At 40.9% G+C, this 438,330-nt stretch overlaps 4 protein-coding genes across 10 annotated transcripts; 2 read left to right on the forward strand and 2 right to left on the reverse strand.

The window, feature by feature from the left end:
• Positions 1 to 3,091: 3,091 nt before the first annotated feature.
• Positions 3,092 to 86,631, reverse strand: LOC140728965 (EF-hand calcium-binding domain-containing protein 6). Of its 4 annotated transcripts, none has more exons than XM_073048137.1 (19): positions 85,916 to 86,631; positions 69,712 to 70,037; positions 64,999 to 65,105; positions 62,821 to 62,921; positions 62,657 to 62,734; positions 54,959 to 55,132; positions 53,701 to 53,838; positions 44,504 to 44,646; positions 41,740 to 41,894; positions 40,138 to 40,334; positions 37,301 to 37,408; positions 33,712 to 33,777; positions 22,656 to 22,766; positions 12,611 to 12,734; positions 11,375 to 11,499; positions 10,919 to 11,162; positions 9,976 to 10,148; positions 5,237 to 5,393; positions 3,092 to 3,913 (listed from the first exon to the last, which is right to left on the reverse strand). In XM_073048137.1, the coding sequence occupies exons 2-19, from the start codon at positions 70,034 to 70,036 to the stop codon at positions 3,665 to 3,667; spliced, it is 2,775 nt and encodes a 924-aa protein (XP_072904238.1). In that variant the 5' UTR covers position 70,037; positions 85,916 to 86,631; the 3' UTR covers positions 3,092 to 3,664. The 4 variants fall into 4 exon arrangements, with proteins under 4 accessions (XP_072904238.1, XP_072904235.1, XP_072904237.1 ...); XM_073048134.1 differs by having other exon boundaries at positions 86,389 to 86,430; XM_073048136.1 differs by lacking the exon at positions 85,916 to 86,631 and adding an exon at positions 70,452 to 70,543.
• Positions 84,299 to 97,270, forward strand: LOC140728966 (ADP/ATP translocase 1). Its single transcript, XM_073048139.1, has 4 exons — positions 84,299 to 84,524; positions 88,519 to 89,005; positions 90,271 to 90,411; positions 96,631 to 97,270. Exons 1-4 carry the CDS (start codon positions 84,414 to 84,416, stop codon positions 96,786 to 96,788), a joined length of 897 nt encoding a protein of 298 aa, XP_072904240.1. The 5' UTR covers positions 84,299 to 84,413; the 3' UTR covers positions 96,789 to 97,270.
• A 2,583-nt stretch (positions 97,271 to 99,853) lies between these two features.
• On the reverse strand, positions 99,854 to 142,057 carry cfap97 (cilia and flagella associated protein 97). The gene is made up of 4 exons (XM_073048144.1): positions 140,916 to 142,057; positions 138,002 to 138,210; positions 102,101 to 102,242; positions 99,854 to 101,911 (listed from the first exon to the last, which is right to left on the reverse strand). Exons 1-4 carry the CDS (start codon positions 141,802 to 141,804, stop codon positions 101,868 to 101,870), a joined length of 1,284 nt encoding a protein of 427 aa, XP_072904245.1. The 5' UTR covers positions 141,805 to 142,057; the 3' UTR covers positions 99,854 to 101,867.
• A 142-nt stretch (positions 142,058 to 142,199) lies between these two features.
• On the forward strand, positions 142,200 to 419,390 carry snx25 (sorting nexin 25). 4 transcript variants are annotated; one of them, XM_073048142.1, is made up of 20 exons: positions 142,200 to 142,630; positions 165,698 to 166,090; positions 196,516 to 196,600; positions 249,180 to 249,396; positions 263,906 to 264,081; positions 273,915 to 274,101; positions 293,661 to 293,731; positions 313,653 to 313,837; positions 325,719 to 325,850; positions 329,159 to 329,434; positions 347,066 to 347,230; positions 353,017 to 353,148; positions 367,254 to 367,391; positions 373,231 to 373,344; positions 376,094 to 376,258; positions 378,861 to 378,978; positions 386,695 to 386,761; positions 395,693 to 395,874; positions 404,549 to 404,649; positions 417,586 to 419,388. In XM_073048142.1, exons 2-20 carry the CDS (start codon positions 165,818 to 165,820, stop codon positions 417,679 to 417,681), a joined length of 2,880 nt encoding a protein of 959 aa, XP_072904243.1. In that variant the 5' UTR covers positions 142,200 to 142,630; positions 165,698 to 165,817; the 3' UTR covers positions 417,682 to 419,388. The 4 variants fall into 4 exon arrangements, with proteins under 4 accessions (XP_072904243.1, XP_072904242.1, XP_072904244.1 ...); XM_073048141.1 differs by lacking the exon at positions 142,200 to 142,630 and adding an exon at positions 165,228 to 165,373; XM_073048140.1 differs by lacking the exon at positions 142,200 to 142,630 and adding an exon at positions 165,230 to 165,409.
• Positions 419,391 to 438,330: the final 18,940 nt, after the last annotated feature.

Here is a 438,330-nt window from a genome sequence, read left to right on the forward strand (position 1 = left end):
ATGATGATGATGATAAGAATAACAATAGTAAGAAGAAGAAGAGGGGTTCCTTGTGGCAATACAGGACCAGGTGGTTAACACAAAATATCATAAATACATAATAAAAGACCAACAAATTCAAAATGAAAAATGTAGAAAAACCCGAGGAAAAAAACAGAAACAATCCAACACATTACAGGATCCTGTAGCAGTTTAACACAATCTGATTACTTACACAAACACAATAATCAAAACCTTGCTTTAAAATACCAACTCCTAAATGAAATTACACCTTACTATAAATACAAGCCAGCTTTAGAATCAGAATATTAAAAATTATATTATGAGCGATCAGTCATAGTCATACCTGTACAGATAGGACAATCCACAATAACTGTCCGGATATAATAATAAGGTATAAACAAGCAAGAACAACTTATGGAATAGATATAGCCATTCCAAAGACACATAACATACAGAAATTAATAAATGAAAAACACCACAAATATGTTGAATTAAAAGAGGATATTGAAACTGAAATACATTGTCGCAATAGTGAAATCTACAACCGGGGTCATCCCAAAGGCACTACACAATAGTATTAAACAATTACTGCTACATAGTAATATCTATGCAAATATTCAGAAAACCAAAATACTAAACACCAATGGAATAGTCCGAAAGTTCCTAGCAATTTACAGGCCCTTTGAAATAATAACACCGAGGAATTTAACGTTGCTGACCCTCTCCAGCTCTGATCTCCCGATGAGAGCGTGGACCTGCGGTTTCCTCCATCTGAAGTCAATGATCAGCTCTTTGGTCTTGCTGACATTGAGCAAGTACCACTCAGACAGATTTTCAATCTCCCTCCTATCTGCTGATCATCACCACCTTTGATTCAGCTACAACAGTGCTGTCATCAATAAATATGGCATTGGAGCTGTGCTTAGCCACATAGTTGCAAGCATAAAGTGAGTGGAGTGGAGGATAAGCACAGAGCTTGTGGTGCACCTGTGCTGATGGAGTTTGAATCCATTGCACTCTGTCCTGTGCTGCATTGACCCTGGGGTGATTGGTACTTATCATTTTATGCTGGATTAGATATTATTTCAGTTATCTGGTTGTGTAGATTGGATTCAGGGTCTTTGACAGAGGGATGCAAGAGCATAATAAGTAGAAGCAGAAGTGAGCCTCTCAGCTCAACATACCTACACTGCCTTTACAAGGATCATAGCCGACCTCTTACCTCAGCACCATTTCCCCAAATCCCTTAATATTCAAAGATCTGTTTTGGGTAGAGTCAACAGTTGAGCATCTTAAAGATGAGAATTACACGAGGTTTTGAGTGAAGGAGTTCCACTCTGTGTGAAATGAGGAACTGCTGTGTGGTTGTTCTTGCAAGATCGTGGCTCCAGACCAGCCCATGCACCATCAATCTTCAGGTCATGCTTGTGCTAATATTATTTTGTGACCCTCTGTTCTACCACATGCTGTGTGTGACTGTGACTTGCACCTTGACCTGGAGGAACAATATTTTGTTTAGCTGTATACGATGCATATGGTTGATTGACAATTTCACTTCAACTGGAAGATTTCCTCTGTCCTGAATGGACAGCTCCTTATTTTGAGACTGTGCCCCTTGGTTCCAGGCTCCTCAGTCAAATTAGACTTCATCTCTTATCAACCCTGTATCAAGTACCACATAAAAAATTGTATGTTTTACGTGGATCTCTCTCGATTCTTATAAACTCAGGATATAGGTTTAGAGTGATTAATTTCTCCTTATTCAACTAACTCAATAACTAATTTTGTGAGCTTTTGATTGCAAGAATATCCTTCTTTAAGTAAGGAAATCTTATCTAAAAGCAATATTTCAGCTGTAATCTCACCGGGCTCCACTATAATGGCAGTTGTGATCTGTTACTCTTATTCTCAAGTCCTCATGCAATAAAAGTGAACACACTGATTGCCTTCATTACAGCTTCCCACCCCTTCACATTAACATTTAGTGATTCACATACAAGGATATCCAGCCTCTCACTAAAAAACAGTATCCTACAGGACTTTATTTTTTACACACCAATGTAGATGATTTTACAAATTTCCTCATATTATTCCATCCTGCCTATTCAATTCACCTGTCTACACTCAGTGGCCATTTCATTATGCACACCTGGACACCAGCTCGTTAATGCAAATATCTGATCAGCCAATCTTGTGGCAGCAATCCAATGCACAAAAGCATGCAGACATAGCCAAGGGATTTAGTTAACTACAGACCAAACATCAGAACGTGGAAGAAATATGACCTGAGTGACTTTGATCAGAATAATTTTTGGTGCCAAATGGGGTGGTTTGAGTATCCTAGAAACTGCTGATCTCCTGGGATTTACTCACATGAGAGTCTCTCGAACTTACAGAGAATGGTGCAAAAAACAAAAAAAATCCAGTGAGCGGCAGTTCTGTGGGTGAACTTGCCTTATTAATGAGAGACAGCAGAGGAGAATAGCCAGACGCGCTGCAGCAACTTAAATAATCATGCATTACTACAGTGGCATGTAGCACATCTCTGAACACACAGCATGTTGAATCTTGAAGTGGATGGGCCACAGCAGCAGAAGACCACAAACTTGCACTCACTGGCCACTTTATTATTAGGACCTTCAGGTACCTGAAGTTTTTCTAGATCATCATCATAACTTACATTGTTATCCAGCCTTGTTTCCTCAGCAATCTCATATCTGTAATACAATGCCATCATCCAAATCATTGGTAAAGCTTGTGAAGACTCAACACCCATTTTACTATAATCCCTCAGCCTGAAATAATCTTAGTGAGCATTGTGTGCCAGAGTGGACTCAGAATCATTGACTCAGTGTTGGATTTGGGGCAGGTCTCAAGATTATTGTTACTCAGCCTTTTGTGTCTGTCATGTCCCAGAGTTACTATCCCTTACATTCCATACTGGCAGGTCCTAGCTCACTATTTATTCAGGAGGAAGATGCAAAAGTTCTATAAATATTTGTTTATTTGATATTGGAAGTATAGCAGATCTATCTTGCAAAAAAAATTAGGAACTATTTTATGTATCAATAACACACAGTAACAGATCTTGACTCGCATAACTGCATAATTTTATTATCAGTTTAGATTTGGATTTATACTGGTCAATCCTTCTGCCCTCCATGCCACTACATAAACTAAATTTCAAATCATCTTCTTACTCCACAAGTTTTGAAAATCCACTTGTTTGCTATGAAACACTTGAAACCAAGTTTTTTGACCTTGTTGGCCTAAAACAGTAATTCAATGGATTTGTGGTGTACAGCAGATTGTTAAATTCATTCCTTCAGGAGAGACAGAAGTAATGTTTGTAAAGAAATTGTAATATTTGAGGCAATTTGACTGAATTGCCTGATCAGGTACCCGTACAAAATGGTGTCATTTCTAAAACAGCTATGAAGGAATTCAGGAGATTCCAAAGTGTGAGAAAAATCCAAGTTTATACCTTTCTCTATATCATCTTTCACTCTCAAAAGCACTGTTATTCCTGGGTCAATTTCTCTCCTCACCACCATCCTCCAACCCATTGCAATTCTGCCCAAAGCAAACTGATCAAAATTGAGTTAAGGTTATGATTTGAAAAACAGGGAAATTGCATAGTCAAAAAAGAGTGAATTATTTATCATTTTAGGGTTTTGTTTTCTGCACTGTTCTTCTCTTTATTGTAGGTCTCTTCCAGAAACTTTTTGTAGTTGACTTTGCCTTCCATGTTTTCATCAAATTTTGTCATGATGTGATAGACTTCATCCTCATTTAGGAGCAGATCACAGAGCTTGAGTACAGCACGAAACTCTGGCAAGGAGAGATAACCACTGCTGGTACTATCTAACTTCTTAAAGGCTCTGCGTAAGGACTTCCATTCACCTTGAAGCTGCAGGGATAAAGGTAAAAAGGAAGACTGAAAACAAGGGTTAATTCTTTTTTACTTGCATGCCATTGGACTACACTGATAGATCCTGCAAAACATGAAAACTGTCTTATAGAAGTAGTTGATTTGGTGCCAAGACCTCTTTGCTTCTGTATTTGATAACAGGATCTACAGACATAAAATGATCCTTATAAATCAATAAGCTGTAAAACTTGAGACCAGTGCCGATGATCCAAATTTTATAGATTTAACTATGTTTCAGCATCCTGCCTTTCCCCAGTGTATCCAAAGTTCAGAGTAAATGTTATTATCAAAGTACATATATGTTACCATATACAACCTTAAGATTCATTTTCTTTGGATATACTCAACCAATCAACAAAGAATAAGAACTTAAACAGAATCAATGAAAAACCATCCAACTAGGGCATTCAACCAGAGTGCAGAAGACAACAAACTATGCAAATTCAAAAAAAGTAAACAACAATATAAATAATTATCAAAAAAATGAGATGAAAGGTCCTTGAAAGTGAGTCCATTGGTTATGGGACCATTTTCTTCTCAATGGCCGCACAATAATCTGCAATTTGAAATGATACCTCATTGGATGGATTCAAATTGCATGCTTTGAGAACCCAACTGTTGTTTTTGGAACTTTATAGGCCAGCACGTAGTTTTGTTAGTCATCTTTTAGCACCTTTACATGAAGGTATCCCAAGGAAACATATGCAAATGTTAAATGGTCACATTGGATTGTTCATTATCATCCTGTATAATTTGCACTGTCCCATCACAGCTTTGATGGTAGAGCTGTAGATGATGATCCTGTACCAATAACACTTGCATCCTGCTCAGAAACCATGCCCTGACAACAGTTTATTGGCCCTATTCTCTGTCTGGTTCATACACCTGTTTTTTCTGTATCAAGGTATCTAGAGTCAGAGTGATAGACCAAACACTACAGAACAAGCCCTTTGGCCCATCTACTCTGTGTCAAGCTGTTATTCTGCCTAGTCCTATCAATCCACACTGGACCACAACCTTCCATATCCCTCCAATCCACATACTTATACAAACCTCTTATATGTTGCAATCAAGCCCACATCTACCACTTTCACTGGCAGCTCATTCCACACTCTTACCACCATCTGAGTGAAGCCCCCCCTCCAGACTCCCCTTAAATGTTTCACCTTGCGCCCTTAACCCATGACCTCTAGTGCTAGTCTCACCCAACCTCAGTGGTAAAAACCTGCTTGGCCTTACCCTATCTACGTGGTCTTACATGTTATTATCAGCACTGATCTCTCTGCCGCTGGTGGGCATTACCTTTTTCCGCAGCCTTGCTGTGATGGTGTTCAGCCCTGTGCCGTGCTGATCTGTGAAATGACTGTTCGGATGCTGCATTACAGCCAACATGTTACTCCCCTCTCGCCACTGCTGCCTGCGCATTGCAAATGGTTTCAGGAAGTCTATGTAGGAAACCCTGGTGGGCAAGATCAGTAAAACATCAATGGTCATTAAACATTTTGCGGATACATGAGAATTATTCTTCCTCATCTGAAAATCCAAATAATTTGACTCACTTTAGCATATTTCAAAGTGCTTAATGTCACAGCTACTGGCATGATTTATAGAACCATTCCTTCAGCACCGTTCACTGCTACCTTTGACTCCACGATTCCTTATTAGTAGGGTGTTTTTTTTAGCAGAGATTTAAAGATTCAACATTCATGATTGTTTAATATCATTTCCTGTACACAGGATTAAGGAGAACAAACTAATTCTTACTCCAGAAGCGATGCAGCACAAAGAAAAACACAAAAGATCAAGAATTCAATAGTGAGACCATAAGACATAGGAGCAGAATTAGGCCATTTGGCCCATTGAGTCTGCTCCTCCATTTCATCATGGCTGATCCAATTTTCCTCTCAGTCCCAATCTCCTGCCTTCTCCCCATATGCCTTCCTGCCCTGACCAATTAAGAATCTATCAACCTTTGCCTTAAATATACATAAAGACTTGGCCTCCACAGCTGCCTGTGGCAAAGAATTCCACAGACTCACCCAAAGGACACCCTCTATTCTGTGGCTGTATCGTCTGGTCTTAGACTCTCCCACCACAGGAAACATCCTCTCCATATGCATTCTATCAAGGCCTTTCACCATTCAATAGGTTTCAATGAGGTCACCCCTCATTCTTCAGAATTCTAGTGAATACAGGCCTAGGGACATCAAATGCTCTTCACGTACAACAAGCTGGAGGAACTCAGCAGGTTGGGCAGCATCTGTGGAAACGAGCAGACGTTTAGGGCCAAGACCCTTCATTAGGACTGAAGAGGGAGGGGGCAGGGGCCCTATAAAGAAGGAGGGGGAGAGTGGGAAGGAGAAGGCTGGTAGTTGTCAGGTGAAAAACCAATCAGAGGAAAGATCAAGGGGTGGGGGATGGGAAGCAGAGAGGGGATAGGCAGGAAAGGTGAAGAAAGAATGTAAGGGGAAAGCACTATGTGTAGTAGAAGGCAGAATCATGAGAGAGGTGATGGGCAGCTGAAGGAGGAGACAGAGTAAAAATGGGATGGGGGAAGGGAGGAGGGGGGAATTACCGGAAGTTGGAGAATTCGATGTTCATACCAAGGGGCTAGAGACTACCCAGACGGTATATGAGGTGTTGCTCCTCCAACCTGAGTTTGGCCTCATCATGGCAGCAGAGGAGGCCGTGTATGGACATATCCGAATGGGAATGTGAAGCAGAGTTGAAGTGGGTGGCAACTGGGAGATCCTGTCTGTTGTGGCGGACGGAGCGTAGTGCTTGATGAAGTGGTCCCCCAATCTGCGTTGGGTCTTGCCTATGTAGAGGAGGCTGCACCGGGAGCACTGGATGCAATAGATGACCCCAACAGACTCATAAGTGAAGTGTTGGCTCACCTGGAAGGAGTGTTTGGGGCCCTGAATGTTGGTAAGAGAGGAGGTGTAGGGACAGGTGTAGCAATTACACTTGCAGGGGTAAGTACCAGGTGGGAGATCTGTGGGGAGGGACGTGTGGACCAGGCAGTCATGGAGGGAGTGATCCCTGTGGAAAGCAGAGAGGGGTAGAGAGGGAAAGATGTGCTTAGCGGTGGGGTCTTGTTGAAGGTGGTGGAAGTTGCAGAGGATAATATACTGGATCCTGAGGCTGGTGGGGTGATAGGTGAGGACAAGGGGGACACAGTCCCTGTTGTGGTGACGGGAGGATGGGGTGAGGGCCGAAGTGCGGGAAATGAAGGAGATGCGGGTGAGGGCATCATTGATGACAGCAGAAGGGAAACCATGATTTTTAAACAAAGAGGACACTTGAGATATCCTGGAATGGAAAGCCTCATCCTGGGAGCAGATGTGGCGGGGACAGAGGAACTGGGAATAGGGAATAGCATTTTTGCACTTGGCAGGGTGGGGAGGGATATTGTTGAGGTAGTTATGAGAGTCAGTGGGTTTATAGAAGATGTCAGTAGACAGTCTGTCTCCAGAGTTGGAGACCGAGAGATCGAGAAAAGGGAGAGAAGTGTCCGAGATGGTCCCAGTGAATTTGAGGGCTGGGTGGAAGTTAGAGGTAAAGTCGATGAAATTGATGAGCTCAGCATGGGTGCAGAAAGCAGCACCAATGTAGTCCTCAATGTAGCGAAGGAAAGTTGGGGAGCAGTACCAGTATAGATTTGGAGCATAGACTGTTCCACATAACCCATGAAGAGGCAGGCATAGCTGGGACCCATAGCTAATACTCTTCATATGATAAGCTGTTCAATTCTGCAATCATTTTTGTGAAATTAATTTGAACCCTCTCCAGTTTCATCACATTCTTTCTAAGGGAACTAAGACTGCTTACAATACTCCAAGTAGGGCCTCACCAGTGCCTTTTAAAATCTCAACATTATATCCTTGCTTTTACATTCTAGTCCTCTTGAAAGGAATGCAAACATCACATATGCCTTCCTCACCACAGACTCAACCTGCAAATTAACCTTCTGGGAATCCTGCACAAGGACTCCCAAGTCCCTTTGAACTTCGAGTTTTTGTATTTTCTCTCCACTTAAAAAAATCAACCCTTTCATCTCATCTATCAAAATACGTAAGTAATAATAATCAAGAATCCACAATAAATATAAATACATAAGATAGCTCATATACATAGATTGATTATATGTACAGAAAGTGTTGCTAGGCTGCACATAAGGTGACTGACAGGAAATAATATAGTGGTGGAGTTAGTAGATGGGGATGTTGATCAGCCTTACTGCTTGGGGAAAGTAATTGTTTTTGAGCCTGGCAGTCCTGCCATGGATGCTACATAACCTCCTCCCTGATAAGAGTGGAACAAGCGGTCTATGAGGTAGGTGGGATCCTGCATCTTTCTGTACATATTTTATGTCCTTCATGGGGGGTGGGCTAGTGCCAGAGATGTGTTGGGAAGTTTTAACTAACCATAGTCTTCCTATCCACTGTAGTGCAGTTCCCATATCAAGGAAAAACTGACAGGATGCTCTCTTCTGTGTGTCTGTAGAATGACATGAGAATGGACATGCACAGTCCAGCTCTCTTCAGCCTCCTCAGAAGGTAGAGCCATTGGTGATATTTCTTGACTGTGTACAATGTCTTCTGTGACCATGAGAGGTTTGTGAGATGTGCACTCCAAGGAGTTTGAAAATGCTTGCAGTTTCCATTGTTGTGCTACTAATGTAAATGGGGGGGGGGGGGTGGGGAGGAGTGAGTGGTGTGAGCCGTCCTGAAGTTGATACCCATCTCTTTGTCTTGCTGACACTGAGGAAGAGGTTATTTGCCTGGCACCAGGCTTCGAGCTCGTCCTTCTCCTCTCTGAAGGCCACCTCATTGTTGTTGGTGATGAGCCCGCAATTGTAGAAGGAAAGGAAATTACTCTTCAAATTTCAAACAAAAGAAGATCTGCAGATGCTGGAAATCAGAGCAATACACTTAAAAATGCTGGACTAACTCAGCAGGCAGGCCAGGCAGCATCTATGGAAAAGAGTAAGTAGTTGACGTTTCAGGCTGAGACCCTTCATCAGGACACTTCTCAAATTGTTGTTCCTTCACCTTTTTAAAAAAAGTGTCCAGGTGCTTTATAAAGTTTGGATAAGTTTATTTTGAAAAAGAAATAAGGCCACTATTTAAAATTATTTATTACATTTAAAATACGTTTCAAATGTCAGATGTTTTTTTTAAAAAAGCCAGTAACAGAGAGAACACTCTTCCTCTGCATGCAGGGGGACTGGATCAGTACAATCCAGCTCATTGGTATGTATAGATGCCAGATATCTAAAATGCAACAGAAAATGCTGGAAACATTCAAATCCTTCTCAAGGCGACGTTTCTAAATTCTTAAACCCACTGTACTCGTGAATATCGAGGATAATTGCGCATGAACAATGTAAACGGAGAGCTATCCAATGATTCCTTCAACTTACTGTAGCCTCAACAACTTGTTGCTAACAGATGACTCTCTCATTCCGACATCGTTCAAAGTATTGGTTCCATAAATTTGATGCACCCGATGAATTTAATTACACTTAAATTTTACAAACTAGACTTTATAACCACGACCCTACATTTTTAATGCTGTGTAACTTTCTTAAAGAAAGTATTCAAGAGTTGAATTTCAACTGCGTGGCATTCAGTACCTCGCTGATGAAATTAATTTAAGGACAGGTGCGGGAGGGGAAAAGGATTAGAAAGCGGTGTCACTCCGGACAGATGGATAGAATGGAAAGAAATTGGTGTTGAACACTAGCATAGACAGAATTACTTGTTTGCATGTTGTAAATCCTATGTCGATCTATGAGTATTTTAATTTCCTCGCCCCAGTTTCTCAGTCTTGGAGACACACTGCACTTCCAGTAAGTTAGCCCCCTTCTAATGCACGCCTTGTCATTTCTTACAATGCAGTGTTTAATTTCCTGGGCAACTAAAACTCCACTCTTAAACCCTTGCATTTTTAATCCAAAATACGCCGGCGAAAATGTAATTGCCTTTGTCTGCGAGGTCTAACCCAGTGGCTCGGCGTGCGAACTCATTTGACCTTACCGGCCATCTCCATTGACTTCGAATTTCTTCGCCAGCATTTCACACTCGTATTCATTCAAATTTATACACAACTCGGTCAAGATATCCTTAAACTCCTCTTTGCTGACAAACCCGGTGCGGTAGGGGTCAAGCTCCTGAAATTCTTTCCTGAGATCGTCCCACAGGTAATCAACCTGGAAGTTGTAATTAAATCAACAGTGTAAAGTGAGTTTGACGAGACTACATTTTATGAAACAAATTATACCATTAAACCGTTAGCAACTTAGAGGCTCAGAGCGTTGATCTGGAACCGCAATTTTAACTCTCGTCCCGGCGGCTGAGGGTTTGAAAAATATAAGTTTGTAAGGGAAGTCGATGTCAGCATTGGGAACATCAAACTATGGGATGATAGTTTTAAAATTTAAAAAAACCCATCAAGTTCACCACGGCTTACGAGGTTGGGAAATCGACGGTCAAGTTTGAACGTGAATCCAATCTTCGTCAGTCCTCCCTTGGCTGACTCCACCTATTACCTCCCAGCCTCCGTCGCTATTTCATTCCTTCCCTCCTCCATCTGCCAGTCATCCCTCCTCACCTGGATCAATCCAGAGCTCGCCAACGCTTCCTCACTCCTTTCCCTTTTCTTTTTGTACTGGCTATCTCCCCTCTGATCTGCCAGTCTGGATGAAGGCCCTCGACCCGAAACTGGCTACTTCCCTCCAACAGGCCGTTTGGCCCGCGGAGTTCGTGACTCCAGACATGAACTACAAGTGACTCGTGACTCCAGTAAACAAGTAATCCAGATTGGAGTAATCTAGTTGACCCCGATCTAGTTAGCTATCCAGTTGAGGTGTATTTAGCAATAGGCAATAAAACCGAGCAGAGTCACCAACACATACGTTGTGTGAACACATTAAATTTAAATCAATAACTCAGTTATTAGATTGCGAGCCAAGAACCTCACTTTTGCGCGAACGTTGTCCACCAGAATGTCGGTCGCGCAGTTCAGGTTCTTGGAGCGCATTCTTAGGTCGCTGTCTCCCTTTCTTGGGGGGCTGATTTTGGCGTTGGGGAAGCAGGCGGATTTAGGGGAGTGGCCGAAGTGTCTCACAAACTCTAAGAAATCCAGGGTTTTGTCTTGGTTCGTGATGAGTGTTTTCCAGAGCCGGCGAATCTCGCCCCGGGTTACTTCTGGCCAAATATCAAAGCTGGGAGGGAAAGGGAGAAAAAGAATAAAAACACGCCAGGCAGAAACAACTGAAAACACAGCCGGGTCGTCACGTTAAACGGAGAAACAAGGCAAGATGGAAGTGATATACATTGACCGCTAAAATATTTCTCCTAATTGTTGTTCCGTCATCACCGGGAGAATCATCTCGGCAATTCTATTTCTTCTTCACGTACATATACGTAGATTTACCGTTTTAGAAGCCGGTACATGGTTTCGTGGTTGAGCCGCTTTGAATTAATTTCATCCAAGTGTTCAAATTCTCTCTCAACTTCTTGATACTGTTTATACAGCAGCGTTTTAATAATCTTGAAGAGCTGTGCCAGGAAGAAAGAGAAAAAAATCCGAAAACTTTATTCGTAGATTAAATTGTATATACAGTACACCCAGTGCCCGCTTTATTAAGTACACCTGTACTCTTGCTCCTTAGTGCAAATATCTAATCAGCCAATCGTGTGGCAGCAACTCAATGAGTAAAAGCATGCAGATATGGTCAAGAGTTGTTGTTCAGACCAAACATCAGAATGGGGAAGAGATTAGATCTAAGTGACTTTAATCATGAAACGATTGTTGCTGCCAGATGGGGTGGTTTGAGTAGCTCAGAAAATGCTGGTCTCCTGGGATCTTCACGCATAACAGTCTCCAGAGTTTAGAGAGGATGGTGCAAAAAACCAAGAACACGTCCAGTGAGCTGCAGTTCTGTGGGCAATAAGCCTTTGTGAATGGGAGAGGTCAGAGGAGAATGGTCGGGCTGCTTTAATGTGACAGGAAGGAGACAATGATGAGAAAATCAGCAGATGCTGGAGATCCAAGCAACACACACAAAATGCCGGAGGAACTCAGCAGGAGAGACAGCATTTATGGAAAAGGGTAAACAGTCAATGTTTCGGGACATTCTGACCCTTCATCAGGAAGGAAACAGTAACTCAAAAAGCCACACATTACAACAGTGTTGGGCCAAAGAGCATTTCTGAATGCACAACACATCAGACCTTGAAGTGAATGGGCTACAGCAGCAGAAGACCATGAACATACACTCAGTGGCCATTTTATTAGGTACCTACTAAAGTGGCCACTGAGTGTATCTCCAAACTACTCACTGGGGAATATTTCTGAATAACTGCAAGCAACGTGATATAACAGTAAAGGGATCATAGAGAGCTGATGATTGAATGTATTTTGCAATTGTCAGTCAACCCCCAAGATCATGAGAATTGGCTGTGCGTTAAAAGTTAAACAGAATCACAATCAAGTTTATTATCACTGAGATACGTCATACAATTAGTTGTTTTGTGATATTTATTATGAACCATGGATAACTCGGAAGCCAATAAGTATTTTAAATAAAACTTGACATATAATTTAGTACTCAGTTACATTAATTGCTTCTGAAATCTAGTGAGGTGAGATTGTGTTCTCAAACAGCACCTGCTCAGGAGTTCTACCATATCTCTTGTCTTCATCCAGTTGACCTGAGTTCTGTTTCTCTTGTAGTCCCTTTTGTCCGGATATGATTACTGACTTCTCATCAAAAAGACTGGAAACTCCTTTCCTGTTGAAAATGAATGAACGAATGAGTATATTTCATCTGAAAGGGCTCCGCTTCTGAAGTAGAATGCTCCACTGTTTCAACACAGGAACACCCATTCGACTGAATTTCCTGTGTCAAGGGAACTCAACTCTAACACGGAGTCTATGACTAACCTCAGAGGTAGAGGATTAAAGGAGTTCTGTTGACAGGTCATTGACCAAATACTCTGTTTCTATCTCTACGGATGCTTCCTGACCTTTTGAGTACTTCCCATATTTTTTGTACATAATGATTTGAATCATGTTGATTGCAAATGTTATTCTGCTGTTTAAGGAGGGTGGGAGGCAGCAGAAAGGAAACTATAGACCTGTTAGCCTGACATCAGTGGTTGGGAAGTTGTTGGAATCGACTGTTAGGGATGAGATTATGGAGTACTGGAGCAACATGACAAGATAGACCAAAGCCAGCATGATTTCCTGAAAGGAAGTTCCTGCCTGGCATACCTACTGCAATTCATTGAGAAAATTACAAGCAGGGTAGACAAAGGAGATGCAGTTGATGTATACTTAGATTTTCAGAAGGTGCCGCACAGGAGGCTGCTTAGCAAGATAAGAGCCCATGGAATTACAGGGAAGTTACTAGCGTGGGTGGAGCATTGGCTGGTCAACAGAAAACAGAGAGTGGGAATAAAGGGATCCTATTCTGGCTGGCTGCCGGTTACCAGTGGAGTTCCACAGGGATCGGTGTTGAGACCGCTGCTTTTTATGATACATGTAAATGATTTGGACTACGGTATTAATGGATTTGTGGCTAAATTTGCCGATAATACAAAGACAGGTGGAGGAGTGGGTAGTGTTGAGGAAACAGAGAGCCTGCAGAGAGACTTAGTAAGTTTAGGGAAATGGGCAAAGAAATGGCAAATGAAATACAATGTTGGAATGTGTGTGGTCATGCACTTTGGTGGAAGATATAAACAGGCAGACTATTATTTAGATAGGGAGAGAACTCAAAATGTAGAGATGCAAAGGGACTTGGGAGGCCTTGTGCAAGATACCCTAAAGGTTAACCTCTAGGTTGAGTCGGTGGTGCAGATTACAAATGCAATTTTGGCATTCATTTCTAGAGGTATAGAATATAAGAGCAGGGATGTGTTGTTGAGGCTCTATAAGGCACTCGTGAGACCACACTTGGAGTATTGTGCGTAGTTTTGGGCTCCTTATTTTAGAAGAGATATACTGACTTTGGAGAGGGTTCAGAGAAGATTCACGAGAATGATTCCAGGAATGAAAGGGTTACCGTATGAGGAACGTTTGGCAGCTCTTGGGCTGTATGCCCTGGAGTTCAGGAGAATAAGGGGGGGATCTCATAGAAACATTTTGAATATTAAAAGGCCTGAACGGATTAGATATGACAAAGTTATTTCCCATGGTAGGGGATTCTAGGACAAGAGGGCACGACTTCAGGATTGAAGGACGTCCTTTTAGAACAGAGTTGCAGAGAAATTACTTTAGTCAGAGGGTGGTAAAACTGTGGAATTTGTTGCCATGAGCAGCTGTGGAGGCCAAATCACTGGGTGTATTTAAGGCAGAGATAGATAGGTTCTTGATTAGCCAGGGCATCAAAGGGTATGGGGTGAAAGCAGAGGAGTGAGGATGACTGGTAGAATTGGATCTGCCCATGATTGAATGGCGGAGCAGACTTGATGGGCCATATGGCCTACTTCTACTCCTATATCTTATGGTCTTATGACTGATGGTCGACAGCCTGCAGGAGAGTTGCAGTTATATTTTTCTGGACTCATTGCTTTGTGCAACTGAGCGGCAGTGAACTCTCTCTAGAGAGAGAGAGCATCCAGGCACAGTTATCTGGGGTATGTAGGTGGAAGGAATATCAGAGGGGGAACATACTTATAATAGTGTTCATAATTCAGTTGAATTTAGCACACTTATGGAAAAGATCAAAAGTAAATACAGTAAGTTGTAAAGTTGTGAAGTAAGAAGTGTCTGAGCAAATGTCCACTGCGAGCAACTACTTCACAGTATTTCTTTTCTGGAACAATAGAAGGCATCACAGAGTGAATTCAAAAGTATCAGGCAAACATGTACCCTCAAATAAGTAAGGCAAAACTATGAAATTTAGAGGTTCCTGGATGAAAACGTCAACAATGAGGCACAGACAGTTTCAAATGACAGAATATCTGGAAGAATATAGAAGATGTGGCGATGAAGTTAAAAGATAAATTAGAAAAACAAAAGGACAGCATGAAAAAACACTGGGATGAAAGTCCAGAGATATTTTAAACTTATTTAAAGAGCACAATAATAACTAAGGGCAGTTTAGAAATTATTAGGAACTATTACGACAGTTTATATGTAGAGGATCTGGGTGGAGTTAAATTAAATGCAGCTATCTTTACAAGGAAAGAGATGAGACTGATGTTTAGTTAAGGTGGAACTACATGAAATATTGTATGGAATAAGCTTTCTAAAAGAGGAAATATTAAGGATTTCGCACCCCTGAGACCCCTGAATGCAGAACCAATGCCAGACGAAGGTGGGGGGTAGTGGACTGTTAATATTGTACAATTGTTTAAAAATAACAAGTTGATTTAATTTCATTGGTGGCCAAATTATTGGAATTTATTTTCAGAGAATATAGCATTGATTTGGAAAGACACAGATTAATCAGCAATAGAACTAATTTATTAAAGGAATATTATGTCTGATTTCTGTGCTGTAATGTTCTATGGTTCTAACTTAACTTAGGAGGAAACAAGGAGGGCTGATGACAGTAAAGTCCAAAGTTGAAAGTAAATTTATTATCAAAGTACATATAGGTCACCCTGAGATTCATTTTCTTGCAGGCATTCACAGTAGAACAAAGAAATACAATAGAATCAATGAAAAGCTACAAAGACTGAGAAACAAACAACGTGCCTTTGAAGACGTCTTCATATATTACAGCAAATCTTTTAGCAAGGTCTAACGTTGCAGGTTCGTCAGAAAAAGTAAAAGTGCATGGGATCCAAGGGTGGTGACAAACCATATCCAAAAGTGATTCTGCGGAAGGATATCTTTGTGACTGATAGGTTGTTGCTCATGCAGCTCTGCATGCTCAGTACATACTTGATCCCTTGTTTTGTGTAAAACATATCAATAGTTTAGACCTAAAAATAGGGGCATGATGAGGAAGCTTGGAGTTAATATGACCATTGGTTCTGTGGGTAGTGGGGAGGAGGAAGGTTTACATCTTCAGAATTTATGAAGTTGTTTGGCCAGAAAGTTGGAAGTTAATCTAGAGAAGTATGTAGCATGGGTTCCTCTGGGGCCAGGGTGCAAAACACAGTACCAACGGTTATATGCAGGGATAAGGCAAATATAACCCAGATAAGATAGCAGCAGAGATACAATCACACACACAAAAAATATACAGCCCAAGTTCATAAGCGATACATCCTGTAAATTGATGGTGTTTGGGTATTGTGGCAAGAACGAGTGTGGAAGAAATCCAGCAGACATGCAGATAAGGTTTTGGGATACTTTTCTTCATTAGCCCAGTCACAGTGTGTGTTATGCCAAAATCACACACAATGATTGTTAGGCCACTGGTTGAGTATTTTATATACTTTAGATCAGTGCACTTACAAGACAAATGTGACTGTACTGGGAGAACGCAGAGGAGATTTATGTGGATATTTCCATTGCACTGCAATACTGCTGTTTCATGCACCCATGTGGAACTCGTCAATTTTATCAAGTTTGCCTCCAACTTCCACTCTACCCTGAACTTTACTTGGTCCATCTCTGATACTTCTTTCCTCTTTCTCTATCTCTCAACCTCCATTTGGTTATACCTCTTCCCACCCTGTCACTTATAAATATGCCTTTTCCTTCGTTCAGTCCCTCTGCCTCCGCCACATCTGTTCTTTTCATTCTAGAACATCTCAGATGTTCTCTTTTTTCAAAAAATGGAGTTTCCTGTCCAGCATCATCAGTGCTGCACTCATCTGCATCTGCTCCATTTTCCACACATCTGTCTTCACTCCATCCTCCTGCCGTCATAATAGGGAGAGGGTTCCCTTTGTTCTATCTCCCCATGATCCTCTGTATCCAGCACGTTATTCTCTGTAATCTCTACCATCTCCAATGGGATCTTATCACTTGGCAAATCTTCCCTCCAACGCCCCCCCCCCATGTTTTCCATAATGATCACTCTCTATGTAACTCCCTTGTCCATTCATTCTTCCCCAATGAAATCCCTCCTTGTACTTATCCCTACGAGCATTACAAGTGCTACACCTGCCCCTACACCTTGTCCCTCACCATCATTCAGGGCCCCCAAACAATCTACCATGTGAGGTGACACTTCACCAATTGGACTCCTGTTGATGTCATCGATTGTATCTGGTGCTCCCAGTGCAGCCTCCTCTCATCGGTGCAGATTGTGGAACAGCTTTATAGGACACCTTTGCTCTGTCTGCCATAAAAGGCAAGGCCTACAGGTGGCTACCCATTTCAATTCAACTTCCCATTCCCATTCTGACATGTCTGTCCGTGGTTTCCGCTACTGCCATGATGAAGTCAAACACAGATTAGCGGACCAACACATCATATTTTTAATGTGTAGCCACCAACTGATGGCATGAACAATGATTTCTCCACTGTCTGGCTTGCTGGGTTCCTCCAGTATTATCTGTATGTCGCTCAAGATTTTCACCATTTGCGGAATCTTTTGCGTTGAGGATATTTCCACAACTGCGAAAGGTTAACTCTGGCTGGAAGAGGAAGAGAAGAGACTCAACAGAGACTTAATTGAGAAGTAGACAACATTGAAGAACCAAGATAGAGCAAGAAAGAAGAACCACTTTCCTTTAGCAGAGGAGTTAAAAAGAGAAAGGTAGGGCACAAATTTATTGTAAGTGCCATACGAGTTAGAAGGGAGATGAAGAAAATCTTTTACATCCAAAGGAGAGGTCCTCTGGAACTCACTGTTTAAAGTGGTAGTAGAGGCAAAAATAGCCATTGCATTTAAAAAGTGCCAGAAGAGTTGTGACCAGCAGGACCATGGAATACAGCTGGAAAGAGAGATTAGGTTACATACATTCTTTTTTTTTTATTGGCATTGACAGGTTGAGACAAATAGTCTTCCATCTTTTGAATCATTACAATCCAATCCAAAAGGGAGAGAGGAGGTGCAAAGTTGGGAGAAAGTGAGTAAAAAGAGGGAAGATAGGAACAATGCCAGAGATCAATATTAAATGAAACATATTTTAGGCTCTAAATTTAATTTCAAAGTCAATGTTTTATTTTTACAAATTGGGAAGTAAACACCTGTAGGAATAATTTGTGGTTGAAGTTGAGGATTAACTAAAAGGTGGTACCAAGTTAAATTTTATTAGCAAAGCATCAGCAAAAGAAATTCATTGAAAGGGGTTTGGAAGTAAACTTGTTGAGATGGAAGTGCCTTCATGGACATCAAAAAATGGCTCAAGAGCTCAAAACCAATGATTTCCTGTGCGTGAGTGTCATGTATCCAGAAGCACTCACTGAGACCAACTTGTACATTCAAGCTTTTCTATAGTCTTGTTGAATGGAAGGCCACCATCAATATTGCATTTTCTGAATATGCCTAACTGGCAAAAAAAAAATCTGTGATGGGGCCTCATCTTGGAACACTCTTGTTTTTGTACTAATAATCCTGTTGACAATGACAGATCTTGAGCTGACAATGAAAACGAATGGTGATTATATATATATACACATACATACACAGAATATATGGAAAATTTAAGGTGCTGAAGTTTCCTTAATAATTCTTTGCTACAAAAAAATAAGTTCATCCAAAGCTCTTCACCTTCAGTTATCAGTCTTCTGCTTGGCATGTTAATATCTTTTAAAATGAAGTTCAATCTTAAAATTAATTTCCCAGTTCTAGAGTTATTCAAACCCTGAACAGGGGCATTCACATTTCAAACATGCAAGCTTATAACATAAAGAAATCCAAGTATGACCTTGACTCAGGAAGTTTCTTCCCTACTGCCATCAGACTTTCTGCACCACAAACACAAGAAAATCTGTAGATGCTGGAATTCCAAAGCAATACACACAAAATGCTGGAGGAACTCAGCATCTATGGAAAGGAATAAAGAGTCAACATTTCAGGCTGAGACCCTTCATTAGATGCTGCCTGACCTGCTGAATTTCTCCAACATTTTGTGTGAGTTACTCTGGATTTCCAGCATCTGCAGAACCTCTTGTGTTGAAGACTAAAACATGCAGTATCACAATAGTAGTAGCACATCGATGTCATTAATACCTGTATTTCCCTTCCTGTAATTGGCATTAACAATCAACTAAACTATTCATCTTTGCTCTCAGATCCAATGACCAGTATCATTATGGTTATGTTAGAATTAACCTATGGGGCATTTAGTGTAATCTCACAACATTTGCACTTTAGGATAAATTAAGCAAGTTGGCACAGAGTTTAGCACAACACTTTACAGTACTGGCTTTATGGTTCAAAGCTGTCTGTAAGGAGTCTGTACTTTCTCCCCGTGACCCCATGGGTTTCCTCAGGGTGCTCCAGTTTCCTCCCGTGGTCCAAAGACCTACAGGTTGGTAGGTTAATTGATCACTGTAAATTGTTCCATGATTAGGTTAGGGTTAAATTGGGGGTTGCTGGGCAGCGCGGCTAGAAGGGTTGAAAGGAACCTGAGCTGTATCTCAATAAATAAGATATAAAAAACGTTAATAAAAGGCAAGACAACATTGCACAAAGCAAGTTGATTTATATATAATTCATAACCCAGACTCCAATCTTGAATCAGACTTTTGACTATCCCTTATTTTTTTTTTGAATTGCACGATTTTTTAAAAAAGATAATTTATCTTAATTATCATTAGATTCAGTCAACTTCTCGGAAGCCTTCCTCAGCAACACTGCACTGTCATTGTCTGCTGCTGAGGCAGCGGCAGCGGCAGCAATGCCATCATTCCCGACCCACTTACCTCACAGGTTCAATTCATGCCAATGCTGATGCGACGAGTGAAATGACCTCAGTAGCCATGTGTAGTCTGGCCTACAGTAACAAAGGAATTTACTCACTAACACGGCGTGGAAAAGACTGCACATAAAGGTTATCGGGGAGGCGGCCGATTGCTGATAGAGTCGCCATATTATCATGCGTGAGAAGAGCGGCAGTTAAACACACCCAACACCTGACAAACTTGACACCAGTCAACCCTACAAGCTCACATGAATGGCAAAAACAAAAGGCACCACTAAATGAGTTTCTCTTGCGCTTGGGTGAACGGTGTGTCTGCTTTTGGGAGTTTAGTTAGCGGCAAACGTGGAGGCTTTTGTCCATGAGTAATGATAGACACTTCCCATCTATTTGAACAGGCCGGCCACTTGGAGTCTCCACGAGAGACACGGTTACGGAGGGCGACCCGGGGTCAGACGGAATTAGCCAAGCGAAAACAATACAGAAATTAGCCTGACACTTAGCAAGGTACTGAAGGACTTTAGTGGAATAATTACCAGTGGCAAAACTGCTTCAGAACACCAAAACCACAAATGCAAGGGCACACGGGCGGCTAGGATTTAAATGATTTGCTCTTTTGTTAATTTATTAATATATGTATTTACTTCGTGCACCTCGGTCTCCATACAAAGGCGATGCAAAGATGCAGGTGTCGAAGCTGTCGGAATAAAAGCGCGCATTTTCGGTGAATGAAGCTGGAATTTTAGTCTATTTGCTCCATCTCGCGAATAGACGATCAAACGTGGACCCGGTTCACGCAATTCCTCACTAAGGAAGCCTGCGTTATACGACAAACCATGGTAGGAACTAGGCAAGGTTTGGCGTGGCTTAGTATTAAGCAAGGAAGTTAAAGAGAGTCATTTGTTACGTGACAAGAGAAAGCTAATAGTAATCCGCGATTAGGTGAAGTAGAGGAAAAACCCTAGGCAAAGGCCACGAAGAGCAAACTTTTCTTTTAACTGCGAACGGGAATTTTCATTTGCTCTCCCCTTTTTGTTATAATTACCCCCGCAACGTGGACAATTTGTTTCCGATGATTTCTTGTTTATGCGGCTTCTGGTTACGCGACGCAATATTTTTAGAAGTAGTATTCTAAGTAAACACATTGCCGGAGTCCCCCTTTTATCATTGATCTGAAGGCAGATGTATCTTCGGTATAGAAGGGTCCTTCAAGAGCAGAGAGTGCAGGGACGTGTGGAAAGGCAGCGGTGGACAACCGCAATGTGGAGTTTGTGACATTGTAGTGAAGAAATAATAAGGGGTGGAAAATCTCGGCCCGTGTCTCTGTTTTAAGGACTGCTGACCCAAAGCCGCGGCCGCAGTGGGGACTCCGTGTCGAACACGACCTCGGGAGAGAAAATGGGAAAAGAACAGCTCAGCGTGATTCAGGGAGGCGAGTTGAAAACCTCAATGTCACACGCAAGCACATGCACACACCAGAGATAGAAGGGATGTAATAGATATGTAGATATATATTTACAGAGAGAAAGGGTGTGAGGGGGTGGTGGTGGAAGAGTCTTTGGACAGAGACACGGCGACTACCACCCGAGTAGCGATGGGGATGTTGAAGAAGGGTTGAATGGGAAACGTTGGCAGGGATCGGGGTTTGTGGATGAATGTGGAAGTGTAGAATGGTTGTTTCTTTTTTCTTCTGTTTGAGTTGATTGTTGTTTCTGTCTGTATTTTTTTCTCTCTTGAATCGATTTAGGGGGACAGGGAAGTCAGTGTGGGCGGCTCTGAAGAAGCCCCTCTCTACAGCTGCGGCTCAGAGGATTAAGCAGCTTCATCCACAAGGCAACATTACACAAGTAGCCTTTGAACAAAAGTCATGGATACTATTAATGATATGGTAATCCTTAATCGAGCTACCTCCCAGTAGTGGTTATACTGACATGGGAAGAATATCTAAGTCCTGGAAGCAGCCCGCGACAACACTGTGCTATTGTTTACCCCAAGCTCGACCACGACTAACTTTTTTTTCCAGCATTTCTAAGTCACTTTTCCCCCTTTTTAATAAAAAAAAATGGAAAACCAGTGCACTGCATCTAAATCGGTTTGGATTTTCTTCCCGTAGTTCCCACACACGTTTAGTATCTTCTTAGTGTTCATTGCACCAGCTGTTTATGGATGTTTTTACATATTAAAAATAAGACCACACAAAGGCAAAGACTAATACCTCTGGGAATGGTGGAAGAAGATTTTAAACATTTATGTATTTCCCATCTTTTACAATAGTCAAATTGAAATAAATTTAATTCTAAATAATCAGAATAGTTCTTAAGAGATATGGCCAACTGATATTTTTAATCAGGAATATTGTGCACAAAAGACTCCATATGTTTAATAAAGAGCTATCAAAAGTAAGTTCGATGCAGTTTGATTTACAGGGAAACATGCACTAAAATGTCAAATTGGGTTACTTCCTTACTACAATATCAAGTGATATTTTAATGAGATGTCCTTCTAATTTATTCAGAACAACGGCTCCTTTACTGATTTGCTGATACTTCTGTGATATGCTAATAATTACTGAGAAACTCTATTGTTGGATGTGTAATAACAGCATAAGTGCGACTGTAACAGGTTTTCAGTTTCATTCATCTGTCATATAAAATAATTAGACAGGACTATGATATAAGTATTGTTTCAAATATATTAGAATTAGCTTTTGCATTAAAATAAAAAATATCATTTCAACTGCTTTTAAATTTATGTCATAATGTAGAAAAATAGATTGTATGTAAAGTGTTGAAACAATTACAAGAGATGTTTCCTTGAGTTAACAGACTATAGATACATAAAGCTGTTAAAAATAGCGTGTATGTTTGCAGGATGCCTGTTAGTTTAAATATGGTTTCCAATGATAGTCCAATAAAGATCCAAAAATTAAGCCATACCTAGAGTCAAACATGGCCATGAATTGCGGGTAGCGGACATTTCCGTCTTCATCAAGGGGAATTCTGTCAATGAGCAGCTCAAACTCTTCATCAGTAATCTCCACACCAAACCTGCAAAAAAAAGAGAAGAAACCAGCAGTCAAAGAGCAAGTTCACTTTCAGGTCAGCACGACCCACAAAACACTCGGCATATGGCAGCCGTTAACTTTTTGTTACAGAATCTGTCTTCAAGATCAAGAGCACCACATGAATATCAGAGGTTAATCAGGGTTTTGATGGCTCCAGATCTCAAAAAGAAAGAAATTCTACTAGGCAATCCATCCGTAAGTTTAGCACATCTGATGGATAGAGATCCATACTACGCAGCCAAACAAATCAGATGGGTTTGTAGCTTATGAAGTTATTCATTGCAGTTAACCACTCATACTAACTTAAACAAGTGAACTCTGAAAAGGCTTCCAAAAGGGTTTTAAGCATGTAACAAAAAGTAAGAAAGTTGCTAGAGCTTTTTGAAGACCTATCTAAGCCATTTACACCATTTACATCTGGGGATAACTTCACAAACCTTCTATCATAAATAAAATATTTCTACTTCAGTAGAATATCCAAACAAAATGTAAAGTTCTGTTACTCCATAATTATTATGCAAGATCAATACATCATAACAAGGAATACAGTATAGGAAAAAGAAAACAATTTAACAAATCTACATTAAAACTATTCAGTCAGACCTGACTATTTGACTGCCCCCTTCCTCTGGATCCCTGGGTATAAAATGAGTTTCAGCATACTGTATATATACAATATGTATATACTGTATTATTGTAACCATTTAAGAACACCAAATACTTCAACATGAATCAATCTAAATTATGAATAACTCACTCAGTGAAGGAACAATTACAATGCAGTTCACATGATCCTCAAATGGTTAAAGTTTCTTTGGAACTTTATTTCAAAAGGCACTGTAACTGAGTTGATAATTTCCTATTACACAGAAGTGTTAAGTGAAAATGATCTGCTGTACATAAATGTAACTGTATTTTCAATTTCTCTTGCAAATATAGATGTCCAGAGACCCCGCAATTTTTCCAATTTCTTGTTTTGCTTTCAGAGAACTGGTTGCTTCACCTGCACTATAGCAAAACTGGTGAGATAATGAGATTTGCCTGAAATGTATGTTTTAGTTTAAAATGTATTCAACTTCTCCTCTGAAACGTTACCAATATTTAAACCATTATGAAGTGGCAATTCCCAAACAAATCTTAAAGGGAACCAACAAAAAACAGAACAAAAATACTGTAGCAACATTTCAATCACAGGAAGGTAAGGCTGTCCAACCTGCATCTGGTACTATTAGCACTACATTGGACCCATCCACCTCTGTCACATTTGCCTTTTGAGTATTTTTGTTTTAAATGTATGTAACTTGTTGTGTTTTTTTCTCAGACCTCCATGATCCTTTCAACAGTAATGCTAAGTTTTTAACTTGCTTCTACTTGACTGGTGGAAATTGTTTGTTTTAAATTATTTACTCTCTCAAAATCTTCATAACTAGAAATAGTCTATTATGTCTATACCTAATTTACACTGTTCCCATAAATATAGATATAATAGAATGGGAAATTTAATTTCTGATCAAAACTCCTAGTCCAGATGTAATTTTGTATTTATCTTCCCCATGACTTAGGATATCGCTAGTGAGGACAGGCAAAAGTGTGCACAGTTCTCCAACTACAACTAGCTCAATATCAGCTATTCATCATCATCTAATTCAATGAGATATAAAGCCTAAATTTCACTTAGCCTTCTTTTTTAGCTTGTCTCAGTGAGATCCTGCTCGAAGGTCAGTGAATCTGCGGTCCCGTATTCTCTGTTGTGTTCTGGGGCAGATCTGATCATGGCTAAAACCAAGGGAGTGCAATGGGACACATGCACATCAGCTGATGGGATGCACAATCTCTTTATATTCCCAAGGGTCAAGATGCTAAAAGATGCTTCATATAATGTAAGGAATAACACAAAACTCAAAGGAAAGCTTACAGAAGAACAAGACCAAAACTGGATCTGGGTAAATGAGAGAAATTCAAAGAAGGGCAAAAAGTCATTAAAATTTAACAAGATTTATAAAGGTCAGGGATGAGAATAAGGACATTACAGATTCTATAAAGAATTTCCCAATGGGTTTTGATTTGGGAGGCAGGTCTTCAGATTGAAAAATTGTCCCTGCTTTTCTGCTATTCAAGAAATGTCTCAGGAAATTGAAGGAATTATATACCAATTATCCTGATAACAAACTTCTGAAAAAGTAAATAGAAGAGATTCTGCAGCATTTTGTGTGTGTGTTATTCTGAAAGAGTAGTTGATTGATTTCATGACAATAACTACAGTATGAAATGCAAACCTTTTGATCTAGAATCTCAAGAATTTAAGTTATGCTTGAGCTATACCAACCCCTGTTTAAACTATACTGTGCACATATCTGGACATCAGATTTTTGAAGGACACATGATATGTTGCATGAATGGTCCCTGATTTACAGGACAAATTACAAGAGGCTGCAACTTTAAAAATTAAGTGATGCTTTTCTTTTACGCTGATAGTCTAGACAGAGAAAGTTATTATTGTGACTGGGAAGGCTAGGACGAGGGGGTCCTAACTAATGGGATGGGAAAACTAGGATATGTAGGTTTGAAACACAGGACGATCATAATTTAACTGTATGGAAGCTTAGTTCAACCAGTCACAGAAATACTTCCGCTACAAGAGCAGTTTACAGGTTGTTGGCGTTGCAAAATTTGCACTTGATCTTCAGTCTGAAACATTGACTCTGCTTCTCTTTCCATAGATGCTGCCTAACTTGCTGAGTTTTTCTAGCATTTTCTGTGGTTATTTCAGATTTGCAGTATCTACAGTCTTTTTGCTTTCATTCCTCATAAGTTATCTTAGCATTTCAATTCCTAATAATTTCTTCTCTTCTCTCTGTTCCCAATGGGAAGAAGATACAGAAATCTTAGATCCCACACTACCAGGTTCAGGAACAGTTATTACCCTTCAACCATCAGGCTCTTGAACCAACGTGGATATCTTCACTCATCTCAACAGCAAACTGATCACTGAACACAATCCATAGACTCACTTTCAAGGTCTCTATAATCCACGTTCTCAGTATTTTTTATGTACGCATTGATTCATTGCTTTTTGTGCTTGCACAGTTTGTCCTCTTTCGCACATTTGTTGCTTGTCAGTCCTTGCCTGTGTGGAGTATTTTTTATTGATTCTATTATAATTCTTTGTTCAATTGTAAATGCTTGAAAGAAAATGAATCTCAAGGTAGTATATGGTGACACACACGTACTTTGATAATAAATTTACTTTTAACTCTGACCTTTGAATTATCCCAGCCGTCACAACAAAGGAAACTATTACAAGTGAGGAATTTTATTCCTTTAGATATGAACTGTTGGAATTTTTAAAATTAGCCAAGGTCAAAGTCCAGAGCTCAGTGAGTCTGAAGGTAGAAAGCCCAAAAGGGTGAAGACCGAAGTGGTTGAGTCTAGAGGTAGAGGCCAAAAGGTCGAGTCTGCAAGTCCGGGACAGGGTCTGGAAATTGGAGACCTGATGTCTGTGAATCTGAGAATCTGCAGGCAGCCTGTCCTGGGACTGGAGGCTTGTCTGTGTGTGTGACGAGGTTTGGGTTCCCTTGAATGGAAAATCCTACAAAAAGTAGTGGATAAAGCCCAGTCCAACCCTCCCCACCATTGATCACATCTACACGGAGCGTTATCGCAGGAAAGCAGCACCCATCATCAGGAACTCCCACAACCCAGGTAATCCTTTCCTCTCGCTGCTCCCATCAGGAAGAAGGTACAGAAGCCCCAAGACTCACACCACAAGCTTCAAGAACAGTTATTACCCCACAGCCATCCGGCTCCTGAACCAGAGGGGATAACTTCACTCAGCTTCACTTGGCCCATCACTGAAATGTTCCCACAATGTGTGGACTCATTTTCAAGGACTATTCACCTACCATTCTTGATATTTGTTGCTTGCTTGTTTGTTTGTTTATTATTTATCTATCTACCAATCTATTATTATTTCTTTCTTTTTGTATTTGTACAGTTTGTTGTCTTTTGCACACCGGTTGTTCATCCTGTCGATGCGGTCTTCCATTGATTCTATTTTGGTTATTGGATTTATAGTATGTGTCCACAAGATAATAAAACTCAGGGTTACAGTGCCTATAAAAAGTTTTCACCCCACCCCCTTGAAAGTTTTCATGTTTTATTGTTTTACAGCATTGGATCACAGTGAATTTAATCTGGCTTTTTTGACAGTGATCAACAGAAAAAGAGACTTCCATGTCAAATTGAAAACAGATCTAAAATTGATCTAAGTGATCTAAAATTAATCACAAATTTAAAACATAAAATAACTGATTGCATAAATACTCAACCCCTTCAACTCAGTATTTAGTAGATGAACCTTTAGCAGCAATTACAGGCTTGAGTCTGTGTGGACAGGTCTCTGCCAGCTTTGCACATCTGGACACTGCAATTTTTCATCATTCTTCTTTACAAAACTGCTTGAGCTCTGTCAGATATCATGGGGATCATGAGTGAACAGCCCTTGTCAAGTCCAGCCACAAATTCTCAATTCGATTGAGGTCTGGACTCTGACTTGGCCACTCAGGACATTAACTTTGTTGTTTTTAAGCCATTCCTGCATAGCATAGGCTTCACGCTTGGGATCATTGTCTTGCTGGAAAACAGATCTCCAAAATCGCAGTTCTCTTGCAGACTGCATCAGGTTTTCCTCCAGGATTTCCCTGTATTTTGCTGCATTCATTTTACCCTCTACCTTCACAAGCCTTCCAGGGCCTGCTGCAGTGAAGCAACCCCACAGCATGATGCAGTCACCACCATACTTCACAATAGGGATGGTATGTTTTTGATGATGTGCAGTGTTTAGCTTACGCCGAACATTACATTTAGTCTGATAGCCAAAAAGCTCAATTTTTGGTTTCATCAGACCATAGAACCATCTTCCAGCTGACTTCAGAATCTCCCACATGTCCTCTGAGCTTTTCCAACATGGCTTTCTCTTTGCCACTCTCCCATAAAGCTGTGACTGGTGAAGCACTGGCCAACAGTTGTATACACAGTCTCTCCCATCTCAGCCACTGAAGCTTGTAGCTCCTCCAGAGTGGTCATAGGTCTCTTGGTGGCCTCCCTCACTGGTCTCTTTCTTACGTGGTTACTCAGTTTTTGAGGATGGACTGCCTTAGGCAGATTTACAGCTGTGCCATATTCTTTCCATTTCTTAATGATTGTCTTAACTGTACTCCAAGGGATATTTAGTGACTTGGAAATTTTCTTGTAGTCATCTCCTGTCTTGTGCTTTTCAATAACCTTTTCACTAAGTTGCTTGGACTGTTCTTTTGTTTTCATGGCGTAGTTTTTGCCAGTCCTGCCGAAGGGTTACAGCCCAAAATGTTGACTGTACTCTTTTCCTAGATGCTGCCTGGCTTGCTGAATTCCTCCAGCATTTTGTGTGTTTTTGCCAGGATACTGACTCAAATACAGGATGTATTTTTACTACAATCAATTGAAACACCTTGACTGCACAGGTGATCTCCATTTAACTAATTACATGACTTCTAAAATCAATTGGCTGCATCATTGATGATTTGGTGTGTCATATTAAATGGGGCGAATACTTATGCAATCAATTATTTTATGTTTTATATTTGTAATTAATTTAGTAGAGATCTGTTTTCACTTTGAAAAGAAAGTCACTTTTTCTGTTGATCAGTGTCAAAAAAGCCAAATTAAATCCACTGTGATTCAATGTTGTAAAACAAGAGGGTGGGGGAGTGGTGAATACTTCTTGTGGTCACTGTATACTTGGTGACTATATGTACTTTGACTATAAATTTACTTTGAGTTTTGACCTTCCTTTGGAATAGCCACAAGCTCTGGAAGAGAAACACAAGAAAACAAGAGGCAAGTGTATGCCACCAGGTTCCTCAAGTCTGTCCCACCATTCAGGCCTTGATTCATCTTTTGTGCAGGTAACCCATAGCACTGAACTCCTGATCTTGAATACTTATCTAACTTCCTCCCCCCTCCGCAGTCCAATGATCTTGCTTCCATAACCATCTGGGGTTGAGAATTCCGGAGATGCATCACCCAAACAGATCTCGCATAGTAAGTGCGTGGAAATTAATTTACTTCCATCATTATATGTGAATGGAATAGATTTTAACAAAAGACCCAAACTATTGGTTTGTGGCAACCAAATGATGTACATTTCCCGACATCCACAATGAATTCTTGCTGAGCCTGATTCCACAATGGGACTGCGGAATGTTGGAATCCTGCACTCACTCCTCTTGTTGTCTTCCCTTCGTTCCCTGTTCACTATTAACCATTGGATGATGGATATCTCCCTACCTCCTAACCTCATCCCCCCAGCCCCCAATCCCAGTCAGAGGGGTCACAGAGCTGAACAGCATGAAAACAGACCTTTCACACCAACTTGCCTAACAATTTTCTTAAGTGATCTTGTTCCATTTTTCTACTTTTGACCTTCCCGTTTTCCCATTATTGCTCGCTCTCACGTCACAGACATTTGTGTGATACCACTAAACCTTTGCTCTCCATGTAGCTACACAAGTGCCATTTAAATCCTGTGTCCCACCTCTTATCACTTCCTCTGACAACCCATTCCACAGGGGCAAAAGAAGTCACTGTGACTATCTGAACCAGGCATCTCTCTCCTTGCATTTGGTGCTTCAGTGGCAACAAGAAGAGCAGCATCACGTTTCATTCTCCTTCCATCTAGAATCATTGAATAACCTAAAACATCGTCAATGGAGATGTGAATGGAAAGAAATTACAGGTCCCCCCCAGGTAGGAAGACCTGACTTATAGTCAGCCTGTAAATATGAACAAGCATCTAGGAGATCCATAAGGTGGATGGGATGAACTTGGTGGTTTCTGTGTTGTTGGGGGCATCGTCTGCTGTGTGGGAATAGGGCATTTACATGTGCCAACTCTCCCCAAGCACACAACCCCTTCCTTCCCACTGAGCAACCACAATCGGCACTGCAAACACTCACTCACTAAGTCATGTGAACGTAAGAAATAGGAACAGGAGTCGGCCATCTTGCCTGTCGAGCCTGCTCTGCCATTCAATAAGATCATGGCTGATCTGGCCATGGACTCATCTCCACCTACCTGCCTTTTCCCCATAACCCTTAAATCCCCTACTATGCAAAAATCTATTCAACCTTGTCTTAAATATATTTACTGAGGCCAGCTGGTGACTGCTCTTCCCATGTTTGCTCGCTCTGCTGTCACAGCTGTTACTGTGACTCTCCTCTTTCCATCCGTTCTTCATTTTTACTTCTAATGTGTCTGTCAAGACTTTGTGCCTTCCTCTAAGAAGACAGATATAAAGTTAATTTCTGACTTATAAACAGTTCTGGTTCAGGCAACTACCCACACGTTACAAAATAAATAAAGCCAATCATTAAATTTCCCTTTTTTAAAGTATATCAATCAAAAGATTAAGGTGAAACTTTACAATATGCATCCCTTTAAAGAAGTGTGTCCTTTATTTATTGTGTTCTTGACCTCTATATATGAAAATGAGTCTTCCACTGATGGGCTGAGTAGCCCTAAGCAAGCACACACTTTGGGACAAAGGAAGGCGCTCATCTGATGAGAGCCATTGGTGTCTCCAGCTGCTTTAGATCTCCGAAAGAAATTTCACTAGTTCTCAGAACCACCGCCCTCTGTATTGCCCGTTGTCACTGCAAAAGTGCTACGCTGCCACCTAGTGGGAAGTGTAATTATTACTTAGACACAAGAAATTCTGCAGATGCTGGAAATCTTGAGCAACTCAATTAAAATGCTGGTGGAATTCAGCAGGATGGGCAGCATCTATGGATGGGAATAAACAGTCAACGTTTTGGGCTAAGACATTTCACCTGGACTGGAAAGTAAGAGGGCTGAAGCCAAAATCAGAGGGTTGTGGGGGGTGAGGGGGTAGACAGAGAAGGAATGCAAGCTGGCCTAAATTATTATTTAGGTTTATCAGATATAAGAACATAACCACACCATATATGCCGAATTTCTGACGGCTTCAGGGATAGGTCATGAAAACTGATTCGCAAATAATTTGAATATATTTAGTGCTTTTAACATTGACACTTCACAAAAGTGTAATTAAAGAAAACGGATGCTGAATTAGACACAGGAGAGTAAAGTGTGATGAATTAGGTGGACTTTAAAGAGGATCATAAAAGAGGAGATTGAGTTACAGAGACAAGTAGATTTATGCAGTTATTTCAAAAGACTTTTCCTAAGATTTGAGGACAAACTTGAAGAGGGACTTTACTCTGATGTTGCCCTGGTCGTGACATTATAGGGAGGGACTGGATAGGTTAGATTTGTTTCCCCTGCAACAGAAGGTTGCTGAGGGGGTGACCTGACAGAAGGACGTATATGAAATTCTGAGTGGGTTAGATGGGGTAGATGGTAGGAATAATTTCCACTTGGTGGCATTATATATGACAAGAAGGCTTTACTCAGAAGGGCAAACACGAGGAAATCTGCAGATGCTGGAAATTCAAGCAACACGCACAAAATGTTCCACCAGCATTTTGTGTGTGTTGCTTTTATTCAGAAGGGATTGGAAGGGGATTTTATTTTGAAACACAGATGGTGTTTGGAACCTGTAATGTGCTGTGTGGGAAGACAGGTAATCTCACAAGGTTGAAGGCTCTTGAAATGCCAAGGCATGGAAAGCTATGGATGTAATGTGGTTAAATGGTATATATTGAGAGGTAACAATAGTCAACACTATTGCTTCTGTGCTGTACAACTCTAAGCTACTACTGTAGTAAGTGCTGATAGAGGTGTGGTAACCATGGTAACAAACCGGTGGGGAAGAGGGCTTGAAGGCAGGTCAGACATTGTAAATTTTCTCTGTGATGTCCAAGATATTGCTGAACTTGAGGGCCTGAGTTATAGGGAAAGGTGGAATAGGTTAGGACTTTATTCACTAGAATGCAGAAGACTGAGGAGCTTTGATAGAGGTATATAAAATTATGAGGGGTCTAGATAGGGTGAAAACTAGAGGTCATAGTGTAAGTGTGAAAGGTGAACTACTTAAGAGGAACCTAAGGGGGAACTTCTTCACTCAGAGTGGTGAGAGTGTGGAACGAGTTACCAGAGGAAATGTTGATGAGGATTTGACAGCAACATTTAAGAGAGGTTTCAATAAGTACATGGGTGGGAGGGGTGTGGTCCAGGTGTGGGTGAATGAAACGAGGCAGATTACCAGTTCAGCATGGACTAGATGGGATGAAGGCCTTGTTTCTGCGCTGCAGTACCATATGACTCTATGACCATATCCTGTACCTGGGCATCGTGCCACATTCTGGTGCAGCTGGACGGTTTAAATATCGCTGTTAGTTTCAGCAGGAAAACGATCAAACTCCAGCATTAGAGAAACTCTCTGAAATAAATCCGTCACTCCAGAAATAATTTACCAGGTGGCCTGAATTGAAAATAATGGTTGACACCCATCCTGTGACAATTCTACATCATAGGTGCATGTTTCAGATGAAGCATTGCACGAGGCTACAGCGCCCTCTGGACAACATCTGTCCATCAACAAAACAGATAATCTGGTCATTATCCCTCCTGTTTGTTGGATCTTATTCTCCAGAAAATGCATTCCACATTTAAATAGTAATTCAGCTCCAAAAGTTCTTACGGTAAATGGGCGTGAGTCACACTGGAATATTCTGAGAAGCAGAATAACATTGTCTATTCACCCATCTGTATAACCCAGCCCTCTGCTCCGCACCACCACCAATACCCACTACCACCAGCAGGCAGGAGAAAAGGAGTTTATGGATGAAAACTAAGGCTAATTTTCCCTGTGCACCTTCACCTCTTCAATACTTATTGCCAGGTAGTAAAGGTAATTTTCAAAGTTGCTCACCAAAATTATTTAACTCTTTCTAACTCTTAAAATTGTTCTTGTTGCTTGTGTTGTTCTGCTAAGTATTGTGGGCATGATATGTTGGCGCCAGAATTTGCAGCAAACCCTGAGGGTTGACCCCAGAACATCCTTGGGTATAGAAACATAGAAAACCTACAGCACAATACAGTCCCTTCAGCCCACAAAGCTGTGCCGAACATGTCCCTACCTTAGAACTATCTAGCTTACCCATATAGCCCTCTATTTTTCAAAATTCCATGTGGCCATCCAGGAGTCTCTTAAAAGACCCTATCATTTCCGCCCCCACCGGCAGCCCATTCCACACACTCACCGCTCTCTGCATAAAAAACTTACCCCTGACATCTCCTCTGTATCTATCTCCAAGCACCTTAAAACTATGCCCTCTTGCGCTAGCCATTTCAGACCTGGGGAAAAGCCTTCGACTATCCACACGATAAATGCCTTTCATCATCTTGTACACCTCTATCAGGTCACCTCTTATCCTCCATCGCTCCAAGGAAAAAAGGTTGAGCTTACTCAACCTATTCTCATAAGGCATGCTTGCCAATCCAGGCAACATCCTTGTAAATCTCCTCTGCACCCTTTCTATGGTTTCTATGTCCTTCCTGTAGTGAGGCAACCAGAACTGAGCACAGTACTCCAAGTGGGGTCTGACCAGGGTCCTATATAGCTGCAACATTACCTCTCGGCTCTTAAACGCAATCCCATGATTGATGAAGGCCAATGCATCGTATGCCTTCTTAACCACAGAGTCAACCTGCATAGCAGCTTTGAGTGTCCTATGGACTCAGACTCCAAGATCCCTCTGATTCTCCATATTGCCAAGAGTCTTACCATTAATGCTATATTCTGCCATCATATTTGACCTACCAAAATGAACCACCTCACACTTATCTGGGTTGAACTCCATCTGCCACTTTGTGTTGCTCTTTAACACAAATGATGCATTTCACTGTATGTTCTGATGTACGTAAGAATATTAATCATCTTAGATGAGTGAATTGACAAAGTGTACCTGCTCTCTATGGCTGCTCGGAACTCCTGTTGGCTGATAACATTCATTTCCAGTTTGTCGATTTTACTGCAATTTGGAAAGAACAAACCCAGTGAGAACAAAATACATTTTTGTTGAGTATTTCTCTTTCAAAGCCAGTATCCCACAAGTTCTGGTTACTTTGAAAAGCTGAGGCTTAATATTTCTACTTTGAATTAATTTTCTCTGTGCAATTCACCAAAAATTGGATGAAGCAATTTAAAAGAATTTAGAACTCCACATGCAATTCCGGATGTACTTGCGATAACTAAATTGAATGAATCTGAATCTGGTGTCGAGGGCATAAATTGTGATACCAAGTTTTCTTTAAATGTTAAGACCTGACCCTGCTTACAAACAAGGCTCTGCTCTCATCTCCCCAATGAAATGGATGATTGTGCAAAATTTGCACCAACCTGCTGCTACTCAGATTCTTTAAATTTAAGGGATAAATTTAACCAGTCTGGGCCCAATACACAAATATGTACCAATCCACTGCTCTTCAATCGGACTCTTTAAATTTAAAGGATGAATTTTACTACTCCGGACCCAAAAACCTCCTCATGCTGGTTCTTAACATATCCAAAGCAGAAGGCTTGACTTTGCTGGCCCAAAGTATCCTGGACTCCAGAAGTTTGGCATGAGTGGTGTCAGGCCTTCAAACATGCTCTAAGAAATATCTACTCCCCCAAAACACTGCTGAAAACTTTGACAGACAGCCAAGCTTCACATCCAGCTCCAATGGCTACACAGGCTACAAGGATCAATTAAAGTAACATACAAACAATGCTGGAGGAACTCAGCAGGCCGAGCAACATCAATGAAAAAGAGTAAACATTCGACGCTTCTGGTCCAATCTTGATGGAGGGTCTCAGCACGAAACGTTGACTGTACTCTTCTTTGTAGATGCTGCCTGGCCTGCTGAGTTCCTCCAGCATTTTGTGTGTGTTTCTTGGATTTCCAGCGTCTGCAGATTTTCTCTTGTTAAGGATCAGTTATAAGTTATGAAATGAATGTCAGAGGCATTTTTTTCTCTGTTTTATTTCCTCGGATGGAGCTTTATTGTCATTGCTGAGGACAATGAGTTTTCAGTGCTGCTCCATTCAGTTCAAAACATCATGCTGGCAACTCAATTACTATTTCAATCACTAATTTAAAACTATCACATTGAAATAAGTAATATTAAAAGGTAAAATATTTTAACAATTCAAAAAAACTAAAAGATCAGTTAAAAACTGCCAAAAGCAGTTAAATAACTAAATAATGACACAAACTAGAATAGATGTATGAAAGTCCGCCCACATCCCACTTTGCTTTGTATGCCAAGCTGTACAACCCCCATCGAAATCAATGAGACAATACCAAAGACACACTTCCCAGGTCTGATGAAGGATTTTCAACCTGAGATTTCAACTCTGTTTCCCTCCTCATAGATGCTGTCTGACCTGTTACAGTATTTTCAGATGTTATTTTCCGACACCTGCATTTTTTTATGATTTTCACTTACCAGACGAATCTATGGCATATACTGTACTTCCCATTTTAATGACTAAACTTCAGCCAAATGTCCAAGATAATGAAGAATGAGGGGTGACCTCAATGAAATCTATTGAACGTTGAAAGGCCTCGATAGGGTGGATGGGGAGAAGATGGTTCCTGTGGTGGGGGTGTCTTAAGACCAGAGGATTTAGCCTCAGAATAGACAGGCATCCTTTTAGAAAGGAGATGAGGAGGAATTTCTTCAGCTAGAAAGTGGTGAATGTGTGGAATTTGTTGCCACAGGCAGCTGTAGATGACAAGTCATTGGGTATGTTTAAGGCAGAGGTTGATAGATTCTTGATTGGTCAGGGCATGGAAGGTTATGGGCAGAAGGCAGAAGATTGGGGCCGAGAGGAAAACAGATCAGTCACGATGAAATGACGAAGCAGATTCGATGAGCCAAATGGCCTAATTCTGCTCCTATATCTTATGGTCTTATAAACAGGTTAGAAGTAACTTCTGTAGTTTTACATAAGTCCTTAATCATCACGGCTAATGATAACCCATAAAAGTATTTAAAAATAAAAGTGTAAATGATGTGAAAGCCGTTCACTTCCATTTAAGTCATTGCTTAACTGCCTCTCAAGGAAGATAGAAAATGGAAGATACCGTTCTAAAAATAAAACCCAGCTATAGAAGTTAGAACTTATTGTGTTTTATTCCAGGAGAAAGCTGATAATTAAAACTACAGTTCTCTAAGAATGTGGCACAAGCTCCACTGTGTTCATGTGTTCTACCTGCAGGGCACAGACATGATGTGACTGCTGTAGACCTCCTGTGTGAACCAATACAAACTTTGAGAATGCTCACACGCTGCAAACACTTTGCAAGAATGACAAGTCAAACTTGCCAGGCACAAAAATTATACTACAAATGTTGAAGTGAAATCTATAGGTGTGGAATAGTTTATCAGCTGCATGTTGTAGCAAAAGAAGATTGTGGAGTTAATAAAAATAACTGTCCAGCAATCATAAAAATTATATTAAAATACATAAAGTGATGGAGGAACTCAGCAAGTCAGGCAACATCTATGGAGGCCTATGATGTAAACAGTCTATGTTTTGGCCTGACACCCTTCCTCAGTACTGGAAAGGAAGGTGGCCGTGTGGTGGGAAGAAGGGAAGGAATACAGGCTGGCAGGTAATAGGTGAAACTACCTATTTTATTGTACCTATGTATAATGACAATAAAGATCATTCAATTCAATTCAATGAAGGTGAGGGTGGCTGGGGAAGGGATGAAGTAAGAAGCTGGGAGCTGATAGGTGAAAGAGGTAAAGGGCTGAAGAAGAAGGAATCTAATAGGAGAAGATAATGGACCATGGAATAAAGGAACAGAGGAGAGGAATGAGAGGGAAGTGAGGAGAAGAAAAAGGATTACCAGAGTGAGGAATGGAAAAAAGATGGGAGGGAAGAGGGGAATTACTGTAAAATTAGAGAAATCAATGTTCATGCCATCAGGTTGGAGGCTATCCAGATAGAATATAAGATATTGCTCCTCCAACCTGAGTTTGGCCTTATCTTGGCAGTAGCAGAAACTATGGAGGTACATGTCAGAAGGGGAATGGGAAATTCAGTTGAAATGGATGGCCACCGAGAGACAGACAGAGCGAAGATGCTCAACAAAGTGGATCCCAATCTGCATCGTGCCTCGTCAATGCTAAGAAGGTCACACCGAGAGCACCAGATACAGTAGACAGCCCTGAGTCACTCCCAGGTTAAGTGTCACCTCACCAGGAAGGAGTGTTTGGGGCCTTGAATGGTAGTGAGGGAGAAGCTGTAGGGGCAGGTGTAGGATTGTCCCACTTGTGGAGATAATTCTCACTTTATAAAACATCAGAAGAATTGGTTTATTCTATTGTGATATTGGTTGGCAGCCACTACAAAGCATCCAGGTACCAAATCTTTCATCTTCCGCACTTACTGCTTTTATGCCTGTGCTACATGGCAGAAAATATGATCAGGTGGAAAATGCAGTGGAGAAAAAGGGTTAAATTACTTTTCAAAAGAATGTACAGAAATTAATTACTTACTGAAAGGTAGCTAAAAGTGCAAGGAAGTCTGACTGGAATAATCTTGTCAGTTTTGCTTCAATCGCAGTCATTGTGGAACACAGACTGACACTCCCCTCATTGTTAAATCTAGAAACAAAACGATGTTAAAAATGAAGTAATTTGCTTAATAAACTTATAATATAGTCATCACTATCATTAAAATGTTGATGTGCTTGTGGTGGGACACCCTGAAGTATCTGTTATAGCCCAGTTGTTAACAGAGTGTGTTCTGTCCGTCCAGAGTCACAATGAATACAATCTTCACCACACTGGGGGAATTCAACGAGCAGTACTTTTCAGACCTCACTAAATGCTCTGGCCCCATTAATGAGGAATCCATTCATCAAAGGGGCCTACATTAACTATATGGTGGTACGAGCACTGTGATCTTAACCAACAATTCACAAGAGACCCAAAGTAATTACAAGGATGGCACATCAGCAACTATATTTCATTAGGAATTTGAGGAGATTTGGTATGTATCTAAAGACTCCAGCAAATTTCTACTGATGTACCGTGCAGACCATTCTTACTGGTTGTATCACTGTCTGGTATGGAAGGGCCACTATACGAGATCAGAAAATGCTGCAGAGCGATGCAAACTCAGCCAGCTCCATCATGGGCAATATTCTCCCCAGCATCAAGGACATCTTCAAAAGGCAATGCTTCAAAAAGGCAGCATCCATGAAGAAGGACCCCCATCACCCAGGACATGCTCTCCTCTTACTACTACCATCAGAATGGAGGTACAGGAGCCTAAAGACGCATACTCAATGTTTTAGGAATAGCTTCTTCCCCTCCACCGTCAGATTCCTGAATGGACGATAAACCAGCCCATGAACACTACTTCACTATTTTTGCTTTCCTTTCACACAACTTATTTAATTTATCTACATATAAGCCCGGCGGAGCTGTTTCTACTGACAGAAGGGGCAGAGGCAAGTCACTGGCCTTGTGGCTATGCCCACTCATGAGGCAGGCTTTGGGAGTAAACCCCGAGGGAAAAATCCAGAGCTGGAGTCCCTAAGGCAGTCCTATATTGAGCTCAATGCTGACTGACAACTCCTGCGACACTGCTGGTACCAAACTGTATCAGCCTCTGCCGTTCCTTTGGGTTCATCAGATGCGTGGAGAGGGGGAGCTTGCTACATGGGCAATAGCTTGCTCTCCATATCGTACTGCACAGGCGTACGTATCCAGAGAGCAAGGACGCAATATCCATAGTCAACCTTGACCGACGGAGGCCTCGTCGTCATATATTATTGTAATAAGACATTTTTTATGTATCGCATTGTACTGCTGCCACAAAATAGCAAATTTCACGACCTATGTCAGTGATATCAAACCTGATTCTGATTCAGATCCAGCCTCAGTACGGACTGTTGTCAAGCAAGGTATGTCATTACCCAAAGACTTAACTCATTTTATCTTGCTCTAATGCCTCACTTCACTTTCAACATATTTTCTGCTAGAGTGCAGCTAATTTGTAGCACTAATGGGAATCTGTTCAACCAGGGTATTGGCCCAAAATGGCGACCGTTTATTCCCCCCCCCCCATTAATGATTTGCTGTTGAATCCATGTCACTTTCTCTCCAGAGCCAAGGAGAGGAAGTGACATGCCACTACCAACCTGTCTCCACTGTACATCACTGTCCTCTGACACCAAAATACTCCACGGAGACCCTTGAAAATTTAGACCAACTTCCATAACTCAGGAGTGACCCTTTAGCAGAGCCAAGTTATGAAATCCACTACTGCCTCCAAAGTGCTACCCCAGCCTTTGGATGTCTGAGGACAAGAATGGTTGAAGGTCACGACTTCAATCACAGCATGGAGTTCATGGTCAGCAATGAAGAAGGGAGCCTTAACTTCATGAGCCTGAGCTTACAAGCGTTTTCTACATTTCAGAGGATGCAAATTTGGAATATTTTACACATACGTAAAAAATAATTTGCCATTGAGCCAGGTTTTCAAAATCTTTTGTGTTATAGTGTAAATAATGGGATGCTGTAATCCTATTTAGAAGCCAGAAGAATAAAACCTACTTTGCACCCAATTTTGGCAAATTTCAATGCCAGTCAGACTCTCAATAGTTGTTGAGTGTTATCTTGGTCATTGTTCACAAAATCCGAGAGAGCCTGACATTCTTTGTTATAGCAAACATAGAATTAAAACTGAGCTTGTAGGTAAACCACTCCAGAGCTTCACAAAGCACTTCACAATCAATGACGTATATTGTGAAAGGTAACTGCTCTCTGCAGCAAACACCCAACTCCAACTCCACCGTAAAAATGATTACCTGCTAATTCATTTTCAGACTGTACAACCTTGAAAAGTAACAACAATAATTCAGAAGGAAACATTTGTGTGCAAAAGAATCCAAGAAATTCTTATGGCTAGAATAAATCTCTACATCAATGTAAATGTAAACTGATGGTAGAGTAAATAGTAAAGTAAGCTGGCCTTCAGCAATATGGAGACCTGATCAGTCTGCCAATTTTCATTGAAAAAATGTAAAATAAACTGAATTCACCTCCCTGATTTTTGTCTACATGCCAAGTAACTACATTTAAGCACACGTTCCCTGCTCTCCATCTCTAAAACAAGCACATCAACATTTTGTGCAGCCTCAGCTTAAACTTTGAAATTGTATAACAGCATGATGCCACACATCAGGACTATTTTGAATTGCCAGACGTCTGGGAGAGGAATCACCTTCCTTTGGTTACTTTTCTATGTTGACATTAGCGGCGATAGTATCAAGATGTGATACAGAAAGTTTTGCTTCCCGTGGCAGAAATGACAATCTACTAACTTGTGTTTTGGGTTGCTGAGAATTTTATGTGGCATCCCCTTCTCACTTCGGTCTTGAAAATTTCTGAGGAAGTCAATGTACTTTATCCCGGCTTTGCTGTTTTCAAGATTACATCGCGCCAGGAAAAGGCTTAAATGTTCAATTTTCAAATGCAGTCCAAAGGTTCCCAGGACAGACAGGAAGTCTCTGTGTAGTACCTAGCAATTCATATATCAAAGAAAAAGACTTTGTGAATTTATAGCAGTCATTCCTGAAAGAAATAGTAAATCAAGTTGCTAATACTGTAAACTACCGAATACAAGGTAAATGGTACAAAGTGATAGTGATGCGTATATTTTCACAAGGCATAATGCCTCCGCAGGTTTGACAATGGTAACCAGTTTCAGAGTAGCATTACCCTAGCCTTTAATGAGTGCATGGTGCCTGGATGAAAAAGAAATCCTATAATCCCACAACCTAGAAGAAAATCTGTACAAGCATTTTGTTGTGAAAGTTCTCCTACAAGTCATCACTTTAATTTTCCTATAGAGCAGAAGACTTGAGCTGTATAGTGGCTGGTAATAAATGTTATTTACTTATCACAGTAAAGAGAGAGGACATTTAGCCCACCAGCTTCATTCTGGCTCTGATCCGACCATTCCTGTTTGTCCCATTTCCTCTTTCTGATTTCCTAGTCGCCCTGCAATTTTTTGCCTCTCTTAAAAGACATGAGCAGAATTAGGCCATCTGGCCCATCTAGTCTGCTCTGCCATTTCATCATAGCTGATCCATTTCCCTCTCAGCCCCAAGCTGCTGCCTTCTCCCCATATCCCTTCATGCCCTGACTAATCAAGAATCTATCAACCTCTGCCTTAAATATGCATAAAGACTTAGCCTCCACAGCTGCCTGTGGCAAAGAATTCCACAGATTCACCACTCTCTGGCTAAAGAAATTCCTCCTCATCTTATAGCTGTTAACACCCCTCTGTTAGGAGATTCAAAAGGGAATTTTTATTGACCCGAAGTGTTTATATTGCGTATCTTTCCACAGGTGTTGCCTAACTTGCTGAGTGTTTTCACATTTCCTGTTTTTGTATTAGATAAAGGGAATTTTCATGGCATAACTGACACAACCCAATATCAAACTCATTCTGAATCAAGGACCTAAATTTTACTGTAGGGTAAGAATGCCAAAAAACAAAAGCAGAATTAGGCCAGACAACATCATGAGCATGTTCCCTCACTGACTAAGTTTTTGGAACTTCTGTGATATACTGTGTTAAACTGCACTTCATGAAAATGTTCTGCGAAGGATAGAGAAAAGTGAATTTCAGTGTAGTCACTTCATCTCTTTGTAGAATTATCACCAGGCAATAAGGGAAAGGTAGTCAATGCAATTCTGTCACCCTTGTTAATGTATGAAGACAAGTTAAAAAATACTTCAGCACAAATTGTTTCACTTTATTTTGTGACCATAAACTAAGTGCATATAGCACAGCTTGACATGAATGTGGAGGATTACTTCACCATTAACAATACTTTCTGATTGCCTACAATTTGATTTAAATTTTACAATATTACATTAGTCACAGGAAAGAAAAAGAACTCTTAAATATTTCCTACCTTGCCTGTCCTTTCAGTGTCATACTTTTCAAATTCTTCTTTCATCAGGTTATAACCTTCCCTGAATTTGTCCTTCAGCCATTTTTCAATATCAAGAGATGCTTTTCTCTCCTGCTCTGCTTTGCTCAGGGTCCTTGTTGGTCCTGCGGAGAATACTGAAGAACCCATGAGAACCAATAAATGCCATTCTCAGATGCACCTACGTTTCAGAGAATCACAAATTATTTGTATCCTTTTAGGGAATGCAACAAAAGCCAAAGGGCCATTTCCACCCTTGTGTTTCTACAACTATGTTAAAGCTGTGAGCTTCCTGATTTCAGCTGGGAATTAGTAGTTGAGTATTGTGGTTAAGTGATCAAATTTGTATTCAGGTGCCTGATAAATTAGTAAACTGATTTATTGCATGCAGATTCTTGGATCATCGAGATCTCTTCTAGGCAGAGGCAACCCGTAAAAGAGTGACGAGTTGCCCTTTAACTGTATGGGGACTACCATCCCAGTGGGAAATTTGCTTTTGGCTCCAGGGAAAGTTTAAATTAGATTGGCAGGCGGTTGGACTCAAGAGAGCAAAGCCAATGAGAAGACAGGAGTATGTGTAGCAACCAAAGAGTCTAATCCTAGCAATCAGGATAGTTAGTCATGTTTACAGTAAAAAGGCAGATAAAGGCACTGCTTGAAATTACATCTATTTCAATGCACGTAGTTAAGACGGACATGACTTCTAGGGACAGGAATATTTTGGCCATAGCAAAACAAAGCAGAGAGAAAGCCTGGCAACTCAGTGTTCTGAGATGCTGATGCCAGAAGAACGAGTAAGTTTGGAGGTATGTTGCCTTTTTAATAAAGGAGGACATGATAGCAGTGCTTAAGAGAGAACATTCTTGAGGGATCATCTAATGAAGCGATTCAGCTAGAACTTAGAAATAAGGAAGGGTTTGTCACCTTGGGTCTAGTATAGACCCCAATACTCAGTAGAAATTTGAGGAGCAGATGTGTCAAGAGAATAGCAGGGTACTACTGATGGGAGATTTCAGTTTTCCTGGTATCAGCTGGGCCATCCAGAATGCAAAGAGCCTGCCTGGATGTGCGGAACTTATACGGTGCATCCAAGACAGTTTCCTCATGCGGTACAGTATATTGAGATACTGTATTGCATGAGGAAAGGGAGGGAGCAATACCGCATCTCTTCTTAGGGAACAAGGCAACCCAAGTAATTAAAGTGGCAGATGGGGAGCACTTTGGCTCCAGTGACCACAACTCCATTTGTTTTAAAATAATTACGGGGAAACGGGTTAAAGTCTGCACTGGAGCAGTGCCACCATGAAGGCATTAGGCAGGATCTAGATGCATTGACTATGGGTTGATAATGAAACAGGTTACATGAATTGCAAAGAGATTCCTGCCGCTGTCTGTAAGGAGTTTGCACATGTAATGTCCTGGTTCATATTTTTACTGTTATGCTGTATGAATTTAATTTAGCAGTTCTGTTAGAGCAGTCTGTTCTGCAGCCAGTCTGTTTGGGTTATTGTTGAAGATAAGGAATGTGTGCCATCCAATTAGGATGGTAGAATTAGGGGGAGGTTTTCTTGGTGAGGGACACTAAGGTTGGTCTTGGAGGTTTTCTTTGGTTTGGCAGGAGATGAAGACAGAAGATGCTGGGGAGAATCGGTCGTAGCATACAATCCAGTGGGAGAACCGTTTGTTCAAGATGGACTGCAAGCAATGTTCGGAGGGTGATGTGGGCTTTCCTGCTGACCGAGGGCCCAGTGTGTGAGTGACAGAGAAGTTCAAGATGAGCCTCCAACCTGTGCATGTTTGATTGTTCAATTAAAATGGGCCCTTTTCTTTTTCTTTACTAATCCTTTAGTTAAGATTCATAAATATAATTCCTTTAACTGTATGAAGTGTACTGTCTGTTATTTCATGGCACTAATTTATATTGGGTAGCAAATTGCTCAGCATACCCACAAACCAGGGTTTGAGGAGGGAGAGCTGGCTCAGTCTCACGAGTTTAGCGGGACCGGAGAATGTTTTCCCTAGACTTATGTCGCCAAGGAAACCAGGGGGTTTCACACGTTCTACCTGTGACAGTGTGGGTTTCCTCTCCATGCTCTAGTTTCCTCCCACAGTCCAAAAATGTACTGGTTGGTAGGTTAACTGGGTATTGTAAATTGTCCTGCGATTAGGCTAGGGTTAAATCAGAGGTTTCTGGGCAGTGTGGCTTGAAGGGCTCTAAGGGCCTATTCTGCGCAGTATCTAAATAAATAAATAAACAAAGTGCAGAAGAGATTTACCAAAATAATTCCAGAGGTCAAGGTCTTTAGTTGTGTGGATAACCTGGAGTTATGCTTGAAACCAAGGGAGTTGCTTGGGCTCCCACAAAAACCGAGATGACTGGAAACACTAAACTGATAAAAGTAGTTTTATCTCTTTTTCCCCAGTTCTGATGATGGGTCCACAACCTGAAATGTTGGGAGATGGGATTAATATGGAAGATCATGGACAAGTTGGTTCAATGGCTTGTTTCCATGTTGTACTACTCTATGATTCTCTTTGGAGTCATGTTGGACCCCCTAAATCCTCCAATCTTCTCCCACATCCAAATTCATACAAGCTGGAAAGTTAATTGGTCATTTAAAATTGCCCCAAATACAAATTTAGGATAGTGTGGGGTGTGGATAAGAGTTGGAGATGAGGCATGCACCCTTCCTATTTCTGTGTTTTATCTATATATTTATACTTCGTGAATTAACCAAACACTTACCTTGTGAGTCTTCAAAACTCATTTGATCATATGACTTTCGAGCAGAGCCTTCATTATTGTGCATCATCCCATTCCTGTAGTCATTTCCAAGTTTCCTCATTAGAACATCTCCTTTAATGATACCAAGACCATCAATGTCATATCTGTTAGAAAAGACAGATTACAGAGATGAGCCATCTTTGCTCATATTATTAATCTGGCCTGGGTTTCATGAGTCAGATGAGCAATTATGGGAATAACTGTATTCACAGAGAAAATCCTTCTGAAAATTATAATGTGAACTGTCACAGAGTCTATAGGAAATGTTGATTTTGGTGCTAAAATAGAGAAATGAAACTACAAGTAACCCTGTAGTCCAATTTATTAAAGTTGCACTGGGCCATCTCCTCTCTATGAAAGCAAAGATACAATGCTGATACTTTATAAGGCATTGGTCAGACCACATTTGGAACATTGTGAGCAGTTTTGGGCCCTTTTTCTAAGAAAGGATGTGCAAGCTTTGGAAAGTGTCCAGAGGAGGTTTAAGAGAATGATCCCTGGAATGAAAGGGTTTACATATGAGGAACATTTGATGGTCCTGGGCTTGTATTCGCTGGAGTTTAGAAGAATGAGGGGGGAGGGGCCTTGTTGAAATCTACCAAACATTGAAAGGCCTGAATAGAGTGGATGTGCAGAGGATGTTTCGAAAATTGGGAGAGTCTAGAACCAGAAGGTGGAGCCTCAAAATAGATAGGTGTCCCTTTAGAACAGAGATGAGGGGTAATTTCTTCAGCTAGAGGACTTCTCAGAAGGCTATTATTCAATGCTGTATCTGTGTGCTAATCGCTAGCTGTATCTGTGTGCTAACTGTTTGAGATTCTTAGCTGAGAACAATTAGTTCCCTCTGTAAGGCAACATTAACAGGTTCATAACAGTACAGATGAAAAGGATTAAATGGTCTGTTTTCTGTGCTGTTTTTCTGTTCTTTAAGCAAAGCAGACAAAACCACTATTTCTATGTTCTTATTCCAGGAAAATTACTTCACCCTTTGGGTGGGGAAGCTTTGGAATTCTTTAACCAAAAGGTCTGTGAATGTTTAGTCACTGAGAATACTCAATAAAATAACAAAATCATGGAATCTGGGATTAGCACTAAGAATCATGCTGATGAAAAAGATCTGATATAATCTTACTCAATAATGCAACATGTATGAGAGGCTGAACGTGCATGGGTGGGAGGGAGGAGAAGTGCTTGCTTGACTGCTGTTGTTTCTTTGCTTGTTGTGTTCTGTGTTGTTCTGCCAAACGTTGTGAGCACGTTACGTTGGTGCTGAGGTATGTGCCGCTGCTTGCGGGCTGCCAGCAGCACACCCTCAAGTGCGTTGGTTGTTAATGAAAACAACACACTTCACTGAATGTTTCGAGGTCCATGTGACGATGTACATTCAAGCTGACGTTTAAAGCTGATCTATCTTTGCTAGCTGACGTAAGGTGAGGAGTTGAAAACTGTTACTTGTGAGCATCAGCCAGCATAAGGACTTTGTTGGATAGAATCTTCATCATATGGTCTGATGTCAAATTGTCAACTCCTTTTTTAAAAAAATCAGTTTTATAATGTTTTATATCTTTCATCACAGGTCTCTTGGGGGTCAGTAGTGATATTTACCAATATAATACACCAGGGGGCAGCCCTCACATGGGATGACAGATCTAATGCTTTACAAATTGCTATTAAAGGCAGTTCTATTCACTTGTGTTGTACTGTAAGGAGAAGGGTTTGGAATCACACAAGAGACTGGAGGTGCTGGGTCTGGCATTGCGTTGTTTTTGGGATACACTGGCGAGGACAGATCTTCCACCTAAAATTGCATGAGACTTTCCTGTGCAGGCCATCCCCCAGCACATCTTTGGTTGGGTGTGTCGGTTGTTCATGCAAATAATATATTTCACAGTATGTTTCAATGTAGCTGCCTTAAGAAATCTGAATCCGAATCTGATAGTACAAAACAAGACTTAGATTGATAAGGAAATCTCTCAGGATGAAGGAGGGCCCCTGTATTTTATCAAGCTCCATGTTCCCTTCAGCTCTTATTGGGTCAATGACAGAAATCACTGATAGCTAATCTCTGCATGTAAGGATGCAGTTCTCTTTATGCATCTTAGCAACATATTCAGGTGATGAGAGTCCTTGATGAGGATGGTTTGGACCAAATGCTGGAGTATGCGAAGCAAGGATCGAGACACAGCATCAAACTGGATCGAGAACCGAGCACAAAACAAACACTGGATGACATCACTGGTAGGGCTTACAATTGAGCACTTTAAATACTCAGTTCTTGGCACCCAAAACATGATTGCCAATTAGCAGGACGGTCCTGATTCTTTGAAGGGGCCACACCAGCTAGCCATATTCTGGGACATTAGAGTATCTAAACCCCAGAAGCTAATGCAGTTGAGTGTGTGTCGGGATAGGACTGCCTCCCATATGGCCGACTCCTGACAGCCCAGGCTGCTCAGAAAGATGATGGTTGTAGTCATGGATGAAAGCTGGATCCAAGATGTCCCTTTCAGGAACCCAGCACCATTTCTCAGGTCCAAATCCTTCCCAGTCCATGAAGAACTGCTGAATACCCCAAACAGTTCGTGAATCCAAAATTCTTCTCACAGTGAAGACCTGTTCCCTATCGACAAACCTGGGTGGTGGTGGCACTGATAGTGGTGGGGCTAAAGGGCAGGTGTTCACAGGTTTTAGTTTGGAAATGTAGAAGGTGGTATTGATCTTGAGGGTCGTGGGGTGCTGCAAGTTGTAAGCCTCTGGGTTTACTTTCCTGAGAATCTTGAAGGGTCCAATGAACTTTGGCACCAATTTCCTGGACTCCACTCGGAGAGGCAAATCCTGAGTTAACAGCCAGACCTGTTGCCCAGGCTGAAAAGCTGGTCCCTGTCTTCTCTTGCAGTTAGCCTTTATGTCAGCCTTCTGGCTAGAAGCTAACAAAATCTCCCTTGCCCTAGTCCATATCTCCTTGCAGCATCGGACTAGATCTTTAGCCACAGGAACCCTAACTTCGGCCTCCTGCTCAGAGAAGAGCGGGAAAGAATACCCAAACTGGCATTCGAAAGGGGACATCCTGTGCATCAAATGCCATAAGGTGTTGTGGGTGACCTCTGTCCACATCAAAAGTCACATGACTTGTCCGGTCTTTTAGGGGCCAGGCACCTTAGGGTTCATTCCAAATCTTAGTTCACCTGCTCCATTTGGCCATTGGACTGCAGGTGAAAACCAGGGGAAAGACTTGCTGTTGCCCCAATCAGCTTACAGAATGTCCTCCAAAAACTTGATGAAAATTGCGAACCTTGATCCAACACAACGTCTACTGGAAAACTGTGGATCCTGAAGACCTTGTGCAGGAAAATTTTGGCCAACCCTGCCACAGTCGGTGTTCTACCCAAGGCAATGAACTTGCAGGCCTTTGAAAAATGATCCACAATCACCATGGTAACTGTCTTCCCCTTTGAAGGAGGATGACGCATGACAAAGTCCATGCAGATATGCGCCCATGGTCTGTCTGGAACAGGCAGAGGGTGAAAGAGCACTTGAAGTTGGGTTTGGGACTCCTTATGTGAGGTGTACACCTCGCATGCCTGTACGCATAGACGGACCTCCCTCGTCATTCCAGGCCACCAATGTCTTCTCTAATGAACTCAAGATCCTGACAATCCCTGGTCAAGTGGTCATTCTCGACGCATGCCCCTGCTGAAGAACCTGAGACTGGACAGAACTAGGAATGAACGAACCTGGAGAGCAGTTCTGGGGAACCTCCCCTTGTGCCTGGGCCTTGCGAACAAGTGTGTCGATTTCCCCAACGAATCAGCACTATCACCTTGGCTTAGGGCAAAATGGTGGTAGGCTGCTCCTCCCATTCAGGTTCGATGAACTGACGGGTTGAAGCATCTGGCTTCTGGTTCTTTGACCTCGGGATGAAATTAAATTAATTAAAAGTTAAAGTACAGAGACCACCTGACCTGTCTGGAATTCAGTTTCTTGGCTTTCTGAATGTAAGTCAGCTTCTTGTGGTCTGTCCATGTGATGAAAGGGTTCTTGGCCCCCACAAGCCAATGACACCATTCCTCCAGAACCAACTTGACCGCGAGCAGCTCGCTATGCCCAATGCCGTAGTTCACCTCTGCCAGGGATAGCTGCCTGGAAAAGAATGCGCACAGGTGCAGTTTGCTGTCCAAAGGTGTCCATTGAGACAACACTGCACCCACTCCGACATCCAAGGCGGCCACCTCTACAATGAAGGGAAGGTCCAGGTTAGATGTAGGCAAAATGGGAACTGTCATGAGCCACTGGTTGAGCTCTGCAAAAACAACCTCCACTTCAGTAGCCCAAACAAAAGGGCCCATGGATCTCTTGGACGATACTGTCAGCAGAGTTGCCACTGTCAAAAGTGGGCGCTGGGAGCAGACCCAAATGCAAGACACAGACACTGAAGTACTAGGAACTGGACTGGACTAGAGTTAGGGATGGGACAGGACACAGACTAGGAGCTGGGACATGAACACAAACTTGGGCTGGGACTTCAGCTAGGAAAGCGGGACCAGGACAAGGAACTGGGAACTAGGAGCCTGGGCTTGGACTCCAAGCCAGAGACTGGACAAGGACCCAGAACCTGGATCTTGACTCGGGGTCGGACTTCGGAACTAGGCAAGGACATGACGTGGCTACAGGACTGGACATGGCTTGGGATCTTCAAGGCTTGGCTGCAGGACTAGACGGGGCTTGGGTTCTTCGAGGTGTGGCTGCAGGACTAGATGGAGCTTGGGTTCTTCAAGGCTTGACTGCCAGACTAGACGGGGCTTGGGTTCTTCGAGGCGTGGCTGCAGGACTAGACGGGGCTTGGGTTCTTCGAGGCGTGGCTGCAGGACTAGACATGGAACTCCTGCACAGGACGAGGCACATGGACAGGACAAGAACCCAAAGCCTTGACTCGATCTTGGAACACCTGAACACGGAGCCTTGGTCTTGAGAAAACAGGAACACGGGGACATGGAACACAGAGCCGGGACCCCTCCTTAGGAACAGGACTTGGGGCTGGGGCTCTACACAGAGTCAGGACCCCTCCTAGGGAGCAGGAAGTAGGGCCAGGACTCATACACAGAACACAGAGAGACGGTTCCCAACACAAGGTAATGGAAAACGGCCGGCCCTACCTAGTGAAGGCGTGGACACAGAGATGGTTCCAAACAACAATAGACATTTCTTTATCTAGACACAGCAAGGCTCCAGTCTTGCTCCAGCGGTAGAACTTGACAGCAATGCAGGTGAGGACGCAGGCAAAGCTTCAGGCAGGAAGGTGAAGGGAAGCGAAGGGAACAGTCCAGCCCAAAATGAGAATCAGCTGCCTCAATTAGAGCACCCAACAGAACAAGGGATAACCGGAAAACCTAGAATAAGGAACGATGGATTGGACTGTGAACCGGAATGCGGACTTCACGGACTGGGCCATGACAGCCACAGAGTTGAAGTTTCTGATGACCTTTAGGTAAAAGTTGGCAAATCCCAGGAATCGTTGGATTTGTTTCACACTGGAGGGTTGTGGCCAATCTCTGACTGCCTGTGACTTACTAGGGTCCATCTTGACAATGCCAATAGAGATGTTGAAACCCAAAAATGGAATGGTGGTTACACGAAATTCAGATTTCTACAGCTTGCCGTTAGGTCCATGATCAGGCAGCCTCTTTAGGATATCTCTGACGATGAAGGTGTACTTCTGGAGAGCATCCTGGAGCATGCCGTTTATAAAGGCCTGGAAAACTGCCAGCATATTCACAAGGCTGAAGGTCATGACGAGGTACTCATTGTGCCCTGTTGGTGTGTTGAATGCCGCCTTCCACTTGTCACCCTCCTTCATGCGGATGAGATTGTACACACTCCGCAAGACCAGCTTGAGAATGCTCTTGCCCCTTGGAGAACCTCGAAGGCTGTGTTCATGAGTGGAAGAGATTAACGATTCTTGACTGTTATGTGATTCAGCCCTCTGTAATCAATGCATGGCTGCAGGTTGCCGTCCACTTTCTGTACAAAGAAGAAGCCAGCAATGGCTGGAGAGGTGGAGGGATGAATGAATTCCAGAGCAAGAGCCTCCTTTATATACTCTTCTATAGTGCTTCTCTCCAAGCCTGAGAGCGTATATAGTCAGCCCTGTGGAGGACAAGTATCAGGCAGTACATCTTTAGCACAGTCGTAGGGTCGGTGCGGTGGAAGAGTCAAGTCCTTGTAGATGGGAGGGATTTCTAACAGATGGGGTGCTGCAATTAGCCCTGAACCTTCCTCTGAGGTTACTCCTGAGGCTCCTTAAGGGTAGTTCAGCAGAATCTCCTCCAAAGGTTCATAAGAGTCTTTAGTGAAAACAGAGACCAAATCACAGTACAAATCTTCCTTCATATCCTCAAACATCAGCAGCGAGGTGCAGCAAATTGTCCTCGTGCTCCCGGGACTAGGCTCTAAAGGTCTCCATTTTAGAGGCTTCCCCTTAGATGAGACCTGGCAACCGGAGCCCTTTAGCCTAACTGCTGGAGTTCCAGAGTGCTTGGACTTCTCCTTGGTTTGCTACTGAACTGGAGATCTAGTTCTAGCACACCTCTGACTGGACAGGGTCGTGACTCACATGGACTTGCTGGCTGGAGCTGGCTTGTCTGCCCTTGAAGGCAGGACTGTGTTTCCTGAAGGCTGCAGGTTACCCGAACAGAAGTCTGCCCCCTCGTCGGCCGCTGGTCTTGAGAGAGACTGGGGGGTCTGTTACAAATGTGGAGCAAATCTGAGGGGCCGAAGGGTGCAAAGTCGCCCCCTCCTTTTTGAGAATCGCAGGATCGCTATTATTTCGGGTCTGAGACCCAGGAAATAGGAGAGATACACATCATGTCAATAATGAGAGAGGGAGACGCAGGATCACAGCAAAGGCAGTTGTTATAGACAACGCAGAATACACAAGGTTTGGAATGTCTCCTAACAAAAAGCGGAATGGAACCACTGATTACTGCTATTGTCTCTTGGAGAAGGAATTGTGTATTGAGTACTGTACTTTTCATTGAAACCCCTCAGGGGACAACCAGAGTGGTCTGGTTGAGGGATTGCATCATCCCAACCTGACTGACATCTGAGACCCCGTGAGTGAGGATAAAAGATGGGTCTGGGGAACACCCCTTAGACACACCAGGAGAAACGCTAGAAATCCAGTGACAGCGTTTTATAGCGAAGCCGGTGAGAGCTCGTGTGTGTCCTCCCTGGCCAGGGTGGCGGGCTCATCACGGAAGAACGGTTTAGCTAAAGGAGAGGTCACACTTGAACGGCCACAACAACGAGACACCGACGGATCGAAATCATAAAGGAAGGTTGGCAAAACACTTAGCGGTAACCGTTCCCATTCTTATATCTCTCTCTCTCCAATAATTGCAACACAGCGACAAACAAACGACAGCAGCCGGTGTGAACTGAAGCGAACTTTATATTTCCATCGGACAATTCATTATCCCCTAGACAACGATAGAGCTTGTTTCTTATTGATTATTATTATACCTGCACTTTTAGGTTTAGTATTGACGACGTATATTATCTGTATATTTGCATTGATATTATTTTTGTGTATTTTTGCTAATAAATACTGTTAAAAATAGTATCACCAGACTCCAATGGACATCTCTATCTTTGCCGGTAAGTAACCCAGTTACAGGGTTCGTAACAGGTCAAAAAGCCAAGCCGAAAACATACCTTCTTGCAACGTCTGGACCATAAAATGATCCTCCCTTCCATTTCATGGAAGGTTTATTCTGGGATAGCCAAGAGTGTCAGAGGATCAGAGGTTTTTGAGGAGACTCAATGATACAGAAACTAATGGTATTCCTAATGCGCGATGACCCAGGCTAGTGCTCTTCCAGTTAGAAGAGAGATAATGAAGGGCACCTTTCTGTACCCCGAAGGGAACCAGGACGACTGGAGTTCAAACACTAATGAGCATTGAATGAGGAAGCTGTAGCAAGATCCCGGGTCAACATCAACTGGCTTTACCAAGCGACTCTAGATGCCCCCTTGTGGAAGTTGACAAAATGCTACCTGGAGTCATTTATTTCCAGGCTCTGTCTGGAAATCTTGCTGTGGCTGGCCACAGCAGGCAAAAGACTCTGATACCCCATTGGGTCCATACTGGCTCAATTGTACTGTGACAAGAGTCCTTGATGAGGATGGTTTGCACCCAAATGCTGGAGTACCGGAAGCAAAGATCGAGACACAGTATCAAACTGGATCAAGAACTGAGCACAAAATAAATGTTGGGCAATATCACGAGCAGGGCTTAGGACTGTGCACTGAGGCTCTGTTTGTGTACTCTTTAAATATTCAATTCCTGGTGCCCAAAACACGTTTGCCAATTAGCGGGACAGTCCTGAATCTTCAAAGGGGACACATCAGCTATCCATATTCCGGAGCATTAGCGGGTCTAAACTCCGGAAACTGGCGAGGTTAGATGCATGTCGTAAGAATTCATTGACCCTGGTACGCATTGTTCAAATGGATCCTGTACTGATCATCAATGGGAGTGAAAGTTAGGAATATTAGTGTTAGCTCTTTGTGATTTTTTTTCATTCTACTTATGGGAAGTGGAGGTCCTGAGAAAATCTTACAATCTGTGAGCGTAAAATTAGCCAAGTAGCTCCTCTGATTCTCCCCGGTAGACACAAAAAGATCAGAGAAACAGTAGAATTGAATGAAAAACAGAATGCTTCTTTGAGTTTTGATTATTGTAGGCATGCTTGTTGGCAAATATATGTCTTCAGAACAATGATCTAAGGGTCTTGCATTTAGCTAATCCCCAAAGATATATGAATAATCAGTGCAATTGGAAACCTGTTTCTGTCTTTTAATTAAATTAAACTATTTGATTGCAGTAGCAAAGGAAAGCTGAATAATAGAATTAAGAGCAAACACTAGGAAATCTGCAGATGCTGGAAATTCAAACAACGCACACAAAATGACGAAGGGTCTCGGCCCGAAACGTCGACAGTGCTTCTCCTTATAGATGCTGCCTGGACTGCTGTGTTCCACCAGCATTTTGTGTGTGTTGTGTCAATAGAATTAAGCCCTTGTTTGCTATTTCCACAATGGTAATATGTATTCTAAACTTCAAAGAGACGGGATGGACCATATGACTTTGCCATTCCTACCTCCTCCACAACTTTTCAAATTCTTCATCTTCCATGTGAAATCCTAGCTGCTTCAACATGTTCCGGAACTCATGAACAATGATCCTAATAGGTCCTTCGGTGTTCTTCTGAGGCAGAATTTCAGTCAGATCCAAAATCCTAGAAGACAGGGGATTATAAACAGAAACTCTCAGAACCAACAGAAATCATATGACTCCACATCCCCATCAATACCAGTCAGAGAGCACAGAAACAGGCCATTAGGCCCATCTAGTTTGTGCTTCCCTGGTCTTCTGCCTGGTTCCATATACTTGCACCCAGACCATAACCGCTATCCCTCTCTTATCCATGTACCTATCCAAACATTTCTTAAATGTATCTACTAATTCCACTGGGAGCTCGTTCCACACATGCATAGCCCTCTGAGTGAGGAAGTTCACCCTCAGATTCCCCTTCAGTATTTCACCTTTCATCCTAAACCTACAGTATGACCTCTAGTTCAGGTCTCACCGAAACTGAGGGGAAAAGGGCTGCTTACATTCACCCTGTCTATACCCCTCATAATTATGTATGCCTCTATAAGATCTCCCAGCATTCTCCACTCACTCGGTGTTAGTACGGGGCAGGGTGTGAGCAATGGATAATATTCATTGCTTGTCACTGTGGCCTTAAACAAGCAGCAAGACCTATTTACATGAAACTGTTACAAAGTACAAATCAGCTCCAACTAGCACAAAGGGGGTCCATACAGGGGAGCTGTATCAAGTAGGAAATGTAGTCAGTATAGACCATCTTCACCCAGAAAACCAGCAGTCAGCCTGTGCAGTCTGGGGACTCCAGCTTTTACTCAGTGAATTTACAGATGGAGATTATTTAAACTGGAACACTTCAACTGGCTAAATTTGTGTGTTGAGATAGCAAGAGATGTACTTGTGAGTTGACTACTGATTGATGACATGCAGTAATCATTTATTGAAACATCAAAAGGTGCAGTGCACTGTGTATCTTTAATGTATCCGATACAAGGTCTCCAGGGTAAGGGGAAGGTTATCTATTTTTGACCAGCATACGTCTCTCCTCATCTCTGTCATCCACTTTTAGCCTGAATTCTCCGAACCAGTCATGTGTGGACTTTGGCTTTGAACCACTTCGGGACATATTAAGGTCATAAAAATCACTAAATAAGTGCATCATTTTGTTAATGTAATGAAAGTAAAATCACAGATGAGATACTTTTCAAGTTCCTTTGAGCAGATGAATGACCTGTCATGAGGCCTACCTCTGTCTTATTTTCTCCTTCAGCTGAGAGTGCACCTGTGATGCAGTCATCAGAACCTTATCGCTAGGTCGACTTATTGGATCGAGCCATGAGGTGGCTCCTGTGGGGATCGGGTCCTTGGCAGCTGCATAAAATTCATCACATTTAATAATCGCCTTTTCATTCAGTTTGAACCTGGATATAACAAAAGTTAGAAGGAAAAATGAACTGCTGTGTTGCTGTCCATCTCTGTTTTTCATCTTTATGGTCTATTGTAAATGCATCGTTTACATTTAGAGTCAGAGATTCATTGAGCACTACAGCATAGAAACTGGCCATTCAGCCCATCTAGTCAGTGCCCAGTCCCATTGATTTGCACCCACACCATTGCCCTGCATACTCCTCCCATCCTTGCACCTATCCAAAGTTTTCTTAAATATTGAAATTGAATTTGCATCCACCATTTCTACTGGCAGCTCGTTCCACACTCTCACCATCCTCTGAGTGAAGAAGTTCCCCCTCTCATGTTCCCCTTAAATAATTCACCTTTCATCCTTAACCCATGACCTCTAGTGCTAGTCTCACCCAACCTCAGTGGAAAAAGCCTACTTACATTTACCCTGTTGATACCCCTCAGAATTTTGTTTACTCCATCAAATCTCCCCTCACTCTTCTACGCTCCAGGGAATGAAGTCCTAGCCTGTGAAACTTTTCCCCGTAACTCGGGCCTTCAAGGCCCGGCAACACCTAAGTAAATTTCAATCTTACTAATATCTTTTCTGTAAGGCTTATTGTTCAAAAGTTCAAAGAAAATTTATCACCACATACAACCCTGAGATTCATTTTCTTGCAGGCATTCTCAATAAATCTATGGAATTATAAAGATTACAGAATCAATGAAAGATTGTACCAACTTGGATTACACCTGATCTTTCAAATCCATGTTTTTTCCTACTGACCTACTTCATTTTCCCAGTCTTACTCTTTGCTTATTTCTCTCCTCTTCGTTAAGGCAGTGACTCCCTTCTGTTTCACAAACAGGAGGAAATCTGCAGATGCTGGTAATCCAAGCAGCACGCACAAAATGCTGGAGCAACTCAGCAGGCCAGACAGCATCTATGGAAAAGAGTACAGTCGCGTTTTGGGTCGAGACCCTTCATCAGGACTGGGGAGAAAAAAGATGAGGAGTCAAGAGTGGGAGAGTAGGGGAGGGGAGGGAGAAACACAAGGTGGTAGGTGAAACCGGGGGGGGGGGGGGGGGGAGGGGGTGGTACGGTAAAGTAAAGAGCTGGGAAGTTGATTGGTGAAAGAGATACAGGATTGGAGAAGGGGGAATCTAACAGGAGAGGACAGAAGGCCATGAAAGAAAGAAAAGGGGTCAGGAGCACCAGAGGGAGGCAATGGGCAGGCAAGGAGATAAGGTGAGAGAGGGAAAAGGGGACGGGGAATGGTGAAAGAAGGGGGCATTATTGGAAGTTCAAGAAATCAATGTTCATACCATCAGGTTGGGTGCTACCGAGACAGAACTTAAGGTGTTACTCCTCCAACCTGAGTGTGGCCTCATCGCGTTTGATATGGTTTCACAAACATTGGCATCCTTCTAGCAAGTTTACAAGAACTAATTCCTCATGTGTCCTATCTCTAAAAGCTGTCTGAAGGTGTATTTCTCCACTAATCCTTCCACTGCTCCTATACGTCCTTAACTGGGGATTTGACTGTGGAAGTTGAATCATTTCTACTCAGAGCTGACATGGCAATGGACAAGAATTTCTGATCAACTTTCAGAGGGGGGATCTTTACTTTTATGTAACTTGTTGTTATCAAAAAATTCTGCCAGAAAAGATAATAGAAGTAAATTCACTAGTAAATCTCAGAAAGGAATTAGAAAGGTGCTGTACTTGAACAGGAACTCTGGTGAAGCTGTGGTGAAAGTGAGATTAAAAGATTAGCTTTATTTGTCACATGTACATCGAAAGATACAGTGAAATGCATCTTTTGTGTCAACAGCCGACGCATTCCAAGGATATGCTGGGGGCAGCCAGAAAGTGTTGCTGCACTTCTGGTGCCAGCAGAGCGTACTCACAACTTACTAACCCTGACAAGTACATCATTGAGTACCTGGAATACTGTGTCCAGTTCTGGTCGCCTCACTATGGGGAGGATGTGGAAGCACTGGAAAGGGTACAGAGGAGATTTACCAGGAAGCTGCCTGGTTTAGAGAGTATGCATTATGATCAGAGATTATGGGAGCTAAGGCTTTACTCTTTGGAGAGAAGGAGGATGAGAAGAGACATGATAGAGGTATAGAAGATATTAAGAGGAATAGATAGAGTGGACAGCCAGCGCCTCTTCCCCAGGGCACCACTGCTCAATACAAGAGGACATGGATTTAAGGTAAGGGGTGGGAAGTTCAAGGGGGATATTAGAGGAAGGTTTTTTCACTCAGAGAGTGGTTGGTGTGTGGAATGCACTGCCTGAGCCAGTGGTGGAGGCAGATACACTAGTGAAATTTAAGAGACTACTGGACAGGTATATGGAGGAATTTAAGGTGGGGGGATATATAGGAGGCAGGGTTTAAAGGTCGGAACAACATTGTGGGCCAAGGGACCCGTACTGTGCTGTATTGTTCTATGTTCTATATTGAAACGTGGGGGCGAAACCGCAGCATCTGGAGAGGACAGAGGACAACTGCAGTCATGGAGAAAACATACAAACTCCTTACAGACAGTGGCAGCAATTAAACACTGATCTTCCAGCTGTTGGCGCTGTAAAGGTCACGGTTGAAAGGTCAGCCCATTGAATGTGGAAATGGCACAGAAGGCATGGAATAGAGCAGGCATGAACGGCCAGATAGGCTCGAGGGGTCAGGTAGCCTCTCCTTCCTTCTTACTCTTCTGTGCTCTTCAAAAGAGAGCGCGATACTGGGAAGTTTAAGGCTCAAACAGAAAGGAGAAAGGGTGGGTGCAAACAAAAAGCAAAGAGAATTTCTTAGAAAAGCGAGGGTAACCAAGATGAGGTTAGAAGTAAAATGGCCCTCTGCTTATAAACCATAACTTTTATGATGGCAATAATACTGAACAAATACATATCAATATTTTGTAAAAACTTTGTATTTTTTCTTATTGGCATGCATAAACAGCACTGGATGTATTATCCATTCTACACCATTATGTAAATTCTTTACTCTATCTGTGCTTCACTAGCCATATGATAAACAAACTGGTATCCAAATTGCACTCTGTACTGGAATGACACTTTGTGCTTTACTGATTGACATTGCTTAAGTTGAAATGACTTGGTGATGTATAGGACCTATGCTGGACCTCTCAGAATGCTGAGGCTCTATAAGGCATTGGTCAGAGAGCACGGAGTATTATAAGCGGGTTTGGGCCCCTTATCTAAGAAAGGATGAACTGGCATTGGAGTGGGCCCAGGGGAAGGACAGCTCAGAAACAGGCCCTTTGGCTCACCTAGTTCATGCTGAAACATTGAAACTGCCTCCTGCCACTGACCTGCATGGGACCACAGCCCTCCATATCCCTGCCACCCACGTACCGATCCAACTCTCTCTTAAACATTGAAGTTGAGCTCATATGCACCATTTGTGTTGCCAGCTCATTCCATACTCTCATGACCCTCTGAGTGAAGAAGCTTCCCCCCATGTTCCTCTTAAACTTTTCACCCTTAACCCATGACTTCTGGTTGTAGTCCCACCCAAACTCAGTGGAAAAAGGCTGCTTGCTATATCCTATCTATACCCCTCATATTTTTGTATACCTCTATCAAATCTTCTCTCATTTGTCTACACTCCAAGGAATAGAGACCTGGCTATTCAATCTTCCCTTATACCTCAGGTCCTCCAGACCCGGCAACATCCCTATAAATGTTCTCTGTACTCTTTCAACCTTATTACATCATTCCTGTAGATAGGTGGTCAAAATTGCACACAATACTCCAAATTAGACCTCACCAATATCTTATACAACTTCAACATAACACCCCATCTCCTGTACTCAGTCCTTTGATTTATGAAAGCCAATGTGCCAAAAGCTTTCTTTATGACGCTATCGACAGTGAAACCACTTTCAACGAATTATGGACCTGTACTCCCAGATCCCTTTTTTCAACCACACTCTCCAGTGCCCTAGCGTACACTGTGTTACACCTACCCCACTTGGTCCTACCAAAGTGCAAAACCTCACACTCCCTTGCAATCCTTTTGCTCTTAACATATCTGTGGAATCCAATAGGATTCTCCTTCACCTTGTCTGCTAGGGCAACCTCATGCTTTCTTTCAGCCTTCAGGATTACTTTCTTAAGTGTTCTCTTGCAATTCTTATGCTCCTTAAGTACCTCATTTTTTCTTATCTGCCTATACTTGTTACGCACCTCCTTTTTTTTCTTAACCAGGGTCTCAATATCTCTTGAAAACTAAGGTTCCTACACCTGTTATCCTTACCTTTATTCTGACAGGCTCATACAGGCTTTGTACTCTCAAAGTTTCACTATCAAAGGCCTCCCACTTACCAAGTACACTTTCGTCCGAAAACAGCCTGTCCCAATCCACACTTGCCAGATCCTTTCTAATACCATCAAAATTGTCCTTTCTCCAATTTAGAATTTCAACCCACCTACCTTTTTGCATATTTGCTTTGAAATTAATGGCATTATGATCACTGGGTGCAAAATGCTCACCTACCTATACTTCGGTGTTGTGCCCTGTCTCATTCCCTAATTGGAGATCAACTCTTTCATCGGGACTTCTACATACTGATTAAGGAAACTTTCCTGAACACGTTTGATAAACTCTATCCCATCTAGTCCTTTTACAGTCCCAGTCAGTATGTGGAAAGTTAAAAGCACCTACTATAACAACCTGCAACAGTCTCCAATCTCTCTGCAAATTTGTCCCTTTAAATCCCTTGGACTGTTATCTGGTCTATAATATAACTCCATTAACATGGTCATACTTTTCTTCTTTCTCAGATCCACCCATAACATTTCCCTAGACAAGTTCTCCAGTCTGTCCTGACTGAGCATCACCATGACATTTTCCTTGACTAGTAACACCACCCTTCCTCCAATCCCTCCCACTCAGTCACGTCTAAAACAACAGAACCCCAGAATACTGAGCTGCCAGTCCTGCCCCTCCTGCAACCAAGTCTCACTAATGGCTACAATATCATAATTCCAGGTGTTGATCCATGCCCTGAGCTCATCTTCCTTTCCTACGATACTTGAAATATATCTGCTCAGGACACTAGTCACACATGCTCAACCTTTTGGTTCCTGACTTTGTCTAAGGTCGTAACAACATCTGTCTCCACAACCTCTCTACTAGTTTTTCTGGCACTCTGGTTCCCATCTCCCTACAACTCTAGTTTAAACCCCACCGTGTAGCATTAACAAACCTTCCCACTAGGATGTCATTCCCCCTCCAGTTCAGGTGCAAACTGTCTCTTCTATACAGGTCCCACCTTCCGTGGAAGAGAACCCATCTAAAAATCTTACATCCTTCCTCCTGTATCATCTCCTTAGCCATATGTTAAACTGTATAACCTTCCTACCTCTGGCCTCACTAGCATGTGGCATGGGTAGCAATCTTGAGATCATAACACTGGAGATCGTGCCCTTTAACTTAGCACCTAACTCACTGATCTCACTTTGCAGAACCTCAGCACACTTCCTATCCATGTCATTAGTACCTACATGGACCACAATCTCTGGCTGGTCACCCTCCCATTTAAAAATGCTGAGATGACTCAATCTGAGATGTCCCGGACCCCAGCACCCAGGAGGCAACATACCATCTGGAAATCTTGTTCTCATCCACAGAACCTCCTTTCTGTTCCCCTAACTAACGAAGCCCCTATCACCACACTCGCCTCTTCTCCTCCACCCCCACCCCCCCACTTCCATCCTGAGTTGCAGAGCCAGACTCAGTGCCAGAGTGATTGAGTCAGACCACTGTGACTTTCCTCTGCTAGGTCATCCCTGCCCCTCTCCCAACAGTATCCAAAGTTTTGTTGAGGGGGATGGCCACATGGGTACGTTGCACTGACTGTTTAACCCCTTTCCCCTTCCTGACTGTCACCCAGTTCCTTGTGCCCTGCACCATAGGTGTGACTACTTCTCTATATGACCTATCTATCACCCCCTCAGCCTCCTGAATGATCCAGAATTCAGCCACTTCCAGCTCCATCTCCTTGATGCAGTGTGTTGGAAGCTGCCGCTGGATACACTTCTCGTGGTTGTAGCTGTCAGGGATACTGGACGTCTCCCTGCCTTCCCACATCCCGCAAGAGGAGCATTCCACTATCCTGTCTGACATCGCTACTGTTCCTAACTGAGCAGATATAAAGAAGGATAAACTATAAACTGTGAGGGAGAAAAAAAATGCTACCTACAGCTTTTTTTTTGCCTTCTCCTCACAGAAGCCTCAAAATCTCCACTCTAACTCTGTCCACTCCAATGATGGCCGCTCTGTTTGCCCCACCTTACTTTAATTTGTTCTTGCCAAACAACCATGAATGCTAGTTGGCTGCTGCTCAAAGCTCCAAACTGCCGCAAGCTGCTGCCTTTTCTACTCAATCGATGAACCCGCGTGAACTACATCTTCTCAGGCTTCTGATCTCTCCAAGTGGCCGCTGCTCAAAGGTTCACGAAAATGATACCGGGAATGAAAGGGTTAATGCATGAGGAGCATTTGATGGCTTTGGGCCGGTACTCACTGGAGTTTAGAAGAATGAGGGGAATTTCAATAAAACCTATCAAATATTAAAAGGCTTTGACAGAGTGGACTTGGAGAGGATGTTTCCTATAGTCGGGTGAGGGGGTGAGTGTAGGACCAGAGGATACAGCCTCAGAAGGATGGCCCTTCATACAGAGATAAGGAGGAATTTCTTTAGCCAGAGGGCAGTGAATCTGTGGAATTCATTGCCACAGACAGCTGTGGAGGCCAAGTTATTGGGTATATTTAAAGTGGAGGTTGACAGGTTCTTGATTAATAAGGGTGTCAAAGGTTACAGGGAGAAGACAGGAGAATGGGGTTCAGAGAGAAAATAAATCAGTGACAATGGAATAGCATAGCAGACTTGATGAGCCAAATGGCCTAATATCCCCTGTGTCTTATGTTCTAAATAGTTGTATAATTTTATACTCCTTCTAGTTGTGTATTGTATTTTAAATTAACTTTCCACATCCATATCCGATTAACACTACTCAATTCTTTGTTTCTAATGTTTGGATTTGCCTTGCTGTCAAGCAGCAATGTTATTCTAAACTTAACTGCAATCCTTACCAGGCCTTTTATCTACACAGTACAGAACAATCAGCAAAGGGTACATTTCAAAGAGGGGTTGCCAAAGCACTGCAGGTCTTGAGTTTTTCTGAGTTTCTCCCACAGGGTTATTTTTCTAGGATTTTTGTCATTCTTTATTTTTAAAATTGTTGGCTAACCCCTACGACCCTTTTAGAAATTCTCACTGGATTCCTCTCTCCCTCTGTAACAGTTACAGTGGGCTGAGAACCAATGGGCAAGCCCACTCAAGAAATAAACCCCTTCTTTCTCAGTACACTTTTGCATTTGAAAACCACTACACACACCGACACTACTGCAGGTAAAAGTAATTCAAATAAAAACTCATCAGCACTCTAGTTTTGTTGAAAACATAAAACAGAGGCTTTCAATCAAGAGGAATCACTTTTCATATTACTCACCGCAAAAGAAGTTGGTGGAACTGTCTTGGAGAGATAAATCGTCCCAGAAATTTTGACAATACCATAAGTAGAACTTCCCTTGGAAAATGAATGTGATATATTAATTAATGCAATTATATCTTGTTAGCACTGTCTCCTCGTAGGATGATCAATAATATGTTTACCTGTTAAGCTGCCCTCTTCCCTCAGGATCATTAGATTTGAAAAGCTGTTTGACAGCGAAGTAGCCACTAGATATTATTTTTTCACGCAACTGATGCTCCAGCTGAAAAAAAGAGGGCAATGTCTGAGAAAAGCCCCATGTACAGGCTCTGTAGAGTAGGATTAAACTGTGTTATATTTCAGCTACATAAGGGTCAGCAAGAGATGAGGAGCTAAGGTACATGGATGTACTGTGCACCTATGACCTATTTGAAAGGTGGTGAATGTTCAAAGGCTGAATGGTCTAATGCTTCCCTTATATTCCAATGTTCATAATGTGCAGGTCACATAAACAACTTTCAGTTTCCCTTGGGGGTTTCTATTTCCTCCATATTCTTTTGGTTACATGTTTGCTGATCTTAATGGTCTCTGCACAACGCAGAAACAGAATTCTTTTAAAGCAAAGTTGGCTGATGGTAAACATCTCACAACCACATTGAAAGCGCACAGGCCTGCCCTTTCTGAGCCAGTTATTGTGATTCAGGAATTGTATGTTTGTGAAGGAGGTTACAACTGCCATAAAACCTCTATAATGTCCCAGCCTACATATAACCAGGGTGTTGTTATAGTAACTCTTTCAGATTTTACTAGACTCCAACACAACATAATCATTTGTAGTTTAAACTAAATAAAGTAACGTCCTCATTTACAATTATTTAGTTTCAACGGTGACAGGAACTTTAGTGCAAGTTTTGCTCTTTTGTTTAGACCAGGAGAATAAGTCAGTGAAGAACCAAATGAGAAAAAGAACTATCAAGTCTCCGTGTCACTACATTCCTGAAGATTTCTACTCCTCATGAATTTTTAGGATTGTATTCTTGCAGCTCTTGATGGTCTCCACACCACAGGTACTGCTCCAAAGAACATGACGTATGTTGCTGGAGCACAGACATTACATTAACTTTACTCACAAATAGGAGCAAGCTATAAATTTGGCTTTCCTGACCTCGCACCCAAATTCAAACTCAAACTCAAAATTGCTTTGAGTGCACTGTTAAGACCCTAAAATGCTGATGAAAAACTGGCACCTGAACAAAGGGACATTTTGCCCTATCTTCTTAAGATCTTATTCAAATAGGCAGAAGTTGGTACACAAGTGCAGTTAGGCAGTAAGTGATCCAATCTCATTTTCAAGACAACAAAATTAACTTCCGTATGCCCTCCCATATCACTAATTCATTAAATTTGACGTAAAAACCGATCCCCTTCTTTGATATCTTGGATATTCTGATTGTGATCAATCTAATATTTCGTATAAATTTATCACTATTGCATTTGGTAATGAAAAGGTGGGAAATGTTATTCAATCCAAAAATAGTGTGAGGTAATATACTGAAAAAGAAAAAGTGATTGGTTATGCTGAATTTGCTTTCTTTAGAGCAGAGACAACGTGAGAGAGTCACAGAAGTGAGAGGTGTTGAGACAGAATACACAGAAGGGGAGATGTCCATAACAATCTGGAAGAGGCTTAACATCATAGATGGAAAAGGTAGAAGAGAAGAGAGGAATTTTGGTTTTCATTTAAAGAGTGGTGGAGATCTGGAAATCACTGCGTGAAAGGACTTTGAAAACAGAAACACACCATCACATCTAAAAATTACCTGGATAAACTGTAGTCTATAGAACTATGTATCAAATTGCAAAGTGGCATATCTATGTACCACTGATAACTGTGAACACAGAAACTTCTTCTCTGGGAGGCTTCACCCAATCGGCCACACTTCTAATTCAGGAGACCCAAGAACGGGCAAAGTCTATGTTTTTAATACTGTCCATGAATGTTAGCAGACATTTTCGAGGTGAGAGCATCCAAGAGCTGGACAAATTTCCTTCTTGCCATTGCATTTTAGTCATATTCACAACAAGAATATATTGGAAATATCCCAGATATTCAGTTTCCAAAACTTAAGAATTATGACCAATGCCTCCAAGTACTGGGGAAAGATTGGATTTGATTTTGAATATCTATCCAACTATTGATGTGAAGATTCTGGCAAATCTTTATATCATTAAAATGACACTTTGGGTGTTAGTGTGGACAGAGTAATTTCAAAGAACCTTAAATCAAGGTATTATCAGACTGATACAGTCCAAATATACGACTGTGATGTTGTAAAAGTTAGCTACATTCTTGTACATACCTCATCAATCTCAATCCTGAGCTGAGTTCCAGGGCGGGATGTATTACTAATCCTGCTACACTTGCTCATTCTGCTCTCCGTACGGCTTTCAAGGTCTGTACGTTGACCTGTTCCAATAAGTTATAGATTAATGTGTGTGTTCATTTATATGAACTACCATAATAATACAACAATGTTTCCAGATAGAAATCAAATTCTATAGATTTTAGGGTTTCTTGATGCATTCATTATTATTTACCTACCCGACATGACCTCATTGTATTGATATTAATGGTGTAAAAGGAGTCCTCCATATCTGACACTTTGCTCTTGATACAGAACAATACTAAAACCAACACTGCTGTCATAGGCCACATCAAAAGTGGTGACAAATCAGCATATAGGATAAAGATTGAAAATCTGGCCTAGTGGTGCCATAATAACAACCTCTCACTCAATGTCAGCATAACCAAGGAGCTTCAGGGGGAGGAAATCAGAGGTGCATGAACCAGTTCTCAGCAGGGGATCAGAGATGGAGAGGGTCAGTAACTTTAAATTCCTCAATATTATTATTTCAAAGGACTTGTCTTTGGCACAGCATGTAAGATGAAAGCACATTAGCTCAACTTCCTTGGGAGTATGTAAGGATTCAGCATGACATCCAAAACTTCGACAAGCTTCTATAGACGTATGGTGGAAAGTATATTGACTGGCTGCATGAGAGCCTGGTATGAAAATACCAATGCTCTTGAATGGAAAATCCTACAAAAGGTAGTGGATACAGCCCTCCCCACCACTCAGTACACCTACACGGAGTGTTATTGCAGGAAAACAGCATCCATCATCAGGGACCCAATCACCCAGGACATGCTCTCTTCTCTCTGCTGCCAGCAGTAAGAAGATACGGGAACCTTAGGACTCACACCACCAGGTTCAGGAGTAGTTGTTACCCCTCAACCATCAGGCTCTTGAACCAAAGGGGTTATCACTGAACTGTTCCCACAACCTATGGACTCACATTCAAGGACTCTTCATCTCATGTTCTCGATATTTATTATTTATTTATTTATTGATTTATTTTCTTTTTGTATTTTCTGTTTGTTGTCTTTTGCACACTGGTTATGTGTCCATTTGGTGCGGTCTTTCATTGATTCTGTTATGGTTATTGGATTAATTGAGTGTGCCTGCAGGAAAACAAATCACAGGGTTGTATATGGTCACATACATGTAGTTGGATAATAAATTTACTTTGAACTTTGAACTGCTGTCTGAAAATGACAAGAACATTTCAATCCTATGGGTTCCCAAACAAGCAAGTGAGTGAATTGAGCAGGACAATGACATTCCTTTGAGAGTCTATAGTTTTACTGTTCCTTTGTCCCTCAGGGGTTCCCAACCTGGGCTCCATGGACCCATCAATTAATGCTAGGGCTCCATGGCATAATAAAAAGGTTGGATCCCCTCCTCTACACCATTTAATATCTTCCTATTTATTACATATTCTTTGCTGTACACCCCAAACTTAATACATTACACATATGCCCTGCTAGTCAGCCTGTCCACGTCCTCCTGCACGCAAAAGCCGTACTTTAAATTTTTGTTTAAGGATTAAAAAATGTATCAATGCAGGAAAGTATAAGATTGATGAGTAAGTTAAATATGGAGCTTGATCTGGGAATGTGTACAGGTCAGCAAGTGGAGAGATTTGAAGTAAACTGGTCTGGTTGGGAGTTGAGACCCCAGCAGCTATGTTTGCTCAGCTTTACAGTAGGTAAAATAAGGGAGGATACCAGCTGTGTACAGTATACGCACAGTCAAGTGGGGTGAGTGCAACAGTCCTGGTGCAGGGTTTCAATGGGAAGTATCAGAGTTCCTTTCCTCCCACAGATGTTACTCAATCTGCTGACTTCCTCCAGCAGATTGTTTGCCACAGGGAGAATGAAGTTTTATCCCACGGGTGGAGAATCAAGAACTAGAGGGCATATGTTTAATGTGAGAGGGGGGATATTTAATAGGAACTCCAGAGAGGCATTTCATTCACCCAGAGCGTGGCCTGTACATGAAATGAGCAGCCAGTGGAAATGCTGGAGGAAGGTCAATTGGATGGTTGCATGGATAGGACAGTTTTGGAGGGACGCGGGCCAAAGATAGGTAAAAGGGGCTAACTAAGAATCTTGGTTGGTATGGACCAGATGGGCTGAAGGGCCCATTTTCAAGCTGTATAACTCTATGACTCCAGGTCTAGGGAAAATAATGACAGATAAGAGTGTCAGCAGTTCATCAGCTGAGGAAGAGGTGGGATTGGGCAAAGCAATGAAAGTGGAAAAGGTGATTGTGTGCAGGGTCTATCAGAAAGTGGTCAGATTGACAATTCACTGTTACTTCCTCAGAACAGAGTTTGCTTTATAATTCTCATCATCCCAAATCTCCCTACACCTCTGTCTCAGTAACCTCCTTTAGTGATACAACAATACATCTCTGTTATCATCCAAATTTGTCCTTTTACACTGATTTTAATCATTTCACCATTGGGATTGTCAGGGTCTTGGGTCTAAGTTTTGACATTCTTATCTTTAATTCTGCTTCCTCAGTCTATCTCAACTGTATCAGTCGACTGTACTTCCTTAGAAGGTTGGCGTCATTCAATGTCTGTAGTGAGATGCTGAAGATGTTCTATAGGTCAGTTGTGGAGAGCGCCCTCTTCTTTGTGGTGGCGTGTTGGGGAGGAAGCATTAAGAAGAGGGACGCCTCACGTCTTAATAAGCTGGTAAGGAAGGCGGGCTCTGTCGTGGGCAAAGTACTGGAGAGTTTAACATCGGTAGCTGAGCGAAGGCGCTGAGTAGGCTACGGTCAATTATGGAAAACTCTGAACATCCTCTACATAGCACCATCCAGAGACAGAGAAGCAGTTTCAGCGACAGGTTACTATCGATGCAATGCTCCTCTGACAGGATGAAGAGGTCAATACTCCCCAATGCCATTAGGCTTTACAATTCAACCGCCAGGACTTAAGAACTTTTTAAAAAGCTATTATTAATGCTGTTTGAGATAGTGATTTAGATGCATATCATATTTTTTTTTACTGAGTTAAGTATTGTATGTTATTAGTTTTGCTACAACAAGTGTATGGGACATTGGAAAAAAAAAGTTGAATTTCCCCATGGGGATGAATAAAGTATCTATCTATCTATCTATCTATCTATCTATCTATCTCTCCTCTGGTCAAATGCTTCATAAAACATACCTCTCTGGCAAGCTTTTGTTCACCCCAAATATCTCATTTCTGGGGCTCAGTTTTACGTTTTTTCTTTAATGGTAATGATCCTGTGAAGTGTAAAGGGTGTTTTTTTTGTCTAATGAATAAAAGTCACTGAAATGATGGCAGAGATCTGACAGAATCCCCCAGCTGAGTAGTTCCAGTAGAACACTGTGTGACTGTAATAACTGAGACTGAACAGCAAGTTCGGTAACTATGAGAGAATCACTGAATCACATTTAGAGAGCTTTTGTTTAATTAAACAGACTGGTTAGGTTTTATGTTTGTAGAGACAGCACAACAACATAAATAAGTCAATTTTACAATGTGAAAATACACCAAGAGGTGAATGCAAATAAATATATTTTTATTCCGTTGTTTATTTTATTCTGAGTAACCTGTTGGATTAAGGCAGAATTTGAAAAAGAAGTGACACCACCAGTTATAATAGATCAGGGATTTTCCGTCTGCCGTTTCCCATTGCCCTCCCCCACCCAGTTAAAAGGCCATATTTAGCCACAGGTTTGATTTTTCGTTCGAGTTTTCTGGTTTCTAATGATCCAAGATTCCCCATTTAATTAACCCTGTTGACCCTCAGAGTGTGATCAGTCACTAATGTAAGTCTCCCACAAAGACATCCTCCATCCTATGAGGCAAGCAGTTAATTATCACCTGTTTAAGCACCTTCCTCTGTGTCAGTACACCTCACCTCTCAATGTCAGTTTTGAACCTTTTAAGAGTCAGTATAGCTTCTCTCTGTATGACTGTATATGACTTCGGTTGGTATAGCTCCCTTGGTATTATCCCCTGTGTCAGGGTACCATCTCATTGGTGTTTGTGTATCAACTACCCTCGTCTCCTGTTCTTTCTTCCTCCTCGTGCCGCCGAGTCTTCCTCACGCCGGTATAATCACCAGCTCAACCAGTGAGTCACTATCTTCATCGTGCCAGCGTACCATCCACGTCAACGCACATCTCCCCAGCTTTCATTCAAATATTAAAATAATAAAGGTTTCAACGTCTTTCCCCGTCGATCAGTCTATTCCTCCGCTTCCGAATATCTAGCAACGAACACAAAACGCGGGAAGCGCTCGACAGATTGGGCCGCATCTCTGGAGGTTAATGAACAGTCGACGTCCCCGTCCCCTGGGCGCTGCCTGACCCGCGGAGTTATCCAGCGTTTTGTGTGCGTTTCTCCAGATTTCCAGCATCTGCGGTCTGTCTTGTGTTCTCAGTCCTGTGCCCATGCCTCCCCTCGCCAACAGCTGTATTCCCCGGTGTCTCCCTCCCTGCAAACGCCTCCCCTTCCTTCTCTCAATCTGTCCGCTGGAGAAGAATTTCGCCAGGATTCAGCACCTCTCATCGTATCGGAATTTTTCTCCCTCCTGCCCCCTCCCCCAATCCCGCCGCCCAGTCTCTCCCTGTCTCCCAGTCTCTCCCCACATGTCCCGCTCCGGTTACGCCGTGGGACCGACTCACCGAAGATGGGCAGCCGCGGTCTGTCAGGGTCCGTGCCGAATGACACCTCCACCCCCTCGGGGATGTGCTGCAGAGTTGCCGGCCCGCGGCAAGTTTGCTTCGCCTCGGTCTCCCTCTCCCTCGGCTCCCTGCCGCAGCTCCGTGCGCTGGCTGCCGGCCGCTCCCACATGAGAGGCAGCTCGGCCGGTGGCCGGTCGCCGGCCCGCGAGAAGCCCCGCACAGTGATCGTGTCCGGATCCCCGAGGCGGGACAGCGGGTGCGGGATGTGCTGCAGCCGGAGTGAAGTGTGGCTGGGAGGTCGGGACAATCCTCCCATTATTGACATCCTCAATAAGAGCAGGAAAAAAAAGGCAATTAAGGACCAAAAATATAAAAGTTAAAGCATAGAGAGAAGTTCAACAAGACAGCATCAACTTTCCATAGCGTTGGCAACTGAAGAGCTGTGGAGCCGGACTAACAAGAAACCGTTGCCACAGGCAACCCAGTAAGCCCAAATCCTTTTCACTAAATTGGATATGCTTTCAGAAAGCAGCAGGGAGCGCAACCCAGACGGTGCCAGCACAGAGAAACGGCAATAATGAACTATAAACAAAATAAGAGGCAACATTGCAGCACGACATGCAACCAGCGCCTCTGTTTGCGCGCCTTATTTTGACTTGTAATGCCTACCAAACATGATCGGGGTTCGCGAATACATAAAACTAGCTGTAACTTGACAAGCAGGTGAAGCAAATACTAACCTGGATGGGACAGGCATGTTAACCATGTTGGAAAACAGACAATAATCGGGAAGGAAGTACAGGAGCCTCAAGTCCCACACCACCAGGTTCAGGAACAGAACCCCTCAACCACAACGCTCTTGAACCAGAGGGAATAACTATACTCACCTCAACACTGAACTGATTCCACAACCTATAGACTCATTTTTAAGGACTCTGCAACGTATGTTCTTGATATTTATTTATTATTTTTTTCTTATTTTTTTAATATTTGCACAGCTTGTCTTTTGCACTTGGTTGTTAGACCATATTTGTTGTGTGCATTTTCATTGTTTCTATAGTGTTTCTTTGTATTTACTGTGAATGTCCTCAAGAAAATGAATTTCAGGGTAGTATATGGTGACATATATGCACTTTGACAGTAAATTTACTTTGAATTTTGATAAAGTGGATATTTCACAGCTGAAACTAAAGGGAATGGTGGACTTATGCAATTCTGGCACCAAGTACACCTGCTGGAAAGAAACAAGGTTAATAATCAGGAGTGGTAGTTGCAAAGGTCCAAGAAGTCAATAGGTTACCACAACAGTTAAGAAGTAAAGAAAGGAAATAACATCAACAGGTTCAAACATGAAGAGGCCAGGGCCCAGACAGATTATACTCATAGCTATTTATAGGAGCTAGAAATAAAAATAGATTCACACAATTGCTTGTGACACACAAGGGGTCCTCTGAACCAATATATGACAGTTCAAAAGAATTAATGCTGGAAAACTTGCAAACAGTAATGCAATTCTAATATTCAAATTGAAAGATAGACATGGTCAAGGGAATTGAGCATTAGGGCAACGTTTTGGTTAAAAATAGATGTAGAGGTGCAGTACAGGTAACTTGGACATCCAAAATGGTAATGTATAGTGCATATGGCTATTGTGATATACAGTGACTACCAGAATATTTACAATAAAGTATCACGTAAGAGACTCATATCAAAAGTCAAAATGTTCAAGCAGAAATCATGTAGCAGAATGGATTAAAAGGTAGAAGCAAAACAAACAGGTGTTACACAATGGTGCAGTTCACAGACTTCCTGCCTCACAGTGGCAGAGTCCTGTTTCAGTTAGTAGCTATCTGTGTGGAATCTGCATGTTCTCTCTGTGACTACGTGAGAGCCCTCTTGGTGAACCAGTTCCTCTCACAACCCAAAGACCTGCAAGTGGGTGGTTAGTTGGCTGCTGTAAATTGTACCCGTCTATGAGTGTCGAAACTGGGGAGAGTTGGTGAGGCTGTGGGGAGAACAAGAATGGGATTAATATAGGATTAATGTTAATGGATGATTGACTCTAGGCATCAAACATATGAACTAAGAAGTTTGTTTCTATGCTATATCCCTCTATGGCTGTATGAGAAAGCTAAAACTGAAGGCTGAGGGAGTTTTCATGGAAAGGCACAAAATGTCACACAGGGTCTACTCTTTGCCACATATATCAACAATGTGTACTAATAAGGTATTGTGTTAACTTGAGTAACTGATATTAATTAGAGGAATATCCATTAGCACAAGAAACACTTAAACCAGCTGCAGTATGGATGGTTAAATAATGAATTAAATCCAATATGGAGATAGGTCCATTCTGGAAGGAAGAACAACACTGATACTTATTGCTCGGACACAGAGAACAGACATATAAAGCAGGAGCAAGGTGATGTAAGACTGGTCTACAAATTTCTAAAAGTATTAGTATGGACTTAAAAGATTTTGGGGTTCATTTTCAAGATGTCATGGGCCCTGCAGGCCCTGTGCAGCAAGCCATAGAACATTGGGCTCCGAGGTTTCTAGAGAACCTGTATTTGTTCATTGTTATCTTAACTAGAGTCATTAAGCCCTTGAGCTTTCAGTTTCATCTTGTCAAGTTTACTTTGACAGGCACAGGTTTTCCACATATCGCGATTGTTTAAAGCGGACTCCTGGCTAGCACTTATCACGGGGTCTTTGTTCTGAGAATGATTTGTCTGACAGTGTTGCTCAGTTGAACCACTGATGTTATGTGTGTACGAGCTTTTATTTCTGTCTCTATATTGGAGTCTGTCATTCCTCTGCACCTGGCTTCAGTTGTTGTCAGCACACGCCATGACTCTCACAAGAAGAGTATAATATACATTGGGAGTGCTGTTAAATGAAATCTTTATTCTTGTACACTCAGTGGCCACTTTATTAGGTGTCTCCTGAAACTAATAAAAATGCTACTGGTGCATGTTTGTGGTTTTCTGCTGGCTGTAGCTCATCCACTTCAGTGTTTGACATGTTGTGCATTCACGACTGCTCATCAGCACACCGCTGTTGTAACGTGTGTCTTCTCTTGAGTTGCTGCTTCCTTCCTGATGAAGGGTCTTGGCCCACAACATCGCCTGTTTACTCTTTTTCGTAAATGCTGCCCGGCCTGCTGAGTTCTGCCAGCATTTTATGTGTGTGTTATTTGAGTTACTGTCACCTTCCTGTCGGCTTGAACTAGGCTGGCCACTCTTGTCTGACCTTCCAATAACAAGGCACCTTGCCCACAGAACTGCCACTCACTGGATGGCTTTTGTTCTTCCAGGAATTCAGCAGGTTCAGAGATACACCAACCACCCCATTTGCCACTAACAACCAAGTCTGACATCCAGTATTAAAATGTTGGACAGAATGATTTAATCTTTTTCCCAATTCTGATGGTCATGTGATGCTCATCATGCAAGTTTTCTAGAGGAGAGATGCAGAAATCAAAGCCTGAAGACCAGGAGCCAAGGAGAGAAATGCAGAGGTTCTCCTAAGAATGTAACATGTTTTAATTAAAATTATTTGAAATGGATCCATCCGATAAGAGATATTCATGAAGGGCAGATAAAAAAACATAGTTTATACCAATATACATTGCAAAAACCAGAGGTCTTCAGGTAAATTGTCACAGTCATCTCTGCATTGTAACAAATATTTTGGAAGTTCAGTCTTATGAAAGCACAATACCTATAGTTGTGTTTGTTGTTTGGTGGTTGGTTCCATGACTCCAGATTTAGCTTGAATTCAGCAGTAAACACTCCTGATGCCTGGCCACTAATTGCACATAATCATTGTGTCACTTTACACCAGTGCATTATAATGCATTGTATTCAACAGCAGAGCTTGCAGTGACCTGCTCAATATGATTACAAGTTAAAACTCTGAACAAAGACAGTTAGCAAACTGAAATGGGAACTACCAGCATCCATTTGCTCTATAGCACTTTTTTTCCCCTGTATTTTCCTTTCACTTCTAGTATCCTGTGCACATGGAATTATGAACTGAGCAAGGCCAAGGATAGAAACAGTGAATCTGCTTCATTGACCATAAGACATAGGAGCAGAATTAGGCCATTCAGCCCATGGATTCTGCTCCACCATTTCATCATGGCTAATCCCAGATCCCTTTCCAGCCCAGTGGATGGAACTAAGGAGCCAATGGTGCCTAACAGTGACTCTGTTGCTTGCATCTTCAGAAACAGCTCTATTTCTACCTTTAATATCCATATTTTTCCCTTTCAGGGTTCTTTTGAAGAATCTGACCTGGAGTTACACGCTGACCAGTTCTTTGAGGGAATGGGACCTGCTCTCAGGGTCTCACGAATGGCCGTTATTCAAGATACCAAGGACACAGCCTAGAAGATTAGCTCGCCTTTGGCGTTCCGGGATTTCATGGCTCTGGAGGTGGGTGGACTCGTGGTCAGTGCCTCTGCAGGGAATCAGAGTGTTGTGGAGAGAGGGACTATCGAAAGCAGCGAGCTAGCTGCTAACTGGGTGCCCATGGTCCCATGTTCGTTGGGCACAGAGCTCAGAAAAAGCGACACAATGGACTTTTAACATTGTAAATCAGCAAGTTGTTTGTTATGTCTCCCCTCTCGCTGTGAAACAGAGACACCTCTTTTTCCCTTATTAGGGAGAGAGTGAGCCTGTGATATGTCGAATTACTGGGTGAATGAGGAGTCTTTGGGGTACTGCAAGTCTGTGTCTTTATTGATGCTCTGCTGTACACTTGAGTGCTTGGGGGGGGGGCGCCAATACTTTTTTGCTGGTGGGGGAGGGGAGGATCATTGCTTGCTGCTGCTTACATGTGGGAGGGGGGAGCTGGGGGGACCTTGGGGTTCTAACATTTAACTATCATTCATTCTTTGGGGCACCCCTCTGTTTTTTGTGGATGATTGCAAAGAAAAAGCATTTCATGATGTATATTGTATATATTTCTCTGACATTAAATGTACCTTTGAAACCATTCGACCCCATATACCTGCACCCATATCCCTTGATACCTCAACTAATCAGGAAACTATCGCCTTCTGCTTCAAATTTACCCATGTAGTTGGCCTCTGCCGTAGTCTGTGGCAGAGCATTCCACAGATTTACCACTCTCTAGCTAAAATCAAAAACTGCCAATGCTGGAAGTATGAAAGTGCTAACAAATACTCAGCAAGGCATTCAGCACCTGTGGAAGAGAAACAGAGTTACTGTTCTAGGCTGAAAACCCTTTGTCAGAAATGGGTAAGAGAGAAAGTTGTTCGCCCAGAAAAGAACTCATGTTTCTCTCTTCCCCAGTTTTGTGAACATCCTATCCATCCCTTCCTATTCTTGATGTAATTTGAAATTAACTTATTTTCTTACTTTCCTAATTGCAATAAAAGGCTTATAGCCTGAAAATTTATCCACCTCTGCTACTAGGTGTACCAGCATTTGCTGTTTATATTTCTCATTACTTGCACTTTCTCCCAAAAGACTACTCACCCACCCCACCAAGAACCTCCTGCGCCACCTATGTCTCTGAACGTGCATAGCTCTCTTCAGCCATCTCACCACCTACAGAACTGGGATGGAAGCAAGTCACGTCAACCCACTGGGACTGTCAAAGCAACTACTAGGGATACCTGCACTCAGTGGCCACTTTATTAGGCACCTCCTGTATGCTCGTGGTTTTGTGTTGCTGTAGCCCGTTCACTTCAAGGTTCAATGTTCTGTGCAGTCAGCGATGCTCTTCTGCAAACCACAGATGTAACGTGTGGTTATTTGAGTTACTGTAGCCTTCCTGTAAGCTGGGGACTTCCGGTAAGATGGCGATTGCTTAGCTGCTCCGAACTTTTGTTCCGTTACTGTCGCTACCTTTGCACGAAATGTCTCCATTTTATAAATCCTTCCTGTAAGCTTGAATCAGTCTGGCCATTCTCTTTTGACCTCTTATTGACAGGGGGTTTTCGCCCACAGAACTGCTGCTCACTGGATGTTTTTTGTTTCTCGTGCCATTTTCTGTAAACTCTAGAGACTGCTGTGCATGAAAATCCGAGGAGATCAGCAGTTTCTGAGATACTCAAGCCAACCAGTCTGGCACCAACAATTATTCCATTTTCAATATTGCTTAGATGACATTTCTTCTCCATTCTGATGTTTAGTATGAACAAATGAACCACTTGACCATGTCTGCAGGTTATTATGCATTGAATTGCCGCCAATCAAGTAGATGGGCAAAACTGGATTTCAACTTATTTTAACCAGAAAAGAAACAAAACATTTATTATTTAAATGCTGTAAAGCCAGGAGGAGTGAAGTCCATACACAATTCACTAATATGAAGCAATCAGATATAAAAGAAAATCAAAAAATAATTAATGGAAGAACATTAGACCTCATAATGAGATGGCAAGAATGTCATGGGAAAGGAATTTTATTCCAGTGTTACGAACCCCGTAACTGGGTCACTTACCAGCAAAGGTAGAGAGGTCCGTTGAAGTCTGATGGTACTATTTTTAACAGTATTTATTGGTAAAAATACTCAAAAATAATATCAATGCAAACATACAGATAATATACGTTGTCAAAACTAAATCTAAAAGTGCGGGTATAATAATAATCAATAAGAAATAGCTCTATCGTTGTCTAGGGGATAATGTATTGTCCGATGGAAATATAAAAGTCACTCAGTTCATGCAGGCTTCAGCCTTTGGTTGGAGTCAAGAGAGAGTTTTTAGAAACTTGCCAGCTTTTCCTTTTTATGATGTCGATCCTTCGAAATTTCGTTGGTGGCCTCTTCTTTAGCTAAGCCGTTCTTCCATGGTAAGGCCCCAATCCCAGGCAACGGGAAAGGACGCACGTGAGCCCTCCACCGGCTGTCGCTATTAAACGCTGTCACGGGATTTCTAGCGTTTCTCCTGGTGCGTCTAAAGGGGTTGTTCCCCAGACCCTCTTTTATCCTTACTCACGGGGTCTCAGATGTCATTCAGGTTGGGATGATGCTATCCCTCAACCAGCCCACTCAGGTCACCCCCTGAGGGCTTCAATGAATAGTCCAGTACTCAATACACAATTCCGTCTCCAAGAGACAATGGCCGTTTTCCGTGGCTTTGTCTTGCTGAGGGGCCAGGACATTCCAAAACCTTGCGGATTCTCTCTCATTTCCTGGGTCCCAGACCCGAATTAATAGCGATCTTGCGATTCTCAAGAAGGAAGGGGCTACTTTGTACCCTTTGGCCCCTCAGAGTTGTGGCACATTCGTAACACCAGCTGCACAAAGCTCTGTTATACCATAATTGGAGTATTATACAGAGTTCTCTGCACTATACCTTAGAAAGGATTTAGTGGCTATAAAGAGATTATGGTGCCTATTTATCAGAAATTTTATAGGATTGCATTATAACAAAATACTTACGTGGAACAGTATATCTTTAGCTGAAATTTCTCAGACTTGGAGAATTTTTAGAATAAGATCATCGTTAAAGTTCAAAGTACATTATTATCAAACTATATATACATTATTCAGCCTTGAGGTTTGTTTCTGTACAGGAGGCACAAAACAAAGAAACTCAAATGAGCCCATAAAGAGAGACAGTCAAACACCCAATGTGTAGAGAGAGAGAGAAACAATACAAGTAAGCAAATAGCATTCAGAACAAAAGTGAGTCCATAGACACGAAGCCCAAAGCAGCTGGAGAAGGCCACAGCCTCTGCTTCAGTTCCGTGCAGAGCTGAGTAAATGTCAAGGAGCAGCAAGCAGAGTGAACCCAACCCTTGCATCTTGTCCCAGTACCCTGCCTTTTCAATCTATTTGGCCCGGCATGTAAATCAGTCAAACATCGGGTTGTTTCTCACACTAGGACCCGGGCCCTGTCCCATTGATACCTGTACGCTCTGCGTTTGAACCCACCACCACATTTCAGCCTGTACCCAACCTTTCCAAATCAGCCTGGTGCTTAGATCAATCAAATCTCACTATTTGTTTAGGTGGACAGGCCTTGAATCTGCCTCTCCTCTGTTTCGCTCATCCTGAATTTGCCTCAAATATACCTTGAACTTGCCCTGACTTTGCCTCGAACAAGCTTCAACCTCACCTCAACTTAGCCTTGCACCCGCACACTTTGACCTTCCACTCAGCCTGGCCTCCACTCGCCTCTCCATTGTTTGCAGTGATCTTGGAGTAAAATCATCGTTCTCAGCCAATGAAACACAAGAATAGTTATTACTGGCTTTGAAGTGCCATCTAATTTTCCAGATGAGCAAGTATTGTCTCTTCTAAACCTATATGTCAAGTCAAGTCAAGTCACTTTTATTGTCATTTCGACCATAACTGCTGGTACAGTACACAGTAAAAATGAGACGTTTTTCAGGACCATAGTGTTACATGACACAGTACAAAAACTAGACTGAACTACGTAAAAAAACAACACAGAGAAAGCTACACCAGACTACAGGCCTACACAGGACTGCGTAAAGTGCATAAAAACAGTGCAGGCATTACAATAAATAATAAACAGGACAATAGGGCAAGGTGTCAGTCCAGGCTCTGGGTATTGAGGAGTCTGATAGCTTGGGGGAAGAAACTGTTCCATAGTCTGGTCGTGAGAGCCCGAATGCTTCGGAGCCTTTTCCCAGACAGCAGGAGGGAGAAGAGATTGTATGAGGGGTGCATGGGGTCCTTCATAATGCTGTTTCCTTTGCGGATGCAGCGTGTAATGTAAATGTCCGTGATGGAGGGAAGACAGACCCCGATGATCTCAGCTGACCTCACTGTCCGCTGCAGGGTCTTGCGATCTGAGATTGTGCAATTTCCGAACCAGGTAGTGATGCAGCTGCTCAGGATGCTCTCAATACAACCCCTGTAGAATGTGATGAGAATGGGGGGTGGGAGATGGACTTTCCTCAGCCTTCACAGAAAGTAGAGACGCTGCTGGGCTTTCTTTGCTATGGAACTGGTGTTGAGGGACCAGGTGAGATTCTACGCCAGGTGAACACCAAGAAATTTGATGCTCTTAACGATCTCTACCAAGGAGCCGTCGATGTTCAGCGGGGAGTGGTCGCTCCGTGCCCTCCTGAAGTCAACAACCATCTCTTTTGTTTTGTTCACATTAAGAGACAAGTTGTTGGCTCTGCACCAGTCCGTTAGCCACTGCACCTCCTCTCTGTAACCTGATTCGTCGTTCTTGCTGATGAGACCCACCACGGTAGTGTCATCGGCGAACTTGATGATATGGTTTGAGCTGTGTGTTGCAGCACAGTCATGGGTCAGCAGAGTGAACAGCAGTGGACTGAGCACACAACCCTAGGGAGCCCCCGTGCTCAGTGTGATGGTGTTGGAGATGCTGCTCCCGATCCGGACTGACTGAGGTCTCCCAGCCAGGAAGTCTAGGATCCAGTTGCAGAGGGAGGTATTCAGGCCCAGTAGGCTCAGCTTTCCAATCAGTTTCTGAGGGATGATTGTGTTGAATGCTGAACTGAAGTCTATTAGCAGCATCCGAACGTATCTGTCTTTTTTGTCCTGGTGGGTTAGGGCCAGGTGGAGGGTGATGGCAATGGCGTCATCTGTTGAGCAGTTGGGATGGTACGCAAACTGCAGGGGGTCCAGTGAGGGGGGCAGCAGGGTCTTGATATGCCTCATGATGAGCCTCTCGAAACACTTCATGATGATGGATGTGAGTACAACAGGATGGTAGTCATTTAGGCAGGACACTGAAGACTTCTTCAGCACAGGGACAATGGTGGCAGCCTTGAAGCACGTTGGAATGGTGGCGCTGCTCAGGGAGATGTTGAAGATGTCAGTAAGAACATCTGCTAGCTGGTCTGCACATCCTCTGAGCACTCTACCAGGGATGTTGTCTGGTCCAGCAGCCTTCCGTGGGTTGACCCTGCACAGGGTTCTTCACACATCGGCCATGATGAGACACAGCAACTGGTCATTTGTAGGAGGGATGGACTTCCTCGCCGCCATGTCATTTTCTGCCTGAAACCTAGCGTAGAAGTTATTCAATGCATCTGGGAGAGAGGCATCACCTACACAGTCAGGTGATGTTGTCTTGTAATTGGTGATGTCCTGGATGCCCTTCCACATGTGCTGTGTGTCGCCGCTGTCCTGGAAGTGGCTGTGGATTAGTTGGGCGTGTGCACGCTTTGCCCCTCTGATAGCTCAGGACAGTTTGGCCCTTACTGTTGTTAGGGCTGCCTTGTCGCCTGCTCTGAAGGCAGAGTCGTGGGTCCTCAGCAGCGCACGCACCTCCACGGTCATCCATGGCTTCTGGTTAGTGCATGTAGTGATGGTCTTGGACAGAGTAACATCATCAATGCACTTGCTGATGTAGCTGGTCACTGATGCTGTGTACTCCTCTAAATTGGTAGAGTTGCCATTGGTTGCAGCCTCCCTGAACATGTGCCAGTCTATCTATTCAATATTTGCAAAGTTTAAAAAGCAAAAAAAAAGCACCAGACCAGATCTTTTCATTTTCATTTATTGATTACAGATTTATGTAGAAACAGTGATTCAGTTTTATGGCTTCTGAGTCTCTCGCCATTTTTTCAATATTGATTAATTGAGATTTTCCTAACATTTAATACCAAGTGCTCCTGCAGTAGCTAATTTGCACACAGTATAGTCTTATTATGATAACTGCCGTGGGAGGGCTGTAAACTTGGGTTGAGAGCTGTTTTGCACAAACAGCTTTTTAGCTTGTAATTCTGCTCACAATGCAAACATATAATTTTAATTAGTCTCTGCAAATGTATATAACCCTTTGACTCAATAAAGACTTGAACAGGTTCATTCGGTAAATTTTTATACTTAACCTGGACAATTGGAATGTGCAGCATTATAGTAAATGTAAAACAGGGCGAATAGAGTTACTTAATAAGATGCATTTCAGAAACATTCTGCATTTTCCTTCTGGTCTCCTTAGTTTGATGTGTGAATTTCAAATTGAAGTAAGATTCAAATTGTGAGTGGCAAATCAAACCTAGTGTACAAACGTTTGTACTATATAACATATGTAAGCAAGACCAAGGAGCTGATTATTGACTTCAGGAGGTGGAATCCAGATGTCCATAAGCCAGTCTTCATCGGCAGATCAGAGGTGGAGAGGGTCAGCAAATTTAAATTTCTCAGTGCTATCATTTCAGAGGACCTGCCTTGAGCCCAGCACATAAGTATAATCATGAAGGAAGCAAGGCAATGCCTCTATTTCCATAGAAGTTTGCAAAGTTTTGGCAGGACATCTAAAACTTTGGCAAAGCTCTATAGATGTGTGGTGGAGAGTATATTGACTGGTTGCATCATGGTCTGGTATGGAAATAACAATGCTCTTGAATGGAAAAGCCTACAAAAAGTATTGGACACAGCCCAGTCCGTTATGGGTAAAGCCCTCCCCACCACTGAGCTCATATACATGGAGCACTGTTGCAGGAAAGCAGCATCCATCATCAGGGACCCTCATCTTCTGGGCCATGTTCTCCTTTTGCTGCTGCCATCAGGAAGAGGGCACAGGGGCCTCAGGAATGGTTATTACCCCTCAACCATCAGGCCTTTGAACTAGTGGGGATAACTTTAATCAACTTTACTTGCTCCATCACTGAACTGTTTCCACAACCTATGGACTCACTTTCAAGGACTCTTCATCTCATGTCCTTGATATTTATTGTTTATCTGTCTATCTACATATTTACTTATCTATCTATTTATAACTTATTTGTTATTGGTAGCTCTATTTTCTCTTTTGTATTTGCACTGTTTGTTGTCTTTTGCACATTGGTTGCTTGTCTGCCTTGTTGGATGTGGTCTTTCATTGATTCTGTTATGGTTCTTGGATGCACTGAGTGCTTCTGCAAGAAAATGAATCTCAGGGTTGTATATGGTGACATATGATAATCCAAATTTTAGAAGAAACACATAATTGAGTTTTTTGTATCATAGTGTTATGGTTTCCAAAAATGACTGTTTCAATTTTGTCTCATATATGTATAAAAATTGAAAATCTGGGTTATTGTTCTTTCAGTAAGCTTACTTTGTAATCCCTTTGCAGAATCTGATCATTTTTGGACATGTTTCATATGAGTTTCAACTGGAGCAATTCTAATTTTGTTATTCTCATCTGAGAAATAGATATTGAATCTGATGGGCACAATTGCTTGCAGTCATTTCATTGAAAAGTACCTATTTAGTCTGCAGTTGATGTCGAGAATTGGTGTATGGAAGACAATGTCACCGTCAAATGTACAGCCCATTTCTTTCCTCCAGGCTTTCCAACTCTTGACCGTACTCTTCGTGGTGTCTATTTTCCAACCACTTTCAATATGTGGCTAATTACCCAGAATGTTTTACCTAGATGTTTTAATAAGCATCTAAGATTTTAAATAAGTACTGCATGGCCATTCACTTGTCATGACATTACTTGCTTTGATCTGGTTCTGATCCCATGTACAGATCCCAAAAGTTATCCCCGTTTAACTTGGTGCATTCTCGAAACACCAACAAACACATCATGCCTGTAAGTACTAGGTCTTTACCAATTCTGATACACTACATTAAAATACTAAGGTAGACCTTCCATGCAAGTAAGATCCGTAAATAGCGAACTTCTTCTAACAGGAGCTAAAGACCCTGAACTGTTACATTACCTGTTTATAGACCGCCTCTCATGTGCCTATATTGGGTTCCATTCATTTCCATCTATTCTCTGAACCTTGGCAAAGTTTGCCAACACATTAAACGTCTCCTGATTCACCCCTAAAGTTCTTAGCCTTTTCTTCCGCGTCTGCCTCTACGTTTTATTTGAATTGTAACTGTTCAAATCTGCCCTATTAGCCATGTTACTGTATGTGTCAAAAGCTGTACCTCAACACATTTAACGTCATGTTCTCTCCTGAGAACATCCCTGGATTTGTGTAAGTAAAGTAGAAAAGATGAGCTGAGAGCGAAGGATGTGAAAAGGATTCCGGCCACTATCTCCATCTTTGTCGCCGTTGTGCGATATTGTGGATCGCTACCCTGTCAAGAAGGAAGTTGGTCACCTGGGCTTGTGTCGGCACTGTTTCACCAATCAATCGGAGAAGATAAACATCTCAGATTTTAACACTGCAGCTGACCTTTGTCATAGTAGACCCAAGATATTTTATTAAATTCCCCGGATAATTAGGGCTAACGCAAATGCACTGTCATTTAAGACTTTTTTTTTGGGGGGGGGGGGGGACTATCACGTGATTTGTTTAATTAGTCGCACGGAAAAGCTTTTCACTCCGCTAATGCATTGCCGTTGGAGTACACTCTGCAACCCCAGACCAATATCATCAAAAAAGCCTTTCTTCAGTCCGCCTTATTCTCAAACACACAAACTCTGATGCTGAGTGACGCTGAACGCCAGTATTTTATTCACGTGCCAACGTATATACCGCAGAACAGGCTGTCAGCCCTTAAATAAACTCACTAGTTTCAAGTGATGATATTCTATATTAACTCCAGCCTAGTTTCGCCTGCAAAATCCGTTACCAAATTCCAATGAAAATCCATATTCCTTCTGCAGTGTGATTACCTCTCCTCTCTGCGAGTATCGCAGACCCATTTATAGGACTACGCGCAGATACCTCGGAGTTGGGAGACCAATCTGAACACCAAATACGGGCTGACCCTTCTCCAAATGCTGCTCAGTGTCCGCAGAATGCAATGTTAAATGCGAGAATCAAAAACGGCAACGAAATGAACTTCCAAAATATAGAAGCATAGAACCCCCCCCCCCCCCCCCAGCACAATACAGGCCCTTCGGCCCATAATGCTGTGCCGAACACGTACTTAGAAATTACCTAAGGTTACCCGTACTGCGCAGTTAATTCGAATTCGTACATAAATGTTTCTAATACGGTGGTGATTGGTGAGCTCAGAATATCTTACAAGCTTTTTTTTTGAAGTTCCAAGATGCTTATCGGATAAAACAACTGAAGGCTTGCTATCGTATGGGGCAAATGAAGGCTTGCTATCATAGCTCCATGTATTGCGTGTGAAATGGCAATAAGTTTACACAGTGTATAACTCCCGGGCAAGAAAGTGAATAAAACAGCAACACTCCTGGTTTGACCACTCTGGATGAGAACGAATCCCGAGAAGGGTCACTTCTTTTCTTAATCTCAGCGATCCAAAAGTCCTGTGTATTATTTTATCACAAGCAGAAGAGCTTAAACATGGTACACCAACTATTGCATCAAAGTAGACCCCCTCACCCATTCACTCTTAGGTATTTTACTAATTGTTTAAGTTCAAAGCAGTAATTGTAAAATATTATTGGTCGTGAAATATCCAGTTGAATTCAAACTAGACCCTGCAACAAGTTAAGTTTGAAGTACAGGGTCACGACTTTGCAATGATTAGGCGTGATCTTTTTCCAAAGGTGTCCTTTAAATGTCCCCAATGTACTCTGATGTCTTCTTTAGACAACCATGTCCTCTTTTCTGAACTGTGACCCAGGAAATTTATTGAGTAGCACCAATGCGAGCTCTTGCCGCCCCCCACGCAGTTGTTCTTTCTCCTATTTCCCTCTCGCGATATATGGAGGCGCTTAAATTAGGTGTGAAAGAGTAGATGCGCCCATTTGGTCCGCCGCAAATATCCTGGGAGACTGGTGATATCAGCGGGCGCGCACATCCCCTTGTGTTTCTCCGCCAGATTGGTCTTCGCCACGCGTAAAGATGAGTGACTACGCGATCAGCTTCATCAAAGACTTTCTGGCCGGTGGGATTGCCGCTGCCATTTCCAAAACTGCAGTAGCGCCCATCGAACGGGTGAAGTTACTGTTACAGGTAAGTGACGAGTGGGGACGGGGTCAAGCCTAAACAACGACGGAGCTGCCGCGTCGAGGCTTATTCAAAGCCGGTTGAAATGAGTTGCCCTGCGAGTACTGCCGTGAAACGAGGATAATTGAAACTCAAAGGAGCTTGCAAAAGTACCGGCTGGCGCAAAGTAAAGAACCCTCACAGGCTAAATGCGCTATAAAAAGAAACCAGCGTGTGTCTCATTGACACACTGCATGACCTTCCAGTGTCTCCTTATAGAATCAAGCGCTCGCTGAAGCCCAGTTAGGTTATTGAAAGCAACGTTTAGAGTAGCTTGTTCGTTGAAGACAATTAATTGTAGAACTTCTGGGCAGTAGTTGAACTTGTTGGATTCTGCTTGGAGTTTTAACTTAGTTTGGCAGTAATTATTCGATTGGTCACAAGTAATACTAGCACCGGAGATTCTCCGGGATTCAATTAAATTCGGAAAGCAAATCTCACCTTGATATTGTTTTAAAAGTATATGGTGCATTGTCCTGACCAAGGGTCTGGGCCCGAAACGTCGACTGTACTTCTCCCTATAGATGCTGCCTGGCCTGCTGCGTTCCACCAGCATTTTGTGTGTGTTGCTTGAATGTCCAGCATCTGCAGATTTCCTGGTGTTTGCGGTGCATTGCAAAGTTTCGCACTATTATAAAGTCACACCATTTGTATTGGATCGGAACTAAACACATTTGCTTTAATATCGTTTAAATCTGGGTGAGTAAACGGGGAATGAGAAATGGTGCAATATTTGATCATTCAAAAGAAATCACTTCCTCGGCTACACTGCGGGTGGAGCAGAACCATGAATGATTGGTGGCTGAAACCCGCCCCCTACTCAGATTCCTGCGAATGCCGTCACCCCAATGAACGTCAAAAGTTGTGAACAGAACTCAGTTCATCACGAAAGCAGCCACCCTTCGTGGACCGTGTCTACACTTCTCGCTGCCCCAGTAAAGCAGTCAACAAAATCAAAGATTTTGATTTTGATAGTATAAAAAATATATAGTCAAAGACTCCCTCCCACACCGGACATTCTCTCTTCTCCACCACGCACCAGGGAGATGATACAAAAACCCGAAAAGACCTACCACCAGGCTCAAGGACAGCTTCGATCCCGCTGTCATTAGACTATTGAATGTTTCTCCACTACAATAAAATGGACTCTTATCGTCACAATCTACCTCACTGTGACCTTCCACGCAACTGTTTACCTCACTACACTTTCTCGGTACAGTACTGTAAAGTTATTCTGCATTCTATTATTGTAGTAGCTCAATGCACCGTCATAATGAACTGATCTGTACGGACGGCATGCAAAGCAAGTTTTTCACAGTCTCTCGGCATATGTAACAGTAACAAACCAATCTACCTACCTAAAGTAGCATTGGTGATCATAAAGATATCACAACTCTTGATTGTTGATGAGTGTAGAAGCTGAGGTAAATTCGGTACACCAAAGACAATTGAAACCCCACCGCTTCAGTCAGATTGGGCCTCTGTTTTCGAAGACCATATCTCCGTTTTAGTGTATGGTTTCAATTGATACCCCTGCAGAAGGACTCGGGTTGAATTAAAGGATGTTGCTTCATGAATGGAATTAACCATTATAATTTGTAAATTAGTTTTGCCCGAATCAACATTTCAGTTCCTTAGTTGCATTTTATGAAAGGTGGTCCAGCGCAAGTATCGTTGGCCGATTTAGACTGTATCAAAGATCTTTTGTATAACAAATCTAGGAAAGCATCTCAACGCAATTCAAATAGACGATTGGCAGAGGAAATTTGATAGCGAGCTTGAGCGAAATATTATTGCATCCATTGTTTCCCATACTTTGCATCAATTGTACCTGGAGCTGATCTCCAGTCCTCCTTTCTTCTTGATCAGCATCCTCCGGAGTCTAGACCCATCCCAGTTGAAGGGAGCCCTACTTGTCCCTTCGTCTCAGCTTAGGCTGCGGGGGCTGAACATTTCTTCAGACACTTGAGCTCAAAGGTGCTGGCAGATTCTGAGGCAGCGCTACACGTCAGAGAAGTTGAGAGGTTCTAAGATGCCATCCGGGATTGGGGGAAGTGTTCCCCGGGTTTCAGTGACTTTTCGTAAAGATCATACCTGTCCATTATAACATTATTGTGTGCTGTGGGTAAACTAACCATTGCATTTTGTATATTACACTTTAACCCATCGCCCGGAGCCAGTAATCCCTCACCCAATACTTTCAGTTATGTGGAATCAGCTATCCGTAATTATCCCTTTAGAGGTAATATAGGCAGTGCAGACTTTTCTCGCATGTTTCATACCCAAGCAGACAGACTGGAAAACTCTTCCTGTCGACACCTGGGTGCCGTGTTCTTTGAATTAGCATGCGAGAGAACTTGCTGAAAAACATTCCAAGCAGAGTTTGGCAGCATGTCTCTACAACTTCAGTGCAGTTTATCGGTACTGTGGAAGCAAACATTTAATGGGAAAAGTTAGGATACTTCCAATTTTATTCAATCCATGAGATAATCCCTGATGTCAACTTCGTTTCCTAAATCCCACACGGGGGAGCCTAAATCTGGACTGCTCGGTAGCAGAAAAAGAGGTTGAATGAATATCCGTCTTGGAAAGCAATGACACCTTTAAATGGCGATTAGCTTCCATTTGACCTCAGGGTCGAAATTTAATTAGTGGAGGTTATCAATTGAAAAGAAGGTGTTGCGAATATGATACTCCTACCAAACAGCTGGAAGTGGGCTGGTGGAGAATCGTGCGCAAATTGCAGGCTCGATATTGTGGGGTAAGGCTAAACCTGCCCTTAAGAAAGTTTTTAATATCATGCAACGAGTATAATTTAGATTCCTTTGGAGTTGTTTCATCCCACTTTAAGCAGTCTCACTGAAATACTGGAAATTAAATGATTTGTTTTGGATAGATTGACTAAAGTTACTGGCGGATATAGATCAGATTGGAAGTTGTGTGGAGTGTTAGATGAAATCCAATGTCGTCAAGGGCAAGTTGATACATTTTGGGGAGTCAAATAGGGATATGATATCTGTAATATATGATGTATTATACACTGATGAACAGATCTGCGAACTGTCGGTACTGCAAGTAGCTACACAGTAGGCGAGAGAACTCGCTAAAAAGACCTATGTTATGTTTGCTTCAGGGGCCCGGGCATAGAATATACGAGTTGGGGTGTTACGTTGCATCTCTGCATAATACCGTTTACGTCACATTTGGACTATTGTGTGCAGTTATAGAGTTATGGAGTCATAGAACGCTACGGCACAGAAACACTCCTCGGCGCGAAAATATTATTCTGGCGAGTCCCATCGACCCGCACCTGGACCATAGCCCTCTATGCCCCATCCAATTCATGAATTTCTGGGGAAGTTTGACAGAAGTATAAACGATTATGAAAACCATGAATATAAAACTACCCCCCCCCCCCCCCATGGTAGAGGTATCAAAAGCAAGAAGGCATTGGTTTAAGGTGAGAGGGTGGAGTTATTGGGGGGGGGGGGGGGTAGTGGTGCAATCAGATACAGTTACGACTTTTAAGAGATATTTTGATAGACGTGCAAAAAGGTCGGCACCCACTGTGGGCTGAAAGGACTATTACCGAGCTGTGCCGTTCTCTGTCACCATTACCACTGCTCACGATAGCTTGGAATGCCAAAATTGATTCCGCTTTCCCCACATTTTATTGCACTTGAGAATGATTTCATTGGGTATTAAGTGCGCGAGAAGACCCCCGGTAGGTGAAGTCTTGTATAAATACAGGGATGCTTTCGTTCCATTCTCCCGGCATCCAGTCTGGTGGATCGGTCTCATATTTTGACATGGGTTCCTGGTTCCTAGAATTATTTTCCATTATAAATTAATGTACGGATGAATTTGTAATTATATTTAATATATTAAAAACATCACAGACAGCAAATTTCAATTGGGGGTTATGTAACAATGATTTATTGTTCTTTCTAAACACTTCCAGGTCCAACATGCCAGTAAGCAGATCACATCAGAAACACAATACAAGGGGATCATGGACTGCGTTGTGCGCATTCCCAAAGAGCAGGGATTTTTATCTTTCTGGCGTGGAAACCTGGCCAATGTGATCAGGTATTTCCCAACTCAGGCCCTTAACTTCGCCTTCAAGGACAAGTATAAGCAAATCTTCCTTGGGGGCGTCGATAAGAAGACGCAGTTCTGGCGTTACTTCGCCGGGAATTTGGCATCGGGTGGAGCGGCTGGAGCAACCTCCCTGTGTTTCGTTTACCCGCTAGACTTCGCCCGAACGCGGCTGGCAGCTGATGTGGGCAAAGCCCTGAACGAGAGAGAGTTCACCGGCCTGGCCAGCTGCATCACGAAAATCTTTAAATCAGACGGCATTAGAGGCCTGTACCAGGGATTTAACGTCTCTGTCCAAGGCATCATCATATACCGAGCTGCCTACTTTGGAGTCTATGATACCGCAAAAGGTAAGAGCGTTTGGGATTGGAGTCAATGAGTTCGGAAGATAGAAAAATACACCCTGTTAATGCCAACTGATTCTTGTTTACAACATGTATCTGATAAATTACCTTTACTAAAGCCGAATAAAATCCTTCAAAACCACGCCAAATTAAGTTGCATAACTTCTAGATAGCTTTTAGTTTTTAAGTGGTCATACGTTTTAAAAATCGTAAGACGTAGGAGCATAATTAGGCCATTTGGCCCATCGACTCTGTTCCTCCATTCCATCATGGCTGACCGATTATCACTTTCAACCCCATTTGTCTGCCTTCTCCCCGTAAACTTTGACGCTCTTACTACCTTCGCTTAAATATACCCGATGACTTTGCCCCCACTGCCGTTCGTTGCAAGTGAATTCCCTCTGACTATTCCCTCATCCTTGTTCTAAAGGAACGCCCTTGTATTCTGAGACTGTACCCTCTAGTTCAAGACATTTCCACTATAGGAAACATCTTTAATGTCGAAATGATTCAGACAGACATAAGTCTTCTTATTAATAAAATCTTGTCAGGTTTCACGAGTTTTATCTCCAGAAATAATATACCAAGTTTACTAATGATCAAGTGTACCAAAGGATGACATACGCCCACGTCAAAAGAGGGAATTCCTGGTGCATTCACTTGAAAATAAATTTGTTGAGGGTTGTCGAGGAAGATGTTTGTCTTACGTGTGGACTAATAGATTCCTGGAAGATGATCTATGCCTTTTTAAAATATGACACTGATTTATTGCCGTCTGCTTTCCATGACCAGGCACGTTAACTGCAAAGAACTTTTTTTTGGAAGCGTATTGTAACCTATTCATGTATTTAATTCTATTGTCATGAAGCGTGCATTTTCAGAGCTTTGTGATGGAGAGTAAGAGGTCACGGGTTAGATTGCACTTTGGATGAAAAATAAATGATCAGATCTGGAGGAATTAAATGGTTAAACAAAATGGAATCTTGCCAACTAAGGAGCTGCGACCAGCTGCCCTCATGATGTGAGTTTCCCAGAGGTTACCATCATTGTACAACTGAATAGCAACTTCGTGCTGGAGGGGAGAGCAATAAAGAAGCTAAAGCTTTGCCCTTCTTCCCGCCACTTGTCTGTGTCCGTCAAACACGATTTCCCCCCTCCCCCTGCACCGTAACAGCTGAAAGGCCTTTATATAAACGTGTGTGTAGTAGGCAGTCTATGAACCTTAAATAATCTGGCCAATTAACAATGATACATTTGTTTGTAATCATCAGGTATGTTGCCAGATCCCAAGAACGTGCATATTCTGATTAGCTGGATGATTGCACAAAGTGTCACAGCAGTGGCGGGACTGGTGTCCTATCCATTTGACACGGTCCGTCGGCGGATGATGATGCAGTCAGGTCGGAAAAAAGGTACGTGTGAATCAGAATTACCTCAATGATAATCATTTGAAAAACAGTTACTGTAAATTGAGCTAAGCATTTTTTCTTACACCAAAAACAATTGAATGTCTCTGATGTGGCAGCAGTCAGAATGCTGTAGAAATACTGCTGCTCTGGCAGGTCCAATCTTTATTTTGAGACCAGGAAGCGAATTCACCTGCAAAGAACCCGGAGCCAAAGGGCTTTCTCTTCCATGTTGTCATTACAGCAGAAACTTCAGTAACACACAAAATGCTGAAGAACTCAGCAGGTCACATAGCTTCTATAGAGCAAAATGAACAGTCGATGTTTCAGGCCAAGACCCTTCATCCAAGTTCAAAGTAAATTTATTATCAAAGTAGATATATGTCACCATATACTGTATTGCCCTGAGATTCATTTTATTAAGGGCATTCACAGTTTAATACAAAGAAACACAATAGAATCAATGAAAAACTGCACACAAAGATGGACAAACAACCAATGTGCAAAAAGCAACAAATTGTGCAAATGCAAAAAAGAAAAGAAAACAAAACAATAATTAAAAATAGGTAAATAATGTTGAGAATATGAGTTGTAGAGTCTTTGAAATAGAGTCCACAATGGAATCAGTTCAGTTTTGGGGTGAGAATTTATCCTGTGGTTTAGGAGCCTGATGGTTGAGGGATAATAACAGTTCCATTTCTCACCAGGAACTTCAGTCATGAACCTCATACAAGTGACAATAAACCCTTGCACAACTTTGATACCTACCATCACATTCATGAATTAGAAACAGCCTTTGATGCAAATGTACAGTACCAGGTCTATTTTCAATTGTTGCATTGTTTTAAAATGTACTTGACTCTTCTGTCCTTTCTTTTGCCCTTATCATGCAAGCCCTTTTTTTATTTGACTGCAGTCTAATGTTTATCCTCATGGTCAGGAGTAGAGCTACCACTTAAAAGAATGTGGTTGCAAGCATCTAATCAAGTCACAAGAAATCAAAATTAAAGATGTTTTTTCTTTCTCATGGACAATAATTATTCTTCAGTTACCCTGACGAAGTATCTTGGTTACCATCAAAGTCATGGCATTCTGCTGTATAGAATTGGTTATTGCTGTTGCTACTCTTCATTTAGAGTGACTTCACTTCAAAGTCGATAATGGGAACACATTCGGAAAGATGATTAACTACAGTTCTAAAGATTTTCTTGATATACCTGGTCCCAACACAGCAAGAACAAGTGCAGGCTAAATGATTTTTCTTTATTCTTTTACCCCTAATGTTTTGTGGTTTCTCTCAGCAAAGTTGCTGCTCTTAGCTGAAGACCTAAAACCTCAAGAGTTATGTCTCATTTAGCACATCTTTCAAGCAATACAAAAAGCATATTGCTTTAAAAAAAATATTGCTTCACTTTGAAATGAATTTGAAGCATTCCAGAGGTAAAAATCTACTAACTTTCATCTTAGCTTCCTGTACGTTAACATAATTAAGTGAATTTACACAAAACACTATTTTCTTCTCACATGCAATATAACCATGTATATTTACAATCACACATAACAAAATAAAGATTTAGCAAAGGGTGTAAGTCACCTTTGATAAATTTATAAAATAAGTTTTATAAAAATAGTGGAATCAATTAACATCTCTATATAAACTGAAACACCATACACAACTAGATTATTTCTTGAAAAATGACCATTGGATTTAGCCTTCATCTTGCATTTAAGGTGTATTGGACAGATGAATATGCAGGGAATGGAGGTATTGTGGCGACCCACTTTCTGCGCAGGCGAATCGGCTCACAAATAGCCAGCGCGCGGGGAGAGACTTTGGTAATGCACCTCTGATGTCATTTCAGCCCGGAGAGGGCGGGCGCTAGGGATTAAATGCCAGCACTGCGGAGTTTGAATAAACTAGTCTCGAAACGGCTTACCGACTGCGTGTCGTCTCTAGCTCTGTATGTAGTACATCGCTACATTGGTGACCCCGACGGTCCAAACGGGATTTGGACCAAAGAAGACTGACTCTTGATCTGTTCACGCAGTTTCGCTAAAACTGCCGACTTTCTGGACGCTGCGACCACGCGTGTGGTTTAGCCAAGCAGAAGCCCAGTTCCAGATTCGGCAGATACCTTCTGATTCCACGCATTACTATCACGTGGTGAGTGCCCTTGACCAGGAGACAGCCGCCCAGGTTGAGGATTTCATACAGTCGCCGCCGGAAGAAGGCAAATATGAAGCATTCAAGGCGCTGCTCATTGGGACCTTTGGCCTCTCACGGCGTGAGGAGTGCCCGCCTGCTTCACCTGGACGGTTTGGGAGACAGGCTGCCATCAGCATTGATGAACGAGATGCTGGCCCTGGCTGACGGACAGAAGCCCTGCCTCATGTTTGAGCAAGCGTTCCTAGAGCAACTGCCTGAGGACATACATCTGCTGCTGGCTGACCCAGATTTCAGCGATCCCCGGAAGGTGGCGGCCAGGGCAGACGTGCTGTGGAAAGCCAAGAGTGAGAGCGTGGCGTCCGTCGGTCAGATTACCAGGCCACGCGCCCAACAGTGGACCAGACCAGGCCTGGCAGGGGGGTGCACACAACACAGAGGCAGGAGTGAGGAGGACAGTGAACAGTGGTGATTCTACCACCAGCGGTGGGGCACAGAAGCCCGCCATTGTTGCCTGCCCTGCAAGGGCCAGGGCCAGCTGCCGCTAATGACTATGGCGGCTGGCCACTAGGACAGCCTCTTGCCCCCAACGCGGTATGACACCCGCAACAGGAAGCCAGGACCCACCCTGAGGGCCACAAACGGCAGCACAGTGCAGCTGCAGTTCGGCGCCAGCCGGTTCACGTGGGACTTCACACTGGCCGCGGTGGCCCAACCACTCCTGGGGGCGGACTTCTTGAGAGCTCACAGCCTGCTGGTCGACTTGCAAGGGAAATAATGGTACATGCTGAGACTTTCCAGACGTTCTCCCTGGGTGAAGCCAAGTTGCCGGCCCCACACCTGGACTCCATCACGCTGTTGGACAGTGAATTCACCAGAATCCTGGTGGACTTTCCATCGATTCTGGCACCACAGTTCACGGCAGCCATGCCCAGACACGAGGTACAGCACCACATCTTGACCCAGGGACCACCCCTCCATGCCTGCGCACAAAGGCTCCCCCCGGAAAAGCTCCACCTGGCGAAGGAGGAATTCAAGAGGATGGAGGAATTGGGGATCATACGGAGGTCCGACAGCCCATGGGCCTCCCCCCTGCACATGGTGCCCAAAGCAGCCGGGGGTTGGAGACCATGCGGCGACTACCGCAGACTGAACAAGGCTATAACTCCAGACCGCTACCCTGTGCTGCACATACAGGACTTTGCAGCAAACCTGCACGGGGCAAGAATCTTTTCCAAAGTAGACCTCGTCCGGGGATACCATCAAATCCTGGTGCACCCTGAAGACATCCCCAAAACGGCACTCATCACCCCGTTTGGCCTGTTCGAGTTCCTCCGAATGCTGTTTGGCCTGCAGAATGCCGCACAGACGTTCCAGCGGCTAATGGATGCGGTGGGACGTGACCTGGACTTTGCGTTCATCTATTTGGACGACATCCTTATAACCAGCAGTAGTCGCCAGGAGCATCTGTCCCACCTCCGCCAGCTCTACTCCTGCCTGAGTGATTTCGGCCTCCCGATCAACCCGGCCAAATGCCAGTTCGGTCTCGATACCATCGACTTCCTGGGCTACAGGATTACCAAAGACAGGGCAACACCTCTGCCCGCCAAGGTAGACACGATCCGCCACTTTGCCCGGCCCAACACGGTCAAAGGCCTGCAGGAGTTCGTTGGTATGGTGAATTTCTACCACCGTTTCCTCCCCTCAGCAGCCCATATCATGCGCCCTTTGTACACCTTGATGTCGGGTAAAGGTGAGGACATTACTTGGGATGAGGAGGCTGCGGCCGCTTTAGTTAAAGCCAAGGAAGCCTTGGCAGATGCCACGATGCTGGTGCACCCCAGAACGGATGTTCCAACTGCCCTCACGGTGGACGCATCCGACACAGCAGTCGGTGGGGTGCTGGAGCAACTCATCGAGGGGTGCTGGCAAACCCTGGCGTTCTTCAGCAAGCACCTACAACCACCCAAACTCAAGTACAGTGCTTTAGACCGGGAGCTGTTGGCACTGTATCTGGCAATCCAGCATTTCAGGTACTTCTTAGAAGGCAGGCCATTCACCGCGTTCACGGACCACAAATCGTTGACCATTCGCATTTACGAAGGTGTCTGATCCCTGGTCGGCTCGCCAGCAGCGACATCTGTCTTACATTTCCGAGTACACGACAGACATCCAGCATGTCTCGGGAAAGGACGACGTCGTGGCAGACGCACTCTCAGACCAGCTGTCCAGGCCCTGTCCCTGGGGGTGGACTATGCAGCACTGGCGGAGGCGCAGCAGGCAGACGACGAGATGCCCAGCTACAGGACCGCAGTCTCGGGTTTGCAGCTGCAGGACTTTCTCGTAGGCCCAGGTGAGAGGACCCTCCTGTGCGATGTGGCTACCGGCCAACCTCGCCCCCATCGTCCTGGCAGCCTGGACGCGGCAAGTTTTCGACTCCATACACGGTTTGGCGCACCCATCTATCAGGACAACCGTCTGGCTGGTCTCCAGCAAGTTTGCGTGGCACGGACTTCGCAAGCAGGTCAGTGAATGGGCCAGAACGTGCGCGCAGTGCCAAACAGCCAAGGTGCAGCGGCACACTAAAGCCCCGTTGCAGCAGTTCAAACCCACCCACTGGAGGTTCGACCATATTCATGTGGATATCGTGGGCCCCCTACCAGCGTCCCGAGGACAGCGGTACCTCCTAACTATGGTAGACCGGTTCACGAGGTGGCCAGAGGCGGTCCCGCTCACCGACACATCTGCCGATTCCCATGCCCGAGCACTGATTACAACCTGGGTAGCACGTTTCGGGGTACCGGCCCACAGAGACCCCCAGTTCACCTCCAGCCTGTGGTTGGCTGTGGCCGGCCTGTTGGGAACGCAGCTACACTACAGTACTGCCTACCACCCACAGTCGAACGGACTAGTGGAGTGTTTCCACCGTCACTTGAAGTCGGCTCTCATGGCCCGCCTGAGAGGACCTAACTGGGTGGACGAGCTTCCCTGGGTCCTGCTTGGAATTCGCACAGCGCCCAAAGAGGATCTGCACACCTTGTCGGCCGACTTGGTGTACGGCGCACCCCTGGCCATCCCAGGTGAGTTCATACCAGCCCCAAGGGGGCGAGGAAGAACCCACAGCAGTCCTGGACAGACTACGCGAAAGGCTCGGCAACCTGGCCCCTGTACCGACTTCACAGCACGGACGGACCCCGACTCATGTACCCAAAGACCTGCAGAACTGTAAGTTTGTGTTTGTACGAAGGGGTGGACACCGGGCACCACTACAGCGGCCATATGAGGGGCCGTTCGAGGTGATCAACAACAATGGGTCCACGTACGTTCTGGACATTGGGGGGAAAGAGGTGGTTTTCACGGTGGACCGACTTAAACCAGCCCACGTGGACTTGGCGAAGCCGGTCGAGGTTCAGGCACCGCAGCGCAGAGGCAGACCTCCCAAACAGAGGCTGATCCAGACTGTGGACATTGGGGGGTGTATCGCCGGTTCTGGGGGGGGGGGGTTATGTGGCGACCCACTTTCTGCCCAGGCGAACCAGCTCACAAAAGGCCAGCGCGCGCGGGGAGAGACTTTGGTAATGCACCTCTGACATCATTTCCGCCCGGAGAGGGCGGGCGCTAGGGATTAAATGCCAGCGCCACGAAGTTTGAATAAGCTAGTCTCAAAACGGCTTACCGACTGCGTGTCACCTCTAGCTCTCAGGATATGGATAAGAGGAGGACAATTTGGCTTCAAATCAAAAATTACAAAATCTTAAGGAGGCCATTCAACAGTGCTAATTATAAGCATTCCAATTACATAATTATTACATTTTAGAATTAGTTATAAATCATACTAAATATTCTTATACTTGGATCTTTAAGTTAAAAGTTTATACTTATTCCCTCAATTATTGTGAATTCTTATAAAGTATTATGACCATATAGGTATAAATTTTACTTGGGTATCATCGATAAAGCTCTGTATGCACTCAGTTTAGCAGATTGGTTTCTTCAGAGAAAACAAATAGAATATTATGTATAATACGTATTCTAACATTGCTATTGTGATGTCTTAACAGCTGACATTATGTATTCGGGCACAATCGATTGCTGGAGAAAGATTTCAAAAGATGAAGGACCGAGAGCTTTCTTCAAAGGTGCCTGGTCAAATGTATTGAGAGGAATGGGTGGTGCGTTTGTTCTGGTACTGTATGATGAAATCAAAAAGTATGTCTAAGATCCAGTGGCTTCTACCAACCCATTTCTTCATCATTTTAAATTATTCAACATTAAACAAAAACTGTACTATATTGTAGTAGATAATGGTTTAACAATAATGAGCGTACCTTTAAGAAATCAGATGTCAGAATAAAAAGTTGCAGGTTGGGGACTCATTGAATGTGAAAGGGCTTAGAACATTATTAAAATTTATAGTCAAACCTTTCAGTTTGTCATCTATGTATTGAAATCCATGGCCTAATCCCCATGCCAACTCTATGTTTTATTTAGGAACTTACCATTTATTTTTCCCTGGCTGGTGACTTATTTCTGTATTTGTAGTAGAGGGATAGTTATATTCTAATTTCAATTGTTATGCCCATTGTTTAGCATTGATCCTAACTGAAACAAATGTTATTTATGGTCCTAATTAAATCAAAAGTATTTATTAAGATTGCTTCATGTATACAATTTTCAATAAAACTTTTGGTCTTGAATTGAGCTAATGCTTATATTAACTTCTTGATCATGCACTGCGGCAGAGACAAAGCAACTTGAAATGAAATTCAAGTTGTAGCAATAGAGTCTCTGTGGACCACAGCATAATTGTCAGTAAGGACATTACATTTTCATAGCAGTGATTTGCTTTTTTTTACATTTAAGTCAAACTTTTATATTCCATTTTTAACAATAGCTAGGGATTAACATAAAGTGCTTATGCTTAGAATAGGAACAAGAATGCAAGAGGACCTTTATCACAAATACATTAGAAATCAAGTTAGGAAGCATTATTTTATTTTACTGAGCCTTGATTAGAACCTTAGTTAGACTACATATGGTATATGGTGTTCAGCAGAAGTAAGTTTTAGGCAGTATAGAGTTATCAAATTGATAATCAGACCTAAAAGTAGATACAAATTGATGCATTTTTATATTTGGAATGAGAGGTACCATTCATTCCTTAGACCTCTATCACACCATGGCTCCAGTCTGTATCATCTGCACGTACACGGTAATTAATCATCTAGGCTACTCCAATAGGATTTCTGAAGCTCATGTCAAGGTCACAGGACCAGTGAGAAACACCAAGTTACAAACCATTGACTCAGAAACATATAATTGCTCCTTCAATGACACTGGATGTAAATCCTGAAACTCCATACCCAAGACCATTGTGGAAGTAGTTTTATCAAAAAGATGGCAAAATTTCAAGATGGTTCAACATGGTCTCAGTTGCAATTTAGTGATGAGCCATAATTGCTCATGCGTTTACAATCCAAAACAAAATTAAGTAGATGTAGATCTAATTTAGTGGGTTTTAGGTGAATTCAGAACAGGGCATATCTCAGGTTTGTGACTTGCAAGCTAGCAGTGACAACGGGAAGACATTTTTAATAGGTGCCACCAAAAACGTGGAGAGTGTTCTCCTATAAGCTGTGCATGCTGTACAAAATTAAAGCTTCAAGACAAAGTCAAGTTTGGTTAGGTATATTATTGAGGGAAGATTATGGAACAAAAAAGCCTAGTGCTGAGCAGAATAGGGAGTTAAATTACATACTCCTATGCAATGAAGTCCAGAGGAAATACTCTAACAAAATGAGCTAGGTAGACCATGACGCAGTTAAGTCCCTACAGTGACTGGCTCATTTTTATCTAAAGGATCACAATGTTATCTTACAAATGTTCACTTCTACATAGCAAAGAAAATGGTTTTGAATCACAAATACCAATGTGTACAAATTAATGTTTTTGTCCTAAAACAAATTCTGACACTGAAATTCTTGGATATGCTACAGGTAAATTTAAAATCATATTAATAACTTAAGAGTTGGCAGATAGATTAAATTTCAATGAAATGTTTGTTTTTTTGTCCCAACAACTAAAAGGTAATGAGGGAGAATAGATCATATTACTGATGAATAAACACAAACTCAGCTTCACAAAGGAGAGCTAGTTAAAATGTGATGGCTGAGAAAAAAAGATCAGAACACTTGTTCAGGTTCACTTTCAAAGGAATATTTGTTTATTTTGAATTTTCTCTCAACTAAAAATTGGAAGGAAATGTTAAAATACCAGGAAAAATCTCCCATTTTGTGAAACCAGATAAATTACCGCATTTTGCAAATGCTCTTTTATTTAACTTTTTAATAATACCTACATACTTTATTTTTTTCATTCTGCCTTTACTGAACCATAATCATATTTATTATTATGGACTTAAATGATGTGTAATTATATATTTAATGGCACATCCAAGTGAAAATTATACACTAGTTAAAAAAAACCTTTAACAATACAGACCCTCTTCCCTCAATACATTCATGCTTTGAGTAGCAAACATAGGCCAAAGTCTTATAAGCTACTGCTATCTATTCACATCTTCCAAAATGTAGTAGCGTAATCACTTGTCAAGTATGATGTCTATTGGTGAATCCTCAGATGGCTGGAGAGGCTGATCCAGGATCCACAAATCCTGGATACAAGTGGGCAAGAGTAAATAGTAATATATATTGTAGTATGGAAGCATGACAAAGTTTGTTGCTAGATAGGAATTTCGCTTTCGTATGCTAAAGGTTAAAGCTATATACAATTAATTGTGTGGTACCAACAGACAGCTGCTTTGACAGAGATGCCGACATTTTTATGGTTAAGGTATCTGCAGGCTTAAAACATGACATAGCAGAAGGAAACAGCTAACTTAAAATTCTCCTTTGTGGATGCTGAGGGAAGACTGTGGAGATTTGTTACTCTTACAACACTTTCTTGGCATGCTTCCAATAGCTTACAAATTACTAACTTTTAATTAATGCATGATCTTATCAAGTGGATTTGGATAGAAGTATTTACATAATTTAATTGGAAGGAATGACTGATGAATCATATTGCCTTAAATAGAGCATTATTTTGATAAACATTCGACATATTTATATTAGATGTAGAAGCTTTATTTTTATTGCACAAGTTTCTTGGAATGCAGCAGGAAGGTTTTGTACTTAATATGATTGCTTATTGAAAACTTTTCCCAAATGTATTGTTGTGCATTTATCAACACTCAATATTAGAATGCAAACAAATACACTGAAAAGTAGTGCTAATGTTTTATAAATTACACAGTGCAATCTAACAATTAACACATTACTGTTGCCGTACAGATACACTCAATTTTTTGGCCGGGTTCATCCACATTTCAATACAGGTTGAGTATCCCTTATCTGAAATGCTGGGGGTCGGTCCAGATTTAAAAAAAAAAATTGTATCTATATAATGAGATACATTGGGGATGGGACCCAAGTCTAAACATGAAGTCCAGCTGCATTACACATACTGCTTATGTACAGCTGGTGAGAAGTTCTAAGAGTGAAGAGTCCACATTCAGAGCCCATACATACAAACAAGTTGGATGAACTCAGCAGGTCGGGCAGCATCTGTTGAAATGAGTGTACTTTGTGTTCACCTTCAGAGTCCGGTCTGACATAATAGGGTTTGGTCCACCACAGACCGTCAAGAGTTAAATGAATGCCCTGACAGCATCAGTTATCGGGTTCCAGGGCTGCAACTGGCTTCATAATTGCCATCAATTTCAAATAGCCACAACAACTACAATGTGAGGGGAGGTACTTATATATATTTTTTAACAATTTTGTGCATGAAACAATAACCTTCAAGTTTCAGTTCACTGTGATAGATCTTTGCTTGCTTCATGATCAGCCTCCCTTTAAGCACCATATATTCACTCCAACACTGATGAATCCACTTAATACACGATCAAGATCTTAATTTTTCACAGTGCATTCCTATTTTTCAACAACAACTGTTCATTACATACAGTATGTGTTCACTTCTCAGAATTGTCTGTGATGCGAATTTTCCATGTCAGAGCTCAAAAACAAAAACGGATTTTGGATGTTTTTAGATTTTGGAATTTCGGTAAGGGTACTCAATCTTTATTGCTAAACAGTAACATCTATGAGACACTTTGGAATGTCATGTGCCCATGTTAGAACTTTACAAATAAATCAAAAAACTACTTTGTCTGTTAAAACATAGCATGATGTTATCAACCTCAGAGCTATACATTTTTTAATTTACAATTGCTACATGCTACTTCATTAAACATAGATATTTAATGCCTCTCTGAACTGAAATATGGCACCCTCATACATTTAGTATTGGATCTGTAGTTGTAGTTGAATTTGTTATTGGTATAGTTGTCCATGGAATGGCTTAGTTATTACTGCATTTTGTGCACTGTTTGTTTAGTTATTGATTGATTGACATACATAATGGAGTAGGCCCTTCTGGCCCTTCATGCTGTGCTTACCAGCATTCTCCCAATTTAATCATAGCCTATTCACAGGACAATTTACAATGACCAATTAACCTACCAAATGGTACATCTTTGGAATTAGGGAGGAAATCTATATGGTTATAAAATTAAGATCTCGACTGGACAGAAACAACCTCACCAGTGCAAACATTTAAGATATTGGCAGTTTTATCCACATCTTAGGGGGAAAAAATTGAAACTTTATTTTACTTCAACTGCATATTTACCTCATGAACTGCACTTCCATTCCATACACTGATGTTAATCTCATTGCTGGCATTAGAATGTAGTACATGAGTTCGTCAAAGATATACTCTTTAAGGCCAAAATGTTCCAACTAGAGAAGCACAATTTAAAACAATTTCTTCATGTGATTTATAGAATAGGTATATTGGTTCAAGCCAAAATAAATAATGCAATTATACTTAATTGCATTTTTAGTCTAGTCACAATATCAATTAAATACATTTCAAGAACCAGTGCTTTACAACAAAAAAATACAAATTTCACACTTTATTAGAAAAGGACTAAACTATGTAATGCTCAATTAGAAAAAAGTTTAAGATAACTGTACAAAATGTATTAGCAGATATATAATACAATTTCCAATACAATCAGTTCAACAGAAACATTGAGTCCAGGATTTTGTTTAAAAATACAATTTATGAATGGTCTCAAACATACAGCGGCCCACTTCAATAGAAACAAGAAGCTTAGTGTTTCTCCATGCTGTTCAAAACAGATGAGTAGTTTAAATGAATCTCAGTAACTTCAATTAGTGAATGTCTTGTGGACTGATGATCTTGAACTGAGTCCTAAATGATTAGGAAAGATGTTAAGATAATTTAAAATTATTACTCAAATATAATGAAACTTGTATTACTTTACTAGTCATTAGAAAATAGGGTGCTCAAGCAAAAGGTTTTCTCAAAACATTGATGACACTAATTAATATAACTGATGTGTGTATTTATATACATATGCAATGGTGTAAATATACTAACTTGAGATGCTCCCTCTTGTTGATGGCCTGCTTTGTTGAGAACAGGACTCCATGAATGACATCTGCCGCTGGTAGTCATACAGCTGAGTAGAGCGTTTTAGTCCAACAGTTGGTTTCACTGCCTCCAGTCTCTTCAGAAAGGCCTGAAACATTCAGAAAGGAAACTTAACATTAATTGAAATATTTTCATTTCACAGAACAGGGAACAGTTGGGATAATTAACAAGGCACAAAAGTATAGAAAAATATTCATAACAAAGGTCAAGTTTTGTCACTTCACTCAAGTTAGATCACACTAGGAAATGGAAAGTAACTTTTTTGCTGGAAATAGCATTCCTATACCTTGATTGTAATGATGACAAGAATGCCCAAAAGTTGAAGTAACAAAAGAAGAACTTGAGAACAGTATTGTGTTCTTTACAATCAATTATGCTTGAGCATAAAGTAAACAAATGAGCCCATTCTGGAAATACTCAGTCAGGTTGGTAGTATCTATGCAGGCAGAAACAAAGTCAATGAAAGGTCACTGTCCTGAAACAGCTGCTTTTCTTGGCCTATATTTTTAGCATTTTCTGCTATTTTCGCAGAAAAGATTTATGAGGATGTTGCCAGGACTTGATGGACTGGTTGAACAGGATAGGACTCTTTTCCTTGGAGTGTAGTAGAGTGGCAGGTGATCTTATAGAAATATTCTCTTGTCATCTTAATCATGAGGGGCATACTGTAGATAGGGTGAATGTCACCCGTCTTTTTTCTACGGCTGGAGAATTAAGAACTGGGGTGTAGGTTTATGATGACAGGAGAACATTTAGTAGGAACCTGAGGGACAACTTCGTTTTAAAACAGTATGATATGTTATGTGGTACAAGTTGTCAGAGGAAGTGGTTGAGGCATGCACAATTACAACTTTTGCCTTTTTAAACTTCTGGGAAGGCACATGGTTAGGATACGTTTTGATGGTTATGGGACTAATATGGATGGGCATCATGGTTGGCATGGACCAGCTGGGCTAAGGGACCTATTTCCATGCTCTATGACTCTTTTCACATTTCAGCACTAGCAATATTTCCCTGGAAGGCCATAGGCTGAATATTATTAATTACCAAAGGCATGGGTTTCAAACTGGGGCACAACCATACAAAAAAGATATGGGAATTGGAGAAGGCAGCTTGCGGAAGTAACTTAACAATACGTATTATAGCATGAGTGGGGCTCCAAAACAACAAATCTTTGCAAAAAGGGGGTTAGAAAAAAAGAAATTTAGGAACAACTGATTTCGAAAACCAGTGAAGAAGTAAGCAGTAGGTATGAAAGACTTAAAATCATATTGATGTGGTAGGGATTGCTCTACACAAAACCAAACATCCTTTGGAAAAAATAGAAGCATAGAGTAATAGAACACAGAGAAAGGCTCTTTGGTCAAACTCATCCAGGCTGACCAAGATGGCCATCTAAGCTAGTCCCATTTGCCTGCATTTGAGCCAGTATCCCTCTAAATCTTTCCTATCTACGTAATCATCTAGAACACACACAAAATGCTGGAGGAACTCAGCAAGTCAGGCAGCATTTATCGAACTAAATAAAATTAATATTTGACTACACAAGTGTCCTTTAAGTGCTTCTATTACACCCACAATAACTTCCTTTGGCAGCTTGTTCCATATATCACCATCCTCATATGAAGTTGCCTCTCAGGTCTTTTTTATAATTTCCTCTCTCACCTCTTGCCTATTTGGCCTATGGCCTTACAGGGAAATATTGCCAGTGGTGAAATGTGAAAAGAGTCATAGAGCATGGAAATAGGGCCCTTAAGCCAAAGTGGGATTTAATTATAAGCTTTATTGCTTGTTTTGAGATTCCAATGTTCGTCTAAAATAATCAGCACTTTTACATGTCATATGGCATGTTTTGTCGTTAAGTGTCTTTTCATTTTTGGTAGAGCCATTGCTGCGTTTGTAAGTTGCTCTGTCACAAATTAAGCACAATGGAATGGGGTTAATAAAATATGAAAAAGAACGGCATAATAAATAGCTAAACAAGAAAACCACAAAAAAACCATGAAAACTTCACATACAATTTACTTGTAACTCACACAATCCACCTTTGGCAACGATTGCAACATCAGCAAAGCAGAAAGCCAGCAGCTGAGTCGCGGTACATAAAAATTCCTCCTTTGGAATGAAAATTTCCCTCCAATTTTCTACTGCACCAGTAGAGTGTGTTTGCTCCCATAAGTCAGTCGGTGGCATGTTGGAGGAGGTAATTTGGGAGGGAGAAGGTGACAGTTTGGCGAGTCCATTCAATGCATGCAAAATGCACTTCATGTTCCTCACCAGACTTCTGTCCTCCCTTCCGTGCAATAGTGTTTACCATCACCCTATCGTCCTCCCCTCCGTGCAATAGTGTTTACCATCACCCTACCGTCCTCCCCTCCGTGCAATACAGCACTCATCAATTATCAATGGCCTCTCCCATCTTCTGTTGAAAACTGAGAATAAACACGGTCCTACTGTGCACTGCCTTACTGGGCTGAGAGACCTCTAACAAAATTGTGAATGGGGCTGCTCAGTCACTGGCCACATGAATGCCAGCATTACACTTAGCACTAAGTTCAAAAAACAATGTTTTTTTAAAATCACAATCTCTCACAGAACCCCGGTTGGGAAACCATGCATTACAGTATCCAGCTACAGACAATCTCACTAATGCGTCTAGCATCACTTAAGTACATAATGCAGGGCAATAATCTTTTTGACCAAGAATGGATTAGCCATGACCTAATTGAAAGGTAAAGCAAGCCTGAGTAGCCATTTGGCTTACTCATACTTATTTCCTTTAAGTTCTTATAGGCCAGAGCATTTCCTTTCACCCCCGAATAGTTGAACCAGCTGGTTTTTAATGATGATGTTACACACATTTTAAATTCCCAAGCTCCAATTGTATGAATCAAACTTTTTCAGTGCTAGGCTCCCGACATGGTGTCAATAACTTAACTGCTATGCTACAACACCTGTCAATGTCGAATAAGGAACCTGATAAAATGGAGACACTGGAGTCAAAAGATAATATTCAGATACAGCTGCATGATGCTACAAATGTAAAAACTTACACTCTTCTTGAATGTTTGGCCTGCTCACCCCAGTCTCCAAAGACAGTAGCATTGGAGAGGTGACCCCATTGCAGATAATTCTATCTTTATAGCTAAGTGTACAAGAAATAAGCCAAGCAAAATGTACTAACAGCTTTGAAAACAATTCTACACGTTGTCTGTATTGAAACCTGGAAACCAAAAATAGTACATTTTGTAAGTGTCCTGAAAATTTGAACTGCAATAACCTTTTAAGCAAGGTTTCCTTCCTCAACAATTTATGAGATTTACTAGAACGCTTTTGTTCAGAAACTTGCATCACAAGTCCAAAACTTATGACGATAGGCACACCGCAGGAGTGGATGTCATTGAGAGAGTCCAGATCACAGCTGCAGACCATTCACAGCATAAAGGTTAATGGTGATATACTTACATTGTGGTTTGCTGGGCCTGGAGTAAAAGAGACTCCTTTGGCCCAAATGTAGTGCTTTAATGCACTTTATTATAATATTTAAATAAATAATCTCCCATGTGTGAGAATATTGCTGCACATCCTTTAACCGATTCCCATAACAGCACCTCTTTAGTTAAGAAAACACAGCAGTATCTTCATTTCCTGAAGAGACTGGGGTGAGCAAGGCTCCCCTCCTCTCTCCCACCCCCATTCCAGGGCAATTTTTACAGAAGCACCACTGCGAGTGCTCTAACCAGCTGCATTCGCTGCATACTGTATCTAGTATGAGAATTGGTAAGGGACTATCTGGTATGCTACGGGACCACAAAATCCTACAAGGAATTGCGAGGACTGCTGAAAGAATCATGGGATCTCTTCTATCCATCCAAGGTATTTAATTATCATCAATCAGGTTTAATATCACTTCCACATGATATTTATTGTTCTGCTGCAGTAGTATATATCATTACATAGTAATAGATACCTATAAATTACAGTATGAAATATATATCAAAATAAATGAGAAGTGCAAAAAGAGAGCCAAAAAAAGGTAGTGTACTAGTGTGCACCGGTTCATTCTCCATTCGGAAATCTGTGGTAGAGGGGAGGAAGTTGTTCCTAAAACATTGAGTGTGTGTCCTCAGGTCCCTGTACCACCACCTTGATGTAACATTTAGAAAATGCATGCCCTAGGTGATGGGAGTCCTTAATGTTGAATGCCACCTTTTTGAGGAATCACCTTTTGAAGATTTTCTTGATTCTGGGAAGGCTAGTCCCCATGATGGAGGTGACTGAGTTTTTTCTGATGGTAATGCAACTATCTGGAATGATCTCCACAGTACGTCTGTAGAATTTTTAAAATCTTTGGTGACTTACCAAGTCTCTTTAAACTCCTAACAAAATATAATTGCTGTCATGCCTTCTCTGTAATTGCATCAATATGATGGACCCAGGATAGATCTTTAAGACGTTGCCACCCGGGAACGTTAAACTGCTCACCCTTTCTGTTGCTGATCCCTCAACTTCCAATTCCTGTCCACAATCAATTGTTTGGTCTTAATGATGTTGAGTGCAAGTTTGTTTTTGTGACACCACTCAACCAACTGATCTATTTCACTCCTGTATGTCTCTTTGTCACCAACTGAAATTATGCCAACAATAATTGTGTCATCTGCAAGTTTACAGATGGCATTTGAGCCGTGCTCAGCCACACAGTCATAAATGTAGAGAAGTGGGCTAAGCACGTATCCATGAGGTGCACCAGTGTTGTCAGTGAGGAGGAGACATTATTTCCAATCTGCCCTGACAACTATGGTCTTCCAATGAGGGCCGATAGCATTGTTAATGATCCTTCCCATCCATCCAAAAATCTCCTTAACACTTTTCCATCAGTCAAGAGGTACCGTTACATTAGGACAAGGACTGTGAAGATGGGAACCAGCTTTTTCCCCAGGCCATGAGACCACTGAACTCTCTGTAACCATCCAGGTCTCATCACGTATGAACTGCCTGTAGTGTTATATTGTTTACTTTTTAAACTTGTATCATAAATACACCTTATTGTTAATTTATTTGTGGTAATATAACTTCATGTGTTGTGTGTGAGCTACATGTACTGTGTTGTAAATCTTGGTCTAGAGGAATGCTATTTTGTTTGGTGGTATACATGTATACAGTTGAATAACAATAAACTTGACGTGACTTAATATCAGAAAAGGAAGCGTTGATGTCTTGTGATGTCTTATCTTAGGTGGTATACATTTAAGACTACTGTAATTGACTACCACTTATTTCCCGCAGTTAATATTCTATCCTATACTATGAATGTTACTCAAATGGTGTGTGTACACATACATGTACACGTACATATATGTACATATACACATACATATGTACATGTACACACACATATTTATACATATATTCAGCTCAAATCAACACAAGCAACTGCTCCTGCATGATTAGCCCACATGTAGAAAATCACACAACACTATTAAATGTCACTGGTGCAAGCCATGACCCAGGGGCAAGGAGGCAGCAGTATAGCTTTAACATTTTTTGAGAGTGGTTGATTAAACTATATTTAAGTTACAGATGACCATTTACATGTCTGTTTCTCCGTTCCTGAGTTAGCTTGATTGGAACTTTTCCATTAAAAAAATGTATTGCTAAAATTGTTCATGAACCGCTCCAATTAATTATATTAATATTTCTCATAAAAGACCATTTTCTAACATAAATTTTAAATTGGCTATATTCTTTTAAGAATAAGCGAAATAGAAGCTTCATAAAAAGATTTAAAGGAGTCCGAAAAAACTGCACATAAATGAGATATAGGCAGTGAAGAAAAAGCCTTATAAAATTCTGCAGAAAATCCATCAATGCCCAGAGCTTTCCCCAAGTGCAAGGAACATACTGCCTCGGCAATTTCCTCATATGAAATAGGTTGATCCAATTGTTTTCGGTTATCAACAGAAAGTGTAGGAATGTTTAATTGATCTAAAAAGTTATTCATTATAGTGTTACCTTTGGGAGGGTCAGAACTATAAAGTTTAGAATAAAATTCTTTAAAAATATCGTTTATTTCTAAATGGTCAGTTGTCCTATCACCATTGGCTTTACAAATTTCTTTAATTTGCCATTTAGCTATAAAGGTTTTTAATTGGTTAGCCAATAATTTACCTGTTTTGTCTCCATGGATATAAAATTGACTTATCTTTTAAAAGTAGAGTTTCAATTGGATATGTTAAAAGAAGATCATATTTAGTTTGGATTTCAACGTGCCATTTATATAAAGCAGGATCTGGAGCCAAGGCATATTTTTGGTCTAATTGTTTAAACTGATTAGCTAACTCAATTCTCTCTTTATTAGCTTTTTTCTTGACACTTGCAGTTATAGGAAATAATTTGACCTCTAAAAAAAAAGCCTTAAAAGGCATCCCATCTAATGTTAGAAGTCTCTTCCAAAGTATTCTCTCCAAAATAAGAATAATAATTAGTCTCTCTAGAAATTTTAAGATATCTTTATCAGATAACAAAATTAAATTAAAACACCAAGATCTGTTTATTTGGGGAAGACCAGGGAGATTTAAAGATAAAATCACCGAAGCATGATCTGAAACAGCAATTTCCTTGCATTCACAGGATAGAACTAAGTTGGCCATATTAAGTACGATTGTTACCACCTGAAAATAAATCCTAGGAACTGCACGACATGTTTTGACACAATCAATCACATCAATAAATACACATATGCATGTTATTTCCCAAATAGATCACTGGAAGTGTAATGAAGTTGATTTTTATTTTAAAAAACAAAGTATCAGTCATCCCACAGCAATGTTTTATGTAGAAACTGTTTTGTAATAGAGTACATTTTTTGGCCCAAGTCCAGGCCAAGAGAACTATTTTTGTTTAAAAGTTGTTTTGGAATATAACTTGGTTCAGAGTTGGCAGTGACAAATGCTCACAACCTCATAAATTGAGCCTTACATTTACCTGCATATTGTTTCTGGTTGGAATGTAGATAGCTCTACACCTGATTAACACCTTGGTCATAATAGCTAACGGTCATACAATTTTGACATATTTGCCTTTACTCAGTGAACCATATCATTATAAAAAAAACCATAAACGTTATTTCCACAAGAACTGTATGTGTTTTATCCGGCTTCCAACAACAATTCATTGACACTCAGTGGCCACTTTATGAGGTACCTCCTGTACCCAATAAAGTGGCCACTGCATTTATGTTAGTGACCTTCTGTTGATGTAGTCTATCCACCTCGAGGTTTGACATGTTGTGTGTTTAGAGATGCTCTTCTGAATATTACTGCTGTAATGTTTGGTTATTTGAGTTACCGTTGCCTTTTTGTCAGTTTGAACCAATCCGGCCATTCTCTTTTTACCTCTCTCATTAACAAAGCATTCTTGCCCCCAGAACAGCCGCTCACTGGATGTTTATTTTTCACTCCACACCATTCTCTATAAACTCTAGAGACTGTTTGTGTGTGAAAATCCAAGGAGATCAGCAGTTTGTGAGATACTCAAACCATTCTTTCTGGCACCCACAATCATTCCACAGTCAATGGTCAATGTCACCTAGATCACAATTTTCCCCATTCTGATATTTGTTCTGAACAATAACTGAACCTCTTGACTATGCCTGCATGCTTTTATGTATTGAGGGGCTGATTAGATATTTGCATTAAGCAGGAGGTGTGCAGGTGTAACCAATAAAGTGGCCACTAAGCATATGTTAAAAACACATGTAGGAGCCATGCATCTATTTTCTGTCTGCTTTGTATTTTTTATGGTAACCTGTCACATGGGTTGGGACATGGTATAAACCAGGCATGGGCAAACTACGGCCCGGGGGCCATATGCGGCTCGTTAAGCTTTTTAATCCGGCCCGCAGAACTTGATGAAATTATATTAATAAACCTTGTTAACGCTTTTTCCCCGCAATTCTGGCGTTTTCCCAATAGATGACGCACTCTATATACATTGACCTTTGTTGAGGTGCAGCGTATTATTCCACATTTGCGCTTTACTCTTTGACCTCTCACCCCTTCTGTAAAGATGAGTGGAGCTAAGAAAAGTGGATAGAGAATGTCGGGTGTTTAATAAGGAGTGGACAACTAAATATCTTTTTACCGAACACCGATCAACTGCTGTATGCCTGATATGCCAAGAGACTGTGGCGGTTTTTAAAGAATATAATATCAGCCGTCACTTTGCCACAAAACATGCCAACTATGCTAGCAACCAGTCAATGAAAGAACGGGAAGCTAATGCTCAGAGGTTGGCAGCTAATTTACAGGCTCAACAACATTTTTTTCACCGTCAAACTGCCATTCATGAGTCAAGTACCAAGGCGAGTTTTATGCTGTCATTCAAATTAGCAAAGGCCAGCAAGCCTCTGTCTGAAGGCGAGTTTTTAAAAGAATGTATGGTGGAGACAGCAGGTGTATTGTGTCCGGAGAGCAAAGACAAATTTGAAAAAATCAGTTTATCACGCAGGACAGCGACTCGCCGTGTGGAACTGATAGATGAAGATATAACCAGCGACTTAAATAAAAAGGCAGAGTCGTTCACGTTATATTCATTAGCACTGGATGAAAGCAACGATGTAAAGGACACTGCTCAGCTCCTCATTTTTATCCAAGGAATTAACAATACTTTTGAAATAACAGAGGAGTTTTTGACAATGGAGTCTCTGAAAGGAAAAACATGGAGAGAGGACTTGTATGACCGGGTGTCTGCTGTCATCGAAAATATGAAGCTCCCGTGGAGTAAACTTATCAACGTCACCACAGATGGATCTCCTAATTTGACAGGGAAAAATGTCGGCCTGCTGAGGAGAATACAGAATAAAGTGAAAGATGAAAATCCTGACCAGGATGTTATTTTCCTTCACTGCATCATCCACCAGGAATCTCTATGTAAATCGGTATTACAGCTGAATCATGTTGTGAATCCTGTCGTAAAACTTGTCAACTTTATATGTGCAAGGGGACTTCAGCACCGTCAGTTCATCATGTTCCTGGAGGAAACTGATGCGGATCACCAGGACCTACTTTATCACTCCCATGTCCGCTGGTTAAGTTTGGGCAAAGTGTTTCAACAAGTATGGGAGCTCCAAGAGGAGATCGGTGCATTTTTGGAGTTACTGAGGAAGGCCGGCGAATTTCCTGAGCTGAGCAACAAGAGCTGGCTTTGTGACTTTGCGTTTGCTGTGGATATATTTTCACACATGAATGAACTGAACGTGAAGCTACAGGGGAAGGATCAGTTTGTGCATGACATGTACACAAACGTGAAAGCCTTTAAATCCAAGCTGGCTTTTTTCTCCAGGCAAATTTTGAATAAGTTATTCACTCATTTTCCCACACTAGCCACGCTGGAAGAGGCCGGCGCAAATGTGAAAAAATACAGCGAGTCACTGGATGCGCTGCACAGAGAATTCTGCCGTCGCTTTTCTGATTTTGAAAAAATTGACAAGTCACTTCAGTTGGTGGCCTGTCCCCTGTCACAAGATCCTGAAACAGCACCAGAGGAGCTACAGCTAGAACTGATCGACCTTCAGTCTGACCCCGTCTTAAAAGAGAAGTTCAACTCTCTTAAACTGAATGACTTTTATGCTTCACTTGGTAAAGAGGTGTTTCCAAACCTCCAGAGGACGGCACAGAAGATGCTGGCGTTGTTCGGCTCGACCTATTTGTGTGAACAGGCGTTCAGCGTCATGAACATCAACAAAGCCAGCCACAGATCCAAGTTAACTGACCTACACCTCAGATCCATCCTGAGAATCGCCACAACAAAACTAAATCCAGACTTTGATGCGCTGGCTAAAAAGGGAGATCAACAACACTGTTCCCACTGAAATTAAAAATAAGTTTCTTCGTTGTGTTATGTAAAAAATGCATTTGAAAATATTTTTTTCAATAAGCCTTACATGTTACATGTCATTTCTGTTAAGTGATGGACATGAGTAGTGCGCAGGTGCACGTACGTTCTCAAAATAAAAAATGCGCTCCAGATCAAATAACACGCTCCGCATACTGGCGCGCTGTCACTGTTCTGTCCTTGTGCTGGTCGTTGTTGAGTTTTGGCACAGGGGACAATTGAATAAGAAGGAGCAGGACAAGTAGACCTGCATCTCCTACCATTTTTGAAATAAGGACAGTCAGGAGGAGAGTGATGATGATAATATCTTGAAGGATAACAGAATTTTCAGTGCTTTAAAATAATAACTGTTACTATTAAAAAAAAGCTGTATTTCATTCATTTAATTTTCAGTGTTTTAAAAGTCATTTCAATAAATAGCTAAATACCATGGGACTTCAAAGACAGATATTATGTTGTAATGCATTTGTTCATTTTCAATTGAAATTAAAGCACATGTTTTCTACATATCCCATGATATTTTATTTTCTCTTATGAGGTGTATTACCAAAACACTCCGTCCATCTGCTCCTGGTCCGGCCCCCCTGTCAAATTTTAGAACCCTTTGTGGCCCACAAGTCAAAAAGTTTGCCCACCCCTGGTATAAACAAATGAATATAGCTACGTAATCACACTTCAGGTTAGTTATTTATTAGCCAAAGGAAGTGAGCCACAGGGAATGATATTTTTTGATGACTGCTTAAATACACTAATTTTGCTAATTGGAACATTAATTTAGTTTCGTTAGTTTAAAAAAAAACCTCTACTAGATCGTTTGTCTTTGCTGGTTTTGTAATAATTAAAAACTAAAAAAAAAAACAAAGGTACCTTTATCAATTTGGAAATTTGTTATTTGGAAGCGTGTCATACAGTGTCAAGTACCCTGGCTTAGTGAGCCAGACTTGTCAGCTCTTTTGGTTTGTTTTCAATATATTAACACGCTTGCAGCAGTTTTCTGATATGCATATAAAGGCAACTTAGACACAAACTGCATCTACAATATTTATTTAAAGTAACATTATGGATCATGTTTCCATCCAGTTATACAGTATAGAACATAATTGCTTATTTTTCTTAGCATTTAAATATTTGTGTGGTATTTAATATACTTGAAAAAGGGTTTATTAACAAAAATATTGCACTGGTGGGTAATCTGCTGATGTAAAAGTTCACTAAATTAAATTATTAATTTTACTTGGTGTACCATTGTTCTTAGTCCAAAAATTATTTAATCTGAAGGCTGATCTGCCCACAATACTGTCCACATCTTTACAAAAGAGATGTCTTTTTATATTTATGGCATCATCAGGCACATTTTATTCAATTCAACATAAAAATTACAGAAATTATTTTGGCATGTAGTGACATCTTTCTAAAATTGTTCAATTATATGCAGCAGGTTGACCAATTTCACTTGCATTGTGTTGAGCACAATTTCTATGTCTTTATATTCTCAAAACTTTTTATCTATAATTTAAAACAATGAACATCAAGAAATGAGTTCTAAAGAAACAAAATGTATGATGTATTTTAATTCTAAAGTATACATGTTATAAATCACAGGAGCTGAAAGGTATTTATCATAAGCATTCATGCCTGCTGCCAGATTTTTTGGCGTCATATGGAAATAACTAGCTAAGCACAAGCCAAAGGAAGAGCTGCTGCCCAAAATAGCTTATGCAGGGAGTTATTGCATTCCAGAATATGAAACCTTAGGACACTAAAAGTCTGGCTTGTACTTCCCTAGCAAACTTCAAAGACAATTCCACAGAACATAACATTAATTAACTTTGAATGAATGACAAACTGAGTGATTGTAGTATGGTGAACATTGCTACTAGTCAGAAATATATCATGATTTAAAACCTCAGAAGAATTTACTTGCACAGAAGATTTGCAGCACAATCTGTAAATCATTCCTAATTGACAAGAGAGCATTTTAAATATGCCCCCTAAGCTCGACATCTGCTGTGAATAAACTACTAAAGGACAGAATGAACCAGCCACAGAAAAGTGGAATAAACATCATTTTACCAAACCACTGTTACAATAGACAAAGTGAACATACTCCTAATAAATACCTAAACAGGGATTGTAGTAAAGCAACTAATGCAGTGGCGCTCTGGAAATCATTTGGTAGACTGGAAATCACAAATTAGTTATCACGGTGGATCAGAAGCAACATGAAGCACTGGAGAAAATAAGCAGTTCATGATTCATGATTTCCAGTACACAAGTGGACAGGAAAAGGAAATAACTGTTATTCAGGATCAGATGCAGCACAGAGAAAAAAAAAATAAGATAAAGAACACAATAGTAAAAACACAATAAATATAAATGCATAGATAGCCTATGTACACAAGTTGATTGTATGCCCATAGGCAGAGGAGAGCCTGCACATAAAATGACTCATAGGAAATGACGAAATATTGGTGTTTGGGGCTGTGGAGAAGTGGATTAGTGGGTGTTCATGTCGATCAGTCTTACTGCTTGGGGAAAGTAACTGTTTTTGTGCCTAATGATCCAGGTGTGTATGCTACGTAGCCTCCTCCCTCATGGGATTGGGGCAAACAGTCCATGAGCAGGGTGGGTGGGATTCTCTACAACGTTATTGGCACATTTCCGGCACATGTCCTTGATGGTGGGTAGGCTGGTGCTGGTGACGCACTGGGCAGTTTCAACTACCCATTGTAGAGCCTTCCTATCCACCTCAGCATAGTCGTGCATCATTATAAGAATAGATAACCAGCAGGGGCTTACCTCATGTCGATGCTGCCATTATTTACAATACGGTAAAATCTTTTGAAGATTAGTTTACTGATACCTAAAGAAAGGTTAGTCTGAAAGGAGAGAAAGGAGAGTAAAAGGAACCCGTTTCAAACAGAACCAACAGATAATGTAAAGCAGCACTGGAAATGAGATTGTGTGTGGTAAGTAATACTTAATGTGAACATAAACAGGTTAAGCAATGGAAATAAGATGTCAGTAATGCACAATATATAACACAGTAAGAATAAATCCCTGAAATCAGTAAGAAAGCAGTATACCCCCAGAAAATTAAGACTATATGCTTTCTAAAACAAATGTAAAAACAATTAAATTATTACAGAAACTTACTTTAAACTTCTTGAGACTAGCAAATAGAAGCGCTGACAAGAGAGGTGGGTTAATTGTTGGCTAGTTGTGACAATCTGTCCATGGATTCCCAACTTGAAATCTCATCCCTACCACTTCTAATGCTCTCGTGGTAAACCACCTTCAGTTAATCTAAAATTCTGTTGCTTCTACTCTGCTTAGTTCCTATCCTCTGATAAGTGCTACTTATTCAATGTTTTGCACACTTCCCCCCTACTTCTTTAGCAGGGAATGTCTTTCAGTTGTCTTCTAGTGGTGGAAAAAATAAACATTCCCAATTTGTGTGGAAACTGATGCCTCTATTCCCATCAGATGTTCTCTGATTGAACATCATATTCAGTTTATTTTAAGCAACAGCCTGGATTACATTATCATGACATTATCCATTTCACGTGGTTTGGCATGGAATGGCCAACTTGTATTCTGTTTCACTAATCTTAGAACAGTGTCATAAACAGCAACACGATGAAAACTTTTGTGCACTTAAACTGGATCAAAATGATGTAAGTTCAAATGAAAACATGATTATGAATTGTAATACAAACTTTCTGTAGTGTTGCTAACCTAAGGTCTTTTCTATCTTTGGTTTACTGCATTCTCTAAACTATACTGTTAACAAGTCCAGATTTTAATTATTTTTCTATGCTAATACTCCTTTTCTACATAATACAAAATTTCACTGCTAAAATCATAGGTGGAATCTATAAGAAAACTGATAAGAAAACTCATGCTTCACTTTTTAAACTTGGCTCTGAAAACCTCCTTTTGCTTTAAAAATTCCAGTTGCAGAACAATGATTAAGAGAACTAGTAAACCCATATTTCAGATAAATGGAAAGAAACATGGCTTAGGTAGTTAACTGAAATACAACATGCATGCAGGTTATATAAAATCATCTTTAGAAAAGATGCAAAGAAAACTCAAGGATCCAAAATTCTACAGAATTTTAAGCTTTCTATATATAAAATTGTCTTCAATGACCTTTCACGTTAAATTACTCACATGATTCAGTATTTTAATTTACATTGCTGCAGCCAGGAAACATTTAGTTCTTAATGTTTGTGTGTCAGAGTCTGGATACTTAAACTATGATACCATATTTTAAAAAAAATTATAAACATAATTCATAAAAAAGTGTAATATTCACTTCAAATCTCCACATTTCTTAGTCACACATTTAACATTCTTTCATAATCAACATGGCAATGCAACAGTGGAAAAGCTTCAAAAATCCACTTCGATTATTTGATTGAAAATCTAATGGTTTGCATCTTGTTCACAACATACCAGAGCCCACTCTCCAATTAAACACAATGGGAGCTTATTTCTGTGCTTCTTTTCCTCAAATCACAGCTCTCCTTTTAAACTTACATGGTCCAATGGAAAATTTATTATACTATTGTGCAGCATCTAAATAAAAGTGAATTAAAATGTGTTGGAGTAACATTCATAGAATTTGCTGGGGTCTCAAGATGGCGCTTATGGAGTGAAGCGGTTTTAGGCTTTGCTCCAAAACTCTTACTTTTTTTTAACCTACAAACACCCCCTAATTGATCTTTTTATACCTATTCTAAAGGGGTTTAAACATATGAAATTTTTTTCAACTGTTTGAATCACTTTCAACTCGCTGAAATGTCTAAAGCAAAGGAATCGAAACAGACGAAAGAACCGGTAACTTTAGAAGCAATTGTGAATCTTATGGACGATAGACTTGGAAAACTGGAGAGTAAATTAACTGCAAAGCTTTCTACGTTTGATGAAATTTTAAAGACATTTGACGTAAAACTTCAAGCACTTAAACAAGCAAGTATTTTAGCTCTTGAAGAAGCTGCTCGCCAGAGAGATCGTATAATTGAAACTTTGCAACAACAACAAACTTCGCCTTCTCAACAGATGGATCGTTATAAATCTAAAATCACTGATCTTGAAAACCACTCTCGAAGACAAAATCTTCAGTTAATTGGGATTCCGGAAAAATTTGAGAATGGCGATCTCACTGTTTTTTTCTCCAAATTTTTAATGGATGTCTTTGGCTCAGAAGTACTGGATTCCCCTCTAATAATCGACCGTGCACATCGCATTTCTCGTTTTCATTCAGATTCAAGTTTGAAACCACGACAAGTAATTCTCCGGATCCATTACCCTCATACCAAAGAGCGTTTGATTCGGGCTGCACAGAAAAAGGTTATCATCAGCTTTCAAGATTTTAAATTCCGTATTCTGGAAGACTACAGTCCCGAAGTTTTAAGGGCAAGAATGGCTTTTAAATCGGTTATGTTGGAAATTCATCAGAAAGGCTACAAGCAAGCGCTGTTATTTCCAGCACATTTGAGAGTTACTCTCGAAGACGGAACTTATCAGCTGTTCAAATCTCCAGCGGATGCTCAAAGATTTCTGGAAGAATAACATTTTATCGGGTTGACTAATGTAATAATTAGTCTATAGATTTGGATCTTTTATAAAATGATGCTTTTTTTTAATGTATGGCTTACATGTATTTTTTTATACATAGTAAAAGTTTATTTTTGGTTTATTCTGAGTTTGTTATTTTTTCATATTATTAATCTGTTAGTTTTGAAAGTAATTTATTAGGGTTTTCTTTTAAGTTTGTATACACTTATTTATATTTTTAACGTTTAAATATTAAGGTTTTTAAATAAAATGTCGTTTCTTCTTCCCGAAAGGCTTTAGTGCTTGGAACGTCACATCCGTTTTGATGTGTTTGAATAAGTTTTAAACTTTCTTTTAAAACACTGATACAGTATTGTTCATTTTTGGGTTTTATCATTTTAATTTTTTAAAAAAATCCTTTTGTTTTATATATATATATATATATATAATACTAACTTTATATTTTAATTTTTGTCATACCAACCCTTTCTCATAATATGGGTGGTTTGTATCTTTTATTCAACTTTTTTTTTGTTTGAGTTGCCGTCTTGAGACATGGGGGTAATTTTAGTGTTAGATTGCTTGCTTGCCTCTTTTTGGCTTTTTTCCTGGGGTTTTGAGGGTGGAGGGAGGGGGATTTTTCTTCTTTCTTTTCTTTTTGCTTGCTTTATGCTTAGTTTTACTTCATGGGCTCATATGAAACTACAAAAATGGTTGCAGTGTCGTGACTTCCGGTTCCTCCTTGAACTTACTTCCCTCTTCCGGATTCATGAGTTCATCTTTCTTTTAACCTTATGTGTTAATTGTAATAAATATTGTCAATATGGATAGGGTTATTAATTTTGTTTCTTGGAATGCTAATGGTTTAAATCATCCGATCAAACGGAAAAAAATATTCAAAGTATTCCATAGAATGAATGCTAATGTTATCTTTGTACAAGAGACTCATGTAAGGAAGGTGGATAGTCAACACTTTTTTAGGTTTTGGAAAGGTCAACAATATCACTCGAATTCTCAAGCCAAAGTAAGAGGCGTTTCCATTTTTATAGATTCTTCAACCTCCTTTATACATCATGAAACAATTTCAGACCCACAAGATAGATTTTTGCTTATTACTGGTCTACTTTTTAATCAAAAAGTTGTTTTAGTTAATGTTTATGCTCCAAATACTGATTGTCCTGAATTTTTTAAGTGTCTATTTACATCCTTTCCCAATTTGAATCAGTACAGACTGATAATGGGTGGGGATTTTAACTGTTGTTTAAACCCTTCGATGGATAGATCCAAGCCCACACAAGTTCTTCCAAATAAATCGGCTTCTCTTATCAACTCCTTTATGATTGATTCAGCAATTTGCGAAATTTGGCGTTTTTTACACCCCAATGACAAAGAGTTTTCATACTTTTCTCATGTTTATCATAATTATTCAAGAATTGATTACTTTTTCATTGAGCACCGTTTACTTACAGATGTTATAGATTGTAAATATGACTCTATTACCATTTCTGATCATGCACCTTTGAAGTTATCTATTAAGATAATGGATTCATCTATTAATGCTAAATTTTGGAGGTTCAACTCTATTTTATTGCAGGACTTAGACCTTGTTAATTTTATTAAACAACAAATTGATATATTTTTCTCAACAAATTTTACAGCAGAGATCGCTAGTGGAATTTTATGGGACACTTTTAAAGCATTTATTCGTGGACAGATTATTTCATACTCTGCTGGAGTTAGGAAACAAACTAATTCTAAAATATTAACATTGGTTGATAAAATCAAAGCAATTGATAAGATTTATTCAGTGACCCCCAGCAAAGAACTTTATAAAGAAAGAGTGGAACTTCAAATGGAGCATAGTTTGTTATTATCCTCTTTGATTGAAAATCAGTTAATTAAATCTACAACCCAGTTTTATGCATATGGAGATAAGTCTGGTAAATTATTGGCTAATCAATTGAAAACTGCTTCGGTTAAACGACAGATTACTAGGATTCGTAAACAAGATGGCACTCTGACGATCGACCATAAAGAGATAAATAAAGCCTTTCAAGATTTTTATAATTCCTTATATCAATCAGAATTTGCAGAGGATTCTTCTATAATAGATGAATTTTTAAGGAAATTGAATATTCCAAAATTAACACTAGAGGATAGTGTATTCTTAGATACACCTATCACGGAAACTGAAATAAAAAAGGCTATTTCTTCAATGAATTCCGGTAAAGCTTCTGGTCCAGATGGTTATTCTGCAGAATTTTTAAAATCTTTTTCCTCTATACTTTCTCCTTGGCTTTGTAAAATTTTTAAAGATGCGTTAATTATAGGCAAATTGCCACAATCTTTTTACGAAGCTTCTATTTCTTTAATCCTTAAAAAAGATAAAGACCCTATTGAATGTGCATCCTATCGGCCTATATCCTTGCTGAATACGGATTTTAAGATTTTTAGAAAAATTTTGGCTACTAGATTAGAAAATATATTACCTTGAATCATTTCTGAAGATCAGACTGGATTTATTAAAAATCGCTATTCATCTTTTAACATTAGAAAATTAATTAATATTATTTATACTCCTTCACCCAAAATACCAGAATGTGTCATTTCTTTAGATGCTAAAAGTTGAAATAGAGTTGAATGGCCATATTTATTTAATACGATGCAGCACTTTAATTTTAGTTCAAAATTTATATCATGGATTAAATTAATATACTATAAACCCTTGGCTTCGGTTTTTACCAATAATCAAAGATCTCCTTTTTTTCAGTTATTCTGTGGTACAAGACAAGGTTGTCCTTTAAGTCCTTTACTATTTGACATCGCTTTGGAACCTTTGGCTATAGCCATTCGTGAATCACCTAATATTTTGGGTATTACTCGTGGGGAGGGGATGTATAAGTTATCATTATATGTTGATGATTTGTTACTATACATATCCGACCCTGAAAGATCTATTCCTGCTATTTCGTCCTTGCTTGCTCAGTTTAGTAACTTTTCTGGTTATAAATTGAATTTTAATAAGAGTGAATTATTTCCATTAAATATGCAAGTAAAAATTTATAAACATTTACCATTTAAAGTTGTTACAGATTATTTTACTTATTTAGGTATTAAAATTACTAAAAAACATAAAGATTTATTTAAAATTAACTTTTTATCCTTAATTGACCAAATTAAGCAACTTACTATCAGGTGGTCTCCACTATCTTTGTCATTGGTTGGTAGAATTAATGCTATTAAGATGATGGTATTACCCAAATTCTTATATTTATTTCAAGCATTACCAATTTTTATTCCTAAATCTTTTTTTGATAATATTGACTCCAAAATATCTTCTTATCTGTGACAGAATAAAAATCCTAGACTAGGCAAAAAATATTTACAGAAGCCTAAGAAGGAGGGCGGTTTGGCTTTGACAAAATTGAGATTTTACTATTGGGCAGTTAATATACGATATTTAATATTTTGGACACAAGAATTGACTACAGCTGCTTGCCCACAATGGGTAAATTTGGAATGTAAATCTGTACAAGACTTTTCATTGTTTTCAATCTTAGGATCTTCACTTCCTTTTTCTTTATCTAAATTGAATAAACAAATAACTAATCCTATAGTCAAATATACATTGCGAATTTGGTTTCAATTTCGTTAAATTTTTTGGTTTGAATAAGTTTATTTTATCATGCCCTATAATATCTAACTATTCTTTTCGGCCCTCTCTTATGGATCAAGCTTTTCTTTTATGGAAAACAAAAGGTATAACATGTTTTCGTGATTTGTTTTTGGATGATAGCGTTATGTCCTTTGAACAGCTATCTAATAAATATAATTTACCTAAAACCCATTTTTTTTTTAGATATTTGCAAGTTAGAAATTTTTTGTATAATGAGTTACAGTCTTTTCCGAAACTATGTCCATTGGACATTACGGAAAGAATTTTAGTTCTGAATCCTTGTCAAAAGGGTTTAGTAGCTGTTATTTATAATATCATGAAAATACAGCCAGAAGTATCAGAAAAAATTAAGAAGGAATGGGAAGAAGAACTTCATTGTCTTATATCCACTGGGCAGTGGGAGAAAATTTTACTATTAGTCAATTCGTCCTCTATTTGTGCTAAACATGCCCTAATACAATTTAAGGTTGTACATAGAGCTCATATGTCTAAGGATAAACTTGCTCGGTTTTACTCTCATGTTAATCCAACCTATGACAGATGTCATTCTGATGTTGCTTCATTGACCCATATGTTTTGGTCTTGCCCTTGTTTACAAAATTACTGGAAAGATATTTTCGGTATTATTTCAAGAGTTCTGAATATCAATTTCCAACCGCATCCTTTTACTGCAATTTTTGGTGGATAATAGTCGTTTATCCTCTTCATCTCGACGAATGATTGCATTTGTTACATTAATGGCTAGAAGATCTATTTTATTGAATTGGAAAGAAATTAATCCTCCAACTATATTTCAGTGGTTTTCTCAAACTATCTCTTGTTTGAGCTTAAAAAAAATTAGAAGTGTTGCTTTTGATCCTTCAGTTAAATTTGAAGAAACTTGGAGACCATTTATTCAACATTTTCATATGAGTTAAATTGTCTTTTCCCAAACCTCACTTTGATTATCCTTAATTATTTGGATGGAGGTTCGGAGTTATTGGCACTACTGTATGTATTTAACATTATGCAATGGCCCATGTTGGTTAGTGTTTTTCCCCCTCTTTTTTTGGGTTTTTTTTTCTTTTTGTTTCTTTTGTTCATAAATACTATGAGTTTGGGAGGCTATATATATTGATTATTATATATTTGAATGTCTACTTAAACTATTATGTACTCTCAAACACTTTGTATTCATGTTTCATTTTATGTTTGTTTAAAAAATTAATAAAAAGATTTAAAAAGAAAGAAAGAATTTGCTAGTCCAACAACAAGCTGTTTCACAAACATGAGAAAATTTGCAGATGCTGGAAATACAAGGCAAAACAGAAAATGCTGGAGGAACTCAGCAGGTCAGGCAGCATCTAAAGGAAATGAATGAACAGTTTATATTTTGGGCCGAGACCCTTCATCAGGACTGGTAAAAAAGATGAGGAGTCAGAGCGAGAAGGTGGGGGAGAGGGGAGGAAGAAGCACAAGGTGGCAAGTGATAGATGTAACCAGGAGAGAGGAAGGGGTATTGGTGAAAGAGATAAAGGGCTGGAAGAGGGGAAATCTGACAGCTGTTTATCAGTTTTACATTACAAATTTACTTTACATTACCTTCTCTGACAGTTTTATATTGTTCTATACTTGCATTTGTCAGGAATACCAAAATATGTGCATGGTGGTGGTGGGCAATCTAGGAAGAGGCACCTGCAGCAAAAGGAGGTTCCTGCAGATTATAAGCATGGACATAGAATTATCAAATTGCATGCCTCTGTATTGATTGTTGGAAGATGTGAAGAAATTAATAAAATTGAATAAAAAGGCAAAAAATGTTAAACTATTATTTTGTATGCCTTTACAGAATAACATAAATACCATGCAATCAAAGACTGAAAGGCAGTGAGCAATTTAAAACAATATTGCTAGAGAAAAGAATAAGGCAAACAGACTGGTTAAGGGATGACAAGTTCCCTGCCATGATGACCAACGTTCTAAGATTCCTGAAGTGGATATAAAAATGATGGCTGCATTGACTGTCAACATTTCGGGCCTCTAATGTCATGATGAGGGCACACTCAGGTTGGAGGAGCGACACCTTGTATTCCGCCTGGGTAGCCTACAACCTGATGGCATGAACACCAATTTCTCGAATTTCTGTGAATGCCCCCACCCCCCACTTTACCATTCCCCATTCCCTGTCTCACCTCATCTCCTTACCCACCATCACTTCCCTCTGGTGCTCCTCCCCCTTTCCTTTCTTCCATGGCCTTCTGTACTCTCCTGCCAGATTCCCCCTTCTCCAGCCCTTCATCTCTTTCAGCAATCAACTCTCCAGCTCTTTATTTCACCCCTCTCTTGGTTTAATCTATCACCTACCATCATGTATTTCTTCCTCCCCTCTCCCCACCTTCTTACTCTGACTTCTCATCTCTTTTTTCCAGTCCTGATGAAGGGTCTCAGCCCAAAACATTCCTTTCCATATATGCTGCCTCGCCTGTTGAGTTCCTCCAGCATTTTGTGCATGTTGCTTGGATTTCCAGCATCTGCAGATGTTCTTGTTTGTGGCTGCATTGATTCTTTTCCCAAAATTGCTACATTCTGTAAACATTCCAGTAAATTTGCAAGGAACAATGTAACATTGCAATTCAAGAAACAGAAGAAAGAGTATCAGAAAATTTGGAACTATAGGCTGGCTAGCCTATGGTTGACTTTGAAGGATGCAAGTGGTAGTGAAGTTGTCCAATTGTTAAATTACTGGCACACTGCTAAGTGCAAGATCCTTCTAGGTAATGGATGTAGGTGATTCTACCTGATATGGAGGCTGCAAAGCACAGAATTGAAGCAAGCTGCAAAGGGCACTAGCCTACCCACCATCAAGGACATCTTGAAAAAGCGGTGCTCCAAAACAGGCAGCATCCATCTTTGTAGATCATCTTCATCCACGACCTGTCCTTTTCTCATTATTGCCATCAAAGAGGAAGTACAGGAGTGTGAAGATGCACACTCAATGTTTTAGGAACAGCTTCATCCCCCTCTGCCATCATATTTCTGAACAAACCATGCCCATGAACATGATCTCACTAATATGTGTATGTGTGTGTGTGTATAAAAACAGATTTCAGAATTTATTGCAGCATTTTTTGTGATAAATTTCTCATATTTTGTGTTTAGTTGTTCCTGTACCATTGCACTATAATTATCTCAGAGTTTGTGCACACTCCATTTATCGAGAAGAAGCTGAAATACAGCTCATACAACACACACCAAATGCTGCAGGAACTCAGCAGGCCAAGCACCATCTATGGAAATGAATAGATACTCGTTTTGGGCTGAGATCCTTCTTCAGAATTGAGAAGGAAGAGGGCTGATGCCAGAATAAAGTGGAGGAGTGGAATGAGACTAGCTGGAAGGTGACAGGTTAAGTCAGGTGGATGGGAAAGGTCAGGGCTGGAGAAGAAGGAATCTGATAGGAGAGGAGAGTGGACTGTAGGAGAAAGGGAAGGGGGTGCCCGGGGAAATAGTAGGCAGGTGAAAAGAAGGTCAGATTTCTGAATAACGGGTGAGAGGCATAAATTAGTTTACTGGAAGGAGAAATCAATATTCATGCCATCAGGTTGGAGGGTACCCAGAAGGAATACAAGGTGTTGCTCCTGCACCTTGACATTAGCCTCACCTTGGCACAAGAGGAGGCCATGGGAATGGGAATTGGAATTAAAACATTTAGGCCACTGGGAAGTTGTGCTTGCAGCAGATGGTACAGAGGTGCTGGACGATGCAGTCCTTCAATTTATAACAGGTCTCACCAATGCAGACCAGGCTGCATCGGGACCACCAGACACAATAGACAATTCCAGCAGATTCACAAGTGAAGTGTTACCTCACCTTGAAAGACTGTTTGAGGACTTGAATGTAGGTGAGAGAGGTGGTGTATGGGTAGGGGTAGCACTTAGGTCATTTGTAGGGATAAGTGCCAGAAGGGAGATTGGTGGGGAGGGACGAATATACAAGGAAATCACAGAAGGAACGCAGCAGATGGGGGGGGGGGGGGGGGGGGGGGGGGAGGGGAGGAATGGTAAAGATGTGCAGGTCAGTGGGACTAGGCAGAAGAATGGCTCAGCACAGCCAAGAAGGGCCAAAAGGCCTGTTCCCATGCTGTAAAGTTCTATGTATGTTTTGTGGTGGGATCCCTTTGGAGATGGCAGAAGTTGCAGAGGATAACATGTTGGATGTGGAGGCTGATGGGATGGTAGGCAAGGACAAGAGGAACTCTATCAATTTTAAGACAGGAGAAAGATGGGGTGGATGTAGATGCACGGGGAATGAAGGAGATGCAGGCATCAATAGTGAAGGAAGGGAAACCTTGTTCTTTAAAGGAGGACATCTCTGATGTCCTGGCTTGGAAAATCATGTCCTGGGCACAGCTGTGGTGGAGGTGGAAAAAAAAAAGAGAAAAGGGAATAGCATTTTTTACAGGAGATAGGATGGGAAGAGGTATAGTTGAGATAACCATGGATACATCTCATATGGATGCTTTTGCATTAGTTAAATTTTTAAAAGAATGAGGACTTCCGGTCAAGATGGTGATGGACTAGTCATTAAAAACTTTTGCTCAGCTCTGTTTCTTATCTCCGCATTCCTTTTTTCCCATTTTTAAATCCAAACTGTTAAACTTTTTATTCTCCCTCCCACCTGCAAATACACTTGCTCTACAATGGCCTCAAAGAGTTCCAAACCCAGGAAAAAAGACGTTCCAGTGGCTGGCACGTTGGGCGGAAAACATTATCTTGATTCTGAATCAGCAACGTCAAAGATAATTGCTGAATTTAAGTCCTCTTTTCAGTTCGTTGGAATCGAAATTGGATCAAATCAATTCCAAAGTGGAGGATCATGCCCAACGCTTATCAAGTCTCAAGCTTGTTACGCATAATTTGGAACAACGCATTAACGAGCTGGAAAACGTTTGTTCCAGCTTGAGTGATAACAACAACAAGCTAACAGCAAAAGTTACCAACCTAGAAAGCCGAAGCAGACGTCAGAACCTACATGTTTTGGGCCTCCCAGAGTCTATCGAACGTGGATGTCCCACTGAATTTTTCTCCACTCTGCTATGTGAGATTTTCGGGAAGGATATACTTTTGACTCTGCCCGAAATAGATAGAGCTCACCGTTCCCCAGCACCTAAACCAGCTTCGGGGCACAACCACACCCAGTAATTTTACGATTTCATTGCCACCAGATTAAAGATTTCCTGGTCAAGGAAGCTTGGCGGAGAAAGAACTTAGAGTACAAGGATCAATCGATTCATGTTGTTGAGGATTATGTGCCTCAAGTTTTGACTCTATGAGCCGAGTATAAAGAAGTAATGAAGGAGCTATATAATCATGGATTCAGGCCTTCTCTTCAGTTTCCGGCACGACTTCATATCACTCTTCCCAGCGGAGACAAGAAGTGATTAAATCCGGTTGCAGAAGCTCAGAAATTTATTGATAGCCTCCCTATTACTTCCATTTCTTCAGATTCAGTCTGATTAGCTAGATTGGTGGAGAAGCATTAATTTTTTCCCCCGTTTTATTCCGTGACCTTCCCCCCTCAATTCAGTGATTTTTTTTTTAAAAACACACTCTTCTGTGGGTGGTTCATTGGGTAAAGTCTGTTCACTTGTTTTTATCTTTCTTTTTCTAAATACTTGTTTATATCCTTTTTTGGATTATTACTTTGAGTCATGCTTAGATAGATAGATACTTTATTCATCCCCATGGGGAAATTCAACATTTTTTTCCAATGTCCCATACACTTATTGTAGCAAAACTAATTACATACAATACTTAACTCAGTAAAAATATGATATGCATCTAAAATCACCCTCTCAAAAAGCATTAATAATAGCTTTTAAAAAGTTCTTAAGTAGTTTACTTAAATACATTGAGTCCTAACCCCGGCACTTTAACATATCTTACTCCTGGCGGTTGAATTGTAAAGCCGAATGGCATTGGGGAGTATTGATCTCTTCATCCTGTCTGAGGAGCATTGCATCGATAGCAACCTGTTGCTGAAACTGCTTCTCGATGTCTCTGGATGGTGCTATGTAGAGAATATGCTTAATAAATTTTGGAGGAATTGCTCTTTTTTCACAATGTATAATTTCAGTCTGGAGTGCTAAAAGTTTTCCGTTTTTTATTAATTGATAAATGGAGTTGATGATGATGTCACGAGACAGGAATTTGAATTATTGGGTGACTTTTTTTTGAAGAGCTTGCTGCTGTTTTTCAGTAGCTGTCTTGCTATGGGTTGGGAGGTGTTGGGAGGGAGCTCTATTGTCAATATCATTTATAGAACCTTTAAATATTTTTGTTATTCAGGACGTATTTTTGTTCTGTTTTTCTTTGTTTTATACTTTTGTCCCAGAGCTGCTATTTGAATTTCTGACATTGCTTATGCCTATTATCCAGTATCTTTTTTTAAAGGACAATGGTTAGTCCATTGAATTTTGTGAGCTGCAATGTTAAGGTATTGAACCATCCTGTTAAAAGGTGTTTTCGCATCTTAAACAGCTTAATGCAGCAATTGCTTTTTTGCAAGAAACACACATTCGTAGTTCTGATAACTCTCATCTCATGTCAAGATGGGCGGGACAGCATTTCCATTCTATTGGTCAGGCTAAAGCCTGGGGGGGGGGGGGGGGGGTCTCAATTCTCATAAATCCAAATGTTCCCTTTCAGCTCCATAACAAAGTATCAGATACAAATGGTCGTTTTATCATTGTCTTGGGGAAACTATATAATACATTGGTAGTGTTGGCTAACTTATATGCTCCTAACTTGGATGATGTGGAGTTTTTTGAGCGTTTCTTCTCTCTATTGCCTGAGTTGAGCTCATACTCTCTCATATTGGGTGGTGACTTTAACTGTTGATTATATCCAGTTTTGGATCGATCGTCTTCTATTCTCAGACTACCAAGAAAATCTGCTTCACTAATTCAGTCCTTCCTTTCCAATTATGATATCTCTGATGTATGGCATTTTCTCCACCCAAAAGAGAGAGATTATTCTTTTTTTCCACATGTTCATCACACTCAAATTGATTACTCTTTAATTGATAATAAGTTGATCCCATCTGTCCATTCTTGTGACTATTACAGTATAATGATTTCAGATCATGCCCCAGTCACCCTGTCTATAATTCTTCCTGGTTCCCCACAAATAAATAAGCATTGGTGTTTTAATTCGACCTTACTGTCAGATAATGATTTTGTAAAATTTATGGAGGACCAGATAATTTTTTTCCTAAGTACTAACATATCATCTGAAACTTCAAGTCTGGTTGTTTGGGATGCTATGAAAACATACCTAACGGGTCAAATAATTTCATACTCTGCGAATTTGAAAAGAAGGACCTATAAAGAGCAATTAGATCTGGTCAATCAGAATCAAAGAAACAGACCAACTATATGCCCAAACCAAAAATTCAGAGCCGAATAAGAAACGAGTGGAACTTCAAACTAAGTTTGACCTTATTTCCACTCACCCAATTGAACACTAACTTTTGGAAAGTAAGAGCTGGTTTTATATTCATGGTGATAAATCCGGTAAATTTTTAGTCAACTAAGAAGCTTCAAAGCTAAACAACACAAGAATTCGAATGGGAAATGGGAACATTACGTTGAATCACTCTGAAATCAATGACACATTCAGTAATTTTTGTTCCCGACTTTATACTTCTGAATCTTTAACATTTCCGCTGAGAATTTCTTAAATAGTCTAAATATTCCTACGCTTTCTCCTGATCTCAAAGCAAAACTGAATGAGCTAATATCACTAAAGGAAATATCCTCAGCCATTTTTATTCAACAGACCGGTAAATCTTCTGGACCTGATGGGTTCTCTGTAGAATTCTATAAATCATTTTCCGCATTGCTTTCACCTCAACTAACCTTGGTTTTATCTGACTCATTTCAACAAGGTAAGTTGCCAGCATCATTTAATGAGGCATGTATCATTCTTTTAGCGAAAAAAGGCAAAGATCCAACAGAGTGTTCTTTGTATAGGCCAATCTCTTTGCTAAATGTTCATGTTAAAATTTTGGCTAAAGTTTTGGCCTGTAGATTGGAGAATAATTCTACCTTTAATTGTTTCTGAAGACCAAACTGGTTTTATTAAAAATCGTCTCCCTTTTTTTAAATATACAACATTTATTTAATATGTTATACTCACATTCAGCTGGGGTTCCTGAATGTGTCATTACTTTAGATGCAGAGAAAACGTTTGATCGGATGGAGTGGAAATATCTCTTTGCGGTTTTAGAAAAATTTGATCTTGGACAAAGCTTTATTACGTGGATTAAATTGTTATACTCCCATCATACTGCCTCTGTTTTGACTAACTCTCAGCAATCTCAACCTTTCAATCTTAAATGTGGCACCCAGCAAGGGTGCCCTTTAAGTCCCTTACTTTTTGATCTGGCCATAGAGCCATTGGCGATTGCGTTTTGTGGTTGCGCTGATCTGATAGGGATTTGGAAGGGGGGGTGTTGAGCACGAAGTCTCTCTTCATGCTGATGATCTTTTACTTTTTATATCAAATTCGACTAGCTCCCTACCTTCAATGTTTTCACTCCTTAACAAACTTAGCCAATTTTCCGGATACAAACTTAATTTACATAAGAGTGAACTCTTTCCAATAAACAGAGAAGCACAAATGTTAGAGTTTCACAACCTCCCTTTTAAAGTAGTGAATAATCAATTTACTTACCTTGGCATTATAGTAACAAGGAACTATAAGCGTCTTTTTGGAGAAAATTTTGCTAATCTCTTAAATCATATATTAAACAGTCTAGTACAGTGGTCACCCCTGTCCATGTCCTTGATGGGTCATATTAATGTCGTTAAAATGTACATCCTTCCTAAATTTTTATATTTATTTCAATCTTTACCAATTTTTATTTCTAAAGCTTTTTTCAACTTGTTAGACTCAATTATTTTATCCTATATATGGAAGGGCAAACATTCCCGATTAAATAAAACTCACCTTGAAAAATCTAAAAGTGTAGGGGGTACGGCCTTGTCCGATTTCAGTTTATATTACTGGGCAGCTAACATATGCTCTTATCTTTTGGTCTTAATTTCATAATCAGTCTGACTGCCTAATATAGGTGGCAATGGAGTTGAACTCTAATAAGAATTTCTCTATCTCTGCACTTCCCCGCCATCTGCCCAAACCAATTGTTAACCCTGTTATCAGGCACACTTTGAGAATATGGGCTCAGTTTAGAAAGTATAATGGTCTTCACGGTTTCTCTCTCTCCAGTCCTATCTTGCACATCTCTTTCAGCCTTCTATGCATGATTTAACATTTCAAGTCTGGCACAGAAAGGGCATTAGGTGCTTTGAAGATCTTTTTATAGTCAATCGTTTTGCATCTTTTGAACAATTGTCTGTAAAGTTCAACCTACCCAACACTCACTTATTTAGATATCTCCAAATTAGACATTTCATAAACCCTTTAATCTCAAACTTCCCTGAGGTACCTGATAAAAATGTTGTTGACTTGTTTCTTCACATGAATTGATTTTGTAAAGGCTTAATTTCTACTATTCGAGATAAGTTAGTGACTTTGAGGCAAGCTCCCCTTGACAAAATTAGAATTGCCTGAGAGCAAGATTTAAATTGTTCTTTGTCCGATGATGTACAGGATTCAATTCTCAAGTCAGTTAATTCAACTTCTTTATGTGCTCGCCATTGCCTGTTACAGTTTAAGCTTGTACACAGTGGTCATATGTCTAAAACTAAATTATCACGTATCTATCCAGCCAAGTTGCGACAAGTGTAAAGGGGGCGAGGCCTCCCTTATTCATATGTATTGGACATGCCCTGGCTTGAAGAAATACTGGAGAGATGTCATTCTAACTTTATCCCACATACTTAATTACTATTTGGAACCTAATCCTCTGATTGCTCTTTTCGGCACCTAGGGAGAGGATGACACGTATCTGAGTCCGACTAAACGTGGTGTCCTGTCTTTTGCCTCTCTTTTGGCCAGGTGCGCAGTCCTTCTTAGGTGAAGAGATACTTCCCCACCCACTCATGCTCAATGGCTCAAAGATATTATGTCCTGTTTAGACCTTGAAAAGATTCATTATTCACTCCTTAATTCGGACATAAAGTTCCAAAGGGTGTGGGGACCTTTTCTTGAATAGTCATAATTCCCACTTAGATTAAAGGTCCATCCTTTTTTTCCCTTCTGCATATAAATCCCTTACTTCCAAGCTTCTTTGTGTTAAGACTTATGGTTTTTGATGTGTAAACATACTATAGTACAGGTAGTAGGCAATATACCTTCTGTTTATAAATAGAGCTTTGTGGAGATAAAAGTTCTGTTTAACTTTTCTATATCTTGTAGGGCTGGCTTGGAGTTGGGCAATGGGTGGGTGGGGTGGTAACTAACTATATATGATTCTACCATGGGTGCTTTTTTTAAAAACTGTTATGAATTGTACATTTGATACCTTTGATTTGCATTGTACGAACTTCTTGTTTTTTTTCATTGTAAAAACTAGTAAAATATTTTTAAAAAATGTAGTGTCCCATTAACCACTGAGCAGGCATACTCCTGATTATGTTCTGAACAGATCACCAGACCAATGAAAAGGATTTACAAGTACGCCTGGAATAAATAATCATATGATCCTGCTGTCAGTCATGCCTTTAAAAGGTCTGGCATCACATGGTCCAATCAAATTAACTCTCACTGTACAACAAATCTGACCAAGGTCATATCAACCTTCAGGTTAACAGTTGTAAATTCTGTACTGCCCTCCAAAATACAACACAAGTTTTTCAGAAAATATCTAACAATGTTGGTAAGTATCACTGAATTTTAAATATATTGGGTTTAAGATTTCTATTAAGTTCTCACATTAGTATGCAATGGTAATATTTATTCAAAGTTGAACATTGTTCATGAATACCTTAAAATATACTACCATGTTTTTAGAAGTAAATCTCCTTCTCCAGAGCCATTTCTGTACTTGGTAAGCAAGTGCAATTAATTTAAAATTAATGCAGCATAATCATTAAGTTGTTTGATAACCTCCTACTAGTCACTATTCAACAAACCCACTTCAAAAGATCAATCTAAAACAGATCAATTGCCATGTTTTAGACCCATCAGTCCCCTGTAGATAGGATAAGAAAATATCAGGATATAGTGGCGTAAAGGAGACTTGTTTCAAAGATTCTTCAGTAAAGAGGACCAAATTGTAAACAAGATATTTTAGCATTATTCTGTAATACCAGAACCTAAGCACCAAAGAGCAATTGGTTTGCATGCCTGAGTCACAGGCAGAAAACCTTAGTGTTAATGGATATGCCAATTAACTGCATTAATTTCAAATCTAAACAACAGCATAAAACCTATAAAAAGTTCAGAACAAGCAACAATTGATCAAGTTCTGGAAAGTGAAATTAAATCCTGAAATGCTTTTTCTCCGCAAAACATCCACAAAAACAGAGAAGTGCCCCAAAGAATGAACGATAGGTAAATGTGAGAACCCCATAATTTGCTCCCAGCTCCCCCCCCCGTGTGTAAGCAGCAGTGAGCAATGATCCCCCTCCCCCACCAAAGACACAGACCAAAGTGACCCCAAAGGCTTTGCACTTCATCTAAATTCGACAACCTATAGGTTCACTCTCTCCCTGGCAAGGGAGAGGGAGATGTCCCCATTTTCACAGCGAGCAGGAGACATAACAACCCACTGGTTTACGATCTTAAAAGTCCGTTTCGTCACTTTTTTTGAGCTGCGGAAACTAACTCAGCCTGACACCCCAAAGTCTTTCCACCATCTATAAAGCCTGTTTGATAGGCACTCTATTTATCATGTTAAGCACTCACTTTCTCCAATTAATACAACACATAGCTGCGACTTTGCCAATTATAAAATGCTGCAATTAAGGTGACCATGACAGCACCTCCCAACTTATGACATTTACCGTCAAGATAGTCAAGTGATTAAGGCACAGGTCCCCTTCCAAGTCACATGCCATCCTGCTTTATTGATCTTTCATAATTAGCGAGCCTAAATCCTCAAACATAGCACTTTGGGGATACTTTCAGCAGAAACTACAATGCTTCAAGGCAGCTTCACCACCATTTTCTCAGGGCCAAAGAAGATGGGGCTATAAAAACTGGACTGTAGGTGACATTCAGATTATTAAAAAGGTTAAAAAACTCAAAATATGAGACAATTCAATAAAAGTAGACACAGGGGAAATAAATACATCCAGCAGTAACAGTAGTGTAAAATCATTCTTAGGTTTTATCTACAAGTAAACAGGATACAGACACACATGCAAGACTGTCGCTTGGCGTGATGTGACCAGTTCAACCAAGAACAAACGAAGCAATAACTCACAAAACATTAGCACCCCCTACCAATACACAATACCATCTGCTACAATACCTCTCTTACGCTATCCTGCAGAGCACTTGTTTTCATGATGTCCTTAAGTTCTCTGTACTTTAAAAAACACATCTGCTCAGAAACCTAGTGCTAACTCTGCTATGACAGGAATCACTGTGCAGGAAACCTAGTGTGAATGAATCACTGCCCTCTGCTGGTGTTCCCTCAGGAATGAATCACCACCTGCAAGAGCTGCTTTGATCACAAGACATGGAAGGCAGAATTAGGCTATTCGGCCCACCAAGTCTGCTCCGCCATTCAAACACAGCTGATTATTTTCCTTCTCAACCCTATTCTCCTCCTTTCTCCCTGTAACCTTTGATGTCCTTACTATTCAACCTTTGCTTTAAATATACCCCATGACTTGGTCTCAACAGCCATCTTTGGCAATGAACTTCACAGATTCACCGTCGCCTGGCTAAAGAAATTCCTTTTGATCTCTGTTCTAAAGGGACATTCAGAGAATTTGCCCTTTGGTCCTGAACTCTCCCACTATTGAAAACATCCTCTTCATATTTAGTCTATACAGACCTTTCAATATTCAATAGGTTTCAATGAAATCCTTCCCCCCCCCCCCCCCCCCCAGTGAGTACAGGTGCAGAGCTCCTCATATGTTAGCCATTTCAAATCCTGGGATCATTCTCGGAAATCTCCTCTGGACCTTTTCTAATGCTTTTCTACATCCTTCCTTATATATAGGGCCCAAAATTGTTCAGAAAACACCTAACGTGGTCTGACCTTTATACCTCAGGATTACATCCTTGTTTTTATATACTTGCCCTCTTGGAATAAATGCTAACATTGCATTTGCTTTCCTTACTACCAACTCAACCTACCAAGTTACCTTTTTGGGAACCCTGCACTAGGACTCAAGTCCCTTTGCACCTCCAAATCTTAAATTAATTTCCCATTTAGAAAACAATCTACAACTTTATTCCTCTATCAAACGCATGACTCTACACTTTCCTACATTTCCTTCTGTCGGGATCCAGCACCAATCTTGAGTCCTGACATAAGACTCAATGTCAATGAGACTGCTTTGTCAAGTACCTTCGCTCTGAATGCCACAATAGGCTTGATTTCCAGGCGGCCACCTATTTTAATTCTGCTTCCTATTTCGATACATTGGTCCGTGGCCTCCTCTATTGTCACAATGAGGCCAATCTTAGGTTGGAGAAGCAACACCTTATATTCCTTCTGGGTAGCTTCAAATCCTTGCGACACATACATTAATTTCTGTAACTTCCGACAATTTCCGCCCCTTCTCCCTTCTCTCTATTTCCATTCCCCATTCTAGCTTGCCTCTTACCCCTTCCCTTCTCAATTCCCTTTAGTCCCCCTCTTCCTTTCATTTATCCTATTGATAAATGAAATTTATACACCTTATGTATAAATTTAAAAAAATATAAAATTTATAAATCTTGTGTATAAATTTATACAATTTATACACAATGATAAATACAGCTCCCAACGTATTACTCCATCCCCTTTCCCTCACCCATATTCCCCCTTATCTGGGTTAACCTATCGCCTACCAGCGTGTATGCCTTCCTCTCCCCCTGCCTTCTTATTCTGGGTTCAGCAAGGGAGATGAGGCTGAGTACAGGGCTACTGTGAGAAACTTTGTCACATGGTGTGAGCAGAATCATCTGTAGCTTAATGTGAAAAAGACTAAGGAGCTGGTGGTGGACCTGAGGAGGGCTAAGGCACCAGTGACCCGTTTCCATCCAAGGGGTCAGTGTGGACATAGTGAAGGATTACAAATACCTGGGGATACAAATGGACAATAAACTGGACTGGTCAAAGAACACTGAGGCTGTCTACAAGAAAGGTCAGAGCCATCTCTATTTCCTGAGGTCCTTTAACATCTGCCGGATGATGCTGAGGATGTTCTACAAGGCTGTGGTGGCCAGTGCTATCATGTTTGCTGTTGTGTGCTGGGGCAGCAGGCTGACGGTAGCAGACACCAACAGAATCAACAAACTCATTCGTAAGGCCAGTGATGTTGTGGGGGTGGGACTGGACTCCCTGACGGTGGTGTCTGAAAAGAGGATGCTGTCCAAGTTGCATGCCATCTTGGACAATGACTCCCATCCACTCCATAATGTACTGGTTAGGCACAGGAGTACATTCAGCCAGAGACTCATTCCACCAAGATTTTGCACTGAGCGTCATAGGAAGTCATTCCTACCTGCGGCCATCAAACTTTACAACTCCTCCCTCGGAGTGTCAGACACCCTGAGCCAATAGGCTGGTCCTGGACTTATTTCTACTTGGCATGATTAACTCATTATTATTTAATTATTTATGGTTTTATATTGCTATATGTCTTCACTATTCTTGGTTGGTGCGGCTGTAACGAAACCCAATTTCCCTCGTGATCAATAAAGTATGTCTGTCTGTCTGTTTTCCCTTCCTTTCCGGTCCTGATGAAGGGGCTTGGCCTGAAACATTGACTATTTACTCCCCTCCCTAGCTCCTCCACATTTTATGCATTGCTCTGAATTTCCTGTATCTGCAGAATCTCCTGTATTTATATCTCAAAAACAAAATGATAAATGATAACTGTGATGAAGTGTGTTTAAGAGGTTGGTCATGAAGAATATCAACTCCTGCCTGATGAGTGACTTGGATCTGCTCCAGTTTGCCTACCATAACAGGTTAACTTCATTGGCTCTTCACTCCACTCTGGAACATCTGGACAATGAAGATGCTTCATTGACTACAGCTGAGTATTCAACACTATCATCCTCTTGAAACTAATCAATAAGCTCCAAGACCTAGGCCTCAATACCTCCCTGTGCAACAGAATCCTCAATTTCCTTACTTGCCTATCCCAGTCAGTACCGATTAGCAACAACATCCCCTCCACAATCACCATCAGCACAGGTTCACTCCAAGGCTGTGTGCTTAGCCCCATGCTCTACTTGTTTTCTACCTGCGATTGTGTGGCTAAGTACAACTCCAATGTCATATTTAAGTTTGCTGAGGACACCACTGTTGCTGGCCAAATCAAAGGGGATGACAAGTTGACATATAGGAGGGAGATTGAAAATCTGGTTGAATGATGCCGTAACAACAACTACTCCTTTAATGTCAGAAAACTAAAGAGCTGATTATTGACTACAGGAGGAAGAAGCTGGAGGTCCATGAGCCAGTCCTCATTAGCTGATCGGAGGTAGAGAGGGTCAGTAACTTTAAATTCCTTGGCGTTACCATATCAGAGGATCTGTCTTGGCACCAGCACCCAATGCCATTACAAAGAAGGCAAGACAACGCCTCTACTTTCTAGAAGTTTGTGTAGATTTGACATATCTAAAACTTTAATAAATTTCTATAGATGCACAGTGAAGAATATCCTGCCTGGTTGCATGGCCTGGTACAGTAACACCAATGCCAAGGAACAAAAAAGTCTACAGAAAATGGTGGCTGGAGCCCAGTCTATCACAGGCAAAGCCCTCCCCCATCATTGAACACATTGACAAAGAGCAGTGTCACAAGAAAGCAACATCTATTATCAAGGACTCCATCACACAGGCCATGCCCTCTTCTCACTACAACCATTGAGAAGCTGGTACAAAGGCCACCAGGTTCAGGAACAGTTTGTACCCTATATCCATCAGGCTTCTGAACCAGCGTGGATATCATTACTTCACTCAGCTCAATGTTGAACTGACTCCACAACCTACAGGCTCACTTTCAAGGACTCTACAACTCACGTTCTCAGTATTATTTATTTACTTTTTTATTATTTGTACTATGTGTCTTCTTTTGCACATTGCTTGTTCAGTCTTTGTTATAGTTTTCCACAAATTATATTGTATTTCTTTGTTTTCCTGTAAATGCCCACAAGAAAATGAATTTCAAGGTAGCATATGGTGATATATATGTACTTGGATAATAAATTTACTTTTAACTTTTTCCCTGAAATTTTTTCCTCACAGACGTCGTCTGACTTGCTAAGTGTTTGCAATACTTTCTTCTTTACGCTGTAATCTGCAGCTCAGTGGATCAAGCAGCATCTGAGCAGGCATAAGATGCAAATTTAATTATGCCAAGATCATGCAGAGGGAAGAAAGATTGCCAGTATACAGCCATGTGGGAAAGGAGTAGGAGGAAGGTGGGTGGTGATGATGTGGATGGACAGAGGACAGAAGTGGATATCTAGAACCAGATGGAAAGGGGATGATAGGCAGATGGAGCTCTTATTTAATACCAGGAAGTGTTGTGCACCTGCTGAAAATTTTCAAACATTCCAACTTCACTATCACTAAATTAAGCAGTAAACTCACCAAGTTCTCTCTTTCAATTCTCTCCTGCTCCCTCTGTCTGTTCAGAGTACTGTGGTAGACTCGGACTGTAGTAGCTGCTATTTTCTTTGGTTTGTTGACTGTTGGTCTTGTGGCTTTTCGAGTTAGTTCTTCTAGCAATCTCTGATTTTCACGATCAATCCGCTTTGCTTCCTCATTACTGAAAGTGTAGTTTTTTCTTCGCCTTTGTTCTGGAAAATCAGAAACTATTTTTCACAGTTCTTTCTTTTCTAAATGCATCATAGCTGAAAATATATCGTGTTTTTAATTAGCTTAATTTAACCAATTAAAGCTTTAACGCAAGTAGTCTTGCATAAACATAAAAGCAATCAAATGCAAAATTGGATGTTTAAAGTGTATTTTAGGTAGAATTTTACTAAAATGTAATGATGCAGATAAATACCTTTGTAGTTAGGGTGTTTTAAATACAGATGGACTGAAGAAATTTCACATGTAAACCCACACAACTAAATAGAATAAAGACTATGGATTCTGACCGTAAAAATCTACAAAGAAATTGGAAAAAATATTTTAACTAGGATAAATCCCGGATTAGCATATTTGAGTGTGCTCTATAATTCACATTAAGATCACAGTTTATTCTCTATTTGGTCAATTTACATGGCTGGCCTCCATATCCCCTAGTTTCTTAGTAGCTACATATCCATCAATCTCAGTCAGGAATATACTCAAGTTTTCAAAATTCAAGAGCGATCCAAAGAATCACAACACTCTTAAGAAAAATTCTCGTATCAGTCTCAATTGTGTCTTAATCCTCAGACTATATCCTAGTTCTAGATTCTCCAGTTTAATAAAGCAGACTCTTAGCATTAATTCCTCTCAGAACTTTGCATATTTCTATGTGATCACCTCTTTTTCTTGCAATTTTAGGATGTGCTGGATAATCTACTTATATTCTTTTATTTTCACATTAGTTGAGTTGATAACAGTGAGAACAGAAGTTACATTACGAACCTCGCATGAAATAAGGCACATAAATTAAGCGATTTTTTTCCCTCTACTTTAAGGATGCTGATACTATTATATATTCAGTGATTGCACAATTAATTTATACTTGTGTAGCCTATTGATTTGGTAATGCCCCCTTCTCATTGTTACTGTCAGAAAGTAGGTACAGAAGCCTGAAGGCACACACTCTCAGTGATTCAGGAACAGCTTCTTCCCCTCTGCTATCCACTTTCTAACTGGACATTGGACCCATGAATGCTATCTCCCTGTTTTTAAAATTTATTTGGTTTTGCACTATTAATTTTAACTTAACTCTTTAATTAACATTACTGTAATTCAGTTTTAATTTCTATAATTATCATGTATTGCACTGTACTGCTGCTGCAAAGTTAACAAATATCACAAAATATGCTGATGATATTAAACCTTGATTCTGATGGAAACTCAGTACAGGACAAATTTTATTGGGATTCAGCCTGGTTCTGAGCTGTGAAAGCATAACTGTCTCAGAAGTGAACAATGATGGATGCTTCCAGTAACACATACTGAATTTCAATGTTTTACTTTGCCAGAAGCTTATTTTCATTTATTTAGTGCTGAACCATTGCATAGCCCATGCAATCTAATTTCTAGGCTTACATATCCAGCTACGTCTTAGACATAGCAGAATCAGGCCATTCAGCCCATCGAGTCTGCTCCACCATTCCATTATGGCTGATCTTGGATCTCATTCAACCCCATACACCTGCCTTCTTGCCATATCCTTTGATGCCCTGGCCAATCATGAAATCATCAACTTCCCCTTTAAATATACCCACGGACTTGACCTCCACCGCAATCTGTGACAGAGCATTCCACAGACTTACTACTCTCTGACGAAAAAATGTCCTCATTACCTCTGTTCTAAAAGGTCGCCCCTCAATTTTGAGGATGTGCCCCTAGTTCTGGATACCCCCACAAGAAACCTCTCCACATCCACCTTATCTAGTCCATTCAGTATCTGGTAGGTTTAAATGAGATTCCCCTGCATTTTTCTAAATTCCAGTGAGTACACACCCAAAGCGCCAAATGCTCCTCACATGTTAACTCCTTCATTAACCTCCTCTGGACTCTCTCCAATGACAACACATCCTTTCTGAGATATGGGGCTCAAAACTGTTGACAATATTCCAAGTGCAGCCCAACTAGCATCTGAAAAAGCCTCAGCATTATCTCATTGCTTTTATATTCTTCCATGCCTTTACATAAAAAGGGATCATTAGTAGCTAGGCTCTTCAAATGAGGGAGATTGGGGACAAAGATAACTGGACAAAATACAAATCAACTTCAGCTAACTATTCAAAGTCAATGTTATACTGAATCACTATCTTGCTTAACAGCCGAATTGACTATTATACAGTAGTATGTTCTTCTGCTTCACGGGCAGAGAGGAAGAGTTTGGTGCATAGACTAAGGTGCTTCAATAGTCAAGTATTTCTACTTCTACAGTAAAACAATAGAATTTAGTGCAATTTAGGAAGCTGAGTATAGTTAGTTACAATTTTTGACTTCCTTCCCCTCCTTCCATCTTATTCTGGCTTCTTCCCCCTTCCTTTCTGTCTGAAATGTTGACTGTTTATTACTTTCCATAGATGCTGTGTTGCTCCAGATTTTAAACACCTGCAAAATTTCTTGTGTTTGAGTTTTTTTCTGCAGTGTCTGTTGATCAGCAGAGATGTAACTCTGATGAGTTAAAATATAAATTAAGTCATTTAGTTCCAACACAAATCTGTTGTTACTGCAGGAGAAAAGTTTAAGTGCAGTATATATGCACATTCTACATATCCTACTATCCACTCAAACAATTATTATTTCTGCAGCTGGAATGATCTAATAACTGCAACAGAATGACTGCAATTTGCACCTCACAAAATGGGGGGAAAATCACCTTTCAACAACTGGTTCAAGTCAGTGGCATCATTGGGTATTTTTTGGCCACGTCTTTGATTGGATCTCTTGGATTCCAGAGAGCTTGCCGTTGAGCTGGGTTTGCAAGGCTTAGCTTCCCTCGGGTGCTTTTGCCTCCGTGCATTTTGCATCCCTTCATCAAAATTCAACGGGTCCAGACTGATGTAGATTGCCTGGCCGACGTTTTCTTGCTTTTTGTTGGTCTTGTGCTTCGGTTCTACACGTTGGTCATTCGAGTGAATGGGGCTGCACCCTGGGCTGGAGAGCGGAGTCACGTCGGTCACGGTACCCTCTGTGTCTTCAGGCTGTTTCCTGGTCCGGCACAATTCCTGGCTGCGGCCTTTCCTTGTCTTCGTTGAAGGCCTATTTCTCCATTGAGAAGTGGGAAACGACGAAGGGCGCTTCTCAGGCAAAGAGGGCGATGCGCGGCCCGAAACGGAGATGCCGATGTCCGAATCGCAGTTCGATGCTGGATCTGACAGAGCATCCTCACTGCCCCTACGTAGCCAGCGGCTGGCCGGCACAGTCCTGGGGCTTGTGCTACGGTCACGATCGGAGCTGCTGCTCCTACTGTCGCTGGGATAGTTGGGGCTCTTCGTGCGGAAGCGGGTGAACTCCCCGCGAGAAGATGCCGACGACGAGGAACGGGAGACCGAGGTGGCAGAGGACGAGGCGGAGGGAGATGCCGCACTCGCCGAGGAATCCACGTTGAATGGCCTTGTTACCGTCCCCTCTCCCGCACCGCTGGGAGACCGCTGCCCCTCGTCGCCGTCGCGGCTCTGCCGCCCACCCCGTTCTCCTTCCCCCTCGCAGTCACTGTCGAAGAAGGAGTGATCAACCTCACCGTCCAAAGCTGCATCGCTATCCATCGGCACGCGGTAATGCTACCCCACGGTCCTCACAATCTGAGCCCACCACGTCACGGGAACCCCGTCACTCACACCTGCACACCGCTCCGGTATAGCCCCTCTGATCTCTGCTGCTCCCTCTTCGGTCACTCCCTGACCCTCCCTTCCTTCCTTCACTTCATACGACCCTCACAGTCATTCACCACAGTCCCACTGACCCTCGGAAACTAATTCCACTCCTTCGTTAGTCACCTTTCCTTCCCAACCCCCTAATATTTACCCTCACCCACTCCCTCGACCCCGAGTGTGAGGCCAAGCCCCCGTTATCTTTCGTTTTCCATTTTTTCCCCGCAGTTGTTTGCTTTTGCCTCGGTTTCTCAGGAGCGTTACTAACGATGTCACTTCCGTTTCCGCCGTGCTTCGCTGCTGTTGTCCCTCCGGCTCACCCGCTCCATGGAGAATGGTTCCAGTGGTTTGATGCTGACCGAAGGGAAATGGACCGCAGGAATTTTAAAGAACACTAACCGGACTCGGCTTTCTCAGCCATGTGGCCCCTCCAATCTATTTCCACGCACAAATTCTCCTCGGAAATGTTTCTAGCTCTCGGGAATGGGTTGTATGCCCATTCTGTTGGGAAAGTTTGTAAATATTGTTACGTTTACTCTGTACTGAAGGAGTGAAGAATTCTTTGAAGGAAACTGCACACCGAAGACTGAGCTGAGTGTGACTGAACCCTAAGGATGGCAGCGTTTATTCCGTTGTGTTTTTTCTCAGAAATTCGTTATCTCTGAAGTCGACTTCAGAACCGAAGACAATTTCCTGCTCGTACTTTACGCCTTCAAAGCAAGTAAGCACGCCAGTCACTGGAAATACTCGGCAGGGCAGGCAGCATCTGTGATTCGAGAAAATATATTAACACTTTAGATCAGAATTGGGAAGAAATTAGCTTGTTTTAAATGGCGGTGGGGGGGGGGGAAGGGATGGAAGAGTGTATCTGACAGGATGAACAAGAGACCAAATAAAGCTGCACTCCGTTCTGGAAAGTCACGTCCAACTACATCTACAAGCCACTTCTTGGCTCGGCACAAGTCCCATACAAGGAATGGTGTTCCATCTGAAATGTTAACTGTTTCGTTTCCGATAGATGTGGCCTGACCTGCTTAGTGTTTCCAGCAATTTTTGTATTTTTTTAAAAATTGGAGACTAGGACAGTTAGAAGTGACGATAATAGTTGATAAAAGGCAGCGCAGTTGTCTGAAGGACGTGAAAGGGGATGAATTATAATTGAGAGGGAATAATCAATTATAGAACTGTGATAAAGACATTGCAGTTGCTGGAATCTGAAATTGAAATACTTAGCAGCATCTGCAGTGAAAAAACTTGGAGTTAAAGATTACATTAGAAGTAGGAACAGTAGGCCATTCAGTACATTTGAGTTTTCTGTGTCACTGATATTCATGGTTGATTTTCTACTTCAGCAGCTTGATAACTGACCCTCCCTGGCTCATAGAAAATTTTAAAAAAATTACCAGTCTTTGAGTGAAGAAATATCTCCCCAATTTACTCCTAAATTGCCTAACCATCATTTTGATCCTGCAAACCCTAGTTCCACACTTCTTAGTAAGAGAAACATCCTCCTCTTCTTTATCCTTCACCTTGCTGTTGTCCACACACTCAGCTTGCTTAGGTCCCCTCTTTGTGTTGTCCCCACTATTCTCCATCCAAATTAGTTTCAATCCATTAGCACATTTAAAAATATTATTTTTGATTACCTCAGCTCAAGTCAAGTCAAATCACTTTTATTGTCATTTCAACCATAACTGCTGTTACAGTGCACAGGAAAAACAAAACAATATTCCTCCAGGACCATGGTGCTACATGAAACAACACAAAACTACATTAGACTTCAGACCTACACAGGACTACATAAAGTGCATAAAACAGTGCAAGACAGTAGAATAGTTAATAAATAAGACAATAAACACAGTAAAGGGCAAATTACAATATAATAATAATGTAAATGTAAACAATGTTTTAGCAGGAATTGAGAAAGAAATGAGCAAAAATTGCAAAGGGAGTGAAGTGGTGTTCAGTTGAATATATATGTGTGTGTGTGTAAGTTGGTGTCAGACTTGACTCTGAGAATTGGGGAGTCTAATGGCTTGGGGGAAGAAACTGTTGATGATGTTATTTGTGAATTGCTGGGGCACAAGCATCAATCTCAGCAGTACCCAATTAACAACAGCTTGCCAATTTAAGAAATACTCTTGATGAGGACTCTTGAAACATTGGCTGGTTATTCCTCTCTGTAGATGCTGCCTGACTTGTTCCAGCATTTTCTGTGTGTTGCTCTTAATTTCCAGCATCTGCAGAATCTCTTGTGTCTGAGAAAGGTTTGTTTATTTTTACTGTGTGTTAACATAAGAGCATAAGAAATTGGAGCAGGAGTTGGCCATCTGGCCCGTCGAGCCTGCTCTGCAATTCAATAAGATCATGGCTGATCTGGTCATGGACTCATCTCCACTTCTTGCCTTTTCCCCATAACCTTTAATTCCCCTACTATGCAGAAATCTATCCAACCTTGTCTTAAATATATTTACTGAGGTAGCCTCCAGTGCTTCATTGGTCAGAGAATTCTACAGATTCACCACTCTCTGGGAAAAGCAGTTCCTCCTAATCTCTGTCCTAAATCTACTCCGCCGAATCTTGAGGCTATGTCCCCTAGTTCTAGTCTCACCCTACCAGTGGAAACAACTTTCCTGCCTCTATCTTATCTTGCCCTTTTATAATTTTATGTTTATATAAGATTTCACATCCTTCTGAATTCTAGCGAGTACAGTCCCAGGCAAATCAATCTCTCCTCATAGTCTAACCCCCTCGTCTCTGGAATCAACCTGGTGAACCTCCAAGACCAGTACATCCTTTTTCAAGTAAGATCAGAACTGCACACAGTACTCCAGGTGCAGCCTCACCGGTACCCTGTACAGTTGCAGTATAACCTCCCTGCTGTTAAATTCAATCCCTCTAGCAATGAAGGCCAACACTCTGTTTGCCTGCTGCACCTGCAAACCAATCTTTTGTGATTCATGCACAAGCACTCCCAAGTCCCTCTGCACAGCAGCAAGCTGCATTTCTTTTTACCATTTAAATAATAATCTTTCATTTTTCCTTTCAAAGTGGATGACTTTGCATTTACCAACATTGTACTCCATCTGCCAGACCCTTGCCCACTCACCTAACCTATCTATTTCTCTCTAGACTCACCATATCTTCTGCACAATTTGCTTTTTCATTCAATTTAGTATCATCAGCAAACTTAGGTACATGACACTTGGTCCCCTCTTCCAGATCGTTCATGTATATTGTAACCAACTCTCAATCCGTATTACTATTTTATCCCAAGTTTCAAACTTGTTCACCAAACCTCTGAAAGCCTTTTGAAAATCCACAGATTCATCCTCATCTACTCAACTAGAAATGACTTTGACAAGTCATATTATATTTAGATTAGATTAGATTATGAGGACACTCAGTCCTCATTTATTGTCATTTAGAAATGCATGCATGCATTAAGAAATGATACAATGTTCCTCCAGAGTGATATCACAAAAAAACAGGACAAACCAAAGACTAACACTGACAAAACCACATAATTATAACATAAAGTTACAGCAGTGCAAAGCAATACCATAATTTGATAAAGAACAGTTCATGGGCACGGTTTTAAAAAAAGTCTCAAGTCCTGATCGATTCTGATAGTCTCCGATATCAGGCAGCAAAAAGGGAGAAACTCTCCCTGTCATAAACTTCCAGTCACCGACAACTGTTGCATTGGAAGCACCCGACCACAGCAGACTCTGAGTACGTCCGAAAACTTCGAGCCTCCGACCAGCTGCTCCGATACAGCCTCCCGAGCACCATCCTCTGCCGAGCGCCTTCGACCTCGTCCCGGCCGCCGAAATAAGCAAAGCCGAGGTCTCGGAGGCCTTCTCCTCCGGAGATTCTGGACCGCACAGTAGCAGCGGCAGCGAAGCGGGCATTTCAGAAGTTTCTCCAGATGTTCCTCCACGCTCTCACGTCTGTCTCCATCAAATCAGAATTGTGCACGGATCCCTACTTAACACATAACAGATATCATTTCACCGGAGAGGCTGCGCGCACTGTGTCACGCTGCCATCTTCCCCTCCCTCCTATTTCAACTATCTAGATATCACAACCTTTGCAGCCACCAGTATTAAGTTAACCAGTCAGTGGTAACAGGAACTAGGAAGAGTTCAGAATCTACAGGGAGTTAAGGAGTAGAACAGAGACCTGAGCCATGAAGGTAAGAAGAAATCAGAGTAGAACATTATGTGCATTTATGGCTTTTTGTATATATACTAAATAAGTGTGCAATTGAAACTACAGTGGTAAATACATGCATTTAATATAATATGTGTTAATCTTACCTATATTAAGGTTAGCTTCCAATATTGATCTTGCCATTAAGGAAATTAGGGAATGAGTAAATTTATAACTGTTTGTGGTAAATATTTAACATATCAAATTGTGCAATTAACTGACTGCTAATATAATTTAACATGTGGCAATTAGTTTACTTGAATTTGTCTTTATCATGGAAAACAACACAGTTTTTATGAGTTGAAGAGTACTTTTAAGATCATATGCGACAGCTTTTGATGCCCTATTGTACCAACTGCTGCTGCCATTGCATATTGATTGAAATAAAGGATGTTTTGTGGGTAAATCTATCCTTGTTACTTAACTGAGCAACCAACAATACAAACCAGCCCACAGGAAGTACACACGTGGAATATTTTCAGAGCTACACCCTCATGTTCCACTTACAATAACTTCATTTAAATTGCCTTCTCTGACAAATTGACTGCAATGGGAGTGAGGCCATCAGCCAGCCAGCAAGGATTGTTTGATAGGACATGATTCAGAGTGTATGGGAACCTCTTCACACCTCGATCCTTGGAACATGCTGCAGTCTTCAGTTATTACTATTCTGTTATATGCATAATGCACACAGCACGGGTCCTGATGAAGGGTCTCAGCACGAAACATCAACTGTACTCTTTTCTATAGATGCTGCCTGGCCTGCTGAGTTCCTCCAGCATTTTGTGTGTGTTGCACACAACAATTGTAAACTATACCTGAAAGGTATGCTTATCCAAGCTGGAATGCAAGTTCAAATAATCCAGGAATCACCTGAAATTCCATACAGTTCAGGCTGGACATCTACAGTCCCTGGTTGTTAGTCAGATGACGGATAGTGTCTTTAGTTTGCAAAGAAATAGGATGGTTTGGGAAGTAGATAGATAGATAGATACTTTATTCATCCCCATGGGGAAATTCAACATTTTTTCCAATGTCCCATACACTTATTGTAGCAAAACTAATTACATACAATACTTAACTCAGTCAAAATATGATATGCATCTAAAATCACCCTCTCAAAAAGCATTAATAATAGCTTTTAAAAAGTTCTTAAGTAGTTTACTTAAATACATTGAGTCCTAACCCCGGCACTTTAACATATCTTACTCCTGGCGGTTGAATTGTAAAGCCGAATGGCATTGGGGAGTATTGATCTCTTCATCCTGTCTGAGGAGCATTGCATCGATAGCAACCTGTCGCTGAAACTGCTTCTCTGTCTCTGGATGGGTGCTATGTAGAGGATGTTCAGGGTTTTCCATAATTGACCGTAGCCTACTCAGCGCCCTTCGCTCTGCTACCGATGTTATACTCTCCAGTACTTTGCCCACGACAGAGCCCGCCTTCCTTACCAGCTTATTAAGACGTGAGGCGTCCCTCTTCTTAATGCTGCCTCCCCAACACGCCACCACAAAGAAGAGGGCGCTCTCCACAACTGACCTATAGAACATCTCACTACAAACATTGAATGACGCCGACCTTCTAAGGAAGTACAGTCGACTCTGTGCCTTCCTGCACAAGGCATCTGTGTTGGCAGTCCAGTCTAGCTTCTCGTCTAACTGTACTCCCAGTTACTTGTAGGTCTTAACCTGCTCCACACATTCTCCATTAATGATCACTGGCTCCATAAGAGGCCTAGATCTCCTAAAGTCCACCACGATCTCCTTGGTCTTGGTGATATTGAGACGCAGGTAGTTTGAGTTGCACCATATCACAAAGTCCTGTATCAGTTTCCTATACTCTTCCTCCTGTCCATTCCTGACACACCCCACTATGGCCGTGTCATCAGCGAACTTCTGCACATGGCAGGACTCCGAGTTATATTGGAAGTCTGATGTGTACAGGGTGAACAGGACCGGAGAGAGCATGGTCCCCTGCGGCGCTCCTGTGCTGCTGACCACCGTGTCAGACCTACAGTCTCCCAACCGCACATACTGAGGTCTATCTGTCAAGTAGTCCACTATCCAATCCACCATGTGAGAGTCTACTCCCATCTCTGTTAGTTTGTGCCTTAAGATCTTGGATCAAGGCAAGAATTGACAGATTGGACGATAGGTGTCCTTTGTGAACATCATTCCTCCCTTGTTCAGCTCTCCAAGTTATATGCTTAGTCCTTTACCCTTAATTTTCATATTTATTTTTGAAATATTATTCTGTAAACAACTTTTGATCTTGTGCTTCATCAGAAATATGACCTGACGAAGGGTCTCGGCCCAAAACATCGACAGCGCTTCTCCCTATAGATGCTGCCTGGCCTGCTGTGTTCTACCAGCATCTTGTGTGTGTTGTTGTTTGAATTTCCAGCATCTGCAGATTTCCTCGTGTTTGCAATATAAACCTCCTGTACTTTTATCATAGAGAACATTACAGTTGTTACGAACCCCGTAACTGGGTTACTTACCAGCAAAGATAGAGACGTCCATTGGAGTCTGATGATACTATTTTTAACAGTATTTATTAGTAAAAATACACAAAAATAATATCAGTGCAAATATACAGATAATATACGTCGTCAATACTAAACCTAAAAGTGCAGGTATAATAATAATCAATAAGAAACAAGCTCTATCGTTGTCTAGGGGATAATGAATTGTCTGATGAAATCTAAAGTTCCTTTCAGTTCATACAGGCTGCAGCCGTTGTTTGTTTGTCGCTGTGTTGCAATTGTTGGAGAGAGAGAGAGAGAGAAAGAGAAAAACTTGCTGACTTTCCTTGGTACGGTCTTGATCTGTATCCGTCCTTTAGCTAGACCGTTCCGTGGAGGACTCGCCACCCAGGCAAGGATGGACACACACACAAGCCCCCCACCGGTCTCATACGTTTCTCCTGGTGTGTCTTGAGGGGTGTTCCCCAGACCCGTCTTTTATCCTCACTCACGGGGTCTCAGATGTCAATCAGGTTGGGATGATGCAATCCCTCAACCAGACCACTCTGGTTGTCCCCTGAGGGGTTTCAATGAACAGTACAGTACTCAATACACAATTCCTTCTCCAAGAGACAATAGCAGTAATCAGTGGTTTTGTTCTGCTTTGTTAGGAGAAGTTGTATATTTTGCGTCTCTCTATAACAACTGCCTTTGCTGGGATCCTGCGACTCTCTCATTATTGACATGATGTGTATCTCTCTCATTTCCTGGGTCTCAGACCCGAAACAATAGCGATCTTGCGATTCTCAAAAAGGAGGGGGTGACTTTGCACCCTTCGGCCCCTCAGAGTTGCTCCACATTCATAACACAGTGCAGTACTGACCTATCAGGCCATGATATTGTGCAATATAAACCTACTCTATCATCAATCTAACCCTTCCCTCCTACCGAGCCCATAACCTTTCATTTGTGTGGAATGGTAGCATAGCAGCTAGCATTACAGTGCCAGTAACCCAAATTTAATTTCACTGCTATCTGTAAGGAGTTCTTCCCATGACCGTGTGGCTTTCCTCCGGGTGCTCTGCTTTCAATTAGCTTTTGGCGACGAGCAAGTTTTAAACAAACCGGAGACGAGTACCTATCTGTTGAAGCATAGTGAGGCATTCGAGTTTAAAAAAAGTCAGATGCTGGAGTTATAAAAAAAGGTAGAAAACAAAAAAATCACAGGTTCATAAACAGTAAGTATCAGATGATAATCATAAATAAAAAAGAGCATAAGTAGCTGGCCATATTGAAAAGATAGACATGTTCGACTGCACAAAGGATAATTGCTCTATGTGGAATGAATTGAGCAGTATTTTGAAGCAAATGAAATAGCCAAAGAGAAATTAATGCCAGTTTTGCTGAGTGCATTGGGATTAAAGGCATACAGTTTGCTTCTAATTTGGTCTACTCCAACCAAACCAGCCAAAATGAGTTTTGCTGATATCATCATAATAATGCAGGAACATTTAGAACCAAAACCATTGTTGATTTCAGAATGTTTTACATTTCATAAGAGGAATCAAAAGGAAGAGGAATCCATTTCTGCATACATGGCTAAATTGAAGAGATTGTCTGAGCATTGTCAATTTGGTAATAGACCTAATGATGCACTGAGAGTCTTAGTTTGTGGAATCTTACAAGAAAGCATACAAAAACAGATTGAAGCACAAACAGATAACAAAAGCACAACTTACATTTAAAACAGCAGTTGAAATAACTATCAGTGGAAAAAGCAGACAGAGACACATTTGAGTTGCAGTCAGGAAGAAAGTGAGTGTGAACAAAATTGCAACATTTAAACAGAACCCAGCCTGGCTGAACAAATTGTGTTACTATTGACCAATGCAGATTGAAAATTACAGTAAGTGCCACAATGAAGGACATGTACAAGGAGCATGTTGGGCAGACAAAAATAAATGGACTGCACAGAGAAGAGATAAAGATAACAAGTCAAATTGCAGTTTCAAAAAGATCACTAATCAAAGTTCAAAGAGTATTTATTATTAAAGTATGTACATTATATACTATATGAAACCTTAGGAGTTATCGCCTTACAAGCAGCCATGAAATAAAGAAGCCCAATTGAACCCATTAAAAAAGACCAACAAATGCTTAATGTGCAAAAAAAGAAGAAATTGTGCAAACAATAAAAAATAAATAACACTCAGAACTAAAATTCACAGAAGTAAGTTCACAGCTGTGAAGCCTCTCACAGACAATCCAGGAGCCCATTAGTGCAGGCCACAGCCTCAGATCAAGGCAGAGATGAGTAAACCTTGCAGAACGGTGAGCTGAATTCCAGCCCATCCCTCACCTCCAGCCCCATCACCCTGACCTTTTCAATCTCTCCTCATTCTTCGCTCTTGGGCCCAGGCCCCCCTGCCTCAACTCTGCCTCACCTTGGACCTGTGCTTCAAATTGTCTCCAAGTCTACTCCAGCAATGGCCATACATTGGCTGTTATTGATGAAAAGTCTGATAATGATGAGAGGTGACACAAGAGTTGGGAGCTTTGAGATTTACAATATGAAAGCTAACAATAGACAATCAAACACGAGGAAATCTGCAGATGCTGGAAATTCAAACAACAACACACACAAAATGCTGGTGGAACACAGCAGGACAGGCAGCATCTAAAAGGAGAAGCACTGTCGATGTTTCGGGCCGAGACCCTTTGTCAGGACTAACTGAAAGGAAAGATAGTAAGAGATTTGAAAGTAGTGGGAGGAGGGGAAAATGCAAAATGATAGGAGAAGACCGGAGGAGGTGGGATGCAGCTAAGAGCTGGAAAGGTGATTGGTGAAAGTGATACAGAGCTGGAGAAGGGAAAGGATCATGGGACGGGAGGCCTCAGGAGAAAGAAAGGAGGGGGTGGAAGCAATCAATCAATAGACAATCAATATGGTTTACAGCAGAAATGAACAGCAAATTAATTAAAATGGAATTAGACACTGGCTTGGCTGTTTCAGACTTTACAAAAAATGACTTTGGCATTTCAAAGATACTGAATTGAAGTCTATAGATGTCCAACTAAGAACTTATACTGGAGAAAAGATAACTCCTGTGAGGTTAACATTCATAACAGTCAAATACAATAACCAACAAACCACATGTGCTTACCGTCCGCTCTGTCAATGACTCTCATAATCTTACACAGTAGAGTTGCCCCCTCATACTTCTTTGGTCCAAGGAGACATGCCCCAGCTAGCTCAACCATTCCTCAAAAACATGTTCTCTACTCCAGGCAGTATCCTGGTAAATCTCTGTGCACTCTCTAAACTACATCCATGTTACAATGAGGTGACCAGAACTGAACACGAAACTCCAAGGTAGACTGACCAGAGTTTTATAGAGTTGCAAAATAAAGTTGAGGCTCTTGAACTCATTCTCTTGATTAATGAAGATGAACACACCATAGAACTTCTTTACTACCTCATCAACGTGTGCAGCAACTTTGAGGGATCTATCAACGTAGACATCAAGATCGCTCTGTTCCTCCACATTGCTATGAAACCTGTTATTAGTCCACCTCCGAATTCAATCTTACAAAGTACATAACTTTGCACTTTTCAGGAGTGAACACCATACATCATTTTTCTGCCCAGCCCTGTGTCTACATCCCTTTGTAACCCATGGCAACCTCCTACACTCTCCACAACACCATCAACCGGTGTGTCGTCTGCAAGCTTACCAACCTACTCTTCAACTTTCTCATCCAAGCCACTTATAAAAATCACAAAGAGTAGGGGACTCAGAACAGATCCATGCAGAACACCACTAGTCATTGAGCTCCAGGCAGAATACGTTCAATCTACTACCACCCTCTCTCTTCTGTGGGCAAGCTAATTTTGATTCATGTTGTCTGATTTCCATGGATCGCATGCCTCATGTCTTTCTAGATGAGTGTACCATGGGGAATCTCATCAACCGCCTTCCTAAAATCCATATACACCATGTCCACTCCTCCACCTTTAGCAAAAAATGCAATCTTGCTTGCTTGTTTATTTATTTAATTCTTTAATTCCTATTTGAAGGATCACACCTGAGAGGTATTGTTCATTCATTAAGTGGCAACACCACTCAATATATTGAATATTCAATTGAAATCTTAACATAAAGCTCAAACACACAAACAGAGCCTAAGATTAATATAGATTGGCATCATGGTTGGTATAAGTATGGTGGATTGAAGGGCCTGTTTCTGTACTGTACTGTTCTGTGTTCTGGAGGAAAAAGCTGCACCAAATAAATCAGGGTGTGGCTGTAATCTTTACTTCTATTAATTACCAGATGTGTTCTGGCTCAAGTGACACATTTGCCTTCAGACAGTAGTGGCTGGTCCCTTGAACCATTGGCAGAGGTCTGGGTGTGCTATTCTTTTTTCAAAAACAAACTGCTGGCAGGAACTTAGCAGGTCAAGCAGTATTTGTTGAGGCAAAGGGATGGATTCCCTTTGAGGTACTCCATCAGGGCGACCATTCATTTGTCCCCACATTGCTGCTGAACCTACTGAGTTCTGCCGGCCGTACTTTTGCTCTGGATTCCAGCATCTGCAATCCCTTTGTGCCTCTTATATTCTTTATTGGTGTCTAAAGAAATCTAGTGACCACTGACTTATGTCTAAGGGTATTACATATCACCCACATTATTGTGGACAGATTCTCTTTACTTCTGTTGGGGTAAACGTAACAGAAAATAATTCCAATACAATTTAAATTAAATTAAGATTCAGCACTCTCTGGGAAAAACAGTTTCTCCTCATCTCTGTCCTAAATCTTCTCCCCTGAATCTTGAGGTAATGTCCCCTAGTTCTAGTCTCACCAACCAAAGGAAACAACCTTCTTCTATCTTATCTATCCCTTTCAAAATTTTGTATGTTTCTATAAGATCCCCTCTCATTCTTCTGAACTCCAGAGAGTATAGTCCCAGGCGACTCAATCTCTCCTCATAGGTTTACCCCTTCATCCCTGGAATCAACCTGGTGAACCTCCTCTGCATTGCCTCCAAAGCCAGTATATCCTTCCTCAAGTATGGAGACCAGAACTGCACATAGTACTCCAGGTGCAGCGTCACCAGTACCCTGTATAGTTGCAGCATGACCTCCCTGCTCTTGAATTCAATCCCTCTGGCAATGAAGGCCAACATTCTGTTTGCCTTCTTAATAACCTGTTGTACCTGCAAGCCAACTTTTTGCGATTCATGAACAAGCACTCATAAGTTCCTCTGCACAACAGCATGCTGCAATCTTTCACCATTTAAATAATAATCTGCTCTTCTATTTAAGGACAACAGCAATGCTATAACAATATCTAAATATATTTTGGTTTAGTAATAATTTTTATGTAATGAAACCCACTATGCATACTACTCTGTCTATACATGACTCAAGACTGACAGCTTTGTCGTTGTTTTGTAACTGTGGACTCTGAAATGGCCGAGAAAGTCTGTCAGTTTAATAACCAACAGATATACCAAACAATGCCAGCCTTGGCAATGAAGCCCATATATTGTAGATGAATAAAAATGAATACCATAAAATATCACATCCCACTATACTGTGCAGGGTCCTTGGTATAGGCAGCTGCAATTCTTAGAGCTTACAGTATCTTTGGCAATTGTAGGACTTGCACTATAAGAAATTTGATTGTGCAAATTGGATGATATTAAATAATGCAAGTTGCATCTAGTGCTTTGTTATATAACTGAAGAGAGGGTATTGCATTCTGGGGATGGATAAACTTATTTTCCCCTCTATCTTTGATTTGATTACCTATAATTAGGGATATTAGAGACAATACTGTATACATAATTGATGTCCTGGTTACATTGAATATGACTAAATTACCCTACGGCTGTTTGTTTTTGGGGTGGAGGGATGGGTGGGAGGAGATTGTTGAGTGTTACAATTCTATCAGGGCTAAGTTCCACGTCTATGTAACCAAGATTAAGTCATCCTTGTGTTTCTTCCTTGTGGCTGTTTTTAAATGTCAACTAACATCACTAAAGTAGATTGAAATAAAAACTGACTGCTGGAAGTGCCCATCAAGTCAAGGAGCTTTTGTGTGGAGAGAAATAAATTTAATTTTTCAGATCATTGATATGAGACATTAATACTATTTGTCTCTCCATGAAATGTTAACACTATTTGTTTCCCCTTAGATCCTTACAGACATGCAGAATAATTTTGGCATTTTGTGTTCTGTTTTGGAGTTTTAGCATCTGCACATGTTTGTATGGGAGCCTGCTGTTTATATTTTGGCTGTAAAGATCAAGATCGAGTACAAATGTATTGTCATTTGACTGTATACATGTATACTACCAAACAAAATAACATTTCTCTGGACCAGGTGCACAACACAGTACATTTAACTCACACACATCAGCTAATACTACCACAAATAATTAACGAATAGTAAAATATATTCCAGAAGATACTGTGTGTTGCTTCAGCTGAAATGGCCTGCACTAGCCGTGAAGTGCTCCAGAATATTCTGAGGTTGTAAGAGGCACAGTATAATGATTCCTCATTATCTTGTGTCTATTTTTAACTGTTGTATCGATGCATGAATTGGTCTTGTACCGTGATCTTTTAACGAGATTCGGCATTATATCTGCTGATTATTTCCAGCATTATAGTTTTATTGTTTGATTTATTAGTAGAAATGAGATTTTACTCCAGAAAAAAGATCTCATTAACTGTAGCAGAGGTTTCTTCTTTTTGCTAGAGACTAATTGGTTTATAATGAGTTTTGAGATAGATTTTTTGAACCACACTGAACAGGAAAGTCCGTCCCTCATCTTTTAAAAGGAAATGTGTTTTCTTAAACAATACCACTAGGTGGGGACCTCACAACAAGGTTCTCTTATTTAAGAAAATTACCAACTCAAGCCCAATCTGTCTTGAGGAAATTTATATAACAAGTCAAAATAAAATACATTTTAAAGACTTTTTATAGAATTTTTTTTGCTGAATTCACATTCTTTAGAAGTTCATATTTTAATGTGCTTGTTGATGGCAATAAGTGGTATCAAGTTTTAAATTTGATGGCAGAGCCACTAAAGAATTAAGTCATAGGTAAGGAATTAATGTTCTTCTTTATGTGGTTTCTGGTTTTACAGGAGGTATTTGCAATGAGCCTGCAACTGCAGATCCCTCACATCTTTGCCATGATTATTCAAAACATGGGTGCTCCAGAGTTTGCATTCTAATCTCTGTACACATATGACTATGATCAGATTCTGCCCTGACTCCCTGAAAATTTGCAGCCACCATAGTGGGCCGTATCTCAGATAATGATGAGCCGGAGTAAAGGAAGGAAATAAGGAGCATAGTAACATAGTGTGGTGATAACAAACTTTCTCTCAGTGTCAGCAAAACAAAAAAGCTGGTCATTGACTCAGGAAGAGTAATCGAATCATAGAAAAGTACAGCACAGAAACAGGCCCTTCAGGTCACCATTTAAACCGCCTACTCCCATCGCCCTGCCCCAGGACCATAGCCCTCCATACCCTGACCATCCATGTACCTATTCAAATTTTGCTCAAATGCTGAAATCAAGCTCGCATACACCAGTTGTGCTGGCACCTTGTTCCACACTGGGTGAAGAAATTTTCCCTTATGTTCCCCTTAAACTTTTCACCTTCCACCCTTAACCCATGACCTCTGGTTGTAGTCAAATGCCTGCTTGCATTTAGATGATGTGCAGTGCACATGATCCTGCCAACGCCAGTGGTGTTGAGGGTGAGAGGGTTGAGAGCTTCAAGTTCCTACATGTAAACATCACCAATACTGTGCCCTGGTCCAACCTATGGTATGGCAGCTACTCTGCCTATGACACAAGAAACTGGACAGCTCAGCACATCATGGAAACCACCATTTCCTCCACTGACTCTGTAAATAGTAAAGACCCCACCCAAACAGCACTTTCTCTCTTTTCCCCTCGTCCATTGGGCAGAAGATGAAGAAGCCTGATAGCTCAATGATAGCTTCTACGCCACTGTTATAAGACTATTGAAGGTTCCCTAGTATTGATGAGGTGGACTCTTGACCTCACAATTTACCTTACTTTGATCTTGTACCTTAATCTACTTGCACTGCACATTGTAGCTGTTACGTTTTATTTTGTATTCTGTTATTGTTTCACCTTGCACTACTAATGCATTGTGTAATAATTGTATCTGTATAAACAGTATGCAAGAGAAGCTTTTCACTGCATCTTGATACATGTGACAATAATAACCAATTCCTGTTCCAATTCTAGTTCCAATGATATCTAAGTTCCTGTTCACCTACACCTTCTGCTGATAGAATGTATATATTTATGATGGTCTCTTAGGCACTATAGGTAGCAGAGACCTGAAGGTTGTGGATATCTTGGGAGCATATCTCAGTAATCATAAGTGGGTGATGGTGAAGGGGAGGCAACAGAGGGTGGAATGGACAGGCAAAGGTTATATTTTGACCATGACATTTAAAATTGTAAGTGTAGAGAATATTTGATTGTTGTATTTGTGCCAGCTTCAAATTGTGCACTTAATTTCATTTCTTTGGCCTTCTTAATATTTTTCCCTTTTAAGGCCATATAAGAGCATAATTAGGCCATTTGTCCTTTTGAATCTTTTCCAACATTCAAAATCATAGCTGATTTTCTTCCCAACCCTATTCTCCAGCCTTCTCCCTGTAATCATTAAACCCTTTACCAATCATTCTCTGCCTTAAAAATACCAAATGTCTTGGCTTCCACAGATTTATCACCCTCTGGCTGAAGAAAAATTGTCTCATCTCAGTTTTAAAGTGATATGGCTTTATTATAAACACCCTTTCCATGTCTACTCTATTCAGGCCTTTCAGTATTTGGTAGTTTTTATCCTTCTGAACTCTATTGAATACAGGACAAATGATCCTCCTTCATTTCTGGGATATTCTTGTTGACTTCCTCTGGACCCTGTCCAAAGCCAGCGCATTTTTCCTTAGGTACAGGGCTGAAACTGTTTCACAATACTTCTAAACATAACAGCAAAAGAAATAGCAGAAGATTGCCACTATCTGCTTACATAGCGAATTCCAAAGATTCAGACTTGTCTTGGTGAAGAAATTTTTTCTGATTGCTGAACTGAATACATAGCGCTTTTTTGACATTATTGATTATCACATGTACTGATATACAGTGAAAATCTTTTTGTTTGTGTACCATCCAGACAGATCAATCTATATAAAGTACAAGTTAAAAAGAATATAATGTTACAGTCACAGAGAAAATACAGTGCAGTAGACAAATAAAGTCCAAGGTGCTGACAAGGTAGACTGGGAGATCCAGAGTTTTAGCTTATTCTAGACACCACAGCTGGGACAAGAATCAACTCCGCATCTGTTATGTAGGGGGTTATGTCGATCAAAAGCTATTTCCATCATGCTGGTCATCAACTGGCCAGTTTGAAGATGCAGCAGCTGTTTCCCATTGGTTGCCTTGTGTGCCACAGCACTGGTGTCCCTGTCAACACCCGGGTCTCATCACATATGAAGCGCCAGTGGCATTATACAGGTTACTTTTTAAACTTGTGATGAAACTGTACTTATTATTTGGTAATTTATTTATAGTTATATTATTTTATGTGTTGTGTGTGAGTTACACACACTGTGTTGTGCACCATGGTCAGTAGGAATGTTGTTTTATTTGGCAGTTTTCATGTATACAGCTGAAATTACAATAAACTTGAACTTGAGCTTGAATCTGATATGCCAAACTTGTCACTTGGGAATCAATCTAATGAAACTTTTTGGGTCCTCCTTGTGATACGAAACATCTCACTTATGGACAACCTGTACACATAAGCAAGGATTAGGGAGACTGTCAGCTGCTGCAGGCTGCACCTGCCTTATGAGAACCCAGTTTGCATCCACATTTCCAAATTGTGAACTGTCCACATTAGGAACACTGCACCCTTTGATGACAAATACATCCTTACTTGGGTATGGAGACAGACATGGTCTTCGAGGACCACATAATTCCAGAAGTCATCTCCAGTCTTGTAATCAAATTCTCTTGCAATAAATAGTAACATATCTTTTAACTTCCTAATTGCCATACTGAACTGCATGGTATCTTTTAAGCATTCATGTTCAAGGATACTTAAATCCTTCTGAAGATCAGATCCTTTCAGTCTTTTACCATTTACCATGTCCTTTCTATTTTTAATGAAGTATTTAACCAACTCATTAAATGCTTGATTATTTCTTTTGCATTTAAAAACTATGATTGATTTCTTCAAATAAAGTACATTTCAAAACAGCTGATGCCATAATTTCTGCCACCAGATGTTGCTAGTTCACAGTCATTGCAGAGATATTACCCTTGGGCACTGAACATGTTCAGTAAAGACAATACCAGATCAACAGAACTGCACTAATTTGTACTACTATGTAAATAGGAAGCTGATGCTGCCCAATATTTTTATGAAGCTTTAATAGCGAGAGATATTTTACTAAAGCATCTTTCTAGTTGTTGTTTATCTTGTTATTTCTCAGTTGGATTTTTTAGATAAGCCTCTTTTAAGTACACATGCAATATAACAATTAATAAAGTGTTTTAATTTGTAAATATTTGAGATTCTGCAAATATTTCTTTCTAGTTCAGTTTTATACAGAGGCTGTTTGTTATCTCGTTTATATTTAGAAACTTACTTAGGGCAGCAACGAAGGTCCTCCACCTCTGACTAACCATACAGTCGCACACAGATATAGAAGGATTCTTCGTTGCTGTTTCTGTAACTATTTGTTTTTTGACCGGTCAGGGTTGATCCCTGAGCTGAACCCCTGAACCTAAATCACTCTTAGTCTGGCCTCTACCCTTTGACCTATTTGGCATGGGTCACCCTACCAAGAGCTAAAGTACAAGGCCCTCACTCAGCCAACGTGGCTGTCTTGTCATTGAGGCACACAAGCCTCCAAACCCTACAACAAGGTTGTGGTTCTCTTAGAGGTATATTTAGAAAGTTACAAGAGAAATTCAAATCCTATAATTTTAATTAACTGCTTTGAGTGCAGATTTTTTGTCATACCTTTCCGAATACTTAATTGTTTTTCTTTCTAATCAATTTTACTCATGTACAGTAAGGAAGACTTGAAAGCTAGACTTATCAAGATCAAATAAAGGTTTAAATTAACAAACCTTTGTTTTGTTTTTATTTTTTCTGACAACATAAAGCCTGACAGAATGTAGAATGCAAGATGAATTTGAAAGATGATATAAGAAGGGCAAAGAACATTGGAGCAAAAGTAGATAACATAAAGGTGGACCCATGTAAACTTGTAGAAAGATAATTAAAGAAATAGCAGAAAATTTTAGAATAAAATGAAGTTCTTTTGTATATTGATATTGAATGAGTGTTAAATATTTTCAGAAAAAAAGAGAAAGAGGCCAATTTTCCTGTAGAAGAGAAGGATTCATTTATTTTATTTATTGAGAAACACAGCATGATAACAGGCCCTTCCAGTCCAAGGAGCCCACATCTTTGGAATGAGGGAGGAAACTGGAGCCCCCAGGGGAAACTCATGTGGTTACGGAGAGAATGTACAAACTCCTTATGGTCAGAGGTAGAATTGAACTTGGGTGGCTAGTGCTGTAATATGCTTGGCAATACAGTATCTTATGATAACTTTTACAACAGGTAGCTTTGTCCAGAACAAAATTAATTCTAACTCTGGGAAGCAGGTGAATAAACACAGATTTGTTAAGGACATATCGTGTCTGATCTGCTGGTTCTGATCAAATAGCAGAAAGTGTTAATAAAGATAGTGCAGTAGATATTCATGTGGGCTTACAAAAGTAATTTGATAAAGAACAGTGTAATAGATTTAATTGGGGAAGTGGAATTAAAGAAACATTCGTAATTTGGGTACATAATTGTACAGGGCAGATTAGTGTTTGGAGTTGGAGTTGTGTTTACTTCTGGTCATAGGAAGAACATGATGGGTGATGGAGAGAATGTGGAACAGATTCACAAGGATAATTAATTAATTTTTTAAAAAACTGCAGACATTATAAATTTAAATCTAAAACAGAAAATGCTGGAAATACTCAGCAATTCAGGCCTGTGGGTAAAGGGTTCCATTATGAACACTAGCCTCTGTAGTATCAGGACACCTTCAAAGAACGATGCCTCAGGAAGGAGGCATCCATCATTGTAACCCTATCTCCCAGGTCATGCCTTGTTCTCATTGCTGCCGTCAGGAAGGAGGTACAGAAGCCTGAAGGTACACAGTCAACAATTCAGGAACAGCCTCTTCCCTTCTGCCATCTGATTTCTGAATGGACATAAACACTACCTCACTACTTTTTAAAAATTTTTGTACTAATTTAATTTAACATATGTATATATCACTTTTTTCCTCTATTATTATGTATTACATTGTATTGTTACCAGAATGACGACAAATGCCATTGATATTAAACCCTTGCATTCTCATTTTCATCCCTGTGAACCTCCTCAGAACCCTCTCCACATCTTTTCTTAGATGTTGAGGCCTCATCAGTGCCCTATAAAGCCTCAGCATCCCTGCTCTTATATTCTAGACCTCTTGAAATGAATACTAACATTGTATTTGCCTTCCTCACCATCAACTCAACCCGCAAGTTGATCTTTAGGGTATTCGGCACAAGGACTCTCAAGTCCCTTTGCATCTCAGATTTTTGGATTTTCTTCCTGTTTAGAAAATAGGCTGCATATTTATTTCTACTACCAAACTGCATGACTATGCATTTTCCAACATTGTATTTCATTTGCCACTTCCTTGCCCATTCTCCTAATCTGTCTAAGTCCTCTTTCAGCCTTCCTGCTTCCTCCACACTACCTGCCCCTCCACCAATCTCTGTTACATCTGCAAATTTGGCAACAAAGCCATCTATTTCATCATCTAAATCATTGATACTCAACATAAAAAGAAGTGGTCCCAACACCAACCCCTGCAGAACACCACTAGTCACTGACAGCCAACCAGAAAAGGATCCTTTTATTCCCACTCGCTGCCTCTCACCAATCAGTCAATGCTCTAACCATGCCAGTAACTTTCCTATAATACCATGGGCTCTTAACTTGATAAGCAGCCTCATGTGTGACACCTTGTCAAACGCCTTATGAAAATTCAAATACCCAACATCCATTGCATCCCCTTTATCTATCCTACTTGTAATCTCCTTAAGGAAACCATGCTGATTTTGTCCTGTTTTGTCACCAAGTACTCCATAATCTCATCCTTTACAGCTGACTCAAACAACCACTGAGGTCAGGCTAACTGGTCTATAATTTCCTTTCTGCTGCCTTCCTCCTTTCTTTAATGAGTGGAGTGACATTTGAAATTTTCCAGTCCTCCGGAACCATGCTGGAGTCCAATGTTTCTTGAAAGATCTGTACTAATGCCTCCACAATCTCTACCTTTACCTCTTTCAGAGCTCTAGGGTGCGGTTCATCTGGTCCAGATGACTTACACAACTTTAAGTCTTAAAGCTTTTTGAGCACCTTCTCTCTTGTAATAGTAACTGCACTCACTTCTCTTCCCTCACACCATTTAACACCTGGCATATTGCTAGTGTCTTCCACAGTGAAGACTGATGCAAAATTCTTGTCCCTTGTCCCCCATTATTATTTCTACGGCTTCATTTTCTTGCGGTCCTATATCCACTCTTAAGTATGTAAAAAAATTAAAGAGAGTTAAGCTTTTTCCATTCACATGAATATTGTTTGCTACCTTGCTTTCATATTTCATCTTTTTCCTTCTGTTAATTCTTTTAGTTGCTTTCTGTAGGATTTTAAAAGCTTCCGAATGCTCTATCTTACTGCTAATTTTTGCTTTGTTGTATGCCGTCTCTTTTACATTAGCTTTGACTTCCCTTGTCAGCCACAGTTGTACTATTTTGCCATTTGAGTATTTCTTTATTTTTGGACTGCAGCTATCCTGTACCTTTCTCATTTTTCCCAGAAACTCAAGCCATTGCTGCTCTGCTGTCATCTCTGCCAGCACCTCCTTCTAAGTTACTTTGGCCAGCTCCTCTCTCACAGCACTATAATTTCCTTTACTCCACTGAAATACTGATATGTCAGACTGTACTTTCTCTCTGTCAAATTTCAAGTTGAACTCAGTCACATTATGATCACTACCTCCTAAGGGTTCCTTTACCTTTAGTCCCTAATTGCTTCCACTTCATTACTTAACACCCAAACCAGTATAGCTGATCTGCTAGTAGGCTCAATGACAAATTGCTTTAAAAAGCCATCTTGCAGGCATTCAATAAATTCACTCTCTTGAGATGCATTACCAACCTGATTTTCCCAATCTACTTGCATGTTAAAATCTGCCATGACTATCATAACATTGCCCTTTTGACATCCCTTTTCTATTTCCTGTTGTAATCTGTGGTCCACATCCCAGCTGCTGTCGGGAGGCATGTATATAACTGCCATCAGGATCCTTTAACCCTTGCAGTTTCTTAACTCAACCAACATTCAACATCTTCCGATCCTATGTCACATCTTTCTAATGATTTGATGGTGTTCTTTACCAGCAGAGCCATGCCACCCCTCTGCCTACCTTCCTATCCCTCCGATACAAAGTGTAAGCTTGGACATTCAGCTCCCAACTACAGTCATCCTTCAGTGATGACCACAACATCGTACCTGGCAATCTGTAATAGTGCAACAAGATCATCCATCTTACTTCTTATACTCCATGCACTGAGATATAACACTTTGAGTACTGTATTTGCTGTATTTTGCAGCAGTACTTTTCAATCCATAATAATAAAAGCTATAAATTACAGTAAGTGCTTATAAAAAATAACTTTAATCAGTTGTGTAAGAAAGCAGAAAAAGTACAGAGGAAGTGTTTATTGGTTCATTGATGGCAGAGGGGAAATGTTGAGTGTGCGTGTCTTCAAGCTCCTGTACCTCCTCCTTGATGGTAGCAATGAGAAGAGGGCAGAGGATATCAGCAAGATTTATCAGAATAATACCAGAGGTGAGAAATTGCAGACACTGATATTGTTTCCTCTGGACCAGTGGAAGTTAATGAGGATACCTAATGGAGATATCAAAATAATGAGAGGTTTAAATAGGGAAAATATTTTCTTGAGGAAGAAAATTGGTAATCCAGAGGCCGGGATTTAAAATAATTTGCAAAAAAAAAGGCATATCACAAGCCCTGGTTATGTGAGCACTGACGCTAGGTAGACAATCTTTGAAGAGTATTGATAATGGCTGGGGTCATCCATCTTGTGAAGACACTGCCCAGAAGAAAAACTGTAGAAACAATTGCCAAGAACAATCATTGTCGTGTCTAAGACCATGATCACCCATTTCATATGACACAGCTCATAATGGTGATGATGAGCAAAAAAAAAGAGAAATTGCAAGTCCCACCTGAAAGAACATTTCAAATAGATTCTGTAGGAAATTTAAAAAGGCAATTTGATATGCACTTCAAGGGAACTAATTTATAGGAACATAATTGCATTGTTTCAACAAGGTGGCACACGCAAAGTGTCCCTTATGAATCGTCTCTGATGCTGCAAGATTCTGTACTGTTGAAAAAATAAAATTGTTTATCATAATTTTGTGAATGAACAAGAACTACTAAAATTAATTTATGCATGCTTGGAATTTCACTGGTAAAAATGCTCAACACATTTGTTATTGAAACCTCCTGCCCATTATCTATGACCATTCACTCATATCTGAGCATTTTTGAACTATATGAATCGCATACCCTTTATTCTTTCTATTTAATCTGCCTTTAAACATTCATACCATTTAGCCGATAAGTATTCCTAGAAATTTGAACGCTGGAACTGAGCACCGCATTGCACTTGTTAATGCTATCACTATGGGGAGGCAGTTGTTTGTTTATTGATCTTCGCCACGGCTTTTATTAAATTTTCCCAAATCGTAGTGGAACTCTCTTTTATTTGGTTGTATGTAGTTGTTGGTAAATTTGGAGCTTTAACTTCTCTCAAGTTAAATTACTGGGAGGGTCCATACAATTTAAAAAGTCGCCACCAGAAAAAAATCATAGCATATTTATGGGACTTGGCAGCTCTTCAACTCTTAGTGGTTTTGCTTTTTGTCTTGAACACACCAATTATATTATTTACGACGAGAACCAAACTGATTTTAATTTTTAGTTTGACTGGACCGCCCTAATCGCAAGCTCCCTCGGGCGAAATTATTGTAATTGGATTAGTTCAGTTGATAATCGACTCATGCCAGTGTTGGTCTGTTAGCCCCGATAAAAATAGAGCTATGAATTCGTAAACCTAATCCAGCGTTTAATTAAAGTTTATCTTGCTGTTTACATAATTATTATGGCGTATGCCATTTTAAACTTGTCCGAAGGTTATGGCTTTACCGACAGCGCTTTGGTTTCCAGCGAACCCACCACACTCAACCTAGTGAATGCAGAAAGAGTTTATTTTATAAAATTATTTTTAAAGCGCCCTCTTTCTGTGAAGCAAATCGCAGCCTGGTATTCGAGCAGCGATTGGGCCCAGCGTGGTGTGGACCTTGCCCCTTTTAAGATGTGGTTTCCTTTCCGGATTGCGCTGACGCTGAGGCACAGGAACTGGCGGATTGAAAGTGACGGTTCATCATTGGTTTCTGTTGGAAAATAACACCTCGTCCGATGGATATAATGAAGAAAAAGAGCAATTTCTTGGACGTGGGCTCGTTCTGTTCTTATTCCCCCTGATGGAAGGTAGTTGGGCGACATCTCAAAGCGTTAGGACTGGAGGTTTGCAGCAGAATTTGAAACATACACGCGCTCGCCCCCTTTAAAAATAAAATCATGGTTAAGAAGGATTTCAGAAACAGGAGACTAGCGTTTATGAAGGAGATGACAAATCGCTAGATTTAGCACTGTAACAAGTGCAGGTGACGATGGGTTGTACCTCAAATCAAGCGACTGTCCCGGGAAATATGTAAAATTTACATCAAATTGGCTGCCCTTCCAAAACATGATGTTGCATCTTTGTAAAATTTTTTGGACATTTGTCAATTGTATTTTTTAATGTTTTCCCAGGTGCCGCGGATCTAATCCCGGAGTCGTTATAAGTGCCTTCTACATGTTTGCAAGTGTTATGGACGTGGATGTGTTTAAGAGGAGGAGCAAGTCAGGCTTGTTTCTGCTGGAGGACATGCGATGGTCACTATGTGTCCTGATGGCAGACGCGGTTGCTACTTTCTCCTGGCTGGACTTTGCCTCTTCGCAGCTTCTTGCCTCCACTCCGTGGAGGAGTCTTCGTCCCTCTTCGCTTGGCTTCTCGGCAGGCTGCTCTTCTACTTGGCGCTGTCTGTGAGCAGCCTCCTGCTGGGCACTTTCCTAGTACTGGCCAAGCAAAGCAACCTTAAGACGTTACGTTTCCCCAGAGAGGAGAGATCGTTTGGAGTGTCCCAGCTGTTGCGACAGTTTACGGTAAGTTGACCGAGAGACAGACAGACACAAACACAGAGTAATTGGCATTATCTCCAGAAAGCAAATGTTATTTTTCCTATAGTAAATTGAATATATTTAATTATATAACCCACTGCCTATTTCTACATGATCTTTCTATATATATTACTCTTATAAACACACCTGGTTATGCATTGCTGGAGACCAATGCAATAGTAACTTCACCAGAGAATTTCTTCCACACCTGAAGGGGAAAATGATGATATGGGCAACGGGGCAGGGAATTGGAATTAGAGAGCCAACCTATGCATAAGGGTGGAATTATGATAGCCTCCTGTTCTGCATCATTCTATAGTAATTTCAATATGCAGTTACTAAATCATCAGGAAGACGGGGTGTCTGTGATAGCCTCCTTCAGTTATTGATTTTAGCTTAGTGTTCATGTCTGATTATTTCTTGATATGATCAGATCATTGTGACTGCAATATTAGCTCCATATGTTATCACGCCTGTGATTGATATTTCATAATAGCCTACAATGACCTGGAGTTGGTGTGGGAATACAGATTAATTTCTGACACCACCTGGCTTGAATGAGATGCTTATTTTGGTACTGGTATATTTTCTTGCAGATTGATCTCAATCTTGTACGGACCTTTTATCTGACATCCTCTTTCGCCTTCTTTTATTATTTGTTCCCTTTCCTGCCTTTTCTTCTTTTACTCATTTCACAGCTCTTGTTCAGTTATAGGCTAATCTTTTTCCCTCTCATTTCTGCCTTTTGCCCATTAAATTCTGTATGTGGACATATAAAAAAAAATCAGTGGATATTTCATTTTGAATGATTAAAGCTGAGGGAATACAGCGGTATGTGGAGCCAGACGTGTGTGAATTTATCTGCAGTCTCTTGATTCCTGGAGTTGCTTTGCAGTGCAAGCAACATTTCAATGAATGGAGAAACACCAGTGATGTAAATTGAATACGTGAGGGTACTATTACAAATGTGAGCTGTAAGTTGTTCTGTGACAAAACCAGATGATTTATATCTGAGCTTAGCAAAGTTGGTACAAAAATATCATTTTGGGAAGCTCTATAGGTTATGATGAACAAGATGGCATTATGTAGGTCTTTATAGGAATATCAAAACTTTTCAATGCAGTGCATATTTTCAACGTGTTTCTGTTGTGATCTTTTTAATAAACACCCCATTTCATGACTGGTATATGCAAAACTTCCTTGGGTTTGCTTCAAAATGGATAAGTTAACCTTGACTTCACTGTCCTTTTAATTTCAGTATTGTGGATAAATACGTGTTATTCCACTGCAGTCAAACAAGGTATTTGCAATGTCTTTAACACATTAAAAATGGTATTTTCTTCATGGTATAAGAGTTTAACGTATTCCAGAGCAATGAGTGGGAATGCTTTTAACTTTTTCAGGTGATTAATTTGCAATGGCATTAATCGTGATCTTGCAGAGATATTCCAGGCAACTGACTTGTCAACACCATCAAATTATGTTTAAAATTTTTTAAATAACTGCAAATGCTGGAAAACGATAAACACAGGAGAAGCTGCAATCTCAGTAGGTCAGGCAGCATTTGTGGAAGAAGAAATGGTCATTGTTTTTTGACTGACTTCATCAGATGTAGGAGAGGGATGTGTAGAACAAATGGAGTATCTGATTGGATCAATCAAAGTAGCTTAATGGGGAGTGTTAACAGTAGATTAAGCAACTAGGCCTGTATAATGAGTTGCTCGCAGTCTAATGGTGGAACTTGTTTGAAGATTGGACTTGTGCATATTGGAAACGAGGAAATAAATGGGGGGAAAATGCTGAAAACATAAGAGATTTTGTAAAAGCACAGTGAAGCAGTTAATGTTTTAGATGAGTGACCTTAGAAAGAGAGAAGCAGTTCAGCCTGGGTAGCATTGAAGTGTGGGTATTTCTCTGACGATAAAGTGGACAAGATACTGTGCTTGTGTACTTTGTGACTGATGTAGTTCTGGCTTTTGGAGATGTGTTCGGCAAGAGGCTGGAGTAAAAGCAATGGATGGAAGGTAGAAACGGTTCTAATTATAGGTAGGACATGCTGGGTGCCTTCAGTTGTAGAGTGTGATGACAAACAGTTGATGACAAGTTGAGTGTGATGTCAAGTTAATGACAGACAGTTTTAAAGGATGGAGCTAATAAATGGCTGGGAGCTCTACCACAAGTGGGGAATAATTGGAGTCAAGATTTATAACGTGCTGGGACATGTAAGAGTTGTAAAGAAATTAATCTGTGGTAAAACGTAAGTTAAGAATTTGGGGAATTACTATTGAGCAGTCTACTAGTATGACAGATGGCCTCTTGGCCATCATAATCTATGTCATTGTGATCTTGTACCTCATTGTCTACCTGCACTAACTTTTCTCTTAACATTTAATTTCTGCATTCTGTTATTGTTTTGCCTTGTACTACCTCAATACACTGTTGTAATGAATAATGGTATGCTAGGTAAGGTTTTCACTGCACCTCAGTCCTTGTGTCAATAATAAACCAATAAAATGGGGATTTTGAATTCTTTATGTTGGGAAACAGGAAATAAACAATAGAATGATAGTGAACGAAACTTGGTGTAGGATGTTTGTGGGTGGAAAAGTTTTAAGCAAATTAGAGACTGCATTGGAAATGATTTGGCAACCCGCCAAGGACACTATTTGAAAATTCAAAGCATAATGAAGATGTACATTGACTTCAGCAGATAAGAAAATTGCAAATATGTTATTTTTAGTGTTAGAAATGAACTGGGCCTGTGTGGGTTGCAATACTTGCAGGGACCAATATACTTAAAAACAGGGACTGATTCTCACAGGGCAGTTTGCTCCTGCTGTTCAAGAGGGTTTAAACAAAGTTGGCAGGAAGGGTAGGAAGTTGGCAAGAAAAATAAGAAAAATCAAGCTAGTCTCGTGGTCAGTGTAGACAGGCAAGTTAAGGAATATGGGAGGGCTAGCAGGTTGAATTGTGTTTTCTTATAATACAAGGGACTTTTCAGGCAAGTCAAATAAGCTTAAATCATGGAAACATGGCTGAGGAAAGGACAGGACTTGCAATTGAACTTTCCAGAGTATAGATGTTTCAGGGGGATGCAAAAGAGGAAGGGAAATCACACTGTTAATTAGGGAAAACATGATGGTAACACCTAGAGAGGATCTGCTGGAATTTAGGAATAGGAAAGGTGCAGTCACTTTTTGGGGGTTACACTGCAAGTTTCCCCAATTGGCAGCAGGAACTAGAGCAACAGATTAAGCAAGTCACAGAAGGGGTTATATATTTATTTTTACTTAGGGATACAAATGAGGCTGAGATGTGACCTATAGAGGGGTATAACATTGTAAAATGATAGAGTAGATAATGAATACCTTTTTCTTATGGTAGTGATATCGAAAACAAGGTGGCATAGATTTAATGTGACAGGAAGGAGTTTGAACACAATTTGAAGGTTTACTTTTTCCACAGAATGATTGATAACTGGCATGCACTACCATATTGGGTGGTAGAGTTGCATACAGTTGCTATGTTGGAAAGAAGTTAAGACATGAACTACAGAATGATTGATAACTGGCATGCACTACCATATTGGGTGGTAGAGTTGCATACAGTTGCTATGTTGGAAAGAAGTTAAGACATGAACTTAAATGCAAGGCATAGTAGAATATGGGCCTGATATGAGAAATGGGATTACTGTAGATAGACAAAGAAGTTAACATGAGTATGATGGGACAGTATGCTGTACGTATATTTCTTTGACATTTTGAAATCTTAGTTGGGCTTGAATGTAGAACTTGGAAGAGGGAGAGAATTGAGAGTGGAGATATGCTGTTACTGGTAAAAGACAAATTAGATGAAGTTGATACTGCAATTTCAGCTGATGCCAGTGCAGTCCTATTATTAGTAGATACTGTCTGCAAGCTTTTAACCCATATCAACTTTTTTGTTGAACTGTCATTCATTATGATGGCTGTGGCTCCATTAGCAAATGACTTTCTACAGATTTCGATGTTAAGGTTGTAAATTGATTGAGAAATCGAGTGTAGTGCCAGGAATGGCTCTTGTATCCGAGGAATTGGAATATTGTGGATTCTATATGGAAGAAGTATATGTGGGGTGACATTTAGCTTTCATGATGAACCTTCGCAGAAGGCAAGTCTTAATCCAGTGCCAAGGGTATACCCGGATAACCAGAGATACATGCTCCTTTGCAATATAGCCCAAGCAGAAAATCCTTTTCATCTGCCCAGTTTGCCATTAAGAAAAGACTTGGGGGAGCAACAATCTAGGCTGACATTCCATTATAGGAATGCATTGAGGGAGTGTTAGATTATCAGACTGTTTATTTTTCAAAGAAGATATCAAGCCATGTTTCTACTTCTTTCTCAAAGAAGACATGACAGCAACAATGCTTTCTTAGAAGTTTATGGAGATTCAGCATCTCACCAAAAACTTTTGACAAATCTCTATAGGTTCATGGTGGCGTGTATCCTGACTGCTTGCATCACAGCCTGGCATAGAAACACCAATGCCCAGGAATGGAAAAAAAAGTAGAAAGTGGAAAGTTGATACAGTGCATCTATCACGAACAAAATCCTCCCCCACTGAACTGAATACATCTTCATGAACACTGCCACAAAAAAACGCCATCCATCAACAAAAGCCCTCACCATCCAGGTTGTGCCCTCTTTTCACTACTACCATCGGGCAGGAGGTTCACAAGCCTCGGGGTGCACGCCACTAGGTTCAGGAACAGCTATTATCCTACAACCATCGAGCTCCTGAAGTGTGGAGTGTTTACTCACCACTATGAACTGATTCTATGACTTACAGACTCATTTTCATGGACTCTTTATAATTTGTGTTGTTCTCAATATGTTTATTTGCATAGTTTGTCTTCTGCATGTTGGTTGTTTCTCAGTTTTTGTATATGTACAGTTTCTCATAAAATTCAGTTGTATCGTGTACATGCTCGCAAGAAAGTGAATCTCAAGGTAGTTTATGGTAACATACACACAGTAGTCACTTTATTAGCAACACCTGTACACCTCCTTAACGCAAATATCTAATCAGCTTGTCATGTGGCAGCAGCTCAGTATATAACAGCATACAGACAAGGTCAAAAGGTTCAGTTGTTCAGCCCAAACATCAGAATGAGGAAGAAACGTGATCTAAGTGACTTTGTGCAATGATTGTTGGTGTCAGAAGGGGTAGTTTGAGTGTCTCAGTAACTGCTGGTATCCTGAGATTTTCATGCACAATATTCTCTAGTTTATAGAGAATGCTCCGAGAAACAGAACCCATCCAATGTGTGGCAGTTCTATACACAGAAATGCCTTGTTAATGAGAGGGGTCGGAGCAAAATGGCCAGACTGGTTCATGCTGACAGGAAGGCAACAGTAACTCAAATAACCACGTATTACAACAGTGGTGCGTAGAAGAGCATTTCTGAACACACTTGAAACTTGAAGTGCATGCACTACGGCAGTAGAAGACTGGGAATATACACTCCGAGGCCACTTTATTGGGCCATGAGTAACCTAATAATCTGGTCACTGGGTGTATACATACTTGAAAATAAATTTACTTTGAACTTTGAACCTTGTAAACAATGTAAATGATCAAAAGATACTATTTCAAAGATGAACAGGGAACTTGTCTGCTCGACACTTGTATCCCAATCAACAGCACAGAACCATCAATTCTTTTTTGTGGATTTATGTGTCAGTCTGCTGGATATAAATTATGTACTGTTTCCTGTATTACAAACTAACACTGAATGGTTGGAATAAAGTGTGTTGGGTCCAGATGAAGTTCTGAAAGCTGTGGTACAAAGGCATGAATTCTTTTTTTTTTGAAAGAGCTCCACAATTAGGATGAGTTGTGACTATATTAATGCAAATTTTAACAATTTTACATTGCTGGCTTACAGAATTCACTTTGTTAGATATATAATGCTTTTTCATTGGATGGAGAACAAAGAGCATAATCTTTTCATCTCCGCAAGATACAACAGATCATGTATTTTTTTCCCCCAACTTATGTGCCAAATATTTAATCAGGAAGTCTGTAGTGAGGGTTAAAGTGACCATTTTTGCATTACAGTTCTCTGTTTGATGTGACAGTCGAGTGGAGCCTCTGTGAATTTTATCCACATTCCTTTAACTGAGATTTGATAAATGGTGACAAAAAAGAGGCAGTTTTGCACAGCAAGTTCCTGGTTACAAGGAGCGCTGTTTTTTCAAAGTCAGAAGCTGTTTTACTTATGCCTTTAGTTGAGAAATATTTTTCTTATAATTCTATAGCATGGTTTCGAAGTTGTCCCAAAAATGAAAGTGTATCGATATTCTACATGATTTCCTTATTCACACACCCTCCCCACTGATCTCCCTCCAGGTACTTATCCCTGCAAGCAGGACAAGTGCTAATTCTGCCCCTTCACCTCCTCGCTCATCACCATTCAAGGCCCCAAACAGTATTTCCAGGTTTAGACAACAGTTTAACTCATGTAAGATCATGTACCATAATTATTGCTCACTTTGTAAGCTGCAATCATAAACGCGAGGAAACCTGCAATTATTGGAAATCCGAAGGAACACGCACAAACTTTGGAGGAACTTAGCGGGTCAGGCCGAATCCATGGAAATGAATAAACAGTCGATGTGTCAGGCCAAGACCCTTCTTCAGGACTGAGAAGGAAGTGGGAAGATGCCAGAATAGAAGGGCAGGTGGAGGGGAAAGAGGAAAGAGGCTAGCTGGAAGGTGATAGATGAGGCCAAATGGGTGGGAAAGGTCAAGCAGCACACAGAACAAAATATTATCGTAGATAAATTAATAAAATATGATTCAAAATGCATGCAGTGTGCAACACAGGTAAACAGTACAGTAAACAGCACATGCCCCCCTTCATTTCCAGTTGTATGCCATTTTCTGATGTTCACCATGTGGGTAGTTGAATGAATATTTGTTTCTCAGGTTGGCACCTCAGTTTGGTGCTGGCTTGTGGAATAATTATAGCACAGAAGTTGTGGCATATTCTTTCACAGTCATCATTGATCCTGGACTGGTCCATTGGGTTTATAGTGAAGAGTAGAATTAGGAATATATAAAGGGGGTGACATTGCAAATTGTGGTGGAACTCAGTTCTGCTGAAGAACTGTAATTTTAATCTGCAAAATCCAATCTAAATCTGTCCTATTTACAAATAAACACCTCGGGCTTCAGGACAGCTAGCGTTTACAGGATTCCCTGTTAATGAGGAACAGCGTATATGGCCAGATGGGATGCCAGATGGCCAGATGGAAACCCGCCTCAAGGGGCATGGGAGGTGTGTCTGTATGGGTTACCTGGAAAAATTGGTGGTAGCAGAACATTGCATTTGCAACGGTAATAGGATTGACTACAACGACACAAAACTACTGTGCCATGCCATTGGCTTTTGGGAGCGCCTGATGAAGGAAGCCATTGAAGTAAAACTATAGGAAAAAGAATTTTAACAATGAGGAAGGCCTTGCTTTAAGTAAGAACTGGAATTCGATTGTAAACAAAGTGGCACAGCAGAAGCCTGATTGGATGAGGATGAGCCAATCAGGAGGGATGGAGGAGGAGGGTATATACACCACCGGACTAGATTGCCCAGGCTTCATACCTGATGAAGATGGCAGAGTTTGTCATTGAAACATTGGTTAAAATTGATGCCTGTACCCAGCTGGAAGCCTGAGAAGAGTGTTTTCGTTATGTATGCTGGGAAAGCACTAGATCCTTTTTCTGCCCTATTTAGCATGAAGTTGAGACTTCCTCTCAATGAGATCCATGTGGTGATTGCTTCTGCCAATGCTGTCAGGCAGATACATCTCGGATGATGAGAAAACCAAAGGTGAGGTTGTGTTGCTTTTTCCCTCATTTGTCCATCCCTGTATTTGATCTTGACTATGTTCAATATGGAGTTGTGCTGAACTGATGTATTAGCTAAGGAATAGTGCATATGGGATTCAGCTCGAAGTTTCCTTGCCACTTACTTGACTTGCTACCATGAGATCTATAATTGATATTATGGACTGCTAGGGTTTTTCCTGCTGCCGCCTCTGTGTCATCTTGGCGGGGGGACAGGTGATTTTTTTTTTAAGAGTCATAAGGAAGCAGGTTGAAAACTTAGCCCAAAGGTGTGCTTCAGTCAGTATAGCCATGTTGAGCAAAAACAAATTGCTGGAGGAATTTATTGGATCAGACAGCATCTTTACAGGGAAATGGATAGTCAGTATATCAGGTCAAGACCCTTCATGAGCTCAAATGGACTGAGTCCAGGTGAAGGGTCCAGCTGTTGTTCTTTTCTCCAGATTCCAGCATCTGCAGTCTCTTGTGTCTCCAGTATAACTATTTTGGACTGTCAGGTTGAAATCCATGAATGAGTAGCACTGTCTGTTCCAGGAAGCTTATATTTGATTTCTTTATTCTATGTTGAATTGGATACTAAAAGGGATATAAAAGGAAGGAAAGAAATATTAGATTATGGGAGTAAGAGGAAATAGAAATAAATATATTTCTTTAATAAAATGTTTATTAAATGATTAAAAGCAGAAGGCATGAGACTCAATATACTGTTAAAAGCCAAGGTCTGACTTACTGCATAAGTTTGGTCCATAGCAACAATATCACTTTCAGATCTTCATATCCATTGGTATATTTGAATCGGAAGGTTTTTCTTTTGGCTAAATGCTGATTTTATGCAACTTGCAGAGGATTGATATATCCAGATGGCTATTTTGTGCTTTTCAACATTGCCTGACCATCTTTACAAATCGTAAATTGTATATCAATTTGTTCATAAGTAATGGTGAGCGCCTTTAATCTTCCTGTTATTTTCATAGTAAAATTGGCTTCTTGTTGTTTGATCACCATGTGCTAGAGAAGACATTGGGTAATTGGTATTGCAGAATTAGAATAATTCTTACTGATATGCCTGCTGTGATTACCTTGCTACAGAATTATGTTATGATTGAAAAATGATATATAGCTGCTGAACAAATTGACAGTGCATCCATGTACTGTCCATTAGTGCTATCATTACACATTGTTCGCATATCACGTATAGCATTACAATATCTGATGGCTTGCCAGTCACACATGTTTGCCTTTTCTTTTCCATTTTCAAAACTACGCTTCATTGATTCTCTGATTGAGCTGCAAGATGGGCCCATCAAACTGGTACTGGAGGGAAATTGAAGTCCTGTTTGGTACATGTTGTGATACTGCTGTCAGAAGGGGCAACTTGTGTTTGGATTCTGTTTTGGGTACTAAGTTTTTAGTTACTTGCCAGTTCACTTCAGATGATTATCTGCCTATCTCAAGGAATTCTTCTTTGTCCTCCACCTGGAAAAATAATATACAGTATTTGTTTTGTTTCCCATTAATCAGGCATAGCATGATTATGCACAAATATATGAACTGAATAATATCTGCCATTCTAGAAAAATGCATTCAAACATCAGAATAACTGCAAACAGTAATTTTGTATAAATATCTCCCTCTTCCTGCCATGGGCTGCAAATAAAATTGGAAGGAAATTTTGAATCTACATGCTTGCTAGGATTAGTGATTATAATTATATCCAAAATGCTGCAGGAACTCAGCAGGCCCTGATGAAAGCCTCAATCTGAAATGTCGACTGCTTATTCCTCTCCATAGATGCTGTCTGGCCTGCTGAGTTAGAAACATAGGAACATAGAAGATCTGCAGCACATTACAGGCCCTTCAACCCACAATGTTGTGCCGACTAGTAACCTTCTTTAGTAGCTGCCTGGAATTTCTCTACCACATAGCCCTCTATTTTTCTAAGCTCCATGTTGTACCTATCTAAGAGTCTCGTAAAAACCCTTTTGTACCTGCCTCTACCACCTTTGCTAGCAGTGCATTCCACACACCCACCACTCGCTGTGTGGAAAAACTTACCTCTGACATTCCCCTTGTTCTCTTACCTTTCCATCCATGTCCTTCCTTCTAACAGGACCATACCTTTCCTGCACTCTGTGCAATTGATCTTTAAACACTCTCCACATATCTGGAGAAAAGGTGTTCCCAACTAACGCTTCTTAGTTCCTACCTAATGCCTACATAATTTGCCCTATTCCAATTTAAAACTCTTCCACAAGGACCATACCTGTCCTTATCTATAGCTATCCTGAAAGTTAAGGAGTTTGTGGCCACTGTTCCCTAACCATTCACCCTCTGAAAGGTCAGTCACCTGGCCCAGCTCATTACCCAACACCAGGTCTGGTCCTCTTGTTGGATCGTCCACATTGATTTACGAAACATTCCTGGATACACTTAACAAATTCTTCCCCGCCTACATCCCTTACACTAAGAAGGTCCCAGTTTATATTAAGGAAGTTGAAATCCTCCATCACCCTATTATTTTTACACGTTTCCTTAATCTGATTACATATCTGTTCCTCAATGTCCCAGTGGCTATTAGGGGATCTGTAGTACAATCCCATCAGTGTGATTGCATCCTTCCTATTCTTGAGTTCCACCCAAATGGATTTGGTGTCTGACCCCTCATTATGTCTCCCCTGAGTGCAGCTGTGATATTGTCCGATTCGTAGTGCAGCTCCACCCCCTCTTTTACCTCCTCCTCTATCTTTTCTAAAACTTTGTAAACGTTGTACTCTAGTATTGTGTGTGTGTGTGTGTGTGTGGATTTCCAGCATCTGGAGAATGTTTTTGTTATAAATATATATTTTTTAATTTCCCATATTCATCTGCCCAATTTTTCACTTTGTTCATCTGCTACTTGGAAGATTGTCTGGGTATTGCTTTCACACAGGCCTGGTTTTGTGCAGTAGGTAGCATTTTATGCAGCACCTCTGACACAATAACCCTAGGCAATGAATGCTACCTGGCTATCCACAGGTGAAAACTAAACTTTATGAAGCTAGACTTCATTTCTCACCCCAGATATAAATACTGCCATGAGAGTTTGTTGAATAACTGATAGAATCAGAACCTCTGGCAAGTTTGCTTTTATGCACTGTGTGAAATATTGTTCCTGTGTTACCATCTTTGCTGAGATCTGACCTCCTCCTCTATGGAGCTCTGCAGCTTGCTTTCTGTACCATTATTTGCAGTGTATGTTAAGCTGCTAAAGATATTGATGTTGGTAGTTGCTTAGTGATTATTGTGCTGCTCTAGTAAGCAGGGTTTAGTATGGGTTTACCATGAATCTCGTTCCCATCCTGGCCGTTAGGGTATTTGAATTAATGACTTAAATCTGAAATAAAATGTCAGGATTGGTAATGTGGACCTTAAAAGTGCCCAAGAATGTTCTTTAGAGAAATAAATCTGCAATTTCTACCTGGTATGGTCTAAATTCAACACACACAAAATTCTGGAGGAACTTGACAGGCCAGGCAGCATCAGTGGAAAGGAATAAGGAGTCGCCGTTTCGGCCTAGAGTGCCTTCATCAAAACTGGAAAGTAAGGAGGAGAAGCCAGAATGAGAAGCTGGAGGTGGGAGAGGAAGGGGTACAAACTGAAAGGTGATAGCTGAATCCAGGTGAGATAGGTGGGTGTTGAAGAAGTGAGAAACTGGGAGGTGATAGGTGGAAAAGATAACGGGCCGAAGAAGATTGAGTCTGATAAGAGTGGATAGTGCATCATGGGGGGGAAAGGGAAGGAACAGGGACGCCAGAGAGAGGTGATAGGCTGGTGAAGGGAAGGGCAAGAGGGGAACTAGAATGGAAAAGGAGAGAATGGGGAGGCGGGGGAAATTACCAAAAGTTGGAGGAATCAATGTTCATGCTGTCAGGTTGTAGGCTACCCAAATGGAATATGAGGTGTTGTTCCTCCAACTTGAAAGTGACCTAATTGATGCAGAAGGGGAGGCCATGGACCAACGTATCTGAATGGGAAATAGAATTAAATTGTTGGCCACCGGGAAATCCACTCTGTGAATGGAGCAAAGGTGTTCGGCATGTCAGTTTCGCCCACCCCTCTCCCCGCACCCCCCCCCCCCCCCCCCGTCTATGTCGGTACTCATCTTCATAGAGGAGGCTGTGCCAGGAATACTGGAAAAAAGATGACATCAACAGACTTGCAGGTGAAGTGGTGAAGTGTTGCCTCACCTGTAAGGAATGTTTGAGGCCCTGAATGGGATGAGTGAGGAGGTGAATGGGTAAGTGTAGTTCTGCTTGCTGGGATAAGTGCCAGGACGGAGATCAGTGGGGAGGGATGAATGGACAAGAGAATCATTGAGAAAATGATTTGTGTGGAAAACCAAGAGTTGGGAGTGGGGTGGGAGGTAGGACCCCATTGAAAATGGTGGAAGTTGTGGAAAAACTCTAAATTCAACTCCAAATTCACAACAAAGTGACTGACTTTTAAGTGCTCCAGCAAGTCTTGCATTTGGTGTGCAGAATAGAATTATTTTCACTTTGCTGATTATATTGGCTTACTATGAAGGCACAGTCGTCCAATTGGTATAGCTGCTGCCTCCCAGCTCCAATGGTCCAATACTGATTTCTCATGGAATTTGCAAAATCTTCCTGTTACTATGCATTGCATCTCCATGTGCTTCAGTTTCCTATCACGTCTCAACAAAATGCAGGTTTGTTAGTTAATTGGTCACTGCAATTTGTGCCAAGTGGATAGATGTGGTAGAATCTGGGGGAAGTTGATGGGAATGTAGGGGGAATGAAATATGATTAATGTTGTGCTGACAGCTGTTGTGGACTTGGAAGGTTGAAGACCCTGTTTCTGTGCTTTATGATGTACTTTTTTAAGAATATACTGTAGAATTCCCAGGCTACTCTGACAGAATTACACAAAACTGTGACTTCTAACACCAAGAAGGACAAGGACATTTACAGGGAAAGGCCATCACCTGCAGATTTGCCTCCAAGTGGCGCCCATCCTGACATGGAACTGTACTGCTACTCTTTCATCATCTGAATCCTGGAGCTACCTCCCTAACAGCACTGTGGGGCACCTTCACCAGGAGGATTGCAGCAGCCCACAAGGACATTAAGGAATATTCATTAAAAGTTAGCCTTGTCAGTGAGCTCCAGATCCGTAAAATTAATGAATAACATTTCAATTGCCTTTTAAGTATGAGTTTTCTGCCCCCAACCACACTTCCAGGCTCCAAGGTTTACATCCCATCTTTTGAAGAATGGCACTTTCCCCTCGACTTCGCATTAATTTATCATTAGCACCTCCTGCAAGGAATATGTCCTATCCAGTCTCTTCACATAATGTTCCTCTGTAAATAAGCTTTAATATTCCAACCCTAGAACATCTTAGTGAATCTCCTCTGGACCATCTCCATTGTTGCCACTATGGTGTGGTAATCGGAATTGCCCACAGTTCCAGCGGGCTTTTCCTGCTCCTATACCCCAGCCTCACTAATAAAGGAAATTGTCCTGTGTGTCCCATTCACCACAGTATCATTAGAACTCTTTTTACTCCTTCAGGAAGGTATAAAAAGAGATTTGTTCCATCTCAAAAATATTTGACATGCAGAAACTAAGAGGATATGCTGCTTGTCACTGTCCTGCATTACTTTGTTACCATTCTTATGTAGTGCATTCTGAAATAATTTAAAAAATAATTTATAGAAATTCATTTTCCTGTATGACTTCATTTGGAGATCTTACTTGCTGTTACTGCTTTTCTTGTAGTGGGTCAAAGGTAGTAATGGGTGGTATGTGTCTTTAAAATACAATGTTTCTTTGGTGTTTCTGTTTAATAGTCCAGGTTCATGCTACAGGGACTGCATACTGTAGTTTTCAAAATAGTCACTACTGATTCCTGTTCATTAATATTGCAAAACACTTCTGCAAGGTAATTTAAAAGCTGAGAGCTATTACTATTCTTGTCTGTGTTAAGCAAGTAGCATAAAGTGAGCTGGAACTTTCTTCATTTTGTGATATGGCATGGTAACAGGCTTTCTGGCCCAATGAGCACATGTTGCCCAGTTATACCCATGTCACCAATTAACCTACTAACCTGTATGACTTTAAAAGGTGCGAGAAAATTGGAGCACTAGGACAAAACCCATGCGATCGCAGGGGTCTAGGCACAAATGTGGAATATTTTTTTTAAGCAGCATCCTAGAAACTTTTGCCAGAGCAATACTGAACATTAGTAATGCATACAGCTAGAGAACAACCTAATAACCTTGGACCTCTTGTACAATAAAGATGTACTCTTGATCTCTCAATCTATATCATGATGGCCTTTGCGCTTTAGTGCTGACCTGTCTGTGATTATATTCTGCATTCTGTGCTTTTCCCCCTCCCTTTTTGTAGTTTGTCAGTGTTCTTGTGTATAAAATTATCTGTCTATATGGCATGCAACCGAAAGTTGTCTCTCGGTACATGTGACAATATTAAATCAGTTACAAATTATCAGGCCTTACTGCAGCTGAGTTGGAGGGAGGTAAGGGGAACTACTTTAGGAAATTCTGTTCTATTTTAAAAAGATAATTGACTTTAATATTTTGGTCAGAGTTTATTAACTGAAGTTGGCTGGGTTGCCAGTCCATTTCTGAGAGCATTTAAAAGTCAGCCATATTGTTATGGTCTGGAGTCACATATTGGCAGGTATTTTTCCATAAAGGATTAGAGTCAAGTGAGATTTTGTTGATAAAATTGTGAAGGCTTTTTTGAAATATAATGAAGTTGAAGTCTAGAATTAAAAGCCTTACTTCGTAAAAAGGCAGAGAAGTGGGGGAAAGTAGTATTAATTCCAGAATCAATCCTGACGATGAGCCTGACGTGAAATCTTAAAAGCATAATTTTTTGGAAATCTGAAATAGGGACAGAAAATGCTGGAAGTACTCTGCATGTCAGGCAGCGTCTGCATGTTTTTTTTATCCCTGTGGTTTTGACTTTTCTTGAAAACTAAGGTTATTTAGTATAAAACTAAGGCACATTTATTTTGAGCTGTAGGGAGGAGAAAATATCTGTGGTAAAGTTGAGACTGATTAATGTCAGGAGTGATGTTGCTGGCTGAAAAAGGTCAAATTCATTACAACTAATGAGTCTGGAGGAGGTAAACGTAGAGGGAAAGGAATAAGAACAGAGAGGACAGGAAAAGTAACAATGCTGAAACTGTAATTCAGACATCCCACCCTGCAAAAACTCATTTCAGGGAGTTAGCACCATCAGTTTGTGGGAGACTCCCGGAACTTCCGGGAGAGGTGGGATGTCTGGTAACAGAACCCAGCTGTTGCTGGAAAACCCCAGCAGGTTGGGTGGTATCTGGGGGGGGGGGGGGGGAAGAGGGAAAAAACACTCTCATTTAACATCACAGACTGAATACTATTTGGGCAGTAAAGCAACCTACATTCAACAACATTTTCGTCAACACCAGAAAAAGAAGAGCTGGTTATTGATTACAGGAAGAGGGATGATGCATATGCTTCTGTTTACAATGGTGCTTGGTACAAAGGGTTGAGAGTTTCAGGCTCGTAGAAGTGGAATATCGCCAAAAACCAGTCTAAGTCCAATCATATAATTGCTATGGCTAAGAATGCTCACTGGTATCTCTGCCTCCTCAGGAGGTTAAAGACATTTGCCATGTTCCTGTCAACCATTACGTACTTTTATGGTTGCACTATAGAAATCAGGGTAGCGGGTTGGAGATGTGTATCTCCCAAAGGAGGTGTAAGGCGCTCCTTCCCTCTGCTAGCCTCCAGGTCACCCTTGGGCAAGGTGTGGCACTGGCTTAGCTCCTCTGATCAGGGTCACGTGAAGCCATGGGAGCAGGTGGATGGTCGTATGAGCAGCTGGTGTATATCACAAGTTCTAGTTATGTGACCACTGACACCAGACAATCTCTGAATAATATTGATAATGGCTGGGGTCACCCATCTTGTAAAGACACTGCCCAGAAGAAGGCAATGGCAAATCACTTCTGTAGAAGAATTTGTCAAGAACAATCATGGTCATGGAAAGACCATGATTGCCTTTGTCACACAACACGGCACATGATGATGATGGCTGTGGAAGTCATCCTAAACAGATGCATTATGACTTTATACAGCAGATACCTGAGATTGCAAGAATCTACAGAAAGCTGTGGACACAGATCAGCACATCATGCAAACCAGCCTCCACTCCAGGCACTGTCTACATTTCTTGCTGCCTCAATACAACAGCTGGCATAATAAAAGACCCCACTCACCCTAGGCGATATTTTTTCTCTTCCGTCCAGTCGGGCAGAATGTACAAAAGCCTGAAAGCATGTACCACTGCTGTCCTTCTGTTGTAAGCCTCCTGTTTCGGTAAGATAGACTCCAGACTTCATGGTCCTACCCAGTTATTGCCTTGCATCTTATTGGCTGCTTGCTCTGCACTTCCTTTGTAACTGTAGCACTTTATTCTGCCTTTTGTTGTTCTTTCCCCCTTGTGCTAAGTCAATGTACTGATGTGGTAAGTTGGAGAGCAGGTAAAACAGTTTTTTCCAATGTATCTCAGTACTTGTGACAATAATAAACAAATCTGACCGAACGGCAGAACTGGGAAGTTCTGACCCAAACTGGAAAGACCAGTTATTGACTTTGAACACAGCTAGCTATTTCCAATCACCTGCTTATTCTTGTGTGTAATTTCTCCTTTGTCCCTTACTGATTTCATTTTAATATCCTTTTATTCCAAGTTTCTATTCCACTGACTTACTCCTGATGCCTCACATTCTGGCTCTCTACCAATTTTTTTGTCAGATAATTCCATACTAGGTAATTTTTCTCAAATAATTGCAAGCTGTTGTATTTAAAAATTTTTTTGTTACATTATTGTCAGTGGAAGCAGCACCATATTAATTGAATTGTGGCCCTGTCATTGTTGCTGAACAAAATAAATACATTTTAATTTCCAGTATAGTCTGGAAACCCATTAAGTATTTAAGGTAGATCTAAGCAGCTCTTTTTTTCCCTGTACTCATATGTGAGTAATCCTGCAGTAGTTGGAGTAGATAATCAGCTAGGAAAGAAGCTAGCTCCCCTGATAATGCTCCTAATTTTCTAAGTGAACTGGTTGTTGAAGATAACCTGGAGGGTAAATTCTGAGTTACAAGTTGCATGTTAAATGTTAACACGGAATCTCACCTTATGCTGAAATGGTAGGGGGTCATAAAATTTAACTGCAGCCTTTTGAATTTGTCTTATCACAAGGAAAGAGTACAAAAGTGTGTAACAGTGAAAGTGCCAAGATATTTTTAGGGACATGCACAAAGTGCTAGAGGAACCCAGCAGGTCAGGCACCATCTATGGACAGGAATAAACAGTTGACTTTTCTGACCAAGACCCTTCATCAGGACTCCTTACAGGCTTGATAGAGTGGATTCAGAGGGATGTTTTGCAGGGATGGCAGTCTCAGAATAACCAGTTAGGGATGTGATGAAGAGAAATGTTCTCATATTCATGTTTTAAGTTTATTGTTACATACCTAGGGTATAAATGCCATAAAATTCATTTTCTGCAGCACAGTACAGTGCTAACAGAAGCATAAATTATACATAACTTGGATGTTAAAATAAACATAACATTAGTGGAAGTTGAGAGAAGGAAAAAAGGAAAGATGGGGGGTTTCTTCAGGTTAGTTCAAGAACCAGATGGCAGTGGGGAAGAATCTGTTATTGAACCTTGAGGTGTGGATCTTCAGACTCCTGTACCTTCTGCCTGATGGCAGCATTGAGAAGAGGGCACGAGCAGAAAGGGTAGGGGTCCTTAGTGATGGATATCACTTCCCTGATACATTGGCTCTTTTCCGTGATGACAGGGAGAGCTGTACCCCTGATGGAGCTGGCTAAGTCCTCTACTCTGTAGCTTCTCTTGTTGCTTTGTACTTGAGTTTCCATACTGGCTGTGACGTAACCGGTAAGGATACTTTCCACTGTATGTCTAGTGACATGAATTGTTGGAGTTTTATTTATTTACTTTTATTTACAGATAGAGTGTGGAACAGGCCTTCGGGCCCAATGAGCCACACCGCCCAACAACCCACCTATTTAACACTAGCCTAATCACAGGGCAATTTACAATAACCAATGAACCTACTAACCAGTTTGTCTTAGGACTGTGGAAGGAAACCGGAGCACCTGGAAGAAACCTACAGGGTCATGGGGAGATCGTCCAAACTCCTTACAGATAGTGTTGCAATAGTGTAGTGCTAACTGATACACTACCATGGAACCCACCTATTCTTTACCAAGAGGGTATTAAGTTTATTGGAAAATGATTGCTGCATTTCTGGAGATGAACAGATATGAAGGTAGTGAATTAAAATGAAGCTAAGGTAAAAGATTTAGAGCTTACACCTTTTCCTAGTATTGTTGTAATTGACCATGGGGCTTCAGACATCCACTGAATAGACCATTTATAAAACGCAGTGACAGACACTTGTACAATGTTCGTTTGTCAAATATACCATAATTATTGATGATCATTTCTAGTAACATGAACTTCTTTGCTGTTGAGGATATAAATAAAGGGAGTACTCCATCATGCCTAAGAGAAGCTATTTCACTTCTGTCATCGTTCCCTTTGTTTCACTGCTACTGAAACACGTTGGCTTCATTCAGATGCACGGCAGGGAAACATCATCTCTGCATCTACCTTGTACAAGTTTGACATAATAAGAAACATGAGGTTCTGCTGATGCTGGCGATCCGGAGATGCACACGCAATGCTCAAAGAGCTCAAGCAAGTCAGTCAGCATCTATAGAGAGGAATAATGAATTGATGTTTGGGCCGAGACTTTTCATCAGGACTGGAAAGGAAGGGGGGGGGGGGGAGCCAGAATAAGAAAGTTGGGGGTGGGGGTAGGAGAAAGAGTGCAAGCTAGAAGGTGATAGGTGAAGCCAGGTGAGAGGGAAGGTAGATAAGTGGGGGAGGTGATCTGTGGAACAGGTAAAGGGCTTAAGGCATCTGATAGGAGAGGAGAGTTGAGAAAGGGAAGGAGGGGGGCATGTTTTTATAGGACCACCTCTCACTTTTCTAAACTCAGTCAAGCAATAGTAGATTTGACAAAAATGACTTGCCTTTTGGCTGAGCATATTTTTAATGTTACCACTTTGATAATAAATTATAGTACATTCTCCATTAATATCAGGTTAACTGGTCCAGAGTTCTCTGTCTTCTCTCTTCCACATTCCTTAAGTAGTGAGGTTACATTTGGTACCTTTCAACCTGTGAGAAATACTCTAAAATCTTTGGACCTTTGTATGATGACAATCCATGACTTCACAATTCCATAGTCATTTCTTTCAAAACTTTGAAAAGCAGATGTTCACTTCCTGGTGATGTATCAGTTTTCAATCCCACCAATTATTCTCACTCTGAGTTTGTTTCGGTGCTTTGTTCAGTTTAGGCATTGTTCTTCAGTATTTAGATTTCCAGCATCTAACAAAAATCATCAACATTTGCTAAATTTCTCTGACATTTCCTCTATTCACCAATATATTTTTCCTGTTTCCTGTAAGCCATCCACGTTATATTTTGGAATTTAGAACAGCACAGGAACTAGCCCTTTGAGCCACTCTGTCTGTGCCAAACACGATGCTGAATAAAACTAAATCTCACTGCCTACACATGGTCCATATCTCTCCATTCCCTGCATGTTTGTGTCTGTCTAACAGCCTCTTAAACTCCATTATCATATCTTGTTATTGGTAAATCAAAAGAGTGAACTCAAAGCTCATAAATTGAATGATCATAAGTTAAGCAGCTGTAGATTTGCTCTTGGTGGCCCTTATGAGGCACTGTACTCGCCATTCTTCATGGGGAGAAACTTGCTCTGTGCATCTCCTTGTTTTTTATGTAGAAGTTTTTGTATTTTTCTTATTTTTCACTACTTGACACTCATTTCTTGACCTTCCTTTGCTGAATTTTCAAATGTTCCTAGTCCACAGGCTTGCTGCTGGTTTTGGCAGTAAGTCATTGTCCTCTGATCTAAAACTACTAATATTTGGCACAGCCAGACCATTTGTCCAGTGGAATTTTAGTGCCTTGTAGGGGTATATGTTTCATTGTTTTAAATATTAAACTTTGTTTATTTGCCTTTGTGTTCTAAAATGTTGTTTCCCAGTTTGCTGCTGCCAACTCGTGATTCATACTCTTTTGTAGTTTGATATAATTTGGCATAAATTCTGTCATACTGTTATTCCTTGTCCATGAAAGTCCCTTAACGGGCTGATACCTGTTGTAAATCACTAGCAGCTGCCCCAGAGCAGGGGCTCTGGTACACCCAGTACAAGTTCAAGACCATAAGATATAGGAGCAGAAAAGGCAAGCTGGCCTATCAAGTCTGCTCCGACATTCAATCATGGCTGATCCTTTTTCTATCTCCTCCTCAACCCTAGTTCCGAGTCTTCTCCCCGTAACCTTTGATGCCATGTCCAATCAAGAACCTATCAATTTCTGCCTTGAATACACCCAATGACCTGGTCTCCACAGTTCATGTGGCAACAAATTCCACAAATTCACCACCCTTTGGTTATTTCTTCAGCAGTTTGAACGGGACACAACTGCGCAAGCGCTTGGAGGTCGGCCAGGGAGAACAGCAGGAAGAGTTTTTAAAAAAAGACAGATTTATAGAGTGGGCAACGGAGTAGTGAGAGATAGAGTAGAAAGGTTTTGGCTTAGGCGATAAGGGGTCAAGACCAGGTAGGATATCTGTTTAAAATAAAGACAGATGTGTGAGGCTGGTTTTCTGTGCTCAGTGTCAGATGTGGGAGGTCTCCTGGCCTCCTGGACGACCACATCTGCACCAGGTGTGTTGAGCTGCAGCTCGATAACCTTTGTCTGGTCAGGGAGAGTGAGGAGGTGATAGAGAGGAGCTATAGGCAGGTAGTCACCCTGGGACCACAGGAAACAGAGAAGTGGGTAACAGGAGAGGAAAGGGCAAGAAGCAGGTGTTAGAGAGTACCCCAGTGGCTGTCCCCCTTAACAATAAGTATTCCTGCTTGAATACTGTTGGTGGGGGTGGGAACAGCCTGCCTGGGGGAAGCAACAGTGGTCGCACCTCTGGCAGAGTCTGGCCCTGTGGCTCAGAAGGGTAGGGAAAGGAAGAGGATGTCAGCAGTGATAGGGGATTCTATAGTCAGGGGGTCAAACAGGCGATTCTGTGGATGCAGGAAAGAAGCACGGATGGTAATTTGTCTCCCAGGTGCCAGGGTCCCGGATGTTTCTGATCGCGTCCACAATATCTTGAAGTGGGAAAGAGAGCAGCCAGAGGTTGTGGTACATATTGGTACCAATGACAAAGCTAGGAAAAGGGAGGAGGTCCTGAAAAAAGATTACAGGGAGTTAGGAAAGAAATTGAGAAGCAGGACCTCAAAGGTAGTGATCTTGGGATTACTGCCTGTGCCACGTGACAGTGAGTATAGGAATAGAATGAGGTGGAGGATAAAGGCGTGGCTGAGGGATTGGAGCAGCGGGCAGGGATTCAGATTTCTGGATCATTGGGACCTCGTTTGGGGCAGCTGTGACCTGCACAAAAAGGACTGGTTGCACTTGAATCCGCGGGGGACCAATATCCTGGCAGGAAGGTTTGCTAAGACTATTGGGGAGAGTTTAAACTAGAATCGCTGGGGGGTGGGAGCTGAACTGAAGTGACGGAGGAAAGGGAGGTTGGCTCACAAGTAGAGACAGTGTGTGAGGGAGGATAGGCAGGTGATAGAGAAGGAACACGCTCAGACCAACGGTTTGAGATATGTCTATTTTAACACAAGGGATATTGTGAACAAAGCGGATGAGCTTAGAGTATGGGTTGGTACTTAGAGCTATGATGTGGTGGCCATTACAGAGACTTGGATGGCTCAGGGACAGGAATGGTTACATCAAGTGCCGGGTTTTAGATGTTTCAGAAAGGACAGGGAGGGAGGCAAAAGAGGTGGGGGTGTGGCACTGTTGATCAGAGATAGTGTCACAGCTGCAGAAAAGGTGGATGTCATGGAGGGCTTGCTTATGGAGTCTGTGGGTGGAGGTTAGGAACAGGAAGGGGTCGATAACTTTACTGGGTGTTTTTTTTTATAGGCCGCCCAATAGTAACAGGGATACCGAGGAGCAGAGTTGTCATGGTGGGAGATTTTAATTTCCCAAATATCAATTGGCATCTCCCTAGAACAAGGGGTTTAGATGGGGTGGAGTTTGTTAAGTGTGTTCGGAAAGGTTTCTAGACACAACATGTAGATAAGCCTACAAGAGGAGAGGCTGTACTTGATTTGGTATTGGGAAATGAACCTGGTCAGGTGTCAGATCTCTCAGTGGGAGAGCATTTTGGAGATAGTGATCATAATTCTATCTCCTTTACAATAGCATTGGAGAGTGAAAGGAACAGACTAGTTAGAAAAATGTTTAATTGGAGTAAGGGGAATTATGAGGCAGGAAATTGGAAGCTTAAATTGGGAACAGATGTTCTCAGGGAAAAGTACGGAAGAAATGTGGCAAATGTTCAGGGTATGTTTGTGTGGAGTTCCGCATACGTACGTTTCACTGAGACAGAGAAGTTATGGTAGGATACAGGAAGTGTGGTGTACAAAGGCTGAAATAAATCTAGTCAAAAAGAAAAGAAAAGCGTACAAAAGGTTAAGAGAGCGAGGCAATGTTAGAGATCTAGAAGATTATAAGGCTAGCAGGAAGGAGTTTAAGAATGAAATTAGGAGAGCCAGAAGAGGCCATGAGAAGGCCTTGACGGACAGGATTAAGGAAAACCCCAAGGCATTCTACAAGTATGTGAAGACAAAGGGATAAGATGTGAGAGAATAGGACCAATCAAGTGTGACATAAAAGTGTGTATGGAACCGGAGGAAATAGCAGAGATACTTAATGAATACTTTGCTTCAGTTTTCACTATGGAAAAGGATCTTGGCGATTGTAGGGATGACTTGCAGTGGACTGAAAAGCTTGAGCATTTAGATATTAAGGAAGAGGATGTGCTGGAGCTTTTGGAAAGCATCAAGTTGGATAAGTCACTGGGACTGGATGGGATGTACCCCAGGCTACTGTGGGAGGTGAGGGAGGAGATTGCTGAGCCTCTGGCAATGATCTTTGCATCATCAATGAGGACGGGAGAGGTTCCAGAGGACTGGAGGGTTGCGGATGTTGTGCCCTTATTCAAGAAAGGGAGTAGGGATAGCCCAGGAAATTATAGACCAGTGAGTCTTACTTAAGTGGTTGGTAAGTTGATGGAGAAGATCCTGAGAGGCGGAATTTATAAACATTTGGAGAAGCATAATATGATTAGGAATAGTCAGCATGGCTTTGTGAAAGGCAGGTCGTGCCTTAGGAGCCTGATTTAATTTTTTGAGGATCTGACTAAACACATTGATGAAGGAAGAGCAGTAGATGTAGTATATATGAATTTCAGCAAGGCATTTGATAAGGTACTCCATGCAAGGCTTATTGAGAAAGTAAGGAGGCATGGGATCCAAGGTGACATTAATTTGTGGGACCAGAACTGGCTTGCTCACAGAAAGCAAAGAGTGATTGTAAATGGGTCATATTCTGCATGGAGGCTGGTGACCAGTGGAGTGCCTCAGGGATCTGTTTTTGGACCCTTGCTCTTCATGATTTTTATAAATGACCTCAACGAGGAAGTGGAGGGATTGGTTAGTAAGTTTGCTGATGACTCAAAGGTTGGGGGTGTTGTTTATAGTGTGGAGGGCTGTCAGAGGTTACAGCGGGACATTGATAGGATGCAAAACTCAGCTGAGAAGTGGCAGATGGAGTTCAACCCAGATAAGTGTGAGGTGGTTCATTTTGGTAGGTCAAATATGATGACAGAATATAGCATTAATGGTAAGACTCTTGGCAGTGTGGAGGATCAGAGGGATCTTGGAGTCCAAGTCCATAGGACACTCAAAGCTGCTATGCAGGTTGACTCTGTGGTTAAGAAGGTATATGGCGCATTGGCCTTCATCAATCATGGGATTGAGTTTAAGAGCCGAGAGGTAATGTTGGAGCTATATAGGGTCCTGGTCAGACCCCACTTGGAGTACTGTGCTCAGTTCTGGTTGCCTCACTACAGGAAAGATGTGGAAACCATAGAAAGGGTGCAGAGGAGATTTAGAAGGATGTTGCCTGGATTGGGGAGCATGCCTTATGAGAATAAGGTTGAGTGAACTCAGCCTTTTCTCCTTGGAGCGACAGAGGATGAGATGTGACCTGATAGAGGTGTATAAGGTGATGAGAGGCATTGATCGTGTGGATAGCCAGAGGCTTTTTCCCAGACCTGAGAAGGCTAGCATGATAGGGCATAGTTTTAAGGTGCTTGGAAGTAGTTACAGAGGAGATATCAGGTAAATGTTTTGCACAGAGAGTGGTGAGTGCGTGGAGTGGGCTTCTGGCGGTGATGGTGGAGGCAGAACTGATAGGGTCTTTTAAGAGACTCCTGGATGGCTACATGAAGGTTAGAAAAATAGAGGGCTATAGGTAAAGCCTAGGTAGTTCTAAGGTCGGGACATGTTTGGCACAGCTTTGTGGGCCAAAGGGCCTGTATTGTGCCGTAGGTTTTCTGTGTTTCTAAGAAATTTCTCCGTATCTCTGTTTTAAAAGTGCGTCCCTCTATCCTGAGGATGTGCCCTCTTGTCCTAGACTATTCCACCATGGGGAAACATCCTTTCCACATCTACTCTGTCTAGGCCTTACAACATTCGAAAGGTTTCAATGAGATACCCCCCGCCCCAATCCTTCTGAATTCCATCAAACGTTCCTCGTATGGTAACCCTTTCATCCCTGGAATCATCCTTGTGAACCTTCTCCAATGCCAGCATATCTTTTCTAAGATGAAGGGCCCAAAACTGTTCACAATAGTGAAGGTGAGGCCTCGCCGGTGCGTTATAGAACCTCAGCATCACATCCTTGCTCTTGTGTTCTAGAACTCTTGAATGTGCCTTCTAGACCTCTTGGCATTTGCTTTCCTCACCACCGAATCAACCTGCAAGTTAACCTTCAGGGTGTTCTGCACAAGTTCATGTTCACTTTTGGTTTGCCCTGTTTTAGCCGCTGCAATCTTACCGGATAGCTTTGCCATCTTAGGGAAAGACAGTAACCAATAGACATGTGTGCGTGTGTATTTGAAGAGGACTTCAAAAAAAAACTAAATGTGGCTCTAGGCCTTTGATTTAATCATCCTCGCCCTCTATATTTATGTTACATAGTTAACTGGATAAAAGTCTGGGAGTGGAAGTCAAACTGCTTTGTGCTACTATGTTTATCTGGTGTAATTAAGACCACCTTGTATCGTCTCAGTTTGTGTTCTTCAGTTGTTACCTTGACTGTGTCCAAAATGTTTGCACAAAATCTGGGATCTCTATTTTAATAAAAGGTGCTTTAAGCCCTGCAAGTACCACCTGTAGATTATATTCAAAGTGCTGATGTTGCATCATGTGTAACATGTATAAATGGTTGGCATTTAGCTTGCGATAAGGTTACCACTGTATAGTATTGTTAAAAAATTAGGCAGACATGTATAGCTAGCATGCCCAAGACTTTTGCACAGTTTTGTAGTAATTTTGTGTATTGCACTGTACTACATCCACAAAAAAAGCATAACATGTGAATGGTGAAAAACCTTATTTTGATATGGGTGTCTATTGTGGACTGAGAGTGGGAAGGGAGCAGGGAGAAAGGAATCATAATTGGGAAAAGGGAAAGGGAGAGGGGACGAAGTGGGAAACACCAGAGAGACATTCTGTAATGATCAATAAGCCAATTGTTTGGAATCAAATGACCTTGCCTGGTGTCTCAGGGCTGGATGTGTCCGCACCCTCACCACCAGTTGCTTCTGGACTGCCTTCTCTACCACCTGTCCCATACCCCTCCCACTGTGCTCCACCCTTGCCATTCTCAATGTCCTTTGCACCTGTCACATTTACAAACTTGCTCTCTGCTCTACCTTGACAAATCCCGTACTGTGCAAAAATCTTGGGGGCCCTAGCTATAAATATGTGCTAGACTTCTGCACAGTACTGTATGTATTCAATGTAAAACCATGTTAGCATGGTTGGATTGCAGAGATGAGAGTTGGGAATCCTCTCAAGCTTTTGTCTTTAAGTTTATAATAAGGTGCATTTCTTAGGGTTATACTGTCAATCCTGAATTTGATAATATATTAATGGCCTTTTATTCCAATTTCTAAATGGCATGATGCATTTCTGAACCGCAGAGAGCCATCAATTATGTATATCTTGAGTTATTTGAGGAGCTCTGTGTCGTAAGTTGATGCTGTTTGTGGCATATACATGTAGTGAAATGTTAGGTAATGTCACAAAGTTTTTCACTGCCAGCTTAAAATGGACAAGGAAAAATGTTAGCATTCTGGGCACTCTAATATTAATGGAAATTCTCTTTATTGTGTTTTGGTACCTCAGGAGATGAAGGTAGTTATTTTTTTTCAGATGAATTTCTGTGGTTCCATGCTTAATGTTTTCATTTATGGTGATGTAATTTTAAGGTGCTGTGTACCAGCATGATCTCTAATCATCAGCATATGACCTGTAGCACCAGAGATCCCAAACAAATCAGACCACTGTTATACTAAGCAAACAGGAGGAAATCTGCAGATGCTGGAAATTCAAGCAAAATACATAAAATGCTGGTGGAACGCAGCAGGCCAGGCAGCATCTATAGGGAGAACCACTGTCGACGTTTCGGGCCGAGATCCTTTGTCAGGATGAAGGGTCCCCGCCCGAAATTTTGACAGTGCTTCTCCCTATAGATGCTGCCTGGCCTGCTGTGTTCCACCAGCATTTTGTGTGTGTCACTGTAATACTAAGATGAGGAAGGCCTACCATTCCTTGCCCAGACTGCATTCCAGTAAATCAGATCACTTGGCTGTCTTATATATAGGCAGTGGCTAAAGAGCAAAGCTCCAAAGATTAGGACAGTAAAGAGGTTTTTCAAGGGAGGCAGGTGAGTGGCTACAGGATTGCTTCAAGTTGGTGGGCCAGACCGTGTTCAAGGACTCATCTGTGGATCTGAATGAACCCATCATGGTTGTAACAGACTATATTAAAGAAGTCATTGTAGTGTTCTCATTCAGGTGTAAGAACTCTGAACTAAACACTGAGGTAAACTGTAGTCAATGAAGACAGGATCACAGTAAGATTAACTGTTTACTGTTCACTCTTCCACATTAACGTATGGTGAAAACTGTTGATAAAACAATACAAAATATATACTGTATTTGTTTCCTTCTTGACATCACATTTACATCATAAATACTTGCAAAAGTAAAACTACAACAAACTATATTACATTAAAGTACAACTTAGTCCGAATCTACCTACGCCATCAACTGGTTTTAAATATACTTCAACACAAACTATCCAGCAACTCTTTCAATAGCACAAGAAAATAAACTTTATCAACCGTCATTACTTTTAACAGAATCAGTGTTAACATTTTTACTTCAACATATCGATTATCTTATGAACTTACGGCGTTGCTTCTATGATGTTTCTTAGTCCGTAGAATGAAAACTTTTCTCGCGCTGATCCTGCACACACAAGCGCCCTCCTTCCCGTTTCTCCAAACCGGTATTTTCCCACAAGACGCGGCGAAACCGGGTGTGACGTCATCGCATGCTGCGATACATCACAGACAACGAATTTACTTTCAACAACCTTAACTTTAACTAGAAAATAATTACAAACGAATTACTAAAGTGAAAATGTAATAAACTAAACAAATGCCTTAAGGGCAACACAGTCATAGACAAGTGTGTACCCACAAAATAATTCAGTCTTCCCCAACCAGAAGCCCTGGATAAACCATGAGATCTGCTATCTGCTGAAAGCCAGATCAGAGGCATTCAAGTCTGGCGACCAACAAAGTTATAAGAGGTCCAGGAAGTCATTTCACCAGCAAAGTGGCAAGTCCGAGCTAAACATGAATCAACAAAGAATGCTTCATAGTTGTGGCAACACTTCAATATTATCACCTCTTAGAAAGTGAAATCAAGCGACATGGGCAACAGCAGGGCTTCGCTTCCAGATGAGCCCAATGCCTTCTATGTTCGCTTTGACCATCAAAGCATGGAGGAACCATCACAAACACTCTCATCCCCCAATGATCCTTCGATTTCAGTCTCTGCGGCTGACGTGTGAGCAGCCTTCAGGAGAGTGAACCCTCAAAGCATCTGGCCCAGACAGGGTACCAGGCCAAGTATTAAAGACTGTGCTGACCAACTGGCTGGAGTGATCAGTAAGATCTTTGACCTCTTGCTTCGGCTGTTCGAGGTGCCCAGTTGCTTCAAGCAGGCTTCAGTTATGCTGGTGCCTAAGAAGAGTGTGGTGACCTGGCTCAATGACTATCATCTAGTAGCACTAACATCCACAGTGATGAAGTGTTTTGAGAGATTGGTGATGAAACATGTATCAACTTCTGCCTGAGAAGTGACTTAGATCCACTCTAATTTGCATACTGGAGCAACAGGTCCATAGCAGGTGCCATCTCATTGGCTCTTCACTCAAGCCTGGAAAATCTGGACAGCAGAGATGCATATGTCTGGATGCTGTTTATCGACTACAGTTCGGCATTCAATACCATCATCCCATCAAAACTAATCAATAAGCTCCAAGACTGTGGCCTCAATACCTCCCTTGTGCAATTGGATCCTTGATCTCCTCACTTGCAGACCCCAGTCAGTTCGGATTGGCAAATAGCTCTCCACAATTTCCATCAGCACAGGTTCACCACGAGCTGTCTGCTTAGCTTCCTGGTCTGCTCACTTTACACTTATGACTGTGTGGCTAAGCACAGCCCCAATGCCATATTCAAGTTTGGTGATGATGCCACTGTTGTAGGCTGAATCAAAGGTGGTGATGAATCAGCATGTAGGAGTGAGACTGAAAATCTGACGAGTTGTGCCACAACACCAACTTCTTGCTCTACGTCAGCAAGACCAAGGAGCTGATTATTGTCTTCAGGAAGACAAAACTAGCAGTTCATGAGCTCGTTCTCATCAGAGGATCAGAGGTGGAGAGGGTCAACAACTTTAAATTATTTGGTATTATTATTTCGGAGAACCTATCCTGGGCCCAGCACATAACTGCAGTTCTGAAGAAAGCACAGCAGCGCCTCTACTTCCTTAGGAGTATATGATGATTTGGCATGACATCTAAAACTTTGACAAACATCTGTAGATGTGTAGTGCAGAGTCTGGGACCCCCCACTTCACTTGTCCCATCACTGAAATATTCCCACAGCTAATGTACTCACTTTCAAGGATTATTCATCTTGTGTTCTTGATATTTATGATTTATTTATTGATTGATTGATTGATTGTTATTTCTTTCTTTTGTATTTGCACAGTTTATCTTTTACACTCTGGTTGAACACCCAAGTTGGGGGTCTTTCATTGATCCTGTTATGGTTGTTAATATTCTATAGGTTTATTGAGTATGCTTGCAAGAAAATGAATATCAGGGTTGTATATGGTGACATACAGTATATGTACTTTGAACTTTGAATTTGTCTGTGTTGTGTCATGGCCCTAATTTTTTCAGGAGCAGCTCTTCCCTCAATAAGTAAGAATGGGAAGAATAACAAAAAATGGCAGAAGCTCTCAGCTGGTCAGGCAACATCTGTGAAGAAAGAAACAGAATGATTCTTTCTAAAGAAGCTGTCTAAGGTGATATGGAATGGACATGCATATTGGCCAGACCATTTTGAAGAGATAGGTTTGCTTTCAAAATATATCCTATATACACTAACAGGTTCATACAGATCAGCAGACTTTGTGCTCACTTTGTCCACCATGATACTTGCTACTAAGCTTGTACTCCATTTTGCAATGTAATTGGATATGAACTTAGGAGTTTTACAGTATGTCTCATGGTGACAAAGAATGATGGTTAATGTAGCTACTTGATCATCTACTTTAATCTCCAAAATTGATCCTTAGTGAAAAAGGTAAGTACACAAGGAACATTAATTGAAAATATATGAATAAAAATTGAGCTGTCATTAATAATGCCAAGTATTTCCAAACTTAGTAGGAAGCTGTTTGAGTATCAGATTTTGGATTTCTTTATATATACTGTTCCAACTTTGGATGTTATTTGAAGGAGGGAGTGATTTCATAATTATGCTTATTGAAAAGATAACCTAAGTGAACAGAATGGTTTGTTTATCCACCATTTCAGTGGCTTATTAGTTAACTAATTCAATCTGCAGTGATTTTCTGGCAATTTTATGATGGAAATCCAACACACAATGAGGATGAATGCATTAGCTGGCCAATGATTAACACCATAGGAACATGACCAAAAAAATTGCCATCATTACTGAGACTGTTCTTTTGATCTCTGTGAATACTTAACAGCTGTAAGCCCCATCTTCTACTCACCATTAAGACAAAGTTGTATGTCCAAAGTCGTCATGTTCATAATGTACAAATATTCAATTTCAGGGCCGCCTGTCAAGCACTTCATCTGAACCTGTGCCCACACGAAGAGTAGTTCTTTCACACAATATGGATAAAGCACTGAAAGAAGGTATGTTTGTCTTTAATTATTCTGAAAGGGTGGAAGGAAAAACGAGCAGACAAGTAAGTTGAAGTAATTTCTGCAAATCCTTGTGTTATGGACTATGTTACAAATATAAAACTTGAGTACTGGAATTGTTAAACCTTTTTATGTATATATTAAATTGGCACAGAACTGTGCAATCTATTTATGAGGTCATGTGTTGAAAATAAATTCTGTTGTGATTAAATTAAAAAAAAATATTTCACTGCAGTAACCAGTTGATTATCCTGTAATTGGGCACTAATGTGCAATTGAGTACGAAGATACTCTTCCACGCATTCCCTGATAGCTTTGCAAACTTGAGAACATTTTCAAAGAAGTTAAAACAACACACACAAAATGCTGGTGGAACACAGCAGGCCAGGCAGCATCTATAAGGAGAAGCACTGTCGACGTTTCGGGCTGAGACCCTTCATCAGGACTCTTCAAAGAAGTTAGTTGTGTTCGTTTAAAGACATAATAAGGAATTGATTTATTAGCACTGATTTAGAAGTAGATTATTCCATGCATATTGGACTTTCACTTAGTAGAAATTGGGCAGAGCTTACTTTCCAAAGACTTGTTAAAAGGATTATCTTCCAAGTGTTCAAACTCCTAAGTAAAATTTATTATCCGAGTACATACATGTCACCACAAGTAACACTGAAATTCTTTTTCTGTGTGCATACTTAGCAAAACTATAGAACAGTAACTGTAACCAGGGTCAATGGAGAACAAACTATGCAAATATAAATAAAGAGCAATAAACAACAAGCTTGAATTAACAATATAAAGTCCTCAAAGTGAGAACATCAGTTGTGGGAACACCGAAAGTGGAATGGATGTAGTTATCCCTTTTTGTTCAAGAGCCTGATGGTTGAAAGTAGTAACTGTCCTTGAACCTGGTGATGTGAGTCCTGAGGCACTTGTACCTTCTACCTAATGGCAACAGCAGGAAAAGAGCATGGCCTATGTGGTGAGGATCTTTGATAGATGCTGCTCTTCTTTGGCAATGCTCAATGGTTGGGAGGGTTTTACCCATGATGTACTGAGCCAAATCCAGTACCTTTTGTAGGATTTCCACACAAAGACATTGATGTTCCCATACCAGGCCATAATGCAGCCAGTCAGCACACTTTCCACCACGTATCTATAGAAGTTTGCCAAGGTTCTGACTTCTGGGGAAGTAGAGCTGCTTTCTTGCTTTCTTCACAATGATATTGGTATGATGGGTGCAGGATAGGTCTTCTGAGATAGTGACATCTAGGAATTTAAAGTTACTGACCCTCTCCACCTCTGATGATTATTAATTCATGGACCTCTGATTTCCCTCTCCTGAAGTCTACAATCTGTTCCTTAGTCTTGTTGACATCGAGTGAGAGGTTATTGTTGTTACACCACTCAACCAAATTTTCAGTCTCCCTCCTGTATGCTGATTCATCACCAATCTGAACTGACTGGCATCTACAAGTGCAGAAATCCAAGATCCAATTGCACAAGGGGGTATTAAGGCCCAGGTCTTGGAGTTTACTGGTTAGTTTTGAGGGAATGATGGTATTAAATGCTGAGCTGCAATTGATAAAGAGCGTTGTGATGTATGCATCTTTGCTGACCAGATGTTCCAAGGTTGTGTGAAGAACCGATGAGATGGCATCTGCTGTAGACCTGTTGCTTCAGTAGGCATATTGGAGTGGATCCAAGTCACCACTCAGACAGGAGCTGATATGCTTCAACACCAGCCTCTCAAAATACTTCACCACTGTGGATGTAAATGCCACTGAACAATAGTCATTGAGACAGGTTACCACGCTCTTCTTGGGCACAAGTATGATTGAAGCCTGCTTGAAGCAGAGTGGTTGAAGATATCCGTGAATATACCACCTAGTTAGTGAGCACAGGTCTTCAGTACTCGGGAAGGTACTCCATCTGGATGGAATGTTTTCTTTGGATTCACTGTCTTGAAGGCAGCCTAGACGCCATCTTCAGATACTGAAATCAAAGAATCATCGGGAGACATGGGGGTGCGTGATGGTTCCTCCCTGTTCTGGTGGTCAAAGTGAGCATAGAAGGCATTGAGCTCATCTGAAAGTGAAGGTCTGATGTCCCCCATGTCACAAGATTTAACTTTGTAGGAGATTATGGCATTCAAACCATGTCACATTTGTCGAGTATCCCTCATTGATTCCAGTCTAGTCCGGAATCTCAACTTCACCCTTGAGTTGGCTTTCTGGAGATCATACCTGCACCTCTTGTAGCATTCTTGATTTCCAGACTTGAATGCCTCTGATCCGGTTCTCAGCAAATTCCGGATTTCATTGTTCATCCAGGACTTCTGATTGGGGAAGACCCTGAATGATTTCATGGGGACACTCTCATCCACAACTGTTTTAATAAAGTCAGTAACAACCTTGGTGTAGTCATTCAGGTCCTCAGGATGAGTTCTTGAACTCGGCCCAGGCCACTGACTCGAGGCAATTCTATAACCGTTCCTCTGCATCCCACGACCACCTCCTTGTCTTGATTTCTGAAGCCTTGTTTTTTTTAGGCTCTGTCTGTATACAGGTAGTGGGAGTGCAACCAAATTATCCAACTTGCCAAAATGCCGTCTCGGGAAGAGACGACAGGCATTCTCTATCGGAGTGTATCAGTGGTCTAGTAGGTTAGGACTTCTGCTGCAACAGGTTACTTGCTGGTGATGATTGGCAGGGTTTTCTTCAAACAGGCCTGGTTAAAGTCACTGACTATAATTTGAAATGTGTCAGGATAGGCTTTTTCTTACTTGTAGACAATATCATGCAGTTTCGCAATTGGTTGCTGGTGTTTAAAGTTCAAAGTAAATTTATTAACTAGGTGCTTATACAGGATGTCACCATATACTACCCTGGGATTCATTTTCTTGTGGGCATTCACAGTAGATGCAAAGAAATATTTACAGGTTTACCATTCTGATGCAAAGCCTTCTGGGCCAGGAGTATCCCAGGTTAATTAAGCTGCCAAACAAATCATTATTTGTGATGTGAATATTGCTTAATTATTTATTTAAGCTATTGACATAATCAGACTTTCAGATGATCTCAACGATTTGTGCAGCTTCTATTTCATACTAATTTTAGTTTGAAAAACAAATATTTGCTTGATATTGTTCATGTTTTTAATCATTTTGCCTGTTTGTATGAAAAATGAAAAATATAATTTGTTTCTTCTTTGCCGTAATATTCATGTTCCATGAAAACCAAAAGTGGTGTTTGATCTCCTTAAATGGCCTTCAGAGCAATTCCATCTACTTACAACTTAGATGTAATTAGATTTTGTCTCTGTTATCCACCCAGTTTTAAATGGTGTTTGAAATTGTAACTGGGCATCTGAAAAGCTGTATCTTGCTTTCTTGGTCATTTTTCATGAGAGTCCAATGATGCAGTAAGCTATTTATATTCAATGGGATTTGATCATATCTCATACATTAAGATATGTGAATGTGGACAGCAGTAGTTGGAATCCAGGACAAGGGGGTAGCTGCAGCTTGGCTTGTGTGAATCCGGTATTGCTCTGCATTAAATAAGATTTATGTGACTGTTTGACCAAGGCCTTTACAAGTGAAAATGTTCAGTAACAAAGCAAACATCATAAATCAACATTGATCCCTTTTTATCACTATGACAAGGAAGTTAATGGAAAAGATTCTGAGGGACAGCATTAGTCTGCTCTTGGAAGTCGGGCTGATCGATAAGCTAGCTTGTTAGAGGGAAATTATATCTGATTAGCTTGATTGAACTTTATGAAGGGGTGATACTATGTATTGCAATTGATGTGGTCTGTATGGATTTCAGTGTGTTGAGCAAGCTAGGGCTTTGCTCTTCAGAGCAAAGGATGATGGGAAGTGACTTGATAAAAGTGTATCACATGATAAGGACATTGATAAAGTGGACACCAGCACCTTTAACCTAGGGCAGAAATGGCTATTGTGAGGGGTACCATTTTAAGGTGATTGTAGAAAAATAAAGAGGATGTCAGAGGCAGTTTTATTTTGACACAGGAAGCGGTGGGTGCATGGAACATGCTGCCAAGATGGTGGTAGAGGCACAAACATCAGAGATGTTTAAGAGACACTTTGATGGGCACATGGATGGAAGAAAAATGAAGGCTATGCAGGAGATTGATCTTGGAGTAGGTTAATAAGTCAGCACAACTTGTGGGCGAAGGGCCTGTATTGTTCAATGTTCTATGTTACCCTTAAGGCCCACACCTAGGAAACTGGTTTAATAGGCTGGAGCCTGTGTAAGTTTCTAAATATGATCTAAAATTGCTTGGTAATCAGAGGTAGAAGTTGATGGTGGAGGGTTGTGCTTTGGTTGGACCCCTTTGACCAAAGAGATTGGTGCTGGAACATTAACTGTTATGACACTGCAATGATTTTGATATATTAATTTTAAAAAGTATGATTAGAAAGTTTGCAAATATTTGTGATGTTGATTGCAAGGAGAATAGTCTTTGAGTTTTAGGATAATATCGAGTTTAATCCTATTAAAGTGAAATGATGCATTTTGGAAAGGACTAACAATGGTGCATCATACAGTGAAAGATGGAGCCAAATAGAGTACAGAGGAGGGGACCTTAGTGTACAAGTTTAAGGATTCCTGAAAGTGACAATGCAGGTAGATAAGGATAAAAACCTTTATTAAGGATATAAGAACAGAGAGCCTATGTGCAAGTTTATAAAACATTGATTAGCCATACCTGGACTACTGTGTGCAATTCTGCAGTGACACTACAGAAAATACATGATTGCCTTAGAGAGGGTGCAGTGGAGATTTGACAACATGTTGCCTGGGATGAAGTGTAGTTTGAGGATAGAGTGGTAAGGTTAGGTTATTTTTCTGAAGTAGAGAAAACTAAGGAGGTACCTTATTGAGAAATACAAAATTATGTGGGGCATAGACAAGCTAGTTAATAAGACATTTTCCCTCATGGCAAAGGTCTCCAAAACTAGGACACACTGTATGTTTAAGAGAAAAGGCTGGAGGGTTTAGATGGGATCTGAGGATTTCTTTTCAGTCAGTTGTTGTCATTCAGAATGCACTGCTCTAAGTTGGCAAATAATATAACCTAGACACACAACTTCTGTAATTCTGGGTGGGGCAAAAATAATCTAAATGCTAAATTCATATTTAGAAAAAAGACTACATCCTGTAGATGAGCAATTTCCTTTAAGGCCCACAGATCTATCCAAGTTATTGAACATGTTTAAAGCTGTGTGTACAGTATAGGATGCAATCCATTATAAATAGCTAGATTTTCAATCTCCCTCCTATATGCTGATACATCGCCATCTTTGGTTCGGCCTACGACAGTGGTATCATCAGCAAACTAGAAAATGGTATTGGAGCTGTGCTGAGCCACACAGCCCCCTGCTCTACTTGCTTTATATCTGTGACTAAGCACACAGATGGAAATCCAGTGGGTCAGCCATCGTCCATGGAAAGAAATAATCAGTCAACGTATTGGGCTGAGACCCTTCATCAGGACTGGAAAGGGAGGGGGAGGGAAAGAAGTACAAGCTGTAAGGCAATAAGTGAAGCTAGCTGGAATGAATTGCGATGCTGGGAGGTGATGGGTGGAAAAGGAAAAGTGCTGGAGAAGAAGGAATCTAGAGAGGAGAGAGGACCATAGGAGAAAGGGAAGGAGGAGGGACACCAGAAGTAGATGAGAAAAGGTATGAGGGGAGTCCGAGTAAGGAATGGAAGAAGGGGGGAAAGTACTAGAAGTTAGAGAGGTTGATGCTCATGCCATCAGGTTGGAGGCTACTTAGGTGGAATATAAGATGTCGTTCCAATAATTATTTGCAAGTAATACCCGTTTTTAAACCAAAAATAAATAGAAAGTATTGTTTCATTTTCCTTATTCTAAAAATAGTTTGAGGAAAACAATTTAAGAGTTTTTAAGTTTAAAGAGCAACTTTTTATATCTGCATTTGTTTTCAGTCTCTAATTCTATAGATGTGATGTAATCTTCTATTAGGAAATATCCAGCTTTATCAGCCCATCAAATGTCGTCTTGTGCGTTTACAAGTGGAGGCTGAGGAAGTGAAAGTTCTGAAATTAAAAACATGATTAAAGGGAACCGTGGCTCAAGTCTGCACCTGGAGGAGAAAACTAGTTGCTTGTTACAATATTTAACAGAACTAAAAGCCATAATTTGCAAGTATAATGCAGTTAGTCTGGTAACTTCAATTTTCAACCATGCTGCTAACTTAAGAGAAAAGCCATTAACTTCTGCAAATGCACTTTCAGCTCAGGACCTTAAAAGGCTGCAGAGAAGATATCCTTTATAGATTTTGCTTTTCAGCCTCCCTTGCTACTCATTCATCTTCATTCCAGCTGAGGTAGGCCCTAGAAAAATCTTATGGACTTATTCCACGTGAAGGTACAAATCCCATTTATGGTCGATCATGAAAATTACATAATTCCACTGCTGCCTTGCTTGCCTCTGTTTCTGTCACTCCCTTTGCTGCTGAAATATGTTCACCTGCACATTTCAAAAGCATGCCACTTATTTGTACCCTCATGTCTTTTGTACGTGCAAGTTTTATTTCTTTGCGCTTCACTCATTGAACCTCAATTTGCAAATCCATTTTACCACGTGGTCTACTGCAGGCTGTAACTATAGTCATCACAGTCAGTTCCTAGAAGTGCACAATATCCCTACTGATGCTAATGCTTCAGTCACAAATTCATCACTTTATCTTCCATGTCTGGAAAGAGGAGGATGTGTTTTCTCATTACCTTGCCTGCAACTCATCTCCAAACTTCAGAATAGAGCGGAGTTATTTGTAGAGCAAAACTTAAATTGGTCAATCTCTAGTTTGCACAATGGAACCAAGCATGTTATAAGGTGAGCTTTTGGAAATATTCTGACAGACAGGTTTAAACTGGAAAGACAGGATTAATCAAGGATGGAGACCCAACAGACTGCACATGGTGGATTCTGGAGCACCACACAAAATGCTGAGCAGCATCTATGGAGGAGAAATTGACGGTCCAGTTGCTTGATCTGAACTTAAAGTTAGAGTGATAGCTAGGACAAATAGGTGGAGGGAAGGGGAGGAGCAAGAGTTGGCAGGTGTATCCGGGTGGGGTGGGGGGGAAGTGGAGGAAAAGGTGGGAATCACATAAGAAGCTGTGAGATGATGGGCAGGTGGAGAGGGTATGGGAGAGAAATATGATTATGGTGGCAGGACAGATTAGGAGGTGAGAGTAAGGGACGGTGGGGGTTGGGAACAGTTAACTGATATTGTAAAAATTCAATGTTCAAGTTGCCCATTGTAGGCTAACCAGGTTGGAATATGAGGCACTATTCCTCTAGCTTGCACTTAGCCTGAGTTTGGCAGTGGAGAACACAGAACAGATATGTTGGTGCTGGAATGGAGAGAATTAAAATGGCTGGGAACAGAGGGCTTCAGAGTGAAGATTCTCAGCTAAGTGGTCACTCAGTCTGCCTCTGGCCTCACTGTGGAGATGCTACAATTGGAACACTGAATGCAATAAATAATGCCCGGGATTTGCATATGAAAGACTGCTGCACCTGAGAGTGCTGTTTAGGGCTCAGAATGGTGGAAAAGTAGGGACAGATGATATACCTCTTGCGTTTAGAGGGGAGAGTGCCTGGGAAGGCTTGAAATGGGTGGAGAGGAATGAGCAGAACCACAGTCACAGAGAGAATGATCCCCCGTGGAACAGGGAGGGAAGGGGAAGGTGTGGTTGCTGTTGGGATCCAGTTGTTGTTGGTAGAGGTTGTGAGAAATGACTTACTAGGTATATGGACTGGTGGGGTATTAGGTGAGGACCATGGGATCTCTGTTCCTCTTCTGCCCTGGGAAGGATTGGGGTAAGAGCAGAACTGTGAGAAAGAGGAGATGTGAGTGAGGGCTCCATCAATAACAGTGGGGGTAAAACCTATTTACTGAAAAAGAAAGACACGTTGGAGGTCTTGGAGTGGAAGGCCTCATCTCAAGAACAGATGCTGTGAAGATAGGAACTGAGAAAAAGTAATTGTTTCTACACAACTAACAGATTGGGAGGAAGTGTACTTGAGGTAACTGTGGGAGACGGTAGGTTTTTTTTCTCATAAAGGTCACCTTCCTTTATTAGGTAGAGATTATGCCTGGCCTATTTGATTGAATTTTTCCAGAGATAGTAAAGAGCTTTGAGGACAGTGCAATTAATGTACCCTGCCTGGACTTTGTAAGGCCCGTGACAAGGCTTTGTGTGGTTTTGTGATTGGTAGCTACTGGACAGTGTTGTACTGCAAGAATTGGTGCTGAGAACCTTCTTGCTAACGATTTGGATGTGAATGTCAGGGTATAATCCCACACTTTGATTTCTTAAATTGTTATTCCTTTCTCTCAGTTTCCACTGTATCTGTTCTCCGGATGAGACTATCCATTCTAGAACATATGAGATGTCCTCCTCCTTCCCCCACCCCCACACAAAGAGCAAAGTTTCCCTTCCTCCACCACCATCGATGCTGCTGTCACCCACATAAAAACATAGAAATAGAAACATAGAAAAGCTACAGCTCATTACAGGCCCTGCAGCCCACAATGTTGTGCCAACCATGTAACCTACTTTAGAAACTGCCTAGAATTTCCCTACCACATAGCCCTCTATCTTTCTAAGCTCCATCACTTCAATTTCCCACACATCTGCCCTCATCCTATCCTCCTGCCACCATAACAGGCATAGGGTTCCGCTGTCCTTGCCCACCACCCCATGAGCCTCTGTATTGAGCATATTATTCTCAGTAGCTTCCATGACGGGATCCTACTACTCGTGTTCCATCCGGTTAGCCTCCATACAGATATCATGAGTATAGATTTCAACAACTTCTGGTAATTTCTCCCCCAGCCCTCCTAATTTCCATTAATCTCCATTCTGGTTACCCTCTCACCCCTCTCTTCTCATTGCCTGCCCATCATCTTTCTCATTTTCCCCTTCCTTCCCTTTCTTCCATGGTCCAATCAGATTCCTCCTGATTCAGCCCTTCAACTCTTCCAACTATCTCTTCCCAGCTTCTTACTTCATTCCTCTCCTCACCTGGTCTCACCTGCTATCTGCCAGCTAGTACCCCTTTCTCTCATCCCACCTTCTTATTCTGGCTTTCCCCATTCCTTTCCAGACCTGATGAAGGGTCTTGGCCTGGAATGTTGATTGTTTATTCGCCTCCATGGATGCTGCCTGACCTGCTGAGTTCCTCCAGTATTTTGTGTGTATTGGTTAGGGTATGATTGGCAGGTTCACAGGTGACATGAAGTACAATGGTAGCGAGGAGAGTAATCTTAAACTGCAGGCTAATACTGATCAGTTAATAAAGTGAACAGATGAAGTTTAATCCTAATATATCTGAAGTTATGAATTTTGGAAAGACTAACCAGAGTAATGCATAAAAGTGATGAAGCATTTTAATTACGAAGAGAAACAAGTTAGGCTGGGTTGGCTTCTCTTGGACTGAGGAAGCTAAGAGGGAATGAAAAGAAGCTGAGATGTGCAAAATTATAAGGGGCATGGATGGATAGATAGTGGGAATCTTGTCTCTATAGCATAGTAGTCTAAAATCAGAAGACATGGTTTTAAGTAATGAGCAGAAGAATTGGAGGGACTCTGAAGAGGATCTCTTTTTCTTCTCACTCTTTGAGTATGGTTGGAATTTGAAATGTACTGCCTGAATGGTAAATGCGACATCGAGCACTTGAATAGAAGGCTACATATTCACATAAATAAGATGAACACTTATGGGTACTTTGTGGATGCAATGGACCATTTCTACGATGCTGTAACTTTTCTCATTGAACTTTTGTATGGAAGCAGTACTTGTATATTCAGAGGTTGACATCCACATTCTCTTTGGCTTGTTCACTGCCCTCTGATAATAGGTATGTATCTGAATTAGGTCACTCCTCATTCTTTTATCCCCTCAGTAGGAGAGCTCTCTCATTTCAGAAGTTACCTGGAAAGAGAGAACTGGCATGAGCTTTTTTCTAATCTTGGAAACCATCTGTCAATGACGATTGAAAGTTTCAGGGGTCAGAAGTGTATGAATTTGTCAACACTAGGGAGAAGATTCTTGGGAAACTGAAAGGTCTGAAGGTAGTTAAGTCACCTGTACCAGATGGTGTACATTCCAGGGTTCTGACAGAGCTAGCTGAAGAGAACGTGGAAGCATTAGTAATGATCTTTCAAAAATCACTAGATTTTGGAATTGTTCTGGAAGACTAGAAAATTGCAAATATCACTCCACTCTTCAAGAAAAGAAAGATAGAAGAAAGGAAACTATAGGCCAGTTAGTCTGACCTCAGTAATTGGGAAGATGTTGGAGTTGGTTGTTAAGGATGTGGTTTGGGTTATTTGGAGGCACATGACAAAATAGGCCATAGTCAGCATGGTTTCCTCAAGGGAAAGTTAGCTGGAATTTAGAAGAATGAAGTGTGACCTAGTTGAAACCTATCAAATGGTTAAAGGCCTTGATAGAGTGGATGTGGAGAGGATGTTTCCTATGGTGGGAGAGTCTAGGATCAGAGGACATAGCCTCAGAATAGAGAAACATACTTTTAGAACAGATGAAGAGGAATTTCCTGGAACCTGACTGTATTATCAACTGAGCATTAGGAGAGACTATTTGTTTATTATTTTAGCTTAAATGATCGATTATAATATTAGATTTTTTTAAATTTGGAACTATTCCTGGTTTTCCTCTCTGGATATTATAGTTTGTATTTTCTTTCTTCCAGTTTGAAAACTTATTCTGATTAATACAGCTTAATGCCACCCCAATGCAAAAGGAATGCTTACTCTTTCTCAGCTTTGTATCCAGTTTTTTGCAGTCTTCTGTTACATATGTTCAGCAGAATTATGAAAATTAATTGTTAAACTCTGTATTCAGGACGAGCTAACCTGGAAGGAGTATAATGTTAGATATTACATTTTTTTTTATCATTTGGGAAACTGACCTGCCCTTAGCTGACTGGCAGTCAATTCAATTCAATTCAAATACAGAACAGTTAAAAATGTAAGTTCAAAATGGAGTTTCATTTAAAAAATACCTTTAGCCCAGATGCAAATTAAAAAAGTCAAGCTGACAGGTTGATAAATAATTAACAGGGTCGTAAAGAAAACTTGGCACATTGGCCTTCATAAATCAATGCTTTGAGTACAGAAGATGGGATATTATATTGAAGTTGTATAAGACATTGATGAGGCCGAATTTGGAATATTTTGTGCAGTTTTGGTCACCTACCTACAGGAAACTGTAAACAAGGTTGAAAGAGTGCAGAGAAAATTTACAAGGATGTTGCTGGGTCTGGAGGACCTGAGTTATAAGGAAAGATTGAATAAGTTAGGACTGTATTCGGTAGAAGATTTGGTAGTGGTATACACAATTATGAGGGGTGTATTTGGGGTAAATGCAAGCAGGCTTTTTCCACTGAGTTTGAGTTAAGGGTGAAAGGGAAGAAGTTTAAGGGGAACATGAGGGGAAACTTCTTCACTCAAAGGGTCGTGAGGGTGTGGAATGAGCTGCCAGCACAAATGGTCCGTGCGAGCTCGATTTCAACTTTTGAGAGAAGTTTGGATAGGTACATGGATATGGGATATGGAGCGTTGCGGTCCCAGTGCAGGTTAATGGGAGTAGACAGTTTAAATGATTTAGCATGGACTAGATTGTCAGAAGGGCCTGTTTCTGTGCTGTACTTCTTTATGACTCGAATAAGAACTTCTGACTTTTTTTTAATATCCAGAGGATTTGGATTTAACTGGAAAGATTAGCATTAGTGTCCCTCTCCAGTTGCCTTTGAATATCTTGCAAGGCTATTTCTGAAAACACATAATAGTCAGTCACATCTCATCAAATATGAAGTGCGCAGAGTATAAAATAACTTCAAGCTTCAAAGTGAAAAAACAATGTACATTTGCAGATATGTTAACAACAGTTAAGTGAATGAAAGACATTTCTCTTGGAAGTGTAATTTTACAAATTAATGCTGTAATTTTCTTGTTATTTCAAAGTGCTAATATGTTCATTTATCTAAACCATGCAGTTTGACAATTCCTAATTCAACAGAGTCATGCCATATGCCAATAGCTGTAAATTAGCAATGAGAGCACAGATCTTTATTTATATGATGATTTATTAATGAATCAAGTGGTTACTTGCAGCTATTACTTATTGCTTGTGTTGTAGCAAGAAACATTCTGAAGCAAAATGTTCCATAAACTCTAAAATGATTGACAATTTAGTTGAGTACTTAGTGAGGGAGGAATATTTGCTACAATATTCTGATATGTCTGCTCCTGAATTATGTAGTATAAAATCAGTGCAAGCAGGCAAATGACATCAATATTATATAATCAAGTCTTAATAAAACAGCATTTGGAGTCCTCTGTGCACTAGTAGGTTTGCATGTCACCACGAAGGTAGGTTTTGAAAGAACAGTGTAGATTCATTAAAGTGTTGACTAGCATGGGGTAAAACAAATATCTTGTATGTTTTCAAAAAAAGTTTAGAATATTTGTCTTTAATCTGTACTGTTCAAATGTATAATGGAAAACTGACAGTTTTAAAAAAACACAAGGCTGGATCTTCCTGGATTCCATCCATTGTCCAGATTTGCCAGCCTGCACTTAATTTCCTGGATTTCCAAGACTATCTAGGCTAACCCTTCATTCCACATGCAGCTGGTGGGCAGAGTAGATTGTATCATAAGTAAGCCTGCTTCTTCTTTCCTTTTCAGTCCTGAAGGAGGGTCTCAGCCTGAAACGTTGACTGTTTATTCATTTTCTTAGATGCTGCCTGACCTGATGAGTTCCTCCAGCATTTTGCATTACAAATGTTGTAAAAAGCTTTTTAAAAAAAAGTAGTATTTAAATTCCTCTGATAAATACATTTAAAAATGATTAAAATCTAATTAAGTAATTTTAAATTAAAAACGTTAAAATAAATAATTTTACTTAAATTTAAAGGGATAAAGTACTTGCCTGCTCTTTTCTGCGGATTTGGTAACTCCGTTTGCTTAAGTATGTCACCATAGAATGCCAGTGCTCCTGGGAAATGAGCTGAATGTTGGATGCAAAGTACATCCAGAACTTCTCAGTGGTCTTAATGACAAATACAGTGATGGAATGGATAGATAGATGCACTAGTGCTTAGCCTTATGGTGTTGGAAACTTTCCTATTTTGACTCTATATGCATAGTAATCCTCCAATAATGTGAAATGTCCCTACAGAACTGCCATTTATCAGTCAGGTAGGTCTAACCCAATAAGAGAGCAAGTCAAAAGTGACTAACAAGAAATTCTGCAGATGTTGGAAATCCTCCTTTCTGTAGATGCAGCCTGACTTGCTGAGTTCCTCCAGCATTTTTTGTGCATTACCATAAGTCAAAAGTGACTGCATCCATCATGAAGTAATTTTTAAAAAAAGGTTGTAGAAAATGGTTAGTTGCAGGACAAAGGGTAAACCTATCATGACCCTTTGATTTGTGTTCTGCATTTCCACATTTTGTGTGGCAAAGGTCCTCTGTGATATTGCTCAAGTCAGGAGTTGCAAAGTTTGTTGAAAATATTTTTGCATAGCTGATCAATAAGCCGCTAATGTTTTAGCATTTGTCATGTATCAATTGACTCCCTTGTGGTTGAGTACCGACCCTACGCTTTTGTGTCAGCAGCTGTTGCTTAACCAGGGAAACCAAACTGAAGGAGAGATTTACTGAAGTGAGCCTAGCGGTGGGAATAGCTTGAATTCAAATAATAACTTAAAACAGCTCACTGAAAATTAAACTGATTACCAACGATAAATAACTGTGTTTTTTCATACCCAACAAAATATCTTGCTGGTACTTCACAGATGCCATTACTTAGTTTGGTTCCCAGATGACCTAGCTATAAGTAGTAGTAGCTCAGTAACCTGATAATACTCTGCTTGTAATCACAGCTAGAATCCCCTGTAGCATATAAAGCACAGGCAGGCTCACCAGTCATTGCTTCTTGTAAGGATCTAATTTTTCTCTTTTGGGATGCCGGTTCTGTGTAAAGATCCTTAGACCAAACTATACTTAAGACTGTAGACTTCAGAAAAAAAAGTGACACATATTGAGCTCTGCCAACCAGCAGAGGCTGTACATGATGCATTGGGTTCACTTTCAGTCATGTTAGCCCATAATTCTTCTCAACAATGCAATTTCTAAGTCATGCCCTGGATTTGGATTTAGTAAGGGAGAGTTTTCATGTAATGATAGAATTTACTGGGGAAGCCCATCCAAGTGTTGTTGAATCCCTTCCTCTCCAACATGTATTCCATCCCTGTTTTTTTTTTATTAAACTGATCTTGTTTCTGCTGCAATAGCTACCTCAATTTGAGAAGTATTCCTTTGAATAATATTGTTTACAAAGAACTTGTCACCTCTTTCCCTTTGGTTTTCAAGAACCCTTGTTCTCTACTCACCATGCAACTTTTAATCACTTTTTGATCTTCTAATCAGGCTTCTGCTTCTGCATCTGACCATAATTGGTAATGACGTCCAAGGCAATTGTTTGAAAGGTTATTTGCAATATTGCCCTTGCCTGCTTCCATTCATGTCTTTCAGATTGTTGCAAGCATTTTGCTCTCTATGTCCATACAGTTACCAACTAGTGACTCCCAGGGGTCTATTCCTCACCCTCTCCCATTTCCATCTAAATCCAGCCCTATTGGTAATGTCACCTGAAAACATAGTGTCTGTTTCAATGCATGTGCTGACAATAGAATCCTAATCAGAATCAGTTTTAATATCTGAGCAAATGTTTGAAATTTGTTGCTTTACGGCAGCAGCACATTGCAATACATGGAAATAAAAACTATAAATTACAATTTTGAGAATACATAAAAAATAAATAAGTAGTGCATAAAGAGAAGGGAGAAATACTGAGGTCGTGTTCATGGCATCATAGTTCATTCAAAAATCTGATGGCAGAGAGGAAGAAGCTGTTCCTCAAATGTTGAGTATGTCTCTTCAGGGTCCTGTACCACCTCGATGGTAGTAATGAGAAAAGGGCTTGCCCTGGGTGATGGGGGTCCTTAATGATGTATATTGCCTTTTTAAAGGTGTTGTGGATGTTGGAGAGGCTAGTGCCTATGATGGAGCTGGCTGTGTTTATAACTTTGCAGCTTTTCTGATCCTGTGCATTGGCCTCTCTATACCAGATGGTGATGCAATCTGGTACATCTGTAGAAATTTGCGAGTGTCTTTGGTGACATACAAATTTTCCTTAAACTCCTAAAAAGTATAGCTGCTGTTATGCTTTCTTTGTAATTGCATTAATATGTTGGGCCCAGAAAAGGTCCTCATAGATGTTGACATTTAGGAACTTGAAACTGTTCACCCTTTCCACTTCTATTTCCTCATCTTGCCCTCCTGCAGTCCACAATCAATCCCATGGTCTTCTTGACATTGAGTGCAAGGCTATTGTTGCAATACCACTTAACCAGCTGATCTATCTCGCTCCTGTATGCCTCCTCATCTGGAGTTCTTGCAACAGTGGCAATGTTGTTGGCAAATTTATAGATGGCATTTGAGCTGTGCTTAGTCACACATACATGGATGTAAAGAAAGTAGAGCAGTAGGCTAAGCACACATTCTTGAGGTGCATTAGCGTTGATTGTCAGCGAGGGGATGTTATTTCTGATCAACACAGACTGTGGTTTCCTAATGAGGAAATCAAGGATCCAGTTGCAGAAGGAGGTGCAGAGGCCCAAGTTTTGGAGCCTTTTGATTAGAACTGAGGGTATGATTGTGTTGAATTCTGAGCTGTAGCCGATAAACAGACTGACATAAGTATTACTATTGTCCAGGTGATCCAAGACCCAGTGGAGAGCCAGTGAGATTGCATCCACTGTAGACCTATCGCAGTGATAGAAAAATTGCAGCGGGTCTAGATCCTTGCTTAGATAGGATTTGAATCTAGCCATGATCAACCTCTCAAAGCACTCCATCACAGTAGATGTGAGTGCTATTGGCCAATAGTTGTTGAGGCAGTTCACCCTGCTCTTCTTGGGCACTGGTATTAGTGTCATCCGTTTGAAGCAGGTGGAAACCTCTGACTGAAGCAGTGAGAGATAGAGGACGTCCTTGAACGTTCCAGCCAGTTGATTGGCACCGGCTTTGAGAGGTGCTACCAGGTACACCATCAGGGCCTGACGCCTTATGAGGACCCTCTTGAAAGATGTCGTGACGTTGGCCTACTGGCAGATCTCAGGGTCACCGGATGCTGTAGGGATTTGCATAGATGTAGTTTTATTCTCCCTTTCAAAGCATGCTAAAAGGCGTCGGGCTCATCTGGGACTGAAGCATCACTGCCATTCATGATGTTAGATTTTGCGTTGTAGGAAATAATGGCCTTCAAATCCTGCCTGAGCTGACATGCATCTGATTCAGTCTCTAATGTCAATTGAAATCATTTCGTCACACTGAAGATTGTATCTGGACTTCTGTATAGTTCTGGATCACCGGCCTTGAATGGCACAGGTCTAGCCCTCAGCAGACTATGAATTTCCTGACTTTTGATTTGGGTGTGACTAGTATGTTTTCAAAGGGACACACCCATCCACACAGGTTTTCAAAGTTCATAATAAATTTCTTATCAAATTACACATGTACAAACCCTGAGATTTGTTTTCTTGCGGGTGTACCCAATACATCCAATAAATCTCGAAGTTGGTGACAACTGTGGCGGATTAATTCTGATTCAAAGATGAATCCCTGAATATTCTCCAGTCCACTGACTCAAAGCAGTCCTTTAAGTGCTCCTCTGCCTCCCTTGACCAAACCTTTTTTGTCCTCACCACTGGTGCTTCGGTCTTTAGCCTTTGGCTCTACGCTGGGAGTAGAAGTGCAGCCAAGTGATGGGACTTAACAAAGTGTGGGCGCGGGATGGCATGGTAAGTGTTCTTGATGCTGGTATAACAGTGGCCAAGTGTGCTGGCTCCTCGACTTCCACAAGTGGCAGGTTTGTGGCAGTTGTTCAGAAACTATTTCAAGCTGGATTCAGATTCTGATTCTGAAACATCTACGGAAGTTCTTGAAGAACTCAAGCAGTCAGGCTGCTTCTGTGGAAAGAACCCAGTTAACTTTCTGAGGAAAGGTTCCCAAACTGAAATGTTATCTGGTCTCTTTTTCTACAGATGCTCCTCTCCTTGACTGGCTGAGTTCTTCCAGTATTTCTGCTTGTGCCTTTACTTCCCATTTACTTATCACTTAGAACTCCCATCACCTACCCTCATGTTTGATAACATGATTCAATTTCACCTCTGCTCATCTACTTCTCCTTCTCTGATCTCTGTACTTGTTACTTCTGGACTTGACTATTACAATGTCGTTCTGCATTCTCATCTCATTCTACTCCCTGTAAACCTGAGGCTATTCAAAAATGTCACCTGGTGGCTCCAAACTCTTGCCACATCTCACTCATCTGTCACCCAGAGTCTTGATGACTAAACACAATGGCACCCAGTTAAGCAACACTTTGATTTAAAATTTTAAGATTAGTGCTTGCAAATATTTTTATTGAATCTCCTCTTTACCCTTCAATAGCTTCTCTATATTGTACAACATGAATGTTCCGGAATTTAATTGCGCTACCAATGATGGCTGTATTTCAAGATTCAGGCACATTTGTTATCAAAGAATGTATAAATTATACAACCTTGACATTTACTTGCTCACAAGTAGCCACAAAGTAAGAAACCTGAAAGAACCAAATTTAAAAAAAGAATAAAAATAAAAGACCAGCACACAATGCACAAAGGAAAAAATTCAAGTCACTCAAACACTTCGAAGTGAACAAAAGCATTCTGAACCAAAAATGAGTCCTCAAATCCAAACCCCGGAGCAGCCTGGAGTAGGCCCAAAGCCTCACATATCAGTTCATCGTACTAATAGGCATGGAGTACAGCAGCAGTGGCAGTCTTCATAGCCTCAGAACCATGGCGATGATCAGTGCAGAGACTAACTGAAATCGGCTCTTGTCCTGACCAGCACCCAGTCTTTTCGGTCTGTCTGGGCCAGCACTTAAATTGCTCAAATGACAAAACAGTGAAAAGCTTCTGTGCCCTGGAGAATGGAGTGAAGATTGTGGAGAATGAACAAAATTGTCTCTTGCCTCTGATTTGGGCTGGTGTTTAAATTGTCTAAACAATGTTTTGTACCTCATCAGGACCCAGCACTGCTGCTATGAAGGGTCCCGGGCTGAGACCACGCTGCCTAGTGTCTCGCTCTGGGTCCAGATTTCATCCCACAGCCTGAAGCCACTCTCAAGTTCTTCAAATCAGCTCTGTTCCAGAATGATCTAATCTCATGCTCAGGCCGGTTGAAATCAAATCTCTGCCCAGGCTCTGATTTCTCTCCTTACAGAGCGATCCAACCTCACTCCTGAGCCAGCTTCAGGCATTGAAACTCCATCTGCATCACTTCATACCCCAAACTTGACCCTTCACTTTTTGTGGTGATAATATAACAACATTTACCAGAGAGAAGGTATTTTTAGTGATGGTTTTAGTCAGATTTCAGCTACCAAGGCCCTAATTTCTGAGAATTCCCTCCCTTAATTGCAGTCTTTTTCTACTTTCCTTTCTTTAACTATATAACCATATAACAATTACAGCATGTAAACAGGTCATCTCACCCCTTCTAGTCCATGCCGAATGCTTACTTTCACCTAGTCCCACCTACCTGCACTCAGCTCATAACCCTCCATTCCTTTCCTGTCCATATACCCATCCAATTTAAGATGCACAGTTGCCTAAATATCCCTTATATTTGACAAATTTCCTTCAAAGAGCCAAGAGATGACTATGTTACTTAAATAGAAATTATTCTTGCTACACTTCAAATTACAGACATCTCACCCTGCAAAAACTCATTTCAGGGAGGTAGCACCATCAATTTGCGGGAGACTCCCAGAACTTCGGGGAGAGGTGAGATGTCTGCAATAGAGTAGCTCCTTAGCAGCTAGGCAGCTAGTTTAAATAACGTTAGCTATGCTAATAAACAAATGACACCTGTTAAACTCACATCAACATGTCCTTTACATTTTAACCCACCATAGGCAATAGAAAAGTCACTTTTGCAAACAGTGCAGCAAGCAACACTCTCATTATTTTTGACCCCTCTTGGGCAGGAGTACACTTTAGTGTAGTCTGGGGTGAAGTATGTTTTATATTTTCTTTTTTTTGGAACACTGCCATGGTGCGCTCTCTTGCTTTCTCTCTGTCTCTCTCTCACTCAGATTCTTGTTCTCTTCCCTCTCCTTGCCGCTTCCCGACGACGTTTGGCATCAACTTTTGACCATAATGTCCCCCTTCTCTTTCCACGCAGCATAACTAAGCTGACCATATTTTTATTTACCTTACTGCTGGATAGAAGATACGAACCAGTAACACCAAAGCCTCCAGGATGCTGATTATTCTTGATGATGTGGTTGGCGCTCTCCTAAATGGACGTGATATAGTCACTGCTGTCCATTGACTGCAGCAAAGGGTTCGATTTCGAAGTACATTATTACAATAAGATTTAATTATCTCTTATTGATGGGTGGCAGCTCAAAATAGAGCTGCCCTGCCCTTTTGCTCTGCTTGGTGTGGCTGCTGTGAGCATTGTGAGGTGCTGCTGAGGCTGGCTGTGTGTATGCATCGTGGTGTTGTGTCACGGTTTCCATTAAAGCTGGAATCAGCTCGGGTTGTGGAAAGCAGGGCCTGTTGATTGATGAGTGAGCAATTTTATACAAACATATAACCCTCAACTTTGCATGCATTCTGTAAGTTAGTGCATTTTAAGTCAATTTAGTCTAAAAAATGCTGCTGTAACACACTGTTTCGGCTGATTGGAGATCACAGACAAACAGACAAACAGAGCATGAGAGTTTTATTAGTATGTGGATAAACAAATAAATCAATAACATATATTGAAAAATTTAAAAAATGTGCAAAGAATGAAATACTATATATTTAAAAAAGAGTGAGCTAGTGTCCAAAGCTTCAATGTCCATTTAGGAATCAGATGGCAGAGGGGAAAAAGCTGTTCCTGAATCGCTGAGTGTGTGCCTTCAGGCTTCTGTATCTCCTACCTGATGGTAATAATGAGAAAGGGGCATGCCTGGGTGCCGGAGGTCATTAATAATGGATGCTGCCCTTCTGAGACACCGCTCCCTAAAGATGTCTTAGGTACTTTGTAGGCAAGTGCCCAAGATGGAGCTGACTAGATTTACAACCATCTGCAGCTTCTTTCGGTCCTCCAACCCTATTCCTTGACTTCTTGCATCTCTTTAGCCCTGCCCATGCCCATCACTCCCCCTTGATTCATGTGCTACTTGCCCACACTGAGGGATGATTAGTTATTTAACTGATCAGCATAGCTTTAGGATGTAGGAGGAAATGGAGAGCTAGAAGGTTGCCTACCTGGCCAAGGGTGTGTGAACTGCACAGAGACAGCACCGAAGGTCAACATTGACCCTGGGTTGTTGGGATTAGAAACTCTGCTTCCAATACACTGTGTCAACTGCGTACAACGTGTTGAAATATTGATACTCTAATTTATATCAGAAATTTGTTACGAGAATTTGGCACTTTCTTTGAGTTACAGCAGTTTATGATTTCCTGTGCAGACAACTCCACTGACTTCGGCAGGAAACTAGAATGAAACATGATGCAGATAGAACTGTGCAGGTTAGCATGTTGCAGCGAGCGTAGTGTGAAACAGACCCATTCTGGTCTCATTTTCCCGCATTTAGCCCATAGCCATCTTTGCCATGATGTTATAGGTTCTGTTCCAAATTGTGTTTAATTCTTCTGACAGTACCTGTCTCTACCAAACCCCTTGGGCAATTCATTCCATATTTTAACCACTTTTCAGGTGAAAATAATCTTCCTCGAAGCCTCACTCAATCTTTTCCCTTTGCCCGAGCTTGTGCTTTCTTGTTATAAATCTTGTTTTTTAGAAGGGAACATTTTCACTGTTTATTGATATCCCTAATAACTTAGTTTCGTACCTCACCCTACACCCCCCCCCCCCCCCACCCCAAGCCTGGCTTTGTGCCTCCCAGTCAGTGATCTCTAGTCTAATGAAAACAAACCCTGTCTATCTACTTGGGGAGAAAAAAGCTCCATCCCAAGCATCATCCTGGTGAATCTCCTCTAGGCTTAGGTCTAGAGGAACTTAAGTGAGGAAAATTTAAGGTCAAAATGTTTGTTTTGCACCAGATCAAATTCGCTTTACCTGGTATTTGCAGAAGAAAGGGATCAAAAGTAGGTTGAATCGTTAGTTTATGGATTTTTTTTAACCAGACTTTTCTTTTTGCAATGGGGAAGCTGAAAGGTCAGTTGAAATGTGTTGGAATGTATATAGCAGATTCCACATGTGGAATTATTGTGACAAGCTGCCAGATGCAGAATAACCCACAGTGTGGTGATGCACAGCAACACACAGCTTCAGGGGACATGAAATTTGTTTAGAGATAATGCAGTAATAAGCATTCAAGTCCTGTAAGGCAAGTGATGTCACATTATGGTTATTTATTGTAGCTATCAATGAGATTCAGAACAGAGTTGATAAATGAATTTTATAGGACAATAGAAATACCTTCACTTGCCATCTTAGTTGAATTTCTACCATGCTTTACTGTGCACTGGAGAGATGATTAGTAAATAAATTCAGCATAATTATATAGAAACTGTGATTGCTTGGTGATGAGATGAATTTCATACAACACTCCATTATACCAGTGTCTAGAGGGCAATGATTACAGTTTCTAAATTTTATGGAAGCCTGGTTTCAGTGGTGTTCCTATCCTGTTGTAAACCATCTACTGCATGAATGCATTGATCCTTACATGCTGCATCACTGCATGGTATGGAAACTTAACCCTGGCGGGTTGAGAGGCTCTACAACAGGTAGTAGCACCCGCCATCAAGGACATATAGACAGAAAGCTGCCGGAAAAAAGGTCAGCAGTGTTATGTAAGTCCCACTACTTGGCATCCACGCCAGGACATACAGACTCAAAAACAGTTACTTTCTCCAAGCAGTAAGGCTGATCAACACTTCCACCCTCCAACCCAACATTCCACATCCCCCACCACTACTACTTTATATTATTTCCTGTCAGAGTCGTCTTACGTACTGTACATACACTCCTGTACATAGCATCATGTTGGGTATAGACAACCAATTTGTGTGTATAAGCTATCCTATGTATTTAAATTTATTGTGTTTTTTGTTTGTGCTGCACCTGATCTGGAGCAACATGATTTTGTTCTCTTTCACACGTGTACTGGAAATGACATGAAACCATCTCAAACTATTTATGTAGTAAAATTAAATTGAACACAGCTAGAAATAAAGCTTGTGGTTGAATTTAACCTTCTTGTCTCTTTTTAATTTGTAGTGTTTGCCTTATTTACAGAAAATGATGGTGTTGGGATAGAAAAGTGTGGGAGTGTTGGTGCTGGTGACTTTTGGCCTGACCTATGCCTTATAAAGCTTTAGCATTACATCCTTGCTTTTGAACTCTAGTCCTCTCTAAGTGAATGCTAACATTGCATCTGCCTTCCTTACCGTGGACTCAGCCTGCAAGTTAACATTTAGGAAATCCTTCACAAAGACTTCCAAGTCCCTCTGAACCTTTGATTTCTGAATTTTTGTTTGTTAGAAACTAGTTACATTTTTATTCCTTCCACCAAAGTGCATGGCTATGCACTTCCGTACACTACATTCGATTTGCCACTTCTTTGCCTGTTTTTCTAAGCTGACCAAGTCCTTCTACACACTGCCACCTCAACACCATCTGCCCCTCCACCTATCTCGTAACATCACAAACTTGGCCACAAAGCAATCAATTCCATCATCCTAATCATTGACATATGTGAAAAGAAGAGGTCCCAGCACCAAACCCTGCAGAAAGCCACTAGTTACTGGTACCGAGCCAACCAGAAAAGGCCTGCTTTATTCCCACTCTTTGCTTTCTGCCAGTCAGCCAATCTTCTATCCATGCTAGTATCTTTTCTGTAATACCATGGGCTCTTTTCTTGTTCAGCAGCCTCCTGTGTGGCACCTTGTCAAAGGTCTTCTGAAAATCCAAGTATCATAGGCTGAACCATTTAACATGGTTCTTCAGTGACATTTTAGTCTCCAATTTCATTAAACCCTCTCTTTTGTAAGTTCTTGAGAGGACAGTTACAGCAATGTTTTGACATTACTGACTTCTATCTCAACCTTGAGTTGATGAGCAACTTGCTAACTTTATTAAGCACTTAATAAGTTATTAACTTATTAAGCACTGTTACCTCCAAAGCCCTGAAACTATCTGTGAATTGAGGGCACACTTTATTCCAAGCTCCTTTTTTTTTAATCAATTTAACATTCTTAATAATCTCTCTGAAATTTTACCCTTCCAAAGTTCTTTCATTCTTTCCTTTCTTCCATTCCATAGGAAGTACAACTTGAGCAATCCGTTTGTTGCAGCAATGAGACTATGCTTGGTGGCATGTATGTGACTTTTAAATCTGTGTGATAATCATCCAGAGGTAATCATGATAATCATGATTCCCACGGCACAGTAAAGAATGCCAGGATTATGAAGAGATTTCAACCTGCAGTCCCCAGTTGCTTTGCCACTTTAAGTCCAGCCATCAATTCCATCTCCTTTGCATTGAATATATGATGTGGCATTTTCTACCAAAATAAACATATTAACTCACAATTGAAAGCTTACTCAGGCAAAAAACCTCCCTCTTGAATGATTTTGGCCAGTCTTTTGCAAATTTCCAGATTACTGCCTCATCAGAGCTAGGAGCTTCACCACTACCATGCAAATATGCAAGTCTGTATGTGACGTACGCCAATGAAATTACTCATGACTCACCACGAAATATCTAGCATCATAGCTTTCAAAGATTTGCAAAGAACTTTAGCTGGATCATCATGGAGCCAAACAACACATTGCATTGACTTTAATCCCCTATCCACAGAAAATGAATGCTTTCATTTTTAAAAGCTCTCCAGATTGTTTGTCTGTAATCACATTGGATTTCATTGGTGCTGAGTCTTTTTCTTATTCTTTTAATCCATCCTTTGTTCTTCAATATAATGTTCAGTGTGGATATGATAAACCTAAAATACCTAGAAAATCACTTCATTATTATCAAGTTTGATTATGCTATTCTTTCCACTACTCTGCAGGATGAATGTAACTGTGAAAGTTAAAATTATTTCAACTTCTATGCAACTGCAAATGTGGTAATAAAATATGGCAAGAGGGGGAGGGGAAGGGTGAGAGTCATTGCTTTCCTGCTGCTTGTGAGTGGGAGGGAGGAATACGGGGGGCTTTGGGGTTCTAATATTTTTACTCACACATTCTTTGGGGCAGTCCTTTTTTTTGTGGATGTCCAGGAAGAACAAGAATTTCAGGTTGTATATTGTATACATTCTCTGATATTAAATGGAACTATTGAAGTAGTTCCTGTCTACAAACAGTATATGTATTGCATCTGTTTACAAAATAAATGGCTCAAAACAGAATTACTTTTTGTTTAGCCAAGTTCAGGCTGAGAATGTTTAGTGTTATGCAACCAGGGAAATATCTGTACTGAAACTGGAAGTCACTGAAGTTTCTATGTTTGCATTTGGTAATATTTACCTAAATAAGGTTGTCATAGAGTATGCATTTATCTAATCTTTCACAGGTAATTCATTAAAAGGGACACTCTAATAGTAAAATAGTCTCTCTGAATATTTAAAAATGATTGTGTCTCTCTGTGAAAGTTATATTTCGAAGCAGCCTTACAGTCACTGGTTCCGATCGAACCTCTGTAATTCTGTCACATTTAGATGTGAATGGTGGGAGATATTTAAACAGTTATATTTTGAGTGGAAGTGGACTATTTGGCCCCACTGCCTGCTCTACCGTATAATAAGATCCACCATCTGCACTTCTAAAAATTCCATTTAATAAGATTGTGTCTGATCTGTTTGTATCTTTAGCAGGCAGATGAGGCCTCAAGAAATCCTTGTTCTCAGTGATGTCATTGTCCAATATGTGGGTGTTAAAGGCATTTGTTAAATCCATTCAGCCTGAATAGGTTTACAAATTATGCAGTGTGCATAATTTATCTCTGTTTCCTTCTGGCAAACCCACCCTCATGGAAGCCCGTGTTAAGCCAATTTGATTTGTGTAAAGCAATGTCAAGAAATAGCTGAGAGTGCTAGATAAAGCAATGAACTGTAGAGGTAGTCAACTGCTGGTTGTAGAATAAGAAGGCCTGCTAAAACTGAAAAAAAGAGTAAACACTGGAATGGTTAGTGTCGTGTCTCCCACAAAAATGGTCATAGTCCATAAGACATAGAAGCAGAATTATGCCATTCAGCCCATTAAGTCTTCCGTGCTATACCATCATGGCTGATCCCAGATCCCACTCAATCTCATACACCTGCTTTCTTGCCATATCCTTTAATGCCCTGATTGATCAGGAAAGGAGCAACTTCCCCCTTAAATATACCCACGGACTTGGCTTCCATTGCAGTCTGAGGCAGAGAATTTCACAGATTCACCACTCTCTGGCTAAAAAAATTCCCCCTTACCTCTGTTCAAAAAAGCTTGCCCTCAATTTTGAGGCTGTGCTCTCTAGTTCTGGATACCCCCACCATAGGAAGCATCCTCTCCACATCCACCCTGTCAGTTCTTTCAACATTTGATAGGTTTCAATGAGATCCCCCCCCCCCCCCCGCATTCTTCTAAATTCCAGTGAGTACAGGCACAAAGCTGCCAAACTCTCCTCACATGTTAACCCCTTCATTCCTGGAATCCCTGGAATCATCCTTGTGAACCTCCTCTGGACTCTCTCCAATGACAACCCATCCTTTCTGAGATATGGGGCCCAAAACTGTTGACAATACTCCAAGTGCAGTCTGACTAGTGTCTTATAAAGGCTCAGCATTATCTCGTTGCTGTTATATTCTATTCCCCTTGAAATAAATACCAACATTACATTTGCCTCTTTACCACAGACTCACCCTGCAAATTAATCTTCTGGGTGTCTTGCATGAGGTCTCCTAACTCCCTCTGCACCTCTGATGTTTGAACCTTCTCCCCATTTAGATAATGGTCCACATTATTGTTCCTTTTACCAAAATGAATTATCATACCTTCATCTGGTCAGGGAAAGTGATGAGGTGATAGAGTGGAGCTATAGGTAAGTAGTCACACCGGGGACTTGGGAGACAGATAAGTGGGTAACAGTAAGAGAGAGAAGGAGAAGAGTCAGATACTAGAGAGTACCCCTGTAGCTGTCTCACTTAACAATAAGTACTTCTGTTTGAGTACTGTTGGGGGGACATCCTACTTGGGAGAAGCAATGGTGGCCGCGCCTCTGGCACAGAGTCTGGCCCCGTTGCTCAGAAGGGTAGGGAAAGGAAGAAGGCAGCAGTAATAGGGCACTCAATAGTTAGGGGGTCAGACAGGTGACTCTGTGGATGCAGGAAAGAAATGCGGATGGTAGTTTGCCTCCCAGGTGCCAGGGTCTGGGATGTTTCTGATCGCGTCCATGATATCCTGAAGTAGGAAGGTGAACAGCCAGAAGTCGTGGTACATACTGGTACCAACGATGTAGGTAGAAAAAGAGAGGAGGTCCTGAAAATAGACTACAGGGAGTCAGGAAGGAAATTAAGAAGCAGGACCTCAAAGATAGTCATCTTGGGATTACTGCCTGTGCCAAGCGACAGTGAGTATAGGAATAGAGTGAGGTGGAGGATAAATGTATGGCTGAGGGATTGGAGCAGGGGGCAGGGATTCACATTTCTGGATCATTGGGACCTCTTTTGGGGCAGGTGTGAATTGTACAAAAAGGACGGGTTGCACTTGAATCTGAGGGGAACCAATATCCTAACAGGTTTGCTAAGGCTATTAGGGAGAGTTTAAACTAGAATTGCTGGGGGTTGGGAACTGAAGGAAGGGGCGGTTGGCTCACAAATGGAGAAAGCTTAGAGACAGTGTGAGAGGGAAGATAGGCAGCTGATAGAGAAGGGATAAGCTCAGACCAGTGGTTTGAGATGTGTCTATTTTAACACAAGAAGCATCATGAACAAAGTGGATGAGCTTAGAGCATGGATCAATACTTGGTGCTATGATGTTGTGGCCATTACAGAGACTTGGATGGCTCGGGAGCAGGAATAGTTACTCTGAGTGCCAGGCTTTAGAAAGGACAGTGAGGGAGGCAAAAGAGGTGGGGACGTGGCATTGCTGTTCAGAGATAGTCTCACAGCTGCAGAAAAGGAGAAAATTATGAAGGGATTGTCTATGGAGTCTCTGTGGGTGGAAGTTAGAAACTGGAAGGGGTCAATAACTCTACTGGGCATTTTTTATAGACCACCCAATAGTAATAGGGACATCGAGGAGCTGATAGGGAAACAGATTCTGGAAAGATATAATAACAATTTTGTTGTGGTGGGAGATGTAACTTTCCCAAATATTGATTGGCACCTCCCTAGAGCAAGGAGTTTAGATGGGGTGGAGTTTGTTAGGTGTGTTCAGGAAGGTTTCCTTACACAATATGTAGATAAGCCTACAAGAGGAGAGGCTGTACTTGATCTGGTATTGGCAAATGAACCTGGTCAGGTGTCAGGTCTCTCACTGGGAAAGCATTTTGGGGATAGTGATCATAATTCTATTTACTTTACCATAGCAATGGAGAGGGATAGGAACAGACAAATTAGGGAAGTGTTTAATTGGAGTAAGGAGAAGTATAAAGCTATCAGGCAGTGACTTGGAAGTATAAATTGGGAAACAGATGTTCTCAGGGAAATGTACAGAAGAAATGTGGCAAATGTTCAGGGGATATTTGTGTGGAGTTCTGCATAGGTACGTTCTAATGAGACATGGAAAGGATGGTAGGATACAGGAACCATGGTGTACAAAGGATGTTGAAAATCTAGTCAAGAAGAAAAGAAAAGCTTACGAAAGGTTCAGAAAACTAGGTAATGATAGAGGATTATAAGGCTAGCAGGAAGGAGCTTAAGAATGAAATTAGGAGAGCCAGAATGGGACATAAGAAGGCCTTGGTGAGCAGGATTAAGGAAAACACCAAGGCATTCTACAAGTACGTGGAAGGCAGGAGGATGAGATGTGAAAGAAGAGGACCTATCAAGTGTGACAGTGGGAAAGTGTGTATGGAACAGGAGGAGATAGCAGAGATACTTAGTGAATACTGAAGCAAAGTATTCACTACAGAAGAGGATATTGGCGGTTATAAGGGAGATTTACAGTGGATTGAAAAGCATGAGCATATAGACATTAAGAAAGGGGATATGTTGGAGCTTTTGGAAAGCATCAAGTTGAATAAGTCTCTGAGACCAGATGAGATGTACCCCAGGCTACTCTGGGAGGCAAGGGAGGAGATTGCTGAGCCTCTGGCAATGATCTTTGCACCATCAATGGGGATGGGAGAGGGTCTCAGAGGATTGGAGGGTTAGAGATGTTGTTCCTTTATTCAAGAAAGGGAGTAGAGATAGCCCAGGAAATTATAGACCAGTGAGTCTTACTTCAGTGGTTGGTAAGTTGATGGAGAAGATACGGAGAAGGAGGATTTATGAACATTTGGAGAAGCATAATATGATTAGGAATAGTCAGCATGGCTTTGTCAAAGGCAGATCGTGCCTTACGAGTCTGATTGAATTCTTTGAGAATGTGACTAAACACATTGATGAAGGAAGAGCAGTAGATGTAGTGTATATGGATTTCAGCAAGGCATTTGATAAGGTACCCCATGCAAGGCTTATTGAGAAAGTAAGGAGGTTTGGGATCCAAGGGTACCTTGGTACCAGAATTGGCTTGCCCACAGAAGGCAAAGAGTGGTTGTAGACAGGTCATATTCTGCATGGAGATCAGTGACCTGTGGGGTGTCTTGGGGATCTGTTCTGGGACCCCTTCTCTTTGTGATTTTTATAAATTACCTGGATGAGGAAGTGGAAGGGTGGGTTAGTAAATTTGCAGATGACACAAAAGTTGGGGGTATTGTTCATAGTGTGGAGGGCTGTCAGAGGTTACAGCAGGACATCGATAGGATGCAAAGCTGGGCTGAGAAAAGTGACAAATTGAGTTCAACTCATGTGTGAGGTGGTTCAATTTGGTAGGTCAAGTATGATGGCAGAATATAGCATTAATGGCAAGACTCTTGGCACTGTGGAGTATCAAAGAGATCTTGGGGTCTGAGTCCATAGGACACTCAAAGCTGCTATGCAGGTTGACTCTGTGGTTAAGAAGGCATACGGTGCATTGGCCTTCATCAACCGTGGGATTGAGTTTAAGAGCCGAGAGGTAATGTTACAGCAACAGAGGACTCTGGCCAGACCCCACTTGGAGTACTGTGCTTAGTTCTGGTCACCTCATTACAGGAAGGATATGGAAAGGGTGCAGAGGAGATTTACAAGGATGTTGCCTGGATTGGGGAGCATGCCTTATGAGAATAGGTTGAGTGAACTCGGCCTTTTCTCCTTGGAGCAGCAGAGGATGAGAGGTGACCTGATAGAGGTGTTTTAGATGATGAGAGGCATTGATCGTGTGGATAGTCAGAGACTTTTTCCCAGGGCTGAAATGGCTAACACAAGAGGGCACAGTTTTAAGATGCTTGAAAGTAGGTACAGAGGAGATACAAGTTCTTTACGCAGAGAGTGGTGAGTGCATGGAATGGGCTGCCGGTGATGGTGGTGGAGGCAGATATGATGGCGTCTTTTAAGAGACTTGGATAGGTACATGGAGCTTAGAAAAATAGAGGGCTATGGGTAACACCAGGTAATTTCTAAAGTAAGTACATGTTTGGCACCACATTGTGGGCCAAAGGGCCTGTATTGGGTTGTAGGTTTTCTATGTTTCTATGTTCTGTGTTTCATACATTTCCCAACTCTGTAGTTCACTGGCCACTTCTTTTCCCATTCTTCCAATTTGTCTAAGTCCTGCTGCAATCACATTGATTCCTCAGCACTACCTACCCCTCCATCTATCTTCGTATAATCCGCAAACCTTGCACAAAGCCATCAGTTCTGTTATCCAAATCATTGACAAACAATGTGAAAAGTTGGAGTCCCAATACTGACCCCTAAGGAACACCACTAGTCACTAGCAGCCAACCCGAAAAAGCCCTTTTATTCCCACTCACTGCATCCTGCCTGTCAACCACTCCCCAGCTAGATGCTGACTTGTCATATATGATGCACTCGTCTGTGACTGTATTTATAAAGTGCGTAACAAATGTGGTGTACTTGTATAGTTGCTGAGTCCTTCAACATGGCCAAGTCCACCGACTTGAAGTACTCCTGTAGCTGCTCCTCTGCCAACCATGACCATCTCTTTGTGGTGGTGAACATCACTACAGGAGTTCCTCAAGACAGTTATTAAATTCTACAAAGTTCAACTGTTCAGAAAATGAAATAGTTCATGCTCGCATGCAAGAGAGACATTAACCTCCAGCATTTGATATTTAATTGCATTACTGTTGCTGAGTTCTTTTACCTCAACATCATGAGAGATGGAAGCCAAAACATAATGACCTAACCACACAAATCCTGTATGTTAGAGGCTGTGCCTTATTCAGCCCCCGATGCTTCAATGCCTTTTTGCTATCTACAAGGCAGTAGCCAGGAGTGTCTTAAAATACACTCAAATTGCTTCAGTTGTTCAATTTATTTATTCATTGAGATATATACTGGTACCTAAGAAGAACCATATTGACAATCACCCAGTAGCATTTACATCCAATGTGATGAAGTGCTTTGAGATTAAACATATCAAGTCCTGCCTGAGAAGTGACTGGGATCTGCTCCAATCTAAATCCCATCACAACAGGTCAGCAGCATATGTCATTTTATTTGTTCTTCACTCAACCCGGGAACATCTGGACAGAAAAGGAGATTGAGAGGGGATCTGATTGCAACATATAAGATTATTAAGGGATTGGACAAGATAGAGGCAGGAAATATGTTCCAGATGCTGGGAGAGTCCAGTACCAGAGGGCATGGTTTGAGAATAAGGGGTAGGTCATTTAGGACAGAGTTAAGGAAAAACTTCTTCTCCCAGAGAGTTGTGGGGGTCTGGAATGCACTGCCTCGGAAGTGGAGGCCAATTCTCTGGATGCTTTCAAGAAGGAACTAGATAGGTATCTTATGGATAGGGGAATCAAGGGATATGGGGACAAGGCAGGAACCGGGTATTGATAGTAGATGATCAGCCATGATCTCAGAATGGCGGTGCAGGCTCGAAGGGCCGAATGGTCTACTTCTGCACCTATTGTCTATTGTCAAAGCCATATACATCAGGATGCTCTTCATTGATTATAGGTAAGCATTCAATACTATCATCTCAATTAATCAATAAACTTCAAGACTTCAGCGTTAATACCTCCTTATGCATTTGGATTCTCAGTATTCTCACTTGCAGACCCCACTGAGTTGATATTGGCAACAACATCTCCTCCGCAATCTCCGTCACCACAGATGCACCACAAGGCTGTGTGCTTAGCCTCCTGCTCTGTTCGCTTTATACCTATGACTGTGTGGCTAAGCACAGCTCCAAAGCCATATTTACTTTTGCTTATGATGCCACTGTCATTGGCTGAATCAAAAGTGCTGATGAATTAGCATATAGCAGGGAGTTTGAAAATCTGGTTCAGTGGTGCCACAGAACTTCTTACTCAATGTCAGCAAGACCAAGGAGCTGATTATTGATTTCAGGAATAGTTAACCAGAGGTCCATGAGCCAGTCCTTATCAGAGGAGTAAAGAATCAGCAACTTTAAATTCTTCTGTGTTATCATTTCAGAGGATCTGTGCTGGGTCCAGCATGCGAGTCCCATTATAAAGAAAGCATGGCAGAGCCTCTACTTAGAAGTTTGCAAAGATTTGGCATGTCCTCTAAAACTTTGACAAACTTCTATAGATGTATGGTGAAGAGTATATTGACTGGTTGAATCATGGTAACACCAATGCCCTTGAATGGAAAATCCTACAAAAACTAGAGGATACAACCCAGTCCATCACAGGTAAAGCCCTCCCCAACAATGAGCACATCTACATAAATCCATCATCAAGGAACCCCCGCCATGCAGGCCACACTCTCTTCTTGCTGCTAACATCAGGAAGAAGGTACAGGAGCCTCAGGACCTGCACCACCAGGTTCAGGAACAGTTATTACCACTCAATCATCAGGCCCCTCAACTATCAGTGAACTGTTCCCACAAGCTCTGGATTCACTTTCAAGGACTCTTCATCTCTTGTTCTCGATTATTTGTTCCTTATTTATTACTATTAGGACAAATCAACCTGCTTCCCTGGTACCTCATCCATCATTCTGAATATTTATTCCAACTACCACTGACTCAATTTATCTGAAGTGTCTACCATCTGCAAAATATATTTCATTTACATACCAGATTATTCCAATTGCATATTCCAATTGCTTTTTCCAAAGCTAGAACTCTACCACCATAAAAGACAAGGTTACATGTGAACATCACTACTACAGGTTTCCCCTCTAGTGCAAGTATATTGCAGTTCCATTATTATTCCTGTCTAAATCCTATAGCTCCCCACCCAAGTGATATTGCAAGTGTGCTTTCTCCAGAATGACAGCAGTAGTTCAAGAAGGCAACTGAGCTCCACCTTCTGATTGGCATTTGAGGATAAACAATGAGAGTGCTGCTCTTTCAAGCAAATCCTGACAAATAAATGACAAAGAGCCAGTTGTACATGTATGAACCTAGAGGAGTTCAAATGCCTGAGTCCAGTTGGAGAGATAATGTGGTTGCCATGGCAAGCAAATACTTTTTCCTCTTTTCAACCATCCTCTGAATAGCTATAGGGACCTTGCACTGTGAAGAGAATTGCTCTGCTAGTGAATTATAAAACAAATAATCATACTCATTCAGTATATTAGCTTTGTTACCTCTATTCACAATGAGCTGCTTGCATGTTCCAAGCAGCTGAGTTGGCTGAGAAATTGAATTAGCCATTGAAGGAGTGTTTCATGGTACAAGTGCACAGTGTCTCCTTTGCTTAATGGCAACAGTCATAAAATTTTAATTCTGGCCAAAATTATTGTCTTATTCTCTTTAAAGCAATTATTTTTTTCTAAAGCTAGTGGTTTCATGGCCTCTCTCCTCCTCCTCTTTCCCCCACACCTACACTTGATTGGATAATGTTTCCAGCCATGCTTCAATAAAGGTTTATTTTCCAATCTTTGGCACATGATATATTGGTATATCAGTAGTAGGAAAGAGAAATATCTGTATTATCTGAGGCTAATAGATACAGTACATATTCTTGTATGCAAGCCAAGTTGAGATCAATAGTTTGTGTTTACTATTGAACCTCTTTAATATAGGAAATCCAGAGTCAACTGCATGCTTTTGCACTGCTAGAAACAGAAGAATTTGGTAAGCTGGAAAGCAGATAATGGAGAGAACTATTTGGACAAACGAAAGTGCTTGTATGACCACATGTAAAAAATGATGGCAGGGGTAGGTCATAACTGAATTTAACAACTTAAATAAAATTTGCATCATCTTTGCCTCAGCTTTACATTTGTGTATTTACCCCCAAAAAATCTTTCTGTTTTAGATCTGAGTATTCTCTTTCCTCCTCTGAGGCTATTCCTCAGGGACTAGAATGATTTGTTTCTCAGGTTGGAGAAGCAACACCCCATATTTGGTTTGGATAACCTCCAACCTGATAGCATGGACATTGATTTATTTAACTCCATAAATCCTCTACTTACCCACCCTCCCCCTCACCCTGGCTCCACCTTTCATATACTCCTTCCCCTCTCCCACCACCTTATTTTGCCTTCTTCCCCCTTCCATTTCCAGTCCAATGAAAGATCTTGGTTCAAAACATTGACTGTCCATTCTTCTGCCTCCGGCATTTTGTGTGTGTGTGGCTCTGGATTTCCAGCATCTACAGAATTTCTTTTGTGTTTATGACTTTGTCTTGGTAGGTTTCTGGGTGGCTACTGAGGTCAGTGTGAATCATCAGTTCTTGAGAAGATGACTGACAAATCAGTTGTGTGAATAGCTTGTCCTTCTGCCATTTACATTGGGATCCCAGTGCACAGTTTTGGCATTCTGTGTGTCATCCTGATTGCTTGCTTCTGTGCTTTGACTTCCAAGAGCAGATTTATATATTTTTTTCAAGCAGATTTTCACAACACTGAATTTGTTTTATTCTGACAAGCTGGTAATCTCTTCATGTGACTGAGCTTGGAGTTTTTAGCAACCTGGAAGTGGTCATTGTATTAGTATAGGACTGTCCAACAAAGCTGCCTGTGTATAAACAAGGCCTTGGTCCTATTAATGTTGGCAATATTACCCCAACCTCCAGCAAGTGCCCTGAGGAAATGTAAGCCACAGGTCACTCTCTTGTTTGCATGCATTTGGTGGCTGAGAGCTGTCATTGTAGATTTGTTCAGTGAGACAGTGTGTTGTGTGCTCAGCATTTGTAAAATGAAACTGTTTCCCCAGGCTTTACTATAGAACATTGCCCTGCTACATTTAAAGTTCACAGCAAGTTCTTGGAAATCACGGAGCACTCACCTAATCTAAAGTGTCTAGCTCCCAGTGAAGGCAGACCTAGCAGTTTTGGCAATTCACAACTCACCATACAACTTACTGCTTTTTACTAAGGTTCTGAGTCTACAGCAGATACCTCCAAGTTACTCAGATGCCACCAGCACTCTCTCTCCAAACACAGCACCAGTCCTGAATATACTTTGCGGGAGAGAGAATTCCAAAGATTCGTATTTGACTGAGTGAAGAAGTTTGTTCCTCACTTCAGTCCTAAATTGCATTTCCCTTATTCTGAGGTTGTTCTCTGGTGCTTGATTCCACCTCCATTGACAAAAGATCAAGGTATTTTTCTTACAGATACCATAAGAGGGCTCACATTGTTTCCACAATTAAGTACAAAACACGGATGTTACCTTGATTAAATCAAAACTAGTACTGCTTCCTGAGATTTTTTAAAAATGAGGCACGACACAGGCCAAGTCCAAAGATTGGACTTCAGTATACTACAGGGAGTTCACAGTAGAGGAGCAAAGAGCAGTGCATGTTTGGAGTGTTCCAGAACTTACATTACAGTATTTACATTTTTTGTATATCTGCCCTTCCCTCTTGTTTATTCTGTCCATGTAATTATTAATGTAAACACTCCATCCCTATCCATTCAAATTGTGTTGTTACGTGGCAAAAGCTTTGTCATAGACCTCTGTGCTGGACTGTTAGTAAGGCAAATGCTGGGATGCTACCAAATATGTTAAATCCATTGACTAATGTAATCAATTATTCAATATTAATGGTTTCCTCCAATAAAATTTGCTTAATTCAATATGTGTTTCAATGGATTAAATTCCAATTTTGTTTGTTTTCTTTCTGTTTAATTGGAATTATTGAATAATTCCCTACTTAAAGTGCAAAGTCAAATTGCTGATACAATATTGTAGCTGGTTTGTAGCAGCATTTACTTTCTACCCTTGTGAACTGCTTTCAGTTATTGGACTATGCATTTTTGTGTAGCCACTCTGTGACCTTTTAAGTTAAACAGTGAGGCTTTACCCAGTCTGTATCTCCCATCTGGTAATTAGATACTAAAGTGGCTGTATCTCTTGAAGTTGTAAATCACATTCCTTGTTACGTCAAGAAATGGCCAAGAGGACTAGATGCAGCAAAGACCCTGGGAAGATGCAGTATTCTGAGAGAATCTCTGAAGATCTGTGTCCCACAACAAGCTGTGCCTCGAGCTTAGGGGTTCCCAACTCTTTTTTTATGCCATGGACCCCTACTATTAACCGAGGGGTCTGTGGACCCCAGGTTGGAAACTATTCTCATATAGTAGCATTTATATAACAGTTGGAAAATTGACCGGATGAAACTTGCTGACAAAGAAGGATGAATCCAATCTGGCGAAATAACACTTAATCGGCCCACTCTGCCATCTATTAAATTATTGTAGTTATCATTGGCAGTGCCAGCTAGTGATTTACTTACCAATACCCAGGACACTTGCTTCATTCAGTCATAGACTGATAAATGGTAGAGAATATCCACACCATGAAAGTGTAAGGCAGTGCTGTCTTAACTGAGGGTCATAGAGGGTCGAACCTCCTTCACATTAAGTGGCATAACCGTTGCTAAGTATGTCACCTTCATTATAGATCCTTGGACTATCATTAAACAGAAATGCATAGTGGCATTTTTATCAGCTGCAGGAAGTCCTGTACCTAATAGAGTGGCCATTGAGGGTATGATTGTGGTCCATCCACTTCACGGCTTGGTATGTTGTGCGTTCAGAATCTCTTTTGCACATGCTGTTGAGTTACTGTCGTCTTCCTGTCAACTTGGACTGGTCTGGCCCTGGATTTTTTTTGTGTTTCTTGCACATCCTTCCTGTAGTGAGGTGACTAGAATTGACCACAGTACTATAAATGGGGTCTGACCAGGGTCCTACATAGCTGCAACATTACCTCTTGGCTCTTAAACTCAATCCCATGATTGATGAAGGCCAATGCATGGTAACCCTTCTTAACCACAGAGTCAACCTGCATAGCAGCTTTGAGTATCCTATGGACTCAGACCCCAAGATCCCTTTGATACTCCACATTGCCAAGAGTCTTGCCATTAATGCTATATTCTGCCATCATATTTGACCTACCAAAATGAACCACCTCACACTTATCTAGGTTGAATTCCATCTGCCACTTCTCAGCCCAGTTTTGCATCTTATCAATGTCCTGCTGTAACCTCCAGCAGCCCTCCACACTATTCACAACACCCCCAACCTTTGTGTCATCAGCAAATTTACTAACCCTTCTCTCAACTTACTCATCCAGGTCATTTATAAAAACTATGAAGAGAATAGATTCGTGAGGCGCACCACTGGTCACCGACCTCCATGCAGAATGTGACCCGTCTACAACCAGTCTTTGCCTTCTGGGGGCAAGCCAGTTCTGGATCCACAAAGCAATGTCCCCTTGGATCCTGCGCCTCCTTACTTTCTCAATAAGCCTCGCATGGGGTACCTTATCAAATGCCTTGCTAAAATCCATATACATTACATCTACGGCTCTACCTTCATCAATGTGTTTAGTCACATCCTCAAAAAAATTCAATCAGCCCATCTGGCACTAACAATGGTCAAAGTCATTCAGATTACATTACATCCCCATTCTGATATTTTGTCTGGACAATAACTAAATCCTTGACCACGTCTACATGCTTTTATGCATTGAGTTACTGCCACATAATTGATGCAATATTTACACTAACGAGCAGGTGTCCCCGATAAAGTGGCCACTGAGTGCACAAGAACCCCATAAAATGCTTTTAAGGAAAAGAGCAAATGTAAGTTGCTGCCTATCTGATATTCCAGTGCCTTTCTTATACTTACAAAACGTACAGCAGGCAGTGTTGCTGCTTCCCTAGGTTCTATTGTTACCTCTAATACTGTCTGTGGAGTGTACATGTTCGCCCTGTGATCATTTGGCTTTTCCCTGGCTGCTCTGGTTTCCTCCCCCCATCTGAAAGGCAGGACAAGGAGTAATTTAAAAAGCACAATTTAGTTCTGTGTTGGTAGGCGGCAAGAGAACCAAGATAGAGTTGACAGGCACGTGACAGAATAAATTACTGTGAAACAGTGATAGAATGGGACTAATGGAAATGCTCTGAGCACTGGCATGGACTTGATGGGCTGATTGGCCTCCTACAATATGAGGGTTTGATATTATGAGCATAAAACATCAGGATTGTCTTAGAATGCTTTCTACTTGCCTGGATAGGTGCAGTGTCAATAAAAGAAGCTCTAGTACAAAGCAATCTGCTCAGTTGGTACATTGGTGCATCATTCACCATTAGCAATAAGTACCCTAAAATTCCACACTTGCTATAGATTATTCCAACAGCTCCTCCTGAATCTGTGATCTCCAGTGCCAAAAAGGACAAGGACAGGAAGTGGATGGAATTTGCTTCCAAGTTGTGTGCTCACTTGACTTGGAAATACATTGTTGGTCTTTCATTGTTACTGGGTATAAATACTGGAATTTCCTTGTGAAGCAATTCCTTTAGAATTGGGGTGGCTCACTGTTATTTTCTCAAATGGAATTAAGGATGGGCAGGATTCCAAATTTTAAGATGTGCTCTTGGATCTTTCGTGAGTTAAATTTCCAAATGTTAATAATTGGATGCTACAAAAGGTTAGTTGTTAATTGCATAAATGTCTCTTTTTTTTAATTTGTTTATTGAGGGGAGCAGACCCTACTGCCGCTTTGAGCCTGTGCCCAGCAACCCCTGATTTAACCCTAGCCTAATCATGGGACAATTTACATAGAACAATTAACCTAGCAACCGGTAGGTCTTTGGACTGTGGGAGGAAACTGGAGGAAACCCAGAGGAAACCTTTGAGATCATGGAGAGAATATAGAAACTCCTTACAAAGGTGGGAATTGAACCTGGGTTCCTTATACTGTGAAGCATTTTGCTAACCACTACAGTAACGTGATATTTTGCATCATTTAGATTAAAAATACCTGCAGCTGAAATGCCTTATCTATATAAACTCTTGAATTGGCTATATGTGTTTATATTTCACCCTTCACTCCATTTACATACACTGAACGTCAGTAGTCCAAACTTTGGTGTTTTGTGATATAATTTTTTTCCCTCTCTTTGTTCTTCCTGATTTGGTTTGTATATTTGCATTCTTATAATCCAGGAGAACAAAGAAGAGCATTTTGTATCATACTAATATTTTCAGCAAAATTAGTATGAAGCCAGTTTCAAGGAAAGTTCATATTTAGTTTGAATAGTATAAACAAAGGTTTAAAGTACTGAATGGAAATCCTTTTATTAATTACCAAGGCAGAATGAAGAGGCACATTCTTGATGATTTGCTGAACTGTTAGATAGCTGCTCTGGATATGATGATTGTAAAGGGAAGGTAAATATCATCTGTTTGTTATTACCCATTAACACTTGAACCCATATGATGAGGCAATGTGAGCTCTTCAATTGCTGGTTGAAAGTGTGCCTGTAGATTCTTTGGAGAAGCTACTAAGTACTGAATTCAGTCGTGATCAGGAATAAACAGAACAGGACTCTTTGTTACTGTTCTTCATCATCTTTGCTCAACCAAAGCTGGAGTGGCGTCAAGGTCACTCCAGTTCCCTGATTAACAAAACACTTGTGATAGCATGATAACGTAACGCTTAGTGTAATACTTTTTGAGCCAGGTTCAATTCTGCCACTGTCTGTGAGGAGTTCGTGTATTCTCCCTAAGCCCATGTAGTCTTTCTATGGGTGCTCCAGTTTCCTTCCGCATTCCAAAGACGTACAGGTTAGGTTAATCTGTCACGTGTGCAATGGACAGCATGGGCTCATTTGGCTAGAAGGGCCTGTTACTGTGTTATACCTATACATAAAAATAATTAAAATCATATATTATTGCTTCTTAAAGGCAACATATTTATAGAAGACCTTTTAATGTCAGACATATGCTTAGGGTCAAGGATGACTTGCTTCCACTCAAATTCGTGAATTTTGAGTTGACCGAATCCTCTGCCTTCTTTGTCAGAGATAGAGCAGGAGACTGACAGGAATATTACGTGCTTCTTCCCTGTTTGCACATGGCATCTGTGTGCTTCTGTCACAGAAACTCAAGATTCTCAATACCTCCCTAGGTGCTTCTGTCACAGAAACTCAAGATTCTCAATGCCTCACTAGGTGCTTCCTCTTCAGTTTGAGTTGGCCAGGAATTTCCAGGAAATGGTGAGGATATTTTTTTTTCAAAGAGAACGAAAACAAGTTTTTAACATTTGTTATTCCGTTGGAAATGCTTGGCTGTGCTGGAGCTTGGAGTTGAGGGTGTTTGCTTTTGGGTATGTTGATGATGTGATCGGTCCATCAGCGCTGGTTGGATACGGTTAGAGACGTGAGGAAAGCCTACACTCTCTGGTTACTTCATTGAGTATCTCCTGTACCTAATAGAGTGACCACAGAATGTATGTCTCTGGCCTTCTGCTGTAGCCCATCTTTTTCAATGTTCGATGTGCTGTGCATTTAGAGATGCTGTTCTGCACGTTACTGTGGTGGTGTGCAGAAGACCAAATAACGCATGGCTGCTTTCCTGTCAGCTTGAACTTGTCTAGCTGTTCTCCTCTGACCTCTCTCATTAACAAGGTGTTTCTGCCCACACAAATGCTGATCACTGGAATTTTATTGTTTGTTTTAAATTTTTGCACCATTCTCTGTAAACTCCAGTGATTGTTATACACGAAAATCCCAGCAAATCAGCAGTTTCTGAGATAATCGAACCACCCTGCCTGGCACCAACAATTATTTAATGGTCAAAGTCAATTAGATTACATTTCTTCCTTATTCTGATGTTTGGTTTGAACAACTGAACCTCTTGACCATGTCTGTGTGCTTTTATGCATTGAGTTATTGTCTCATGATTGGTTGATTAGATATTTGCATTAATGGACTGGTGTACATGTGTACCTAATAAAGTAGCCACTGAGTATATACTGCCAATCGATTAAGGGAATTTTGCATGCTGGTAGTTTCTCTCCACTGCTTTGAAGTGCCATCTATGGGTCGTTTGTCAGTCAAACAGGAAAGCTGAGGATCATGGGCTCGAAGATGGCAATGATCACATAAATTTATAGAACACTGCAGCACCGAAACAGGCCCTTTGGCCCATCTATCTGTGTCGAAATGTTACTGTGTCTAGTCCCATTGACGCACTTAGACCTTAGCCCTCCGTAGCCCCCCCATTCACGTAACTATCTAAATTTATCTTAAGTGTTGAAATCACGCCCATAGACACCACTTCCACTGGCAGCTTGTTCTATATCTTCTGGTTTTCTCTCCGCTTTCAAGATGAGGTCATAAATTAGCACCAGAAGTAATTCTTTGCCACATCTTAGTACTTTAGCAAAGATTTTGTCTGTTTCAATGAGTGAGAAAGCTGATGCAAAAAAAAAGTCATCTTGACAAGATGCTTGTCATTAGCTAACACCATCTTGTGTTAGAGAAGCAAGTTCAAGTCTTATGGTGATAATCAGGATCCATGTATTCACAGTTGTCAGATTCTGTCATTAGGTGAACAGGAACGGCAAGTCAACAGTAATTGGCTCCTGTAGATGAATTCTTGGCTTCTCCATCAGAAAAAAAAATGAAATTGGGGTGATGAGAATGAACCAGGAACTAATTAGTTGTAAAAATGCAAATTTCTTAGGCTGGAAACACAAGGTCTGAAGGGAATAAAGCACCTCTAATAAGGTTCTGCAAAAACTTGTAACTACAAGAACTAATGGCAGGTGAAGGAGATCCAGCAACTAGCCATTAACTAGCAGACCAAACACTTTACACACACCCCAGAATAAGTACCCATGAGAAGAAACAATTGTCCTTGACTATTCCACAGTATACTATGTGCTGCAACCTTGGCATTACTTAAACAAGAAATTCAAAAAGTCATTTTGCACTTACGACTAATGTACAAGACCTTTTGGCTGTTCTGCTAAAATAGCCTGCCAGCAGATAAAGTGATGCCTGAGTTTAATGTCCAGGTTTGTGAACTGTAAGGAATGAACTGAATAAGATTGCATTAAATAGGGCAATTCAGATCATTCACAACTAATTATTCAGTACTGAAATCAAAATGTAGAGGATGTTGGAAGTCAGAAAAATAGAGAATATCTGAAGTCTTTGGCAGATCAGACAGTAACAGTGGAGACAGAAGTGATTTCAGCATTTAAATCTTTGAATAAATTGGTTAGTGGCCTGAGAAAAGGCATGTTTTAAACTTTCAAATAGGAGAGGAAAAGAACCACTTTTTAACTCAAAAGAAGGGTGTCAATGCCTCTTGTATAAGAATTAGATCATGCATACAGAAATGAAAATTGCTTTAAAGTTCAGAAACATTGGGATGGGATATTTGTTCACCCAACTGATAGGTTTTGTAGCATGAAAAAAATGTGTTTCATCCCTGTGTTTTATCCAGATAAGCCTATTTTAGCAACAGCTGACAAATGTATCAGCTACGTGAGTTTTTAAGCAGAGCTGTCCCGAATTTAAATGAGCAGTTCCTATTGTTAATTTGTCTGAAGATGTTAATCCCAGCTATGGACCAGTATTCTACTGAAAGGAAGTCCTGTTTTGTTTGGCTGGTTTCAAATGTTTAAGAAAAAATGTAAGTTCTCAAAGCCCAACTGTGTGAAGTCAAGTAAACTTCTACGATGTGTCTTCCTGTATGTCTCACACTGTACAATCTTCTCATTAAAGAGCATTCCTGTACATTGAGAATATGATTGTGATCAATGAAATTTCCCAAATTTCCTTAGCTGGGAATTAGTTGTTTGTAAATAACAATTAAATTGACATTAGCAGTTTATGCTCTGACCTAATTAGTGATATTTTCTCTTCAAAGTTCATTAAAATTGTTGGTGTAAAGTGCTGTATGCATGGGTAGATGTAACAAGGGCAGATTTAGATACTCTGGCAATTCCAAAAGACTTTGGTTTTACACAATTTTTAAAAATGAGAATGCACATGTAATCTTGTCACCAGTAGTGAAATAGCTTTGGGAAAAGCTTTTAAAACTTGCATGAAAAGAGATGGCTGTCAGCCTGCTATAGATATGTCACAATACTTTAGACAATTTAAACTTGTTTCAGACGCTGAAAGGTCTGTAGTTCACATTGTAATCCAAAGCAGCATTTAATTTAAAAAAAATGTCTTTTAGTACATTAATATATTTCATACCTTTTGTGCTTTTGTTTTTATGATATTTAACTTTTTAAAGGACATGTTTTAAAAGGAAAAAGCATAATTTATCTTCCTGGATTATTGGTAAAATGCACATTAATTGTCCGTGGGTTTCATGGATAAATTGCCATGTTTTATCAGTGATTTTTGAAACATTCTTCCTTGCCTGCTATAAATTCAGATAATGTGGTGCCCTTTGTAGGTACAATTCACCAGCCTTATTAACTGTATTTATTATGGCTTCTTTCCATTGCAGTAACAGCATGAAAGCTTCTAATGCCTCCATTTCCATTGCACCACAATTATGCATGCCTTCAGATCTCTAGGTCTGAGGCTTTTCAGTTCTCTGCCTGAATATGTGTTTTTGTCCTCTATATTACACTTTTTTGCCGGACTATTACCTGTCTGATTATTTTTCTTTAATTTAACTATGTCAAATTTAATTTGATAATTGTTTCCGTGTTGAAAATGCTTGTTTAAGAACTTCCATTTTATTAGGGATGGCTGTTGACAATTTGGAACTGGGGAATGTACACTCTCCTAATATGGGAACATGCCAAGGTTGACCCATGTGGAATGCTTTTTATTTCTGAACAGCATATTGTTTTCTATCTGGCTGTTAAATCTGACTTCCCAGCTACAGATATAATTACTGCACTAGCTGCTGAGAGGGTACCGGTTACCTGATGTTTAAGAGTTGTTACGGATTCAGCAACAATAAGTTTTTATAACAAATAAAACATTTATTAAACACTGAAAAACAAATCCCCAAAAGTAAGCAAACAACTAACGCAACCGGAAATCAGCTGCTGTGCGGCAGCTTAAACAGTTCTTAAAGGAATAAAGCAAAAATAGTTCTTAAAGCGATGTTGCAAAAACAGTTCTTCAAAGTAGTACTGCAAAAGTTCAAAATGCTTACAGTCCATTAAAGGAGAGACTTTTTAGAGGATTTAAATTCTCTTTCACGTCGTGTTGTTGTGGTTCCCAGTCGAACTATACTTTTCCTGGAGAATTTACGAAGATGAAAATGAAACGGCTTAAAGGCACTGACCTTTCCTTTACAAAACTGTACCCAACCCTTTCTGCTATTATTCGCAGGGGTTAACATGGGGACAGCCAACGAATTCCTTCCGAATGAGGATCAAACAAGGTCAAACCTGTTTCACCGTTGAAATCGAATTTCCTCGATCTTTTAACTCCCGAACTCTGATCTTCACTCTCCACTGATTTTTAACTGGCAGTGTCATAAAGAAACTGCCAGCAATGACCTTTTAAACTTTAGGCATTAAATAAAACTCCATCTTTCAACCAAACTGCATCATAATATTGGACCACGCAGTGGCATGGAGTCAAAATGGCAAATCCAGCCACGAACTGCCCCTCCTCATAGGGAGGGGTCCTCCTTTTATACCCTGTAAAAAAAAAAACACAAACAAACAAACAAAAAAAAACCCCCAAAAAACAAAACCCTGTCACACGACCTCTACTGGCAGGAAAATGACGTCACTCCACCATCACAAGACCACTACCTTAAGTCCAGTATAGCTTCAACACCACTGTCACGTGACAAGTACAAGATACCCACGGGTACATAACAGTGTAAAGTAAGACAATGATTATGTTAGGGTTGTGGTGATGAGAGACCATCACATTGGGCAAGGTACTTGTGATTGTAGTGGGATAGGAGGGAGTGGAAGAGGGACAGCTGTTGGCAAGAAAGACGAGAGGGCTCCTGTGCAGAGAGGAATTTTCTTTAGAGTTGGGACTTTGTGCATGCCCCTGTCCAGTTTCTCAACTTGGGAAAAACATGTACAACATCAGTCAATTTCACTGAGGAAGCCTGATGTTACAAACAAGAGAAAATCTGCAGATGCTGGAAATCCAAAGCAACACAGACAATATGCTGAAGGAACTCAGCAGGCCAGGCAGCATCTGTGGAAGAGACTAAGTAACCAATGTTTTGGGCTAAGACCCTTCAACAGGACTGGTGTGGTGGCAGGAGGATGGGGTGAGGGCAGTTGTGAGTGAAATGGAAGAAATGCAAATGAGGGCGGTGTTGGAAGGGAAAGCCCTTTCTTTGAAGAACAAAGACATCTCAGCAGTTCTGGAATGAAAAGCCTCATCTTGAGAGCAGATACGGCAGAGATGGAGGAACTGAGAGAAGGGGATGGCATTTTTACAAGTGACCAGATAAGAGGAGATATAGTCTGGATAGCTGTGAGAGTCAGTGGGTTTGTAAAAGATATCAGTAGATAAGCGGTCTCCAGAGATAGAGATGGAGACAGAGAGATCAAGAAACAGGAGGGAGGTGTTGGAAATGGACCAAGCAAATTTGAGGGCAGGGTGGAAGTTGGAGACAAAGTTGAAGAAATCAATTAGCTCAGCATGGGTGCAGGAAGCAGTACCAATGCAGTCGTTGATGTAGCATAGGAAGAATTGTGGAATGCTGCTGGTGTAGGCTTGTAACATGGACTGTTCCACATAGCCAACAAAACAGGGAGGCATAGCTGGGACCCATGGCTGATGTTAAAATATTGATAAAGGATCCAGTCACTCCCCAGCAGGCCACTGGAATATTCAAATGTCTACCACTGGGGAAAAAAAGGTGTGTGGATGCATGTACAAAACTTTTGGAAGTATTCTTCAAGTTTAACTCCCTTCAAATGCTTCTGTTGGCCAAGTTGCTTTAGTACTTGATTAATACCAAGGTCTCAGTCATTGTGTGATTATTTTTGTGTTTTGAAAATTAAATGAAACTGTAGCATCTTTTTAATGTTGGATGAATGTGTTGCATTTTCAGGGTATGATGCTTTGTGCCATATCGCAGGCCAACAAATGTAATGATGTCAGTTGAATTTTTTGTGTCTATTATAAGTTGCCCTCAAGAGACCCTAGAGCTGCTGCTGTAGAAAAAATGAGTTATGCAATCTATTCCCAGTTCCCCTTCTGCTCAGTGACCTGGATTAGTTTGTGTGTAGCTGGCAGCTCAACAAACTGAGCAGCACCTGCAACAGGGGTTTTCTTTGTTGTGGCCTGCAACCCATATCCCTTTAGCTATAATGGTGTTTCAGAAAATCTGAAAGTGCTATGATATAACAGCTCACAAATTTTAGAAGATACATCGAATGAAAAAATATCGAAAGGAAGCTCTTAAATATCATGGGCTGAGATGCGATAATAAATGAGTTTAGGCCAGTCCCAGTTTATGGCGAGACAACTAATTAAGCCAGTTATATCACAGCATGTCTTTTATTATTGCTGTTACTTGATTCCATCAAAGATTTTCCATGCTGATATAGGAGTAATAATAGTAGTTTTGATTTTTATTACTTATACAAAAAGCAAAATTATGAAGAGCTTTAAAACTAATGGGAGTCTGTGATTCATCCTGCAGTGTTATATTCTAATCTGTGTTGTTAAGTCCATTATTAGTAAACATAAATACTTGGAGCTTCAATTTACTTTTGAGAGAGACAAAGGCCATTGAATGTTCAAAGTCTCCCAAGTTGGATAGGCTATAAAGTTTTGGATATAAAAATTGAGGGATATCAATTTAGTAATGCGGAAAGAATTAGGCCACGGTTGACAAGGTATAAAAGTTGAAATGATTTAGAAGCTCAAATTAAGTGCCTGATCATAAAAAAAGACTTGAAAAGATGAACTCTGGTTAGACTCTTTTCTGAATATACGCTAGTGGAAAAATGTTTGTGAATATCTTTTCAGAAGGTTTGCTTTCCTCTCATTGTGTCTGTGGTTTAGTGTGGGATGGTAGAGCCACGTGATGGTGGATGCAAAGATACAGCACTTGCTGGGAAATAGTGGCTGGTTTAATCTGCAATGCATTATTAAAGTGGGTATTGTCCGGTAATTTGTGGTGAAAGTACGTGGTAAATAATTACAAACTGTTGGGCAATTTGTGCTGCTCCATCTTTAGCCTTGAGAGGCGGAGGCCTACTATTAACCTATCCAAAAGATTTGGGAAAATGCCATAGTTTTAAGGATGAGTCAAATAGCCATTAAGAAGCTTTGATTGAAATCTGAAGAGTATTTTTGTGATTGAATTTATGTCCTAGTCATCCTTTTCAACAACTCTAGTCCAGAAAGTGGGGGGGGGGGGGGTCGCTGGGGGCAGCGATGCATGTAGTCGAGCCATGGCCTCTTCGTGCTTGAGCTCCAGGTTCAATCTTGATCTTGGGTGATTTCTATGCGATTTCTATATTTCTATTTGCACGTATCACCCTGTGACTGTGTGGGCTTCCTCCAGGTTTTCTGTATTGCCCGCACCTCAGGGAACTGCGGGTTGATCACTGTAAATTACCTCGAGTGTAGGTGAGTGATAAAATTTTGGAGATAATGAGAATATGAGGGGAAGAAACGTGGAATTAATGTAGGATGAGTATAAGTGAGTGATAGATGAACTTGGTGGTCTGACAAGCCTGTTTCTGTGTGTTATCTCTCCATGACTGACACCTGTGGGAGAGTACTGGTGGAAAGTATTCCCTGTCCTTTCATGGTTTTGCTCCACCTTGTCTCCGCAATCTATTTCCAGGCATAACACATCAGGAGAAATTTGGATAGATGACCAAACACTTCATTACGCATATGGGTTTTAAGGATTGTTTTTGGGGATGGGGTGATGGAATAAAAAGGGGGCAGAGAATGAGTAGGAATGAAATTCTAAGCTTGAGACTGACACAGTAGACATTAAAGGCTACCACTGGAAATGGGGGAAAATGGAGAGTTCAAAGTAAATTTATTATCAAAATACTTGTCACCATATACAACTCTGAGATTCGTTTTCTTGCAGGCTTACTTAATAAATCCATAGAATAATAACCATAGCATAATCAATGAAAGACCACATGAGGTAGAGAGTCCATTGGTTGTCGAAACATTTCAATGGTGGGGTAAGTGAAGTTGACTGCAGTTATCCCCTTTGGTTCAAGACCCTGATGGTTGAGGGGTAATAACTGTCCGTAGACCTGGTACTGTGAGTCCTGAGGCTCCTGTGCCACCTTGCTGATGGCAGCAATGAGAAGAGAGCATGTTCTGGGTGGTGGGGGATCCTTGATGAGTATTATTGGATGGTTGTATAGTTTTAAAAGGTTACAGACGTCACGTGTTTATGTCTTGTCAAAAAGGAAGAAGATATGGTTAAATGACTGTTATTTTTAGTTCTGTATGAACTTTTGACCAACTGTTACTCAATGCTGTGTTAGACATGTATCTTTTGGGGAAAGTGATAATTTTGATACCAGATGTCACTAAGATGCATCATGCCTACAAAAGAAATAAACATGACATGAGGAAAAACTTGTTTACACAGTGCAAGGTTGGAATCTGACAAGCATTACCTTCAGACGTGGAGGAGGCATTGTGGTCTCCAAGGGAATTGAATAAATATAAATTGGTTGAGGGAATGTTGTGCAAGGCTCCTGCAAAGATGCCAGGATATGGAACTATTGAGTCCCTCTGGTAGAGAGCCAGCATGTACACAGATGGCTGCCTCTTTCCTGTAAGTTTAATGATTGTGTGTCATTGCAGATGTACAGCAGTTTCAGCCTGAGAACCCCGCCCATGCTTTTGAAAAGTGTGATGGAAATCAGGCTGTAGTATCAGACTATTTATGGCAAATAAAGACAGCTACTTAACAGGTATTACTAGTAGCATACTTAGTCAGTACATGACATCATTCCAGGCCATCATAGGTTCTTCTGATATCAGTGTTATTTATGTTAGATTAGCATTAAAGTGAACATGTTCCTAAATGAAACAGATGAAAAATCCAAGCAGATATAGGCTATTCAGACCTATGTTTCTGCTGTTCCATTCAGTGCGATCTTGTCTTAGATTTAAACTCACTTTACTGTAATAATTTCACACCCTTAATATCTGAAAAGTTATCAATTGCTTCCTGAAACATTCTCAGTTGTAACACTTAGCTCCTGGGGTAGAGAATATGGAAGGCTCACTCCGTTTTGAGTGAAGAAATTTTTTTCACGTACGAGCGTACAAATTATAAACTGGAAGAGGCCACTCTGGCACTTAACAAGCTCCATTGCAAACTCATCTCTACATTCCCTTTTATTCATATGAGCCTTTCACATTTTTGCTCTGTCTCAGGTAGATAGTATTGTAAAGACAGCTTTTGGCACATTGGCCTTCATAAATCAGGGCTTTGAGTACAGGAGCTGGGATATTATGTTGAAGTTACATAAGAAGTTTGTGAGGCTGAATTTAGAGTGTTGCGTGTGGTACTGGTCACTTTCCTACAGGAACTATATCAATAGCCTTGAAAGAGTAAAGAGAAAATTTACAAGGATGTTGCTGGCACTTGAATTATAGGGAAAGGTTGAATAGGTTAGGATTTTGTTCCCTGAAGCACATGAAAATGAGAGGAGATCTTGCAGAGCTATATAAAATTGAGGGATATAGAAAGGGTGAATGCATATAGGCTCAGGTTGGGTATACTGGAGGTCATAGGTTTAGGGTGAAGGGTGAAATATGAGGGGAAATTTCTTCTCAGGGTGAGTATAAACTGAACTTCAAGTAAAAGTGGTAAATGTAAGTTCAATTATTACATTTAAGAGAAATTTGGATGGGTACATGGAAAGGATGGGGTTTAGATGGCTGTGGTCTGGGTGTAGGTAGATGGGATTAGGGATGAGATTGGGTCAGCATGGACTAGATGGGCTGAATGGCCTGATTCTGTGCCATACTACTCTGACTCTTAACAGCTGAAGGTCCAGGTTCTGAAACCTTTTGAAGAAGGGAATCTTCTGAGAGAGAAAAAATATTTTTGCTTAATTTTTGTCTCTTAATTGGACAGTGCTTGTTTTAAAACATGCCCAACTTCACAGTCCATACCATACCTCCCTCTGGCCTGATCTATACTCTCAGTGGCCACTTTATTAGGTGCACTCCATTAATGCAAATATCTAGTCAGCCAATTATGTAGAAGCAACTCAATGCATAAAAACATGCACATCTGGTCAAAAAGGTTCAGTTGTTGTTCAGACAAAACATCTGGTCTAAATGGGGAAGAAATGTTATCTAAATGACTTTGACCATGGGATGATTGTTGGTGCCAGATGGAGTGGTTTGAATCTTTCAGAAACTGCTGATCTCCCGGGATTTTCGTGTACAACAGTCGCTAGAATGGTGCAGAAAGCAAGAAGCACCCATTGAGCAGCAGTTCTGTGGGTGGTGATGCCTTGTTACTGAGAGAGGTCAGAGGAGAATGACCAGACTGGTTTAAGCTGACAGAAAGGCAACAGTAACTCAAGCAACCATGCCTTAAAGAGAGGTGCACAAAGGAGCATCTCTGAATGCACAACACGTCAAACCTTGAAGTGGATGGGCTACAGCAGCAGAAGACCATGAACATACACTCAGTGGCCACTTTATTAGGTACAGAAGATAGCTACTAAAGTGGCTACTGAGTGTACATGTTAATTTCTGACAGGACATTGATCGGATGAATTTTTCATTCGCCTCATTCACTCTAATCCACGGCCCCCTGAATTTGCAAACCTCTAAGCAGTTCTGATGAAAGGTGTCAGACCTGTTTATGTTTTTTAGCAGGGCACATTGTTCTGGATTTTCTCACAAGGAATGTCCTCTGCGCATGCAGCTAACTGTACCTCTACGGATCATATTTAGTTTAAATCAAGTTCCCCCTCAATCTTTTAAATTTTAAGTGGATGCAAGCCTAGTTTTTCCAGCCATTCCTCATTTCAGATATTAATTGGTCTGGTAAACTTTCTGAACTACAGTTGATAGCCCTGTACAGTACCCTTCAGGCCTGACCAGTTTTGGACTACAGAAAATACCACACCACAGAAACTGCTTTCTGATCATCTTCCCCTGAGCAGGAGGCTGTTCTTTTTATGTACGGTGAGACAGTTATGGGAAATGAATGCTGTAGAGTTATGAGAACTGTTCATAGCCCAAAATTCCTGTTTGCCAGAAATAGTTGTCAGCTACACTTGCTGAAGTTACACTTATAGATTAATCAGTACAGATCCAGGCTTCCCTCGGTGCTCAAAGGCCTTGCAAGCAGGAGGCTTGAGAGGTGGTCAGTTGATGCAGCTAGAATTCAAGTCTGGAAATCTGAGTCCCGTCATTAGCTAGACCAGGGATTGATGCTGAAGATCGGAGCCCAAATCTTGATCAGAAGTTGAAACCTGATGGCTGAAGCCAGGAGACTGAAAGCTGGAGGACTGTGTGTGTGTCTGCACGCGAGGGAGGAAAGGGGCTTACTTTATTGTTGTTGTTTTGTTGCTTCTTGTGTTCTGTTTTGTAGTGTTGTGTTGTTCTGGGCCATGTTGGCGCTGGACTATGTGGTGACACTTGTGCGTTGTCCCCAGCACATCCCTAGGATGCATTGGTCGTTAACACAAATGCGTGCAATTCTGGCTTCCTTACCTGAGGAAAAAAGTACTGACTTTGGAATCAGTGTGGAGGAGATCACCGGGTCGATTCCAGAGATGAGGAGAGATTTGAGTCACCTGGGACTATAATCACTAGAATTCAGACGAATGAAAGGAGATTTTTTTTTTAAGCATATAGAATTATGAAAGGGATAGTCAAGATAGAAGCAGAAGAGTTGTTTCCACTGGGTACATAAGACTAAAACTAGGGGACATAGCCTTAAGATTCAGGAGAATAGATTTAGAACTTAGAAAAGGAGAATCTGCTTTTCCCTGAGAGCAGTGAATCTGTGAAATTCTCTGCCCGGGGAAGCATTTACTTCATTAAATATATTTAAGATACAGTTAGATTTTTGCATAGAACTAAGGATTATGGGGAAAAGTTAGGTAGATGGAGTTGAGTTCACGGCCAGATCAGCTCCTAGTTCTTATGTTCTCATTTAATGTAATATAGTTGTCATCTGAAAATTGAGACCAATGCATTAATTATCTCACCATTTATATCCTTTAGGATCCATGAATGTATTCCATATGAACCCAGAGCCATTGCTCTATATGGCCACCTCTTGCTTTGAGATTGTAAAGCCTGTTTCTACACAGTTCATCTAAAGCAAACTTGCATTCCTGCATCAATCTTTTCAAACCCCATGAAACTTTAAGGCATATACCATGTAATTTTATTAGATGAGAAAAACATTCTGGGATTGGGCTTATTCTCCAAAATAGTTAATGATTATCCCTTTGTCATTGATTTTCTGACAGTAATGTGAATTATTACTGCCTTCTTTTATTGAAATTGTAAGCATATTTGTTTTATTAATATAAAAAAGCAAGATGTCCACTTGAAATGAATGTAGTTATTTTAATATTCTATCTGATACTTGTCTCTGACGTTGCAAAAATTCCCCATTCTACTCCAGAACTTAGGAGCTAGAAAAGCCATAATGCTGTGGCAGAGCCATAATTCTGTTGATCTGTTGATCACCAAGTGAGCCTGACTGTCTCTTAGTATGTTAATTGGTACTTAACTATGCATATTTATGCATATAGAAGTTTGAATGATAAAATCTTGTTGACTCCTGTTTGGACTAGGCTTGAGTTCCATTCTCAGACAATGATACCCTTGTTTTGTGATCTTTGCACTACTTAGTTGAATTGTATTGCCAATGAAGTTCACAATGTCACTCATCTTAAGACAAATTTTGTATTTTTGTGCTTGAAATGTACGGCATTCATAGTGATCTTACTGTATGTATGCTTTGTGTTTCAGTTTTTGACTATAGCTATAGGGACTACATCCTTTCTTGGTACGCGAATATCAGCAAAGATGAAGTTCATTTGTATCAGATGCTTTCAGAGGACTTCTGGGAAATGGCAAAGCAACTGAGGACTCGTCTGAGTAACATTGACATCGTTAAGGTTGTTTGCAATGATGTTGTACGGACTGTACTCACTCACTTCTGTGACCTCAAGGCAGCAAACTCAAGGTAAAAGATTAATTCAAGATGTACACACGTGTACTCATTTGTCCTATGTTATTATTTGTACCACAATGTCCACAGCAACTCAAAGTACATTAAGTGTTAGATAGCAATAAGAACAAGAATCTAGTTTTATATCACTCTTGTCTTACTGAGCTGAGAGCAATTGTACTGATCCAATTGAGATTCAGATTACTGTCAAATACACCAGGGTGTAATGAAGTTACACGTATCTTGCCTCAAGTCAACCCTCACAGAGCTAAGTTTAATTGCAACATTTGTTGTATGTTTGCTCTTTACAAATAGATTGTTAAAACAATCTCTTATTTACTTATTAGTCATTCCCAGGTTCCCTCTAAACTCAGAAATCATAATCTGATACAAATAACTTAATGGCACCCTCAAGTAGAGACTTAACCAAATTTTCCAAAGAATGTGCTTAGTTCACTGATTGTGTGTTTGTTGGTGGGGAAGAGCATTGGAAAGAAATGTAAAGGAGAGCTGAATAAAAATTCTGGAAACGATTCAAATATCCAAATAATACCTATCCATGTGTTCCTTCACAGAATTATAATTGCAGAAATTTGTCCTTATCACTTGTCCCAAAAGATGAGTCTGGTTAATTTTTTTGTACATTGAATTTCTAGACCAGATATTGGTGGTAAAAGAGGCAAATGCAATGTTCACGTTCATTTCGAGAGGACTAGAATATAAAAAACAAGGATGTAATGCTGAGGCTTTATAAGATATTGGTCAGACTGCACTTGGAGTATTGTGAGCAGTGTTCAAGTTCAAATGCGTTGTCATCTGACTATACATATACATAATCAAATGAAACAACATTCCCCTAGACCAGGGGGCACCCACAGAATGTATCACACACAGCACATAAAACAAAATATTATCACAAATAAGCTAATAAAATGTCAGTCAATGTGGGTAGTATGCAACGCTGGTAAACATTAAACAGCTCACTGCCCTTGTGACAAGACCTCAGTGGTGGCAGGGTATTCATTAGTCTCGCAGCCTCAAGGAAGAAGCTGTTACCCTCCTGGCAGCTCTAGTCCTGATTCTCCTGTACCCACTTCCTGACTGTAGTGGCTGAAAGTGATTATGAGATGGGTAGTAGGGATCCTCAACAGTGCTTCGGACTGCCTTAGTAAAAGTGGGGTGGGGGGGAGGTTAGAGAGAGGCCCCGATGATCCTCTTGGCAGTTTTTTACTGTCCTCTATAGAGGCTTGCTGTCTGATGCCTTGCGGTTTCCATACTATACAATGATGCAGCTAGAGGGGACACTCTTGAAGGTGCTCCTGTCGAACGTTGTGAGAATGGGGGAGAGGAGCCTTGCATGCCTCAGTCTCATCAGAAAAAGTAGATGGTGTTTGGGTCCAGGTTAGATCATCCATTATATACACACCAAGGAACCTTTGTGATCTTCACCCTATCCATGGCAGGGTGATATGCAATGGAGAGTGGTTGACTTGCACCTTCCTGAAGTCCATAATTATGTCTCTTGTCTTGCCCTTGTTGAGTTTCAGGTTGTTGTTCTCACATTATTTGACAAACCTCTCCACCTCCTCTCCGCCTGCCAACTCATCATTGTTTGCCGATGAGGCCAGCCACCAGCAAACTTGATGATGCAGTTTGACTTGGATCTGGCAGTGGACAGAGGACAGTTTACCCATCAGCCTCTGAGGGATGATTGTGTTAAGTGCCAAACTGAGGGAAATGAATAACATCCTGGTGTTTGCGGCATTGTTTTCTAGGTGGGACAGGACAGAGTGGAAGGTCATGGCTATGGTATCATTTGTTCACCGATTTGAATGGTAGGTGAACTGGAGAAGGTCTGATGTAGCTGGAAGATGAGGTTTTATATGATCCATTATCAGTCACTCAAAGCACTTCATCATTGTTGAAGTCAGTGCCACTGGACAGTAAATGTTTAAGCCAGTTACTGTCACTCATCTGGGCACCAGAATGATGGTGGCTGCCTTGAAGCCTGCATGGATAGTGGACTGTTGCAAAGAGATATTAAAGATATGGGCTAACACCTCTGTTAGGTTGGCCACACAGTCCCTCAGACCTGACCAAGTATCTTTCCTGGCCCCACAGCTTTGTGTGGGTTTACCCTGGCTAGGATCCTCCTCAGCTCAGTTGCAGCCAGACAGAGTGCCTGTTCCTCAGGAGGAGAGGAGACTTCCCTCAATGTCACATCATTCATGGTGTCAAATGCATTAAAGGTATTCGACCTATTCGGAAGAGAGGAGTCGCTGTTGTTGACACGCAAGGTATACTTGTAATCTGTAATGGTGTGTATACCTTGCAACAAGTGCCATGTGTCCCTAGTAATGCAAAGGTGTCTGAAGTTTCTGTGAGTACTCTTGTTTTGCCTGCCTGATGGCACGGGAGGGCATGGCTCTTGCTGACCTTAGAGACATCTTATCTGCCAATCTGAGGGTAGTGTCCTGTTCCCTGAGCAGTGTGCGATCATCTGCGGTCAGCCATGGTTTCTGGTTTACCCTGGTAGTGTAATGTTTAATCACCGTAACGACCTCAATGCATTTTCCTATGTCACTGATCCTGCATATTCATTAATTTTGACCATGAGACTTGGGAGCATAATTAGGCCATTCAGCCTGTCAAGTCTACTCTGCCATTCCATCATGGCTGATCCTGGATCCCACTCAACCCCATACACCTGCCTTCTTACCATATCCCTTTGATGACCTGACCAATCAAGAAACGACCAACTTCCCCCTTAAGTATACCCACGGCCTTGACGTGAATTGATGAATGATTGATAGCCACCTCCCTGAATATACTCTAGTCCGTGCTTTCAAAACAGACTGCAGTGCTGAGGTGGAACCCTCTGGCCAGGTCCTGATCTCCCTGTAAACTGGTTTGGCCTGTTTAATCAGTGATCTGTATGCAGGGATTAGCAAAATAGATACGTGGTGTGAGTATCTGAGGTGAGGGTGCAGGGAGACGGGGGTGGGAGAGGGACAGCCTTGTAGGCTCTATGAATGTTGCTATAATGTATTCTCTCCTCTGGGTGTAAAGTTGACATGCTGCTAGAACTTTGGCAGGATAGTTTTTAAGTTAGCATGATTGAGGTCACCAGCAACAATGAAGAAATGATTGGGCTGAGTGGCTTTGAGGCTATTTACCTAAGTAAGGAAGGATGTGCTGGCATTGGAGAGGGTCCAGAGGAGGTCCACAAGAATGATCCTGGGAATGAAAGAGTTAACGATGCACAAAATGCTGGAGGAATTCAGCAAGTCAGGCAGCATCTATGGAGGGGAATAAACAGTCCACATTTCAGGCCCAGGCACTTCATCAGGATTGAAAAGGAAGTGGGTAGCATTTGATGCCTCTGGGGATCTCATTGAAACCTATCGAATATTGAAAAGATGAATAAAGGTTGGACATGTGAAGATGTTTCCTATAGTGGGAGAGTCTAGGAACAAAGAACATAGCCTCAGAATACAAGTAAGTCCCTTTAGAACAGTAATGAGGAATTTCTTTAGCCAGAAGGTGGTGGAATTCATTGCTACAGACGGTCTTGGAGGCAAAGTCATTGGGTATATTTAAAACAGAGGTTAATAGGTTCTTAATTTGTAAATGTGTTAAAGGTTATTGAGAGAATGCAGGAGCATGGGGATGAGAGAGATAATAAATAAGTCACGGTGGAGCAGACTTGATGGGCTGAATGGCCTGACTGCTCCTATGAACTATGGTCTAATTTCAAAAAGGCCACTTATGCATTGTGACAATGCATTGAAGAAATTCTCATTCTAATTCCTGTTGGTTGTATCTGGTTTTCTTCAAAAAATTATGTTTGCCCACTTCCCTCTTCACTGCAAACATTTTGAAACCTGCATTAGTGGAACGGGGGTATCAATGGCAAAACCCCTAATTCTCCCTTAAGAAGGTGGTAGTTTGTTAATGCTTTATAAAAAGCTACTGTTTTCAAGAGATTCTGCAGGTGCTGTTAATCTTGAGCAGATGCACAAAATGCTGGAGGAATTCAGCAAGTCAGGCAGCATCTATGGAGGGGAATAAGCAGTCCACATTTCAGGCCCAGGCACTTCATCAGGATTGAAAAGGAAGTGCGTAGCAGCCAGTATAAGAAGTTGTGGGCAGGGAGGTGGGGAAGGAGTAGAACTGGCAGGTGATAAGTGCAAGTCTGCTTGAGTACATGGGTGAAGCATGAGGGGGGGAGCAGTGAGAGAGGAACTCACTGAACTCACACTGAAGAGAAAATCTAAGCTTCTTCAAAGTTATTCCCAAACTCTGAACAGAAGTCTCTAGCATATAGATTGATAAAGGAATGATGAGACATTTACTAATCGTCCTGGTGCGTAACTTGGAAAAGAACTACAGCTAAAAGTGTTCGCGTATGCCTAATACCACACTCTTTCCCAGGAGCAGAAGTCATGAGTTTGGGAAACACTGCCAAAGAAGTCTCAGTGAGATGCTGCAATTCATTTTGTACTATCCCCATGAGGACTTGGGGAATCAAACTTGGAGTAGGTTATTTGGTAACGGTCCCTTCTCTGTTATTCAGTTAGATTATGGTTGACCTTTTACATTGGAAAAGACTTCCTGCAATAAGCAGATATCAGTTGATAGTTTTTTTGGATGTTGAAGGAATCGATCAATCTGCTCTTGAATGTACTTGGTTACTGAGCCTCCACTGCCCTTTTTTGGTAGAAAATTATAAGAATCAGTACCCCAGATGAAGATATTTAATCTTATTCCTGGACAAACCTTCCCTAAACTAGGACTGTGATCCTTGATTGTAGGCACTTATGTGAATTTTCTTTGTTTCAATGCAATTTTACATTCTTCTAAACTCAATTTGCTTAATCTATCCTTGCAGGATAAATTTCACAGCCTACAAATTGGTCTGCCTAATTATATCATGTTGTCTTTTACTTCTCTACTCAAACCCTCTTCTAATAAAGAATAGCAGCCATTTTGCCTTTCTGATTATTGAGTCCTGGTGAGATATTATTTTGAAGACTGTTTTCAAGTCAGGTCTTATTGCTCAAGAAAGGACAATCTTGCTATAGAGAGTTCACCAAATTAATTTGGTTGTTGGATGTTGGTTTGTTGTACCAGGAGAAGTTAAGTAAACTGGATGTATATGTTTGAGTCATTGGGAAAAACAGAAGTGAACTCATTCATACATATACTATCCTTAACTGGTTTTGTAGGGTAGTTATGGGAATGATGTTTTTCATGGCTGTGATGTCCAGGATTAGATGGATGAAATAAAGGGTTGGATATTCAGGTGAAAGATAAAAATAAATATGAGGGTAGTGGTCCTTTGGAAATCTGTACTGAGGAGGGCAAAAGAGGTCCAGTCATTAACTGTGTTCAAGACAGTAAATGATGAGTCTTCAGTTATCAAATGAATCAACAGATGCTGAGTTAGTGCCAGAAAGTAGCACTCAGGTAAAGGCTAAACACGATCTTGTTGATGGGAGCAGAAATAAGAGACCCAATAGTCAACTTCAGCTTCTGTTTGGTTTGTTCTAATTGCATGCTGAACCTGCATGTTAACTTTTGGAGAGATTTCTGACATCTTACTAGAGTATGGACTGGGTAGCCTCCTAATCCAAAAATCACTTTTGTGTTACATTTGTTTTCCAGGAAAACAATCCTCAGTGAACACACCAACATATTAACCCCAATTTCACAGGCTCAAATTTTGTTTAAGAAGTTGGTGTGCAGAACCTTATCAGTAAAGAAAAGATTAAAGATTAACTTTGTCACATGTCCATCGAAACATACATTGAAATTGTCATTTGTGTCAGCAACCGACACAGTCTGAGGATATGCTGGGGGCAGCCTGCAAGTCTTGCCATGACTGCCATGCCAACATAGCATACCCACAACTTACTAGCCTGTATCCTGTATGTCTTCGGAATGTGGGAGGGAACAGGAATGGTCTCTGGCAAGACATACACACCCCTTGCAGACAGTGGTGGGAATTGAACCCCAATATTCTGATTTTTGACACTGTAAAGTATTATGCTAGTCACTACGCTGGTGTGCAACCCACCTCTGCTTCCATGCCTCCCACAAGTGCAAGTACATTCACTCGTTACTCCCTTATCTATTCTGGTCGTTAGAACTTCAAGTAACCATTCTCAAACTGTTTTGTCAAACATTACTTTCTTTTCATAAAGTCGTGTCAACTCTGCCCAGTTCTATTGCCGCTTAGGATGGTGGTATTCTTAGCATCGCACCTTTAAAACAGTAGAGATTTATTATGCAATGCACAGTAAGAGAGTTCACTGTGAGGAGCTGTGTAGAAATGTCCCTGTTGTCCTGATATAAAGTATCCACATGTTTTGAGCAAAGATAGCCTGGAAGAAAAAAATCACTTGTGAAATAATTGATTTAAGCCAATGTAAGCCTGAGGGCCACTGAGACAAATTATTTAATTGATTGATTTATTTATTACGAAAGCTGTGGAAATGAGAGGCTATTTTGGAGCTGAAGAGGATGCAGATGTTGCCTATCTCAGACAGTTTCTCATAGATCCCTATTGCTCTTGCTCTCATGACTTCCTTTCTTTGTTCCATTTAACTTAACTTTTTTTATTTGGTGCAGGATAATGTGCTGATCTAAGTAGTTTCCATCCATGACATAAAATAGTCCAATATTCAAGAGTAATTTTGTCTCTCTAATCCCAGGAGCAAGAACTTAACTTTACTTACTTTAGGGAAGCAATGAAGGTCCTCCATCTTCTTCATCGTGTCAATAGTTTTCAATTTAATTCAAGTTTAATTGTCATTCAATCATACTTGAATATTCATGAATACAGCCAAATGAGACAGCATTACTATGGGTCAAGGCAGGGCCAGATTAAGCTAGTGCGGGGCCTGTAGCATATGTTATAAAGGGGCCCTAAATTTTAAAATTGCGTATAAGTATTAAAACATGAATTATTTACTTGCATAGTAAAGTAATTCATTTTTTAATTTGCTATACAGCCAGATAATACGACAAATGTCTGACACTTCAGTAATAGTATTAATTACCCGGTACATGTAGGTATCAATTTCAAATGTCAAAAGTAACAAAACTACAATTTAAAAGTTTTCTGGATTTCGCATGAGCAAATTTGTTGATGATACTGGAAATGTCTTATTTCATGCAGAGTTCATGTTCATTGCTCATTAGAGTGAGATTGTTCAATCTGTTTTGACCCATGGTGCTCCTTAATTCAGTTTTAATCCTTTTCAGTTTTGAAAATGAGCATTCTCCACTGCAGTTGGTCACCATGAGTGACAAATAGATGTGCAAGGTATTTTCTACATTTGGAAAGCATGACTCCAAAGAGTTGTCAGTTATTGAACGGAACAACTGTAACTACAAGGTCTTGTTTGGCGCCAATATGAAAAGCAAGATCAATTTTCAACAGTTCAGTAAACTACACAAATTCTTCATCAAGACTTTCTTCCAGATATGATTTAATAAGATTTGATGACCTCTTTACGATCTCTTCAAGTGTAAGCGACTGTAACTGATGACATAGCGCACAGTCAAAGTCAGCTGATCCACATTAGATATATCTGGAGTAGAATCCAATGAAACAGAATAATAATTGTATTTCTTCATTTCACTGATAATGTGATCCAGTATGCTGGATCCAATCAGATTGATGAATTCCTCACATGTTGTTTTAGATAGGTATGATTTATGTCCCCTTCCTTTGTTTGCGTGAGCATTTATATGCTCTGCCAGAAAAGGGTCAAACTTGGCCAGTAATTCTAACAACCCCAAGTAATTTCCATTATGAAGAGAGCCAAGAGTTTCATCACTACCACAAACCTCATTCTGCTAAAAACTTTACACCTTCAATTATTCACTCTAGAAGTGTGCGTCAATACTTTTGTTCAGTCTCCATTTCTTTTACAAGGTAGGAATCGACACGTTTAGCTTTGTTTTTGCGCATCGACAGTGAAATTAAAGCTTGTCTATGTGAGGATCATTCTTCATGTCGACGTAATAGATTGCTTGCATTTTTCAAGTCATTAAACCCCTCTTCACTAAACTTCGATGAACATCCTGAAGTCATAACCTTGCATGGGAAACAGAATAGGCTTCCTTTGCTGTCTGAATAACCAATTTCTTGCATGTTGCTTGTTTGTAGGTTTATGAGCATTTGTAAAATAAGACTTCTGACAGTGCCAAGGTTTATTTTCATTGTCATACAATCACATGGATGAAGAGACGTCACTCTCAGCATGTTGACATTCATCACTTTCCTTGGCTATCCAATATTCACGATCACAATCATCTAGATTGTTTAGCCATTCACCAATGTCACTAGAGTACTTGTTCTTTACACTTGTTCTTTCGCATTCAATGGATGCTGGCTGTTGCTGTATCGTGCCTTCTGTCGCACTAGTACTAGTTGTTCCTATATTTCCAGCTTCAGCCATTATAGCACCATCACCATCTCCATGAACATCAAAATATTCTGTCAGCTTGTGTGTTTTTGATAACACAAGTTGGTCTCTTCTTTCTTTTTCTTCCTTCACTTTACGTTTTGCACTTCCAGAAGCATAATAACATCCAATATCTCTGGCCCTATTGCTCATTGCTATCTGCAATGGAAAAAAAAATTAATGAAATATGCATTTAAAAACAAATAGTTTATGTTACAAAAGCTAAGTAGCGGTATCAACAAAAACTAATGAACAATAACAAATTTATGTGACTGTTGTGGCTATGAGCACATGTAGATCACATGCACTCAACAATCAACTAGGAATAGTGTTCTGAAAATTATCTGTTTAGTTGCTTATCGAAATCCATTTCAATTGGGAAATACAGGTTGAAACTCACAGTCTAATCCAATCTTGTATGTTCCTGAGCTGGTTCGGACTACCTAAAATCAGGAAAAAGATGAGGAATCATGAACTGGGTCCCATAAAATTGTTGAGTCGCACATCCCTTGTCGCAGGCTCACTGCGGTGTCGCACCCTCCAGCGGTGTAACAGCGCATGCTGCAGCAGCTTAGGAGCGTGGGAGATAGCACCAAGGTCACCACAACACAGCAAGGAGCCAACACACGCCTGCACACACATACCATGCAGCTCCCCCAACATGAAAACAACAGCGTACAACAGAGAATAAGGTGAGATACCAATTGCAGCCTGCAAGCATTTAGTGTGGGGCCCGTAGCATATGCTACTTTTGCTACTAGGTTAATCCAGCACTGGGTCAAGGTGCTAAAACGCATTACTAACAGTCACATACAAGAACACATTATAGAATTAAAAGAGTCTCAACACTCCCCAATTCTTATATATACAAGCACATAATAGATGCAGAATAGAAGAAGAAAGCCCTTAACTCCGTGGAGTCATCGGGACACCGTCGTGACAGCATTTTTTTTTAGCAGGCTTTCTTGTTTTTACAAGGCCAAGTTGCTAGCTCGACGCTCAACCCAACACGGATGGAAAGTATGCAAGGGAGCCAGCTGGATTCAAACTCATGAGCCTTTGCTCTGAAGTCCGGCGCTGATGCCTCTATGCCATCAGCCGGCCAATAGATGTAGAATACTCATGTATATAGTCCAGATTTCCCAGCTCACTGAGATCATCTCTCGACCGGTCCTGAGGCCTCATGGGCGATACCGTGGTTTAGAGGCCCAATCCTCACACGTACAGGCATGTGTAGAATAATTAGTAAAAACACAACTAGACGAATATAAACCCCTCGGTTTTCACTACTTTCAGTCATGCAAGTCTCAGGCAGAGACTCAGGAATACCATTGTACTCAGATGTAGAAGGATTCTTCATTTTCTGTATCAGTTTTGTTTTACCAGTCAGGTTATTAGCCCTGAGCTGACTTCCCCCCCCCCCCACCCCCCGTTCTAAAGAGATTTCCTTTTATTTTGAGGCTCAGCCGCCACCTCCTGGACTCTCCCTCTATTGGAAACATCCTCTCCATGTCTCCTCCATCTGGACCTTTCAATATTCAGTAGGTAGGACATAAATATCAAATGCTGGAGCCACAGAGGTACTGAGAAATAGAAGGACCTTTATGCCTATCCATAGATCCTAACAGGTGGTAGCACAGATTGATATGGTGGTAGAGGAGGGATGGCTGCTTTCATTAGTCAGGCATTGAATATAAGAGTTTGTAGTTCATGGTACAGACTCGTGAAACATTGACCATTGGAGTATTGTGTACGTTTCTGGTCATAATAGGAAAGAGGTGATTGCATTGGAGAGCACAGATAAAAGATTTATCAGAATGTTCCTTGGGATGTAATGTTTCAGTTATGAGGAGAGACTAGTTTGGTTAAGTTTGGTTTTCTTGGAATAAAGGAAGCTAAGAAAGGTATAGATCGGGTGGAGAGTGGGAAGATTTTCCACATCACAGAGGTGGCCAAGTTCAGAGGTTTCAGGGTGAAGTGTAGGAAGTTTAAAGGTGATTTGAGGATGGTTGAATTTGAAACACATTTTGTCAATGGGTACATGCAGGTAACATTTATTTGGATGAGCACCTGATGCACCAAGCCATTGAAGGCTACGGATGAAGTGCTGGTAAATGGTATTGATGGTGATGCTGTATGATTTTCCTTATATAGTTATTATCTCATTGTTGTTTGTTTCCCATGTGCCAATTAGCTGCCACAGTTTCTGTATTATATAAAACCTTTATAGGACTTTAAATTTACAATAGACCTCTTCAATCTGCAAACTTTTGTTGAGCTGTGATATAAATGTAGGCAGTTAGTGAAGAATACTGATCCATGTAAATCACTTAAGATACAAAATTATATCAGTTAATTTTCTCCAGTAATCCCTCTTCTATCAAGAGTACATTTGCACTTTCTCTTCATAGTGTGATTTAATTATTGAATATATTTAGTGCAGCTTGTTGTAACTGGGCACCATGGCAGTGTAGCAACTAGCACAACATTATTACAGCTCGGAGCGTCAAAACTTGGAGTTCAATTGCTGACGTTGTGTGTAAGGAATTTGTATGTCCATCCCATAAACATGCGGGTTTCCTCCCACATTCCAAATGGTTAGTGGATTAATTGCTCATGGTAGCTTGTCCTGTGATTAGGCTAGGATTAAGTTGGGGGGTTGTTGGGTGCTGCAGCTCATTGTGCCAGAATGGCCTGTTCCATTCTGTATCTCTAAATAAATAAACTGCTCACCAAGGATATCGGCACTCCAGCAAGGATTTATCAAGATGATGGAAACATGATATTAAATAAGGTCTTTCACGTTTTTAAGAGAGATCGCAAAAAGGCTGAGAGGTTCAGCCTTGAACATAGATGTGCATATGAAATTAAATAATCTGTCTTGTACTGATTCTTTGTTATTTCTTGTGATTTTGTTATCTACTCAGAAATTGCTTTCAAAGCCTTTTTGCTGAACTCACTTTCTTTACATATGAAATTATTTACCAAGTCTTCAGTGACACTTTGCTTGAAATCTCAATAAGGGCCAGTTCCCCCGGTTCATAAAGTGAAAAAGCAGAGGCATAAATCTTTGTGAGAGAGAGTAGTTTAATTATAGTTCTGGAAATAAAAGCATAAGACATAGGAGCAAATTAGGCCATTCTGCCCTTCAAGTTTGATCATGACTAATTTGTATCTGAAACTAGAATATAACGTATTGCTTAAAATTTATTTCGTATTTAAGAAACCCTTTACTTCAATTCAACTGCATTAAAAAAGAAATATAATTTTAAATGTAGATTCGAACTATTGTTCCTTGAAACATAATATTTTAAATTAGTTTATTTGAACTGCTCTCCAGGACTTGAACTGGGTCAAGCCCTGAATATTAAGTGAAAATCAACAGCACAAAACTCCCTGACATTTGGCACTAAAGCAAAAGTTTTATATAGGGTTTATTTGTATTACAAATGGAATTTCAGGTACAGTTTAACCATAATGTTCTGTTCAGGGCAACGGAGCAGCTAGCAAGTGTGAGGTTTTTAAAAGGGTCATATTGAGAGTCCGGGGGCAGTATGTTCCTGTTAGGGTGAAGGGTAGCGGGATATCAAGGCTCTAGGAAGAGAATAAAGGGGAAGCGTATGTCGCACATGAATATACAAAGTTTTAGACTAGGCTTAAGAGGGAAATCAGGAGGGTAAAAAGAAGCAGGCAAGATTAAAAATAATCTCAAGAGGTTCTTCAGTATTATTAACAGTAAAAAGGTGATTAGGGAGAAACTAGATCCTCTTAAAGGATATCAGATTGCATATGCGTGGAGCTGTAGGAGACGGATGAGATTTTAAAAAAATCTGTTTCTCCTGTGTGTTTACTAAGGAGAATATCATGGATGCCGTAGAAATGAGGATAATAAATAGGGAAGGTTTGGGTCATATGTATATTATGAGAAAGGAAGTATTTGCTGCCTTGAAGCGCATTAAGGTGGGCAAATCCCCAGAGCTTTATGGAAACTAGGAATGCAATCATAGAGGCCCTTGTAGAAATTTGCTCCATTGTTAGCACTGGCAAAATTCCTGAAGTCTGGAAGTAGGCTAATGTTGCTCCATTGTTCAAGATGTGTGGCAAGGATAGCATGATCTGGACAGTCAAGGCCACGGTGGGAAGCCGTTTGGAGTTTCTCAGAGGTAACTGAGGGGGTGGATGAGGGTAGAACAATGAACGTTGTCCATGGGAACTTTAGTAAGGTCTTTGACAAAGTTCCGTTGGCAGGCTTGTCTGGAAGGTTAGAACCTGTAGGATTCAGGAGGATGTAGTGAGATGAATTGAGAATTGCCTTAATCATAGCAAGCAGAGGTTCCGTTGGCAGGCTTGTCTGGAAGGTTAGAACCTGTAGGATTCAGGAGGACGTAGTGAGGTGAATTGAGAATTGCCTTAATCATAGCAAGCAGAGGGTGCTGGGTGAAGGCCAGTTCTCTGACTGGATGCCTGTAACTGGCGGGGTGCCCTAGAGGTCAGTGTTCTGAGCTCTGTTATTCATTATATATGTAAATGATTTGGATCAATGTACTTGGCATGATTAGCAAGTTTGTTGATGATACTAAACTAAAGGGTCTAGTTGATAGTGAAGCAGATAACACTGAATTGCAAAAAGATCTTGATGAGCTAGGGTGATGGACTGAGCAGTAGCAAATGGATTTCAACTCGGATAAGTCTGACGTATTGCATTTTTCTGACAGTCAAACCTGGCTACAACTGACTGTGAGTGGCAGAGCACTGATGTGCAACACACACAAAATGCTGGAGGAGCTCAGCAGGCCAGGCAGCATGTATGGGGGAGAAAGTACAGTCAACGTTTTGGGCCAAAACATCGACTGTACTTTTTTCCCATAGATGCTGCCTGGCCTGCTGAGCTCCTCCAGCATTTTGTGTGTGTTGCTCGGATTTCCAGCATCTGCAGATTTTCTCTTGTTTGGGACACTGATGTGTGGTGGAATACAAGAACCTGGGAGTACAAATGTCGAGTATGCTGTAAGTAGCCACAAAAATAAGCAGGATGATGAAGAAGGTGTGTCGTATGCTGGCCTTCAACAGTCTGGGCATAGAGTTTAGGAGAAGGAGCGTTATGTTGCAGTATCTAAGTTGCTGGTGAGGCTGGACTTGAAGTATTGTGTATGTTTTGGTCACCCTGTTACAGGAAAATCATTGTCAGGTAGGTACAGAAGCGATTTATGAGGATGCTGCCTGGACTCGAGGAAGGCCTAGGTTATAGGGAGATGTTAGCTATGCTGGATCTTTAGTTCATGGAGCACAGGAGAATGAAGAGTGACCTCATAGAAGATTATAAAATCATGAAGGTATGGATTAGGTAGATGGTCATACTGTTTTCCCCAGGGTTGGTGAGTTTAAAACTAGAGGGCACAGATACAAGATAAGAGGGAAGAGACTTGAAGAGACCTGAGCGGTAACTTCTTCATTCAGATGCTACTGACAACTTGGAATGAGCTTCCAGAGGAAGTGGTCAAAGTGGGTATGATTGCATCATTTTAAGAGACTCATGGATAGGTACAAGGAGGGGGAGGAGCTTGGAGGGTTTTAGGCCTAATGTGGGCAACCATGACTAGTAGGGAAGATGCTGTGGTCGGCATGGGCTAGTTAGGCCAAAGCGCCTATTTTTGTACAGTATTACAGTGTAACTCTGCGATCCATTTGAAATCATGACAGAGTGGGCTGAAGAACCTATTTGCGTACCTAAAATTTCTGAATTTCTTGTTGTCTATTTGTTGCAGAGTGTTTTACATGGTTGTTAAATAATACAGAATTACTTCACTCTCCAATACAGGTCTCCTGCATTGCATGCAGTTTTCCCTTTGTGTCAGCCTCTTAATACAAGCACTGGCTGTATTGCAGGTTGATATTCCCACTAATTAAAAAAAAACTTCATACTAATAAAATTTGCAGGCATGATGAGTATCTCTGGAAGGGCTTTATTAAAAGCAAAATAATAAATGAGCAATATTCCTCATGTGTGAAATATGCTTCAATGTTTGATGTTGCCTGATTTCTTTTAGGCAAGAGGAGCAGCAACCAAAACCCTTTCCCCTACATCCATGCTTGAAGAGTTTTAAGGATGAGGACCAATTCCTGCGAAAGTGCTCACGGGTTCTAGTGCTTTGCCTCTTAACGTCAAAAGATGTCTCCTCCCGCAGCCTGCGGATTGTCCTTGCTGAAATATTAGCCATGAAAGGTAAGTGTGTGTCCTTTGAAATTGGGGCTGCATACATCAACAAGCAGTTACCACGATGTTTAAAGTCTATGTGATCATCCCTCACTTCACTATCTTTCCTGATGTTTTAAAGTTTGAACTAAAAATAAATCACTAATAAATCAAACATGAGGAAATCTGCAGATACTGGGAATTCAAACAATACACATAAAATGCTGGTGGAACACAGCAGGCCAGGCAGCATCTATAGGGAGAAGCACTGTCGACGTTTTGGGCCGAGACCCTTCGTTAGGACTAACTGAAAGGAGAGATACTAAGAGATTTGAAAGTAGTGGGGGCAGGGGGAAATGCTAAATGATAGGAGAAGACTGGAGTGGGTGGGATGAGGCTACGAGCTGGAATGGTGATTGGCGAAAGGGATACAGAGCTGGAGAAGCGAAAGGTTCATGGGATGGGAGGCCTCGAGAGAAAGAAAGGGGGAGGGGGGGAGCACCAGAGGGAGATGGAGAACAGGCAGAGTGATGGGCAGAGAGAGAGAGAGAGAATAAAAGCAAACAACTAAATATGTCAAGAATTATGTCAGGGATGGGGTAAGAAGGGGAGGAGGGGCATTAATGGAAGTTAGAGAAGTCAATGTTCATGCCATCAGGTTGGAGGCTACCCAGCCAGTATATAAGGTGTTGTTCCTCCAACCTGAGTGTGGATTCATCTTGACAGTAGAGGAGGGCATGGATAGACATATCAGAATAGGAATGGGACGTGGAATTAAAACGTGTGGCCACTGGGAGATCCTGCTTTCTCTGGTGGACCGAGTGCAGGTGTTCAGCGAAACGGTCTCCCAGTCTGCGTCGGGTCTCACCAATATATAAAAGGCCACACCGGGAGCACCGTACGCATTATACCACACCAGCTGACTCACAGGTGAAGTGTCGCCTCACCTGGAAGGACTGTCTGGGGCCCTGAATGGTGGTGAGGGAGGAAGTGTAAGGGCAGGTGTAGCACTGTTCCGCTTACAAGGAAAAGTGCCGGGAGGGAGATCGGTGGGAAGGGATTGGGGGGGACGAGTGGACAAGGGAGTCATGTAGGGAGCGATCCCTGTGGAAAGCTGAAAGATGGGGGGAGTGAAAGATGTGCTTGGTAGTGGGATCCCGTTGGAGGTGGCAGAAGTTACGGAGAATTATACATTGGACCTGGAGGCTGGTGGGGTGGTAGGTGAGGACAAGGGGAACCCTATCCTGAGTGGGGTGGTGGGCGGATGGGGTGAGGGCAGATGTGCAGGAAATGGGAGAGATATGTTTGAGAACAGAGTTGATGGTGAAAGAAGGAAAGCCCCTTTGTTTAAAAAAGGAAGACATCTCCTTCATCCTGGAATGAAAAGCCTCATCCTGAGAGCAGATGCGGCGGAGATGGAGGAATTGTGAGAAGGGGATAACATTTTTGCAAGAGACAGGGTGGGAAGAGGAATAGTCCAGGTAGCTGTGAGAGTCTGTAGGCTTATAGTAGATATCAGTAGATAGGCCGTTTCCAGAGATGGAGACAGAAAGATCAAGACAGGGGAGGGAGGTGTCGAAAATGGACCAGGTAAATTTGAAGGCAGGGTGAAAGTTGGAGGCAAAGTTAATGAAGTCAACAAGCTCAGCATGCGTGCAAGAGGCAGCGCCAATGCAGTCGTCGATGTAGTGAAGGAGAAGAGGAGGACGGATACCCGTATAGAGTTGGAACATGGACTGTTCTACAAAGCCAACAAAAAGGCAGGCATAACTGGGACCCATGCGGGTGCCCATGGCTACACCCTTGGTTTGGAGGAAGTGGGAGGAGCCAAAGGAGAAATTATTGAGAGTAAGAACTAATTCCGCTAGACGGAGGAGAGTGGTGGTAGAGGGGAATTGGTTAGGTCTGGAATCCAAAAAGAAGCGGAGAGCTTTGAGACGGTCCTGGTGGGGGATGGAGGTATATAGGGACTGTTCGTCCATGATGAAAATAAGGCAGTGGGGGCCAGGGAAGTTAAAATCATTTGAAAAAATTCAAAGCATGAGAAGTGTCACGAACATAGGTGGGAAGGGATTGAAAAAGGGGGGATAAGGTAGTGTTAAGGTATGCAGAAGTGAGTTCAGTGAGGCAGGAGTAGCCAAAGGAGAAATTATTGAGAGTAAGAACTAATTCCGCTAGACGGAGGAGAGTGGTGGTAGAGGGGAATTGGTTAGGTCTGGAATCCAAAAAGAATAATAAATCACTTCTGTCTAAAGTGATGGCTTTATTTGAAATAGATAATTGAAGAGTGGAGGAGCAAATAAAAAACTTAATATAAAATCCTTAAGGCTAATCTGCAGTTAAGTTTTAGTAAAGTTGCTAGGGAATTCCTGCCTTTATGTGTCAATAAGTAGATGGATAGGTGGGCACTCTATCCTGCAACAGTGGTAACACCTCTGTTCAGGCTATTTATGGGAGTTCATTGGAATTGAAAGTAATTATTTTGGGGAGTATATTCAGAATCAATGTGTGCTTCATGTAACATTTCACTTGCCTAAATGTATAAAAGAACTATTTGAATTATGGTTTTGAAAATTGGGGAAACATTTTGAGAAACCTACTTCAGTTTTGTTTTGCAGTGGTAGGAGCCCTCCTTCTTCTTCAGATCCCTGCCTCCTCTGTAGATCGCTCTGTTCTTTTGAATTACTTTCACAAATCTGTTTTAAGTATTTTTGTTAAAAATTGGATGGTTAGTATGTAATGCCATAGAGTTGTTTCTTTTGTCCAGCTTGGTCAGGGCACCACTGCATTTTATTCCAGAATGGATAATTTCTTTTCAATCTTAATTTTGCTCAGTGCTCCGTTCCTGTATTGGCGGGTTTTGTTTGTTTATCAATGGGTCTTCACACCTGGAATGCAAAATTATTTTGAATGTTTTTCAATTTTATTCCCTAGCTACACTTAAGAAGGAAATAGTTGTATAATGCCTCATTTTTTTCAATGTAAAGAATTTTACAATTAGAATTTTTTTGAACTTTTTATCTTTCTAGGCCCATGTTAGATAAAGCACTGGATAGCTACATAGCATATTTTGCTTCAACAGCAATACTTGAGGCCCTAAACTGCTTTTGAGAGGAAGAATATTAATAATATTGCTTAATTTAAAATAGGGTGAGATAACTTTATCACTCAAATGACCTTGCTTCCCAGATTCTGATTCAGGCTCTGTTATGTTCATTCTTTGATTCCTGTTCTTCTGCTTCCAATATCTTCTGGAACTGTGGGCAAAACCCAAGTGTGTACCACATATAAAGACAGTAATTGCATGAAGTTCTTTGCTCCAGAAGGTATTTCAGAGATGAATACTAAGAAAATTGAGTGAAACTGCATAACCAATCAGACAGATTTTTTGAAATCATCATTGTCCAAGTCCACTGGCTGGACTCGTTTGCTCATTTCAATGTACAGTATGTAAGCTATCTTATTTATATTTATTGTCTTTTATTATTATTATGCTCCTTATCTTGTGTTTTATTTGTGTGGAGTAAGGACTATTTTGTTCTGTACTGGAAATGACATTAAACAATCTTGAATCTTGGATACTCTGTTGGAATGTCCATTGAGTGAAGGGTATATGAGCAAGATAAATTTTCAGATGAAAATGGATAGGATTTCCTGATCCGCTTGACCTCAAATTGTGCCACTTTGTCAGTCAACTGCCCAATGGGGACATTCAGCCTCATGTTCTTTGGTTTTCACTTCTGTTACTCTACATAAGTATAATTGAATAACCCAAAACTCTTCAGTGTTGTTCCTTGGAAGAAAAAAATCAAAGAATAGAAATATGAAATAGAACGGCAATTTCTGGAGATACCCAGCAGCATACATGGAAAGGGAAATAGAATGGAATGGATTTTTACAAGTTGAGATAATGGTGGGAATCCTGTATGTTTGTAACTAATGTTTATCACTCACCCTTCTTCTAAGGTGGAGAAAGTGATCTGAAAGGGAAGGGAAGAATCTGGGAAGGAGCACTTGAAGCAGGATGGCAGCAAAATTTATGAGCTAGGTCTGAGTGCAGGAAGAAGTACCAATATGCTCATTGTATATCAGAGAAATGGGTCTTGTAGGACTGAAATGCAGTCTGTTCCACTCACCCCATGAAAGGACGTATGTTGCTTGATGCTTGTGATTTTTTACATAGCCAGTCTTCAGCATGAAGAAAGTTAGAGGAATTGAAGGAGAAGTTGTTCAGTGTGAGAATGAATTTTACCAGGAGGATGAGTTGGTGGAAGGAAACCATTTGGCATTTTGGCTGTACAAAGGGAAAAAAAAGAGGAGTGCTTTATAGTATGGGATGGATGTGTATAGCGAATGTTTATCCATGGTAAAGATGAAGCAGTTGGGACCAGGGAAATGAAAACTTTAGGTTCGGGGGACATCACAAGGTTCACAAATGCAAGTGGGTAGGAACTGGACCAGTGGAGGAAGGATGGAGTTGAAGTTGGAAGAGGTATGTTTAGTGGTGCAAAAGCAGGCTGAAACAATGGGTGTGCATGGACAATTCTACTTGTGGATATTGGGCAGGAGGTAGAAGCAAGCTGTGAAGTGCTGAGACACTACAAGCCTCAGAGGTTTTGTTCAGAGGAAGTTATAAGGATGTGTTAGAGATCAGTTAGAGATAGAAATTAATTTGTCAGACCACAACAGAAAAATTTTTGTCAATGGCTTTGAAGACAATGTCAGTGTTTGTCCTTGGTGAGCAGAGCACTGAAGGTGGTGAAGAGCATTGAAGGGTGGTCAAGGGGACTGGTGTTCCATCAGTAAATAGCAATGACTAGATTTGAATCGTGCAAGTGGCCAGGGAGTTGAGATGTCTTGGTCAATTAGGAATTCTGGAGACAGGCAAAAGTCATCAGCCTTGGGTGAAGGAAAAATTCCTATCTCCCTACCTTAATAAATTCCAAATACAACATGACATTGAATTCTTCTTCCACTCTTTCAGGCAAGGGATTGGATGTGGAGACCGAGGTAGTGGGGAAGAGTATGATGTCATGCTGTGCTTGGAATTCATTAAGGTGGGGAAATAGGAGAATGAAGCTGAGGCCTTTGCTGAGAACTGATCATTTGGGATTAGAGACAAGAAACTTTGACAGTATACTGAAAGTAAAGAGTTATGGTTAGTGGAAAGTAAGGTGGGGGTGGTCAGGAGAGATAAGTGGAATTAGTTCTTGGTGTTTGCAATCCTTGATATTTGAAGGGAAGGGAAAAAAAAGTTGCCTACTGCAGCACCAGGTGAGGTGGAGAATAAAGTGGCATGCCACTTTGAGACAGAGTAGGTTAGCATTACTGCAGAGGGTGGTCAGGAGTGTACACATACCAATATATGGAATTAAGCATGGTTCTCAGGATGAGATGAAAACAGTGCCTTGAGAAACACTGAAGGGTATGACATACCTGTGATCCTGGATTAGCTCTAATCCTTATTTACTATAGGATGTTGAGGATTTGACCTGATTTAGTTCTTCTGTGTCGCAGCAACGCAATTCTTAACTGAATTGTAAAAGTTTATCAATAAAATGCAGCTTTTAACATTACAAATAAGAATGTTCTGGCTGTCATCAGTTTAGTGAGCTTGACTTGACACATTGTTCAGACTAGTTGCCTGCTCCCCATGTCTACTTGCTTGCACCTATCCCAGGTGGGCTGCCTACATCCTTGTGGATGGTGGCAGTGTGATGCCCAGACCCTGACCTCTGAATGCCGTGATTGGCTGTTGCTTTTGTCAAAGCTTATAATTGCTTAAATGGTTTTTATATGTCTTTAACATTCACATTGATGTAAATTATTTAAAAGTAAATAATTTAATACAAACTTAATTAAAATTGATTAAAATGCTTATTTTAAAGAAAATATCTGCCCTTTGATTTGTATTCCGTGGATTGATTATTCCCGCTGAAGTGAATTGGATCCTTTGCCTTGTGTAACCTGATGGTTGATTCTTTTGTATAGTTCTACCGGGAAGACTGAGTTTCACTGTAGTACTGCACATGAAGTCTAACGATGATAGTGGACTTTATTGCACGTCTGTTTAAATCTGTGACTTCCTCCAATTGGAGTGTCTGAAGATGGCCAGAAAGATTGTCCTATTAATTGTAGGATATTTATTTATCTATTTATTTACAGTATTTAGTGACGCAGTGTGGAGTAGGCCCCTCCAGCCCTTCCAGCCATGCCACCCCAGCAACCCCACAGTACTGATTTTTACCTTAACCTAATCACAGGACAATTTACAAGGGCCAAGTAACCTACCTGGTATTTCTTTGGACTGTGGGAGGGAACTAGAGCATGTGGGGAAAACCCATGCATTTCACAAGAACGATGTACAGAGACTCCCTAAACTCACAATTGGCCTAATCTAATTCCTTCATCCCAGCAATCAATCTTTTAAAATTACATTCTACAGCATGTACGTCCGTCCTTGAATAAGAAAGTCTAACCTGCCCACACTACACAAGGTGTGGTCTCATCAAAGTCCTCTTTCGTCCTTTCACTATAAAGACGAACATGCAGTTTGTCACTTTAATTGCCTGCTGTTTCTGCATAATTAGTTTCATTTTCACTGACTAGTGTACTGGAATATCTAGGTCTCATTACCCTTCACCTATCCTAATCTATTCTATCAAATAATTTGTCTTTCTGCTTGTGCCACAAAAGTAGATAACTTCATATCTGTCCACATTACACTGCATCTGCAATGCATACACCTATTAAGTCAGCCTGTCAAAAGCAGTCTAGACTCCAGAGCCTCTGCATTCTCTTTAGACTTTGTGTTTTATCCAACGTTATGCATTCACATACTTGGAAGTATCCAATTTATCCCCTTGATTAAATATTTAGTATATTGTGAATAGTTGTGGTCTAACCACTGAACTCTGTGGTGCCCCGTTAGTCACTGTGTGCCAATTGACAAAGGAGACATATTACTACAGTTTACTACATATTACTACTGAGTCCTGACAAAGGGTCCCGGCCCGAAACGTTGACAGTGCTTCTTCCTATAGATGCTGCCTGGCCTGCTGTGTTCCACCAGCATTTTGTGTGTGTTGCTTCAATTTCCAGCATCAGCAGATTTCCTCGTATTTGCTATATTACTACAGTTTCCTGTTTATGAACAATTACTCTGTCCATGCCTGTACATTTAATATGCTGTAATTTTGTACACTAATATATCATATGGGAGCTTGTTGAAACCTTCTGAAAGACCATATGTCCCACATCCATTGGTTCATCTCTGTCCACTTTAGTTAGAACCCTTAGAAAATTCTTGGATCTATAGCAACGCACACAAAATGCTGGAGAAACTCAGCAGGTCGGGCAGCATCGATGAATCAATGGACAGTTGATGTTTCAGGCCAGGATCCTCCTTCAGGACTGGAAAGGAAGGGGGAAGACACCAGAACAAAAAGGTGGGGAAAGGGCAGGAGGATAGTTAGACAAATGAAGCCAGGTAGGTAGGAAAGACAAATGGTTGGAGGGGAAGCAGAGTGGACTCTCAGAGAATGGGAGGAAGGAGGGGACCAGGCGGAGGTGATGGGCAGATGAGAAGAGTTAAGAAGCCAGAATGGGAAATAGAAGAAAGGGAAAGGGATTTTTTTTTAACTGGAAGGTGAAACGATATTTATGCCATCACGTTGGAGGCTACTTAGATGGAATATAAGCTATTGCACCTCCACACTGAGGGTGGCCTCATCGTGACACAAGAGGAGATCATGGACCGACATGTCGGAATGAGAATTAAAATGTTTGGCCACTGGGAAGTCTTGATTTTGGTGATGGGACAGAGGTGCTCGTTGAAGCAATCCCCCAATTTATGACGGGTCTGACAATGAAGCTGAGGCCTCATCAGGAGCACTGGACACAGTAGACAACTCCAGCAGATTGTCTATGCTGGCATTGACAAGTTCTGTCACTCTTTTCCAAATCTTCTTTATTATATCTTTTGTAATGGGTCCCATCATTTTCCCTCCATTAGTTTTCCCCTCAACATGCATGGAATTAATTGGTTGCAAATTGCTTAGACATTTTCAACCTGGATAAAGCTTAGTTTGTTTTCAAAATAAATATGAAAAAGGCTTTGACTAAATGCCTGCGATCAATGTAATGACATAATAAATCTTGAAGCAGACAGAGCAGAGGTATAGTGTTAATTTACTAGTAGAAGCAAGGTTGTGTTCATGGGCTCAATGTCCATTCAGAATTCAGATGTCAGAGGGGAAAAAGCTATTCCTGAACATTGAGTGTGTGCCTTCTGGCTCCCATACTTCATTCCTGGTGGTAGCAATGAGAACAAGTCATGACCTGGGTGATGGCAGTCCTATGATGGGTGCTGCCTTTTTGAGGCATTGCTTCTTGAAGATGCTGTATATACTGTAGTGCCCATGATGAAGCTGACTAAGTTTACAACTCTCTTCAGCTTACTTTGATCCTGTACAGTAGCGTCTCCTCTCCTCTCACCCCCACCCACCCCCACCATACCAGTGGGAGATGCAGCCAGTTGGAATGATCTCCACGGTACGTCTGTAGAAATTTTTGAGTGTTTTAGATGATGTACTAAACCTCCTCAAACTCCAAATGAAATATAGCCACCACCGTGCCTTATTTATGGCTGCTTCGATATGTTGGGTCCAGGTTAGATCCTTAGAGATATTGACACACAGGACCTTGAAATTGCTTACTCTAGTGTGTGAAGAAAGATGAGTAATGTGGACACGTTTCCTCCTTTTCACTCTTCCCCTCTTGCCTCTCCTCCCCCTCAAAGCCCATCAATCAGTTTTTGCTTTTCAGTTATTTGGTTCATGTTTTCATTATTTTGGATTTTATAATGAATATGAACATGTTTATAAAATACTGAGACCTAAACATTTTAGCAGTTAACAAATTCAGGATCATTTTCTCAATTAAAACTTCATTTTTACAACTTGGAAATAGATTTTTTTCCTTAAGTTTTACTTATCATTAATACACTAGCCCTCTACGCAGACAGCATTTTGCAACTTATTTTATAAAAGCATCCTTTTAAATATGCTTTGATGTATTTGAATGGAAACTTAATCAAGTTTGATCAATATAAGAAGTAAATGAGTTTATACTAAACAATAAACATTACAAGTTAATTTCGTTCCAATTACTTTGTGTAACCTGATTTTAAAATTATTTATAGTTTGGTCAAAATGCTGGAAATAAGGTAGGGACATGTTCGGCACAGCTTTGTGGGCTGAAGAGCCTGTATTGTACTGTATTTTCTCTATGTGTTGTATGTTTCTGATACTCAGAAGGCCAAGCAGCATCTGTGAAAAGAGAAATAAAATGATGTTTCAAGTTTAAAAAAAACTTTAATCAGAACCATCTAAGACTTAAGGCCTTGTTTTCAACATGTTTTTCTTTGCAAGTGAATGCAAAAAAAATCACAAAAGCTTAAATGAGTTTTTTTACTTGCAACCATATTAGGCAAATTCCACTGAAACCACTGTAGATTTAAGTGGAAACTTCAGGCCATTGGCTGCAGACTCTGACCCTTTGTTTGCCTCTGCTACAGCCAGGCTGACAGTGCTGGTCAAATTCAAATAAATGTTGGAAATGTTCCCAGCATTTTCTGGTTCTTATTTCAGATTTCCAACATATGCCATTTCTTCTTTTTCATTTCTTGTGAAATTCACGCCTTTCTGGGAGGGGATATGGAAACAAAAGCTATTTCATGTTCTTTAGTCATAATTGATAAAAATGAGAAAACCTTCCCTTTTTGAGTACGTATCAAATTGGAAATCGATTTAGAGCTGTGTTTAGGACTGCCTCCATTCTAAACTTGAGTTTATTGTTCACAGTACTGAAACCAATGGTAGAACTGCTAAGTGACCCTGACTACATTAATCGAATGCTGCTAACCCAGATGGAACGCAGGGAGCAAGTGAATGAACACCACAAGAAGGCCTACACTTATGCCCCTTCCTATGAGGAGTTCATCAAACTTATCAACGGCAGCTGTGATGTGGAATTTTTAAAGCAGCTGAGGTAATAATAACCTTTCCATGTTGGCAACAACCGCCGTTTGGCTGTAATTAGGGTCACTTTGTGACTACTAGCTTTACCGAGGTTTTAAACTCCTTCATGACTCTGCACCTGATTTCTTTCTTAAGATTTTGAGTATTGTGAAGTATATTGTACAAATACAAAAAAAAATGTTAAATGTGGAGTTCCATTGACGTCCGATTTCCATTTATTTGATATCAGTGCAATCTGTGAGAAAATGGCTGAACAGGCAACTATAGAGAAAATAAAAGCATACTGTAAGTAACTTTGGTGTGATACACATAAGGTTGTGATTACTGTGAACCTCTGTACCAGTTCATGATCTGAATGGACTGAATCACTCCTGACCTAAAGCCAGCATGGCTGTAGATCAATTCTGCTCATGGTTTTGGTTAGGAGAATTTTGAATTGGTTCATTTTTGGCATCTTTTTTATGAGCAGTCCTCGGGATTGTGGGTGACTTGCCTCTACTCTGCTTTTGTGTGTTCTGAGGTGATTGATGAGGCCAGTGGGGGAACCAGACTTCTGCAAGTAGGATGGTGAATTTCTGACGTGGCAGAATGATGGTGTCTGTGAGCTGGTGTGGTCCTTCCTCAGTTTGTAAAGGGCTTCCAGTGCAAGAAGCTGAAGTTCTTTCTGCCAGTCTGAATGCTCCGTTTGTGCGACAGAGATTCCCAAGTGTTCATGAGGGTGCTACTTTTTTTTTCCAAGAATGCTTTGAGCATATCCTCCAGTTTTGGGTACATGGTACCTCAGGTGCAATGAAGCATTAGCAGCTACATTTTACAATTTTTAACACACCAGAAATGTAAGTACTTAAATGAATTTTTATTTGAAATTGAATTACTTCAGGCAGAACACTGGACACTTACTCAAATTGCTTGTGTTTTATAGTATGTTTATTTTCTGCTGTATTTCTAAAATTGCACATTTGCCACGCTTAAATACAGCAAATGTAGCTGTGAGTCCTCCTTTATATTTAAACAGAAACAATATCAATTGGGTTTCATTGCTTTTGCTGAATGAAATATTCAGCATTTACACCATTGAAATAAGTTATAGTGGAACTTGAACTACTGCACAACCAGCTTACTTGCAAGCATAATTAGGACACAATCTAATTTTCTTAGTCATATAGCATGGAAATGGACCCTTTGGTCTTCCCAATCCATGCTGGATATCAAATTCCTCATTTACACTAATCCCACTTAATTTTCAGCATCTCCGTTCCAGGTTCCATCACTCACCTGCACACCTGGGGCTAGTTACAGTGGCCAATTAACCTTCCAACCTGCCAGTCATGGGGATGGGATGGGAAACTGGAGCACCCAGGGGATACCCAACGAGAACGTGCATACTCCACACAGACAGCACTGGAAGTCAGAATTGAATCTAGGCCATTGCACTCGCTGCTCACTCTGTCTCGCTCAAGGCAGTTGTACTTTAAGAAGAAACACTACTCTGCAGCTCTTCATTTGTGAAAGCTGAACCCGAGTGTGAAACAGGTCTGTTTCCACATACTGCTGAACTGCACGCTGCATACGGGATGGCATGGTAGCGTAGTGGTCAGCACCACATTTTACAGTGCCAATGACCCAGGTTCAATTCCTGCCACTGCTTGTTAAGGTGTTTATACATTCTCTCCCTGACCGTGTGGTTTTCCTCCAGGTTCCCTACTTTTCTCCCACGGTCAATTAGGTTAATTGGTCATTATAAATTGTCCCATGATTAGGCTGGGATTAAATTGGGGGATTGCTGGGTGAAGGACCATTCTCTGCACTGTATCTCAATACATTTAAAACAAATATGGTTTAAGTTTGGGCATGGCATGGTGTCTGAAATTTAAAGTGTTTGTGAGAATGATGCCTGTAGTGTAAAAGTATGAAATAAAACTGGATTCAGTTTACAGATGGTACAAAAATTGGCCGTGAAAGCGAGTGAAATGGAACGTTTTAGGCTGTTATAAAGTACTCAAGAACTAAGTAGTTAGACATAAAGGTGGCACAAAGAACTTGGTATTGCTGAATAAGCATAAAAACATAAAAACACAAGCAGGAATAGTCCATACCACCCCTGGTGACCTGAAGTTGTTTTCTTTGGAACAAAAAAATTTGTGGAGGGATTCAAATGACTTGCACAAAATTGAGGCTCTCAGAAGGAAGGACTTGCTTGTCTTTGCATCGAGATAAGTTATTAAAGGGTATAGAATAACACAAAATATGGCTCATCTGAGAGATACTTGGCCCTTAGAATGAATTACCTGAAAAGATGATGGGGAATAGAAGCACTTGCTGCATTTAAAAAAAATTGGACAAACTATTGAAGTGACATAATGTGCATGTTTGATGATTGAGACTTGGATACTTTATTGGATTGGCTGTCATAACATTCTTTGATTTTGTAAAACCAAGTGAAGAGACTTAACTGCCAATATCAAATACATTTTTACATTTGAAAAGCAGTTGCTCCTTGTGAGGCATGGTGGAAATATTTGGAAAGAGCTAATAATTGTAAGGCAAAGTTGTATTAGGATCTCAAAGCTGAATGCTGACATTCATTTAAATTGCTACTCAGTTTTATTTGTACTGTGAACTTTCACAGGGATGTAGCTTGCAAAAACTTTCCTTTCCCTTCCTCCTTTTACTTCCATTTTCTCCCTTTTTCCAAGTGAGATGTTTTCTTAAAAATATCACCAGTTATAGTGGAATTTCACATTTTTACTCTGTTTACAACAGTTCTGGTTTGATCGATGAAGGCTTAATAATGTGTTATTTTGGAAGCTTGAGAAGCTAGTAGAGGTGCAAATTGAAAATTAGTCTTCAGTTCTTTGGTTAAATATTGCAAACAATGACTGACCCTGCTGGTGAGCACTGACTTATGAAAAACCCGCAATGACGTTGATGTCACTAAAGGATTTTTGGATTAGCTAAAGTCGTGTCGTGAATGAGAGTGTTTTGTAATCTGCTATCTGCTGACTCTTCTAACTAATGCAGCTTGCAATATCTTAGGTGGTAGGCATTAACCAGAGGAGAGTTCTGTGGAGTCCGCTTAAGTTCCACAATATACACACTTGCTTTCTTTTTTTCCTCTGAGACTTGTCATTCTTTGCAGTGCATTGAGAGATTCTAAATTGATTTTTTTACATCTCAATACACATTTAAGGAACAAGAGAAAATCTGCAGATGCTGGAAATCCAATCAGCACACACAAAATGCTGGAGGAACTCAGCAGGCCAGGCAGCATCTATGGAAAAGAGTACAGTCGATGTTTCAGGCTGAGACACGTTAGCTGATGATGGCCTTCATCCATGGATTTCTGTCCTCTCCTGTCAGATACCCCATTCTCCAGCCCTGTATCTCTTTCACCAGTCAACGTCCCAGCACTTTACTTCACTCCTCCCAGTTTCACCTATCATCTTGTGGTTCTTCCTCCCCTCTGCCCACTTACTTTACCTGATTCCTCATCTATTTTTCCAGTCCTGCTGAAGGGTCTTGGCCGGAAACATCGACTGTACTCTTTATCCATAGAAGCCGCCTGGCCTGCTGAGTTCCTCCAGCATTTTGTGTGTGTTGCACATGTTTAAGGAAACTGGCTTTCTTTAACTTTCAGTGGGGAGGGATGAATGGACAAGGGAGGTACGTTGAAAGCGATCCCTGCGGAAAGCAGAAATTGGGGGGGGGGGGAAGATGTGCTTGGTGGTGGGATCCCACTGGAGATGGCGGAAGTTAGGGAGCTGGGTGCGGCTTATAGAGAAATGAGCAATATGCAAAAAGGTTTGATCAACTCAAGTAGGCACCTTGGTTATCATGGATAAGTTGTCTAAAGGGCCTGTTTCTGTGTTCTACACCTCTGATAAGAGGTCCAGAACCAGTATGTGTGATGATTGACATTCGATACTCCAAATATAATTTCCTTTTCTGTGATCAAATCTTTTCATCCTTCATCGGGCCTTGTCCAGTCACTCTCCCCTTTTGGCTCTGCAGGTCTCTCAGATAGATAGATAGATAGATACTTTATTCATCCCCATGGGGAAATTCAACTTTTTTCCAATGTCCCATACACTTGTTGTAGCAAAACTAATTACATACAATACTTAACTCAGTAAAAAAATATGATATGCATCTAAATCACTATCTCAAAAAGCATTAATAATAGCTTTTAAAAAGTTCTTAAGTCCTGGCGGTAGAATTGTAAAGCCTAATGGCATTGGGGAGTATTGACCTCTTCATCCTGTCTGAGGAGCATTGCATCGATAGTAACCTGTCACTGAAACTGCTTCTCTGTCTCTGGATGGTGCTATGTAGAGGATGTTCAGAGTTATCCATAATTGACTGTAGCCTACTCAGCGCCCTTCGCTCAGATCACTATTTCTTTTCCACTCTGGTTTAAAACATATCCTTCAGCTCAAATTTGTTTGCCAACCACCATGGAAAAGCATTTAACCTACCAGGCTCTCTTCACTGGAATTCCTTAGAGTCCTAGAACTCTACAGCATAGAAGCAGGCTCTTCCCTCCCATCTGCTCCATGCCAAACTATTAATCTACCTCATCCCATCAACCTGCACCCAGTCCATTGCCCTCAATGTGCCTCCCATCCGTGTACCTATCCAAATTCCTCTTAAGTTTTGAAAGCAAACCCCCGCCCAACATTCCTGCTGGCCCTCTGACTGAAGCTCCCCCCTCATGTTCCGTTTAAGCATTTTGTTTTTCATCCTATATTACTATTTCTAGTCTCGCCTAACTTCAGTGGAAAAAGCTTGCTAGCATTTATCCTATCTATACCCCTCATAATTACCTCTATTAAATCTCCCTTCATTTCTCTATGCTCCTTATCTGAAGTCCTAACCTGTTCAACCTTTTCCTATAACTTGGGTCCTTCCCTAATTATCCATATTCAGTCACGTAAAGAGATACTTTAAGCCCATGACTTTCATGATGAACGTATTCAGCTCAAAAATGAGAATCAGGAGCACAAATTGTACTTTTTAAAATTCTGCATTTTGTATTAGAAATAAAGAGGAAAAATCTTGACTCTTAATGTTGTTTTCTTTTTGACATCCTGAGAGTGACAGCCATGCTGTAGCTCTGTTTTCTCAGGAGTGGAGAAGATCCTGAGTCAATTCCTAATCCAAAGATTTGAGCACAGAGATGGAGTTGGTCCTGAGCAGTCCTGCCTCACTGAGCTGCTAGCTTTTTAGATGAGATGCTAAATCAGAGGGCATTCTGTCTTTCCAGTTCAAATAATAGACCATGTCTTACTATTACAAAGATGACTGGGAGTTGGAGGAAGGCTAGTGGGTTACACAAATGGATCAACAAGCACAAAATGCTGGAGGAACTCAGTGGGTCAGGCAGTATCTATAGAGAAAAATGAACAAACAATGTTTCGGACCAAGACCATCCTGGCTTGAAACATCAATGCTTAATTTTCCTTCGTAGATGCTGTCTGAGCTGCTGAGTTCCTCCAGCATTTTGTGTGTGGGGTTGCTCAAGATCTCCAGCATCTACGATCTCTCGTTTATTCGGGTTATGCAAGTGTTCTGTCTTAGAATTTATTCCTCAATGAACTCGTGAAGATAGATTATTTGTGTATTATCACAATGCTGTTAGCAGGAGCCTACTCTGCACAAGTTCACTGTGCATATCTTATTATGGAAATGACTACACTTCCAAAGTATACCATTAGCTGTAAAGCTTTTTGCGAAGTTCAGACGTTTGTACGTACAAGTTATTGTAACAATTAATCCATATTGCTATTCTGCTGACATTTTTGGTCACATCTCAATTTCATGATTTCTGGGATAGTAAGTATTGGTAAGTTTAGAAAGGAAACATTCATTTGTTAATCAAAGTTGAAATTGACTTTTTTATCATATGCACTAGGGCAATGAAAAACCTCCGGCAGCATCACATATATATTGTCGAATGCATAAAGAAAGGGTAGAACTTGTGTTTATATTTTATCTTTCATTAACTCAGAATGATCCAAATAACCTTACAACTACTGAGTATTTTAAGTACAAGGTCTGGATTGTAGATACATGCAGCAACATAGCTATATAGGAAATCTCTTGGTGAACAATGAGATTACTGACTGGATAATCCGCTTTAGTCATGTTGGCAGAGGGATAAGTAGTATCTGGGCCACAAGCAATGCACTTACGATGCCATGAGATCTTATTTTTCCACCTCAGAAGATAGATAGACCCTCATGTTTATATCTCATAAAGCAACCCATACTGACAGTGTAACAACACTCATTTGTTATTGCATTAAATTGCCAACCTACGTTGAGTACTCACTTCCCATAGTTAATTCTCAAATTCATAAAACGCTCATAGAGGAGAGAACATAATAACTAGCAATGACCCACTTTTAATCCTGTATCAATGACCTATCCAGTATTGATTTTCTTCTGTTGTTCCAATGAATGAAAATGAACCAGTTATGTTTTTCATCCATTATCTGTACAATTTAATAATTATATATAGTGCCTAAGTGTTATCCTTAGTCCACTGAATTTATAATTGGAGAAGTCTGAGTCTGGTAAATGATGTTTGGTAGTGTCTTGCCATGATATCATTGACAATACAGTTACATTCTGTAGATTTCTGTTAGCAATGTGCTTTACTCAGTGAGCCAGGCTTTTACTCGTCTATCAAATAATGGACTGCTGAAGCGCAGGATCCAGCTTTGATAACATTCTGATAGTTGGCAAGGAAATAAGAGATTGCTGATCTTAATGCCAGTTTTCTGATGACAGCGTGTGGTTTTCTTTTAGATCTGCCATTCAGCAAAAGATCCCTGCCCTTAACAAGTCCTTGCTTTAGAGCAGGGGTTTCCAACCTGGTTCCACAGATCCCTTGCTTAATGGTATTGGTCCATGGCATAAAAAAGGTTGGGAACTCCTGCTTTAGAAGGCATTTCAAAATAAGTGGGTAAATGATCAGTAAAATGAATGGAGCCCTGTTGAAATCGAGACAAAGACTACAGGCATAATCACATCAATCTTTGATGCTTGCAATCTTGCTGCCTATAGTTAAAGATCAGCTTTATTTCTGAAATGTGTTGTTTGCGTTAATGACCAACACAATCCGACTACGTACTGGGGTAAGCATGCAGGTGTCACCAGCCCCACAGTTCACTAACCCTTACTATTCCGTATGGCTTTGAAATGTGGCAGGAAACAGGAGGACCTGGAGGAAACCAATGCGGTCATAGGAAGAGTGGACTAACTGCTTAGTGACAGTGGCAGGAATCAAACCCCAATCAGTAGTGCTGTAAAGCATTATGCTAGCTACAACCCATTATGCTATGGGTTGGATCAATGGATGCAGAATTATTTTATGACTTTGCTCTGTTGAAACCTCATATGGAAATTCATGTTTTGTCAGATCTAGTCTGATGATACTTCTCAGGCTGTCCTTCAAGATCAAGGGTGACCTGCTCCAGCTCTGTGTATTTTGAAGTGTTTGATAAGGTCAATGAGTGAACCACAGACTGGGTCGGAATTACCTGACAGGAGACATAGGGTGGTGGACCACTTCTGCAGTTAATAATGGGCTTTGGTACATTCTCAGCGAATAAATCCAGGAATCTTGCAGCTATCCCAAATGCTCGTTTTCCACGTTGAATGGTCATGATCCAGAAATTAACAGGAGCTAGTGGAGGTACTATTTTTTTTGAAGGAGCTTTTTGTTTCCTCTATGTGCTTAGTAATCTCTTTCTGTGATAGTACTCAGGAACTGGTAGAAGGCATGTGTATGACATGGCCTTCCCAGTGGAATAGAAAGAGTATAATTAGGACCTGAATGGTGGGTATGTTGGTCTGGGAGTTGACATGGATGTTGGTTCTCCTACCCTTCGAGTGAGAGAAGCCATTGCTGCTCCCTTTCCAAGATTATAACCAACAAATTTTGCAACTAAGCGAACTTTGGTGGAGGTAGTTGTTGGCCAAGGCTGTTGTACATTTTTTGTCTTTCCTTGTTGTAATGCTGTACCTCTTCTAAAATAAGCTTTATGCTGGAGAGGAACTAATCTTCAGGAAGCTGTTCTCCTATGGTGCCAAAGGCTCTATAACCAAAATCCCCCTAATCTCACAAACTGAGTTGTGAATACAAAGGGCAGCTGTGCCTGCACACATTCCAAGGCTGAGCTTCAAGTGATCATCGATTCGTTCATTACAGCATTCACAATAGCCCTTGCACTCAGACAAGTGTTCTTCAAAGTTAAATTCTACTTTTAACCCTAATTGTAAACAACAGACAGTAGGTGCAGGAGCAGGCCATTCAGCCCTTCTAGCCAGCACCACCATTCACTGTGATCATGGCTGATCATACACAATCAGCACCCTGTTCCTGCCCTCTCCCCATATCCCTTGACCGCGCTATCTATAAGAGCTCTATCTAACTCTCTCTTGAAAACATCCAGAGACTTGGCCTCCACTGCCTTCTGGGGCAGAGCATTCCACATATCCACCACTCTCTGGGTGAAAATGTTTTTCCGCATCTCTGTTCTAAATGGCCTACCCCTTATTCTTAAACTGTGGCCTCTAGTTCTGGACTCACCCATCAGTGGGAACATGCTTCCTGCCTCCAGCATGTCCAATCCCTTAATAATGTTATATATTTCAATCAGATCCCCTCTCATCCTTCTAAATTCCAGTGTATACAAGCCCAATCGCTCCAATCTGTCAACATATGACAGTCACGCCATTCCGGAAATTAACCTTGTCAACCTACGCTGCACTCCCTCAATAGCAAGAATGTCCTTCCTCAAATTTGGAGACCAAAACTGCACACAATACTCCAGGTGGGGTCTCACCAGGGCCCTGTACAGCTGCAGAAGGACATTCTTTACTACTATACTCAATTCCTCTTGTTATAAAAGCCAGCATGCCATTAGCTTTCTTCACTGCCTGCTGTACCTGCATGCTTGCTTTCATTGACTTGATGTACAAGAACACCTGGATCTTGTTGTACTTCCCCTTTTCCTAACTTGACTCCATGTAGATGTAATCTCCATGTAATCTGCCTTCCTGTTCTTGCCACCAAAGTGCCACCTCACATTTATCCACAGTAAACTGCATCTGCCATACATTTGCCCACTCACCTAGCCTGTCCGAGTCACCCTGCATTCTCATAACATCCTCTTGACATTTCACACTGCCACCCAGCTTTGTGTCATTGGCAAATTTGCTAATGTTATTTTTAATCCCTTCATCTAAATCATTAATGTATATTGTCAACAGCTGCGGTCCCAGCACCGAACCTTGCGGTACCCCACTGGTCACAGCCTGCCATTCCGAAAGGGACCTGTTAATCGCTACTGTTTGTTTCCTGTCAGCCAGCCAATTTTCAATCCATGTCAGTATTCTGCCCCCAATACCATGTGCCCTAATTTTGCCCACTAATCTCCTATGTGGGACTTTATCAAAAGCTTTCTGCAAGTCCAGGTACACTACATCCACTGGCTCTCCCTTGTCCATTTTCATAGTTACATCCTCAAAAAACTCCAGAAGATTAGTCAAGCATGATTTTCCCTTCGTAAATCCATGCTGACTCGGACTGATCCTTCTACTGCTATCCAAATGTGTCGTAATTTCCTCTTTTATAATTGACTCCAGCATCTTTCCCACTACTGACGTCGGGCTAACCAGTCTATAATTCCCTGTTTTCTCACTCCCTCCTTTCTTGAAAAGTGGGACAACATTAGCCACCCTCCAATCCGCAGGAACTGATCCTGAATCTATAGAACATTGGAAAATGATTACCAATGCATCCACGATTTCTAGAGCCACCTCCTTAAGTACCCTGGGATGCAGACCATCAGGTCCCGGGGACTTATCAGCCTTCAGACCCAACAGTCTATCCAACACCGTTTCTTGCCTAATATAAATATCCTTCAGTTCATCCATTACCCTAGTTCCTTTGGCCACTATTACATCTGGGAGATTGTTTGTGTCTTCGCTAGTGAAGACAGATCCAAAGTACCTGTTCAACTCATCTGCCGTTTCCTTGTTCCCCATAATAAATTCACCCGTTTCTGTCTTCAGTGGCCCAATTTTGGTCTTAACTATTTTTTTGCTTTTCACATACCTAAAGGAGCTTTTACTATCCTCCTTTATATTCTTGGCAAGGTTACCTTTGTACCTCATTTTTTCTCTGCGTATTGCCTTTTTTGTTATCTTCTGTTGCTCTTTAAAAGCTTCCCAGTCCTCCGGCTTCCTGTTCATCTTTGCTATGTTATACTTCTCTTTTATTTTTATACTGTCCTTTACTTCCCTCATCAGCCACGGCCGCCCCTTAATCCCCTTAGGATCTTTCTTCCTCTTTGGAATGAACTGATCCTGCACCTTCTGCATTATTGAGAAATACCTGCCATTGTTGTTGCACTGTCTTCCCTGCTAGGGTATTGTTCCATTGAACTTTGGCCAGCTCCTCCCTCATAGCTCCATAGTTCCCTTTGTTCAACTGTAGTACTGACACATCTGATTTTTCCTTCTCCTTCTCAAATTGTAGGTTAAAACATATCATGTTATGGTCACTACCTCCTAATGGTTCCTTTACCTCGAGGAACCTCTACCAACCTGAACCATGTACAAAATGCTGCCCTGCAATGACCGACTTCCCATTTCTTAGGAGCCATTGTTCAACAAAGACAGGCGTTGATGATAAAATACATTGTTTTCAATGCACCAGGGTAGCCTTTGGTTGAATGAGAAAAAATGCTTGAAGATCTAGGGCTTAAACTTGGCAGAAAACTCAAGTTCTACTAAGCAGCAGTGATCCCCTGATTTCCTGTACACATCTGAGGCATAAATTACCTTGTGCAATTACGTGTAATACTGTAGCACATGATGAGTTCATTCCCCTCATCACGCCTAGATGCCTTTTTTTGGAAGTGCTGTCTAATTAGCACCATTCCTGCTGTTTTCCATTTAGTATCCAGTTTATACCTTCTTCACCACCTGCATCCCTTCAAGTATGTTCACAATTCCCTTCCAATTGAATCTGCATCCAGACAAAACGTTATGTAGAATGGGCTCATATGTGAAGTTTTAGATTGAGCAGAATGCTGCCTTGAGTTTAGAAGAATATGAGATGATCTTGTTGAAACATCTTAGGTTCTGAGGGGTCTTGATGTTATTTCCCCTTTGTGAGAATATAGTAAATATGAGGATAAAAGATCAGTCACTTAAGATTTTGTATCTTCTGCCCAATAAGAAAGGAAAGAAGAGAGAATGTTCGAGGTGGGTGGGGTCTTTGATTATACTGTCTGCTTTACTACGAGAAGTGTAGCAGAGCCCATATAGGGTAGGCTGGTTCCTGTGATGTGCTGAGCTGTGCCCTCAACTCTGCAGTTTCTTGCTGTCATATCCATAGCAGCTGACATACCAAGCTTTTATGCATCCAAGCAGAATGCTTACTGTGGTACCTCAACACAAATTGATCAGAGTTGATGGCCAAAGCCAAATTCCTTTAGCCTCTTGAGGACATTGAAGTGCTGGTGAGCTCTGCTGGCGGTGACATCAACATGGCCAGACCAGGATAGGCTATTGGTGATGTTCACACGTTGGGACATCAGCAATAAAGCAGCATTTACAAAATACTGGAGCAACTCAGCAAGCCAGGCAACATCTGTGGAAAAGAGTAAACAATTGATGTTTCAGGATAAGACCCTTCATCAGGACTCCAGATGAAGTGTCTTGGCGTGAAACCTGGACTGCTTACTTTTTTCCATAGATGTTGCCTGGCCTGCTGAGTTGCTCCAGCATTTTGTGTGTGTTGCTTTGGATTTCCAGCATCTGCAGATTTTCTCATGTTAGTAAAGCAGCATTTGACAGCTGCTTTATCTTTATACTGTCCGTTAAAGGTTTATCAACACCATGGTGAACATTTATTTCCAGATTTTAGTGGATTGAGGTTTTTGTTGAACAGTTGAGTCCTGAGGAAGGTCTCAGCCCAAAACGTCAACTGTTTATTCATTTCCATAGATGCTGCTTGACCTGCTGAGTTCTTCCAACAGTTTATGTTCCTTGCAATATTCTTTCAGATGGTAGGTGTTGACAAAGAGTTAAACCTTTTCACTGAATCTGGCAACCTGCTCAATACAGACATGAAATATTACATGTGGAACAAATTTCATTTTCCATTACTTGTCTCATATCCTTGACAAAAAAACTAATGCAAAAGAGAAATTACTCTTAAACAAAGATGACTAGCCTTCATAAAAATTGAGCTGCTCCTTCAGGGCTGGATCAATGTAATAAATGAAACATATTTTAAGCCTTCAGATTTATGACCATAATAACTTTTTTTTTAATGACCAGGTTTACATGCATTTCAGGGAAAAATATAAGGGTTTTGTAAATATTTGTGAATATAAATTGATACATTGTAATACTTTGTACCCTCATTTTCCTCCTTCCAAACCTTTCTGCAAGAACATGCTGTTGTGCTCCTGTAGGTCATGTTTGATAAGAGAGATTGTTCTCTACTTTGTGTCTCTGCAGTAAGAACTGATTGTTGAACTAACATTTATGCTTTGCTTCCTAATCATTGGTGATGTCTTGAGGCTGGAACAGAAAGATTGCTACAAAAATCTAACAAGTGTTGCTTTTTGCGATCCAAAGGTTCTTTGGAAGCTAAGAATGAGGCATAAAACTTGTTTCGAATGATCATTTTATTAAGTGTTACAAGGGCAGGGAATTGAAAGGAAGAAGCATGGTGAGAGACAAAGAGGAAAGAAAGGAGACAAAGAGGAAAAGAACAGAGGAAGAGCAAGCAGGGAAAAAGTGGAGGGGAAAAGAGCAAACAAAAATGGTCTGGTCTTCTTACTCAAGATTGTAGGTAACATTAAATTCATTGATAACATTAACCAATCAGATAACCAGATTCGGGTAACTTGATACCCACCACTGAAAATACAGAGGCAACTGTAACCACTGAAAAACTCACTGAACATTTACATGTATATAGGTGATTATATAAAAATAAAAACAAGCATAAGAAAGTTAAATTACAAGAAGTATAACAATTCTAGAGCCCAACCCAACACAAGGTTTCTGGAACTTTTTGATATTTTTAAAGATATTTGTGCACTGGAGAATCAGAGACTTCAAGAGTAATTAGCTGGTTCAGTTGTTTATTTGTTAAGGTAATTTTGTCTTTGGAATTGCTGTGATATTCCAATGCGCTTCACTGAATTTTTTTGAGGTAATATTAATTATAATATTAATTATATTAACTAATAGTGCTTCTGCTTGCAGAGCCACTCTGGTATGGCAAATTTCTTAATGGCCCTTTTTAAAATGATAGGAAATGGGTGGTGAGAAGGGCTTCACAACACACACAAAATGCTGGAGGAACTCAGCAGGCTAGGCAGCCTCTATGGAAAAGAGTATAATTGACATTTTGGGCCAAAACCCTTCAGCAGGACTGGAGAAAAGTGTGAGGGGAGAGAGAAACACACGGTGATAGATGAAACTGGGTGGTTGTGAAGTCAGGAGCTGGGAAGTTGATATTGTTAAAAGAGATACAGGGCTGGAGAAGGGGGAGTCTGATAGGTGGGGATAGAAGGCCGTGGAAGAAAGAAAAGGGGGAAGAGCGTCAAAGGGAGGCGATGGGCAGGCAAGGAGGTTAGGTGAGGGAGGGAAAAGGGGATGGGGAATTGTGAAGGAGTGACGGGCCACTGCTGGAAGTTTGAGAAACTTTTGCTTTCCTCCATGGCCTTCTGTCCTCTCCTATTAGACTCCCCCTTCTCCAGCCCTGTATCTCTTTCAATAATCAACTTCCCAGCTCTTTACTTCATCCCTCCCCCTCCCACAACTTTCAAATCTACTCCTCATCTTTTTTTTTCTCCAGTCTTGCCAAAGGTTCTCGGCCCAAAACATCGACTATACTCTTTTCCATGGATGCTGCCTGGCTTGCTGAGTTCCTCCGGCATTTTGTGTGTGTTACTTGGATTTCCAGCATTTACAGTTTTTCTCTTGTTGGTTGGAAGTGCTTCTCCATTCTCTGTCTAATTAGTTACCTAATTAATTAAATTAGGTATCACATTTAAGCCCAAAGTGGAGTGGAACATAATTACTTTCTGTTTTGAGAACTTTTTAAATACATTCATTCAGCATAATGGAATTTCCGGATGTATCACCTGCAGTATATATTATTACCTCATCAGTCATTGTTGCAAGTTACTTCTCTAAATTCAATAAATCATCCCTCTCCACTGATCTCCCTCCTTGTACTTACCTTTGCAAGGAGAACCAGTGCTACACCTGCTCCTATATCTCCTCCCTCACTACTATTCAGGGCTTCAAACGGTCCTACCAGGTGAGGCGACACTTAATCTGAGAGTCTGTTGGGGTCATTTACTGTGTCCATATGACCATAATATACAGGAACAGAAGTAGGCCATTTGGCCCATTGAGTCTGTTCTGCCGTTCAATCATGGGCTGATCCAATTCTTCCAGTTGTCCACACTCCCCTGCCTTCTCCTCGTACCCTTTGATGCCCTGACTAATCAAGAACCTATCTATCTCTGCCTTAAATGCACCCAATGACTTGGCCTCCACAGCCGCTCACAGCAACAAATTCCACAGAGTTACCACCCTCTGACTAAAGTAATTTCTCAACATCTCTGTTCTAAATGGACGTCCTTCAATCCTGAAGTTATGCCCTCTTGTCCTAGAATCCCTTACCATGGGAAATTACTTTGCCATATCTAATCTGTTCAGGCCTTTTAACATTTGAAATGTTTCTATGAGATCTCCCCTCATTCTCCTGAACTCCAGGGAATACAGCCCAAGAACTGCCAGACATTCCTCATACGGCAACCCTTTCATTCCTGGAATTATTCTTGTAAATCTTCTCTGAACCTTCTCCAGTGTCAGTATATCCTTTCTAAAATAAGGAGCCCAAAACTGCACACAGTATTCCAAGTGTGGTCTCATGAGTGGCTTATAGAGCCTCAACATCACATCCCTGCTCTTACATTCTGTACCTCTAGAAATGAATGCCAGCATTGTATTCGCCTTCTTTACCACCGACTCAACCTGGAAGTTAAACTTCAGGGTATCCTGCACAAGGACTTCCAAGTCTCTTTGCATCTCAGCATTTTGAATTCTCTTCCCATCTAAATAATAGTCTGCCCGTTTATTTCTTCCAGCAAAGTGCATGACCATACATTTTCCAATGTTGTATTTCATTTGCCACTTCTTTCCCCATTCCCCTGAACTATCTGTCTGCAGGCTCTCTGTTTCCTCACCACTACCCACTTCACCACCTGTCTTTGAGATCATCAGCAAATTTAGCCAAAACTCCATTAATCCCATAGTCCAAGTCATTGACATACATCATAGAAAGCAGCGGTCCCAACACTGACCCCTGTGGAATTCCACTGGTAACCGGCAGCCAGCCGGAATAGGATCCTTTTATTCTTACTCTCTGTTTTCTGCCGATCAGCCAATGCTCCAGCCATTCTAGTAACTGCCCTGTAATTCCATGGGCTCTTATCTTGCTAAGCAGCCTCATATGCAGCACGTTGTCAAAGGCCTTCTGAAAATCCTACTACAGCACATCAACTGCATCTCCTTTTTTCTCTGCTTGTAGTTTCCTCAAGGAATTGCAGTAGGTTAGTGAGGCAGGATTTTCCTTTCAGGAAACCATGCTGGCTTTGGCCTATCTTGTCATTTACCTCCAAGTATTCCGTAATCTCATCCCTAACAATCGATCCCAACAACTTCCCAACCACTGAAGTCAGGTTAACAAGTCTATCATTTCCTTTCTGCTGCCTCCCACCCCCCTTCTTAAATAGTGGAGTAACATTTGCAATTTTCCAGTTATCTGGTACAATGCTAGAATCTATCGATTCTTGAAAGATCATTGTTAATGCCTCCACAATCTCTCCAGCAACTTACTTCAGAAGCCGAGGGTGCATTCCATCTGGTCCAGAAGATTTACCCACCCTCAGACCATTAAGCTTCCTGAGTACCATCTCAGATGTAATTTTCACTGCACATACTTCACTTCTTTGACACTCATGAATGTCCGGTATACTGCAGATGTCTTCCACTGTGAAGACTGATGCAAAATATGCATTCAGTTCTTCTGCCGTCTCTGTGTCTCTCATTACAATATCTCCAGCGTCACTTTCTATTGGTCCTATATCTACCCTCGACTCTATTTTACCCTGTATATACTTTTTAAAAAAAGCTTTTAGTATCTTCTTTGATATTAGTCGCCAGCTTCCTTTCATAATTCATCTTTTCCTTCCTACTGACCTTCTTAGTTTCCTTCCGCAAGTTTTTACAAGCTTCCCAATCCTCTGTCTTCCCACTAGCTTTGGCTTCCTTGTATGCCCTCTCTTTTTGCTTTTACTTTGGCTCTGACTTCACTTGTCAGCCAAGGTAGTGTCCTTCTTCCATTCAAAAATTTCTTCTTATTTGGAATATATCTGTCTTGCACTTCCTTCATTTTTCACAGAAACTCCAGCTATTGCTGATCTGCTGTCCTTCCTGCTAGTGTCTCTTTCCCATCAACTTTGGTCAGTTCCCCTCTCATGCCATTGTAATTTCCTTTATTCCATTGAAATACTGGCACATTGGAATTTAATCTCTCTCCTCAAATTTCAAAGTGAACTTGATCATATTGTGATCACTGTTCCCTAAGGGTTTTGAATCATTGCACAACACCCAATCTAGCATAGCTGATCCCCATGTGGGCTCAACAACAAGCTGTTCTAAAAAATCTATCCCTTGGACATTCTACAAGTTCTCTCTCAAGGTCCAGTACTGGCCTGGTTTTCCTAATCCACTTTCATGTTAAAATCCCCAACGATTATCATGACATTGCCCTTCTGACATGCTTTTTCTATCTCCTGCAGTAATCTGTAATCCACATCCCAGCTGCTGTTTGGAGGCCTGTATACAACTGCCGTTAGGGTTCTGTTACCCTTGCCATTTCTTAACTCAACCCATTGAGACTCTACACCTTCTGATCCTATGTCATTCCTTTCTAATGATTTAATATTTTTTTTTATACACAGAGCCACACCCACCTGCTAACCTATCTTTCTGATACACCGTATATACTTGGATATTCAACTCCCAATGGCAGCCATCCTTTAGCCAAGTTTCAGAGATGGCCACAATGTCATACTTGGCAATGCTCCTTGTGTGGCCTCCTGTATATCCGTGAGATCTGACGTAGATTGGGAGACTGTATCGCTGAGCACCTACACTCCATCTGCCGGGATCTCCCAGTGGCCATCCATTTTAATTCCACTTCCCATTCCCATCACAATGTGTCAATCCATGTCCTCCTCTGCTGTGGCGAAGAGGCCACACTCACGTTGGAGGAACAACACCTTGTATTCCGTCTGGGTAGCCTCCATCTTGATGGCATAAACATCGATTTCTCGAACTTCTGGTAATGTCCCCCCACCCCCCTCCTTCGCCAGTCCTCTAGTCCTCTTCCCCTATTCCTTCTCTCACCTCATCTCCTTGCCTGCCCATTGCCTCCCTCTGGTGCTCTTCCCTCCTTTTATTTCTTCCATGGCCTCTATCCCCACCACTCAGACTCCCTCTTCTCCAGCCCTGTATCTCTTTCACCAATCAGCTTACCAGATATTTGCTTCATCCCTCCCCCTCCCGGTTTCACCTATCACCTTGTGTTTCTCCTTCCTCTACCACCCCCCCCCCCCCCCCCACACATTTTAAATCTGCTCCTCATCTTTTTTTCTCCAGTCCCGCTAAAGGGTCTCGGCCCGAAACATCGACTGTACTTTTTTCCATTGATGCTGTCTGGCTTGCTGAGTTCCTCCAGCATTTTGTGTGTGTTGCTTCAATAATTTTGAAATCACTTCTAAAGTGGATTTAATAATGCAGATAATTCCCCAATGGTTAACAATAAGTGTGGAGGGAGGAAGATAACAGTAAGTGTTATGTTCATCCTGCATGTGACATGATGGGGTCATCTTATTTTTAAAAAAGGTACGTTTTTGTTTTCCAAAAAATGAACCACTCAACCAAGATGAACAACGTGCGCATTTATCTTATCTTGGCATCCTGAAGTCAGTGACCTTTATGAATGGACTGTAAGGCACTACATGAAATATTAATAAAGCAGGAAAAAGAATTGTAAACTTTGTTCAGGGACAATTCTTTCTTAATGGGTTGCCCTAATGGATTTTCCTTTGCAGAGTAGATGGGTGGTAATGAGAGGAGGAGACAGTGCATTTGGTAGTTGTTCATCATGTAAAGCTGTAATGTGTAATGTCAGGAAGATTTCATTCTCTTCTAAAATAAGTTAATATCTTCAACATAGCTTCTGCATTCTTGATTTAGAAATGCAGCAGCTTGTTTTTAATCTAGCAGTTAAAATGTAGTATGACCTTCCAAAATATTTAAGGAAAGCAGACCTTTGCCACTTTGGCATGGGTGGCAAAATGGAGTGGCAATTAGCAAACCATTTTACAGTGCTCACAACCTTCTGTCTGTATGTTCTCCCCTTGACTGCATGGGTTTCCTTATGATATTCCTGTTTCCTCCTACATTCCAAAGATGTACGGGTCAGTAAGTTGTAGGCAGGCTATGTTGGTGTTGGAAGTATTGCGACACTTGTGGGCTGACCCCCACCGCATCATTGGACTCTGTTGGTCGTTGATGCAAACGGCGCATTTCACTGTATGTTTCGATGTATAGGTGACATTCATTCAGGGAATGTGGATTCCACAGGCTGAGCCACCATTTAATTGCTCATCTCTAATCGCTATATAGAAAGTAGTGATAATCTTCCTTCTCTAACCTACTGCAGTCCTTTGGGCAGCTGCTGTCCTTGAGGTGGGCATACACACAATACTGGTAGAGAGGATTTTTTTTAAAGCAGCATTTTGCCACATTATCGGAGTGCAACTCCAAGATGCTCATATTTGGTTCTCCATTAGACTGTTTACCAGTTGCTGCCAAGATAATCCAACAGGTACTATAGAGTAACCACTTGTAACAAAGGACTGATTTTGTCCACAGATTAGGAGGCCTCTAGAACTTTTGCTCTGGCACAAAAGTTAGGGGGTGTCATTGCATTATATAAGTAGAATAGAAAAGAATGTTAAGCTCTGGTTTGTAACTGAGGGACATAAATGCAGACTGATAAATGACAGATTTAGAAATACATCCAGGAATCTCTGGGTCCTTTCTGGGTCTGACTAGGACAGTGAAGCAAAAGGTAGGAAAAAAATTAATATACGGTCTAATGCTTTAATAGGGGAGACGGTGAGCTGGATAAATGGCTTCCATCTTTGCCTTATAATCCATAATTTCCAATGCATCAGATGCCCCAATACATTTCACAATTATAATTGGTATAGTAATCTTCATGATGTTTGTTTTGCATTTTTCTTAATGTATGGTTTTAGATATAATATTTTAGCACTCTAATATTATGGCTGCGGTACAGTGCATATTTAATCAAATTGCCACTAGATTATCAATACTAATGTTATTTAAGCCAAATTAGTTTAAAATTCTTTCTCTTGAACAGATATCAAATTGTTGTTGAAATAATTCAAGCGACCACGATCAGCAGTTTACCACAGATGAAGAAACCAAAAGGTAGGCATTCCACAGGATTCCTCTTGTTGCTCTGTGAGACTGGCATTCTTTCACTATACCGGTAGCCTGTGAATGTGAGGATCAATTTTATTAGACTCATTAATTTTCTTGTCTCGTATTTGAGTTAGCTCTTTTTTTGTTTTAACAACATGAACAGACAAAATGTATTGTTTTTCAATTTATGCTCTCAATTTACTCCCCTTAACTTTCCCATCCTGGTACTTGGCATTGATTGGCTATGATTGTACTCTAATGGATCATCTCAAAGTTGCATTGTTTGTGTGTGCTAATGGCTAGTTGTTATGTAGCATCTCTTCACTTGTAAGACAGAGTGAATCTTTGGCTATGATTCTAGCATGAGTAGTCAACTAGTCATGTGGACAGTTAGAGCTAGCCCATTGTTTGTTGTCATTTTTGGACACCCTTATTGAAGTTAAATACAGCTTTGGCACACTGCCACACCAGCTTGCAGCTGTCGTGTGAAGTGATGCATCATACTCACTTCATTTCACAGATTGTGATTGAGATGAATTTCTTTCTCATGAAAATTATAAAGCTGCAGATGCTGAAATCTGAAATGAAAGAAAAACAGAACATGCAGAGAGTACTAAGCAGGACAGGAACCATCTGAGAAAAGATAAATGGAGTTAAACTTCCTGATTAAAAAAAAAAACTATTCCTCATAATTTGAAAAGAGAAAAGTTTGATTTAAGTTGTAGAGGAAGTGGGGATGGACAAATAGGAAAATCTCTTCTAGGATGATAGATAGATACTTTATTCATCCCCATGGGGAAATTCAACTTTTTTCCAATGTCCCATACACTTGTTGTAGCAAAACTAATTACATACAATACTTAACTCAGTAAAAAAAAAATATGATATGCATCTAAATCACCATCTCAAAAAGCATTAATAATAGCTTTAAAAAGTTCTTAAGTCCTGGCGGTAGAATTGTAAAGCCTAATGGCATTGGGGAGTATTGACCTCTTCATCCTGTCTGAGGAGCATTGCATCGATAGTAACCTGTCGCTGAAACTGCTTCTCTGTCTCTGGATGGTGCTATGTAGAGGATGTTCAGAGTTATCCATAATTGACCGTAACCTACTCAGCGCCCTTCGCTCTGCTACCGATGTTAAACTCTCCAGTACTTTGCCCACGACAGAGCCCGCCTTCCTTACCAGCTTATTAAGACGTGAGGCGTCCCTCTTCTTAATGCTTCCTCCCCAACACGCCACCACAAAGAAGAGGGCGCTCTCCACAACTGACCTATAGAACATCTTCAGCATCTCACTACAGACATTGAATGACGCCAACCTTCTTAGGAAGTACATTCGACTCTGTGCCTTCCTGCACAAGGCATCTGTGTTGGCAGTCCAGTCTAGCTTCTCGTCTAACTGTACTCCCAGATACTTGTAGGTCTTAACCTGCTCCACACATTCTCCATTAATGATCACTGGCTCCATATGAGGCCTAGATCTCCTAAAGTCCACCACCATCTCCTTGGTCTTGATGAGACCATAGTTATAGTATAGATGAGTCTTAGAAAGCATCAAAAAGTCAATGGGCTATTGGGCCAATTAGGGAGAAGCTATGATACAAGGGCAATAAGAGAGAGTACAGTATATAAGCAAAGGATCGTGTAAAGGTGTGAAATGAGGGATCTCGTATACAGTACTGTGCAAAAGTCTTGTGTGTTAGCTATCCATCCAAGACTTTTGCACAGTACTGTAGTAACTTTATGTATTGCATTGTACTGCCACTGTGGAAAAATAACCAAATTTCATAACTTACTGAGTGATAGAGAAACCTGATTCTGATATGGGTCTCTATTGTGGATTCAGAGAGGGAAGGGGGTAGAGAGAGGGATCATGGTTAGGAAAAGGGGAAAGGATAGGGGAGGGAGCAGGAAGCACCAGAGAGACATTCTGAAATGATCAATAAACCAATTGTTTGGAATCAAATGACCTTGTCTGGTGTCCTGGAATTGCATGTGTCTCCACTGGTGCCAAAACCCATCATGGCTCTCCTTTTCTGCCACCTGTTCCCCACCCCTCTCACGGCACTCCGCCCTCATTATTCCCAACATCCTTTGCTCCCACCAGATTTACAAACGTTTGTACAAACTCTCTGCTCCATGCTGATAAGTACAGTACTGTGCTGGAATCTTAGGCACCCTAACTATATATATGTGCCGAAGACTTCAGTACAGTACTCTATATTTAACAGTTTAGGCCTGCTAATGGCGAGAGAAAATCTGAACCAATATCACAGATAGCTGAATTAGGGTAGTAATCCAAATTAGGCTTTTGTGGAATATTTGCAGTCGGCCTACAGGGATGATTCAAGCTTCCATGTTGCCTGCCACTTTCTCCACCCCACTCCCATCTGACCTATATGTGTGTGTGGTTTCCTGCACTGTAGTTACCATGGCCAGCATAAGCTTAGTGAATAGCACCTTAGCTTCCATCTGTGCACATAGCAGACTTCCAAACCCAATACTGAACTCTGTAACTTTTTGTTACATGCTTTCTCTACTTTTATCAGAACTGGCCAATTTCACTGTAAATTATTTTTCTCATTAGCATAGTCGAAATGCAGTCATTGAGCCTGGTGTTCATACCTTTTCACATTCCTTTGTATTTGCCCACATCTCATAGGCTTTATAGATTTCCTGTCTCTGATTGCCCTACTATCCATCAGATGGACAATCAACACAATTTATCCCCACAACAATCCTCGTCTCACTCTATTCACTATCCATCTATCCTCACCTTCTCTACAACTTAAAACTAACTTTTCTTTGTAACCTGGTTCTATATTGTCAATGGAAAAGTAAATAAAGAGGGAGATTTTCTGTCTCTCTTTCCACAGATGCTGCCTGAGCAGTTGAGTTTTCCAATATTTCTGGTTCCTCTTTTTGCATTCCTTACTGAATTATGGAGTGTGCTAAATTCTGTCAGTTGGAAACTAAAATTGATAGCCCGTGTTGGAATTGATGACTAGGTCTGTGCAGACTGTCTGTAACTTATGGCTAGAAGCATTTACTTTTGAAGCTTTTCCTGCTATTTCAAATTTAAAGCATGATTACCTCACAGTAACATTTGTTATGTCATGATGTGACAGTGTTTATGAAGAGCACTTTTATTTCAAAGGTTCATTTATTATCAAAGTATACAACTTGAAATTCTTCTTCTCTGGGTATGATGTTTTTTGTGTGAAGTTACCTTTCTTTGCTAGTAATTAGATATTTTAAAGAGCTTTTATATTCAATGCTATGGATAGAGGCCAACGGATGGACTGCATCCTGAACTACAGTACATTATTGCCCAATAAAACAAGTTTGTGAAACAAGAAAGAGCTGGAATGACCATTTAAGTTTTGAAAATCCTCTTCACCTTTCAGTAATAGTTCATATTCTACCTTGCCTTTTTTTCTGCATGCAACGCATTCACATTATTTTGATATGATTTGATTTAAGCCTGAGACCAAATGAATCAGACCTGTGATAAATAGAAAAATAATTGTATTTTCCAGATCATTTCCTCACATATAGTCATGCTTAGAACTGTATTTCTCATTTGTCAGTTCATTTTGCTGATACTTTAAGATCTAAGGGTGTTGTAAATTTAAGACTACCTGCAGGTTTAATCTTTTGTCCTTTGGCTGTTGCCTGAAATCCATCAAAGTTATAATCAGAAATTCAGACTTGGGAGATAAAGTGATTCTAGTCTGGCATGTTGCCACTTCTAATATGTATCCAGGTGCCTGTGTTTTTGGGAGTAATGACTGATTTAATTTCAGTAATTACTTCTCTGCTTAGATGACCACATGGAAAGAGAAAATAGGAGCATCTATCCCCAACCTATCTAATCAATCTCACACGTTCCAATGCAATCTTCTAAACTCTGAAAATGTCCATTCAGCTCAGTCTTGACCTTTCTACCATTCCAGTGATTCATGTGATAAATATTTGCGGCTCTTCCTCTGTAGCAGGTGTACCCTTTCTTGGGTAAGGATACCAAAACAGCACACGATATTCCTCGTCTAGTCTCACCGAGAGCCGGTATAATCACAGTAAAATAGACTAAGTCCTTTACGCAAGACCTCTTGCAATAAAGCAACAAAGCAAGGTGCCAGAGGACAGACAGCATCTGTGGAGGGCAGTTGAATTTTTGGGTTGAAATTCTTATCTGGGCTGTTGTCCATTTCCCTCGATAAATGCTGTCTGATCTACTGAGTACCTCTAGAAGCTTGTGTTGTTGTTGCAGATTCCAGCATCTGTGGTCTCTTACATTTGCAAGCTCTCTTGCAATAAAGACCAGCATACTATTTGCCACTTTACCATCTTGCTGTATCTCCATGCTTGTGTTCAGTGACTAGTCTACAAGGGCATTCAGGACCCTTTATACTTCATCAGGACTGGAAAGAAAGCAGGCATGAGCCAGAATAAAAGGTAGGGGGAGGGAGTATTTGTTAGCTGGTGATACGTGAATCCACGTGAGTGGGGAAAGGGAATGATGTAAAATGCTGGGAGGTGATAGGTGGAAGAAGCAAAGGGCTAAAGAAGGAGGAATCTGATAGGAGAGAACAGGAGACCATGAAATAAAAGGAAGGTAGTAAGAACCAGATGGAGGAAGATGAAGGTAATGAGCAGGCTGTGAGGGCTGGGGAGGAGAAAGAGAAAAGGGGTAAAGGTGCCACAAGATTGAGGGAAAACAAGAGGTACAGGGAGAAATAAGACCATAAGATATAGGAGCAGAAGTGGGCCACTCGGCCCATCGAGTCCTCTGCCATTCAATCATGGGCTGACCCAATTCTTCCAGTCATCCCCACTCCCCTGCTTTCTTCCCATACCCTTTGATGCCCTTGCTAATCAAGAACCTATCTATCTCTGCCTTATATACACCCAATAACTTGGCCTCCACAGCTGCTTGTGGCAACAAATTCCACAGATTTACCACCCTCCTTCTAAAGTAATTTCTCAGCATCTCAGTTCTAATAAAGGGGGGTAATTACCAGATGTTACATAGATTTAACATCTAATATTACTTCAGTCACTTTATTACAATATAGTGATTGCATCAAATCTCCTCCAACCATATAACCACCGTGAGTATTTACACTGTCTCTTGCGCATTCTTTCCATTATGACTCTTGATAATGGTCGTATTCCTCCTTATTTAGTCCTTTATGGTCCTATGTATTAATTATTTTCCACCTGCACTGATGCATCACCAATAAAACAATAATAGATTTTGATTAATCTCTGCATAATACCAAGAGATGCACAAAAGCTGAATTTTGCTTTGTATCTCTTTTAAAAAAATTATAACAAGGTTTGAAGTAAATTTATTATTAAAGTACACATATGTTATGGGATACTACCATGAAATACTTTTTTGCAGGCATTTACAGGAAAAATATAATAGAATCTACAAAAGCATATGTATATGCAAACAATGACAAACATCAATGTGTAAATTCTATGTGTATATAACTTTCTTTTTAAAAATGGTTTATGGAGAAAAGTAAATTCTAAATGGGTTTCTAAATATTTGTCACTCCAACTCTTGTTCTTTTTGCCTCTCTTCTCCCCCCCCCAACATCCTACCCTACCCAAAATTGTAAACGTTGCTATTGATCAGTTGACAAGATGGATAAAGAGCAGCCCTATGGAATTTAAATCTGAATGAAAATGAAGTAATATATTTTAGGAGGAATGATGACTACGTTACACCCAGTGAATGGATGGATCTTAGGAACTACTGAGAAACAGAAGTACCTAGGTGTACATGTCCAAGGATTACTGAAGGCAGCAGATAGATAAGATGGTTAAGAAGGGATGCTTGCCTTCATGAACCAGGCCACAGAATTCAAAAGAAGGTGGGTTATGGTACTGAGGGTTTGATCACAGCTGGAGTCTTGGTGTAGTTTTGTGTACCACATTGTAGGAAGGATGTAATTGTACTGGAAGGGGTGCAGAGAAGATTCACCAGGTTATTGCTTGGGCTGGAGCACTTCAGCAATGAAGTGTTGGATATGCTATTCTTTGTTTGGTAGCAAAAAAAGCTGAAGTATTTAAAAGGCTGAGGGGTATACTTATGGCAGGTAGTGAGAAATGTGTCTCATTAGCAGAGATGTCTTAAGGCCAGAGGGCTAATAAAAATGGTAGGAGATTTAGAAGGGGTTTCAGTGAGAACTTTTTCACCCAGAGAGTGGTTAAAATCTAGAACACACTGCCCAAGGGCTTGGCAGAAGCAGGTACTCTAATATTTAAGAAATATTTGGGTGAGCACTTGTAGGGCCATGGCACTGAGGGCCACAGGCCGAGTGCTGGAAACTGGGATCAGTATACATTCAGTAGTCACTTTAGGTACGGAGTGTACCTATTAAAGTGGCACAGGGGTGGAATCTGGTGTATCTTCTGTAGCCCATCCACTTCAAGGTTTGATGTGTTGTGCATTCAGCGATGTTCTTCTGCACTTCACTGTTATAATGTGGTTATTTGAGTTGCCTGGCCATTACTCTCTGACTTCTCTCATTAACAAGGCATTTTTGTCCGCTGGACTGCCACTCACTAGATTTTTATTTTTGTTTTTCACACCATTTTATAAACTCTTTCCCACCTAGCTGGGTTCATCTATCACCTTCTAGCTTGTCATTCTTCTCCTCCCCTCACCTTTTTATTTTCGAGCCTTCCCTCTTTCTTTCCAGTTCTCATGAAGAGTCTTGGCCCCAAATGCCAACTGATTACCTATTTTCATAGATGTTGCCTGATCTGCTGAGATCCGCCAACATTTTGTGTGTAACTCTAGAGCTGGGGTTCCCAACTATTTTATGCCATGGACCCCTACCATTAACTGAAGGGTCAGTGGACCCCTACTCTAAAGACTGTTGTGTATGAAAATCCCAGGAGATCAGCAGTTTCACAGATAATCAAACCAACTCATTTGGCACCAACAATCATTCCATGGTCAAAGTCACTTCTCTTCCGCATTCCATGGTCGGAGTCACATTTCTTCCAAATTCTGATGTTTGGTTTGAACAACAACAGAACCTCTTGACCATGTCTGCATGTTTTTATGGATTGAGTTACTGCCACATGATTGGCTGATTAGTTATTTGCAATAACGAGCAGGTGTACCTAATTAAGTGGCCAATGAGTGTAGAGTGTTAACAACCAGCATTAACGCAGTGGGCTGAAGAAGCTGTTTCTGCACTGTAACTTTAGGGGGTGTAAATGTAGCCAGCTTCTGGCATGCAGCAGTCAAGATTTTCACCACAGCTGAAGCCTGACATTCAAAGCTAAATGACTGTGTTGCAGCTCCTATAGATCTCTGCAAAGCTCAACCGATACAGGTGGTGTCACAGTATGGGAAAATATCACAGTTACACTATGTGGCTGGTTACTTTAAGTGGGAAATAAAACATATTCTTCAATAAAGATCATGTAACCCAAACCACTCCAATATGTGGAGGTCCCAGGACTCTTTCATGGCCTCAACCTCAACATGCTCATTGTTCTGATTATGCACTTGCTTGTCCCTCTCTTCCAGTTCATCTTTGACCAACAGGAATCTCCCTTCCTCTCTCCTAGCCACCATAAACCTTGGACATTTTGCTAACTGCCTTATCCATTCATTGAGAGTACATTTTGAAGTTGCCTTAAACAAGAGTCTTAGGTTTTACGATAGGTGTGTGTACATCTTTTGAACATAGAATCATGATTCAGTGGGCATATTTCCAAGATGGCGGCGTGACGCAGCTTGCAGCAGCCACTCCAGAGCTGATTATCTGTTAATTTGTGGTGGGGTGCTATGCGCGATCATAATCGATTGAAAACGGATGTGGAAGCACAGAGGAACATCAGGAAATCTCCAGGAAGACCTTCTTCGTTGCTGCTGCTGCTGCTGTGAGGTCTGGGACTCTGCTGGGAAGAACAGGCCCCCAGTCCTCGGGTTCGCGTTGCCGATGGCCGTTGGCGGGGCCGTCTTAATACGCTCTGCAGAGGATGATGCTTGGAGAACCTGTGCCGGAGGGGATGGTCGTCGGCTCGGAGGTTCAACAGACTTGGAGTCCGCTGCGGTCAGGTTAATTTTCGGTGTGTGCTGCGTCTGCGAGGCTGAGTCGGGCAGCGCCGTGGAAGTCCTTAGCAGGGGTATTCCCTTCTGCCGCCGGCGTGGGATAGAGAGTCTGTCGGGACCCTGGGGACTTGTGGAAACTGTGTGGTGATTTCTTTTGAACTTATGGTCCTTTAACATCTTTGGACTATTTTTACTGTGCCCGTGGTCTGTTTTTTTTGTCAATTATGCTATTGTTTGCACTGTTGTAACTATATGTTGTAACTATGTGGTTTTGTGCAGGTCTTGTAGCTTTAGTTTTGGTCTTGTTTGTCTGGTGGATTTGGTGCTCCTTTCCGGCGAACGTGCTAAGACGGTAGTGTGATATTAATACGCAGCAGCTTCAACGGACTCTGGATTGGGGATTGCCAAACGTTATGTGGATTTTCTGGTGTAGTCTGTTTTGTCATATGCTTTTGTAATATCATTCTGGAGGAACGTTGTCTCATTTTTTAACTGCATTGCATTTGTGGTTTCTAAATGACAATAAACTGAATCTGAATATTATGGAAAAAAAAGGAATGTAACTTTATTGATTAATTTATAATTGGGATCACAATGATGAAAGCAAGCAAAACTTATAATGAGCAATCAAAATGTAACATGTAAGGAGATGGATGATAACTGAATTTTTTTTTTGTGTTTTATTCTATACACTATCATTTAAAATTTATTTTTAACCTGACTGGGTAGAATAAGTCAACCTTTTTAATCACACTTTTCATTATGACTAAGAAAGTGATTTGTATTGAATTTGAGATTGAGAAATGCAAGCAAGGATGTGAAAACATCAAGCCTTTCTATAATATTTTCCATCAGCTTTCTGTTCCTATTTGTGGTGGCTTTCTGAAGTATGTTATTTACAGCTTTTATTTAACTGAATCATTTGTGCCATGATTGCAGACTTGTATAATATGGGATGTCTATCCCTCCGCTGTCTTGAAAAATCCAGAGATGTTATAAACAAGAGTGCACAAATAGCTTGCTTCGTGTGATTGAATATTAATGCTGTAAATTGATGCAAATAGCATTGAATCATTGCCATGGTAGCATTATTCTGCTAATATAGAGGTGAGTCTAGATTATTGCAGAATTAGGTATATTGGGCAAGAAAAGCACACCAATTAATTTCACTGTTACATTTAGAAGTGTTTTACCGTTGTGATCTCATTATACAGGATAAGCCAAGTTCTGAATTGTTGTTCCTAAAGACATTTCTTTGCTTATTTCATTATGTGCATGGATTTCCATGTAATTTACTTAACTGTTTCATGCTTATGAACCATATTTTTCATAAATATGATATATTCCTCATATTTGCTATTCCTGTCACTGTAATTATCCTGGGTTTTGACTTTTATATTGTGTTTTTTTTCCTCTGTTGGGTGCTGCAGATGCATCTTCCAACAAGATGCTGCACTTTCTGCCAAAGCTGGCATTTTGACAATACGGCATTGGCATGAACCTGTTCTCCTAGCAAAAACTGGGCAGGCACTTTGTCCTGCTTTTTCTGTATTTTGCCGGAGTTTCTAGCATCTGTGATCTCTAAAATTGCCCATGGAATGTAGCCACAAAGGTCCTGTACCCTCTTACACATCGAGATGTTTAACCCATATGCATGGCATGGCTCCAATATTAGTACTTGTGAAGGTCTTAGATGCAAATCTTGCACTCCAACAGGCACCTAATTTGACACATTAATGCTATTCCTAAGGGAGTAGCCCTCATGGCAAACATTGGATAGGCAGTGAAATTTAAGAGGAAGTTAGATATGGCCCTTGTGGCTAAAGGGATCAGGGGGTATGGAGAGAAAGCAGGTACAGGGTTCTGAGTTAGATGATCAGCCATGATCATACTGAATGGCAGTTCAGGCTCGAACGGCCAAATGGCCTATTCCTGCACCTATTTTCTATGTTTCTCTGAAATGTGGGTTCTGTTGCCTCCTATTGCAACAATTGCAAAATATGATATTCTGAATTTCAAATCAGACATTAAGCAAAAGCTTTGTCTGTTCTCTGAGGTGGACATATAATCCATTTTGAAAAAGGGCAAAGTATTTTCCTTGGTATTGTTTTAAATATTTATTCCTCATCCAACATTTCAAAAATAAATATTTCTACTCTTTCAGCACCTTGCTCTACCAAGCTGACTGCCCTATTTCTGACAAACAGAATAATGATTCTGCTTCAGAAATAGTTAATTGGCTGAAGGCATTTTGAAATGTCCTGGGACTGTGAAAGATGCAAGACTTGTTTTCACTGCTCATTTGAGCTGGTAGGGTAGATGCCTGTTGCAAATCGATGGAACCTTGTGGTCTCTGTCCATTAATAAATCCACATTTACTGATCTATCTGCAGCTGTATCCCTTCCAAACATTGTAGCTTTCCTTAGGCCAAAAGCTCGCTTAATTCTCCACTCAATTCTATATTAAATTTTTCCCATCTTCTCACTTCTTTTGTTGTAGGATTGGGATGAGGAAATAATTACGTTTCAACACTGCCAAATGGTGTGTTCAATTCATTCCACAATCTTTCGGTTTTGAAACCTAACTTTTCACCTTTCTACTCTTGCTTGGGCCTGGACCCAAATAATGAAGTATTTTAGAATGTTTCTGTTGAAGTTCCAAGTCCTGTGGCTGGTGCACTATCATATCAGCTGCTGTTGTCTGGCATCATCCTTCATTACTGGAGGAAGTCATTTTATATCAGCTTCTCCACAGTGCAGCACATTTCTGTTTTCTAACTTGAAGTGACAGCTTGCTTACTGATGCACCATTTTCTGTGTCATACACTGCAATTCAAAGTATGCTAATTCAGTTGAAAATTGAGCACTTGGATATCTCCATTTATTGAATTTTTCCTCATTCTAATGTAATGATTGTTCTTTTTAATGTAGTCTGGACAGCTGTTATAAGTGGGCACTGTTAAAATATGCTGTTTATCAAACAATTTTATATCATTTTCTTTGACTCAAATTAAAGTGCCAAGCAAGTATTCTGAAAGCAGATTAATTACATATATTTTCCAGAAAACCAGAGTGTATGATATTTATATGGAAGCCCAGCATATTTGCATTGAATTTTACAGCAGAGAAACAAACTGTTCGGCCCCACAATGGATCCATAAGCAATGTTTATTATCTTTTCTATTTTAACTTTACTATTTCAGCATGTCTTTCATGTACAGTATATTTCTTAATTTCCATATATTTGCAAAAATGATAATTGCCCCAGTAGGGGCAATTATTTTCTCTAGCATCATCCTTGTATTAGCACTTCTTTCAGCACACCTTTGTTAATATAAAATTTTGGGATTACAATAATGCATTTGACCTAACCAAGGAGATATATAATTGTACCATTGGAGACCATTTTAATTTTCTACAATTGCCTCATTATCAGTCAATGGAAAAACTTAAAGCTGAAAGCCCTGTATTGTAAATGTTCCTAGTGTGATCTATTATTAAAGGAAGAATTTGTTTCTCTGTTTTTTGATCAATAAAGGAGACAACTTGATGTATATTAAATGCTTCCCGAAAGTCTGCTGGATTGCACATATTAGTTAAAACTATTGGCGATTGTGGTTGTTATGATAGTAATTCATTGTGATGGCCTTTAGGTCTCTTAGTTGCTCCAAATCAGCAAGTTGGGATAGAGATGTAGAAACAGAAAATAGGACAGAATTTTTCCACCATTCAGTATGATTATTGCTGATCACACAAATACAGCGCACTGTTTCTGCTTTCTCCATGTAGCCCATTACACATCAGCCCTTAAAACAATATCTAATTCATCAAGAATATACAGTTTATGATTTGGCTCAAACTGCTCTCTGAGATAGAAAAATACAGGGAATCATCAGACTGGCATTGTTTTTTTCTGATTTCAGTCTTCAATAGCTTACTCCCTCTCCTTAGATGACGACATGTATTCCTGGGTTCCCAACATACATCCTGCTTCTGATCTGTCCAATTCTGTTACAATTTTGTTGCTTTCCATCACATTCTACTAAATACTAATGAATATAAATCGGATTGATGGAATGTCTGTTCATATGTCTGTCTTGCTGAATCATCACTACATACCCTCTGGAGTAAGAATTTCCTTCCTCAGACAAGGACACTGAAGCTGCACACAATATTCAAGATGTGGTTTTATCAATGTCCTACATAGCTCTAGCCAGATGCTCTGCTCTCCTCTTATCAAGCCATTCAACCTACCCCTTGCCTTAATAGTCTATTAGACTTGCATGCTAAGTGCCATTGACAAGTACACAAGAACATCCATGTCTTATTCACCTCCCCAATTTCTTATCTATTAACTTCTCTGTCTATGGGGGTTCTGCTCATAGTGGTTGGTTATACAAGAATAAGTATGCAAATAGAGATAAACCCTTAACACTGTCTGACCAATCAGTGGACCTCAGTTCTTTCTCAAATCGTAGATGTTCAGTTTGTGATAATTCCTTCATCTGGAAAGGCAAAATATTCAGGGATTAATAAACACTTCTAGACTAGGAATAAAGGGAGCTTTTTCTGATTGGCTGCTGGTGACATGGTATTCTAGAGGAGTCATTGTTGGGACTGCTATTTTTGTTTAATGCAGTATGTCAGTAATTTGGAAGACTGAATTGATGGCTTTGTGACAAACTTTGCGGTTGTTGCGAAGGTAGGTAGAGGGGCAGGTAGTGCTGAGGAAGCAAGGAGGCTTAGTAGGATTTACAGAGATTAGGAGAATAGGCAAACAAGTGGCAGATGGAATACGGTGTCAGGAAGTGTATGGTAATGCACTTTGGTTGAAAATAAAAGTGTAGACTATTTTCTAAACGGAGAAAATTTAAAAATCTGAGGCACAAAAGGACTTGAGAGCTCTTGTGCAGGAGTCCTAAAGGTTAATTTGCAAATTCAGTCAGTGGTGAGGAAGGCAAATGCAATGTTAGCATTCATTTTGAGAGGACTAGTATATAAAAGCAACGATGTAATGCTGAGGCTTTCTATGGCACCGGTGAGTCTGACTTGAAGTATTGTGAGCAGCTTGGGCTCCTTATCTAGGCAAGGGTGTACTTACATTAGGGAGGGTTCAAAGGAGGGCCATGAAAGTGATTCTGGGAATGAAAAGCTGGGCCAGTACTTGGTAAAATTTAGAAGAATGAGGGGAGGATCTCATTGAAACCTATCAAATGTTGAAAGGCCTAGATAGAATCGATGTCAACAGGATGTTTCCTATACTGGTGGAGTCTAAGGCTACGTCCGCACTAGGCTGGATAAATCTGTAACCAAAGCTTTTTTTCTTCGTTTTGACCCTCCGTCCACACTGAAACGGCGTTTTCCTCCCCCGAAAACTGAGCTTTTCTAAAACGCCGTCCAGAGTGTGTAAATTTGAAAATGCCGTTTGGGCAAGAGTAATGTGGACGGGGTAACCAGTGATTTCTAGAAACACTGTCATGACGTGCCGGAACAGATGGCAGCATTTCATTGTTTTCCTGAACGCAACCCCTCACACAACCTGAACAGATGGCAAAGAGATTGAAGCCAGAAGAGTTAGAAATGTACTCACCAAATACTTTGATCCATACTTACTGAATAAATAAGTATACTCACTTTGCCCTGTTTTCTGTCCTTGCTCGTATGAAGGTGGTTTACCTATTTATGCAAGTACTTCTCTGACAATAGATGTGTACAGCCTAATGTAATATTGCATGGAAATACAAGATAACACTGATGCAGACATGTTTTATACATTTAACAAGGTGCTTTATTTTTCAATGTTTGTCGTCAGCTGGTCATACTGTCCGTGAACTCCCTGTTGGTTGCCTTCATACACTCCAGTATTTGTTTTTTTAAAGTTTTAAGTCCTCCTGCGCGAGAGCCAACAGCTGTCTGTTGTTTGGCAATTTCCTGCACAAACGCGCACTTTCACTGCGAGATTCGACACTAAGCATGTCGCTTGATTTCTGTAGATGTGTCCTGCACAGGCCCAGTAGGAGGAGATTCGCCCAAATACCCATTTTAATGTGGACGGAGGTATTTTCAAAAACGCTTGATGTGGACGCCTATCATTTTTACGTGAAACCTGCGTTTTCAAAATCATCCGGTCTAGTGTGGACGTAGGCTAAGACCAGAGGGCATGGCCTCAGATTAGAGGGACATCCATTTAGAAGAATGAGGAGGAATTTTTCACCAGAGAGTAGTGAATCTGTGGAACTTATTGCCACAGGTGGCTGTAGAGACCAGATTACTGGTTGTATTTAAGGTGGAGTTTGATGGATTCTTGATAAATTGGGGAGTGAAAGGTTACAGTGAGAAGGGGGTTGAGAGGGAAATGGTGGAGCAGACTTACAATATTTTGCCAATATACTGAGACCTGCTCCAGAGCCTCTCCTAATTGCAATTGTAGAAGCAGCAGCAATGTATGGTTCTTTTGAGGGGACCAAATGACTGGTGCCCCTCAGAACATAGTAATTTAATTTTATGCCATTTCAGTAGCTCTGTGTTCTGGAGGCTATTAATTCTTTGAATTTTTGTACAACTATAAAGATTTTGTTTAGATTTACAGAATTTCAACTCTTACCATTGCAATCATTTAACCTACAGATCTGCTGGAGCACCTTGGTTGCAAATCACAATGGTGAATCAGTTCTCTGTGGCTTTAAACAAATGACACATTGGACATTTTATAAATTACCTTTTTATAGCCATCTGAAGACACTTGGCCGTATTTTTGTAGTATTTTTGCAGTATTTTTGAATTACAGCCATTTTATCTATGTTAGAAAACAAAAGGAAGTGAAGCAGCTGATGGACTGGTGTGAGAACAGCCTAAGCCCGAACTTGGAGAACATTAGAAAGATTTTGAGAAAAATGGGCCATTTGGCCCAACAAAGCTTGTCGAATTCCTGTTCATAGTGTGTTAAAATAACCATTGAGTTCAGATTTGAAAATCTATAAGGTACTGCTCTGAACTACACAACTAGGTAGTGCATTCCATTTGTCGACAACTCGCTGTGTAAAGAAATGCTTTCTGATGTTCGTCTGAAATTTCCCTTTAATCAGTCTTCACCTATGACCTTGTGTTCTTGTCGATGGATTCATTTTGAAGTAGCAGCTGACATCAGCCTACTAATACTCTTAATGATTTTGAACACTTCTATCATGTCTCCTCTCATTGTACATCTACTTAGGCTAAAAAGATTTTAATTCTTTCAGTCCTTCTTCATAGCTCATATCCTGCAGACCTGGGATGAGTCTCATCTCCCTTCTCTGAACTCTCTTATAAGAACATAAATATGAGAGCAGGAGTAGGCCATTTGGCCCGTCGAGCCTGCTCCGCCATTCAATAAGATCATGGCTGGACTCCTCTCCATCTGCCTGCCTTTTCCCCAAAACCCTTAATTCCCCTACTATGCAAAAATCTATCCAACCTTGTCTTAAATATATTTATTAAAGTGGCATCCACTGCTTCATTAGACAGAAAATTCCATGGATTCACCACTCTCTGGGAAAAGCAGTTCCTCCTCATCTCCATCCGAAATCTATTCCCCTGAATCTTGAGACTATGTCCCCTAGTTCTAGTCTCGCCTACCAGTGGAAACAACTTTGCTGCCTCTATCTCACCTATCTCTTTCATAATTTTATATGTTTCAATAAGATCTCTCTCATTCTTCTGAATTCCATTGAGTACAGTCCCAGGTGACTCAATTTCTCCCCATAGTCTAAGCCCCTCATCTCTGGAATCAACCTGGTGAACATCCTCTGCACTGCCTCCAAAGCCAGTATATCCTTCCCCAAGTAAGCAGACCAAAACTGCACACAGTACTCCAGGTGTGGCCTCTCTCTACAGACTCTCCATATCTTCTGCACAATTTGCTTTCCCACTCAATTTTAGTATCATCAGCAAACTTGGATACACTAGACTCGGTCCCCTCTTCCAGATTGTTAATGTACAGGTGTCCCTCCGCTTTACAAATTTTGCTTTACGCCACTTCACTTTTACAAAAGACCTACATTAGTAACCTGTTTTCGCATTACAAAGAGGATTTTCGCTTTTATGAAAATTTTTCCCATATAAATTAATTGTTCTTTGCTTTATGCCATTTCTGCTTAAGTAAGGTTTCATAGGAACGCTCTACCTTTGTAAAAGGGAGGACATCTATATATCATGAACTGTTGCGGGTCCAGCACCGACCCCTGCAATACACTTCTCTCTGCCAACCAGAGTAAGATCCATGTATCCCAACTTTCTCCTTTCTGTTAGTTTACCAATCCTCTATCCATGCTAATACATCACCCCCAATTCTATGCATTCTTATCTTATGGATAAGTCTTTTATGTGACACCTTATCGAATGCCCTCTGGAAATCCAAGTAAATAATGTCCATCTGTTCCCCTCTACCCACTGCACTCGTTATATTCTCAAAGAACTCCAGTAAGTTTGTCAAACAGGACCTGCCTTTGCTGAATCCATGTTGTGTCTGCCTGAAAGATCCATTTCTTTCCAGATGCCTTGGTATTTCTTCTTTAGTGATAGCTTCAAGCATTTTCCTAACTACAGATGTTAAACTAACTGGCCTATAGTTGCCTGCCTTTTGCCTACATCCTTTTTTGAACAGTGGTGTGACATTTGCCATCTTCCAATCTGCCCAGAGTCCAGAGAATTTTGGTAAATTATAACCAAAACCTCTTCTGCCATTTCTTTCAGTACCCTGGGATGCATTCCATCAGGACCAGGGAACTTACCAATATCTTCAGGCCCACAAGTTTGGTCAGCACTACCTCTTCAGTGATAGCTATTGTATTGAGGTCCTTGCCTCCCATCACATCCATAACGTCTTTTTGGCATGTTAGATGTGTCCTCCACTGTGAAGACCGACACAAAATGGTTATTCAAAGCCTTTGCCATTTCTTCATTACCCAATATCAATTCCCCCTTCTCGTCCTCCAAGGGACCTTTTCCACTTTATATAATTATAAAAACTTTTACTTATCGGTTTTTACATTTTGTGCTAGTTTATTTTCATAATTTAGCTTCCCTTTCTTTATTGTTCACTTAGTGTTACTTAGTTGCTTTTTAAAGTTTTCCCGATCTTGTGGTTTCTCACTACTCTTGGCGACTTCATATGCATGAGCTTTTAATTTGATGCCTTCTTTTCTTTCCTTAGTTATCCAAGGCTGGCTCTCCCCACCCTTACTGTCCTTGCTCTTAACTGGAATACTGTTGTTGAGCACTGTGAAAAATCTCTTTGAAGGTCTTCCACTGTTCCTCAACTGTCACACCATGTAACCTGTGTTCCGGGTCTACGCTGGCCAAAACCTCCCTCATCCCATTGTAGTCTCATTGTTTAGGCATAATACACTGGTTTTCAGTCAAACTGTTTCACCCTCCATTTGTATGAGAAACTCAATCTCCAGTGCCTTCACATCCCTCAGAAAATATGGAGACCAAAATTGTTCACAGTACTCAAGGTGTGGCCTCACAAGCATATTATACAGCTTGCATTCGTCAACCGTGGGAGTGAGTTCAAGAGCTGTGAGTTAATGGTCGCCTTACTACAAGAACGATGTGGAAACCATAGAAAGGGTGCAGAGGAGATTTACAAGGATGTTGCTTGGATTGGAGGGCATACCTTATGAGAATAAGTTGAGTGAACTTGGCCTTTTCTCCTTGGAGCGACGGAGGTTGAGAGGTGACCTGATAGAGGTGTATAAGATGGTGAAGGGGATTGATTGCGTGGATAGCCGGAAGCTTTTTTCCAGGGGTGAAATGGCTAACGTGAGGGGGCAGGGTTTAAAGGTGTTTGGAAATAGGTACTGACAGGACCTCAGGGGTAAGTTTTTTACACAGAGTGGTGGGTGTGTGGAATGCACTGATGACAGCGGTAGTGGAAGTGGATACAATAGCGTCTTTTAAGAGCCTCTTAGATGGGTACATGGAGCTTAGAAGAATAGAGGGCTATGCGCTAGTGAAATTCTAGGCAGTTTCTAGAGTAGGTTACATGGTCGGCACAACATAATGAGCCAAACGGCCTGTAATGTGCTGTAGATTTCTATGTTCTGTGTTCTTAAGAAGAACGTCTCTAGACTTAAACTCCACTGAGTGCACTATATAGCCAACATTCTATTAGCCTTCCAAATCACTTCTGTGCATTGTCTGATTGTTGATAGTGATGTGTCTGCCAGGACGCCCAAATCATTCTACCAGGACACCTAGACCAAGGAAATGATTGTGGACTTTACTAAGGTGCAGATGAACCATCCCCCTCTGAGCATACATTGCTCCTCCATAGAGAGAGTTAATTACACCAGCTACCTGGGAATTCACATCATGGACCTCCCTGAATAAGAAGGCATAGCAGTGCCTCCACTTCCTGAGGAGACTGAGGCAAGTGAGGTTCACCCCCCCCCCCCAACTGAACTTTACAGGAGCACCATTGATAGTGTCCTGACAAGTTGCATCCCCAGCTGGTATGGGAGCAGCTGAGCATTGGACCAAAAGGCCCTACAAAGGACTGTGAGAATGGCCGAGAGTATCATAGGGGTCTCTGTACCAACCATCAGGGACATTTAACAGGAGTGATGCATATGCAGGGCCCTTACTATTATTAAGGATCCCACCCATCCATCCAGCATCCTCTTTGACATTCTACCATCAGGCAGGAGGCTCCGATGCATAAAGACAAGAACGGTCATGATGGGACACAGCTTCTTCCCTCAGGGCATTTGGTTTCTGAATTACCTGGCACATTGTATTTGAAGAGTCACCTGATAATTTGTACTATACCCTACAATATTCAGTTTATGCACTTTGTTTATTGTGTAATTCATCTGTAAATTTAATTCTTGCTTTCCTATGTTATTCTGTGTTACATGTGTGTTATGTGTACTACAGCGCTTTACACCCTGCATTGTCTCGTTTGACGGTATACATGTACATAGTTAAATGACAATAAACAACTTGAAATGACAACATGATAATTGGACAACCTGTTTGTTCAATGTTACCATAGAATTTAGATTCAATTAATAAAATAATGAACAACTACAATTTCACTCTTTGTTTAAATTCATGTTCTATAATTTAAAAAAAAGGTCATGCGATGTGACTGCTACCCTTCGTCCTTCAAAACTAGCATAAGCATGAATAATGTGACTCTGTTATTGCCATGGCAACAAGCAGATGTTGAAAAAACAAGTCTGTGTTATACTAGTGTTTGAAGTACATTTGGAAATGCTGGGCAAGGGCGAGTGTTCTTTGGTTATATTCCAAGAGTGAAAGGCACAAGGCTGAGGTTGACATTGAAGGGAGATGAATCAAGAAAAGTTTTCATCTTTTGTCACTGCAGTAAAATGATAACAGACCGTAGGGGTCATTCATTAATTGTTCACTCACTGCAGCTTGCCCCTCTGGTGCAGGTGTGTGGTAGAATCTGGGCATGGTTGATGACAATGTAGGAACAATAATAATTAAGGTTATTGTAGAATCAATATAAATATGTGGTTGTGAGCAACACACACAAAATGCTGGAGGAACTCAGCAGGTAAGGCAGCATCTATGGAGGGGAATGAGCAGTTGAAATTTTGGCCCAAGACTCCTCATCAGGATTGTGTAGTTGACTGTCAGTCCGTGCCATATCTCTCCATGACCATATGCTTTGTACTTGCATAATGATTTGAAGCAGGAAAAGGATATGGAAGCTTTTGCAGTTCATTGTTTCAAAAAGTCTTGTTTAAACTGATTGTGATGAGTGATATTTTTTTCATATGGATCACCCCAGTCACCATATTTCTCCTTTTCAATGTCCAACATAGATAGCAAAGGGAAAGAATCTGCTGCCATGAAGGCAGATCTGCTGCGTGCTCGCAATATGAAAAGGTACATCAACCAGCTCACCGTTGCCAAGAAGCAGTGTGAGAAACGGTTAAAGCTCCTCGGGGGTCCAGTGTATGGTCAGCAAGAGGATGGTGATGAGACTGATGCACCTCCAAATCAAAAGGTAAAGTTTTGATATAATAACTTTATTGTTGATGCTGCAGTGAAGTAGGGTGAAAAGAAGTAGCTAGAGCAAACTAAATGCAAAGGTTGGATCATTGAGACGTTCCAGTGTTTTGAGTAGTGTTCAGCTGTTGAAACTGAACTGAGCCTTAAAATGCTATGAAGTGCAGAGAATGGGGTTTTTTGACTGTTTTGAAGTGCTGAATGCAGCAGTTTATTCTGCTGGTGTTCGATGTGTTCATTTTTTCTGTTGATGAAAATATTGTTAGTAATTATCCATTCATTACACAGGCGAAGGCAAAGCTCAACCACTCGTCTGTAATGGATATTAAATTTCTTTTGTGACATAGTTTAGTGATGAGACTGCTGTTGGAATACAACACTGAGTTCAGTTTGTTGTGGTGTAAAACTATTGATGGCCTTTAATTTTCTGGCTTAACAAACATGAAGTGCACACCTACATGTTAAGTCTCCAATTATCTTGATCAAATCTTCAAGTGGTAGTTTCTTTATTAAAGCCACTTCACTTGGTCAGTGATGCCTTGCACACTATCATCTGTGCATTGTAAGACATTGGAGTGTTGTGATTTAGTTATATATATTCTCATGAGCCTTCTGTGAACCCTCTTCAGTGCTGGCCCAGAGGAAGTTTATGAGAATGATCCCAGAAATCACAATCTAGGTCTGTACTCAGTGGAGTTTAGACAAATGAGCGGGCATCTCATTGAAACCTATTGAATATTGACAGGCCTAGATAGTAGATTTGGAGAGGATGTTTCCTATAGTGGAAGAGGCTAGGATCAGAGGGTACAGCCTGAGAAAAGGAGAGCGTCCCTTTAGAACAGAGGTGAGGAGGCATTTCTTTAGCCAAAGGTTGGTAAATCTGTGAAATTCATTGCAATAGAAGATTGTGGAGGCCAGGTCTTTGGGCGTACTTAAAACAGAGGTTGATAGGTTCTTGATTAGTAATGGCATCAAAGATTACAGGGAAGAAGGCAGGAGAATGGGGTTGATAGGGAAAAATAAATCAGCTGTGATGGAATGGCAGAGCAGACTCAATGGGCTTAATGGCCTAATTCTGCTCCTACGTTTTGGTCTTATGGTCTAAATTACGTCATATTGTGGGTTTAAACTACTCTAATTACTGAACAGCTGAAGAAGATTTTGACCAACCCATTTCCATAAGTTTACCAGGTGTCAAAGCTGAACTGTATCTGGCATTCAGAAACATTCAGCATAAAAACACCATGTAAAACTTTGCTCAATATGAAATATAAAAAAAATGAAAACACTTCAAAATACTCAATGCAAAAAAAGGTGAACTCAATTAATACCAAATAAAATGTAAATTTCCTAATACTTAGCCATCTTTCCTAGAATTTTCTCCATTAAGGTAATGAAATTGTGGAGTATTAATTAAACAGGGTAAGAGAACAAATTCCTGAGGGAACGATAGGAAATTGGTCCTTCAACACTGGACTCCATGTGGAATTCAATATTGGGGCAGAATTGGGAAATTATTAGTGAGCACTTCACAGGAAGTTTATGGCTTGTATATTTGAGGCCATTTGTATGCAGATCTTTTAGAAGAAACATGAACTGGTTGCTCCACATAAAATGGCCACTGCCCAAATCATCTTACACAGGTAGCAACACTAAGATTCCTTCTACTCTATGATAACTTTGTTCCAATATCCCCAGGTAAGTCAATGACATTCTTGCTGAAATATGTTTTTCAGATTTTTATATCGGTATTGGATACCTTTTAGCATGAAATTATATAAATATGTATTTAGCATTTTACATGTATTGAGATATTAAATTACACCCCAAAAGTAGTATTTCACATTATTTTCTTCCTTTTATTATCTGTCACAGTGAGATCATTTCTGAGGTGCCACCTTTTCATCTGAAAAGTCTATGATTCATTTGATTTTCAGCAAAATACAGATATTTCCATGTGAACCCATAGACGTTGCTTATAAATATCAAGATAACCTAATTGACTCTTGACCTCACATAATTTAGAAATGATATCACTGACTTACCCGAGGATATTCGAACAAAGATATCATATAGTAGAAGGGATCTTAGTGAAGCTACCTGTGTAAGATGATTTGGGCAGTAGCCAGTTTGGGTGTAACAACCTGTTCATGTTCCTTCTAAAAAAGAAGTTCTGTTGTCACAGTGAGGCTGCATTCCATTGTAACATCTGAGGAGAATGAAGCAGAGTGTATATTGATAATGCTTCATTGACTTGAAAGATTGTCTTCTTTTCCTTACAAAGGTGTTACTTAACCCTCTGAGTAAATTCCAGAATGTTCTTATTTCAGATTTCTAGCATCTGCAGTGTTCTGCATTTTATGTGTACCATTGTACGGTGCGGCCTCTCCACCTTGACAAATAGTGTAGGTTTAGATCAAGTCCATCTGGTATGAGGGGCCATACTCTTTCAGAAGTATTAAAATAGATCACCTGACATATCAGTCACAATACTTGAGCTTATAAGAAATAACACCAAGAATTAATGCCTTATGAATAGAATAAGCAGTAAGCCACTAAGCAGCTATATAATCTTGCTACCAATAGATCAGATCAAGGCTCTGCATCTAGTTGTGAATAGCAATGGACAACTGATAAAAAGCTATCGGGAGAAACACCACCTTCTTTAAGTCCAATCACAAACAAAAGAAAATCTGCAGATGCTGGAAATCCGAGCAATATACGCAAAATGCTGGAGGAACTCAGCAGGCCAGGTAACACCTATGGAAAAGAGTATAGTCAACATTTTGGACTGAGAACCTTCATCTGGACTGGAGGGGGAGAAAGAATGAAGAGTCAGAATTAGAAGTGGGGAGGGAGAAACGCAAGGTGAAATTGGGAAGGGGAGGTGTGAAGTAAAGAGCTGGGAAGTTGATTGGTGAAAGAGATATAGGGCTGTCTCCCTTCTCCAGCATTTATCTCTTTCACCAATCAACTTTCCATCTCTTTACTTCACCCCACCCCAATACCGGCTTCACCCAGTGTTCCTTCTCCTCCCACCCCACCTTCTAACTGACTCCTCATCCTTTTTATCTCCAGTACAGATGGAGGGTCTCAGCCCAAAATGTTGACTGTACTCTTTTCCATAGATGCTGCCTGGCCTGCTGAGTTCCTCCAGCCTTTCTGTGTGCTGCAAATATACAGATTGAATTGAATTGACTTTATTTCTTACATCCTTCACATACATGGGGAGTTAAAATCTTTGTTATGTTTCCATCTCAATGTGCAATCATAGTAATTTATAATAAATAGAACAGTCCATATAATATAGAGTGCACTCAAATCAGTGTGAGCTCATCAGTTTGATGGCCTGGTGGAAGAAGCTGTCTCGGAGCCTGTTGGTCCTGGCTTTTATGCTGTGGTACCACTTTACTTCCAGGATGGTAGCAGCTGGAATAGATTGTGGTTGGGATGGCTTGGGTCCCCAATGATCCTATGGGCCCTTTTTACACACTTGTCCTTGTAAATGTCCTGAATCATGGGAAGTTCACATCTGCAGATGTGCTGGGCTGTCCGCACCACTCTCTGCAGAGTACTGTGATTAATGGTGGTACAGTTTCCATACCAGGCAGTGATGCAGCCAGTCAGGATGCTTTCAATTGTGCCCCTGTAGAAAGTTCTTAGGATATTGGAGCCCATACCAAACTTCCTCAACCGTCTGAGGTGAAAGAGGCACTTTGGTGCCTTTTTCACCACACAGCTGGTATGGACAGACCACGTGAGGTCCTTGGTGATGTGGATGCCAAGGAACTTGAAGCTGTTTACCCTCTCAACCGCGGATCCATTGATGTCAATGGGGTTAGCCCGTCTCCATTCGTCCTGTAATCCACAACCAGCTCCTTTGTTTTTGCGACATTGAGGGAGAGGTTGTTTTCTTGACACCACTGTGTCAGAGAGATGACTTCTTCCCTGTAGGCCACCTCATTATTGCTTGAGATAAGACCAATCAACGTAGTGTCCGAATGCAAATTATATCTTGGCCTTTATTACAAAAGAAGAAACTCCTGCTTCTTGCCTGGAATTTCCTGTCTCCTTCCTAAGAAAGTATACAATATATTTGCGAGAGGGAGAAGAAGATTCACCATTTTGATTCCTTGGGTGCTGGAATTGTCATATGAAGAAATATTGGGTTGACTAGGCGCATATATTTACTAGATTGCAGAAGAATGAAAGAAGATGTCTTCTGAAACTATATGAATGTTCTTTGGAGTTAGATGGGCTGGACGTGAGGATGTATAAGGGATGTTTTCCTGAGCTGGGGAATGTCTGTACCTGGGGTCACAATCTCAAATTACAGTGTAAGGTATTTAAGATTGAAACAAGGAGAAGGTTCTTAACAGATGCAATTGGTGAACCTGTGGATTCTTTGTCACAGAAGGCCAAATGTATTTAAGGAGAAGACAGCAAATTTCTAGACATAAAGGCATTAAGTGGTATGGAGGGATGGCAGGGTCATCGGCATCAATAATATTAAAAATACTAAATAACTGGGCCCAAAACACACATAACACTCTTACAACTCACTCGTTCTTTTTATTTTACTTGTGCACAAAGAGAACAACATGGACCCCTATCACCTACATTTTTCTTAAGCCAGGTCGGAACTTTTTTTTTAACACACACTGAATTGGCTTATCAACTATGGATATTGTCCATTTGGTAAATTGTATATGTTTGAATTCCATACTTGCAAGATTAATCACCATTCACAACAGATGTGTTAAAAGTCAATTGAAACTTCAAGCTGTCCCCTGTTGAAATTTTGAAGTTAGTAAAGCAATTGTCCCTTAGTTGTTGGGTGCATTTCACATCCTTCCATTATTTCTATCTCATCTGTCTCCTGTATTGTATTGTACTGTATTGTGTAAAGGGGCATTATGTTTTTAAAAGTTTCACTGTAGAGGCCTTGTTCTATAATTCGCTTACAACTACTGATGAGACCCAAAGCCAGGAGATAGGACAAAACAAGATCTTGAAGTACACCTTTATTCAGTAAAGCCACACATCTGCAAAGTCTCGACCTCACTAAAAATTGACTGTACATCCTAAGGCACGACTATTTAAATGGTATACCAATGATCCATTAGTGAAAGTCAGCCTGGGATTGGCTGTTTCAGCTCATTGTAATGCATCCCTCTTGAAGATGATTACCTGCAGGATCTGAATTGGAGATGGACTTGGATTGAAACAACTGGCTTATGGTGGCGATCAGTCCTTCTTAGTGGCTGCAGACTGTCCTTTCATGTCGCGTGTTGCTTGTGTCTGCACTGCTGCTGGTGGTTGGTTGGTTCCGTCAGGTAAATTAAACCTTTCCAGGAGGAGATGATGATCCAGCTCTGTGTTTACTGATCTGCCCAACGAACTTGTTGTGCCTTCAGGAGCACGTGGTCACAACTGGTTGATGTGGCGATGCCAGCAATGTCCATCTATAACTTTGTAGAGTACCTTCCCCACTTGTTCGCTAATCTGACCTGGTACCCAGGGGTCTTGCCCATTGCAATACTGTATGACCCACAGTGCAGATCTGGGCTTGAAATACTTCACCCTCGGCCAAGGCCTGTTTGGCTGCCTTTGTGCACCTGACCGTCTGCTGTCTTGGACATTGGATGCTGTGGCAGCGTTGCAGCCAACACTCTGCAGTTTTCTTCCCAAAATCGCTTCACGTGGTGACTTCCCCTCAAGGGTTGGATGTGGTGTAATTCGATACGTCAGCAAAAATGTCTTGAGACCCTCGGCCAGTGCTCCTTCCCTTCTTGATTTTAGAAGTGACTATGGACAAGGAAGATGCCTTTCTTAGACCCAGAGATTGACAACAGTGGTTTATGTCAGTACGGAGAGTGAAGTATTTGCCATAAAGCATCTTGTGGAATTTCTTCACAGCAAAGATGATTCCCAGGGCTTCCTTCTCAATTTGTCTAGAGTTCCTTTCTGTTGCGGTCGGTCTGGCTGCATGCATGACAGCTTTTTCAGCACCATCGGGGAGGATATGGGATTTGTCAGCATCTACCCCATAGTTGAATGAATCCTTTGCGACAGCGATTGGCAACTCTGGGTCGAAATGTGTCAAGAGAAAGTAAGATGACAGAATATTCTTCACTTGATGAAATGCCTCTTGGCATTGTTTGGACCATTTATGTGTATCACCCTTGTTGAGCAGAGCATTGAGTGGCTCCCTCAGCTGGTGCATCGCTAGGTGAAATGCTGAATAATGACTGATCATGCCCAAAAATGACTGTAAAGTGCTGACATCTGATGATGAAGACATCTTTAAGACAGCAGCTATATTTTTGGGATCTGGGCAATATCGTGCTTATCTATGATAAATTTCAACATTCAATAAGTTTCAATGAGATCCCCCCCCTTCTATTTTTCTAAATTCCAACAAGTACGGATCCAGAACCATCAAAACTCCTCATATGATGAGCCTTTTATTCCCAGAATTATTTACATGAGCCTCCTTTGAACCCTCTTCAATTCAGCACATCCTTTCTTACATAAGGGGCCCAAAACTGTTCACAATACTCACCAGTGCCTTATAAAGCCTCAGCATTACATCCTTTCTTTTATATTCTAGTCCTCTCAAACTGAATGCCAACATTGCATTTGCTTTCCTCACTACCAGCTCAATCCGCAAGTTAGCCTTTCAGGAATCCTGCACAAGGACTCACAGGTCCCTTTGCACCTCTGATCTTTCAACTTCCTCTCCATTTAGAAAATAGCTTACACTTTTGATCCTTCTACCAAAGTGCATGACCATATACTTCCTGACACTGTATTCCATCTGCCACTTCTTTACCCATATTCCTGATTTGTGTATGTCCTTCTGTAGCCTCCCTGCTTCCTCAACATTACTTGCCCCTCCATTGTATCATCTACAAACTTGGCCATAAAGCCATCAGTTCAGCCATCCAAAACATTGCATGTAACAAGAAGCGGTCTCCCAAAAGTTCCATCTATTGCTGCTCTGCCATCATCACTGCAGTGTCCCCTACCAATCAAGATTGGCCAGCTGCTCTCCTATGCCTCTGTAATTCCCTTTACTCCACTGTAATAATGACACATTTGACTTTTACTTCTCCCTCTCAAATTGCAGGGTGAATTCTGTTATCTTGTAATTATTGTTTCCTAAGGATTCCTTTACCTTAAGCTCACTAATCAAATGTGGTTCATTACAAAACACCCAATCCAGAATAGCCTTTCCCCGAGTGGGCTCCACAACAAGCTGCTCTAAAAATCCATCCCATAGGGCATTCTACAAATTTTCTCTCTTTGAATTCAAAATCAGCACCAATCTGATTTTTCCAATTGTTACGAAGGTGGAGCAACTCTGAGGGGCCGAAGGGTACAAAGTCGCCCCCTCCTTTTTGAGAATCGCAAGATCGCTATTATTTCGGGTCTGAGACCCAGGAAATGAGAGAGAGAGACACACAGAATACACAACCAGGTGGAATGTCTCCTGACATAAGCGGAACGGAACCACCTGATTACTGCCATTGTCTCTTGGAGAAGGAATTGTGTATTGAGTACTGTACTATTCATTGAAACCCCTCAGGGGACAACCAGAGTGGTCTGGTTGAGGGATTGCATCATCCCAACCTGATTGACATCTGAGACCCCGTGAGTGAGGATAAAAGAGGGTCTGGGGAACAACCCCTTTAGACGCACCAGGAGAAACGCTAGAAATCCAGTGACAGCGTTTTATAGCGAAAGCCAGTGGGAGCTTGTGTGCGTCCTCCCTTGCCTGGGTGGCGGGCTCATCACGGAACGGTCTAGCTAAAGGACGGATACAGATCAAGACCGTACCAAGGAAAGTCGGCAAGTTTTTCTCTTTCTCTCTCTCTCTCTCTCCAACAATTACACCACAGCGACGAACAAACGGCTGCAGCCTGTGTGAACTAAAGCGAACTTTATATTTCCATCGGACAATTCATTATCCCCTAGACAACGATAGAGCTTGTTTCTTATTGATTATTATTATACCCGCACTTTTAGGTTTAGTATTGACGACGTATATTATCTGTATATTTGCATTGATATTATTTTTGTGTATTTTTACTAATAAATACTGTTAAAAATAGTATCATCAGACTCCAACGGACGCCTCTATCTTTGCTGGTAAGTAACCCAGTTACGGGGTTCGTAACACAATCTACCTGCATATTGAAATCCCCATGACTATTGTAACTTTTCTATTTCCCACTGTAATTTGTAACCCACATCCTGGCTACTGCTCGGAGGCCTGTATGTAAATCCCATCAAGGTCTTTTTATCCTTGCATTTCCTTAACTCTAACCACAACAATTCTACATCTTACAAGTCTCTGTTACCTCTTTCTATGGATTTGATTTGATTTACTGGCAAACTCAACCCATAATATATCTTCATAATGTTTAAACAATGATTCAAATGTAATTCCCAAAGCGACATCAAACTGGAAGATAATAATGGATGCAACAACTGATTCACACAAGTTCTGTTTAGTGTTTGACATTGAGATCACTGTACTCTTCGATAACCTGCTGGTCAAGGTTTTGATTAACTTCAGCTGGGTCATTTCAAATTTAACTTGCTGCTGTTGTAGAATTGCACGCAAGTCTCCTGCTGAAATTGCCATGTCGATATAATACAGCACTTTGTTACCAATTTGCAGTGTTTGCTCACCCATAACTAATGATGAGACCTGAAGCCAGGAGACAGGACAAAGCTGGAACTCAAAATACTTATTTATTCAGTAAAATCACAAACTACAAAATCTCAAACTCAAAACTTGACTGTGCATCCCAAAGCACAACTATTTAAATAGCTTACCTAACAAACATTCAAGATGTTTTTTGGAACAAGGATTAATTAATGAAAGTCAGCCTGGGATTGGTTGCCAGTTGACTAATAGCCGTTGGTTGTTTCAGTTCTCTGTACCAGGCCTGACTGTCTGGCTCGAGTACACACTGCTGACGTCACCCCAGCCTATCCATCTGCAATAGGCAAGGTTGGCTCTGACTGTCTGTCTTCAAAGGTCTTCCTTTGTCTGGGTTTGACTACACCATCATCTTTGCCTGGATGTTTTCTTTAACCCTTGTCTACTGTGACTCCAACAGCAGAAGTATAGGCATGACATCGAGGAGCAACCATGGTTGTATTAAATGACTGAGCTTGAAGGGAAGAAGGTGTTCCCTTCGGTACTCATGGTGTTGTGTCTCAATGCGCGGAGTGTAAGAAATAAGGTGGATGATCTTGTTGCACTATTACAGATTGGCAGTTATGATGTTGTGGTCATCACTGAATCATGGCTGAAGGATTAGGAGCAGTTGGGAGTTGAGAGCAGAAAGTCTAAGGTTACTCATTGTATCGAACAGATAGGAAGGTAGGCAGAGCGGGAGTCGTGGCTCTGCTGGTAAAGAATGGTATCAAATCAGTAGAAAGATGTGACATAGGATTGGAAGATGTTGAATCCTTGTGGGTTGAGTTAAGAAACTGCAAGGGTAAAAGAACCCTTGCAGTGGATGGGAGGTGGACCACAGATTACAACAGAAAATAGAAAAGGCGTGTTAAAAGGGCAATGTTATGATAGTCGTGGGAGATTTTAACATGCAGGTCAATTGGGAAAATCAGATTGGTAACAGATCTCAAGGGAGTGAGTTTGTTGAATGCCTAAGAGATAGTTTTTAGAGCAGGTTGTCGTTGAGCCTACTAGGGGATCAGGTATACTGGATTGGGTGTTATGTAATGAACTGGAGGCAGTTAGGGAGCTTATGGTAAAAGAACCCTTAGGAACTGGTAATCACAATATGATTGAGTTCAACTTGAAATTTGATAGGGAGAAAGCAGTATTTCAGTGGAGTAAGGGAAATTACAGTGGTATGAAAGAGGAGTTGGCCAAAGTAAATTGGAAGGATCTGCTGGCAGGGATGTCAGCAGAGCAGCAATGGCGTGTATTTCTGGGGGAAATGAAGAAGGTGCAGGACATATGTAGAATGATGTAGTACAGATGTACATAGTCCAGCTTTCTTCAGCCTCCTTAGAAAGTAGAGGTGTCAGTGGGCTTTCCTAACTGTGTTTGATGTGTTCTGGGCTCATGAGAGTTTTTTGCGATATATGCACTCCCGGGAGTTTGAAACTGCTCGATGCACAGTTCCACAGTCATACACTGATCCACAGTCATACATGATACATGTCTCCAAATGAAATCAAAGGTTTAACTCTATTCACAAATGAATTGGCAACTTTTTAAAACAATTACCGTAATGAAATTTCAGAAGGCCAGGCTACATTTATACTGTGAAAAACAATGGCCTTTTTGGTTTATGACTGTTGATATGATTTGGTAACTGGTCGTCAGCCTGAAGTGTTAACACTAACTCCATCTCCACAGTTGCTGTGTGACCTGCTAAATGTTACCAGCAGACCCTTGTTTTTTTTTCCAGATACTCAGCATCCACAGCATATTGTTTTTGTTTGCTTATATTAAGAATGGATTATTCAGAAGTAGGAATTAGTGTCAATGTAATTTGTTTCTTGCTGTGACTGGATTATTAATGTTTTTCATGTCCCTTACTTTATTTTCCCTTGGGAGCCTTGCATGAAGAAACGATCATATTCTGTTCCTTTTATTCAGGCTTTTTCATAGCTTAGAGTTTAAATCTCAAGATTTGTAGTCCCACTCTGTACATAAAGATATGCACAGTGGCGGCATGGTTTAGAAAATCGCTCATAATAAATTCAAGTTGTGTGCTCAATTAGAAATGCTTAAGTCATTATTATACTGTGTATGGGATATTGTGTTTGGCATAATTGACTCTCTAAGACATGAAATGGAGTTCTACAGGGGTTTAAGCCTAAAGCAAATATAGCTTAAAACAGAACTATAAACACACAATTTTCATTTTAGCTCTTGTAACTTCATATTTTCCATTATGGATCTATGCTAATTCTAGTTTTCTGGTTTCACTATAAACAAAACTAACAAAATGGTCAGTCTAAAAGGCTGGCAAATTAATTTCCTTATTTTTTCCCCTTGATTCTCTGCTTCAGGAATCCAGATTAAAGTAGAAGAATATCTAAATTATTACTGGAAAAGACTCAGAAAGTGTGTAGCTCAGGTGATTGATGGTTGGGTTGAGTTGTTCTCCGATCTTGGCAATCCATTTGTAAATGTTTTGTTACCATACAAGGAGACATCATCATTTACTGATGCTGGAATTTCAGGATCTGGGTGACATGGGTTAATTTCTGCTGCTGTCTGTGAGGTGTTTGTACGTTCTCCTCTTGATCCCCATGGTTTCCTCTGGGTGCTCCCATATTCCAAAAACATATGGGTTCGTTGGTCATTTGTTCACTTGGCTGTAATTGGGTGCCACAGTTTCTTCGGACTAGGAAGGCCTGTTACAGCGCTGCACCTCTAAGTAAATGAATGAATAAATAAATAAATTGATAGATCGATCAATCTACAAATACTGCGTAAAGCAGGCAGACAGACTAAAATGTATTTACCATTTGCTGATGCTTTGGACCATTAGAAACATCCTCTCTTTGGGATTTCATTGTAGAGAATTCCCGAGAAAATTATTTCTTTATAAAACAATACATTTTACCATTGATTGTACTTCAGATTACTTAATTAGCTGCAAAGAATTTTGCAGCATTCTGAGATTCTAAAGGTGATATGTTGTGCAGCTTCTGTAGAAGCATACAGTCATTATTATCTGCAAGCTCAATCTGACTAAACTGATGCAGTGTTAAATTAATATAAGTAGTTTTTCTGTTTCTAAAATGAACATTTTTAAGTTGCAATTTGTCAGTAGATGAAGTTTTGCTTAATGCAACAATATTGTGTTGCCTTACAGATTCTTCAGCTTGAAGAAATCTTGTCCAACCCATCCTACAGGGAACATTTCCGTGCGTACATGGAAAGGATGGATAAGCGGGCTCTCATCAGCTTCTGGGAGTCAGTTGAATACTTGAAAACTGCAAACAAGGTATCATGATTTTTTTCATTTAAGACAGAAAATGCTTGAAATACTTATTAGGTCTGGCAGCATCTGTGGAGAGAGAAATGTTTTTTTTTATCAGTACCTCAGAACAAAGCAGTGAACTGGAACTGGAGTAAATCCAAAATCTTATTTGCAAAGCTGGTCCTCAGTTTGCTCATGTTTGAAAGGTTCTGATGCGATGGATGATCCAACATCAAGGAGTCTTCTTAGCCAATAGTAACCCTGCATGTTAAATATTAAGTGACACATGGGCCAGGTGTTTACAAATTCAACACCTCATTTCCATTTCTGGGTTTACCTTACTCCCTAATTAAATAGTGTACCGTTAAGTGTTTATCCAGTTTTAAAATCTGTTTCCCAGAAATGGTACTTTATCCAGTAATGGTGATTGCAATTGCAGCTCACCAATGTATGTGCAATACTTTGTTTAAATACATACATACAATCTAAACTTATTTTTGTAATGTTTGAAGTTTCTGTTATTCTGCACCCCTCTGTTAAATCTGTCTAAGGTTTCCATTAATTTATGCACCGGATTCTTCTCTTACCAGGTGCAGGTATCCCTCTCCAAATTTCACTTAAGTCTTCCCCAGTCACACTGGTGAACTTCCTTTCCCTCTTTTAAAACTCATGTCTGAAGCCAAAATTTTGGTAGTTTCTACTAATACGTCCTCCTTTGGTTTGCTGTCTGTCTTTCAATAATTGAACTTCTGTGAAGTACAGTAGAACTGTACTCTGATAATCAGCAGTCTATGACTTCGTCTCCAGTTGTTTGGAAATCCATATGGTCTGGCATCTGGCTCATTCATTAGTACAGAATGTGAGCTAGACTGTAAGTGGTGTGGGTTGCCAGAACCAGGGGGTCTGGAGTGTATCCAGGGCTGAAGTCCATACTGTGGGCCAGCTGTGAGGCTGAAGGTAGGATTGGGTTCTGGAATACTAGGGGTCAAACGGTGTAGGTAGGTTTGCAACCAGAACTGGGGTATGTAGTGCTTGACTGGGTGATCTGTTATTCTACTGTGTAACATGTAAGACAGGGCTACTTGGAGTGTAAACTTGAAGTCTGCAGATGCTGGAACTCAGAAAGTTCCTTCAGCATTTTTTGTGTGTTGCTCTAATGGAAATGTGTCTGGTTATGTATAGGAGTAATAAGCAATGATCAAGAAAATCTGCTAGTCTGGGACCAAAAGTCCCAAAGGTGTTGTATTACAAGAATTTTACTGTCCCTTGAATTTTTTTGTTGCACTAAAGGAACAAAAAATGGATATTGTTGTCTGAGTCAAAGTTTGTACCTTTACCTCTTTTTTACTATAGTCTCAGTGGAATGTACACCTCATATAAAGTACAGTGGATTCCAGTTAAGGCCGTCAGTTATTTTGGGCAGGCACTTACTTGGGACAACTCTTAAAGAACAAAAATGAATCAAGAGAAGCTTCAGGATTCATTTTGTTTCATTGGGACACCATGCTGCTTAATTGGGGCAGGAACAGTTGCTGAACAGTTCTGACTAGTGTCAGCCACATGCACTTGTGTAGCCACTAGATACCTAAACCATGCTTGGAACAAACAGTTTTAAAATAACATCAGTTGCACGTGTTTGCGTTCAAAAAGCAGCCATTTTTGTCACTGATAGTTGGCGAGAAGTAAGTAGGAAGACAATTCAGAACTGTTTTGCTCACTGCAATATCAAGCATGGAGGCTTGGAGATGTCAGGAACAGCTGGGAGTGAAAATGAAATGATTTCACTACTTCAACAAGTTAGAAATTACAAGGAATTTGAAGCCATCGAGAATCATCTTGGACATTACAATGAAAATGAAGATTTGGAGGATTTAATCGTCAACAGGCAGCCAATCACACTAGGTGTCTGTGCTAATTTTGTTCATTTACATTCAAAAGAACACAACATGGATGAATTCCTCTATTGATAAGTATTAGGAGCTCATGCACAGTTTTATAGTACTGCAGGTAGTATTGATATCAGGTTTACTAGCAGTAGCATATGTCATGAAACTTGTTGCATTACGGCAGCAGTACATTGCAATACATAATTATAAAAATAAGTGTAAGTATAATAAGAATTATATATAAAAATGAAAATTAAATAAGTAGTGGATAAAGTGAGGGGAAAAGTACTAAGGGTTTTTCATGGGTCCATTGTCCATTCAGAATTCTGATGGTGGAGAAGAAGCTGCTCCTGAAATGTTGAGTGTGTGTCTTCAGGCTCCTGCACCAATTCCTTGATGCTATCAATGAGAAGCAGGCATGCCCTGGGTGATGGGGTTCCTTAAAGAAGAATGCTTTCTCTTTGAGGCATCACCTTTTGAAGGTGTCCTGCATACTGGGGAGGCCCAAGTTGGAGCTAGCTGAGTTTACAACTTCTGCAGTTTTTATTTGTAGTGTTCTAATTTGTTCTGTGTTTCATTTAAATGCATAATTTGTTACTCAGTTTTACTTTTTATAAATTCCTTTTTAACTATTTCCATGAAACTTCTGCTAATAGGTGCAGCCACAAAATTGGGCCTAAATATACTGGTGCCAATGTGCCCCAATTAACTGGAATCCTATATATATATAGATGTGTGTGTGTATGTATATGTATATATACTATATATAGATGTGTGTGTGTATGTATATGTATATATACTATATATATATTGTGTGTGTATAAAATTTACACAAGGGCTCTATCTCTAGAACCTTAACAGACATTGTTGCAGTCCAAAGCATATTCTTCTCATTATTTTCTCAAAATCAGAATCAGATTTATTGTCACTGACATTGGTCATGAAATGTGTTATTTAAAATGTAGAAAGAGGTCCAGCTTTGAGAGCTAACCCAATCCCTCAATTACTTCCCTGTAACCTCTTTCTTACGTGCCCATCCAATCTCATTTCCTGCCTCCCACCTCTGCTAGAGATAGTTTACAGTGGCCAGTCAACCTACCAACCAGCTCACCTTTGGCATGTGGGTGGAAACTGGACAGCAGGGGAAACCTGTGTGGTCAAGTGGGGTGGGATATGAACATGTCATACAGGCGGAATCAGAGATTAAGATTAAACCTGGGTTGCTGGAGTTATATTTTCTTGTTATTGGCCAGTGTTCTTATGGGTTTACTGAAGATAGAAGCTGCCTTGAAACAGTCTGCTGTGTGAATAATATGTAAGAGGCCGGGATTACTGTGGACACTTCTTTTTAAGTTGTGCTCTTAGGGAAAGGAGAACATTATACAAAGACCAATGCACAGATCTATAACAAATTTTAACTGCTTTATTCTGCTTTTATTTATTCAGACTGAAATACCTCAACTCGTTGGAGAAATCTACCAGAACTATTTTGTGGAAAGCCGTGAAATTCCAGTGGAGAAGGCACTTTATAAAGAAATCCAGCAAAGCCTAGTGGGCAACAAGGGAACTGACGTCTTCAATAAAATTCAGAGCAATGTTTATGAGACTCTTCAAGAGCGGTATTATCCGTCATTCCTTGTAAGTGACTTGTATGAAAGACTTGTTAGAAAAGAAGAAGAAAAGAGCACTTTACAATCCAGCCCCAACAACCGCGATGATGTGGTAAGACCAGCTTTCATCAAACTTTACAAAGTCAACAGAATTATGGAGGTACTCAGGTGCCGAGGAACCCTGATGATGAGTCACTAATGAATTATTAACTGTTTTTCTCCCCATAAATGATTCTTGACCTTTTAGATATTTTGTTTTAATTTCAGATCTCTTGCACTTGCAGTATTTTGCTTTTGCCTCTGAGACTGTCTGATGTGAAAAGACTGTTTGTTCTTTTTACTTTGATGTTTGTCTGCTGGAGGGAAAAGATCCAAGTTTCTGCAAGCTTTAAACTGGGCAAAAAAGAAACCCAGAGGTTTGATAAGCAACATTGTTGTGTTTCTTTGGGAAAGTGATGATGGTGTTTGAGTATAGTATCAGGATGTGCTGACTGTGTGACATTTGTGTGCTTAACAGATTCTTAACTAATAAAGTCTACTATAGACTATCCAACTCAACACAGTTTATTCAAGTATAAAATTCTGGAGGAACTCAGCAGGTCAAGCAGCAACAATGGAGAGGAATAAACAGTTGTCATTTTGGGCCGAGACCCTTCATCAAGACAGGATCTCAACCGAAACATTGATTGTTCATTCTCTCTCCATAGCTGCTGCTTGACATGCTGAGTTCCTTCAGCATTTTCTGTATATTACTCTAGATTTCCAGCATCTACAGAATCACTTGTGTTTACAGTTTATTCAAGACTCTTCACAGGCTGTCTCTGTGAATTTCTACAAAAATTATTCTACAATGCATCAAGCATTCAGTTGTATTGCGGTCCTGAGGGCCCTAGAATATCAATCAATATCCAGAGCACACTACAGTCTTCGCGAGAGACGTTGCAGAGAACATTCGGACTGCAGGATCTCACAAAGCCAAGACTGACTCTTGGTTTGGTAACAACATGACTAATTAGTAGGGTGGCAGCTGGCGATTCTCACACCAATGAGAACTAGTTAATGGCTCCAGTTGAAATGGATCGTTTGGAAGCCAGAGCAAACAGAATGGAAAATCGTCAGATGTTACTTATTTTTAAGCCAGTCCAACAAGAAGGGTGCAAATATGAATTTAATCTTTGGAGCTAAAGCTAATTGAATGTGTATCAAAGAGGAATATTTTCATGGCAATGATTATAATTGTGCTGTTTTGGCATAGATATGAAAAAGAACAAAGATATAATAGGGCAGGGCCAATTTTTACCATGCTGGGACCTGGAAACTACTGCTAAGGGGGTTCAAAAGGGTTCATAGTAAATATGTTCTTAATAGTTAAAGACTAAGACTGATAACTGTAGACTCTTCTACAGAGAGTAAGAAAGGGTGTGAAGCTTAAGTGAGGCACCAGTAGCTAAAAGCAGTAGGAGGCCCCAAAAAGTAGAGAAGTGAACTTGAATGGGGAATTGGTAAATTAAAGAGCAGGTGTGAAAAGTAAGACGACTGAAAGTCCAAATGTGTTTTCCAAATACGTAAATTACAAGAGGATAGTTAATGAAAGAATAAGGCCTATCAACAACTAAAAAGAGAACAGTCTGGGGAATTTATGGCGATGACAACAATCATAATGGATACTTTGCATCTGCCATCACAAAATACAGGGATGCTGATGTACTCAAGAAGGAAGAGGAAGAGTGAAATATCGAATGATGTTTGCATTTTGCAGGTCAAGCCTAAGTAACATATCCCAGGCCGTCAGAAGTGAAAGTTAAGCCAGTATGGACTTGTATGGTGTAACAGTTGGAAAGTGACAGGTACGGTGTGTACAAATGTGTTAAAAGGACAATGTTACCACAGTGTGAGTGTGACAGTGGAGAAGTGTGTATGGAGCTGGAGGAGATAGCAGAGGTACTTAATGAGCACTTTGCTTCAGTATTCTCTACAGAAAAAGAAAAGGCAGGTCGTGCCTTACGAGACTGATTGAATTTTTTGAGGATGTGACTAAGCACATTGATGAAGGTAAGCAGTAGATGTAGTGTATATGGATTTCAGCAAGGCATTTACCAAGGTACCCCATGCGAGGCTTATTGAGAAAGTAAGGAGGCATGGGATCCAAGGTGACCATTGTTTTGTGGATCCTGAATTGGCTTGCCCACAAAAGGCAAAGAGTAGTTGTAGACGGGTCATGTTTTGCATGGAGATTGGTGACCCGTGGTGTGACTCAGGGATTTATTCAAATGACCTGGATGAGGAAGTGGAGGGATGGGTTAGTAAACTTGCTGTTGGCACAAAGTTTGGGGGTGTTGTGGATAGTGTGGAGGGCAGTCAGAGGTTACAACGGGACATTGATAGAATGCAAAACTAGGCTGAGAAGTGGTAGATGGAGTTCAACCCATATAAGTGTGAAGTGGTTAATTTTGATAGGTCAAATACGATGGCAGTGTATAGTATTAACGGTAAGATTCTTGGCAGTGTGGAAGATCAGAGGGATCTTGGGTTCCGAGTCCATAGGACACTGAAAGCAGCTGTGCAGGTTGACTTTGTGGTTAAGAAGGCATGCGGTGCATTGGCCTTCATCAACTATGGGATTGAGTTTAGGAGCCGAGAGGTAATGTTGCAGCTATATAGACCCTGGTCAGACCCCGGTTGGAGTACTGTGCTCAGTTCTGGTCACCTCACTGCAGGAAGGATGTGGAAACCATAGAAAGGGTGCAGAGGAGATTTGCAAGGATGTTGCCTGGATTGGGGAGCATGCCTTATAAGAATAGGCTGAGTCAACTTGGTCTTTTCTCCTTGGAACGGCGGAGGATGAGAAGTGACCTAATAGAGGTGTATAAGATGATGAGAGGCATTGATCGTGTGGATAGTCAGAGGCTTTTTCCCAGGGCTGAAGTGACTAGCATGAGAGGGCATAGTTTTAAGGTGCTTGGAAGTAGGTACAGAGGAGATGTCAGGGGTAAGTATTTTTATGCTGAGAGTGATGAGTGCTTGGAATGGGCTGCCAGTGACGGTGGTGGAAGCAAATATGAGAGGGTCTTTTAAGAGATTCCTGGATAGGTACATGGAGTTTAGAAAAATAGAGGGCTATAGGTAACCCTTGGTAATTTTTAAAGTAAGTCCGTGTTCGGCACAGCATTGTGGGCTGAAGGGTCTGTATTGTGCTGTAGGTTTTCTATGTTTCTATGTTACTGTTGCATTTGTATGGTTAAATAAAAATTATTATCACCTCTGCTTGCTATTGAAAGAAGTGATTGAAGTGCCTTCAATCTGACCACAATTTTAAATAATTCCAGGTTCAAGAGGTGGTGCCAGTAGTTTGGAGGATTAGCAATGCTGTACATGAATTTCCCCGGTTTTGACTGGCTTCTATTCCTGAGAACTGTTCATTACCTAAACTGTCCGTAAGTCAAAAATGACCAGACACAGCAGGGATGAAAGAGCGAGCAGGCATGGGAAGGAAGAGCAGCTGTCAGCAGAACTCAATGAGTGAATGAATCTGCTGGACGACCCAGCCTCCGATTGCTGCAGCTCAAGATGGTGGTGGGGTGGTGTGGAGAGAAGGCATACAGAAATGCTCTGTTCCCACCGGGAAGAAGATGTCTGTAGCAGCCGGTAAATCCACCCCCATCCATGTCGCTGCTCAGTCAACCACTCATTTGTACGTTTGAGGAGTCCATAGTTGGATATTGGTAACCTTGGGGAGTTCTGTACCTTTGATTTGAAAATAAAGCGAAGTCGCTCTGCATTCAAGACAATGTAGTAAATTGGATACACGTTGGCTTTGTGGGAGAGTCAGAGAGTGGCTGCCTATCTGACTGGAGGCCTGTAACTAGTGGAGTGCTACAGGGATCAGTGCTGGGTCTGACGTTTGTCATCTATACCAATGATCTGGATGATAACGTGGTTTAACTGGATCAACAAATTGTGGATGGCACCAAGGTTTGGGGTATAGTGGACAGCAAGTAAGGCTATCATGGCTTGCAGCAGGATCTGGCCCTGATGGGGAAAAATAGGCTGAAAAATGGCAGATGGAATTTAATGCAGGCAAATGTGAGGTTTTGCCCTTTGGTAGGATCTTCTAGGGTGGGTCTTACATTATGAACAATGGGACACTGAGGAATGTGGTAGAACAAAGGGATCTGGGAGTACAAATCCATAATTCGTGTAAAGTGGCATCACAGGTAGATAGGGTTGTAAAGAAAGCTTTTGTCACATTGCCCTTCATAAATCAAGTATTTAGTACAGGAGATGGGATGTTATTTTGAAGTTGGTGAGGCCTAATTTGGAGTATTGTGTGCAGTTTAAGTCACCTACCTGCAGGAAGTATACAATGAGTCTGAAAGAGTTCAGAGAAAATTTACAAGGATGTTGTCTGATCTGGTGGACTTGAGTTATAAGGAAAGAATGAATAGGTTAGGACAGTATTCTTCAGAGCGTAGGAGACTGAGAGGAGATTTGATAGAAGTATACAAAATTATGAGGGGTATAGATAAGGTAAATGCAAGCTTTTATCACTGAGATTAGGTGGGACTCTAGCCAGAGGTCATGGGTTAAGACTAAAAGTTGAAAAGTTTAACCAAGGGGAACATGATGGCAAACTTTCTGACTCAGAGGATCGAGAGAGTATGAAATGAGCTGCCAGCTCAAGTGGTGCATGCAAGCTTGATTTCAACATTTTAAGAGCAGTTTGGGTAGGTGCATGGTTGGCAAGGGGTATGGAGGGCTAAGGTCGATGGGAGTAGGCAGCTTAAATGCTTCAGCAGTGACTAGATAGCTGAAGGGCCTGTTTCTGTCTGTACCTTTCTGTGACTAAATAATACAGGTTAATCTATTTCAAATCAACTATAATTATCTGGTTTATTTCACCTCTGTAGTGGGTATTGTACATTATAAGATTCAGCTCCAAAGGAAAGTAAAAGCCTTTATTTAGGAAGGCACATTAATTGCAATCAATCAGTCTTGATTTCATATGCCTGGATGGGGTCTAACTAACTTGATCAAGTTAGCGGCAACCGTGGTAATGCTGTCTACGTCAGCAATGTGCATTTATTAGGGTTGCTGACAGGATTCCACACAACAGGCTGATCAAAAGAGTGAAGGTACGTTGGATCCAAGGGAAAGTGACTCAGAAACAGGTAACAGGTGGTGAAGCTCCATGCAACTCTGGTTCGAGTCACTCCATTGCAAGAAAGCTCTGACTGAATTGGAGGTGTAAGAAAAAATTATAGATCAGAGGATCAAAATCAGGTTTATTATTATTATCATCACTGTTTTACGTGACGTGAAATGTGTTGCTTTCTGGCAGCAGTACAGTGCAAAGATGAAGTTACGTAAATTACAAAATAGTGCAAACAGAAATAACGGGGTAGTGTTCATGGATTGAAGGACCATTTAGAAATCTGATGGAGGGGAAGAAGCTGTTCTGAATCATTGAGTATGGGTCTTCGGGCTCCTATATCTTCTCACTGGTGGTAGTAACAAGAAGAGGACATGTCCAAGGTGATGAGAGTTTTTAAAGATGGATGTCACCTTCTTGAGGCACTGTCACTTGAAGATGCCCGCTGTGTTGGGGAGGGTTGTGCTGTGTCTACAACCCTCTATAGCCTCTTATGTTCTTGCACTTTGAAACCTCAGTTGATACAACCAGTAAGAATGCTTTCCACTGTACATCTGTAGAAATATGTAAGAATCTTTGCTAACATACCGAATCTCATCAAACTCTCAACAAAGAAGAGCCACTGGTGTGCCGCATTCAACATTGTATCAGTGTGTTGGGCCCAGGACAGATCCTTACAGATGTTGCCACCCACACTGCACACCTTACTCATCCCAACTTCCCTTTCCTGAAATCCACTATCAATTCCTTGATCTTGTTGATGCTGTGTGTGAGGTTATCAACAGAGGAAAGATTGGATAAGCTAGGGTTGTTTAATCCGTAACAGAGGACACAGAAGGGAGACTGAAACATGTATAAAAATTCACATCAGGTTTTTCTGATAGTTTCCAAGTATTCTGTAATCTCATTCCTTATAAATGCCCGTTACCTTTTCCCCATGACTAATGTTAGGATGACTAGTCTTAGTTTCCTGTTTTCTCCCTACCTACCTTTTTAAATAAAACTGTTGAAATTTTACTTGCAAAGACAGAAACAAAATATTTGTTTAATAGTTGAAATATTTATTTCTTTTCCATTGGAAATTCATCCATTTTTGACTGTATAGGATTAATGTTTGACCCCTCAAATCTTTTTATTTCTGCATATTTCAGGGAAATGTGCCTATTTCAGGTCCCTAGAAGAGTGCTGGTAGGAAAGTAAGTGGTGATAACTGGCACATATGAAGAGAATTGGAGTCAGGGCAAAAAATGGGAACTGCTTTGAGGGTTCACATAGATTGGATGGACCAAATGGCTTCCCTCTATGTTATAAGAAAGAATCAAATGTTATATTGATGATTGTTACATGGCTGATACCAAAGCTAGAATCCAATGCTGTGTCTAAATCAGGGATTCCCAACCTGGGCCCGTGGATCCCTCAGTTAATGCTAGAGGTCCATACATTAAAAAAAAGATTGGGAACCCCTGGGCTAAATTATATTTATTCCTGTAATCTTCCAAAAGATTAACAGAGTGTCAACTCTTTCCATTTTTTGACTGTAGAGGACAATCTAACTTGGACTCACAACACCACCTCACTAGTTAAGAAGGCACAGAAGCATCTAAACTTTCCGAGGAGAATGAGGTGTGCAAGGCTCCCCACCCCCATTCTAACAACTTTCTACAGGTGTGCCGTCAAGATTGTGTCCTCTCTGGCTGCATTATTGTGTGGTATGGGAGCTGCAAGGCATCAGACCGCAAGACCTTGCAGAGCACACTGAAGACCACAGAGAGGATCATCGGGGTCTCTCTCCCTCCACCATTTGTGATGTTTACTGGAAGCATTGCAGCCAAAGGGTCCAAAGCATTATTGAAAATTCCTATTCCACAATCCCTTTGACATCATCAGGAAAGGAGATGCAGAAGCATCAGGACTTGGACTGCCAGTCCTGGTAACAGATTCTTGCCTTAGGTTGTGAGACTAATGAATACCCTGACACCATCGAGGTCTCGTCACGAGGACAGTGACCTGTCTACCACATGCATTTTGAATTATATTTTATTACCGGTAACTTATTTATAGTATAATATTTTGGTTTATGTGCTGTGTGTGGGTGCACTGTGATCTAGAAGGACGGTGTTTCATTTGGATGTATGTGTGTACTGTTAGGTAACAATAAATTTGAACTTGAACTGTCTTCAGGCCAGAGTAGTGAGTGCCAGGTGGGAATATTTGTGCCTGTGAGGTGTGTACCCGAAAACATTTTAACAACACGTCGATTTTGATGTCAGTGTTATTTAATCCTGTTATCTATAATAGAGGACACCAAAGGGAAACTTAAACATGTGCATAAAAATTCATGTCAACTCTTTCTGACACTTTCCAAGAATTCTGTTATCTCATTCCTTATAAATGCCCATTACATTTTCCCCATAACTAATGTTAGGCTGACTAGTCTTAGTTTCCTGTTTTCTCCCACTTACCTTTTCTGATCTCTGAAGTTGGCTATTGCCCAAGCAGTGATGATGCATGGAAAGTGTGCTATTAAGTACTTGTTAAGTGAAAGATTAACAATGAGAAAATGTGATGACAGTTTACAGAAGGACTTCCTGTGGCTGGTTGTACTTAATGCTCACTTTCAGTCAAAAATCACAATTTAATTAAAAAAGTACCGATTTGTTACCAATTCTGAAATTATTCATAAAGTGGCTATTCTATATGGATCCTGGAGCTAATTAAGGAGAATCTCGTTCAAATTTGCTCTTCAGTTGCTAACTTGATTCACCTTTCCACTGAAGGACAGAATCACATTGACAACAATGTTAATCTGAGTCAGTTGTCACCATCCCATTTCAAACTCTTTTCAGTTCACAGCTGTGCCCGTTTCCCTTTGCACCTTTTTCAAAGCAGTCACCTTCATGTCAGTATTTATATTTTAGAACAAGCTGTCCAATTACTTACACTCCTCTACCCTTTTGGAGTCCCGCAGTTTTTCCCCTTTTCAAGCATTTATCAGGTCCCTATTGAAAGATTTGACAGCTTCCATTGTCCATTTGAGCAATACATTTGTAATCAGAATCTACTCAGGGATGGTGTGAGGTGGCAGTGGCTGGGAATCTTCTTGCTGTGTGTCTGAGCCTTGTGTTGATTGCCATGATCTTTTGGTTACTGCTCCTCTACCACTGGAAATAGTTTCTCCTTTTCCTGTTAGAGCATCTATCAATCTCCCTTTAACGTTCTCAACTTTAAGAAGTTCACTAAACTGATGGTTTAGTCTCATCAGTTGTTGAATTATTGCATTGTTGGGACCATGTTAACAAATCTTCCCTGCATATTCTTTAAGATAATTTCTAATCTCATTCATTGAAAGAGCTGAAAGTGAAGGCATTTGTTTTACTTTTCCTTTGCTGTTATGTTAGTTGTTGACTGGCATTTGCCCTACCTTTGGGGAGAGCACCTATCTAAAAGCCTAATTGAGCAGAAGAATGTATAATTTGATACATTTCTGTAAACAGTATATAACCTAGGACAGCAAAGAAAAATCTAACTTTGGGAAGGGAGAAGAGAATTGCAATCTGAACCATCTTTCGTTACTGACAGCGTGCAAATTGAGCAAGCAAATCAATCAAAATCAAATCAAATTAAGTTTAATTATCATCCAAATCATACGTAGATGCATCTGAATGAGGCAGCATTCCTCTGGATCCAAGGTGCCAAACGTTCAAAATAGCAAGCAAACATTCAAAAATAGCAAGTAACATATTTCAAAATGTCGAGCAAAGAAGCATATTTACTGGGTTGGGGGGGGGGGGTGTTGGAGAAAATACATACGTAGTCCAAGACCCTGAACGACCATGCCCAGCCATCAATGGCGCAGTCTGGCAGTGTACAGAGGCACGAAAGCCAGCCTGATATTCCACTTGAACACAGGAGGCAGCACCAATGGGAGAGGCCAAGCATGAAATGAGATTTGTATGTCAGTAATTGCATTGCTCTTGAACAGGTGAATACCTGTCAGCAGCAAAATATATTGAACCTGGTGCTGCCTGTAATTACTGAAAAAGAGTTGGCCTTGCTGTATGGCAGGCAAAAACAAGCCAATGTCAAAGTAAATTTATTATTGAGATGCATATATGTTAGTGTATTCTTCCCTGAGATTCCTTTCCTTGCAGGCATTAATAGGAAGAAATACATAGAATTTACGCAAACAAGAAATGTGCAAAAGAAGACAAGAAAGGAAGCAAAGTAGTTGCACGACAGTAAATGGTGCCATATGCAGAGTTCATTCACTTATAGCTAGTGCTGCTTTAATTGTTAAATGAGGAAAGGTGTCTGCTAATTTCTGATTACCAGAAGTACCTGTAGTGAAGAATTGTTCGAATAGTCCATTACTTAGTTTAAATTTTTTTTCTTACAGATTTTTATTTTTGAATATCAAAAATAAAGTATTTTGCTTAAATTGAGAGGAGCTACCAATTGGACAAAGTAAACATGAGATTCTGCAGATACTGGAAATCCAGAGTAAGACACACAAAATGCTGTAGGAAGTCAGCAGGTCAGGCAGCATCTATGGAAAAGAATAAACAGTCAACGTTTCAGGCCAAGAGCTGAAAAGGAAGGGGGAAGATACCAGAATAAAAAGGTGGGGTGAGGGGAAGGAGAACTAGTTCGAAAATGTTAGGTGACACCACTGGGTGGGAAAGGGCTGGAGAAGAAAGAATTGGAGAGAATAGTGGACCAGGGGAGAAAGGGAAGAAGGAGGTGAAGTGAAAGGCAGGTAGAAGAAAGAGGTAAGAGGCCAGGGTGGGGAACAGAAGAAGAGAAAAGGGGGAGGGAAAAGGTAATATAAAGGGATTTGACTTGGAATATAAAAGAAGTACCTGAACCATTAGGTTGGTCAAGCTGAAATTCTAGCTTTTACTGGATTCGTGTAACTTGTAACCAAGATTTGACTTCAGATAAAATGGTCAGGTAATGTATTTTCAGAATATTACCAAGCTTTTAGGTACCAATGTGCTCCAAGAAATTTGAAAGCTCAATTGCCTCAGAAGTCGGTCATTGGAAATTTTTGGGTGGCCCACTAGGAATTGGAGTAGTCAAGCTTTTAGAAGACCAAAAACTCATTTGCTGGGTCACAGGAGAAACATGACTTGAGCATGGAGATTTCTAGTTAATCACTAAATCACCAAAACAGGAAGCTCATTGGTTCATAAACACAAGAAATTCTATAGATGCTGGAAATCCAGAACAACACACACATAAAATGTTGAAGGTACTTGGTAGCTCAGACAGCATTTATGGAGAGGAATCAATAGTCAATGTTTTGGGGTGAGATCTGTTAAATTGGCAAAGGTGCATTGTTGTTTTAGCAGATCTCATCTGTAATGGCAGTAGGCTGTGAAAAATGTCTTCATCATCTTCAATTAGGGAATGGAAATTTGGACTGATTGTCTTGTTTGACGATTTTACTGTAAAGTACTTGAATGTGGACAACAAGTAAATATGTACCCAAGAATGCCTGTGATATCTATTGGTCACACTGCACTCTCTATCAGTCCAACCCCCAATCATCACAACTGAAAAGCCTGCTATAGAGTCATAAGGTTCTAATGTACAGAAATTGGCTCTTTGGCTTCTGTATCTATGTTGGTCTTTTTTTCCCATCTACCCTAATCCTATCTTCCTACATTAATGTCTATATCCTTCTATGTCTTGCCTATCTAAATGTTTTGTACAGATAGTGATTTCATCTGACTCCAATACCTACAGTGGCAACAAGTTCCAGATATCAGCCACTCTGTGTGTGTGTGTGTGTGTGTGTGTGTGTTGTTTTTGGTGTTGCTATACCATCTGTAATGGATTTTGATTGTTACCCTATCTGTACTATTTATAGTTTTATATACGTCTATTTATAGTTTTATATACATTTATCAGGTCACCCCTCAGCCTCCTAAGCTCCAGGGAAAGCAAATCCAACCTATCAAAACTCTATTTCTATCCAACTGAAGTCCTCTGATTCAGGCAACATCCTGGTGAATCTCCTCTGCCATCTCTCTAGCACAATAATATACTTTCTACAGTGTGGCAGCCAAAACTACACACACAACTCCAAGTGCTGTCTAACCAGTGGTTTATACGGATTATTATGAATACGTGGCACTGGAATGAATTAGGTAGCAGTGATCATTTTTTAAAAAATTGGATAGGTATATGGACAGGAAAGGAATGGAGGGTTATGGGCTCAGTGCAGCTAGGTGGGACAAGGTGAGAGTAAGCATTTGCACGTGCTAGAAGGGCTGAGATGGCCTCTGTGCTATAATTGTTATATGGTTATAACAGATTTGGATTCTGTTTCAAGGAGAGAAGAATAGGTGCATGACTAGTATTTTAAAATAATATCAGGCTGCTCTGTGGACTAAAGAAGATTCTGATACCGGTAAACTGTTGAGTAAGATTAAGAAATATGAGCCAGAGTATGCCATTTAGCTCTTCGAGCCTGGCTCTGTCATTCATCAAGGTAATGGTTGATTTTCTGTTTTCACTATCATTTTCCAGCACTATCCCCCACATTCCTCAATTCCCTTAACATTCAGAGATGTATCCATCCCTGCTTTGAGTAAACTCATTAATTGATCTTTAAGGGTAGAAAGTGCCAAAAGTTCTGGGAGACCGTTTCGATGAACACCTACCAGAGAAAGCAGGATCTCCCAGTGGCCACACATTTTAATTCTACGTCCCATTCCTATTCTGATATGTCTGTCCATGACCTCCTCTACTGTCAAGATGAATCCACACTTAGGTTGGAGGAACAACACCTTATATACCGGCTGGGTAGCCTGCAACCTGATGGCATGAACATTGACTTATCTAACTTCCATTAATGCCCCTCCTCCCCTTCTTACCCCATCCCTAATTTATTTATTTTTCCCCACCTCCCCTTTTTGTTCTCTCTCTGCCCTTCACTCTGCCTGTTCTCCATCTCCCTCTGGTACTCCCCTCCCCCTTTCTTTCTCTCTAGGCCTCCCGTCCCATGATACTTTCTCTCCTCCTGCCCTGTATCCCTTTTGCCAATCACCTTTCCAGCTCTTAGCTTCACCCCACCCCCTCCGGTCTTTTCCTATCATTTCGCAATACCCCCTCCCTCTCCTACTTTCAAATTTCTTACAATCTTTTCTTTCAGTTAGTCCTGATGAAGGGTCTAGGCCCGAAATGTTGACAGTGCTTCTTCCTATAGATACTGCTTGGCCTGCTGCGTTCCACCAGCATTTTCTGTGTGTTCCTAGCATCTATGCTGTTAAGCTCTGTAAGATTTTCTGTGATGGCGAATAAAGGCCAAGTCTGTTTAAACTGATCTCAAGACAGTCTGCCATTTAAGACCATAAGATATTGGAGCAGAAGCCCATTAGGTCTGCTCTGCCATTCATTCGTGGGCTGATCCAATTCTGCCAGTCATTCCCACTCCCCTACCTTCTCCCCATACCGTTTGATACCCTGTCTAGTCAAGAGCCTATCTATCTCTGCCTTAAGTACACCCAGTGACTTGGCCTCCACAGCTGCTCATGGCAACAAATTCCACAGATTTACTACCCTCTGACTAAAGTAATTTCTCCACATCTCTGTTCTAAATGGATGTCCTTCAATCCTGAAGTCGTACCCTCTTGTCCTAGACTCCACTACCATGGGAAATAACTTTGCCATATCTAATCTGTTCAGGCCTTTTAACATTTGGAATGTTTCTATGAGATCCCCCCTCATTCTCCTGAACTCCAGGGAATACAGCCCAAGAGCTGCCAGACGTTCCTCATATGTTAACACTTTCATTCCTGGAATCATTCTCGTGAATCTTCTGAACCCTCTACAATGTTATTATATCCTTTCTAAAATAAGGAGCCCAAAACTGTACATAGTACTCCAAGTGTGGTCTCACGAGTGCCTTATGAAGCTTTAACATCACATCCCTGCTCTTATATCCTGTCCCTCTAGAAATGAATGCCAACATTGCATTTGCCTTCTTCACCACCGACTCAACCTGGAGGTTAACCCTTAGGGTATCTTGCACAAAGACTCACAAGTCCCTTTGCATCTCTGCATTTGAATTCTCTACCCATCTAAATAGTAGTCTGCCTGTTTATTTCTTCCACCAAAGTGCATGATCATACACTTTCCAACATTTTATTTAATTTGCCACTTCTTTGCCCGTTCTCCTAAACTATCTTAAGTCTCTCTGCAGGCTCTCTGTTTCCTCAACACTACCTGCTCCTCCACCTATCTTTGGTATCATTGGCAAACTTAGCCACAAATCCATTAATCCCATAGTCCAAATCATTGACATAAATTGTAAAAAGCAGCAGTCTCAACACCAACCCCTCTGGAACTCCACTGGTAACCGGCAGTCAGCCAGAATGGGAACCGTTTATTCCTACTCTCTGTTTTCTGCCAATCAGCCAATGCTCCATCCATGCTAGTAACTTCTCTGTAAATTCCATGGACTCTTATCTTGCTAAGCAGCCTCATGTGCGGCTCCTTGTCAACGGTCTTCTGAAAATCCAAGTTCACCACATCTACTCCATCTCCTTTGTCTACCCTGCTTGTAATTTCCTCAAAAAATTGCAGTAGGTTTGTCAGACAGGTTTTTCTTTCAGGAAACCATGCTGGCTTCAGTCTATCTTGTCATGTTCCTCCAGGTATTCCGTAATCTCATCCCTAACAATGGATTCCAACAACATCCCAACCACTGATGTTAGGCTAACAGGTCTATAGTTCGCTTTCTGCTGCCTCCCACCCCTCTTAAATAGCGAAGTAACATTTGCAATTTTCCAGTCATTCACTACAATGCCAGAATCTATTGATTCTTGAAAGATCATTGTTTGGGCCTCCGCAATCTCTCCAGCTACTTCCTTCAGAACTTGAGGGTGCATTCCATCAGGTCCAGGAGATTTATCCACCCTCAGACCATTAAGCTTCCTGAACACCTTCTCAGTCGTAGTTTTCACTGCACTACACTTCCCTGACACTCTTGAATGTCCGGTATACTGCAGATATCTTCCACTGTGAAGACTGATGCAAAATACGCATTCAGTTCCTCTGCCGTCTCTGCGTTTCTCATTACAATATCTTCAGTGTCATTTTCTATTGGTCCTATATCTACCCTCGACTCTATTTTAACCTTTATATACTTAAAAAAGCTTTTAGTATCTTCTTTGATATTAGTCACCAGCTTCCTCTCATATTTCATCCTTTCCTTCCTAATGACCTTCTTAGTTTCCTTTTGCAAATTTTTAAAAGCTTTAAAAGATTTGTGGAACCAGTCTCATGTATTTTCCTGGCATTCCCTTCAAGTAAGCAGATCAAAACTATGCACAGTGGTTCAAGTGCAATCTCAGCGTGGGTGTATATAATAAGTCTGGATGCACAGGTGTGTCATTGCATAGAGAAAGTGTCAGCTTAGAAACTTGGTCGGAACATTTAAAAACAGCAGCAAATAAATAAGATGTTAATAAGGAAGGAAAAATTAGAGTACCAGATAAAGCTAGCCAGAAATATAAAAACTAGAACAACAGATTATCTGCTGGAGGAACTCCATGAGTAAAGTAGCATCTATGAGAGAAAAGCGATTGTCAACAATTCAGGTTGAAACCCCATGTCAGGATTAATCTTGGCCTGAAAGAAGGTTGTTTGCTTCAGATTCCTGCATCTTCAGTCCCTTGTGTCCCTATAAAAACTGTAAGGCTTTTCTGTAGATATTTAAGAAAGAAAAGAGTTAACAAAATGTGTATTTGGCCTGCTGAAATTGAACCTAGGGAATTAATAATGGAAAACCAAGAAATGGCATCTGAATGAAACATATATTGTATCAGTCTTCATAGTAGGGGATACTAGCAATGTTACAAAAATTGCCATGTCAGTAATTTGGAGGGAAGAACATAACAATCATCAAGGAAGTAATACTAAGTAAAATGTTATTGTAGGCCTGTGTTGCCTCCTGTGTTGGCTTGATTTTTCAAATATTTCTCAGCTTCACAAAAGCTTCCATTAGATCAGAAAATAACAAATGTAACATCTTGATTCAAAAACAACAGGAAACAAAGCAAGAAACTACAGGCCAAGTTAGCATTATATCTGAATTTTTTTAAGTGTTCGAAGCTATTAATGATATAATGATGATATTCTGTAATTAATGAGTAATAGCCATCACAAAGTTTACATGGTTTTATGAAAGGGAAGTTCTGTTTTATGAACTTACTGGAATTCTTTGAAGAAGTAAAATGTGGCATGGATAGATAGGGTTAGGAATATAATCAAATTTCCAGGAAGTACTTATTTGATAATTGGGTGCCATGCTAGTCTAGTGGTTAGCAGGACGCTATAACGGCTTGGGCCGTCGGAGTTCAGTTCCGGCGTCATCTGTAAGGAATCTCTGTGGACATTCTCCTTGTGGAATGCATGGGGTTTCCCTGGGCACTCCAGTTTTCTCCTGCAGTCCAAAGACGTACCGAATAGTTATTGCAAGTTGTCCCCTGTTTAGGTTAGGGATAAATCAGTTTTGTTGGAAGTTGCTGGGGCAGCATAGATCGAAGGGCCGAAAGGTCTAATTCCATTCTGTATCGCTAAATAAATAGACAGGTAACATATCAGAAGCTATTGAGGAGAACAAAAATAAGTGCTGTAAATTGGCTGTCTGCCAAGAAATAAAATAGGAATAGGACTTGATGGAGGGCCTCAGCCTGAAATCTTGACTGTTTATTCTCATCCATAGATGCTGCCTGACCTGCTGAGCTCGTCGTTGTGTGTATTGTGTGTTTTGGTCTAAATTTCCAGCATCTGCGGTACCTTTTCTGTCGATCTTTTCAATTGCCAAGATGTAAAGAATGCTGTGGTGCAGGGATCAGTGTTTTTTTATATAATGGATGTTGTGCTATAGGAATGGTTGCTAAATTTGCTGATGAAACAATGATAGTTAAGAATGTGTTGTGATGAGGACACAGAGAGTCTGCAAAGGACTTGTAGTAGGTTAAGAGAGGGCAAAGGTCAAGCAATGTGAGAAGATAATAGTGTTTTCCATTTTCCAAAAATAATAAAAAAGCATATTATCTAAAACGTGAGAGATTGCACCATGGCAAGGGCTAGGTGTCCTGGCGCATGGTTTGCAAAAATCTAGTACAAGTACAAGAAGTAATTAGGAAAAACTAATAGGATGTTCTTTTTTTATTGTGAGGGAATAAAAAAGCAGGTGATTATGCCTCAGTTATATGGGGGCATTGTTGAGATTAGATCTGAATTGCTGTCTATTGTATTGGTCTCCTATACAAAGACATATGGTATTGCATTGGAAGTACGGTAGTTTTCTAAAGCTTACTGGAACTAGACCAACATCTGGAACGGGAAAGTTGTCTTGTGTGAAAAATATTGGACAGACAACTGCTCCATCCACTGGAGTTTTGAAGAGTAAAGCTTTGTTCCTGTGGGGTCTTTCTGGTAAGGAAGTAGATTCAGGAAGATTTCTCTTGCAAGAGGATCTAGAACTTGTAGTCATTATTTAAAAATAAGGGATTATCCATTTAAGATGTGGTGAAACAAAAATCAAGGGGCCATATCAGCGGTGTTTGATTACTTTTAAGGCTAAAGCAGATAGATAGATAGATAGATAGATACCTGAGAAACAAGGGGCGAAAGGTTGCTAGGAATGAAGAATGGAAGTTAAGATCAGATCATCTGTGGTCTTATTAAATGGTGGAGTAAACTCAAGGGGCTTATTGGCTTTACCATCCTAATTTGTATGTTAGTTTGATAGACAAGCAAATGAAGTGATTACTTGAACAAGGTGAGGAAATATGTCTTTGGTCACTTGAAAGATATCACTTTTTAAATTCTGAAATGAGATTGACCTCTGTTTCTTCCTCTTCAGCTACTACATCATGATCTGCAAATTGCTATCATTTTCTGCCTTAAATTTATGTTTCCAGTCCCTACAATATTTTGATTTTACAATATAAACTTAGTGGACCGATTAAGCTATTTTATCTTGTAATGCTATATATCTCTAAAGAATGTAATTACAGAATTTCAATTTCAGAAAGAATTAATACCATCAAGAAAGTTGGTGAGAATAATCTATAAGAGAGAAGAATTTTCTTTTGTTTTCAAACCAATTTCTTCTTTTTCCAATCATCTTCCATTAGGAAGTCAGTGAATGATTCTAAGTCAACTTTCTGGAATCAGCCATTTCTTAAGGAGTTCTTTAAAGCCTCTATTCAGTGCAAATGCACATGCTACTTTCTTACTGACATAGTTTGTAGAAAATATAATTTTGTGATATGACTTTTTGAGGCGTTGGAGCATGTGATGTCATAAGGCAGAGAAATTCCAGTGATTTATGGTTCCATCTATTTCAACCCTGCCTTCTGCCATTTTATTATGGTGTTTGTCTATGTCTCAGAATATTCAGCTGCAGAATGATGTTTGGTAGTTTGCTTCACAGTTAAGGTATAAAATTGCTGTATAGAATCAAAACTTGGTACTTGTGTAAAACATCCTGATGTTCTCATTAAGTAATGACCAAAAGAATTGGCTATCTGGTTTGCTACACTTAGCTAACTGCCAGCTCTTTTCTTCCAGCACCAGGTGTGTGAGAGTGGAGAGGAAATCCTGGATGAGGGGAGCAATGGCATTAACGAGCAGGCTAGCTATGCTGTGAACAAATTGCGACAGCTAAATGAGAAACTTGAATACAAGAGACAAGCTCTCGGCTCCATCCAGAATTCACCAAAACCTGACAGAAAGGTACGATATTTCCGTTTTGTGAAACACACCAGAATTGACTGAGGTTTGATGCCAAGCATAAAGCACAGGAGAATGCCGCCATAACCCACAACTCAAAAGCAACAAGCAGTTTACAAGACTAGTGCAAACAGCCATGAGAAATCAACAATTGGTGGAATGCGCAAACATCAATAATCAGACTTCCATAAATGTGAACATATGAACAGATTATGAACAGAACAAGGAGAGCTGGAAAGACCGTTTAACGGATGTTGTGCAGGGACAGCTCGGGTGTTACACCTGAGTGAGATTTGTTGAGAAGTTAGATAGCTACAGATTCAGTCTTCAGAGATTCAGTCCAGTTTGTATTGCATCAGAAATCCAGTTAATTAGGTAAAATATTTTAAGTTGGTATAAACAAGTCATTATAATTATGCTACCTTATCGAATCGCTCAGCATTTTCCATCCATAGACCTGCCAAGGATTAACCATTTCATTTTAAAGATAGACATTTTATTGCTGTGAATCTTGAAGATGATTTTCACAATTAATATTGCATTTCATGATTGCCATTTAAAAAAAATCTATAACTATCATTTAAAATAACCAGTTAACACTGCAAAATCTAGCCAAAGATTCAAATAAAGGTCATTGACGTTAACTCTTAACACAGTCTTTGCCTCTCATCTATGTTCTTTCACCTGCTGGTTATTTCTTAGTTTTTATTTTGGTTTTCCTGCATCTGGGTTATTTTGCTTTTCTCAGCCAAAAGTGATTCATTTTGTGTTTAAAAATATTGTAAAGCTGAGAAAACATGGCTTTAATATCAGGACAAATTGGCATATTGCAACATGTGACTCAAAGAAGTTGGGGTATTCACATGAGTTAAATTAAAACAAGTATACAAAATTAAAATCAATTGAATTTCAGAATGAGGAAATTGTGCTCCATTCATTTAGTATTAGTACAGTATATCAAGGCCAGAGGGATTATTTTTAATTATTATGGCTTGCAGTGCAGTTTAAATCATTTACATTTCATTACATGAAAAGAAAGGTTAATGTATATTTATTAATTCCATGTGTCATAGAACATAACAGCACAGTGCAGGTCCTTTGGCCCATGATGTTATGCCAACCCAACCCAACCTTTGGAAAAAAGTATCGAAGGCATACCTTGTGGAAGAACAGTGAACAGTGTCCCAGTATAACAGAAAACACATATAGCCCACCTTCAACACACACAAAGTGCTGGTGGAACACAGCAGGCCAGGCAGCATCTGTAAGGAGAAGCACTGTGGACATTTCGTGCCGAGACCCTTCATCAGGACCCACCTTTCCTGTCACCCTGGTCTCACCTATCACTTGCTAGCTTGTACTCCTCCTCTCACCTCCCCCCTCCCCCCCAACCTTGTTATTTATTTCCCTCCATAGATTCTGCCTAACCTGCTCAGTTCCTTTGGCATTTTTTGTGTTTTGCTCAAGATTTTCAGCATCGCAGAATTTCTTGTGTACTTCAGAAGTAGATTTCCTCCACTTGCTCATACAGCACAGAAACAGTCTTTGGGCTGAGCCACGCACAACCTGCAAACACCCATTTAAACTCATCCTATACTACACTAACACCATTGCTGTCCCCATGTTCCGATCAACCCCCTTGTAAATCCTACAACTTACCCACGTGCAAGGGACAATTTGCCATGACCAGTTAACTTAGCATGTCTTTGGGATTTGGAAGGAAAACAGGGCTCCTGGAGGAGACCCATATGATTGCGGGAGGAATGTGCTAACTCCATGGAAGTCACTCAGAGACCATAGAGGTACAAACTCTTTATTCCAAGCACCTGGGGCATATGTAAGGCTCCTTTTCATTGACTACAGCTCTGCCTTTAATACCATCATTCCAAATAAACTGATTCCTAAGCTCCGGATCCTGGATTTTAGCACTCAGATCTGCAGCTGGATCTTCAACTTCCTCACAGACAGGACCCAGGCTGTAAAAATAGGGGACAAGCTCTCCTCTACAATCACTCTGAGCACCAGTGTCCCACTAGGCTGTGTACTCAGCCCCCTGCTGTGCTCACTGTACACCCATGATTGTGTAGCCAAGTTTCCATCGAACTCAATATATAAGTTTGCTGATGACACCACAATTGTAGGCCGTATCATGGATAATGATGAGTCTGAGTACAGAGAGGAAATTAAGAACCTGGTGGCATGGTGCGAAGACAATAACCTATCCCTCAACGTCAGCAAGACAAAGGAATTGGTTGTTGATTTCAGAAGGAGTAGCGGACCGCATGACCCCATCTACATCGGTGGTGCGCAGGTGGAACAGGTCAAAAGCTTTAAGTTCCTCGGGGTGAATATCACAAATGACCTGACTTAGTCTAACCAAGCAGAGTCCACTGCCAAGAAGGTCCACCAGCACCTTTACTTCCTGAGAAAGCTGAAGAAATTTGGCCTGTCCCCTAAAACCCTCACTAATTTTTATAGATGCACCGTAGAAAACATTCTTCTAGGGTGCATCACAACCTGGTATGGAAGTTGTCCTGTCCAAGACCGGAAGAAGCTGCAGAAGATCATGAACATAGCCCGGCACATTACACAAACCAATCTTCCGTCCTTGGACTCACTTTACACCGCATGCTGTCAGAGCAGTGCTGCCAGGATAATCAAGGACACAACCCACCCAGCCAACACACTTTTTGTCCCTCTTCCCTCAGGGAGAAGGTTCAGGAGCTTGAAGATTCGTACGGATTTGGGAACAGCTTCTTTCCAACTGTGATAAGACTGCTGAATGGATCCTGACCCGGATCTGGGCCATACCTTCCAAATATCCAGACCTGACTTGTACTACCTTACTTTCCCTTTTCTATTTTCTAATTATGATTTATAATTTATATTTTTATTATATTTACTTCGATTTGTACTTCAGGGAGTGCGAAGCGCAGAATCAAGTATCACTGTGATGATTGTACACTCTAGTATCAATTGTTTGGTGACAATTAAGTAAAGTTAGTCACTCAAACAGGTACAGTCTATGACTGTTCCTTCCCAATCCACTAACTAACTAACAATGCCCCTCACAACACAGATATATTTGTCCAGATACCCCCCACACAAGACAGGCTGGAGTCAAAGTTATTTACTACATAACAGCCCTGAAAGACAAATTACAAAATACAGTCGGCCCTCCTTATCCGTGTGGGATTGGTTCTGGGACCCCCGTGGATACCAAAAAACATGGATGCTCAAGTCGGTGGGCTTTAGGACCCGGCAGAGCTCCAGACCTTATTTAACCTGTCTCAGTGCAGTGGACTTTAGGACCCGGCAGAGCACCGGACCATATTTAACCTGTCTCAGTACGGTGAACTTTAGGACCCGGTGGAGCTCGGGACCCACCGCCCGCAGTGTTTCTGTTCTGGAAAACGATCACGATTGAAAATACAGTGGAAACAATAAAGCAATCGGAAAGAGGTGGAACGCCATCAGTCATTGGAAAAGCGTTAGGCTACAGTCGTTCAACGATCGGAACAATTTTAAAGGATAAAGTGAGAATAATAGAGCATGTGAAATGCCCTGCCCCGATGGAAGCTACAATTATTACTAAACAATGCAGTGGTTCTTAAGTGTTTTATATGCACAGAAAGGTAAAATATATACGTACTATATACTAAGACAAACGTTTGACTAACTAACGCTAAATAATACTGGATGTACCTGTTCTGACTTGGAGAACTTCCGTTTTTTTTTCAATTCCCGATCCGCGGTAACCTATGCACATCCTCCCATATACTTTAAATCATCTCTAAATTACTTGTAATACCTAGTACAATGTAAATGCTATGTAAATAATTGTTATACTGTATTGTTTAGGGAATAATGACAAGAAAAAAGTCTGTACATGCTCAAACAACAAGCGCTGGAGAGAGAACTTAAGGGTTTTCCTGATCCGCAGTTGGTTGAATCTGCACATGCAGAACCCGCGGATAAGAAGAGCCGACTGTATTCATAATAGCTTACACACACAGAACAGACTGAAGCTGTCCCATCTCTACGCATGACTACACAAGGAGATAAACATTTTAAAACCCCAGCTGACTACTTTCAAGAGGAAATAGCGCTGTAACAAGATTCGCACATCTGTTGGTCATCAAGGTTTCTTGCAGAAAAAAACAGGCTGCTATGATTAATGACTGTGTTAACCTTTTACATACTTTTATCAACTGCACTGGAGGTCAAGATTGAAACCAGATCATTGGAACAAGTAGTCAGCAGTCTTGATGGGGATCACACTGCTGCCTGCATCAGAGAGGCTTCAATGTGTGAAGGCCCTGTGTAGTCTAACAGTGAGTGATTGTCTTAGTCACTTGTGATCACAAGACTCTGTTGGACATTGGCAATGTGGAATGCTGCAAGTCTGATTTACTGTTTTAATGGTGGACCGCATGGGAGCTGTGTGGGCTCGGTGAAAGCAAGGACTAGGCCTCAAAATGCGGAGTTGCCTGTTTGCAGCCACCCAGGAGAGAGACGCTGGAGTCGGCGCACTGCACCAGAGGTGGTGTGGGGTGGTGTCCATGTTGTAGTTGGTGCTGCTGTCCAGTGCTCAGTTGGCAAAGGACAAGCTGTATTGTGTTCAACTGCAGACTGCTGCAACATTCATGAACTCGGGAACTTGGGCTATTTTTGTTGTGTGTGACTATTTTACTACTGTCTTATAAGACCATTAGATATAGGAGCAGAATTAAGTCATTTAACCCATCGCATTTGCTCTGCCATTCTATCATGGCTGATCCATTTTCCCTCTCAGCCCCAATCTCCTGCCTTCTCCCCATATCCCTTCATTACCTGACTAATCAAGAATCTATCAATCTCTGTCTTAAACCCAAGCAAGGTTTGAACTCTGAAGTAGTTTATAATAAGTGAGGCAGGGACTTGATTTCTGCAACAGCTCCCAGCATTTACTCAAGTTATGGATTGATTTCTTACTGTGCATTATGCCACTGATGCTTCGGGCTGCATTGAAGGCACTCCATCTCTCGTGCTGTTCAGAGCTTCCTTCTTTCATCATGTCAGTACCTTCCTCTTAGTTTTCACTCGTATCAGCCATGCAAGTTCCAGGTAGAGACTCAGGTATACCGTCGCACTCCCACGTAGAAGGATTATTCACTGCTGTTTCCGTACCAGCTGTGACTTACCAGTCAGGGTTGTTAGCCTTGAGCTGAACCCTCCAACCTGGAGGACTGGTGGACCATTCTTAGTCTGGCCTTTACCCTTTGACCTGTTTGGCATGGGTGAACCTAATCAAAGCATAAATCCCTGACTCCAGCCAGCAAAGCACTCCAGGTTATTGAGAGACGCAAACCTCCAAACCATGACAAGGCTGTATTCCTCTTGGAAGACAATTTTATGTAGTGTCAGTATTAATGAATTCTACATACAAGTGATTCAAGTTTGTCACAGATGGCTTCAGAGATGTTTATCCACAGTAGGAGATGGATGATAAAGAAAATTATGGACCCATTCATCAGATGAACTAGAGATGAAACTACCATATTTTCCATATATTAATCTGCTAATGTTCTGCAGAATATTGCACTTTGAATGCCTGGAGTTAGTATGTATTGATCTCTGCTTACTTGAAAAGTTAAGTTTCATCTTATATTATTGTGCAAAGAAAATGGAAAACAGACATAATTGGAAATTGTTATACAATGCAATTTGCAGCTTAGTTCTTGTACTTCAGCTGGTAAAATATTTTAGATATAAGATCTCAATGTTGTTAATATCTCTATCTCATTTAGATTGTCACAAAGCTGAAGGATGAGATTGCAACAATGGAGAAAGAACATAATGACCTGCAGCAGCACATTGCCCGTACAGACTGGTGGTGTGAAAATCTTGGCCAGTGGAAAGCCGTTATCAGCAGCAGTGAGGTACGTTTATCTGAAGTATCCTCAGGACTGCACATCCATCCCACTGTTTCTGACTTATTTCCCTGTATTTGCCCACCAATTTAGGGAGGTGGCAGAAGAAAGCAGTTATGTTGTTTAGGTCTGTTTGTATTTTATTGGTCATTCTTCTATATAAAATTAGCTGTTGCCTTAATGCAATGCTCTTTGTATGGGAAAGGAAGTCACACCAACTGCCTTTGTTGCACCTGTGAAGACCACTTGGTACATGAGATGTGGAGCAACTTGCTTAACTCACTGTACTTAGCTCTGCTGGACAAGTTGTTCAGATTGACTGTGGTCAGTGCTTGCAAGCAAATGTTACTGGAATATAGAATTTAACTTCTAGAGCAGTACTCCCATTACTGAAGTGCAATGCTTGGCATTTGTCTCACTTTGAATAGAAAGAGGGTGAAATGAAATTTATGGTCTATGCCAGTTCATAATTAATGACAGTGAAATGCATTAATAACTTTATCAGAAATGTTAAAGTAAACTGATTTGTTATTTTGCAGTAAAAGTACACACTTCAGCTCAAGTTTCTAAAGTTTGCAAGCTCTGATCCGAGTGGTATTGGTGTGAAATGAACTATGCAGCACTATACAGTGATAAGCTCAATGAGGGGGAGAGCTGAGATGGCAAAAATCTCCCCATCCTTGCCATTCAGCGTTACTTTTTTAACCCTGTTCTACATCAATGCACAGTGTAATGATCTGATATGTATGAATCATATGTATCTCGGCACATGTGAAGACATTAAAACTATTCCCAATTCTAATTCCGCATAGAGCATGAATCAAAGGTGCTTTGGATTGCCTTGGGTTGTAGAAGTAATGTTTCTGTCAGTAATTTTAGCATTCAAGTGCAAGGATATTCTAATTTCAGTTTGAGATTGCAAATGAGTTTTTTTACACACATGACCTAAATGCAAAGAGGCTTGTTTACAACGTAAATGCAATCTGAACTCAGTTGAGCTTTTTTTAGGGTGAATGAATCATTTGGTATGTCAAACACGATTCAGTGACTGTATTAGCCTTTTAATGGACATTTGTAGGTAAATTGATGATTACATTTAATTGAGGAATGTGATTCTAAACAACTTCTGCAACCCAAAGCTCCTTTGATTCCTGCTGTATGCTGAATTAGAATTGGAAATGGTCTAATATTTTCACATGTGCTGAGATACAGCAAAAGGTTTGTTTTGCATGCGATTTGTACATATCAGATTATTATATTGTGCATTGATGTAGAACAGCATTAAAAAATAACAATGCAGAATGGCAAGGATGAGGAGAGTTTTGCCATCACAGCCCTCCCCATCACTGAGCACATTACTGTATAGTACTGCATAGTTCACTGTATATCTTTGCCACTAGGATCAGAGCTTGTACAAAGCAGATAAATAATGAACTACACATCTGTCATAATATATATGTGTACTTAGATTTTCCAAAGGCTCATTATGATGCCACATGAAGGATATTAATTATCTGAAACAAGCTGGGAAATGCTGGCATAATCTAGATTGAATCCCCAAAGCCCCTGCCCAGAAGAGTCAGAGAATCAGGATTCCTGCGTGTCCAGGAACAGGAATGTGATGTTGGACGCGTCAGGTAGTCGTCTAGTGGAACACATGCTTTAGTGCCCAGTCAATGCCAGTGCTCATTGAATTTGTGCTCAGGTAGATCTAGTACCGGACAGCAAAGTTCAACCATTTCAGTGGAGACTAATGGCTGCAAGAGACAGGGCTGTATGTAATTTACATTGATTAGCTTGTTTAATTTTTTTTTTAAACTGTTTAATTTTTAAACTATCACACATAAAATGCAGGAGGAACTCAGCAGGTTAGGCAGTGTCTATGGAAATTAATAAGCAGTTGGTGTTTTGGGCTGAGGCCCTTCTTCAGGACTGGAAAGGAAGGGGGAAGAGGACAGAATAAAAAGGTGGGGGGGGGGGGAGGGAAAGGTGATAGGTGAAGCCAAGTGAGCAGGGCAGGTAAAGGGCTGGAGAGGGGAAATCTGATAGGAGAGGAGAGTGGATTATAGGGGAAAAGGAAGGAGGAGGGGGTGATAGGCAGGTGAGGAGAGATAAGAGGCCAGAGTGGGGAATAGAAGAGGAGCAGAGGCAGAGGGAATTTTTATTTACCAGAAGGAGAAATCAATATTTATGCCATCAGGTTGGAGGCTACCCAGATGGAATATAAGGTGTTGCTTCTCCAGCTTGAAGGTGGCCTCATCATGGCAGAAAAGGAGGCCGTGGACCGACATGCCAGAATGGGAATTGGAATTAGAATAACAATGTTTGGTCACCAGGAGGTTCTGCATTCAGCTGATGGAGCAGAGGTGCTTGACAAAGAAAGTGGTCCCCTCATTTTACGAAGAGTCTCACCAATGTAGAGGAGGCCGTGCCAGGAGCACCGGACACAATGAATGGCCCCAGCAGATCTGCAGGTGAAGTGTTGCCTCAGCTGGAAGGACTGTTTGGCATCTTAAATGGAGGTGAGGGAGGAAGTGGATAGTCAGCTGTAGCACTTGGGCTGCATGTAGGGTAAAGTATCAGGAGAGATGAATGGACAGGGGACTCACAGAGGGGGCATTCCTTGCGGAAAGTGGAGAGAAGTGGGGGAGGTAAAGGTGTGTTTGGTGGTAGGATCCCTTTTGAGATGGCAGAGGTTACAGAGGATGATGTGTTGGTTGTGGAGGCTTATGGGGTGATAGGTAAAGACAAGATGAACTCAATCACTGGGTAAGGCAGCAGGAAGATGAGCTGAACGGGGATGTTTGGGAAATGGAGGAGATTTGGGTGAGGGCAGCAGCAGTGGGTGTATCCATTACTTTTTGTAGGACTTTCCATTTGAGGGTATTGGTGTTTCCATACCGGACTGTGACGCAGCCAGTGAATATACCCTCCAGTACACATCTATAGAAATTTGTCAATGATTTGGATGTCGTACCGAATCTTGGCAAACTTCTAAGGAAGCAGAGGCACTACTGTGCTTCATAATTGCACTCACATGCTGGTCCTGGGGCAGGTCCTCTGAAATGATAACACAGAAGAATTTAAAGTTGCTGACCATCACCACCTCTGATCCTCTGATGAGGACAGGCTCATGGGCCTCTGGTTTCCTTCTCCTGAAGTCAATAATCAACTCCTTGGTCTTGCTGACATGGAGTAGGAGGTTGTTATTGTGGCACCACTCAGCCAGATTTTCAAATTCCTTTCTACATGCTGATTTGTCACCACCTTTCACTCCGTCTACAACAGTGGTGTCATCAACAAATATGGCGTTGGAGCTGTGCTTAGCTTCACAGTAATAAGTGTAGAGCAAGGGGCTAAGTGCACAGCCATGTGTGTGCACCTGTGCTGATGGAGGTCATGGAGGAGATGTTGTTGTCCATCCAAACTGACTGAGGTCTGCAAGTGAGGAAATTGAGAATCCAATTGCACATGGGTGTATTGAAGCCAAGGTCATGAAGCTTATTGAATAGTTTTCACGGGATAATGCTATTGAATACTGAACTGTAGTCGATAAAGAATATCCTGATGTATGCACCTTTGCTGTCCAGGATTAAGTGAAGAGCCAATGAAATGGCATTTACTGTGGGCCTTTTGCTCCAGTAGGCAAATTGGAGCAGGTCCAAGTCACTTCTCAGGTAGGAGTTGATACGTTTCATCACATCCTCTCAAACCACTTCATCACTGTGAACGCTGCTGGATGATGGTCATTGAGGCAGGTTACCACGTTCTTCTTGGGCACTGGTATAATTGAAGCCTGCTTGAGGCAGGTGGATACCTCAGACTGCTGAAGCAAGAGTGTGAACACTCCATCCAGTTGATAAACACTGGTTTTTAATACTTGACCAGGTATGCAGTCTGAGCCGGATGCACACCAGCCTCAGAGACTGAAATCATGGGATAATTGTGGGCTGTGGAAGTCTGTGATAGTTGCTCCAAGTTCTGATGGTCAAAACGAGCATGGAGGGCATTGAGCTCATCTGGAAGCGAAGCCCTGTTGTCACCTCTGTTGCTTGATTTCATTTTATAAGAAATAATAGCATTCAAACCCTGCCACAACTGTCGAGCATTTTTGAGCATAGAAGGCATTGAGCTAATTTTTTAGAAAGAAACCCTGTTGTCATCTATGCCCCTTGCTTTAACTGTATAAGAGGTGATAGTATTCAAGCCCTGTCGCAACTGTTGAGCATCCTCCGTCTAGTGTGGAATTGCCACTTTGCCCATGAGATGGCTTTCCGGGCATCGTACCTGGACCTCTTTTAACTTTCTTGGTCACCAGACTTGGATGCCTCTGATATGGGCCTCAGTCGATTGCAGATCTCATGGTTCATTCAGGGCTTCTCGTTGGAGAAGACTGTGAATTATTTTGTGGGGACACACTCATCTACAATGGTTTTAATAAAGTCCACGACAACCATGGTGCATTCATTCTGATCCACAGATGAGTCCTTGAACGTGATCCAATCCACCGACTCGAAGCGATCTCATAGCCGCTCTTCTGCCTCCTGCGACTACCTCTTTGTTTTCCTAATTTCTGGAGCTTAGTTCTTTAGCCTCTACCTTTATGCAGGGAGGAAGACAGCCAAATGATCAGATTTACCGCATGCAGTGAGGCATGGAACAGCAAGCATTCCTATCTTAGTATAACAATGGTCCAGTGTGTTGGGACTTCTGGTGATTATATGCTGACGGTAATTGGGCAGGGTTTTCTTCAAACAAGCCTGGTCAAAGTCCCAGATTATGATTTGAAATGCATCGGGATGGACTGTTTTTTGTTTGGAAATGGCATCATGCAGTATCACAAGCACTTGATTGTAGTCTGCCACTAGTGGTATATATGAACTGCAGTCATGATTATGGATTACTCCTCTCAAGGTAAACAGAATGGAGGGCATTTGACAGTTAATTCGGGGGAGAACACAAGTTCGATAAAACCGCCACATTGAAGGAACATCGAGAGTGTATCATGAAACACACACCCTTTACCTTGTGCCTTTTCCAAATCAGCAGTTTGGTCTATTCTGTAAATCGAGAAGCCTTCAGGTCTGATCATTGTATTTGGCTTGCTGGAAGAAAGCCCCAACTCGCTCAAACACAGAACACAACAATCTCTCATTCCCCTCCAATACATCAATTTTGCCCTCAGGTATTCAATTTTATAGAACATAGAATAGTACAGCACATTACAGGCCCTTCGGCCCACAATGTTGTGCTGACCTTAAAACCCTGCCTCCCATATAACCCCCCACCTTAAATTCCTCCATATATCTGTCTAGTAGTCTCTTAAACTTCACTAGTGTATCTGCCTCCACCACTGATTCAGGCAGTGCATTCCATGCACCAACCACTCTCTGAGTGAAAAACCTTCCTCTAATACCCCCCTTGAACTTCCCTCCCCTTACCTTTGTTCTCCAGTGACTGCCTATTTGCTAACAAGATGCTGGTAGAGGGTGCCTCATCCCTCTGTGTTTCAGCCTGGCTTGGAGTGCCCCCACCAATCCCCTCTCCATCTCGCATCCACCGATGGTGATGAACCTTCGTCTGCTTAAAGGTGCCATACCTTCTTGGTCTGCCAAGTCCTTCGGTCCTTGTGAAATCTGTAGTTCATTAAGCTGATTTAAAAGTACATTGCTTAAAGGGAATTTACATGCTGCAGTTTGCAGAGAGAGTAATTCAAATAAAGTATATTTAGAAGTATTGTGCGTAGCCTGCAGAGTCGCTGTGGTTCATTGATGCCATCTAGCCAGGAGATTTTGCTTGTGGTACAGTGTGAATTCCTAGCTGAATGTTAGGTTTCCAGGAGGATTCCACTGGCAAAGGGGCAGATGTGGCCTTTTCAGTCCTCCGTGTTTTCTTTGAAATAACTAATCATGGAATACGTGTAGATAAACAAAAAGTTCTTGTGTGCCAAATTATCAGGAAACATCATATTAAACCATATGCAAAATTGGAATGATTGTGTGGAAAATGCGCAATGCGTTAGACGTACCATGTCCATGTCAGTTTATTCCCCTTAAACCTAATTTTGGAGTCAAAGTCTTTGCCAAATTTCTAACAAGAGAATCTGCATCTATGGAAAAACAGTAAACAGTCAACGTTTCGGGGTGAGACCCTTCATCAGGACTGCTGATGCTGCCTGGCCTGCTGAGTTCCTCCAGCATTTTGTGTATGTTGCCAAATTTCTAATCACATTTTCAATAAGAGTTCAATATTGTTTGGAAGCAGTGCTCATTTCTTATGTACCCAGGGGTACATTTTGTGCATTGTGGTATGTAGGCCTGGGAAGGTCATTATGTTGTAACTGCGATAGCATGTTCACACTACAGCTGTCTTTGTGGAACATAGTTTATTCATAATGCAGATTGCATTCAGAGCCTGGGCTCAATCTGACTGCAGAATGGACAATAACTACAAAGGAATTTCTGAAGGAAGTAATACCACTGCTTTGCCCTGGTGCTCACATAGTCATTGGCACAATTTACACTTCATTTTGACCATTTACACTGATACTAATACTTCAGTATGAGTGCAAAATAAATAACAACTGAACATAATGTGTGAAACTTTGAAAGTGAAATGATAGCTTTGATTATCAACATTTAATTGCTAAAATTTCTCATGATTACAAAAATTACACGTCAATAAAGATGTTAATTACTTTTAATTTGTATCGTGGGAGAAGAGCTTCAGTCTAGTCACATACATCAAGTAGCAAAATACACCTCTTGTCAAAAGTACAAATGGCATGTAGCAACACATCTTAAAATGTTTTGTATAAATCTGATCATTAAAGTGCAATAAACCAATTATCACATAATTTAATCAAAATGTTTGTATTTTATAGTCAAATAGGTTGTGTTGCTGGGATCTTTTTCCCAGTTTATTATATTGTAGTCTCTGGGCCAGCCATCAATATCAGAAGTTTTTTGAAGTGTTTAATTACCAGACATTTCCTTCATTAGGATAATGAAGCAGAAGTTTGCCTTAAGTTTAGTGGTCTATCCTGTCTCTACTAATTTAAGTGCAAATGAGAAAAGAAGGAAAGAATTTTAAAGCTATTTGGGAGAAAAGGGATCTGTTATATATAACATTAGAACTGAAGTTAGTCTTTTGTTTGTAATTTCCATGACACATTTCATGTGTTCTTGAACCTAATTTTGACAGTATTTCAGTAGTGTTGAATCAGCAACATATTTTGTCTGAAATAGTTTGTTTTATTCCTTGTGCCAGAATTTTCTGTCTGTCACCATTTGTCTGCTGAAAGTTGTTGGCTTTCTGATTATATCCCAGAAACAAACCAAGCATGGAAGTTAGGAGCAGGATTAGGCCATTGAGCCTTTTGGGTTTGCTCTGCCATTCAGAGTGATCAAAGTTCACTTTGATCTTTTAACATGAACAAAATATATTGACCTCCTCTTTGAATATTTAAATAACTTTCCCTCCGCTGCCTTCTCTTCAGAATTCTTGGTTTCACCATTTTCAGATGAAAAAAAAAATCATCCTTTTAAAGGTTGTGCCCCCTTGATCTAGACTCTGCAGCTATTGGGAGCACCCCACCTGTATCTAGCCTCTTTAGCACAGTTAGAATTTTATAGTTTTCTATGAAATGCCATCTCATTCTTTCAAGCCCCAGTCAATATAGACCTTTTTGTCCCAATCTAACCTTGTGTTCCACCCCAGGAATCAGTATGGCAAGCCTTTGTTGCACTCCCTCCAAGGCAAGAATATCTTTCTTCAGGCAACAAGAAATAAACTGTGCACAAAACTCCACATGGGATCTCAACAAGGCCTAGCCCATCTGTAGCTATACATGCATGTTTCCCTACTTAAATCCTGTTATAAACGAAAGCTAACACACTACTGCCTCCTTAACTGTCTACTGCACTTGAATGCTTGCTTTCAGCACTCAACTCATCAATATACAGTATATTCTCCTGATCCCTTCAGTGCCCCACTAGTCACTGCCTGCCACCTACAAAAATGTTCCATCTATTCTTATTCTCTGTACCTGTTTGTTAGCTGATTCTCGCTTCATGCCTCCGTGTGATGCAAAAGACCCTCTACTTTAATTTTGAGCAATTTTATGTCTTGTTAGGACATAGTCAAAGGGACTTTTTGAAAGTTCAAGTGCACCACCTCCATAGGTATTAAAATTACTTAGAGTTTCCCTTTCATAAACCCAGGCTGACGTGGTCCAATCATGTTTGTACTTTCCCAGTGTTCTGCTATTGCATCTTTTATATTAGATTTCAACCCATTCTCCACTCCTACCATTAGGCTTATAATTTTGTCCCCTTTTTTTTTGTCATTCTATTTTACATAGAGGGTTTTCTCTGCCACCCACCAATCTGTAGAAGGAGTTCCAGAGTCAAAAGAATCTTGGAAAATGACCATTAGTACACTCTCATTGTTTCTAACTCTCTTCCTTCCATGTTGTTATATGCACTGTAGGTTATAAATTCCTGACGATTTGTCAGCATGTCACCCCAATAATTTGCACTGTTTTATTAATACTGATCTCTTTCAGTTTCTCTCTGTGTCTAGACCTTTGGCCTCCTTACATTTCTGGGAGATTATTTGTATCCTTCTATAAGAAGACAAAACCAAAGAATATTTTTAAGGTTCTACTGTTTCTTAATTCCCAATTATAATTTCTCCCGTTGTCATTTTTTACAACTGACCTGGATGAGGAAGTGGAGGGATGAGTTAGTAAGTTTGCTGATGACACCAAGGTTGGAGGGGGGGTTGTGGATAGTGTGGAGGGCTGTTAGGGGTTACAGTGGGACATTGATAGGATGCAAAACTGGGCTGAAAAGTGGCAGATGGAGTTCAACCCAGATAAGTGTGAAGTGGTTCATTTTGGTAGGTCAAATATGATGGCAGAATATAGTATTAATGGTAAGACTCTTGGCAGTGTGGAGGATCAGAGGGATCTTGGGGTTCGAGCCCATAGGACACTCAAAGCAGCTGTACATGTTGACTCTGTGGTTAAGAAGGCATATGGTATATTGGCCTTAATCAATCATGGAATTGAATTTAGGAGCCAAGAGGTAATGTTGCAGCTATATAGGACCCTGGTCAGACTCAATTTGGAGTACTGTGCTCAGTTCTGGTGCAGAGAAGATTTACAAGGATGTTGCCTGGATTGGGGAGCATGCATTATGAGAATATGTTGAGTGAACTTGGCCTTTTCTCCTTGGAGCGATGAAGGATGTGAGGTGACCTGATAGAGGTGTATAAGATGATGAGAAGTATTGATCGTTTGGATAGCCAGAGGCTTTTTCACAGGGCTGAAATGGCTGCCACAAGAGGGCACAGGTTTAAGGTGCTTGGGAGTAGGTACAGAGGAGATGTCAGGGGTAAGGTTTTTACACAGAGAGTGGTGAGTGCATGGAATGGGCTGCCGACAACGGTGGTGGAGGCAGATACGATAGGGTCTTTTAAGGGACTTTTGGATAGGTACCTGGAGCTTAGAAAAATAGAGGGCTATGGGTAAGCCTAGTAATTAATAAGGTGGGGACATGTTGGGCACAACTTTGTGGGCTGAAGGGCCTGTATTGTGCTGTAGGTTTTCTATGTTTCTAACTGTACTGGATCCACATTTGTTTTCACTGACATTTATAGCAGCTTCTGCTGTTTTCTAAAATAATTCCTACAAGCTTATTCTCATATTCCATTTTACTCACTCAATCAGTCTTTGTCCTCCTTTGCTGAATTGAAAATTTCTAATCTTTGGTCTGATGCATTTATATACTCCTTTGATAAACTAATACTATCCTGAATTTCCTTTATCAGCCAAAGGTCAGCTTTCTTTCTTATTATTGTGCCAGACAAGTTTGGATAATTGTTGCTATTTGTATATTCTTTAAGTATTATCTACCATCCATGCAATAAATTCCCCAATTTATCAGGGCCAATGTGGGCTGAACGGCTTTGTAGCTTATTATGTGTAGATTCAGAGCCCCAGTTTCTGATAGTACTGCTTCACTCTCCAGCTGAACGAACAGCTGCATCATGTCTCGGCTGTTCTTCACCAAGTGACCACGCGCAAGTTTGTTAATTATTTGTTTTTCATTGCCCATTCCCAGGTAGACTGTTCTAGAGTCACTTCCTTGAGATATTAGTCTGAAAATAAATTGCAGACATGCTCCAGGAATACATCCTTCACAGTATTGTTACCAGTTTGGCTTGGCTAAGCTATATATAGATCAACGTCACTCTGGATTACAGTTATGCCTTTTTTTGTGTCTCTAATGTCCAGCTGAATTCCATCCTAGGATCATTACTGTTGTTTGGAGTTCAATTAACAACCCCCTTCAATGATTTCTGCCACTTCTTTAATGATGTTGCTAAAAGAATAATCTCGTCATTTACAGAATCTCGTTGCTGCTCATGGGACTTCGATGCTTCTTTATTTGCCAGTTGTTCCTTAATTCCCAAAGTATCTGTACTTCAGAAGCACATGATGTAAATGCAGCCAGTGAAAATGGAGATGATGGAATCATGGGGGGGTGAGGTGGGGGAAGAGGGAATAGAAATGCTGGAATAACCCACAAGCAGCAATTATGGTGAGAGAATTTCAGATAATATTTCAGATCAAAGTCCCTTAGTCATAACTGAACAAGAGAGAAAACAAGTTTATCTAAGTAACAGTGAGGTAGGAGAGGGAAAGGGTGGAACAAAGGCAAAGTTAATGATTCTGTTTTGCCGTGTGTATTGCAGGAGTGCTCTGAGCATTTGGCTGGAACCCAATGAATTTCCTTGAATATCTGATTTCCTTAGGCATACCTATTATATGTAAAATTAGCAGGTCACGAGAGGAATTGGTAATTTTTTCAGTAACATTTGAGCAAGCCAGCGGATTACCAGCTCCTTTCTTGTAGAACCTGTCCCGTTTGACTTTGAAAGTTCAGGAGTTAATTAAATTCAAGGTAAATTGCTCCATTCTAGGGAAAATCATTGTTTACTTTGAACCTGACATCACTGACTTTGAATCATTTCTTACTTTGTGTCTCTTAGAAACATAGAAAAACCTACAGTACAATACAGGCACTTTGTCCCACAAAACTGTGCCGAACATGTCCTTACCTTAGAAATTACCTACGGTTACCCATAGCCCTCTATTTTTCTGAGCTCCACATACCTGTTCAGGAGTCTATTGCATCTGGTCACCTCTAAGCCTCCGTTGCTCCAAGGAAAAAAGGCTGAGTTCTCTCAACCTATTCTCATAAGGCATGCTCCCCAATCTGGGCATCATCCTTGTAAATCTCCTCTGCACCCTTTCTATGGTCTCCACATCCTTCCTGTAGAGAGGTGACCAGAACTGAGCACAGTACTCCAAGTGGGGTCTGACCAGGACCCTATATAGCTGCAACATTACCCCTTGGCTCCTGAACTCAATCCCATGATTGATGAAGGTCAGTGCACCGTATGCTCTCTTAACCACAGAGTCAATCTGTGCAGCAGCTTTGAGTGTCCTGTGGACTTGGACCCCAAGATCCCTCTGATCTCCACACTGCCAAGAGTCTTACCATTGATACTATATTCTGCCATCATATTTGACCTACCAAAATGAACCACCTCACATTTATCTGAGATGAACTCCATCTGCCATTTCTCAGCCCAGTTTTGCATCTTATCAATGTCTGGCTGTAACTTCTGGCAGCCCTCCACACTATTCACAACACCTCCAACCTTTGTGTCATCAGCAAATTTATTAACCCATCCCTCCACTTCCTCATCCAGGTCATTTATAAAAATGATATATAATGTTCTTCATATATAATGTTTTGTTATGTAAGGAATGAAGCAGTGCATGGGCAGAACAGGCTTGCACAGGTAATCATTTTGTTGGCCTGGCCGGCACCCAGAGGTGCTGCCTGCAATCCTTTCCCATTTGCTGTTGCATTAATAGCCTTGCATAAGAACATAAGAAATAGGAGCAGGAGTAGGCCATCTGGCCCAATCGACCCTGCTCCCACATTCTATAAGAGTATGTCTGATCCGGCCATGGACTCCTCTCCACCTATCTGCCTTTTCCCTATAATCCTTAATTCCCCTACTATGCTCAAATCTATCCAACCTTGTCTTTGATATCATCCATCCCTGATGATGGATGCTGCTTTCCTGTAACAACGCTCCGTGGAAAGTGCTTTACCCGTGAAGGTCTAGTCGCAATGGCCTTCATCGAGTTACAACTTCTCATCAGCCACTGAGCACCAGGTAGTGAAGTGCGAAGGCCTCATTCTTTAAATGACCTCGAAGGTTTAGACAGAAGGCGAAGCTGGAAGTTTGGTTTTGCTTTCCGTCAACATGTTAAAAAATGTTAAATATTTTTATATTTTTGTTACAATAGAATGTCATTCTATTAGTTAAAAAGGTCTAAAATATCATAAAATGCTCATTTAAAAGCATTAGTCTACAGTAATTTTTATACAAAATAGTATGATTTCCTTCTTCCTTTTGTTATTCCTCCAGATGTTCAAAGTTCAAAAACTTCAAAGTAAATTTATTATCAAGTACATGTATACAACCATATACAACTCTGAGATTCATATTTTTGCAGGCATACACAATAAATCCAATAACCATGATAGAAACAATGCCAGACCACAGAGTGGATGAATAGTGAGAGCATGAGATGAAGATTCCCTGAACGTGACTCCATAGGTTGTGGGAGCAATTCAGTGATGGGGCAAGTGAAGTTGAGTGAAGCTATCCCCTCTAGTTCAAGAGCCTGATGGTTGAGGGGTAATAACTGTTCCTGAACCTGATGGTGTGGGTCCTGAAGTTCCTGTATCTTCTTCCTGATGGCAACCGTGAGAAGAGAGTGGCTGGTGTCCCTGATGATGGATGCTGCTTTCCTGTGACAGGACTCAGTGTAGATGTAATCAATGGTGAGGAGGAGTTTACCCATGATGGACTGGGCCATATCCACTATGTTCTATAGGATTTTCCATTCAAGGGCATTGGTGTTTCCATGCCAGGTTATGATGCAGCCAGTCAATATACTCCCCACCATACATCTATAGAAGTTTGTCAAAGTTTTAGATGTCATGCTGAATCTTTGCAAATTTCTAAGGCAGTAGAGACACTGCTCTGCTGTCTTCATAATGGCACCTACATGCTGGGCCCAGGACAGGTATTCTGAAATGATAACACTGAGGAATTTAAAGTTACTATCACCTCTGATTCCCCAATGAGGACTGGCTCTTGGATCTGTTTTATTGCTCCTGAAGTCAGTAATCATCTCCTTGGTCTTGCTGACATTGAATAGGAGGTTGTTGTTATGGCACCACTCAGCTAGGTTTTTATTCTCATTCCTATATGGTGATTCATCACCACCTTTGAATTGGCCTACGGTAGTGGTGTCATCAGCAAATATGGCATTAGAGCTGTGCATAAGTCTAAAGTGAGTAAAGTGTAAAGTAGTAGAATCCTTGGTGAAGTCAGTCAGATCTTCAGACCCACAGCCGATCAGACCATGAAATGATTATCCCAGCAGAATGCTTGGAAGTCCCAGCAAACTAGGCCCTGCTATTGGTCTACATGGAACCTACATGTGCAGTACAATAAATTAATATCAAAAAGGGCTTGAGAGAAATGTGAAATAAAATTTAAAAATACTGGGAACACTCAGCAAGTCGGGCAGCATCTGGAAGCCAGAGCAACACAAGGGTCAGTTTGAATTCCTGCAGCAGATTGAAGGTTGCTCCAGACTGCAACATCTGTACACTGTTGTATCAGCATCTGTGAAAGAGTCTTGGACTTGAAGCACTGGCCCTGTTTCTCTTTCCATGGCTGCTGCCTGACCTGCTGAGTATTTCCAGCATCTTTTTTTTAAATAACAGGAGCAGCACTATCTTTCACCCAGCAAGTTTCTGCCTCCTGGGTTTGGAAGCACATATGTGGATGCTACCCAAGTGTTAATGGTGGAAAACAATGGGCCTCATTGGAGGTGCTGATACCAGGCCATCAAGATTCATTCACTGATTTGGTACAGACTCGTGCTGCTGTAGGTCTGTGGGATGGCTTTATATTGAGTCAGACTCTTTGTTGTCTATTTCTTTGGGCAGATTGTGGAAGAGAATGGTGAGCAAATGTCCTGCTATTCAATCACGGTGCAGCTGAATCTACCTGATCCTGAAAATAACGGCTGGATGGTTGTTAGGAAGCTCAGCGAGTTCCACACACTACATAGGAAACTCTGTGAGGTACCTGTATCTGACTTTCCTTGTTGGCATTGATGTGTTCTGATCTTGGGTGGGTGCAAAATTAAGATTTTCATTGTCATGCATGCAACTTGGCAAGCTCAAAAGTATCATTCCTGTACCATTATATTCCCAATGCTTGAAGAAATGTCATTGCTTGTGGAGTTCTCAAATCATAAATGTAAGAGATTACTTAAGAAGTAAGAGAGAGCAGATGCTTCTAATATTATATTGTCCTTATTTCTAACATACTGTCCACATTGCATCGACAGAGTTAATGACTATGAATCCATTCACTTTTTAAGGTAGTGGTTTTTTTTTGCCTGTGTACTACTCATCTTGATGTCCTGTCTCATGAAGTTCTCCTTGTTAAGTGTAAAGCATTTATTTCAAATGTGTTATCTCACTCCAGTAAGGTAGAACAATATGACAGGCTCCTTCAGACAAATTGGGTACAACCCATTTTCTGTTATAATAGCCCCAGTCAACCGTTTTAGAGGTTATAAGTGCAGCTACATTTTCCATTCAAGTTAAGTTGGAGTGGATCTGAACACTTACACAAAGCTGTAAGTGACTTTCTTTGTAAGTGCTACATTATTTCTCAGTTTTCCAGGTGAGATTTGGTACAGATGACTATACAATCAGACTTCATGCTCTCCCCACGTCATGAAAAAAAGATTTTTGGAACAGCGAGGATTTAGATTGAAAAGAATCAAAGGGGATGAGTTGGTGGACATTGGGGAGGAGCTGGAGAAAGCACCTGTCTGGGACCTTCTGAGTTGTATGTGTCTGGGTGCACCCTCATGCAGTTGAGCCTAGTCTCTAGTTATCTTGTAAATCCTTGCCTTACTCCTTATGCAGCTAGTCCATATTTTAGAGGGGTACAGGGATTGCTGCTACTGACCATGAATATTGTGCCTGGTTTGAGGTTTAAATCTTCAGATGTTCTTCATGTTTGATGTTTGTCTCAATTGAGAGATGGTTCCTGAAATAGAGAGTGGGGGTTGTGCAGCAAGCATAGATTGGTAGATGACCTTTGTGTTATAAATATTGTGCAAAACCAATTCTCCAAGCCAACAAAGATTTGGAGCTCAGAACTCCAAAAATACACTAACATGAGTTTTGTGTGTGTACTACTCAGTTGGCATTATCTTGGTCTAGAGTGGAAGCGAGCTCTGAGTGAAGGGCTATGCTATTAGTTCCATTGCAGTCAGAAAGATTGTGGTGAGTGTTGGGAGAGGTTGCAACCTTGAACACAACATCTCCCAAAGCGTCCTCCTGTCTGACCATTAAATGTCTCCTACCCTACGTATGGCTGAGCCTTAAACCACTCATTAAACTGGAATGGAACAAGTTACAGTTGATCCCAAGAGACTGCTGAAGGAGAAGAGGATGATCTATTTTCTCTCCCCAGTCTCCAATCTGCCCTGCTGTACAACCCAGCTCTCCTTTATCTCAGCAGCTTTTTCATATTTCAGGAAACCACCTCTCATTGAAGGCAGACATCAAAGAGGAAGAAAAAGAGTGTTTGAAAAGTCTTAACCTCAAACCTGACACAAAACATTCTCCATCTATGTAAGGGCCTGAAGGGCAGGGAGATCCAAGATGACTGGAGATTGTTATTTTCAAAATCTTTGTCCCCAGAAATCAAATAGCCTTTTTCTTTCATTAAACAATACTCTCCAACCCCATCTAACAGTGGCAAAATGTGACCTTCCTGTGGTGCTGGCATGCTGAACATTTACTCTATCTTTGTTGATAAATATTTCAATGTTTCTAGAATTCTTTAAAAATCCTTTTCTAAGCTAATTCAACATCTTCCTAATATTGTGTTCTTTTACATAGCCTCTGCAAAAATCATGTGTTCAAAGAAGATTTTAATAAACTTCTCTAAGCTGTTGCTTTGTTTCAATGTCTATAATACTTCTACTTATTTCTGAAGTGCCCCAGGATATTTCTGTACATTTGAAGAACAGTTCTTCGGCTTGATAATTGTAATATTCTGGGCAAATTTAAATTGTTATTTTCCTAATATTGTAAATGCATGCCCCATTTACTGCTAGATTTACATTGAGCTATGTAATTTTCAGTCTAGCGTCTATCTTTGCATGCATGCGAAATGCAGTGTGCTAGTTCATGGCTTTTGCTGTAGGTGACATGAACAGTGATTCCAACCAGGCATAGAATTGCAGAAGGTTGTGGATCAGAAAGAGGCCAGTCATTTCATCATAACCATGCCAGACAAAATGCTATTAAGCTGATCCATTTTGCCTGCACTCATTCTGTAGTTCTCTATTACTTCTATATTGTGATGGAAGTTTCTGCTTCCAACAGACAGTGAATTCCAGATATCCAACCCTGCCCCAAATCTCCCCTACTAAGTCTACCTAGTTGATGAAGGGAGCAATTCTATCTGCTTCACCTGTTTAGGCCTCAATTTTAAACCTTTCCTTAGCTGTCTTTGTTCCTGAACTACACTACAGTGCAAAGGTCTAGGGCTTTTATATATAGCGCTAAGGTGCCTAAGACTTTTGCACAGTACTGTAGCAATTTTATGTATTTCACTGTATTGCCACAAGAAAAAAAATTGAATTTCATGATAAACCTGATTCTGATATGAGTCAAAAGTGTGGACTGAGAGTGGGAAGGGGGCAGGAAGAGGGGGCAAGTGGTTGGGAAAAGGGGGAGGGCGAGAGGAGGGAGCAGGAAGCACCAGAGAGACTTTTTGTAATGATCAATAAACCAATTGTTTGTAATCAAGTGTCATTCCATGGTGTCTGAGGGCTGGGTGTGTCTGCACCTGTGCCAACCCCCACCCCGGCGCTCCTCTGCCACCCCTCCCATGGTGCTTCACCCTCACTAGTCCCAACATCCTTTGCTCGCCAGATTAATAAACTTGCTCTCTGCTCCATGTTGACAAATACAGTACTGTGCAAAAGTCTTAGGTACCCTAGTTCTATGCATATATGTATGTGTGTGTGTGTGTATATATATGTGTGTGTATACTCCTGTGTTGTTTCCAGTTATCTTGTCCTTCCCATAATGTGACTGTCACTATATATAGTATTCCAGCTATGACCTAACTGCTCGTAGCCTAAACTAAATTCTCCATATGTAACACTATATGTTGATATGATACAGATAATTTGAGTAATTCCTCTTATTCCATCTCAGAGATGTACACAACTTGATGTCCTATTGATATGAGTACTAATAAAACTTGTACTTTTTGTGAGCAGAAGGAATTAGAGCAGGGCATTCAGCACCTTAATCTTGCTCTGTTGTTCTGTACTGTCTGTGCAAACAAGACAGTTTTTTTGTCTTGTTTAAAACAAGACAAAACAAGTTGCCTCCAGTTGTACCAGTTGCCTCCATCTCTCACGGTTGTGGGTGAGTGCCTGGTTTGCACTAACCTCTCTCCAGTCTACTCTGCAACGTCTGACCATCTCTTCCTTTTTCTTTTCCCCTGCACCGTTCCCTAAGGAATGGTCTTTGAGAGTCCACTTGCTCTTGTGATGTGGCCATACCATCTCAATTTCCTCCTCTTTACTGTGGAGAGTAGATCTACGTAGTGTCTCATGTAGAAACCTAGAAAATCTACAGCACATTACAGGCCATTCAGCCCACAATGTTACAACAATCATGTATCCTACTCTAGAAGCTGCGTAGAATTTCCCTACCACATAGCCCTCTATTTTACTAAGCTCCGTGTACCTAAGAGTCTCTTAAAAGACCCTATTGTGTCCGCCTCTATTACCTTCTTTGGTGATGCATTCCAGGCACCAACCACTCTCTATGTGAAAAACTTACCTCTGACGTCCCCCTTGTACCTTCTTCCAAGGACCTTAAAACCATGCCCCTTGATGTTAGTCATTTCAGCCCTGGAAAAAGCCTCTGGCTATCCACGCGATCATGTGCTGGGTGATGGTTCTTCGTACTTCGTTGTTTGAGACATAGGAGATGCCGAGGAGCCTTCCGAAGCATCTCATTTCTACTGCCTGGATCTTCTCTTGCAGTTCTGCTGTCCCTTCATACACCTCAATTAGATCATGCTTCAACCTTCCATCCCCAAGTGAATACATGTCAAGATTTTGAAATTGCTGAGAATGTGTGGTGTTGGAACACTTCTGTGCCAGTTAGGAGTTCAGATTTACAATTTAAAACAAGACACATAATTATGATCCCATTAAAAAAAAGTTTCTCCATTGTTATTTGCAAATATTATCACCTTGGTGCAATTTACTGAAACTGCTTAGCTTTAGAACCCTAACTTAGATTGTAGACAGTTTTAGTCCAAACCTCCAGACCATATTTCCTTGAGTCAGATTTATTCGGTCAATTTCTGACTGCGGTATAGGTCAAGGTTCAAAGTAAATTTATTATCAAAGTATGTATTTGTCACCATATGTTACTCTAAGATTTATTTTCTTGCAGATATTCACAGTAGAACAAAGAAATACAATAGAAACAATGAAATGTACATTAGATGTTCATCCCCCTGCTCTATCTCGATTCTTTACAAGCACATAATCAAATGCTTGATTAGTTCCTGACTAGCTTCCTAGGCTGTGTTCTCCTGGCTGACAGGCTATCAATGCTGTTTCTTCAATGTATTCCTGTCACATAGGCTTGGGCTGCCAGGCTCTGATGTGAATCATTCCCTTTTGCATGTCAGTTTTGGCAAGGCTTATCAACCTCCATCTCCTCCCGTGAATTGTAAACTAGCTTTCAACTATCCGAGGTTTCTGTTTCAGCAGATTCTTCCTGCAAGTTCCTTTTTTAACTTTAAACCATATGGAAATTAGGTGGATAATACCACAATGCGACGAGCTTTCCCCACTCTCCATCGAGAATGGGGCTTCATGATGCTTTCTCTTTGAGCGTAGAACTCAGTAAGTACTGTTCATTACTGATTTGATTCCCTTTCTTTTAATCATGTAAAGGGAGCTGACTTTGCGAATCTGTCTCTCCAGATGGTGTTGCTTTACAATGTTGCCAAAACCTGGCATTTTCACCCATGCTAAGCAAACCTGTAAAAGATATCCAGTAAGTAGGAATCAATGGTAAATCTGTCAATGTAACAACAGACACAATGAGGTTAAGGACACAAGCCAATAAAATGCAAAAATTATTGAAATCACGTGCTTAATGGGCACAATTGCATACTTAATAATAAAAATTGCAGTTAGCCAAGGGCTAAATATTTGACTAGACTGCCCACAGAAAAAGCCAACAATTCTCTATCAAAGCTCAGATAATTACAAGGTTTTCAGTTTAATCACTCTATTAAGACTCTCTCTCTCATGTCTTAATCTTGTCTGTGGATAACTTTCTGAAATTCATCCAGAATGAGTGATTTTTGTTAATTTGTTCCGCTGCAGTGATTTTGTTTGGAGCATTGTGTTGGATTTACTATTTTGAAATCTGTTCACTCCTTTTCACAGTTCAGGGTAATGCCTTTGATGCCTCATTTTAGGGAATTTTTGGAGCATTTTTAAGGACCCTTTTCTTGAGTTATCAATCTTGTTACCTTTCTAGAACTAACCTGAGACTGAATAACTTCCATATACACGTACGCACGAGAGTGAGCTTGAGATAGGAATTATAAAGGAAGAGCTTTGTTTTCTCTGTATGTTGTGGCTATTGTTTCCATGTGTACAGTGATACTGAATAGTCTATTTACTATCACTGTATGGGTTCCAGTTCTCTGTAAGTTCTAATCAAGATAACTGAACCGTGTAATGCGATCTGAAAAACAAACTGATTGATACAGTTCCAAAAGCATCATCCTTGCAATAACAGAACATTGTTAACACAGACAACATTTGACTTTGTTTTTCAGTGTTTTCCAATGTTAAAAAAGGCACAGCTACCATCTATAAGTAAATTGCCTTTTAAATCCATTGATCAGAAGTTCCTAGACAAGTCCAAAAATCAGCTGAATAATTTTTTACAGGTAAGAAAATTCATTAAAAATGTAGCTCCAGACATGTTAAATTGACTGTTGATGGTAATTCAAAAGTAGGTCATCTATACATTATGAAATTGTTCATTTATTATAAAGTTATGTGTAGTTTCCATCTTCAGAGCAACTATAACTTCTGTTACATACAACAGTGAAAACTGCATATTATTGAAATCTGAAACGCAAGCAGAATAAGTTAAAAATAACAAGCCAGCTAGAATCAGTGGAAAGGGGGAAGAAAAAAGTAGGTAGGTATGTAACCTTTCACAGAAGGAATCAGTAGAAAGTGGAAAAGATCAATAATCCAAACTGGTGTTTGCTTATTCTTCCAAGCAGTGGAAAAGGGTCCCTTTGATCACTCACCTATCTGCCAGGAATGCTCTTTTCTTACCTTGGTAGTAATTACAAAGATAACTTTCTTTTCACAGCCATGCTTTCTTGTTGCTCCTTTCCAATGAAAGGGAATTCTAAGATCATAACTCAGATACTTGCAGTGTTGTTAAAACAATTTGCATCATTGAAGCAACGTAATAATTGGAAGCTTTATTCAGAAAATAACCAGGTGCATATTTTCAACAATAAATCCCTTGCAATATTTCTTGCTTGTCCTTTGTAGCAATAGATGTTCTTTGACTAATTGACTTGGTCAGTCACTTTGTATATCTTTTCCAATTTGAAGTTCATATGCCTCCTGGATATACAGTACTGTATGCAAACAGCCAAGTTATTCAGGATTTACCTATTTAGTTTTATTTTTCAGTAATCCTTTGGCAAAGGTTGCTCTAGAAAAGAGGTGATAGAAGGGCTTCTGATATGCTTAATAAGCCTTTCTTTATATGGCCTTTCACTAAGGGAGGGATTCCCAACCTTTTTTATGCCATGGAGCCGTACCATTAACCAAGGGGTCCGTGGACCATAGGTGGGGAACCCCTGCTCTAAGGGGAGTGTTCGGTAAGGGAATTCACAGCCACTCAGATATTTTCCTTGGAATATTCTTGTCAAAGTTTGGCTACAGTATCAAATTAAATTTTTTAAATTTGATTAGATATAATAAACTCATTTCATGAATTTTCTACCTTTCTGTCCCCTGTTTGGCCCAGAATAGATTCAAATTGCAATGAAAAAATATTACGCTGAATATGCTCTCATTTTATCTTGACTTCTGGTCAGGATGGTATCAAGCTACAGGCTATGTTGAGGTCATGACTCAGATTTGGTTGTTTTTTTTTCCAGTTTGGCAGCGATGGTTTTGGGAATAGGGAGGGGAGTTACGGGCCAGGTTGGGATTTGGCATCAGGGTTGTTGGGGAGTTAGAGGTCAGGCCACAGTCTTGCTTCTGCTCCACGCTCCGCATTCGAAGGCCAAAGGTGTGACATGTGATGAAGGGCCTCTGGAGTCCAGGCCCCCACTCCGTATTCGAAGGCTAGCGACGTGGATGTGTGATGAAGGACATCCAGAATCTAGGCCTCTGCTCCATGCTTGAAGGCCAGTAACATGGACGTGTGAATAAAGACATCCATGGATATTGGACTGGCAGGTACTGTGGTTGAGGACTAGAAGTGATGAGGCCTGGTGGTGAGCAAGTCCCCCCAGGTCAGCGGATCCCTGAATCTGATGGTCTTGTGAGCTGGGGGCAGGGGCAGTAGTGGGGAACAAAACCTGGTGACTCAAGTCAGAATGTTCGGATTTCAAAGCTAGAAGCTTGGGATTCTGTTATCGGCAAGTCTGGTGTTCAGGACCTGGAACTCAAAGTCTCATCATTGACTAATTCTGTGGTCAGTATTGAAGATTGAAGCCTGAAGGTTGATTGTAACTCCGGAAGTTGAAGCCCGATGGCCGATGCCATGCGCCTTCAAGTCTGAAGTCTACTGGAGAAGTTGGAGGCCCTTTGCTTGTGAAACCTCTGGGGTCTCAGAGAGCTGACCTGGGGTTGGAAAACTGTTTGTATGGGTAGGTGCATAGAAGGAAGGGAGAAAAGGGTCCTAATTTACTGTTGTTATTTTGTTGTCTGTTGTGTTTAGTGTTGTTCTGCCAAGCATTGTGAGCATGCAATATTGGCGCTGAAATGTGTAAAACTTGCAGGCTGCCTCCCAGCAGATGGTTAGGTTGTTATTGCAAATGGCACATTTAACTGAATGTGATAAATGAAGCTCAGAAGAGCCTCTTGATTATAGTTTATCCCACAGATATTTTTCGCCCTCCATTCTTAACATGAAGTAGCTGGCTTCTCTTTAATGCTGTTATACAGCAAGAATTACAGCCTAAGAGGATGCAGATGTGTACCTCACAGGTATATTACCATGATGGTGTGCCTTCAAATCATGATTATTGAAATGATCTGAATATTACTGGTCAAGCTGGGCATCATAATCATGTTGTACATCCGAGTTAGGAAAAGGACCAGGATCAATAGAGGAAGTTAAAAACAGAGGTTTTTTGCTGTCCATTGCAGTAAATATTTAAATACGATACCAGTTGCTATGGTAAACCAGTCTTTAATGTCCCTGTATCCATTTAAAAGTCAGCTTAAAGCTGCAAAATCAAAGAACTTTGTGTACCTGTTTGTTATCTGTGAATATGAGTCACTGTGGTTTGGAACTTCAATGTTGATTATCTCTTCCTGATATTTGGATTCATAGCTATTTTAAAATTCAGTGGCTGATTCCCAGAGACAACTACATGTTTGCTGGTCCTGCATTTTTGTTGATACAAACCTATCATGTGAACTTCCCTCTTTCAGAAACTTCTGACAGATGAGAAACTTTGCCAGAGTGAGGCACTTTATGGTTTTCTAAGCCCCTCGCCAGAGTACCTTAAAGTTGTTGATGTGCAAGGGAAGAAGTCAACTTTTTCACTGTCTTCCTTTCTTGAGAGGCTTCCCGGAGATTTCTTCTCTCATCAAGAGGTATCAATGAAACTTCTTTGTTTAATTTATTTCACTTGCTTTTTGAAGAAATGGGTTTTTCAATCACTGCAGAAACCATAATTGCTAAAATTAATGATGTATGTCGCTCTTTCTGAATCTAAGTACAAATTGATTTTCCTCTATGTATAAGTACTCTGTAATATGCCATCTTTATAATTTCCACAACTACCCCAGCTCCTCAACAGCCGCAAACCATAATCCTCCCACTGACCCCTTAGCATTTCACCTACACTAACCTTTCTGTTTTAACCACATACCTCAATGAGCCCCCTGCACTCTGTGGTTATTCTGGCTCTCTAGCTCAAAGTTCAAAGTACATTTAAGAACGTATGCCATATACAGCCTTAAAAGAGACCCAATAGAGCCCATTAAAAAAGACCATCAAACACCCAATGTGAAAAAAAATCGTGAAAACAATAAAAAAGTAAGCAAATAACATTCAGAACTAAAGTTCATGAAAATGAGTTTATAACCATGAAGCCAGTCACAGCTGATCCAGGACCCCATTAGTTTCAGGCCACAACCTCTGTTCAGCACAGAGACAAGTAAACCTCACTGAGCAGCGAGCTGAACACTGGCCCATCCTTCGCCACCACCCTGACCTTTTCAGTCTGGACTGACACTTAAATCAGCCAAACCTCAGCTCAGACCTTACTCTACCTCTTTACCTTCCTCATCCTCTTTAAGGCTCTTTTTAAACCCAGCTCTGTTTCAGCCATTGTTCATCCCTCCTAATATCCCTTCCACTTGTCTTCTGTTCTTTTCTGATTACTTCTCTCATAATGGGTAAATTTTACTTTATCATAAAGTCATTGTGTAAATGCACATTATTGTAATTGTTGCAAGTAACTTGCCAAGGCTACTTTGACAGTACATGGCAAATGCACATCCCCCACCTGCGAGAGGACAAGAACAGCGGTTCCTGCAATCACTGCTACCCGAAAGTTTCTCAAGACACATGCCAGCTCCACATTCACTGTGTCTAAATCCTACAGCTCCCTATCCAACAGCTCTGTGCGAGCACCTTCCCTCAAAGATCTGTTCATCACCACCTCTAAGGCATGTAAATTCAAAGTGTCATACAGGATGGAAACTGGCATGTTGACCCACCAACTTCATGGCAACCAATAGTGTCGTGGTTCCTTGAAATAACCAGGAGACGCAGAAGATTCTTCGAGGAGTTTAAGCCTTTATTTGCAAACAAAAGCTGAGACATTTAATGAGTGTGTCACCAATTGTCTGCCGAGCCCTAGTTCACAGTATTCTTTATAGTAATTTCTTATCTTAGTCGCATTAGCATACCCCGTCTCCTATCTCAGTTACATTAGCATACCCTATCCACTTGCAACGCTTATCACCAGCACATTAGCTTCTCCGTTCGCCACCAATATTTCTGCTCAGTAGCCCATACTTGCTCTAGTCTACTCCTTGGAACACGTGTCCCCCTTCCCGGCCTTGACTGGGCCCCATACCATCACACCACTCCATAGCCCATACTTGGTCTAGTCTACTCCTTGGAACACGGGTTCCCCTTCCTGGCTTTGACTGGTCCCCATACCATCACACCACTCCACGATCCCGTCTACCACCGTTATCTCTACTTGCTTACTTTCACTGTTAGCTACATTCTCAAGGCACTGATGTGTTCAATAGTACAGAGACAATACAGAGATTACATTCTGGCTAATAAGTTGAATACATAGTAAATATAAGGCTGGTTTCTCACTGTTAGCTACTTTCTTAAGGCTAGCTACATTCTTAAGGCACTGATGTGTTCAATAGTACAGAGACAATACAGAGATTTCATTCTGGCTAATAAATTGGATACATAGCAAATAGCAAACACAAGGCTGGTTACATAGTTTTAGTTACACAGCAAACAATGCACCTTTATTCTCCAATATAATCCCCCCTTTGAGACCCATAGGGTCTCACACAGAGAAAGAAGGCTAAGAGTCCGCGCACAAAAGCCCCAATAAAGTCCAGCACTTATTCCCAAATCTCGGGTTAAACTATAATTTTCTGCGCCAAGACCTCAAAGTATTCTCTCCCTGTTACCCTAGGCCGCTGAGCCAAAAACCTGTCCCTTTGTACCTGAGACAGGGAAAAAAAACTCAGTAGCCCTTATAATCTACTCCCACACTGTTGTTTTGCTCTTGGAGAATAAAGTTGCATTGTTTGCTGTGTAACCATAACTATGTAACCTTATTCTCCAATAATAGTCACTCACTCTGGCCTTGCTGATAATACCCAGACCACAATAAATTAATAAATTGTTCCCAATATGCACATTGCTTTTGAATTAATACCAAGTTTTTTAGAGGCTCAATGATGGCTGCCATGAGAAGCAGGCTTTGTAATTATTGGTAAAACTTAGTAATCACTGATGAAATTTAATCTGAATCCTTTCATTCAATGACCTAGAATGCTAGCTGGGCTTATTCCTCAATATGAGTTCCTTGCACAAAGTGACCACCTTTATTTTTCCTCCCCACACTCTCAGTTCCTCAAGCTGTCTCCTCGGCTTCTTAGCTCACTTATCTCACAGTTCCTTGTGTTATTTTCCCACTGTTGTACTCAGGAGGAGATTGAGGAGGACAGTGATCTCTCAGACTATGGAGATGAGGTTGACTGCAAAAGAGACTCCCTTGCTGAACCTTGTTTCATGCTCATTGGAGAAATCTTTGAGCTCAGGGGAAGTAAGTCAGCTTTTCATATTTCCTCCTTCATGTCAGTGTTCGGAATGAAGTTCATGATGTTTTCAGAAATGCTATAATTTACTAGATCGTATTGGAATGAAAGATCCAGTTTGGCATAGTGGTTGCACTTTCAGCTGTATTAAGAAGAACATGCAAGTTCAGACTTCTCTGCAGTCTAATCTAGGCTTATGCTTTAGAATAATGCCCAGAAATAATATTTTACAGGGCTTGGAGAGAGAGAGGAGAAATGTAATAAGAATGATAAAGATTTAAGTAAGTTAAAACATATACAGCAAATATGAAACACATTTTCCTGTAAGTGTTTGTCTTTGTAAGCATTATTATTCGGACTCAATCAACTGGCCATAATGGAATTTCCCAGCATATGGTGTTATGAGCAGTGTCAGTTTTTATTTTTACAATTTATTGGCTTTTTAAATACACCAGCCTTTGTATTCACACAAATTTTAATAATCAGTTGAATTTTAGTGCTCATGGCAATCATATGATTTTGCCAACTAAAAAATATTCAATCATTGAATCAATCATTAAGAAAGCAAAGTCATTCAATAGTACAAATTTTATTTGATGACTTGGGGTAATTAGGATTGATGCAAACGCGATATTGAATTGAATTAACGCAAACAAAATGCTGGAGGAACTCAGCAGGTCAAGCAGCATCAATGGAAAAAAGTACAGTTCCCATAGAGAAGCAGGCAATGTATCTGTAATGGAGTATTTCTGAGTATTTCCATTGCTTGTCAGACTGGAAATATCACGAATTCTTACCTCTTCAAAGACAACAACAGACACAGCTTAAAACAGGTCTTAGTATTGAACTAAAGCAAACAGTTGCTGTTGTAGTGCGGTGGAAAAATTAAAGTATGTTGGCGTAGACACATCTGCACACTTTATATAACACTGAAGAATGTGGTTAAATCTGCAAAAATGTGCCTCGCCTTCTGTGAAGGGGTTATGTGCTCCTGTGACATGTTCCAGTACTATCTATTGTTAAGTGTGATGTTATTTTAGTTTGTAAAATGATCATAAAGGTGTAAAGGTCATTTATCCTCACCTCATTGAAGAGATTAAGTTGGCACTCTTCTTCATTTGTCAATTTTATGGTGACCATTTACTTCCCTGCCCTCTACCCTCGTTGGGTTAGTCACAACCAGCCCAGTACGTGACAATGCTCACTCTGACAGCTTCATGCATACTGGCTGCAAATGAATAATCTTACTTGCCAAAACTACTGCTCTAGCTTCTCTTTGAAAACACACAGACTGAACCACCAAGAGAGACAAGGGCATTGGGCACATGGGAGCAACACCTGATTGTCTACCAAGTCACACTCCATCCTGACTCAGAAATACATTTCCTTTACTTAAGTCCCGAAGCACTCTCCTCAACAGCAGAATAGGTGTATCTTCACCAGAAGGATTGTGGTCGTTAAATGCAGCTCACCACCACCTTGTTCAAGGGGTGGGTGGCTGACAGTAGATACAAATTTTGGCTATACGCAGGCACCAACATCCTGTTAATAATTATAAACTAATAACTCTTGTCCTCTGAAATGGCACAGTAAATCCACACAATTGTATCCTATCATTTTAAGAGGCAGACCATCATTTTTCCTGGGTGGCTAATTTGATCACAAGAAAGTGTCTGCCTAATTTATAAACTGAAGCCCACACTGAGGCCAATATGACTACTTGTGATGTAAAAGTATTCTGGACACTTTCTACATACATGGGGAAGAAAAAAGAAAAAATGTGATCAGCTTCCAATGAGCTATTCTCCTTTTTCTTCATAAAAGACTTTCAAACCTTTTGTTAGTTGTGCAATTTATTCCTATCACCAATAAACAATGGTGATAGGACTTGCTATTTGTAGAAACACCAGATAACTTTGAAAAGGCAATTCTGAAAAGTATTTGTAGATGGTCCTGCCCCTATTTTACTAGAATGTTACCTGCACTTCAGCACCTAAGTTACAGGGAAAGGTTGAACAAGTTAGGTCTTTATTCTTTGGAGCATAGAAGGTTGAGGGGGGACTTGATAGAGGTATTTAAAATTATGAGGGGGATAGGTAGAGTTGACATGGGTAGGCTTTTTCTATTGAGAGCAGAGGAGATTCAAACAAGAGGACACGAGTTGAGAGTTGGGGGCAAAAGTTTAGGGGTAACACGAGGGGGAACTTCTTTATTCAGAGAGTGGTAGCTGTGTGGAACGAGCTTCCGGTAGAAGTGGTAGAGGCAGGTTCGGTACTGTCATTTAAAGTAAAATTGGATAGGTATATGGACGGGAAAGGAATGGAGAGTTATGGGCTGAGTGCGTGTCAGTGGGACTAGGTTAAAGCGTTCAGCACAGACTAGAAGGGCCGAGATGACCTGTTTCCGTGCTGTAATTGTTATATGGTTATATTTACAAGACAATCCTGTATCCATCGGTGTGTTTAGTCACACCCCTAACCTTCCCCTCCCCCTCCCAGTTCCACTTTTGCGCTCTCATGCCAAGGGACTGCAAACTTGAAAATGCATATCCATTTCTTTGGACCATATCCAGAATGATGAACCCTCTTCCATTCTTCTGAGGTCATCCTGCAGAGCAAAGGACACCTCTGGCTTCATTGTTCCAAGATTTCCTTCACCTGCTCACCCACAACCACCACCCTGCTCCCCATTCCTCAGCTTTTCCTTGCCTCCCACTCTGAACAAGAATGATGTTTCTTTTTTTGTCATTAAGGTTATACCCCATTTTTCTTTTTCAGTCTCTATGCTTTCTCCTCCTCTCTATGCTTCCAACTATAATCCTGAACCAAAGCCTCACACTCAGTCACATTTATGCCCTTAAACCCAGCATAGCCATTGTGACAATCAAGTAGCCAATCTACATTTATCCCTTTCACCATCCCTTGGTTCATAGCCTTCTATATCTTGGCAATTTAAGTACTTACAACACATGAGGATTCAATGTGAGCTAGCCAATTGGATACAAAATGTGCTTGGTGGGTGGGGTCAGAAGGTGGTAGTGGAGGGTTGTTGTTCAGATTGGAAGCCTGAGACACATGATGTTCCACAGGGATCAATGATGGGACCCCTGGTGTTTATTATATATACTTGTGATTCAGATGATATTGCAAGTGGCATGATTAGTAAGTTTCTGAATGATACTGAAATTGGTGATAGAGTAGACATTGCAGAGGGCTGTCTAAAGTTCAACTAGATATTGATCACATGGGAAAATGGGCAAAGGAAAGCTACATGGAATTTAACTCAGACAAGTACAAAGTGATGTACAAGGGGTGATTGATAAGTTCATGGCCTAAGGTAGAAGGAGTCAATTTTAGAAAACCTAGCACATTTATTTTTCAGCATAGTCCCCTCCTACATTTGCACACTTAGTCCAGCGGTCGTAGAGCATACGGATCTTAGACCTCAGGAAAGTAGCCACAGCATAGGTGATTGATAAGTTCGTAGCCTAAGGTAGAAGGAGATGAGTTATACAGTTCTCATTACATACACATGCAGTTCTACTCTTTGAGTGATTATGCAGAAAGTTTGAAGTTAATAACTCATCAGGGTGATTGATAAGTACGTAGCCTAAGGTAGAAGGAGATGAGTTATACAGTTCTCATTACATACACATGCAGTTCTACTCTTTGAGTGATTATGCAGAAAGTTTGAAGTTAATAACTCATCAGGGTGATTGATAAGTTTGTGGCATAAGGTAGAAGGATTTGAGTTATTAACTTCAGACTTTCTGCATAATCACTCAAAGAGTAGAACTGCATGTGCATGTAATGAGAGCTGTATAACTCATCTCCTTCTGCCTTAGGCACGAACTTATCAATCACCCATGCTGTGGACACTTTCTGGAGGTCCAAGATCCGTATGCTCCACGACCGTTGGACTAAGTGTGTAAATGTAGGAGGAGACTATGTTGAAAAATAAATGTGCTAGGTTTTCTAAAATTGACTCCTTCTACCTAAGGCCACAAACTTATCAATCACCCCTCGTATCTTGGGAAGTTAAGCCAGGTCCAGACATTCCCAGTGAATGACAGGGCTCTGAGGAGGATTATGGAACAGAGATCTAGGGGTACAAGTACCCCTGAAAGTGCCAGCCCAGCAAGACAAGATGGTGAAGAAGGTTTATGGCATGCTTGCCTTCATTAGCCAGGGCACTGAGTACAACAGTTGGGACATCACGTTAAGCTGTACAAATTGTTGTTTCCATCATCACACTTGGGGCATTGTGGGCTGTTGTTGTTGCCTTACAGTAGGATATGACCTTCTATAAAAAGGCTCCAACTGGAGTCTTGACCACACATGGATTTGAAAGGTTTAGGGGAATACAGGTGAATGGGATTAGTGTAAACTGGCATCTTGGTTGGCATGGGCGAATTGGACCTTGAGGCTTGTGTCTGTGCCATGTTTCTCAATGATTATATGGGTCTTGGCTAGATATTTAAATGTTTTGAGAATATCTGCTTTCACTCCCCACTTGGGCAGATGGCGATCTCTCTCTTCCTTAGATCCTCTAAATTCTTTACTCCCTATCTTTGCCTTCTAATTCTAGAGAGAATGTCATGATCTACCCCATCGATACCTCTCAAAATTATGTATATTTATATTTGTTCCCCACTCAGCCCATCCATTCCAAAGAAAAATCCAGACTTTTCAATTTTCCTTTTAAACAGGAAATCTCAATCCTAGCTAATATTCTAGTGAACATCCTCTGCACCCTCCCCAATGTAATACATCCTTCCTATAGCGTGGAGGTGAGAACTGGACACGGTATTCCAGCTGTAGCCTAGTTATATAAGGCTATACAATAGCCTCACTGCATTTAATGTATGTTGTATGCCTGGATTCTGAAGGCAAATGTCTTCTATGCTTTTGTCATCACCTTATCCACCTTTGCTGCCACTGTCAGGGATCCTTAGATTTGTACATCAAGGCCCCTCTGATCTTCAGTACCTTCCAAGGCACTAACGTTCACTACCATGCATATCTTGGCTTTGCAGTTCTCCCATAGAGCGTTACCTTGATCTTATCACAAATAAATTCTGTCTGCTGTTGCTTTGCGTATTTTACCAGCTAATAGATATCATCCTGTAATCTGTGATTTAAACCCCCTTTCAACAATGTCTCCAATCTACAAACGTACCTCTACATGCATATTCTTATCGCTAATGTACAAAACAATAAGTAAGGGTCATAGCATCAATTAAAATCAAATCAAGTTTAATTATCATTCACACTATACATAGATATAGTTGAACGTGACTGTGGGGCCAAGGTGCAAAACATTCAAAATAGTGAGTAACATAATTCAAAATATCAAGCAAAGAAACATATTCACTCTGGGGGAGAGAAAACATGTCTAGTCCTAGACCCTGAGTGACAATGTCCACCAATCAATGGCACAGTTTCCTGGCAGTATACAGGCACATACAATCAGTGATGTAGCATGGGTCACGGGATTTCATTTACAAACATAACCCTTCATCATCACCACTTCTTCCTATTACAAAGCCTATTTTGGATCCAGTTTGGCAACTTAGATCTCCGGGGCTGTAACCTTTTGGATCAATGTCCCATATGGACTTTGTCAAAGGCCTTACTGAAATGCATGTGCCATCATCAATATATTTTGTTATCTCCTTGTAAAATTCAAACAAATTAGTCAGACATGATCTCCCACTAATAAAACCATGCTGCCTGTCTTTGAATAAGTCCATTCTTTTCAATTATTATTTAATTCTGCCCTCAGATTATTTTTCCCAGTGAATTCCCTACCATTCTAATTACTTGGCTTATCGCGGCTGTTCATCTTGAATAAAGGAACTTCATTTGCCATCCTTCCATCATCCAGCACTTCACCTTTGGCCACTGGGGATTTAAAAATCTCTGCAAGGCCCCAGCAATCTCCTCCCATACCTCTCATATTAGCCTGGGATACATTTCATCAGGCACTGGCTCTTGTGCAAAGTACTGGAGAGTTTAACATCGGTAGCTGAGCGAAGGGCGCTGAGTAGGCTACGGTCAATTATGGATAACTCTGAACATCCTCTACATAGCACCATCCAGAGACAGAGAAGCAGTTTCAGCGACAGGTTACTATCGATGCAATGCTCCTCAGACAGGATGAAGAGGTCAATACTCCCCAATGCCATTAGGCTTTACAATTCTACCGCCAGGACTTAAGAACTTTTTAAAAGCTATTATTAATGCTTTTTGAGATAGTGATTTAGATGCATATCATATTTTTTTACTGAGTTAAGTATTGTATGTAATTAGTTTTGCTACAACAAGTGTATGGGACATTGGAAAAAAGTTGAATTTCCCCATGGGGATGAATAAAGTATCTATCTATCTATCTATCTATCTATCTTTACCCACCTCTGTGCATGGCAGGACATCTAATACCTCTATCTACTTAACACTGTATATTCTACAATTTTGCCACCAATTTCCTCAGTTCTTCAACTCCTTCTCAGTGAATACAGATGAGATGTATTGAATACACCACCTACACTCCTAGCTCCGTGCACTAATTGCCAATTTGGCCCTTAATGGGCCCTATTCTTTCCCGTCTATCCTCTTCTTTCTCCCCCTTGCACCTTTGCTGAATTCTGGTTTGCTCTATAAAACTGCCTCCTGATCATTTGATCCTATCCCATCCTAGCTGTTCCCCGTCCAGTATTAGCTGTGCCATCATTTATATGTGTGCATCAATTAAAGCAATGCATCCTCTGTGTCCTAGCATTTAGAGTTTATGTATTATGCATTAGTATGAAATGGAAATCAGATGTGGGTATTCCAGGTTATTTGAGATTGATTTACCAACCTGTGGTACCATATTTGCTTGGAGACTGTATCATAGATTTGAAATGAGATCATGGAGCACTACAGCACTCTGTAGGCCATTCAATCCTCAATGTTGTGCCAATCTTTCAACCTACTCTAAGGTCAATCTAACCCGTTCCTCCTACATAGCCTTCCATTTTTTTTTATCATCCATGTGCCGATCTAAGAGTTTATTCAATGTCCCTAATATATTTACCTCTACCACCACCCCTGGCAAGGCACTCCTTGCACCCGCCACTCTGTGCGAAGAAAAAAAACTTGCCTCTGACTTCCCCCAAATGCTTTCCTCCAATCACCTTTAAATTATGCCCCCCCATTACCCCCCGGGAAAAGTTTTGGTTATTCACTTGATCATACCCCTTATCCACCTCTATCAAGTCATCCTCCTTCAGTCCAAAAAGTAAAAGCCCTAGCTTGCTCAACCTACCTTCATAAGACAAGTTCTTGGTTCATTTTTTGACTTTTCTGGGCTGATGGTGTTACAACAATTAAATGGCTAGGTAAAATTATTGCAGAATCTTAAAAACAATTCCCTGTGGTAATCTGATTTATTTTTTGTTCTTTTTTTGGAAGAACAAAATACCCTGTCTATGTTCTGTACTTGACATCAAAATATCTTAAAGATTGGTTTGGTCAACGGTCAAAGGTCACTTCCTGCCATTGATCTGGGTTTATTCCTGTTAAAAATCAAAGGTATTTGTTCGATTTGTAATCTAGGGGATTGTGCATCTGTTCCAATTGTGTAGTATTTTTAAAAATTTGCTCCAACATTTTTGGGGATGAAATCAAAATACTTGTGATTTAGTATTTCAATATGTTTCATCTTATTCATTTCTGTTTCAGTGTTCAAATGGGTCAGGAAGACACTTATTGCTCTAGTGCAAGTTACATTTGGAAGGACAATCAACAAGTAAGTAGCATTACTCCCCTACCCTTCCCTCCTTCCTTCCACAGTTGCTCCTCTGCAAGAATATGATGTACAACTCGTGTATTCATGAACAATTCTGTGCCCTGTAAATCAAAAATTTACAGGTGCTGGAAATCTGAAATACAGACAGAATGTGTGGAAACACTCAGTAGGTGAGGCAGAAGAGGTAACACAAGAAAGACAGCAGATACTGGGCTTGAGCAACACACAAAATGCTGGAGGAACTCGGCAAGTCAGGCAGCATCTATGGAGGGAAATGAACAGTTGACATTTCAGACTGAGACCATTCATTAAGATCGGAAAGAAAGAAGACAGAGTCCTGAATAAAAGAGTGGGATGATGGGAAAGAGCAATAGCTGATGGGTGATAGGTGAATGCAGGTGAGAGGGGCGAAGATAGTTAGGTTGGGGGAGGGAAGTGGGAATGATCTGAGAAGCTGGGAGGTGATAGGTTCAAAGTAAATTTATTGTCAAAATGTGTGCGATTAAGGGAGGTACAGTTCCCATACCAGGCAGTGATGCAGCTAATCAGAATGCTCTCAATTGTGCCCCTATAGAAAGTTCTTAGAATTTGGGAGGCCATCCAAACTTCTTCAACCGTCTGAGGTGTAAGAGGTGCTGCTGTGCCTTTTTCACCACACAGCTGGTATGTACAGACCACGTGAGCTCCTTGGTGATGTTTATGCCAAGGAATTTGAAGCTGTTCACCCTCTCAACCGCAGATCCACTGATGTCAATAGGGGTTAGCCTGCCTCCATTCCTCCTGTAATCCACAACCAGCTCCTTTGTTTTTGCGACATCGAGGGAGAGGTTGTTTTCTTGACACCATTGTGTCAGGGAGATGACTTCCTCTCTGTAGGCTGCCTCATTAGTATTTGAGATTGGGCCAATCAATGTAGTATTGTCAGCAAATTTAGTTACCAGATTGGAACTGTGGGTGGTGACACAGTCATGGGTATACAGAGAGTGAAGGAGGGGGCTTAGTACACAGCCCTGAGGGGCACTTGTGTTGAGGGGCAGAAGTGAGGGAGCCCACTCTTACCACCTGCCGGCGATCTGACAGAAAGTTCAGGATCCAGCTACGCAAGGCAGGGTGAGGTCTCTGAGCTTCTTGTCAAGCCTGGAGGGAATTATGGTGTTGAATGCTGAACTGTAGTTCAAGAACAGCATTCTCACATAAGCATCCCTCTCCTCCAGATGTGTAAGGACGGTGTGTAGAACTGTGGCCATTGCGTCATCTGTCAATCGGTTGTGTCGGTAGATGAATTGTAGGGGGTCCAGTGTGGGTGGCAGCATGCTGCAGATGTAGTCCTTAAACAGCCTCTCAGAGCTTTTGCTTATTATTGAGGTGAGTGCGACAGGACGCCAATCGTTCAGACATGTTACCTTGAACTTTTTAGGTACAGGGACAATGGTGGATGTTCTGAAGCAGGAGGGCATTCTGCACTGGGAGAGGCCTCCACCACAATTATTCTAAACACCAAAGCTCCATGAGGTGGCGTCCTTAGTTTGCAGATGATGCCACTGTAGTGGGGCGCATCTCAGATAATGATGGGTCGGAGTACAGGAAAGAAATGGAGAGCCTAGCAACGTAGTGCATCGTGACAACAACCTTTTCCTTCACTGTCAACAAATCAAACGACCTAGTCATTGACTTCAGAGAGATGTGCGGTACACGTGCTCCTGTCAACGTCAGTGGTGTTGAGGAGATGAGAAGGTTGAGAGCTTCAGGTTCCTAGGTTTGAACATCACCAATAGCCTGTCCTGGTCAAAACGCATTGATGTCACAACCAAGAAAGCTGACCAACACCTCTACTTTCTCAAGAGAGTCAAGAAATTCGGCATGTCCCCATCGGCTCTTACCAAATTTATTGATGAATTATAAAAAGTTTTCTGTCTGGATGCAGAACAAATTGGTATTGTAACTGCTCCCAAGTAAGAAACTAGAGAGAGTTGTGGACACACCTCAGCACATCACAGGAACCATCATTCTCTCTATACTCTTTGAAGCATCAGTAAAGTAACTGAAGACCCCCACTCACCCCATCCACTCTTCTCTCCTCTCCTGTCAGCCAGAAAAATCTAAAGCCTGAAAGCACATACCAGTGGAATCAAGTACAACTTCTATCCCACTGTTATCAGACTTTAACGGATGTCTTGCACAATAAGATGGGCTCCTGGCGTCACAATCTATCTTGAAATAATCTTGTACTTCATTAAGATTCAAAGATTCGCTTGGAGCAATCCAACCTGGCACCTGAGTTGGGTGGATGGGGATCAAAGCTCTTTCCAAATTGCTCACTGCATCTCCGACAGCAATATGAACTCCGTCTGCTACCTCAGCTCCAACAGGTTGCACCTCGGAATGCCCCACCACAGCTTATCTCCCCCCCCCCCCAAACCAGCCTTGCCTTCGCCTACCTCCTCACTGTCTGCACCACGATTTTCTTCAGGAAAGCTGTTATAAGTAACGTTTTTGGTTGAATCTCTTGCCTTATGATTCACCAGTAAGCTGGCGCACATCTTCGGTAGTGACACCTTAAACCAGTAATATTTACCTGCACATCACTTTTTCAGTAGGTTTTACATATTATTCTGCATTGTTTTACCATATTTTAGCTCAATGCACTGTGTAATGATTTTATCTGTATAAATGGTGTGCAAGACGAGCCTTTCACTGTAATCTTGGTATGTGTGACAATAATAAACTGAAACCAAAACCATTATCTGCCTGTTAAAGGATCAAGCCTGAATATCTAAAAACAAGCTTGTTTACTTACTAGGACTGGGCCCTACGGTCCTAAACTGAAATATTTGCAGTAGAAGATAGGAATCAAACCCACCTCTCTGTGGCAGGTCAAGTCTGAGGTTGGATATTGCAGATGCTCTCTGAAATAGATTGATATAGAACAGAGAAGGGTGCTGGCAGCACGGGCGACAACTCTTCCGTCTGAAAGTCAAGGCAATCGTTCAATATGAGGAATTTTTGGATGGGTCATAGCCAACTATACTCATGCAGGTACTCAGAGATTTGTGAGCATTGACTCTTCGCAACATGCATCTAATTACTTAGCCAGACAGGGATGTCCTGGCAAATGGTTGCTCTGTTTTTGGAGCAACTTCACTTGGCAAATGCTAAGTGCAGCAAATGGATTTTTATATGTCACAGTCATGTTGAAGCTCCTAGTAAATCAAATAAAGTGGTCAAAAATTGCTGGAAATTAGACTGAACTTTCAAATGTGAAAGATTAAGCACAGTTAACTAAATTGTCCATGAAAGGTAGCTGTCACACTTTAATCTACTCTGGCTGGGTTCGTTGTCACACTGTGTTATGAAGATTGCTTGGATTAATTGAATATGAAGGTCATGTAATGTCAGTTGCTATTATTTAATTCCGTGCACTACATTTAATCATTTTCTTATTTATATTCAGAATTAACTGCTCTGGGGACTTGTAAACTACATATTGAGATCCATAACTTTTCAACTTTCAATTATTTTTTATCAAAAGAACAAGCACTGTGAGCGAGAAAGCAGTGTGTATATGTTCATCTTCTATTCAAATTAGTTGCATCAATTAGAGTGACAGACCAAGAATATCTTCAACACCATTATCAGCACAGACTTCAGGAGGTGTTTGGAAGAAGAAATTTGGATGCAGGAATGGTTTCCACAGGACTTTTTTCTGTGCACTTGACTTCTGCCCTACAGATAGAAAGGTTTTGGAGATATACTTGATATTTTCCAATTTTTTAAAATGGGTATTGTAAATAAAACCATTATTTATTGCCTATATCTAAATACCTTTGAGAAGGTGGTGAAATACATTCTTGACCTGTTGTTGTCCCTGTTTATGTTGTTGGAGGGGAGTGCAATGATTGAACAATGATTTAATACCAACTCAAACTGGTGTACATTTTGTAGTGGAGTCTGAGATAGTCTTCCCACGTGCTTGATGTCCTTGAAGCAATATCTTGATATTTAATGAATGATTTAATAAATTAATTAAATAAATTATGTGATAACATAATTTATTAAATAATTGTTTTATAAATTTAGTAATTTTAAATAAAGCTAACATTTATCTTCGTCCTCCTTGCTGGTATGGGTTTGGAAGGAACTTTCAGAGCAGCTTAGATGATTAACTACAAAGTGTGTTGTAGATAGCATACAATGCAACATGGTACAATGTCGGAGAGCAGAAATGTTTGGAGTGGTGGACTAGGTACCAATCAAGTGGGCTACGTTGTCCTGGATGCTCTTGAGTTTTGTAAGTGCTGTCCAACGAAAATGGAGGGTGTTGCATCATTCTAACTGATGTCTTGCAGATAGTGAAGAGACTTTAGAGCGACAGGAGGCAAGTTGCTGGCCGGGTACACAGTCTCCAAACTGCTTTTGTAGCTACGGTGTTTATGTTACCAGTCCAGGTGAATTCCTGGTCATGTCTCAGGGTACTCGTAGTAGAGAATTTAGTAATCATAATGTAATTAAGTCACAAAGAACAATGGTTCAACTCGTTCTTGCTGGAGATGATCATGACTGGGCATTTAGCAGAAGCTGACATGTTGTTGAGGCTTTCTCTATGCAGGAGGTAAAGCTGATTCTTGTTCTATAATATGGACTCCTGACTTCAAAATCTACCTCATTATGGCCTCGCACCTTATAGTCTGCCCGCACTGCAGCCATTCATTCTGTTATTGCATTTTCCTTGTACCAGCTCAGTGTACTGATGTGATGAAAGGACCCTTATGGATGGCACGCAAAGTTTTTCACCGTCCCTTAGTACATGTGACAATAATTAACTAATTTACCAATATGATGGGTGTCGGCCCAAAATGTTGACTGTATTCACTTTCATAGATGGTGCCCAACTTGCTTAGTTCCTCCAGCATTTTATATGTTTTGCTGTAGTCCTTATGTTGTTTGGTACTATAAACTTTGCTGTATCCGGTTCCCTCAGCCATTTCCTAATCACACCGGGAGTGATTCATATTGTTGCAGACTGCCTTCTGTCTTGTAAATACATTTAGTGGCCACATCATTAGGTAAACTTGTGTATCTGCTTGTTAATGAAAATATCTGATCAACCAATCATATGGCAGCAATTCGATGCATAAAAGCATGCTACCATGATCAAGAGGTTCAGTTGTTGTTCATACCAAACATCAGAATGTGGATGAAATGTGATCTCAGTGACTTTGACTATGGAATGATTGTTAGTGCCAGAAGGGATGGTTTGAGTATCTCTGAAAATGCTGATCATGCACAACATTCTCTAGAATTTACAGAGAATGGTGCAAAAAACAAAAAAAAAATTAACATCCAGTGAGCGCCAGTTCTGTGGATGAAAATGCCTTGTTAATGAGAGAGGTCAGAGAAGAATGGTCAGACTGGTTCACGCTCACAGGAACGCGACAGTAACTCAAATAACTGCATGTTATAGCAGTGATGTGCGGAAGAACATCTCTGAATGCACAACATGTCAAACCTTGAGCTGGTACACCTATAGCAGCAGAAGGCCACAGTGGGCTTCACTCCTGTGGCCACTTTATTAGGTGCAGATGCACCAATAAAGTGGCTACTGAGTATAGTCGTACATTGCAGCTTTAGCAGATTGGAATCATTTTCAGTTCACCTGCTGCCCTCCTGCAGTCGTCACTGTATTATGGATAATCCTTTGGTTTGGTGATATGAGCACAGTGGAGAATAGAGGGGAACAGTTGGATGTTCTATACTTGAATTTTCAAAAGGCAGTTGATAAGGTGCTGCATAAGCAAATAATCCATCAGATAAAGATGCATGGAGTTGGGGTAATCTATTAGCATGGATTAGAGGATTTGTTAGCCAGTACCAATAGGGTTAATGGTTATGGGGAAAAGGCAGGCAGGTGGAGATGAATCGATAGCCAAGTCATCCATGATCTTACTGAATGGTGGAGCAGGCTCAACGGGTCTGAAGGCCTACTCCTGATCCTATTTCTTATGTTCCTAATGTATTAGAAGGCAGAGAGTTGGAAAAGATGGGTGTTTCTTTGGTTGGCAGTCTTTGGTAAGATGAATGCCACAGGGGTTGGTGCTGGGTCCAAAACTGTTCACAGTCTACGTTAACAAATTAAGAGGGGACCGAGTGTAGTGTATCTAGATTTGCTGATGACCCTGAGTTGACTGGAAAAGCAAATTGTGCAGAGGATGCAGACAGATATTGATAGCTTAAGTGAGTGGGCAGGGGTCTGGCAGATTGAGTACAATGTTAGTAGGTGTGAGCTCATATATGTTAGAAGGAAGAATAGAAGATCAGATTATTAATTAAAAAGTGAAGGATTGCAGCATGTTGTTGTCCAGAAGGACTTGGGAGTGCTTGTGCATGAATTGCAAAAGGGTACTTTGCAAGTGCAACAAGTTATCAAGAAAACAAATAGAACATTGATCTTCATTGTAACTAGTAGAGTGGATAGGGGAGAACCAGTGGATGTGGTATATTTAGATTTTCAAAAGGTTTTTGACAAGGTCCCACACAGGAGATTAGTGTGCAAACTTAAAGCACACGGTATTGGGGGTATGGTATTGATGTGGATAGAGAATTGGTTGGCAGACAGGAAACAAAGAGTGGGAATAAACAGGACCGTTTCAGAATGGCAGGCAGTGACTAGTGGGGTACCACAAGGCTCAGTGCTGGGACCCCAGTTGTTTACAATATGTATTAATGATTTAGACGAGGGAATTAAATGCAGCATCTCCAAGTTTGCGGATGACACGAAGCTGGGTGGCAGTGTTAGCTGTGAGGAGGATGCTAAGAGGATGCAGGGTGACTTGGATAGGTTAGGTGAGTGGGCAGATTCATGGCAGATGCAATTTAATGTGGATAAATGTGAGGTTATCCACTTTGGTGGCAAGAACAGGAAAACAGATTATTATCTGAATGGTGGCCGATTAGGAAAAGGGGAGGTGCAATGAGACCTGGGTGTCATTGTACACCAGTCATTGAAAGTGGGTATGCAGGTACAGCAGGTGGTGAAAAAGGCAAATGGTATGTTGGCATTCATAGCAAGAGGATTCGAGTACAGGAGCAGGGAGGTTCTACTGCTGTTGTACAAGGCCTTGGTGAGATCACACCTGGAGTATTGTGTGCAGATTTGGTCCCGTAATCTGAGGAAAGACATTCTTGCCATAGAGGGAGTACAAAGAAGGTTCACCAGATTGATTCCTGGGATGGCAGGACTTTCATATGAAGAAAGAGTGGATCGACTGGGCTTATGCTCGCTGGAATTTAGAAGATTGAGGGGGGATCTTATTGAAATGTATAAAATTCTAAAGGGGTTGGACAGGCTAGATGCAGGAAGATTGTTCCCGATGTTGGGGAAGTCCAGAATGAGGGGTCACAGTTTAAGGATAAAGGAGAAGCCTTTTAGGACCGAGATGAGGAGAAACTCCTTCACACAGAGAGTGGTGAATCTGTGGAATTCTCTGCCACAGGAAACAGTTGAGGCCAGTTCATTGGCTATATTTAAGAGGAAGTTAGATATGGCCCTTGTGGCTAAAGGGATCAGGGGGTATGGAGAGAAGGCAGGTACAGGGTTCTGAGTTGGATGATCAGCCATGATCATACTGAATGGCGGTGCAGGCTTAAAGGGCTGAATGGCCTACTCCTGCACCTAGTTTCTATGGTTTCAATGGTTTCATTGCTTGAGGTATTGAATTTAAGAGCAGGAAGGTTATGCTGTAATGCTACTGGTGAGGCTGCACCTGGAGTACTACATGCAGTTCTGGTCTCCTTATATGAGGAAAGATGTTCTGGTTTTGGAGGTAGTGTGGAGGAGATTCACAAGGTGGATCCAGAGATGAGGGGGTTAGTCTGTGAAGACAGATTGAGTTGCTGGGACTATGCTCACTGGAATGCAGAATAGTGAGAGAAGATCTTTGAGAAATGTATAAAATCATGAAAGGAATAGATGAGATTGAGGCAGGTGTGTTGTCTCCACTGGTGAGTGAGATTAGAACTAGGATACATAGACCCAAGATTCAGGGGAATAGATTTGGGATGGAGATAAGGTGGAATTGCTTTTCCCAGAGTGTAGTGAATCTGTGGAATTCTTGTTTCAGGGAAGCAGTAGAGGTTACCTCATAAATATACGATATTTAAGACACAGATAGATTTTTGCATAGCAGAAGAAATGAGGGTTATGGAGAAAAGGCAGGTAAGTGGAACTGCGTCCATGGCTAGATCAGCCATGATCATATTGAGTTGTGGTGAAGGCTTGACAGGCCAGGTGACCAATTCCTGTTCCTATTTTTTATATTCACATTAATGGCAGAATGTTATACTGGGCCAGGTGACACAGGTTGTGGTGTGTCCACTTCTGCTGCTGCTTCCTGCATCTGGCTCTGTGTCAGTTTCAAGATAGCACCTATTTCTTTTTTTTTAGGTATTATATCCACATAAAGACCTAATTAACCAGCATACTGCTGATGCCAGCTCTCTTGGGGAATCCCAGACTCCTGGGCACATGAGATAGTGGGGTAAAGGGAGACTCATAAAAGCAGTTTACAACTTATTTGCATATTGGAAGATAATATGGACTTGGATCTGCTATATTTGCTTCCTGTTAGATGGGAAGCAGACATTTTCAAACTGTGCATTTAACTAAGTACTCTAATGGAGCATAATCAGTCCTAATGAAGGGGTTCGGCTTGAAATGTTGGCTATTTATTTTCCTTCACAGATGCTGCCTGACCTACTGAGTTCCACCAGCATTTTGTTTGTGTTACTCTAATGGAACGATAACATTCAATCACTCAAAGTAATCAACTGTATTCTTAAAATTAACTTTTTTCCCCTTCATAAAATAAAAATCTATTGTTAAAATAAAAATTTATTGTTTGACAGTAATAAATTTACAGGCAACATTTAATTCAGGCAGATCCGTGACACCATCAACTGGATGGTCAGTGAACAGATGCTGGTTTGCTACATCAACGTCTTTCTAGATGCATTCTGGCCAAATGGGAAATTAGCATCCCCTACAGCTCCCAGAACTGAGCAACAACAGTTGGAGACAAAACACAAGGCCCAGCAGAAGCTGCTTGATAACATTCCAGGTATGCTATGGAGTGCCTTATATTGAGTTGTGCAAGCCACTGATTTTAGCCAGTTCTACAAAATGATTAGTAGTAATAATCAATTTATTAACAAATGTTCACTGTGTAATATTTTTCCAAATAACCGAAGATGAGCAATGTGATGGCAATAAGTCAGTCAGTGTTATGTCACCGTTTATGAGCCACTAAAATAGAGAAAGGTTGCCAATTTTTAATTCAATCGTGGATGGTTTTCTTTCAACAATGATGCCTTTTGTGTATTCTTAGAATCTTTCTTCAATAAATCTTTGGTCAAGAAGGATTCTATTGATGAAAATTTGCCAATCTTTAGGTTACTATGTGCTAGTTAAAATGCGAAAAAGCAGAATGGAGCAAGTGAGTGTGGTGTCCAGTCGGATTCCTGGAAGTACCTATGACCATTTTAACTCAGTTTGCTTACAGATGGACTTTTGGGTAGATTTGTACAGATATTATTCTTAGATTGGCAGGGACATGATGGGCTGAGGTCTGTTTCTGTGCTTATAATTGCAATAGTATTATCAGCTGTCATTCTTAAAATATTACACAAGCTGCGGTTTTCTAATGATGTATCCCTTTCTGAAACAGGAAATGATTTTGTTTTAAAGAAACAGCTTGTAATTTAGTTAGTGAAATGAGTGTTATAACTGTGATCCCCACTCCTGTTCCCTTTAGCATAGTGTTTGGAAAAATTGTCCTACTAGCCAAGCAGAAATGTGTCGGTGTGCAAACCTTAAAGCCTGGTTTCTATTCTGATAGATAGATAGATAGATACTTTATTCATCCCCATGGGGAAATTCAACTTTTTTTCCAATGTCCCATACACTTGTTGTAGCAAAACTAATTACATACAATACTTAACTCAGTAAAAAAATATGATATGCATCTAAATCACCGTCTCAAAAAGCATTAATAATAGCTTTTAAAAAGTTCTTAAGTCCTGGCGGTAGAATTGTAAAGCCTAATGGCATTGGGGAGTATTGCCCTTTTCATCCTGTCTGAGGAGCATTGCATCGATAGTAACCTGTCACTGAAACTGCTTCTCTGTCTCTGGATGGTGCTATGTAGAGGATGTTCAGAGTTATCCATAATTGACCGTAGCCTACTCAGCGCCCTTCGCTCAACCTGTCAACCCTGCAACACTCTATTTCACACTCCCAAGTGACTGAGATTCAGATGGTGCTTCCACTGAACCAGATGTGCAGGTGCATTCTATGGTTTTGGCCTTTGTGCTAAGCTCTGTGTGCCAGAAACACAGATGACACAGCCTGACTGTCTACAGCGATGAATTGTAAGCACTTCTCTGCATAATCAAGCTTCGTGTTTGTAGATAAAGTGCATTCGTAATTGGTCACGCTGGCGCAACACTGAAGAATGCCTCCTCCTCTTGGGCTTAAATATTTCTGTTGCTCTTGCTATAGATTAATATTGTGACTGGAGATCAGCTCATCCACTATTTGCATGTAGTTAGCTGTGTTGGCCAGGCTATGTCATGCACATTGAGACTGCAGATGCTGGAATCTGTTCTTAAAGCACACAAAAAACAGGTCTCAAATTTGAGTTTGTTGTGCAGATTGAGTTAATGTGCACAAGTGCCTTTGTGTACAGGTATAATGAAAAATTTACTTGCTGCTGCATCATGTAAGCAGCATTTACAAGAAAAAACATAAAATAAATTAACATAATATTTACAAGAGAGAACACAATTAGAAGAAAACTAAGTCCATTTTATTGCAAAGTGATTAGAATTGTGCCTGTTGGTCCAAGAACCAAGTGGTTTCCAGGAAGTAGTTGTTCTTGAACAGGTACTGTGGGACTTAAGGTCTCTATAACTCTTGCTTAATGTGAGAAGATGGCATGCAAAAGAAGCAAACCATCTTGCAAACTATCCACTCATGATCCCCATCTTCCCTACCTGTGGAAGAGCCCATGGTTCCCAAATTATCCTCATCAGTCATTACAGAACCCCAAAATCAGAGTGGATGCAAGTCATTCTTGACTCCAAATAATATGGCTAACAAAAAGAATAGACACATTCATTTTTTCTGTTGACTTGAGATTTAGATTAAGTGATTCTAGAAGATTGAACACTGTAGTGTATCAGAAAATTATGATTTGGCCTCTGGGCATTTCATAGAGTGCACACCTTTTCCACGCTAACTGGTCATATAAAATGAATCTGCTTGCCTCTAACTTGGCATAAATTGAATGCATATTTCTCAGTTTTTCTGGAAGGCCATTGCATCATTGTTTGACAAAAGACAGATAACCCCACTGTAGAAAATGTTCACTCTGCATTTACTTTTGTAAATGAATGTGTATTGAACAGATGGCTGAATCTAGTTCTCATTAAATTTTGGCTGGGCAGTAACATGTCCAAAGATGCTAGCTTTGGTATGTGTCCTATAATGCTATTGGTTGTTCTTGGACTGTATGGCAAGGCTCCTGAAGCAGCAGAATCTAACCAGTTGCAAGTACAAAACTTTCCCATATTTACTTTATCTTTCTTACTGACCTGGCTTGGCTGCTCATGGCAAGCCTCTCTAATGAGACCAACACCGTACGTGAGGATAAATCTACAAATATTGGGATACATCTTAGTAAATAGTTCAAGTTTATTGTCATCTGACTGTACAGATACACAATCAAATAAAGCAGTGTTCCTCAGAGAGAGTGAGCAGCTTCAAGTTCCTGACTGTCAAGATCTCTGAGGATCTAACGTGGTCCCAATATTTTGATGTATGTAGTCATAAAGAAGGCAAGACAGCAGCTATACTTTATTAGGAGTTTGAAGTGATTTGACATGTCAACAAACACATTCAAAAACTTCTATAGTTGTACCATGAAGACCATTCTGACAGGCTGCATTACTGTCTGGTATGGAGGAGCTACTGCACAGGACCAAAAGAAGCTACAGAAGGTTGTGAATCGAGTCAGCTCCATCTTGGGTACTAGCCTACAAAGTACCCAGAACATATTTAGGGAGCGGTGTCTCAGAAAGGCAGCGTCCATTATTAAAGACCTCCTGCACCCAGGGCATGCCCTTTTCTCACTGTTACCATCAGGTGGGAGATACAGAAGCCTGAAGGCACATACTCAATGATTCAGGAACAGCTTCTTCCCTTCTGCCATCCGATTTCTAAATGGATTTTGAAGCTTTGGACACTACCTCACTTTTTTAATATACAGTATTTCTGTTTTTGCACATTTTTAAATAATCTATTCAATATACATAATTGATTTACTTGTTTATTTATTATTATTTTTTCCTCTCTTTCTGTTAGATTATGTATTGCAATGAACTGCTGCTGCTAAATTAACAAATTTCATTGTCACATGCTGGTGATAATAAATCTTATTCTGGACCACAGTGCACCCACAATATAGCTATCACATACAACACATAAAACACAATAATACCACAAATATTATTGGAGAGGGTCCAGAACAGGTTCATAAGAATTATTCTGGGAATGAAAGGGTTAATGTATGAGCAAATTGTGATGGCTGTGGGCCTGTACTCACTGGAGTTTAGAAGAATGTAAGGGGATCTTAATGAGACCTATTGAATATTGAAAGGCCTAGACTAAGTGGATGTTTCCTGTAGTGGGTGAGTCTAGAACCAGAGAGCACAGCCTCAGATTAGAGGAAAATCCATTTAAAACAGAAATGAAGAAATTTTTTTAGCCAGAGGGTGGTGAATCTGTGGAATTCATTCCCATACACAGCTGTGGAGTCCAAGTCATTGAGTATATTTAAAATTGAGGTTGATAGATTCTTGGTTAGTCGGGGTGTCTAAGGTTACGGTTAGAAGGTAGAGGAATGGAGTTGAGAGGGATAATAAATCAGGCATGATGGAACTTGATGGACTGAGTGGCCTAATTCTGCTCCTATGTCTTATGGTCTACTTGTACTTATTATTCAACAGCGTTCACAGAGAGATTCCCTAATCATTTCCACTTACGCATTTATTTTTCCTGTTATGCTTCCTGCTGTGTTTTTGGCAGGACTTTGTACGTACTATTAATTTTCTGCATGAAAATAATCACTTAAGTGCCCCCTTTGTTCATTAATGAAAGGGCTTGGTTTGTTTTGATCCATATCCAGTCAGATTTTTTTTTAATTTTGGGAATAGATTGTAAAGCTTCAGTGATAAGTGTTTTCATTATTTTAAAATATTTGTTTTATTTTGATCAACCCAGGATGGGTAAGAAATAGGGATGAGACTAGTCTCCTTTATGAGTGCTTCCCTATTTAGCTAGATGTTAGCTGATCTCCTTCCTTATTATCCCTATAATTTGTACCTTTCTCTAATAAGCTCAGTGAGTGAACACCCATTACCTCAGTTGGGCAGAGTTCAAAAATATTCACAGTACCTCTCGAGTGAAGTTGGCCAATGCACTATTTTGAGAAGGAGCTCCTCATGTCTCTCCTCATCCAACTGCGAGTGAGTACAGGTTTAGTCTCTGCAACCTCTCCTGAAAGGACAATTCACTGCTGCTTCCTCCCAAGTTAAGCATGTCTTCCTCAAGTACGCAGTTCAGATTTGTTCATAGTACTGTACGAAATATTCCAGTTATGGCCTCATCCGGACAGCGTATCATTGTTGTTTGACTTTTTTGCTTTTTGTTACTTTGTTCTCTTTTTAATAAAAATTATGCTTTCTAATTGCTTGCTGTGCCTGCAAGTAGATGAACCCAGATTTTCCATATAATATTTAATCTAACAGCTTCTTACCCACTGATTTAATTTCCCTGTCTTTTGCATCCAGTTTTCTAACATTAACAAATCTGAATACATTGTACACCATCTCCTCATCTAATCAATTGAGATGCTGAACTTCAAAGTAGCCTGCTGAACTAGATATTGCACATTATTATCATCATTTGTTTTCTATTCACTAATCAATTTTTAGTCAATCCTTTGAGCCTGAATCTTTTGAAATTGTCTTTTTTATTTGGCATCTTAGAATATAATTTCAAAGATCCAAACAGTCTGTATTCACTGTTTACCTCCTATGTGCAATGTTATTTCCTGCACAAAAAGCACAACCATTTATCACCCTTTGCATAAGACCATAAGACATAGGAGCAGAATTAGGCCATTCAGCCCATTGAGTCTGCTCCATCATTTATTTCATCATGACTGATCCTGGATCCCACTCAATCCTGTACATCTGCCTTCTTGCCATATTCTTTGGTGCCCTGCCAGATCAGGAAACAATCAACTTCCACCTTAAATATACCCGTAGACTTGGCCTCCACCGCAGTCTGTGGCAAAGCATTCACAGACTTGCTACTCTCTGGCTAAAAAAAAATCCTCCTTGACTCTGTTCTGAAGGGTCTCCCCTCAAATTTGAGACTGTGCCCTCTAGCTCTGGATACCCGCTCAATAGGAAACATACTCTCCACATCCACCCTATCTAGCCCTTTCAATATTTGATAGGTTTCAATTGGATCCCCCCACATTCTTCTAAATTTCAGTTGCTCAAAGCTCAAGGCTCAAAGCTGCCAAACACTCCTCATATGTTAACCCCTCCATTCCTGGAATCATCCTTCTGCACCTCCTCTGGACTCTCTCCAATGAGAATACATCCTTTCTGAATTATGGGGCTCAAAACAGTTGACAGTACTCCAAGTGCAGCCTGACTAGTGTCTTATGAATGCTCAGCATTATCTCTTTGCTTGTATATTCTTTTCCCCTTGAAATAAATGCCAACATTGCATTTGCCTTCTTTACCACAGTCTCAACCTGTAAATTAACTTTCTGGGAGTCTTGCATGAGGACTCCCATGTCCCTCTGCACCTCTGATGTTTCCATCTGCCACTATTTTTTGCCCATTCTTCCAATTCATCTTAAGTCCTGCTACAATTGCATTGCTTCCTCAGCAGTACCTACCCGCAACCTATCATCGCATCAACTTTGCCACAATTCCATTATATAAATCTCTGACAAATAATGTGAAACGCAGCAGTCCCAATACTGACGCCTGAGGGACCCCACTAGTCACTGGTGGCCAACCAGAAAAGGCTCCTTTTATTTGCAGTCACTGTCCCCTGCCTCTCAGCCATTCCACTATCCATGCCAATATCTTTCCTGTAACACCATAGGATTTTATCTTGTTAAGGAGCCTCATGTGTGACACCTTAGCAAACGCCTTCTGAAAATCTATGTAAATGATATCCACTACCTTTCCTTCGTCCACCCTGCTTGTTACTTCCTCAAAGAACTCTAACAGATTTGTTAGGCAAGATTTCCCTTGACAGAAACCATGCTGACTTTGACTTATTTTATCATTAGTCTCCCTGTACCCCGAAACTTCATCCTTAATAACAGACTCCAGCACTTTCCCAACCACTGAGGTTAGACTAATTGGTGTATAATTTCCTTTCTTTTGCCTCAAAGAGTGGAGTGATATTTGCATTCTTCTAGTCTTCTGGGACCCTGCCAGAATCAAGTGATTCTTGAAAGATCATGACTAATGCATCCGCTATCTCTTCAGCAACCTCTCTCAGGACTTTGGATGGAGTCCATCTTGCCCAGATGACTTATCCACCTTTAAGACCTTTGAGTTTGCCTAGCACTTGTTCTTTGTAATAGCAATGGCACTCACTCCTGCTCCCTGATACTTGTGGACCTCTGGCACACTGCTAGTGTCTTCCACATTGAAGACAGGTGCAAAGTACCCATTAAGTTCAACTGCCATTTCTTTGTCCCCCATTACTACCTCACCAGCATCATTTTCCAGTGGTCCAGTATCAATTCTCACCACCCCTTTACTCTTTTATAATTATTTTATAATTTGTTGTCAACTTTATCTGGTCCTGTTATGATCCACCTTGTACCCATGTCCTTATAAGAGCTTCTATTTATCTACTGACCATCTTTACAGATTTGCACTTCTCTGTTTGTCTTTCAGTTTCCATTCTTAAAATCTGGAGATTTTCTGGAAGATCAAAACCAGTGCCATCTCTTGTAGCAATTTGATTTGAAACCCTGGAACTTGGATCAGCAGGTTCACAACATTCACCAGCTTTTGTTTTCATCAACATCCTCAACACTGATCCATTAAATAAAACTTTCTTTATGTCTTGCTGTCGGCTACCTACCTGTTGTGGAACTTTTAGTTGTGTTCTTTTCAGTATCCTGACTGAGCCGGTGCCTGGAAAAGTCGACTGTTTATTCTTTTCCATAGGTGCTGCTTGACCTGCTGAGTTCCTCCAGCATTTTCTGTAAGGAAGCATCTGTTTCTCAGTGTATCTTGCAGTGGGACTAATGCATTACAGTGCTTACATTCATGTTGGTTTAGGTCATTTTAACATGGTTGGCTGTAAAAGCACAACCTGAGAAGCAATGCCTTGGTGCATTCAGCAACAAGGCCAGAGGGGTTCCTGTTGACCTGTGAGTGGGGACCTGGAAGCAGGCAGACTGACAGGCGGACAAAGTTCTTAGTGGTTTCCATGGCAGCAACTTTGTTTTCCCAGTGCCTGCTGGTATCAGGTGTCAAGTCAAAGGGATCGCTGGCATCCAGTAGCTGTGATGCCATCAAACGAGCTGAGCTGCTAAGCAAATGAAGGAAGTTAAAGTCAAATTAAAATGAAGTCAAAGTAGATCAAAAGAAGCAATTATTAAATTATGTTTAAACATTTTGTTTAAAGGTGTTGCAAATGCTCATAATTAAAAGTAGAACTTTTTATTTGCAAATGATTCCTTATTTTGAAATATTCATGCAATGACTATGAAATGTACATAATATTCCATTTTCAGAGGCAAAGTTTGCTGATCTACAATATGTATTTATTTTTGTTTTGTGATACACATGGGAACAAGCCCTTCTGGCCCATCCAATAACATCTATCTGGCCAATTACCCTAATAACATGTACGCCTTTGGAACGAGGAGGAAACCTCAGCACCTGGAGAAAACCCATATAGTCATGGGGGAACATAGAAACTTCTTGCAGCTGACAGTGGGAATTGAACTTGGATGGCTGTTGCTGGAATAGCATTGGGCTAACCCCTACACCACTGTATTGCCTCCTTTTAAATACACACCCAGATATCGTGTAATTAAGCACAAACACGAGAATGTGTCCAGATGCTGAAAGACCAAAACAAGACACACAAAATGCTGGAGGAACTCAGCAGGTCAAGCAGCAGCTACAGAAAAGAGTAAACAGTTGACATTTCAGGCCGAGACCAGTCCTGAAGAAGGGTCTTGTCCTGAAGAGTTGAATGCTTACTCTTTTCCGTAGCTGTTTGACCTGCTGAGATCCTCCAGCATTTTCTGTAAGGAAGCATTTGTTTTTTGGTGTACCTTACAGTGGAACTAATGTACTACAATGTTTACATTCATGTTGGTTTACGTCATTTTAACGTGGTTGGCGGTAAAAGCACGACCTGAGAAGTGCTCAATTAGCAGCAGTAACCTCAGGACTTACCCTTTAACCAACGCTGGTGCAACCATCATGATGATGCTGTCAATTTTTGCAAATTACAGACTGTAAATTCTGCAGCAAAATCCGGACCTGTTGGTTATATCTGACATGTCTGTAACCTCTTTCCTTTCTTGAGGCAATCTTCCTTACGATGAGTCAACTGCAAATCTTGTGACACGAACCAAGAGATCTTAATTAACCCTTGCTATGCTTTCCCAGATGCACTGCAGAACCTTGTCGGACAGCAGAATGCGCGACATGGGATCATTAAAGTCTTCAGTGCACTCCAGGAATCCAGTGCCAACAAGCATCTCCTCTACGTGAGTACCATAGGAACTACATTACACCGTGTGGGCTCAGGTGGTGGCATTTACAGTATGACTCACTCTTTGGGTATAAAGATGACAGTGTCGTTGCTGATTAGCTGGACTCTGACAACTTGCACTCCTTCCTCATTCACACTTTACTTACTTGTGCACAAGGAAACAGCCTGGCCCCTGTTCTGAAGTTTGAATAAAGGAAGGTAATGTTTATACAGAAGTTGACTTGTTGGATACAGATATTGATACAATAGAAATTTTGTATGCAATTCTGATCCCATCATTTGCATAAGTATGTACCAATCATAATGCATATTTCAGGTATTAATAACCAATTAAATCTGTGTTAAAAGCCAACGATACTTGGGGCTGAGTAAATTATCAGTCCAATAGTAAGTGTTGCCCTAGAATCTTTCATTTGCATCTTCATCTTGTCTTGGTATGCTTGGTGACCTTGCTTCTCAGGCTTCAACAGAAAGGCTGCACAAGAGTGAAGCTTTCAAGGGCCGTGTTCAGCCGGGATGACTGCTCTATGTCTGAGCACCGTCTCTGTCAGCTTATCATTTTGACCCTTGCCTTACTGAGCTTTCACACTCAAGAAAAGACTGAACAAAGGGAAATCTTCCTCTCAGCCTGAGATCGTGCAGTGACTCCATTCCAGACATCCCACCTCTCCTGGAAGTTCCGGGAGTCTCCCACATATTGATAGTTGCTCCCTGACACCCGGAAATTGTATACAATACCCTGGAAATCGATTTTTTTCGAGAGGGGGAGGGTGAGCATCCTGATTGGTCTCTCTTCGTGCTAAGTAGACCTATCAGTTTTCTCTGTGGGTGAGCTTTACAGTCCACCTCAAAAATAATGGCAGTGTTGCTTGCTGCACTGTTTGCAACAGTGACTTTTCTATTGCCCATGGTGGGTTAAAATGTAAAAGACATGTTGAGGTGAGTTTAACAGGTGTCATTTGTTCATTAGCATAGCTAATGTTATTTAAACTAGCTGGCTAGCTGCTAAGGAGCTACTCTATTGATGTCCTACGTGATGAGGCCAAACTCCCTGTAGACTTGCTTAAGGTTGTAATAGAATAAACATGATAATATAAGTACCTATTTTAATGTCACATTTTATGCATATACCCAACTTGGTTTACAGATTAGACAAAATCACTAAACAAAGTATTACATACACCCTTGAAGGTCAATTGTGGGGGTGTGGTGGCGATATGGGGGGGGGGGGGGTGGATATGAGGTTGCGGGTGGTGGAGGTGCTACCTCCCTGAAATGGTTTTTGCAGGGTGGGATGTCTACCATTCTGTTCTGTCAGCACATAATTTTAACTGTTTCCTTGTCACAGCTTCCACAACAGCTGGCATTTCCCTTTCATCCTATCGCCTGCTCCTTCCCTTCCAAGGCTAACTCTTTCCCAGACCAAAGTTAAGATCTGAACACTGATCTGTGACACTATTGCACTTCCTTGTTTTAGCACTCACTCCCTGGGACAAAGACTCTGCTTTCAACTGGTCTATGCCCCGCAAGATCTTATGTACCTCTATCAGGTCACTCCTCAATCTCCTACATTGCAGGGAATAAAACCTCTGCTTGTAACCCAGGCCCACCAAGTCCAGGCAATGCTCCTTTACTGCACTCCTAGTTTAATAACTTCTTCCTTATAACAGGATGATCAGTACCAATTCTTCTCCCTTCATTAAAATGCGGTACTGTTGTGTGGTGGGAAGAGCATCAGTTATACTAAATACATGACAGGGAGAGGCTAGGCTTTAAAGGGTCAAAGGTGGGGGAGGGAGCAAATGTCTTACTCGTGCACCTCTCTGTACCATCTCAGCTTGCCTGCACTGCTCTTGCATCTTGTCCTGACAATATCGAGATTGAAGGAAGTAAATTTAAGTTAGTGGTTCTGATGGATTGAAACTGTAGGGCTTTAAGAATACATTTCAAATACAGTGGATTCTGGATAATTGGGCTATCAGTTAATCGGGGCAACCACTTATTTGGGACAACTCTTAAAGAACAAATCCTAATTGTGAAAATAGCCAGGATTACCTTCGTTTATGTGGGGCACCGGGCTACTTAATTGGGACAGGAGACTGTTGCTGAACAGTTAGCTAGAGTCAGTCATGAGCATTTGTGTAGGCATTAGATACTACACCATGCTTAGAGTGAACTGTTTTTAAATATCAGCAGTTACGTGTGTCTGTGTTCAAAAAATCAGTGATTTTTGTCACTGATAGTTGGCAAGAAATAAGCAGTAAGACAATTCAGAACTGTTTTTGCTTGGAGGTGGCAAGAATGGCCAGGAGTGAAAATGAAGCGATTTCACTACTTCAAGAGGCTAGGCACTGTGAAGAATGTGAAGGTATCCATAATCAATCTGAAATGTTACAATGAAAATGAAGATTTGGAGGATGCAATTGCCAAAAATATTGTATGAAGACAGTCTGTTATCTCTTTAGGTATCTGCGCTGATTTTGTTCATTTACAGTCAATCAAAAGAACACAAGAGTGCACACTGGATGAATACCTCTGCCAATAACTGTTAGGAACCATTTTATAGTACTGTAGTATTATTGGTAATGTTCTTATTTGTTCTGTATTTCATTGTTAAATGGTAGTTTGTCTTTCGTATACGTTCTTAACTATTTCCATAAAACTTCAGCCAAAATGTACTGGTCCCAATTATCTGGAATATACTGTATTAATTTATTATCCAGAAGAAGGCTATTGAACTATTCTTTCTATGCCTGTCTTGAAAAAATTCTGTAGGCTAATCCTACTTTGAAGGCCTACCTTTAGCTTTACATCAAAGTACTGTTTAAATGTGTTACAGGCCTATCTCTCCCACCCATTCAGCCAGTAAATTCTAATTGCTTCTTCAGCTGAAAAAACCCTCAATTTATCAATGATGCTAATGATCAATGACATAATGGGCTATTGATCTACTCCCTCTAATGGGTAAAGGGCCGAGAGGATAATCTAGTCACTCTACACTTTAATTAAAATCCTCATCCCCAGTTTTAACCATTACCAATTTCCCCAGTTCCTCAGGGGACTAAGATTTTCTGTTATTTACTCCTTCTGCCTCGTGCAGTACTGTGTAAAAGTCTAGGGCACCCTAGATTTTTAATATAAATTTTGTAATAGATGTTTATTTTTGTCTTCTGAATTAGTATGCCAGTAGAAAAGATCAAATTTAGATTTGCAAACATTCATTTTCCAAACAAAAATTAAGTGTAAACGGAAATATTTTGTTAAAGGAAGTAACATATTAATTTATATAACATTTTCAAATAAAAAGTTGGTTACTTTAGGTCATATAACCCAGTGCAAGTTTAAACAAAGATAACAAACAGAATGCTAATTAGCAATGACATAATGAGCTGAATGAAGTAAACTGATTAACTGAAAAAGAAATCAATTGGATAAAGAACAACCAAAGTGAAAATGAGAGTGTGGCAGATGTGACAGTTTGACCTTCAAATCATCAATTCTTACACCATGGCAAGAGTGAGCATAGGAACAAGACACAAGGTGGTCATCCTGCACCAGCAAGGTCTCTCCCAAACAGTAATTTCACTGCAGACAGGAGTTTCAAGATGTGCTGTCCAAGCTTCTCTGGAGAAGCACAAAGAAATGGGTAAGGTTGAGGACCAGAAACACAATGGTCAGCCAGAGATAGCTTGAGTGCAGCAGATGAAAATGCATCAAACTGACATCCCTTCTAATTTGGAAGAAGTCCAACACCGCTATCAACTCTGAACTCACAGAAATTTGTCAGAAGTGATCTTCATGGAAGAATTGCTGCCAGAATGCCATTCCTTCAAAGTGGAAACACAGCCAAGAGGCTCACCTACGCACAAAAACACAAGGACTGGGGTGCTGAACAATGGTAGCAAATGCTCTGGACTGACGAGTCAAAATTTGAAATATTTAGTTCAGATAGAAGGCAGTTTGTCCATAGAAGAGCTGGACAGCACTACATGGATGAGTGTCTGCAACCAACAGTGAAGCACGAGGGAGGATCCCTGCAAGTTTGGGGCTGCAATTTCTGCTAATGGAGTTTGTGATCTGGTCAGAATTAATGGAATCCTTGATGCTGAGAAGTACAAGCAGATTCTTATCCATCAGCGAGACATCTGATTGATCCCAACTTCATTCTGCAGCAGGATGATGGACACAAACTCATGGCCAAGGTCATAAAGGACTACCATCAGCAAAAAGAACAAGGAGTTCTGCAACAGAGGATATGGCCTCCTTGGAGCCCTGATCTCAAAATCATCAAGGCTGTTTGGGACTATCCTCAGCAAGCAAGGCAGCCAAAGTCTGCCAAAGAGCAGTGTCAAATTCTCCATGGTGCTTGGAACAACCTGCCAGCCAATTTTCTTATAAAACTGCACAGCAGTATGGTATACCTAAGACTCGAGAATTGATGCAGTTTTATAGGCAAAGGGTGGTCATGCCAAATATTGATCTGATTTAGTTTTTTTTTAACTCTTTACTACCCTTTATAGTAATTTTTTTTTGATATGTAGAAACTTTCATGTCATTATTTTTAGAAACTTTTCATGTCACTATTTTTGAAAGCATCTTCGCTTTACAGCTTTTTTACATGTGCCTAAGACTTTCACACACTACTGTATATTACAGAGAAAACAATCCAAACCTATGCTATCTTTGCCCCCGTTTAGAATGCCCCAGTCCTGGCAACATAACTATGAATTTTAGCATTCTCTCCAGCACATTCATATCCTTCCTATAATGTGATGACTAGGACTGTGTGTAGTTCTCGAGCTGTGGTTTAATTGCTGAACAGAGTTCTAGAGTAACCATCCCTGCTTATATTTTGCGCCATGGCTAATAAAATGTCCCTTTTTAACCATCTTTTTGACTGTCCTGCTGCCTTTTAAGAATCTGAACATGTGCTCCAAGATCTTAATCACAAAATATTATGCAGATTCCGAAAATCTGGAACAACACTCCCAAAATGCTGCAGTAACTCAGCAGGTCAGGCAGATTCTATGGAGTGGAATATGCTGCCTGACTTGCTGAGTTCCTCCAGCATTTTGTATGTGTTGCTCCACGTGCCTCATATCTTCTTACTATATATATACATATATACACACACACACACACGCACGCGCATATATATATATATGTATATATATGTGTATATATATATATATATATAAAAAAGTATTATTTTATATATTCTCATTTTGCTTCAACTCCCCAAATGCATTCTCTTACACTTCTCTGGATTGAATTCCATTTGCCACTTCTGCTGCCAAACTGACCAAATTATCAAATCGACTCTTACTGTCTGAACAAGTTACTTTTATCAAGACCTCTGCATTTAAGTCTAAGTCATTGTTATGTTGGCACAAAAAGAACCCCTGCAAATACTACTACAGCTGTTTCAGAAGTTCAGTTTTTTACCACTTAGTACAAAATCTTCTACATTCTTTCAATGAATAATCCAGTTCTGTGCAGTTGGATCTGCCAACTTGACAGCTTTTGACTTAATACATTTTAATTGGGTTATCTTTGTAATACAGAGACATCAACCATTTCATCTTGAGCAAATCATATCCTGTTCTTATTACCTAGTCAAGCTGAATAGCAGCATGTTGATTAGCATCTCTACAGCTGTGCTAATTGCTAAAAATACTAAAAGCCTTGGGCTTTTTTTTTATGCATACACAATTTCTAGTGAGGAATAATGTATACCATGATTCATTAGCTTAATTCAGGTGGAAAAATAATAGTTATTACGTAATTCTGACGTATGCATTACTTATGGTTTAATAATGAAAGAGGTTGTTCAAACTGTGTAGATAAGATGTGACTAAATGTCACCAAAAGAAATGTTTTTTGAATATTATTTTAACTGAAATGTTAATAACATGTCAGTCATGGCAGAGAGACGTGGTGATTGATTAGGTCAACAAGGCTGTCTCATATGTGGTTGATGAGGCCATGCCGACGCAATTCTCAGTTGGCTGTCCAGGTTTTCTGCGTAAATTGTCAGCTTTTGTTCTTAATTGTCGGCTTGAGAATGTGATACATTTGGAAATTAGCTAATTTTGAGTGGGGTGTAATTTCCCAAAAATACTTAAACTTCTATGGCCTTATCACTCTCCCAGATATTTGTATTCCTCCACTTCTGGCCTCTTTTGCAGATTGCATTATAACTGTTCTGCTTACACTGCCTAACCTTCCCTCAGCTTTGAACTTGAATTCACACAGTGATCTCGATCTTTGAACCTACCTCTTTAACAATACTTTTATCATCTTCCCTAACATCTCCTCAATTGGTTCAGGGCCAATGCTGTTGATGTTCTTGTGATGCATATGGGAAGATAGCTATGTTAAAAGTACTATATAAATGTGTGTTTTCTCCCCATATATCATCGAACCATAGAACATTACAGCACAGAAAGAGGCCTTTTGGCCCTTGTTGGCTGTGCTGAACCATTTTTCTGCCTAGTCCCACAGACCTGCACCTGGCCCATATTCCTCCATACACCTCTCATCCGTGTACTTGTCCAAGTTTTTCTTAAATGTTAAAAGTGAGCCCGCGTTTACCACTTCATCTGGCAGCTCATTCCACACTCCCACCACTCTCTGTGTGAAGAAGCCCCCCCCCCATGTTACCTTTAAACTTTTCCCCCTTCACCCTTAACCCACGTCCTCTGGTTTTTTTCTTCCCTAGCCTCAGTGGAAGAAGCCTGATTGCATTCACTCTGTCTATAACCATGATAATTTTATATACTTCTATCAATTCTCCTTCATTCTTCTATGCTCCAGAGAATAAAGTCTGTTCAACCTTTCTCTGTAACTCAGTTTTTCAAGTCCCGGCAACATCCATGTAGACCTTCTCTGCACTCTTTCAACCTTATTAATATCCTTCCTGTAATTTGGTGACCAAAACTGCACACAATACTCCAAATTCGGCCTCACCAATGCCTTATACAACCTTACCATAACATTCCAACTCTTATACTCAATACTTTGATTTATAAAGGCCTATGTACCAAAGCTCTCTTTACTACCCTATCTACCTGCAATGCCACTTTTAGGGAATTTTGTATTTGTAATACTAGATCCCTCTGTTCTATTGCACTCCTCAGTGCCCTACGTTGTATGTTCTACTTTGTTTCTTTCCTTCCAAAGTGCAATACCTCACACTTGTCTGTATTAAACTCCATCTGCCTTTTTTCAGCCCATTTTTCCAGCTGGTCCAGATCCCTCTGCAAGCTTTGAAAACCTTCCTCACTGTCCACTACACCTCCAATCTTTGTATCATCAGCAAATTTGCTGATCCCATTTACCACATTATCATCCAGATCATTGATATAGATGATAAATAACAATGTACCCAGCACTGATCCTCCACTTATCATATTTTAACATGTCAATTTAATTCTTTATTCAAATACTTCCAATAAGCACAAAATTGTCACTTAAGAACCATTTCAGCAGCAGTAACAACCCCTTGATGTTCAAACACATTGCACCTGCTAACTTTAACCAGCTGCACTCTCCACCAAACTCCAACCATTTCCAGAGGATTGGAAAATTGCAAATGTCACTCCACTCTTCAAGAAGGGTGGGAGGCAGGAGAAAGGAAACTGAAGGCCAATTAATCTGGCATCATTGTTTGGGAAGATGTTGGAGTTGATTATTAAGGATGAAGCCTCAGGATACTCAGAGGCTCAGGATAAAATAGGCCCTAGTCAGCATAGTTTCCTCAAGGGAAGACCTTGTCTGAAAAAATCTGTTGGAATTCTTTGAAGAAACAACAAGCAGGGTAGACAAAGGAGAATCGGTTGATGTTGTGTACTTGGATTTTCAGAAGGTCTTTAACAAGCTGCCACACATGAGGCTACTTAACAAGCTATGAGTCCATGGTATTATATGAAAGATTCTAGCATGGATAAAGCAGTGGCTGATTGGCAGGAGGCAAAAAGTGGGATTAAAAGGAGCCTTTTCTGGTTGCTGTCAGTGATAACTGGTGTTCCACAGGTGTCAGTGTTGGGACTGATTCTTTTTATGTTATATGTCAATGATTTGATGATGGAATTGATGGCTTTATTGCAAAGTCTGCAAATGATATTAAAATAGGTGGAAGGGCAGGTAGTTTTGAGGAAGTAGAGAGACTGCAGAAGGACTTGACAGATTAGGAGAATGAGCAAAGAAATGATAGATGGAATACAGTGTCGGGAAGTGTATGGTTATGCACTTTGGTAGAAAAAATTAAAGGGTTGTCTATTTTCTAAGTGGAGAGAAAATACAAAAAAAAAATTGAGGTGCAAAGGGACTTGGGAGTCCTTGTACAAGATTCCCTAAAGGTTAATTTGCAGGTTGAGTCTATGGTGAGGAAGGCAGATGCAATGTTAGCATTTATTTCAAAGGACTAGAATATAAAAACAAGGATGTAATATTGAGACTTTATAAAGCACCTGTGAGGCCTCACTTAGAGTATTGTGAGCAGTTTTGGGCCCCTTATCTTAGAAAGGATGTGCTGAAACTGGAAAGGTTCAAAGGAAATTCACAGAAATTATTCCAGGATTGAATGGCCTGTCATATGAAGAGCGTTTGATGGCTCTGGGCCTGTATTCACTAGCATTCATAAGAATGAGGGGTGACCTCATTGAAGCCTTGATAGAATGGATCTGGAGATGATGTTTCCTATGATGGGGAGTCTAAGACCAGAGGGGACAGCCTCAGAATAGAGGGGCATCCTTTTAGAACAGAGATGAGGAGGAATTTCTTTAGTCAGAGAATGGTTAATCTGTGGAATTCTTTGCCACCAGCAGCTGTGGAAGCTAAGTCTTTATGTATATTTAAGGCAGAAGTTGATAGATTCTTGATTGGTCAGGGCATGAAGTGATACAGGGAGAAGGCAGGAGATTGGGGCTGAGAGGACAATTAGATCAACCAAAATGAAATGGTGGAGTGGACTCGATGGGCCAAATGGCCAAATTCTGCTCCTTTATCTTATGGTCTAATGATCTTATACAACTTTAGTGAGATTATATTTCCTCATGATTCTCATTGATTTACATTTTACTGAGGCTGCTTGATGCTGCAATTGATTAGCTGTTGTTAAGGGAAGCTATTAATGACTACACTTTTGGAGCAAGGTTGCAATCAGGCTTGGAACAAATTATATCTGGCTGAATCCTGACTGAGCACTATAGATCAAGTTGTTGGTGATAGAGTGCAACTGGTTAGGACAGTTCCTTCCTTCCCCATGACTCCTCTTGCAATCATACCCAGCCAATGTCATCTAGCAGGATTGGAATTGACCTGCTTTTTACATGTAGGACAAGTACGGATAATTACCTCAATTATACCAGTATTGTATCCTGAAACTTTGGCAAGTTTTGGAACACAAGTCATCAGAGCACAGCCGGAATGTTACTGGATCTTTATTATATCCAGTCTGAGCTCTTTCTTGATAGTACATGAAGTAAATTGCTTTGACTGATGAATGGCTTATGTGATAGTTGGTATCATAGGAAGTAGCCGATACGGAGCATCCATTAGGAACTTTTGGATGAAGGTCTTTAATGAATGAGGTCTGGCCTCTTTTGCCTTTGAGGTTCGGTGTGTTGATGCAGCTGCATGTGATAAATTGCTTGCACCTTTCCTCCTGTTATCTCATACACAACTGGATTTGTTGCTGAATAGTTCCATGCTCTGTTGGGGTTAAGAAGTCTGTTAGTCCTGACTGCTGAATGCAGCTTTCGCTATTCAGTATATGTGATCCTATAACACAAACTGATTAACCCATTACTGGCACCTTATTTTCAGAGGCTCCTGGTGCTCTTCCGTACTCCACATATATCCATCTCATCTGATAACAGTTGTAGTGAATATGCCAGGCAGTACAGATATATAAACACAAGATATTCTTCAGACGCAGGAAACCTTGAGTAACACACAAAGTGTTGGGAGGAACTAACCACGTCAGGCTGGATCAGGCAGGGGAGTGGGATGTAATAAAAAGCTGGAGATATTAGTTGGAAGAGGTAAAGGGCTGAGAAAGAAGGGTTCTAAGCAGGGAATCATGGAAGAAAGGAAAGGAGGAGGAGAACCAGAGGGAGGCAACAGGTAGGTGAGGAGATGAGAAGGGAAGAGAGGACAGTCAGAATGGGGAATGAAAAAAGAAGGGGTGAGGGTTATTAATTACTGGAAGTTAGAGAAATCGATGTTCGTAACATCAGATTGGAAGCTGCCCAAACAGAATATGAGGTGTTATTCCTCCATCCTGAGTTTGGCCTCATCGTGGGAGTAGACGAAGATATGTCCAGACTATTTGGTATGTGATTGTGGGGATTACAGGTTCTTTGCTGCTGATGGCTTGCAGCACCTCAGATTTCAGCCACGATAACTATCCTCAATCTCATTGAACAAGTGGTTCTGTCTGACATCATGGGAGGTTGTGCTTTGAACGGTCAGGATATCTTTTGGCCTATCATGTATCAATGCTTCTATGTGAAGTAGATGGATGAGGGAAAATTGGATTTGTTATTGACTCTCAGTCTCTCACTCTCTCACCCCCTCTCTCTCACTCTCTCTCTCTCACCATGAAAGGATTCATTGAAGTTCCTACTGTGTCCTTGCTACTCTTCAAATGCTTAACACAAATGAAGACTGAGCAAGTGCTTTTCTTTATGCCTATTTTACCTGATGTGGCGAGATAGCACAAGCCCTCCAACCTAGACTCTGCTCGCACCCATCTTTCTGATAGGACACACATTGTCTGGAATACTGTTTAAAGAAATTTGTTTTAGTTTTATGTGTACAACTGAGTCAGATTATTGCTTGATTTATATTTTGGACAACTCACTGAATTTAGATACTGTACCAGTTTCTAGATGTGTCTAAAGGGGCGAAGGCAGGAAAATAGTGTTGATTGTGTTAATATGGCAGAACAGACTCGATGGGTCAAATGGCCTAATCCTGCTGCTATGTCTTATGTTTGTCAGGTAGACTTTGCTAGTCATGTTTTTCCTTCTGCCTTTTTATTCCCGTTCTATTTTATGAACTGAGTTTAAGTTCTTCACTATTATGGAGAGACTGGAATGCCTCAGAGATTACATATGAAGTTGTGAAAGATTACTGGTCTAGTAATTTAACTGCTCTGCCACCATTTTCTCAAAACTACCAGGCAAGTCTTTGGCTGTAAGGCATTTGAAAAATGTGCTTCTTGTTCCCTAGCAGCTTGAATGTGTGTCAGTCTGTGAAAAATGATCATCATTAGATCCAGGATGTTCACCTACTGGACTCCATCATGACCATTTCTGAATAAATGAGTTCTGTTTCAAACAATAAAGAACTAGTCTCAGTAAAGGACTGCAATAAAAATCCATCTGTTTTATTTATGTCCAACAGGGAAGGAAATCTGCTGTCCTATCCTGGTTTGTCTTGTAAGTGATTCAAGCCCCAGGGACGTGGTTGATTCTTAACTGATTTCATTGTTTTGAAACAATTAGGAATGAATAGTAAATGTTAGAATCAGCAGTAGCACCCATATCTGTGAATGGATATGCAGTATAAGAAACTGCTCAGATCCTTAATGGTCAGCTGGCCACACCAACACTGTGGATCAAAGTTTGCTAACCCAGAATCCTGCTTTGGATCTCCTGCCTCAGCTCCATCCTTCTTATGGTTACCTGCTCTTGGAATCCAGTTTTGGGATGTCAGGAGCAGTAGGACTCTGATTCACAGAGATCCCATTTGACAGCTGGCAGAGTTCTGTTGCCTGCTATTTTACTTAGTGGCTTTTATAAGTTTGACATTTAGGGACATTCGTAAGACTAGAGAGTCATCAAGTTGTACAGCACAGAGTGGCCCTTCAACCCATCACATCATTGTGCCTATTTGTCCTAACCCCATTTACCTGAATTACAGTATATCTACAGTCTTTTGCTCTGAATGCCTGTTTAAATGACTGTTAAATGCTGTGATTGTATGTCTCTACCACCTCTCTGGCAGCATGTCTGAAATCCAATTTCATCTTTTTTTGAAAAACTTACCCCTCCGATTCCCTTCAAACCTCTTGCCCCTCACCTTAAACCCATGATGCTTTTGCAGGTTTCTTATTAACTGCCCTATTTATGCCTCTTGTTATCTTTGTCATATCACTCCTCAGAACCCTTCACTCAAAGGAAAACAAGCCCAGTCCACCCAATCTCTGCTTGTACAGTAACTAATCCAGACAATATCCTGATGATTCTCCTCCGCACTCTCCAGTGTAGTCACATCCTTCTTACTGTGTGGTGACCAGAACTGCACGTCATACTCAAAGTGCTACCTAACCAATGAGAGGTATAGGTAAAGTAGATAACTAGAGTCTTTTTGTCCAGGATGGAAATGTCAAGGACTAGCTTTAAGTTGAGAGGGGGTAATTTTAAAGTGTGAGGCAAGTATTTATTTTATACAGAGTAGTAGGTGTCTGAAAAGCACTGTCAGTGGAAAGTGGTGAAGTAGATGTGACAGTGACGTTTGAGAGGCATTTAGACATGAGCATGCAGGGAATGGAGGGATTTGGATCAGATGTGCTGGCAGATTGGATTGGTTTAATTTGGCATCATGGTCATTGTGGGCTGAAGGGCCAACTCCTGTGCTGTTCTAAACACCTAATGATGACTTTTTTGATTAGAAGCCATGAATAAGAACAATCTTCCACACCAACACATCTTCACTGCTCTTGGTCTTGCATAGCTGTCAAGATACCTGTGGCCAGAGCACCCTCTCATGGGGCTTTGTGTAACACCAGTTTTTCGGAACCACTTTATCAGAGCCAATAGCCCTTTCTAGCCAGTCTATATTGGATTCAGTTCTACCAAATGGATTCTGAGAAACATTATGCCGTAAACTTCATTCCTTTTCTTCCCTTTTTTTCTTTCAGACACTGATGGAGTTGCTGCTGATTGAGTTATGTCCAGAGCTGCGAATTCATTTGGATGAGCAAAAAGTCTGCCCAACACTATTGAGCACTTTGTGAATGAGTAAAAATCATAATAGGGACCCGGCTTTTTTAAAATTGAAGTGGAAACTGCAGACATTTTTCCAGAGGGACACGTTGCTGGGATATTTTGATGTTTGTTGTTTCTCCGTGCACACATGACAGATGCAGCACTAGGTGAAATGACTTTGTCTCAACATGACTGAATCAATGCATAAAGCTATTTTTTCCTTTCAAGCTGATATCCGGTAGTTTTCTTTAAGTTCAGATGCCAGTAATTAATGTTGTGAGAAACTGAATAAATATTTTTTAAGACAACTTTGAGAATTGTTTTATTTTTCTTGGTGGTGCAGAGATGTGTTGTATAAGTTGCAAGCTCCTCACAGAACAATTCCTAACATTCCTTATCTGTGACCATTGAGTAGCCTCTGTGTGCAATATGTATGTAGATCATTGTGAATATTTTATTGTTAAATAGAGTTAGATTTTATTTTTACCAAAGATTTCAATGGTGTAGATGATTTATAAGCAATAAATAATGAAAAATAACCTATACTTCTAGTGCAAACGTCTTTTGTGTTGCGCAAGATGTTCTATGAAATGCCATTTATAATTTGGGTCTTTACTTTCCTTCAGATCTGTTTGGATCCTGATTGTAAACATGTTTCAATGGCAATGGATACTTCATATTTCTTGAAACGGGACTGTTCAAGCTCTTGGGGGGAACTGTGTGTGTGCGTGTGCGTGCGTTCGTGTGTACACGAACGAACCTGAGGGATTCTTGTTCTTGCTAAATTTTGTGTCCTGTTGAGAAACATTAATGATTTCTGTCCATTTGCAAGAAGGCTGGCAATTAGAACCAGCCATCTGAAGAAATGAGTACTCAGTTCTGTTCTATATCTTGTTCAATAAGTGTTGAAAATTAAATGTATCACATCATCCTCTGCATTATAATATTTCCAATTAACCAGATCTGTGGGTTGCATGTAAACCACGTTTGCGATGATATTCTAGCATAAATTAAGCATTTAAACATAGAACAGTACAGGTCCTTCAGCCCATGACATAGTGTGAGACTTTTAACCTACTCCACAGTCAATCTAACCTTTCCCTCCTCATAGCCCATAACCCTCCATTTTCCTTTCATCTCTGTGCCTATGTAAGAGCTTCTTAAATAGTCCAGATGCATCAGCCTCTACCACCACTCCAGACAGCACATTCCAAGCTCCTTCTGCTCTCTCTGCAGTATATATAAAAAATACTATAACCTCTAGCATCTCCCCTAAACTTTCCTCCACTCATCTTAAAAGGATGTCCTCTGGTATTAGCCATTGTCGCCCTGGGAAAAAGATGCTGGCTGTCCACTCTATCTCTGCCTCTTATTATCTTTTACACTTCTGTCAAGTTGCCTCTCATTCTCCTCCGCTCCAAAGAGAAAAGCCCTAGTTTGCTCAGGCTTTCTTTGTAAAACGTGTTTGCTCATCGGGCAGCATCCTGGTAAATCTTCTCTGGTTTAGATGAATCAAAAACACGAGAGATTCTGTAGGTGCTGGAAATCCATCTGAGAGCAACACACGAAATGATGGAGGAACTCAGCGAGTCAGACAACGTCTAAAGCAGGGACTAAATAGTCAATGATTTGGCCTGAAACATCAACTATTTATTCCCTGCTTTAGATGCTGCCTGGCCTACTGAATTCCTTCAGTGTTTTGTGCGTTGCTCTTAGATGGATTAAATTTAGTTTTTGATGTATTGAGTCCAAATAATTGTAATATTTATTATAGTCAAAAGATGTATTAATGCCTAATTACTGTATCTACTGTATTGAGGGAATAAACTCAAAATTACTGTGACATTAAATTATGTTTTAAGTCATAGGGTCTGGCTTGAACTTGGGTAAATGCCAATGGCATATTTTTACTGCACAAAATTGTAATCTTCAGCTTTCCATTTCTCATTGCAACGGCTGTTATTTTATTTTCCTTTTGTCTGTTTTCTTCAAACTCAGTACCATCTCTTTGAAGGGCAGATTTAGATTATGAAGCAGATACACCAAATGGCTTTGTGAACCTTATCAGCACAGCATTCAGCTGCAACACACTCAGATGAAAGTAATAAGCTATTCAGCCCCTCATATCTCTTCTGCAATTCTGTTAAATTATGTATTATCTCTCCTCCTGCGCCAGATACCCTTGAAAACCCTCCAGCAAAAATTTGCACTTTATATTGCAAAATATCGGAATCAGGTTTAATATCACCAGCATATGCCATGGAATTTGTTGTTATGCGGCAGCAGAACAATGCAATACATAAATTATAGTAAGTATATATATACACATAAATATTAAAAGTGTTCTATATATTCAGGAATATGATGGCAGAGGGAAAGGAGTTGTTCCTGAATCGTTGAATGTGTGCCTTTAGGCTCCTGTACCTCCATCCTGATGGTAAGAATGAGAAGGGGGCATGTCCTGGGTGTTGGGGGTCCTTAATGATGGATGCTGCCTTTCTGAAGCACCGTGCCTTGAAGATGTCCTTGATGCTTGAGACACTAGCGTCCATGATGGAGCTGGCTGAGTGTACAACTTTCTGCAGCTTATTTTGATTCTGTGCAGTGGCCCTCTCCCAATACCAGACGGTCATACAGCCGGTTAGAATGCTTTCCATGTTATGTTTGTAGAAATTTGCAGGTGTCTTTGGTTACATACCAAATCTCCTCAAACTCCCAATGAAAATTAGGCACTGTTGTGCCTCCTTTGTAACTGCATCAATATGTTGGGCCTAGGGTAGATTCTCAGAGATGTTGACTTGAAATTGGTCATTCTGATCCCTTGATGAGAACTGATGTGTGTTGCCTTGTCTTGCCCTTTCTGAAGTCCACAATCAGTTCTTTGGTCTTAGTGCATTAATCAAGCAACTTGTGACTGAACAAAAAATATCCCTTCCTTTGCTTATTTGGCCCCACTCATTCTTCTCCATTCTTATCAGATTCAGTAATCTTCAGCCCTTTGTCATCTGCAATTACCACTTTGCAGCCTCTGTCGCTATCTCTGCCATTTCCTCCCCACCTGCCAATCAGCCCCTCCTCACCTGGATCCACCTCACTTGCCAGCTCTTGCCCCACCCATCGCCCTCACCTCTTTAAATGGGCTATTCCTCTTCTCTCTCAGTCCAGACAGAGGCAGCAAACTGAAATGTTGAACTCTCCATTTCCCTCCACTAATGCAGCCTGACCCGCTGAGTTATTCCAGCAGCTCATTTTTTTTGTTTCAATGTTTAGTATCTGCGTTCCATAAAATGATCAACTGTTCTAAAAAAAATCAAATGGATATACACTTATTGACCACTTTATTAGGTACATCTACTTGTTAATGCAAATGCCTAACCAGGCAATCATGTGTCAGCAACTCAATTCATAAAAGCATGCAAACATGGTCTAGAGAGTCAGTTGTTGTTCAGACCAAACGTCAGAATGGTAATGAAATGTGAACCAAGTAGCTTTGACTATGCAATGATTGCTGGTGCACGACGGTGTGGTTTGAGTATTTCAAACTGTTCTGCTGGGATTTTCATGCACGGTCTCTAGAGATTACAGAGAATGATGTGAAAAAGAAAAACATCCTGTGGGTGAAAATGTCTTGTTAATGAGAGAGATCAAAGGAGAATGGTCAGAGTAGTTCAAACTGACAAGAAGGTGACAGTAACTCAGATAACCATGCATTACAACAGTGGTGTGGAAGAGCATCTCTGAACGTGCAATACATTAAACCTCTAAGTGGATGGACTGCAGGAACAGAAGACAAACATGTACGCAGTGGCCACTTTGTTAGGTACACAAGTGTGTATTTTATGGGGAAGGAATTCTGAGTTCCACTATCCTGGAAGGGGGAGGATGAATTCAGGGAAATCCTCCAAAATTTCTTGACAATTGATCTTGCTTTGATTTTGCATTTATGTTAATCTGATCTGTAAACAAATTTAAACTAAATGTAGCATCTGAATAAATTTTATTAAATCACATTTAATAATTTATAAAGTTAAATTAGAGCAACTTTTCAATCTTCTAAAGTAAAGTGGAGACTTGTTTATCTTGCCTCCTGTAGACTGTTGAACTTTGTTCAAAAGGTATTTGAAGATCAGGCCTGACACAAAGCTCAGTACAATCCTTCAGCACACTGAGTCCATGCTGACTATTAAATGGACAATTATATTAATTCCATTTTATTCTCCCAATATTTCCCTCCCATTCAAATTTTCCCTCTCATCTACCTTTTAAGGGCAATCTATAGAGGCCAAATCATCTACCAGTCTGCATGCCTTCGGGCTATAGGAGGAAACCATAATAAGGAGAAAACCTTTGTGCTCACAATGAGATCATGCAAACTCCACACAGCACTAGAGAACAATGACAGCACCAGGCAGCAATGATCCCTATCATCCTGTGTGCTTCTGAGACCTGGAATATCTCTATCAGCCATTTCATGCTACTGGAAAAATGCCATCAATGTTACCTTGGTAAAATCCTCCAACTCTACTGGAAAGATGATCAAACTTCTCTGAGGTTGAGGCCCTAGTTACTCTCAGTTTGTTATGTTGTCGGCATGTGCAACATCAGAGTCCTGAAACACACTTCTATTCCAGTCCTGATGAAGAGTCTCGGCCCAAAACGTCAACTACTAATTGCTTTTCACCTGCTGAGTTCCTCCAGCATTTTGTACATGTTACTCTGGATCTCCAGCATCTGCAGAATCTCTTGTATCTATTCCAATTTCGTTGTCGGAGGGGATTATCAAGTGGACAGTCCAAAAGATGTAAGGATGTGCTTTGAGATTCCTTAAAAAAATACTACATGTTGGCTGACTCCTGGAACCCTCTGGCCTATGATTGTTCATAGTCAGGGAAAGACACTCAGGATGGTGTTGATAACCTTGAGACCATGGATTCGGTGCCTAACAGAAGAAGGTGGTACATATAATGTAGACCAAGTGGCCCCACAATTCCACTCCGTCATGTAATAAAATCAGTTTATCTTCAAGTAATCAAAACTCTATTATATTCTAATCCTGTTCATCTCCACCCCAATGCTTATAAGGAATTTATTTAGCTCGGCCTTTAAAGTGTTGAAAGGGACTGCCCTTTGAAGAAGAGAGTAACTGAGAGAAAACAACATGTATCACTGCTGTATTAAATAAGCAACACAACATTTCTAAATAGTGATTTCTAGTTTTTGATTCTCCCACAAGAGAAAACATCCTCTCAACATGCACATGACAAAACTCTCCACTCTCCTGGACCTCAGCTGAAACGAACCTAGCCTTTCCAACTTGCATTCCAGGTTTCTCGTCTAGTCAACCTTCTTTAATCTGCTTTCAATGCATCTATATTTTTAAATAAAGAGTGCAAAACTGCAGGCACCAGATGAGATCCCACCAATGCCCCATGTAACTGAAATATAGCCTCTATACTTCTGTATTCAGTTCCCTAGCAAAAAAAACCAATTGGATTTCCCAATTTCTTGCTGTACCTATATATTTTCCTTTTGCAAAACTATGCAGCGAGACACCAATATCAAAAGCAACAGACACAAAATGCTGGAGGAACACAGCAGGCCAGGCAGCATCTATGGAAAATAGCTTTGGATTTCCAGCATCTTCAGCTTTTCTCATGTTTGAGGTACCAAGATCACCCTGCATCCAGTAAGTCTGCAATCTCTGTTTATATTTGTCTTGTCAAAATGGATAATTTCATATGAACTCCCCAACCTATCAGTATCCCTTTGTAGCCTTCTCTTCATAACTTACTGGGTGTACTTACTATGATATGAATAGCACATGGTTGGTTGTCACTATTACCTGTAATGAAGTTCACACTCATTCTGAGCTTCTAGTCTTTAAATATTCTTGTAGTTAGAGCTTACAGGCACTCCCAACCTCATGCAACAACCATCCAAAAATATATTCCGGTTGATGATGAAGATAGTCTCCATTATTGTCATGGATCCTAATGAATAGAAATGTTCTGTCATGTTTTCCAGACGTACTAAACCATTGCATCATCAAGGAGTATCAACGGTCATCAGCTTGACCATTGATCCTTCTGGACATGTGCTGAATTTGTGCAGTTCCCTGCATGATAGGTAAGAGAGAAAGGTATAAAAGCAACAATCCCATAATCTGCAGTAAGGTGAGAAATGTATGGCGCGGGATAGTAGCATAGCTGTTAGCATAATGTTGGACAGTACCAGCTTGTAAGATCGGGGTTCATTTCCCACTGCTATCTGTAAGGAGTTTATACGTTCTCCCTGTGACCTCGTGGGTTTCCTCCAGGTGTTTGGGTTTCCTCCCACAGTCCAAAAACGTATAGGTTAGGTTAGTAAATTGTGAACATGCTACGTTAGTGTCGGAAGCATGGCAAAACTTGCAGGCTGCCCCCAGCACATCCCGGACAGTGTTGGTTGTTGATGCAGGTCAATGTCCATTCATTTCTCTATACACTTTAATGTATTTGTGACAAATAAAGCTAAGTTTTAATAGTTTCTGTAAAATGCTGGATGTAAACATACAGATTTGAATACAATAAAATATAGAATAGTACAGCACAGTACAGGCCCTTCGGCCCACAATGTTGTGCCGACCCTTAAACCCTGCCTCCCATATAATCACCCACCTTAAATTCCTCCATATACCTGTCTAGTAGTTTCTTAAATTTTTCTACTGTATCTGCCTCCACCACTGACTCAGGCAGTGCATTCCACACACCAACCACTCTTTGAGTAAAAAACCTTCCTCTAATATCCCCCTTGAACTTCCCACCCCTTACCTTAAAGCCATGTCCTCTTGTATTGAGCAGTGGTGCCCTGGGGAAGAGGTGCTGGCTGTCCACTCTATCTATTCCTCTTCATATCTTGTGTACCTCTATCATGTCTCCTCTCATCCTCCTCCTCTCCAAAGAGTAAAGCCCTAGCTCCCATAATCTCTAATCATAATGCATACTCTCTAAACCAGGCAGCTTCCTGGTAAATCTCCTCTGTACCCTTTACAATGCTTCTACATCCTTCCTATACTGAGGAAGAAGGAATGTTACCAGGAAGTAGGAAAATGCAAACCCATGAGCTCACGTATTTTGTAGATGGTGTCGGTGTGTGAAATGATGTTTATTCAAAGCAGATTTTACTCCCAGAATCAGCTGCAAAGTATATTACACTCATCAGCCTTATAGCTGCTAAAAAAAAAAGTGAAGGATATTCTATTTAGAGAGAGAATACAGAAAACAGAAAGTATTAACCCACATCTATTTGAAATAGCAGAAAGCTTATATACTTGACATCCCCAGTCAAATGGGAGAAACAGTAATAAGCATTAAATCAAAGCACAGTAATTCTGGAGACATCATAGATCCCTTACTGAGAGAGATCCATGTGTGTCTTGAATGATGAAAAGATCCATGCTGTTCGGCACATACAATCTCACATTTGTTCCTGTTTACAGGAATACAACTAAGGGGGCAATAGTATTCCAAAATACCAGAGAATTCTATTCCTTGCCGGTCCAAATATAAAACTAAAAGCACAATACTTGAGTATAAAGATAAAGATGAGCTTTATTTGTCACATGTGCATCAAAACATAGTGAAATATGTCATTTCCATCAAATCAAATCAGTGCAAATGGCACCATGCTTCCTGCACCAACATAGCTTACAACTCTGACCCTTATGTCTGGAATGGGGGAGTACCCAGAAGAATCCCACGTGATTAAGGGGAGAACGCATAAACTCTTTACAGTTAGCAGCAGGTATTGAGCCCCAATCTTACAGCTGGCACTGTATTTGTGTTACACCAGCCACTATACACTAACATGCCACAAGTTTTCAGTGCAAATGGATCAGTGAACAAGTATGAAACGCAGTGATGAGATATTGGTAAAGGAATGAACCAAGCGATGAATCATCGTCACGTTGGAAGAAGCTTGGAGAACTTGAAGTTTGATAATCGTTCCAATGCAAAACTGATCAAGGTCAAATGTTATTAATTTATCTGGTATTCCATATAATTCCATGTCTGATTGGAGACCTCTGACCAGTGGAGTGCCACAGAGATTGGAGCTGGGCCCACTGTTGTTCATCGTATATGTTAATGACTGGGTGAGAGTGTAGGTGGCGTGGTGACACTAAAACTGGTGGTGTAGTGCACTGTGATGAAGGTTATCTAAGATTGCCATAAGACTAAAGGACGTAGGATCACAATTATACCACTCAGCCCATCATGCCTGCTGTGTCATTCCACAATGGCTGATTTATTATCCCTCTCAAACCCATTCTTCTGCCTTCTCTCCATAATCTTTGACACTCTAACTAATCAAGAACCTATCAACCTCTGCTTTAAATATACACAATGACTTGCCCTGCACAGCTGTCTGTGGAAATGAATTCCATAGATTCACTGCCCTCTAGCTAAAGAAATTCCTCCTCACCTCTGTTCTTAACAATGTCCCTCTATTAGCTGCTGTGTTCTCTGGTCCTAGGCTCACATACTATAGGAACCATTCTCTCCACATCCACCCTATCTAGGCCTTTCAATATTTGATAGGTTTCAATCAGAGCGGCCCTCATTCTTCTAAACTCCAATGAGTACAGGCCCAAATTGATCAAACACTCCTCATACATCAACCCTATCATTCCCAGAATCATTGGACACTCTCCAATGCCAGCCCATCTTTTCTTAGAACTGCTCATAATACTCCAAATGCAGTCTCACCAATCCCTTAAAAAGCCACAACATTGCATCCTTGCTCTTACGTTCTAGTCCTCTCAGAATGAATGCTCACATGGCAATTTGCCTTCCTTACCACTCTATCAACCTGCAAGTTAACATTTATGGAATCCTGCACAAGGACTCCCAAACCCTTTTGCACCTGCGATTTTTGCATTTTCTTCCCGTTTAGAAAATAGTCTACATTTTTAGTCCTTCTACCAAAGTGTATGACCATACTCTTCCCTATACTATATTCCATCTTCCACTTCTTTGCCCATCTCCCAAGTCCTTTGGCAGATTCCCTGCTTCCTCAACACTATCTGCCCACCACCTATATTTGTATCGTCTGCAAACTTAGCCACAGTGCCATCAATTCCGTCATCCAAATTGTTGACATATAACATGAAAAGAAGCAGTCCCAACACTGACCCCTACAGCACACCACTGGTCACTGGCAGCCAACCAGAAAAGGCCCCCTTTATCCTGACTCTTTGCAAATCAACTAATCTCCTACCCATGTGACAAACACAAGAAAATCTGTAGAAGCTGGAAATCCAAAGCAATACAGTACAGACCAAGTGCTGGAGGAACTCAAAAGGCCAGGGAGATCTATGGAAAAGAGCTAACAGTCGATATTTTGGGCTAAGTTCCTTCATTGGACCCAAAACATCAACGGTTTATTCTTTTCCATTGATGGTACCTGGCTTGCTAAGTTCCTCCAGCATTTTGATTGTGTTCTCATCCATGCTAGTATCTTTCATGTAATACTATATGGCTCTTATCTTGTTAAGCAGCCTCATATGTGGCACCTTGTAAAAAGCCTTCTGAAAACCCAAGTAAACAATATCCACTAACTCTCCTTTGTCTATCCTGCCTGTTATTTCCTCAAAGAATTCAAACAGATTTGTCAGACAAGATTTTCTCCTAAGGAATCCATTCTAACTTTAGCTTACTTTATCACCCACTTCCAAGTACCCCAAAACCTCTTCCTTAATAATGGACTCCAATATCTTCCCAACCACTGAAGTCAGGCAAGCCACCTCTAATTTCCTTTCTTCTGCATCCCTCTCTTCTTAAAGAGTGGAGTGATGTTTGCAATTTTCCAGCCCTCCAGAACCATTCCAGAATCTAGTGATTCAAGAAAGGTCATTACAATGCCTCCGCGACCTCTTTCAGAACTCAGGGATGTAATCTATCTGTTCCATGTGATTTATCTACCTTCAAGCCTTTCCGCTTCCAAGCACCTTCTTATTTTCTGCTCCCTCAAGTGCCTTCTCCTTCGTTTCTGCTTCCTCTCTCAGAAGAATGGCAGATGGATGTTACGTTAGATAAATGTGTGTTGGTGCATTTTGGTGAGCCAAACTATGGCAGACTTGCACAGTAAATAGTAGGGTGTTGAGGAGTGTTGCAGATATGAGAGACCTATGGTGGAGGTGCAATGGATTCTTGAACGTGGTGTCACAGACGGACAGGATGGTGAAGAGAGCATTTAGAATGCTTTCCTTCACTTGTCAGAATATTGAGAACAGGAGTTGGGGTGTCATGTTACAACTGTACAAGATGTTGCTAAGGCCAAATTTTGGAGTACTGCATGAGTTCTGGTCACCTTGATATAGGAAGGCTGTCCTTAAACTGGAAAGGGTGGCTGTCCTTAAACTGGAAAGGATGCAGTAAAGATTTTCAATGATGTTGCCAGGACTGGAAGGTTTAAGTTATAAGGAAAGGATGTATAGGCTAGGATTATTTCCCTGGAATGTTAGAGGCTTATGGAGGTGTATTAAACCATGAGGGGCATAGATAGGGTGATTAGCCACAATCTTTTCCCTAGTGTAATGAAGCCCAGAACTGGAGATCATATGACTAAAATGAGAGGCGAAAGATTTAAAGGGACCAGAGGAGCAACTGTTTCAGACAGAGTGTGGTGTGTACATGGAACAAACCTGCCTGAGGTATGTGAATAAGAAACATTTGGAGATTTAGGGGTCAAATGCAGGCTCAGTTAGACAACTTGGTCAGCAGGATGAGTTAGGCTGAGGGGCCTGTTTCTATTCTGTATAGTTCTTACAGTATGTCATTAACTTATCTATATTCCATGTAGCACAAAAATTCATGGCATTTTCAATCGCAGATTCCACTATTGAAGAGATACCAACACTCTTCACTTCCTACCATTTGGAAGATGCAATGATAGGAAATGGGGAATTGCTTCCTTTTTGACAAAGATCTTCACTTACATTTTAAAACAAATGTAGGTGATATCATTGTGCGTTGTTGGCATAGGGTGCACATGGATACTACTTCTAAATCTTTATTGTTTGACCAGTGCACAAAACTTGCAAAAGCTTTCAGCCTGCAGCCTGAAATTGAAACTGCTAGGTATTGGAGTGTCCTTATTTGAGATATTTCTAATTGTTTATAGTGTCTTAGAGGGCTACAGAACAGAAACAGGCTCTTCGGCCTACCTAGTCTGTGCTGAAGTGTCATTCTGCCTAGTCCCATTGACCTGCACCTGGACCATATCCCTCCCATTCATGGACTTATCCAAACCTCACTTAAGTGTTGCAATCAAACCTGCATCCACCACTTCCACTGGCCCTCCAGCAGCTCTTCTAAGTAAAAAAAACTTCTCCCTCAAAGAGCTAATGAAAGACCTAAAATGTTTACCCTGTTTCTGCCTTCACAGATGCAGCTGAACTACATTGCCAGCATTCTGTTCTTATTTCACAAATATCCATGTCTATAAGATGACTGTTGGAAAAGTACCATATAAAAATAAGCTACATTAGTGCTTTCCTGGTGTATATGACAAATAAACACATCTTGGGCTTCCAGCTGGGTACAGGTATCAACTTTAACCAATGTTTCAATGACAAACTCTACCATTTTCATTAGGGATAATGCCTGGGTAATCTAGGCCAGTGGAATATATACCATATAACCATATAACAATCACAGCACGGAAACAGGCCATCTTGGCCCTCCTTAGTCCGTGCCGAACTCTTAATCTCACCTAGTCCCACCTACCCACACTCAGCCCATAACCCTCCACTCCTTTCCTGTCCATATACCTATCCAATTTTACCTTAAGTGACACAACTGAACTGGCCTCTACTACTTCTACAGGAAGCTCATTCCACACAGCTATCACTCTCTGAGTAAAGAAATACCCCCTCGTGTTTCCCTTAAACTTTTGCCCCCTAACTCTCAAATCATGTCCTCTCATTTCATGTCCATCCCTCCTGATTGATTAGTGCTCATCCAATCAGGTTTACAGTCAAATCCCAGTTTTCACTTAAGAGCGAGACCTTCATCTTTGTTAAAATTCTTTTCCTCTAGTTTTATTTCAATGCTTTCTTCATCAGGTGGTCCTAAATGCCATTGGCGTGGCACAGTAGCGTTGTGCCTTCAAAGTCAATCCTATTGCCATTGCAAATGCAATGTTCTGCTACCGACGATTTCTCTGGGCAACTCATACGGATACACCTCTCGTGCTCCTTGACGCAAGTTTCCACTGTGCGTCCCGTCTGGCCGATGTACACTGCTCCACCTTCACAAGGAATCCTGAAAATGCCAGCCGTCCTAAGTCCCAGGTAATCTTTGACATACATAAGCTGTGATTTGAGCTTCCTTACGGGTTTGTGGATGGTATTAATCAGTACCTCTTCAGGATCCTGGTGATCCTTCCAGAAACCGTCGAAGTATAGGGAAGACAGGCGAAAGCAGTGGGTTCCTCCTCATTGTTCGGTTTCCTGGTTTTACTGATGGCCCTTTGAAGCATCATATAAGATGTAGAAAGATGTGATATATCTATACCATAGGTGAATAAAGGACTAATTATAGTCAGTGCCACAGATTGGCAGTGAGGAATTCAGGAATACTTTCCAGAGGTTTAGATCTCGAAGGGAGTTGGTTAACTGACTGTATCTCTAATAGCTGTGTGTATCCACTGGAGACATTGTTTCCAGAGGAGGAAAGCAGTGAGGTGTGTTTTTAAAACATTATGTAAATTAGTCAAGTGAATAACATTAAGACATCAGCATTATGTGTATAATTGTTGCTGTTAGTCTGTAGTGAAGAATCTTGGTGGATTCTGGAACATCTTTGCATTCAGAGCCTACATTGCTCCCGGCCTAGTTCACAGTACATATAAAAATTACATAACACCACCTTTTTTACTAAGTTCAACAGGTTCTTCTCACTTTATTCTTGGGTTCCATGTATGACTGATATTTCTCTCCTGTGAAAACAAATACCAGGCAAACTAAACAGATTTATAACCATATAACAATTACAGCACAGAAATGGGCCATCTCGGCCCTTCTAGTCCGTGCCGAACGCTTACTCCCGAACCTACTCCCACCGACCTGCACTCAGCCCAAAACCCTCCATTCCTTTCCTGTCCATATACCTATCCAATTTTACTTTAAATGACAGTACCGAACCTGCCTCTACCACTTCTACTGGAAGCTCGTTCCACACAGCTACTGCTCCCTGAGTAAAGAAGTTCCCCCTTGTGTTACCCCTAAACTTTTGCCCCTTAACTCTCAACTCATGTCCTCTTGTTTGAATCTCCCCTACTCTCAATGGAAAAAGCCTATCCACGTCAACTCTATCTATCCCCCTCATAATTTTAAATACCTCTATCAAGTCCCCCCTCAACCTTCTACACTCCAAAGAATAAAGACCTAACTTGTTCAATCTTTCTCTGTAAATTTATTATTTCCTTATCTAATGAGATGATATTATACAAGGATGTAATATTATATAATAATGATATAGGCGTTGGCTGGAGCATACAGTTCCTCAGCCTGTGATCTCCCAGCTGACTGCAGTGCACGGGTCAGCTTGTTTCTGAATTCTGCATCTGTGCATTCCAACAGAGAGATCAGGAATGAGCCAGGGGGCGGATGGTCCCTTTCACTGCACACCAGGTCTGGAGGCAAAGTACAAACATCCCGAATGAAGCTTCTCTGCTGATCCAGGGATGGGTGACAGCAGAACCTCATCCATTCATTTGAATGGAAGCATTGACCTAACTCAAAAAGGTAAGCTTAAGCATTTGTTTGTCTCACATGATTTTACTTAATGTTCTAATTAATGTATAGAACTTGTTGATTTTTTTTAAAGAATATTCTTATTTGGTAATTTTATTTTACTTATGCCTTAGGTCCTGTTGATCTGAAGACAGTGTTTTAGGGGCAAGGCCTCAGGATCCATTGCATGAAGCTATAAATATTAAGAGGGTTGTCACCTTGTTAGAGCTGTATTATGGACCCCCACCCCAATAGTCAGAGGGAACTTGAGGAGCAGATGTGCTGAGAAGTTGTACATATTTGTAAGAAGAGCAGAGTGATGATAAAAGAACTCAATTTTCCAAGTATCAACAGGGCCACCCGGAATGCCAATTGCCTGGTTAGGGAGGAATTAGTGTGGAGCTTCTAAGACAGTTTCCTCATGGCTTATATAGAGGAACCTACTCAGGATGGAGCGGTACTCGACCTCCTCTTAGGGAAAGGGCCAGGCCAAATAACTGAAGTGGTGGTTGGGGAGCACTTTGGGTCCAGTGACCACAATTCTATTAGTTTTTGAAAGGTTATGGGAAAATATTGGGATTAAATTCGTGAACTGGAGCAGGACCAACTTTGAGGACATTAAGCAGTTTCTAGTTGGGGTCAACTTAATGATTCTATTTAACGGTAAAAGAACAGTTGGCAAGTAGCAAACTTTTAGAAGGGTCATTCCAAGAGTGAAGGGTAGTGTGTATTTGCAACCTACCATATATCATGACTCAACACTTCATGCTCTGAAAATGTCTTTTATTTCTCATTCTCACTTCCATGCTCCCTCACTTCACGTGTTGTTCTGTCCCAGACTGATGACATCATCACCATAATTGACAAGTGTCAAACTACATTAACTGACCTTACCATTTCAATACATGACATCCCTCCCTTCCTGAGAAATGAATTTCAATGTTTTAGAACACATTCAACTCATATTCTCTGATAAGCATGACTATAACCAACACCTTTTCTGTTTCAACTTAACGATAACTCTGGAACTGAAAATTTAATTTTCAACACTTTTTTTACATGTGCAGTATTCCTTGCATACTGCATTCCAGTTGGAGAACCAACTACCACTTGATTTCCTGTTTTCCTCACCACCCTGTGTGGTGTTGTGTTGAAAGGTGTGGTGAATTTGTCCACTTTTTCTTGCACAGCGCCCCAATTTTACAGTAGACTCTGGTGCTGCTCTGTGATCATCTGCGTACATCTAATGCTTTCATTTTTGATCTGCGTCCTGATCTCGTACTTCCAGTTTTGCTGCATGTACCTCCTTGATGTCTAGTAACTTCCCCCTCATTTAGCAGGTTGTAGAGAAGTTTGGCAGGACTTTTCCCTGTAGTGGCATGTTCCACACATTGGTACACAGTCACATACTTTCTTAGTTCACGTTTCCAGTCTTCTGCTTGAGCAATCCCAATCCTATTCACCAGTGATGCATTGTGGCACTCCACCATTTGCCTGAGCCCACTTTGGTGGTGGTTGTGGGTGTTTCATTCCGTTGCTCTCACAATAGTGCTTGAACGGTTCAGATCTGAAATGAGGTCTTTTTTCTGATTTGATAGTTACGGCCAGTCCACGTCTACTGAAAATGTTCTCCAGACTGTCGATAACCCTCTCTACATTTGTAGAGGTCAAAATATCATATTCATAAAATCGGCTGTAGTAATCAACAACTACTAGAATGGAATGGTTTGTTGGTAATGGTCTAAGTAAATCAACTGCTACCTCCTGCCAAGGACCATCCAGTAACAGTGTCAGTTTTAGTGGTTCTGGAGGGTCGGGTCTAGATACAGTTTGACAGCTGTGACAGGTTTTTACAGTAGCTTTACACGGGCCATAAAACTTTGGTTCTGATTTACTGATTTGTGCCAACTATTCCCAAGTGTCCTTTCTGAGCTAGGGCGAGTGCCCGTGTGTGCAAGGATTTAGGTAACACAATCCTTGTCCCTCTGAGGATAAGATGACCCGCTACGCACAGCTCACTTGCAATGAATACATATGCCTTACAGTTCTCAAAGTGTCTATTCATGATGGCTTTACACACCGCCTGCAGCTCTGGATCTGTGGCTGACGCTCTCTCCACTTTTCATGTTATTAGGGCTTTAGGCATATCAGTCACAGCTATGAACCTGACATATTCCTCTGAATCATGCTTGCGTCTCTTTTTGAGCAGTCTCTCCCTGCAGCCTTGACAGTGGATCTGCAATGTTCTGTTTTCCTGGCATGTAACTCTGTAGTCATACGGTTGCAATTACAAGACCCACCATATAACCATATAACAATTACAACACGGAAACAGGCCATCTCGGCCCTTCTAGTCCATGCCAAACGCTTACTCTCACCTAGTCCCACCTACCTGCACTCAGCCCATAACCCTTCCTGTCCATATACCTATCCAATTTTACTTTAAATGACAAAATCGAACCTACCTCTACCACTTCTACTGGAAGCTCGTTCCACACAGCTACCACTCTCTGAGTAAAGAAATTCCCCCTTGTGTTACCCTTAAACTTTTGCCCCCTAACTCTCAACTCATGTCCTCTTGTTTGAATCTCCCCTACTCTCAATGGAAAAAGCCTATCCACGTCAACTCTATCTATCCCCCTCATAATTTTAAATACCTCTATCAAGTCCCCCCTCAACCTTCTATGCTCCAAAGAATAAAGACCTAACTTGTTCAGCCTTTCCCTGTAACTCATCCTGTAGTTTATGGTTAGACACATGTACAACCACATCATCTGAGATGTTCTCAACTCTTTCAATTCCAGCTAAAGCATTTGCTATCTCATGCTGGTACTGCTCACTAGCTGATGATGCACCAAATATCAGTCTCTTATACCTATACACCCCATTATACACAGCAAATGTGGTTATCTCTCTAGATTCTGGAGTTAGTTATAACTGGTGATAGCCCCATTTCAAGTCTAATTTGTTAAATACCAAAGCTCCATTCATACCTCGTAGAATCTCATCTACAGTTGGAATGGGATATATCTCCCTCACAATTGCTTCATTTGCCCTTCTCATGCCCCAATGTTCTTGTCGGGTTTTTGTAAAATTATTACCGGGTTAACCCAAGGAGCTGGGCCTTCAACTTTCTCAGTTATGTCCATTTTCATTAACTTCAATTTTTTTTCTCAACAGCCTCCGTTAAGTTGTAAGGTCTGAGAGGCCGAGCCACAGGCTTTACCTTGGATCAATGTACAGTCTGATCTGCTTAGTGATCAGCATTCCTTCAGCTCCAGTAACTCTTTAATGTCTGTGACTATTGACACATTTTCTCCAATCTTTAACACATCCATTTTTGTAGCTGTTTCTCCACCTAGGAGTGGTTCTCCATTGCCTTTATCACTGCCTGGTCTGTTCTGTTTCCAACACTTATTTCACATTCAAAAACCCCTTTAACCTCCAGTCATGTGCTGGATGAATATGGATACAGCTTTCTATTTTGCTTTGGAATATATGAATGGCTCTTTATCTTCTCTGACTTAAGGTTTTCCCACACACTTTCACCCAGTACATTACAGTCGACCCTCCCTATCCGCAAATTCCGCATGCGTGAATTCAACCAACCGCGAATTTCAAAAACCCGGAAGTTCTCTTCCAGCGTTTGTTGTTCGAGTATGTACAGACTTTTTTTCTTGTCATTATTCCCTAAACAATGCAGTATAACAACTATCTGACATAGCATTTACATTGCATTAGGTATTATAAGTAATCTAGAGATGATTTAAAGTATACGGGAGGATGTGCGTGGGTTATCGTGGATCGGGATAAAAAAAATCGGAAGTTCTCTTACTAAGTAAGTTGGAACAGGTACATCCGGTATTATTTAGCGTCAGTTATTCAAACATTTGCATTCATATATAGTATATATTTTACCTTTCTCTGCATATAAAACACTTAAGAACATATGTCTCAGCACTGGGCTCGGGAAGTTCCCGTGTTCGATCTAGTGACAGATCGCTATCGAGTGCGCTCTCCACTGTGCCGGGTTGATGTGGAGGATCAAAAACCCAAAACCCAATAATTAAATCACTGCGTGCTTAGTAATAATTGCAGCCATCTCACTTTATCCTTTAAAATTGTTCTGATCGTTGACCGATGGAGCCTAATGTGTTTCCAATGACCGATGGCATTTCACCTCTTTCCGATCGCTTTATTATTTCCACTTTATTTTCAATCGTTATCGTTATTATTTTCATGAACAGAAACACCGCGGATTCAGATCTCTGCCGCTGGGTCCTAATGTCCACCTCATTGAGACAGATTGAATAAGGGACTTGAGCATCCGCGAATTTTGGTATCTGCGAGGGGTCCCAGAACCAATCCCTCGCAGATAAGGAGGGCCGACTGTACTTCTGGCTGCTGAAACTACTAACATGCACAGATTTACACCCCTACACAGAAAGTAATTTTTTTTTGATGACACCTATTTGATGACCACTTCCATTACTGAGGATTGAGAGTAGGCTGATAGGATGCTAACTGGCTGGGTTGGACTTGTCCTGTTTCTTGTGTACAGGAAATACCTGGGAAATTTTCCACATTGCTGGGTAGATGCTGGTGTGGGTGTTACTGAGTTGTGTCTGAAAGAAGGTCATAGTTGGGAGTTTAATATCAAAGGGTATACTTTGTATCGAAAGGACAGGCAGGACAGCATAGGTGATGGTGTGGCTCTGTTGGTAAGAGATGGAATTACATCTTTAGAAAGAGGTAACACAGGATCAGAGAATGTCGAATCTTTGTGGGTGGAGTTAAGAAACTGCAAGGGTAGTAAAACTATTATGGATATCATATAGTAGCCAAGAGGTGTGGTTGATTCCAAAGGGGCTAGACAGGGCATGTAATAAGGGTAATGTCACAATTATAATGGGGGTCTTCAAAATGCAAAGGGATTGGAATAATCAAGTTGGTGTCAAATCACAAGAGAGGGAACTTATTGAGTGCCTATGAGATGGCTTTTTAGAGCAGCTTGAGCTCAAGCCACTAGGGGAAAGGCCATCTTAGATCGGGTGGTGTGTAATAACCCAGATCTTATTAGTCAACTTAACGTGAAGGAACCCTTAGGAGGCAGTGATCATAATATGATTAAATTCTTTCTGCAATTTGAAAGGGAGAAGCATAAGTCACATGTATCAGTATTGCAATGGAATAAAGGGAATTGCAGAGGCACGAGACAATAGTTTGCCCAGGTGAATACTGGTGGGTATGACGGGAATAGTTTCTGGGAATAGTTCACAAGGCACAGGATAGATATGTCCCACAGAAGTTGTTCTCAAATGGCAGGGCTAGGCTACCGTGGCTGACAAGGGAAGTTAAGAACTGCAAAAAGCCAAGTAGCAAAAATAAGTGGGAAATCGGATGACTGGGAAGCGTTCAAAATCCAACAAAAGACAACTAAAAAGCTTTGAGAAAAGATGAAATATGAGGTTAAACTAGCCAGTAATATAAAGCAGGATACTAAAAGTTTTTTTGGTTATATAAAGAATAAAAGGGAGGTGAGAGTTGATATTGGACCACTGGAAAATGATGCTGTTGAGGTAGTAATGGGGACAAAGAAATGGCAGATGAACTTAATAAGTACTTTGCTACCATCTTCACTGTGGAAGGCACTAGCTGTATGCCAGAGGTCTGTGAGCATCATGGAGTAGGAGTGAGTGCCATTGCTGTTACAAAGGAAAGTGTTAGGCAACCACGAAGGTCTTCAGGTGGATAAGTCACCTGGACCAGATGGACTACATCCCAGAGACCTGAAAAAGGTCGCTGAAGAGATAACAGATGCATTGGTCATGGTCTTTCAAGAAATCACTTGACACTGACATGATCCTGGAGGACTGGGAAATTGCAAATGTCACTCCACTCTTAAGGGAGCAAGGCAAAAGAAAAGAAATTATAGACCCGTTAGCCTGACCTCAGTGGCTGGGAAAATGTTGGGGTCTATTATTAAGGATGAGATTTCGGTGTACGGAGAGTAATGGCAAAAAAAAAAATCAAAGTCAGCATGATTTCTGTCAATAGAAATCTTGCCTGACAAATCTGTTTCTTCCAGGAAGTAACCAGCAGGGTGGACAAAGGAGAGGAGTGGATGTCATTTACTTGGATTTTCAGAAGGCATTTAATAAAGTGCCTCACATGAGATTGCATAACAAGATAAAAGCCTGTGGTGTTACAGGAAATATACTGGGATGGTTAGAGGAATGGCTCACAGGCAGGAGACAGTGAGCAGGAATAAAGAAAGCCTTTTCAGCTTGGCTGTCGGTGTTTAGTGGTGTTCTTCAGGGGTCAGTATTGGGACCACTACTTTTCACATTGGTTTTCAGTGATTTAGATAGTGGAATTGATGGTTTTGTGGCAAAGTTTGCAGGTGATACAAAGATAGGTAGAGGGGTAGGTAGTATTGGGGAAGCAATGCAATTGCACCAGGACCTAGACAAATGTGAAGAATGGGCAAAAAGTGGCAGATGTAACAGTGTTGGGAAATGTATGATAATGCATTTTGGTAAAAGAAACAATAGTGCAGACTATTATCTAAATGGAGAGAAAATTCAGACATCAGAGGTGCAAAGGAACATATGGGTCCTTGTGCAAGACACCCAGTAGGTTAATTTGCATGTTGAGTCTGTGGTAAAGAATGTTGGCATTCATTTCAAGGAGAATAGGATCTAAAAACATGGAGATAATGCTGAAGCTTTATTAAGACACTTGTCAGGCCACACTTGAAGTATTGTCAACAGTTTTGAGCCCCATATCTGAGAAAGGATGTATTGTCATTGGAGAGAGTCCATACAAGGTTTAAAAGGATAATTCCGGGAACAAAAGGGTTAACATATGTGGAGTGTTTGGCAGCTTTGGGCCTGTACTCACT

The sequence above is a fragment of the Hemitrygon akajei genome, chromosome 6 (genome assembly GCF_048418815.1).
Source record: "Hemitrygon akajei chromosome 6, sHemAka1.3, whole genome shotgun sequence".
Taxonomy (NCBI): domain Eukaryota; kingdom Metazoa; phylum Chordata; class Chondrichthyes; order Myliobatiformes; family Dasyatidae; genus Hemitrygon; species Hemitrygon akajei.

Coding starts and splice junctions, on each gene's coding strand:
- LOC140728966 (XM_073048139.1), top strand. CDS start 84,414: ATGAGTGACTACGCGATCAGCTTCATCAAAGACTTTCTGGCCGGTGGG. Junction 84,525..88,518: donor GGGTGAAGTTACTGTTACAG/GTAAGTGACGAG, acceptor AAACACTTCCAG/GTCCAACATGCCAGTAAGCA. Junction 89,006..90,270: donor AGTCTATGATACCGCAAAAG/GTAAGAGCGTTT, acceptor TGTAATCATCAG/GTATGTTGCCAGATCCCAAG.
- snx25 (XM_073048142.1), top strand. CDS start 165,818: ATGGTCACTATGTGTCCTGATGGCAGACGCGGTTGCTACTTTCTCCTG. Junction 264,082..273,914: donor TGAAATATTAGCCATGAAAG/GTAAGTGTGTGT, acceptor TATTGTTCACAG/TACTGAAACCAATGGTAGAA. Junction 378,979..386,694: donor AATCTTTGAGCTCAGGGGAA/GTAAGTCAGCTT, acceptor TTTCTGTTTCAG/TGTTCAAATGGGTCAGGAAG.
- LOC140728965 (XM_073048134.1), bottom strand. CDS start 86,429: ATGCTGATCAAGAAGAAAGGAGGACTGGAGATCAGCTCCAG. Junction 70,038..86,388: donor GGACTGGAGATCAGCTCCAG/GTACAATTGATG, acceptor GCTCTTATTGAG/GATGTCAATAATGGGAGGAT. Junction 22,767..33,711: donor CGAGCAGCCATAGAGAGCAG/GTACACTTTGTC, acceptor TTTTTTTTGCAG/GTTTGGTGTGGAGATTACTG.
- cfap97 (XM_073048144.1), bottom strand. CDS start 141,804: ATGGATAGCGATGCAGCTTTGGACGGTGAGGTTGATCACTCCTTCTTC. Junction 138,211..140,915: donor CTTGAACCAGTTGTTGAAAG/GTGATTTTCCCC, acceptor CTGATTTTCCAG/AACAAAGGCGAAGAAAAAAC. Junction 101,912..102,100: donor AACAAGAGGGAGCATCTCAA/GTTAGTATATTT, acceptor CTAATCATTTAG/GACTCAGTTCAAGATCATCA.